Source organism: Microcaecilia unicolor, chromosome 1 (genome assembly GCF_901765095.1).
Source record: "Microcaecilia unicolor chromosome 1, aMicUni1.1, whole genome shotgun sequence".
NCBI lineage: Eukaryota > Metazoa > Chordata > Amphibia > Gymnophiona > Siphonopidae > Microcaecilia > Microcaecilia unicolor.
The window spans coordinates 302649202-303225917 of record NC_044031.1 but is presented as its reverse complement, the minus strand read 5'-3'; the positions used below and the strand labels follow the sequence as shown (position 1 = coordinate 303225917).

Here is a 576716-nt window from a genome sequence, read left to right as displayed (position 1 = left end):
CACTTACTATGTTACTATGTAAATCTCAAGGCGGCGTGTTAAAGGCGGGATTTTGGCATGCCTAAGACTTAGACATTTTTCAATCATAATGGAACAAAATTATTATTATTATTATTATTTGTTGCATTTGTATCCCACCTTATCCCACCTCTTTGTAGGCTCAAAGTGGCTTACAATACATCATGAGTAGTGGAAAAATGTTAGTAAATAAACCTATAGTATTGCAGGATCTTGGTCAGCATGATGATAATAAAACAAAGTATTAGTATACAAGCAGATATTAAAAACAGTTCTGGAATTAAATAGGCGAGTTGTGCATATTCACATCGGTTGATCTTTTTGGTATGCTCTATCAAAGAGATGGGTCTTCAGTGATATGCGGAAATTCGTTCTTTTGTAGATTGATTTCAAGCTCGCAGCAGTGCGTTCCATAACTGTGTGCTCAGGTAGGTGAAGTTTGACGCATGCATTAGTTTGTATTTCATTCCTTTGCAACTGGGGAAGTGCAGATCAAGGAGTGTGCGGGATGATCTTTTGGCATTCCTAGGTGGCAGGTCTATTAAGTCAGACATGTAAGCTGGTGCGTCTCCATGGATAATTTTGTGAACTAGTGAACATATTTTGAACGTGATGCGTTCCTTAAGTGGGAGCCAGTGTAGTTTTTCTCGTAAGGGTTTGGCACTTTCAAATTTTGGTTTGCCAAATATTAGTCTAGCTGCAGTGTTCTGGGCTGTTTGGAGTTTCTTGATTATTTGTTCTTTGCAGCCGGCATATAGTGCGTTGCAATAGTCTAGATGACTGAGCACCATTGATTGTACCAGGTTACGGAAAACACTCCTTGGGAAGAAAGGTCTTATTCTTTTTAATTTCCACATTGAGTGGAACATCTTCTTGGTTGTGTTTTTCGCGTGGTTCTCTAGTGTTAGGTGTCGATCAATGGTGACTCCAAGAATTTTTAGGGTTTCTGAAATAGGAAGGTTTAGAGTTGGTGTGTTGATGGCGGTGTATTCTTTCTTGTTGTGTTGGGAGGTTAGTATTAGGCATTGGGTCTTTTCTGCATTAAGCTTCAGCCGAAACGCGTCCGCCCATGAATGCATGATTTTGAGACTTTGGTTGATGTCATTTGGAAATTTCTTTTAGGTCTTGTTTGAATGGGATGTAGATCGTTACGTCATCCGCATAAATGTATGGGTTGAGGTTTTGATTTGATAGTAATTTTGCCAAGGGTATCATCATTAAGTTGAATAGAGTCGGCGAGAGGGGGGATCCTTGTGGTACTCCGCATTCAGGTATCCATGCGGCTGAAATAGTTGAGTTGGATGTTACTTGGTATGACCTTGCGGTTAGGAATCCCTTGAACCACTTGAGGACGTTGCCTCCGATTCCGAAGTATTCAAGGATGTGTAATGTCGAAAGCGCTTGACATGTCAAATTGTAGAAGTAGTATGTTCTTACCAGATGAGATCGTTTGTTTGAATTTAGTCATGAGGGTTACTAATACTGTTTCGGTGCTGTGGTTAGACCGAAACCCTGACTGGGAATCGTGAAGTATAGAAAATTTATCTAGGTAATTTGTAAGTTGCTTGGTCACCAGCCCTTCGGTTAGTTTGGTTGTTAGGGGAATGGATGTTACCAGTCTGTAGTTAGTTAGTTCACTAGCACTTTTCTTTGTGTCTTTGGGTATGGGGGTGAGTAAGATGTTTCCTTTTTCCTTCGGGAAGAGTCCATTTTGTAACATGTAATTCAGGTGTTTCGTTATGTCGTTTATGAATAAAACTAAGACATTTTGAACTAGACCTGTTTTTATAATGAATAAGGCACAAAAAGGTGCCCTAGATGACCACTGGAGGGAATAAGGCATGACCCCCCCCCCCTTTTCCCCCCAGTGGTCACTGACCCCCCTCCCATCCCCCCAAAATGTGAATAAAAATATGACTTACCAGCCTTTATGACAGCCTCAGATGTTATAGCCAGTTCTATTAGAGCACCATGCAGGTCTCTGGGGTAGTGTAGCAGAGCTGCCGAGGGATCCCAATTTTTGAGAGGGAGATTTTAGTACACGCCCCGAGTCCCATCCCACTTTGCATTGGCTCCACCCACTCTATATGGATCTGCCCCCTGGCACACATTACGTTGTCCTAAATTAAAAAATTATTTTCTTTACTTTTGTTGTCTGGCCATTTACTTTTTCTAATTGTGTTGATCCCAGTCTCTTGATTCTGCGTTCCTTTGTCTTTCTCTTGCCAGGGTTTCCTGTCCATTCATCATTTTTCTCTCCTTTTTCTTTGTTTTCTTCAATATTTTTCTGGCTCTCTCTGTCCAGATTTAATTCAATCTTACTATCCATTCTTTACTTTCCTTCTTTTTCCTTCATTTACCTATGGCTTCTCATCTTTTCCTCACCCTTGTTCTCCACATGCCCCTTCCTCTTATTCTCCAGCCTTTCACTACTGTGTCCTCTCCCCCTTTCCATTCAGCAGCTCCCCTCTTCCTCTCCCCATCCTTCCAGTGTCTCCCCTCTTTCTTTCTGCATCCCTCCATCCAGTGTCTCCTTTTTCTCCCTACCCTTCCATCCAGCGTCATCACTCTTACTCTCCCCATTCTTCCACCCATCTACCCTCTCTTCTGATCCTTCCATCTAGTGTGTCTCTCTCTCCCCCCTCCTTCTATCCAGTGTCTCTCTATCTTTCTACCCTTTTCTGTTCAGTGTCCTCTCTCCACATCCTTCCTCTCCACTTTCTCTCTGCATCCTTTCATCCATCTCCCCTCTTTTTCTCCCTATCCTTCTATCCAGTGTCTTCCCTCTTTCTCTCCCAATCCTTGCATCCCGTGTTTTTCTCTCTCCATCCTTCCGTCTTCCCTCTTTCTCTACCCATCCTTCCATCTGTCTTCCCTCTTTCTCTCCTTATCCTGCCATCCATCTACCCCCACTCCTGATCCTTGAATCCAACGTCTACCCTCTCTCCCCTCTTCCATCCAGTGTCTCTCTCTCTCTATCCCCTTCTTTCCATCCTCTCTCTACCCTTTTCCATTCATCATGTCCCCCCCTCTCCCCATCTTTCAACATCTCTCCTGTTTCTCTCCCTACCCTTCCTTCCAGCGTCTTCCCTCTTTCTGCTCTCAGCCTGAATCCCCCCTCCTTTCTCCCCATCCTTATCTTCAGCAGCTTCTCTCTTTCTCCAGCCCTTCTCCATGTCCCCTCCTTCTCTCCCCATCTTCCCACTCTCTTCATTCTACTTCTTGCCTCCCGCTCCCCCTTCCACCCGATATTCGTTTCCTGGCCACTGCTGCTTCTCCTGTTGAGCAGCAGCGGCCGTGACAAAAAAAAAAAGAGCTCTAACAAAAAAATAAAAAAAGCAAGCGTGGGCCGCAGCAGCCTTCAGGCATGGGCTGTCGACTCTGCAACCACTCCTCTCTCCTCCTCTCTCTGTCTCCGGAGTCAACTTCCTGCTCCTCCAGGGGCAGAAAGAGGAGAGAAGAGCGGTTATAGAGCCGACAGCACAAGCTTGAAGGCTGCTACGGCCCCGAGCTTGCTTGTTTAATGTTTTTTTTTTGGTCGCGGCCGCTATTGCTGTAGAGGGGAAGCAGCAGTGGCCAGGAAATTAATACCGGGTGGAAGGGGGGAGCTGCCGACGCCATCAGGGCCGGTTCTAGGGTCTCTGGGGTCCCCTGCAGACTATCAGTTGCCCCCCCCCCCCCCGTCTAGCATCTTCTTTCTGAAAAAATTTTTTTTTAACAAGTGGTGCATTCCCCCTCTCTCCCCCCTCCTTCCCTCTCTCTCCCTCTCCCCCTCCTCTGAGTTCCAGGCCCCCTCCCTCTCCTGAGTTCCAGCAGGCCCCCCTCCCTCTCTCCTCCATTTCAGCCCCCCTCCCTCCCTCCCTTCTCCATTCCAGACCCCTCTCCCTCCCACCCTCCTCCGTTCCAGACCACCCTTGCTCCCTCCGAGTTCCAGGCCCGGTGGCCTGCCCTCCCTCCGACTCGAGTTCCAGCCCGACCACTTCTTCCACTCCCACAACAGTGCTTCGCCTGCCCCTCGCCTTCCTGAATGCCGCCCAGAATTTAAAAGTCATCTTACCGGTGTCCCGGTGGCAGCAGTGAAAGGCGAGCAGGCTCAGCAAGTTGGCACTTCAGCGGGCTGCCTTCCCTTCTCTTCACTCTCAGCTCTGCCTCTGGTCCCACCCTTGCGGAAACAAAAAATGAGGGCGGGACCAGAGGCAGAGCTGAGAGCAAAGAGAAGGGAAGGCAGCCCGCTGAAGAGCCAACTCGCCGAGCCTGCTCGCCTTTCACTGCTGTCGCTGGGACCCCGGTAAGATGACTTTTAAATTCTGGGCGGCATGCAGGAAGGCAGGGGCAGGCGAAGCACAGTTGAGGGAGATGGGAGAAGAGATCGGGCAGCGGGCTGGCTCCTGGCTGGGAGCTTCCAGTTCCGGTGGGGAAAATTGCATGATGCGGCGCCCTTGAAGGCAGGCACCCCCCTGCGGTGCTTACCCCGCTTACTGGGTTGGGCCAGCCCTGGATGCCGTGTCTCAGCGGGAGACTTTCCCGCTTTGGCGGGAGTGCAGGAGATGACCCGCCAAAGCAAGAGTCTCCCGTTGAATGCGGGAGACTTGGCAGCTCTGGTGTAGTGGTCTTTGCAGTGCACTAAGTAGGGGGGACTCATGTCCGTATCTCCCTCTACCTGTCACACGTGATGGAAACTGTGACCCATCCCAAACTCACTAAAACCGTACTGTACCCACATACGCTTGCCCCCTTAATCCATAAGGGCTATTGTAGTGGTGTGCAGTGGGGGGCAGTAGGTTTTGGAGGGCTCATGGGACAAGATAAGGGAGCAAAGTTGAGATGTGTACCTGGGAGCATTTTTACGATGTGCACAGAAGTGTCCCCCTAGGGTGCCCCATTGCTCTCCTGGGATGTCTGGGGGACCAATCTGCTAAAAATGCTGGCTCCTCCTATATCCCAATGACTTGATTTTCTCTGTTTTGCAATTACTCTTTTTTTTTTTTTAATGGACCAAAAAACAAAATGTCCAAAGCACAAAACCTTGTTCAAAACAGTATTTTTGAAAGAAAAGATAGACACGTGTCTTTTTTGAAAATGACCTTCTTTCCTGTTTTGTGCAAAATGTCCAAAGTTGGACTTAGATGTCATATTGAAATGTCCATCCAGGAGTGGTCCATCTGTAAAAAGTCTAAAGCTGATCCAGTTGGATAAGCAGTGACTTAAAAGGTGGAGGATAAAGGATTTTTTTTATTAGTTTGAAAGCTTCCTATATCTAGATATATATCATGAAATAAAATTGAATATCACTGTAACAGCATAAAAATTATTATAGCTGGTAGAAACAATGTAACAAACTCTGTATTTTGTGCTTATCTTTCTACACTATTCAATAGACTACAGTAATACATGGCCAAATTTCAGTGAGGATATCCTGTTTCCTGATGGGTTCATCTTAACTTTTGTTGTAATCTGCCTTGGGAAGCATGGTGGAATATATTGAAATTAAATGGAAGTAAAAATAAACTCTCCTTTCATTGGGACACATAGAATCAATCAATCAATCAGTTTATTTATTTATACATTCTTGTATCCCACTATTTTCCAAAAACAGGTTTCGGTTCAACATGGCTTACAATTTACATATTGGTTGAAAGTTACAGTGATGGTTTGACAGTTTACATTCTGTTTGGACTTAACAAACATCTTCACCTTATCTCTTTTGTAGAAGTTTACATTTTAGATACACAAATGGATCATTCTGTGTTGAGCATGTTTCAGGGACAAGTGGTTTTATAAGTCAAAATAAAAAAATAAATATTTTGTTTCATGCAGATCTCTCATTTGTGGAAACACAACCAAAGGGGCTATAAGCCTGTCATGTCCCCTACCTCAACGCAAGCGGCGTCCTTGGCTTGCGCAGGGTCCTGTCGACATGCACACTTGACTGGCACAGCCCTGAGCCATGTGTGTGTAGCTCTTCTTTGGCTGCAGGCTACTTGATTGCTTTGCTTCCATGCACCTGGCTCTGCTCTCTCTCTGCCTGGCTTCCAGGCTCCTTGATTGCTTTGCTTCCACACACCTGGGTCTGCTCTTCCTCTGCCTGGCTTCTCTTCTATTGTTCTTCCGGTTCCTCCTTCCCCTGCTCTTGTCCTATGGCTGTGCCCCTTCTCTGTGCTGATGTCAGACGCCAGCACTTTATCAGCTGAGCTCGCCCTAGACTCCTTGCTTCGGCTTCTGCTTTGGTAGGTGTTACTTGCTCAGTAGTGTGCTTCTCCTCTACTTTGTTCTTCGTTGCTGACTTAGCCTGTACCTGGATTACTCTCGTGTCTGCTGCCTGCCTACTGACCTTGCCTGTACCTGGATTACTCTTGTGTCTGTTGCCTGCCTACTGACTCTGCCTGTATCTGGATTACTCTCGTGTCTGCTGCCTGCCTACTGACTCTGCCTGTACCTGGATTACTCTCGTGTCTGCTGCCTGCCTACTGACTCTGCCTGTACTGGATTACTCTCGTGTCTGCTGCCTGCCTACTGACCCTGCCTGTACCTGGATTACTCTCATGGTCAGCTGCCTGCCTACTGACTCTGCCTGTACTGGATTACTCTCGTGTCTGCTGCCTGTGTGGCCGTCACATTCATCACCCTGCTTCCTGCTCCATCTCGTAAGCCCTGCAGGCCGCCCGCACCTAGGGGCTCAACCTCTGGGGGACGGCGGTCAGCGCAGGTGAAACCCGTCTGAGTACCGGGTTCGGCAGTGCTCTACTTGGTACAAGAACTCACAGGTCTGTCAGTAAGCCAAAGCCATCAGTTCGCCGGACAAACCCGACTTACCGAATTTGGCCCAGGTTCTTCAAGAACAACAGGCCCAGCTGAATCATCTGTCCAGAGTCCTGAGGGACATTTGTTCCCAGTTGTCTACTCTTCAATCCCAACGGCAAGTTCCTGCTGCACTGTCCGCACCAGTTTTACCCACTCCTGGGTTAAGGCTCCCTGAGTCTCCCCAGTTTGACGGTACCACTTCCACTTGTCAAGGGTTCCTCAACCAATGTCTTATGTTTTTTGAAATGCAACGCGGAGTCTTTTCCTTGATAAACTCAAGATCACTTATATAATCTCCCTGCTCTCCGGACCAGCTCTGGCTTGGTCCTCTCCTCTCTGGAAACAGCGGGATCCTCTACTCACTGATCTTGGGGAATTTCTTCGCCACTTTAGGTTAGTTTTCAACGTGTCTGGACGTCCCTCCTCAGCAGCCAGAGAACTTCTACGGATTCAACAAGGCAATTGTTCTGTAGGGGCATATGCCGTATGCTTTCGAACCCTAGCCTCCAAGGTGAGATGGAACCAGGAGGCTCTCACGGCCATTTTCTGGCAGGGGTTAACGGGCCAAATCAAAGACAAGTTGGCAGGCCGGGAACTTCCGACCACAATGGATGCCCTGATTAATCTCTGTGTCCATATCAACGTTCGGTTTCAAGAGAGGACACAGGAACGTTCTGCTCAGCATCAATCACAGAGACCATCTCCTCGGGTGTCGCGTCCTTCTTCTCCTAAAGGAGCAACTGGCACCACTTCTGGAATCTCCGAAGAGCCAATGGTTATCGGGCGGCATCGCCTCTCTGAGAAGGAAAGGGCTCACTGTCGGGACAATCAACTCTGTCTCTATTGTGAGCAGGCTTGCCATTTCCTGAGATATTGCCCAAATAAACCGGGAAATGCGTTGACCCAGGGCCTCTGAAAGGGGTGGCCCTGGGTCAGTTCTCACCTCTTCTGGATAATCTTGTCTCTGTCCCTATTTTCCTGCGCTGGAAGGAACTTTGTATTAGCACCATGGCTTTGATCGATTCAGGGGCTGGAGTGAATTTTATTGACGCCAGTCTCCTAGTCCAGCTTGGAACTTCCTCAATGGCCTGTAAACCTACAAGTGACCTCCATTCAGGGCCTGACTGTACCCTACTCCATTACCCATGTCACTAGGCCGTTGCAGATGCAAGTAGGAATTTTACATAAGGAAGAGATTCAGCTTCTGGTTCTTCCCTGGGCCATCCATCTTGTTATTTTAGGCCTGCCTTGGTTACGACAACACACACCAAGTATCAACTGGACCACTAGCGATATCGACAGTTGGGGTTCCCAATGTTTTGCTTCCTGTCTCATGCCGGTGGTTTCTCCTCCGAGGACTATTTCTGCCTCCCCCGGCAAGATGTTTTCAATGCCCAGGAGGCTGATTCCCTTCCTCCGCATCGTCCTTCTGACTGCCCTATTGAATTACTTCTGGGCAATACACCACCTCGGGGTCGGCTATATACCCTCTTCTGGGAGGAATCTAAAGTCATGCAGGAATACATTCAAGAAAACCTCCAAAAGGGCTTCATCAGACCCTCCTCTCCGACAGGGTCAGGTTTCTCCTTTGTAACCAAGAAAGATGGCTCTCTACGACCTATAGACTACTGGGGTTTTAATGAAATAACCATTAAGAACCGATATCCGCTCCCTCTGATTCCACAACTTTTCGACCGTCTGCAGGGAGCATCTATCTATACCAAGCTGGATCTCCGAGGCGCCTACAATCTGGTCTGAATCCGACATGGGGATGAATGGAAGACCGCCTTTAATATCCATGAAGGACATTTCGAATATCTAGTCATGCCATTTGGCCTTTGTAATGCACCTGCAGTCTTTCAGGAATTCATTAACTTCATTTTTCAAGATCTCCTGTACTCCTTAATCATAGTTTACCTGGATGATATTTTGTTTTTTTTCTGCTTCTGTTCAAGACTACCCTCGTCATGTCCGCACCGCTCTCCAACGCCTCCGGGACTATCGTCTCTTCACCAAACTAGAGAAGTGTCCGTTTCATCAACAGTCTATTCCTTGCAACGTTTTTTTGGGTTTGCTAACTACTAACGGCAGTTCATCCATTAATACTCACTTATTACTGCCACTCTTACCACACTGACCAGGAAGGGTGCTGATGTGAGGAACTGGACACCGGAGGCCCAGGAGGCTTTCGTCACCTTAAAGCAAGCCTTTCTCTGTGCTCCTGTGCTTCGAAGCCCGGATATTTAAAAAAAACATCATTTTAGAGGTGGATGCCTCTTCGCTGGGGGCAGGGGCCGTTCTGTCTCAAACCTCAGACTCTGGCAAGCGTCATCCCTGTTTCTTTTTTTCCAAAAACGTTTCTCCAGCAGAGCGTAACTACACCATTGGGGACCGGGAATTGTTGGCCCTTAAATTGGCTCTCCAGGAATGGCAATATCTCCTGGAGGGGGCCTTGCACCCCATCACAGTAATCACCGACCACAAGAATCTCCTATACCTTCAGGATGCTAAGAGACTAAACCCATGACAGGCACGCTAGCCTCTTTTCTTTGCCCGTTTTAACTTCCGCCTGGTATTTCGACCTGCTGAAAAGAATATTTAGGCTGATGAATTATCCAGGGCCTTCAACCCTCCCGAAGAACCCGAGGAATCCTACCCCATGCTTAATCCTGCCTGTGTTGCCTCCACGACTGTAGTTTCTTCCGTCAGCATGAAGACCTCTGTTCCACACGAGTCCAGCAAGAAGGTTCTCAAATGGGGACACTCCTCCACGTTTGCTCTGGATTCCGCAAGACTTTTCATTTAATCTCTCAGTACTACTGGTGGCCACGCATGGCTCAGGATGTCTTACATTTTGTTTCCATCTGTCCCATCTGTGCCCGAAACAAATACTCTCCTCGTAAGCTGTGGGAATTCTTACAGCCACTGCCAGTTCCACAGCTCCCTTGGCAAGAAGTATCCATGAACTTTGTTACTGATTTACCACTGTCCCAAGGTCACATGGTCATTTGGGTAGTGGTGGATCGATTCTCCCGTATGGCCCATTTCATTCCCATGAAATCTCTCCCCTCGGCCACTACTCTTGCCAAGAATTTCATCCAGCATATTTTTCGTTTACATGGTCTACCTCTCCGGATCATAAGTGATCGGGGATCTCAATTCACTTCTAGGTTCTGGAGAGCACTGTGTTCTGCTTTTGGCATCACCACCCATTTTTCATCCGCATACCACCCACAGACCAATGGAATAGTGGAACAGGTCAATCAAACTCTCAAGACCTTCCTGCAAATGTATACTAATAACCGACAGGATGATTGGTCCACATTACTCCCCTGGGCTGAATTCGCCAATAACAACTGTCTCCACACTGCCTCTCATATGTCACCATTTTTTTTACAGTATACGGGCGCCACCCATGACTACCACTTCCAATCCCTCAGGCTCAAGCCTCGCCTCAGCTCCAACAGACCCTCACTGATATCCAGGATATTTGGAGCAGGGCCGCTGCTAGATACAAGCTTTTCGCAGATCGTAAGAGGTGGTCTGCTCCGACCTTTCAACCTGGACAAAACGTTTGGCTTAGTACCAAATACTTGAGACTCCGATTACTTTGCTCCCTGATACATTGGACCCTTTTCAGTACGATCTCGGGTGGGAGCCGTCACTTATTGTCTCCAGTTACCAGGTAATCTCAAGGTCCACAACGCTTTCCACGTGTCCCTGCTAAAGCCATTCTTGACCTCGAATTGGCACCCAGAGCCAAAGAAGATCATCATTCCTGATTCCGAGCCGGATCTTGGATTCGAGGTAGATGAGGTTCTGGACTCCAAACGTCAAAGGGGATGGCTGTTCTATTTGCTAATGTTTTTAGTGGAGTCTGGTTATATAGTTCCCCATAGGCGGTCGGTGGCCCAACTGTTTGGGGAGGCTAAAGGGGCGGGGTTAGGGGTGGTACCAGTGGTGGGGCTTACATCCATAACTGTCTGACAACACACCTAGCTCTGCCCTTGTTGACGTGTTTTAAAATTCAAGCAAAACTTGTACAGGAAAACTAATTCAAATAAGCACAATGCTATCATAGGAAACCTATCTACTCTAGCCCATTATATGGGCTGAAGCTAGTAGGCAGAGCTTGCCACCATTTTCACTCACCCAAAACAATAGCAAAATATTATTAGACTAGTGAAAAAGGCCTGTTTCTGACAGAAATGAAACGGGCGCTAGCAAGGTTTTCCTCGGAGTGTGTATGTTTGAGAGAGTGTGTGTGAGACTGACTGTGCAAGTGTGTGTGTGTGACAGAGAGAGAGTGAGACTGGGTGCGAGTGTGTCTGTGACAGAGAGAGAGAGAGTGTGTGTGTGTGAGAATCAGAGTGTGTGCCAGGGGCCCCTCACTCCTCCCTCCTAGTTCCAGGGTCATCCCCCCTCCATCCTTCCCTCCGAATTCCAGGGTCATCCCCCCTCCCTCCGAGTTCCAGGGTCCCTTCCAGTTTCAGGGTCCCCCCCATCCTCCCTCAGAGTTTCAGGGTCCCCACCCTCCCAGTTCCAGCAGCTAAACACAGGTTCTCACCCCGGTGCTTCCTAAGCACCAAGCTACAGCAGCTAAACACAGCAGCCCAAGGGCTCACATTTGCTCCAGAGCCTGGCCCCGCGGGCTCTGAACCTGAGAACCTGACAGACACATCCTTATTCTTACCGCGGGGCCGGGCTCTGGAGCAAACGTGAGCCCTTGGGCTGCTGACGAGGAGCGACAGCAGCAGGCAAAACCCACCAACCAATACTGGGCAAGCACACTGACACCGGCAGGGACTGCAGGCACCGCCCAGCGAGCCGGAACACAAGGACTGGAACACTGGACTGGAATTCCCTGGACTGGAGGACACAGGACTGGAATCCCCCGGACTGGAATACTGGACTGAAATCCTCCGGACTGGAGGACACTGGACTGGAGCACACCGGACTGGTCCACACAGCTTCACCTGCACTTAGCTACTAAGCCCCCCAGGAGTTGAGCTCCTGGGTTCGAACAGCCGGAAGGACTTACTGGACGACACAGGGACCAGGACTAGAACAAGCTGTAACTGAAGTGCACCTAACTCCTAAAGTGACCAAAAGTGTTCCTAAGCCCAGCACCAACAGAAAAGCTCCTAAGCCCACCACTAACAGCAGTGCTCCTAACAGAAATTAACAGGGGTGCCCCTACACCCTACACTAACAGAAGTGCAGGGAAGCCACAAGGGAAAAGGAAGGGAAGACAAATGCCAGACCTAACACTGGTGCTTCCTAAGCACCAAGCTGCAGCAGCTAAACACAGGTTCTCACCCCGGTGTTTCCTAAGCACCAAGCTACAGCAGCTAAACACAGGTCACGAGGAAAAGCGGGGAAGACACAAGGAAACAGGCAGGAAAGCCAAATACCCAAACAACAAAAGGTGCTTCCTAAGCACTTACTAACAAGGGTGCTCCCAGCACCAAACTCCAGCACTGCACCAACAGCAGTGCTACTCACCGTAACAAAAGGGAAAAACAGGGAAAGCTAAACACAAAGACACCAGTGCACACTGCACTAACACTAACCTGGACCTTAGCAAAAGCAAACAGGGAAACTAGACACAAAGTCAAAAGTGCACACTGCACCACCCTACCTAAAGCAAACACCACCGTTGCAAAGGCTCTGAAGGAAACAACAACACTTCCTTATCAAGGCCCTCCCTGATGATGTCACACTCCCTAGACCCAGAGAGCACACTGAAACCCATAGAGGCCCAACCCACACCAATGCAACACCGTGAAGCACTTGAAGCCAGTACACCCAAAGAGAGTTAGAGCTAACTCCGTCCACACACACAGCTGTAGTAAAGTGAAACAATTAGCCCCATGCTGCTGGAAGCTGCCACAATCCACAATTTTGTTTGTTCACTCATCTTGGATTGTGGACTGCACCATGTAGCTTATTGCTCCTCATTTTGAGAGGTTCAGATGCTTAATCTATACACGTCAATTTGTTGACCCCTGAGGAAGGCTTTGTAGCCGAAACAACGACCGTGTAGGGTCCCAATACACTGTGATTTTGGTGCTCTTACCACCGTGGTTTCAGTACTGGTCTTTTGGACTTGTTTTTCTTCCACCCTTGTGTACTTTGCTTCTTTTAGTTGTTCCTTCCACCATGCTTAGATATTTATATACACCTTCCTGTTCAAGTTCCTTTATCTCACAGTGTTCAGTCAGAGATATTTTCAGTTTTGCTCAACTTTCACCTAAGGAAAGCACCTTAGTACATTGTCCATATTTTTCTCCAAGGTAGATTCTTTCATATTTTCTTAGATCAGATTTGCTGTGGAAACATTTATTACATTCCTATATGATTTTTCTCCAGTGTGGATTCTTCCATGAATTCTGAGGATACTTGTTTGATGAAAGGTTTTACCACATTCAGAACATGTATATAGTTCTTATGGTTTTTATCCAGTGTGGATTTGTTTATAAATTCCAAGTTGATTTTTTTGAAGCTTTTACCACATTCAGAACATTCCTATGGTTTTTCTCCAGTGTGGATTTGTTCATGAATTCTGAGTTGATCTTTTCGATTGAAGCTTTATATTATATTCAGAACATTTACATAGTTTTTCACCAGTGTGGATTCTTTCATGAATTTTCAGATAAAATTTGTATCTGAAGTTTTTATCACACTCAAAACGCTTCTATAGTGTTCCTCCAGTGTGGATTCTTTCATGCTTTCTAAAGTTACTTTTATGGTTGAAGCTTTTACCACATTCAGAACACTTAAATGGTTTTTCTCCACTGTGGATTCTTTCATGAATTCTGAGGTTATCTTTTCGATTGAAGCTTTTATCACATTCAGAACATTTAAATAGTTTTTCACCGGTGTGGATTCTTTCATGAATTCTGAGGGTATCTTTTTGATTGAAGCTTTTATCACATTCAGAACATTTAAATGGTTTTTCACAAGTGTGGATTCTTTCATGAATTCTGAGCTTATGTTTTCGATTAAAGCTTTTATCACATTCAGAACATTTAAATTGTTTTTTTTCAGTGTGGATTCTTTCATGAATTCTGAGTCGACCTTTTCCATTGAAGCTTTTATTACATTCAGAACATTTATATAGTGTTCTTCCAGTGTGGATTCTTCCATGCTTTCTAAAGCTACTTTTATGGTTGAAGCTTTTACCACATTCAGAACACTTATATGGTTTTTCTCCAGTGTGGATTCTTTCATGTATTCTGAGTCGACTTTTTCCAGTGAAGCTCTTACCACATTCAGAACATATGCTTAGTTTTTCTCCAGTATGGATTCTTTGATGTATTCTGAGTTCAGATTTTTGATTGAAGCTTTTATTACATTCAGAACATTGAAATGGTTTTTCACCAGTGTGAATTCTTTCATGAATTCTGAGGTTATTTTTTCGATTGAACCTTTTATCACATACAGAACACTGAAATGGTTTTTCACCAGTGTGGATTCTTTCATGAATTCTGAGGGTATCACTTCGATTGAACCTTTTATCACATTCAGAACATTGAAATGGTTTTTCACCAGTGTGGATTCTTTCATGAATTCTGAGGTAATTTTTTCGATTGAAGCTTTTATCACATTCAGAACATTTAAGTCGTTTTTTCCCAGTGTGGATTCTTTCATGAATTCTGAGTTGACCTTTTCCATTGAAGCTTTTATTACATTCAGAACATTTATATAATTTTCCTCCAGTATGGATTCTTTCATGAATTCCGAGTTCATCTTTTCGATTAAAGCTTTTCCCAGACTCAGAACATATGTTTAGTTTTTCACCAGTGTGGATTCGTTCATGAATTCTGAGGGTACTTTTATTGCTGATTCTTTGACTTTGTCTGAGATTTGGCCAATTGGTGGAATTTCTCTCTTCTTCAATACATACATTCGAGCTCTCTCCTTTTGGGGTATTTTCTTGCAAGCTTACACTACTACTACCTCCCACACTATCAGCTGAAGGATCAGGGCTGTCTCTGGGGGGGTCTTTTTCTTTACATTCCTCCTTCTGTTCTCCATCGCACCCTTTCATTCTCTTATTCCCAAATCCATCATCTGCTGGATAAAAATGAAAGTATGTACATAAATTATACACCTATCTAGTAAGACATATATAGGCAAATATCCCATCATAAGTATTTAAAGTCACTTGCTGGTAGACAGGTGTAGGTGAGCAATGGCACATAAAGAGACATAAACAGACCATCCTGATCTCATCTGTTGGTTCTGGACATTTCATCCTACCCTGCAGTCTCTGCAGTGATTCCCTTCACTCTGATTATACTCACTAACCAAAAACTCAATGTGAAAATTTAGAAATACTCCACAGCACATAGCAATGATTTTTGACAAAGGAATTCCTTGCTCACCACTCGTGGTCACTGAAAGGAACCTCTTCCATTTTCAGGATCTCTACTATGGGTTCAGTGGCATAGGTGTCACTATGGGGGTGTAAATGCCTCTCCCCTTGCAACCATAGTGAAAACTAGTGCCAAAGCTGCACATCTCCTTACCTCCCTCTCCGCAGTCCCTCCAATCTTACAGGCAGTAACCACTAGGCTATTCCTCCACTCTGAAGCTGCCCATGGATAGAAAGGAGGGAAAGGGAAGGGAGAGGGGGACATGGTGTCCATGGATGGAATGGAGAGAGGAGAAGCTGCACGTGGATTGAAGAGATGGGAAGATTTGGAAGGAAGCAGAAAAATGGAAGAAAGCTAAAAGATCAGTGCTAAAGATGGATGTAGGGCCGGAAATGAAAAAGAAAGGATGTGAGAAAAGAAATAGCACATAAACAGGAGGTCCTGGAAACAGTTAAGCGCACATAGGTAGGGAAAAAGAACCAGAGATTGGAAACAAGATGATTAGAAAAATAAAATTGAGACTTCCGGTGGAGCCGCGAATCAAGATGGCCGCCGGGGAGTGAGCTCCGCCGAACCTCAAGCGAGGCCTCCGGATCCGCAGGCTCCTAACCCCCCATGGATTGACCAGAATTGTGAGTGGAGTTGGCGGGAAGAGGGAGGTGAGAGAGGAGAGCCCCGAGGAAGCCAGAGAGACCTAGATGAGCCGCCAGACTAAGGCAGGAGTTAGAGAGCAAAATGGCGGCCGAGGCAGGAGCATCGGAGACACGGTAGAAGAACCCTCGGGGCCGGAGATAAAAGACCCCCCATCCCCCACCCCGGGAGAATTGGACCCTGCTCCTGGCAGAACGGGAGAGACAGGAGCGAGGGTCGGGAGCCAGTGACCTTGGGGCGAGCCGCTGAAGAAGTGGACGGAGAATTTCCTGCCCCTCCCCCTTTTTCCTAGCTGCCTCGTGGTGCAGTTGGTGAGAAAGGTGAGAGGAGAGTCGAGGGAGAGACAGAGGGGAGTAGGCGGCGGAGAGAGGAGCGGAGGAGGGGCGGTGAGGAGCAGCAAACGGTGGTGGAGTAGAAGTGATGGCGGCGATAACCCAGATAGAACTGAGACTCCCAGAGGCAGTGGAAGCAGGATGAGAGCAGCTCGAGGCAGGGCAGGAACATAGAGGCACTGAACAGTCAGGGGTCAACAGTAGTGGAAGGGACCCCACAGAACAGAGTGTCTGACTGGTTTTGGCAGTTGTGAGGTGGCATAGTGCTTAAGGGGAACCTAGCAAAAAGGCTGTGGCCGAAAGGAAACAACAGAAGTCTGAGCAAGTTAAAGCAGAAGAAAGGAGTAATTAAGATGCCACCAAAAAAGAACCTAGAAAAAACCAGGTTTGCGGCGGATCAGTCTGGAAAGGCGAAACCAGAGACGACAGGAACTAGCCAAGGAGTGGAAAAGCTGATGGTGATCCCTTCTGATTCTGAGGAAGAATTACACAGAGAGGGAGGGGAGAACCCTGAGAAGATTTCAAAAGCAGACATGGTGGGCTGGTTCAAGGAGCTGAAGTCAGAACAGGCAGGAGTCTGAAAAGACTTACAAAACACACTTAGAGAGATTCGGGCGGCGATCAGAGACCTGGGGACACGTGTGGAGGAGGTGGAGGGGTAAGAAGGAAATGGTACAGGCAGAACCAAAGAAAAAACGGAAGGAGGCACACGTGGAAGTGGTGGAGATCCAACAATTAAAGGACCAGGTGGAAGATCTGGAAAATAGATCTTGCTGCAATAACCTACGGTTTAAAGGAATCCCGGAATTGGACATTTTCAATAACTGTGAGGTAGTGATAAAAGAATTGTGCCAGTATATATTAAGCCCGGATGTGGAGGGCGCGCAACAGGATATCTGCTTACAAAGAGTACATTGAATTATGGGGCCGCAGCGGGATTCTTCCCCAAGAGACATTGAGGCATATTTTCAAAGCACTTTGGGAGGCTAAGTTCCATATGTTTCTATGGAACTATGGGAGGCTAAGTGCTTTGAAAATAAGCCTAATTATAGCTTGCTTCCTAGATTTTCCCACCAAAGAACGGATTCTGGTCAAGGCAAGACAGCAGAAGGTGATACAATAACTATGAGATTGGAATATATTAGGATTTGGCTGGAACTACATTGCAGAAAAGAAGAACAATGAAAGAAGTGACAGGATTCATGAGAGAAAAGGGGATCCGATATAGATGGCTCTTCCCCTTTGCAGTGTGGCTCACGGTGGAGGGGAAATCGAGAAAGGTGAAGAACCCAGAGGAAGCGTGGGAAGTGCTCAGAGCATTGGGTTGCGAGGGAGTTCCAACCCACGAACAACAGGTACGTTGATAAAATTAGAAGAACAGTTTTAAAAAAACTTAGGGGGGCAACTGAGATGGTAAAAACTGTACAACAGGCATGGACGCTGTTCAAAAATACCATCCTGGAGGCCCAGGCCAAACATATTCCGTGAATTAGAAAAGAAAGACGGAAGTCCAAAAGACAGCCGGTGTGGTTGAAAAGTGAGGTGAAGGAAGCTATTAGGGCTAAAAGAAACACCTTCAGAAAATGGAAGAAGGAACTGTCTGAAAACAACAAGAAGCAGCATAAGGAGTGTCAAAGCAAATGCAAGGCGCAGATAAAGAAGGCCAAGAGGGATTACGAAAAAAAATAGCATTAGAGGCAAAAAAGCATAGTAAAATTTTTTTTAGGTATATTAAAAGCAGGAAGCCGGCAAAAGAATCGGTTGGGCCGCTGGATGATAGAGGGGTAAAAGGGGCGATCAAGGAAGATAAAGACGTAGCGGAGAGATTGAATGAATTCTTTGCTTCGGTCTTCACCGAGGAAGATTTGGGTGGGATACCGGTGTCGGAAATGGTATTTCAAGCGCACGAATCGGAGAAACTTACTGACTTCATGGTAAACCTGGAGGATGTAATGGGGCAGTTCAGTAAACTGTAGAGTAGCAAATCTCCTGGACCGGATGGTATTCATCCTAGAGTGCTGATAGAACTGAAAAATGAGCTTGCGGAGCTACTGTTAATGATATGCAATTTATCCTTAAAATCGAGAGTGGTACTGGAAGATTGGAGGGTGACCAATGTAACGCCGATTTTTAAAAAAGGTTCCAGGGGGAGATCCGGGAAATTATAGACCGGTGAGTCTGACGTCGGTGCCGGGGAAAATGGTAGAGGCTATTATCAAAAACAAAATTACAGAGCACATCCGAGGACATGGATTACTGAGACCAAGTCAGCGCGGCTTTTGTGTGGGGAAATCTTGTCTGACCAATTTACTTCAATTATTTGAAGGAGTAAACAAACGTGGCCAAAGGGGAGCCGGTTGATATTGTGTATCTGGATTTTCAAAAGGCATTTGACAAGGTACCTCATGAAAGGCTACAGAGGAAATTGGAGGGTCATGGGATAGGAGGAATTGTCCTATTGTGGATTAAAAACTGGTTGAAGGATAGGAAACAGAGAGTGGGGTTAAATGGGCAGTATTCACAACGGAGAAGGGTAGTTAGTGGGGTTCCTCAGGGGTCTGTGCTAGGACCGCTGCTTTTTAATATATTTATAAATGATTTAGAGATGGGAGTAACTAGCGAGATAATTAAATTTGCTGATGATACAAAGTTATTCAAAGTCGTTAACTCGTGACAGGATTGTGAAAAATTACAGAAGGACCTTACGAGACTGGGAGACTGAGCGGCTAAATGGCAGATGACGTTTAATGTGAGCAAGTGCAAGGTGATGCATGTGGGAAAAAAGAACCTGAATTATAGCTACGTCATGCAAGGTTCCACGTTAGGAGTTACGGACCAAGAAAGGGATCTGGGTGTCATCGTCGATAATACACTGAAACCTTCTGCTCAGTGTGCTGCTGCGGCTAGGAAAGCGAATAGAATGTTGGGTATTATTAGGAAAGGTATGAAAAACAGGTGTGAGGATGTTATAATGCCGTTGTATTGCACCATGGTGTGACCACACCTTGAGTATTGTGTTCAATTCTGGTCGCTGCATCTCAAGAAAGATATAGTGGAATTGGAAAAGGTGAAGCGAAGGGTGACTAAAATGATAGTGGGGATGGGACGACTTTCCTATGAAGAAAGACTAAGGAGGCTAGGGCTTTTCAGCTAGGAGAAGAGACGGCTGAGGGGAGACAAGATAGAGGTATATAAAATAATGAGTGGAGTGGAACAAGTGGATGTGAAGCGTCTGTTCACACTTTCCAAAAATACTAGGACTAGGGGGCATGCGATGAAACTACAGTGTAGTAAATTTAAAACAAATTGGAGAAAACATTTCTTCACCCAACGCATAATTAAACTCTGGAATTCGTTGCCAGAGAACGTGGTGACGGTTTCCTAAAGAACAAGTCCATAAACCACTACTAAATGGACTTGGGAAAAATCCACAATTCCAGGAATAACATATATAGAATGTTTGTACATTTGGGAAGCTCACCAGGTGCCCTTGGCCTGGATTTGTGTCGATTATAAGCTGGAAAGTTATTCAAAGTCGTTAACTCGCGACAGGATTGTGAAAAATTACAGAAGGACCTTACGAGACTGGAAGACTGGGCAGCTAAATGGCAGATGACGTTTAATGTGACCAAGTGCAAGGTGATGCATGTGGGAAAAATAAAACCGGATTATAGCTATGTCATGCAAGGTTCCACGTTTGGAGTTACGGACCAAGAAAGGGGATCTGGGTGTCGTCATCGATAATACACTGAAACCTTCTGCTCAGTGTGCTGCTGCAGCTCGGAAAGCGAATAGAATGTTGGGTATTATTGGAAAGGTATGGAAAACAGGTGTGAGGATGTGATAATGCCGTTATATCGCTCCATGGTGCGACCGCACCTTGAGTATTGTGTTCAATTCTGGTTGCCGCATCTCAAGAAAGATATAGCAGAATTGGAAAAGGTGCAGCGAAGGGAGACTGCCTGTTTCAGTGCTGCTCTCCGTTTTGGGACACACTGACCCCAACAGCCACAGTAGGATTTTGAATGGTTAAGCCCGCAGGGAGGGAGGGGAGGGGAGGGGGGTAGAGGAAAAGGGAGGGAAGGGAGGGTGTTGAGGGAATGGAGGGAGGCGAGCATTGGGTGTGAGGGTACGCAGGTGGAACGGTGAAGGCAAAAAGAAAAGCTGTGGAGCTACAAAATTATGTTGTTACAGTTCCATTGTGGACAGCCGTCAGGCCCCACTGTGAAAGTGGTCATTTCAAGGGGGTAGGGGGGGGGAGAAAATGAAAATTTATGATGACAGCCCACATTCTGCTATTCAGATACATCTGTATATCATTTGTTTAATAATCTTGTGTTATGGTTTATACATTGTGTTGATATGGTCATTAATAAAAATGATTTATAAAAAAAAAAAAAATTACAGAGCATATCCGAGGACATGGATTACTGAGACCAAGTCAGCATGGCTTTAGTGTGGGGAAATCTTGCCTGACCAATTTACTTCAATTCTTTGAAGGAGTAAACAAACATGTGGACAAAGGGGAGCCAGTTGATATTGTGTATCTGGATTTTCAAAAACGTTTGACAAGGTGCCTCATGAAAGGCTACAGAGGAAATTGGAGGGTCATAGGATAGGAGGTAATGTCCTATTGTGGATTAAAAACTGGTTGAAAGATAGAAAACAGAGAGTGGGGTTAAATGGGCAGTATTCACAATGGAGAAGGGTAGTTAGTGGGGTTCCTCAGGGGTCTGTGCTAGGACCGTTGCTTTTTAACATATTTATAAATGATTTAGAGATGGGAATAACTAGCGAGGTAATTAAATTTGCTGATGACACAAAGTTATTCAAAGTCGTTAACTCGCGACAGGATTGTGAAAAATTACAAAAGGACCTTACAAGACTGGGAGACTGGGTGGCTAAATGGCAGATGACGTTTAATGTGAGCAAGTGCAAGGTGATGCATGTGGGAAAAAAGAAACCGAATTATAGCTACGTCATGCAAGGTTCCACGTTAGGAGTTACGGACCAAGAAAGGGATCTGGGTGTCGTCGTCGATAATACACTGAAACCTTCTGCTCAGTGTGCTGCTGCGGCTCGGAATGTGAGTAGAATGCTGGGTATCATTAGGAAAGGTATGGAAAACAGGTGTGAGGATGTTATAATGCTGTTGTATCGCTCCATGGTGCGACCGCACCTTGAGTATTGTGTTCAATTCTGGTCGCCGCATCTCAAGAAAGATATAGTAGAATTGGAAAAGGTGCAGCGAAGGGTGACTAAAATGATAGCGGGGATGGGACGACTTCCCTATGAAGAAAGACTAAGGAGGCTAGGGCTTTTCAGCTTGGAGAAGAGACGGCTGAGGGGAGACATGATAGAGGTATATAAAATATTGAGTGGAGTGGAACAGGTGGATGTGAAGCGTCTGTTCACACTTTCCAAAAATACTAGGACTAGGGGGCTTGCGATGAAACTACAGTGTAGTAAATTTAAAACAAATCGGAGAAAATTTTTCTTCACCCAACGCGTAATTAAACTCTGGAATTCGTTGCCGAAGAACGTGGTGAAAGCGGTTAGCTTAGCGGAGTTTTAAAAGGGGTTAGACGGTTTCCTAAAGGACAAGTCCATAAGCCGCTACTAAATGGACTTGGGAAAAATCCACAATTCCAGGAATAACATGTATAAAATGTTTGTACGTTTGGGAAGCTTGCCAGGTGCCCTTGACCTGGATTGGCCTCTGTCGTGGACAGGATGCTGGGCTCGATGGACCTTTGGTCTTTTCCCAGTGTGGCATTACTTATGTACTTCTGTTAAAAAGCAGAGGTCCCAGCACCGATCCCTGAGGGACCCCACTAACTACCCTTCCCCATTGCGAATATTGACCTTTTAATCCTACTCTCTGTTTCCTATCTTTCAACCAGTTTTTAATCCACAGTAAGACACTACCACCGATCCCATGTCCCTCTAATTTCCTCTGTAGTCTTTCATGAGGGACCTTATCAAACGCCTTCTGAAAATCTAGATACACAGTATCAGCTGGCTTACCTTTGTCCACATGTTTGTTTACCCCTTCAAAGAAATGCAGCAGATTGGTGAGGCAAGACTTCCCTTCACTAAATCCATGTTGACTTTGTCCCATTAGTCCATGCTTTTGAATGTGCTCTGTAATTTTGTTCTTGATTATAGTCTCTACCATTTTGTCCGGCACCGACATGAGACTCACCAGTCTATAATTTCCCGGATCTCATCTGGAACCTTTTTTAAATATCGGCGTCACATTGGCCACCCTCCAATCTTCTGGTACCACGCTCGATTTTAAGGATAAATTACAAATCAATAACAGTAGCTCTGCCGGCTCATTTTTTTAGTTCTGTCAGTACCCTAGGGTGAATACCATCCGGTCCAGGAGATTTGTTACTCTTCAGTTTGCAGAACTGCTCCATTACATCTTCCAGATTTACAGATATTTCAATAAGTTTTCCGACTCTTCAGCTTCAAATACCCTGTCCAGCACCAGTATCCCACCCAAATCTTCCTCGGTGAAGACTGAAGCAAAGAACTCATTAAGTTTTTCTGCTGTTTCTTTGTCTTCCTTGATTGCCCCTTTACACCCCGGTCATCCAGCAGGCCAACCGATTCTTTTGCCGGTTTCCTCCTTTTAATGTATCTAAAAATATTTTTACTATCAGTTTTCGCCTCTATCGCTATCTTTCTTTCAAAATCCCTCTTTGCCTTTCTTATCAGCGCTTTGCATCTGAGTTGACATTCCTTATGCCGCTTCTTATTTTTCTCATTCCGTTCCTTCTTCCATTTTCTGATGGATTCCTTTTTAGCTCCAATAGCCGCCTTTACCTCACTTTTTAACCACGCCGGCTGTCATTTGGTTTTCCGTCCTCCTTTTCTGATACGTGGAATATGTTTGCCCTGGGCCTCCAGGACGTTGTTTTTGAACAGCATACACGCCTGTTGTAGGTTTCTTACCCTCTCAGTCGCTCCTCTAAGTTTTTTTTTTTTTTTACCGTTCTTCTCATTTTATCATATTTTCCTTTTTTCAAGTTAAACGCTAACATATTTGACTTCCTATGCTTACCTTTTTGAAAGCAAATTTCAAAGGCGATCATGTTATGATCACTGTTGTCAAGCGGCCCCTGGACCGCTACCTCCTGTACCAGATCATGCACTCCACAAATGACTAAGTCTAGACTTTTTCCTTCTATCGTTGGCTCCTGTACCAGGTGCTCCATAAAGCTGTCCTTTATTTCATCGAGGAAGTTTACTTCCCTAGCGTGCCATGATGTTACATTAACCCAGTCTATATGGGGGCAATTAAAATCACCCATTATTATTGCGTTGCCTAATTTATTTGCCTCACTAATTTCCTTTAACATGACTGCGTCCGTCTGCTCATCCTGGTCGGGCGGACGGTAGTACACCCCTATCACCATCCTTTTCCCCTTTACACATGGAATTTCAATCCACAATGATTCCAAGATGTCTTTTGTTTCCTGCAGAATTTTCAATCTATTTGATTCAAGCCTCTCGTTAACCTACAATGCTACTCCTTCCCCAATCCTGTCCACCCTGTCACTACGATATAATTTTTACCCCGGTATGACAGTGTCCCACTGGTTATCCTCCTTCCACCAGGTCTCAGAGGTGCCTATTATGTCTATTTCTTCATTCAGTGCAATATATTCCAATTCTCCCATCTTATGTCTTAGACTCCTAGCATTTGCATATAGACACTTCAAGCTAGACTTGTTATTCCTTATCACATCATGTTGATTACTTGACAGTACTATTTTACTATCATTTGTCTGTTTTTTATTATTTTTATTTAAGGACATTGAATCTACTACAGTATCTTTTGCATCCTCACTATCAAGAAACCCTGTCTTCCCTGTTTGGGCGATATCTTTGCAAGATACCTTATTCCGAACCATAAGCTTTTGTGCGACTGTTGGCCTTCCCCCTGTTCCTAGTTTAAAAGCTACTCTTTCTCTTTTTTAAATGAAGATGCCAGCAGCCCGGTCCCATCCCGGTTAAGGTGGAACCCATCCTTTTGAAATAGGTTCCCCTTTCCCCAGAATGTTGCCCAGTTCCTGACAAAACTAAAACCCTCCTCCTTTCACCATTGTCTCATCCACGCATTAGGACTCCGGAGCTCTGCCTGTCTCTTGGGCCCTGCGCGTGGAATGGGTAGTATTTCAGAAAACGCCACCCTAGAGGATCTGGATTTGAGCTTTCTTCCTAAGAGCCTAAATTTGGCTTCCAGAACCTCTCTCCCACATTTTCCTATGTCATTGGTACCCACATGTACCAAGACAGCCATCTCCTCCCCAGCACTATCTAAAATCCTAGTACTTAGTTGTCTTCTATTCATCTCTTTTCTCCTTCTCACCCTCTTTCCAGCAATTCCATTGCCCCCTCTGTCTTTCTCCCCCCCCCCGTCTTTCACCCACTCTCTAGTCCCCCATTTCTATCCTCTGTACTCACCCTCTGAGCCCTCATCTACTTTCCTCTGCTTTTCATCCCCTCATCAGCTCCAGCTCCATCCCTGTCTCTCCATCCTTCACTTGTCTCCAGGCCATTCTCTCTCATACCTTCTACCCCATCTACTGTTGCCTCTCTTTGACAACATTTACTCTGTTTCTACCCTCACTGACCCCTTGGGATCTCCTTCCTCACTGATACTCTTCCACAGCACCCCATCCTAGTCTCAGAACACAGAGCCCCTGTTCAAATACAGGATAAGCAATCACAAACTAACCCCCCCTTATTTACTAAGCTTGCGTGGCTTAGTAAACAGGGGGGTAAAAGTACTAATGTAGGCAAAAACTTAAACTGAAACTCAAGATGCCAGATTTTGCATGCAGTGCAAAACCAAATAGAAAGAAATGCATTTCCTCCTGTAGAGTGCAAAATAAAGCTGGCAGAAGTAAATTCTCAAAACTGACATAATTCTATCACTAACTGAAAATAAAATCATTTTCCCTATCTTTGTGATCTGGCAATTGTATTTTTCTAATCATCTTGTTTCCAGTCTCTGTGCGCTTAACTGTTTCCAGGACCTCCTGTTTATGTGCTATTTCTTTTCTTGCATCCGTTCTTTTTCATTTCTGGCCCTACATCCATAGCGCTGATCTTTTATTTTCAATAATTTTTATTGATGATTAACACATTAAACAAAACCATAATATTGCTCTGATAATCATTTGAGTATCCTACCATGTTTATACACATAGATAAAATCATTCAACTGTATTATCAAGATTTTACATTTTCTCCCTCCCACCCTCATCTTTTATTTCCAACGTTTTATTGATGCTAAAGGCATCGTAACAATCAACATTCTCAATGTATTACCAACACCAAATCAAAACAAACTAGTAACGAGATATCTCTTCGACAAGATATACCACAAAGATCAAACCATGTGAAACTCCCACATGTATCCAGCAATGTTAATAACGCCTTCTATTATATTACTATCATGTATTCCATTACCATGCAATCCAACATCCTTCTGTAATACTAATTGTATACTCTCTTCTCATTTCCATTATTCATGATGTATTGTAAGCCACATTGCGCCTGCAAAGAGGTGGGAAAATGTGGGATACAAATGCAATAAATAAATAAAAAATATCCGATCGATATCCTACATTTACATTCCCCCCCCCCCTCATATCCTACGCACATTTAATTCCAAGTACTATAACAATTCTCATTCCCCCCTATACAACCTAAACTATGCTCTCCCCCCAAACAAGATCATTACCTTGCAGGGTCCGAACTCTTATGACCTTCCGAGGTATTATCCTCATTGCTCAACATAACTACACCTCCCCCTGCCACAGCCCTCCTCCTAGTCGTTTGGCGTCCCCACTTAAAAATCTAGATCTGATTCATCAGTATGTAAACATCAATAACAGTGTGCACTAGGTATCTACACTAAGAGACAAGGTTAACATGGCCAAAAAACAAACAAACCCATAAAAGGATATGGAGCACATGTTTAAAGATTTCCCCTCCCATGCTATTTGAATATTACTAAAACTCAAAAATGCTCCAAAGGCTACTTGAAGACATAAGTACATAAGTAATGCCATACTGGGAAAAGAGCAAAGGCCCATCAAGCCCAGCATCCTGTCCCCGACAGCAGCCAATCCAGGTCAAGGGCACCTGGCAGCTTCCCAAATGTACAAACATTCTATACATGTTATTCCCGAAATTGTGGATTTTTCCCAAGTCCATTTAGTAGCGGTCTATGGACTTGTCCTTTAGGAAACCGTCCAACCCCTTTTTAAACTCTACCAAGCTAACTGCCTTCACCACGTTCTCCGGCAACGAATTCCAGAGTTTAATTACGCGTTGTGTGAAGAAACCTTTTTTCCTATTTGTTTTAAATGTACTACACTGTAGTTTCATCGCATGCCCCCTAATCCTACTATTTTTGGAAAGTGTGAACAGTAGCTTCACATCCACCTGTTCCACTCCACTCATTATTTTATAAACCTCTATCATGTCTCCCCTCAGCCGTCTCTTCTCTAAGCTGAAAAGCCCTAGCCTCCTTAGTCTTTCTTCATAGGGAAGTCGTCCCATCCCCGCTATCATTTTAGTCGCCCTTCGCTGCACCTTTTCCAATTCCACTATATCTTTCTTGAGATGCGGCGACCAGAATTGGACACAATACTCAAGGTGCGATCGCACCATGGAACGATACAACAGCATTATAACATCCTCACACTTGTTTTCTATACCTTTCCTAATGATACCCAGCATTCTATTCGCTTTCCGAGCCGCAGCAGCACACTGAGCAGAAGGTTTCAGTGTATTATCGACGACGACGACACCCAGATACCTTTCTTGGTCCGAAACTCCTAACGTGGAACCTTGCATGACGTAGCTATAATTCGGGTTCTTTTTTCCCACATGCATCACCTTGCACTTGCTCACATTAAACATCATCTGTCATTTAGCTGCCCAGTCTCTCAGTCTTGTAAGGTCCTTCTGTAATTTTTCACAATCCTGTCGCGAGTTAACGACTTTGAATAACTTTGTGTCATCAGCAAATTTAATTACCTCGCTAGTTATTCCCATCTCTAAATCATTTATAAATATGTTAAAAAGCAACGGTCCTAGCACAGACCCCTGAGGAACCGGCTCCCCTTTGTCCACATGTTTGTTTACGCCTTCAAGAATTGAAGTAAATTGGTCAGGCAAGATTTCCCCACACAAGAGCCGTGCTGACTTGGTCTCAGTAATCCATGATCTTGGATATGCTCTGTAATTTTGTTTTTGATAATAGTCTACCATTTTCCCCGGCACTGACGTCAGACTCACCGGTCTATAATTTCCCGGATCTCCCCCTGGAACCTTTTTAAAAAATGGGCGTTACATTGGCCACCCTCCAATCTACCAGTACCATGCTCGATTTTAAAGATAAATTGCATATCACTAACAGTAGCTCTGCAAGCTCACTTTTCAGTACTCTAGGATGAATACCATCCGGTCCAGGAGATTTGTTACTCTTTAGTTTGCTGAACTGCCCCATTACGTCCTCCAGGTTTACCGTGAAGTCAGCAAGTTTCTCCGACTCGTCCGCTTGAAATACCATTTCCGACAACGGTATCCCACCCAAATCTTCCTCGGTGAAGACCGAAGGAAAGAATTCATTCAATTTCTCCGCTACATCTTTATCTTCCTTGATTGCCCCTTTTACCCCTCGGTCATCCAGCGGCCCAACCGATTCTTTTGCCGGCTTCCTGCTTTTAATATACTGCAAAAAATCTTTGCTTTGTTTTTTTGCCTCTAATGCTATCTTTTTTTCGTAATCCCTCTTGGCCTTCTTTATCTGCGCCTTGCATTTGCTTTGACACTCCTTATGTTGCTTCTTGTTATTTTCAGACGGTTCCTTCTTCCGTTTTCTGAAGGCGTTTCTTTTAGCCCTAATAGCTTCCTTTACCTCACTTTTCAACCACGCCGGCTGTCTTTTGGACTTCCGTCTTTCTTTTCTAATTTGCAGAATATGTTTATCCTGGGCCTCCACAATGGTATTTTTGAACAGCGTCCATGCCTGTTGTACAGTTTTTACCCTCTCAGTTGCCCCCCTAAGTTTTTTTTCCACCATTCTTCTCATTTTATCATAGTCTCCTTTTTTAAAGTTAAACGCTAATGTATTTGACTTTCTGTGTATAGATACTTCAAGGTTGATATCAAAACTGATCATATTATGGTCACTGTTATCAAGCGGCCCCAGTACCATAACGTCCCTCACCAGATCATGCGCTCCACTAAGGACCAAGTCTAGAATTTTTCCTTCTCTCGTTGGCTCCTGCACCAGCTGCTCCATAAAGCTCACCTTGATTTCATAAAGGAACTGTACCTCTCTAGCGTGTCCCGATGTTACATTTACCCAGTCTATATTTGGATAATTGAAGTCACCCATTATTATCACATTGCCCATTTTGTTTGCGTCTCTGATTTCTTTTATCATTTCTGCGTTTACCTGCTCATCCTGGCCAGGTGGACGGTAGTACACTCACTCCTATCACCGTCCTTTTCCCTTTTATACATGGAATTTCAACCCACAATGATTCAAAGGTGTGATTTGTGTCTTGCTGGATTTGTAATCTATCTGAATCAAGGCTCTCGTTAATATACAATGCTACCCCTCCACCAGTCCGGTCCACTCTATCACTACGATATACTTTGTACCCCGGTATGACAGTGTCCCACTGGTTATCCTCCTTCCACCAGGTCTCTGTAATGCCTATTATATCCAATTTTTCATTTAGTGCAATATATTCCAACTCTCCCATCTTATTTCTTAGACTCCTAGCATTTGCATATAGACATTTCAGAGTATGTTTGTTGTTCCTATTTGCACAATGCTTAGTACTTGTCACTATTGATTTGCCATCTTTTGTCTTATCTTTAGTTTTATTTAAGGGCACCTGGCCTACCATGGTCTGTTGTGCAACCTCACTATTCAGAAACTCTATCTTCCCTGTTTGTGAGGTAAGATACCTTATCCCGAACCATGCGCTTTTGAGCGACTGTTGGCAATCCCCCCATTTCTAGTTTAAAAGCTGCTCTATTTCCTTTTTAAATGCCGATGCCAGCAGCCTGGTCCCACCCTGGTTAAGTTGGAGCCCATCCTTTCCCCAGAATGTTGCCCAGTTCCTAACAAATCTAAAACCCTCCTCTGTGCACCATCGTCTCATCCACGCATTCAGACTCCGGAGCTCTGCCTGTCTCGTGGGCCCTGCGCGTGGAACAGGTAGCATTTCAGAAAATGCTACCCAAGAGGATCTGGATTTGAGCTTTCTACCTAAGAGCCTAAATTTGGCTTCCAGAACCTCTCTCCCACATTTTCCTATGTCATTGGTACCCATATGTACCAAGACAGCCGACTCCTCCCCAGCACTATCTAAAATCCTGTCTAGGTGACGCATGAGGTCCGCCACCTTCGCACCAGGCAGGCAAGTCACCAGGCGATCCTCATGTCCACCAGCCACCCAGCTATCTATATGCCTAATGATCGAATCACCAACTATTTTATTTATTTTATTTTTGCTACATTTGTACCCCGCGCTTTCCCACTCATGGCAGGCACAATGCAGCGGGCAATGGAGGGTTAAGTGACTTGCCCAGAGTCACAAGGAGCTGCCTGTGTCTTTTAGTTTATATAGTGTATTGTATAATTTGTTTAGTGTTCCCTTCTTAGATGGCAATGAAATGTAATTAACTACAACAGCTTTCCTAACTTTTCCCTCCTGGGCAGCACTTGGAGACATACCCTCGGTGCGAGAGGATAGTACATCCCCTGGTGGGTAGGTCCTGGCTACAGGAGTACTTCCTACTTCACCAGGGTGATGCTCTCCTTCTAGGAGACCTCCCTCCTCCAAGGTAGCACAAGGGCTACCAGACTGGAGGTGGGATTTCTCTACAACATCCCTGTAGGTCTCCTCTATGTACCTCTCTGTCTCCCTCAGCTCCACCAAGTTGGCTACTCTAGCCTCAAGAGAATGGACACGTTCTCTAAGAGCTAGGAGCTCTTTGCATCGGGCACACACATATGACTTCTCACCAACTGGGAGATAATCATACATGTGACACTCAATGCAAAAGACTGGATAGCACCCCTCTTGCTGCTGGACTGCTGACTCCATCTTAGTGTTTTTGAGTTTTTCAATAATTTAAAACTTGCTACAGTATTACGGATATTTGCCTGATATAAAAGTGTCTTTTAGTTTATATAGTGTATTGTATGATTTATTTAGTGTTCCCTTCTTAGATGGCAATGAAATGTAATTAAAACTCTGTAAGAGCACTCCTTGCTTGTTACCCTAATTACAATAACAGACTATAAATAAAGAGTTGTCCTAGGGGTGGGTGGGAAGACTATCAGTACCTGCTAGAGCCTATTTGTTAATGCTGTGGTACAAAATTTTTTAAACTAAGTGGAAAAGACTGGAGATTAGCTGTTAAAATTTGCTTTTTATATTTTTATTTTGCCTAACACTAACCTACAATTCCTCCTTTAAACCCCAATCTTTAAGTTCCCAAAGCACAAAGCAAAGTAGCGTTCACTTACCAGAGAAATGTCCTCTTCTCTCAGATCTTCTCAGAAAGAAAGTTCAGTGGGACCTTTCCTCTTTATATAGTTTTGAATCTAAGGGGCCTCTTTTAAACAGGCTGTTTGCAGCTGACTCAGCAACCTATACAAGTATTCTACTTCCCCACACCTTAATTAACACTTAATTAAGGTCGCTGGATGAGGTTGCTGGATGGGCTACCTCTCCAGCAGCCAAGGAACAGAAAATAACTGCCTTTTAGAACAATTAACAATTTACACTTACTTGAGGTCGCTGGATGAGCTACCTCTCCAGCAGCCAAGGAACCGAAAATAACTGCCTTTTAGAACAAGAGTCTTTGGCTGTTTAGTTTCTACTTCTAAAAAAGGTTTCAGTTTAAAACTATGGGGAAAATGCCTATTTCTAGAGAAATGAGCTAGAGATGGCGGTAACTAGTGAGGTAATCAAATTTGCTGATGAAACAAAGTTATTCAAAGTAGTCAAATCGCGGGAAGATTGTGAAAAACTACAAGAGGACCTTACGAGACTGGGAGACTGGGCGTCTAAATGGCAGATGATGTTTAATGTGAACAAGTGCAAAGTGATGCATATGGGAAAGAGGAACCCAAGCTATAACTACGTCATGCAAGGTTCAGCGTTGGGAGTCACGGACTGAGAAAGGGATCTAGGTGTCATCGTTGATGATACGTTGAAAACCTCTGCTCAATGTGCTGTGTAGCTAGGAAAGCAAATAGAATTTTGGGTATCATTAGGAAAGGGATTGAAAACAAAAATAAGGATATTATTCTGCTGTTGTATCACTCCATGGTGCGACCGCACCTCGAGTATTGTGTTCAATTTTGGTCGCGGCACCTCAAAAAAGACATAGTGGAACTGGAAAAGGTGCAGAAAAGGGCGACAAAGATGATACAGGGGATGGGATGACTTCCCTATCAGGATAGGCTGAAGAGGCTGGGGCTCTTCAGCTTGGAGAAAAGGCAGCTGAGGGGAGATATGATAGAGGTCTATAAGATAATGAGTGGAATGGAACGGATCGATGTGGAGGGGAAAATTAGGTTCTTACCTTGGTAATTTTCTTTCCCTTAGTCACAGCAGATGAATTCATTAACTGATGGATTGTATCCGCCTACCAGCAGGTGGAGATAGAGAAACTGAAAAACCACAGTGACCCTTGGATGGCTAGCCCCCAACTGCCTTCAGTATTTGAGATTTGCAAAGCAGAGTGAACCATAAAGGCAGAATAACATAAACTTTCCTCACAGCGAACAAACGACCCAGAACAGGAGCAATAACCATACAAAGGAGGGATGATCTCAATCTCCTGTAGTAGAACATCATGTAGAAATTCTGAGAACTGGTTTCTAACTTCTCCCAATGAGATATATATCTGCATGAAAGATCTGAACAAAAAACAAAGTCAGACAGGGAGGGATCATGGATTCATCTGCTATGACTAAAGGAAAGAAAATTACCAAGATAAAAACCTAATTTTCCCTTCCTTGTCATCAGCAGCAGATGAATCCATTAACTGATGGGATGTACAAAAGCACTCTCTAAGTAGGGTAGGCACAGGCCACACCGCGAGCAAGCACTTGTGCTCCAAAAATCGTGTTCTGCTTTGCTGCAACATCCAGCCTGTAATGCCGGACAAATGAGAGCTGAGAAGCCCAAGTAGCTGCACTATACAGTGGGGGAAATAAGTATTTGATCCCTTGCTGATTTTGTAAGTTTGCCCACTGACAAAGACATGAGCAGCCCATAATTGAAGGGTAGGTTATTGGTAACAGTGAGAGATAGCACATCACAAATTAAATCCGGAAAATCACATTGTGGAAAGTATATGAATTTATTTGCATTCTGCAGAGGGAAATAAGTATTTGATCCCCCACCAACCAGTAAGAGATCTGGCCCCTACAGACCAGGTAGATGCTCCAAATCAACTCGTTACCTGCATGACAGACAGCTGTCGGCAATGGTCACCTGTATGAAAGACACCTGTCCACAGACTCAGTGAATCAGTCAGACTCTAACCTCTACAAAATGGCCAAGAGCAAGGAGCTGTCTAAGGATGTCAGGGACAAGATCATACACCTGCACAAGGCTGGAATGGGCTACAAAACCATCAGTAAGACGCTGGGCGAGAAGGAGACAACTGTTGGTGCCATAGTAAGAAATGGAAGAAGTACAAAATGACTGTCAATCGACAAAGATCTGGGGCTCCACGCAAAATCTCACCTCGTGGGGTATCCTTGATCATGAGGAAGGTTAGAAATCAGCCTACAACTACAAGGGGGGAACTTGTCAATGATCTCAAGGCAGCTGGGACCACTGTCACCACGAAAACCATTGGTAACACATTACGACATAACGGATTGCAATCCTGCAGTGCCCGCAAGGTCCCCCTGCTCCGGAAGGCACATGTGACGGCCCGTCTGAAGTTTGCCAGTGAACACCTGGATGATGCCGAGAGTGATTGGGAGAAGGTGCTGTGGTCAGATGAGACAAAAATTGAGCTCTTTGGCATGAACTCAACTCGCCGTGTTTGGAGGAAGAGAAATGCTGCCTATGACCCAAAGAACACCGTCCCCACTGTCAAGCATGGAGGTGGAAATGTTATGTTTTGGGGGTGTTTCTCTGCTAAGGGCACAGGACTACTTCACCGCATCAATGGGAGAATGGATGGGGCCATGTACCGTACAATTCTGAGTGACAACCTCCTTCCCTCCGCCAGGGCCTTAAAAATGGGTCGTGGCTGGGTCTTCCAGCACGACAATGACCCAAAACATACAGCCAAGGCAACAAAGGAGTGGCTCAGGAAGAAGCACATTAGGGTCATGGAGTGGCCTAGCCAGTCACCAGACCTTAATCCCATTGAAAACTTATGGAGGGAGCTGAAGCTGCGAGTTGCCAAGCGACAGCCCAGAACTCTTAATGATTTAGAGATGATCTGCAAAGAGGAGTGGACCAAAATTCCTCCTGACATGTGTGCAAACCTCATCATCAACTACAGAAGACATCTGACCGCTGTGCTTGCCAACAAGGGTTTTGCCACCAAGTATTAGGTCTTGTTTGCCAGAGGGATTAAATACTTATTTCCCTCTGCAGAATGCAAATAAATTCATATACTTTCCACAATGTGATTTTCCGGATTTAATTTGTGATGTGCTATCTCTCACTGTTACCAATAACCTACCCTTCAATTATGGGCTGCTCATGTCTTTGTCAGTGGGCAAACTTACAAAATCAGCAAGGGATCAAATACTTATTTCCCCCACTGTACATCTCTTGAAGAGAGAGTGCACCCGTTTCAGCCCACGAGGAGGAAATCGCTGTTGTGGAATGCGCCTTAAACGCTTCAAGTGGAGACCGACCTGAAAGCAGATACGCAGAAAAAATGACTTCCTAGAGCCAACGGGCTATAGTGGCCTTAAGACGCCGGACACCCGCTTCGGGGACCTGTCAACAATACAAAAAGGTGATCAGAAGTCCTGAAGTCATTTGACATCTGTAGATACTGCAACAGCGCCCTGCGGACATCCAAAAGATGTAACTGCCCAAAGGAGTCCGGGAACTCTTCCCTAGAAAAGGAAGGAAGAAAAATGGGCTGGTTTAGGTGAAACGCTAAAACCACTTTAGGCAGGAAGGAAGGCACAGCACGTACCATTACTCCAGACTCCAAGAATTGTAGAAAAGGGTCCCGACAGGACAGCACCTGCAGTTCAGACACGCGTCTAGCCGATGTCATGGCCACCAAAAAGACTGTCTTGAGAGTCACATCCTTCTCCGAAGCTCGCTTAAGCGGCTCGAAGGGCGAACACTGGAGAGCCTTCAACACCAGCCCCAGGTTCCAGGCCAGACACGGCGACCGGACAGGAGGACAGAGCCGAAGCACCCCTCTGAGAAATCGGGCAATGTCCGGATGAGCAGCAAGCGACAAGCCAGAGACTTTCCCTCAAATGCATGCTAATGCTGCCACTTGGACACGCAGGGAATTGTAAGCCAGGCCTTTTTGTAAACCATCCTGCAAAAAGTCCAGCACCGGCGAGACAGTAGCCCGCGTGGGAGTGATTGCCTTTGAAACACACCACACCTGAAACCTGCTGCACATCCGAGCATAAGCTGCAGAGGTGGACCGCTTGCGGACCTGCAAGAGAGTGGAAATGACCTTGTTAGAATAGCCCTTGTCTCTCAATTGCGCCCTCTCAAGAGCCAGGCCGTAAGACCAAATCGGCAGGCATCCTCCATAGACACCGGGACCCTGAACCAACAGGTTCGGCACCAGGAGCAAATGCAATGGAGCTTCCACCATCATCCGGGAGAGATCCGCATACCACGGACGCCTTGGTCAGTCCGGGGCAAAAAGAATCACCAATTCCCGGTGTAGACGAATCCGAAGTAGGATTCGCCTGTAACCCGTTGGGTTGGTCGTGAGCCCTTGGGCCCTGGCCGAGGCTAGCAGGGCGCCGACCCAGGCCAAGGGGAGACCGACCCACCACCGCACACCCCAGCTACACAATACCGTCTAAGCTACCCCTCCCCATAGTCCCTCAGGAAGAAGGGAAATAGGCATACAGGCGGGCCTCGCGGCCGAACCGGAACCCACGCACACAGAGCCACTCGTGCGAGCCTCACGGCTGAACTGGAACCCAATCACACACAGGGAGGGGTGAAAGAACCCAGAGGGCCCCAAGATGCCAGACACGCGCTGAACACCAGCAATAGGGCAGAGGGGGAAACAAAGGACCAGAGCGGGCCACGCCCACGCAGGGGACTAACGCAGGACAGGGGAACTAACACAGCAACCCCCCCCCAACCAGGGTAGGAACCCCAGGCTGAAGCCAGAGGAACCAGACATCAAAGGAAGGCAGAAAGCCTTTGCCTCAAACCCACTGTAGACAGAGGCACACGGAACACAAAGGGTTAAGCTTGTAGAGCCAGCAGAGAGAGAGTGCCATAAATCAACAAACAATCAGAAAGAACGCTTCCCCTCCCAGAGAGGGAGTGGGGCCCATCCAACAAACACACTGGCAGAGGCAGGAATACAATACACACAGTACACAAAGGGTTAAACTCACTGAGCCAGCAGGCCGGGACACTGGGAAGAGAAATCCTTAAAACAAACAAACAAACAAACAAACAAAGGAGAACGCTCTCACTCAGCCCAGAGCCCTGGAGGCTGAGCAATGCCCAGCCCCCACTAAACAAACGAGCAGCTGACCCTGATTACAGAGCTACGCACACACACACACACAGCAGCAGCTAACCCAGAGGGAAGGAAAAGAATACTCTAATACAACACAGATCCCTGTCAGAACCTAGAGCACGTTCTGAGAGAAACTTAGCAGGCTTTCCTGTTACCACCAAGTAAGTAACGCAAAAGCAGAGAAACTCTTCAGCTGCAGGCTAAAGTACTATCCCCTGACGTCAGCACAACCCCTGGCAGCCAATCAGAAGAGATGTCCCCCCTCCCCCTCAGCCAAACCGGCAGAATCATAACATCGCCCTATCAAGGGCCAAGGCAGGAACACATACAGGAGGCCCGTGGCCCAGGGTTGAGCCAGTGCATCCAACCCTGCCGAGAGGATCTCTCCTTCTGCTGAAAAAGCGAGGCACTTTGGCGTTTGCACTTGACGCCATTAGATCCATTCCGGGTGTCCCCCATTTGGCACAAATCTGAAGAAAAACTTCTTCTGCCAGTTCCCATTCCGCAGGGTCGATTTGATGCCTGCTGAGAAAATCGGCTTGCACGTTCCTCTGACCTGCTATGTGAGCTGCTCACAGAAGCTGCAGGTGAAGCTAGGCCCAGGGGCAAATCTGCGCGGCCTCCGCAGCCAGGGTCCTGCACTGAGTGCCGCCCTGACAACTTATGTAGCCCACCGCTGTCGTGTTGTCTGACAGGACCCGGACAGCAAGCCCCTTCAGAGTCTTCTGAAAGGCCATAATGTCACCCTCCCTGCTTGTGAACTTCCCACAGTTCAATTATCCTTCTTGTTTGTAGTCGTGTGAGCCGAGGTTCATTGTGCGTGGCTCACAAAAAAGGCAAAGTGAACATAAACAAACATCATCCTGAGAAAGGTGTTACCGGATGAATACAGTAAAGGTAATTGTTATAGAGAGAATCAATTTAATTTTCACCCAAGTAAGGCACAAATTCAGGTGTTCTATAAGACTGATTTATTAAAGTGCAAGTTTGTAAGAATATTGCATTGTGAAATAACTAATTAAAATGGTTAAAATCTTAAATATAATAAATATGATAAATAGCTAAAATCCCTACTGGATCCAGTGTTACACTCTAAATATTGATTTTCTTTTCAATAGGAGTCATTAAAATTCTCAACAACCTCAGGTAAGTATCTTACATAACCATAAATACATTCAGTATAAATTTTCTTAGTAAACTTTCACTTAACACATTTAAGTTCCTTTTCTACTATACGAATTCCTTTGTTTCTGGTAAGTATTAATTTGTTATATTCTAATTCAGGTATATAGCCAAGGTATAATTAAACCTATGCTAATGTATTCTTTCTTTCTTAGGTTCTCAGTTTCTTAAGGAAAGGTTGAATGTGTAAGGTGGATGCAAATTGTCACTCTCTCAATTTCAAAGTTCCATTAAGCTGTCAAGGGTGGGGTGGTGGGGGCGGTCCGCCCCGGGTGTCAACGGGTGGGGGGTGCTCTGCTAGCGAGTCCCTACCAGCTCCATCCACCTGGCAGCTGTGTGGTGCGGTGCCTCGAGTCTGCGCTGCTATAAGAGAAGAAAATCGCCTCGTCGGCCCTTCCCTCACTCTGTCCTGCCCTCGAGGAAATAGGAAGTTATATCAGAGGGCAGGACACCATGAGGGAAGGGCCGACAACATGATTTTCTTCTTCTACACCAGTGCAGAATCGCGCAAGGCGCCGGGTGGACAGAGCTGGTAGACAGGTGGGGACTGGGTCCGGGGGGGGGGGGGGGGGGGAGTGCCGTGTTGCCCTGCAGCCGGGGGGGGGGGGGGGTGCGCGCAGCTGCGATCCGCCCCGGGTGGCAGTGAACCACAGAACGCCACTGCTTAGCTGAACTTCTTGCTTTATGGAGTCCTGCAACAGTTCAAAGGGATGAAATCATGAGGAACATGGAGGAACTACATCCACACCGTATGAACCAACTTAAAGAGGACCAACATAACATCCAAGGAGAAAAACAATATATTGCTATCCGCAAAAAAGAAATAAAGCTGTCTTCTCTCCTGCAGAATCACAGAGAGAAAAACAGGTTATCCTGGAACAGCAACAACTATACAGAACCAACATCCCCAGACACCTTGGAGACACTTGGATATAACATCTGAGGCATGTGAAAATCAGAGCCCAAACAAACCAAGAAATACTGATCACACCTTTAGAGATGCAGATCAGATAGGGATAATAAACCTCTCAAACCATCAATTATCACAGCATGAGGTCTCTGTAGTCTCCAAAGGACTTTCATTTTGCCCATCCAGCAAACTGGACGAAATCCAACTATATTCAGACCTAGAAGAATAAAGGGACCCCCAACAGACCGGAATACAGTCTTAAACAAAAGAACACTTATTTCACCCCACAGGAGGGACAAAACTACAAGCTGGACAATTACATAGAAAGTTTCAGACATATGGTAAAATCCCAACTTTCCAACAAACAAAAGAGAATTCTGTACAATCTTACCCCACCAGAAAGCGTGGCCATAAGAACTCTACAAACTAACGAACACATTATCATCAAACCCGCAGACAAAGGAGACGCAGTGGTAATTATGGACACACAAAAATACATTGAAGAGGGGCACAGAAAGCTCTCAGACAATAAATACTACAGGAAACTAACTAAGGAACCCACACAGGATTATACAAAGCAGCTAAAAGACCTTATCAGAACATGTCCTACACAAGCACAGCCATATCTGAAGAAACTCATACCAAACCAGCCTTCTGTGGGCACATTCTACATGCTACCCAAAATCCACAAACCTGGAAACCCTGGCAGACCAATCATATCAGGTATTGGCACACTAATGGAGGAAATATCTGGACTCATAGAGGGAATTCTGAAACCTCTCGTGCACAAAACTAACAGTTTCATACAAGACACCACAGACTTTCTGAATAAATTGAAAAATATCAAGCAATTACCACCAAATACCCTTCTGGTCACGATGGATGTAGAATCACTATACAGCAACATTCCACATGCGGATGTGTCTCTGTTGATCACCCCACCCCTCACCTATCCACACCCATCCTGTTAGAATATCAATGATATGCTTTGATGTCCCCATGCATACCTCCTACCCACCCCCATCCTCCCACCCTGTCAGACTGTCATAGTAATGCTTGAATGTTTTCACTTATATACACTGTCAGCTAGCACATTTGCTTATTTCCGATCTGACAAAGAAGGGCAACCTTCGAAAGCTAATCAAGAAATGTATTAAGTTATGTCCATTAAAAAAGGTATCATCTTATTTTCTTTTCCATGTTTTATTTTGTTTGATTTCTATTGATAACCGACGGAGGGGAAGAAACTCTGAAACAATTTTACTATTCCTTCAATACATACCATCCTACAATCAGATTCAAAATTGACTACTCCCCAGAAAAAATCAATTTTTTGGACACCACGGTCTCAATCAGTGATGGCTGTATACTAACATCTATATACAAGAAACCCACAGACAGATGCAGCTACCTGCTTCCATCCTTCACATACAAAAAGATCCATTATTTACAGCCAAGCCACAAGATACCACCGTATCTGCTTGGACCCAGGGGATAGAGACAGACACCTTGAAATCCTGACTGCATCCTTCAAACAGAAAGGCTACAACCCCAAAATAATCTCCAAGAATATTGCCTCCTCCCTCAAAACACCCAGGGAAAATCTGCTACGATACAAAGAAAAAAAAAGCCACAGACAGAATCCCCCTTGTAGTGACATACAACCCAGAGCTGGAGAAACTGAGGAAAATCATAAGAGATCTACAGCCTCTACTCCAGGAGGATGAATTACTGAAAGAGATATTCCCATCCCAACCAGTGCTGGCCTTCCGACAGCCACCCAACTTAAAACACAAGCTAATTAGAAGTAAACTCCCAACACAGACTGAAAAGGAAGAGAAGAGCACATTTCCCTGTAATATATCCAGCTGCATGCAGTGGCGTAGGAAGGGGGGCGGTGGGGCGGTCCGCCCCGGGTGCACGCTGCTGGGGGGGTGTCGGCTCCGCTGGTTCACTGCACCGAAGGGGGGTGCGCAGTGCTGCACCCGGGGGGGGGGGGGTGCAGCGGCACACCACCCCGGGTGTCAGCTGCCCTCGCTATGCCACTGGCTGCAAGCTATGGCAAAACATTTCACAGGATCCCACAGTCATTCACAAAGGAAAAATATTCAACATAAAGGAATCTTTCACATGCTCATCTTCCAATGTGGTATATATCATTCAGTGTAAAAAACGTAACGAAGGATGCTATATTGGAGAAACAGGCCAGATGCATAAAACAAGATTTAATCTACATAGACATCAAATGAAGAAAGCTGGTGCCAGTCAGGTTCCCACCCCTGTGGGCCAGCACTTTACAAGACCAGAACACTGTACCGGTGATTTCATAGTAAGAATCCTGAAAGGTACCTTTAAAACAATACAGGAACGTAAGACCTTTAAAGTCAGAATGATTGAATATTTTGACACCCAACAGACAGGACTTAACAAGGACCTGGGTTTTCTAGCCCATTATAAACCATAAAGTTGTATTTATCTGTTTATCACCCTCCTCTCACCTACCCACACCCATCCTGTTAGACTATCAATGAAATGCTTTGATGTTCTCATGCATACCTCCTACCCACCCTCACCCTCCCACCCTGTTAGACTGTCAAAGAAATGCTTGGATGTTTCACTTATATATACTATCAGCTACCACATTTGCTTATTTCCGATCTGACGAAGAAGGGCAACCTTCAAAAGCTAATCAAGAAATGTATTAAGTTATGTTCAATAAAAAAAGGGATCATCTTATTTTCTTTTCCATGTTTTATTTTGTTTGATTTCTATTGATAGCCTTTAAGAGTGGATTAACACGGCTACCAAACCTTTCTACTTAGATAAATATTAAACTGCTCTTTACCTTAAACCCTATCAAAAGGATCAAGTTAAACCTGTGGAACTCAGCTTTCACTCTAAAAAAAAAACTCAAAACCACCCCAAAATATAGTATCAACCTCTTATATCTCAAATCTTCCAATTAAATTCTTCCCAAAAACTCTTTTATTGTCACATTCAATTTTATCAAATATCCTCTCTTTCTTTCAAACCTCACACACACCCAGATGATTAAACAGGTCCTCCCTCATCTGGATCTTCCATTGCCATGCACTAATGCACTAATGTTTATAAAAATTTCCAAGAAAATCGACCCCCAAATGTCCAAACTAGAACCCTTCAAAACCGGACTAATTTGCATGCCAACTAAGCTTCAGTAACCTTATAGCAAGCAAGTACAAGTATCTAGCACCTATCTTCCACCATTAAAACCCATGCAAATTATTTTAAAATGTAATTCCAATACTTTTAAGCTTGCGTCAGTGCAGATCTCCATCAACACTACTGCGCATGTGTCCGAATTCACGCCGTTTTACAGTTACAATGGCAACTAAAGATGCCTCCAGAGCTCCCCCTTTATTTTCCAGGCTCCCTCGGGTAAATTTAATTATAAATTCGCCACATGCACGCTTTTCATGCATGCGCAATTACATACAGCCTCCAATTTCGACCGCCATCTTTATTTTCATATCTGACCCTTTTAAGGGTTATAACAAGTTTCCCCACCATATTTTTGTTAAATCATTGGTGGCTGAGTTTCCCATTGCTCAGATTTACAAACGGGGCCAGTTGTAAACAATGAAGCGTTACCCCTATGCGACTGACATCATCCATGACGTCATCATGCATCCTCACATTGCAAACCCGATTTCTCATGGTTTCCTACTTCCCCAGGGGACCCACTCTTCTCAACAGTTCTGAATCACCTCTCCTTTATCCTGGATCGCTCCAGAACACCGTGAATCACGGCGGAAATGCGATCCCAACTCGGACACAGCCCCTGGACACAAAAACATCCCACAGCCTCTCCACAGTTCCCAAAATGCCAGGTACTAAATAAATAAAAAAAATTCTTCCACTGGTTACAATAAGAGCCTGGAATATCGCTCTCAGTTCCAAGTGATTGATGGACCACCCCGCTTCCACGGTTGTCCACTGACCCTGAGCATAGCTTCCCTGGCAATGTGCTCCCCAGCCCCAAAGGCTGGCATCTGTTATCATCAGGCACCAAGAAGGAAGCGCAAGCGGCATTCCTTGGCGCAGCATCCTGTCGGAGAGCCACCACTCCATACCGAGCCGGCCGCAGGGAGCCACATGAATCTGCGTTGATATTCCTGGGAAATCGGAGACCATTATTGAAGCAGGGCAATCTGCAAAGGCCTCATATGCGCTCTCGTCCAAGGAACCACTTCCAAGGTGGCCGTCATCGACCCCAGCAGCTGGACAAAGTCCCAAGCTCACGGGCGAGGCATCCGCAGGAGCAGACGGACCTGATTCTGAAGCTTGCACCGCCCATGGTCGGGGAGAAAGACAAGGCCCGAAACTGGAAATGTTGTCCCAACACTGTGAAGAAATATACTGTCACTTGCTTGAAATACAGGTCAATGGCTCAGGGCTCAGGCTAAGAGCTAGGCCTCTTAAAATCCAAAACTCATCTCTGATACAATATATATTTCACTGCAGCTCAAGCTGAAATGAGAGCGAGACCTTTAAAAATCAGAGATCACCTTTGACACAATTACATTTCACTGTGGCAAGTGCTGAAATGAGGTAATTGACAGCTGACAGAGGGTGGGGGGAATCTACTCTGTAAACAATAGGGATACTGGCACCTACAAGACGTCATGAGCAAGATAGTTGTGGTTATGTAGAGATAGTACTGGGTCAGCTGCACCCCGGGTGAGAACATCCAAAGGAGGGGGCTAGGGGAAGGTTTGGGAACATGTGGGGTCATCTCACAAGATGCGCTCTGAGCATATCTTGTTTATACTTAGAGCTTGATAACATGTGAAGTCATTCTGATAAATTGATAAGGGCCAAAGAGCTCTGGTGACAAAGCTACGGTCCATTGAAATCAATGGGGTTAAAATAGTATATAAGGAGCAGTCTGAGGGGTATCAGATCAGAAGACTTCAGAAGACTCCAGAGGGCAGTAGACGTGTCGTGAAGTGCGGTCCTACCATATGAATACCTGATTTTCCTGAACTGCTGTTGGTGAGATTGTAATAAACTATCTTCTTATATCCCAGCGAGTCCTTCTGACTATGGAGTTTGTTAATTCCTAGACTGTGTAAAGAGCAGTCTGGGGAGGATGAGGTCAGAGTAATTGGTGGGAACACGAAAATAATTTACAACCGCAAACCGGAGAAACTGCTGATGCGGGGGCCAGATAGGAATTTGCAAATGCGCTTCTTTTAGGTCCAGAGACGTGAGAAACTCTCCTAGCTGTACCCCGCAATGATGGAGCGCAGGGTTTCCATGCGAAAGTGTCGTACTCTGAGGGCCTCGTTGACTCTTTGTAAGTAGAGGATCGGTCTGAAAGACCCGCCTTTTCAAGGCACGACAAAATTAATGGAATAGTGGCCGCAGCTGCGTTTGGCGGGAGGCACCGGGATCACCGCTCCGAGGTGCAGCAAGACTTGTAAGGTCTCCTCTACCGCCGCCCATTTTTACGGCAGTGCCGCATTGGGACTCCACAAACACGTCTCTCACCGGGGCACCGAATTCCAGTCAGTAAACTTCTCTGATCAGGTCCAGGACCCACTGATCTGAGGTAATCTTGGTCCACTTCTCTAGAAAAAGGGAAAGACGTCCTCCTACTGCAGGCATGGAGGAGTGGACCGGTGTCCCATCATTGTGAAGGACACCCCTGAACTCCTGGCCTTGAACCGGCCCCTGCGGAACGTTTGTCCGAGCGAAAGGAGTTCCTCTGCTAAAAACGGGTACGTTGAGAAAACCCAGCAGAGCGCCCCGGGCGATATCTGCGAGCTTCATGGAAGCGAGGTCTGGAAGAGGAGGGAAACACAGAACTCTTGGAAGAAGGCCTCGGCCTATCCTCAGGTAACCGCTGGGGCTTAGAGTCCCCCAGGTCTTTCACAATCTTCTCCAATTCCTCTCCAAATAACAGGAGGCCCCGAAAGGGTAACCTCATCAGCCTTTGCTTAGAGGCCATGTCAGCCGCCCAATGCCGCAGCCAAAGAAGGCGGCGGGCAGAAACTGCCACAGACATCTGTTTAGCCGAAGCTCTGACCAGATCATAAAGGGCGTCAGCCAAAAATGACAGGGACGACTCCACCTACGGGGCAACCTCAGAGAGGGGCCCCGCACTATCGGCGGGCTATTCCACCGCCTGTTGTAACCAGGAAAGACATGCCCGGGCTGCATAAGAACTGCAAATAGACGCCCTTAAGGCAAGGCCCGCAATTTCATAGGACCGCTTCAGCGCGGACTCCAGCCGCCATTCCTGCATGTCTTTCAAAGCGACCCCGCCCTCTACTGGGAGAGTGGTCTTTTTTGTCACTGCCGTGACCAACGCATCCACTTTAGGCATCCCCAAAGTGGCCAAGAGCTCCTCACTCAGAGGGTAAAGCTGACTCATAGCCCTGGCCACTTTCAAAGGCCCATCGGGGTCAGACCACTGAGCTGAAATAAGCTCTTGGATGGAGTCATGCACTGGAAAGGCCCGAGTAGGCTTCTTAGTACTCGCCATCCTAAGATTAACAGAGGAGGCCACACCTTCAGCAGGATCATCAATTGAAAGGGCCTGCAAGGTGTCAATAATAAGAGCTGGCAGCTCGTCGCGGTGGAAAATCCGGACCGCATTGGGATCATCCAAATCCAGTGGCAAACAGACACCCTCCTCTGGATCATCCGTCCCTGAGGGTCTGCCAGATCCCTCAGACTCCCCACAGCCCGACCATGGGGGGGAAAAAGGATATGTGCCACTTTCAGACGGGGAATTAACTCATCTATGTTTAGCGTGTTTCCAACGCTCGGGGGAGGAAATAACATCTGAAGCCATCCCCGGGACATCAACACCTGAAGGGAACCCAGGATGCAACGTAGTGTCAGACACCTGCGGCAGAGCTCTTTTCCGCATGAAAGCCTTATGCATCAAAAGCACAAACTCAGGGGAGAAAAACTCACCCTGACCCTCCGCCTCCGAATTAGGAGAAACGGATGTAGGAGCTCCTCTGGCAGCCTCTAAATGAGGCGTCCCCCTGCACTCAGATTCCTCCGCAACCGCGAAGGTCGAGACATGCAACACTTCCAAAATGGCACCCACTGCCAGCTCCATCGACGGGAGCAGCGCTTAACTCCCTCAGCAGTCATCGCCCGACTAGACGGAAATATAGCAATAAAATGGCGGCCTCACACCAAAACACCCCGTTCGGAACAGCGTCCATGGGACCTCCCCAGAGGAGCTGGGCACCACTCTCACCTCAGAAAACCGAGTCAACGAGCTCCAGTCAAGCTGCACGGAACCAGAATCTCTGGAAAAAGCCTCAGAACATCCACGCAGTAAAAACACACTTTTTTTTTTTAACACTGTGAAGAAACTTGGAGGCAGGCAGCTACAGAGGGACTCTGGGAGGCAGGGGAAATGGGTAAGGCAGGGAAAGGGCGAACCTATAAGCCTTTAAAGTGGGCACCACCAGCCACAACACCCCTGCTCAACTGGCCAAGCACAGGAGTCACCCCAGGCAGTCTTAAATCCAGGAGCTGATCAAGCTACGTCCAGACCTGCTGGGAGATAGAGAAATACTGAAGGCAGTTGGGGGCTAGCCGTCCAAGGGTCACTGTGGTTTTTTCAGTGTTCTCTATCTCCACCTGCTGGTAGGCAGATACAACCCATCGGTTAATGGATTCACCTGCTGCTGATGACAAGGAACGTCTGTTTAAGCTTTCCAAAAATACTAGAACAAGGGGGCATGCGATTAAGCTGCAGTGTGGTAAATTTAAAACTAATCGGAGTAAATGTTTCTTCACTCAACGCGTAGTTAAACTCTGGAATTCGCAATGATCACGTGATGCACAGCTAGAGAGAGGCTGTCGTCGTGCTGAGCTCCTGCCTCCCCCGCTATTATTTTCACCCAAACAGCCTATATTTTATACTCTTTGGATAGCGGAAAGAGCTGAAGCAGTTGGCTTACCAGGTGGTGAATGATATTAGTAGTTTGGACAAGGCGGTAGACGGGAGATGGCGGCGAAGCAGGCAAAAAAGGAAGGGACCCGTGGATGCGCTGCTGATTCCAAGATGGCGGATGCAGCGGGTGAGAGCCCAAAGTCTGTGAGCTCCGCGTGGGCAGCTGAGGTGGCCGCTGAGGTCTCTTTGTTGTTGGAGGCTTCAGTGGACACTAAGTTGCAGAGAATCGCGGACCAGTTAGTGGGCATTGATGAGAAGCTGGGTACCCTTCAATCGGAGTTCTCCCTCTACAAACAACGGCTTTCCGCTGTGGAAGATCAGGCACAAAAGCAGGAAACAGTGTCTTTGCAGCGCACTGTGGAGCGTCTGGAGGCTAAGTTAGAAGATTTAGAAAATCGGGCCAGGAGAAGCAAGATTAGAATAGTGGGACTACGTGAAATGATAAAGGAATCGGAGTTGAGGGAGTTTTTGGAAGGCTGGTTGCCCAAGATGTTAAAGCTCCAGAACATGGCGGACCCTCTGAGGATAGAGCGTGCTCATCGTCTGGGTCCGGGAAACACGAAGGGTCTGCGACCCAGAGTGGTAATCTTTAAAGTTTTAAATTCTGCCCACAAACAAGAGATTTTCAGAGCCTTTCGGAGGGCTGGGACAGTACAGTACGAGAACGCTACAGTGCACTGCTTTCAGGACTTTTCAGCGGGGGTGTCTGCGCAGCGGAGGGGGTTCAGAGATGTGTGCCAGTTACTGTTCTCCAAAAAGATTCAATTTGCTCTGATATACCCGGCCCGATTGAAGATTTGGCATAAGGGGAAGCAGCACATGTTTACTTCAGCAGAGGAGGCTTCGCAATTTGTGAACCGTGAATTTGCAACAGAGAGACCGGTCTGAGCTGATTTCTAGTGGTCAGAAGCTGGAGAGGAGCTGAGGATCGTGTTCTAATGCTACGGAGGACGCCATGACAGATATCAAACTTTTGGACAGATAGTAGTTAGTTCTGGGTGGCAAGTTTTTGAGGGCTTCTAGGTAATAGTGGATGGTATATATCCCTCAAGTTTGCTTTAATTTAGATGTGATGTTGGGAGGGTATTACTGTTGCCAATGTTAATGGGGTAGTATTATAAAAAATTTGTAGGCAGAATTGTCATTAAGATATAGGCTTTCCTAACAGCATGTATGGTCGCAATGTTTAACATAGCAGTAGCACTGCATATAGGAAGTGGGATGATATTGAGATATGACAATTATAGACTGATAATAAGGTAAAATTATGTATAATCATACCTGATAATTTTCTTTCCATTAATCATAGCTGATCAATCCATAGACTGGTGGGTTGTGTCCATCTACCAGCAGGTGGAGATAGAGAGCAAACTTTTGCCTCCCTATATGTGGTCATGTGCTGCCGGAAACTCCTCAGTATGTCGATATCAAAGCTCCATCTGCAGGACTCAGCACTTAGAGAATTACACCCACAAAGGGACACTCTGCCCAGCTCACCACCGCCGAAACGGGGGAGGGGAATTAACCCAGCTCATCCCCACACAAGTGGGGGAGGGGAATCCGTCCAGCTCATCCCCGTGGAGCGGGGGAGGGACACCACACCCGCCGATGCGGGGGGATCTGGCTTATCCTGCAACCGCAACCGCAGGAGGAGCTGACTGACCCTAGCACCGCCGAAGCGGGAGGGGTACAAAACTGCCCTACAACCGCACGAAGCGGGAGGGAGTGCCGGCAGAATTTATGTCTCAATCCAGCCCCGTAAAACGGAGGGGAGAGGAATGCAGCAGCTCACTGTAACACAAACTCGTCTCAACTCTTGAAGAATCCAAGTGAAAAAACTTGAACCCGAAGTCTTCCTGAAGTAACTGAAGACTAAACTTGAACCTGAAATGCAACCAGAATAGAAACCATACAGATATCTGGGCAGGGCTATGGATTGATCAGCTATGATTAATGGAAAGAAAATTATCAGGTATGATTATACATAATTTTACCTTCCATATCATCAAGCTGATCAATCCATAGACTGGTGGGATGTACCGAAGCAGTACTCACCCAGGGCGGGACAGAGAAATCCCTGAACTCAACACTGAAGCTCCACACTGGGCCTCCGCCCGTGCCGCCACAGTCAAGCGGTAATGCTTGGAGAATGTATGGGCCGATGCCCAAGTTGCCGCCTTGCATATCTCTTCCAAGGAGACGGACCCGGCCTCTGCCATCGAGGCCGCCTGAGCTCTAGTGGAGTGAGCCTTCAGCTGGATAGGCGACACCTTCCCCGCGGTCACATAAGCCGCGGCAATGACTTCCTTGACCCATCTTGCCACTGGAGGCTTAGCAGCCTGCAGACCCTTACGAGGACCTGCCAACAGGACAAACAGATGATCCGATTTCCGGAAATCATTGGTCACTTCCAAGTATCTGATGATGACTCGTCTCACATCCAGATATTTAAGAGCAGAGTACTCCTCTGGGTAGTCCTCCCTACGAAAGGAAGGGAGACAGAGCTGCTGATTCACATGGAAGCGAGAAACAATCTTGGGCAGGAAGGAAGGCACTGTGCGAATAGTCACTCCTGCCTCAGTGAACTGCAGAAAAGACTCTCGACATGAGAGTGCCTGGAGCTCGGAAACTCTTCTGGCTGAAGGATAGCCACCAAAAAGACTGCTTTCAACGTCAGGTCTTTCAGAGATGCCCTCAACAAGGGTTCAAAAGGCGGCTTCTGTAATGCTCTGAGCACCAGGTTAAAATTCCACGCAGGCACCATTGAGTGCAGAGGAGGGCGCAGGTGCTTAACTCCCTTGAGAAAACGCACCACATCTGGCTACGAAGCCAGGGAAGCACCCTTCAGGCGGTCCCTGAAGCAAGCCAGGGCCGCTACCTGGACTTAAAGGGAACTGAGCGACAGGCCTTTCTCCAGACCTTCTTGCAGGAATGCCAACACTGAAGAAATTGGAGCAGAGAATGAAGAAAATGAGCCTGCTTCGCCACGCTGCAAAGGTACGCCAAACCCTGGCGTAAGCAGTAAAGGTAGAGCGCTTCCTCGCTCTCAGCATAGTGGCGATGACCTTGTCTGAGAAGTCCTTCTTCCTCAGACGCTGCCGCTCAATAGCCAGGCCGTAAGCCCAAAGGGGGAGGGATCCTCCATCACCACGGGACCCTGATGTAACAAACCCTGCTCCACTGGCAGCCCCACCAGGATTATCCAGCCCGGATGCTTTGCCAATCGGTCTAGCACCCTGCCCAACATGGGCCAGGGCGGGAACACATAGAGAAGCTCTTGTGTTGGCCACTGTTAGAGGAGAGCATCGACTCCCAGAAATCGAGGGTCCCGTCCTCTGCTGAAAAAACGCGGCACTTGGCAACTGGCCGATGACGCCAATAGATCTAGGCTCAGCTGGCCCCAGCGCTTCGTGATATCCAAGAACGCCTGAGCCGATAACTGCCACTCTCCGGGATCCAAGGTATGGCGACTGAGAAAGTCCGCCTTGACATTCATGACTCCGGCAATGTGGGCTGCTGACAGCTGCTCCAGGCTCGCTACCGCCCACTGGCATAGAATCACGGCTGCCTTGGCTAGAGGGGCGCTCTTGGTACCTCCCTGGCGGTTGACATAGACCACAGCCGTGGCATTGTCCAACAGGACCTGTACTGGCTTCAACGCCAGTACCGGGATGAACTCCAAAAACGCCAACCGAATGGCTCTGAGTTCCAGGAGGTTGATAGACCACTTTGCCTCTGCAGGAGACCAGAGCCCCTGCGCTGTCCTTCCCAAGAAGAGGGCTCCCCAGCCCGACAAAGAGGCGTCCGTCGTGACGACAATCCACTCCGGGGTCACCAGAGGCATTCCTGCAGACAACTTGTCTGTCTGCGTCCACCAGCTCAGCGCCTTGCGCACTGCTGGGTCCAAGGGAAGGCGCACAGCATAATCCTCCGACATCGGAGTCCAGCGCAGCAGCAGAGATTGTCGAAGTGGTCTCATATGAGCCCTGGCCCAGGGCACTACATCCATCGTGGCCGACAAAGAGCCCAACAGCTGCACATAGTCCCAAGTCCGAATAGGAGAGGCTACTAGGAACTAGTCCACCTGAGCCTGAAGCTTGACAATCCAATTGTCTGGCAGGAACACTCTGCCCACCTGGGTGTCGAATCGAACTCCCAGATGCTCCAGGGACTGAGTCGGGCGCAGCTGGCTTTTCTCCCAGTTGATGATCCACCTCAGGGAGCTCGAAAGAGCAACCACCCGGTTCACAGCTTTGCCGCACTCTGCATAAGAGGGGCTTGGATCAACCAGTCGTCCAGATAAGAATGGACTTGAACTCCTTCCTTCCACAGGAAGGCCGCGATGACCACCATTACTTTGGAGAAGGTCCGCGGAGCAATAGCCAACCCGAACGGGAGGGCTCTGAACTGGAAGTGTCGACCAGTACTGCAAAACGCAAAAAGCGTTGATGAGGAGGCCAGATGGGAATATGCAAGTACGCGTCCTTGAAGTCCAAGGATGCCAGGAACTCTCCTGCCTTCACTGCCGCTATAACAGAGCGGAGGGTCTCCATGCGAAAGTGCCGAACTTTCAAGGCCCAATGGACCCCTTGAGGTCGAGGATAGGCCGTACAGAACCTCCTTTCTTTGGAATCACAAAGAAAAAGGAGTAACGTCCCTTGCCAGGCTGATTCTCTGGCACCGGAACGACCGCCCCCAGGCGGAACAGATTGTCCAAGGTCTGCTGCACTGCCACAGCTTTGACCGGAGACTTGCAGGGAGAGAGTACAAACCCGTCTTTTAAGGGTCGGCAGAACTCTAGCTTGTAGCCGTCTCTGATGACTTCCAGCACTCAAGCGTCTGAAGTTATTGTGGTCCACTCGCCCATAAACGAGGACAGCTGTCCTCCAATCTGCACTGAGGCGTGGATCAAGGCCCCGTCATTGGGTACGAGACCCTGGGGGAGGACCGGAGGGAGCACCTCCGGGACGGCGGTCTCTGCGAAAGGAATGCTGCTTGGGGGAGAAGTTCCTCTTGAAGGAAGAGAGGGCAGAGGAGCCCGACCTGCCCAGGCGGTACCGACGGGCTTCCTGAGCCCGTCCTCTGGAGGTACCAGGGCGAGTACTAGCCCGAGCCCTGACCTCTGGTAACTTCTTGCCCTTAGACGTGCCGAGATCGGTCACGATTTTGTCCAGCTCGACCCCAAAGAGCAGCTTGCCTTTAAAAGGCAATCTAGCCAGGCGGGATTTAGAGGCATGGTCAGCAGACCAATGTTTCAGCCAAAGCCACCGCCGCGCAGAGATTGTCTGAGCCATGCCTTTAGCTGAGGCTCTCAAGACATCATAAAGCAAGTCTGCCAAATAGGCTAAGCCCGATTCCAGGGCCGGCCAAACAGCCCTCAAGGAATGATCCGAGGGGGAAGCCCGCTGCACCATAGTCAGGCACGCCCTGGCCACATAGGAGCCGCAAACTGAGGCCTGCAAACTTAAAGCAGCCGCCTCAAAGGACGACCTTAAGGCCGCCTCCAATCCTCTGTCTTGGGCGTCCTTTAGGGCCGTGCCACCTTCCACTGGTAACGCCGTTTTCTTAGTCACCGCAGTGATTAAAGAATCCACGGTAGGCCACAGAAAGGCCTCACGTTCACCTTCAGGCAAAGGATAGCGGCGGGACATAGCCCTAGCCACTTTAAGGCTCGCTTCCGGGACATCCCATTGAGCCGAAATTAAGGTGTGCATGGCATCATGCATGTGGAAGGTTCTAGGCGGGCGCTGCGTCCCCAGCATAATGGCAGAGCCAACAGGGGCTGAGGGAGAGACGTCCTCCGGAGAGGAAATCTTCAAAATGCCCATGGCCTGCACTAACAGGTTGGGCAAAACCTCTGAGCTAAAGAGCCGCTGCAGAGGGGTCATCCGCTCCATCCGAGCGGGGATCCGTCTCCTCCAAGGAATCCGCAAAGGACCGTTGGGAGACCTCAGACACGCTGCCCTCATCTACATCGGAGGAGACAAATTCCTCCAAGGCCTGGGAATCAACCCGAGGGCGTTTACCTCTGGGAACCTCAACCTCTTTACCAGACGAGGGAGCAGGGGCAGCATTGTGCATGAGGAAGGCCTGATGCAGCAGCAAAACAAACACGGGGGAGAAACCCCTCAGACTGTGCACTTCCGCAGCCTGGGCAACAGCCCTAGACGCACCCTCAACCGGCGCTCGCAAGAGCGGGGGAGAGACATGCTGCGCATCCAAAATGGCGTCCGGCGCGACACTCCGCGAAGGAGCCGCGCGGGAAGAACGGCGCTTAACTTTAGCCGCTTTTGTGCCGTCGCCCAAATTAAGGGCATTCATGGCATTAATGTCTCCAACCTCAAGGGCGGCCCACGAAGAAGCCGTCCGAGCCGCGTGGCCGGCCAAGATGGCGGAGGCGAGGAGCGGGGGATGGGCGTTTATGGCGGGGAAAAACCGCCACGCCGGAGGAAGGACCGGGACATTCATCGGTCACGAAACTGTCACCCAACAAGGGCGAATCAGGCTGTAAGACCCCCGCATCCCCTCTAGAAGCGCTCAAGCGATCCGGGGAGCGACCCTTTGCGCCCTCGCCCTCCGACGCCATATGCCACGAGGAGAAGAATCGGGGAACCCCCTGCCCGCTATAAAAAGGTAAAAATTACCTGCTGTCCGCTCCGAGCTGTAACGAACTGGTGTCCCAGTGAGTAGCTGCAATGAACGTTTAAATAAACATCGAAATAAACGCCTTTAAGGACGTTTAAAATTTTTTTTTTTTTAAACGGAGCCAGCGGGAGGGGGGAGAAAAGGAGGGACCTGGCACCACCAGGTTTGCACTTGCTCAAAAGAGCCCTCAACCCCAGGCACTCAACAAAACCTAAAAATTAGGCTTGGAGGCCTAGCCAGAGCTGCTGCTGTGTGTGACCACCACCTGCTGAGATAGAGAACATACTGAGGAGTTTCCGGCAGCACATGACCACATATAGGGAGGCAAAAGTTTGCTCTCTATCTCCACCTGCTGGTAGATGGACACAACCCACCAGTCTATGGATTGATCAGCTTGATGATATGGAATTGTACTTTTACAGTAACAGGCGCCCTTAGGAGGCGTGTATTTAGAGAGACACTGTAGAGGGGGGGAACAATTATAAAATAAATTAACTTTGATAAGGGGTAAATTGGCAGCCATCCAATAGGGGGTCTATACTATTCTTTCAGTGAAGTAGATCCCCAGGGCACAACTGTCTAACGGGGTCGGGGACTGCTGTGAGGTGTATAAGGAAGATGTGTTTGGGGGGGACCATTTATGTATTGCATGTTAAATGTGTATTATGTACTGTTGAATGAAAGGTATTGTATAGGGGGTTTGAGCTGATGATTGGGTGTTTCTTTTCTATGGGGGGGAGGGGAGTTCACGTGATCTCCAACCACGTTAGTGCTGTGGGGGTATCAAGGAGGGGAGGGACTGGGGAGGGTAGGGGAAGGGATGGGGGGTTGGGGGATGTCTGTGATCTGGGTAACACATAGGAAGGGATTTTGGAGGATAGTGGGAGGAGACCCAGGGGCTGGGGGGGGGTGTCCTTCCATTCTTTCTGAGTCAGTGAGGTTTGGTCTGATGATATGCGATTTTTGGACGTCTGGGGTCACTTAAAATAGTTTCCTGGAGATCACGTGGTGCCATGGGAGTGAGCAGTCGCTGAGAAGCGAAGCTCCCAAACCTCCGGATAATCAAACTCGCTAAACTCGCTTGTAATACCTCGTTTTGCCACGGAAACCTAGCTGGAACAGCGGGGAAAGGTGTAGCAGCGAAAGACAGTGCTTACCTGATTAAAATCATACATAATGGCATCCAAAATGCAGAAGAAGGAAAAAGACAAAAATAAAAGTGCGGAGCCCAAGATGGCGGATGAAACACAACAGCAAGGCTCCTTGGTGGGCTCCGTATGGACAGCTGAGATAACAGCGGAGGTAACCGCCGCAGTAGAAGCGGCATTAGACAAAAAACTGCAAGCCCTGTACGACAGAGCGGAGGAAGCTCACGAACGTCTGGATGGTTTCCATTTAGACTTAGATCATATGCAGCAGAGAATCAGCGATGTTGAGGACAGAATTACAGATACGGCGGGCCCTACAGAGGCGCTGGAGAAAAAAGTGGCGGATTTGGAGCAAAAGCTGGACGATCTAGAGAATAGATCAAGGCACAATAATCTTCGTCTCATAGGCCAGCCGGAGAACTTGAGAGATTCTGAATTGGTGGAATTATTAGAACGATGGCTTCCAGAGGCCCTACAACTCGGCGCTGCATTGGGGCCCTTAAGAATTGAAAGAGCCCACCGGATAGGGCTGAAAAGATCTGCAACTAACCGACCGAGAGAAGTGATTTTGAAGGTATTAAACTATGGGCATAAACAAGCGATCATGCGAGCGCTGCGATCGGGCCAAAACCTCCAATACGAAAGGAACAACATACTCTGTTTCCAAGATTATTCGGCGAGAGTGGCGGCAGCAAGGAAGGCGTTCGCGCCGGCATGCACCGAACTGCACAATCGGAAGATTCGATTCGCATTGGTTTACCCCTCCAAATTGAGAGTGTTTCATGATGGAACAGAGAGAACCTTTCAAGCTGTAGAAAAGGCCCAAGAATTTCTTCATACCTTACCGTCCAAAACAACGGAATGAAGAGATTAAGAGATGCAAATGTTTTGGAAATCAATGTCGAGGAGGAGAAGTCAGGGACGAGACTTGGTCATTGCGATATCAAGCACTTGGGCCCGAAACGGCGCTTTACAGAGAAGAGCTTGGAACTGATTACTGTGACCCTGGAGGCTGAAAGACAGACTACTGAGCATTATAATCTTTATAAACTTGATCTTCTTATGCCAATAAATAAGATTTCTTCAAGATAATGGACACCTACTTTGTGGGATGAAAAAGAGCCAACAGTGAAGACCAGCAATGACATGAAGGACATATTGGACAAGTGTTTGAGGAGTAAGGTTACAAAGAGAAGTATTATTGTTTGTTAATGGTTACACGGTTTGCCCGGTTGGCTAAATATGCACTGCTACAATTTGCTAACATAAGACTAGGTTTCCAGTTAAGGGGAAAGGAAGGGAGACAGAGAGAAAAAGTGTTTAGTTTTTGTTCATGTTTCACTTCTCTCTCTCTCTCCTACATAGAAAATGACTAACTTGAAAGGAGGTGGGGTGCCATTACGTGAGGAGTTCATTTTGAACTCAAAAGGGCAGTTGTGGGAAGGGAAAAGGGAGGACAGGGAGGATAGGGGAGGGAGAGGGCAGGGGGGGTGGGGGATGGAAGGGGAGGGATAGGGATGGGGGGAGGGGGAGGGGGATCTGATAGGGTCAAGTTTCCAACAAAATTAGACTTAAAGCGAGGGAATAGGCTGTTGCACAATAGGCTGGGGGAGAGAGGTAAGCTGGGATACCTCTCTCCTGCAAAAAAATACAATCAAAATGAGCTATTGATAGCTGAAAGACTAAAAGTAGAACAACGGTAAAGATTATTTCATGGAATGTGGGGGGTATAAACTCTCCAATTAAGCGCTCTAAGATTCTGCAAACATTGAATAGACATAAAGCGCAAATAGCCTTACTTCAGGAAACACATCTAAATACACAGGAGCATAGTAAATTACGTCGGTGGTGGGTTGGTGAGATGGTAGATAGTCCAGCACAGAATAAAAAAGCAGGCGTGGTCATACTGATCCGTAAAGGACTACAATGTGTATTGAATAATAGGATTGTTGACTCACAAGGCCGATATATAATACAGCACATCACACTGCACAATAGACCACTTTTGTTGGTAAATGTGTATGCCCCAAATCAATATGATACAAAATTTATCCAGACCCTGATTAAACAACTGAAGAATTTTGGCCAGCTCCCAATAATTATGGGAGGAGATTTCAATATGGTTTTCGACCCATTGTTGGACAGCACAGGCCTCTCACGAGTCAGACCAGTGAATTATAACAGAGGCGTACCATGGATATGCTCGAACTTAGATTTGGTGGACTCTTGGAGGTTGTTACATCCGGGAGAGAGGGATTATACCCATCTCTCTAGAGCCCATGGAACGCAATCCCGGATAGATTACTTATTAACATCACAGAATAGTACAACGTTTCTTACTCAGGCAGAGATAGGCCCAACACAAGTATCAGATCATGCACTGATCTGGATTACATTAGAATGGAGCAGTGAGCCAGAACGACCATTTTATTGCAGATTTCCGAGAACACTGTACTATGACACAATATTCCACTCCTTCATAAAGGATAAATGGAAGGATTATGCTGAATTAAATAAAGACAGCTTTCACTCAGACCCAATACTCTTTTGGGAAGCCGCTAAAGCTGTGTTGAGAGGACACATTATCTCCAATTCTGCCCATAAAAAGAAAGTAAGGGAGGCTGAAATGTTAAGATTGGAAACAAAAGTGCAGAACCTCAGACAAATATATGGACAAACACACTCCATTGTCCATAAGAATCTATACATAAAGGCACAAACAGAGTTAAACCATTTGATTCATACCCGAACACAACAATCTCAGATATACTACAAATACCAAATGTACAAACATGCTAACAAGCAAGGAAAATTATTAGCGAGATTAGTACACCAAGAGGGAGGCAAAAGATGGGTAACACAGATTCAAGACACACAGGGCACGAATTATCATACGAACAAAGAGATTAGTAAAGTCTTTGAAACCTTTTATGCCCAGTTATATGCCCCACCGGGGGACAAGGGATTAGAGGCAATAACATACTTAGAGGGGCAAAAACTTCCACAACTTACGAGAAGGCAACAAGATGTCCTGGAAGCGGAAATTACAGAAGACGAAATTAGTTGGAATATAAGAGCCAGTCCCCTATATAAAACACCAGGGGTGGATGGGTTTACAGCGGAGTGGTATAAAATTTTAGTGGAAGACATTGCGCCTTGTATAGCTAAGGTATTTAACTCACATGTTCTGAGAGGAGAATTACCAAACTCGTTGAAAACAGCGCAGATAATTGTATTATTAAAACCAGGGAAGGATCCAAATCGGGCAGAATCTTAAAGGCCCATCTCCCTGATATCTTTTGAAGCTAAATTGCTTGCAAAGAATTTGGCCAATAGGTTAGCTAGGTATCTTCCACAATTGATATTAGATCTGCAGGTGGGATTTGTCCGGGAGCGCTCCGTGGCAAAGAATCTAAGGAAGATACTACTGGCATTGGAACAAGTCAAACATGTGAAGGCCCCCTCACTCCTTATTAGTTTTGATGCACACAAGGCATTTGATAGAGTGAGGTGGGACTTCATGTTTGGAGTTCTGGAGGCATACGGAGTTGGAGGTTTCTTTACAAAGGCCATACAAACTTTATATAAGAATCCAGTGGCAGAGGTATCAGTGAATGGAGTGATCTCTCAGCAATTTCCGATAGCCCGGGGGACTAGACAGGGGTGCCCACTCTCGCCTCTTTTGTTTGTAATGGTGTTAGACCCCTTAATTAGAGATATTATGGGCTTCGCGACAGTACTACTACTACTACTATTTAACATTTCTAGAGCGCTACAAAGTGTACGCAGCGCTGTACAAACACAGAAGAAAGACAGTCCCTGCTCAAAGAGCTTACAATCTAATAGACAAAAAGTAAAGCATTTAAATTTAAAATATTTAAGCAGTCAAGCACAAGAGAACAGTCACAGAAGGACAGAAGATGTTGAAGGGTGGTCAGTGTGATTAGGTGTAACTCTGGTTGGAGTAGTGGGAGAAGGTGATAGAAGAATAGAAATGGGTGAGGTAAAGTAATGAGTGGGTTGATAGGGAGGTTATATAAGACATTTCACTCTAGGGGTGGGTGGGTAGAGGGGTAGGGTGGGTAGGATTAAGTCTAAAGCAGGAGAAGGTATTCTCTGCAGCCTATCTGTGAGATGGAAAATGCTCTCTGAAGCTGCTGCTATAAGTTGTTAGTTTTCTCTCCCTGAAAGAGATCCAAGCCACACCCACGAAGTTCAAACTGTCAGTGGGGAGGGTGAGGGGAGGAAATGGCAGTGCTTGATGAAAAAGAGAGCTCAGTTTGATAGGAGATATACTATAGGATGTCATTCTGAGGCCAGGCTAAGTCTAAAGCAGGAGAAGGTATTCTCTGCAGCCTATCTGTGAGATGGAAAATGCTCTCTGAAGCTGCTGCTATAAGTTGTTAGTTTTCTCTCCCTGAAAGAGATCCAAGCCACACCCACGAAGTTCAAACTGTCAGTGGGGAGGGTGAGGGGAGGAAATGGCAGTGCTTGATGAAAAAGAGAGCTCAGTTTGATAGGAGATATACTATAGGATGTCATTCTGAGGCCAGGCTAAGTCTAAAGCAGGAGAAGGTATTCTCTGCAGCCTATCTGTGAGATGGAAAATGCTCTCAGTACAAGGAGTATGTTTAGGAACTGAACAATTCCAGGTCTCTGCCTTTGCGGATGACCTACTGGTTGTACTTCAGAATCCGAGAGAGTCTCTACCAGCTCTTTTGGAAATATTTAAGGAATATGGTGAGTTTTCTGGATTCTGCTTGAATTTAGATAAATCTGAGGTCCAGCCCTTGTGGATGTCTGAAGAGGAATGGGCGCGGCACAATTATACCAATTAAATATAGCCCAACTATTTGAACAAACAAGACAGATGTTAGGGAGATGGGCTAACCTACCAATATCACTGTCAGGGAGAATTTCTCTGTTCAATATGATATTATTTCCAAGGTGGCTTTATTGCTTTCAGATATTGCCAATTTACATGATTAAAAGAGATTGGAAAAAGTTGATGGGCCTGCTTTCCAAATTTTTTTTTGAATAAAAGACGTCCACAAATCAAGTGGCAAAACCTGCTAGACCCATGGAATAGAGGGGGCTTTGGGGTTTTAGACCTACAATGCTATAATAAGGCATGTTTGCTTAGACATATAGGGGACTGGCTTTTGGGAACAGCACACTATACACCGAGGATGATGGAGGAAGAGTGGGTACACCCCTGAAATTCCATTACGTGCTGCAGGCAAAGTTAACTGAATTACCAACACACCTACGGAGGAACATAGTGATTCGCCCCCTTTGACTGGTTTGGAGGGACTTGGGCCAGATTTTGAAGTTTGATGAGCACCACAGCACACTCTTGCCTATAGTGGGGAATGGAGGATTTCTCCCGGGTATAGAGGGTCAGAGATTTAAAAGATGGCAGCAAAAAGGGCTTATTCTCCTACAGGATATTATTGAATCTGATGGTAGCATCAAAAAACTGGAGTCTTTGGGAATTGGAAATATGGTGTAGATGGATAAATTTGCATACCAGCAGATATCCCATTATATTGCCAGCCTCCCACGCCAATCTCTTGCTATTGATGTACCTAGCATGATAGAAACACTGTTTGACATGCCTACTGAGGAACCCATATCTATCTCCTTAATACATAAACGGCTTATGCACAGCACTATACATAGAACACTACCACACCTGCTGGAAAAATGGACAGCGGATTTACAAAAAAACATTACTGCACAAAGGTTATTGTGCAGCATGCGACAAATCCCGCAGAAAATAAGTAATGCAGATCTGAGAGAGTGTCAGGGCAGAGTGTTGTTTCGAGCATATACCTCCAAATTTAGATTGTATAAAATGGGAGAAGTAGGTTCACCACAATGTGGAAAGTGCGGAGGGCCGCAATGTACATACTTTCATGCCATATGGGATTGTCCGGTGATAAAACAATTTTGGGAAAGGATATGTAATTTCATGGCACATATAATGAATCAACATATATCAGTGGGCCCAGAACAGATATTGCTGGGAGGGGAGACGGTGGGGGGTACTGGTGCTGCCCATCATCATCTCTTGCTATATAGAGCATTTTTAATAGGAAAAAAATGCATTTTAGCCAATTGGATCCACCAAGAGGCTGCTACTTATTGGCAATGGCGTAATAGACTGCATGCGTTACTATTAATGGAACTCTGAGAAGTGCAATGGAAATTAAAAAGACAAAAAGAGTTTTATTTAGTTTGGAAACCGTACATACAAGCATTGGCTCAACGAGCATGCAGTTTTGTTCTCAACCAATTAGGAGGCCTTTAATGAAAGGGGGAGTGGTATCCGCTATAAGCTGGTGACAGTCAATCTCAGTATAAAGAAATCTTGACCCTTTTTTTTGGGGGGGGGGGGGGGGGCGGGACGGAAAGGGAGAGGAGGTACGGGTAGGAGAAGGGGGAGGGAAGGGAACAGGGGAGGGGGAGGGAAGAATAGTTAATAAAGAATGACATACATGTACTTATTTAACGTAAAGAGGGATTAGTTCTGTATGTAAGACCTTCTTTAAGCATAAAGTTGATACGTAAATACTATAGTGAAGGGAGTTACATTGAAATTGTTAATATACAAGAAGAAATGATGCTGTAACACAAAGAAGGATAAGACAAGTGGTATTGGGGGGGAGGGAGGGGCTATAGAGGGGAAGAAAAATGAATAATTCATACAGACTTATGGTTGTAAAGATTTATTGATTGTTCAATAAAAAATTGTTTTAAATAGTTTCCTGGAATGTGGGGGGAGTTTCTTCCCCGATAAAGAGGACCAAGGTGTTACAGGCTTTGCAGAGACAGAAATCAGATATAGCTTTCCTACAGGAGACGCACCTCTCTTCAGGGGAACATGCTAAATTTAGGAGAGGTTGGGTGGGTTCGCTATTAGAAGCCCCTGCAGTAGGTAGGAAGGCGGGGGTGCCGATTCTTTTTAGGAAAGGGTTGCATATTAAGACTGCCTCTACGATAGTGAGTCCGGAGGGCCGATATGTTTTGGCCTCAGTAGAGGTAGGGGGTAGTAGTCTGGTGCTTGGTAATGTATATGCCCCAAATGTTTTTGACAGGGTTTTTTTTCAGGGGCTGCTCTCTAAGTTGTCTTTGTTCAGCGGCGGGAACATTATTCTGGGAGGAGACTTTAACTTGGTGTTTGACCCTTTGCTGGATAAGTCAGATTCTGGTGCCGGAGGTTCGGGGGGGGGGGGGGGGGGGGGGGGGGGGTCGTAGGGCTCTATCCTTACTCTGCGATTCTTTGGATTTGGTGGATGCTTGACGTGTCTTGCATTCTTCTGAAAGAGATTTTACCCACCTTTCGAGAGCTCATGCATCTCAATCTCGGATAGATTATCTGTTTGTTTCGAGTTCCCTTTTTTCTCAGATAGCACAGGCGGAGATTGGGCCTTATGCGGTTTCAGACCATGCTTTGGTGTGGTTGTTGTTTGATGGCCTGTTACGGGGGGACAGAGGCCGTTTTAGGAGATACCCGCTAGAGTTGCTGGGAGATCAGAAGTTTCAGGCTTTACTGGAGGAGAGATTGGATGATTATGAATTCCATAATGGTATCCACAGGCAGCAGCCAATTTTATTTTGGGAAACGGAGAAAGCAGTGTTGCGAGGTGACATTATTTCCTATTGTGCGCGGGTTCGTAAGCTTCGAGATAAGGAAATTCTTTGTTTGGAAAGACTGGTTCGGAGGTGTAGAAGGCAGTATGGGAATACTGGTTCTTTGGAGGATAGAGAAGCCTTATTGGTGGGGCAGAAAGAATTGAATGAGTTGCTGCACCAGAGGGCGGCTAGGTCTCAGTTTTATTACAAATACAAGTTGTTTTGTTATGGTAATAAGGCTGGGACATTGTTGGCAAATATGGTGCGGAATAGAGGAGGATCTTCTCGAATTCTCCAGCTGAAGGCCTTGGATGGGAAACTGGTGTGTTCAGTTAAGAAGATAGCGGACCATTTCGATCAGTTCTTTGAGGCCCTATATGCTAAGCCCACTGAGGATGAGGTAGATAGTGACTTATTTTTGGACCAACTAGATTTGCCTAGGCTTTCTTCTCGACAGTTGAAATTGTTGAATAGCCCGATTGTGGAAGGTGATCTGATGTTGGCTTTATAACAGAGTGCCTCTCATAAGACGCCGGGCCCGGATGGCTACCGGATTGAATTTTACAAGCAATTCTACGAGCGAATTAAGACTCCGTTGTTATCTTTATTTAATATGATGGTGTCCGAGCAGACTATCCCGGACACGATGAAAGTAGCTCAGATTGTAGTGATAGCCAAGGAAGGGAAGAACTTGGTGGAGCCGGGGTCTTATAGGCCCATTTCGCTCCTCAATGCGGATGCCAAGTTACATGCAAAAATTCTGGCAAATCGGTTGGCTAGGGTGCTTCCTGATCTAGTGAATGAGGCCCAAGTTGGGTTTGTGAGAGGAAGGTCAGCGGAGAAGAATGTGCGTGCTATATTAACATCCTTGGAGGTGGTGGAGTATAAGCGCTTATCTTCCCTTTTAGTGAGCTTCGATGCAGAGAAAGCATTTTACCAAGTGCAGTGGCCATATTTGTTTGCTGCTCTGCGGAAGTATGGGTTTCAAGGATTTTTTTCTAGATGCAGTTCAGGTATTGTATTCGGAGCCGTTGGCATATGTTTGGGTAAATGGGGTGCGCTCAAGTCCATTCCATATTTTTCGAGGCACAAGGCAGGGATGTCCATTGTCTCCTCTTCTGTTCGTACTGTCTCTGGATTCCTTGATTAGAGCGATATATGTGCATCCGGAGATCAGAGGGATACTGATAGGTGACTCGGAGTTTTTGTTGTCGGCCTTTGCAGATGACCTCTTGGTCCATCTTACACATCCGTTTCAGTCACTTCCAGTTTTGTTGGAACTCTTTCAGGAATTTGGGGATTTCGTGGGGTTTATACTTCTCGATACCCTGTCCTCACTTGGATTCCAGGGCTCTGTCCTTTCCTGGTTCTCTTCCTACCTCTCCCTCCGCACCTTTAGTGTTCACTCTGGTGGATCCTCTTCTACTTCTATCCCTCTGCCTGTCGGCGTACCTCAGGGTTCTGTTCTTGGTCCCCTCCTCTTTTCTATCTACACTTCTTCCCTTGGCTCATTAATCTCATCCCATGGCTTTTCCTACCATCTCTATGCTGATGACTCCCAAATCTACCTTTCTACCCCTGATATCTCACCTTGCATCCAAACCAAAGTTTCAGCGTGCTTGTCTGACATTGCTGTCTGGATGTCTCAACGCCACCTGAAATTAAATATGACCAAAACCGAGCTTCTCATTTTCCCCCCCAAACCCACCTCCCCGCTCCCCCCGTTTTCTATTTCTGTTGATGGCTCTCTCATTCTCCCTGTCTCCTCAGCTCGAAACCTTGGGGTCATCTTTGACTCTTCTCTCTCCTTCTCTGCTCATATCCAGCAGATTGCCAAGACCTGTCGTTTCTTTCTTTACAACATCTGTAAAATCCGCCCCTTTCTTTCCGAGCACTCTACCAAAACCTTCATCCACACCCTTGTCACCTCTCATTTAGACTACTGCAATCTGCTTCTTGCTGGCCTCCCACTTAGTCACCTCTCCCCTCTCCAGACGGTTCAAAACTCTGCTGCCCGTCTCATCTTCCACCAGGGTCGCTTTACTCATACTACCCCTCTCCTCAAGACCCTTCACTGGCTCCCTATCCGTTTTCGCATCCTGTTCAAACTTCTTCTACTAACCTATAAATGTACTCACTCTGCTGCTCCCCAGTATCTCTCCACACTCGTCCTTCCCTACACCCCTTCCCGTGCACTCCGCTCCATGGATAAATCCTTCTTATCTGTTCCCTTCTCCACTACTGCCAACTCCAGACTTCGCGCCTTCTGTCTCGCTGCACCCTACGCCTGGAATAAACTTCCTGAGCCCCTACGTCTTGCCCCATCCTTGGCCACCTTTAAATCTAGACTAAAAGCCCACCTCTTTAACATTGCTTTTGACTCGTAACCACTTGTAACCACTCGCCTCCACCTACCCTCCTCTCTTCCTTCCCGTTCACATTAATTGATTTGATTTGCTTACTTTATTTATTTTTTGTCTATTAGATTGTAAGCTCTTTGAGCAGGGACTGTCTTTCTTCTATGTTTGTGTAGCGCTGCGTACACCTTGTAGCGCTATAGAAATGCTAAATAGTAGTAGTAGTAGTAGTTTAAGCTAAATTATACTAAATCTTTAGCATTGGCTTCTGGGGAGGCTCAAAGGAGAGAGTGGGGAGCGAGTTTCCCGCTTCAAAGGGCAAGGGAGTCTATTCGTTATCTGGGGCTTAGATTGTCTATGAAAGTTTCGGATACATATCAGCTGAATGTGACGAGGCTATTACGAGAAACAGAGGACAGATTACGTAGGTGGGTGTCTCTACCTCTTACATTATATGGGCGTATTTAGTTGTTCCAGATGGTAGAGTTCCCCAGATGGTTATATTGTCTAAGACTCTTGCCTGTCTCTCTATATCAGAAAGACATTAAGTCGCTTTATCGTATAGTGGGGCGTTACTGTTGGGGGGGGGGAAGAAGGCTAAGCTTCCGCTGTCTTTGCTAATGGGCATTGGAGAGAAGGGGGTTTAGGTTTGCCGGATCTCAAGCGATATAATAGAGCCTGTTTGTTGCGGCATTTAAGGGATTGTTTTTTTGATAGAAATGATTATACGCCGAGGCACTTGGAAGAACAATATTTTGCTCCTTGTCATTTTTATTTTTTGATACAGGCACCTAGAGATAAGATTCCAATATATCTTCGTAATAGTTTGTTGCTATTCTCCTTGCGTGTACTTTAGAGAGACCTGATGCGTATTTGGGGATTAGCCCTTGTTACGTCAGATTTGATACCAATCTGGGGCAATTTGCTATTTAGGCCGGGGATAGATAATGTGACATTTCGAGTTTGGGAGCGTATGGGTATCCTCCGGTTAGAGCATGTTTTGACGACGCAGGAAGTGCTGTTAAATTTGGGTGCTTTGGGGGTAGGATATGATCTAAATAACATTTTTGCTTATAATCAATTAGCACATTATGTGCGATCCCTAGATGCAGTTGCTTTGGGTGCACGTCATTGTCATCGGGTGAGACAATTTTTCCAGTTGAAAGGAGGAGACAGGCTCTCAGTATCAGGTCTGTATAAAACTTTGGGGAAGTTGCCGCTTACTAAAGATAGGGAGGTGTTACGGGAGCGTTGGGCTCGGGATATGGCGAGACCTGGTTTGTTTTTGGATTTTCACGTATTGACTTCTAGGATCCCGGAACTGACTGGTAATGCGGGCCTCCGCGAGTGTCAATTTCGCATTTTGCATCCTGCATATCTAACAAAGACCCAGATTTTCAAGAAGGGTGGGATTGATACTCCATTGTGTGGAAAGTGTGGGAGGTTGCCGGGCTCTTTGTACCATTGTTTATGGGATTGCTTTTAGGTGCAGCATTTTTGGACTAGTATTCTGCATTATTTGACATCTTTGTTGGGCTCTAGAATTTTATGCTCCCCGGTTGGGGTTCTATTGGATAAGTATGAGGTGTTTGCTCTGCAGTGTAAATCGGAGAAGCAATTGATTCGTAAGGCTTGCCTGGTGGGTAAAAGACTTCTTTTGAGTCAGTGGGTGGGCGATTCTCTCCAGGACTTCTGGCACTGGAGAAACAGGTTACATGAGTTGATGCTTTTAGAGCGAAGGGCGGTTAGAGGTTACCCTAAAAGGAGGAAGGAATTTCTGGGCATTTGGGGTCCATATATACAATCGTTGCATACTCGGGGAAGAAGTATGGTTGTTAATTCCCTTTGATTTAAGGAGGGTGGGTTTGATATTTGCTACAGATCATAGACGGGGGGGGGGGGGGGGGGAGGCAGTATTCGCATAGGAGATTGGGAGTTCAGGAAAGGGAGGGGGAGCAGGATTCTAATGGAAAGGGGAGAGGGAGGTGGTGTGGGAGGGAGGGGTGTGGGATTTTGGAATCAGTGCTCATTTCTTGCTAATTTTGTTATGTTGATTGGTCACTACTATAAATTGTTACATATTAGGAAGGGGGGGGATGTAAAATCCTGATGACACAGTTGAATTATTTGTATCTAAGCATATAATTATGGTAGAGTGCTTAAATGGTTACCAAAGAATGTTAAGTTTTTGTTTAAGCTGTTAATCATCAATAAAAAATTATTGGAAAAAAAAAACAACTCTAGAATTCGCTGCCGGAAAAGGTGGTTAAGGCGGTTAACTTAGCGGACTTCAAAAAAGGGTTGGATGGCTTCCTGGAGCAAAAAGCCACAGAATGTTATTGAATGGACGAGGGAATAATACAGTATTTCTAGGATGGGTGGGACAAATTGCTTGTTCTTTTGGCCATTGTCGGTGACAGGGTGCTGGGTTCGATGGACCCTTGGTCTGTCCCAGCATGGCGATGTTTATGTACTTATGTAGAAGGTGAAAGAATGGGAGAATGAGGGCTAAAAATCAAGTATGGGTGGATATAGAAGCAGAGAAGAGAAAAATGAACATAAAACGAAAGAAAGGTCAGTACCAGATGGATGTAGAGAAGAAATGGAAAGGCAAACCTGAAAAAAAATTTTAGAACACTGACACAAATAGTGGAACAGACATGCACTAACTCAAAAGTCATTCAACAAAGGTAAAACAGAAAAACATATATTTTTATTTAATACTCTTTAAGGATTGGTATGTGTCTGCTTTGGGAAATGTGCATCTTTTCTATTTTTGTATTTAACAGAGTACAGAGAAAATGCTTTTCTGTTTCTCTTTTACCTATACTTTCACTGTTTATAGAGTCTGACTTATTTGGAGGTCTCCATTTCAGTTTTTGTCTGCATGTTTTTTGTGGTCCACTATTTTGTATCAGGTGAGGGTCTGTCCGTGTTCTGCATGTCTGACTGAGGTGAAGGATTATGCTAAAATGTAGTGTCTGTGGAGGAACGTATAACAGTCAAACTTGTTCCAGTTTCCCAGTAGCAGGTTTATAACACTGTCTTTTCATAGGTGGGTCATGGCTGTTATGATTTGGAAAGTTTTTCCTGTATAGGTTTTCAGTGTCTTTTTGAAGGGTTTTGTGTTATTTTGCAAAGTGTCTGTAGCCTCTTTGAAAGCGGGCTCTGGGGCAAGGGCTGCCAAAAGGTGGCTCTTTTTACAGCAAATAAAAATGTCCAGGACTAATGGTCTCCCCATCCTATCGAGTCACCACATAAACTAAAACCCATCGGCTTTAAACAAAGTATCTGGCAGTGGAAGGAGCTTGTGTTGTTCATGAAATGATAATCACAATTTGAACATTTTTTGGATGGCATGTTCTAAGAAGGATAGGTCCACTAGAAATCCACCCAGGTGAAGAACTCTGAATTCCCATGGGGTACAGCAGAGGCAAAAGGATGGTGGGAAATGGACCACGGACTCCAGAAAGCAAGAAAACGTTAAAAAGATTTATTGTGTGGCTCACAGAGAACAAAAGTCCAAGTGAAAAATGCACAAGATCAAGCCATTGAGATGTAGGAAAAGCCAACATTTTTAGTAGACTGGCCATACAGACATCCCACAAGAACAATGGGGCACCCTAGGGGGCACAGCAGTAGACTTCAAATAAATGCTCCCAGGTATACATCTCACCCAACCTCCCTTATCTCGTCTGCTGAGACCCCCAAAACCTACAACTCCCAACTTTACGTCACTACAATATGGGTGAAGGGGACATCTATGTGTGGGTACAGTGGGTTTCTGGTGAGTACTGGAGGAATCACATTTTCCGCCACAAGTGTAACAGGTAGGGGGAGGTATGGGCCTGGGTCCACCTGTTTGCAGTGCACAGCACCCACCACTAGCCTACTCCAGGGACCTGAAAGCTGCTCTAATGGACCTTAGTATAACATCTGAGGCTGGCAATTAATGTTTTTAATCATATTTTGGGGGGGATGGAAGGGGGTCAGTGACCACTGAGGGAGTAAGGGTAGGTCATCTGGTCAGTTAGGGCACCTTTTTGTGCCTTATTCGTTCTAAAAACAGGTCTAGCTCAAAACATCTTAGTTCTAGTCCTGGACGGTTTAGTTTTGTTTCATTATGGCCGAAAAACATCCAAGTCTCAGGAATATCCAAAAACCGCTCTTAAGGCTCCCCCCCCCCCCCCCCCCCCCCCCCCCAATACGCCTGCTTGAGATTTGGATGAACTGCAGACAAAAATCATAGAAAAACAGCTGAAAATAGGTTTTGAAAATACTGATTTGGATGATTTTATGAGAAAAAATGTCCAAATGCTGATTTATGCCACTTTCTAGATGTTTTTCTCATTCGAAAATTAGCCCCAAAGAGAAGGAAAGAGACAAATCAGATAATGTAAGGAGAAAAGTAAAAATAAGGGAAACATAACAATTACATTATCCACACGACAAAGGTTAGACCTTAGAAGCAGGGACCATGATTAAAACACCGCATTCTCACTGTGCCTGGTCCAGAGGAGCTGTCTTTCAGGACATGTTTGGATCAGTTTGCTTATAGCTTTAATTCAAGCTACATCACCTGTTTGATGCAGTTCCTCACATGTGGCTGTGGTGGTCAGATTTCCTCTTTCCTCAGATTCCTGAGGCTCAGTCCCAAATCCCTCTTGCCCAAACTGGAATAATATGTCAGGCTTGACATTGTGGGAGCCTGTTACAAGAAAAATATAGTAAAATATGTTTTGTTTTTTTTTAAAGTACCCACACAGCCTATAAGTGCTTAGAATTACGCTGTTTTCATAGTCACCTCCATTTGTACAGAGACAAAAAAAAAAAAAAAAAAAAAAAAAAAGGGGGGGTGCTGCTGTGCTGATCATCATCATAAATATATTCTAACAATAACCTGATCATTTTAATATTGAAGTGGATAACTCCTTTCTTCAAGAGCTACAGACAGCTCTGTTGTGGATTCTGCTACTGCATAAACATAATGGAAATCTCTGCTATCAGTAGTTATTTTATACAGCTTGTTCATCTAATTGCTATAGATCAATATTCAGTGGCATTTAACTGATTACTGCTACCGAATATCATCGCTAACCGGCCATTTCCTAACCAGATTAGAGGCGGGCTGGGGGCACAGTGTGGAAAGAGCACCTACTTAGCCAGTTAGTGGCGACTTTCAGTCTGCTAAGCAGCTAAGTAACTTCATAATGGGGCCCTTTTACAAAGCGGCGGTAGGGTTACCGTGCGGCAATACAGCACTACCGCAGGGTGCACCCAGGAGCCCTGCAGTAGTTTTCTATTTGTCACACCAGAAAATATTTTTCTATTTTCTAGCATGGGGGATGGGGAGTAGGCATGCCCAGCGGTAACTGGCTATCGCCGCATGCTGTCCAATTACCTCCGGGTTAGCGTGTGAGCCCTTACCACCTCCTAAATAGGTGGGGGTAAGGGCTCAGGCAGGAAATTGCTGCACGCCAATATTTTCATTAGCACATGGCCATTAATGACCTCCCTTTAAATAAACAGAATTGCCAGCTGCGGTAAAGAGTGGCTTTGGCATGCTGTACACTACTGCAGGCCACTTTTTACAGCAGCTTTGTAAAAGGATCCCAAAGTTAGGATAGCAAAAAGGCTGTCTTAACTTTATGCACTAATGTTAACCAGGCACCAGTCTGAATATCTGGCTGTGAGCAACTCAGATGCCACATACTGCTGCAGCTGAATATCTGAATAGCTTAGAAAGTGGAGGGGGACTGAAACAACCCCCCCCCCCCCCCCCACAATAAGAGAAGGAGCCTCCTATTCTGGGTACAAGTGACACACTGAACTATCAGGCAGGTACTGTCAGTTTATCCCTTACTACTAATCATTTCTATAACGTTACTAAACACACGCAGCGTTGTACACGTTATATGCAGGTACTTTCTCTGTCCCTAGAGGGCAATGGAGGATTAAGTGACTTGCCCAAGGTCACAAGGAGCTGCAGTGGGAATTGAACCCAGATCAGTAACCTTTATTTCAATGCCTGTCAGCCAGTGGTAGTTCCCATGCACCCCTACAACGGCCCGTGTGATAGTCAATTTAGTTTTGTTTTGGAGTTCCTGGAGGTCATTAGGAAGAAGAAAGCCAAAGATTTGTTTGCAGGAAGAAAGAACCCGGGAGTCTGTTTCCTAAATGAGTCAATCAGGTCTGAATATTGCCCCACTCTTGGTGCTATTAACAGAAACTGCCAAATGTAAAGATACAATCAGCACAAGCTCCTCTGTTCCCAGACCCCATCTTCCATCCCACAAAAGCAGAAGTAAGGAGGAAGTTGGAAACTACAGGCTGCTTAGCCTTAACTCAGTGGTAACTAAATTAACGGAAACACTTCTTTTTTTGGGGGGGGGGGAATACATAAAATGAAATTTAATTTTACATTAGAAACTATTTTGTTGAATAAATGTTTGGAACAATAGAGTCTTAAGCTTCTTCCTAAATGACATGTACGAATGGGAGGACATAAATATCTCAGCAAAATCCTTCCAGTGTTTGGAAACTAACTAAGCCAATGTCATCTCTGCTGGTCCCATCCCTCTACAACAGCAAGTTGATGTTGGAGGGGGTGGGACTGGGTGAGCAAGCACCTGCATGCATAGAGGCTGTCAACCATGTGACTATTTTCCATTCTTTTGCTGCTGCTGGTCCAGAAAAGCAGCAGCAACAGCAGTGGTGGCAGCAGAGGACAGAGAGGTTTCTGGAATCAAAAAGGTTGAGGATCCAAGGCAACATTGTCTTACTAGAGGAAGGTCTTGTCAGACTGGGTGACCAAACACTTGGACTTAGGGGGAGTCCAAGACATGGTGTCAGGAGAGAGGATAGGGCTGGGAATGGAGAAGCATGCATTTCATTTCATTTATTCCATGGATAACATGCCTTAATGTAAAGTCATTCAAAGTGTGCTACAAAATAAAAGGACACAAACATCAAACATATAAACGGCGAGTGACCGTACTCACTCGCAAATGCGCAGTAGAGACTTCCCTCTCTGTCCCGCCCCCGCGTCAATACGTGTGATGGGGGGCAGGACAGAGAGGGAAACTGCACGAAGGGGAGGGAACCGCCGATGTCACCACCGCTCCCCCCCCCCCCCGAGGTCGCCGCCACTGGTACTCCCCCCCCCCCCCCCGGAGTCACCGCTGCCGCCACCCCTCCACCCGCCCGTCTCTTCGCTATTCAACTTACATCTCCGCAGCAGGCAGATCAGCTGAGCTGCCGTTGGCCTTCCTTCCCTGCCTGTGTCCCACCCTCGCCGACGTTACGTCACACGAGGGCAGGACACAGGCAGAGAAGGAAGGCCGACAGGAGCTCAGCTGATCTGCCTGCTGCGGAGATGTAAGTTGAATAGCGAAGAGACGGGCCAGATGGAGGGGTGGCGGCGGTGGCGACTTGGGGGGGGGGTACCGGCAGCGGCGAACTCGGGGGGAGGGGGCAGCGGCGACCCACTAGCCCGTTTTAACGGGCTCAACGGCTAGTACAAACATAAAACATGTTATACCAAATAAGACACAATACAATAAGATTGTAAAAATACAAAGCCTTCAACCCCTGCCTTGTTTAGCCAGAATGTTTCAGATTCAGTAATAATGAGATCTATCCACACTGGAAACAGCCAAAATTTAACCCTTTTACAAAATTTCAAGTAATTGGTTTCTAAACAAATATATAAGGTTAATGAGTTCCACAAATGAGGTCTGATGTAAGCAAATGCTCATTCATGAGTATATTGCAAGCATAAATGTGAGGAAACCATCTACAAGGGCTGGTGGGCCAATTGAAAAAAATCTACAGGCTCAAATGCTTTGAACGTAATAAGTGTAAAGATCTCAAAACTGGTGGAATATAATCATGTATGGAATTTAAAATTTAAGGTGAAATTAGGCCTTAGCTGCTAATTTTCTTTCCTCTAGACCAGTGATGGCGAACCTTTCAGAGACCGAGTGCCCAAACAGCAACCCAAAATCTAATTATCTATCACAAAGTGCCGGTACTCATTATGGGCGGGGTCACCACATATGACTCCACCCCTATGATAGCCACACCCCTTACACCAGCCATGGCGCATGTAAACAGACATCATTGAAAATATTATACTAGTATAGGAGAAAAAATAACATGATTTTTTTTTCATTATAAATCATTTCTGTAAGCTGTTACAGCTCCAGTATACTCAGTGCAAAATAAGACAGCAGATGTAAGTTCTCAAATTGGACATATTGTAACTTACATATTCCAAACACTAAAATGAAAATAAAATGATTTTTTCTACCTTTGTTGTCTGGTGATTTTGTTTTTCTATCCATATTGGTCCTAGTCTATGATTCCTCCCCGTCTCATCTTCCCGCAACCTCAGAGTCATCTTCGACTCCTCCCTCTCCTTCTCTGCGCATATCCAGCATATAGCCAAGACCTGTCGCTTCTTCCTCTATAACATTAGCAAAATTCACCCTTTCCTCTCTGAGCACACCACCCGAACTCTCATCCACTCTCTCATCACCTCTCGCCTTGACTACTGCAACCTACTCCTCACTGGCCTCCCACTTAGCCTGCTATCCCCCCTTCAATCCTGCACGTCTTATCTTCCGCCTGGACCGATATACTCATATCACCCCTCTCCTCAAGTCACTTCACTGGCTTCCGATCAGGTACCGCATACAGTTCAAGCTTCTCCTATTAACCTACAAATGCACTCAATCTGCAGCCCCTCCTTACCTCTCTACCCTCATCTCCCCTTATATTCCTACCCGTAACCTCCGCTCTCAAGACAAATCACTCCTTTCAGTACCCTTCTCCACCACCGCCAACTCCAGGCTTCGCCCTTTCTGCCTCGCCTCACCCTATGCCTGGAATAAACTCCCTGAGCCCATACGCCAGGCCCCCTCCCTGCCCATCTTCAAATCCTTACTCAAAGCCCACCTCTTCAATATCGCCTTCGGCACCTGACCACTTACCTTTATTCAGGAAATCTAGACTGCCCAATGTGACATTTCGTCCTTAGACTGTAAGCTTCTTTGACATTTCGCCCTTTAGATTGTAAGCTCCTTTGAGCAGGGACTATCCTTCTTTGTTAAATTGTACAGCGTTGCATAACCCTAGTAGCACTCTAGAAATGTCAAATAGTAGTAGTAGCACCAGTGGTAAGGGAGCTATGCATGTGGGAGGTTTTTCTGAAGTCCACCGCACAGACCTAGGGTGCCCAGTTGGTGTCCTGGCATATCAGGGGGGCCAGTGTACTACGAATCCTGGCCCCTCCCACAACCAAATGGCTCGGATTAGGACGTTTTTGAGCTGGGCGTTTTTAGTTTCCATTATCGTTAAAAAAAACAAACGCCCAGCTCAAAAACGTCCATTTTTTTGAAAATACGCTTCGGCCCTCCCCTTCACGGACCCGTTCTCGGAGATAAACGCCCCTGGAGATAGGCATTTCCGTTCGATTATGCCCCTCCACGTGAACTATAATGGTGGTTGTCTTTCCTTTGATTTGTCATCAATAAAAATGTTGAACTCTGAAAACAAATTTCACAAAAGTGAGGCACCAATTTGTAGAATTACTTCCCAAGAACTAATATACTGAAGCGCATCAAAGCAAATAGAAAATTTTGGCAAATAGACTGGCTAGGGTGCTCCCTGACTTGGTGCATGAGGCTCAAGTAGGGTTCGTGCGGGGGCGGACTGCAGTTAGGAATATGCGAGCAATTTTGACTTCCTTGGAGGTGGTAGCATATAAAAGTTTATCTTCCCTCTTAGTTAGCTTTGATGCGGAGAAAGCTTTTGACCTGGTGCGTTGGCCTTATTTGTTCGATACCCTGCAGAACTATGGTTTCCAGGGATTTTTTTTTTTTATGCTCTTTGGGTTTTGTACTTAGAGCCTTTGGCATATGTTTGGGTCAATGGGGTGTGTTCTTTTAACATCTTTAGAGGCACAAGAGAGGGATGTCCATTGTCTCCTTTATTGTTTGTGCTATCCCTGGATCCCCTGATTCGAGCGATACAGTCCCATGCGGAGATCCAGGGTGTGCCAATAGGTGCTTTGTAGTTTTTGTTGTCGGCTTTTGCGGATGACTTGCTAGTTCATCACATGCAGCCTTTTCGGTCCCTTCCCGCGTTATTGGAGCTTTTTCAGGAATTTGGAGATTTTGCGGGGTTTAAGCTTAATTATACTAAATCTTTAGCATTGGCTTCCGGAGAGGATCAGAGAGGGGAATGGGGTATGGACTTTCCGCTTCAATGGGCAAAAGGTTCTTTTAGTTATTTGGGGCTCAGGCTGTCTATGAAAGTATTGGATATATATCATCTGAATGTTAAGAGACTATTACGAGCTACGGAGGAAAGATTACGTAGTTGGGTGTCTTTGCCCCTTACATTATATGGGCGTATACAGCTGTTCCGGATGGTGGAATTTCCCAGATGGTTATATTGCTTACGACTATTACCTGTCTTTATATGTCAATGGGATCTTAAATGGCTTTATCGTCAAGTTAGGCGTTATTGCTGGGGAGGGAAGAAGGCTAAGCTCCCGTTATCCTTGCTGATAGAAACATTAATGCACATTAAGCATGTGAACACATAGAGGGGCATAATGGAACAGAAACGCCTATCTCCATGGGCGTTAATCTCCGAGAACGGGTCCGTGAAGGGGCGGACCGAACCGTATTATCGATAAAAAATAGACGCCCATGTTTTATTCGCCAATGTGTGAGCTGGGCGTTTTTGCTTTTCAGCGATAGTGGAAAAGGAAAGTGCCCAGCTCAAAAACGAATAAATCCAAGGCATTTGTTCGTGGGAGGGGCCAGGATTCGTAGTGCACTGGTCCCCCTCACATGCCAGGACACCAACCGGGCACCCTAGGGGGCACTTTTACAAAAACAAAAAAACAGGTAAAAGAGCTCCCAGGTGCATAGCACCCTTCCATTGTGTGTTGAGCCCCCCAAATCCCCCTCAAAACCCACTGCCCACAAGTCTACACCATTACTATAGCCCTAAGGGGTGAAGAGGGGCACCTACATGTGGGTACAGTGGGTTTGGGGGGGTTGGACGACTAATAAGCATTAAGCAGCACAATTGTAACAGGTAGGGGGGATGGGCCTGGGTCCACCTGCCTGACGTCCACTGCACCCCCTAACAACTGCTCCAGGGACCTGCATACTGCTGCCTGGGAGGAGGGTATGACATTTGAGGGTGAAAATAAAAAGTTGTGAAACATCATTTTTTTGTGGTGGGAGGGGGTTAGTGACCACTGGGGGAGTCAGGGGAGGTCAGCCCCGATTCCCTCTGGGGGTAATCTGGTCATTTAGGGCACTTTTTGGGGCCTTATTCGTGAAAAAACAGGGTCCAGGAAAAGTGCCCTAAATTCTAGCTACAAACGCATCCATTATCGGCGAAGGGCGCCCATCTCTGTTCGGGTGATAACCACGCCCCAGTTCCGCCTTTGACACGCCTTCGACACGCCCCCGTCCACTTTGTCCGCATCCGCGACGGAGTGCAGTTGAAAGCGTCCCAAATTCGGCTTTTGATTATACCGCGTTATTCGTTTTTGTGAGATAAACGCCCATCTCCCGATTTAGGTCGGAACTTGGGCGTTTTTCTCGTTCGATTATAAGCTGGACAGGATATCAGTCATATAATTTAGGAAACTAGTCCTTGTCAGTTCTCATTAACTTAATCCAGACTAACAGAATATTTAAAGAGCTGCACTGAATGCAAAATCATGCAACTGTGTACTGTGATTTGTACTAACCCACCAGCAATATAAAAATTCCATGGCTAAGTCAAACTTTATCACTTACAGTACATCAGTTATGTCCCCTGCCACTATCTTCTTTATTCCCACCAGCCCATTCAATAGTATAGATTTCCTCAACCCCATGACACTAGGATAAAGGATTTTGCAGACCTGATCTTACCCCCAGCACACCCATCTCCATCAGGTGCCTCCTCCATCTCCACAGGCAGCCAACTCTGTCCAAAGTAGGGAAACAGTGGGAGGAGGAGAGAGGAGGATGGCTCATCCCACCACCACTGATTTCCTAAATGGTCCCAAATTATTTTAGTAAGAATTTTATACTTACTTGTTACAGAAGGGTGAGTCAGTTCAAAAGTCTCTAATTCAGGATGATCCATAAACAGGAAATTTTCCTCTTGTTTAACACTCAGTGAGAACACAGAGGTTACCACTGGAAGACCTGTTATGAGAAAACATGTCAAGAAGGTTTCACCAAGGATCTGATAGAGTTTAAGTCTCCAAATGTTTGATGTTAATGATCCATCTCCTGTGATATAAAAACGCAAAGCCGTTTAAAACCAAAACATCTACTTACTCTTGGTGGGATCATTCAGGTTTTCTTTTCCCTCCCACTCAAAGTGTTGAGTGAAATATTTATCATCTTCCTTTTTAATCTTAAATAGAACATCAGGATTAACAATTGAATAACCTGTTAAGAAGTAGGAAAACAACATTTAAATTATAACCTTCTCTCACATCTGGTTACCATCAGAAGGGAGTTACACATTGCACAGTATAGCTGAGTAGTGTGCAGCTAATAGTTGTAGTTCCCAGCTAGAAATCTGGGTGGAAAGTCCTCTCTCTGGTCTTCTGTGCCAAATTTGTTTTGATATAGAAAAAGGAGACAGATTGCAACTGGTCTTGTATGAAGCCTTCAGTTTAAGAACAGAGCAGCATCTTCTGCAGAACCTGCTGTAGTGAACTACTTCACTGGTTCCTGTTAGATATGGAATGACATCAGAATCCAGGTCCTAAATTTCGGGTGTCTATCAGCCTTATTTTCGAAAGTGATGGGTGCCCAGATTTCGACCCAAATCGGGAGATAGGCGCCCATCTCACAAAGGCGCCCAAATCGGTATAATCGAAAGCCGATTTTGGGCGTCTTCAACTGCACTCTGTCGCGGGAACGAACGAAGTTGACGGGGATGTGTCGGAGGCAGGACTGGGGTGTGTTTCTCGACCGAGGAGAGATGGGAGCCTTTAGCCGATAATTGAAAAAACAAAGGCGTTTTTAGCGTGAATTTAGGTCACTTTTTTGGACCCTTTTTTTTTTCACAAACAAGTCCCACAAAAGTGCACTAAATGATCAGATGACCACCGGAGGGAATTGGGCATGACCACCCCTGACTCCCCCAGTGGTCACTAACCCCCTCCCACCAAAAACCCCAACTTTAACAACTTTTTTTTCCAGCCTGTATGCCACCGTCAAATGCCATACCCAGCTTCATTCATAGCAGTATGCCGGTCCCTGGAGCAGTTGTTAGTGGGTGCAGTGGACTTCAGGCAGGTGGACCCAGGCCCACCCCCCCCCCCCCCTATCTATTACACTTGTGGTGGTAAATGGGAGCCCTCCAAACCGCCCCCAAAACCCACTGTGCCCCCCTTCAGCCATAAGAACTATGGTGTTGCAGGCAGTGGGTTTTGGGGGGGATTTGAGGGGCTCAGCACCCAAAGGACCGGAGCTATGGACTTGGGAGGTATTTGACTGGGTTTTTTTTAATTGTTACAAGTGCCCCCTAGGGTGCCCGGTTGGTGTCCTGGCATGTGAGGGGGACCAGTGCACTACGAATCCTGGCCCCTCCCACAACCAAATGCCTTGGATTTGTTCGTTTTTGAGCTGGGCGCCTTCGGTTTCCATTATCGCTGAAAAACGAAACCGCCCAGCTCAAATCCGCACAACTCCAATGCATTTGCCGGGCACAAACCATATTATCGAAAAAAAAGATGGGTGGCCATTTTTTCGAAAATACAATCTGTCCCGCCCCTTCACGTACCCGTTCTCGGACATAGACGCCCATGGAGATGGCCGTTCGCGTTCGATTATGCCCCTCCATGGGACCTGGGATTTTTCCATGCTAATTGTATACTATGCTTGTGCAGTACATGATAGTGAAGACATATTTACCTCGTGACATGAGGAAGTCATGAATCTCCTTGATGACCCTCTTATACTGTTCCTTCTGCCATTCTCCTAAAATATTCCACTCCACTTCCAAAAAATAAGCAGCAACATCCTTGAACGTGATCGATGCCTGGAATAGCCAGGACACATTCAGTCACACTTTCATTATGATGTTTATGTAATAGACAGTATAGACTTTGTTAGATGATCTCTGTCAATGAGATCAGATCTCTAGTACATTATTTCCCTAGTTCTATATATGGTGCTTAAACTTGCATGCACCCAATTTACATGCGTAATTTAATTGCAAAACAAGCCAATTATCCCCAATTCTTAGGCGCTAATAATCAACTTTCGGTGCAATACTTTGAATTTATTTACACATCTTTATAGTCGATATTCTATAAAGATCAGGGTATTAATTTTTATGCACAGATCCAAAATGGGGGTATGGATGTGACAGGGGCACGGGTAGGTCAGGGCGTTCCTTGAATTTGCACGGTGTTACAGAATAAGGCAGATTCATATCTAATTTAGGCCTGAGAATTTACACCAGATTTAAGTTAGTGTAACTGGCGCAGATACCGGCATCAAACGTTATTCTATCAATGGCACCCAACTCGGAGCACCACTTATAGAATAACGCTTAAGGCTCATTTTTTTTCAGCGCTATACAAAGAATCTAGCCCTATGCTACCTCCATTATATACAAATCTCTTTCATGCATATTCATTGTGGATATCCTAAAAACCTGACTGGCAAGGAGTACTCCAGGACCGGACTTGGGAAACACTGCTCTAGGGAATCCTGCAATCCATCTCCAGCAGGTAAAGTCTTCTACCAACAACCATTAAATTATTGCTCTACTCCAAAACAAACAAGGAAATAGAAAGGAAGCCTGCAAGAGCAGCAAAGGGAACAGTTTTCCTTCTTGTGCTGGCAGTGGCACCCTGTATACATGAGAAGAGAAAAGAATTTCTTGCCTGATCAGAAACTCGGGCAGACATTTCTCTTCTGTTTTCCCCTCTGAATTCTGCAGCTGCTGGGATGGATTCAGGCAAGAGATTTCCCTTTTCCTGGAAGAATAAAACAGGAGGAGGATAGACTGATCCCTAAAGGTCTCAGATAAATTCCTTCTTCTCCCTCTCTACAGATCTGGGACTGGGTTGCAGTCCCCAGAAATAAAATAAAGCTTTCTTTTCTTCTGTGTCTCTATGCCGCACTTTCAATCCTGCAGACACTGGAGGAACAAAAACAGCAGAGCATGCTCAGAGCATTTCATCCCTTCCCCTTGATGAGGTCATCTAGGGTATTCCACTTCCTTAAGGTAGATCTGTACAAGTCAAGGAGGTTAGATAGAGAACAGGAGACTGCATGAGCCAATCTCAAATCTGGCCCAAGGAGGAGGAGTGTATGAGGCTATCTAGCCCATTATATGGACTGAAGCCAGTAGGCGGAGATTGCCACCATTTTCATTCACCCAAAACAATAGCCCGTCTATCCAAGCATCTAGGCAAGGAACCATAAAACACTCACAAACTGTACAAAGAAAAAACCCCTTACAAGCAGCAAAACCCCAGCAAGCCTCAATATCCTCCCATCAGTCAAACACCTTACAAAACAATCAGGTCTTACAAAACAATCAGGTCTTTAACAGCTTCTTAAATTAAGATGTAGATACAAGTTGGCAGATGACCAGCAGCAAAGAATTCTACAAATTGTTGTTGTACTCTGCCTTGAGAAACCTGATATTATAAAGATGGAATATATTGAAATTAAATGCAATTAAAGTCTCCTTTCATTGGGACACATGGAATCACATCTTCACTTCATCTGTTTTGTAGAAGTTTACGTTACTTGCTGAAACTGATTCCAATATAATGTAAGAAAAAAAACATCTGAAATGATCAGACCTCAAAGACAATTCCCAGACAATATTGGATAACTTAATACTAGGGTGGTTAAACACTAAACCATCACTAAAGGTCACCAAATCCAGTTGATGTCCCCTATTATGAGTTGGACATGGAGGAGGAATTACATAATTCAAATTACATAGAAAGGAGCATAATTCATTTCTTCTTCTGTCTTGTAGATCTTCCATATGTATGTTAATGTTACCCAAGATTAGACTGTAATTGCTTTCCATAGAGCAATATAAAAACTCCATGGCTAAGTCCCCTGCCAAAGACAAGTGCATTAGGTTTTGTATTTGTGATTGACAGTAGGAGCTGGACTCCTGAGCAGGCTGATAATTAAAGCTGTTGATGAGAGATGTGAGTGACCTGTAAGTGCTTATTACTTCAGATCTTTACAGGTTTTATTCCACAGGAGAGTTCATCTTTTACTGGAGCAAGCCAACCTACATTTCATCTGATTTGCATGCAGTCAAAGCAAATGGTAGTGTCTGCATTCTCTTCAGCTTTGGAGACTTAAAAAAAATAAATAAATAAATAAATAAATAAATAAATAAAAAAATATATATATATATAGAAAATAGGATTTCAAAACCATCAGAGAGAACATTTTGAAGTATATTTTACTTAGCAGTTTTCCTTGGGATCAAGCTTCAATTGGGTGTGGCATTAGTTTTCATTCACAGCTTCCTGGTAACTTCTCTTATTTTATAATCTGCTCCCATTATACTTAGTCCACTTAATACAGTGAAACTCTTTGGCTAGGGTTTGGCCACTAAATGCTGCTTTTTTTTTTTTGTTTGTTTGTTTACAGTAGCTGGTACTCCATAGCTCCATAGTTTCCTCAGCCCTGGTTAACTCGAATGAAGACCTGACCTGTGAATTGAACCTGCCACTTGAATGTCCCTAATTGCATGTTCTCAAGAATAAATTTGAGAATATTCACCATAAAAGAACAACTTTAGAGGCCTACCGAGTTTTGATTTCAGCACTGCAACTAGTCTGAAACTGATATTTGACTAAAAATGCTGGTACATTTTTGGCTGAACCCCAGACATACTGCTGTGTCCCCTTGGGAGTGGGAGACAGGCATCCAGCTGGTAAAAGAAGAAGCTGACGCCGCAAGTAGGTGGTGGACAGTGGTGCCAGCGCCGCAAGTAGGGGTGGACGGTGGCGCCGGAGCAGAGAAGAGAGGAACATATACAATTTTGTTCTCTCCTGCCTTTGAGGAGGAGGCAGCCAGGGTAAGGTCACGGTTGGGCTGGGGAGGCTTAGCCTCTCCAAGCCTCTTATATGGGGCGCCTATGCCCATAGTGCATGTGCTCCTCCCCCTATCAGAAACAGCCCCCACTTACTCCCTCCCAGTGGCAAATTCCGGTAGCAGATTTGTTTTGGTTGAAACTGAAAAATAAAGGTTTTGGTCCTACCACTCAAGTAGGAGTCATTGGGAAATCTAGTAATTGCTCTGTCTGTTTTTGGACTTTGAGAAAGCAAACATGTCCCTAGGCCAGAGATTCGGATCATGCATACTTGGAGTTCATCACTATATCTGTAATTTTGAGCTGCTTTTTCAATTCTGCAGACTGCTAATGGCAGTGGTTTCTGTAGAGTCTCCGAGTTCCTCAGGGGTCGGTACTGGGGCCTATTCTGTTTAATATATTTGTGGGAGATATTGCTGAAGGGTTGGAAGGAAAGGTTTGCCTTTTTGCGGATGACACGAAAATAACCAATAGAGTGAATACCCTGGAGGGAGTAGAAACAATGAGAAAGGATCTCCGAACGTTAGAAGAATGGTTGAGGTGTGGCAGTTAAAATTTAATATGAAGATCCACTGTTCCAGCTCTCTAGCTGCAACTCTTCAATTATAGATAAATGCACCCAATGCGACTCAGACTTCCCAGTGCAACTCAGCCTCACCAAGGTGGAGAAAAAAGGCTTCAGTAGTACCACCCAGCCAGCCTGTATCATCAGCTATAAGGCATGGGCCTGGTACACCATCATCATGCAAAAAAAAACCCTCCACAGTTCCTTAAAGCTTGAGTATACGCAAAAAAAGTCAATGACAAACTTGTGCATATATTACAGACACAGAATTCATCAACTCAGTCTAGTCACACATTAGACGCTACTCCCTGATGTCAGTTTCTGTTCCGGGGCAGGGAACCAGCGGAGCCAACAGCCATGCGGCTGCTTCCAGCACTCCCAGGAGGTAAGAACAATGCACCTGGGGTGGGGGTGGGGTTTGGAGGTGATGCGCCGGGCAGGGGGCTGCTGCACCTGGGGGGGGGGGGTGTACAGCGGTGATCCACCCCGGGTGGCAGTCGACCAAGGAACACCACTATGATGAGTGAGAGAGAACAAAACAGGGTGATTTCAGAACACTTAATGACATGGTGCAATTACATCCTGTTTACAGATGAGATACAGGAGTATTTGTTTGACATAATATTTGGGTATCTATATTATAATCTTATAGAATACATTTAACCTTCAATTGTTCCCATGTTGCCCAAGTGGTCTGTTATGTTTTCGTAATAGGAGAGTGGACAAAGGCCGGGAACACACAAAACAAATCTGTAAGCTATATGCTAACTACTGTAACTTTGTTCTTAATATAACAAAATATGCAGATATGAAAATAACTAAAAAGTGCTGTAATTACTTTTTACATATAACTGTAACTAGTTACTTTTGCAAAATAGTTTTGTAACTAGTTAACTTATGGATTGTGTAACTAGTAGCTGTAATTAGTTTCACTGAAAAAGTAACAAACCCACTATTTATTTCATTAGGGTTTATTTAGGAACATCATAAAGGAAATTGCATAAAGAAAACATTTGGATTCAAATGCAATTGGATGGTACATGGTCTCTATGTCTAGAGCTTATGCCTTTAAGTTCTTGTTGTAGCAAGGTTGAAGCAGTATTTCCATATCTGAAATACCAAATAGTCCTGTGGTAATCCCAAAATTATGTACTTTAGAAAACATCATACACTGTAAGAGGGACGTCCTTCGGCAGTTCTGTGAGAAACACGTCCTTGTTACTGTATTTATCACTATGAATTTTCCATATATTTCCCGTACCTGGATGTCCGCAACTATATGCACTGTACTTGCGGAACATGCAGCTATGGAAAATATAAGGAACATACATATTTACTGTGTATATATGAAGAGGATCGCACACTTGATAATGATCCATATAAGGAAGGCTCCGCACGTGTGAACACGTACTTATCCAAATAGGGCCCCATACACGTGACGACGGTGCACGTCATGGACGTCCATGCGTCCTGGTCGTCCAAGTGCAGAACCATCATATATGGGGCTAGGATGTCCATGTGCTGACCCGTCCATATATAGAACTGTGCATGTAAGGACGTCCATCACGCATGGGCATCCATATAAGGCGATGCACATTTTCCAACGGTTATTCACTGAGAAACATGGCGCTACAAAGAGAAGGTAAAATTATGTATCATATGTGATAATTTTCTTTCCATTAATCATAGCCGATCAATCCATAGACTGGTGGGTTGTGTCCATCTACCAGCAGGTGGAGATAGAGAGCAATCTTTTGCCTCCCTATATGTGGTCATGTGCTGCCGGAAACTCCTCAGTATGTCGATATCAAAGCTCCATCCGCAGGACTCAGCACTTAGAGAATTACACCCACAAAGGGACACTGCCCAGCTCACCACCGCTGAAGCGGGGGAGGGGAATCCGTCCAGCTCATCCCCGCGAAGCGGGGAGGGACACCACACCCGCCGATGCGGGGGGGATCTATCTTATCCTGCTACCACAACCGCGGGAGGAGCTGGCTGACCCTAACACCGCCGAAGTGGGAGGGAAACAAAGCTATCCCACTACCGCACGAAGCGGGAGGGAGCGCCGGCATAATTTAGTTATCAATCCAGCTACCATCGAAACGGGGGGAGAGGAACGCAGCAGCTCACTGTAACACAAAATCGTCTCAACTCCAGGAAAATCCAATTGGAAGAACTTGAACACGAAGTCCTCCTGAACAGGAACTGAAGACTAAACTTGAACCTGAAATATAACCAGAATACAAACAGTACAGATATCTGGGAGGGGCTATGGATTGATCGGCTATGATTAATGGAAAGAAAATTATCACGTATGATACATAATTTTACCTTCCATATCATCAAGCCAATCAATCTATAGACTGGTGGGATGTACCGAAGCAGTACTCACCCAGGGCGGGACATGGAAAACCCAGAACGCAACACTGAAGCTCCAAAGTGGGCCTCGACCCGAGCAGCCACATCCAAGCGGTAATGTCTTGAGAAGGTATGAGCTGACGCCCAAGTTGCTGCTTTACAAATCTCTTCCGGAGACGGACCTGGACTCTGCCATCGAGGGCGCCTGTGCTGTAGTTGAATGAGCCTTCAACTGGATAGGCGGCACCTTCCCTGCGGCCACATAAACCGCTGCAATCGTCTCTTTGACCCACCGTGCCACTGTAGGCTTAGATGCCTGCAGACCCCTATGAGGGCCTGCGAACAGCACGAACAAGTGATCCGACTTCCGGAAATCATTGGTCACTTCCAAGTATCTGATGATGATTTGTCTCACATCCAGACATTTGAGAGCAGGGTACTCCTCTGGGTAGTCCTCCCTACAAAAGGAGGGTAGGCAGAGCTGCTGATTCACATGGAAGCGAGAAACAATCTTGGACAGGAAGGAAGGCACTGGGCGAATCGACACTCCTGCCTCAGTGAACCGCAGGAACGGCTCTCGACATGAGAGTGCCTGGAGTTCGGAAACCCTTCTGGCTGAAGTGATAGCCAGCAAAAAGACCGCTTTCAACGTCAGGTCTTTCAGCGATGCCCTCGACAAGGGTTCAAAGGGCGGCTTCGGCAAGGCCTGTAGCACCAGGTTGAGATTCCACGTAGGCACCATCGAGTGCAGAGGAGGGCGCAGGTGATTAACTCCTTTGAGAAAACGCACCACATCTAGCTGCAACGCCAAGGAAGCACCCTTCAGAAGGCTCCTGAAGCAAGCTAGAGCTGCCACCTGGACTTTCAGCGAACTGAGTGGCAGGCCTTTCTCCAGACCCTCTTGCAGGAATGCCAACACTGAAGATACTGGAGCAGTGAAGGGCGACAGAGAGCCTGCCTTGCACCACGATGCAAAGGTACGCCAAATCCTGGCATAAGTAGTAGAAGTAGAGCGCTTCCTCGCTCTCAGCATAGTGGCGATGACCTTGTCTGAGAAGCCCTTCTTCCTCAGCTGCTTCCGCTCAAGAGCCAGGCCGTAAGACCAAAGGGGGAGGGATCCTCCATCACCATGGGACCCTGATGCAAGAGGCCCCGCTCCGCTGGCAGCCTCAGAGGGCAGCCCACTGAAAGCCTGATCAAGTCCGCATACCAGGGACGTCTGGGCCAATCCGGACCCACCAGGATTACCTGGCCCGGATGCTTTGCCACCCGGCCTAGAACCCAGCCCATCATGGGCCATGGTGGGAACACGTAGAGAAGCTCCTGTGCCGGCCACTGCTGGAGAAGAGCATTGACTCCCAGAGACCGAGGGTCCCGTCCTCTGCTGAAATAACGCGGCACTTGGCAATTGGCCAAGGACGCCATCAGATCCAGGCTCGGCTGGCCCCAGCACTTCATGATGTCCAAGAACGCCCGAGCAGACAGCTGCCACTCTCCGGGATCCAAGGTATGGCGACTGAGAAAGTCCGCCTTGACATTCATGACTCCCGCAGTGTGGGCCACCGACAGCTGGTCCAGATTCGCTTCCGCCCACAGGCATAGCTTCATGGCCTCCTTGGCTAGAGGGGCGCTCCTGGTACCTCCATGGCGATTGACATAGGCCACGGTCGTGGCATTGTCCGACAGGACCCGTACTGGCTTCAGGACCAGGAGAAACTTTAGAAGCGCCAACCGAATGGCTCTGAGTTCCAGGAGGTTGATAGACCACTTTGCCTCTGCAGGAGACCAGAGCCCCTGCGCTGTCCTTCCCAAACAGTGGGCTCCCCAACCCGTCAAACAGGCGTCCGTCGTGACGACAACCCACTCCGGGGTCGTGAGAGGCATTCCTGCGGACAGCTTGTCTGGCCTCAGACACCAACTCAGCGCCTTGCGCACCACTGGATCCAAGGAAAGGCATACAGCGTAATCCTCCGACACTGGAGTCCACTGCCGCAGCAGGGAATGCTGTAGTGGTCTCATATGGGCCCTGGCCCAGGGCACTATCTCCATCATGGCCGTCATGGAGCCCATCAGCTGCACATAGTCCCAAGCCCGAAGAGTAGAGGCTTCTAGGAACTGGTCCACCTGGGCCCGAAGCTTGACGCTTTGGTTGTCTGGCGGGAACACTCTGCCCACTTGGGTGTCGAATTGAACTCCCAGATACTCCAGGGACTGAGTCGGGTGCAGCTGACTTTTCTCCCAGTTGATGACCGATCCCAGGGAGCTCAGAAGAGCAATCACCCTGTCCGTAGCCTTCCCACACTCTGCATAAGAGAGGGCTCAGATCAAACAGTCGTCCAGATAAGGATGGACTTGTACTCCTTCCTTGCGTAGGAAGGCCGCGATGACCACCATTACTTTGGAGAAGGTCCGCGGAGCAGTAGCCAACCCGAATGGGAGGGCTCTGAACTGGAAGTGTCGGCCCAGGACTGCAAAGCGCAGGAAGCGCTGATGAGGAGGCCAGGTGGGAATATGTAAGTAAGCTTCCTTGATGTCCAAGGATGCCAGGAATTCTCCTTTTTTCACCACAGCTATTACGGAGCGGACAGTCTCCATCCGGAAGTGCCGTACTTTCAAGGCCCGATTGACTCCCTTGAGGTCGAGAATAGGCCGAGCAGAACCTCCTTTCTTTGGCACCACAAAGTAAATGGAGTAACGCCCCTTGCCAAGTTGATCCACTGGCACTGGGACCACCGCGCCCAGGCGGATCAGGTTGTCCAAAGTCTGCTGCACAGCAGCTGCTTTGACCGGAGACTTGCAGGGAGAGTTCACAAATCCGTCTCTCAAGGGCCGGCAGAACTCCAGCTTGTAGCCATCTCTGATGACTTCCAGAACCCAAGCGTCTGAAGTTACCCTGGTCCACTCGCCCAGAAATGAGGACAACCTTCCTCCTATCCGCTCTGGGCCATGGACCACGGCCCCGTAATTGGGTACGCGACCCTGGGGGAAGGCTGGAGGACGAACCTCCAGGACGGCGGTCCCTGCGAAAGGAATGCTGCTTGGGGGAGAAGTTCCGTTTGAAGGAAAAGGAGGCAGAGGAGCCTGACTTGCCCGGGTGATACCGACGGGCTTCCTGAAATTGGCCCTTGGAGGAACCAGGGCAAGCACCGCTGGCACGAGCCCTGACCTCCGGCAACCTCTTGCCCTTAGACGTGCCGAGCTCCGTCACAAACTTGACCAGCTCGTCCCCAAACAGCAGCTTGCCTTTAAAAGGCAACTTGGCTAGGCGAGATTTTGAGGCATGGTCAGCAGACCAGTGCTTAAGCTAGAGCCACCGCCGCGCAGAGACTGTATGAGCCATACCTTTAGCCGAGGCTCTCAAGACATCATACAGCAAGTCTGCCAAGTAGGCGATGCCCGACTCCATGGCTGGCCAATCCACCCTCAAGGAAGAGTCCAAGGGGGAAGCCCGCTGCAAAACAGTCAGGCACGCCCTGGCCACATAGGAGCCGCAAACTGAGGCTTGCAAACTCAGGGCGGCCGCCTCAAAGGCCAACTTTAATATCCTGCCCTGAGCGTCCTTCAGGGCAGTGCCACCTTCCACCAGCAGCGCCGTTTTCTTAGTCACCGCAGTGATTAAAGAATCCACCGTAGGCCAGAGAAAGGCTTCCCGTTCCCCCTCCGGCAGAGGATACAGACGGGACATAGCCCTGGCTACTTTAAGGCTCGCTTCAGGGGAATCCCATTGAGCCAAAATTAAAGTCTGCAGGGCTTCATGAATGCGGAAGGTTCTAGGCGGGCGCTTAGTTCCCAGCATAATGGTAGAGCCAGCAGAGGCTGAGAGAGGGCCTTCCTCCGGAGAGGAAACCTTCAAAATTGCTCATGGCCTGCACTAACAGGTTGGGCAAATCCTTTGAGTGAAAAAGCCGCGCTGCAGAGGGGTCATCCGCTCCATCCAAGCGGGGATCAGTCTCCTCCAAAGAATCCCCAAAGGACCTCTGGGAGAACTCAGATATGCTGCCCTCATCCACATCAGAGGAGACAGAGTCCCCGAGGGCCTGGAGATCCACCTGAGGGAGCTTGACCATGGAGGCTTCATCACCCTTATCAGACAGGGGAGCAGGGGCAGCGTTTTGCATAAGAAAAGCCTGATGCAGCAGCAAAATGAACTCAGGGGAGAAACCCCCCAGCCTGTGCACTTCTGCAGCCTGGGCCACGGCCCTAGAGGCACTCTCAACCTGCGCTCCCAAGAGCGGGGGAGAGGCACGCTGTGCATCCAAAATGGCGTCTGGCGTGACACTCCGCGAAGGAGCCGCGTGGGAAGAATGGCGCTTAAATTTTGCGACCATAGGTTTAACGTCTCCCACCTCGAGGGCGGCCCAAGAAGAAGCCATCCGAGCAGCATGGCCGGCCACGACCAGGAGGGCGGCCAGCGGGGGATGGGCGCCTAAGGCAGGAAAAACCGCCGCACCGGAGGAAAAACCGGGGAGCTCTCCCGACTCCGAAAAAGCGCCCAAAAAAAGGCAACTCTGCCTTCGAACCCCCCACTTCCCCGCTAGACGCGCGCACGCGGTCCGGGGAGCGTCTTTTCGCGCCCTTGCCCTCCAACGCCATAAGCCACGTGGAGACCGTTCAGGGAACCCCCTGCCCACTATAAAAGGTAAAATTACCTGCTTCTCGCTCCGAGCTGCAACGAATTGGTGTCCCAGTGAGCAGATGAAATAAACGCCCTTTTTGGATGTTTAAAAAAGACGTTTTGGGGTTTTTTTTCCTTCTCAACGGAGCTAGCAGGAGAGGGGAGAAAAGGAGGGACCTGGCACCAGGCCCAGGCCCGCCCGCCGACCCACCCAAGCGCCACACAACTGCAGCAGCAGCGCAGCAGCAGCCTAGCGTGATGGCAGAGGCAGAGACGGCACCCGTGGCGCTCTGGCAGCAGCTGATCTCCCCTCTCCACACAGGCTCCGATTTCAAGCCCGCCCACCACCCAAGCACACACACATAGCCGTAGCGTAAGTCGCGTCGTGGGCATCTGCGCTCAGGCTCAGATGATCGATCCCATCAGCCCACCTACCTAAGTTCAGGCTTAGAGAGAGGCAGAGAATGCGTCGCCGTCGTGGTAGATAGATTCCATCCTCCTACGCGGTAGTGGACCCGGACGTGGCTGTGCGCGGCGGCGTGCTCGCAGCCTTGCTCTCGCTCGGCTTGGCTTCTCCGCTCGCTCGTGACATGATCTGGGGAGGGCAGGCTAAAAAAATAGGTGCACATGGGACAGAAAGACAAGAACGGATGCTAGCTGGTGGGGGGGGGGGGTGAGAAAGAGAGAGACAGGAGACTGGATGCTAGATGGCAGAGGTAGAGAGGAGAGCTGCAATTCTGGATGGTGGTGGGAGAGAGAGAGAGAGACAGAGAATATGTTGGATGGCAGGTGATAGAAACAGAAAGGAGGAGATGCTGGATGGCAGAGGTAAAGAGAGAGGAGATGCTGAATGGCAGTGGGAGAGAGGAAAAAGCTAGTGAAAGACTGGAGAATAAGATAAAAGAGATGAAAAGCTGTAGGTAGGTGCAGTAAAAAGAGGGAGATGGAAGACGAGAATATGAATGAAATCTGAATGGCTAGGTAACAAAAAATAGAAGAAAGCTGAAAGGAACAGATTAGTGTTGATATTACTTGTTATGGAAGAGGTGAAGAAGACAGAAGAAGAAGAAAAAATGACACATGGACAGGAGACCCATGGAAAGAGAGTTAAAAGAAAACAAGGAAGCAGTAACCAGAGACCAGGACCAACACAATTAGAAAAATTAAATGGGCAGACAGCAAAGGTAGAAAAAAGAATTTTATTTTTAATTTAGGATGATGTAATGTAGCAGCCATGTTAGTCCACTTTAAAAGTTAATAAATAGTTATAAAAAATACAAAACAACAAAAAAATAAGGTGACACCTTTTATATTGGACTAAATACATTGTTGTGACTAGCTTTCGGAGATCAAAACCTAATTCTCCAGCTCAGGACAGTATACTGCTGTAACAGTATGCTCGTCCTGACTTAAGGAGTTTTTGGTCTCTGAAAACTAGCCAAAAATGTTATGTTAGTCGAATAAGAAGATATCTGTACAGCGCTGCGTAACCCTACTAGCGCTCTAGAAATGTTAAGCAGTAGTAGTAGTATATCACCTTATTTTTTGGTTTTGTTTTATTTGCTAATTTTTAATGTAGCAATTGAAATATCTTAGTTTTTTTAAATTTACATCTGATTTCTAGATTTTTCACGGTACAAAAGGATGTGTCACTGTTTCTATTTGTTTGGTTTTGCACTGTATGCAGATTCTGGCTTCTTGGGGTTCAGTTTAATCTTTGTTTACATATTTCTATTTTTAGTTTGTGGTTACTTATTCTATACTTGATGAGGGTCTACTTGTGATCATGTATGAAAAAGGCTGGGTATTCTGTTAGCACTAAGTGTCTGTGTAGGACTGATCTGTACTAATCCAGCTTATTTAGCTTTCCAATAGGTATATTGATGATGTTCTGCCCACTGCAATTTATGGTGACTCCTGAAGGTTTTGTGTTATGGTAGAATTGCTTTATAGGTCCTAAGTGATTTTTGTTGGGTTTTGTATTACTTCACAGTCAGTGGCATAGCTAGGTGGGGCGCCAGGGGAGCGGCTGCACCCACAAACGGAGTTCTGCCAGGGCCGGCACCTATTTTTTTTCATCCTGTTGCACTGAAAATGTGCGCTGGCGCCGGTGGAAGTCCGCTCTCGCTCCCCCCGCGCCATCAACCTGCCTCATCCTGGCTCCGCTTCTGTTCACAGTATGCCTGGTACTCTCACCTATATATATAGTGCCCACCCATATTAGCTCTGGGCCCACCCAAAAATTCAGATCTGGCTACGCCACTGGTGTACACACACATTCATTAATACAATCAATGTACTAGAAAGGAAAACCATTCCCACTTCCCTACAATACTGCACCTCAATGACAGCACCTGTACCAATGTAATGTTCCCCCTCCCCATCATCAGTGTTGTGAGTCTCTCCAATTTGGCTGCCAAAGGAATTTGTGTTGTGAAGGCAAGAAGGGCCATCCCCTAATTCCTGGTGTACAAACTTGTATCTTGCAGATGTTTTGGAATATGCAGGGATTTAGAGTCCCTGAGGCGGAGGTTCAGGAGAATCTGGAGGGAGACCCCTGAACTCATAAGGACAGTGCATTATAAACAGGGCACCTGTAGTCCTTTGTAAATGTATTTATTTAATAATGCAAATTTCATGTACAATATCAGTTTCCATGTGGCTTATAGGCAACTAGTAAGTCATAACACCTCTGTCCCACATCAAGGCCTGAGGTTGCAGCTATCCTCCCATGAGTGTGGCTGCAACTTCAAACTAACCTCCTATGAGATAATGAGATGACATGCAAAGGAATGGCTAACATTGCAACAGCTAGGGCAGGGAAGGGTGCCTCACTTCTGTATCCCCCTTTTTGGGGTGGATACTGTTTCATGGTATTCCTGCCTGAGGTCCTGCAATTAGTGGATATCATAGCATGATTTTAAAGTAATGTAAAGAAATAGTGCTTCCACCCTCTCCTCCCCCCCCCCTAAAAAGAACAACAAAAGAATTGGTCATCCAACCATAGTCATAACTCAAAATGCTAACATGCTATTGAAGAATGAGTGTGCCCTGCCAACACATCCTTTGTACTCTGTGTCAGACCAGCTTCCAGGGTTCCCTGTCATGTCATCTAATGCATCAAACACCCCGGGCATATAGCCCATGGCTCAGCACTGACCATACCTTTCCCAATCCCCCATCTCATGCCAGCCAGCTCCTGCACTATGCAAGCCATATTGGATGTGCTGATCTCAAGGACAATCCTTTTACATGTAACCCCCAAGGGGTTAAAGTTTAAATTTACCTGGGCTGGGTCGGGGTGTGGAACAACGATGCCGGGACGCATCTGACGCTGCTGTAATGTGGCAGGAGCAGCGCTGCTCAAGTCCGGCTGCAGCGGGATGGGGTGGATTGTCAATGGGCAGTGGCAGCGGTTTTGGGCTGGGCTGCCGCTGTTGTTGAAGGCGGCTGGCGTTTTTGGCTGGATGGGGAGAGAAGAGCTGGATCGCGGTGGGTTTTGGGTGGCGTTCTGGTGGGGTGGCGATACTGGGCGGCGTGGGTCAGCTGTTTAGCTGGTGCAGGAGGAGAAAGATTCGGGGAGTCTGGGCTCTGATTGGCCCGCATCAGTGTCTGACATCGACGTGACGACGTCAGATGGCCATTTTTGAATGCAGGGCCTGGGGAATTCCTTTCTATTAAAGGAACCGGCTCCTTTTAAGGAGTAGAGCCGGTTCCGAAGGAAGAAGAGGAACGGAGCGGGAATCGGAGAGGCTGGGAAAGTGCTCCGGTGCACTTTCCCAGCGTTTTTATTTTTAATAGAAGGGGCCAGCGACGATGTGAGCGCTGTACACGCTGAGGAGTGGGCCGAGTGCAGAGGGAGGCATGGAAACACGAGACAGTAGCTGGCTCGTGACAGGGCGGAGCAGGAGGCTCGTGCCAGGATAGAAAGAGGATTTTCAGGCTACAGGAGCTTTAAGGTACCCAATAAACATGCCAGTTTTAATATAGACTAAATGTAATGTATTTACAAAATATATTGTATAACCTAAAAGAGTTAATTTAATTTGTTTTAGAGGGGTATTATGTTCATGAGCTCGTGGTAGAAGCTCCAGCTCGGGGAGGGTTAAGAAAGTTCTAAACTGCCTTTAAAGTCAGTTGGGAGGTGAGTTAGAAGCTGTACAGGCGTGTGTTTAAAGTCTGAGAGCAGCTGTGTGGAAAAGAAATCTATTTCAAAACAAATTGAGTTTATATTAAGGCTTACTTGTTTGAGGAAGGTGTGATTGATGTTAACCATTCTATTTTAAAAGCCTTCCGTGTTTGTAACAGACTTATAGAGTTGTGACTGGAGTGACTGAGAGCTGTGTGACCAAGCTGAAAACTCTGAAGCACAGCACTAGAATAAATCAAACTACCGTATTTGGTTTGATGACGTGACTAAGCTTGAGTTGCTCTACAAGCTGATATTATATATTCCTGGTAAATATGTCAGAGGAAATTCTATAAAAATTTCTATTGAGCCTGTTTGGTATTGGGAGGTAATATTAAACGGAAATTCCTCTCAAGTTTTCATGGCAGTGTATGCTGTTTTCACTACAAGTGTTTTTAGTGATAGAAGATTCTGAGATTGGAAATATAAAAAAAATATATATCTATATATTAAACTTCCTAACGAAATATCTTGTGGGAGGGACAGGGATTAAAAATTATCCATTTTTTTTATTGGGATGAGTTAGTGAGGAATGTACTAAAATGGGAGACCTACCTAATGTCTAAGGCTACTGAATTAGTTAGGATTTAGGGTTTTCCTTCCTTTCATTTCTTGAAGCTTAGTGTAGTAGGTTCCTGTTTGGTGGTTCCGGTGATCTTCATTTAAACACAGGGTATCCAACATTTAAAAGAAAGGAGAAGAAAGAAGAATAATTCAAGAAAGCAGGAAATTAAAGTATCCTTTAAACCCTTTTACACGCTTGAGTGGGACTGCAAAGGACTTTAACTTTAGGAATTTAGCCTAAAAATACTTTAACTTTACAAGTTGGTGACTCTGATCTATTGAACGCGATGTGAAAGAAGTTTGCTCTTGTGGGAGACTCCAATTCACTGGATATACAAATGATTAAGGAGTGTGACCTTATGTTGTTGAGAAATTTTGATATGATGAGAAATTACCAGATATGTCATTTAATTGTGTACTGAAAGAGTATTTTGGAAAAGTGTTATGGTTTTAAGTGTGTTGGTGAATGAGAGTATGTATGTAGTGATTGATGTATAACAATGGGTTAAGGGAATGGATTTAATTTTAGTAAGGTTATATTAATTCATTAATAAAGATTATTTTTTATAAATGTTAAACGGTTACTAGTGAGTAATTTGTAGTACAATGTGTAACCAATTATAGAGAATAGACCTTGATTGGGTTTGTGATTCACATTTATTAGGCAAAATGGCCACAGGTGGATGGGAGTCAAAGTCGGGCTTTTCAGCAGAGGCTATTTCTGTATTATTGGAGGGTAACCGATTGTTTGACTCAGTTGGGGGTGCGGTACAGTTAGACTGGACTGATGTTCTTAGATTACATAAATATATTGTGAGGTCTGAATACCATACCATGACACTGATAGAGTATTGCAGGGCTCAACGTATTCCGAGAGGTTTACGGTTATACAAAGAGCCTAGGTTCCTTGAAGATAGTGATTATGTAAGTAAGTGGAATTACATTATGTCCAGATGTTCTTTGGATTTGATGTTGATTACAATTGATAAATTAAACAAGTTAGTAGAGGGAAGCAAACAGGAACTGGACCAAAAAGTAGAAATGCTTAAAATAGGCAGTTCTTCTGAGAATTACGATTTAAAAAACATACTCAGTTGATAGAACGGTATAGGCAGGAAATTAGGTCACAAAAAATCTCTAAGTATAAACGCGAAGAACTCGATTATACTAAAGGGTTCGTTTATCCTTGGATGAACCAGGGTAGGAAATCTAGAAGGAATAAAAAAGGCAAGAGAGTTACATTCATCAACTCATCTAGTGATTCATCAGGGGAGGAACAACAAACAACAGATAGCTCTACTGCTTTAGTCAGCAATGATAGGGAAGGGCAGACACAGAATAGGTCTTTTTTAACAGCGGGTGTTCAAGACTCTCAGAACGTAACAATAACACAACCAGTAGTACGACCGAAGAGACAGGGCAAGAAGACTCAATGATAGTCTTTAATTTGTCCTCCAAGGACGTCATGACCGCGAGGGGTTGAAGAAAGAGATCTCTCCGGCTCCACTTCTCCCTCCGCATGATTAAACTCACAAACCGCGAGATATAACTAATTTTCGTTACAGCCTGAAGCGTTGGAGGGACCGGTAAAGAATATTTTAAATCCACTGGCGGCGAGATGGCAGCTAAAAGCATGCATAAAGACAAGCTCCGGAGTAGAGGAGCAGAGGACAAGATGGCGCCGCCCGCAAGCCCGCCGGCCCCGACAGTGTCATCGGCTTGGATCGCCGAAATTACCATGGAAATGTCCTCAGTGCTAGAGGACATGTTGGAGCGCCGACTATCCCCTATAAATACTAACCTGGAAAGGGTAAAAGAACAACTCACAGATCTCTCTCGAGACTGTGTAGGGTTTCAAACGCGGGTGAGTGAAATCGAGGACAGAGTAACGGAGGTGGAGACAATACAGGATATAACTCAAAAAAAGCTGCAGGCGATGGAGGAGAAGATTGAGGACCTGGAAAACAGATCCAGGAGAAATAATATCCGAGTGGTGGGCCTGCCAGAAACGGTACCTGAACGGGGCTTGGAGGTTTTTTTTGGCCCGCTGGTTTACAAATGAACTACAAATCCCAGAAGCCTCGGGGCCAATACAGATAGAACGGGCCCATCGCATAGGGATGAAAACGACTGGTACTAATAAGCCAAGAGTGGTAATCCTAAGATTCTTGAACTATGCGCAGAAGCAAGAGGTGATGCAGCTGTTTAGAACGAGAAAATCATTGATGTACAACGGAATCTCAGTGCAGTGCTTCCAAGATTATTCAGCGGGAGTAGCAGCAAGAAGGCGTCAGTTTTCGGAGGTTTGCTCAACACTTTTCCAAAAGAAAATAAGGTTTGCACTGCAATACCCTGCCAAACTGCGGGTTACGCATAATGGCACCACTAAGACCTATGAGACGGCAGGGGCGGCTAAAGACTTTCTACAACAGCTGGGAACAGCACCTTCGGACGCAAGTTGAACATTATAGAAGAAGCGACCATTTTGTGCACATGGAGAAATGATATAATGAGAGGTCAGAGGAGACCTGAATTGGTCAGTCTACATTAATGCAACAAAATCCCAGCCAACTACAAAGATGGACCACTTGAAAGTAGCAGGACGGCGAGCCAAGACGTCTGCAGTTGGAAAGTTAGCGTTTTATGGTTTGTGAGTTGGACTTTTCTTTTGAGTTTCTTTTCTATTCTGGAGGACATGGTTAATGGGTGAAGCGGTTCGAACCCCTGGTAAAAGGGGCGAGTCCCTGTAAGTGTCTGATCAGCTTGACATTGGGGGAAAAAATATGTTTACTGTAACACTGTTTAATGTGGAGGGGGGAGGGAGAGACGTAAGGAAGTCAGGGTCCCAATTGGTGGACCTGAGAATACGGGGTACAGGATTTGGGGGGTGGGGGAGGGACAGGAGGAGGGGGAGGGGGGAGGGAGGAGGGATGCAAGCAGGGTGCATGTATTAAATAGAATATATGTAAAGAAAATTAATGGAGGCCATCGGGGGGCTTTGTCTCCCCGACTTTTCAATGAAAGGAGGTTTGGAAGTAGGAGGCAAGCTCTGAAGGGAATGTGGGCAGAATATTGCAGTGATGTTGATAAAGTGGAGGTACAAGGTAGGGGGGGACAAAGGCTGGGATGTCCCCCTCGATTACAAAAGAAGACATTTGTGGATTTAGTCACACACTTTAGAGTCCAAGAATAGTAAGAATAATAACGTGGAATGTAGGCGGAGTAAATTCGCCGATAAAGCGCTCTAAAATTCTACAGCAATTAAATAGGCAGAAAGCAGACATAGCACTCTTACAGGAGACGCACCTGAACCAGATTGAGCATGCCAAACTCAGCACCTGGTGGGTGGGGGATTGTATAGCATCAAATGCACAAGGCAAAAAGGGAGGAGTAGCGATATTAATCAGGAAGGGCATAGCCTCTGCAATTAACCCACTTCTGATTGATGCCGAAGGCCATTATGTTATCTTGGAAGTGGTAGTTGGGCGACAGAAACTGCTAATCTGTAATGTTTATGCTCCGAATAGATATGACCGGAAGTTTTTTCAAACCTTGATTAACTTTCTGCTCAAGCAACCGCACACAGCTATGGTAATGGGGGGTGATTTTAATGCAGCTTGGGACCCCTCTTTGGACAGATCAGCTCCAGAGACAGCCTCCTCAGGTTATAATAATAGAGGCCTCTTGCAATTGAGCCAGATATTGGGCCAGGTTGATGTGTGGCGGGTGTTGCACCCAGGTGAGAAAGACTACACGCATCTTTCACGAGCCCACTCAACCCAGTCACGAATCGACTATATTCTGACATCTCGTCAGATGTTTGGGGAAGTGACAATGGCGGAAATAGGACCATACATGGTATCAGACCACGCCTGGGTTAAGATAGAATGGATACCAAGTGGTACGACCCAACAGATGCATAAATGGCAGTTCCCCCTGGAGTTTAGCTCAGACCCAGTGCTTAAGGGTCGATTACAAGCTAGCTGGGCGGAGTACAGCACTCACAACCAAGATCATGTAGATGATCCGATTTTGTTTTGGGAAGCGGCTAAGGCGGTTCTTAGAGGCGAAGTTATAAGTCACACATATTTTGTGAGGAAGGCACGAGACAGAAAGATCTTGCGTTTAAGCAACCAACTTTGTAAGACGCGGAAGAGATATGGGGAGACACATGCGATAGGGGATAAACAGCAAGTACTAGAGCTTCAGACCGCCTTGAATGAACTTCTGCAGGAGAGGGCACATAAGTCACAGCTCTATTATCGATATATGCTTTATAAACATGGTAACAAACAAGGCAAATTGATGTCAAAGCTAATTACCCCCCGGGGAGGGACTAGGAACATTCTGGCACTACGGCAAAGGGGGGGAGGCCTACACACATCAGATAGGGCAATCTGTGAAACCTTTCGGACCTTTTACCAGGGGCTGTATGCTCCCCCAGAAGAAGGAGGCCTATTAAATCAGTTGTACTTGGAAAATTTAGCCTTACCAAAGCTCACACCACAAGAGTTAGATAGCCTTAATCAATTAATTACTGAGGACGAAGTTAGTATGGTCATAGCCCGCAGCCCGCGATTGAAAGCCCCGGGACCTGATGGCTTAAGAGGAGAATTTTATAAAATGATGGAAGGAGGAGTTATACCCGCCATTACTAGATTTTTGAACCAATTAATAGAGGGACAGAGGATACCCCCTGACTTGGGGCTCAAATAATAGTCTTGCTAAAGCCGGGGAGAGACCCGCTAGAGCCGACCTCGTATCGGCCTATCTCTCTATTGAACTATGACACCAAGTTGTTGGCAAAAATTTTGGCTAATAGACTGGCGAGGTTCCTCCCTCGGCTGATTCATGAAAGTCAGGTGGGTTTTGTGGGAGGAAGGGCGGTGAGCAAAAACCTGAGGGCAATATTGACATCATTAGAGCACAGCTCACAGACAAAGGTAGCATCGCTGTTGGTCAGCTTTGATGCGGAAAAGGCCTTTGATAAGGTTCACTGGAAGTTTCTTTTTGATACGCTGGAACATTATGGCTTTTCAGGAAGATTTGTCGAGGCAATTCATGCTCTATATGCTAGCCCTAGTGCCACATTGAGGGTAAACGGGATGGAGTCGGAAAGTTTCTTTATTAGGAGAGGCACGAGACAGGGATGCCCCTTGTCTCCTCTTCTTTTTGTTTTAGTTTTAGATCCCCTTATCAGAGATATCATGGCAAACCCATTAATCCGGGGAGTTGGCGTGGGGACCCACATGTTTAAGATCGCAGCATTTGCAGATGATATTTTGGTACATCTTACAAACCCAAGGGAATCCTTAGACACGTTATTGGAAACATTCCGTGAATATGGAGACTACTCAGGTTTCCGGATCAACTTGGACAAGTCTGAAGCTCTGGCCTCGCCAGAGGTAAATCAGAGGGACTGGGAGCCTGAATTTCCATTGAGGTGGGCTAGAGAGTCCTTTAAATATTTAGGTATTCGACTTACAATGAATACTTCAAACTTATATCAGCTAAATGTTAAGATCTTACTGGAGCATACTAAGGCTAAATTAGATTCCTGGATGAGTCTTCCGTTGTCATTAATGGGGCGGATACATTTAGTTCAAATGGTGCTGTTTCCGCGCTGGTTATATGTTCTACAAACCTTGCCTATGCGCTTGTCGAGGACCGATTTGAAGCGCTTGATGCGTCTTTTTGGTCGGTTTTGCTGGACAGGTAAGAAGCCTAAAGTTCGCCAGAACATGTTAATAGGGAGCTGGAGGCAGGGGGGAATGGGTATCCCAGACGTGTTCTTATATAATCAGGCGTGTTTGTTGCATCACCTGGTAGATGTGATTAATGACACGCAATATTATACACCTACAGACTTAGAGGAAGCCTTTTTTGCTCCATTTGATATTTTAGCACTGCTTCATTTACCGCGTAGCCAGCTCCCAGCTAAATTTAAAAAAAGCATAATTCTACAGCCTCTTCGGGAGACGTGGCAGTGGTGGATGAGGCAGATGGGGGGTCAGCCGTATGTTACGGATCAAATCCCAATTGTAGGTAATCCAGTTTTTGAGGCGGGGATAGACAACCCGACCTTTGGTAGATGGCAAGGGCTGGGTATCACTAGATTGGAACATCTGCTAGTGGAAAATGGGGAAATGATGCCATTTGATGCTCTTCAGGATAGAGTGGGAACAGCTTGGGGTAACAGATTTGCCTACGCACAGGTCCGCCATTATATGAAATCCCTGAATCAAGCACATTTGAAGGGGCGGATGGGGGAACTACTCCGGGTCTTCTTTGAGGAGTTGCAAATAGAGAAGCAGTCGGTATCAGCATTGTACGGGGCCCTGGCTAAGCGCAGGCCCCAGACGCAATATGCTGACCTTAAACGGAAATGGGAACAAGATCTCGGGACCTCGCTAATAACATGGGATGTGTCAGCTACCTTGAAGGGCATCCGGGCGTTGGTAACAGACGAGAGACTGAGGGAATGCGGCTACAGAGTGGTTCTTCGGGGTTATATGTCTAAAGCACAACTGGCTCATATGTTGGGGCCGGACAACTTGGGGTGCTCTAAGTGCGGAGGGGGTCCCAGCTCATTTTATCACGCACTATGGCAATGCCCCAAGGTGCGCATGTTCTGGCAGAGGGTACGAGGGTTTTTGATTCGACTGGGGAATAGAATTCAAGGAACGGAGAAGCAGTTTCTGTTAGATCATCCAAGAGCGTTTGCTCCACTGAGGGCCCCCGCTATAATGTTCTGCAGGAAACTGAGTTTGGTAGCTCGGAAATGCATTATGCAATATTGGATTTCATCGGAGGGCCAGCATACTGGCACTGGCGCAATCAGGTGCATCTCCTGGCCTCTTGGGAGGCTAGGGACTCAAAACAATCACCTAAACGCAGAGTGCACTTTCTTCAAATTTGGACGCCATATCTGCAAATTCTTAGCCCGAGGGGGCGTAGTTTGCTTATCAATGCTTGATAGATTGAAGGGAACAGTGGGGGAGTGTAGGTAGCCTGGATGAGAAATTACCAGATATATGTCATTTAATTGTGTACTGAAAGAGTATTTTGGAAAAGTGTTATGGTTTTAAGTGTGTTGGTGAATGAGAGTATGTATGTAGTGATTGATGTATAACAATGGGTTAAGGGAATGGATTTAATTTTAGTAAGGTTATATTAATTCATTAATAAAGATTATTTTTATAAATGTTAAACGGTTACTAGTGAGTAATTTGTAGTACAATGTGTAACCAATTATAGAGTATAGACCTTGATTGGGTTTAGGAATTTAGCCTGATATACATTTTTCTTTTTTTAACTTTGACTTTTTATTGAAATAACATCTCAAACATAACAACGAGTCCATTGGCTCCAGCACATGACAATGCAACCATTTAATTTTTATTTTAACATTATGCTTATAACCCTTTTATCCCCCCCTTGATATACATTTTTCATACTTACCTGCACACTTCAAGAAGAACCTGGAAAAAAATAATCCACAAAGACTCACTGCCTGAAAAATAGGGTTACTCCAACCTTAATTAAATGAATACATTTTTGTTTAAATATAAGCTACTAGTAAAAAAAAACCCGTTTCTGATGCAAATGAAATGGGGGCTAGCAAGGTTTTCTTCTGTGTGCATGTGGGAGTGTGTGTGTCCCTGCCCGCTGCCCTCTGCCCTCTCTCCCCTCTGAGTCCTTCACTGTTACAGAGAGAGCGATTTGATTTTGTGCTTTGCTGTGTTTTCCTTCACTGTTTGTGTTACAGAGAGAGCGCGGGCGGGGGAAACCGGATATCTCTGTCCCTGCCCTCTGCCCTCTCTCCCCTCCCCCCTCTGAGTCCTTCACTGTTACAGAGAGAGCGATTTGATTTCGTGCTTTGCTGTGTTTTCCTTCACTGTTTGTGTTATAGAGAGAGCGAGGGCAGGGCAGACACTCATGGGGAAACCGGATATCTCTCCCCCTTCACATTTCCGGCTAAAGGCTTCATAGAACGTTGGTGGTGCCTTTTATATAGAGAGATGATTATACCCTATATAATACTTATCTGAGGAATTTGTGTACAGATCTAATTGATTGGGAGGTGAAGATCTGAAAAGAAATGGAAAATATTGTTTAATACGATAAGCATATTATGTTAAGAGAAAAATATATACGCTGGTGTAAAATAAATCTTATTTGATTTTGCTTATGAACTCATTTACTTGACTGAGTTTCTTAAATTTAGATTAACTTTCCTCTCCTAATTTAGAATTGGGAAGGCGGGGTTAGTGTATAATATTTTCACCTTTTTCCCTCGTTCTGATAAAGTATATCTGAGGTAATTTCTGGGGTATTGTAGGGTATACTTTTATCATTGAGGGTGGGGTCACATACATACACAGGGCGGCAGCAGCAGCAGCAGCAGCCGGAGGAGGAGGCGGCGCCATCACCAATGGCTGAGGAGGAGGAGGCTGTCCAGGAGGAGGAAGATCAAATGATGTTTGTGGAAGGTGGTGAATGGGCAGATATGCCTCCTCTGGAGGGGGAGGAGCAGGAGGAAGAGGAGCACCACAGCCAGCTCGTGCTGCTACTGATAGAACTTATGAGAAGGGTCTTGGAGGGACAGCAGCCTCATTGATGGGACTTTTTTTGTACATAGTTTGTTTATGAAAATATATTATGATGTTACACTTTTTCTACTACCAGGGTCTGTGTGTGTACTTTGTGCACTACATGTGGTATTATCAAATTCTGGGGTTGATGTGAGAGGAGGCAGCAATCTGGGTTGCATGACAGGTGAACTGTGACAGAGAAACTTTGGTACATATGTTTCATAAGTGTGGCCATACAGAAGGCCACCTGTTCCTTCCAAACTGCATGGCTGTATGGTAAGGGGTGGGGAGACTGGGTGGGAATTTCTGTTGAGGAACAGAAATGCCCATCCAGCCTCTCCCCCCCCTTACCATAGAGCCCCACAGCACAGACTTGTGTAAATAATAGGTATGTTGTCTAGCACTAGTACAAACTTGCAGATAACCATAGATAGCGCATAGATGATGTCTGCTCTCTGATCACCAGACACCCTTACCCACAACCAAACCACATTGGTGATGGCGAGGAAGGAGCTACAAACAGCTGGGTCATCTTTTCACACTGAATGCATCAGCAATGGTATATAGTGCTGAGGAGAAAATGGAAAACAACAGTAAAAGCATTAGAAGGATGTTTACTTCATCACAATTGCAATATAATACATCAGGTACAGAAGGGCACAGGCAAGGGGAATTATATAGGCATCGGGCTGTAGCCACCTACAGGTTATTTAGAATAGGAACTGTAACCAGAACCCCTCTCCCTCACCATGACTTAAGGGCTCAAGGCCGTGGTAGGCACGCACCTGTGGTCACCTTGAAAATGGTTTGCAGGATAGAATTTAGAAATGTTGTTGTTCCATAACTATGGATGATTGTAGGACTGTGTTGAATAATGTGGAAAAGACATTCAGTGCATATATGCTTCCCCATCCCTTCCCCACCTCCAGCAACCTTGAGAATGGGTGAGAACCTTATAAAAGGGGACTGGAGTTGACCACATAAAGAAGGATGGAACCTAGCGGGGAGACACATGAGGTGCAAAGCGGGAGAAAAACCACCAGCTGTGGATACCCATGAACCTGGTGAAAATAGAGGTAAGATTTGAATGCAAAGAACATACAGAGAATGGGGAGCCCTTGACCATGAGGAATGCACACATCCATTCTCGGGGCCTCTTCCCCTCCCCCACCCCACAGGCAGCCACAACTGAGTGTGTCCAATAGAGAATAAGACAATACATCTGTACAATGAATTGGGTAGAAACAATCATGGCTCTCAGAGTCCAGTGATTTAGAGTCCACTGCTGTCCCTCGCAATCCTGTTGACCAGCTGCAGTGCACGATGTAAGACGTGTTTGTTTAGCACCTACAAAGCAGAAGAAGAAGAGGTGGCTGAGAGGTATGAGCTTACCTTGAACTTGTGGTGCCAGAAATTGCCAAAAGGAACACCAATCTGTTTGCTCCAAGGGGCCAGAGGCTGGCTACTTCAACTATAGAGAGAGAATGGGGGTCAGTGAGGGATCGCATTGCCTAAAAGGTGTCTCCCCCCCCCCCCCCCCCCGAAAAAAAAAGAAAAGGAAAAAACAAACAAACAGGTGTACAAAAGCATACAGTGACAAAAACAAGGTTTACTATAAATGAAGGTAAAACGCTTAGAAATACCAACCCATAATCTAAAGAAAAACCTCTAAAGTGCAAGCACAGAGAAAGCCGTTTTAAAGAGGCGCCAATAAAGGGAATGCAAACTTCCAAACTGGAAGAGCAGCTGGGGATGTTTATCATTTTCACCTATAATCGAAATTAGGGCATCCAAAACACAAAGCAGCTGGGTACGTCCATACTTCCCACCCATAATGGAAATGAGGACAACCAAATCGGAGGAAGCAGCTGGAGACGTTTAGAGATTTTGCCCATAATCGAAATTAGGATGACCATCTTGGGGACGCCCATGCCGCTTTTACATGGGCGTCCTTGGGACGTCCTTCTCAGTATTTTCGAAGTTTTGCATCCCATTGTCAGAATGGCAGCAAAACAGGCACCCACCCACAAAGGTAATTTCACTGTGTCCTCTGCACTCCTTCCACGGTTCTATGTGTACCCACCTGCCTGTGTGGCTCTCTTGCACATCACTCTAAAATGCACATTACTCATCTTCTCCAGCTCTGTACCATCTACAATCAGATCTGTGTGATGACCTGCTAATGCCATTCTTCACCATCTGTTTCCTGGGTCTTCACATGTGGGCCTATGTATATGAATGCTGCAAAACAAAACTGGGTTATTTTGACCAACACACTTCTGCCCCTTTTGCTATGCAGGTGATGACACCAGTCAGACACAGAAGCTGGTCTTAGTGGGCACCAGCCCCAAAATACTGAAGGGCAGATACAGCAGCAAACCAGGGACACAGACAAAGGTAACAGGGCACTGAACAACTCTCAACTTTCTCTCCCAACAACGACCTTGCCACTCTCCAACTCCAGAAAATCGCTAATGGGTCTAAAGACGGCTTCCCCCTTAGCCTGGTCGCTTTTATTTCAGGTCTAACTAAGGACGTCCATGTTCGTGCCCATGCGAACCCATTTCACTAGCCATTACATGTTGGAGGCACCCATCTCCTAACGCTGCCCAGAACACGCTTCTAACACGCCCCCTGTGGGGACGACCATAGATGGGTTATTCTTTTTGTCGCTTTTTGAACGCCCTTCTCGTTCGAAAATGAGCCTGACAGTATATAGAGGTACTTCTTTGCACCTGGGGCAATGGAGGGTTAAGTGATTTGCCCAGTCACAAGGAGCTGCAGTGGGAATTGGCAGTGGTGTAGCAAGGGCGGGGGGTGGTCCGCCTCGGGTGTCAACGGGTGGGGGGGTGCTCCGCTCTGTCCATCCACACCCCCCTTGGCATGGAACCGCTTCCCCCCCCCCCCCCCGATGCAGTCCCCACCTGCCAACCAGGTTCCAGCTCCTTCCACCCCCAGCATGGTGCCACCTCCTCCCCCACGCAGTCCCCACCTGCCAACCAGGTTCCAGCTCCATCCACCCCAGCGTGGTGCCTCGCATCTGCAGCGCTGCTGTAAAAAGAAGAAAACCGCCTCCTCGTCGGCCCTTCCTTCTGTGTCCCACCCTCGAGGAAATAGGAAGTTATGTCAGAGTGCGGGACACAGTGAGGGAAGGGCAGATGAGGAGGCAATTTTGTTCTTTTTACAGCAGCGCTGCAGATGCGAGGCGCCACGCTGGGTGGACGGAGCTGGAACCTGGTTGGCAGGTGGGGATTGCGTCGGGGGGGGGGGGGGAGAGGCGGCACCACGCTGGGGTGGACGGAGCTGGAACTTGGAAGGCAGGTGGGGACTGTGTCGGGGGGGGGGTGCGCCATGTTGCCCTGCACCCAGGGAGGGGGGTGCGCAGTGGCGATCCGCCCTGGGTGTCAGGCAACTACGGAACGCCACTGGGAATTGGTGCAAGCTATTCGAGCACAAATCACAGAACTCTAGTCCTTTGTGTGGGGTTTCTGTCCACTCCTCAGAGTGTTCTGGAAAAATGAATGAAAACAAGAGGGCTCTGAATGATAAATAGGGGAGGCACTTATTATAAGACTCTCACTGCCTGATATACAAAACAATCTGCTTCAAAATATCAGTCATTTCTTGCCATGGCCTTCTTAGGTCTCCTTCTCTTTACAGCAACCAGTGTTGGGAATTCCAAAGTTATCAAACAGGTACAGGTCACAAGAACTACAAGGCTATAAATGTACGAGGACTAAATCAGTTAATTCTCTGATCTATTCATCCTGTGTAGAAATGCTGTATCTATCCGCTATCTCTACAGTTCTACTTTAAGGAGATGGGACACTCCACCATGACCTCAACAAAGGGGGCGGAGTAAAGAGCTTTGCGCATGGCCTAACTCCTGCTGCTTTCTATTTATTTTAGCGTCTGCAGATTCAGAGCTGCAACTTGCAAGCCTGCAAAGAACAGAAAAGATTCAGAATAGAAGTAGAAACTTTCTGTGTTCTGCCGCTCGAAATCCCTGCGAGCAGCGAGACCTAGTCCCATTTGTACAGAGGCGAAGAAAAGGGATTTTATCTGAGACCCAAAGGGATCAGCCCAGCCTCTTTGTGAGTTACTGTAGGAGGTTGTAAAAAAGGAGACGGGATTACATGGAGAAATCGAAGCCAATTTGGTTAGTCTCTGTTTCACCTTCCAGCCGTCATCCTAGTACACTCAGAACAAAGCAAACAAACCTAAGAGCTGCTGCATCCACGTTGTTGTTGTTTTTAATTATTGGTAGCATTTTTATTTAATCTCACTTATATTTTCAAACATGCCAGCTTGTGCAGCATATATTGAATAATTAGGGCAGGGGGCAGAGCTACCTTCATGCATCAGTCTAAATGTACCAACATTGTCCAGTTCAGCACACTATTATGCTAATGTACTGGATTTCCTGTGTGTACTTACTCCAGAGCTGATATCAAATCTGATCACATTATGATCACTGTTACTATTACCTCCTGCACCAGATCATACGCTCCACTAAGGATCAATCCATCCTATCACTACGATATAATTTGTACCGTGGTATGAGAGTATCCCACTGGTTATCCTCCTTCCACCAAGTCTCAGAGGTTCCTATTATACTAATTTTTCATTTAGTGCAATATATTGCACTAAATGAAAAATTATGCAAATGAAAGCCTAAGAGTATATTCTAACTCTCCCATCTTATTTCTTAGGCTTTCATTTGCATATAGACATTTCAAACTATGTTTGTTGTTCCTATTTACATCTTGACAGTTGACAGTGATAACTTGCAATCTTGAAAATCTGTCTGCTTTTTATTTAAAGACACCTATACTATGGTGTCTATTGCAACTTTGCTATCGTGGTACCCTGTCCTCCCTGTTTTGGTGATATCTTTGAAAGATACCTTGTTCTGAACCATGCGCTTTTGAATGACTGTCAGTCTTCCCCCAATTTCTAGCTTAAAAGCTGCTCTGTCTTCTTTTTAAATGCTGATGCCAGCAGCCTGGTCCCATCCTGGTTAAGGTGGAGCCCATCATTCTGGAATAGGTTCCCTCTTCCTCAAAATGTTGCCCAGTTCCTTAAAAAATCTAAACCCCTCCTCCCAGCATCATCACTTCTTCCATGTATTGAGACTCCGAAGCTCTACCTGTCAGGCCCTGCGCGTGGAACAGGAAGCACTTCTGAAAATGCTACCGTAGAGGTTCTGGATTTGAGCTTTCTAACTAAGAGCCTAAATTTGGCTTCCAGAACCTTCCTCCCACATTTTCCTATGTCATTGGTACCCACAATACACCAAGACTCATGGCTCCTCCCCAGCACTATCTAAAATCCTATCTAGGTTACGCGTGAGGTCTGCCACCTTCGCACCAGGCTGGCAAGTAACCAGGCAATCCTCACATCCACTAGCCAGCCAGCTATCTGCATGCCTAATAATTGAATCACCAACTACAACAGCCATCCTAACCCTTCCTTTCTGGGTAGAAGCTCCTGGAGTCATATCTTCGGTGCAAGAGGATACTACATTCCCTGTTGGGCTGGTTCTGGCTACAGGATTACTTCCAGCTTCACCAGGAGGATGCTCTTTTAGGAGACCTCCCTCCTCCAAGGCAGCACAGGGGCTGCCAGACTGGAGGTGTGACTTCCCTACAATGTCCCTGTAGACATCCTCTATGTACCTGTTTGTCTCTCTCAGCTCCTACAAGCCTGCTATTCTAGCCTCAAGAGAATGGACTCATTCTCCGAGAGCTAGGAGCTCTCTGCATCGAGCGCACACGTATAACCTCTCACCAACTGGGAAATAATCATACATTTGACACTAAATAGAAAAGACTGGATAGCACCTCTCTTGCTGCTGGACTGCTGTCTGCATCTTAGTATTATAGAGTTGTTTAATTAAAACTTCTTAAGGTACTAGGGATATTAGATTAATATAAAGAGCCTTAAGATTATATGATATAATGTGTAATTTATTTAGTATTTCCTCCTCAGAAACTAATAAAATATAATTAAACTCTAATGAAAACTCTCCTATTTTTGTCCTAATTAGAATGATTGACTATAAATTTGAGCTAGGGGTGGGTGGAAAGGCTGAACTAGGCCCTGCTGTGGCAGGAAATTCAAGTTTAAAACTGTGGGGAAAAGGGTATGTAGACTAGTTAATAAAGCTTGCTTTTTAAAAAAAAATTCTTAACTGTGTTTATCAATAACCCACAATTTCTCTTTTAAACCCACTCTTTAAGGGGCACGTACATGCGTCCTATGCATGTCAGTTTTGAACTACTGCGTGGCCCGGGTGGTAATTTCCTTTTTTTACATGCATCCGCTACGTCTGCCGGAAAACTTTCTGGCACGTGGCACTAACAGGACGGTAATTGGCATTGTTCGCGCGCTGATGATTACCTCCCAGTTAACGTGTGAGACCTTACTGCTAAGTCAATGGGTGGAGGTAAGGTCTCAGGCCCAAAACTGACGTGTGTCGATTTTCATTTGCCACACGTCCATTTTCGTCCCAAAAAAGGCCTTATTTGCAGGTGCGCTGAAAAATGGACCTGCATGTGTCCAATACATGCGTTAAATTCTGGTCATCATATCTCAAAGAAGATAGAGTGGAATTAGAAAATGTTCAAAGAAGAGCAAACAAAATGATAAAGGGGATGGAACTCCTCCCATATGAGGAAAGGCTAAAGAGGTTAGGGTTGTATAGCTTGGAAAAGATACGGCTGAGAGGGGATATGGTTGAGGTCTATAAAATCCTGAGTGGTGTAGAATGTGTAAGTGAATCGATTTATCACTCTTTCAAAACGTACAAATGTAATATATGGTAACATATATTAAATGTTTTTTTTCCTGGGGCTCTGGGGGGGCTGTTCCAGGGTTTTGGTGGTTGGTGCTGGCTGTTAAAGGTTTAAAGTTAGTTTGGGAATTGTTAATAGAGTTAGGTGAAGAAAGTGTGAGATGTTTCTTAAATGTGGTTTTATTTTAAAAGAAATAAACCGTGATTAAGGTAAAATTATGTATCATACCTGATAATTTTCTTTCCATTAATCATAGCTGATCAATCCATAGACTGGTGGGTTGTGTCCATCTACCAGCAGGTGGAGATAGAGAGCAATCCTTTTGCCTCCCTATATGTGGTCATGTGCTGCCGGAAACTCCTCAGTATGTCGATATCCAAGCTCCATCCGCAGGACTCAGCACTTAGAGAATTACACCCACAAAGGGACACTCTGCCCAGCTCACCACCGCTGAAACGGGGGAGGGGAATTAACCCAGCTCATCTCCACACAAGTGGGGGAGGGGAATCCGTCCAGCTCATCCCCGTGGAGCGGGGGAGGGACACCACACCCGCCGATGCGGGGGGATCTGGCTTATCCTGCAACCGCAACCGCGGGAGGAGCTGACTGACCTTAACACCGCTGAAGCGGGAGGGGTACAAAGCTGCCCTACAGCCGCACGAAGCGGGAGGGAGCGCCGGCAGAATTTAAGTCTCAATCCAGCCCCGTAAAACGGAGGGGAGAGGAATGCAGCAGCTCACTGTAACACAAACTCGTCTCAACTCTTGAAGAATTCATTGAAAAAACTTGAACACGAAGTCCTCCTGAACAGGAACTGAAGACTAAACTTGAACCTGAAATGCAACCAGAATATAAACAGTACAGATATCTGGGAGGGGCTATGGATTGATCAGCTATGATTAATGGAAAGAAAATTATCAGGTATGATACATAATTTTACCTTCCATATCATCATGCTGATCAATCCATAGACTGGTGGGATGTACCGAAGCAGTACTCACCCAGGGCGGGACATTGAAATCCCTGACCGCAACACTGAAGCTCCAAACCGGGCCTCCGCCCGAGCAGCCACAGTCAAGCGGTAATGCCTGGAGAAGGTATGGGCCTCTGCCCAAGTTGCCGCCTTGCAAATCTCTTCCAAGGAGACGGACCCGGCCTCTGCCATCGAGGCCGCCTGAGCTCTAGTGGAGTGAGCCTTCAGCTGGATAGGCGGCACCTTCCCCGCGGCCACATAAGCCGCTGCAATGGCTTCCTTGACCCATCTTGCCACTGTAGGCTTAGCAGCCTGCAGACCCTTATGAGGACCTGCAAACAGGACAAACAGATGATCCGATTTCCGGAAATCATTGGTCACTTCCAAGTATCTGATGATGACACGTCTCACATCCAGAAATTTGAGAGCAGAGTATTCCTCTGGGTAGTCCTCCCTACGAAAGGAAGGGAGACAGAGCTGCTGATTCACATGGAAGCGAAAAACAATCTTGGGCAGGAAGGAAGGCACTGTGCGAATAGTCACTCCTGCCTGAGTGAACTGCAGAAAAGGTTCTCTACATGAGAGCGCCTGGAGCTCGGAAACTCTTCTGGCTGAAGTGATAGCCACCAAAAAGACTGCTTTCAACGTCAGGTCTTTCAGAGATGCCCTCGACAAGGGTTCAAAAGGCGGCTTCTGCAAGGCTCTTAGCACCAGGTTGAGATTCCACGCAGGCACCACTGAGTGCAGAGGAGGGCGCAGGTGATTAACTCCCTTGAGAAAGCGCACCACATCTGGCTGCGAAGCCAGGGAAGCACCCTTCAGGCGGCCCCTGAAGCAAGCCAGAGCCGCCACCTGGACTTTAAGGGAACTGAGCGACAGGCCTTTCTCCAGACCTTCTTGCAGGAACGCCAACACTGAAGAAATTGGAGCAGTGAAGGGAGAAAGTGAGCCTGCTTCACACCACGCTGCAAAGATACGCCAAACCCTGGCGTAAGCAGTAGAAGTAGAGCGCTTCCTCGCTCTCAGCATAGTGGCGATGACCTTGTCTGAGAAGCCCTTCTTTCTCAGACGCTGCCGCTCAATAGCCAGGTCGTAAGACCAAAGGGGGAGGGATCCTCCATCACCACGGGACCCTGATGTAACAGGCCCTGCTCCACTGGCAGCCGCAGAGGATCGTCGACTGAGAGCCTGATCAAGTCCGCATACCAGGGACGTCTGGGCCAGTCCGGACCCACCAGGATTATCCGGCCCGGATGCTTTGCCACCCGGTCTAGCACCCTGCCCAACATGGGCCAGGGCGGGAACACATAGAGAAGCTCTTGTGTCGGCCACTGTTGGAGAAGAGCATCTACTCCCAGGGAAAGAGGGTCCCGTCCTCTGCTGAAAAAGCGCGGCACTTGGCAATTGGCCGATGACGCCATCAGATCTAGGCTCGGCTGGCCCCAGCGCTTCGTGATGTCCAAGAACGCCTGAGCAGAAAGCTGCCACTCTCCGGGCTCCAAGGTATGGCGACTGAGAAAGTCCGCCTTGACATTCATGACTCCGGCAATGTGGGCCGCTGACAGCTGTTCCAGGTTCGCTTCCGCCCACTGGCATAGATTCATGGCCTCCTTGGCTAGAGGGGCGCTCTTGGTACCTCCCTGGCGGTTGACATAGGCCACAGCCGTGGCATTGTCCGACAGGACCCGTACTGGCTTCAACGCCAGTACCGGGATGAACTCCAAAAGCGCCAACCGAATGGCTCTGAGTTCCAGGAGGTTGATAGACCACTTTGCCTCTGCAGGAGACCAGAGCCCCTGCGCTGTCCTTCCCAAGCAGTGGGCTCCCCAGCCCGACAAAGAGGCGTCTGTCGTGACGACAATCCACTCCGGGGTCACCAGAGGCATTCCTGCAGACAACTTGTCTGTCTGCATCCACCAGCTCAGCGCCTTGCGCACTGCTAGGTCCAAGGGAAGGCGCACAGCATAATCCTCCGACATCGGAGTCCAGCGCTGCAGCAGAGAGTGTTGTAGTGGTCTCATATGAGCCCTGGCCCAGGGCACTACTTCCATCGTGGCCGTCATAGAGCCCAACAGCTGCACATAGTCCCAAGCCCGAAGAGGAGAGGCTACTAGGAACTGGTCCACCTGAGCCTGAAGCTTGACAATCCGATTGTCTGGCAGGAACACTCTGCCCACCTGGGTGTCGAATCGAACTCCCAGATACTCCAGGGACTGAGTCGGGCGCAGCTGGCTCTTCTCCCAGTTGATGATCAACCCCAGGGAGCTCAAAAGAGCAACCACCCGGTCCACAGCTTTCCACACTCTGCATAAGAGGGGGCTCGGATCAACCAGTCGTCCAGATAAGGATGGACTTGTACTCCTTCCTTTTGCAGGAAGGCCGCGATGACCACCATTACTTTGGAGAAGGTCCGCGGAGCAGTAGCCAACCCGAAAGGGAGGGCTCTGAACTGGAAGTGTCGGCCCAGGACTGCAAAACGCAGAAAGCGTTGATGAGGAGGCCAGATGGGAATATGCAGGTACGCTTCCTTGATGTCCAAGGAAGCCAAGAACTCTCCTGCCTTCACTGCCGCTATAACAGAGCGGAGAGTCTCCATGCGAAAGTGCCGCACTTTCAAGGCCCGATTGACCCCTTTGAGGTCGAGGATAGGCCGGACAGAACCTCCTTTCTTTGGTACCACAAAGTAAATGGAGTAACGTCCCTTGCCAATCTGATTTTCTGGCACCGGAACGACCGCACCCAGGCGGATCAGGTTGTCCAAGGTCTGCTGCACTGCCACAGCTTTGACCGGAGACTTGCAGGGAGAGAGTACAAACCCGTCTCTTAAGGGTCGGCAGAACTCTAACTTGTAGCCGTCTCTGATGACTTCCAGCACCCAAGCGTCTGAAGTTACTCTGGTCCACTCGCCCAGAAACGAGGACAGGCGTCCTCCAATCTGCACTGGGCCATGGACCAGGACCCCGTCATTGGGCACGAGACCCTGGGGGAGGACCGGAGGGCGCACCTCCGGGACGGCGGTCTCTGCGAAAGGAATGCTGCTTGGGGGAGAAGTTCCTCTTGAAGGAAGAGGGGGCAGAGGAGCCCGACTTGCCCGGGCGGTACCGACGGGCTTCCTGAAACCGTCCTCTGGAGATACCGGGGCGAGCACTGGCCCGAGCCCTGACCTCTGGTAACCTCTTGCCCTTAGACATGCCGAGATCGGTCACGATTTTGTCCAGCTCGACCCCAAAGAGCAGCTTGCCTTTAAAAGGCAACTTAGCCAGGCGGGACTTAGAGGCGTGGTCCGCAGACCAATGTTTCAGCCAAAGCCAGCGCCGCGCAGAGACTGTCTGAGCCATGCCTTTAGCCGAGGCTCTCAAGACATCATACAGTAAGTCTGCCAAATAAGCCAAGCCCGATTCCAGGGCCGGCCAGTCAGCCCTCAAGGAAGGATCCGAGGGGGAAGCCCGCTGCACCAACGTCAGGCACGCCCTGGCCACATAGGAGCCGCAAACTGAGGCCTGCAAACTTAAGGCAGCTGCCTCGAAGGACGACCTTAAAGCCGCTTCCAATCTTCTGTCTTGGGCGTCCTTTAGTGCCGTGCCACCTTCCACCGGCAACGCCGTTTTCTTAGTCACCGCAGTGATTAAAGAATCCACGGTAGGCCAAACAAAGGCCTCACGCTCACTTTCAGACAAAGGATAGAGGCGGGACATAGCCCTAGCCACTTTGAGGCTCGCTTCCGGGACATCCCATTGAGCCAAAATTAAGGTGTGCATGGCATCATGCACGTGGAAGGTTCTAGGCGGGCGCTTCGTCCCCAGCATAATGGCGGAGCCAACAGGGGCTGAGGGAGAGACGTCCTCCGGAGAGGAAATCTTCAAAATGCTCATGGCCTGCATTAACAGGTTGGGCAAATCCTCTGAGCGAAAGATCCGTGCTGCAGAGGGGTCATCCGCTCCATCCGAGCGGGAATCCGTCTCTTCCAAGGAATCCCCAAAGGACCGTTGGGAGAACTCAGATACGCTGCCCTCATCTACATCAGAGGAAACAGCATCCTCTAAGGCCTGGGCATCCACCTGAGGGCGTTTACTTCCGGGGGCCTCAACCCCTTTATCGGACAAGGGAGAAGGGGCAGCGTTCTGCATAAGGAAGGCCTGATGCAGCAGCAAAATAAACTCGGGGGAGAAACCCCCCAAACTGTGCAATTCAGCAGCCTGGGCCACAGCCCTAGACGCACCCTCAACCGGCGCTCGCAAGAGCGGGGGAGAACCATGCTGCGCATCCAAGATGGCGTCCGGCGCGACACTCCGCGAAGGAGCCGCGCGGGAAGAACGGCGCTTACCTTTAGCCGCTTTTTTGCCGTTGCCCAAATCAAGGGCGGCCATGGCATGAACGTCTCCCAGCTCAAGGGCGGCCCAAGAAGAAGCCGTCCGAGCAGAGTGGCCGGCCAAGATGGCGGAGGCGAGCAGCAGGGGATGGGCGTTTATGGCGGGAAAAACCGCCGCGCCGGAGGAAGACCCGGGACACTGACCGGCCTCCAAACTGACACCCAACAAGGGCGAATCAGACTTTAAAACCCCCGCATCCCCGCTAGAAGCGCACACGCGGTCTGGGGAGCGATTCTTTGCGCCCTCGCCCTCCGACGCCATAGGCCACGTGGAGATCAATCGGGGAACCCCCTGCCCACTATAAAAAGGTAAAAATTACCTGCTTCTCGCTCCGAGCTGTAACGACCTAGTGTCCCAGTGAGTAGCTGCAATAAACGTTTAAATAAACGTCGAAATAAACGCCCTTAAGGACGTTCAAATTTTTTTTTTTTTTTAACGGAGCCAGCGGGAGGGGGGAGAAAAGGAGGGACCTGGCGCCACCAGGTTTGCACTTGCTCAAGAAGAGCCCTCAACCCCAGGCACTCAACAAAACCTAAAAATTAGGCTTGGAGGCCTAGCCAGAGCTGCTGCTGTGTGTGACCACCACCTGCTGAGATAGAGAACATACTGGGGAGTTTCCGGCAGCACATGACCACATATAGGGAGGCAAAAGGATTGCTCTCTATCTCCACCTGCTGGTAGATGGACACAACCCACCAGTCTATGGATTGATCAGCATGATGATATGGAAGTGGGGATTGTACTATGAAATGTTTCTTGCTGTTTTGGGTACAAGTCAGGTTAAAATTGACTTTAAAATTCTCTGTATAGGAAGTTTTGCATTTACTTCTGTGGATGAAGGGAGTTAGAGCAGCCAAGATTCTAAACCAAGCAGATAAGAAAAAAAAAAAACTAGTCTTTAGCTGACAAGCTGATTGGTTGAGTGATGTCAGGTGTTCCTTTGGGGGGGGGGGTGAGTTGCTAGGGAGACTGGGTGAGCTGAAGACGAGGGCTGGCTGAACATGGAGAGAGAGAGAGTGAATAAAACGTATGCTGGGTGTGTGAAACCCAGTGGCGTTCCTAGGGGCGCTGACACCCGGGGCGGATCACCGATGTGCCCCGCCCCCCGGGTGCAGCGCCCCCCCCATGCAGCGCGACCCCCCTGGCGAAAGGATACCCCCCCACCCCGGTGAAAGAACCCCCTCCCCCCCTGGGTGCACACCGCTGGGGGGGTGCTGCGCGCCGGTCAGCGTCGTTCGTTTCCATGCTCCTTCTGCCCCGGAACAGGTTACTTCCTGTTCCAGGGCAGAGGAAGCATGGAAACGAACGACGCTGACTGGTGCGCGGCACCTCCCCAACGGCGTGCACCCGGGACGGACTGCCCCCACCGATCCCCCCCCTTGGTACACCACTGGTGAAACCTAAGGAATAAAAGTATATTTTATGAGTTTAAAGTGGAAAGTGACAATGAAAAAGGGTACTTTGATATTGAAAGTGAGTGAAGGTGAGCCTTGGTACTGAGAATTAGATGATTTGAGCTTAAAAGTGAGTACTTCAATAAACAGACTGCCTTTCTCATGGTTATATTGCTGTATACATGTGGGTTTTACTAAATAATCTTCTTGGTGCTTGCTTATATATTGTGTCCACATACGATAACTGATGAAGCAAGTTCTCACTCTGTTGTTCTGTGCTGCTATAGAGGAAAAGACTTCAGAATTGCGGTCTCAGCTGACTCAGAGGGCTATGCTGTAGGGCTACCCATATCAGACAGGCCTCTGAGGAGAAACCAGACAAAGAGGGTCCCAACCTGGAGGATCCAGGCATTGAGGGAGGACGTACGCTAGTTGAGTTCCCGTTTTACACCAGAATGCCTGAAGAAGAAGGCGCGCTCCCCAGAGAATGGGGAAGAGAAAAGGCAAAGCCATGGTGTTGTCCTCCTCGAACATGGCTGGGGTTCCCACCACTTCTCAGTCTATTTTGGAGAGATTCGGGGTCATAACATCGGGGATATCAGTTCCTGCTTCGGGGAACAGTAAGGCTTTATTGCCGAATCTCAGTGGAGAGGGAGTGACTTTGAGTCCCCCTGTTGGCATGCCCCCTCCAAGACCCGGAAACAGTATTGCTTCGCTATGGAGGTCAGTAATGGAAACGCTCAAAGTGGGTTAGGATTTTCACGTGACCCGAGGAGGTCCTGGCGCAGCATCGACTCAGATAATAAACCAACTGGGGGATTGGAGAGTGAGCTCTTCCCCCCGAAGATATCTGGAGCGATTTCTGTGGAGAAATTGGACTTGGTGAAGCCAATAATGTCATAATGGATGTACTATAGGAACTGCAGCAGAATGTGAATAACTCTCTACTTCAGATGTTTAAAATTTTTCACTATGTGAGTTAAAGAATTTATATTAATACCTATCTAACAAAGTGGAAGTCCAAGATATAAAAATAGAGACTTTGATTATGGAAATGGCTTCTCTATGAAAATCAGACAATTTGGTAATGAAGAATAGTTATTTTTCTTGTAAAAATTGGAATTTCTGGAGAACCAATTAAGGGAAAAAAACTTGAGAATGATAAATTTACCTATAATATCCTATATATCAGCTACTGAATTCTTGAAGAAATATTTCTCTGATAGTTTGCTAATACCTTCTGATAGCCACCTATTGGTGACTAAAATTATATTTCCTTTATAAATCTTCTTTATCAGAGAAAAGAGATGTAAGTTGGAAAATTCAGAAGTTATAGATAGAGTTATATTATTAGTGACTTTCGTCTTTGATTTAGATAGGAACAATGTTTTGAAATTGTATTTCCGATACATGGTTGATAGTTTTTTGGGTTCAAAGATGCATATATTTCCTGACATATCAAGGGAATCGCAGACTGGGAGGTGTGAAGTCTTGGCTTTTAAGCCAGGAATCATTGCCCTAGGTGGGACCTTCCTAGCGCGATTCCCTTGTAAGTGTTTTATTTCCTTGTTACTTATTTGTTTGAACCTAAGAAATTATAAGAGTTTGTGGAAACAGATGAAGAATCCTCTGCAGCAACTTCCTTCAGTTACCACTGTACCGGCTGCAATAACCGATTAACCTTCCTCCCTCAGAAAATGTGAAGTGTAAGATTAACCATTTTGAGTTTTTCTTATTTTCTTTAAGATTGTTTTCCTGATCTTGGATCTTCCAATTGTGGACAATTATGTAAATAAATATTGTTGAGAGAAAATGTTTTCCTTTTTATATTAATTTCTGTATTTCCTTACATTTATGTGATAAATGTGAATGTAATTAAGTAAAATGATAAATAAATAAAATAAAAAAAGAATCGCGGTCTCAGCTGATGATGCTACTAGCTAAACAGCTGACCGCTTAGGCTCTGCGCGGCTAACATTTCACCCACGCTGGCTCAGATCTTCATTAGTCTCAAAAACCTCTATGCACAAGCAGTAATATTTATATTATATTTTATTTTTTAATGTTTTTATATATATCTACTGCTGTGCTACAACAGTACTCTACAAAGTACTTAGCTGTGGCTTGCACTGGAGTTGATATACGTGTCCGCGCCCGACGGCGAGCTCCCACTTCGCTCTTTGCTTCTTAAGGAGCCGGACTAAACAACTCTTCACTTTACCTACAATAGTACAAAAAAGTGTACAAATCAGACTTCTTCAAAATAGAGGAGAGTAGTTGGTTAATTCACATACTCCGGAAACTCTGGTTCACCTTCCAACACCGCCAGCTTTCACCATTCTCATTGCTGGCGTTGAACAGGAAGTATTTCAACTACTTCCCGTTCAACGCCAGCAATGAGAATGGTGAAAGTTGGCGGTGTTGGAAGGTGAACCAGAGTTTCCGGAGTATGTGAGTTAACCAACTACTCTCCTCTATTTTGAAGAAGTCTGATTTGTACACTTTTTTGTACTATTGTAGGTACGGTGAAGAGTTGTTTAGTCTGGCTCCTTAAGAAGCAAAGAGCGAAGCGGGAGCTCGCCGTCGGGTGCGGACACGTATATCAACTCCAGTGCAAGCCACAGCTAAGTACTTTGTAGAGTACCATTGTAGCATAGCAGTAGATATATATAAAAAAATTTAAAAATAAAATATAATATAAATATTACTGCTTGTGCATAGAGGTTTTTGAGACTAATGAAGATTTGAGCCAGCGTGGGCGAAATGTTAGCCGCGCAGAGCCTAAGCGGTCAGCTGTTTAGCTAGTAGCATCATCAGCTGAGACCGCGATTCTGAAGTCTTTTCCTCTATAGCAGCGCAGTTATCAGAACAATAGAGTGAGACCTTGCTTCATCAGTTATCGTATGTATACATGTGGGGAACACTGGTGTGTTTCAGGTGAGTGAGAGCTGTACTAATAGAAAGCTGTGAGAAATTTTAAACCAAATTTAGTTTGGTTTGGATTGAAACAGAGGTATGTCCCTGCATGCAGTGAATGGAATAGTTAAGTTATAGGGAATTTAAGGTCATGGAAGGTGGAATGAGAGTCTGTATGCAAAGGTACTAAGAGGACACATGGCTGCCTACCCTGGTAAGAGTGAGAGAGGATGTGCTTTGTGTTGAGAATTGTACTAAATGAGAAAGCCTATAAGGGTGTCAGGAAATAGTGTGAAAGAGTTTTAAAGTGGGACAGAGGGGAGATTGAAGGTGAATCTGTGATTTGAAGAAAGAAGCTATTAGGGGGAGATTGAAGGTGAATCTGTGATTTGAAGAAAGAAGCTATTAGGCTGTGTCTGTGGGGAAAGGTGGGTGGTTTGTGAGTGCTCTGAGTTCAGTGCAAGGTTGGAGATCAGGTGGCAGATTAAGCACTGCTTTTGTAGGAGTGTGCTGTATTCTCCAGATTGATCTGATAGCTATGCAGGGAAATGTTATGTTTTTATGTGGAATCGACCGCCCAATGACAAGATGGCGGCCCTGCGAATCCGACAGGTCCTTCTCCCAGCTCCGCATGGGTCTCTTTAAGGTAGCTGCAGAAGCAGCGGCGCTGATGGAGGCATTGCTGGACAAGCATTTGCAGCCTCTTGAAGATCAACTTAGAAAAGTCCAGGGACCGTTAGAGGACATGATTTGTGAATTCTTAAAGCAGCAGCAGCAGCTTACAGGGGAGCTGGAGGCCCGAGGGCAGGTGGCAGAGGAGTCGCTCTTCCAGGCACATAAAGCCCTTGAGGTGTGTAAGAAGGAGAGTTGCTGGACATGGGTGGTTGGAGGGCAGGGGAGAGGAGAGTTGCTGGACATGGGTGGATGGAGGGTATGACAGGAAGGAGATGCACATGGATGGAGGGGAGGGAAGAGAGAGGAAGTGAGATGAACATGAATGGAGGGGAGAGAGGAGAAATGCTTGACATGGATGGAGGGGGGAGAGGAAAAATGCTGGACATGGATGGAGGAGAGGGAAGGGAGAGAAGAAATGCTGGACATGGATGGAGGGGAGGGAAGAGAGAGGAAGGAGATGAGATGAGGGAAAAGGAAGAGAGGAGAAAAACTACACATGGATGGAGAAAATAGGCAGAAGCTGAATCCACTGGACAGTCAAGTCTGCGGAGGACCCAGCTTTTACTTACGGATGTAGGGCAAGAAATGAAGAAGAAAGGAGGAAAGTAAAGAACTAAATGGAAAGGAAGCCCTGAAAATGAATTTAAGAGGACAGATAACAGCAGAATCAGATACTGGGCCAGCATGATCAGAAAAACAAAGTCACCAGACAACAAAGGTAGAAAAAAATCATTTTATTTTCATTATAGTATTTGGAATATGTCCACTTTGAGAATCTGGTGCTCAACGTTAAAAGTTTATATTTGTTTATATTTATTTACTTATTTATGGCATTTTATCCCACATTAAACATGAATTAGATTGGAACCTGGGATCATTTAAATGTTTTCACCAGCACACCACTGTCTAGTGCCCACCCATCCAACCTGTTGGCCCACCCAAAAATTGCCTTCTGGCTACGCCACTGGAACAGAGAGATTAGAAGATAAAGTTCATGTACCCCCACCCCGCCCCTCTTCCTGGTGACCACAATTCAAAAGTTCTCAGCTATGTCAATAGTGCAACTGCTGTGACACACTCTTCATTAAATGTGAGCTGTACATCAGGCAACATCAAGAAGCCAACCAAGAGTAATCCTCAGATCAGGGAGCGGCACAGAGACACTCCTGCTGAAGGATGGGAAGGAGCTGGGAGAAATAGTGGATATTTGAGCCCTAGGCCCCCTTCTCCACAAGCAAGCCTGCTTACCCACAAAGCAACTGTGAAAGTGAACTATACACAAGCAAGTGAATTGTAGACCCGACTTCTAACATTTTCTAGGGAAGATAAACAGCACATTGTAATGGAAAGCAAACCAGCAATGTTTCCAAATTAGGGTTACCATATGGTCCCAGAAAAAGGAGGACACATTGATCCAGTCCAGGTTTTGCTTCCATTGAAAGCAATGGATGTAAAACCCGTAACAGCTGTCAGAATTCTTCAGAATGGAGCAGTTTCCAGAAATATGCACACTTGTTTTCCAGTTAATAGATGCTAATTAGGAGCCTGGAACTGTCCTTCATACAGTATAATTTTATACAAAGACTTTTGCATGGACACTTGTACAGTGTGGGCTGGGCATTGGCTGTGTTGTCATGAACAGGAAAAAAAAAGCCTCTTGGCAGAAATCTGGGTGGCTCTAAGTGAAACCTGACACTGCAAGAAGTGAATTAACAACAAGCCACACCAGTTCTGCTGTTTAGGGCAAAGCATGGACTTCTTTGAGCTTGATTTGTAATAATTAACAAAACAAGGTCTGCCCCCCCCCCCCCCCCCCCCCCCCCCCCGTATATAACTCTTCCCATTTACAGTGTTCCTGGATCATTCCAGAATACTTTGCATTGTTTGCTGCTCTGTTGTTCTGCCCTGGAGACTGAGAAAAACAGGAAGACAGATAAGTACGGTGGAGCATGGAGCTGTTATCAGTGCCCCAGTCCCTGCTGTCCTCCTGCTGTAACAATGTCACTTTCCTGGGAGTCTTCCTCACCGTCTTTGTCCTCCTTTTTGACTTCATGAAGCGCAGGAAGATATGGAACCATTTTCCTCCAGGACCTACCCCTCTGCCATTTTTTGGAAATGTTCTTCAAATGGATTTTAAAAGGCTGCCTATTTGTTTCACACAGGTAAGGATGCATAACATAACCTACTTTCTCCCAAAACTATCAGAGCTCAAACCTGATGTGTGTAGAACAGTAGTGTAGCTAGTTGGGGCCATGGTGGGGGCCTGGGCCAACCAAATTTGTTCTGGGCCCTTGGTTGGCTGGCGGGGGTCCTCATCCCCCGCCAGCTGAAGACTTCGTCCAGCGCTGGATGAAGTCTTCAGCTGGCGGGGGTTGGGGACCCCTACCTGCCAAGATGTACAGTGGCGGCAGAGGGGGGTGGCAGGGCGGTGACCAAAATGTGCCCCCTCACCTTGGGCTATGGCCCCCTCCCACCTCAAGGTCTGCTATGCCCCTGGTGTAGAGAACCCCCCAGAACTGAACAGCATTGACATAGTTGGTACTTAGTGAACTCAGAAAAGAGCCAGAGATTGCCCACCAGCCTATTGATGGTGGTACATAAGGCTCAATTAATTCCCTGATTTTGCCCTTTCTGTTTCACCCTCTACAGTGTTAAGGATCTGAAAACAGTGTAGCAGTCCTCTCAGATAGGAGGGACTGAGGGTAACCTCAGAAGCAGATATACAAATGTATTTTGGTAGCGTCTAGAAAATTGCTCAGATCTCCGCAAAATGCTTTCCCCAAGAAGACAGACTAGTTAAAGGGTCTTCTGATGGCTGTTTATTCACTTAGAACAAAATGTCTGACAAGCACACTAATGACACTTTAAAAGAAAAAGGGAAGGAAGAAGGTGTACAGTATTAGTGAAACTCAAAATGTATACCATAACAAGGATATGAAAATGATGAGGCAAATCTCTATATATAAAAGGCAACACCAACGTTCTATGAAGCCTCCAGCCGGAAGTGTGAAGGGGGAGAGATATCCGGTTTCCCCATGAGTGTCTGCCCCGCCCTTGCTCTCTCTCTCTCTAACACAAACAGTGAAGGAAAACAGCAAAGCAGGAAATCAAATCGCTCTCTCTGTAACAATGAAGGACTCAGAGGGGGGAGGGGAGAGAGGGCAGGAACACACACACTTCCACATGCACACAGAAGAAAACCTTGCTAGCCCCCTCCCCCCCCCCCCCCCCCCCCCCCCCCGTTTCATTTGCATCAGAAACGGGGCTTTTTTACTAGTAGTCTATAGAAACAAAGTAGGATAGTTGCAAAAAGTATCAAAGATCTGTAAAGTAGTTTATTCACATTTGATTTACCACCTTTTATAAAATCAAAGTGGTTAACAATTCAAACCAATAAAAATATAATAAAGAGAAAAAGGAACACCTGTGAATTGTGCTCTCTCCCATGTTCTCAGGCACTTACAGAGGGGCAGTGGGATGCAATATGGGAGCCAATTCCTGTCCAACCATAGGAGCAAATGGTTAAGCTCTGGAAATCTGCAGGAGGTCGTAGTAACAGTGGTTAGTGTATCTGGGTTTACAAAAGGTCTGGACAAGTTCCTAGAGGAAAAGTCCATAGTCTGCTATTGAGATAGACATGGGGAAGCCATTGCTTGCCCTGGGATCGGTAGCATGGAATGTTGCTACTACTTGGGATTTTGTCAGGTACTTGTGACCTAGATTGGTCACAGTTGGAAGCAGGATACTGGTCTAGATGGACCACTGGTCTCTCTGACCCAGTATGGCTATTCTTATGTTCTTATTCAGGTGTGTGACACTGTCCTCTCCAAGGGTTCTTAGCATCCACTTTCCTCCTCTTATAAAATAATAAGTCTTCAGAGCATATGTTACCAGCGGTGTACCGAGGGCGGGACAGTGGGGGCGTTCTGCCTCGGGTGCATGCTGCAGGAGGGGTGCAGGGAACAGCCATGCGGCTGCTGTCTCTGCCGGTTCCCTGCTCCCTCTGATGTTACTTCCTGTTTTGGGGCAGAGGGAGCAGGGAACCGGTGGAGCTGACAGCCGTGCGGCTGCTCCCAGCACCCCAGGAGGTAAGAGCAATGCACCCGGGGGAGGGGGGGCTTGGAGGTGAAGCACACGTGGGGTGTCGATACTGTATCGGGGGGGGGGGGGGGGGGTGCGCATCGGCGATTCGCCCCGGGTGGCAGCTGACCAAGGAACACCACTGTACGTTACATAATGGTTTCCACTTCTCTCACATGCTGTTTTGCAGTGCTCCCAGTATTCTTTCTCTACTCACAATAGCTCATGGTTCTTTGTTCCTAGTGCTCACCTTAGGGCAGTGGTTCTCAACCCAGTCCTCAGAACACACCTAGCCAGTCAGGTTTTCAGGATACCCACAATGACTATGCATGAGATAAATACAATCCCCCTGATATTCAATGATGTTTTACCGATCAGGATCAGCACCTGGACGGTTAAATGCCACATAGCCGTTTATCTGCTGAATATTGCCAGTTAGTGGCTAGTGGGTTATATCAGGCGATGTCAAGTAGATCTGACTCAGTCTCTCCCCCATACTGTATATTCCAGGGGGTTCACTTCCTTCCACTCCTGTGCCACTGCCATTCGATCTGCCAGCATAACATAGCAAAGCAATAACACTCTGTTTCCCCTGGATCCACCCAGCCCAACAGACATGCATCCACTTCCTTTAAAAAGTGCAGTCCCAACTGAATAGCCCAATTTATTATTATTATTATTAGCATTTGTATAGCGCTACCAGACGCACGCAGCGCTGAACACCTGATGCAAAGAGACAGTCCCTGCTCAAAAGAGCTCACAATCTAAATAATACAGACAGACAAGACAGTTACGGGTGAGGGAAATACTGGGTGAGAAGGAAGGAAGGGACAAGTGGAGGGCAACTGAGTTGTGGCTAGGAGCTAAAAGCAGCAGTGAAAAGGTGGGTTTACCACCTGATCCCAGTATGGCACTATCTTGGGGCATGACCACAACTTATGGGAAAAGGTTTCTCGTGCCCCACAATGGTGTCAATATTGCCAAGTTCCCTGTTTATAACGCAACAGTAATTTCTTGGGGGTGTGGTACCATCTATCTATAAATCATTTTATAGTTTGATCTCAGTCAGATTACTTGAAATCAACCCCTGGGAAAATCCCTCAAACAAATCAAGCCAGTCTTCTCTAGCAGGGTGATATCCCAAATCCTCCTCCCATCTCAACAAGTGTTTACCCAGCACAAGAGCACCCTGAACTGCTTTATAAATTGTAGAAATCCCTCCCTTAACTGTCCTAGAAATCCAAGATGATTCCATTATGCTGCCAGACTTCTGAAAATCTTGTTTATCCACTGTTAACAACAATTTTCTAACCTAGTTATACTGAAAAGCTCTCCAATGGGCAAATGAAATCTGTCCCACGGGATCCTATAAGGGATCCCACCTTCCATACTTAAAAAAAAAAAAACTGTCCAAAACATTTAAGACCCCTTTCCTTTCCTCCCAACACTCTTACACTTCCAACCTCAGTGGGAAATCCCTATTCTAACATAAAGGGGTGTTCTTTTTCATTTCCAATAATTTCCTAATCAAGGTGTTATGAATGCCTGGTCCCCTGCAAAAAAAAAAGTCTATGGCAGGTTACATCTGCTGCGGATTCCAGTTTTGTTCTCTTTGACTTCCCACCAGCAGGAGGAATCATTGAGCATCACCTTGCCTGCTACTATGTCTAATGTGAGAACCATATCCAGATAGTTCTGATTTAAGAAGGAAGCTGGCGAAGAAGCAAGCAGCAGTAGATACAGAGCGCTGTTTGAGTTCTGGAAGGAAAGGGAAAATAATGCTGATATGTGGGGGAGGAGGGGGAGGGAAAGAAGGGGGAGGTGGACAGTGGAATTTGACAAAGTAATGATGTATTTGACTAAAAATTACCAAATGTGCACCTGAGAAGATGCGAAGAGAAGCACTAGTTAGTGCATTAGTCATATGTATTGAGTGAGGAAAAATGTGTTAAAATGCAGTTGCAGATGTTGGACTTGAAGGAGGAGAAAGGGACTTGAGCCACTGACTTTCTTTGCCTGGTCAATTTCTCTTCTATGACTTTTCAGACACTTACATGCATGATTACCCACCACATCCCTCTAAAGCTTCAGGGTGTAAGGAGAAAGGAATGTGTTTAGGGTTTACTCTGTTGTATTGGCATGGCTAAAGATAAATTAGCTTCAACTTCCAACTTAGTCTAATGGAGAACTCCGTTACAATGATTTAATTGGTTTGATGTCTGGCGAGAGTAACTATGAAATCTCGATAATGGAGGAATGGGGATAGCTTTACTATCCAGCCCCTTTTTGCCTGCTCTAAGAAAGCCTCACATACTCCTAACTCTAGTGTTCTGAAGACTCTTCTAGTTTAGGAACCCAGCATAAAAATGTTGTGATCTTCTGGTGTTAGAAAGATGTGAGCTGAAGAACTAGGAGGAGTAAAAATCACAGACAGACAAATGAAATAGTGTTACAGCGGCGTTTCATTCACATAGGGCTCCCTTTCAGATGTGATGCAATCCATCATCCTTTTCTTTGTGGTGCAGGTCCAAGAAATGGCATCACAACTTATAAAAATTAAAATTTCCCAAGAAAACATTGGACTACATTCATGTTGAGAGGTTGCACTTGGGCGGTTGAACATTAGTTTAATTTTCTCCTAGTGGCCCATCTTGATTCCTCTAAAAGAAGTCCATTCAATCCTAGCTATACCATTACTGAAGAGCTGTATTAGGGCAGCAGAAACAGACCATATGGCCTATCCAATCTGCTCATTCTTGCTAACTAATAAACTAATAAGTTCTTTCCTCTCCCTATTTTTAGATGACATTGCAGCAACAATGCTCCATTCAACAACCAGGATATCCTGGTTTTTCCCATACCTCTGCTATGTTGTCAGGATCAGCTTTTTCCCTCTGCATGGATACAGGCTATCATCTACCCCCATCTGAATAACTTTAAAGCTGACCCTACTTTCCCCTCTAAATAATCCAGTTTCTAACGTACTTGCTTATTCATTCATTCATTCATTCATTCTTCTATCCCACTATTATCCAAAAGCAAATTTTGGTTCAAAGTGGCTTACAGTTTACAATTGTTGAGTTTACATTGATGTACGTGGCTTACAATTTTCAATAGATAGTGTTACATTGGTGCATTATGAATTATAAGGTGGTGTAGAACATTACTAATGTGTGTGGTTAGCTATAGAATTTCTTGAAAAGGTATGTCTTTAGTTCTTTTCTGAACTGGAAATAGCTTGTGATGCTTCTTGTGATTGTGGGTATTGAGTTCCACCATTTAGATCACAGATAGCTGAATCCTGCTGTGTAGACGGATTTGTATGTTATGTTTTTGCAGTTTGGTAGGTGAAGTAGTAGGTAGCTTCTGGTTCCTGGGTTTGCGTTTCTTGGGGATAGGTCAATCAGGTCTAGCATGTAATCTGGGGACATGCCAAATGGTATTTTGAAAATTAGCTTTGAAAAATAGTCTTGCCTTGATTGGGAGCCAGTGTAGCGTTTTGAGTAGTGGTGTTGCTCTTTTGTATTTTGATTTCTTTGAGTATCAGTCTTGCGATTTTAGTATGCTTTTTTTGTATCCTACATATGTTGCATTGCAATAGTCTAGTTGGGATAGTATCAGCGACTGTACTATTAGATGGAATGATTGTCTAGGAAAGTAGTCTCTGATCTGTCTCATTTTCCATAGATTTCTGAAACTCTTTGTTGTGATTGCTGATATTTGGCTTTCTAGAGCAAGATGTTTGTTGAGAATAATTACTAGTATTTGTAGTTGTGTTTTGATTTTGTACATTTGTTGGTCAGTTGTGAAGTTTTGGTAAGAAGTGGGGTTGTGTGGACTTGCTAGAACCAGGAATTTGGTTCTATTTTTGTTTAGTTGAAGTTTGAAGGTTGTGGCCCATTTTTCTATAAGGTCCAGACCTTTCTAAATCTTAGCTGATGTTTCTGTGAAAGGTATATAGATCATCGGCATAAATGAATGAGTTAAAACCCATTTGCTCCAGTTTGTTGCTGAGTGGAACCATCATTACATTAAACAATATAGGTGATATTTGAGATCCCTGTAGTACCCCACAACCGGGGATCCAGGAGGCAAAGAATTGGTTAGACATCTTCACAATGTAGGATCTGGTTCTTAAAAAGCCTTTAAACCAGGCTACCACTGCTTCGCTAATTCCCATATTGTCAAGTAGGGTCATCATTGTTGTGTGGTCTGCTAGGTCGAAGGTGCTTGACATGTCGAATTGCAGTAGTAGGATGTTTTGTCCTTGGCATATTAATCTTCTGAATTTTGTTATCAACAACTTACATCATATCCGGACAAAATCATTACCGTGCATCTGAGGTAAACTGTTTTTGTTGTCTCCACTATAATACTGAATGTGCTCTGCTTGCATTGCTAAATTATGTCCAGATCAACCTAGACAAAGTTCAGGAGGTTCTTCTTCTAACTTGACCTCTCAGCTGCCTTTGATCTTGTTGACCATTCTTTCTTGCTTCACAGATTTTCAAGTCTCTGGCTTTCGAGTACTGTCTTTATGTGGTTCCGGTTTACTTGGAGCACAGATCCTTCAAGTTATACTTATTTGGTCTCCCTTATGCTGTCCACATGGTTCCATTCTTGGGCCTTTTCTTCCTATTCAGTTCTTTGGGTTCACATTTTTCATTTATGCAGACAACATTCAGCTTCTCTTTTCCTTGGATCACTCCTCCCTAGACTAATTTCTGAAATATTTCTGAAACCTGACAAAATTGTAGATTGGCTTGCTAAAAATGACAAGTTGAACCCCTCAAAGACTGATGCTGTGCTGTTTTTCTGGCATATTGCCCTTTACTGTTCCCCACTACGTGGGGCATAAAATTCTATTCAAAGATTCCATTAAGGGAAGGATATTCATCCAGCGGCAGCGAATATTTTTTTTAAAACTGTTGCTGTTGTAATTCCTGGATATTCAATGCCGGTCCATGTCCAGGCGCCAGCATTGAATATCCGGGTTTATGTGACCGGCTATCTCTTATGCACTTAAGTGCGATATTCAGCTTAAGTGGCACCACATAAAGATAGAACTGTGTTTTATGCAGTCCGATTTGGCCGCTTAACTTAGGTGGGTAAGTACTGGATATAGGCACTTAAGCGCTAACTCTGCCCCTGAACTACTCACAAAATAGCCGGCTTTCACTTTAGCAGTCTGTGGAAATATTCAGTGGCAATAACCAGTTAAGTGCCACTGAATATGAGCAGATAGCCCTGCACAAGTGATTTAACTGACCAAGAGCTGTTTCTGGCCAGTTAAATCGCTTTGAATATGACCCTTAAGGTTCTTGGATTTATCCTAGATATTTAACATTTGATCCACACACTTCTAATTTGGTGAAAAAATGTTTGCACTTAAACAGATTAATTCTATTAGCTCCCTCTTAAATGAGAAAGCACTGCATCTTCTCATCTATGCTCTCATCATTTCTTGCTTGGATTATTGCAATTCTTTGTACGAGAGATTCAAAATTGTGCATTTTGGGAGGTTACAGCTCATTCAGAACACTTTAGTCGAACTACTACTTGGAGCAAAGAAATTTGATAGGCTCACTCCACTCTTGTATGCAATATCTTTCCAGATACCATTCAAACTGCTCACTATTGCTCATCGAGTTTTTTTACATTGGTTTGTTTCCTTTTTTCTACTCTGCACTTGTACCTTGTACCCTTGGAAGGTCTTTGTGCTCCTCATAACCTTCTTACTATTCCCTCTCATTTGCACGTTTGCCTTGAATGCACTAGGGGTAATGATTCTATAAGTGGGTACCTCCTTTCAGGCCCATTGATGCCATGTGGTGAGAGCATATTCTGCAATGACATCTGGGTGCTTAGATTCCGATATAGAATATGAATGTAACATGGCATCAGTGTGCCTTTGGAGGAGTAGCCTAGTGATTAGTGCAGTGAACTTTGATCCTGGGGAACTGAGTTCAATTCCCACTGCAGCTCCTTGTGACTCTGGACAAGTCACTCAACCCTCCATTGCCCTCAGTACAAAATAAGTACCTGAATATATGTAAACCACTTTGAATGTAGTTGCAAAAACCTCAGAAAGACAGCATATCAAGTCCCATTTCTCTTTCCCTTCCCTTTATGTTTATACACCCACAGTTATACCAGCCATAGACATGGTGTAAGTGCAGGTGTCTAGATGTACCAAGAGTGTTGCCCAACCTACAGTATTCTATAGACTGTGGGGCTGATATTCAGACCGTGGGAGGCAGCCTAGCTGACTCCTGTGGTCAGTGGTGAGGCTGGATATTCAGTGCCGGGCCATTTCTGGTGACCAGCATTGAATATCTGGTTTACTTTAGGCTGGTTTAAACTTAACTGGCCGAGCAAATATTCAGTGCTGTCCAGTTAAATTGAAACCAGCCAAAGATAGATCCTGCTATTTGGGCAGCTCGATTTGGCCACCAAACTTAGCTGGCAATGCACTGAATATTAGTGGATAGCCGGGTGTATCACATGATATAACCAGTTAGCCGCAATGCACTGACTGAGGATATTCAGTGGTCAGTGGGAGCTATCTCTTGTTGAATGTTCGCAGATAGCCTGTTGCTATTTAACCACCAGGAGCCGTTTCTTGCTGGTTGAATAGTGCTGAGTATTAAAGGGGGGTGGTGCATAAGTGAAAGCACTGTCTGCGCCCTTTCCATGATCCACCCATGCGAATGCGCCCTTGCATCAATGTGCTGTGCCGCTTATGCACCCCTCACAGAATAGCACTTTATTGTAATTTACACACGTAAGTGCAAGTAGGTGAAAACCCATTATTCTGTACATTTATATGCACAAGTGGCATGTAATTGGGGTGCCCGGTCAAAGAATTGGTCTGTGTTACTGCACCTTCCCTGGGGAACACCTGCCACTTGCTATTCATTTGGAATCCTCCTTTAATAAGTTCAAGAAGGCGCTGAAGACTTAATTTTATTCAGACCGTTCCCTCTGACTGCGTTGGGTGAGACATTTTGGTTGGGTTGTCCTCTGCTATGTCCCTACTCTTGGTAGATCCTGGGCTTGCCTACCGGTTGCGCTCTCTGGCATTCCTGGATGGTGCCATCACTATCTTATCTGATCATTTCATTATTCTTTCAACCTTCCGTGTTTTAGTTATTCTTCACACAACCCATAAGCCTTGGCTACTATTTTACTGTTATTGTAACTATGCCCCCTTTTGTGTCTTCTACTATTTTTCTTCTCTTGTTTTCTTGAATACTGCAAATCACTTATTTATTGTCTTGATTAGTGGAATATCAAATAATTGTGAAACAAATAAAAAGTACTAGTACTTTCCATTTTATAGCAATATTGTGAATGTCAATTAAATCTCTTTATATAAAAAAAACTACTGGGGCTTGTGAAGGGCAGCAACAGCCAAAGAATGAAAAGAAACTTCACAGAAACATAAATACTGATAATAAAAAGGAGGAAAAAGCCTCAGAATGCTGTGGTGTATTCACACCTCTTATGTATAAATCAATCACAGGCAAAAAACAAAACAAAACCTCCTTTGTGAATGAACTCTTAAATATTGCAGAATTGACTTACAAAAAGCTTATCTGTGAAACTGTCAAGCATCTAGGCTCAACGGTGGCCAGCGTTTTGACGATCTGCATCAGGGACCAAGAAATTAGGGTGCCAATATTCAGATTGTGGGAGTTAGCCTGGCTAACTACCACAGTCGGCGGTGATGCTGGATATTCAGTGCCAGGCCGTTTTCAGTGACTGCAATTGAATATACGGTTCATTTTTGGCTGCTAAGAACATAGCCAGCCAAGTCGATATTCAACGTTGGCCAGCTAAGTTCATAGTGGCCAAAGATAGACCTCTATTGATGCTGAAAATTGGTGAATAGCCCATTATATCGCATGATATAACTGGCTATCCACTAAGAGCTAACCGGGAATATTCAGCGGGAGACAGCCGGCTATCTCCCGCTGAATTTCAGCAGATACTACTTACTACTACTACTTAACATTTCTAAAGCGCTACTAGGGTTACGCAGCGCTATACAGTTTAACATGGAAGGACAGTCCCTGCTCGAAGAGCTTACAATCTAAAAGACAAATGTACAGTTAATCTGATAGGTCTGACAGATTGGGGCAACCTATAGGTTCGAAAGGTTAGGTTCCGAATGCAGCATTGAAGAGGTGAGCTTTAAGCAAGGATTTGAAGATGGGTAGGGAGGGGGCTTGTCGTAGGGATTGGGGAAGGTTGTTCCAGGCAAGGCAAAATGGGCGGAGCCTGGAGTTGACAGTGGTGGAGAAGGGTACTGAGAGGAGGGATTTGTCATGTGAGCGGAGGTTACGGGCAGGAACATAGGGGGAGATGAGGGTAGAGAGGTAGTGAGGAGCAGCAGATTGAGTGCATTTGTAAGTAAGGAGGAGAAGCTTGAATTGTATGCGGTATCTGATCGGAAGCCAGTGAAGTGACTTGAGGAGAGGGGTGATATGAGTATATCGGTTCTGGCGGAATATAAGACGTGTGGCAGAGTTCTGAATGGATTGAAGGGGGGATAGATGGCTGAGTGGGAGGCCAGTGAGGAGTAAGTTGCAGTAGTCGAGGCGAGAGGTAATGAGAGCGTGGACGAGAGTGAGCCAGTTAAGTACCATTTAATCGGACAAGTGCTGTTCCTGGCCAGTTAAATGGTTTTGAATATTGGCCAGTATGATCCTAAAGGTGCTTGTTAGCTGCCAGTTTCCAAGCAACTGCAAAAACTCCAGATGACAGTGACAAGTGAATCATACCTTTCAGAAAATACAACACCTCTTCATATCCTCTATCTTCTTCCTTGTTTACGGCAATTTGGTTTTTTACTCACAATTGTCTGTAGATTATGTACAGTCCTGCTGCTAACACTGACCCGATTCCATTATTTATCATTCACTGTACAGATGAGTAAAAGGTTTGGGAATGTCTTCAGCTTCCAGGTGGGCTGGACCAATGTGGTGGTCCTCAATGGGTTTGAGGTGATGAAGGAAATGCTGCTCAAAAAATCTGAAGATATCGCCGACCGCCCACCGATTCCTTTCTATAGCAAAATAGGACTGGATCAAGGCAAGTATCCCCATATACAGGTCCCTACATGCATCTGGGCTTGTTCTCACAACTAAGAGTGTAAAAAAAATTGCTTATTATAGGGGGGGCCTAAATTGCTTGTTATAGAGATCACACAGTCAAGCGCTGGATGCATGCTGTTGTGTTATAGAGATATCGGGAATTGGAACTGCAAGTGTTCTAGAAATTTGAAAGCACATTGTCACAAAGTACAAACATTTGTAAAAGATATCTGCGTTAAATGCCGCAAACAGGATAACGTGAGAGGTTACTACAGTGAATTACACGCTGAGATGTGAGATAAGATTGACTTTGGTTATCTTATCATTTCCCGGTTTATGCAGCGCTGAACACCTTGTTGCTGAAGCGCATTTGGACTTTTCAGTCCTTAGAGACAGTAATGAGGGATATGTGTTCTCAATCCAGGGTGTTAAGAAAAGTTTATGGACATATAGAAAAGCAATTATATATTTCTGATATATACAAATTGATATATTTACATGTGGAGATAGAGTGAGTCAATAATATTGTTAATTTATAGTATGTTTTTAGAATTTGGTAATAAAGGAGTAGTGTTATATGCATTTTTGCTATTATGGTATATTCTTTTAAATAACTATTCCTTGTCATCAAGCAGATGCAGCCATTACAGATGGGTTGTGTCCATCAACCAGCAGAGGGAGATAGAGAGCACACTTTTTTTCAGTGCCTCATACCAGCTTGCTCCACTGCCTCTCTTCAGTATTCTCTATCTCCCCTAGCAGAGTGGCTGCAGCTTCTTCGAGCTCCATCTAAAATCTGCCTGGAGGTTGCTCCTGTGCTTTTGCCAGTTGTTAGCAGGGGTGTTGGAGGCTATAGCAGCTTCACTTTAAAGGCACATAGGTTCGCCCTTTCCCTGCCTTACCCATACCTCCGTGGATGTGGACACATTGCTTAGCTTTCCCTGTCCTTCCCCACCAACAGTGGATGCAGGCACATAGGTTCACCCTTTCACTGCCTTTCCCACTCACCTGAGCCTCCGGAGTTCTATTTACCTCTGCTTTCCTCACAGCGTTAAAAAAAAAAAGCGCTTGGCTAGTACCAAAAAGCCTGCTCGAGCCTTTCCTTTGCATGACTCCATCCAAGAGCTTATTTCGGCTCAATGGGCTGACCCTGAGGGACCTTTGAAAGTTTCCAGGGCTATGGGGCAATTATACCCTCTGAGTGAGGAGCATATGGCTCGCTTTGCTATGCCTAAAGTGGATGCCCTAGTCACAGCTGTGACAAAGAGAACTACCCTCCCTGTTGAAGGAGGTGTTGCCCTGAAGGATATTCAAGACCGTAGACTGGAATCAGCACTTAAACGGTCATTTGAAATTGCAGGTCTCACTATTCGGGCATCTGCATGCAGTTGTTATGCTGCTAGAGCCTGCCTGGCTTGGTTGCAACAGGCAGTTGAACAGCCCGGTGATGGAGCGGAGCCCTTTTCAGATGTGGCTCCGCGGATGGAGTCGGCCTTGTCCTTTCTTGCTGACGCCCTTTATGATATTGTCAGAGCTTCGGCTAAACTCATGGCAGTAGCAGTGGCGGCTCACCGTCTTCTTTGGCTTCGGCATTGGGCGGCGGACATGGCCTCTAAGCAAAGGTTGGTGAAGTTGCCCTTTCAAGGCCTTCTCCTGTTTGGTGAGGAGTTGGAGAAAATTGTGAAGGGCCTGGGTGAGGCTAAACCCCAGCGCTTGCCCGAAGATAGGCCTCGGCCTTCCTCTAAGGGTGCAGCGGTCCACTCCTCTTACAGACCTCGCTTCCGTGAAGCTCAAAGGTACCGCCCGGGGCATTCTGCTGGGTTCACTTCTCGTGTCCGTTTTCAGCAGAGGAACTCCCTTCGCTCGGACAAATGTTCCACAGCCACTGGCTCAAGGCCTGGAGTTCAGGGGCGACCCTCTCAATGATGGTGCACCAGCCCTCTCCTCGAGTACTGTCATCGGAGGACATCTTTCCCTCTTTGCCGAGGAGTGGGCCAACATTTCCTCAGATCAGTGGGTCTTGGACCTGATCAGAGACGGTTACAGAATAGAATTCGACGCCCCTGTAAGAGACGTGTTTGTGGAGTCCCGGGCGGCGGTAGAGGAGACTTTACAAGGTCTGATTCAGATAGGGGCCGTGTCCCCAGTATCTCCCGCCGAACACGGCTGCGGCCTCTACTCCATCTACTTTGTGGTGCTGCGAAAAGGAGGGTCTTTTCGCCCTATTCTGGACTTAAAAGAATTAAACAAATCCCTGAGAGTGCGGCATTTTCACATGGAAACCCTGCGCTCCGTCATTGCGGCGGTACAGCCAGGAGAGTTTCCTCACGTCTCGGGACCTGAAAGAAGCTTACTTGCACATTCCAATTTGGCCCCCGCACCAGAAGTTTCTGAGGTTTGTGGTGATGGGAAAGCATTTCCTGTTCCGGGCCTTGCCTTTTGGCCTCGGCAAAGCTCCCCGCACCTTTTCGAAGGTTATGGTGGTAGTAGCTGCCTTTCTAAGGCGAGAGGGTATTCGGGTTCTCCCGTACCTGGACGACTGGCTCATTCGAGCAAACTCTGCTGCAGAGAGTCAGCATGTAACAGCCAGAGTGGTCTCAGTACTTCAATCTCTGGGCTGGGTCGTCAATTTGGCCAAAAGTCACCTGACCCCCTCACAGTCTCTAGAATATTTGGGGGCCAGGTTTGACACAGCCTCGGGGTATGTGTACCTACCCGAGCAAAGGCGGTGCAAGCTTCAGAATCAGGTCCGTCTGCTCCTGAGGATGCCCCGCCCGCGAGCTTGGGACATTGTCCAACTGCTTGGATTGATGACGGCCACCATGGAACTGGTGCCCTGGGCGAGAGCGCACCTGAGATCTCTACAGTATGCTCTACTCCAAAGATGGTCTCCAGTATCTCAGGATTACCAATGCAGACTCTCTTGGCTCCCTGTGGCCCGACTCAGCATGGAGTGGTGGCTCTCAGACAGCATGCTGCGGCGAGGAATGCCGCTGGCGCTCCCCGATTGGTGCCTAGTGGTGACAGATGCCAGTCTGAAAGGCTGGGGTGCACATTGCAAGGGGAAGCATGCCCAGGGTCTATGGACACCCGACGAGTCGGAGTGGTCCATCAACCACCTAGAGTTGAAAGCGGTGTTTCAGGCGCTTCTGGCCTTTCAAGTGACCCTGGAAGGATTGGCTGTCAGAGTGATGTCGGACAACACGACAGCAGTGGCCTACATAAATCGACAAGGTGGCACTCAATGCAGAGCTCTAGCCGCGCAGGCCGAACAAATTTGCCACTGGGCCGAGCTGCATCTACAGTTTCTGTCAGCAGTTCACATTGCAGGTCAGAGCAACGTGCAAGCCAATTATCTAAGCAGGCATCAGATCGATCCAGCGGAGTGGGAACTTGCAGACGAAGTGTTCCTGCAGATATGTGCCAAGTGGGGCAAGCCCGTGATGGATCTAATGGCGACAAGCACCAATGCCAAAGTCCCGTGCTTCTTCAGCAGACGGAGAGATCCTTGCGCGGCAGGGTTGGATGCCTTGGCTCAACCCTGGCCTCCGGGCCTACTGTATGGGTTCCCTCCGTGGCCCTTGATAGGGCGAGTGCTCCTGCGGATTCGGCTGCATCCAGGAGAAGTGGTTCTCGTCGCCCCGGATTGGCCCAGGAGGCCTTGGTATGCGGACCTCCGACAGATGCTCGTAGAGGATCCCCTTCAGTTACCTCTGGTTCCCAACCTGTTGTCACAGGGTCCGGTGACCATGGAGGACGCCGGCCGATTTGGTCTTATGGCCTGGCGATTGAGAGGGCGCAATTGAGAGGCAGAGGCTATTCCAATAAAGTAATTACCACTCTCCTGCAGGCCCGCAAGCATTCCACTTCCGTGGCTTATGCCAGGATTTGGCGCCAGTTTGAAGTCTGGTGTGCTTCTAGAGAGATCACACCCCTGCGGGCTCCTGTCTCGCTGATTCTGGACTTTTTGCAGGATGGTGTACAAAAAGGCTTGGCCTATAATTCCCTGTGGGTGCAAGTGGCAGCGTTGGCCTCCCTGCGTGGCAAGGTTGAAAGCATGTCTTTAGCTGCTCATCCGGATGTGGCATGGTTTCTTAGAGGGGTGCTTCGGCTCCGTCCTCCCGTGCGTACACCTTGTCCAGCTTGGAACCTGGGGCTAGTGCTGAAGGCCCTTCAGGGTGCTCCCTTTGAACCGCTTCGGCGTGCTTCAGAGAAAGATTTGACACTGAAGGCCGTCTTGTTAGTGGCCATTACTTCGGCGAGACGGGTGTCAGAGCTCCAGGCGCTGTCCTGTAGAGACACTTTTCTGCAGTTTTCAGAGTCCGGGGTCACGGTTCGGACTGTGCCTTCCTTCTTGCCTAAGGTGGTTTCAGCGTTTCACCTAAACCAACCTATTTTTTTGCCCTCCTTTGTCGAGGAGGAGTTTCCATAATCTTTCGGGCAATTGCACCTGTTGGACGTGCGCAGGACTTTGCTGCAGTATCTGCGAGTTACTAACTCTTTCAGGACCTCTGATCATCTGTTTGTTTTGCTATCAGGTCCTCGCAGAGGGTCTCCAGTGTCTAAAGCCACTATTGCCCGCTGGCTTAAAGAATCTATCTTTTCAGCTTATTTGCTTGCCGGCCGGCCTCTGCCTGATGCCTTGAAGGCGCATTCCACTACAGGAATTTCCTCTTCTTGGGCTGAAACTGGAGCACTCTCTCTTCAAGAGATTTGTAGTGCAGCAATATGGGCTTCTAAGCTCTCTTTTGCCTGACTTTACAGGCTGGATGTGGCTGCCAGGAGGGACACACATTTTGGAGCGCAAGTGCTGGCGCGTGGTGTGATTTGTTCCCACCCTATCTAGGGATTGCTTTGATACATCCCATCTGTAATGGCTGCATCTGCTTGATGACAAGGAAGGGAAAATTAGGTTCTTACCGTGATAATTTTCTTTCCTTTAGTCATAGCAGATGCAGCCATGATCCCTCCCTGTCTGATGCTATCTGCTGTAAATCTATTTCAGGTTCTGTTCGTGTTTCCTGGAGATTCCGTCCTTGGGAGAAAGTCAGAAAATAGTCTTCAGGATTCTTGTTCAATTAAAGGAGGATGACTTAATTCCCTCCAGTTTCATGATTTGGAGGATGAGTTTATTCCCTCCGGAAGGATGTTTCATTCCCTCCAATCTGAGTTAATGCCCTTTGTTGTAGGGCCATCGTTCGCTGTGAGGAAAACTCATGTTATTCCCATTGCAGTTTGCCATACTGCTTTGGAAGCTTCAAATACTGAAGAGAAGCAGTGGAGCAAGCTGGTATGAGGCACTGAAAAAAAGTGTGCTCTCTATCTCCCTCTGCTGGTTGATGGACAAAATCCATCTGTAATGGTTGCATCTGCTATGATTAAAGGAAAGAAAATTATCACGGTAAGAACCTAATTTTCCCTTACAATTATTGGTACTCTTATGCATTAAGTGTAACTATATTGAAATTATGTGATACCTAGGATAATTGTTTGTGATAACTGAGAGAGTGAGATGAATTGGTCATATGTGACTTGATCTTATAACAGAATGCCTATATGAAAAGTCTAAAATGACACCGATTATAAGCTTTGTTTAGAAAGGTAAGTTAAATGCCTATGTACCTTTGTAATATAGGCTCCCAGATCCTACTCAAGTAGTGGGCAAATGCCAACACACACATTTATACCTACACCGAAGTTGCAATGGCAATGGTATCCAATGGCAATCACCTGCCTCTACGAGCCCTCTACTGACATAGAGAATGTCTGTTTTTCTTGGATTTAGATTTTTTAATATGATCTATCTACAGCTATATTTTCTCAAGGCTGGATTGTGGACCCATTTTGCATGCATACTCAGAAATGCTTCTCTATATGCTATCAGGAACAGAAAAACCTCCAGAATGTGGTCAATCAAAATTCAGTTATTGGAGTCTTCTGCCTGGTATAGCGCCAACTACAGGCCTATGTGCAGGAGATGCTGCTGTGGTATCTCATGCTCTCAGGTTACATAGAGCACATGGAGGGTGGAGGACTAGCATGGACTATGGTATGAGAAGATAAGACAGGTAGGAAAAGGGCTGGTGGGATCAAGAGATGGAGAAAGGAAAGTTTGGTAGAGAAGAGAACATTAAAAATAAAGGAAATAAAGAAAAACCCTCTCCTAGAATAAATCAGCAAAAACAAGTAAATAGAAAAAGAAACATAAAACAAAGATTTAAAAAAACTGAAAGGCTAAAATTATATTCTAAGGACATATATTATTTTTCTCTGGCTCTTTAAACAATTGCCTGGCACACAAAGTTTCAAAATATTTTTGCACCCCTGCATGTTGTGCTTTCTGTTTAACTTATACAGGGTTGGTGATGATGAAATATGGTCATGCATGGAGGGATCTGAGGAGGTTCTCAATTTCTACTTTACGAAACTTTGGACTGGGGAAAAAGTCTCTGGAAGAAAGAGTGATTGAGGAAGCTGGATATTTATGCTCTGAATTTGAGTCTAAAGAGGGTAAGTTCACACATACCTAACTTTCTCTGGGAGACACAGATGTGGGGTTGTTGTGGGCCATGGTTATATGATTTGTGCTTTAAAAACCAACCTCTACAGTCTGGCTTTGTGGATCAAGAAACAGTTCCGTGTGCTGCAGTGCCAGGCGATCCAGACTCTGCCCCTCTTTTTGTCAAGCTTGGTTGAGTCTGGGTACACTCAGGCCTGTGGAGAGAGGGAAGATGGCTGTCTGTCACTGTTGTAGCAGCTCTTCTCAGCCAGATAGCTGTGCAGTGGATTCTACCAGTCCTCAGACCAGTGATAGTTCCATAGAACTACCCAAGCATTTGTACTGGGGAAAGGGAGGGAATAGGGGACTTTTGAAGATGGAGGAGTTAAAGGTAATAAATAAAGGATGAAACATAATATCATCTGGAACTTGTGTAACTGTTTCATGAATCCTTTCAACCATCCTTTCTGAAAACCAAGAAAGTGATTGATGCAAATCCCATTCGGCATACATCAACCAGATTCTCAACAAAATCATCAGCTTAGCACCAGAGTAGAGGATTAGTCTAATGGTTAGAGCAGCGGGCTGAGAACCAGGAAAGGCAGAGATCAAATCCCATTGTGGCTCCTTGTGATCCCTGGCATGCCACTTATCCCTCCTTTGTCTAAAGTACAAAAATAGGGGCCCTTTTACTATGCGGTGATAAGCACTATCTCGTGCTTACCATGAGGACAAATGCAGTACCGTGGGGCATGCTCAGGTACCCCGCTGTAGTTTTGGTATCTGCGCACATGGGGGGGGGGGGCATATGTGGGGGGTGGAAAGTAGGTGTGCCCAGCACTAAACAGTTAGTGCAGCTACATTGCCACACACCAATCAGTTAGCGTATGGTTAGTGCGTGAGTCCTTTCCGCCTGCTAAATAGGCATTGATAAGAGCTCACACACTAATGGCCATGCGCTAATTGGGAAATGAATTGAGGAAATGAAAAATTTGCCATTTTACAGCTGCACTAAATGTGGCCTTAGTGCATGGGGAAACCCACGTGCTAGTCATAGCGCAGGCCACTTTTAATGCAGCTTAGTAAAAGGGCCCCTTAGATTGTCAGCCCTCTACCACTTTTTATTTCATACTCTCACCCCTCCTTTTGCCTGCCTGGGATCCTTCAGGTTGTAACTGTGCCTTTTTTACATTGAGTACTCTTCAGCTGCGCAAATAATGAATGTGATTCCATATGAAAAGATGCACAGCAAAGAAACATATGCCATAAAAACACCGATTTGTTTGTAATCTAAAAGAACTCATGATTAATAAAACACCTACATTTAGAATCTATAAATACCTAAAAATTGAAGCTCAAGCCATAGTTGAATCACTGATACTATAAACAGCCCTTTCCTTTCACTGAGTTGCATTTCCTGAACAGAGCTATTAACCTCAGTAAAGCCTGGTGGACTGTGAGAGACAAAAACATATATATATATATATATATATATATATATATATATATATATATATATATATATATATATATGTTAAATAGTTGAGAAGATCTCACACAAAATCTTCCTTCTTCTCCGTTTAACCATACTGTTTATTCGCTGTGGTCTGTTTGCATTAAGGTTTGGGAACATTGTTTGATGCTTTGTTTTGACTTTGTGAAATCTGTTCATTACATCTGACCTGTTCTTGGGTTTACAACCTTTTTCATTTTAACACATCAGCAGCAGATAGCATCACTAATTAGATGGAGACTGAAGGTATCTTGTTCAAGTAGATAAGTTGATTTTGTTTGTGCTTTTTCGTGCTGCCTCCAGAGTCTCTAATCACGGTCAACACTACTTACACAATACAATTCCTCTCAATCGATATCTTAAGAGAACCAGACAACTGGTAGCACTATTTTAGACTGTAACCAAGACAAAAAGAGATCAAGGAAGCGCTTCCTGGGGTTAACACAGGTTTATTTAATTATCCAGAGATTAAGATAAAAAAATAAGAAAATATTCACGTATAGTCTAGAATATGACAGAAATGAGAACATATATAGAAATGGAAATGGCACTGGAAAGTGGGAGCAGGACATTCTTTCAGACTCCCTGGCTTGGGAGCCAAAAGAGATGTACACTGCCCAACCTCCTATCTGGCAGAGAAATATTATATAGGGTTTCTTTTCCCTTACAAGACAAAAAGGGAGCACAAGGGGGAGGGGTTGTCACACCCCCCTTAATTAGCATACCATAGTCAGGCAGGGTCTCCTGACAATAAAGACATATATAGCATCTGTTTCTATTTCCTTTTGAAGATGCATTTGGTCTGCTGTCCACGTGTCTTGGACATACCTTTCTTAAACCTTTAATTTAATATCTCCCCTATTCTAAAAGAGGAGACAAAAGTTTACTGCTTCCAGTTGCTATAGAGGTGTTAGGTTTCTCTTGTCAATTTATGGCATGTTGCTGCCTGTCATAAAACCACTACCACTTGGTTCCACAGTGTTTGTTTCTCAGAGAGAGACACAGTGTTTGATCTCTTCTGCAAGGTGTTTACCTGCTATGTCTCCACATAGTTGAAAAGAAGGTAATTCTCTCCTGGATTGAAGAAGCCTTACTTCCAAGGGGCATGAGAAAAGAATTCTGTCACCTGAATTTCCCTGAGACCAGTCACACTTAATGGGTGAGATTGGGGGCAATTCAGCTTTACAATTCACCTGGCTTGGCAAGAGGGGGGAGGTAAAGTGTAATTGCTATTCCAGCAAGCTCTGTTTCTCATGATTTGGAAGGAGAGAAGCCTTCATTCCTCTCTGTCCAATATGAGAAAATTAATTCTGTATATTAAATATTTGGAGGCCTTCCACCTCCTACAACAACTCCCCCCCCCCCCCCCCCCCCCCCCCCCTCTGCAATAATAATTACTGCCTCAGCTTCAGTGACCAGGCGCAAAGGGGAACTTTCAGGAAGCAGAGCCCATGTCTGTAGTTAGTGTAAAAAAATAGGCACTTCAAAGAAAGAGAGACACCTGTCACTACAAGTGAAAATTAATTAAACACCTGTAGAAGGAGAAGGACTCAGTGTATCTGGGTCTGTAGTCAGTGTAGTGGTATAGGAACCTCTGGAAGCATAATTTGCAGACATGAACAGAATTCTGGGTGGAATGCATACTTTTCTCAAGCAGGGAGTAATGCATCCTAACATAACCTAGCATGTGCATTAGCTACATAGACAATGCAACAGATGTACATTCATTCTAGAATCTACAAAAAGTGTAAGGATTGTTGGAGGAGGTATAGGGCAGGCCTCCAATTATTTGACCATAGAAAGGCCAGGATTACCAGTGCGGACATAGTGCATATTAGAGGCTGCCAAGCAGGCAGTGAGGGGGCCTAGGTAACTGGAAAAGAAAGCAGAGTAATTAAAAGATGGCTGGGACTGAGCCATTGTTGGTAAGCAGAAAAGGAAAAAAAGCAAAAGAGAACAAATTAAAGGAAAGATCAGAACTGAGCATGTTCATATACAGAACCACTATGGCATGACAGAGTGTAAGTAGGGAAAACATCTTTAGAGAGAAAACAATTAAATTATCAGTAATGGACTAGGAGACAGGGGGATGGCCAAGTTAGAGCTAGGCACAAAGGGTGCACAGCCCACACAATCAGAGAGATGTGCAGGACTGGCTGGGCATGGGATTTACAGGTCAATTTTTTTTAAATGTATGGCACCGAAAAGAATAGCAGAATGAAAAGATAAGGGTGAGAATACATGGCAGGGATAGAGTATAATTTGCATTTTTTTTTTTAAAGGTAATTCAAAAACAAACATAACCTTCCCAGAAAAAAAAATGCAAAACCAGTGAGTGTTCAGAAATTTAAATGTAGCATGAGGGACTATGCAAGGGGGGTCCACACAGAACTACCTTGTCTGCCTGTATTACTTAAATTGTAAGCTCTATTGTGCAGGGACCTGTCTCTTTGTGTCAGGTGTTCAGCGCTGCATGTGTCTGATAGCGCTATACAAATACTAGTAAATAAATGAAACACAGGGCAACAGAGGCACAAAGAGGAAAAGTAGCTACCAGAAAATAAAACTTCAACTGCTTCACAAAATACTGTAGCTTAAGAAATACAACATCAGGCAAAATAGTACTGAGAAGGGGAGGTGCAGTGGTCATTTAAATGAGTCCATTAAGTCCACAAAAAGCAAATAACATTCTGCAGCAGTAGTGTGTAGATGTTCAAAGCGTAAGATCAGTCTGGTGCAGGCAGTGCAGCGTGGAAAGGTGGTAGCAAGCATCAGAGTTCTGCTTCTGGACAACAGAAGGTGTGGACTTGCAGACTTTCAGTGGACTCTTAGATCAAGGTTAGTTCATAGGCGGGATCGGTGATTTCTCAGGTGGACCCGATCCGCAAGTTGGTAGGGACAAATTGGCACCAATGGCAATTCTGTCTCTGGGTATTATTGAGAAATAAAGAGACATCATCAGTATTCTGGGAGACAGATAGAAAAAAATGGGGCAAAGATACTATCCAGGTAAAAGGTAGTATCAGATATAGGTATACTTCAGAGAGGGAGAGACCCTTACAGTGCAGAGGGCGGGAAAGGAAACTTTACAGCCTGCCTGTGTTCACTGAAACTGTTGATTAGTGACAGAACACAAATAGTTAATGTGTTTAGTATGGCATTCAGAAGAGAACACTCTTGTTAAATTTCACACACAACCAATATGTATTCAGGAGAGAAACTACTTCTACATACTGATTGTACTATCCATAAAATTAAAAAAAATCAGGAATGGTCACTTATACTGAATGTATCTGATGGGTCCCACAAAACACACACAAACAAACAAAAGACAAAGTTTGAAGAGGCCATATATGAGTTCTGTCTTTTCGGATTCAGTAGTGTAGTGGACTTAATCTGCAAATAAACACAGTATTATACACAATAAAATTATGTATGGTATCCAGGTGGATACCAAAACAGTTTCTGTGAGCTCATATGTGCACAAATGAATAAAAGCATAGCATAGCCATTCCAGAAATAAAAAAGGTACAATTTAAATGCTCTTAAATGCTCTTTTAGAGAATCTTTTACCTCTGCAGCTAGTAAGAGAAGCTCTTTGGAGTGCATTCAAATAAAATTAAAAGTCAGAAAATATTTCTTTATAAATTATCTGGATGGCATGTATGAATGAAACCCTGATTTCATAAAAAAAACAATAAAAAATCCTAAATTTGTAATTTGCAGTCTGAAAGGGAAAAAAAAAACATTCAGAAATTAATTCACAAGGTCACATATCTCCACTGCTCTGGCTATTTCATTCCTAAGACCCTCATTCACAGATTCCTTCATATTTTCTCTGCTCAGAGAAAACCCCATTTCTTCCAAAGTTGGTACATGAACAGCAGTACGCAGAAATACCTGTGAACTAGAAATAAAAAAAACAAGCCGCACAAGTCTGATGACTGAGCAACAAATTATTCAATTGGTTCCCCTTAGTTTTTCACAAAGTACCCCTATCTGTGGTCTGAAAAGACACAAAACCTGCCTGACAAGAGGTCACAATAAATATAAAACGAGCTGAAATGCAGCATTAACTTTTCTGGTTCCTAGCTCTGTTGGTATTAACACTGTTTTAACATTTAAGTGTCAGGACTGCTTGCTATTTGCAGAAATCTACAGATCTTAATTTGTTTTCAAGAAAAACGCTTAGTGTCAATTTCTGTTATCCTGTTAGTTCTAATTTTAAACTAAAAAAACTCCCTATAAAAAGGGATGGAACCACATTTGTCCTATCAATCTTGCAAAAACACACTTAATCATACTGGAATGTGGACCAATTAATTTCCTAATAGCTTAAATACACTCTGAAAGTAACACTTAAGAATGTTATTTTAGCAAGCCTATCATGGAACAAACTTTTATCTAGAGACCGTATACACAAAGGGCAAAGTAACATGGAATTTGTATCAGGTAAACAACAGATTTGAGCACCCTATTAAGGCACACTTTTTTAACTCTACAGGGGGGCAGAGCAGACCTTGCCCCTGTCTTCAGAGTAGAGGAAAAAGTAATTTTCTCTTGCCAGCATGGCTGAAAGAGGAGCAGAGAAATACAGTGGAAAATGCGAGAGAGGAGAAAGGAAAAGATCATGAATAATATTAGCCCTTAAATGTCTCTACTAAATTCAGTTAATGGAGAGGATGCACAAATGCATAGTTTAGGATTTAAGCAGTCCAGCACTCAATCCTCAGGTAATCTTAGAAATACTGAGTAGAGATAGACATTTCTTTGATCCTGTCAGTGCCCTATATATTAAGCACAAGTCTTTTAGCTGTGTTTTTTTATTTTTATTTTTTTTCTAAAGTTCTACCCTCCCCTACACTTTACTTAGATCTGTCAAACAACAAGATGCCTCAAAATACATATGAGCTGCACAAAGGTAAACAGAACAAAGAGGGTTCCTTTTACTGCTTCAATTCAAAGGTGTAACCAATATTCAAACTTCACAAAACAAACTTGTTTCCTGTAGTGTTTTTCCATACTGATGAATATCTTCCCCTGGTGCCATCACCTTGCTAGATACATTGCTAAAATTGCGGGTGTCCCTGTATCGCTGTCTCAGGGCTTCCCAAAGCTTATTACGCAAGGGACCAAACTCAGCACCATCGCTATCAGTGTTCTGTAATGTCACCCCTGGAAACCCTGCCATTCTAAAGATTTCATCGGTATTACCTCCTATCAATCTGGCTAGTAGTGCTTTCACATCGCCGACAGCTACCGTGTGGTCAGATGTGATCTGCTCAAATTTAGCTATAAATGCTGAAGCTCCTTTCTCCAGAGGAGGTAAGGACCTGCATACATTTTCTAGGTCCATAAAGGACCATGGGACATATTTTAACACAGGAGCTCCAGTTCTATCCAAATTATTAGTCCTTAGTAAAGGATTCATTGATTTCAGCGAAGCTGACTCATGTGGGTGCTTAATTGCTACCATTGTTTTTCCCTGCTTGTCTGGATTCTGTTTGCCCCGGGTATTATTTGCAGGTACCTTTATCCGTTTCACTTTACTACTTCCTGGTTTCTGACTATCAATCTGTTCTATTCCAGCATCTTCCTGTCCTTCTTCTCCACTCCCATCTTCCTTATCATTTACCTTTATAATTTTTCTAATTTCATTCTCCAATCCTCCCTCTTTTATCCACTGTTCTATATATTCATCCATCATTAACGGTCCCTGTAATCCAGTAAGATTCAGGAATCCACATGCCCTAGTCCACACACTATCACCCTCATCTGTGTTAGGATATTCAATAGACACCTGCTTCACTGTTCTTTCAGGGGGAATGGGATCACACTGAGCTGACCCACTTGAAGTTGTGGGTACAGGAGCAGTGGGAGCCTGCCCTGCCTGACCTATAGATGGCTGTATGTCCGGCAGTGCTTTAGGCTGTGCCGGTAGTTCTTTTTCAGTTCTATCCATAGCTGGGGCTGAGGGAATGGGTGCACTATAACCAGCAGCAGTAGGCCATATGGGCAGCTGCAGCTGATCTGGATGTTTGGAATCTGTGAGCTGTGCTGCAGACCCTTCCCCTACCATACATTACTTGGAGACTGCCGCATAGGGCGGAGGGGTTTGGACTGCCTGATCATAACAACTGTTTGCCATATTATCCCATAGTCTCCACAAATTTAAATGTCTCTCCCTACTACGTTTTTTTGTCTTAGTACATTCTATCCACAACCTTAAAGCTTTTAAAATCTCTTTGTCAAAACTTCCTGACTGAGGCCACATGATGCTCGGATTTTTAGTTCCATTAACCCATTTCTGGTGGTACTTTAAAATTTCGTTTCTGTAGGCCGGCACTGCCGTGGAGACCTGCTCCAATGCAGTCTGCATAACTACAACTAAACAGATTCTAATCTGAAGTCTTAGAATGAAGAGAGAGAGAGAGAGAGAGAGCACAAATAAAAGAATACAAAAACAATCCCCACAAAATGAAATGACGTACTTACCACGCTGTCTTCTCACTTCTCACCGTTCGCCTATCACTATTCGCCTACCGGTTGCGCCTCGCCGGTAGTTTACCGTTTCTTAAGATCCAAACACTTTTCCTTTGGTCGATTGCTTGTCGAGGCCCACTCACTGGATATTAGCCGTTGCAACACGTGCACTTGTTAGCAGACGGCCGACTCTGGTCCAATGCTGCAGGGCGGTCGAAGTCCACTCAGGTTTAACCAGGCAGAAACACCACTTTGTTTGTGCTTTTTAGTGCTGCCTCCAGAGTCTCTAATCACGGTCAGCACTACTTACACAATACAATTCCTCTCAATCGATATCTTAAGAGAACCAGACAACTGGTAGCACTATTTTAGACTGTAACCAAGACAAAAAGAGATCAAGGAAGCGCTTCCTGGGGTTAACACAGGTTTATTTAATTATCCAGAGATTAAGATAAAAAAATAAGAAAATATTCACGTATAGTCTAGAATATGACAGAAATGAGAACATATATAGAAATGGAAGTGGCACTGGAAAGTGGGAGCAGGACATTCTTTCAGACTCCCTGGCTTGGGAGCCAAAAGAGATGTACACTGCCCAACCTCCTATCTGGCAGAGAAATATTATATAGGGTTTCTTTTCCCTTACAAGACAAAAAGGGAGCACAAGGGGGAGGGGTTGTCACACCCCCCTTAATTAGCATACCATAGTCAGGCAGGATCTCCTGACAATAAAGACATATATAGCATCTGTTTCTATTTCCTTTTGAAGATGCATTTGGTCTGCTGTCCACGTGTCTTGGACATACCTTTCTTAAACCTTTAATTTAATATCTCCCCTATTCTAAAAGAGGAGACAAAAGTTTACTGCTTCCAGTTGCTATAGAGGTGTTAGGTTTCTCTTGTCAATTTATGGCATGTTGCTGCCTGTCATAAAACCACTACCACTTGGTTCCACAGTGTTTGTTTCTCAGAGAGAGACACAGTGTTTGATCTCTTCTGCAAGGTGTTTACCTGCTATGTCTCCACATAGTTGAAAAGAAGGTAATTCTCTCCTGGATTGAAGAAGCCTTACTTCCAAGCAGGGGCGTATCTGAACTGCGGCGGTAGGGGGGGCCAGGGCCAGAGTGAGGGGGCACATTATAGCCCCCCCCCCGCCGCCGCCGCCATTGCCGATCCCCCTCCCCCCAGCCGCTACCATTGCCAACCCTCCCCCTCCGTTGCTCGCCTACCTTCGCTGGCGGGGGACCCCAACCCCCGCCAGCCGAGGTCCGCGTTCTCCTGCCGCTGCCGCTGCCGCTGCCACTGCCGGCTGCCTTTGGTCCTTTCATTTGTCCATTGAAGCTGGCGCCGACGAAAGTTTCTTTTGACTCTGACGTCGCTGCACGTTGTACGTGCAGGACGTCAGACTCAGAAACTGAGTCTGACGTCCTGCATGTACAACGTGCAGCGACATCAGACTCAAAAGAAACTTTCGTCGGCGCCAGCTTCAATGGACAAATGAAAGGACCAAAGGCAGCCGGCAGTGGCAGCGGCAGCGGCAGGAGGACGCGGACCTCGGCTGGCGGGGGTTGGGGTCCCCCGCCAGCGAAGGTAGGCGAGCAACGGAGGGGGAGGGTTGGCAGCGGTAGGGGGGTCCAGGGTGAAATCTGCGGGGGCCCAGGCCCCTGAGGCCCCACGCAGATACGCCCCTGCTTCCAAGGGGCATGGGAAAAGAATTCTGTCACCTGAATTTCCCTGAGACCAGTCACACTTAATGGGTGAGATTGGGGGCAATTCAGCTTTACAATTCACCTGGCTTGGCAAGAGGGGGGAGGTAAAGTGTAATTGCTATTCCAGCAAGCTCTGTTTCTCATGATTTGGAAGGAGAGAAGCCTTCATTCCTCTCTGTCCAATATGAGAAAATTAATTCTGTATATTAAATATTTGGAGGCCTTCCACCTCCTACAACAATTTTATAATTTCATTTGTATGCAGTTTTCATCTTGAATCATGCTTTGAGATTTCAGGTGTGCAACAAGTAGTGTGTAACCACCATATTGATCCAAGAGAACCAGTGTCACCAGTTTGAACCAGCCTTGGTTAATTACCTTTTCCCGGTGATAATAGTTGCACATGACAATAGGATGAGAACTAGTACAGCCTGTCATCGAGGACTAGAGTTAGTTTTGTTGTGGATTTTGATAATATGTTGTTCTATTTGTTTTTGGGCTGTGTATCTTTAGGTCAGCCCTTTGATGCACATTACTTAATGCAAAATGCAACCAGTAATGTAATAGCCTCCATGGTGTTTGGGGATCGCTTTCAGTACGACGATGATAAGTTTCAGAAGCTGCTGTATCTCCTGGATCAGAACATGAAGTTAGGAAAAGGACTATTGCCTCAGGTACTAATGAGTTATAATTGTGATCAGTCAATAAACTACCTTTAATTTATTTGTTCAATAGAATGTCAGTTGATTGGTCAATGAATAAGAAATGTGATTGGTTAAAAAAAATAAGTGTACATGAATGAAGAGAATTAATGTTAAGCCAAGAGAGTTCTAAGTCTGAAGTCAAGTTTTGTTAAAGCTAAAAAACACTGGTTGATGTTCAAAACCATAATGGTTTAGTCAGAGCTATCTAGGTAGTGTCACTGAATATCCTTATAGAACAGTTTAGCAATATTTATGTTTAATCATCTTTATTAAGTTCCAGTATTAAAAAAAAGTGTTCAGTCTATCTGTCTAGCAACAATGCGAAACGATCCAATAAGAATGATATACAATATCTGATCCCCAACTTACCCTGCCTCCCAACTCTGCCCTACAACATGGGTCACTTAGAAATCAAGAAAACATAACAAGAAAGTCCCACAAAACTGCTAAAAGTTCAACAGATGGCTACGAGCTTGAGGAGACATTCCTGTTTTTCGAAGGAGAAGGGCGGCCATCTTCCGACACAAATCTGGATATGGCTGGCCTTCTCTTAATGGCGGCCAAATTGGCATAATCGAAAGCTGATTTTGGCAGGCTTCAACTGCTTTCCGTCGCAGGGCCGGCCAAAGTTAAAGGGGGCATGTCGGCAGTGTACCGAAGGCGGGACGGGGGCATGGTTAAGAGATGGCCGGCCTCGGCCGATAATGGAAAAAAGAAGGCCGGATCTGACGAGCATTTGGCCGACTTTACTTGGTCCTTTTTTGTTCACAACCAAGCCTTGAAAAGGTGCCCGAACTGACCAGATGATCACCGGAAGGAAATCGGGGATCACCTCCCCTTACTCCCCCAGTGGTCATCAACCCTCTCCCACCCCCCCAAAAAAAAAGATAAATATTTTTGTGCCAGCCTCAAATGTCATACCCAGCTCCATCACAGCACTATGCAGGTCCCTGGAGCAGTTTTTAGTGGGTACTGCAATGCACTTCAGGCAGGCGGACCCAGGCCCATCCCCCCCCACCTGTTACACTTGTGGTGGTACATGTGAGCCCTCCAAAACCCACCCAAAACCCACTGTACCCACATGTAGGTGCCCCCTGTTACCCTTTAAGGGCTATGGTACTGTTGTACAGTTCTGGGTAGTGGGTTTGGGGGATTTTGGGGGGCTCAGCACACAAGGTAAGGGAGCTATGCACCTGGGATCAATTTGTGAAGTCCACTGCAGTGCCCCCTAGGGTGCCCGGTTGGTGCCCTGGCATGTGAGGAGGACCAGTGCACTATAAATGCTGGCTCCTCCCATGACCAAATGGCTTGGCTTTGGCCGGTTTTGAGATGGCCGCCATTAGTTTCCATTATCAGGGAAAACCAATGGCAGCCATCTCTAATGCTGGTGATTTCTAAGGGCTGCCCTAATGTTGAGATTTGGCCGGCCCCGACCGTATTATCGAAACAAAAAAAGGCTGGCCATCTTGTTTCGATAATACGATCGGGTATGCCACTTTACGGGGCTGTCATTAAAGATGGCCGCCCTTATAGATGGGCGCCCCCGTTCGATTATGGCCCTCATTGTCAACCAAAAGTTCTCCTAGGTTTCTTGAAATAAGTGACCAGTAGGATCAGAAAAATTTTGTACCTGCTGGCGTTCAAGATGCATTTGTACTAGTAAGAGAGCATGCCACCACTGCAGAGAAGGTCCAGTAGGAAGCAGCCAAGACAACAGGATTACTTTAAGACCAAACAACACCGCTTTTTAGGAAAAAAACACTTAAAGCCTACAGGCACTAGGTCGCTTATGATAAAGCATCCAAATAGCAACAAGGGGTCTTGTCGCACCTCACAGGTCCAAAATTTCCAAGTGGTGGTAAATATCTATTGCCAAAACATATGTCTCAATGTAGCCCCTCCAGAATAACATTTTGGACAAATGCCATGCGTAGTTATGCTAGCATGTTGAGTTGGGTGAAGAGAAATATGAAGACAAAGAGCAAACGTATAGAGTGTTTCTCTATGCAGTACATTCTTGACACATTTATATATTCCCACAATAAAATCTTGAAGTTGCTTAGGAGAAATGGTGCACTGCAGATCAGTAGACCACACTGAGGCCAAATTAATATAGTCAATATCTAGTGTTGCGACCTTCGTTTCTGCAGTAGTTTCCTGACCATCCTCAGTTAAATCAGTCCATAACAGTTATCACAAATGAACATGTAGCAGAAAACTTGTGTCTCTTATAAAGCCATCTCCAGATCACTCTACTTGTTTTCAATATAGGGTAGGTCTTAAATATACCAGAAGCTAAGCCACTGGAAGCATGTGAAAAATAACTAAAATGCACCTGAGGAATCAAATGAGTCTCCAAGATAGTAACTGAAAATTGATTTGTATCTTGAAAACAATTGTTAATGTGGCGCATACCACTAGCCACCATCAAATATTTTATTTTCTAAAACGTACCTGGGGAGCTCAGGACATATAGCTGCTCACCAGTTATCAAATATAACTGGTTTTTACAGGGTTTCAGCAATGAGTTCTCACCCTCTCTCTTCTCCCGGGCAGAAACTGTAGACAAAAACCAGTAACTGCTGCTTAGCTTCAAACTCCAGGCCAATCAGATCCCAGAAGAACAACATTTGAAAGTACACTATAAAGGTTACTTCCTATTTGAAAAAGAGCAGTCATTTCTCTGTAACAGCTTTAAAGCAAAGAAACACCACCTGCTGGCCAAATAGGAAAAATACACTTCAAGACATGATTAAGGCAGGAAAATATCCAATACATTTTACGGGCTTAAAACACACTGTTTCTTCACACATGTACTCTAGGCAGTACTGGGAGAGCTCTAGATTTAGTCAAATTTAATGCAAAACCTGAGAGTCTCCCAAATATATTAATCAGCTGAAGCAAATTAGGTAAAGCAGTTTGGGAACTTGTAAGGAGAATCAGTAAATCAGCATAAACCAAAGCCTTGACTGGATAACCTTATCTGAGATGCTGCATTGATCACTCGAAGCAAAGGCTCTAAGGGTAACACAAACAGAGGAGATGATGAGCAGCCCTGTTGTGTTCTCTGTAAAATCTGAAAGGGAGAAGTACGTTCTCCATTAACTAAAATCTGAGCCATGGGACAGTGGTATAAGGTCTATATTAGAAAGGTGGTTCAGAATTCTATCTTTAAGGTTAGGATGTTAAGCAGGATTGTATTCCAGTGGAAGATTTTATTTTGACTGTCCAAAGTTTGGTGATGACCAGTCTGGACTACTGTAATGCCCTATATCTGGGTTTAGCAAAATCCAATATTAGGGCATTGCAGTTGTCCTGTCAGTGGTCCACTGCTTATGGAGAAAGCTAATCAGCTAGCTGAAAGTCTTGGACTAACTGAATTCAAAGCCACTGTTGGATGGTTGGAAAGATGAAAGGAGAGGAACAACATAAAATTCAAGAAACATGGTGAAAAACAAGACGCTGATGACTTTGGTGCTGAAAATTGGGTGTTTCAGTTCTTCCTACCATCTTGAACGAGTTTGCACCTCGTGACATTTTCAATGCTGATGAAAACGGTCTCTACTGGCGAGTGATTCCTGATGGAACACTTGCATTCAAACAAGCCGAAACTACAGGAAGTAAAATGTCGAAGGACCAACTGACGATCCTCCTTTGCTGCAATATGGATGGGAATGAGAAGTTGGAACCACTCATCATTGGAAAGAGCAAACAGCTCTGTTGCTTCAAGAATGTTAAGCGACTTCCTGTGTCATACGAGGCTAACGCAAATTCATGGATGACTGGGGAAATTTGGAAGCAGTGGCTAAAGAAGTTAGACACTAGAATGCGGGCACAAAAGCGTCAGATTTTGTTGCTTTGTGATAATTGTGCTGCACACAGGGATGATGTCAGGCTGTCTAATGTCAAGGTGGTCTTCCTGCCACCAAACACTACCTCTCTGATCCAACCTATGGATCAGGGCATAATAACCAATTTCAAAAAACATTATCGGGCTCTTGTGCTACATCGTCTGATGAGCGTTATGGATGACCAGACTGGCAAGGATAAACGTGCTATTGAACTGGCTCGTAATCTATCACTGTTGGATTCCCTACATATGCAGAAAGAAGCCTGGAATCATGTTACACAGGCAACCATTGTGAACTGCTACAAGTGGGCAAGCTTTGTTAAGGATGTGGAGAGGGACAGAACAGATGCAGCTGTTGCAAACGCGTCAGATGAACAGGCTACTGACATCCCAGCCGGTGTTACTGAAGAGGAGTTTCATCACTACGTAGCTGTTGATTATGATCTACAAACAGCTGATGACAGCACTGATGTCGAGATATGCATCTACACGCAGGCAACGGCTGATGATGAAATGAGCAACGAGTCACATGCTGACGAAATTCAACAACCTCCTCAACAATATCAGCAGCCTGCCTGTGATAAGCAACCCTACTCCTGAGGCGTCGTACCAAAGCGGCATGCCATGACCCTTTGTGTGCAAGTTTGTAAGTTGCATAACAGTTGTTTTATTTCAATTTATGGTTAGCACTAACCATTTCTTCATATTCTGTGTGTTGGAAGAGTGTTTTTAAAGTTTATTTTAGAAACATCAAGGTTTTATTATATTAGTTAATATGAAGTATAGGATGAAAATGGCATGGCTTGGATTTTTTGTTCCTTAGTGTCCAGATGGTCCCAGGATTACATTTCTCTAATGTTGATATTGAATCAGTTACTGTTCCTGTCCTGGTTGATGGGTTTCAACCTAGGTTAGGTAAGCTAGGAGCCCAAGAATTTTAATTGATTGCTCAAAAGCTGTAACATAAAATTGATGTAATTTATGGTAATGGACAATGTTTAAAGATTGTAAGCTCTTTGAGCAGGGACTGTCTTTCTTCTATGTTTGTGCAGCGCTGCGTATGCCTTGTAGCGCTATAGAAATGCTAAATAGTAGTAGTAGTAGTTTTCCAACAGTCAGAAATGTGAGATTTAAAGCAATTTTTTTCTAATTATTTTATATATTCTGCCGTGCAATGGAATGATCTCCCTATTGAGATCCCTTCTTTAAGAAGCTATATTTCTTTCTGCAAAATGGTGAAGACTTATTTGTTCTCCAACCTTATTATTTTATTTGAGTTGAGTTGGGGTAGGGGAGAGGAAGGTTGTTGGGGACATAAATACTGGAGTAAAAATTGTTTATAGTAAATTAAAGGCAAGAAGCCGGCAAAAGAGTCAGTTGGACTGCTAGATGACTGAGGGGTAAAAGGGGCAATCAGGGAAGACAAAGCCATAGCGGAGAGATTAAATGAATTCTTTGCTTCGGTCTTCACCGAGGAAGATATGGGAGAGATACTGGTGCCAGAAATGGTATTGAAAGCTGACGAGTCAGAGAAACTGAATGAAATCTTTATAAACCTAGAGGATGTAATGGGGCAATTTGACAAACTGAAGAGTAGCAAATCTCCTGGATCGGATGGTATTCATCTCAGAGTACTGATAGAATTGAAAAATGAACTCGCGGAACTATTGTTAGTAATATGTAATTTATCTTTAAAATCGAGCATGGTACTGAAAGATTGGAGGGTAACCCATGTAATGCCGATATTTAAAAAAGGTTCCAGAGGGGATCCGGGAAATTATAGACCAGTGAGTAGTGCTTTTCTTGTAGAAAAAAAGGTGCCGGTACTCATTATGGGCGGGGTCACCACATATGACTCCACCCCTATTATAGCCACACCCACATTAGCCACACCCCTTATTCCAGCCATGGCGCATATAAACAGACATCATTGAAAATATTATACTAGTATAGGAGAAAAAAATAACGTGATTTTTTTTCATTATAAATCATTTCTGTAAGCTGTTACAGCTCCAGTATACCCAGTGCAAAATAAGACAGCAGATGTAAATTCTCAAATTGGACACAATCCAAACACTAAAATGAAAATAAAATGATTTTTTCTACCTTTGTTGTCTGGTGACTTTGTTTTTCTATCCATATTGGTCCCAGTCTCTGATTCTGCTGCTCTCTATCTGTTCTCTTAACTCCGCTTCCAGGGCTTCCTTTCCATGTATTTCTATACTTTCCTCCTTTCTTCTTCATTTCTTGCCCTCCATCCATAAGTAAAACCTGGGTCCTCCTCCATGGAATTGACTGGAGGAGGTATAACATGGATCCAGCTTTTGCCTATTTTCTCCCTCCATGTGCAGTTTTTCTCCTCTCTTCCCTTTCCCTCATCTCCATCCATGTGCATCTTCTTCTTTTTTATTTCCTCCCCTCCATCCATGTCCAGCACTTCTCCTCTCTCCACACCTCCATCCATGTCCAGCATTTCTCCTCTCTCTTCCCTCCCCTGTATCCATCCAAGCAATAATTCTCTCTCCCCTCTCCTTCATCCAAGTCCAGCATTTCTCCTCTCTCCCCGCCAACTCCTCCATCCATCTATGTCCAGCAATTCTCCTCTATCTCCTGCTCTGCTCTCCATCCATTGCCAGCATTTCTCCTCTCTTCCCTGCCCTCCCCTCCCATCTGTGTGCATCTCCTTCCTGTCTTCTCTCCCCTCCATCCCAGTGGCGTAGCCAAGGGTGGGCCTGGGTGGGCCCAGGCCCACCCACTTTGGGCTCAGGCCCACCCAGTAGCAGCACACCTATGAAGTGTCTGGCAGGGATCCCCAAGCCCCACCAGATGAAAATTCCCAACAAATGTCCTTCCTGCATACCAGCCTTCCCTCTAATGTATTCCCGCCTATGCAGAAACAGGAAGTTGCATCAGAGGGCAGGCTGAGGGGCCAACATAAGCAGTGTGTATTAGTTGCTGCTCGCTGCCAGTGAAAATCTGCTATTTAAAAGGTATGGGGGAGGGGGATGTTTGAGAGACCATATGGTATGCAGGCGAGAGAGGGAGAGACTAAATCACTTGTGGGACAGGGCGGAGTTCTTCTGCCCACCCGTCTTGGCAGGGCCGTGCTGACACAGAGAGGTAAGCAACGCTGGGGGGCGCTGACCTCTAGAGGGCGCCACTCACTTGCAAAATCTTTTACCTGAAGTTGTAATTCTCCTCTCTCCCCTGCCCTTCCCGCATCAGGAAGTGAAGGTAGCCCAGCAGTGCTGAGACAGACATGCTGCTCTGCTAAAGCTGCTTCAAAGAGTACAACCAGCAGCTATTTATGGCTTTGGTGTGTGAACAACTTTCATTCAGGGTGAGCTGGAACAACATTCAAATTAAAGAGGTTTGGAGGCAGGTGTGCAAGTGAAACTGGGAGAAATAAAAAATAAATAGTGTAATTGTTATCTGTAAGTGGTTCAAAGTTTTTGTTTTTTGAGCATGTACACTGAGAGGAGGGCATGACTGCAATGATGTGTACATAATTATCATAGCTACAGCTAAAATCCATTTAATTGGCTGAGGTTCAAAGAGGAAGTTTAGCTGACGTATAGTGTAGAATAGCTGGTAAGTAAAAATCTGATTGCTTTTTTTGTGTGTTTGTTTTTATATAAAACATTCTGCTTGGATAGGGAGAGTTTGTGATATTTGAAAATACATTTTGCTTTAATGAAATTGCTAAACTTTAGAGTCAGAGACTTATCAATGAGGGATACATACAGTGGAAAGGAAGCCCTGGAAACAGAGTTAAGAGGACAGATACCAGCAACAGAATCAGATACTGGGCCAGCATGATCAGAAAAAGAAAGTCACCAGCCAACAAAGGTAGAAAAAAATTGTTTTATTTTCATTTTAGTGTTTGGAATATGTCCACTTTGAGAATTTACATCTGCTATCTTATTTTGCAATGTATAGCAGTCTCCAAGAGACTGGGCTCCCAGTGAGCCAGGGAGGTCAGACTGTGTAAATGAGATGAAGAGACCCCCCCCCCCCCCACACTGTAACAAAGACAGGAACATGCATAATCAAAGCTTAGTGCAGTTACAAGGGCTGGCCATTCCTAATTATGCTAATAGTTTTTAATAGGCTAAGTCTCACTGAAAAGCCTCTTTATAAAGGCAGTGCTTTCTCTGGAGAGCAGTGTTAAGAAACAGCAGGAATTGTGTTTATTTTTTTTAAACTGCTTTCCTGTGTAAGCTAATTTACAGTTTTCTAGTATATGCTTGACATTGAAGGGTGTGGTAGACCCTTTTGTCAGGTCTGGCTGGGCCTGTAGTTTTCAGTCTAAAGGAAAGACAGGTAGCAATGGAGAAACATCTAATGAAGAAGCGAGACGGGGGGGGGGGGGGGGCACCAACTGATAGTCTGCAGGGGGGCACCAGAGACCCTTGGCATGGCCCTGCGTCTTGGGCCCAGGCCCACCCAAAATTGGGTGTCTGGCTACGCCCCTGCTCCATCCATGTCTAGCATGTCTCCTCTCTCCCCTGCCCTCCCCTCCCATGTCCAGCGATTTTCCTCTATCCCCTGGCCTCCTCTGCCATCCATGTCCAGCGATTCTCCTCTCTCCCCTTCCCTCCCCTCCCATGTCCAGCGATTCTCCTCTAGCCCCTGCCCTCCTCTTCCATCCATGTCCAGCAAATCTCTCTTCACAGACCTCCCCTCCCATCCATGTGCAGCGATTCTCCTCTGCCCCCTATCCTCCCCTGCCATCCATGCCCCCAGCCACATGCTAGCATCTCCCTCTCTCTCTCACCCCAGGGGTCCAGCTTCGCTCTTCCCTCACTTCTGTTGTGTCTCCTCTTTGCAGGGTCAGCACTTCTCCCTCTTCCTTCTTTCCCCACATGTCCTGGCACCTCTCTCTCTTTCTTGTCCTTCCAATCCCCATCTCCAAAGTCCAGCACCTCTTTCCCTCTCTCCCTCTCTGTGGCCCTTCTCTTCTTCATTCCCGTCACCTCACTGAATCTCTTTCTTTGGTACCTAACCTCCCTATCCAGCACTTCTTTGCTTCTTTGCACCCATCTTGATGCAGCACCTCTGTCCCTCATTAACCTTATTCAGCAACTCTGTCCCTCTCTACCCCTCCTGATGCAGCACTTCACTCTCTCCTTGCCCCCCCCCCCAATGCAGTACCTGTCTTCCTCATTACTTCCTTCAATGCAGCACCTCGCTCCTTCTTTGACTCCCCATGCAGCAACTCTCTCCTTCCTTACTCCCCCCCACCATGCAGCACTTCTCTCCCTCCGTCCAACCTCCCCCCATGCAGTACCTGGCTGCCTCCCTTGTCCCCCCCCCCATGATGCAGTATCTGTCTCCCTTGCCCTCCCCCCAAGCAGCACCTCTCTCCCGAGTCTCGACCCTACCCCTCTTGATGCAGATTCTCTCTATCTCCCTCCCTCCCTCACCTTCCACATGCAGTACCTAGCTGGCTGTCTCCTTTGTTGTCCCCTCCAAGCAGCACCTTTCTACTCTCGCCCCTCGCACTTCCTTGCCTCTTGCTCTTGGCCCCGTCGTTGTCTTCTGCGTTTACTTTTTTTTAACCAGCGTTAACACGTCAGCAGGAACAGGCTGCTTCAGCCAATCCCAGGGGCCTTCCTTCAGCGTTTTCCGCCCCCGAGGGCTGAAGGAAGGCCCCTGGGATTGGCTGAAGCAGCCTATTCTTGCTGACGTGTTAACACTGCTTAAAAAAAATTAAGCGCGGGTTCGCGGCGTGCGAAGCAAAAGAAGAGAGGTTGGGGGGGGGAGGAGGAGGAGAAACAGAGCGAGAGAAAGAGAAGATGCCCAAACACACAGGGGACACCGTCGACACTGCCAGGTGGGGACCAGAGCCCAAAATTCTGAAAAAAAATAACAACCGGCTCTCGCGAGCCGGTGCAAGCCGGCTCCAGTTCACCACCGGACCTCACAAAAAAGGTGCCGGTACGCCCTACCGGTGCGTACCGGCACAAAAAAGCACTGCCAGTGAGCCTGATGTCAGTGCTGGGCAAAATGGTAGATACTATTATAAAGAACAAAATTACAGAGTATATTCAAAATCATGGATTAATGAGACAAAGCCAACATGGATTTAGTGAAGGGAAATCTTGTCTTCCCAATCTATTACATTTCTTTGAAGGGGTGAACAAACGTGGATAAAGGTGAGCCGGTTGATATTGTGTATCCGGATTTTCAAAAGGCATTTAACAAAGTACCTCATGAAAGACTCCAGAGGAAATTGGAGAGTAATGGGATAGGAGGTACTGTCCTATTGTGGATAGGATAGAAAACAGAGAGTAGGGTTAAATGGTCAGTATTCTCAATGGAGAAGGGTAGATAGTGGAGTTCCCAAGGGGTCTGTGTTGGGACTGCTGTTTTTTAACATATTTATAAATGATCTAGAGATGGGAGTAACTAGTGAGCTAATTAAATTTGCTGATGACAAAGTTATTCTAAGTTGTTAAATCGCGAGAGGATTGTGAAAAATTACAAGAGGACCTTACGAGACTGGGAGAATGGGTGTCTAAATGACAGATGACGTTTAATGTAAGCAAGTGCAAAGTGATGCATGAGGGAAAGAGGAACCGATCTATAGCTACGTAATGCAAGATTCCACGTTAGGAGTCACCAACCAAGAAAGAGATTGCGGTGTCATTGTTGATATGTTGCAACCCTCTGTTCAGTGTGCTGCTGCGGCTAAGAAAGGAAATAGAATGTTAGGTATTATTAGGAAAGGAATGGAAAACAAAACAAAAGTTTTATATTGCCCTTGTATCGGTCCATGGTGCGACCGCACCTCGAATATTGTGTTCAATTCTGGTCACCGCATCTCAAATATTGTGTTTAATTCTGGTCACTGCATCTCAGAAAGATATAGTGAAATTAGAAAAGGTAGAGAAAAGCACGACGAAAATGATAAAGGGGATGGGACGACTTCCCTATGAGGAAAGGCTGAAGCGTCTAGGGCTTTTCAGCTTGGAGAAAAGACGGCTGAGGGGAGATATGATAGAGGTCTATAAAATAATGAGTGCAGTGGAACGGGTAGACGTGAATCATTTGTTTACTATTTCCAAAAATACTAGGACTAGGGGGCATGCGATGAAGCTACAAATTTGATACGAATCGGAGAAAATGTTTCTTCACTCAATATGTAATTAAACTCTGGAATTTGTTGCCAGAGAATGTGGTAAAGGCGGTTAGCTTAGCGGAGTTTAAAAAAGGTCTGGACGGCTTCCTAAAGGAAAAGTCCATAGACCATTATTAAATTGACTTGGGAAAAATTCAGTGCTTTTAATCTGGGATAAGTAGCATAAAATGTTTTGAACATTTTTGGGATCTTGCCAGGTATTTGTGACCTGGATTGGCCACTGTTGGAAACAGGATTCTGGGCTTGATGGACCCTTTGTCTGTCCCAGTGTGGCAATACTTATGTATTAACCCAAAGCAGATAAGAGCTAGAAATTACAAAGGATCTGATAGTCTCACTATGTTGCAGAAGCTTAGATGCACCCTATCATATAATGAAGTACCTGGCATGTTAATATATTTAAAATAATTTTCTTATCCAACTTCCTGAAATATTTGCTTACAATGGAGATAGTGTACAATATTAAACAATCTTAAAAACATACAATAAAAATCTGTACAGGGTTAGAGAAGAAAGAAAGTAATGTGCTTGAAAGAGAAGTGTGCCGTGGATGGCATCAAATTATTATGGGAGCAAGGCCCTTGGATCCTCTTCTCCAGGCTGCCAGTGTGTGAGATAGTTCTTTGCTATAACTTTTATTTATTTGAGTATTTGATATACTACTATTTGGACACAAATTAACCATTGTGGTGGTTTACAAGACCTGTCACATCTGACCCAGCTAATTCCTCATATCTCCTCCTAATTAAGAAGGCTCCTGAGGGAGGTGGTGGAGATGAAAACGGTAACTGAATTCAAAAAAGTGTGGGATAAACATAAAGGTATCCTGTTCAGAAGAAATGTATCCTCAGAAGCTTAGCAGAGATTGGGTGGCAGCACCGGTGTTTAGGAGGCGGGGCTAGTGCTGGGCAGACGTCTATGGTCTGTGCCGTGAAAATGGCAGATACAAATCAAGGTTAGGTATACATATAAAGTAGCACATATGAGTTTATCTTGTTGGTCAGACTGGATGGACCGTACAGGTCTTTTTCTGCCGTCACTTACTATGTTACACGTTTGTTCTCTAAAGTCTTTTAAAGAAATAGTTTGTGACCAGTTGTCATGGTTGTGCCCATGTTTCGTGCTCTCCCTCTCGCCACCTGGTGGCCAGACCTGGTGGCTGCAATGGACTGTCTGGTTATTGTCACCCATTTCAGATTTCAGCCCAGTCCGGTCCGGATCTTCCGGGCTGCCAGACTTGCTTGCTTGGATTGAACCTATACAGCACCCATAGTTGCCTGGTGATTGCTGCAGGTGAGCCTCAGCTGCTGCGGGGCTTATTAGTCAGTTGGAAATTCTCTGCCTTTGCCTTTGCATCGCCTTAGGCCCTGGTATGTTGGTACTTGTTGCACTTCTGTTTAAGTTCTTGCCTGAGATTCTTGTTTGTTTCTAGTTAGGTTGTGTGTAGTTTAGATTAGGTTGTTGTTTGTCCTGTCTCTGGGTTATAGTTTTGTGTTTAGTCTTTGTCTGTTTGTGTCTTTGTGGCTGCTCTGCAGCTTTCAGTTCTGTGTCTTGTTATCAGTGTTTTGTTCCCTGTTTTAGTGGCTGCTTGCAGCTTTCAGTCCAGCCCTTTAGCTTTCCCTTTCTTGCCCTGCTGCCCCTGTATGTTCCTTTCCCCTCTGACCCTCAGTCCTGGTTCAGCCTAGTGGGTATCCAGTCCTGCCTTGCCCAGTAAGTCCTGCCGGCCACCTGCAGTCAGTGGCTCAACTCCTGGTGAAAGGCGGCCAAGTGCAGGTGAAGTTTAAGGGTGCCTGCTCTGCTTATTCCTGCTTGTTTGCCTCTGCTGCAACTCCAGTCCGGGGTTCCAGTCCTGTTCTGCCTAGTTTACGGTGTGGGGTCTTCCTTTCCAATTTCCAATAAAGCCTTAATTTCTTTCTGTAAAGTAAGTGTAGGATCAGCCTTCAATTCTTTATAGAAGGATTTATTGTCTAATTCTCTGTCTTTGAATCTGTGCTATATACCCCTATCTAACACAACACACTCTGTTTCTCAAGCTCTGCTATCTCACTTAGCACTATTGTGTCATAGGCTTGTATCAAAGGATGAGTATTGCCCCTAGGTTGCCATTGAGACTTATTACTATTGATGCATCCATTGTACTAGCAGGAAAAATATTCCATAAGTTTTAACTTCCTAATGAATTTAAACAATTCAACTCGGACATTAAAAGCATTATAGACTGGAGTAAGCACAAAAGAGAGGCCTTTATTTAATACTCTAGTTTCTATTATCAATAAGTGGCCTCGGACAAATTGTATACCCTACTCATCATTGTTTTAAGCATTGTGTTTTATCCCAAACTGTAAATTTCCCCCTCTTCCTCTCCCTCTGCTGAAGAACATGGGGCTGATATTCAGACTGTAGGAGGCAGCCTGGCTGACTCCCGCGGTAGGCGGATATTCAATGCCGGGCTGTTTCTGGTGACCAGCATTGAATAGCCGGTTTATTTTTTTAAACTTTAAACTTAACTGGCTAAGGGGTCCTTTTACTAAGGTGCGCTGAAAAATGGCCTGCACTGTTGTAGTCGTGAATATTGGACGCGTGCAGGTCCATTTTCAGCACACCTGCAAAAAGGCCTTTTTTTGTTTTGGCCGAAAATGGACTTGTGGCAAAATAAAAATTGGCGTGCGTCCATTTTCGGCCTGAGACCTTACCGACACCCGTTGACTTAGAGGTAAGGTCTCACATGTTAACTGGATGGTAATCATCAGTGCACAGTGTCAATTACCGCCCGGTTAGTGCCACGCAGTAGAAAATAAAACATATTTTCTGCCACGTGTATTGGACGTGCGTAAAAAATGGAATTACCGCCCAGGGCTTGTGGTAGCCAGGTGGTACTTCCAAATTGACGTGTGTTGGAAGTGCGTAGGCGCCTACATACCTTAGTAAAAGGGCCCCTCAGTTAATATTCAGTGCTGGCTGGTTAAGTTTAAAGTGGCCAAATATATATACAGTACATATATAGCTGATTAGCCGCTATCCCCTGGATTCTATATTGTGCCCCTAGAGATCTGTGCCAAAATCGGTGTGGATTCTATAACAAGCGTGTAACTTAACAAGCTAATGAGTGCTGATAACAGCAGTTAAGCAATAATGAGCACTAATTGGCACTGATTAAAATCTAGGCACACAGTGTATTCTGTAACGATGTGCGCTGAACTTCTAATGTGTGCAGGCAAAAAGGGATGTGGTTATTGGCAGGGAAACGGGCGTTTCGTGGGCGTTCCAAAATTTACACACCTAGTTATAGACTATAGATCCTTTGGGCTCTGGGCAAGGAGGGCAGGAAGCAATTAGTTGCTAAGAGGCAGATTAAGGAGGACCCTGATTCAGAGCCACTCTCCCCCCTCTTATCTCCTCTGGTCATTAACTTATCACTGAAACCTGATCCAGTACTGATCTTAACAGTTGAAAGGCAAGCTGAAATAATAACACAAGACCAGAACACCAGACCCCACAACAAAGATCAAAAGTCCTATCACGCATCCAATCATCAGAACACGCCTTTTAGCAGACCACAGAGAATAGAAACCAAAATGAATATCTTCAAACTACTCCTAATAATCTACTCCTTAACACTGATCCACTTAACACTAACCACCCCTCTCGCAGAAAGTAACAGTATACGCATATTATACAATCATCAAAGATTGATCAGATACACCACATCTCATCAAACTGGCAACAACTTAAACAAAGGAAGAAAACCATCATGCGGACAACCACCACAAAATCCAAAGAAGGGCCCAAACAAACTCACCTCCACAAAGAAACGACAACTAATAAAATCCACACAACACCAAACGCAGAAGACCCATTCCAAATAATCCAAGTGGGCTACATCAACGCCAGATCCGCTGTAAACAAAACAGCAATACTAACAGACTGGATCATGGCAGAAGACCTTGACCTACTCTTCATCACTGAAACCTGGATCCACGACCAAAAGGACCCTATAATTCTAGACCTGTGCCCTCCAGGATACAAAATCACACACTGGACCAGAAAGGAAAAGAAAGGCGGAGGCATAGCACTAATCTATCAATTCCACTTTACCACCGAAACTGCTGCCGAGTCCATGACACCTCAACTTGAAATTGCCTCAGTTAGAATCCACAAGAAAACATTACGTGATCATTTGAATTGTGTCTTGTTTTACAGACCTCCAGGTAATTGGAATGAAGGCCAAACTAGCTTCATGGACTTCATTTCAAACACATGTGTAACCAACCCCAGTGTACTAGTACTAGGAGACATCAACCTTCACTTAGAAGACCCAAACAAAATCAACGCATGGGAATGTAAGGAATTCCTCCACTTATGGTATCTCAAATGGCCCCAAATGCAAGCAACCCACGCTAAAGGGCACACACTTGATCTCATCTCACACAAACTTTCAACAGACCAACTTACTAATAACAGATATGAAATGGTCAGAAACACCCTGGATGGATCACTACAAACTAAACTTATCCCTACACTGGTGGAAGAAGGGATTACACCAGATAAAATAATATACATCCTACAGCACAAGAGGTAATGTAGACATGAAAACATTTTGGCAACTGATATACAACAATGAATGGACAGCACAAACAGACTCCATATACTTCCTCATGGATTGGGATAAAAGATGCAAAGGCATACTAGATGAAATAGCACCCTTATGAACAAAAACCTCATGAAAGCATAACTTGATACCATGGTTCAACGATGAACTGAAAAAGCTAAAAACACAATCCAGGAAACTCGAACGAGCATGGAAAAAAACAAAAGACGAACACACACTTAACACATGGAAACAATCACAAAGAAAATACAAATACGCAATAAGACCGACCAAAAGATCACACTATAAAACTAAAATAGGGACAGATTACAAAGACACGAAGAAATTATACCAACTTGTGAACAAACTCCTAGACACCAACTTGGTCACTACAACGCATACAGACATCCTATCTGCAGATAAACTTGCTAAGTATTTCAACGAAAAAATTGTAAACCTACACAGCACGCTACCTCATGACAACACTGACATCGAAAACTTCCTTAATGAGCTGGACCCAACCATTGGAGAATACTCGGCAGACCGAACCTGGTTAAACTTCACTCAACTTACCGTCAATACAGTTACACAGGCGATCAGCAGGTTCTCCGACACTCACTGCAAACTTGATACCTGCCCCAACTACCTAATGAAATCCACCCCTGACTGCTTCATAGCAGACCTCACAACCCACCTAAATTACATGCTTCAGCAAGGTCTCTTCCCTAAGGAAAATGGCAACATCCTACTCACCCCGATACCAAAAGACACCAAGAAAAAAACAAATGAAATCACTAACTACCGTCCAGTAACATCCATCCCGTTGTTAGTCAAACTGATGGAAAGCATGGTAGCCAAACAACTTACAGACTATATAAATAAATTCTCAATATTACACGAATCACAGTCAGGTTTTTGCCCCTCCACAGCAGGGAAACAATACTACTCACTCTTCTAGCCAAATTCAAGCAGGAAATAGCAATAGGCAAAAACATCCTCCTCCTCCAATTCGACATGTCTAGTCCATTCGACATGGTAAACCATAATATACTAATAAGATTACTAGATAAGTTCAGGATCTGTGGAAACATACTTAGCTGGATCAAGGGTTTCCTAACCACAAGAACATATCAAGTAAAATGAAACTCATACATATCATCACCGTGGAAAGCAGACTGTGGAGTACCACAAGGATCACCGCTATCACCGATCCTCTTCAACCTAATGATGACCCCCACTAGCCAAGTCCTTATCCAACCAAGGCTTTAACCCTTTCATCTATGTAGATGATGTCACAATATACATCCCTTTCAAATCTAACCTGACTGAAATCACCAACGAAATCAAGCTCAGCTTGAACATCATGGACTTTTGGGCTAATGCATTTCAACTAAAACTCAACAAGGAAAAAACACACTGTCTCATCCTCTCATCCCAACACAACGCGGACAACCCCACAATCATCAACATCCCAGATTACACCCTCCCTATCTTCGGCACTACAATGGACCGCAACAACACTAGAGAGCCAAGTGATATCCATGACAAAGAAAATGTTCCACTTAATGTGGAAGCTCAAACGTGTGAAGCAATTCTTCCCGTGGAAAACATTTCACAACCTGGTACAATCAGTGGTACTAAGCCTGTAGACTACTGCAATGGAATTTATGTGGGATGTAAAGAACAAACCTTAAAGAAACCTTAGACCGCTGAAAACATGGCAGCTAGGCTTATCTTCGAAAAAACGCGATTTGAAAGTGCAAAACCCCTACGTGAAAAAGTACACTGGCTCCCGATCAAAGAACGCATTGCTTTCAAAATCTGCGCTCTGGTTCACAAAATCATCTACGATGAAGCCCCGGGATACATGACAGACTTGATCGACCTACCAATTAGAAACACATCCGAATCAACACAAACGTACCTAAATCTGCACTACCCAAGTTGCAAAGGACTCAAATACAAATCAACCTAAGCATCCAGTTTTTCCTACATAAGCACACAACTGTGGAACGAATTACCAAAAGCCTTGAAAACTACGTCTGATCACCTAAACTTCTGGAAAACACTAAAAACTAACCTGTTTAAAAAGGCATACCCTACTGATCCAACATAAATGCCTGATCTCTGCAACACAACAAAACTAAAGTACGTAATGGACATAACACAACTCTTCCGTTATACGATGCCCTAATGTGGCTGTGCCACATGAACTTTATCTTACCACAACATCACTTTGTATTTGTTCATACCGGAGTCTGCAAACGCCTCTCCGTACTATGTAAGCCACATTGAGCCTACAAATAGGTGGGAAAATGTGGGATACAAATGCAACAAATAAATAAATAAATAAATAAATATGGCCTACTGCGCCTAAATCTACACGCAGGGATTTACACCAAGTTTTTGTTGGTGTAAATGGATGCACATAGATTTAGGCACTGAAATATGAACTAACCGTATTCTATAATCGGCTCCTAAATCTAGGAACCAATTATAGAATACGTTTAGTTGATACTGATTTCACATCCGATTTTTATTAGGCGCCATATATAGAATCTTCTATGCATTGACTGAGAATATTCATCAGGAGATAGCCAAACTCCACTGCCCACTGGCAAAGAACAGCCCTGATGGCAAAACATGTATTTTATGCAGTCAATATTTTATAAGAGGTCATATGCAGGGAAATGACTTTATGAAATTACTACTTTAATGTGTCAACATTTACATCTATAGGTTGCAAAATTGGCTCTTATATACGGAAATGTTGGCCCTTATATGAGCAAAACCTCAAGTGATAGTACTCTTTTTTTTGGACACGTCACTGTGTGAAATTGGCTGTTTTCAGTGCTTGTGATGTTATTTCTAGTGCATCCATATGTGTATTTCTAACAGGTTCCATATTCAGCAGAGCTTTTTGTAAAATACAGGTAAACTTGTAAACATTTTGACTTGGACATCCCATTTCCTATCTAGATGCTCTAATCAAAATCACCTAAACTAAGAATTCTAAAAGTTATGCTTCTACATTTAGGCCTGCCAGTCATTAGTCTAGATTTAGGAGCCTAATCCTGAAAACCAGTGCTAAGCTCCTAGCCTTTTCATTTATTTATTGCGATTTTCTATACCGCTATTAATTAACTTGCAGATCATAGCAGTGTATTGTTATAGAATAAACAGCAGGTGAGAAATTTGAAAAAGAGCTACAATTTTACAATTCTCAGCAGTATACAAAATAACATACATAATTGTATATTAATACTTCCAAAACAAAACATCACATAATACCCTAAATCCCCTCCTGTTTCCACCTACTTTTTAGGCTCCTAGACTTAGGAGTCCATTCAAACTAGAAACATTAAAATTTCAAACATACCAGTTTGGGAGTCTAATGCTCAAAGTTAGGAGCCTAAACTCTTTGAATATTTTCCTAATAACTTTTAGACCACCAAGTTTAAGTGGATTTTCAGCTGAAAACTTAGGGACTCATTTTCAAAAACATATAGATGTCTTAAAATGGCAAAACAGCATCTATATGCCAAAAACATCTGAATTTTGATTTTCAAAAGGCAGAATTTGGACATCCTACACTGCAGTTTGTCCAAATAGCAAGGGGATGTGTTGTGGCTGTGTTTAAGGTGGGATCAAGGAGGGCCCAAATTTAGGATGTTCAACGGTGATAATCAAACGGGAAGAAAAGTCCAGGTCAAAACAAGAAGGGAATCCTAAGGTAGACCTGTTTCCATCATGTCCAGGGTATAAAAAGTTGCCCTGATTGAATAGCTGACCACCGAGGGATTAAGGCATGACTCCTCCTTAATCCCCCAGTGGTTACTGTCCCCTTCCCTCACATCTGAAAGTGACACCAGAAAGAGAAACTAGACTCCCTGACAAAATCTGGTATTATGGACATTCTGAACATAACAGCAAACAGGTTGGAAGGGTGGCCTAGTGGTCAGTGCAGTCATAGGCGCCCCGTATAAGAGGCTTGGGGAGGCTAGCCCAGCTGTGAGCTTCGCGGCGGCCCCGCCTGCCTCCCTCTCCAAATGTACCCTGAGACTCCCGACGACGAAATCTTCTGCTGCCGCCGCTTCTATTGAGCAGCGCAGCGGCAGCCAGGAACAACACCTACACTCATCCGCTGCCGCCGCTTCTCTCGGAGCCAGCATAACATAAGAAGAAAAAGAAGCGCGGGGCCGCAGCAGCGTTCAGACATGCGCTGTCGGCTCTGCCGGTCTCTGCCTCGTGACGTCAATTTCCCGTTCCGGGGGCAGAGGACTGGCAGAGCCGACAGCGCATGCCTGAACGCTGCTGCGGCCCCGCGCTTCTTTTTCTTCTTCTGTCAGCTGCTGTAAAGAGGCCCGGGCCGGAGGGAGAGAAGAGAACGTGTGGAAACGGTAGGAGGAGAGCAGGGGAGAGCCAGGGGACATGAATAAGAGCAGTGGAGAGCCAGAGAGCGATAGGGAAAGAAAGAGGGGACATGGAAAAGAGCACGGGAGAGCCAGGGACATGGAAAAAAAAAAAGCAGGGGAGAGCCAGAAAGAAATGGGGAAAGAAAGAGGGGCCATGGAAAAGAGCAGAGCAGAGCCAGGGACATGGAAAAAAGCAGGGGAGAGCCAGAAAGAGATGGGGAAAGAAAGAGGGGCCATGGAAAAGAGCAGAGGAGAGCCAGGGACATGGAAAAAAAAAAAGCAGGGGAGAGCCAGAAAGAAATGGGGAAAGAAAGAGGGGCCATGGAAAAGAGCAGAGCCAGGGACATGGAAAAAAGCAGGGGAGAGCCAGAAAGAGATGGGGAGAGAAAGAGGGGCCATGGAAAAGAACAGGGGAGAGCCAGGGACATGGAAAAGAGCAGGGGATGGCCAGAGAGAGATGGGGAGAGAAAGAGGGGACATGGGCATGAGAGAGAGAGAAGCTACTGGGGAGAAACTGGGGGAGGCCCTAGCTGTCAGACTGAGAAATGCTGGCTGGATGAAAGGAGGGAGAAAGAGGAAAAATGCTGGAAGGAGGAAAGAAACTGGTAGGGAGGGAAAGAGGAAAGACACTGGAAGGATGGGGTGAGAGAGGACATGCTGAATGGAAAAGGGTCAAGAGAGAGAACTGTCTAGAAGGAAGGGGAGATAGAGGAAGACAATAGACGGAAGGATTGGGAGAGGATAATGGGTGGAAGGATGGAGAGAGAAAGAGGGATGACACTGGATGGAATGGTAGGAGAGAAAGAGGGAAGGTGCTGGACATGGATGGAGGGAAGGGAAGTATATGCACATGGATGGAGGGGAGTGAGGAGAAATGCTGGATATGGATGGAGGGACAACTGTTGAATTAAAGAGCTGGATCGGGATACTGAAGGATAGGGACAGGGCTACAGATGGTAGACAGGACGCATAAGGACACAGGAGGATGGTGGACATGGTGAGAGAAAAAATATCAAATGGAAAGAAGACACTGCATAAAACAGAAGACACTGGGACCAAAGGTAGAAAACAGTATTTTATTCAGAATTTATTAACTGGAATATGTCAGCTTTTGGAAATGTGCATCTGTGATGTTTTGCATGTAAATTTCAATTTTTCTAGTATTGCTGCATGCGGAGTCTGACTTCTTGAGGTAACTTTCCAGTTCAGTATTTTGCCTTCATATCTGTTGTGTCATGTGTTTTTCATGTGTGATCAAGGTGCAGTATTCTGCTAGCGTGTAGTATTTTCAGCCCTTTTTGGGGTTTTTTTTGTTTCACTAGGTTGTGCACTGGTATTTTAGAGCCCGGTGTAATTACAGTGCTGCCTTTCCACGCATAAGGTTTAGCTCATCCTGTCCTTGCAATTAGTACTGTTATGGTTTGGTAAGGCTATATGAGTGTGTTTTTGCACAAGTTTGTGTATAGTGTTTTGCACTGGAGAGATTGTGTATTGGGCTTACTGAGGTGGCACCAAATCATCAGAAAGGGTTTTAGAGCCTAAATCATGACACACTACCTCTTGAAGGATCTACATATAGTCGTTCATAAAAGGAGCTCATTGTGAACACTTTCCACCCTAAAAGGGTGTTTTGTGGCTCTACATGAGAATTGTGATATTATGATCCCTTGTTTCATATTGTTGATGGTCTGCATTTCCCGTATGGGTGGTATATTGGTTTATTAGGGTCTGCCTAGTGTTATGGTACAGTAAGGTTTATGAGTGTGTTTTTGCACAAATTTGTGCATAGTGTTTTGCAGCTGAGCAATTGTGATTAGTATATGCTTTGAGCAACCACTTTATTCTTTGACATATGATACATATTTAATATCTAAATTTAATAAAAGGTATTGTGACTTATTTTTTTTCTGTGTTGTCAGACAATTATGGATGTAAGCCCTGCCCCTGGCCCCACCCCTAACCCCGCCCCCTTTAGCCTCCCCAAACAGTTGGGCCACCGACCGCCTATGAGTGCAGTGGAATGTAAACCAGGAGACCCAGGTTAAAATCTCATTTCAACTCTTTTTCTTTTCTTAACTTTTGATTGTGTGCTCTCCAGAAACAGAGATATACCTACTGTACCTAAATATTAAAGACGCCTGCAAGTCTGAGGGCTATTGAACTGGTGCACATTCAGGTACAGTAGATATTTCCCTGTCTCTGGAGGGCTCAGCATTTAAAATAACAGAGTTGCAATGGAATATGAACCTGGGTGCCCTGGATTAAAGTCCACTGCACTGACCACTAGGTTGCCCCTCTGCTCTGCAGGGATGTCTGTGTGGTTGTTTCTGTAAAATTGTTGCCAGACAGATGTCCTTGTCCTTGGGTTTTGGGCATTCATAATTTGGATGGTTTATTTTGGAAAATGGCTGCTCATTTTGGACGTTCTTACATATTTATAAACAGGAAACCCCCAACGTTTTACCTGTTTGAAAATGGATGTGAAATGGCTAGTTTTTTTAGACATGGGTAGGACGTCCCAGTTTTGACTTGGACATGCTTTCAAAAATGTCCCTCTTAGAATCTTAATTTTGCTGAATACAGGGCACACATTCAGAACCTAACTTTGGTGCCTTGGTTTGAGAGGTCAGCTTTTTTGGAATATTGGGCACCATTGAGTGAGGGTTTTGCAGAGTATAAGGAGCTATAAAGAACTAACAAGCTTAAGCCCCTTGTAATTTCCAGTACCATTAGCTTCTATGTCCTCTTCCATGAATGCTGTAGATTCAGGATCTTCTCTTTTCCTTTTGATTCCTAGATTCTAAATGTAGCACCCTGGCTAAGGCATGTGCCAGGGCCTCATCAGAAGTATGTAAAATGCCTATACAATTACTTAAGTTTTCTAGAAGAGATTGTTGAAGAACACAAGAAGAGCTGGGACCCATCCCACCAAAGGGATTACATTGATGCCTTTTTGGAAGAAATGGAAAAGGTAAATATCAATGGTTAAAGACACCTTGGAACTATTTCACAATTTTTTGCAAAACTGGTTTTCTTTCTCTCTCCATCTGTCTGTTTTACTTCCTTTTTCTCGCTCCTTTTTCCTCCTTTTATCTCTGTTCTTCAAGCAGAACACTGGCTGCCCGTTCAATTTCGAATTCTCTATAAAATCATTGTCACCACTACCCAAATTCTCCACTCTGGTCTCCCACTTTTCTTATCCTACTCTCCTACAGATACCTTACATTCCTCCCAAAAGCAACTTTTAGTGGTATCTTCATTCCTCCAGGTGCGCTCACATCTTGCAAGAAACACCTACTTCTCAGTCGTTACTACTACTATAAATCATTTCTATAGCGCTACCAGTCGTACGCAGCACTTTACAATTGAACATGAAGAAAAGACAGTCCCTGCTCAAAAGAGCTTCACCCACCCTATGGAATGATGTTCCTCTCCACTTATGAACACCTAGAACCATGTATTAAAGTTGTCATCATATTGATGACTGCCCAGAACTGTGAAATCTGAAGACCTGGTTACAGTTATCACCAAGTCACACTGTATGATCTCAGTAAAAATCAAAGAAACCCAGTAGTAGTTGGCTACAGTCAGGAACGTGTTTTCCATTTCAGTTCATTTTTCTTTACCAAAAGTCACTTTGGCACATGTCAGGGCCAAGTATTACCCTGCTTTTATAAGAAGTTTACTATTCGAAGCTCTTGTGCTAAATAGCAATTTTTTTTTAATTTTAAACAAATTTGCTATACCACAATGCAAAAATCCCTAAAGTGGTTCATAAGACTATATATAAAAAAAATAATCAACGATACAAATGTGTAAACCCTGTCAGCCTGGATGCAGTTCTAGCACTATTACATGTTACCCTAAATAAACTAATTTGGTATTGGGTGTAGTATCATTGGGGGGGGGGTGGGGGATGCATTGCCAAATAATCCACACACTCCATTTCTCCATTGGCATTTAATAACTGTCCAGGCTAGAACTGGGGTTCTGAACCAACAAGTTTTATTGAAAATATTCTTCAAGCAAAAAAGACAAACTAGAGTATAGCAGAGAGCAAAAACACAGCAAACACTTTACAGTTCCTTTTACTAAGCCACAGTAAAAAGTGGCCTGCAGTAGTGTGAGTGTGTCTTTTGGGCACACGCTGGGCCATTTTTTTTTTACTGTGTCCAGGAAAATGTGCCTTTTTAAAAAGGGGCCGGAAAATAGACGTGCGCTAAAATTGAAACCAGCGCGAGTCCGTTTTCAGCCTGAGACCTTACCATCACCCATTGACCTAGTGGTAAGGTCTCACACACGTGGTAAGCATGCAGCGTGCGCTAACTGCTGTTTACTGCTGGGTAAGTGGCCCGCGGTAGAAAATAGAAAATGATTTTCTACTCTGGGATTTGGCGCATGCCAAATTCGGAATTACTGCCCAGCTCACATGCTAGCCTGGCAGTAGTGCCAATTTGGCACGTGCCATACGCGCATAGGCCCTTACACAGCTTAGTCAAAGGACTCCTTAGTTCTCCCAGGACTCTCTACTCCCAAGAGACTCCTGTTTCCCTCTTGTACACATTTCAGATGCTGGTTTTACACCCAGCTGTGATCAGGGCCGCCGAGAGCCGGAGCTGGGCCCGGGACAGAGCTGGGCCCGGGACAAGGCTGCCCCCGGGGCCCCCCACCCGAGGTCGCCACCCACCCGAGATCGCCGGGCCCCCCCGCTGCCCACCCACCCGAGGTCGCCGGGTCCCCTCCACCCGCTATCGGGCCGGGCCCTCGGAACTAACCTTAAGCCTCCTTTCACTTCGCAGCAAGCAGCGGCAGGGCAGACCTCTCCTCCTTCCTTCCGTGCCCCGCCCTCGCGGACGTTACGTCAGGCGAGGGCGGGACATGGAAGGAAGGAGTGGCCTGACCTGCTGCTGCTTGCTGCGAAGTGAAAGAAGGCTTAAGGTTAGTTCCGGGAGTGACGGAGGGCGGGCCAGGCGGCGACAGAGGGTGGGCCAGGCGGCGGCAGCGCCGGGCCCCGGGACTTTTGTCCCCCCTGTCCCCCCCTCTCGGTGGCCCTGGCTGTGATCACTGTCATTTTCTTCTCTACTTGATCCTTCTTGTATAGGTCCCAGGGACATCATATGTTTCCCCTCCAGCTTTTTCTCTGGACCTGGGTCCCCTGTTGTTCTCATTTCTCCAACTGCTCCACTCCTTCATCCATATCCTTAGAACACAGACACTGACTTCTGAGCAAGTGCAGAAGCCTAAACAACCCTCTGCCACTTTTCACCACTTATTTCCTTTTTCCCTGTCACAATGCCTGGGTTAGCCAAAGTCCTTTATGCCCGTACAGAACTGTTTTAGTGGCTGGAAAAATCAGAAACAAAAACAAACAGGGCTTAGGCTTTTTTACCAATCCTAGCTTCCCTCCAAAAGTGGTCCCCTTCAACCACCATTCCCAGAAACAGCGTATTCAAAGAAGTCAATGTATTTTGTTCTAGCACAGACACTAGAGGTCTCTACTGTCTACCCAATGCAGAAACATTATTACAATTTCTCAGTACAGTTAATGAAACAGAAACAGCATCAGCGCATGGAGGGTCCAAGATGGCGGCAGTGTTAAGGCTGAGCTTACCTGTACTCTTGACGTATTGATTTATTTCCTGGTATTGGGAAGTGCAAAAGACAGTTGTATTTTTTGCTGTCAGAGCCCTTGACTCTTATACCTGTTGGCCCCATGAATCAGTTTGTGGGATGCAGACAACTTACAGATATGACCAACTTGGAGCACCTGTGGTTCTGTGACGGAGATAGATGGACCATTCAGTTTCCTTAGCTCAGATGTCGGCCTCAGTACGAATCAGTGTCCTCCCCAGTGCAGCCATTGGTTTCAGCAAGGAGTCCTATAGACACCAAGAAAATACCTACAGAAAGCATTGGCACCCTTTTGGGCCAAGATGCTGCAACCAGAACGGACTGCATTGTCTCCGCAGATCTGTGGTTGATGGCCGGTGCTGCAGCAATACTGGGGTAGCAGGCTTGGGCTATGAGGAGGGTACTTCTTTGATTTAAATGGCCACTGAATGAACAGTTATATCTGCCTCTGTTATGATAGCTGCACCTGCTGGGACCTTAGTCTCTTTTGCTCCACGTTGCCCAGAACTGTTTAGCCTGGAAGCTATCTGTCAGATTGTAACCTGAGCCATTGATAAGAATAGTCAGTATATTTAGTGCCAGTGAGAATAGCAATGATGCCAGATAGTCTTCCTGAAACATTCCTCACTGAATCTTGATGTTGGGTTTAAACATATTGACAATCTTTGTCATAATTGACATACATTCTGGTGCACTTGATATGTACTATGAAGCCTAGATATATTTTGTGTATCAAAATATATGATCCAAGTGTTAACTTTCTCTTTCGCTTCTATCCTCCTTTCTTTGATACAGTTTTCTGAGCACTATATTTAGTTGCACAAGACTGGAAAGACTAGGCATTTAAATGGCAGAACATTTAAAGTGAGCAAGTGCAGAGTGATGCATGCAGGAAAGAGAAACCTAAATTATAGCTTCAGGATACAAGGTTTCACATTAGGAGTCACCACCCAGGAAAAGGATCTAATCTAGGTATCATCACTGAAACCTTCCACTCAGTGTGCATCAGCAGCTAAGAAAGCAAATAGAATTAGGAATGGAATGGAGAACAAACCTAAGAATATTACAGTGCCTTTGTATCGCTCCATAGTGCGACCACACCTCGAATATTGTATGCAATTCTAGTGCCTGCATCTCAAAAAAGATACAGCAGAATTAGAAAAGGTACAGAGATGCCTGGTCACATCTGAAAACAGTTCATATATTTTTTTGGACCCAATGCGTCTGGAAAGTTTTCTTGTAACTAAGGGGGAAGTTTACACCTCAGTTCCAGAGTTCAGAACAGGTTAATTTGTTGGGTTTTAGTGTAGATATCTCCAGGCTTGCAGAATTAATTTCTATTCTCTATTTTTTCTGGATTTCATTTTTTAACCCCCCTGTTTACTAAGCCGCACTAGCGGCTGCCGTGCGCTTATGCCAACATAGCCTATTCACTTTGAATGGGCTGTGTTGGCATTGCTGTGTGGCAGCCGCTAGCGCAGCTTAGTAAACAGAAGGGTTAATATGTTTTTGTAAGTAATGGAATGGGTAGACGTGAATCACTTGTTTACTCTTTCCAAAAGTACCAGGAATAGGGGGCACACAATGAAACTAGAAAGTAGTAAATTTAAAACAAATCGGAGAAAATATTTCTTCACTCATCGTGTAATTAAACTTTCGGTATTTATGATGACAGCCACACACTTATTTCCATTTTGGAAGGACCAGGCAAAGAGAAGGGGATCCAGCACAAAAAATGTTCTTTATTGTAACATAGATCTCTGATGATAGATGATGATTCGATTCAATTCAAGTGAGGTCTTATATACAGCTAATATCCTCTAGATAGAGTTCAGTATGGTTTACATGACTAGAATAACATTACAGTGCTTGTCAGGGAAAAGGTCCTAATAAGACATGTGAGTTAGGAGTCAGGGTTTGGTAACAGATGGGTTTTTAACTTCCTTCTGAAACATAGACAGACATTCTCCAATCTAATTCCGATGGGTAGAGAGTTCCATAGGGTGGTTCTGACTACTGGGAAGAGTAAATCAAAGACTTTCCGGACTGAACTCCTTTGTAGGGCAGCATGGATATGAACAGCTGGCCCTTCAGTCTTAGGGAGTGTGTTAGGCTCAGGGATAATATATCTGTTACGAAAACTGAGGTGGTGCCATAGAGGATCTGGAAGATCATGGAGGCAGCTTTGAAGTTGGTATGATCTTTCATGGGAAGCCAGTGAAGTTTGGTCAGGTATGCTGAGGCGCTGTTATATTTATTTAGTCTGTAGATCAATCTTGCTGTGGTGTTCTGAATAATTTGCAGTTTTCTGAGAAGACTAACTTTAATGCTGAGAAACAAGACATTGCAGTAGTCTAGGTGGTGGAGAATGAGCATTTAGACCAATAGTGCAAATGATTTCTGGTTTAAAAAAAAAAGCGTATCAGACAGAGTTGTCTCATTTTAAACAGTATGGTCCTCCAAAGTTTGTCAATGTGTGTGGGGGGAGAATGTTAAGGAGGAGTCAAGCAGAACACTGAGAACTTTGTTTTCTGATTTCACAATAAGAGACCTATTAGACTCTATAGGGAGGGAGTCTGGTACTGGTACTGCTGGGTTTCTGAGCCATAAGAGCTTGGTCTTTTGTGGGTTTAATTTAAGTTTGTTTATTAGGGACCAGTTCTGGATGGAATTTATCCCCGCTGTGATATGTTGGGTCACATCGTATTTAGAATGGTTATAAGGTAGAAGGAGAAGTATTGCCATCATTGTAGGAGAGAAGTCCTCCTAGACCTAAAGGTAGTGACCCTAGGGCTGACATGAAGACATTAAATATGATAAGGGAGAGTGGAGATCCCTGCGGAGCCCCTCACTCATGCACCCAGTACTGGGAAAGAAGCTAGTTTTGTCTGACAGTATAACTTCTGTTAGGAATTCCTTGAACAACTCCTGATATTCCCATTTGGTCCAGTCGTTCAAGCAAAAATGTATGATCGACGAAGTCAAAGGCTGCCAATATATCAAACTATAGGAGAATCACCTGGTCACCCTTACACAAATGATATTTGATGAATGTTGTGAGGGTAAGTAAAAGCGATTCTGTGCTATGTGCTGGTCTGAAACTGAATTGCTAGAGGTGTTGTATTACAAACCTGCTTATAATCGAACGAGAAAAACGCCCAAGTTCCGACCTAAATCGGGAGATGGACGTTTATCTCACAAAAACGAATAAAGTGGTATAATCGAAAGCCGATTTTTGGACGTTTTCAACTGCACTCCGTCGCGGATGCGGACAAAGTTTATGGGGGCGTGTCAGAGGTGTGGCGAAGGCGGAACTGGGGCGTGGTTATCTGCCGAACAAAGATGGGCGCATTTCACTGATAATGGGGAAAAAAGTATGCGTTTTTAGCTAGAATTTAGGACACTTTTCCTGGACCCTGTTTTTTCACGAATAAGGCCCCAAAAAGTGCCCTAAATGACCAGATGACCACTGGAGGGAATCAGGGATGACCTCCCCTGACTCCCCCAGTGGTCACTAACCCCCTCCCACCACAAAAAAATGATGTTTCACACATTTTTATTTTCACCCTCAAATGTCATACCCAGCTCCCTGGCAGCAGTATGCAGGTCACTGGAGGAGTTGTTAGGGGGTGCAGTGGACTTCAGGCAGGTGGACCCAGGCCCATCCCCCCTACCTGTTACAATTGTGCTGCTTAATGCTTATTAGTCGTCCAACCCCCCCAAACCCACTGTACCCACATGTAGGTGCCCCCCTTCACCCCTTAGGGCTATAGTAATGGTGTAGACTTGTGGGCAGTGGGTTTTGAGGGGGATTTGGGGGGCTCAACACACAAGGGAAGGGTGCTATGCACCTGGGAGCTCTTTTACCTGTTTTTTTGGTTTTGTAAAAGTGCCCCCTAGGGTGCCCGGTTGATGTCCTGGCATGTGAGGGGGACCAGTGCACTACGAATCCTGGCCCCTCCCACGAATAAATGTCTTGGATTTATTCGTTTTTGAGCTGGGCGCTTTCATTTTCTATTATCGCTGAAAAACAAAAACGCCCAGCTCACACATTGTTGAATAAAACATGGGCGTCTATTTTTTCCCAAAATACGGTTCGGTCCGCCCCTTCACGGACCCGTTCTCGGAGATAAACGCCCATGGAGATAGGCGTTTTCGTTCAATTATGCCCCTCAAAGTTTTCCAGGTATGTAGAGAGTTGTCCACCGACATATGTTTCCAAAATCTTCATGAAGAGGGGGATGCTGGCTACTGGGCAAACGGCAGCTATAGTCAGATCGAGGCCTGGAGCTTTTAGCAAAGGAGTAAGGGCAATCTAGGAGATCATTAAGTCTCTCGAGTCATAATGCAACTTTGGTAGGGATTGACGAGAATATGGATGCAGGGTGGCAGTCGAGGATGGGTGTGAGAGCGGCAACACTTCAGTGTATTAACTACTTCCAGAGAAAGTGGTTGAGAAGTGTCCCAATGTTGATCGGCCTTGGCTCCTAGGGGAAGGGAGGTATTAGAATGAGAGGCCAGTGCTGAAGAAAGTGGATCTCCATCTTGAGGCTTGGATAAAGATACCTCGGACCACATTTGGATGACCTTGTTGGCAAAGAAGTCTGCGAGCTCTTGAGCAGGTGGAGTGGTTTGTTGGTTGGTAGCAGTCTCAATGGATGTTAGCTTTTATACATGAATTATCAGGGCACTGTAGTAAAGTTGTTTGGCTAGGGCTATCTTCATCTTATGTTGCTGGAAGGCCGTCTTCCAGTTTTCTTTATCCTTGGCTAAGTGGTTCTTTCTCCATTGTTTCTCCAGCCACTGGCATTCTAGTTTCTGTTTAGCTAATTCATCCGAAAACCAAGATGAGTTCCTCAGTGGTCTGACCAATTTGGTGGTGATAGGTGCAATTTCATCCAGAATCACCTTTTTGTTCCAAAAGGATTTAACAGATTCTTGAGCGGGTCTCCAGGAGGCAAGGGAGTCTCCAAGAGCAGAGCAGAACAAAAGGTGGATTCATTTATTTCCCTCTAGAGTGGATCAGTTTGTGAGGCTTATGTTTAGATTGGGGTGACAGGTGCACGTCTATAGTAAAATCTAGATGGTAGTGGTCGGACCATGGAATAGCATGCCATTGGAATGAGCTGATGATGTGTGGGGGGTGAGAGGCGAGAAGATCCAATGTATGGCCTTATATATGGGTTGGGCCTTTGGAAAGAAGCTTGAGATCGCACATTGATAAGAGAGATTTGAAAATACAAGAGTTGTCTGCATCGTCCTCCAGGTGAAGATTTAAGTCACCTATGATGATCAGTCTGAAGAACTGTGACACCAAGGAGATCACTTTGGTTAGCAGGAGTTCTACCCTGGGCCACAAGCCTGTTGGCCTATACAAGAGAATAATGTGAATCTGGTTGGAGCAGTTCAATTCATCAGTTTGCACAACATATATTCCAGATCGGAGGACATATGTGCTGTAACTAGTGATATGGAGAAAAAGCACTTGTAAATGAGGGCAAGACCCCTTCCTTTTTTGCCCAGTCTGGGAGAGTGAAAGAGGTTGTAGCCCATGGGCATTAAGTGAGGAATGAGTGGGTTCTCAGGCTCAGTGAGTAAGGTTTCTGTTATAAATAGGAGGCCTAGGTCAGATGCTTCTAGAAGGTCTCTGATTATCAGTCTTATTTCCCACCAATCTAGAATAAATATAAATTGCTGGTACTGGTGTTAGGTAAGAGAGGCTTTGGGGCAAGAGGTTTTGTCTGGGTGGTTTAATAAGTTGGCGAGTATTGTGGCAGTCAGTGAGAGTGTGTAAGCGCCTTGGTGGGAGAGGAAGTATAGTAATTACAATGGTGGGTGATGTGATGGGAGTGGGGTGAAGAGTGGCTAGCGAGTCATAAAAGGGAGGGGGAGCCAGCCAAGATGTCCGGTCTTTGTCCTCCTCGCTGTGGAAGTGGGGAATCCGTTTCTCTGGTAGACAAGCAGGTTTCCTGAGCAGTGTGAGAGTGTTCCCGCGGTGTCCTGACATCAGCGGACGGGACTACCACTTCTTCCTTTCTCCATCTCTAGCATGGTTGCTGGGGGGGGGGGGGTGTTCCTCAAAATGTCGGGTCTTTGTCCTTGCTGTGGAAGTAGGGAATCCCTTTCTCTGGTAGGCAAACATCTTTCTCTTTTGATATAAGTGGCTTCAACTTTTTGATGTCATGCCATCTCCTGTTCGCAATCAAACCTCCTTGATCTCGCACATCCTGTATTTCACTTTGGAATCTTTAGCTTCCCCAAACTTTTAACTGAATGGTGTGCTGCAGATGCTAGAAGTCTTTACACAATGTGGATGCAACAGCTGATAGTTTGTTTTGAAAGTTCCAAAATGGCGGCTGCTGTGGGGAAACCGGCTTCAGCCTTGTGACATCATGCTGTCATATGGACAATATGGGTGGCAATAAATGCCCACACAATAAACTTTTTTTTACTGGCAACATTAGGACATGGCTGTTAATACAAAAAAAAATACAAAAAGGCAATTTTTACAGATGCAGTAAAAGTAGCCTTAGTGTGCAGAAGAATCTGCATCAGAGCACGCTAAGGCCACTGTTTGCAACAGCTTAGTAAAATGACTCCTTAGTTCACCTTTATTTGATATACTACCTTTCATTAAAATAAGTGGTTTGCAAAGCAGTAAATAAATAGTAGGTAAAACAGAACAGACGATGGCCTAGGTTACAATGCACCATAATTCTATGGTTTATATATATTATATATATATACTTGTTACATTTGTATCCCACCTTTTCCCACTTATTAGTAGGCTCAAAGTGGCTTACATAGTTCCAGAGAGGTGGTTACAGACTCCGGTGTGAACAAATACAGTATAGGGGTACTATTATACTGACAAGTACAGTAAAGAAGTATCAGTAAATAGGTTGGGGTGATTCAGACAAAATGTTAGGGTGTGATCATGCATCTGGGTTGAAAACTGTCTGTTTCCTGATTAAAATACCATATTTTATTATTCGGTGTTTACGTCAGATACTGTTGGGTATGCCTTCTTGAACAGGTGAGTTTTTAGGTTTTTTCGGAATTCTTGATTATTTTTAGATTTCAGGCGTTTTGGTAGAGAATTCCAGAGCTGTGTGCATATGTAAGAGAAACTTGACGCATATATTGATTTATACTTCAGGCTTTTACAACTTGGGAAGTGAAGAGTTAAGTACATTCTGGCTGATTCAATAGTGTTTCTAATTGGTAAGTCGATTACTTCAGATATATAGCGCAGAGCTAGACCATGTATTATTTTATGAACAAAGGTACAAATCTTGAAAGCGATACGTTCCTTGGTAGTCAGTGTAGTTTTTCCCGGAGGGGTTTTGCCTGGCTGCAGTATTCTGAGCAATCTGTAGTTTCCTTAGGATTTGTTCCTGGCAAACCGCATATACTCCATTATTTTTATTTTTTTGTTACATTTGTACCCCGTGCTTTCCCACTCATGGCAGGCTCAATGCGGCAGGCAGTGGAGGGTTAAGTGACTTGCCCAGAGTCACAAGGAGCTGCCTATGCCAGGAATCAAACTCAGTTCCTCAGTTCCCCAGGACCAAAGTCCACCACCCTAACCACTAGGCCACTCCTCCATTGCAGTAATTGTTTGAATATTGTAACCGGAAGTCCTGTTCTGCGCACAGGTTTCCAGTGAGGTTCAACACTTTAATTTGGACTTAGGACAAAAAGTTTTAATTCAAGCTCAGTTCTACAAACAATCAAAACGCAGTTCCCAAAGAGTTCAGGCCCAGCTCAAAAACCCAGTCAATATTCAGTTCCCAAAAAGTTCAGGCCCGGTTCAAAAAGCACAGGCCAAATTCAGTTGCATTGCTCCCCCACCCCCAAAGGCCAGGTGTGGGTTGGCCTCTTCTGTCCAAGAGGGACCTTTCTCCCCACTAAGAAGGGCTCATTAACAGTTCAGCCTGCTTTTCTCTATATTTATTTATTTTATTTATTTATTTGCTGCATTTGTATCCCACATTTTCCCACCCATTTGCAGGCTCAGTGTGGCTTACAAAATGTTACGACATTCACATTAATAGAATAAGAATCTCAGAATATAGATACAGAAAAGGTGCATAAGAATATCATAGCAATCATATAATGGAATAAACATTTCAGAATTATTACAAATAAAGGTGCATCAGTATACCATGTAGGAATGGAAGTGGATAAATAGATAAAACATAACATAATGATATCAAGACAAGATGTAGTATTCAATAATAATATTCAGTAATGAGGATGCAGTGGCGTACCAAGGGGGGGCGGTGGGGCAGAGGGAGCTGCAGCGAACGAGCGAAGTTAGCGAACTCGGAGCCGACAGGCGCGTGCCGCGGCACCCCCCCCCCCCAGCGGCGTGCACCTGAGGGGGGTGCCATTTTGCCGGGGGGTGGGGGGAGTTGTCATTTCGCAGGGGGGGGGGGGGGCGCATCGGCGATCCGCCCCGGGTGTCATCCAGGCTAGGAATGCCACTGTGAGGATGTACTTCAAGTAAACAAAATGGGAGAGTTCCACAATAGATGTATTGGAGTAATTTGGGAGTCAGATCGTTATGGGGGATCTTTTTTGATTTTGTGAATAAGTAGGTCTTCAGTAATTTCATAATATCACAACAGTTCAAACAAACTCCCATAGAAAATCTCTTCAAAGAAAAAACAATACTTAATTCACCTTTCCTCTTCTTTGCACTGCTGGTGCCCTGCAGTGAGCAGGACTGGCAGTTCAGTTCACCTCCCACTTCACAGCATCTCAAGGTCTGTGGCCTCCCACACTTCCTTTATGTGCTGGAAAGGGCTGCGTTTATATTCTCCCACTCCATGGTAGCTTGCTCTTCCAGGCAGAGAAGCTCTAGTGGCAGGTCCTTTCCCTCCTCCACCTACTCCATGGATTCCTTCTCTGAATAAGTCTCCTCTCCCTCCTGGTTGCTGGGAGCTTTCAGGAAATCTGTCCCTCCCTTCTCACAGCTAGGGGGGAATTATATATTGCTTTCGCAGCCACGAGAACTGGGCTTCTTCTCTTCTTCTCCCTCTAGTGTGGAAGGGAGTAACTGGCCCACCTTGCACTGAGCCACTTCTCCCCCTGCTGGGGTTTGAAATCCCTTCCACCCTTTTAGGTCTACCCTTCTTTTTCCTTCTTGCAAGGGATTCTGGGGATTGTAGTTCGGGGATTAGCTGCTTCTCTTTGCGGCCACAGGTGCTAGCCTTATCACAATATGTAGTTGTTGAGTTGCAGAAAATGTGTGTGTAGGGTCATTTTGACCAAGAATCATTGTTTCAATAAACAATAGGCACATTCCTATGGTATGTAGTACAACAGGCTCTTGCTAGGGAGTTTTAACTGGCCAGGTATTGTATTGTAGTGCTATATATTATAGTGCTATGTAGGGGTTTTATCCCCACACTCCCTTCTGTAAGTGGACTTCTTACTACTCCTGTGCCATATGTACTCCTGCCAGTCAGTGGCTCTTCTCCAACACCTTTCTCAGTGAATACTGCACAAAAAATATTTTAATGTGCTTTTTCTCTGTCCATACAATCCTCCTTTTCACCCCTCATTTTTGTAATCTCATTTCTGCATTTCCTCTTTACTCAGATATGTAAAATGAGGTTTCTCACCTTATTTTATTGCATAAGCTATTTTCCTCCAGCTGTCCTGACTTCTTTTCAGTGCCCTCCCCTTTCTGAAACACCTTGTACCACTTGAATATTAATCTCACTGCCTTAATTTTTAAGCTACCTCTTTTGACAAACAAATCGGTCTCTTTTCACTCTTACTTACTAACCCATTTTTGTTCCTGCAGGCTAAAGATGACCCAGGGAACACGTTCAAGGAGACCACTCTTCTTGCTGCAACTTGTGACCTATTTGGAGCTGGCACAGAGACCACTGCTACCACCTTGCGCTGGGCACTGTTGCTCATGCTTCTTTACCCTGACATCCAAAGTAAGAGGGTACAATGAAAGGAGATTGTTATCAAAGACTTTAAACACTATATTCTAGCATAAATGTTGGTGTTAGGGAAGGGAGTTTCTGGAGGAAATCAATAGACAAACACATCTCACTCAGGGCCGTGCCGATGCGGTAAGCGGGGTAAGCGCTGCAGGGGGGCGCTATCCTCTGTGGGGCGCCGCCGCTGCGTGCTTACCCTGCCCTCCCGCTCCCATGTAGGAACTGCTCGCCCTCTTCTCCCCCCCAAGATCCCGTTCCTTTTTTTTTTCTTTTAAATTTACCTTCCTCCGGCAGCGCAGCATCATTGAAGGAGGCGGCGCTCCCAGTCCCGACGTCTCTAGCCTTCCCTTGTTCGCTGCTCACTGCCCTGCCTTCTTCTGACGTCAGAAGAAGGCGGGGCAGTGAGCAGCGAACAAGGGAAGGCTAGAGACGTCGGGATTGGGAGCGCCGCCTCCTTCAATGACGCTGCGCTGCCGGAGGAAGGTAAATTTAAAAGAAAAAAAAAAGGAACGGAATCTTGGGGGGGAGAAGAGGGCGGGCAGTTCCTACTTGGGAGCGGGAGGGCAGGGGAGAGAGGGGAATCGCTGCCTTGGAGCCAGGCAGGTGCGGGGGTGGGGGGGTGGGGGGCGCCGCCAACTGGTAGTCTGCAGGGGGGCGCCAGAGACCCTTGGCACAGCCCTGATCTCACTTTTGAGAGAATTTTGCATGCGCTGGCACCAGTCACTAGGAATCCATTGAAAAGGATTTTTCTGGCACCTTGGATGCTACAAACACAGCTGTACCTGAAGAATTAATAACAGGGTAGCAGTATTCATAAGTGAGTAATGCCATCTGATAGTTCCTGGATCAGAGCAGTATAAATTAAGGTTAAGAGTGAGAATGCTCTACTGAGCATGTACAGGAGTTCTATTCTTTTCCTGCAGAGCCCTGAGGTAAATGTTTTTCAGATCATGGTCGGGTAAAAATGTGGTTTGTTTTTACATTTGTTAATGAGTTGCCATCTCTTTCATCGTTTTCTCCATGTAGACAGCCCTAGATGAGTTTATTTGGTTAGTTTCTCTTTTTTTTTTTTTTTTTCATTTATTGCATGGTTGTACACAGCACAGTGTTGGTGTCTTGACTGGGATCTGATACTCCCTTTTGAGTCATTTGGTTTCACTGCAGCGATTTATTTATGGCACAGGGAATAAAGAAGGCTTTAAGAAATACACCCAATGCAGCAGCAACATGTTGCACACTGACACCTACAGTGTATGTCTGCCATGCCTGGGGGTTAGTATTCGAAAGGGTTTAACTGGATAGGAGAGGCTGCTGCCCAGTTAATATAGAAACTTGGCAAAATGTAGGCAGATATAGATCATATGGCCTATTCAGTCTGCTCATTCATGCAATCTACTCTCCCTGTTACTCCTGTAGAGATCCTATGTACTTGTCCCAAGCTCTCTTGAATTCAGTTACTGTTTTCGTCTCCACCACTTCCATCTGGAGACCTTCCCAGAAACGCACCACTTTCCTCAGGTTACTTCTGAATCTATCCCCTTTCACCTTCATCGTATGCCCCCTTGTTCCAGAACTTCCTTTCAATTGAAAGAGACTCGCCTCTTGTGCGTTTATGCCACAAAGATACTTACCAAAGACTCCATCATATCTCCCATCTCCCGTCTTTCTTCCAAAGAATACATATTGCGATCTTTAAGTCTGTCCCCATAAGCTTTTTGATGAAGACCACTGACTATTTTAGTAGCCACCCTCTGGACTGACTCCATCCTGTTTATATCTTTTTGAAGGTGTGGTTTCCAGAATTGCACAGAATATTCTAATGGGATCTCACCATAGTCTTATACAGGAAGGCATCATCTCCTTTTTCCTACTGGCCATTCCTCTCCCTATGCACCCATGCATCCTTCTAGTTTTTGCCATCACCTTTTCTATCTGTTTGGCCACCTTAAGCTCATCACATATGATCACACCCAAGTCCCGCTCCTTTTTCGTGCACAAATGTTCTGCACCCCATAAACTGTACTGTTTGCTAGGGGTTTTGCAGCTCAAATGCATGACCTTGCATTTTTTAGTATTAAATCTAAGCTGCCAAATTCCAGACCATTCCTGTAGCTTCGCTAAGTCCTTCCTCCTGTTATCCACACCATCATGGGTGTCTACCCTATTGCAGATTTTCGTATCATCCACAAAGTGGTAAACTTTACCAGACAGCCCCTCAGCAATAACGCTTACAAAAATGTTAAAAATAACCAGCCCAAGAACCAAACATTGTGGCTCACCACTGGTAATATCCTTTCCCTCAGAATGAGTTCCATTTACAAATATCTTCTATTGCCTTCCACTCCAGTTCCTAACCCAGTCAGTCACTTTAGGGCCCATACCAAGAGCACTTAGTTTATTTATTAGTCGTCTATACAGAATCATGCCAAAAGGCTTTGCTAAAATCTAAATACACCACATCTAGCGCTCTCCCTCGATCCAACTCTCTAGTCACCTGTCAAAGAAATTAATCAGATTTGTCTGACAAGACCTGTCTCTAGTGAAACCATGTTGCCTCAGGTCCTGTAGTCCATTATATTCCTAAAACTTTACTATTCTGTTTTAAAAGTGTTTCCATTAATTTACTTACCACAGAAGTCAGACTTACTGGCCTGTAGTTCCCAACCTCTTTCTTACTTCCACTTTTGTGGAGAGGGACCACGTGCTCTTCTTCAGTCCTCCAGGACCATTCCCAACTCTAGAGAAGCACTGAAAAGGTCAGCCAGCAGAGCTGCTAGAACTTCCTTAAGTTTCTTCAGTACTCTCTGATGTATGACATCTGGATCCATTGCTTTGTCCACCTTTAGTTTAGCTAGCTCTGCACGAACATAGTCCTCTAAAAATCATTCAGGGACTACCATCCTTTGTGTTGTCTTCTGTGGTCCTGCTCGTGGCCTTTAAGCTGTGAACACAGAACAGAAATATTTGTTAAGTAATTCCAACTTATCTTTATCAGCTTCTACATATTTGTCCCCTTCACCTTTGAGTCTCACAATCAGGCTTATTTTCGAAAGAGAAGGGCGCCCATCTTCTGAACACAAATTGGGAGATGGGCGTCCTTCTCTCAGGGTCGCCCAAATCGGCATAATCGAAAGCCGATTTTGGGCATCCTCAACTGCTTCCTGTCACGGGGATGACCAAAGTTCAGAGGGTGTGTCGGCACCATAGCGAAGGCGGGACTGGGGCATGCTTAAGAGATGGGCATCCTCGGCCAATAATGGAACAAAGAAGGGCGTCCCTGACGAGCACTTGTCCAACTTTACTTGGTCTATTTTTTCTTGCGACCAAGCCGTGAAAAGGTGCCCGAACTGACCAGATGACCACCGGAGGGTATCGGGGATCACCTCCCCATATTTCCCCAGTGGTCACTAACCCCCTCCCACCCTAAAAAAAAATGTAAAAACATTTTTTGCCAGCCTCTATGACAGCCTCAAATGTCATACCCAGCTCCATCACAGCAGTATGCAGGTCCCTGGAGCAGTTTTAGTGGGTGCAGTGCACTTCAGGCAGACGGACCCAGGCCCATCCCCCCCTACCTATTACACTTGTGGTGGTAAATGTGAGCCCTCCAAAATCTACCCGAAACCCACTGAACCCACATGTAGGTCTCCCCTTCACCCCTTAGGGCTATGGTAGTGGTGTACAGTTGTGGGGAGTGGGCTTTGGGGGGGGTTGGGGGGCTCAGTACCCAAGGTAAGGGAGCTATGCACCAGGGAGCAATTTGTGAAGTCCACTGCAGTACCCCCTAGGGTGCCCGGTTGGTGTTCTGGCATGTGAGGAGGACCAGTGCACTATGAATTCTGGCTCCTCCCACGACCAAAGGGCTTGTATTTGGTCGTTTTTGAGATGAGCGTCCTCGGTTTCCATTATGGCCGAAAACCGGGGACGACCATCTCAACATTTAGGTCGACCATCTTTAAGGTAGACCTAAATGTTGAGATTTGGGTGTCCCCGACCATATTATCGAAACGAAAGATCAACACCCATCATGTTTCAATAATATGGGTTTCCCCGCCCTCGCGGACGTTACGTCAGGTGAGGGCGGGACACGGAAGGAAGGAGTGGCCTGCCCTGCTGCTGCTTGCTGCGAAGGTGAAAGGAGGTGTTTAAGGTTAGTTCCGGGAGCGATGGAGGGCGGGCGGACCAACCCCGATGTTTCCCTGAAAAATAAGACAGCCCCTGAAAATAAGACCTAGCGCATTTTTGGGGGCAAAAATTAATATAAGACAGTGTGTTATTTTCGGGGAAACACAGTATGTACATTCGATGATTATTTCACAAACCCTGTCTGATGTTTTGACAAACTAAAATTAAATTAAAGTTTTGAAGTCACCTCAGTAAGGCCAACACACAATCCCTCAACTGCAAAACACTAAGCACTCAGTACCTTACTCTACCATAACAGCACTAATTCTCAGGATGCAAAGGGAAGCAACCTCATCTGTGAAAAGTAGCATTGTGAATATTACTGTAAATAGTACACCTGACCCTAAAACCCCAATACACTATCTAGTGAGAAAACAGAACAAATGGGACTGCTACATATCTCTACACAGAAACTACATACTAGCAGGATAATTCACCTTGCTCACACGTGCAAAACACAGACAGACCATCAACAAATATGAAACGAGGAATCGCAGACCAGTAAGAGATACAAAGGCAAAATCTGAACTGGAAAACTGATTGTGAGTCTGAGTCTGCATATACAGCAATACTAGAGAAACAGAATTGGAAATACAAGATATCAAAGATGCATATTTCCCAAAGCTCACATATACCACAATTCTCTGTCAGGAGGTTTTAGATCATACTGCTACAATATCACCTCCCGTTAGCTGGTATTTAATGAAAGACCTCAGCAGTGCCACTTACTGAATCAGGTTTCAAAATCAGTAAGCTTTACGCATCCATCTCCTCATCAGTCTAAGGTGTTGATCATTTTAAATTGTTATTTTCCTTTTTTCTTTTATTTTCTTTGTTATAATCAACAATTTCTCAGTCTATTTACTAATGTCGCTGTTCAATAAGATGACTTAGACATGAATACTCATCTCTAGATGAATGCAGGACCTCTCAGTCAGGGGATTCTTTAGTCCAACATAGGCTATGTTTCGCTTTGAGGCTATTTCAAAGAACACTCCCTGGAATAACAAAAATAGGGTTACAAAATCATCAACTCCCCTTATTTTTTCTTTTTATTTAATAAACCTGACTTTAAAGTTACTGAATTTCCATGGCATCGGCATCTCCAGCCTTCGTTATTTACTGCTGTAAAGTGGTGGCGGCGTTCTCATTGCTGCTTTTATTCTTTCTACCCTAATTACATGGTGGAAACAGCCCAATCACAGAGCTCCAAGTCAAACCAACGTCATCCGTGATTAGGGTATTTATTTCACGTTATCTTTTATACTTTAGGTTTCTCATTCACATGTATATATATTTATTTATTTGCTGCATTTGTATCCCACATTTTCCCCACCCACTTGCAGGCTCAATGTGGCTTACATTATGTTGCAATGGCAATCACATTAACGGAAGAAGTTCAGAATATTATTACAAATAAGGTTCATAAGAAAAACAGGTAAAACTAGAAGAAGATAAATGGATAATTCATAACATATATGATTTCTGATGGGGTAACTCTGCCGCACGTCTTATCTTCCGCCTTAACCGATATACTCATATCACCCCTCTCCTCAAGTCACTTCACTGGCTCCCAATCAGATACCGCATACAGTTCAAGCTTCTCTTACTCACCTACAAATGCACTCGATCTGCGGCCCCTCCGTACCTCTCTACCCTCATCTCCCCTTATGTCCCTACCCGTAACCTCCGCTCTCAAGACAAATCCCTCCTTTCAGTACCCTTCTCCACCACCTCCAACTCCAGGCTCCGTCCCTTCTATCTCGCCTCACCCCATGCCTGGAACACACTCCCTGAGCCCATACGCCGTGCCCCCTCCCTACCCATCTTCAAATCAATGCTCAAAGCCCACCTCTTCAATGTCGCCTTCGGCTCCTAATCACTACACCACTTCTCAGGAAACTTATCTACCCCAACTTGACATTTCGTCCATTAGATTGTAAGCTCTTCCGAGCAGGGACCGTCCTTAATTGTTAATTTGTACAGCGCTGCGTAACCCTAGTAGCGCTCTAGAAATGTTAAGTAGTAGTAGTAGTAGTTTTTTCCGAGCTTTGTATAGTTGGGGTTCAAGTGAGTTACCTTTTATCGTTTTTTAATCATTTTTTTTTGTTTTAGTTATGTCCTGGTCTCTGATTATTATTTTTTTACATTTTTTTCAATTTTTTTATATAGTAACAATTGTTGGAACCTACATCCCTTTACGAGTGTTTCGTAGTAAGGATTACTAAGTAGGAAGGTGTCCTATCTAGATTTCTATTTATATGTTTCAGTATTGAAGATTACACTACTTTTATTTTGCTTTTACATATGTATTCAAGAGAGATGATTTGTTTTCTATTGAACACGTCTGTTATATTCTTTACATGTATGGAAGAGAAGTTTTGATACTTGTGTTTTATGATTGTGTATTTATTAATAATTATTTGCTATACACTTCATTTACATAATATTAATTTTATTTGTTTATGTATTGCTTTTTGATTTTATTTTATGAATGTATATGTGCAGATATATTTTTTTAAATTTATTCCATTAAGAGTGTGTTACTTTTTATGTCATGGTATTACTATATTATCAGCTGATATTATTATATTGTATTAAATACTTTTTAATATATTTATTTAATTTTCTATTTCCGTAGTCCCTGACGCAGCCCAGCTGTGTGAAACAGGTCCAGAGTATATCCATCTCCATCTAACCCCCCCCCCCAAGTCCAGCCCATTTCCCTCCAATGCCCCCTGGCCCCCTCCTGGCCCAGCACATCTCTATCTCCTTCTTCCTCCACCTCCCCTGGTCCAGCACATGTCCAGCTCCCCTCCAATTGGCCAAGTACATGTCCATCTCCCTCCAGCCCCCTTCCCCGGCTCAGCACATGTCCATCTCTCTCTAGTTCCCCCTGGGTTTAGCCCCCCCTCAATAGTCCAGCTTCTATCTATCACCCTTTTCCTCCCTCCCCCCCTCCCGGAGGGGTCCAAGTTAATGTACTACAAACGTTAGAATGCGTGTGCAAAGCCTGTACAGTTCTACTTAACAGCTTGGTGTAAATACTTATTTGTTAACCTGCACTGCAAGATGGTAAATCTTGCTAAACACATGGTTAATCCGATCACAGTAAAAAGCCAAAGAAATTTAAAAAAATAGAAACTAGGCTTTAAAACAGATGTGCATGCTAAAAGGGAGAAACTGGATGCACACCAGCACTTTCTTCCTTGCTACTGGGCCCAGGTTGAGCTGGATTCCAAGCACGTTGTATGGTGTACACTCCACCTTCCAAACCCACAACTACCTGTGCAGGAATGCTTGTAGCTAGTGGGACACAAGTTCCACTAAGGGAAGATGGATGTAATCAGGAACAGAATCAAGATTCGTCTTTACCCACAACTTTCCCATCCTGTCGTGTCCAGAGTGAGCTTCTACATATTTCTCCCTTCTCCCCACCTCAAATCAAGCATCTCTTCCTCCCTCCCAGATCCTCTAAAGTTACTCCACCCACGGCACTGGCTGCAATTAAGGCACACTGCTGTGGCCAGCATCAGGGCCTTCCCTCTGCTGGTCCCGCCATTCGTGTGGTAACTTCCTGCTTCCACACGGGCAAGACTGGCAGAGGGAAGGCCCTGATGCCGGCCCCAGTAGTATGTCTTAATTGTAGCTAGCGCCAGGGGTGACGCAATTTTAGAGGAAGAAGAGATGCTAGATTCAGAGTGTGGACAAGGAAAAAGAGGGTCATGCTGAGACCGCCGCTGCAGGGCCCCTAGGAGCATGAGGCCCTGTATGAGTGTCCCTAAGACCAGCCCTGGCTAGCTAAGTGCTGATTTCGCTCCCAGAACGCCCACAAAATAGCCGATTTTGGCTTGGGCGCTAATCAGGCATTTTCAGCGGTACTATCTGGTTAAGTGCCACTGAAAATTCCTGATGATCCATGGACAGGTGATTTAAATGGCTAGGAGTCTCTCCTGGCTGTTTATAGACCTGCAGTTTTTAAAATGTCATCACAGGGTTGGGAGCGAACTGCAAGACTTTCTAGCAGCTTGGCAGCAGTCCTGCACTTCCTTGAGTGAAGGTGGGGTACTGTGAGAGAGAAAAGAGTGACTGTAACTGAAGGAAGCACAGTGTTGCAGCCAGCATCTGCAGGCTGTCATCACTCTCTTATTTCTACTGCAGTGAAACCACCGCATGTGACAGTTATACATATAATTCTCTACATTACCCCAATGTAAAGTCTCCCTGTGCTTTCAGGAGGAGTTCATGAAGAAATTGATCGGGTGATTGGCAGAGACAGGAGACCTGTACTGGACGATCAGATGAACATGCCTTTCATCAATGCTGTCATCCATGAAATTCAGCGCTATGGTGACATTATACCCTTGAGCCTGCCTCATTTCACATACAGAGACACTGAGATTCAGCGTTTTTTCATCCCTAAGGTACAGAGAAATGTAGAGAGAAAATCATGGTCTCTATCCAGTCTGACCATTTTCTCCACCTACTGAAATACCGTAGAGAAAGTAATTTCACAAGAGGATGCTGCTTATTTGAACCTTGTTTTATGAAGACACATGGGTGCCTATCCCTCAATGATATACTTGTGTGTGCAAGTTATAGAGTGATGAGCTGCTAATTGACATTAACAACCAATTCCTTGTCATCAAGCAGATGAAGCCATTATGTATGGGTTGTGTCCATCAACCAGCAGGGGGAGATAGAGAGCACTCAACTTTTCACAGTGCCTCATCATGGCCAGACAGCTCCACTGCCTCTTCAGTATTCTGTATCTCCCCAAGCAGGGTGGCTGCAGCTTCTTCGAGCTCCATCAAAAATCTGCCTGGGGGTGGTTCCTGGCTTGCCAGTTGTTAGCCGGGGTGTTAGAGGCTATAGCAGCTTCACTTTGAAGGCACATAGGTTAGCCCTTTCCCTGCCTTACCCATGCCCCCGTAGATGTGGACATATTAGCTTGCTTTTCCCTGTCCTTTCCCACTCAGTGGATGCAGGCACATTGGTTCGCCTTTCCCTGCCTTTCCCACTCATCTGAGCCTCCGGAGTTCTTTTTACCTCTGCTTTCCTCACAGCGTTAAAAAAAAAAAAATGGAACAGAAGTTTTCCTTTGATTCTTCTATGGGACCGGAGCTGTGATACTCGGTCCGGTGAAGTAAGAGTGTTTTCTAACTCCTCTGGGGTGGGCCCGCGATCGGGGCGTTGTTGGCGAGAAACCGCCATTTTGAATTTTCCCGCCGTTTTCGGCAATGGCTGCAAATGTAAAGCGCTGTTCCCGGTGTGGCAAGCGCAAATCAGCAGCGGGGCTCTGTAAATCGTGCTATACAGGTGTAAGAGCCGGCCCGAGCATGGCGAGCGATGATTCTTCCCGCTCAGAGCTGGCAGCGGACGCCATTTTGAATTCTCCGCATGGCGCAGCCTCCGTAGAGACGGAAAGCCCTGAGCCCGGGGGGGGGGGGGGGGGGACCTCGAATTGAGGCTATTCAGGGAGCGGCTAGCCCCGGACGGGATCTGGGTGCCCAGGGCGAGTTTTTCTCCCCTGATTTTGTGTTATTTTTGCATAAAGCATACATGCTGAAAAGAGCTCTCCCTCAAGGGTCGTCTGAGGCCCCTTCTATTGTCCCCCCCCCCCCCCCCCCCGGTGGATTCTGGCCTGGGACTGCCCGCTGAGGCTATTTTCTCTGATAATTGGCATAAAGAAAAGCGTAGAAGGGCTAATTCCCCTTCAGATTATGGTGCACCTCCTTCCCCCCCCCCCCCCCCCCCCCCCCGTGGTCGGGCTGTGAGGATTTGGAGAGTTCTGGCAGGCCTTCGTGGTCTGAGGAGCCAGAGTCAGGTGCAGAATTACCACAGGATCTGGATGATCCCTCCGCGGTGAGGATTTTCCACCGTGATAAGCTGCCAGCGCTTATTTCAGATGCCCTACAGGTCCTTTCTATTGAAGAGCCTGTCAGTGGCACGGCCTCCTCTGTGAATCCTAGGATGGCTAGTACCAAAAAGCCTGCTTGAGCCTTTCCTTTGCATGACTTCATCCAAGAGCTTATTTCGGCTCAGTGGGCTGACCCCGAGGGACCTTTGAAAGTTTCCAGGGCTATGGGGCAATTATTCCCTCTGCGTGAGGAGCATTTGGCTCACTTTGCAATGCCTAAAGTAGATGCCCTAGTCACTGCGGTGACAGAGAACTACCCTCCCTGTGGAAGGAGGAGTTGCCCTGAAGGATATACAAGACCGTAGGCTGGAAGCAGCACTTAAATGGTCCTTTGAAATTGCAGGTCTTACTGTTCGGGCGTCTGCATGCAGTTGTTATGCTGCTTGAGCCTGCCTGGCGTGGTTGCAACAGGCAGTGGAACAGCCCGGAGATGGAGCGGAGCCCTTCTCGGATGTGGTTCCGCGGCTGGAGTTGGCCTTGTTCTTTTTGGTTGATGCCCTTTATGATATTGTCAGAGCTTCGACTAAACAAATGGCAGTAGCAGTGGCGGCTCGCCGTCTTATTTGGCTACGACATTGGGCAGCGGACATGGCCTTTAAGCAAAGGTTGGTGAAGTTGCCCTTTCAAGGCCTTCTCCTATTTGGTGAGGAGTTGGGGAAAAAAAATTGTTAAAGGCCTGGGAGATCCTAAACCCCAGCGCTGGCCCGAAGATAGGCCGAGGCCTTCCTCCAAGGGCCAGGCGGTCCACTCCTCTTATAGACCTCGCTTCCGTGAAGCTAGAAGGTACCGCCCGGGGCGTTCTGCTGGGTTCACTTCTCGTGCCCGTTTTTCAGCAGAGGAACTCCTTTCGCTCGGACAAGCGTTCCGCAGCCACCGGCTCTAGGCCTGGAGTTCAGGGGTGACCCTCTCAGTGATGGTGCGCCGGCCCCCTCCTCGCTTCCTGTCATCGGAGGACATCTTTCCCTCTTTGCCGAGGAGTGGGCCAATATTTCCTCAGATCAGTGGGTTCTGGACCTGATCAGAGATGGCTACAGAATAGAATTCAACGCCCCAGTAAGAGACGTGTTTGTGGAGTCCCGATGCGGTTCTGCCGCCAAACGGGCGGCGGTAGAGGAGACTTTGCAAGGTCTGATTCAGTTAGGGGCCGTGTCCCCGGTACCTCCCGCCGAACACGGCTACGGCTGATACTCCATCTACTTTGTGGTGCCGCGAAAAGGTGGGTCTTTTCGCCCTATTCTGGACTTAAAAGAATTAAACAAGTCCCTGAGAATGCGGCATTCCCACATGGAAACCTTGCGCTCCGTCATTGCTGCGGTACAGCCAGGAGAGTTTCTCACGTCTCTAGACCTGAAAGAAGCTTACTTGCACATACCAATTTGCCCCCCGCACCAGAAGTTTCTGAGGTTTGCGGTGTTGGGAAAACATTTCCAGTTCCGGGCCTTGCCTTTTGGCCTCGCCACAGCTCCCCGAACCTTTTCGAAGGTAATGGTGGTAGTAGCTGCTTTGCTCAGGAGAGAAGGTATCAGGGTTCACCCGTACCTAGACGACTGGCTTATCAGAGCAGACTCTGTAACAGAGAGCTATCAAGCTACAGCCAGAGTGGTCTCAGTACTTCAATCTCTAGGCTGGGTTGTCAATATGGCCAAAGGTCACTTGACCCCCTCGCAATCTCTAGAATATTTGGGGGCCAGGTTCGACACAGACTCGGGCTATGTATACCTACCCGAGCTAAGGCGGTGCAAGCTTCAGAATCAGGTCCGTCTGCTCCTGAGGATGCCCTGCCCGCGAGCTTGGGACATTGTCCAGCTGCTGGGATCGATGACAGCCACATTGGAAGTGGTGCCCTGGGCGAGAGCGCACCTGAGACCTCTACAGTATTCCCTACTTCAAAGATGGTCTCCAGTTTCTCAGGATTATCAATGCAGACTTTCTTGGCTCCCTGCGGCCTGACTCAGCATGGAGTGGTGGCTCTCGGACAGCATGCTGCGGTGAGGAATGCCGCTGGCGCTCCCCGATTGGTGTCTAGTAGTGACAGATGCCAGCCTGAAGGGCTGGGGCGCACATTGCAAGGGGAAGCATGCCCAGGGTCTATGGACACCCGAGGAGTCAGAGTGGTCCATCAACCGCCTGGAGTTGAAAGCGGTGTTTCAGGCGCTTCTGGCCTTTCAAGTGACCCTGGAAGGATTGGCTGTCAGAATGATGTCGGACAACACGACAGCAGTGGCCTACATAAATCGACAAGGCGGCACTCAGTGCAGAGCACTGGCCGCGCAGGCCGAACAGATTTCCCACTGGGCCGAGCTGCATCTTCAGTTTCTGTCGGCAGCTCACATTGCAGGTCAGAGCAACGTGCAAGCCGATTATCTAAGCAGGCATCAGATCGATCCAGCAGAATGGGAACTAGCAGACGAAGTATTCCTGCAGATATGTGCCAAATGGGGCAAGCCCGTGATGGATCTTATGGCGACAAGTTCAAATGCCAAAGTCCCGTGCTTCTTCAGCAGACGGAGAGATCCTCGCTCGGCAGGGTTGGATGCCTTGACTCAGCCCTGGCCTCCGGGCCTACTATATGTGTTCCCTCCGTGGCCCTTGATAGGGCGCGTGCTCCTGCGGATTCGGCTGCACCCAGGAGAAGTGGTGCTCATCGCCCCGGATTGGCCCAGGAGGCCTTGGTATGCGGACCTCCGACAGATGCTAGTGGAGGCTCCCCTTCCTTTACCTCTGGTACCGAACCTGTTGTCACAGGGCCCGGTAGCCATGGAGGACGCCTGCCGCTTTGGTCTTATGGCATGGCGATTAAGAGGGCGCAATTGAGGGACAAAGGTTATTCAAACACAGTCATTTCCACTCTCCTGCAGGCCCGCAAGCATTCCACTTCCGTGGCTTATGTCAGGATTTGGCGCCAGTTTGAGTCTTGGTGTGCTTCAAAAGCGATCACACCCATGCGGGCTCCTGTCTCGCCGATTCTGGACTTTTTGCAAGATGGTGTACAAATAGGCTTGGCCTATAATTCCCTGCGGGTGCAAGTGGCAGCGTTGGCCTCCCTTCGTGGTAAGGTTGAAGGCGTGTCTTTAGCTGCTCATCCAGATGTGGCACGGTTTCTTAGTGGGGTGCTTCGGCTCCGGCCTTCCGTGCGAGCACCCTGTCCAGCTTGGAACCTGGGGCTAGTTTTGAAGGCCCTGCAAGCTTCTCCTTTTGAGCTGCTTCGGCGAGCATCGGAGAAAGATTTGACAGTAAAGGCCATTACTTCGGCGAGACGGGTGTCAGAGCTCCAGGCGCTGTCCTGTAGAGACCCATTTCTGCAATTCTCAGAGTCCGGGGTCACGGTTCGGACCGTGCCTTCCTTCACGCCTAAGGTGGTTTCAGCGTTTCACCTAAACCAGCCTATTTTCTTGCCCTCCTTTGATAAGGAGGAGTTTCCAGAATCTTTTGGGCAGTTGCACCTGTTGGATGTGCGCAGGACTCTGCTGCAGTATCTGCAAGTTACTATCTCTTTCAGGATCTAGGATCATCTGTTTGTTTTGCTATCAGGTCCTCGCAGAGGGTCTCCAGCGTCTAAAGCCACTATTGCCCGCTGGCTCAAAGAAACTATCTTTTCAGCTTATCTGCTTGCCGGCCGGTCTCCGCCTGTAGCCTTTAAGGCGCATTCTACCAGAGCGATTTCTTCCTCTTGGGCTGAAACTGGAGCACTCTCTCGTCAAGAGATATGCAGTGCAGCAACATGGGCTTCTAAGCTGTCTTTTGCCTGACATTACAGGCTGGATGTGGCTGCTAGGAGGGATGCGCGTTTTGGAGCACAAGTGCTAGCGCGTGGTGTGACTTGTTCCCACCCTATCTAGGGATTGCTTTGTTACATCCCATACGTAATGGCTTCATCTGCTTGATGACAAGGAAGGGAAAATTAGGTTCTTACCTTGGTAATTCTCTTTCCTTTAGTCATACCAGATAAAGCTATGAGCCCTCCCTGTATGATTGTCTGTATGCTGTGAATCTGTTTCAGGTTCTGTTCTTGTTTCCTGAAGTTCCTTCCTTGGGAGAAAGTTGAAAACAGTCTTCAGGATTCATGTTCACTTATAGGAGGATTAGGCCATTTCCTCCAATTTATGTTTTGGAGGATGAGTTTATTCCCTCCAGGAGGTTGTGTGTATCCCCTCCAGTTATACAATAAGGAGGACGAGTTTATTCCCTCCAGGAGGTTGCATGTATCCCCTCCTTTTGAGTTCATGCCCTTGTTAAGGGGCCATGCGTTCGCTGTGAGGAAAGTTCATGTTATTCCCATTGCGGTTTGCCATACTGCTTTGGAAGCTTCAAATACTGAAGAGGCAGTGGAGCTGGCTGGCCATGAGGCACTGTGAAAAGTTGAGTGCTCTCTATCTCCCCCTGCTGGTTGATGGACACAACCCATACGTAATGGCTTCATCTGCTATGACTAAAGGAAAGAAAATTACCAAGGTAAGAACCTAATTTTCCCTTATTGGTTATAATTGGTTGCAGGTGGTACTAATTAGCAGTTATGGTCCTTATTCTATAAAGGTTATGCTCCTAATTTAGGAGCATAGATTTAGGAGTGTAAATTATGCTCATAAATTAGGAGCAAAAATTTTAGCATAACCTTTATAGACTAAAGCCCTCTCCCCCGGATTCATAAGTACATAAGTATTGCCATACTGGGAAAGACCAAAGGTCCATCAAGCCCAGCATCCTGTTTCCAACAGTGGCCAATCCAGGTCCACCTCGAGTATTGTGTTCAATTCTGGTCGCCTCACCTCAAAAAAGATATAGTGGAATTAGAAAAGGTGCAGAGAAGGGCGACAAAGATGATACAGGGGATGGGACGACTTCCCTATGAGAAAAGGCTGAAGAGGCTGGGGCTCTTCAGCTTGGAGAAAAGGTGGCTGAGGGGAGATATGATAAAGGTCTATAAGATAATGAGTGGAATGGAATGGGTCGATGTGGAGTGTCTGTTTATGCTTTCCAAAAATACTAGGATAAGAGGGCATGCGATGAAGCTGCAGTGTAGTAAATTTAAAACGAAACGCCCAGTCTCCCAGTCTCCCAGTCTCGTAAGGTCCTCTTGTAATTTTTCACAATCCTCCCGCAATTTAATGACTTTGAATAACTTTGTGTCATCAGCAAATTTAATTACCTCACTAGTTACTCCCATCTCTAGGTCATTTATAAATATGTTAAAAAGCAGCGGCCCAGCACAGACCCCTGGGGAACCCCACTAACTACCTTTCTCCATTGAGAATACTGACCATTTAACCCTACTCTCTGTTTTCTATCTTTTAACCAGTTTTTAATCCACAATAGAACACTACCTCCTATCCCATGACTTTCCTATTTCCTCTGGAGTCTTTCATGAGATACTTTGTCAAACGCCTTCTGAAAATCCAGATACACAATATCAACACGAAGGAATTTACCGCTATAAATACACCAAAACTAAACATCCCAATCTCAGAAACGTTAAAAATCCTTGGAGTTACTGTCGATCGCCACCTAACGCTCGAAACCCACGCAAACAACACAACCAAAAAGATGTTCTACTGCATGTGGAAACTGAAAAGATTAAGATCATTCTTCCCAAGATCCGTTTTTCGCAGCCTAGTGCAATCCCTCGTACTCAGTCATCTGGATTACTGCAACTCGCTGTACGCAGGCTGCAAAGAGCAAATCCTGAGGAAACTTCAGACAGCCCAGAATACAGCAGCCAGACTCATCTTTGGAAAACCAAAATATGAAAGTGCAAAACCCTTACGAGAGAAGTTACACTGGCTCCCACTTAAGGAACGCATTACTTTTAAAGTATGCACATTAGTCCACAAAATTATCCACGGCGAAGCCCCAGCCTACATGACTGAGTTAATTGACTTACCACCCAGAAACGCCAAAAGATCATCACGAACCTTCCTCAACCTACACTTCCCTAACTGCAAGGGCCTGAAATACAAGAGCTACACGCGTCAACCTTTTCCTACATGAGCACGCAGTACTGGAACACACTTCCGCGCAACCTGAAAACGATTCACGAACAAACCAACTTCCGCAAATTACTGAAAACACATCTTTTTGATAAAATCTACGGAAAGAACCAAAACATATAAAATCCACACTCACTGCTCCGTTATACATCAACACATCCACCTAAGAATTCTCAATCGTGAAATCACACCACACTCATACCTTTAACCAAAGAAAATGTATACCATAGGCTATTCGTTTTTATATGCTACATATTGTCCTCAGAATCTCTAGTTTCTCGTTGTTTTCCTTTCAATGTTTCTATGTTCTTTTCCATTGATATATTCCTTAACGATACTTTGATTTGATTTGATTTGTTTTGTATAACTCTTCACAATGTAAACCATAACCGAATTGGAACAAAATGTAATTTCCATTATTCATAATGTATTGTAAGCCACTTTGAGCCCGCAAAAAGGTGGGAAAATGTGGGATACAAATGCAATAAATAAATAAATAAATAAACCGGCTCATCTTTATCCATATGTTTGTTCACCCCTTCAAAGAAATGTAGTAGATTGGTGAGGCAAGATTTCCCTTCACTAAATCCATGTTGACTTTGTCTCATTAATCCATGCTTTTGAATATGCTCTGTAATTTTGTTCTTAATAATAGTATCTACCATTTTGCCCGGCACCAACGTCAGACTCACCGGTCTGTAATTTCCCGGATCTCCTCTGGGACCTTTTTAAAAAATCGGCATTACATTGGCCACCCTCCAATCCTCCGGTACCATGCTCGATTTTAAGGATAAATGACATATTACTAACAATAGCTGTGCAAGCTCATTTTTCAGTTCTATCAGTACTCTGGGATGAATACCATCCGGTCCAGGAGATTTGCTACTCTTCACAGTTTGTAGAACTGCCCCATTACATCCTCCAGGTTTACAGAAAATTCATTAAGTTTCTCAGACTCGTCAGCTTCGAGTACCATTTCTGGCACCGGTATCCCACCCAAATCTTCCTCGGTGAAGACTGAAGCAAAGAATTCATTTAATCTCTCCGCTACAGCTTTGTCTTCCCTGATCGCCCCTTTTACTCCTCGGTCATCTAGCGGTCCAACTGATTCTTTTGCCGGCTTCCTGCTTTTAATATACCTAAAAAAAAATTTACTATGTGGGGGGCAGACTCAGGAAAAATGTGAGGAAGTATTTTTTCATGGAGAGAGTGGTGGATAATTGGAATGCCCTCCCGCGGGAGGTGGTGGAGATGAAAACGGTAACGGAATTCAAGCATGCGTGGGATAAACATAAAGGAATCCTGTTCAGAAGGAAGGGATCCTCAGAAGCTTAGCCGAGATTGGGTGGCAGAGCCGGTGGGGGGAGGCGGGGCTGGTGGTTGGGAGGCGGGGCTAGTGCTGGGCAGATTTATACGGTCTGTGCCCTGACAATGGCAGATACAAATCAAGGTAAGGTATACACAAAAAGTAGCACATATGAGTTTATCTTGTCGGGCAGACTGGATGGACCATGCAGGTCTTTTCTGCCGTCATCTACTATGTTTTTGCCTCCAACACAATCTTTTTTTCAAAGTCTTTCTTAGCCTTCCTTATCAGCACTTTGCATTTGACTTGACATTCCTTATGCTGTTTCTTATTATTTTCAGTCGGTTCCTTCCATTTTATGAAAGATTTTCTTTTAGCTCTAATAGCTTCCTTCACCTCACTTTTTAACCACGCAAGCTGTCATTTGGTCTTCCGTCCTCCTTTTTTAATACGCGGAATATATTTGGCCTGGGCTTCCAGGATGGTGTTTTTGAACAGCATCCACACCTGATGTAAATTTTTGACCCTCGCAGTCGCTCCTCTCATTTTTTTTTCACCATTCTTCTCATTTTATCATAGTCTCCTTTTTTAAAGTTAAATGCTAACGTATTGGATTTCCTATGTATACTTACTTCAAAGCTAATATCAAATCCGATCATATTATTATCACTGTTATCAAGCGGCCCCAGCACCATTACCTCCCGCACCAGATCATGCGCTCCACTAAGGACTAGGTCCAGAATTGTTCCTTCTCTCGTCGGCTCCTGTACCAGCTGCTCCATAAAGCTGTCCTTGATTTCATCAAGGAATTTTACCTCCCTAGCGTGCCCCGATGTTACATTTACCCAGTCAATATCGGGGTAATTGAAATCACCCATTATTATTATGTTGCCTAGTTTGCTTGCATCCCTAATTTCCTTTAACATTTCTGCATCCATCTGTTCATCCTGGCCAGGCGGATGGTAGTACACTCCTATTGCTATCCTTTTCCCCTTTACACATGGAATTTCAATCCACAGTGATTCCAAGAAGTGTTTTGTTTCCTGCACAATTTTCAATCTATTTGATTCAAGACTCTTGTTAATATACAATGCTACCCATCCACCAATTTGATCCACCCTATCAGTACGATTTAATTTGTACCCCGGTATGACAGTGTCCCACTGGTTATCCTCCTTCCACCAGGTCTCAGAGATGCCTATTAATTTTTCATTTAGTGCAATATGTTCTAACTCTCCCATCTTATTTCTTAGGCTCCTGGCATTCGCATATAGACATTTCAAACTATGTTTGCTGTTCCTGTTTACATCATGCTTAGTACTTGACAGTATTAATTTGCAATCTTTTGTCTGATTTTTATTTTTATTTAAGGACACCTGATCTACTATGGTCTCTTTTGCAACCTCACTATCAAGATACCCTATCTTCCCTGTTTTGGTGATATCTTTGAAAGATACCTTATCCTGAACCATGCACTTTTGAGCGACTGTCGGCCTTCCCCCCATTTCTAGAATGTTGCCCAGAATGTTGCCCAGTTCCTAACAAATCTAAAACCCTCCTCCCTGCACCATCGTCTCATCCACGCATTCAGACTCCGGAGCTCTACCTGTCTCTTGGGCCCTGCGTGTGGAACGGGTAGCATTTCAGAAAATGCTACCCTAGAGGATCTGGATTTGAGCTTTCTACCTAAGAGCCTAAATTTGGCTTCCATAACCTCTCCCCACATTTTCCTATGTCATTGCACTTAGATTTAGGTACCAAAATCAGCACAGATTCTATAACATAGCATGTAATTTAACAAGCTAATGAGCGCTGATAACAGCACTTAAGCAATAATGAGCACTAATTGGCACTGATTAGAATTTAGGCACACAACTCGCTAAGCATATTCTATAACGATGTGCACAAAACTTCTAATGCGTGGAGGCATAAAGGGGTATGGTTATGGGCGGGAAAATGGGCGTTTCATGGATGTTTTAAATTTAGGCACCTAGTTATAGAATATGGCTCAGTGCGCCTAAATCTACAAGCTGAGATTTACATCAGATTTTCGTTGGTGTAAACAGATGCACGCAGATATCGGCACTGAAATATCAACTAAGCATATTCTATAATTGGCGTCTAAATCTAGGTGCCGATTATATAATACGCTGTTGTTATTATTATTATTTGTTACATTTATATCCCACATTTTCCCACCTATTTGCAGGCTCAATGTGGCTTACAAAGTACCGTAAAGGCGTTTGCCATTTCGCTTGATAACAAATACAAGATTGTGTTGTGGTCAAATGAGGTAGAAGTGAATCAGGCGTCATGGGTTGTGGGGAAAGAGGATAGTAAATTGTCCAGTATGATCATTGATTATGTTGTGTTGCTGGGTGTGGGGATTTATGTTGGATCAGTGGGATAAGCTTTTTTGAAGAGGTGGGTTTTTAGTGATTTCCTGAAGTTTAGGTGGTCATGCATTGTTTTCATTGCATACGGGAGTCCATTCCATAGTTGTACGCTTATGTAGGAGAAGCTAGATGCATAAGTTGTTTTGTATTTTAGACTTTTGCAGTTTGGGTTGTGTAGGTTTAGATATGATTGTGCTGATCCGAGTGTTTCTAGTCGGTAGATCTATGAGGTCTGTCATGTATCCTGGGACTACGCCGTAGTTGATTTCAGCGCCAGTTTTTTAGGCGCCATATATAGAATCTCCTCCAATGTGTGTAACTGCCGTTAGTTGGCGTTCTATAAATTCTGTATGCAAAATTCATAGCATGCAACTGCAAGGGGGTGTGGACCTGTGAGGTGCATGGGTGGGTTAGGGGCATGCCTAAGAGAGACACACAGGTTATAGAATACTAGTGTAATGGCAGTGCAGCATACAAAGAATCACAGTACGGAAACTGTAGTGGGTGCCTTGTTGGCATATGGGAAACAATTATTGTGTAAAGGGCAGTGTACAACAATAATACAATTTGATCTCTCAGCGCATTTGACCTGGTTGATTTGGATCTAATGGTAAGGATTTTCCATCAGCTTGGAATCCGTGGTCCGGTACTGAATTGGTTCCAGGATTTTTTTGTTAACCGATTTTATACAGTTAAGAAAGATAGAACTTTCTCTGAGAGGTGGAAAATGCTCTGTGGAGTCCCACAGGGCTTCCCCCTCTCACCTTTACTTTTTAACCTATGTATACAATCTCTAGGTATAGTGTTAGACTAGCTTGAGGTAATACATTTTATCTGTGCTGATGACATCACCGTCATCTTACCATTGTCCCAGACCTGGTCAGAAACCGTGGGACACATTTGTGAGTGCATTGGATTCATTGAGAAGAGGAAACTAAGTTCCTATGGTTAGGATCTGATAATGACCCAAGTTACATTCAGGAACTCAATATTGATGGCAATACCTTTTTATTGGATTGACGTTCTAAAATTGTAGGAGTTGAAGTGGATAATTTAGTAACTACGCAACATCATATACATTTGATAGTAAAGACATCTCTCCATATTCTTAGAAAGCTGAAGGTTACAAAATATATACAGTGCACTCCATTTAAGTGCACGTCGGATAAGAGCATGCTGTGTTTAACTGCATGCAGTACTTCGGTCCCATTTTTGGCACCATCAGTTTTTATGGGGACAAACTTTGTTTTAGCGCACCACTGATAAGTGCAAGATTCGCTTATATGCATGGTTCAAGACCGCTCCTCTGCAGGAAAGACTCCGCATAGAACGTCAATCCAATAAAAAGGTATTGCCATCAATATTGAGTTCCTGAATGTAACTTGGGTTATTATCAGATCCTAACCATAGGAACTTAGTTTCCTCTTCTCAATGAATCCAATGCACTCACAAATGTGTCCCACGGTTTCTGACCAGGTCTGGGACAAAGGTAAGATGACAGTGATGTCATCAGCACAGATAAAATGTATTACCTCAAGCTAGTCTAACACTATACCTAGAGATTGTATACATAGGTTAAAAAGTTTGCTGTGTATAAATCCAGGGTTATTATCTTGTGTATCAGAATTTGAAAAACGTTGCCACCTTTTAGTAGCACAGTCTCAAGAACAACAAATTTGAAATCTTCAAAAGAATGATTGAGTGGGGCTTTCCCTTAATTGGCAAATACTGCTTAGCTGTTCAAAAATTCTTGTTTTTACTTTCCTATTTGTTTGACCAATATACATTCACTTGCAAGAACAAATAATTGTATATATCACTTAAATTTATTTATTTAAGTGAATGAACCTCTCTCTGACCAGATTAATTTCCCACTTGATCCCAGCCGTAGGCTTGGACTGCTCAATAACAGTCTCTGCACCCTTCACATGTGTGACCCTGATCCTCTCTCTCTCTCTCTCTTCAAGCAGGTCAGTAACATTTCCCCAGTGAGGACTGGACACCACTTCTTTCCTCTTCTCTCACTAATCAGGCACTGCATCAACTTTAGGGTCCTTTATACCCTGGGTTAGATAGCTCTTTACTTCCTGCAGCTAGTTCTCGGTGAGGAAGGTTCATCTTGCCCTCAGGCAGGTTGCTGTTCTTCTCCTTCTCTCTCCTTTCCTCTCCTCTCCTCCCCCTGGCTTGGTCACAGTAGGCTTTCCACCTCTGCATCTTCGGGCCCCACCCATTTCCAAGCCTCACTTTGGACATTTCCAAGCCTCACTTTGGCTTCCAGGGTACTAAGGGAAAGATGCACGAAAGACTCGTTAAATCCCTTTCCTTACCGATTCCCTTAGCGAATCGGTAAGGAACGGGCATGCATCAAGGAATAGAATGCAAATGAGCTGCTCGTTGTCGCTCACTTGCATTCTCTATTCCGTCATTAAACAGTCGGATAGTCGGCCGGTCGAGCATGCGCAGAGCAGCCAAGCGTTATGTTGGCTGCTCTGTTCATGCCAAATATGCCTCCCTGTGCCCCATAGGCGTAGACTGGGGGGGGCGAGGGGGGGCAATGCCCCCCCAAACGACGATGAGGCGCCGCCGCGCCATTAGTTAAAAAAAAAAAAAAACACATGCACGCACGCGCTCCTCTCTATCCGCTTGGCTTTCCTGCTCTCTCTGTCTGCGTCCCGCCTTCCTCTGACGTCAGAGGAAGGCGGGACGCAGACAGAGAGGGCAGGGAAGCCAAGCGGAGTAGCGGACGGAGAGGAGCGTGTCCGTCTACCCCTCTCTCTTCCTTCCTCCCTCCCTCCCTCCGCCGCAGGCAGCAGTCTTTTCCAGCGTTCCTGGCAGCGGTAGCATTGTACACGCTGCCTTTGGCTCTGCCCCGAAGCCTTCTCTTCAAGTTCCTGTTCCCGCATAGGTGGGAACAGGAACTTGAAGAGAAGGCTTCCGGGGCAGACCGAAGGCAGCGTGTACATCGCTACTGCTGCCAGGAACGCTGAAAAAGCTGAAGACTGTTGCCTGCGGCGGAGGGAGGGAGGGAGGAAGAGAGGGGGTAAACGGAGTCACCATCTTGGACCTCGCGGGGGGGGGGGGGCAGAGGGAAGGTGGATGGGACTGGGAGGGGTGGGGAGCAGAGGGAAGGAGCAGGAGATGGATGGGACTGGGTGGGGTGGGAAGCAGAGGGAAGGAGCAAGAGATGGATGGGACTGGGTGGGGTGGGAAGCAGAGGGAAGGAGCAGGAGATGGATGGGACTGGGTGGGGTGGGAAGCAGAGGGAAGGAGCAAGAGATGGATGGGACTGCGAGGGGTGGGGAGCAGAGGGAAGGAGCAACAGATGGATGGGACTGGGAGGGGTGGGGAGCAGAGGGAAGGAGCAAGAGATGGATGGGACTGGGAGGGGTGGAAAGGAGCAGGAGATGGATGGGACTGGGTGGGGTGGGAAGCAGAGGGAAGGAGCAGGAGATGGATGGGACTGGGTGGGGTGGGAAGCAGAGGGAAGGAGCAAGAGATGGATGGGACTGCGAGGGGTGGGGAGCAGAGGGAAGGAGCAACAGATGGATGGGACTGGGTGGGGTGGGGAGCAGAGGGAAGGAGCAAGAGATGGATGGGACTGCGAGGGGTGGGGAGCAGAAGGAAGGAGCAAGAGATGGATGGGACTGCGAGGGGTGGGGAGCAGAGGGAAGGAGCAAGAGATGGATGGGACTGCGAGGGGTGGGGAGCAGAGGGAAGGAGCAAGAGATGGATGGGACTGCGAGGGGTGGGGAGCAGAGGGAAGGAGCAAGAGATGGATGGGACTGCAAGGGGTGGGGAGCAGAGGGAAGGAGCAAGAGATGGATGGGACTGCGAGGGGTGGGGAGCAGAGGGAAGCCTACTGGAAAGAAGACACTGAATAAAACAGAAGACACTGGGACCAAAGCGAATAGAAAAACTAAATGATCAGACAACAAAGGTAGAAAAAAGTATTTTATTCATAATTTATTAATTGAAATGTGTCAGCTTTTTGAAATGTGCATCTGTGATATTTTGCCTGTAAATTCAATTCCTTCCTCCACATTAGCATATTCATTTGCATATGTATATATGCAAATGATATGCTAATATGCTCCGCCCATTCTTTGCCCCCCCAAATGAAACAGTCAAACTACGCCTATGCTGTGCCCCCTCCGATGCGGCTTGAACCAGGACAGTGCAGTTGAGGATGCCCATCCGAAAAGAAACGTCCATTTTGGCCCCCTAATAATAAAAATGTCTTTTTTTGGCAGTGCTTCACTCAGCTGAGAGACCTGAAAGTCTCTGAGCCAATCACAGTGCGTTTAGCAGAGCTAAGCATGCTGTGATTGGCCCAGAGACTTACTGGTCTCTCAGCTGAGTGAAGCACTGCCAAAAAAGATGTTTTTATTATTAAGGGGGCCAAAATGAACGGTTTTTTTTGGATGGGTGCCCATTTTGGCCGCCTTCCCCATTTGCAATAATAAAAACGTCTTTTTTGGCAGTGCTTCACTCAGCTGAGAGACCAGGAAGTCTCTGAGCCAATCACAGCGCGTTTAGCTCGGCTGAACGTGTTGTGATTGGCTCAGGGACTTCCAGGTCTCATCTGAGTGAAGCACTGGCAAAACAGACGTTTTCATTATTGCAAAGGGGGAAGGCAGCCAAAATGGGTGCCCATCCAAAAAAAACGTCTATTTTGGCCCCCTTATTAATAAAAACGTCTTTTTTCGCAGTGCTTCACTCAGCTGAGACCTGGAAGTTCCTGAGCCAATCACAACGCGGACAGCCGAGCTAAACGCGCTGTAATTGGCTCAGAGACTTCCAGGTCTCTCAGCTGAGTGAAGCACGGCCAAAAAAGATGTTTTTATTATTCCGGGGTCCAAAAAAGAGCCTGCAGCATCGGAGCCTGTTTGTTTTATTTATTTTTTTTTATATAGTGAAGAACGTCCATAAAGGACGCACCTGACGAGCACTTGGGCTGTTTTCGGGTGGAGCACTCTCATAATGGCCGTCCATGACGAGCACTTGGCCATTTTTGCCCCCCCCCCTGATTTTTTTTTTACATTTTATGAAGCTTTCCAATCCCGCGCAGCCCCAACGAGAGGTACAGACCTCTCGTTAGATTTTCCACCGTTTTCCAGCATTAAGGCAATCGGAAAAGGTTAGTGTAGAAACAATAGGGGTTTCTACACAATTTGCTCATCTGCATTCCGTTTTTGTTAGCTGCTACCTTGGTCAGAAAAAAGTATTTAGTGCATGCCAGGGTTTACTACTTGCTCGTTAATGGCTCGTTAAGGGCTCGTTAAGTTTAGTGCATCTGACCCTTAAGTCAGGAGCAAAGGCTGGATCTAATTCCTGGCATATCCCTGAGGACTGACTCCTTTCCCTGAAGGAAAGCACTACAGGTGTGGAGCGCCTCCCTTCCTGAGGCAATGCCAAGTTTTCTCCCTTCCAGGGTTCTGTCTGTCCTAAGAAAGACCTCACTAAGCACTACTAGGAAGGGTTTAGAACTTGGGAGTCTGCCCTCTCTGTAATTATACTTGCCCCTCTCCTGCTGCAAACCTTCCAGTGACACACAGCCAGCTATCCAGGTAAAATTCCTCTCCCTTCTTATAGTAATTCACATGGCAATAAGATATGAAGAGACAACAGGGAGACCAGGAGGATGTCTCATACATCACAATATCTGGAGCAAAAAATCAAAAGTCCTAGATGATGTATAAATTGTACAGCAGCTTTATTCAAACATCCAAAGACTCAACACGAATGGTGTTTCAGCCACAGCGGCCTACCTCAGGAGTCTAAACATGATACAAATTATAAAATAAAACACACAATAACAGAAGCATAAAAACTGAAAATAAGACACAGTCATAAATACATAATTAACAAGTATAAATAAAAAATGGATGTGTAAAAAAAAAAGGCAGAAATATATAACTAACCCAAATTGTGGCTAAAAACATTTACGTGGTCAAAAAGGAAATCAATAATGTAAAATAATAACAAACATTAAATAGTAATCCAAAATATATTCCTCAAAAGGGGAATCATAAGTAATGACAAAGAAAATAGGGTCATAGCCACAGAAAGACTGATAAGCACTGATCTACAGCAAGGTGAAGCAATTCTCTGAGTTAACCATAATAAGGAAACCTCAGCATTACAGAGAACAGCAGGAAACCAAATTATTGTTTCTCACTTCAAGCTGTAAGGCTTCTTATAAAATTACCCCAGGGGTTACATGCTTAAAAGTACAGGTGTTGAATAGAACATGTGTACTTTTAAGAGACTTGGGGTAAGTATATTTGGGAAGGGATTTGAGTGGTGCATGGGTGGAGTCACAGTTTACATGTGAAATTTATGTGCAGCTGTAAATATTTAAATGCAATTTCGGCAATGATTTTCCCTAGTATTTTGTAAAGACACATAGAGGGGCAATTTCAAAAGGACATCCAAGTAAAAGAAAAACGTCCAGCTTGGTTTGTCCAAAAAACTCCATCCATCTCAAATGCATTTTCGAACAGGAAATACGTCAGTATTTCCGGTTCAAAAAATATGTGAGAAGGATGTTTTTCCACTAAGAACATCCAAAGTGAACAGCCATTTTCCAAAATTAAACGTCCAACTTATGAACAGCAAAAGGCCAGAGACAAGAATGTCTGACAACATTTGTATCAAAATGGCCACACAAACTTACTTCCAGAGCAGAGGGCCAGCCTAGTGGTCAGTGCAGTGGACTTTAGAAAAAGGCACCCAGGTACAAATCCCACCTTAACTCCTTTATTTCATATTGTGAGCCCTCTAGGAACAGAAAAAAACCTACTGTACCTAACTGTACACCACTACAATGGCCTTCAAGCCTGCAGGTGTCTCCTGTATGTAGGTATTTTGTTGTATTTGGAGGGCTTACATTTTCCACTATAACAGAGCTAGTTAGAGTGCGATTTGGACCTGGGTCCCCTTCAGGGGCTCATTTTTGAAAGAGAAGGACGCCCATCTTTCGACACAAATCGGAAGATGGGCGTCCTTCTCACAGGGTCTCTCCACTCTTGCCTCTACCTACGCCCCCCCCTCGGGTACTCCGTTCAGTTGATAAATCTCTCTTATCTGTCCCCTTCTCCTCTACTGCTAATTCCAGACTCCGTTCCTTTTATCTTGCTGCACCTCACGCCTGGAATAAACTTCCCAAGCCTGTACGTCTAGCCCCCTCTTTGGCTGTTTTCAAGTCCAAACTTAAAGCCCACCTCTTTACCACTGCATTTGACTCCTAACCACTGCTCACTTGCCCTGTCCTTTTTATCCTCACCTCTTTATTCCCTTACCCTTAATTGTTCTGTCTGTCTGCTTGTCTTATCTAGATTGTAAGCTCTTTGAGCAGGGACTGTCTTTTTTGTGTATGGTGTACAGTGCTGCATATGCCTTGTAGCGCTATAGAAATGATAAGTAGTAGTAGTAGGGTCGCCCAAATCGGTATAATCGAAAGCTGATTTTGGGCGTCCCCAACTGCTTTTCATCGCAGGGATGACCAAAGTTCACGGGGGCATGTCGGAGGTGTAGCAAAGGCGGAACTTGGGCGTGCCTTACACACAGAGGTCCTCAACCCATAATGGAAAAAAAAGAGCGTCCCTGATGAGTTCTTGGATGACTTTACCTGGTCCTCTTTTTCTTACGACCAAGGCACAGAAAAGTGCCCGAACTGACCAGATGACCACCGGAGAGAATCGGGGATGACATCCCCTTACTCCTCCACTGGTCAGTAACCCCCTCCCACCCTCAAAAAGCATCTTTAAAAATATTTTGTGCCAGCCTCAGATGTCATACTCATGTTCATCGCAGCAGTATTCAGGTCCCTGGAGCAGTTTTAGTGGGTGCAGTGCACTTCAGGCAGGCAGACCCAGGCCCATCCCCCCCCTACCTGTTACACTTGTGGTGGTAAATGTGAGCCCTCCAAAACCCACCACAAAACCACTGTACCCACATATAGGTGCCCCCCCTTCACCTGTAAGGGCTATGGTAGTGGTGTACAGTTGTGGGTAGTGGGTTTTGGGGGGCTCAGCACAAAAGGTAAGGGAGCTATGTACCTGGGAGCAATTTATGAAGTCCATTGCAGTGCCCCCTAGGGTGCCCTGGCATGTCAGGGGGACCAGTGCACTACAAATGCTGGCTCCTCCCATGACCAAAGGGCTTGCATTTGGTCGTTTCTGAGATGGGCGTCCTTGGTTTCCATTATCGCCATAAATCAGAAACGACTAAGTCTAGGGACGACCATCTCTAAGGACGACCTAAATTTCAAGATTTGGGCGTCCTCGACCATATTATCGAAACAAAAGATGGATGTCCATCTTGTTTCAATAATATGGGTTTCCCCGCCCCTCCACCGGGATGTTTTGCGAGGACGTCCTCAGCAAAATTTGGGCGTCCCTTTCGATTATGCCCCTCCTTGTATACAGTCCACTGCACTGACCACTAGACTACTCCTGGAACCTGTTTGCTGCTTTGTTGGGTATGCCCATAATACCTGAAGCTGTCACAGAACCTGGTACCCCCTTTCAGTTTCACTTTTTAGAGCGGTGGGAGAGGGACAGTAACCACTGGGGGATTAAGGAGGGGATACCAGTGGTCAGCTGGTAATTCAGAACACCTTTATGTTACTTGGACATGATTGAAACAGGTCTAGAGAAAAATGCTCTTCTTTTTCCCCTTGGACACTTCTTCCTGTTCCATTATTGCTGCTGGATGTCTAATTTTGGTTCCGTGATTCCTGTCCTAGTCTTGCCCACAACAGGCCTCCAGCCCGCCCCCTTGCTATCTGGACACAAAGAGGGGCATTTTCGAAAGAAACGTCCAAGTTGCGATTTGGACATCTTTGCAAAATGTCCAAATCCAGGGGCGGGGAAAACCATATTTTCGAAAAAAAGATGGACGTCCATCTTGCGTTTCGAAAATACCGTCAGAGACGTCCAAATCCTTAAATTTGGATGTCCCTAGATTTGGATGTCCCTAGACATTGACGTTTCTGACTTTTGGCGATTTTCGAAATCAAAGACGTCCAAGTCAAAAATGTCCTAATGCAAGCCGTTTGGACATAGGAGGAGCCAGCATTTGTAGTGCACTGGTCTCCCTGACATGCCAGGACACCAGCCGGGCACCCTAGGGGGCACTGCAGTGGACTTCATAAAATGCTCCCAGGAACATAGCTCCCTTAACTTGTGTGCTGAGCCCCCCAACCCCCCCCCCCAGAACCCACTACGCACAACTGTACACCACTACCATAGCCCTTACAGGTGAAGGGGGGCACCTATATATGGGTACAGTGGGTTTGTGGTGGGTTTTGGAGAGCTCACTGTTTCCTCAACAGATGTAACAGGTAGGGGGTATGGGCCTGGGTCCGCCTGTCTGAAGTGCACTGCAGTACCCACTAAAACTGCTCCTGGGACTTTCATGCGCTGTCATGGACCTGAGTATGGCATCTGAGGCTGGCACGACATATTTTTAAAGATGTTTTTTGAGGGTGAGAGGGGGTTAGTGACTACTGGGAGAGTAACGGGAGGTCATACCTAATTCTCTCTGGTCATCATCTGGACATTTCAGGTACCTTTTTGTGCCTTATTCATAGTAAAAACACGTCTGGGTGAAGACTACTACTACTACTACTACTTATCATTTCTATAGCGCTACTAGATGTACGCAACCTCTCCTCCTCCCCCATTCTCTATTTCTGTGGATAACACTCTCATCCTTCCTGTCTCATCAGCTCGTAACCTTGGGGTCATCTTCGACTCTTCCCTCTCCTTCTCTGCACATAGTCAACAGACTGCTAAAACCTGTCGTTTCTTTCTCTGTAATATCAGCAAATTTCGCCCTTTCTTTTCTGAGCACACTACCAGAACCCTCATCCACACTCTTATCACCTCTCGCTTAGACTATTGCAACTTGCTTCTCACAGGTCTCCCACTTAGCCATCTCTCTCCTCTTCAATCTGTTCAAAATTCTGCTACACGACTAATATTCCGCTAGGGTCGTTATGCTCATATTAGCCTTCTCCTCAAGTCACTTCACTGGCTTCCTATCTGTTTCCGCATACAGTTCAAACTCCTCTTATTGACCTATAAGTGCATTCACTCTGCAGCTCCTCAGTACCTCTCCACTCTCATCTCTCCCTACATTCTTCCCCGGGAACTCCGTTCACTGGGTAAATCTCTCTTATCTGCACCCATCTCCTCCACCGCTAACTCCAGACTCCGTTCCTTTTATCTTGCTGCACCATATGCCTGGAATAGACTTCCTGAGCCGGTACGTCAAGCTCCATCTCTGGCTGTCTTCAAATCTAAGCTAAAAGCCCACCTTTTTGATGCTGCTTTTAACTCCTAACCCTTATTCACTTGTTCAGAACCCTTATTTTATCATCCTCACCTTAATATTCCCTTATCTCTTGTTTGTCCTGTTTGTCTGTCCTAATTAGATTGTAAGCTCTGTCGAGCAGGGACTTTCTCTTCATGTTCAAGTGTTCATCAGGGACGTCCTTGCTTTTTTCGATTATGGGTCATAGACGTCCAAGTGTTAAGCACGCCCAAGTCCCGCCTTTGCTATGCCTCTGACACGCCCCCTTGAAATTTGGACATCCTTGCGACAGACTGCAGTTGGAGATGTCCAAAATCGGGTTTCAATTATACTGATTTGGACGTCTCTGAGAGAAGGACGTCCATCTTCCGATTTATGTCAAAAGATGGACATTCTTCTCTTTCGAAAATGAGCCTAAAAGTTTCCCAGAGATAAAAGTATGCACATATTTAAAATTGGTCAAAACTTTTACAGATAAAAGAATGCACAGTTATACGTTTACCTTCTTACTTGGTTGCTAAGATCCTCAAAGAAGAAACCCAGTAACCATTGTTTACATTGTACAGCATTAATCTGTTTTTCTTTCTTTGAAAGGGAATAATCATCTTCATCAACTTGTCCTCGGTCCTGAAGGATGAAACCTATTGGGAGAAGCCGCACCAGTTTTACCCTGAGCATTTCCTGGATGCTGAGGGGAAGTTTGTGAAGAGAGAGGCCTTCATGCCATTTTCTGCAGGTAACCACCATACCTCCTAAGATATGGTATGTCCAAGATTTTTGTCAGAAGTAGGCTGAATTTGCTGGAGAATCAAGAGAATATTAAAAATGTTTTTATTCTGACAACCAGTGACTTGGGTCTCCCTGGGTGTGGAGGACCTATATGGTGGGCTTCATGGTTGCAGAGTTCTGGACTCAGGCTCTCTGGGTGTGGAATTGAGGGTCTTAGACACACTTCTGTTAGGTGTGGGGGCAGAAGTCTTCGGTTTCTGGGTGCAAGGGCCCTACTCTTGGATCTTCCAGGTGGGAGCCCAATACTTCAGTCTCCCTCCCATATGGAAGGAGTGGGACAAATCTGGATCTACCAGATTCAAGAGCCCCAACATTGGGTCTCAAGAGTGCAGAACCCCTGTATTCAGGGCACTGAGCCTCTTGACTTAAAGCTACAGTGCCCTGGGTAAGGATGTCCACAAGTTGGTAGTCTCCTGCCCAAGGGTCTCCAACTTGGACAACCTGAGGGGCCCTTTTACTAAGCTGCAGTAGGGCCTACCGCACCATTGGGGTAGAGTGGGTGCCTAGTGGTAGTTCCAAAGATGATGGGGGAGGGGGAGGGGGGCATTCCTGGCCACATTGCCACTTGCTGCCTGATTACCACACTAGTAGCACGTGAGTCCGTACTGCCAAGTAAGTAGGTGGCGGTAAGTACTCAAGCAGTAAATAGCTGCACATTACTTTTAATATTAGTTCATGGCCATTTACTGTAGTCTATGATTCCATGATGTCCACACACCTAATCTAATCTGAACAACTATTCCATTCAAACCTCTAAATGCTGGTAGTGAGAGAGATGAATGTATGCTAGTTGGAAAGTGAAAGTGTTCTGCTCTCCCACCAGTGTGATTAGTATGCAGCTTTGGTTTAAGCTCCAAAATCTTCTTTAATGCATAAACCAAAAAAAAAAGGTAACTTACAATTCAGATGTGCTGGACAAGAGTCTTGCCTTGCAAACTGAAGTCTGTTTCAACCGGCTTTCTCTCCATGTATGAGAGAAGCTGGGAATAATTCAGCAAGCTGAAAGCAATGCTGTATATACCTTTACACTGGTGAAAAACTGAGTTACAAAGGCTTCTAGGTCTCATGCAATCAGTGGTGTTCCTAGGGGGGCTGACACCCGGGGCGGATCGCCAATGCGCCCCCCCCCCCGGCGAAAGAACCCCCCCTGGGTGCTCGCCGCTGGGGGGGGGGGGGATGCCGCGCGCCTGCCGGCTCTTCGTTTTCATGCTCCCTCTGCCCCGGAACAGGAAGTAACCTGTTCCAGGGCAAAGGGAGCATGAAAATGAAGAGCCAACAGGCACGTGGCACCCCCCCAGCGGCGTGCACCCGGGGCGGACCGCCCCCACCCCCCCCCCCCCTTGGTACGCCACTGCATGCAACAGATATAAATTAACAGATCATAGAAGAAGCATGCTGCAGACAGCTTAACAGGTCTAATAGAGAGGGAAGCAGTGGGGCTATTAGCCCCAGCATGCTTAGAGAACAAGGCAAGCCAATAGAAAAAGTCTCATAAGACACAGGGTTCTGGGTCTTAGGCTCTGAAAGAGCCTATTACAGGGAACTGTGTGATTACAGGGATTAGTAGTCTTATCCATTTTAAAGATACAGGCATAGTAGTCTGTTACAGACAATGCTTAATACAGTGTAGAGAATGACGTGGGTACAAAGTTTGTCCCCGTCCCCGCAAACTCTATCCCCGTCCCCACCCCGTCCCCGTGGACTCTCCCCATCGCCGTGAACTCTGTCCCTATCCACAGAAGCCTCGCTGTTTAACCACACTTAAGATTTACCTTTGGGTTTAAAAAGCAAAATCGTGCATGTAAGGACTGCATACACGAATTAAAACAAATGCCCTTAAAATGTAATAATACTGGACTGGTCTGGCAAGCAATAATGAAACAGTGATGGAATATTCATTCACATAACAAGCAATAATGAGCACTAATTTTTCTAATCATTCTACAAATCCAAGCACATTTAATTCTTTTCTCACTATACAAAACAGGGAACCACAGAAAAACTGAAATAGAGATCTCCCTAAAGAAAGCCAGGTAAACACTGGTAAAAGAGAAACAGAAATGTATTTTCTCCTGCACTCTGCAAAATACAAAAATAGAAAAGACGTACATTTCACAAAGCAGGACCATCTCAGTCCTTTAAGTATTAAATAAAAATATTTCTTTTCTGCCTTTGTTGTCCAAGCACTTAATTTTTCTAATTGGGCTGGTCCCAGTCTCTTTTCCACTTTCCACGTGTCCGTCTTCTCTAAATTCTTTTCCACATTGGCGTTTCCATTTCTTCTCTCTCATCTTGGCTTTGTCCTTTCCTTCTCTACATCTGTCTGGCAGTGACCTTTCATTTCATGTTCCCCCCCCCCTTATTTGTGTTTATCCCCCTTTCTCTCACCGTAATCTCTGTTTCATTTCTCATCTACCTACTAGGTTTTACCATTGCTCCCTCTGTCTCTCACTTAATATCCAGTCTCCTAAACCCCTATCTTTTTTCACCCACTTCCTTAGCCCTCATTCCCAACCTATTAGCCCTCATCCACCCTCCACTGGATCTCATCAGCCTATCAGTCCCTAGCTCCATCTGTTTCTCTCTTTCATTCCCTTATTGCCAAGGCCCTATACCCCATGCCCTTCCTTCCTCTTCCCCCTTGCAAGGTTGTGTCACTCTCCCTCCCTCCCTCCCTTCTTCCTTCCCTCCAAGGTCCGGTGTCACTCCATCCTTGTCCAGCAATTCTCCTCTCTTCCCTGCCGTCCCCACCATCCATCCATGTCCAGCAACTCTCCATTCTCCTCTGCCCTCTTCTCAATCCATCCATATCCAGCAAATTTGCTCTCTCCCTTGCCCCCTCCATTCATCCATCCATGTCCAGCAATTCTCCTCTCTCCTCTGCCCTCCATCCATCCATCCATGTCCAGCAATTTTCCTCTCTCCCCTGCCCCCTCCATCCATCCATGTCTAGCATCTCTCCCCTGCCCCCTCCATCCATTGAGGTCCAGCAATTCTCATGTCTCTCCTGTCCTCCCCCCCTCCATCCATCCATGTCCAGCACCTCTCCATTCTCCCCTGCCCTCTCCTCCATCCACCTATATCCAGCAAATTTGCTCTCTCACCTGCCCCTTCCATTCATCTATCCATGTCCAGCAATTGTTCTCTCTCTCCTGCCCTCCCCTCCATCCATCCATGCCCAGCAATTCTCCTCTCCCCTCCCCTCCTCTCCACATCCAGCGATCTCTTCTCTCCCCCTGCCCTCCCCTCCATGTCCAGCGATCTCTTCTCTCCCCCTCCCCTCCCATCCATGTCCAGCAATTCTCCCTGCCCTCCCTCAGCTCCCCGACAGCCTTCCTCTCCGTTCCTTCCTGCCCCCCTCCCCTGCTTGTTTAAACCTTTTATTTTCCTTGCAGTGACGGCAGTGAAGCACACAACACAGCGGGCTTGCCTCCAGCCTTTCCCTTCACTCACACAGTGTCCCACCCTCATGGAAACAGGAAATACATCATCGCAAGAAGGCGGGACACTGAGTGAGGGATGGGAAAGCCTGGAAGCGAGTCCGCTGTGTTGTGCGCTTCACTGCCATCGCTGCTAGGAAAATAAAAGGTTTAAACGCGCGGGGGTGGGGGGCAGGAAGGAACAAAGAGGAAGCCTGTCAGGGAGCTGAGGGTGGGAAGAGCTGTCCCCCCAAACTACACCCATGGGTAGGCGTCTGTTGTACCATGGGTGCAGGGGTTATTGCTGCTCCTGCGGGGTGGGGAAATAGCATCTCTGCACCCGTGGTAAAACTTTGAAAAATTTTCCCATTCCTGCAGTTTTACTGCGGATTACTGCAGTTTACCGTGATTACCCGCTCCCATGTCATTCTCTAATACAGTTGTTCCCAAACCTGGTCCTGGAGGCACCTCAGCCAATCATGTTTTCAGGATGTCCATAATGAATATTCATGAGAGAGATCTGCATGCACTGCCAGCACAAATATTCATTGTGGGTATCCTGAAAACCTGACTGGCTGGAGTGCCTCCAGGACCAGGTTTGGGAACCACTGGTTTAAAATATACAAAATAAACAACCTGCCTCCATGCAAAGGGGCAGAACAGAAAGCACATATTAGCGCCTGTCTTCTGCGCTTAAATATAAGCTACTTTTTGAAAAGCTTAAATTTAAAGGTGCAGAAGAATGGTGCAAAGAAAGGTGCGGATGTGTGTTTGCTTCCAGGTTTGCCTGACATATGCGTACAGGAGCTGTGCTTATCGTAAAACTCTTGTGCACATGAATCAGGCATGTTCCTGCCCCTTGTTTTCAGTCAAACAGCACACATATCATTTGCATCTTTTTACAGTTGAGCATTGGGGAACTATTTTTCAGTGCTGCTCCCGCGGTATTGATCGGATGTTGTTCCAAATAGGGCCGAGTTCTGAGCATTGGCCAATGAGGATTCAGGCAACACTCCTCACTGCTGAATTCCTCAGGCTGCAAAACAAAAAAAAACAAAAAGGCACACAACTGCTTACAAAACAGTAGATAAAAAACAACAAAGCAGTGGAATCAAATGCATTTATTGGAACAATACCCATATTTATCAAACTTTACACTCTTCACATCTTTCTTAAAACTATCTAATTGTAATTTAAAATCTTCAAAAATGTCCTTAAAACATCTATCATTCTCCTTTAAATAAACCAATTCATTATCAAGAGCTTCTTTAATTTTTTCAGTCTTTTTGTTAGCCGTTTGGATGATAAGGATCATCAAATCCAGAGAACATTTATTAAGGATTGCTTCCCATTTCATTAGGAAATCTGCATCCTCAGTGTACATTTTTGGTTCTTTGCTCATTCTTAGTCCTCTGGGAATCATCTTATTCCGACAATATTCCAATAGAGTCAAAGAGTGTAGTTCAGTACGTACTAGTCTCTTATTTAATTTTATAGCTTCTTCCCAATGATTCATTTTTGAAGATTTTAAATTACAATTAGATAGTTTTAAGAAAGATGTGAAGAGTGTAAAGTTTGATAAATATGGGTATTGTTCCAATAAATGCATTTGATTCCACCGCTTTGTTGTTTTTTATCTATTTATTCCTCAGGCTGCTACATCTGGTTAAAGTTAACTGGCTAACTTCTCTCCCCTCCCCCCACATGATATCAATGCCAATGTGACCACATATGTGTAATATTTCTGTCTGATGAGATATCCTTTATTCTTTATTGCTGCTGGTCTGCTTAGTTATGCAGACTTATATGTAATCAGGGTCCTCAGGGTTTTCACTTGGTTTGTTCAGAGGTTGGTCAGCGTCTCTCTGCTTGGCCACTATGGTATAGAAACAAATGGACCATAAGTGTAACTTCTAAGGGTTGCCATGCCAATCAGATCCAATCAGCTCTGCATAGTAAATCCATTTCTTATATTCATTCCTTATGTTCCAAGGTTTGTACAATTTATTGACCAGGCATATCCAAAGCAAAGCAAAATTGCCTAATTGTAATAAACATTCTCCGAAGGCGGGGAAATCACCAGTCATAGACAGCTGATGTTATTCTCTGTATTCTGACCTTTTCCCAGAGCTTTCTAGGAAATTCTACTGGGCATATGATGTAGTTCCTACAGAAGTTTTCAATTCTAGAGTTCAGAAAGCTTAACTCTTGAAGGGGAGGAGGAAAAGAGGGTATGTGAATGGTGATTCCCTTGTCTTTGTAGAACACTTATTACAGGTAAGCAGCTTCACTTTCTCTGAAACAAGCAGAATTACCAGTCACGCAGAACAAACTTCTTAATATTGTCTTTAGTATAATAAAAGAGACGATATGGTTCAGCAGATCAACAATTTCACCAACAGAGTGATAAACTGGTTTTGGTGGGTATAACTACCTTTTTAAATAAAAAAAATAATGCTGACTATTAAAAAGGGACTGTGCCGGGCTGAATTTGGGATCTAACCCCCAAACAGGGCTTGGAGAATGTACTACCTAAACCTGCTGTTGTGTTAAGAGACCATACCTAAGTGGATGTGTGAACTGAATCCCTTATCACAGCCTTGCATATCTCTTCCACAGCAGTCAAACTTCCTGAGCCACCTCATAATCGAAAGTGATTGCCGGCCATTTCCCAACACAAATCGGGAGATGGCCGGCGATCTGGGAAAAGCAGCGAAATCGGTATAATCGAAAGTTGCTTTTTTTGACAGCATCACCGCTTTCCCGTTGCCTTGCCGGCGAAAGTTCAAAGGGGCGTGTCGGTGGTGAAGCGAAGGCGGGACATGGGCGGGTATGGGCGTGGCTACCAGATAGCCATCTTTCGCCGATAATGGAAAAAAAATACGTCGTTAAGCAGTATTTCGACGGGTTTACTTGGTCCTTTTATTTTCAAGACCAAGCCTCAAAAAGGTGCCCAAACTGACCACATGACCACCGGAAGGAAGTGGAGATGACCTCCCCGTACTCCCCCAGTGGTCACTAACCCCCTCCCACCAAAGAAACCCCACTTTAAACACTTTTTTTCCAGCCTGTATGCCAGCCTCAAATGCCGTACCCACCTCCATGACAGCAGAATGTGTTCTGTCCTCCGACAGCCTTTTCCTGCTTGTGATGTGGCTCTGGGGTGAGTGTGACACCTTTTCTGTTATTTGCACTGCAGAGTCACATCAGCAATACATTGTGGTGGGTGTAGGTATTGGTAGTTGGTAGGCTCTACTCCCCTGGTGCTTTCCCCCTGCTTACTGGGTCAGAGTGTGCCCTGTTTTGTTTCCTGTTGTAGTCCATGTGGTAGTGGCCATTTTTGTAAGCCAGTTTTAGTTCCCTTTCCTGTGTTACCCATGTTAGTTATTACCTTGAATGGTGCTGAAAGAGGGCATTGTACATCATTGTGCCAGCTCTGACCTACTGCTAATCTTAGTACCAGGGGACTCTTTGCCAGTGGGGCACAACCTCTGATCTGCAGTTAACTGTGAGTAAACGTGCTTATTTCAAGAAAGGACTTTTTCAGAGAGATTAGTCTTCAGGTGTGAACTGGTGTGCCAAAGTTATACAGCAGCAATAAATCCTAGAGGCTGTATGCAGGTCCCTGGAGCAGTTTTAGTGGGTGCAGTACATTTGTGGGTAGTGGGTTTTCGGGGGGGGGGGGGGGCTCAGCTCCCAAAGTAAGGGAGCTATGCACGTGGGAGCTTTTCTGAAGTCCACCGCAGTGACCCCTAGGGAGCCCGGTTGGTGTCCTGCCATGTCAGGGGGGCCAGTGCACTAAAAATGGTGGCTCCTCCCACGGCCAAATGCCTTGGATTTGGCCGGGGTTTGAGATGACCGACATAACTTTCCATTATCGCTAAAAAACAAAGCCACCCATCTCAAACCCCGGCCAAATCCAAGGTATTTGGCTGGCCGGAACCGTATTATTGAAACAAAAGTGTCTGGCCATCTTTTTCGAAAATACGGGTCTGGCCAGCTGTTTGCGGCACCGCCAAAATATATCACCGGCGCCGTTCGATTATTCCCCTCTATGGGGCCTGATTACTAAGCTGCATAGGAGCCTACGTGCGCCCAACATGCGTCAGTTTTGAGTTAGTGCCCGGCTACCGCATGACCCTTGTGGTAATTTCATTTTTGACGCATGTCTTCTACGCACGCCGGAAAATTTTACTTTCTCAGTTCCGAGGGCGGTAATCGGCAAATTATGTGAGTAGACCATTTCTGCCCGGTTACCGTGTAAGACCTTACTAGGTCTCAGGCCTAAAATGGATGCGTGGCAATTTTCATTTTGCCACACGCACATTTTTGGCAAAAATTTTAAAAAGGCATTTTTTACAGGTGCGCTGACAAAATGTTTCTGTGTGTGTCAAAAACACACATCTACACTGCTACAGGCCATTTTTCAGCACACCTTAGTAAAAGAGCCCCTAAGTAACCAAGACCCTGACACTATGAACCTTGGATAAAGTAGTGTGGTTGCTGTGTTAGTCCACTTTATGAAAATAATAATTTTATTAAAGGTCATTCAATAACACAACAAATCAGTAGAGAACAAGCAATGAAGTCATCATAACACCGTTACAGAAATTGTATAGCTGACCTGTTTTTTTAATCACACACCCTCACCTCAAATCAATTGTGACACATGCAAAGCACAAAAATTCAAACAGGCCAGGAAAATGATAACAACAGTAGCAACACCCAAGCATGTTTTGAGAAAGAGTTCACAAACTTAGGGTATTCAAAATTGCGCTCCTTAGCCTCATCTGTAAGGAATCTAGAAAAGGAGTCGAGATATTACTGGAGGCATCCCCACCAACTTCCAGGTTAGTGCAGCAGCGTGAGGAGGAAGAGGGGAGCGGCTCAACAGGGAATTTTTTGGCTGGCAGTGCTTTGGTATCCCCACCAGCAAAGGTGGTATTTTTAGCACATGGGGGGGGGAACACATTGTCTCCTCTCCTCAATCCTTTGGGCCCCCCGAAAATTGGAGGGCTGGCTACACCTCTGCCTTACAATATTATTAGATTCTTGATAATACTGCTTTTCTGTGGTACAACTAAAGCAATTACATGTTGCATATAGGTACTTTCTCTGTCTTTAGTGGGCTCACAATGTAAGCTTTTGTACCTGTGGTAACGGAAGGTTAAGTGACTTCCCAGGGTCACAAGGAGCCACAGTGGGAATCGAATATGGTTCTCTGGTTCTCAGCCCACTGCACTAGCCATTAGGCTACTCTTTAAGCTGCAGATTGTGCCAGCAGTTATCATAGTGTCACATGGGCTGCAACAAGTCAGGTTTTCAGGTTAGCACTAATGAATAAGCATGATACATTTGCACACAAGGGAGATAGTAGCATACAGATCTAGCTCATGCATATTCATTAGAGCTGTTCTGAAAAGCTGACCTGTTGACTAAATTTGTACACCTCTGCAATATGGGTAAACTGGGGAACAGGTACAGGTGATTAATTTTTCCAAGATCATAAGAAAAGAAATTGTTGTTTTTTTTGCAGAGCTTAAATTGTTTTCTTTCGTTCTCATTGTCTCTCACTCCTCTTCCTCTACAATTTCTCTGGCAGGTCGCCGTGTGTGCTTGGGGGAGCAGTTGGCCAGGATGGAGCTTTTCATCTTCTACACCACCCTTATGCAACGTTTCAGTTTCCATATTCCTGAGAATCAGCCTAGACCACGAGAAGATCCTGTCTTCACGTTTACATTCAGCCCCCACCGCTACCAGATCTGCGCCAGACTTAGATAACTTCCACTGAACACCAGCACCCCAAAGGGCTTGCACAGCAGCACTTATTCCTATTAACCTGTTTTGCAGACAAACCCCAACAGTGCTCAGCATCTAGAGTTGTAAATATTTTAATAATACAACAGCAGGTGGTGATGGTGAGGAAATGGGGAGGAAATAGGAAAATTTTATTTTACTATTGTTATTGTTACTGATTTGGTATAATTTGGGTTTTATTGAGTTTTATATTATAATTCACATTGAACATTTTTTGATAAAGCCTGTAATCAAAATATTTAAAAAAGGTGATGCTTTTAGTCTAGTTACTTAAGTACCTAAACCCTGCAACACAACGTAACCCAAGCTCGTAATGAACACTATATATCTCTTCTTGCTCTACTATTCCCAATGTCTCTGTAACTATGAACCTTACTAGACTACAACATCACTTTGTATTTGTTTCTCTACCGGAGTTGGTGAACGCCTTCACGGTACTATGTAAGCCACCTTGAGCCTGCAAATAAGTGGGAAAATGTGGGATACAAATGTAACAAATAAATAAATATCATTTCTTAAATCATTAAAACCACGTTACATCTGGCCACTTTGCAATGGCAGCAGAAAGGCCAAACACTGAATAGGCATACAAAATTGATCTAGGGCTAATTTTTCCAGAACCAAGGTTAAAGTTCCCTAGCACAGGCCACTGTGCCTATGAGCCTTCTGATATGTTTTCACATATCATGGGGGTCATGATTATGACCCCATTGTTTAAAATGCAGTTTAATGCAAATGGTTCTGGGAGAAGGAAAAATATCTGCTGAGTAGGGGCAAACAAGATTATTGAATCATGATAAAGAAAAAAATGCAGGTTGAATACGCTTGGGGATTTGGCAAAACAGCGGTTCTTCAGGGGTGCTGAAAACTCCTTTTGGACTTTGCATAAGAAAGCCAGCAGCTCAGTACTTCAAGGAAAAAAATGGGCTACCTCACTAAACTAGTGACAAAACCAGTGCTCTTCAGTCTTCACCCACAACTAACAAGTTTCCGTAGACATCATTCTACTGAACTTTCTCTTCTTGGTCTCACCAACTCTATTAAGCTGATCTTGAATAGTGATAGAGATGATCTTCTTATTTCACTTGATCTTTCTACAGCTTTTGATCTGGTTAATCATTCTTTCCTTCTCCAGTGCTTAACAGATCATCGTATCTGCGGCACTGCTGTTTCATGGTTCTAATCTTACTTAACAGATCCTTTTTGGTCTATTGTTCCTCTTCATTATTCGCTTCTAAGCCACTTCTTTCAGGTGTACTACAAGGGTCTATACTTGAGTCTATCCTCTAATGTATTTCTTTCCTCACTTTTTCTATAGATTCAGTCTTTGGAATTTCTTTCTTTGTTTATGCTGATGACATACAGATTTTCACACCCATTGACAGTCATCTTCTCATTCTATGGCTGCAATCTCCTCCTAGTTAGATGGGATTGCCATTTGACTATCTGCTAACCATATGAATCTCAACCTCTCCAAATCAGATTCTATTATTTTTCGTGCAAGATCTCCTTTATCTCCATATCAACTGCCTAGTATTTGTGGCATGGAAATTCCTCTTAAGGACTCTGTGAAAATACTAGGAGTGATCTTTGACACTGCCCTCTCTTTCCGAAAACAGATTTCTAATGTAGTGATGCTGGATCTGATCTCTCTTTCTCCTCTCTTCACCCTTGTAGCCTGACATCGCCCTCTCCCTTCCACCCACCTACCAGCATCTGCCTGCCTTTTCTCTCACCTCTCCACCACTGTCCAGCATTTCTCCCTCTCTCTCCCTCATTCCCTTCTGTCCCTGCATCCAACATCTCCCTCTCCCCCCCCCTCTTGTGCAGCATCTCTCCTTCCCTCTCCTCCACCTCCATGTCCAACATCTCGCCCTCTCTCCCATTGTCCATTCTCTCTCTCTTTCTCTCTCTCAATTCCTGCCTTAAGCCCCTGGTCTAACATCTCTCTTTCTCCCCCGCCATGCCATGTTCAACATTTGCCCCTCATCTTTCCCTCCATTCCCCCCACTGCCATTTCCAACACCTTATTCCTCTCTCGTCCTTTTACCATTCCTGTGCAGCCTTTCCCTCCCTCTCCTCACCCATATCCAACAATTCTCCCTCTTTTTTCCCCCCTACAGCATCTTTCCCTCCCCCCTCATGTCGAACAATTATTCCTCTACTCCACCTAATATTACTCCTGCCTCACTCTCTCATACCAATAGTACTCCTGTTTCTTTTCCCACCCCCACCCCCAAGCTACCCGCCGGCATGCTGCATGTTTTGTTGGCTCCCTGCATCGCTTTCCATCTCTGCCAGACTGGTATGCTGTAGGGTTTTTCCCTCCCCCCAGCCACCCACCAGCATGCTGCATATCTGTTCCCTCCCTCACTCGCCCTAGTCACCCGCTGGAATGCTACAGATTCCCCCCTCCCCCGGCATGCTGCAAGTTTTCTTACCTACATCCCTTACCATCTTTGTTGAGCAGCAGTGTTAATTCTAAAACAAAGCCCTGCAGTACCAGGTCTGTCTGCATGCATTGCTGCTGTGACTACTTTCTCCACACCGCCTCTTCTGGAGGTTATATCTGAGGAGGCGGACCTGGTGCAGAGGAAGCAGTCACAGCAGCAATGCATGCAGACAAACCCGGTACCGCAGGGCTTTGTTGTTGAATTAACACTGCTGCCCAACAAAGATGGTGAGGGAGGGAGGTAAGAAAATTTGCAGTATACCAGCAGGTGGCTGGGGAGGGGGGGGAGAGTTGCAGTGAGCAGTAGGTGGGGTAAAAGTCATGGTTTGGGCTGGGGAGGCAGTCTTCCAAAGTCTTTCATACAGGGCATCTATGGGGCGCACCATTTCCGGGTGGGCCTGAGCCAAAAGTGGGTGGGTCCAGGCCCACCCATGGCTATGCCCCTGATTTACGGAGCCAGCTTCATTGCTGCTTTTTATGCGATGATTGTGGATGATTAAGTGCTGAATATCAGCACTTAACCGGCAAGTACTGGCTTCCAGGGACGTAGCTAGGTGGGGCCATGGGAGCTTGGCCCCCCCCCAAATTTCATCCGGGCCCCTGGTTTTGCTGGCGGGGGTCCCCAACCCCCACCAGCCGAAGCCTTCTTCAGCGCCAGTCTCCAGCACGCCACATTCCCTGCCCTGTGCTCTCTTTCTTCCTCCTGATGTCCTGCACATTCCTTTAAGTGAAACTGAGCAAGCACAGGACGTCAACAAGAAGAAAGAGTAGGGCAGCAAATGCGACTGCGCCGGAGACCAGCACTGAAGAAGACTTCAGCTGGTGGGGATTGGGGACCCCCACCAGCAAAGGTATTTGCTTTTTCAGGGGGAGCGATGAGGCGGTGAGGATAAGCGGCGAGGTGAGGGGGATGACAAGGAGGTGAGGGGGAGCAGCAAGGTGGCGAGGGGGGGGAGGCAGCATACTAAAATGTGCCCCCCCCACCTCAGGCTCTGGCCCCCTCCCACCGTGAAGTCTGGCTATGCCCCTGCTGGCTTCACCCCTGGAATGCCTCCATAATAGTCGGTCTTGCATTAGTCGCTAACTGGTCATTTTCAGCGGCACTAACCAAACAAGTGGAAAGCTGGTCTAGAAGCTGTATTTTGTGCTGATTTTTCTACACTGTTCTATACAATTACAGATGGCCAAATTTCAGTGAGGATATCCTGTTTCCTGGTTGATGTATCTTAAATGTTGTTGTAATCTGCATTGGGATGCCTTGTGCTATAAAGATGGAATAGTCTGCAATTAAATGGAAGTAAAATTAAGCTCTCCTTTAATTGGGGCACATGGAATCACATCTTCACCTCATCTGTTATGTAGAAGATTACATTTTAGATACACAAATGGATTATTCTGTTTTTAGGCATGCTTGAAGGACAAGTGGTTTTATATGTCAAAATAATAATATTTTATTTCATGCAGATCTCTTTTGTTTAAACATAACTAAATGGGCTATAAGCCCCTAATGCATTCCACTAGTTTTCTTAAAATGTTTTCTTCTTATGAAAACTCATCTCTTCTATCTGGTTAATAATAAAAGGAGCTCATTGTGAACACTATCCACCCTAAAATGTTGTTTTCTGCCTGTACATGAGGAATTGTGATATTGAATAAACAAAGGGTATGTTTGAGTGCTTAGTCATGCATCCAAAGGTTATGTAATCCTTTCAAGATAGACAGTTAATCATTTAACTTATTAGTGGAACATAACCACAGAGGCATGGCATGGTTGCATTTTCAATATGGCAATACTAGGGTCCAGGTAAGGAACAGGTTATTTTGAGTTAGTCTTCACTGGACCAAGCTTGCTTTCATTGTGCCATCACCATCCACTGGATAGGCAGTGTCTTAAAAGATGGAGGATAAAAGATTTTTTTTAAACATTTTGTCTCATTATCCCAAGCAAACTCAGTTTCAATGTGGCTTACATTTGAAAATACAGTGAGACAGAATAAAAGAATTCAGTTATATCATGGGAGCAAGTACACCAATATGTCTGAAACATTTAATAAAGATGAGATTACCATATATATCCAGCTGGGCATTTAAAAGTCCCATCCTTTAATGATGCCACTTGTTCAGAAATCATAGCCATAAATATAGACAGATATTCAAATATTATCACATGCACACACCAGAAAAGGCATCCATGCACATAGTGCAAAAGTAAACAGCAACTTCTGCAGAGTACATCCAAAATTTAATTTTTATTTTCTCATTTCCATCTTCCAAAATTCCAGACAACAGATGTACAGATCAGGAGGACCCAAAGCAGTTCAAAATAAGTAAAATAATAATAACAAAAAATTACCCCCCCCCAAAAAAAAAAACCAAACAAACAAACACAGTTTATACCTAATTGTTCAACCACCCTTAGGATTCACCTTTGGGTTTAAAAAGCAAAACTATGTACATGTAAGGAATGGATAAATTAATGAAAACAGTTTATAGCAAATACCCTTAATATGTAATACTTGGTATCAATAATGAAACAGATGGAATATTCACATAGCAAGCAGCCTGAGCCAACAGATTTATTTTCCATCGAACATAATTAACTTTATATGAACTTGGCTGCTAATAGTTTGCTGAAATGTGCAATGATGGGCACATTTAGGGCCCTGTTTACTAAGGTGCATTAGTATTTTTAGCACGCCTACACTTAGCATACGCTTTAACCATGTAGGCACCTATAGGGATATTGAGGTACATACATGATTAACGCACCTATAACACTGCTTTGTAAACAGGGCCCTTAGACTGCCTCTGGACAGAACTTCCACAAGATGGAAGCCCGTACTTAATTATTCAGTACATATCTGTGAAATAGTAGTAATAAAAAAAAAAAACAAGTGCATTTTTATAATATGCCACTGCATTCCACAAAACAAAACAGCGCAAATTCCCACATGCCATCTTTTTCTTTTGATGTAGGCACAGGAAAAAAAGATGTTAAATGCTCCCAGTTTCATCCTAATTAATGTGTTTTTTAAATTATACTTATAAATAGTAAGTTTGATTAAGTACCTGATTCTCATAACATGATATCTGTTTTGGAGGCCCTTTACTAGGTGAAAACACCTCTGCACGAATACAGGGAATCCCTGTAGCCAGCCCCTCCAGATGACAACGATTAAAAATGTAGAACAAATTAGTACTGTAACCGATTAAACCAACACTTCCTTTGAAAACAGAAGTGAGATTAAATAAAAATGCTACCAACCAACACTAAAGAAAGAACGACAATAGGTTTGCTGGCTTTGTTTTGAGTGTACTAGATGACGTGAAAGAGGAAACAGAACCTAACCTAAGTGGCTTCAACTTTTTCCTGTTTTCTTCAACCTCCTTGATTGGCGGAAAACCAAATCTGGAAGAGAAAGAAAACAGGAAAGGAAATAGACAAACGGGTACAGCGAGCATGGAGCTGCTGTCAGTGCCCCGGTCCCTGCTGTCCTCGTGCTGTAACAATGTCACCCTCCTGGGCATCTTCCTGACTGTCTTTGTCCTGCTTTTTGACTTCATGAAGCGCAGGAAGACATGGATCCGCTATCCCCCAGGACCCTTCTCCATTCCCTTCCTGGGAAACATGCTTCAGGTGGATTTCCAGCAGCCTCACGTCTCATTCACGCAGGTAAGTTAGTTTTTTCAAAGCTGTCCTGTCTCGCCCAACAACACTCATTTACTGGATTCGAGAGGAACTGGGAGGGGGTTTACGTAACGTTCCAGCTGAGGCTTTCCAGCAGGCAAAAAGCAGAGGAACGGATAAGGCAGCACAGCACAAAACAAACTGATTCTCACAATACTCGGGCTGAAGTTTACAGAGTCTATTGTCATAATTACCACAGAGAGATTTGTGGGTCATTAGTCAAAACAATTTATGCAATTCACTTCTGAGGTACCATAAATATTGTTAGAACCAGTGCTTTTTTTGTGCCGGTACGCAACGGTACGGCGTACCGGCACCTTTTTTTTTTTTTTTGCTCCCCCCGCCCCGTGAGTCCATGTCCCGCACGCAGTGCCAGCCCCCATTTCCGGCCGCTGCTGCTTCTCCTGTTGAGCAGCAGCGGCCGCTACACAAAGAAAAAGATTTTTTAAAAAAACTTCAAACCTGGCTGAAACGCGGCACCCTGGCACTGTAGACAGCCATTAGGCATTGGCTGTTGCCCCGCAGCCGCTCCTCCTCTTCCCTCTACGTCACTGCGCTCCTCCGGGGTCTTCCTCCAGGGGCAGTGACGTAGAGGCAAGAGGAGGAGTGGCTGCAGGGCAACAGCCAATGCCTAATGGCTGTCTACAGTGCCGGGGTGCTGCGTTTCAGCCAGGTTTGAAGTTTTTTTTTAAATCTTCTTTTTCTTTGTGTAGCGGCCGCTGCGCTGCTGCTCAACAGGAGAAGCAGCAGCGGCCGGAAATAGAGGCTGGTGCCGCGTGCGTCGCGACTTCGCGCCGTTCGCGGGAAACTTGGCAGGGAGAGAGAAACCAACAGAGGGAAGGATTGGGGAGAGAGAGAAAGAGAGGGAAAACAACAGAGGGAAGGATTGGGGAGAGAGAGAGAGAGGGAAAACAACAGAGGGAAGGATTGGGGAGAGAGAGAGAAAGAGGGAAAACAACAGAGGGAAGGATTGGGGAGAAAGAGAAAGAGGGAAAACAACAGAGGGAAGGATTGGGGAGAGAGAGAAAGAGGGAAAACAACAGGGACGGATTGGGGAGAGAGAGAAAGAGGGAAAACAGAGGGAAGGATTGGGGAGAGAGAGAGGGGGGGGAAACAGAGGGAAGGATTGGGGAGAGAGAGAAAGAGGGAAAACAACAGAGGGAAGGATCGGGGAGAGAGAGGGGAAAACAGATGGAAGGATGGGGAGAGAGGGGAAAAAACAGATGGAAGGATTGGGGAGAGAGGGGAAAACAGATGGAAGGATGGGGATGGGGAGAGAGAGAGAAAGAGGGAAAACAACATGGAAGGATTGGGGAGAGAGAGAAAGAGGGAAAACAACATGGAAGGATTGGGGAGAGAGAGAAAGAGGGAAAACAACAGAGGGAAGGATTGGGGAGAGAGAGAAAGAGGGAAAACAATAGGGAAGGATTGGGGAGAGAGAGAGAAAGAGGGAAAACAACAGAGGGAAGGATTGGGGAGAGAGAGAAAGAGGGAAAACAACAGAGGGAAGGATTGGGGAGAGAGAGAAAGAGGGAAAACAACAGAGGGACGGATTGTGGAGAGAGAGAAAGAGGGAAAACAACAGAGGGAAGGATTGGGGAGAGAGAGGGGGGGGGGAAACAACAGAGGGAAGGATTGGGGAGAGAGAGAGAAAGAGGGAAAACAACAGAGGGAAGGATCGGGGTGAGAGAGGGGAAAACAGATGGAAGGATGGGGAGAGAGGGGAAAAACAGATGGAAGGATTGGGGAGAGAGGGAAAAGCAGATGGAAGGATGGGGATGGGGAGAGAGAAAGAGGGAAAACAACATGGAAGGATTGGGGAGAGAGAGAAAGGGAAAACAACATGGAAGGATTGGGGAGAGAGAGAAAAAGGGAAAACAACAGAGGGAAGGATTGGGGAGAGAGAGGGGAAAACAGATTGGAAGGATGGGGAGAGAGAGGGAAAAACAGATGGAAGGATGGGGAGAGAGAGGGAAAAACACAGATGGAAGGATTGGGGAGAGAGGGAAAAACAGATGGAAGGATGGGGAGAGAGAGGGGAAAAACAGATGGAAGGATGGGGAGAGAGAGAGAGAGAGGGAAAAACAGATGGAAGGATGGGGAGAGAGAGAGGGAAAACGGAAGGATAGGGAGAGAAAGAGGGAAGACGCTGGATGGAAGAATGCAGAAAGAAATAGGGGAGACACTGGAAGGATGGGGAGAGAAAGCAGAGCTGCTGGATGGAAAAGGGGAATAGAGAAAGACTGGAGAATAAGAGGAAGGGGCATGGGGAGAACAAGGGTGAGGAAAAGATGAAAAGCCACAGGTAGATGAAGGAAATTAAAGAATGGATAGTAAGAATGAATTAAATCTGGACAGAGAGAGAGCCTGAAAAATATTGAAGAAAGCAAAGAAAAAGGGAGACAAAAATGACAAATGGCACAGAAGAGTTAAGCGAAAACAAAAGAAAAGAGAATCACAGACTGGGACCAATATGAAAAGAAAAACAGTCACCAGACAACAAAGGTAGAAAAAAATCATTTTATTTTCATTTTAGTGTTTGTAATATGTCCAATTTGAGAATTTACATTGGCTGTCTTATTTTGCACTGGGTATACTGGAGCTGTAAGAGCTTACAGAGATTATTTATAATGAAAAAAAAATCACGTTATTTTTTTCTCCTATAGTACTGTAATATTTTCAACTAGTAAAAAAGCCCAGTTTCTGATGCAAATGAAACGGGGGCTAGCAAGGTTTTCTTCAGAGTGTGCATGTGAGAGTGTCCCTGCCCTCCCCTCCCCCCTCCGAGTCCAGTCCTTCAGTGTTGTTTCCTGCTGTGCTGTGTTTGTGTTACAGAGAGAGTGAGGGCATCTCTCTCCTCCCCCCTCTGAGTCCTTCACTGTTACAGAGAGAGGGATTTCGTGCTGTGCTGTTTTCCTTCACTCATGGGGAAACCGGATATCTCTGGCGCTTCACACTTCCGGCTGGAGGCTTCATAGAACATTGGGGTTGCCTTTTATATATATAGATGATGTCTGTTTATCTGCGCCATGGCTGGTATAGGGGGTGTGGTTAATGTGGGTGTGGCTATCATAGGGGTGGAGCCATATGTGGTGACCCCGCCCATAATGAGTACCGGCACCTTTTTTTCTACAAAAAAAGCACTGGTTAGAACTGAAAGTTAACGCAAGCCAAAGTATAACTTTTGGCCGGACATCGCAATATCCGTCCAGCCATGTTACGTGGATTCTCCGAGGACAAGCAGGCTGCTTGTTCTCACTGATGGGTGACGTCCACGGCAGCCCCTCCAATCGGAAACTTCACTAGCAAAGTCCTTTGCTAGCCCTCGCGCGCCCGCGCGCACCGCGCATGCGCGGCCGTCTTCCCGCCCGAAACCGGCTCGAGCCGGCCAGTCTTCTTTTGTCCGCACTCGGTACGGTCGTGTTTTCGCCGTGTCGAGCCCCGGAAAGTCGACCTCGCGCGTCCAATTTGTTTTGAACGTGTTTTTTTCCTTCGGGAAAGCTTTGTCCTAGTCGGGAAGTGCTCCGGAAACCCCTCGCCGGGTTTCGTGTAAATCCTCCCCGTACTTCTAGCTTTTTTGCCCCGGTAAGTTTTCTTTCGTCGTCGGGGTAGGCCTCTTTTCGGCCTCGGTCGAGATTTTTTCTCCCTCTAAATTTTGGTGCTCCAAATTTCGCCATTTCGGCTTTTGATTTCGCCGGCGTGATTTTTCCGCCCATGACATCGAAGCCTTCCAGCGGCTTCAAGAAGTGCACCCAGTGCGCCCGGGTTATCTCGCTCACTGATCGACACTCGTCGTGTCTTCAGTGTCTGGGGGCCGAGCACCGCCCTCAGAACTGTAGTCTGTGTTCCCTGCTTCAAAGGCGGACTCAGGTAGCGAGACTAGCCCAGTGGAACGTGTTGTTCTCGGGCTCTTCGTCGGCATCGGCACCGGGATCTTCGAGTGCATCGACGTCGTCAGCGTCCAGACCATCTTCCTCGGCCGCCCCTGCATCGAGTGCATCGAGGCATCGGGCCTCTGCATCGGCGCCGAGACATCGGATAGCTGCATCGACGTCGGTGGTACCAGGACCTCGTCTGCTGATGTCGTCGGACGGTGGTGCATCGGGTGGAGTGCAGGTGAGGGCTGTCCATTCCCCTGCTGGTGGCGGTGAGCCCTCGGGTGGGTCTCCTCCTACCCTGAGGGCTCCTGCGGTACAGCCCCCCCGAGATCGACCTTCTTCAGTCTCGGCCCCGAGGAAGCGACGGATGGATTCGACGTCCTCCTCGTCGGTGCCGGGGAGCTCCGGTGACATGCTTCGGAAGAAATCGAAGAAGCATCGACACCGGTCTCCTCCCCGTGTCGGCACCGAGAGCTCTGGGTCGCCGAGGGATTCGGCACCCAGCAGGCATCGGCACCGAGAGGACCGCTCACCCTCTGTTCAGGAGGTGTCGATGCGCTCCGCTCTGGACAGCCCGGAACAGCCTCCACGCCCGGAACAGGTTCTGACGTCGACGCCTGCATCGACCTCTCAGCCTTTCTCCGCAGCCACTCTAAACGAGAGCCTCCGGGCCGTTCTCCCAGAGATTCTGGGAGAGCTGTTGCGCCCTACCCCTCCGGTACCGGCGGTGCTTGCGCCTCCGGTACCGTCGAGCGTGGCGCCGGCTGGCCCATCGCCCAGGTTGAGGTCCCCGACGTCGGTACCGCGTGCGGTGCCGACCGCGGCCACCTCCCAGGAAGGCTCCCCGACTACGTCGGCGGAGGGAGCTTCGCCGATGCGGGCCAGGGAGTCTACCTCTCGACGCCCCCATCGTGGACGTGGCTCCACAGAGTCGAGCAGGGCGAGGTTGCAGACACAGGTCCGTGAACTTGTGTCTGACACCGAGGGTGAGGCCTCGTGGGAGGAAGAGGAAGATCCCAGATATTTCTCTGACGAGGAGTCTGAGGGTCTTCCGTCTGATCCCACTCCCTCTCCTGAGAGACAGCTTTCTCCTCCCGAGAGTCTGTCTTTTGCCTCCTTTGTCCGGGAGATGTCTACGGCCATCCCCTTCCCGGTGGTTGTGGAGGACGAGCCCAGGGCTGAAATGTTTGAGCTCCTGGACTATCCTTCTCCACCTAAGGAAGCGTCCACTGTTCCCTTGCACCATGTCCTGAAAAAGACATTGCTTGCGAACTGGACCAAGCCATGAAGTAATCCCCACATCCCCAAGAAGATCGAGTCCCAGTACCGGATCCATGGGGACCCAGAGCTGATGCGCACGCAGTTGCCTCATGATTCTGGAGTTGTGGATCTGGCCCTAAAGAAGGCTAAGAGTTCTAGGGAACATGCTTCGGCGCCCCCGGGCAAAGACGCTAGAACCTTAGACTCCTTTGGGAGGAAGGCCTACCATTCCTCTATGCTCGTGTCCAAGATCCAGTCTTACCAGCTCTACACGAGCATCCACATGCGGAACAATGTGCGGCAGTTGGCGGGCTTGGTTGATGCTCTTCCCCCCGAGCAAGCCAAGCCTTTTCAGGAGGTGGTCAGGCAGCTGAAGGCGTGCAGAAAATTCCTGGCCAGAGGAGTTTATGACACTTTTGATGTTGCGTCCAGGGCCGCTGCTCAAGGTGTGGTGATGCGCAGGCTCTCATGGCTGCGTGCCGCCGACATGGAGAATAGACTCCAGCAGCGGATTGCGGACTCGCCTTGCCGTGCGGACAACATTTTTGGCGAAAAAGTCGAACAGGTGGTAGAGTCTCTCCACCAGCGGGACACCGCATTCGACAAGTTCGCCCGCCGGCAGCCTTCAGCTTCTACCTCTACAGGTAGACGATTTTTCGGGGGTAGGAAGACTGTTCCCTATACTTCTGGCAAGCGTAGGTACAATCCTCCTTCCCGACAGCCTGTGGCCCAGGCTAAGCCCCAGCGCGCTCGCTCTCGTCAGCAGCGTGCGCCTCAGCAAGGCCCCGCGGCTCCCCAGCAAAAGCAAGGGGCGAGCTTTTGACTGGCTCCAGCAGAGCATAGCCGACATTCAAGTGTCCGTGCCGGGCGACCTGCCAGTCGGGGGGAGGTTGAAAGCTTTTCACCAAAGGTGGCCTCTCATAACCTCCGACCAGTGGGTTCTGCAAATAGTCCGGCAGGGATACACCCTCAATTTGGCCTTAAAACCTCCAAATTGTCCACCGGGAGCTCAGTCTTACAGCTTCCAGCACAAGAAGGTACTTGCAGAGGAACTCTCCGCCCTTCTCAGCGCCAATGCGGTCGAGCCCGTGCCATCCGGGCAAGAAGGGCTGGGATTCTATTCCAGGTACTTCCTTGTGGAAAAGAAAACAGGGGGGATGCGTCCCATCCTAGACCTAAGGGCCCTGAACAAATATCTCGTAAAAGAAAAGTTCAGGATGCTTTCCCTGGGCACCCTTCTCCCCATGATTCAGCAAAACGATTGGCTATGCTCTCTGGACTTGAAGGATGCCTACACACACATCCCGATACTGCCAGCTCACAGACAGTATCTGCGATTTCAGCTGGGCACACGCCACTTCCAGTACTGTGTGCTACCCTTTGGGCTCGCCTCTGCGCCCAGGGTGTTCACAAAGTGCCTAGCTGTGGTAGCAGCGGCGCTTCGCAGGCTGGGGGTGCACGTGTTCCCATATCTCGACGATTGGCTGGTGAAGAACACATCCGAGGCAGGAGCCCTGCAGTCCATGCAGATGACTATTCGCCTCCTGGAGCTACTGGGGTTTGTGATAAATTACCCAAAGTCCCATCTTCTCCCAGTGCAGAAACTCGAATTCATCGGAGCCCTGCTGGATTCTCGGACGGCTCGCGCCTATCTCCCAGAGGCGAGAGCCAACAACTTGTTGTCCCTCGTCTCGCGGGTGCGAGCGTCCCAGCAGATCACAGCTCGGCAGATGTTGAGATTGCTGGGCCACATGGCCTCCACAGTTCATGTGACTCCCATGGCCCGCCTTCACATGAGATCTGCTCAATGGACCCTAGCCTCCCAGTGGTATCAGGCCGCTGGGGGTCTAGAGGACGTGATCCACCTGTCCACGAGTTTTCTCGAATCCCTGTATTGGTGGACGATTTGCTCCAATTTGACTCTGGGACGTCCCTTCCAAATTCCTCAGCCACAAAAAGTGCTGACCACGGATGCGTCTCTCCTGGGATGGGGAGCTCATGTCGATGGGCTTCACACCCAAGGAAGGTGGTCCCTCCAAGAAAGCGATCTACAGATCAATCTTCTGGAGTTGCGAGCGATCTGGAACGCTCTGAAGGCTTTCAGAGATCGGCTGTCCCACCAAATTATCCAAATTCAGACAGACAATCAGGTTGCCATGTACTATGTCAACAAGCAGGGGGGCACCGGATCTCGCCCCCTGTGTCAGGAAGCCGTCAGCATGTGGCTCTGGGCTCGCCGTCAAGGCATGGTGCTCCAAGCCACATATCTGGCAGGCGTAAACAACAGTCTGGCCGACAGGTTGAGCAGGATTATGCAACCTCACGAGTGGTCGCTCAATTCCCGTGTAGTGCGACAGATCTTCCAGGCGTGGGGCACCCCCCTGGTGGATCTCTTCGCATCTCAAGTGAACCACAAGGTCCCTCAGTTCTGTTCCAGGCTTCAGGCCCACGGCAGACTGGCGTCGGATGCCTTCCTCCTGGATTGGGGGGAGGGCCTCCTGTATGCTTATCCTCCCATCCCTCTGGTGGGGAAGACTTTGTTGAAACTCAAGCAAGACCGAGGCACCATGATTCTGATTGCTCCTTCTTGGCCGCGTCAGATCTGGTTCCCCCTTCTTCTGGAGTTATCCTCCGAAGAACCGTGGAGATTGGAGTGTTTTCCGACCCTCATCACGCAGGACGAGGGGGCTCTTCTGCATCCCAACCTCCAGTCCCTGGCTCTCACGGCCTGGATGTTGAGGGCGTAGACTTTGCCTCTTTGGGTCTGCCAGAGGGTGTCTCCCGCATCTTGCTTGCTTCCAGGAAAGACTCCACCAAGAGAAGTTACTTCTTTCATTGGAGGAGGTTTGCCGTCTGGTGTGACAGCAAGGCCCTAGATCCTCGCTCTTGTCCTACACAGACCCTGCTTGAATACCTTCTGCACTTGTCTGAGTCTGGTCTGAAGACCAACTCCGTAAGAGTTCACCTTAGTGCAATCAGTGCATACCATTACCAAGTGGAAGGTAAGCCGATCTCAGGACAGCCTTTAGTTGTTCGCTTCATGAGAGGTTTGCTTTTGTCAAAGCCCCCTGTCAAGCCTCCTACAGTGTCATGGGATCTCAATGTCGTTCTCACCCAGCTGATGAAACCTCCTTTTGAGCCACTGGATTCATGCCATCCGAAGTACTTGACCTGGAAGGTCATTTTCTTGGTGGCAGTTACTTCGGCTCGTAGAGTCAGTGAGCTGCAGGCCCTGGTAGCCCAGGCCCCTTACACTAAATTTCATCACAACAGAGTAGTCCTCCGCACTCACCCTAAGTTCCTGCCAAAGGTCGTGTCGGAGTTCCATCTGAACCAGTCAATTGTCTTGCCAACATTCTTTCCCCGTCCTCATTCCTGCCCTGCTGAACGTCAGCTGCACACATTGGACTGCAAGAGAGCATTGGCCTTCTACCTGGAGCGGACACAGCCCCACAGACAGTCCGCCCAATTGTTTGTTTCTTTTGATCCCAATAGGAGGGGAGTGGCTGTAGGGAAACGCACCATATCCAATTGGCTAGCAGATTGCATTTCCTTCACTTACGCCCAGGCGGGGCTGGCTCTTGAGGGTCATGTCACGGCTCATAATGTTAGAGCCATGGCTGCGTCGGTAGCCCACTTGAAGTCAGCCTCCATTGAAGAAATTTGCAAAGCTGCGACGTGGGCTTCTGTCCACACATTCACATCCCATTACTGCCTGCAGCAGGATACCCGACGCGACAGTCGGTTCGGGCAGTCAGTTCTTCAGAACCTGTTTGGGCTTTAGGAACCAACTCCACCCCCCGAGGGCCCTGTTTGTTCTGTTCCAGGCTACACTCCCAGTTAGTTGGTAAATTTTTTAGGTCAATCTCTGTTATGTCCTCGCCGTTGCGAGGCCCAATTGACCATGGTTGTTGTTTTGAGTGAGCCTGGGGGCTAGGGATACCCCATCAGTGAGAACAAGCAGCCTGCTTGTCCTCGGAGAAAGCGAATGCTACATACCTGTAGAAGGTATTCTCCGAGGACAGCAGGCTGATTGTTCTCACCAACCCGCCCGCCTCCCCTTTGGAGTTGTGTCTTCCCTTGAAGTGTTTTGTCTTGCTACATACTGGACTGGCCGGCTCGAGCCGGTTTCGGGCGGGAAGACGGCCGCGCATGCGCGGTGCGCGCGGGCGCGCGAGGGCTAGCAAAGGACTTTGCTAGTGAAGTTTCCGATTGGAGGGGCTGCCGTGGACGTCACCCATCAGTGAGAACAATCAGCCTGCTGTCCTCGGAGAATACCTTCTACAGGTATGTAGCATTCGCTTTAAGCTCCTGCGCAGTATTTTACTCAGATTTTCTCTCACAGCAGGTACAGTAAACGGATGCTGTATAATTAATACCGCGGATACAGTGGGATCCTCGGAATACTCCCGGATCCTTAGTAAACTTTTAAAATTTCTCTTTTTTGTTCCAAAATTGTTGAGATACGGAGTTTTTACATATCTCATCCCCCCCCCCTTTTTTTTTTTTAAATAATGCTGCTACAGTTTTGATTTTTTTTTTTTAACGCTGTGAACAATTCTGAACTCTCCTGCTATCCGGTAGCAGTCTTGCACTACTTGAAAGTCGAATGTTGCCATGAAAATGTTTCCAGCCCAAATATAACCCAATATTAATGTGGATGTTAATAAGATCAATATGAATAGTAATAAGGTAACCGTAATCATCAAACAGAATCAGCAGCAGCTTAATGAACACAATCAGCACCATAATCTGCAGCGTCATCATAATTATAATAATTAGCATGAATTTATAATCCATCAATCATCCACCCACCCACAAAACAAAAGAAGCAAGTTCCCACCATAAACCATCTATTTCTTTTGATCTTGGCACAGGAAAAAAAGATTTTACTTCTCCAAGGTTTCAACCTAAATCATGTTTAATGTGGGATATAAATGTCGTCACAACTTCCACCTGATGTGAGATAAGCAATGTTTGGCACCAAGCTTTTTACTGACCTCTGGTCAGTAAAGTCCACTGAATTATTCACAAGGTTTTTTTTTTTTTTCAACTGAACTATGCCCAAGGTTTCTTTACTGATCTCTGATCAATAAAATCCACTGAACTATTTGCAAGGTGTTTTTACTGATCTCTGATCAGAAATTTCACTTAACTATTCATAAGGGTTTTTTTTTACTGTTACTCTCCAGGTCAGTGCCTAGTGCTACTGTCCAGTCCAAACACTGTCCAGTGTAACTGGCCTGTATGACTTCACAGTCAGTTAAACATCCTCCTCCTTCTCCAGTAGAAAACTTTACCACAAGACTCTCAATTCTTAGGCAAATCTTCTTTATTGCAATACCCCCATTCAGCTGCCTATAAGAACTGTGCATATTGCAATATGGAGTCACTCTGTACCCAGCCACCTCAGAGGCAATGAGAGGCCAGATCTCAGCACTTCTGAGAGGCAAAGCTGTAATCTGAAAGAGAGAGAAACACAGGGAAAATGCCATTTACAGCAGCCAAAGGGAGAAGGGAAGGGACTTGCTGTAAGGAAAGAACCTGAGAGAGAGAGAGAGAGAGAAAATCACAGGACACTGCAACTGTAGACAGGAGGAGGGGAACTGGACCAATAGGATGGCGAGCAGACACAGTGCCGGAAAACCGCCCAATCCGCAGCCGTGGCTGAGAAAAACTGCTCAATAAGCCGCTACCTGCAGCTTTCAAAAAATCCCACAGGGGCTTGTGGGAAACTGCCCAATTCTACTGTAAAACCGTGGAACTGGCAAATTTGAGCTGTGGGTACCTGCGACCCAGAAGTGCTCCCATGCTGCTCAGGGAAGGCACTCCGTAGTTCACAGGACTAGGCTATGGCATGGGAGGCTCTGGGGTGCAGAGAAGCAACAGCAGCAGAGGTCTTGAGCCAGTGGTGTAGCCAGACTGCCAATTTTGGGTGGGCCTGAACCCAAAGTGGGTGGGCACAAAATTTTCTCTCTACCCCCCCCCCCCCCCCAGCAAAATGTAGTCACACTCAGATGCATTTGTCACACAGGGTAAAGTGCTGCTTTTCAGTGCATCCGATTTCAGACAATCAAACCTATAAATTGCGAGTGACCGACTCACCCGCAAATGCGCAGTAGGGAGTATGTTCTTAACGTTCCGCGCATGCGTAGAAGCACCCCTCGCGCGGCGTTATAAGAAGGAACGGCGAGAAACGCGATTATGCTGGGCGGAGCAGAAGCGAGACATCCATGGGAGGAGCCGCTGCGGCGAGTTGTACAACCTACACCAATGGGCAGAAGCGCAACATTCCAGGGCGGAGTCACTGCGGCGACTTCCAATCCATTATGCTGGGCGGAGCAGAAGCGAGACATCCATGGGAGGAGCCGCTGCGGCGAGTTGTACAACGTACACCAATGGGCAGAGGCGCAACATTCCAGGGCGGAGTCACTGCAGCGACTTCCGCAAGGCTAACCAATGGGCAGAAGCGGTAGGAGCCGGGGCGGAGCCGCTGCAGACACCTCAGAGAGGATAAGTTAACCAAGGAGAAAACCGCGATGTTCCAGGGAGCCGGTCCAGCAAGGTGGGCGACGCGAAACCAAGGACAGAAGCAGAACATGACCAACCAGGAATCCAACAACGTTATCGGACCCACAGCGAAAGGTAAAGAGGTGCATTCGCTCGCTGCGCGCACACACACACACACGAGTCCTGCTTTGCTGCCTGAAGCAATGGCATATCTGTCCCGAACCTTTGGCACACAGAACAGCGCGAGTCAGCAGAAAGGGCGGTGTATGCGCGAGGGAGGGAGGGAGGATGCACGCGACTGAAAAAACGAGCCACACTTTTTTTTTTTTTTTTTGGTTTTTTTTTATGTTTAAACTGTTTTATTGACGATTATCACAATACAAATTAACTTGGAATATTCATATAGCATTGCTTGATATACAAAACAGCATTCTAACAACATATTCAACATCGCCAAACACTTTTCTTCCCCATTTTTCTCCCCCCTCCCCTCTTAACAATTCCTTGGCAGGTGCTAATATTAGATGTTAAATGACTTTTGTTCCTAATATCATACACTTTAAATACCTCGTTAGGTGAAATAGTGCTTATCACAAAATACCAGAAAACTAAACATCAAAGCTAAACGAGCCACACTTTTTAACAGCTGCAATAACTGCCTACAAGGAGATACTGACCCTCCACTGTGACAGGGAGTACTAACAGCTGACTATCACGCTCTCTGTGTCTTTCCAACAGAGACACACATTTTCTCTCATTCTCACACACAGACACATATACACACACACACAACATTAGAAGAAGGGGTGGGGGACGGCAAATAAAAAACAAACCCAGATTTGCTACTTAACACAAATTGATAAAAGGAGCCACTGACCCCCACCACTGTGACAGCTCACTCTCACGTTCTCTGTCTCTTTCCCAGAGAGACACACTTTCTCACTCACTCACTCACTCTCTCACACAAACACACACAGAATATTAGAAGAAGGGAGTGGGGGCAGGCAAATAAAAAACGAGCACTGATTTGCTGCCTAACACAAATGGCTATAAGGAGCCATTGACAATACACTGTGACAGGAAGAACTACAACTCACTCTCACACTCTCTGTCTGTTTTCCACAGAGACACGCTTTCTCTCTCACTTACTCTCACACACAGACACACACACAACATTAGAAGAAGGGGTGGGGGAAGGCAAATAAACAAAAAAACCCACTGATTTGCTGCTAAAAAAAAAAAAAGCCTATAAGGAGCCACTGACCCCCTCCACTGTGATAGCTCACTCTCACGCTCTCTGTCTCTTTCACAGAGAGACACACTTTCACACTCACTGTCACACACACAGAAAAAAAAAAATAAAACAGGGCTGGGGGCAAGCAAATCAAAAAGGAGCACTGATTTGCTGCCTAAAACAAATGGGTATAAGGAGCCACTGACCCCCTCCACTGTGACAGGGACTCCTAGCAGCGCACTGTCACACACACACACTTTGCTGCCTAAAAAAAAAAGGAGGAACTGACACTCACTCTCTCATACACATACACGCTCTGTCTCTCACTCACATAGACGCACCCACACACACTTTCATGATCTCGGGGGGGGGGGGGGGGGGCAGGCAACTCTAAAACCAGCCCTGCTGGGACTCATAGCATCTCACTCTTACACTTTCAAACAGACACACACTTTGTCTGTCACACACAGACACACATACACATACACAACATATTACAAAAAGAGGGGGGGGGGGGGCAGACAACAGAAAAACAAGGAAACACTGACCCTACACTGTGACAGGGAGTACTAGCAGCTCACTCTCACACAGACACACACTTTCTCTTACGCGCTCTCTGTCTCACACACACTACAACAACATTACAACTGATTTGAACTACTCTACCCCATCTGAAAAAGACAAGGACTATAACAAACCACAAAAACTATTATTTCAAAAACTGCATAACACAACAAATATGCCACGAAGAAAAATAGAAACCACAGGAACTGACCAGACAGCTCATGATTTAGAATTGAAGAGGAGGAAAGCTGAAAGAGATAGAATTAGACATGAAAATAACACAGAAAACCAAAAACATGCAGAGAAGGAAAGACTACGCAATTACAGAATACATCGCAGTGAGGAAGAAAAACATGAAGAAAGACACAGACGTAAACAATCCAGAATCAACAAACACTTAATGGACCTTCAAATGTCAAGACACAAAGCTTTAAGAACATTACAGGAGTTTCAGGAAAGTAATATAACCAGCAGCAACCTTGGCAATTTTTGCGAAATCTGTGAACATTGTAATGCTAAACACTTTAAAACTGAGAGACCAACAGATAAGAAGTTTAATGTTTGTTGCAATAAAGGGTCTATACATTTACCACCTATAACTACAAATGAATACATTAAGAAGTTGATGACTGCACAAGATCCTGATTCAAAAACATTTATGAAAAATATAAGATCATATAATAGTGCATTAGCATTTGTATCAGTGGGAGCACATATTAATGTACCAAGAGGTTTTGGTCCATATTGTTTCAAAATACACGGACAAATGTATCATCTTGCAGGAACACTTCATCCACCTCAGGATAAGGACCCAAAATATGCACAGTTATATATTTTAGACGAGTCACTGGCAAATGAGGAAAGGATGAACAATCCAGCAAATCAAGCTTGCAAACCACACATAATGAAAAAGTTAGCTGATATTATTGGTTCAAACCCATTAGCAAAAGCATACAAAATGATACATGAGGTAGAAAAAGAACAAAATGAACTACATGGTAATAAATTTAACACAACTGTACATATGGCAATTATGAACAACAGGAACACGGATCCCAGAACATACAATCCACAACGTTGCAATGAGGTTGCGATGGTGTTTGTGAGTCCTGACGGAGAACCTCCGATCAACAGAGATTTATTGGTACATCTGAGACCTAACAAAAGTGTACAAGCAACCAGTCGAGTTGACTATAGAGACAGAAATGTTGATGCGCTTTGTTATCCCCTATTATTTCCAAACGCTGAACAAACATGGGGCATTGGATTAGCTTTACACAATGGAAAACTAACCAGCTCCAGACAAATATCTCTAAAACAATATTACTCCTACTATTTTCAAATTAGAGACAATTATAACCCTTTATTAAGAGCGGGACGCTTGACACAACAATACGTTGTTGATGCTTATGTAAAAGCAGAAAGCAATGACCTTAACTTCATACGAACAAAGCAAAAAGAACTACGAGTTGAAAAACGTTATGACTTAACTTATGTTCAAGACAATGATGATGCACAAAATGCAGGAAAAAGAGTTATTCTACCATCTACTTTCACTGGAAGCCCAAGGAATATGCAACAATGTTACCAAGATGCTATGGCAATCACAATGAGATATGGTAAACCAGACCTTTTCATTACAATGACATGTAATCCAAAGTGGAAAGAAATTACTGATAATCTTGCCACTGGTGAAAGAAATGAAAATCGACCAGACTTGGTAGATAGGGTCTTCAAACTTAAACTTAAAGAACTTATGGAAGAAATTGTAAAGGATGAAATCTTTGGAAAAATAAACGCATATGTTCAGGTAATTGAATTTCAAAAAAGAGGGCTACCACATGCACATATGATATTTACTTTGGCTTCAAGCGACAAACCAAATGACATACTCACAATTGAAAGAATAGTATCAGCAGAAATACCTGATGCAAAAACACAACCTGTTTTGTATGACATTATAACAACAAGCATGATACATGGACCATGTGATGAGAGAAATCCACATTCCCCATGCTTAGTAGATGGAAAGTGCTGCAAAGGCTTTCCAAAACAGTTTCAAAATGAAACAGCAGGAAATGAAGATGCATATCCGACTTATCGAAGGCGAAAATTCGATCCAGTAAAAGTTGGAAAATATTACATTGATAATAGTTGGGTTGTTCCTTACAATCCTTACTTATCTCTACGTTACAAATGTCACATTAATGTAGAAATTTGTGCTTCGTTTAAATCTGTGAAATACTTATTCAAATATGCTTTCAAAGGCATGGATTGCGCAAATCTACATTTCTCAATTGATGAAGTACAAACTTACATTGATTCTCGCTATGTAAGCCCTCCTGAAGCTATGTGGAGAATATTTCGATTTGAAATGCATCAGCAAAGCCACTCAATATTGAGACTAGCAATTCATCTAGAAGGAGAACAAACTGTTGTATATCAACCTAATTTTAAAAGTGTTTCCACAGCTCTTGAACAAGATAAGGACACCACTTTAACTGCATGGTTCAAACTTAATCAAGACAATCATACCGCACGTGTGTACAAATACACTGAAATACCAGAACACTTTGTATTCAATCCAAAAAATCACAAATGGCAACCTCGAAAAGCAGGATTTGGGAAAACACTTGGAAGGCTGTATCCCGTAAACATCTGTGATACTGAACGATATTTCTTAAGATTGCTACTACTGCATATCCCAGGAGCAACTTCTTTTCAATCTCTAAAAACCATTCATGCAGTTCACTACAAGACATACTTTGAGGCAGCAAAAGCAAAAGGTTTAACAACCGATGACAATGTGTGGAATGCTACATTAGCTGATGCTGCATCTACTGGTATGCCCACAACTTTAAGGCAGTTATTTGCATACCTTTGTATCTATAGTGGGCTGACTGACATGTCCACTTTATGGGATAACCATCAAGACTCTTTAATTGAAGATTTCTGCAGAAAGCATGGCCATTTAGTTTCACAGCATTGCAAAATGTGTACATCATATGCACTAACAGATATACAAGAGGTTTTGCTGGCACATGGAAAAACCTGCAAAGACTTTTCTCTACAAATACCTTTGCAAAACCTGCCAGACAACTTCAATGATGGAATCGATGTCCAACTAGAGAGACAAATATCACATGATTTGGAAGCAACGTTAAACTCACAACAAAGAGAAGCTTATGAGACAATAAAAAATGCAATCAATTCTACGAAAACACAAAATAAGTGTTTTTTCATAGATGGCCCAGGTGGAACAGGGAAAACCCATTTATATAGAACATTACTCAGTTACATTCGAGGTAATGGACAAATTGCAGTGGTCGTTGCATCTACAGGAATTGCAGCTAATCTTTTTAAATCTGGGAGAACCTACCACTCTCAGTTTAAAATTCCTTTACAACTTAATGAAACATCTGTCTCAGGTATCAAAATTTCATCTAAAGAAGCAAAAGCTATTAATGATTCCATATTAATCATTTGGGATGAAGCAACCATGACACCTGGGTTAGCACTGGATTGTGTGGAACGTTTACTGAAGGAAATAACACATGAACAAAGTATACCCTTTGGGGGAAAACTGCTATTATTGGGTGGTGACTTCAGACAATGTTTACCTGTAATTCCTGGAGCTAATTCATCTGAAGTTGTTCAGTCATGCATAAAGTATAATAGAAATTGGAATCAATTCAAACAATTGAACCTCACAACTAATATGAGGTCTACAGACCACATGTATAATGAGTGGCTTATTAAACTAGGAAATGGGGAATTAACAAATAATGTGGGACTAAATGAAGACATCATTGAAATTCCTTCCTCCATGCTAACTGAGGATATTATTACCGATATATTTGGAACAACATTCTTATCAAAAGATATTGAACAATACTCAACAAGAGCTATTTTATCTCCCAAAAATGAACATGTCAATGAAATAAATCTTCAAGTTCTGAGTAAGCTTCAAGAGGAAGAACACATTTATCTCAGTTCAGACAAGCTCATCAGTGAACATGGTGATGATGTCAGCGAATACCCAATTGAATTTATTCACACATTACATCCATCAGGCACTGCCCCTCATACATGGAAAATCAAAAAGGGAGCAATTATTATGCTACTGAGGAATCTAAATACTAAAAGAGGTCTATGCAATGGAACAAGACTGATTGTAACTGACTTAAAACCAAACTTAATAATGGCTAAAGTCATAACTGGCAGTGCGCAAGGTGAAACAGTATTCATTCCACGAATAGATCTTATTACAGATTCTGGACTGCCATTCAAACTACAAAGGCGTCAGTTCCCTGTAAACCTTGCATTTGCAATAACCATTAATAAATCACAAGGGCAGACTTTAGACAGGGTTGGAATCTACCTACCCAACCCTGTATTTAGCCATGGACAACTATATGTTGCCTTTTCAAGAGTCAGAAACGCTTCAGACGTGAAAGTATTAGTTAAGCAGACATCAGAACAAGGACAATTGATCCAAGGATCAAATTCTATTTACACAAAAAACATTGTATATAAAAGTGTACTATAAAAATCAACTATTAAATGTTGTTTACATTCTTTCATTGTTTACGCACTTTCATTACTTTTTTTTAAAACAACAAACTCGCCCGTTACAACGGGCTTAACGGCTAGTTTATTTAATAGCCTAATCCTTTTCAGTGAGCTTTCAGAGGCCAAAACCTCCTGCCTCAGGTCAGTATAATGCTGTTACGGTATCCTCGCCTGACCAAAGGAAGGAAGTATTGGTCTCTGAAACTTTATTAACACCATATTACTTTATCCTAAATTAAAAATACAATTATTTTCTTTACCTTTGTTGTATGGCCATTTACTTTTTCTTATTGTGTTGCTTCCAGTCTCTAGATTCTGCTTTCCTTCGTTTTCGCTTAACTCTTCTGCCAAGGTTTCCTGGCCATTTGTCATTTTTCTCTCCTTTTTCTTTGCTTTCTTCAATATTTTTCTGCCTCTCTCTGTGTCCAGATTTAATTCATTCTTACTATCCATTCTTTAATTTCCTTCATCTGCTTATGGCTTTTCATCTTTTTCTCACCCTTGTTCTCCCCATGCCCCTTCCTCTTATTCTCCAATCTTTCACTACTCCCCCTTTCCATGCAGCAGCTCTCCTCTTTCTCTCCCCATCCTTCCAGTGTCTCCCCTCTCTCTCCCCAGCCTTCCAATAGTCTCCCCTCTTTCTTTCTGCATCCTTCCATCGTGTCACCTCTTTCTCCCTACCCTTCCATCCAGCGTCTTCCCTCTTTCTCTCCCCATCCTTCTACCCATCTACCTTCTCTCCTGATCCTTCCATCTATTGTCTCTCTCCCTCCTTCTAACCAGTGTCTATCTCTCTACCCTTTTCTGTTCAGTGTCCCTTCTCTCTCCACATCCTTCCAGTCTCTCCCCTTTTTCTCTGCATCCTTTCATCCATCTCCCCATCCTTCCATCCAGTGTCTCTCTCCCCATCCATCTGTTTTCCCTCTCTCTGCCATCCTTCCATCCGTTTTCCCTCTTTCTCTGCCATCCTTCCATCTCTGTACCTCTATCTTCCTCCATGTTTAGTATCTCCTTTTCTCTGTGTCCCTATATTACTCTGTCCATCTTCTCCCCTCTCTTTGTCCCCAGTGCCAATATATCTCTACCCTCTCTGACCCTACCCCATCCAGCTTCTCTCCCTCCTCTTTCCAGCATCTGGTTTGGTTGCTTGATTTCCTGCCTCCCTCCCTCCCTCAAGCTGTAGGTTTAATATTCCCTTTTCCTTCATCTCCTTGGTCTGGTATCTCTGTTTCCCTTCCCTCCCTCCTTGTGCTGTACCAGCAGTTCTCTCCCTTCCCTCCAGTTCTCCTCCCATGTCCAGCAGCTCTCTCCCTTCCATCCAGATCCCCTCCTCCTCTTCCTCCCACATCTAACAGCTCTCTCCCTTCCACCCAGATCCCTTCCTCCTCTTCCTTCAGCAGCTCTCCCCCTTCCAAAGTCCCCTCCTTCTCTTCCTCCCATGTCCAGCAGCTCTCTCCCTTCCCTCCAGTCCCTTCCTCCTCTCCCTCCCATGTCTAGCAGCTCTCTCCCTTCCATCCAGTCCCCTCCTCCTCTTCCTCCCATGTCCAGGAGCTCTCCCCCTTTCCTCCAGTCCCTTCTTCCTCTTCCTAGCTTGTCCAGCAGCTCTCCAGCCCCTTCCTCCTCTCCCTCCCATGTCCAGCAGCTCTCTCCCTTCCATTCAGTCCCCTCCTCCTCTTCCTCCCATGTCCAGCAGCTCTCTCCCTTCCCTCCCTCTTCCTCCCTTGTCCAGAAGCTCTCCAGCCCCTTCCTCCCATGTCCAGCAGCTCTCTCCCTTCTATCCTGATCCCCTCCTCCTTTTCCTCTCATCTCCAGCAGCTCTCTTCCTTCCCAGTTCCCTCGAGTCCCCTTCCTCCTACAAGTCTGACTCTGGGGCTCATTTTCAAAGCACTTAGCCTTCCAAAGTTCCATAGAAACCTATGGAACTTTTGAAGGCTAAGTGCTTTGAAAATATACCTCTCTGGCAAAAGTATCCCTTCCCTCTCCCCCCCCCAACCAACCAACCAACCAACTACAAATCCAGCACTTACGTTCCAGGCCCGCCCATATAAATCCTTCATCGCTGTCGCTGCCTTTTCTCCCGCGGCTTTGGGGAACGGCCGCCCGGGAGGCAGCGATCAGCGTTACCTGTCAGTGCCTGCCCTAAAATTGTGCTTCTCTTCTCCCCGCTCTTTTCTTCGCTCGTCGTGCAGCGCTGCGTTGCTATTCAAACAGGCAGCTCCGCTCCTCTCTGCCGCGTCTATCCGGCCCTACTAAACAGGAAGTGCATCAGAGGGCCGGATAGACGCGGCAGAGAGGAGCGGAGCTGCCTGTTTGAATAGCAGCGCAGCGCTGCACGACGAGCGAAGAAAAGAGCGGGGAGAAGAGAAGCACAATTTTAGGGCAGGCACTGACAGGTAACGCTGATCGCTGCCTCCCGGGCGGCTGTTCCCCGAAGCCGCGGGAGAAAAGGCAGCGACAGCGATAAAGGATTTGTATGGGCGGGCCTGGTGGGAAAGTGGGTGGGCCTGGGCCCGTCCAGGCCCACCCGTGGCTACGCCCCTGGATTGCACACATGCGCATGCATGCAGAGGGAGATGCACAAATGTGAGAGGTGTGAATTGCGCCTGAGTTGTCCCAATGCCCTGGATGCCAGTGGCACAAAAAGCACTGAAGAGATGGCTCTGACTGGCATGAGAGGCACCCAGCAACAGAGGGTGGGCAGGAGTGAAGTGCCCGGATGTTTGCCATGCTGAATGCGTGCACACGGGGCTCTGGAGTGAGGGAGAGCAGTTAGCAAGGGGCAAGTCATGCCATAGATAATTTTGTAGATGAATGTACATGTTTTAAAGATGATTCTGGCTTTGATTGGTAGCCAATGTTATTTAGATAATAGTGGGCATGCTCTATTGAATTTGAAGCTTTGCATACAAGTCTAGCAGCAGTATTTAAGGTAGTTTGAAGTTTTTTGATGAGTGATTCTTTATTCCCTAAATAGACTGAGTTGCAGTAGTCCAATTGTGAGATGACTAATGTTTGTTGAAAAATAGAAAATGGGAAGAAAGATCTGATTCATTCAGCTTCCATAAAATTCTAAAGGTTTTGGTTACTACAGAATTAACTTGATCTTCACATGATGGGAATTGGTCGATGATGATACCAAGAATTTTCAAATTATGTTCCAATGGATAGTTTGTCTGATTGTGGAAGTTGTTAGGATAAGAAATTATGAGAAATTTAGTTTTCTCCCTGTTTAATTTTAGATAGAAGGGCGTTGCCCAGTTCTCCATGAGATCTAATATTGATTGAATGTTGGAGAGGATCAGTGCTTTTTTTGTAGAAAAAAAGGTGCCGGTACTCATTGTGGGCGGGGTCACCACACCTGACACCGCCCCTATTATAGCCACACCCACATTAGCCACACCCCTTATACCAGCCATGGCGCATATAAACAGACATCATTGAAAATATTATACTAGTATAGGAGAAAAAAATAATGTGATTTTTTTTCATTATAAATAATTTCTGTAAGCTGTTACAGCTCCAGTATACCCAGTGCAAAATAAGACAAATTCCAAACACTAAAATGAAAATAAAATGATTTTTTTTTCTACCTTTGTTGTCTGGTGACTTTGTTTTTCTATCCATATTGGTCCCAGTCTCTGATTCTGCTGCTCTCTATCTGTTCTCTTAACTTCGTTTCCAGGGCTTCCTTTCCATTTATTTCTTTACTTTCCTCCTTTCTTCTTCTTTTGTTGCCCTGCATCCATAAGTAAAAGCTGGGTCCTCCTCCATGGAATTGACTGGAGGAGTTATAACATGGATCCAACTTTTGCCTATTTTCTCCATCCATGTGCAGTTTTTCTCCTCTTCCCTTTCCCTCATCTCCATCCATGCGCATCTTCTTTTTTCTTTCCTCCCCTCCATTCATGTCCAGCACTTCTCCTCTCTCTTCCCCTCCATCCATGTCCAGCATTTCTCATCTCTCTTCCCTCCTCTGTATCCATATAAAGCAATAATTCTCTCTCCCCTCTCCTCCATCCAAGTCAGCATTTCTCCTCTCTCCTAGCCAACTCCTCCATCCATGTCCAGCAATTCTCCTCTATCTCCTGCTCTCCTCTCCATCCATTTCTAGCATTTCTCCTCTCTCCCCTCTCATCCATGTCCAGCAATTCTCTCTTCCCTGTCCTCCCCTCCCTGTCCAGTGATACTCCTCTCTCCCCTCCATGTCCAGCAATTCTCTCTTCCCTGTCCTCCCCTCCCCATCCAGCGATTCTCCTCTCTCCCCTCCATGTCCAGCAATTCTATCTTCCCTGCCCTCCCCTCCATGTCCAGCAATTATCTCATCCCTGCCCTCCCATCAATGTCCAGCAATTCTCTCTCCCCTGCCCTTCCCTCCCATCCCATGTCCAGCAATTCTCTCTCCCCTGCCCTTCCCTCCCATCCCATGTCCAGCAATTCTCTCTCCCTTGCCCTTCCCTCCCATGTCCAGCAATTCTCTCTCCCCTGCCCTTCCCATGTCCAGCAATTCTCTCTCCCTTGCCCTTCCCTCCCAGCCCATCCCATGTCCAGCAATTCTCTCTCCCCTGCCCTTCCCATGTCCAGCAATTCTCTCTCCCCTGCCCTTCCCTCCCATCCCATGTCCAGCAGTTCTCTCTCCCCTGCCCTTCCCATGTCCAGCAATTCTCTCTCCCCTGCCCTTCCCTCCCATCCCATGTCCAGCAATTCTCTCTCCCTTGCCCTTTCCTCCCATCCCATTGATTTCCAGCAATTCTCTCTCCCCTGCCCTTCCCTCCCATCCCATTGATTTCCAGCAATTCTCTCTCCCCTGCCCCTCCCATGTCCAGCAATTCTCTCTCCCCTGCCCTTCCCTCCCATCCCATGTCCAACAATTCTCTCTCCCCTGCCCTTCCCATGTCCAGCAATTCTCTCTCCCTTGCCCTTCCCTCCCATCCCATTGATTTCCAGCAATTCTCTCTCCCCTGCCCTTCCCTCCCATCCCATTGATTTCCAGCAATTCTCTCTCCCCTGCCCTTCCCTCCCATTCCATGTCCAGCAATTCTCTCTCCCCTGCCCTTCCCATGTCCAGCAATTCTCTCTCCCTTGCCCTTCCCTCCCATCCCATTGATTTCCAGCAATTCTGTCTCCCCTGCCCTTCCCTCCCATGTCCAGCAATTCTCTCTCCCCTGCCCTTCCCTCCCATCCCATTGATTTCCAGCAATTCTCTCTCCCCTGACCTTCCCTCCCATCCCATTGATTTCCAGCAATTCTCTCTCCCCTGCCCTTCCCTCCCATTATTTCCAGCAATTCTCCGCCTCTCCCCTGCCCTCCCATCGACGTGCAACGATTTTTCCGTCCCTCCCCTGCCCTCACCTCTCCCATATCCAGCGATTCTTCGTCCCCCAGCGTCCTCCTTCACTGCCTGCCAGCCAGCATCGGACTCAGAAGCGAACGGTGCAGGCAGTGATTGGCTGGCAGCGTCGTAGCTTCCCTCTGCAAGTCCCGCCTACAACTTCCTGTTTACGCATAGGCGGGACTTGCAGAGGGAAGCTACGACGCTGCCAGCCAATCACTGCCTGCACCGTTCGCTTCTGAGTCCGACGCTGGCTGGCAGGCAGTGAAGGAGGACGCTGGGGGACGAAGAATCGCTGGATATGAGAGAGGTGAGGGCAGGGGAGGGACGGAAAAATCGCTGCACGTCGATGGGAGGGCAGGAGAGAGGCGGAGAATCGCTGGAAGTAATGGGATGGGAGGGGAGGAGGAGAAAAAGGTGCCGGTACGCCGTACCGTCGCGTACCGGCACAAAAAAAGCACTGGAGAGGATATCCTGAACTTGAGTGTCAAAGGGAAGATAAATAGTCATGTTGTTGGCATAAATAAAAGACTGCAAACCTTTAGCCTCTAGGTGGTGACCTAGGGATTTCATCATGATGTTATAGAGATCCCTGTGGAACTCCACAGTCTGGGGATCAGGCTGGAGAGGTGGATCCTCCCTTTTTGAATTTGAGGAACCCCATGAACCACTTATGAACATCTCCGCAAATGCCAAAATACAAAACAAGGAAATCCTCTACGACGACGAATCGCAGCAGGCAAAAGTAGAGGCTGACCAAAGATGAATCACCACTGGAGATATGAATCCAACAGTCTTTATTAATATAATTAAAGGAAGGACCCGACATGGGCCGTGTTTCGACGCATGCAAGTGCCTACATCAGGGGTCAAACTAAACTCTATAATTGAAAAATAGTAATAAAATAATCATAAATAAAAACAATGAACATATATAGCACTGTACAAAAAAGCACAATCCAATTTGAATTGAAACTTAAAACATGTTCATAATAAACGACATATAAATTTTAAATTAATAAATATTTGTGATAAAGAGAAAGAAATGTATTTAGTCAAAACAAGGATATAGAAAAATACCAACACACTTATATCTTTGAAAAAACAAATAATTAAAATATCAGTTAATAGAACATTCACAATAATTAAAAAAATATGCACAATGAATAAAAAGATAAGTAGCAATCAATAAAGCCTTAATTGGCAACGCTATCGTGGTCATACAAAAAGTATTATGAGGGACTAAACCATAAAAAATAAATATATATTTTTAGTTATTGTGAATGTTCTATTAACTGATATTTTAATTATTTGTTTTTTTTCAAAGATATAAGTGTGTTGGTATTTTTCTATATCCTTGTTTTGACTAAATACATTTCTTTCTCTTTATCACAAATATTTATTAATTTAAAATTTATATGTCGTTTATTATGAACATGTTTTACGTTTCAATTCAAATTGGATTGTGCTTTTTTGTACAGTGCTATATATGTTCATTGTTTCTATTTATGATTATTTTATTACTATTTTTCACCTATAGAGTTTACTGTTTGACCCCTGATGTAGGCGCTTGCATGCGTTGAAACACGGCCCGTGTCGGGTAGACTGTTGAATTAATATCTCCAGTGGTGATTCATCTCCGCAAATGCCCATTGCTTCAAGAATTGTAGATATTAATATCGGGATGATTTTTGGGCTACTTTTGGGCATGAATTGGGCTGGAAAATATTTGGCCACCTGGCAACTGCTGCAGCTCCACCCCCACAGTTCACAGCTCAGCCCTGGGACCTCTGGAGCTTCTGCCACTTTCCACCCCTGTGAGCAACAGTTATTTAAACCTGCTTACATAGGAATAAATTTATATAATTCTATAACCGCATCCCACAGAGAGTTACAGTTTCCTAGGTTTTGTAAGAGGGGTAACATTTAATGGCTCCTGATTCTGTGGCTCCATTGATCTTGCAAGTAATGATCTGGGCATACTTACAGTTGTTCTCGGTGCCTCTCCAACAGTTTTAGGAAACCTCTCTTCACTTAAAATTGATCCCCGGCATCTGCTTTTTCAGTTGGGTTCTCCTCTCTGTAGTAGAGACGCTGGCTTGTGATGTAACAAACTGTAGCTCTATTGGCAAAGATACCAAAGCAGGAGGAAGTGGAGCCTCTTGTGGTTTGGGGCTCAAGGTTGTATTGACTTCTCCAAGGAGTGTCGCTTCAAGTGGCCCAGTGGATCCAACCAGAGAATAATCAGCCAACTTAGGGGTCCTTTTACTAAGCTGCAGGAAAAAGGGCCCTGCTGTAGCAGCTGGGGCCGTTTTTCCCACATGCTAGGGCCCTTTTTACCGCAGCGGGTAAAAAGCCCCTAAAAAAATGACCATGCCACCTCAGTGCCCTGCTTCCCTCTCATCGCCTGCATGTTCAGTTTTAGTGAAACTAAGCATGTGCGACACTTCATGCATGCTCAATTTCATAAAAATTGAGCATGCGCAATGTAAGAGGAAGAAGGGCAAGCAATGTTTGGAGAGCAGTGCTGGAGAAACACTTCAGCTGGCGAGGGTTGGGGACCCCCGCCAACCAAGGTATGTGGCGTTGCATCGGGGGGGGGGGGGGAGGAGGGTAGCGGCAAGGAGGCGGGCCAAAATGTGCCCTCCCACTTCGGGCTCTGGCCTCCTCCCACTTCAAGGTCTGGCCATGTCCCTGATTTCAAGGAGTCATTTTGGGGCATGTTTTGGGTGGGACTGGGGCATTCCCAAAAATTAGACATTTTTCTGCCTTAATGGAACAAAACCAAAACGTTGGGTGCAAAAATTGAGACAGTTTTGTCTAGACCTGTTTCAAGCCATGACTAAGTTACAAAAAAGTAACTCAATGGCCAGATGAGTACTGGAGAGATTAAGGCATGACCCCCCCCCCCCCCCACCACCATAATCCCCCCAGTGGTCATTGACCCTCTCCTACCCCCCGAAAGATGTGACAGAGATAGTATATGCCAGGCTCTATGACAGCTTCAGATACGATGGCCATTCCTTTTAGAGTAGCAAGCTGGTCCCAGGAGTGGGCTAGTGGTCAGTGCAGTAAACTGTGTATAATTATGGTACAGCCAGAGACCCCCCCACTGGAATGGTGGCGGGCCCAGTCATAGAGCTCAGGCCATTACAGACCTTGGCTGAGTCAGAAATCTGATGGCTGGCATAACTGGGAGCTTACTGGAAAAGTATGGCCTAGTTTGTAGCCCGGATTGAGGCCTAAATAAGCTAAATTAGGAAAAGTTAGGTCAATAGATATGGAAACAAAATGGAGGATTTCAGCACAAGATGGAAGCCGTATCTGTTACAAAGTGGAATTTTCTCTAATGTAAGTTAGGAAAACAAGTTGAGAAATGAGTGAGTCATGCCAGGTGCAAAGAAAATAGGGAACTAGCTGTCCAAGAGGGGAGGGAGACTTTCCTGTGAGCAGGATTGTGGTCAGCCATGGTGTGAGAAAGGAAAGATGTAGCTGGATGCAGGGTCTTGCTTAAGATTTATGGTCAAGCGAGCTAGAGACAAAACCATGTTAGCAAGATAAAAGCTACTCATTAGCATGAGCCAATCAGTGGTAACTATGACATTAGCATAGATCCAATCAGGTATATCTACTGTCATATTATCCATATCCTGAGGGCACCTATAAAAATCAGAGTATTTCCTGGTTGAGCTAGAGAGAAGGGTTGCCACTCTCTCTCTCCAAGGGAAACCAATGTGTCCAGCAGAATTGACAAATTACCTAATTGCTTTCCCTTGTAAAACCTTTAATTGGTAAAAGAAATTATAAAAGATTAGGAACTAATTAACACCTGTTTACAGCTGGATTATTATATTCTTATGTAATTAATTGATTGTATGTGCCTGTTGTCAATCACTGATTTGACTTGTATCTTGGCAAATAAACTCCTCATCCCAAATGATGTTCTGTGGACTTCACTTTATGATCAGAGGCTGTAAGTATAAATGCTTTTGCTGTATCAGGCTATCTTTCGCTGCATTGTATAACTTGTAATCTAAATCCAGTTTGTCATAAGGCTGGTATCTTTTCCTTAGACCTAACATCTCTCTTAGTGGCAATTCCTTTTAGAACTTCACAACTCCTTGATTACCCCAGTACTAGTGCTATTTAGAGATGGAGTCAGATTTAAGGTCACTCCAGCCTTCTTGGGGGTCTCTGAACCCCTAATTTAAAGCAACTGTAGAGATGGGGCCCCAGGGCCATATCCCACTCTAACTGCTACATTTGTGGTGGAAAGTGTGAGCCATCCAAAAACTACTAAATACCTGCTGTACCTACATATAGGTGGCACCTGCAGCCTTGAGGGCTATTGTATTGGTGCACAGTTAGGTGCAGTTGTGGTTGGGTTTTTTTCTGTTCCTAAAGGGCTCACAATACAATATAAGGGGGTTACAGTGAAAGTTGTACCTGGGACCTTTAATGTGAAGTGCACTGCTGTGTCTTGTAGACTGCCCTGCTGCTCTGCTCGGATGTCTGTTTGGCCAGTCTACTAAAAATCCTGACCCCCAAGACACCCCCCATGGCTTATTTTTGTGTGTTTTTCCCTGGGATGCAAGGGTTGTTTAAAGTGGTAACAAATAAGAAGCACTGAGCACAACAAAAATCTAGAAAATGGTGATTTTCAAATCAAAAAGAGAGTTGTTTTTCTGGTTTGAAAATCACTATGTTCACCACTCAAATTTTGGACATTTTTCACAAAATATTCCAAATCGGACTTGGACATCATATCGAAAATGCCCCCTCAAAGTGTCAGTTCTAGTGCTGATTAGTAAAAGACATAAATTGTTTTTCCCATAACAACATTTCTTTAAGTAGTGATACTTTTCTGAAAACATTTGACGTTGGTGAAGACCTAATTTTGAAGAAGGATAAATTACTTTAAAAAGTATAGAAATTAAAGACAAAGGTGAGCTAGCATTTTTAGTGCATGCTAAACACTAGAGACCCCAGAGAAATATATGGGTGTTTCTAGCATTTAGCGCATGCTTATTTTTAGCATGCGCTAAAAACACTGGTATGCCTTTTAGGGACCCTAATTGAATACTTGTTAAGTTCAAATGAATAAGTTGAGGACATTTTGAATTTTTAGTAGCCAATCTGAATAAATTTCAGAATTGTATTGATGCTCTTGACTTAAGTTCTTTACACTGTCTAATATGCCTAATCTAATACTTAAAAATATATTTTAATGTTAAATTCCCTGCCTGGTGATGAGATTAATTGGGGAAACAAACAACGACAAGGTAATATCTTGCTCCACCACCAGGGGGTTTACACTAAGAGCACATATCTGTATCATCCATTAGGCTGTTCAGTTTCAAAACTGTTCTATGATGTACTGCAATTTGTTTCATTGGCAACTAAAATAAAAAGTTTATATATATTTGCACTTTTGTCTTTCAGATTTTCTTAATTTTGTTTTTTCTTTGCAGCTAAGTAAAAAATTTGGGAATGTTTTCAGTCTGCAGTTTTGCTGGAGAAACGTGGTAGTGCTGAATGGGTTTAAGGTAATGAAGGAGGCATTGGTTGATAAGTCTGAGGATATTGCTGATCGTCCACCGTTCCCACAGTATGATAATCTGGGAGTGAAGAAGAATTGCGAAGGTGAACCTCAAAAACAATATGTCTCCAAAATGCCGAAGATTAAAGATGCATTATTTATTTATTTATTAGGATTTATTTACTGCCTTTTGAAGGAATTCACTCAAGGCATTGTACAGTAAGAATAAGTGAAACGAAAGCAACAGATTATTACAGCAGTAAAAATATTCAAAAAAACAATACAAAATATGGCATAGTGTGCTACATTACTATGCCATAATGTACAATACACAATAAAATATTTGAATAGACAGGATAGGGTGTAAGCAAAGATGAAACATATAGATATATAAGAGAGGTGCATTATAGTAATCCAGTCTTGATATTATCATGGCATGTACAACTGGGACAATTTGCCTTCTCATTGTAAGGAGAGAGGCAGCATAGTTGTTACAAATGATAGAAGCAGTTCTTGAAGTTGCTTGGATTTGTGGTGATCTGTGTAAGTGTTGTCTAGCTGTATTTCCAAGGTTCCTGACCCATGCTTTTGAGGGGAAGTTCGTGTTCCCCAAAAGAGATTTTGATGTCAGGAATGTGCCCACTTGTGTTAGGGACCCATAGAGGCTCGGTTTTACTTGGGTTCAGGCGAAGTTTGTTGTTTTTGAATTAATGTTAGACAGGTAGTTTATTCAGGGCTGTGGATAAGTCAGGTTCAATGGGTATGAGTAGCTGCATGTCACCCATGTAGATGTAGAACTGAGAGTCCATTGACCGAATCTGCTTGTCTAGTGGTTTGTAGATATTGAAGACAGATATGTAGATAGGTAAGTAGATTTGATTTTATTATTTTTTTTTCTTATACTTTAATTAGAGTATACTGTAAGAATGAGTCATACAAACTGGAGCTTTTACTGGTCTTTGGTGAATATCTTGCAGGATTGGTCATAGCCAGGTATGGCCGTGGCTGGAAGGAGCAGAGGAGGTTTTCACTTTCCACTCTGCGAAACTTTGGCTTGGGTAAGAAATCCCTGGAGGAGAGGATAATTGAGGAAGCTGGATTTCTCTGTTCAGTATTTGAATCCAAAGGAGGTATGTTGAATTTATGGAAAATAAAAAGAAAGAGGAATAGCAACAATTTATCATGAGGCTTTGCAGATCAAAGATCTGGAGTATAAATCTCTTTCTGATCGAGAACTACTGTTTTGTCAGTTAACCTCAACCCTGACTGTGATTGTTTTGGTACTAAAATTTCCTCCTGATTTAGGAAGTGCTAAGATTGGACAATGCTACTACATCAGAATCATACAGCTAGAACTACTCATGTGTGCTATCAAGTTAGTGCACGTTAATACTGTTAGCATGCAGTATTTACGTATTGGGACTTAGTTACTAACAAAGGGATAAAAAGTGGCCTTAGAGTGCCCTTATGCAGGACACTTGCATGCATTAAGGCCATTTTTACTGCAGCTGTAAAATGGCCTGTTTCTTTTTTTTTTTAAGTTCAAATATTTTTATTAAGAGAAAAGAAAATACAGAAGGACAAACCATAAGAGAGAAAAAGAAAACAAACCCCCCCTCCAAATCACATCCTTCCTGAAATATAACATCAATGAAAATGGGCTATTTTCTGTATTAATGGCCATGCGCTAATGTTGCCATTGGTGCATGGCAATTTTTAAAAATTACTGCTTGAGCACTTAGATGTGTCAGTGGTTAGCGCAGGAACAGCCACGCTCTGCTCATTACATACCCCATCAAAAAAAAATCTTTTTTTTAGTGCGTGGTTAGCACGTGCACATATCAGAGTTACCGCAGGATGCCTGAGTGCGTCCCATAGTACTCCATTTTTAGCTGCGTTAGGCACATGTTAGCACCTAAGACAGCTTAGTAAAAGGGCCCCAAACTTTAGCATCCAGTTTAATATAAAAGAAAGCTATTAAAGATGCAAAAAGAGCGTGGAGGGGGTGGTTTTTTTTTTTTTGTAGATCGATAGTTTCCTCAGCAACCCTCCAGACCGGTCAAGACGCTTGGGTTATGCATGCCTACCAGCAGAGGGAGACTGAGAACACTAACTTCAAACTGAGTACATATAACCTGTGCTAGCCCTCTATCTCCAGTATTTTCTCAGTCTCAGCAGAGGGTAGACATGCAGCCTGTGCAGCTTGTCCGGTCTGGTAGGATTTAGGTCCTGGTTGTGAGATTAGTTAATCTTCAGTTGGTTTCTGGGGATAGATTGATGAAAGAGCAGTGTTAATCCCTGTGCCTGGAATAGCTGTGGTGTGCAAGGGGTTGGTAGGTCCGGTGGGGCCTGCCATTGTCCCCTCTGGGGTGTCACACCCGGGTGGCCGGGTCCCTCCCCCCGACTGGCTCTCCCGTTTTGGGCAGCGTTGTGCCTCGGCTGCAGTGTTAATCCTGCAGCCTTGAGTGCCATACAGATAATAGCAGCAGGGCTCAAATAAAGTTGAAAAAAAAAAAAAAAAGCACACCTCGTGTGGAGAGCTGCAGGAGCTGCACTCCGGTGTTTCTGGAGGTGTTCAGCTGGTCTGGGAGAGCTGAGCCTGTAATTAAGCGCCGGTGAGTGTTTTTTCTTTTATTTGCTGTTCGCCGGTTGTTGTAATCAGCTGTTTTCTGAGGCGCGAGTATGTCAGGGAAGTTGCTTCGTTGCCGGCTGTGTGCGCGTCGGGGTGTAGACGCGGCTGGCGGTCCCTGCCGGTTCTGTGGAGAGCCCAAGGCCCTATCCCCCGCGCCACCGGTGTTAGAGGCGGAGGTTCCTTCGGCGGGATCGCAGGAGGTTACTGCGGCTCAGTTTGGCGCTTCAGCGGCGGTTCCGATTTTGGCGGGAACCGCCGCCATCTTGGATTCGGGCCTTTTGGGCGCTGAGACGGTCGTGGGGCCTCAGTCTCTCCCGATTTCGAGTCCCGCTGGGGGGGAGGCCTCGGGCAGCATGGGGTTCCCTCCAGAGTTTGTTTGGAGTTTGTTTCAGGCTTGGAAGGCGGGCCCATCGGGTGCGGAGTCCCTTAGTCCCAGATTGGGGGGGGCTACCGCTAAAAGACCTCGAGTGGAGTGCTCTGAAGATGTAGAGGTCTTTTCCCCTCCGGATTCTGAGGGTGATTTTAGCCCCCTGGAAGAGGAGGAGGGGTCGGTTGCAGGGCAGGATGGGGACCTGTCTTTGCCTGGGGAAGACCCCTCTGTGGTTAGGATTTTTCACAGGGATGAATTATCTGACCTCATTGAGCAGGTGTCCGCCACTTTAAGGTTTGATCCTGCGGCGGCTCCCATTGGGGATGGGAAGCAGGTGGATCCTTTGGTTAAGGGGATCAGGCGGGTCTCTCGTTCTTTCCCTATGAATGCGGACTTGAGAGATATGATCACGCAGGAGTGGCATTCGCCGGAGGCTCAGTGTAAGGTGGCTCGGGCTATGACCAAGCTCTATCCTATTCCTCAGGAGGACAGAGAGTCTCTCAGGCCCCCGACGGTGGATGCCGTGGTGACGGCAGTGACTAAGGCTACTGCTATTCCAGTGGATGGGGGGGGCCGCGTTGAGGGACCCTCAGGATAGGAAATTGGAGACCTTTCTAAAGCGGAGTTTTGATCTGTCTGCCTTGGCGCTACAAGCGTCTGTTTGTGGAGGTCTGGTGGCTCGGGCCTGTTTTCGCTGGGCGGAGAGGCTCCTGGATAGCCCGCAGGCGGATAGGGCTTCTCTTGTTCAAGATCTGGCCAAGTTGGAGATGGGGTCGTCGTTCTTGGCGGATGCGCTGTACGATTTGTTGAGGGCCTCTGCTAAGAACATGACCTTTGCGGTGGCGGCTAGGCGGGCCCTGTGGTTGCGGGGCTGGGTGGCCGATGCCGCCTCCAAGACTAAACTTTGTTCCCTCCCTTTTAGGGGCTCTCTGCTTTTCGGGGAGGAATTGGATAAGTTGGTGAAGGGTCTTGGTGATGCTAAGGCCCCTCGGCTTCCTGAGCTTCGTCCCAAGGTGTCTAAGGGGGCAGCAGGGCGGGGGCGTTTTCAGGAGGCTCGGCGTTATCGGCCCGGTAGGTCTTCTGGGGGGACTAGGGGTCGGTTTTTCCAGAGAACCCAGCCCTTTCGAGGTGGCCGTCGCGGGGGGCGAGGCTCCTTTTCGGGAGCGTCCGGTACGTCCCGTGTGTCTCAATGATGGTTTGGGGACCCAGCCTCTGGTTCGCGTGGGGGCTCGCTTGCGCTTGTTTTACCAGAGGTGGGTCCAGATCACGTCGGACCAGTGGGTCCTACAGATAGTGCGAGACGGGTACGCCCTAGAATTCGACAGTCCCCTCTCCGATTTCTTTCTCGTGTCTCCCTGTCATTCAAGATACAAGGCAAGAGCAGTACGGACCACTCTGTCGCGTCTAATCGGTTTAGGGGCGGTGGTACCTGTTCCCAGGTTAGAAAGAGGTACGGGCTGTTACTCCATTTACATCGTGGTGCCCAAGAAGGAAGAGGGTGCCTTCCGGCCCATTTTAGACCTCAAGAAGGTCAATGCAGCTCTAAAGGTTCCCTCCTTTCGGATGGAGACATTGCGCTCAGTTATTGTAGCGGTGCAAGAAGGAGAGTTTCTGACGTCTCTAGATCTGACAGAGGCTTACTTACACATTCCCATTCTAGAGGCGCACCAGCGTTTTCTTCGCTTTGTGGTCTTAGGGAGACATTTTCAGTTTTGTGCGCTTCCTTTCGGTCTGGCGACTGCGCCTCGCACCTTCTCCAAGGTGATGGTGGTGGTGGCAGCGGCGCTGCGCTTGCAGGGCATTTTGGTTCATCCGTATCTGGACGACTGGTTGATTCGGGCCAAATCAAGGTCAGAGAGCGAGGAGGCCACCGGCCGTGTGGTGACCTTCTTGCAGTCGCTCGGTTGGGTGGTCAATCTGGCAAAGTGTCACCTGGTGCCTTCCCAGTCCCTGGAGTATCTGGGAGTTCGCTTTGACACGAAGAAGGGCCGGGTGTTTTTGACAGCTCCTCGCATCTCCAAGCTGCAAGAACAGATCCGTCGGCTCCGAGCGCAGAGGGCGCCTTCGGCGCGGGCGTATCTTCAGGTGTTGGGGCTGATGGCAGCAACAATAGAGGTGGTTCCTTGGGCCAGGGCCCATATGAGAGAATTACAGAGAGCCTTGTTGTCTCGTTGGTCCCCTCAGTCTCAGGACCTGGAGGAGAGTTTCCCTCTGTCGGGGGTTGCCCGTCGCAGCCTTCGCTGGTGGCTCCACTCGCCGAATCTAGCGAAGGGCATGTCGCTGGACGCTCCCAATTGGACGGTGCTGACCACGGATGCGAGTCTCTCGGGCTGGGGAGCGCATTGCCTGGGTCAGGTAGCCCAGGGACGTTGGACGTTGGAGGAAGCATCTTGGTCCATCAATCGCCTGGAGACTCGAGCAATTCGGTTGGCTCTTCGGTCCTTTCACAGCCTGTTAGAAGGCAAGGCAGTCAGGGTTCTTTCCGACAATGCCACGGCCGTCGCATATGTAAATCGGCAGGGGGGAACGAAGAGCCAAGCGTTAGCTGTGGAGGCGGCGGAGTTAATGTTGTGGGCAGAAGCTCATCTTCAGGGTCTCTCGGCGGGACACGTGGCAGGGGTGGACAACGTGAGCGCGGATTTTCTAAGCAGGCACACGTTAGACCCCGGGGAGTGGTCCCTCCATCCCTCAGTGTTCAATCGTCTGGTGTTGGAATGGGGTCGGCCGGTGCTGGATCTCATGGCATCGGCCGACAATGCTCAGGTCGATCGCTTCTTCAGTTGTCGAAGAGATCCTCGGGCCGAGGGCATCGACGCGTTAGTGCTCCCGTGGCCGACTCAACAGTTGCTCTATGTATTTCCGCCGTGGCCGCTGGTGGGCCGCGTGGTGCAGCGGATCGGGCGCCATGCAGGTCTAGTGGTTCTGATTGCGCCCAATTGGCCTCGACGTCCGTGGTACGGAGACCTGGTTCGGTTATTAGTGCAGGCTCCGATTCCGTTGGGGCCCAGGGTGAGATTGGTTCAGGGGCCGATCGAGATGGCCGACCCTGCTCCATTCTCGCTTACGGCCTGGCTCTTGAGAGGCTCAGATTAAGGAAGAAAGGTTTTTTCGGCCAGGGTAATTGATACCATGTTGCGCTCTCGTAAGAGGTCTACTTCTTTGGCTTATGTGCGGGTGTGGCGCATTTTTGAGAACTGGTGTCAAGAGCGGGATTATGTTCCTCTACGTGTTTCGGTCGCGGAAGTTTTGGAGTTCCTACAGGACGGTCTTGACAGGGGGCTCTCGCTGTCTTCCCTGAAAGTGCAGGTTTCAGCGTTGTCTTGTTTCCGTGGAAAGATTCAGGGGATTTCCTTGGCGGCTTCGCTGGACGTGGGGCGGTTCTTGAAAGCTGTCAAGTTGCTTCGTCCGCCTCGTCGGCCGACGGTTCCGCCCTGGGATTTGAATTTGGTCTTGGAGGCTCTGGTAGGCCCTCCGTTTGAACCGTTGGCTTCCATCTCGTGTAAAGATCTTACTTTAAAGACAGTGTTTCTGGTGGCCATTACTTCGGCGCGTAGAATTTCGGAGCTACAGGCTTTGTCTTGTAGAGAGCCTTTTCTCTCCTTGGCTAAGGAGAAAGTGACTTTGCGGACAGTTCCTTCGTTTGTTCCTAAGGTGGTCTCCTCCTTTCATGTAAATCAGGTGATCTCATTACCAGTGTTGGGGGATAGGTCTGGTGATCTCTCTCAACGTCGTCTGGCTAAGTTGGATGTTCGACGCATTTTGCGGTCGTATTTGAGCAGAACGCAGGACTTCCGAGCGTCGGATCGTTTGTTCATTTTGTTTGGAGGTCCCAGAAAGGGGGAAGCGGCTTCCAAGGCTACTCTGGCTAGATGGTTGAAGGAGACTATTGCCTCGGCGTATTTGTTGAAGCGTCGGGCAGTTCCCTCGGTACTGAAGGCACACTCTACTCGGGGGGTAGCCGCCTCTTGGGCGGAAAGTAGTTTTATTCCTCCGCAGGACATTTGTAAGGCGGCGGCGTGGTCGTCCATTCATTCTTTTGTAAAGCATTATAGGATTGATGTGCAGGCAAAAGAGGATGCTCGGTTTGGAGCGGCTGTGTTGTCTTCTGCTTTTCGTGGGTCCCACCCTTAATGTGTCTACTGCTTTGGTACTTCCCAAGCGTCTTGACCGGTCTGGAGGGTTGCTGAGGAAGGTGAAATTAGGCCTTACCTGCTAATTTTCTTTCCTCTAGACCCTCCAGACCGGTCAAGAGCCCGCCCTGTCTCTTATCAGAAGTATTTTTCAGCCGTGTCAATTATCAGAAGTATTTTGAGCCGTGTTCTGCTATGTCTGTTCATTTTATATTCAGTATGGTCGGAGAACTTTCTTTGACTCTAATATTCTGCAGAGTGGGACGCCTGGGCGTTTCATCTGTTTAAGCACACTGTTGGTGTTTAACTGTTAGTTTCCAGGTACAGGGGTTTTATTAGTTTCAGAGTTACTGTTCCAGGGATTTGTTTCTCTGCTTTGCTAAGTGTATACTGGAGATAGAGGGCTAGCACATGTTATATGTACTCAGTTTGAAGTTAGTGTTCTCAGTCTCCCTCTGCTGGTAGGCATGCATAACCCAAGCGTCTTGACCGGTCTGGAGGGTCTAGAGGAAAGAAAATTAGCAGGTAAGGCCTAATTTCACCTTTGTGGGTGTCAGGAAGACATTTCGCAATTACTTGTCAATAGTAAACTTCTAGGTCTAAGCAGGGGGTTTGAATGCTCAGAGGAGGTACAGATTCTGAAGCCTCCTCGTGGTTTCAATGCCCTCAAGAGGGAATAATGGGATTGGTGAGGGAGGGTCTTCAGAGTTTCGGCTCTCCCTCTATCTTTGCAGTAATAATGGAATGTAATTTTATTTCTTCTTGGTTACTTCAAAGTTACATTTAAGTTTGCTGAGGTGTGTGAGGGTACATTAAGGGGAGTAGGGTTTAGAACTCTTTATAAGACATAATTCCCTGAGGGGTGAATGTTATGTTGATTTGTTGAATTTTGATGGGATCTTGACAGAAAAGGGTGGGGGTTGGGACAAAAAGTTAAAATATGTTGATTGATTGTATTTTTCGGTGTGCATTGAGCTTGAGCCTATGTTTGTCTTTCTGGCTTTGTATATGATGCTTGCACTACTTTTATATTGTTTTCAATAAAAATGTTGAAACATAAAGATGTAAAAAGAGCTTTAGAGGCAGCTGAATGCAGCTAACAGTTATCATTGTCTTTAATTTAGTTGATTAATATTTTAGCTAAAAGTTTCTCAGATGGTTTTGATGCTAAGAGTGGTAGGCCGGTCACCAGAAACAGCCCGGCATTGCATATCGGGCTTAGCGCCAACTGTGGGAGTTAGCCGGTCTAACTCCCACAGTCTGAATATTGGCCCCACAGACTTTACTAGGCACCAGGTACAATGGGAGCCAAATTAATTACATTAAACCTCAGTCAACTGTGCAGTAGGAAGAGTTTCAAACGCAGTTCTTGAAATAAGCACCCTTATTGAATAGTCAATTTCAACACAAAAAACATACAAGGCAAAAGAATAATTATAAAATCAGCAGAAGGACAGAAATATAGCAAAGTATAGCAGCAAGCTGCTTTGCAAGTGAGAAGAAAGCAATTTTTTTTTCCTGTATAGGATAGATGGAGGTAAAGTCAGCAGTGTTCTAGGAAGAAATTAGAGAGACACACACACACACACACACACACACACACGTAAGAGAGCAGTATAGAACTGGTGACTCAAACCAAACACAAAATCTGAAAATATATAAACTCAGAAAAGCTTAGCTTTCAGGCTTGTAGTGCTTCTCAGGAATTCACAACTCTCCAGGAAACAGCCCCTCCCTTAGAGACACCCCCCCCCCCCAGATATTCAGAACCATTTAACCAGCCAGGATCGGTTAAATGCCCTATAAGCGGCTATCTGTGCATTTTCAGCCATGACCCGCTGAAAATTCATGGTTAGCAGGTTATATCGCACAATATAACTGGCTATCTGCTGATTTTCAGCACAAGTTTGGCAGCCATATTTAGCTGTGTGAATACCGGGCCTATCTGTGGCTGGTTCAAACTTAACCGGCAAGCGCTGAATATCGACTTGGCCGGTTAAGGTTGAACTGGCCAAAAATAAACTGGATATTCAATGCCAGTCAGTGGAAACGGCCCAGCTTTTAATATCCGGGCTCAGTGCTGACCGCAGGAGTCAGCTGGGCTAATTCCCGCAGTCTGAATATCAGGCCCACAGACTCTACTAGGCACCCTTATTGAACAGTCAATTTCAGCACAAAAAAAACACACAAGACAAAAAAAAAATAGTTATAATAATAGTATAACATTTGTGCGCCAAAAGAGCTTGCATACTTTCTAGAATATGGGGGCTAATGTTTGGTAGTTAAAATTTAATATGTAGAAGTACAGAGTGAATGAAGTTGGGGCTTAGAAATCCAAAGGAGCTGTACGTGATGGGGATGAGAAGCCGATATGCACGGACTAGGAGAGGGACCTTAGAGTGATAGTATCTGAGGATTTCAAGGTAATGAATAATGCGATTAGGCGGCAGCCAGATCCAGAAAGATGCCAAGTTGTGTAGAGAAAGGTATAACCAACAGAAGAAAAGAGGTGTTCGCACCCTGTACAAGTCATTGGTGAGGTCCCACTTGGCGTACTGTGTTCAGTTTTGGACACCGTATCTAGCAGTCCAGAGGAAGGCAACAAAAATGGTATGGGGTTTGTGCCAAAAGATGTATGAGAAAAGACTTGAAGACCAGAACATTTAGAGTAAAGGAAGGACAGGGGAGATATGATACAAATGTTCAAATACTTGAAAGGTATTACTATACAAATAAATCTTTTTTCAGAAATGGGGTAGCAGTAGAGCTAGAGGACATGAATTGAGATTGCAGGGTGGTAAACTTAGGAGTAGCATCAGAAATACTTTTTCACAAAAAGGGTGGTGAATTCCGGAATACCCTTCTTGTGGAGATGGTGTGGACAAAACATGAGAACATAACATAAGAACAGCCATACTGGGTCAGACCAATGGTCCATCTAGCCCAGTATCCTGTTTCCAACAGTGGCCAAGCCAAGTCACAAGTACATGGCAGAAACCCAATTAGTAGCACCATTCCATGCTACCAGTCCAAGGGTAGGCAGTGGCTTCCCCATGTCCATCTCAATAACAGACTATGGACTTTTCCTCTAGGAACTTGTCCAAACCTTTTTTAAACCCAGATGGAATTCAAAAACGTATGAGATAAACACAGAGTTCCCCTATTTAGAAAGAGGATGGAATCAAAGGAAAACTTAAATGACCTTCACATTTTAAATAGTCCATAAAGGGTTGTATCCTGCATGGAGCAACAGGTACATTTCTGGCCATCTCGTTGAGCATACTGGATGGACCATACAGGTCTCTATCTGCTGTCATTTACTATATTACTTTAAATGCCAGATTTTACCAAAACAACACCTAAGAAGAGCCAATTAAGGAGCCAAATGAAGTAAATTTAAAAGTTTTTTTTGAGGTTGTGGTAGACGTGAAAGAGGTAAGCACAACTGAGCCTGCAACTAAGTGGGAAAATGTGGGATATAAATGTGTTAAATAAATAAATAAATTACCCCTGTGGAGGTCTCAAATCCAAACAAACAGGTGACTTGCATGTTCCTCAGAGCAGATGTAATTGCCTATCAGGAATTTAAAAAAATATATATAGACGAATTCCCACTGTATGGGAAATACACGCATATTTTTTAAACTGTCCAGAACATGCCCAGTACAGGCCCTCTTTGAGTCTATTATTCCCACGGCAGTTCTGCATTTTAAGCAGTGGCATTCTAAAATTGGTACTACATGTGTATGTAATTTACAAGTATGAATACCTGTATTTACATGTACAATTGCCTTGCTAGGCTTCTAAAATGATCTCCATAACAGTATTAGTTTATTTAACTAATAAATCTCATTAGCTTTGTCTCTTTTAGTATCTCTCCTAGTGTCTGCAGTGCTAATATCTAGTATTTGCTTATTGACTTGTGTCTTCAGGTCAACCCTTTGATGCACATTTCAACACCCACAGTGCAGTCAGTAATGTGATTTGCTCCATGGTGTTTGGCGATCGGTTTGAGTATGATGATAAAAGGTTCCTGAGGTTTCTTCATCTCTTTGAAGAGGACATGAAAGCAGAGTCTGGCTTAATCGTTCAGGTAGGCTAAAAAAAAATCTCAGTTTCTATGATTTTTGAGGTATGTAAAGAAAATTTTGCTGGAAACACTTTCCCAGCCTTTAATAGGCATAGGTTTAAAGTCAGCTTCTGACCCTGTATATTTAATGATGATGTGTGGACATAGCCAGGCATTGATACCCAGCCTTAATTCTGCCCACAGCTGACAGTAACTTAATAATCACTGACTACCACAGGCTGAATTATCTGGCAGTATGTGTCTGTAGCATATGGATGTCTTAAAATGCCCAAATGGAAGTCTATGTGCTTGAAACATCCAAATCCCGATTTTGCAAAGGCAGACAAGGGATGTCCAACACTTCACTAAATAGCAAGGGGGCATGTTTTGGGAGAGACTAAGGAGGGCCCAAAATTGGGATGTCAAACAGTGATAACTAAACAGGAAGAAACGTCCTGTTTCAGATACGTCCAGGGTACAAAAAGGTGCTCTGATTGAGCATCTGACCACCCCCTTAATCCCTCAGTGGTTGCTGTCCCAATCCCTCTCCCTCCCCCCGAAAGTAAAAGTGACCACTGTAGGGATTATAGTTCCCAAACCTTTTTCGATTCATGGCACCCTTACTATCTGAGCAATTTTTCACAGTAGCCCCCCCCCCCCCCCCGGCCACACAGGTCCAATATTTCTCCCTCTCTCCCCCATGCACCATCTCATCCTTCACCCATATGTCCAACTTTTCTCCCTCTCCATGCAGTATCTCCCCCTCCCCTTGACCCGTATATACAAGATTTCAACCCTTTGCTGTATCTCTCCCACTTACCACCAGAGCTTAGCAGGGGAGAGCAGGATGAAGAAGAGCACATGGGGAGGCAACATGATGTCTGCAGCCCCAGCCTCCCTCTGTGATAGCTGAGTAGTGAGCAGCCAGAATCCCGGAGTGGGAGCAGGCCTCAAAACTTCCAGGCCTCCGGCATTGCAGCGATGTGTAAGCGCTGCCTTCAGCTTGCCCTGGAAGCCTTTATACAGCCACTTCCTGTTCCTGCGTAGGTGGGATGCTGTACAGAGAAGGCTTTGGAGGCAGGCCGAAGGCAGCGCTTACCTTGCGGCCGGCAGTGGAGAGAGGAAGATGAACGATAATGCACCAATCGGGGGGGGGGGGGGGACAGGCGCCCATTTCAGCATCCCTTCAATTTGTTCTGGTGCTGGATTAAGGCATGAAACCTCTTTAATCCCCCAGTTGTTGCTGTCCCCCTCCTTCTCCCCCTCCCTCTCCCCTTAAAGTGAAAGGGATACTGGACTCTATGACAGCTTCAGGTATTATGGGCATTCTTAGAAAAGTAGGAAGTAACTCTGAGGAGTTACCTAGTGGTTAGTGCAGTGGATTTTAAACCAAGGGACCCAGGTTCAACTCTCATTTTAACTCTTTTTAATTTTTTTTTTATTGTGAGCCCTCCAGAAACAGAAAAATACATTCTATAACTAAATATATAAGCTAGCTGCAAGCCTGAAGGGTACTGAAGTGATGCACATTCAGGTACAGTAGGTATTCTTCTGTTCCTGGAGGGCTCAGAATTATAAGAGATTAAAGTGGGATATGAACCTGAATCCCTTGGGTTAGAGTCCACTGTACTAACCACTAGGCTGCCTCTCTGCTCTGGAGGCATGTCTATGTGGCCATTCTTCTAAAAATGCTGTCAGACAGACTTCCTTGTCCCTTCTTTATTTTGCCATTCATATGGTTGGATGCTACAGTTTGTAAAATGGCTTTTCACGCTGGACGTCCTCGGCACACGGATGTCCATCTCACGTATTTTTGAACAGGAAATCCTGACATATTTCCTGTTGGAAAATACACGTGAGATGGACGTCTGCTTTGGACATTATGAGCAGGATATCTCTATTCTGACTTGGACGGCCTTTCGAAAATGCTCCTCCACAAGTAAAATGGCAGAAATCAAACCTAGATTGAAGGCTCAGATAAGTACATAAGTACATGTACATAAGTGTTGCCATACTGGGACAGACCGAAGGTCCATCAAGCCCAGTATCCTGTTTCCAACAGTGACCAATCCAGGTCAGAGGTATCTGGCAAGATTCAAAAACAGTACATTCCGTAGCGTCCCACAGATCAATCCAGAGACTGGTGGGTTATGACCCTCTGCCAGCAGGTGGAGATATAGAGAGAACTTCTGAGGCTCTATATGTGGTCATGTGTCACCATTTCAACCTCAGTATTCTCTCTATCTAGCAGGTGGATGGTCATAACTCTGCAGCTGTGGATTGGGACTCCTCGCACGTTCCCTTGGGATGAGTTGAGTGACCCTGGGGTTGAGGTGCACGCTGAGGGCTGAGCTGGAATACCTGGTGGTGCCAGGTCCCTCCCTTTCTCCCCCCTTCCGCTGCTTTCTGTCCTGGCTGTGTTGGCAGCATGTGAGTGTTAATCTCCTGTTAAAAAAAAAAAAGAGGAACTTTTGGCAGCACTTTTGTTGGTAGTGTAGTTTCTCACACTGCAGGATATTGCTAAGGGAGAGACTTTAGTCTGTGGAGTGGGGGGGGGGGGGGGAAGTTTAGCTGCTGCCTCTCTTCAGCAGGGCATATGGCAGCCCCTTCGGAGTCAGTGAAGCGCTGCTCCCAGTGTGGGAACCGGAGAGCAGCGTCGGGAGCTTGCGAGTCCTGTGCAAAGGCTTCTCTGGGGCAGGAACGGTCAGAACGGGGGCAGTCTGTCCCGCTCGGTGTCTCGGAGCGCTCCATTTCCCGCAAACCGGCGGATGATTTTGGCGCCATTGCGCCTTTAAAAGGGAAGCTGGCGTCTCTTGCTGCTTCAGGAGCGCAATCACGGAAATCAGCTGATTCACGATCAGCTGGGATTGCGGCGTTGGAATCGGCAGGGACTGGAGTGGCGGAGAAAGAAATTGAGACGGTTCGCTGTTCTTCCCACGCTGAGTCTCAACGCGCCATTTTCGCGGGCGCCATTTTGGATCGGGAGGAGAGGCCAGCTTTGGAGCCGTCTGTTCCCTCCTCTCAAGCCTTCTGTTTCCTCCTCTCAGCTTCAAACTCCTGTTCTGGTGGACGCGTTGCAGGAGAGTGCCTCTGAACACTCTGAGGTCCCTTTTTCTCCAGAATTTGTGCTTTTGGTGCACAGAGCGTTTTTACTCAAACGCTCCGAAGGGGGCCTTACGGCTGAAGGGTCACTGGGGGCCTCTCCAGAAGATTCCTCCATTGCTCCTTCCTCTGGCTTTAAGAGACCTCGGGTGGAGACCCGGGAGGTAGATTTTGGTTCAGATGTGGGGTCAGAGGTAGATGACGGTCAGTTGTCAGTAATATCCCAATTGACCCGGTCAGAGTTGCTTGAGGACGGGGATTTGCCATCTGAGGGGTGTGATGACCCTACTGCGGCATGATTGTTTCACCAGGACGAGTTGGCGAATCTCATTGTTAAAGCCTTGGAAATTTTGAATATCTCGCCGCCGGAGGGTAGTCCCTCCTCAGCAGCCTCTTCTATTATGTCGGGGACTAAACGACCGGCCCGTACCTTTCATATTCATGAAGCGATGAAGGTACTTATTGTGGCCCAATGGGACAATCCGGAGGCAGGTTTGAGAGTCGCGAGAGCCATGGCGCAGTTATACCCGCTTCCAGAAAGTGAGCGGGAAGATTTGCATTTGCCCATGGTGGATTCGTTGATCACAGCAGTCAGTAAGCGGACTACATTGCTAGTAGAGGGTGGCACGGCGCTTAAGGATCCGCAGGATAGGAAGTTAGAGTCGTCCTTAAAAACTTCCTTCGATGTGGCAGCGTTATCCATGCAGGCATCGGTCTGCGGATCCTACTTTGCCAGAGCTTGTCTGTCTTGGGTACAGAAGGCAGCGTCCGCGGAAGAGCTGGTGGCAAACTTGCCGTCGCTTGAGGCGGGGCTCGCGTATCTGGCGGATCTCCTATACGATGTTCTTCGGGCATCGGCCAAGGGGGTAGCCCTTTCTGTGGTGACCCGCCGTTGGTTGTGGCTTAGTCACTGGTCTGCAGATACGGCTTCTAAGTCTCGTCTGGCTCTTTTGCTCTTTAGGGGCAAGCTTCTGTTTGGCGAGGAATTGGACAAGATTGTTAAGGATCTGGGAGACTCTAAAGGTTGTCGGTTACCAGAGGATAGGCCTAGGGCTTCTGCTCGAGCGGGCGCCACTAAGCCTAGGTTTCGTGATACGCGGCAGCCGTTTCGGGGGGAGCACCGCTCTGGCGGTGCAGCCTCTGGATCCTCCAAGGGAGCTCGGGCCCAATGATGGGGCCTTGGTCCATTTTCCAGAGTCAATAGGGGGGTGGCTGTCCCTTTTTCTGGGAGAGTGGGCCAGGGTAACTTCAGACGAGTGGGTGTTGGAGGTAATCCGGGATGGTTACAAGCTCGAGTTTGTTCGAAGTCTGTCAGACTTTTTTGTGGAATCTCCTTGCAGATCTCTAAGGAAAAGAAGGGCGGTCAGAGATACGTTGGACAATCTGATTCACTTGGGGGCTGTCGTGCCCGTTCCGGTGGCACAGCACGGTCTGGGACGTTATTCCATCTATTTCATGGTGCCAAAGAAAGGGGGCTCCTTTCTTCCGGTTCTCGATCTCAAAGGAGTAAACAGGGCGCTGCGAGTGCGTCATTTTCGGATGGAAACTTTGCGGACAGTGATAGCAGCGGTGCAGTCCGGGGAGTTCCTTACTTCTCTCGATCTCAAAGAGGCGTACTTGCACATTCCCATTTGGCCGCCTCATCACCGTTTTCTTCGGTTTGCGGTTCTGGTGCGCCACTTTCAGTTCCAGGCGCTTCCCTTCGGGTTGGCGACGGCTCCGCGGACATTTTCCAAGATTATGGTTGTGGTCGCAGCGTTTCTGCAGCAGGAAGGGGTGCGAGTACATCCGTATCTCGACGACTGGTTAATAGGGGCTCCATCCTTTCAGGACAGCGTGAGAGCGACAGAAAAGGTGATCGGTCTGCTGCGGTCTTTGGGCTGTTTTGTCAACTTGGACAAGAGTCATTTGGTTCCTTCTCAGTCCTTGGAGTATCTGGGGGTGTTATTCGACACCCGTGTGGGCAGAATCTTCTTCCCAGACGACAGGAGATTGAAGTTGCAGTCGTAGGTGCAGAGTCTTCTGCGTAGCCCTTCACCCACGGCCTGGGATTATGTTCAGGTATTGGGGACCATGGCGGCGATGCTGGAAGTGGTTCCGTGGGCCAGGGGCCACATGAGGCCTCTGCAGAAATCCCTGTTGAGTCGATGGTCTCTGATATCGGAGGATTAGTCGGTTCAGTTATCTTGGGAGCCAAGGGTCAGGATGGAAATACGTTGGTGGCTCCGGTACGACAAGTTGAGTCGGGGGATGCCCCTGGCGGTGCCGGATTGGGTGGTGGTGATGACGGATGCTAGTCTGTCAGGCTGGGGAGCCCATTGTCAGGGTTTTACGGCACAGGATACTGGTCCCAGAAGGAAGCATCTTGGTCCATCAATCGTTTGGAGCTCAGAGCAGTGCGTCTAGCTTTACAGGCCTTTCAAGCGGATCTGACGGGGAGATCGGTCCGTGTCCTCTCCGACAATGCGACGGCGATGGCCTATGTCAACCGCCAGGGGGCACCAGGTGTGCTCATCTGGACGAGGAAGCGAGGCGGCTTTGCCACTGGGTGGAATTCCACTTGACGCAGCTCTTGGCGGCACACATTGCAGAGACACTGAACACCGAGGCGGATTTCCTGAGTCGTCATACTTTGAATCTGGGGGAGTGGGAGCTCTCCGATCAGGCGTTCTCGTTGATCACAAGTCGGTGGGGTGTTCCGGCGATGGATTGGATGGCACGGTCGGGCATTGCCAAAGTGGAGCGGTTTTTCAGCCGTGGCAGAGACTCTCAGTCTCAGGGGATCGATGCTGTTCTGCAGCCATGGCCTCTAGCAGTCCCGCTGTATGTGTTTCCTCCGTGGCCTATGATAGGCAGGATTTTGGGACGAATAGCGACGCATTCAGGTCAAGTGGTGTTTGTAGGGCTGGATTGGCCCAGGCGTCCGTGGTATGCGGATCTGGTGCGCCTTCAGGTAGGCACACCGTTACGTCTACCAGTTCGTCGGGGACTGTTGCGTCAGGGCCCCATTCTAATGGAGGATCCCTCCCCATTTGGTCTTACGGCCTGGCTATTGAAAGGCAAAGTTGAGATGGAAAGGTTATCCGGAGAAAGTGATTGCCACTATGTTGCGGGCTAGGAAGCGTTCCACTTCGGCTGCATATGCTAGGGTATGGAGGACCTTTGAGGCGTGGTGTGCAGCGGCAGGTCGGTCAGCTGTTTCGGCGCCGGTTTCTGCAATATTGGCTTTTTTGCAGGATGATCTGGAGAAATGTCTGTCATTGAGCTCCTTGAAGGTACAAGTGGCGGCCTTGGCGTGTTTTAGGGGCCGTATACGAGGCTCTTCCTTAGCCTCTCATCTGGACGTTGTTCGCTTTTTGCGGGGGGTTAATCATTTGCACCCTCCGCGAACTCCAGTGTTTCCGTCATGGAATTTGAATCTGGTGCTGAAAGCGTTGCAGAAGCCTCCCTTTCAGCCTTTGTCTCGGTTGTCGGTCAAGGATTTGACTTTGAAGACAGTGTTTTTGGTGGCTATTTCTTCAGCACGGAGGGTTTCCGAGATTCAGGCATTATCCTGTAGAGAACCGTTTCTTCGTTTTACGGAGGCAGGGGTGTCTCTGCGTACGGTACCTTCTTTTTTGCCTAAAGTGGTGTCGCGTTTTCATAAGGGTCATCAGATCTGTCTTCCCTCCTTTCGTAGAGAGGATCATCCGGCGGAGTTTCGTGCTCTCCGGTGTCTGGATGTGAGACGGGCTATTATTAAATATTTGGAGTTGACGAATGACTTTCGGGGTTCGGATCATCTCTTTGTTCTTTTTGCAGGGCCCAGGAAGGGGCAGCAAGCTTCTAAGGCGACGGTAGCTTGTTGGTTGAAGGAAGCTATTGTCTCAGCTTACATCGCGTCTGTTAAGGCATCACCGGCTCAAATTCGGGCTCATTCTACTAGGACGCAGGCGACTTCGGTGGCAAAGGCTAGGTTGGTTTCACTGGATGAGATTTGTAGGTCGGCCACCTGGTCCTCAGTACATACTTTTTCCAAACACTATAGATTGGATGTGGCAGCCAGATCTGATGCTGCTTTCGGAGCTTCGGTTCTGCAAACTGGGATCGCTGGATCCCACCCTATGTAAGAACTGCTTGGGTACATCCCACCAGTCTCTGGAGTGATCTGCGGGATGCTATGGAAGGAAAATAAGTTATTACCTGATAATTTTCTTTCCATTAGTCCCGACAGATCAATCCAGAGGCCCTCCCTGGAAGTTTCTGTATCTCTGTTATGTTGGTTGTTGTTTTCATGTTTGAAGTTCCAGTTTGATGGTTTGTTATAGATGTTTGAAGCAATTTCCTTATTTGCTGTGAGCGGCATGAGTTCCTCCCGCAATTGCGGTAGCAGGGTGTCCTGGAATTATTGTAAAACAGGAGAATAGCTCTCTATTGAGAGTTGGACGTCTTCATGGCTTTGATATGGAAAATACTAAGGTTGGAATGGTGACACATGACCACATATAGAGCCTCAGAAGTTCTCTCTATCTCCACCTGCTGGCAGAGGGACATAACCCACCAGTCTCTGGATTGATCTGTCTGGACTAATGGAAAGAAAATTATCAGGTAATAACTAATTTTTTCATACATTTTATGCTGCTTATCCTAGAAATAACAAAAATATATATAGGAGAATGTATCTAGAAACACTTATAAATTGCAAACGAGGTAGAGTCTCATACCACTTTGCACGGCTCCTTCTCACATCACTTCCGTGGTGAGTCTGTGCTTGTGCACTAAACTTTAATCATTGACTCAAACCTCCTCCATCCTATGTTACAATTGTTATGTGCAAAACTCCTGGGGTAGTATTCTAAAAGTACTTTTACATGTGTGTAAAAACTTTTTACACACAAAACAAATTCTGAAAATTACTCTCTAAAAGTGGCCACAACAGTTTGTCACTAGACAGCCTGTTGGATAAGATCCCTCTTCATGTGTTGGGGGCATGTTTTGAAAACATGTTAACTTCTAAATGGAAACAATAAGGCTGATATTAAAAAAAATCCGGAACTCCTAAATTTAGGGCCCCTTTACAAAGCGGCAGTAAGCTCAACGTGGCTAAAAAGGAAGTACCCTGGTTGAAACCAGGGAGCATTTAACATCTTTTTTGTTTTCCTGTGCCTATATCAAAAGAGAAAGATGGCATGTGAGAACCTGCTCATTTTGTTTTGTGGAATGCACTGGTATATTATAAAAATGCACTTGCCTTCAGACAGCTCAGAACACCGCAGCTAGACTAATATTTGGAAAGACAAAATACGAAAGTGCTAAGCCCCTAAGAGAGAGGCTGCATTGGCTTCCAGTTAAAGAACGTACTGTATTCAAAGTGTGCACTCTGGTTTATAAGGTTATTCATGGAAATGCTCCGGCCTACATGTCAGACCTTATTGATCTCCCACCCAGAAGCGCTAAAAGATTAGCACGCACATTCCTGGGACTTCACTTCCCTAGCTGTAAGAGTCTAAAATACAAGCTAGTACATGCGTCTTGCTTTTCCTACATTGGCACGCAGATATGGAATTCATTGCCACTTGATCTGAAGGCTATTCACGACCTAATCAACTTTCAAAAATCAGTAAAGACTTATCTTTTCAACAAGACTTACCATAATAATCAGTAATAGGATTTCTAATACACCGCTAGTCACTTGATATTCTGACTGTTTTCTTCTTTACTGAATTGATTATATCCTCTATGTCTACACTTGTTCTGTATGTAATTAATTGTGTACCTACTCTTGAGTGACGCTTGACATGATGTAAAATTGTAAGCCACATTGAGCCTGCAAATAGGTGGGAAAATATGGGATACAAATGCAACAAATAAATAAATCTGATATATTGATCACAATTATTGATGTACTAGTAAAAAAGCCCCGTTTCTGATGCAAATGAAACGGGGGCTAGCAAGGTTTTGTTCAGAGTGTGCATGTGGGAGTGTGTGTCCCTGCCCTCTCTCCCTCCCCCTCCCCCCTCCGAGTCCAGTCCTTCAGTGTTAAGTTTCCTGCTGTTCTGTGTTTGTCTTACAGAGAGAGTGAGGGCATCTCTCTCCCCTCCCCCCTCTGAGTCCTTCACTGTTACAGAGAGGGATTTCGTGCTGTGCTGTTTTCCTTCACTCATGGGGAAACCGGATATCTCTGGCGCTTCACACTTCTGGCTGGAGGCTTCATAGAACGTTGGGGTTGCCTTTTATATATATAGATTCTAGAAATTCCTGTAATTGTTCAGAATCCCCCCGTTCATGATAAAAAAACATCATCAATAAATCGTTTCTTCGTATAAATTGGTTTTCAAATTCTGCCATATATAGGCATGCTGTTGTGGGAGCAACTATTGCTTCCATAGCTATTCCATGGGTTTGTATGTAATATTGTTCATCAAATCAAACGTAGTTTTTTGTTATTACTCTTTCTGCCATCTGATTAAGTATTTCTATTTTACCCATCGATAACTCCATCTGATTTAATTATGTGTTATTAGTCTTAATGTATTTTTGTGAGGTATTTTCGTATATAACGAAACCACATCCATGGATATCAGTTGTAAATTGTCATATCGATCTCTTGTGTTTTGGAGTATGTGGATCAAATGGGCAGAATCTCTAACATATGAATCTATATTGGGAAGGAGAGGCTGCAGATGAAAATCTAAGTATTAGGATAGAGGCTCATTTAGTGAATGCCCGATACTATAGGGCGACCTGGAGGGTTAATGAGTGACTTATGAATCTTCGGTACGAAATAAATTTGGGATACTATAGGATGTTTTTTGAACAGATATTGAAATTCCTTAATTGATTTCCTTTCTCCTTCTTTCATCCATCAATAGATCTCCTTTTGATATTGTTCTGTAGGGTCAGTATTCAATTCGTTGTAATATGATCGATCATTTAATTGATGATATGCTTCCTCTTTATATTTATTTGCATCCAATATTACTACTCCTCCCCCTTTGTTCGCCCTGTGTCTTATGTTTTGATCCCGTGTCAACTCATTCAGTGCTTCCTGTTGTGACCTACTTAAATTAAATGTTTTATACAAGTTTTTCTTTTCCATTTCCTCCACATCCTGCAATACTCGCCTCAAAAATGCCTCTACTATAGCGTCCAGAGGACCCGGCGGGTAAACATATTGATGGCAATTTATAAGTTGACAAAAATGATCGATATCCGTCTTCATCCTCTATTGATGAACTATCGGTACCCTGTTGTTTATCAAAAAAAGCTTTTAATTTTAATTTCCTGAAAAACTTGTATAAGCTCTGTCTCATCAAAAATGGATCATATCGATTCATGGGTACAAAGGATAACCCCAGAAGGATGCTAAGCTGCGTAGAGAGGGGCATAACCAGCAGAAGAAAGGAGGTGTTGATGCCCCTCTACAAGTCGTTGGTGAGGTCCCACTTGGAGTATTGTGTTCAGTTTTAGAGGCTGTATCTCGCTAAAGATGTAAAAAGACTGGAAGCGGTGCAAAGAAAAGCTACGAAAATGGTATGGGATTTGTGTTGCAAACCATACGAGGAGAGACTTGCTGACCTGAACATGTATACCTTGGAGGAAAGGAGAAACAGGGGAGATATGATACAGACGTTCAAATATTTGAAAGGTATTAATCTGCAAATTAATCTTTTCCAGAGACGGGAAGGCAGTAGAACTAAAGAACATGAATTGAGGTTGAAGGGGGGCAGACTCAGGACTAATGTCAGGAAGTATTTTTTCATGGAGAGGGTGGTGGATATGTCGAATGCCCTCCCGCGGGAGGTGGTGGAGATGAAAACGATAATGGAATTCAAACATGCGTGGGATAAACGCAAAGGAATCCTGTTTAGTAGGAATAGTTGTGTAGAATTTTAGCGGAGATTGGGTGGCGATGCCGGTAATTGGGAAACAAAACGAGAACTGAGTAGACTTCTGTGGTCTACGCCCTGATCGTGACTGAATAGATATGGATGGACTGGAGTGTAAATTTTAAGGTGCTTTGATATTAGCTTCAGAACGTAGTACAAGAACAGTACTGGGCAGACTTCTGCGGTCTGTGCCCTGAGAAAGGCAAGGAAACTGAAACTTGGGTATCACATACCATGTAAAATGGGTTTATCTTGTTGGGCAGACTGGATGGACCGTACAGGTCTTTATCTGCCGTCATTTACTATGTTACTATGTTTATTTTTGTTTTCCATTCCTTTCCTAATAATACCTAACATTCTATTTGCTCTCTTAGCCGCCGCCACACACCGAGCAGAGGGTTGGCGACTGAGAAGGAGATACAGCTTCAGGTGGATAAGGGGAGCCTAGCCTGGAAGTGGGATCCAGAGCAGGAGAAGCTTGTTCAAGGCCAGGATAAAGCCCTGCGAGGTTCAGTACTGGAAGGAGGACAGCTTAAAGGGTCTGTGCCTGAAGGAGTTGGCTTGGTATTGGGAGTTCTTTTCTATCTGAGGTTACCTCTTTATTACCAGAGTACTTACTCCAGATACGTTTACACAAAGTACTCCTTACACCTTAAATATCTTAAACTGTTACTTTATTCTATTACCTGTGCCTGTTTATTACCTCTAGCCTGGAAACTCACATTCTCACCCCGCATTCACACACAGCATCACAATGCTCTTTATCACACACTCATTAAATCCACCGTATAGCTTTTACATATATATTCAAACATAAAACAGCAAGTCATCAGTTATTTCAATTTCTTATGTCAAACCATTTCAAATCAGTGCCTCCAAATCTATATCGGACACCCTTATTAAACAAATCTTGAATTACTTGCTAATGTTTATGCTGATCTATCAGTTCAATTCATTAGGCTCAAAGTTCAAAACCTCCTTGTAAGCGTCAGTAGCTGTGCTGAAAAGCAGTTAGAGCCTGTGTGCCCTGCAGAACCCTGCAGTTCAAGAAAGGCTAATGAGGGGCACAAGCCACAACCATTCACTCCTCATTGAAAAGGTCTTTTAAAGCCAGCTGATAATCTTCTTCCATATCATCATGCTGATCAATCCATAGACTGGTGGGTTGTGTCCATCTACCAGCAGGTGGAGATAGAGAGCAATCCTTTTGCCTCCCTATATGTGGTCATGTGCTGCCGGAAACTCCTGTATATTCTCTGTCTCAGCAGGTGGTGGTCACACACAGCAGCAGCTCTGGCTAGGTCTCCAAGCCTAATTTTTAGGTTTTGTTGAGTACCTGGGGTTGAGGGCTCTTCTTGAGCAAGTGCAAACCTGGTGGCGCCAGGTCCCTCCTTTTCTCCCCCCTCCCGCTGGCTCCATTAAAAAAAAAAAAAAAAAAAAAATTTTTGAACGTCCTTAAAGGCGTTTATTTCGACGTTTATTTAAACGTTTATTGCAGCTACTCACTGGGACACCAGGTCGTTACAGCTCGGAGCGAGAAGCAGGTAATTTTTACCTTTTTATAGCGGGCAGGGGGTTCCCCGATCGATCTCCACGTGGCCTATGGCGTCGGAGGGCGAGGGCGCGAAGAACCGCTCCCCGGACCGCGTGTGCGCTTCTAGCGGGGATGCGGGGGTCTTAAAGTCTGATTCGCCCTTGTTGGGTGTCAGTTCGGAGGCCGGTCAGTGTCCTGGGTCTTCCTCCGGTGCGGCGGTTTTTCCCGCCATAAACGCCCATCCCCCGCTGCTCGCCTCCGCCATCTTGGCCGGCCACTCTGCTCGGACGGCTTCTTCTTGGGCTGCCCTTGAGCTGGGAGACGTTAATGCCATGGCCGCCCTTGATTTGGGCGACGGCAAAAAAGCGGCTAAAGTTAAGCGCCGTTCTTCCCGCGCGGCTCCTTCGCGGAGTGTCGCGCCGGACTCCATCTTGGATGCGCAGCATATTTCTCCCCCACTCTTGCGAGCGCCGGTTGAGGGTGCGTCTAGGGCTGTGGCCCAGGCTGCTGAAGTGCACAGTCTGGGGGGTTTCTCCCCCGAGTTTATTTTGCTGCTGCATCAGGCCTTCCTTATGCAAAACGCTGCCCCTTCTCCCTTGTCCGATAAAGGGGTTGAGGCCCCCGGAAGTAAACGCCCTCGGGTGGATTCCCAGGCCTTAGAGGACGCTGTTTCCTCTGATGTAGATGAGGGCAGCGTATCTGAGTTCTCCCAACGGTCCTTTGGGGATTCCTTGGAGGAGACGGATTCCCGCTCGGATGGAGCGGATGACCCCTCTGCAGCGCGGATCTTTCGCTCAGAGGATTTGCCTAACCTGTTAGTGCAGGCCATGAGCATTTTGAAAATTTCCTCTCCAGAGGACGTCTCTCCCTCAGCCCCTGTTGGCTCCGCCATTATGCTGGGGACGAAGCGCCCGCCTAGAACCTTCCACGTGCATGATGCCATGCACACCTTAATTTCGGCTCAATGGGATGTCCCGGAAGCGAGCCTCAAAGTGGCTAGGGCTATGTCCCGCCTCTATCCTTTGCCTGAAAGTGAACGGGAGGCCTTTCTTTGGCCTACCGTGGATTCTTTAATCACTGCGGTGACTAAGAAAATGGCGTTGCCGGTGGAAGGTGGCACGGCCCTAAAGGACGCCCAAGACAGAAGATTGGAGGCGGCCTTAAGGTCGTCCTTCGAGGCGGCTGCCTTAAGTTTGCAGGCCTCAGTTTGCGGCTCCTATGTGGCCAGGGCGTGCCTGACGATTGTGCAGCGGGCTTCCCCCTCGGATCCTTCCTTGAGAGCTGATTGGCCGGCCCTGGAATCGGGCTTGGCTTATTTGGCAGACTTACTGTATGATGTCTTCAGAGCCTCGGCTAAAGGTATGGCTCAGACAGTCTCTGCGCGGCGGTGGCTTTGGCTGAAACATTGGTCTGCTGACCACGCCTCTAAGTCCTGCCTGGCTAAGTTGCCTTTTAAAGGCAAGCTGCTCTTTGGGGTCGAGCTGGACAAAATTGTGACCGATCTCGGCACGTCTAAGGGCAAGAGGTTACCAGAGGTCAGGGCTCGGGCCAGTGCTCGCCCCGGTATCTCCAGAGGACGGTTTCAGGAAGCCCGTCGGTACCGCCCGGGCAAGTCGGGCTCCTCTGCCCCCTCTTCCTTCAAGAGGAATTTCTCCCCCAAGCAGCATTCCTTTCGCAGAGACCGCCGTCCCGGAGGTGCGCCTTCCGGTCCTCCCCCAGGGTCTCGTACCCAATGACGGGGTCCTGGTCCATGGCCCAGTGCAGATTGGAGGACGCCTGTCCTCGTTTCTGGGCGAGTGGACCAGGGTAACTTCAGACGCTTGGGTGCTGGAAATCATCAGAGACGGCTACAAACTAGAGTTCTGCCGACCCTTAAGAGATGGGTTTGTACTCTCTCCCTGCAAGTCTCCGGTCAAAGCTGTGGCAGTGCAGCAGACCTTGGACAATCTGATCCGCCTGGGTGCGGTCGTTCCGGTGCCAGAAAATCAGCTTGGCAAGGGACGTTACTCCATTTACTTTGTGGTACCAAAGAAAGGAGGTTCTGTACGGCCTATCCTCGACCTCAAAGGGGTCAATCGGGCCTTGAAAGTTCGGCACTTTCGCATGGAGACTCTCCGCTCTGTTATAGCGGCAGTGAAGGCAGGGGAGTTCCTGGCATTCTTGGACATCAAGGAAGCGTACTTGCATATTCCCATCTGGCCTCCTCATCAACGCTTTCTGCGTTTTGCAGTCCTGGGCCGACACTTCCAGTTCAGAGCCCTCCCGTTCGGGTTGGCTACTGCTCCGCGGACCTTCTCCAAAGTAATGGTGGTCATCGCGGCCTTCCTGCGAAAGGAAGGAGTGCAAGTCCATCCTTATCTGGACGACTGGTTGATCCGAGCCCCCTCTTATGCAGAGTGCGGCAAAGCTGTGGACCGGGTGATTGCTCTTTTGAGCTCCCTGGGGTGGATCATCAACTGGGAGAAAAGCCAGCTGCGCCCGACTCAGTCCCTGGAGTATCTGGGAGTTCGATTCGACACCCAAGTAGGCAGAGTGTTCCTGCCGGACAATCGGATTGTCAAACTTCAGGCTCAGGTGGACCAGTTCCTAGTAGCCTCTCCGCTTTGGGCTTGGGACTATGTGCAGCTGTTGAGCTCTATGACGGCCACGATGGAAGTAGTGCCCTGGGCCAGGGCTCATATGAGACCACTACAACACTCTCTGCTGCAGCGCTGGATTCCGGTGTCGGAGGATTATGCTGTGCGCCTTCCCTTGGACCCAGCAGTGCGCAAGGCGCTGAGCTGGTGGCTGAAGACAGACAAGTTGTCTGCAGGGATGCCTCTTGTGACCCCGGAGTGGATTGTCGTCACGACAGACGCCTGTTTGACGGGCTGGGGAGCCCACTGCTTGGGAAGGACAGCGCAGGGGCTCTGGTCTCCTGCAGAGGCAAAGTGGTCTATCAACCTCCTGGAACTCAGAGCCATTCGGTTGGCGCTTTTGGAGTTCATCCCGGTACTGGTGTTGAAGCCTGTACGAGTCCTGTCGGACAATGCCACGGCTGTGGCCTATGTCAACCGCCAGGGAGGTACCAAGAGCGCCCCTCTAGCCAAGGAAGCCATGAATCTATGACAGTGGGCGGAAGCGAACCTGGAACAGCTGTCAGCGGCCCACATTGCCGGAGTCATGAATGTCAAGGCGGACTTTCTCAGTCGCCATACCTTGGATCCCGGAGAGTGGCAGTTATCGGCTCAGGCGTTCTTGGACATCACGAAGCGCTGGGGCCAGCCGAGCCTAGATCTGATGGCGTCATCGGCCAATTGCCAAGTGCCGCGCTTTTTCAGCAGAGGACGGGACCCTCGATCTCTGGGAGTAGATGCTGTTCTCCAACAGTGGCCGACACCGGAGCTTCTCTATGTGTTCCCGCCCTGGCCCATGTTGGGCAGGGTACTAGACCGGGTGGCAAAGCATCCCGGCCGGATAATCCTGGTGGGTCCGGACTGGCCCAGACGTCCCTGGTATGCGGACTTGATCAGGCTCTCAGTGGACGACCCTCTGCGGCTGCCAGTGGAGCAGGGCCTGTTGCATCAGGGTCCCGTGGTGATGGAGGATCCCTCCCCCTTTGGTCTTACGGCCTGGCTATTAAGCGGCAGCGTCTGAGGAAGAAGGGCTTCTCAGACAAGGTCATCGCCACTATGCTGAGAGCGAGGAAGCGCTCTACTTCTACGGCTTACGCCAGGGTTTGGCGTACCTTTGCAGCGTGGTGTGAAGCAGGCTCACTTTCTCCCTTCACTGCTCCAATTTCTTCAGTGCTGGCGTTCCTGCAAGAAGGTCTGGAGAAAGGCCTGTCGCTCAGTTCCCTTAAAGTCCAGGTAGCAGCTCTGGCTTGCTTCAGGGGCCGACTGAAGGGTGCTTCCCTGGCTTCGCAGCCAGATGTGGTACGTTTTCTCAAGGGAGTTAATCACCTGCGACCTCCTCTGCACTCAGTGGTGCCTGCGTGGAATCTCAACCTGGTGCTAAGAGCCTTGCAGAAGCCGCCTTTTGAACCCTTGTCGAGGGCATCTCTGAAAGACCTGACGTTGAAAGCAGTCTTTTTGGTGGCTATCACTTCAGCCAGAAGAGTTTCCGAGCTCCAGGCACTCTCATGTCGAGAGCCTTTTCTGCAGTTCACTGAGGCAGGAGTGACTATTCGCACAGTGCCTTCCTTCCTGCCCAAGATTGTTTCTCGCTTCCATGTGAATCAGCAGCTCTGTCTCCCTTCCTTTCGTAGGGAGGACTACCCAGAGGAATACTCTGCTCTCAAATATCTGGATGTGAGACGAGTCATCATCAGATACTTGGAAGTGACCAATGATTTCCGGAAATCGGATCATCTGTTTGTCCTGTTTGCAGGTCCTCGTAAGGGTCTGCAGGCTGCTAAGCCTACAGTGGCAAGATGGGTCAAGGAAGCCATTGCAGCGGCTTATGTGGCCGCGGGGAAGGTGCCGCCTATCCAGCTGAAGGCTCACTCCACTAGAGCTCAGGCGGCCTCGATGGCAGAGGCCGGGTCCGTCTCCTTGGAAGAGATTTGCAAGGCGGCAACTTGGGCATCGGCCCATACCTTCTCCAGGCATTACCGCTTGACTGTGGCTGCTTGGGCGGAGGCCCGGTTTGGAGCTTCAGTGTTGCGGTCAGGGATTTCAATGTCCCGCCCTGGGTGAGTACTGCTTCGGTACATCCCACCAGTCTATGGATTGATCAGCATGATGATATGGAAGGTAAAATTATGTATCATACCTGATAATTTTCTTTCCATTAATCATAGCTGATCAATCCATAGCCCCTCCCAGATATCTGTACTGTTTATATTCTGGTTGCATTTCAGATTCAAGTTTAGTCTTCAGTTCCTGTTCAGGAGGACTTCGTGTTCAAGTTTTTTCAATTGGATTCTTCAAGAGTTGAGACGAGTTTGTGTTACAGTGAGCTGCTGCATTCCTCTCCCCTCCGTTTTACTGGGCTGGATTGAGACATAAATTCTGCTGGCGCTCCCTCCCGCTTTGTGCGGCTGTAGGGCAGCTTTGTACCCCTCCCGCTTCGGCGGTGTTAGGGTCAGTCAGCTCCTCCCGCGGTTGCGGTTGCAGGATAAGCCAGATCCCCCCGCATCGGCGGGGTGGTGTCCCTCCCCTGCTCCGCGGGGATGAGCTGGACGGATTCCCCTCCCCCACTTGTGTGGGGATGAGCTGGGTTAATTCCCCTCCCCCGTTTCGGCGGTGGTGAGCTGGGCAGAGTGTCCCTTTGTGGGTGTAATTCTCTAAGTGCTGAGTCCTGCGGATGGAGCTTGGATATCGACATACTGAGGAGTTTCCGGCAGCACATGACCACATATAGGGAGGCAAAAGGATTGCTCTCTATCTCCACCTGCTGGTAGATGGACACAACCCACCAGTCTATGGATTGATCAGCTATGATTAATGGAAAGAAAATTATCAGGTATGATACATAATTTTACCTTCCTCTCCAGTTTCTCTATGCGAGACCGCATTTCAAATATGCGAGACTACATTTCGGAAATTTTCCTTTATCAGGAGGAACTAACGCCTGATATCATCGGGACTTTAATCCAAGTCAGGATTTGTCACCCAATTGTGATGGTATGAATGATGAGCTGAATGGAGACAGAATAGAGCACTGAGAGAGAAATAAGTTTTCCCTGTGACCAGTGGTGTGCTGGAGCCGGCTCGCACCGGCTCACAAGAGCCAGTTGTTAATTTTTGTGACATTTTGTGAGCCGGTTGTTGAGACAGGGTGAGCTAGTTTGCCTCGCCTCCCCCCGAGCTCCAGGGTCCCAGCACATACCTGAAGGCTCCCAGGTTCCAATCTAATTCATGTTTAATATGGGATAAAATGCCATAAATAAATAAATAGAAACTCTGAATGTTGAGCACCTGATTCTCATAACATGATGTCTGTTTTAGAAGCCCTTTACCAGGAGAAAAAAAAAATCTTTGCACCAATATAACAAGGTTGGGGTGTCCCTATGACCAGCCCCTCCAACTGACACACCGATTACGATTTATAACAAATTACTACTCTACCTATGAAAAGTTATTCCTTTATTATACTTCCTCTGTGTACATCCATATGCACAAGTTGGCACTTTTGAAAATACTTTTTTTTTTTTTTTTTTTTACTGTATACTCTCCACGTTCCCCACCCCATCCCCCTATTCCAGACCTCCTCCCCGCTCCCCGGACCCCTGAGCCGCAGGGTCCCAGCACAAACCTGAAGGCAGTTACCCTAGTGGTCTAGTGGATTTTTCAGGGCAAGAAAGATCCCCAGTCTTTCCTGCCTGCTGCTGGCGCTGACCCTCCCGCTGCCGCATTTCTCTTTAAAAATGGCTGCCTAGACTTCCAGTGGTAGCCTTGCAAGACTTCCACTGGAGTCTTGCAAGGTTGCCCTTGTAAGCCTCGGCAGACATTTTAAAGAGTGATGCGACAGCAGGAGGGTCAACGTCGGCAGCGAGCAGGAAAATTCTGGGGATCTTTCCTACCCCGAAGAATCCAGTAGACCACCAGGGTGACTGCCTTCAGGTATGTGCTGGGTCCCTGCGTAATCGGTGTGTCAGTTGGAGGGGCTGGTTATAGGGACACCCTAACCTTATTATATTGGTGCAAAGATTTTTTTTTCTCCTGGTAAAGGGCTTCTAAAACAGACATCATGTTATGAGAATCAGGTGCTCAACGATCAGAGTTTCTATTTATTTATTTATTTATTTATGGCATTTTATCCCACATTAAACATGAATTAGATTGGAACCTGGGAGCATTTAAAATGTTTTTTTCCTAGAGAGAGTAATGCATTGCCCCCCACCCCCAGGCTCTCTCCCCGGGTATAGCCAGCTCTGCAATTTGAGGGGGGCACAGACTGGGGCCCCCAGTCCACCTCTACGCCCTCCTCCCCAAATTGCAGGGCTCATTATAGCCAGGGAGAGGGAGCCTGTTGTTAAAAATTTACCAGCACACCACTGCCTGTGACCCAGCTGGGTCTGGGGTTTTTCTGGACCTGAGCTAGTAAAAGGTGCAAGACCCGGGTAATAATAATAATAAAATTTATATTCTGCAGTCAACCTTGCAGTTCTATGCAGATTACAAAACCAAGAAGTTGGTCAAACACCAGGAAATACAAAACTAAACAAACTTTAAAAAAAACCAAAACTTTTTATAGGTAAAAATACATGTCAGGCAAATCTTACAAAGCTGTTGTCCTCCAGAATTCAACATATGTTCCCTAAATAAAAGCGTTTCGAGTTGTTTTCTAAAAGACATATAACTAATAGCAGACAACGACAAGGTAAGTACCTCTTTATCTAAATCATATAACAAGGTTCAGAGGGACTTCCGGTGGAGCTGCGAGCCAAGATGGCCGCTATATGGTAAGCTCCTGCAGGCAACGACCAGGAATCCTATTGATTAAGACGCCAAAACCCCAGAAAGAGATAGAGTGGATAGATATTATGGAGTAGAGCACAAAGAGATTAATTGAAAACCGCGGAGCCGCTTGATAAAAAAACGGCGCGGTGTGAAAAACGGCGATCGCGCACCCGACAGCCAACACGTGGAGCCGGGGTCAGAGACGGCTAGAGTGAAGCCGGAAAAGAATGGCGGACCCGATGCAGGCGGGATACCTGGAAGATTGAGAAATAACAGGGTCTTGCCGCTGCGCTCTGGAACGAGTGACTGGAACCGCAGATAGGAGCAGCCAGATACAGGAGCGGCGGAGACAGTTACGAAGTGGGGCGAGAGGAGCAGAGGATAAGGCAACGTACTATCTGGAGGAAATGGCGGAAAGATAACGGGCAGAGAAGCAAGGGGAGACAAAAGTAAGGAATACAGCATCAGTCATTGTGAATAGAAATATATTAATTGCAGCATAAAGAGACAGAGGCATACTCAGTACAGAGACAGAGAATAACAATAACAATAAAACAGTAGCCAGCACAAATAAACCGTGCTAATCTACTGCAGCTGAGACATTGGGACAAAAAACAGTATTAAATCAGTATTAAATCAGTTAAATAGACTGTAACTGCTCTGTGTATTGCTGTATGGCGACCAGAAGCTCCAGAAAAGAACCGGAGAAGAACAAGAACGGCAGTGCAAAGATGGCGGACAAAAATTCCCCACCGTCACCATCAGTAAGCTCTGTTTGGGCCACGGAAATTGTTACGGAGGTAAAAATGGCGGTGGAGGAAACCATGAACAACAAATTACAGCAAATAATAGATAAGCTTGAAGGAATGGATCAAAGATTCACCACATTTACCACTGAGTTCCAGGAGGTTCAACAGCGATTGGGAGAGGTGGAAACCTCCTCACAGGAGACATCGAAATCCATTGAGCATCTACAAGCAATGGTGACAACCTTGGAAGATAAAGTGGACGACTTGGAGAATCGATCTCGAAGGAATAATCTTCGGCTGGTGGGCATACCAGAATCAATACCAGAGGTGGAACTGAGAGGCTTTTTGGAGCCATGGCTCAACAAGATTTTGATTAATCAAAGTACCGCGGGACCAATAAAGATAGAACGTGCACACCGCCTGGGCCCAAGAAAAGAGACTAATACAAGGCCGAGAGTGGTCATATTGCGAATGTTACACTACCAACACAAGATGGATGTGTTAATAGCTTTGCGAAAAGGAGAGAAGCTGGAGGTGGAAGGACATAAGATATTGTGTTTTCAGGACTACTCTACTAGAGTTTCTCTCCAGCGTAAGCAATACTCGCAAATATGTGGGCGGTTGCACAAAATGCAGATAAGGTTCAGTGTATTGTATCCAGCAAAATTGAGAATCCAGCACAATGGTTGTCAGATTCTGCGACACGGTGGAAGCGGCTCAAGCATTTGTGGACCGGCTGGAGGAAGAAAGACCAAGAACGTCGAGAAAAACCTGAATAAAGTGTGCTGGACAATGAAAGAGAGACTGGTAAAACAGAAAGAGGTCGAGCAGTAGTGGTGAGAAGACCAGTGACTATTTGATGCAGAGCTATAATGTTTTGATGTTGTTGTTGATATTGTTTGCAAAGTTAACAAGGTACAATGAAAGGGGAGGGGTCAAATCACATACAAATAAGGATAAGATTGGAGGGATTCCTGGTCGGAAGCACGGAAGTAGAGCACTATAGGTGCTAATAAGAATTTGGGGCAGATGGGTAGTAGGGGGGAAGGGGAAAGAGACAATAAGGACCAAAAACTTCATGGTTATCAAGGAGCAGGGGAATGCAGGCGAAATAGCAGGTGATACACGAGATGAACACCCATGTGGAAACAGGAACAACTACAGGGGGGGGGGGGGGTATAGGCTGGGATGCTCTCCCCACTCAATTAGAGGAGGAATCAAGGTAATAGTACAGCTAACATATGACACTACCTAATGACTCTTAAAGTAGTGACATGGAATGTGGGAGGTATTTCATCGCCGATAAAAAGGCAGAAGGTACTCCAAGCACTCCATAGGCAAAAGGTATCAATAGCATTACTACAAGAAACGCATTTAAATGCTAAAGAACATGAGAAATTATGCCGTTGGTGGGTGGGCTCATATTATGAATCTCCAGCGCAAGCAAAAAAAGCAGGAGTCCTAATTCTAATCAAGAAAGGGGTGCAAATAAATACACACAAAGTAATAGCTGATGATGCGGGAAGATTTGTAATAGTACATTTAACTATAGAACGTCAACCAGTGGTTGTGTGTAATGTGTATGCTCCTAACACGTATAACAAAGCTTTCTATAAAAAACTTTTGCATTATTTAACAAGTTTTGAAGGAATACCCCTATTAATTGGGGGAGACTTTAATGCAGTAGTGGATCCCACACTGGATAGATCACAGGGGGGAAGAAGAGGGATAGGGTCAGAATCAAGAGGGCTGGATGTGTTGAGTGAGGTCCTGGACCTGGTGGATGTGTGGCGAACATTACATCCCGTAGAGCGTGACTATACTCATTTGTCTCGTGCACATGCCACCATGTCGAGGATTGATTACTTATTTATATCGCGTTCAGTGTTTACTAAAATACGCAGTGCAGAAATAGGCCCCATTAAAATATCAGATCATGCGATGGTAATGACAGAATGGGAGCCGATGGAGAGAGAGGTCAGACAGTTCCAGTGGAGGTTCCCTATTTGGCTATACAAAGATAAGGGATTTCGAGACTTTATAATTAAAAAATATAAGCAGTTCCAAGATACCAATCAGGCCCATACAACAACTCCTATACTTTATTGGGACACAGCAAAGGCAGTACTCAGGGGAGAGATAATTGCATACACTAGCCATCAAAAAAAGGCAAGGGAGAAGGAGCAGACCTGGCTAGAGAAGGAGATAACAAGGGTAAGACGGGAATATGGACGCCAACATACTGTCATATTAAAAGCCCAACTATTAGAACTGCAGCAAACTCTTAATGAGAGACTTCATAGAAAAGCCCAATACAACTATGGTTCCTATAGATATAAATTATATAAATGTGCAAATAGAGGGGGAAAGATGTTGGCCAGATTAGCAAACCCCAGGCAAGGACCACAAAAAATAAATGCACTATATCAAGCCAATGGAACTTTGGAAAATAAAGATGCCCAAATAAACAGAATTTTGCAGGAATATTATAAAAAATTATACGATGTCCCAGACCCACCTCCGATGAATAGCGGAATGTATCTAGAGGGACAAAATCTTCCGAGAATAGATGTAGAGAGCCAAGAAATGTTAAATGCCCCCATAATGGAAGATGAAGTAGCATGGGCCATACAACAGGGGCCATTGGGGAAAGCCCCGGGACCAGATGGATATAGAGGAGAATTCTATAAAATGATGAGGGACGAAGTAGTCGAACCAATCACATCGATGTTTAATGCCATAGTGAAAGAAAAGCAAATGCCCATTTCCCTGAGAACAGCTCAGATCATTGTGCTCCCAAAACCTGGACGAGATCCACAGAAGCCAGAATCGTATAGGCCAATTTCGCTGCTCAATTATGAGGCTAAGCTGTTCGCCAAGGTTTTGGCGAATAGATTATCGCGAATTTTGCCAGATATTATTGAGGACTCACAGGCAGGATTTGTACAGGGTCGAAATATCACAAAAAATGTGAGAAAGATATTGGTAACTTTAGAGGCGGTAGCGGAGCGGGCCACGCCGTCGGTGTTGGTAAGCTTCGACGCCGAAAAAGCATTCGACAGGGTGGTATGGGACTTCTTGTTTGGAACATTGGATGCGTATGGAATAACAGGATTTTTTCAGGAGGCGATTAGAGCATTATACCATCTTCCACAAGCCCAAGTGTGGGCAAATGGAGTATTATCTCCTCCATTTCCCATTTATCGGGGAACACGGCAGGGATGTCCATTATCGCCATTATTATTTGTATTAACATTAGACCCATTGATTAGGAATATTCAGCAAACACCAGATGTACAGGGAATTAAGATGGGCACGGAAATTTTTAAAATAGCAGCATTTGCTGATGACTTATTAGCACATGTGACTCAGCCAGAGGAATCAATACCAGCTCTCATTGAATGTATGGCAGAATATGGTGACTTCTCGGGTTTTAAATTAAACCTAGAGAAGTCGGAGGCTATGCAGAGGGAGGGAGCCCACATTAGAGAATGGCATGGACAATTACCACTTAAATGGGCGGAGGAATCGTTCAGATATCTGGGAGTGCGTTTGACCATGGATATTAGTAAAATATACAAAATCAACATAGAAAAGCTGTTGCAAGACACAAGTAGCTCGCTAGAAAGATGGAATCATTTGCCCCTGTCATTAATAGGTAGAATCAATATATTTAAAATGATTATATTCCCACGATGGCTCTATATTTTGCAGGTAATGCCATTACATATATTGGGTAAAGATATCAGAAAGTTAAACAGAATAACCCGAAAGTTCCTCTGGGGAGGGAAGAAATCAAAAGTTAGGTTTGAATATCTGTATGATGGCTGGAAGCAGGGGGGAGTGGAATTACCCTGTATAAAACGATACAATCAGGCTTGCCTGTTGCGACATCTTAGGGATTGGTTGCTCAATACAAACCAGTATACGCTGACCAAATGGGAGAGAATACTATTTGAGCCTTGGCACCTAAACTTTTTATTGCAGGCTAAAACAAAAAATTTACCATTAAACCTCCGAAAAAGTATATTGTTACGGCCAATGAGAAGTATATGGCGATTGCTCATGCAGATGTGGAAGCAAAACCCCAATGTTAGTGATCAGCTTCCATTAAAAGGAAATGGGGATTTTCCACCGGGAATGGAAAAAGGTATATTCGATAGGTGGTCAGGGGTGGGGATCACTTTGCTTGAACACCTAGTGAATGAGGAGGGAGGGATATATGGATTCCAGGACATGCAGCAAAGATTGCTCTTAACAAACCAGGATCATTATTCATATAGACAGCTGCATCATTACTGGAGTAGCATGGCTCAAGAAGCAATAGGTACGAAGCTTGGTTGTCGGCTGCGTGAATTCTTAAAAGGAGATGCAGATGGACAGGTATCAATATCAAGTTTACATAGAGCTTTAGTAGCACTACAGCCTCCCCGTACATACGAGATACTTAAAGAGGCATGGAGCAAAGATCTGGGTTATGAATTGAAAGGAATAAATTTTGCAAAATTGATAAAAGATATACCACACCAAGTAGGTGGGGCAGAATTACAGGAGAGTCAATACAGGGTGATACACAGGGGGTACATAACACAAAATCAAGCAGCAAGAGCGGGCTGGACAGATGTAGATCAGTGTTCTAAATGTCATAGAGAACGTAATACCTTTATGCATGCATTCTGGAAATGTGCTCGAATAAAACAATTCTGGAGAATGATACAGAATTATATGGAACATCTTATAGGGCAGAGATTGCTCCCCTCTTGGAGAGGAGTGCTGTTGAACAAAAGGGATGCATATGGGATAGCAAACAGCCATGTAGAACTATTTTTATGCAAGGGATATGCAGTGGGGAAAAAGTGTATACTTAAATATTGGATGCAGGAAGACCCACCATCCTTTTGGTACTGGAGAAATAGGATACATGAATTAATGCTTTGGGAGGCTAGGACGGCTGTAGGTAATCCAAAAAAAAGAAAGGAGTTTATAAAAATATGGAGTAAATATTTGCAAAACATATCCCACAAAGCACGAAGTGCGGTGTTAAATAGACTTGGAGCGCCTTAACATTGGAGATGTTCAAGAGATGAGTATATCCAGAGGTATATGGATATAGTCCTGTAATAGATAATGGAGAAGAATAGAAGATATGAAGTAAAAAGATTATTGTAAAGGTGTCATCACCCCTGGGGAGGGGAGGGGGAGGGGGGAGGGGAGAAAATGATGATAGAAAAATACTGATGATACAGCTAAGATGTATGTAAACAACAGTAACCTATTCTTAGGTAAATGAAAGGTTTGAAATTATGGAATGTGTGTACAATGTTTATTGTCATCAATAAAAACCGTTGAAACATAAATACTGAGAAGAATGACCCAACTTCCAATCACAAGCATCCTTGGTTTTGCATACTTGGCTGGATTAAAAAATGTGGGTGAATTTCTTCAAACAGACAGCAAATATAAAAAGTTAAATTTTATTTTGGTACTGGAGAAATAGGTTCCATGAGCTAATGCTCTGGGAGGCCAGGGAGGCTTACGGTAACCCAAAGAAAAGAAAGATCTTTGTTAATTACCATGAAATAAGGAGATAAAGGTAAAGGAGTAAAATAAAGGGGAGGTTGGGAGGGGGAGGGGGAGGAAAGGATGTAAAATAATGATGATGATGTTAGACTAGATGCACATGTACAATTATGACATGACTGAATGTTTACAAAATGTTTGACTTTATTGGTTTTGTTTGACGTGGTACATCATTAATAAAAACCGTTGAAATATAACAAGGTTCAGAGTTCAGGAATCTGTATCGACTGTGCTCTCAGTATGAAATACCAGGTAAATGCAGTTATCAGGAAAGTAATAACTTCTAAAGAGATTAAATTTTTCTCATTCAGTTAGATTAAGGACCCTTTTACTAAAGTATAAAGTGTTGCATTTACCACATGATCAGTGCCCAAATTATGATGTTATAACTAAAGCCAGTGCTGTAATTATTGGAGGCATACCAAGCATCTTGCTCTACAGTTACCCCACAGAGAAAACCTTTCCTGTGCATTAATTGCATTTAAAGGTAGCATGGCAGAAGCCAGTCCCATGAATGTGGTAAGAGAGGTGAAGTCTTGCCAAGGTGTTCTACTGACAGGCCAGTGTGAAATAGACCCCTGTATCATCGGAGTCCTTCCCTCTGGAAATAAAGATCACAGAGCACTTTGAAACATGGCTAAAGGGATATGTACTAAAGAAAAACAAGTTTTGTTAGGGCAATTTTAGCAATTCTTAAGTGTTACAAGAGAAAAAATCTAGCACCTTTCCTATTTTGGCATTCACATACTGAAGTTTTCTAGCCTGCACCTGTCCTTATATTGGTGAAGCCATTGGAAAAGTTCAGTATCTCTGCCTCCATCTACTGATTGGGAAGGGACACAACCCATTGGTTTGGACTGGTCTAGTACCACTCAATGAAAGAAAATTAGCAGATATGAATATTTCTCCATAATGTATCAAATTTTAATTTTTTAAACAATAACGTAGTAAAGTATCAAAACAGTTTGACATTTGTGAAGACCTAACAGCAGTGTACTGAAATATATCTATATCATTTCATATAAAAATTGCACATACAATACTTTTCCTTTCAGGTAACAATATGTATTGGCTACTGATTGCCACTAGTCTAGTGGTTGAATATTACCAATATATAGATAGTTTTTTGTTGCCACCTTTGTTCCACCCTCCCTTCGCCCCTTGACTATATGTATAGTGCTGGACCGTTAGATGAATTTATGCCCTAATACTACATGCATAGGCTTTCAAAATCTATGGCTAAGGAAGTTGTACATTTTCCAGCCACCAGTAAATGTATAACCTTCTTTGACAATTGACATACTTTTTTTTTTTGATTTATAGAAGTCTTTATTGAACATTGTTAATCAAACACAACCAATAACCATCTTTACATAATACAAGTAGATTATACAATCTCACACCAGACCAGGTCATTTTAGTCAATGTAACAGGCAAACCAGCAGACAGAGTAACAATGTTATATTAGGAGCTCTGTATACTTCAAACTTTTAGTAACTTTTTCTTTTCAGTACTAAGACCCTTATACCCCCCCCCCCCCCTTCTTTCCCATATACCCTCCCTTCCTAACAAGCAAAAATACTATTTATTCTTTCAGTGCATAGTCCTGACACTAGATACAAACTCTTTAGAAAAGTTTTCCCATATGGATTGCCATCTACTCATCTGTTGTTTCCGTTCAGCCAGCAACCTCTCCATCTCATATATATATCTCAGCTTGGCAATCCATTTAGTTAGTGAAGGAACCCCTGCCTGCTTCCAATGGGCTGCTATAACCACCCTCGCAGCCCCCACTGCCTGCTGCACCAATATTTGTTGATGCGGTTTTAATCCAGGCGGCTTAGCAGTGAACAAAAATAACCCAGAGGACCAAGGGACCTCACAACCCACCCACTTCTGCAGCCTTCCTTGGACTGACTTCCAAAATGCACGAATTTTTACACAGCTCCACCACACGTGCCCCATAGTTCCCCGCTGACCGCATCCTCTCCAACACAACTCAGAGGTGTTAGGGAATATTCGTTGGATACGGTCCGGTGTGAGGTACCACCTAAACAGCACCTTCACTGCGTTTTCTTTGACTGGCACATGCGTAGACACACCTGTCGCCGCTCGCTCTATTCTCTCCCACTCGGTCTCCCCCAGGGTCACTCCCAGCTCCTTTTCCCATTTCGTCCTATGCAGAGTATAGCCAGGAGCCTGTGCTATAATATTTCGATACAGGTATCCAATCAGGCCCCGTGAAACTACAACTTTACTACATATCTCCTCCAAATTCAACCGCTTTCTTTGTAGTACTTGTCTAACAGCCTTTGTGTTAAGGAAATGGTGGACCTGACGATATGCAAAACCATCCCCCTCCGCAACAGAGTGTCTCTGCTGCAAAGTCGTGAACGGTAGCATGGAATCATTTTCAATTAATTGACCCCAAGTTCTCAATCCCTCACTGTACCACCTAGTAAAAGGTCCCATGATACTCCCAGGCAGAAACAGAGGATTAAATGCTATAGGCGCCATCTGAGTCAATACACAATGTCCCCCTGGAAATAGACTGTCCCAGTAATGGAAAGTGACACATATGGACGGGCACACCTCCTGTCCCAGAGCCCGAAAGGCCCCGGGCAACCACATAAGCGACCCCAGTGAGTGCTGCTCCAAAGATATCCATTGTCTGTCAGGATATTCATGAAACCATTCGATAGCGGCCTTCCCCTGAGCAGCCCGGTAGTACCAATAGAGATTTGGAACACCCAGCCCTCCCTTTTTCTTACTTTGATAAAGAAGCTGACGCGCTAAACGTGGACGCTTGCCTGCCCAGACGAATCGCACTAAAGAGTCTTGTAAAGAGGCAAGAAATCATCTGGGCATCAACACAGGCAGCGCTTGAAATAAATATAACAGCCTGGGCAGCACGTTCATTTTAACTACGGCTATCCTACCAAACCAGGAAAAATCTTGAGCTCCCCATCTTTCCAGGTCTGCCTTTATGGCATTACTCAACCCCTTGTAATTAGCCACAAATAACTCAGAGAGGTCCGATGTTATATTTACCCCTAAATATTTAATCCGCTTAGTAGCCCATCTAAAGGAAAACTCTGCCTTCAGGGAATCCACCTCCTCCGCCAAGAGTGTAACATTAAGGGCCTCGGACTTTGTCATATTGACTTTAAACCCCGACACAGCAGCATATTCTTCTATAAGACGCATCAGAATAGGGAAAGTAGTCAACGGGCGAGAAACGTAAAGCAAGATGTCATCTGCAAAAAGGGCCAACTTATGCAAGGTATCAGCTATTCGAACCCCTGAGATGCCCGGTTCGAGCCACATCTTTGAGGCAAATGGCTCCATGACCAGAGCAAACAAGAGCGGTGACAAAGGGCATCCTTGCCTAGTCCCCCTATGTAACATAAACAACTCTGAGTTACTCCCATTGACTCGTATACATGCCTTAGGAGCATCGTAAAATGCCTGGATCCACCTCCTAAATTGATGTCCAAACCCCATTACTTCCAACACTTTATACATGAATGGCCAATGGACTCTATCGAAAGCCTTCTCAGCGTCCAAACTAAGAAGGCACAAAGGTTTCCGGCTTCTCTTTGCCAAAAACATAAGATCTAGTGTACGCCTAATATTATCCATAGCTTTACGATGAGCCACGAATCCCACCTGGTCTGGGTGAATGAGCGTCGGCAACACTGGCGCAAGTCTATTCGCCAGCACCTTTGCCAGAATTTTGACATCTGCATTCAGAACCGAGATGGGCCTATAAGAACCACACTCGGCTGGGTCTTTCTCTGGTTTAGGCAACACCGCGATCCAGGCTTCCATCATAGATGGGGGTAACCTCTCCCCACCTCCCACTTGATTAAAGAGGTCAGCAAGTAATGGCGCCACTTCAGGGGCAAACTTTTTATAAAATTCGTTAGGGAGTCCATCCAACCCTGGAGATTTGCCAGATGGCAAACCTTTAATAGCCTCCTGCACCTCACTTGGAGTGACTGGCTCATCTAACAGTTCCCGATGCCCTTGAGCGAGGGAGGAAAGCTCACCATCTGCCAAATATGAGTCAATAGATTCCAAAGAAGGGGCAATCTCCTGGGCATATAATGCTTTATAATATTCCATAAAGCGTTTACGGATCTGTACTGATGTTGATACATTGTGCCTCTATCATCACGCACTTGCTTCACCGTACGATCCACCTTTTGTCTACGTAGCTTTATAGCAAGAAGACGGCCTGCCTTATTGGAGAATTCATAGGCTCCCACCCTACGCCTATCTTGCACCCAGCCAAGTTGTTCCGAGTATATAGAGTCCAGCATCATCCGCTCTTCTCGTAGCTGTTGGAAGACCTGAGGGGACCTCTGCGTCTTATGCTGCCTCTCAAGTTGTTGTATACGCTCCAGACAGCGTGCTATTTGTAACCTGCGCACTTTAGAACGCTTACTGGCGAGTTTTAAGAAATAACCCCGTGATACCGCCTTCATGGCGTCCCATACTATGGCGTGCGAGGGCACAGAGTCTATATTAAGCTCCAAGTACTCCTTCAACATTTCTCGATAGCCCACCCCCACCTCTGACTCCTGCAATAGACTAGTGTTCAAGGCCCATCTCCTATCTTTGATTTCAGCCCGTATACTTGGCAAGGATACCCACAAGGGAGCATGATCTGAAATAGTCGCACTGCCCAACCCCGCGGTCGGCCCCCTCTCTACCAACGCAACATCCACAAATATATAGTCTATACGCGAATATGAATCATGAACACCCGAATGAAATGTATAGTCCCTCTCCCCCATATGTGTCAGTCTCCATAGGTCCAAGGTTCCCAAGGAATGTACCAAAGAGTCAAGAGCTAATGTCTCTTTTTTCCCCCCTTCAGATTTGGCATTTCCAGAACGATCCAAGTTGGGATTCATAACTGCATTAAAGTCACCCCCCAGTATTAGGGAGCCCTTTACAAACCCCGCCAATGAGTTCTTTACCTTAGCAAAAAACTCTACCTGCCCATTGTTGGGAGCATACACAGAAGCTATCGTCAAGTCCACCTGCTGAATTTGGACATGCATGAAGATAAAACGCCCTCCCGGATCTTTCTTAACTTGTAATACCTGCGCCCCCACCGATGAGTGTAACATGATCGCCACTCCACATGTTTTTGAAGCTGCCATGGAAGCACAGTAGACCCCAGGGTAACCCGAGCAGGACAGAAGCCTTTCATACTTACGGTTGAGGTGTGTCTCTTACATAAGTACATAAGTAGTGCCATACTGGGAAAGACCAAAGGTCCATCTAGCCCAGCATCCTGTCACCGACAGTGGCCAATCCAGGTCAAGGGCACCTGGCACGCTCCCCAAACGTAAAAACATTCCAGACAAGTTATACCTAAAAATGAGGAATTTTTCCAGTCCATTTAATAGCGGTCTATGGACTTGTCCTTTAGGAATCTATCTAACCCCTTTTTAAACTCCGTCAAGCTAACCGCCCGTACCACGTTCTCCGGCAATGAATTCCAGAGTCTAATTACACGTTGGGTGAAGAAAAATTTTCTCCGATTCGTTTTAAATTTACCACACTGTAGCTTCAACTCATGCCCTCTAGTCCTAGTATTTTTGGATAGCGTGAACAGTCGCTTCACATCCACCCGATCCATTCCACTCATTATTTTATACACTTCTATCATATCTCCCCTCAGCCGTCTCTTCTCCAAGCTGAAAAGCCCTAGCCTTCTCAGCCTCTCTTCATAGGAAAGTCGTCCCATCCCCACTATCATTTTCGTCGCCCTTCGCTGTACCTTTTCCAATTCTACTATATCTTTTTTGAGATACGGAGACCAGTACTGAACACAATACTCCAGGTGCGGTCGCACCATGGAGCGATACAACGGCATTATAACATCCGCACACCTGGACTCCATACCCTTCTTAATAACACCCAACATTCTATTCGCTTTCCTAGCCGCAGCAGCACACTGAGCAGAAGGTTTCAGCGTATCATCGACGACGACACCCAGATCCCTTTCTTGATCCGTAACTCCTAACGCGGAACCTTGCAAGACGTAGCTATAATTCGGGTTCCTCTTACCCACATGCATCACTTTGCACTTGTCAACATTGAACTTCATCTGCCACTTGCACGCCCATTCTCCCAGTCTCGCAAGGTCCTCCTGTAATCGTTCACATTCCTCCTGCGACTTGACGACCCTGAATAATTTTGTGTCATCGGCGAATTTAATTACCTCACTAGTTATTCCCATCTCTAGGTCATTTATAAATACATTAAAAAGCAACGGACCCAGCACAGACCCCTGCGGGACCCCACTAACTACCCTCCTCCACTGAGAATACTGGCCACGCAATCCTACTCTCTGCTTCCTATCTTTCAACCAGTTCTTAATCCATAATAATACCCTACCTCCGATTCCATGACTCTGCAATTTCTTCAGGAGTCTTTCGTGCGGCACTTTGTCAAACGCCTTCTGAAAATCCAGATATACAATATCAACCGGCTCCCCATTGTCCACATGTTTGCTTACCCCCTCAAAAAAATGCATTAGATTGGTGAGGCAAGACTTCCCTTCACTAAATCCGTGCTGACTTTGTCTCATCAGTCCATGTTTTTGTATATGCTCTGCAATTTTATTCTTAATAATAGCCTCCACCATCTTGCCCGGCACCGACGTCAGACTCACCGGTCTATAATTTCCCGGATCTCCTCTGGAACCTTTCTTAAAAATCGGAGTAACATTGGCTACCCTCCAGTCTTCCGGTATTACACTCGATTTTAGGGACAGATTGCATATTTCTAACAGTAGCTCCGCAAGTTCATTTTTTAGTTCTATTAATACTCTGGGATGAATACCATCAGGTCCCGGTGATTTACTACTCTTCAGCTTGCTGAACTGACCCATTACATCCTCCAAGGTTACAGAGAATTTGTTTAGTTTCTCCGACTCCCCCGCTTCAAATATTCTTTCCGGCACCGGTGTCCCCCCCAAATCCTCCTCAGTGAAGACCGAAGCAAAGAATTCATTTAATTTCTCCGCTACGGCTTTGTCCTCCTTGATCGCCCCTTTAACACCATTTTCGTCCAGCGGCCCAACCGACTCTTTGGCCGGTTTCCTGCTTTTAATGTATCTAAAAAAGTTTTTACTATGTATTTTTGCTTCCAACGCTAATTTCTTGCAAGAGAACCACGTGCGGCTGGAGCTGCTGCAACTCTTTATATAGCTTTTGCCGCTTTTGAGGCATATTTAGGCCCTTCACATTATAAGATAATACCTTTAAGTCCATACTCATCATCTATTATAACGAATACTTACATCCTGAGTATGTTGCATTAATTCACCAATCCCAGCAACTATGTTTCCCGTAACCAGCATCAGACCTACCCCTTGCACCCTACCTCTTCTCTCCCGCTCCCACCTCTGTTCTCTCTTTCTTGTTCCCTCCCTCTGCCCCCCCTCCAATAGAGGACTCCATGAAACCCTCCCCCCTCCCTTCTCTTCCCCCTCCATTTCCTCCCCCCCGCCATCCACCCACCAGTCAGTGTCAGCCGACACTGAATGGGATTACAGAGAAAGCAAGCTACAGACCCGAAAAGCCACCCTTCACCCCCCCCCCCCCCCCGCAACAATCACACACCCCAACTTTGATATACCTTTAGCAAATTCTACCAATTCACCCACTACCCATCCACCATGTCAATTATATTACCATCTGAGCATAAACCAGTGTCCAAACTGAAGAGCATGTCCCAGAACATTTGAACTGAGTTTTACAGCAGACTAGCGCTAAACACCTCAGTCACGTTACTTAGGGGCCTTCTGCCCGACTCTCTTCCATTTCTGTAATTTTGCTTTCGTGGACGATGCCATCTCCGTTGGCGGAGTCGCTACGCTTGTCAGACCCGCTTCGTGAAGGCTCTTCCATGCGTCCGCTACCCGGCGAAACCGGAACTGTTTACCTTTTAGTTCGAAACATACCGCAAAAGGGAAACTCCAGCGGTAGGCAACCTTCTCCTTCTGCAAAATCTCCAGGACCGGCTTCATTGCCCTTCTCTGAGCCAAAGTATATAATGATAGATCCTGGAAGACAGTTACTCGCGAATCTTTGTATTCCAATGTGTTACTTTGGCGAGCCCGTTGCCAGACTCAGTCCTTGAAGGTGTATGATGCGAAGCGCACCACTATGTCTCGTGGCCGGTTTCCCACTGCTTTGCCCAGCGAGCGGTGCGCTCGCTCGATCATCATTTCGGCAGAAGCACAGGTCTCACCCAGAATTTGTTCGCACAAGGTGCGTATGACAACCGGGACGTCCTCTCCGCCGCTGCTCTCCGGTACCCCACGAAATCTCAAATTTTGTCGACGACCCCGGTTTTCGAGGTCGTCCATTTTATATTGTAAATCCTCGGCTTGCTCTGCTAACTGAGAAATGCGTGTTTCCATCGCCGCACTTGTTTCAGCCTGTTCTTCCGTTCGTTCCTCCAGGGCCTCCACGCGGCCACCCAGCTCCCGTAAGTCAAGGCTGATGGCGTCCACGTGTTCCAGGATTTCCAAACGGGAAGCCTTAATTTCTTCCCGTATCGCTTCTAGGCATCTGGTTAAGTCTTTAGAGTTAGATTTCTTTTTTTGTGTTGCTTCGTTGATCCACTTGAGAGGACGCTGTATCTGAGTCGGACGATCTCCGTGGCTCCGGGGACGCATGGCGGGACAGGCCCTTCGCCAACTGCCGAGTGGAATGCCTCTCCCCCTCTCGATGCTGCTGCCCCGATAATTTGCTCATCGTGATCCGCAAAGCTCACTCTCTTCTGCCAAGCGAAGAAACAGCAATATTAGGGTGGATGGGCACGGATAGTGGCTCAATGGTGCGGGAAAGTGCAGGAGCTAGATGTTCAGGCAGCCATCTAGCCTCGTGACGTCACTTCCTCCCCGACATACTTTTAAAGTCTAATTTTATGACACAACACCTAGATTTGGAGGTGGGGAAGGCACCTATGTGTTTTTATAAAATACTAATACAAATACTGCAGAAATCACATGATAAAATGTACTTGGGAACCAGTATAAATAAATGTATAAGTGTACAATAGGCAGGATCATATGTATTTTACATCTATAAACAAGGGTGGATTATCCTATTGGAGATTGGGCATCCCCCGGTGAGCCACTGATATGAACACAGTGCAGCAATACATCCTCTCTGAGCCTGCCTTCTTAAAGTTCCAGGGTCTGCGTACCAGCAGTATAAAAAATGGCTACCAGTCCATGTGACCCTGTGCCTTTAACAGGGCAGTCGCAGACAGGACCTGCTATTTCTGCATTCTGTTTACATCAATTATAGGCATGGTTCAAGCAGTGATGAGGCCAGGACAAGGCGAAACAGAGGATACATCATCAAGGTTAAGTGGGAAGAGGGAAAGAGAGAGAAACTGAGAAGAAAGGAAGGGCTGGGGACAGGAGCCTCATGTCCAGGCTCATTGTTGACCACAGTTCACCCCTGTGTATAAATCGTATCTCCACCCAGAATATGCCTATATCAAACATGCATACAGGTATGTGAAATCTTGCCATCGTACATACTTATATGTATGGGATAATTTTATAAGAGGCATTATACATATATATTGGCATATACATGCAAAAATATCCTTATACATTTACACCCTTAGTGGCAATATTCAACCACTAAATCAGGAGTGGGCAACCTCGGTCCTCGAGGGCCGCAACCCAGTCAGGTTTTCAAGATTTCCCCAATGAATATGCATGAGATCCATTTGCATATACTGCCTCCAGAGTATGCAAATAGATCCGTGCATATTCATTGGGGAAATCTTGAAAACTTGACTGGGTTAAGGCCCTCAAGGGCCGAGGTTGCCCACCCCTGCTCTAAATGGATAATAAGTTCTGTATTTAATTTAGGGCTGTTATACTAAACAGATAGAGCCGGCAAGGTTGCTGTACTATATAGATGGTAAAACTGCACTATGTGGATGGTAAAGCTGAATGTCCGTATTAAGTTAAATTCAGATGCTGGCATTTAACTTAAAGTATGGTCACCTTGCCAGCTGAATATTTAGCCCATAGGTTTTTGGGTTTTTTTAGCTTGTCTCCTTAGTTAGTTTTCCTGCATGTCTGGTTTTGTAAAATCTGGCACTGATGCATGAACAAAAATTTTAGGTCTATTTTTTTTTTAAGTTTTAGTGTATATAAGGTTATACTGTTTAAGGGAGGGGCGAAGTTAGTGCACTTTAATATCTATTTTGGGTTTTATAGGTTGGGATGGTTTAATTGTTGTATATTGCTGCATTTGAATGGAATTAAATGTATTGGTACGTACACGTTTAAAGCTCCAATGAAGCTGATCTTTTTTTTTTTTAACATGTTCCTTTGTAAAATGGCTGTTCTCATTGGATATGCTGAAAACTACACATTCACTGTTCTGTCTTTGGATGTCTGTTAACATCTCAATATTATTTATACCCACTGAAGGGTTCAGCTCTTTTATTCACTTTATTTTATACATTTTTACTCTCCAGTTTCTTACCGTGTTTCCCTCTTTAAAGTACATCCCAGGAGTTGGAAAAAAAATGTTTGAGTGTCATGCCGAATTAATTAAACTCCTAAAAGAGCTTATTGACGAGCACAAGGTGAGCTTGGACCCAGCCCAACAAAGGGATTTCATTGATGCTTACCTAGAGGAAATAGAGAAGGTAAGAATCAGAATAACTGTATTTATCCACTGTAGGCTTGTATTGTGGTGTTTTGTCAATGCATCATCAAAGCCCATTTAACCATTAGGCAGCTTCTGGGGACAAAGATCAGCTGCAGAGTAAAAGAACAGGTCCTGACAGCCACCTGTACTCAAAGATCTATCAGTATGCCCCTTTACCCACAGGGAGGATAGACAATTTTCAAATAGCCATTTACCCAGGTAAGTAGCTTTTTAAAATTGCTTTCATTCTAGGTGTGAGCATATATATATGTGCTGTATATGAAATAATGTTTAATGTTAAAAGTATGGGGGTAGACTCAAGAAAGGGAGCCATAAGTTAGATGCAAAAAAATTGAGTTCTAAGCAAGTATTCCATGACAGCAAAGTAAGGGTGCTGAAGCCGTTACTGACTACTAGAGTAGGTTAGTATTTGCATGAGCATTTATTCCATATCAAAGGCCAATGCTCGTCCCTGAATAATGTCAGTTGCATGCATAACTGACAGTGTTATATAAAAGTAGCGCATAAGTGCCTGACACACCCCTGATACCCATGTCCCTCCCATGTTAATGCCTCCTTTGTGGTTACACACTATAGAACTTAGGCGCTAAGGAGAAAATTCTATAAACGACACTGAATGTCATTCTATAACGGATGTTGTGGGATTGATGCCCTTTATAGAATTGCGCGTAGCACTGGAATTCACATTCAACTTTGGGCGCAAGGAGTTACATTGACTGAAACCAGGGGTAAATCCCAGCATGCAAGTTGAGTGTGGATCCCCTAAATTCAATAACTGCGTTCATTTTAAGGGAATGCCCCTTGCCTGCCAATGATCACTTGTTTACTCCTACCTGGGTAGGTTATATACCCGGCTGTTTATTCCCATTTCTAGGAGAGGCCAAGGGAAAGAAATCCACACACACTACTGATAGGTCTATAGTATATAGCAAAGGCCTTTGTGGAAAGAGCCCCACATCTCGGTCAGTGAATTTACACAGGACTGTCTCAGCTCCACTCAAGCTCCTTGCCCCTTTATTGAAAAACATTACAGCATGAATTAATTGGGCAGCAGGTTTACATCACAAATCATGGGACACAAACTCTGAAAAATTATTGGTTAGGTTATATTCTGCTTACAGTATATTATATTCTTCTTATCATCAACAAAGTTCAACAACCACCTCACCAATTCCAGTAAAGTCCCTGGTTATTGTAAGATTTACAAGAATAAAGTACTCTGCTTAGAACTGGCCCACATTATTTTCTGCTTACATCTGCAATGTTCTTAAGGATCAAGGGATTACAAAAGGCTAAGGCATAGATGTACATAAACAACCTAGTTTTTTTCTTCTTTATTTCTGCTTGCATAGGTTAATTTTGGTACTTTCCAACATCTGCTCTGGTTCTTAGGTGCATGGCATAGCTTACACAACTTATTGAGCCAGTATATGTCCCATTTCATATTATTCTTTTATTACGTTATTTAACCCTTGATACTCCTAATAGTCCCCTCTGGACCGGGGGGGGGGGGGGCACCATTATTTTCATATATATCCTTATTATCATCAGCCCATGCCCCATTCCATGGCTATGCCACTTTTGCAGATTTGCACGGAACACTTACATAGTAACGTGGAGGGGCATAATCGAACGCGAACGCCTATCTCCATGGGCGTCTGTGTCCGAAAACGGGTACGTGAAGAGGCGGGACAGACCGTATTTTCAAAAAATGGGCGTTTTTAGTTTCCATTATCGCTAAAAAAAAACCAAACAAACGCCCAGCTCAAAAACGTCCTAATCTGAGCCATTTGGTCGTGGGAGGGGCCACGATTCGTAGTACACTCGCCCCCCTGATATGCCAGGACACCAACTGGGCACCCTAGAGGTCAGTGCGGTGGACTTCAGAAACAGCTCCCACATGCATAGCTCCCTTACCACGGGTGCTGAGCCCCCAACCCCCTCCCCCAAAACCCACTACCCACAAATGTACAACACTACCATAGCTCTTAGGGGTGAAGGGGGCACCTACATGTGGGTACAGTGGGTTTTGGAGGCCTCCCATTTACCAGCACAAGTGTTACAGGTAGGGGGGGATGGGCCTGGGGCCACCTGGCTGAAGTGCACTGCGGTACCCACTAAAAGTGCTCCAGGGACCTGCATACACGCAGCCCTCTAGGACTTGTTGCTGCTATATAACCTTGGCACACCAGTTGACACCTGAAGTCTAATCTCTCCGAAAACGTCCTTTATTGGAATAAGCACGTTTACTCACAGTTAACTGCTTTTCACAGGTTGTGCCCCACTGGCAACGAGTCTCCCTGGTACTGAGATTAGCAGTAGGTCAGAGCTGGCAGAATGCTGTACAATGCCCTCTTTCAGCCACATTCAAGGTAAGAACTAAGTTCTGTAACGTGGCTAACACATGAAAGGGATCTAAAACTGGCTTCTCCGAGGACAAGCAGGCTGCTTGTTCTCACTGATGGGTTGACGTCCTCGGCAGCCCCCTCCATCGGAAAGTTTACTAGCAAAGGCCTTTGCTAGTCCTCGCGCGCCCATGCGCACCGCGCATGCGCGGCCGTCTTCCCGCCCGAAACCGGCTCGAGCCGGCCAGTCTTCTTTCGTCCGCACTCGGTACGGTCATGTTACGCCGTTCGTGCCCCAGAGAGTCGACCTCGCGCGTCCTTTTCGACGTGTTTTTGTCCTTTTTTCCTTGAAAAAGTTCAGGAAGCGCTCCGGTAGTGTTCCGGAAGACCCTTTCGGGTTTTCTGCCCTTCCCGTATTTCTCAGTTTTTGCCCCGTAAGTTTTCTTTCGTTGTCGGGGTAGGCCTCTTTTGGCCTCGGTCGAGATTTTTCTCCCTCTAAATTTTGGTGCTTCAATTTTCGCCATTTCGGCTTTTGATTTCGCCGGCGTGATTTTTCCGCCCATGACATCGAAGCCTTCCAGCGGCTTCAAGAAGTGCACCCAGTGCGCCCGGGTAATCTCGCTCACTGATAGGCACTCTGCGTGTCTTCAGTGTCTAGGGGCCCAGCACCGCCCTCAGAACTGCAGTCTGTGTTCCCTGTTACAAAGGCGGACTCAGGTAGCGAGATTAGCCCAGTGGAACGTTTTGTTCTCGGGCTCTTCGTCGGCATCGGCACCGGAGGCATCGAGTGCATCGACGTCGTCAGCGTCCGGACCATCTTCCTTGGCTGCCGCTCCATCGACTGCATCGAGGCATCGGACCTCTGCATCGGCGCCGAGGCATCGGGCGACTGTATCTACGTCGGTGGTACCGAGACTTCGTCTGCTGATGTCGTCGGACGGAGGTGCATCGTCAGGAGTGCAGGTGAGGGCTGTCCATTCCCCTGCTGGTGGCGGTGAGCCTTCGGGTGGGTCTCCTCCTACCCTGAGGGCTCCTGCGGTACAGCCCCCCCGGGATCGACCCTCTTCGGTCTCGGCCCCGAGGAAGCGACGGATGGATTCTACGTCCTCCTCGTCGGTGCCGGGGAGCTCCGGTGACATGCTTCGGAAGAAGTCGAAGAAGCATCGACACCGGTCTCCTCCCCATATCGGCACCGAGAGCTCTGGGTCGCCGAGGGATTCGGCACCCAGCAGGCATCGGCACCGAGAGGACCGCTCACCCTCTGTTCAGGAGGTGTCGATGCGCTCCACTCTGGACAGCCCGGGACAGCCTCCTCGCCCGGAACAGGTTCTGGCGTCGACGCCTGCATCGGCCTCTCAGCCTTTCTCTGCAGCCGCTCTAAACGAGAGCCTCCGGGCCGTTCTCCCAGAGATTCTGGGAGAGCTGTTGCGCCCTACCCCTCCGGTACCGGCGGTGCTTGCGCCTCCGGTACCGTCGAGCGTGGCGCCGGCTGGCCCATCGCCCAGGTTGAGGTCCCCGACGTCGACCGCGGCCACCTCCCAGGAAGGCTCCCCGACTACGTCGGCGGAGGGAGCTTCGCCGATGCGGGCGAGGGAGTCTACCTCTCGACGCCCCCACCGTGGACGGGGTTCCACCGAGTCGAGCAGGGCGAGGTTGCAGACACAGGTTCGTGAACTTGTGTCTGACACCGAGGGTGAGGCCTCGTGGGAGGAAGAGGAGGACCCCAGATATTTCTCTGACGAGGAGTCTGAGGGTCTTCCTTCTGATCCCACTCCCTCTTCTGAGAGACAGCTTTCTCCTCCCGAGAGTCTGTCTTTTGCTTCCTTTGTCCGGGAGATGTCTACGGCCATCCCCTTCCTGGTGGTTGTGGAGGACGAGCCCAGGGCTGAAATGTTTGAGCTCCTGGACTATCCTTCTCCACCTAAGGAAGCGTCCACTGTTCCCTTGCACCATGTCCTGAAAAAGACATTGCTTGCGAACTGGACCAAGCCACTAAGTAATCCCCACATTCCCAAGAAGATTGAGTCCCAGTACCGGATCCATGGGGACCCAGAGCTGATGCGCACTCAGTTGCCTCATGACTCTGGAGTTGTGGATCTGGCCCTAAAGAAGGCTAAGAGTTCTAGGGAGCATGCTTCGGCGCCCCCGGGCAAAGACCCTAGAACCTTAGACTCCTTTGGGAGGCAGGCCTACCATTCTTCTATGCTCGTGGCCAAGATCCAGTCTTACCAGCTCTACACGAGCATACACATGCGGAACAATGTGCGGCAGTTGGCGGGCTTGGTTGATGCTCTTCCCCCTGAGCAAGCCAAGCCTTTTCAGGAGGTGGTCAGGCAGCTGAAGGCGTGCAGAAAATTCCTGGCCAGAGGAGTTTATGACACTTTTGATGTTGCGTCCAGGGCCGCTGCTCAAGGTGTGGTGATGCGCAGGCTCTCATGGCTGCGTGCCGCCGACCTGGAGAATAGACTCCAGCAGCGGATTGCGGACTCGCCTTGCCGTGCGGACAACATTTTTGGAGAAAAAGTCGAGCAGGTGGTAGAGTCTCTCCACCAGCGGGACACCGCATTCGACAAGTTCTCCCGCCGGCAGCCTTCAGCCTCTACCTCTACAGGTAGAAGATTTTTCGGGGGAAGGAAGACTGGTCCCTATGCTTCTGGTAAGCGTAGGTTCAATCCTCCTTCCCGACAGCCTGCGGCCCAGGCTAAGCCCCAGCGCGTTCGCTCTTGTCAGCAGCGTGCGCCTCAGCAAGGCCCCGCGGCTCCCCAGCAAAAGCAAGGGGCGAGCTTTTGACTGGCTCCAGCAGAGCATAGCCGACATCCAAGTGTCAGTGCTGGGCGACCTGCCGGTCGGGGGGAGGTTGAAAGCTTTTCACCAAAGGTGGCCTCTCATAACCTCCGATCAGTGGGTTCTCCAAATAGTCCGGCAAGGATACACCCTCAATTTGGCATCAAAACCTCCAAATTGTCCACCGGGGGCTCAGTCTTACAGCTTCCAACACAAGCAGGTACTTGTAGAGGAACTCTCCGCCCTTCTCAGCACCAATGCGGTCGAGCCCGTGCCATCCGGGCAAGAAGGGCTGGGATTCTATTCCAGGTACTTCCTTGTGGAAAAGAAAACAGGGGGGATGCGTCCCATCCTAGACCTAAGGGCCCTGAACAAATATCTCGTAAAAGAAAAGTTCAGGATGCTTTCCCTGGGCACCCTTCTCCTCATGATTCAGCAAAACGATTGGCTATGCTCTCTGGACTTGAAGGATGCCTACACACACATCCCGATACTGCCAGCTCACAGACAGTATCTGCGATTTCAGTTGGGCACACGCCACTTCCAGTACTGTGTGCTACCCTTTGGGCTCACCTCTGCGCCCAGGGTGTTCACAAAGTGCCTAGCTGTGGTAGCAGCGGCACTTCGCAGGCTGGGGGTGCACGTGTTCCCATATCTCGACGATTGGCTGGTGAAGAACACATCCGAGGCAGGAGCCCTGCAGTCCATGCAGATGACTATTCGCCTCCTGGAGCTACTGGGGTTTGTGATAAATTACCCAAAGTCCCATCTTCTCCCAGTGCAGAAACTCGAATTCATAGGAGCCCTGCTGGATTCTCGGACGGCTCGTGCCTATCTCCCAGAGGCGAGAGCCAACAACTTGTTGTCCCTCGTCTCGCGGGTGCGTGCGTCCCAGCAGATCATAGCTCGGCAGATGTTGAGATTGCTGGGCCACATGGCCTCCACAGTTCATGTGACTCCCATGGCCCGCCTTCACATGAGATCTGTTCAATGGACCCTAGCCTCCCAGTGGTATCAGGCCACTGGGGGTCTAGAGGACGTGATCCACCTGTCCACGAGTTTTCTCAAATCCCTGTATTGGTGGACGATTTTCTCCAATTTGACTGGGACGTCCCTTCCAAATTCCTCAGCCACAAAAAGTGCTGACCACGGATGCGTCTCTCCTGGGATGGGGAGCTCATGTCGATGGGCTTCACACCCAAGGAAGTTGGTCCCTCCAAGAACGCAATCTACAGATCAATCTTCTGGAGTTGCGAGCGATCTGGAACGCTCTGAAGGCTTTCAGAGATCGGCTGTCCCACCAAATTATCCAAATTCAGACAGACAACCAGGTTGCCATGTACTATGTCAACAAGCAGGGGGGCACCGGATCTCGCCCCCTGTGTCAGGAAGCCGTCAGCATGTGGCTCTGGGCTCGCCGTCAAGGCATGGTGCTCCAAGCCACATATCTGGCTGGCGTAAACAACAGTCTGGCCGACAGACTGAGCAGGATTATGCAACCTCACGAGTGGTCGCTCAACTCCCGAGTGGTGCGCCACATCTTCCAAGCGTGGGGCACCCCCTTGGTGGATCTCTTCGCATCTCGAGCGAACCACAAAGTCCCTCAGTTCTGTTCCAGGCTTCAGGCCTCCGGCAGACTAGCATCGGATGCCTTCCTCCTGGATTGGGGGGAGGGCCTGCTGTATGCTTATCCTCCCATCCCTCTGGTGGGGAAGACTTTGTTGAAACTCAAGCAAGACCGAGGCACCATGATTCTGATTGCTCCCTTTTGGCCGCGTCAGATCTGGTTCCCCCTTCTTCTGGAGTTATCCTCCGAAGAACAGTGGAGATTGGAGTGTTTTCCGACCCTCATCACACAGGACGAGGGGGCGCTTCTGCATCCCAACCTCCAGTCTCTGGCTCTCACGGCCTGGATGTTGAGGGCGTAGACTTTGCCTCTTTGGGTCTGTCAGAGGGTGTCTCCCGCATCTTGCTTGCTTCCAGGAAAGACTCCACTAAGAGAAGTTACTTCTTCCATTGGAGGAGGTTTGCCGTCTGGTGTGACAGCAAGGCCCTAGATCCTCGCTCTTGTCCTACACAGACCCTGCTTGAATACCTTCTGCACTTGTCTGAGTCTGGTCTCAAGACCAACTCTGTAAGGGTTCACCTTAGTGCAATCAGTGCATACCATTACCGTGTGGAAGGTAAGCCGATCTCAGGACAGCCTTTAGTTGTTCGCTTCATGAGAGGTTTGCTTTTGTCAAAGCCCCCTGTCAAGCCTCCTACAGTGTCATGGGATCTCAATGTCGTTCTCACCCAGCTGATGAAACCTCCTTTTGAGCCACTGAATTCCTGCCATCTGAAGTACTTGACCTGGAAGGTCATTTTCTTGGTGGCAGTTACTTCAGCTCGTAGAGTCAGTGAGCTTCAGGCCCTGGTAGCCCAGGCCCCGTACACCAAATTTCATCATAACAGAGTAGTCCTCCGCACTCACCCTAAGTTCCTGCCAAAGGTTGTGTCGGAGTTCCATCTGAACCAGTCAATTGTCTTGCCAACATTTTTTCCCCGTCCTCATTCCTGCCCTGCTGAACGTCAGCTGCACACATTGGACTGCAAGAGAGCATTGGCCTTCTATCTGGAGCGGACACAGCCCACCAGACAGTCCGCCCAATTGTTTGTTTCTTTTGACCCCAATAGGAGGGGAGTGGCTGTAGGGAAACGCACCATATCCAATTGGCTAGCAGATTGCATTTCCTTCACTTACGCCCAGGCGGGGCTGGCTCTTGAGGGTCATGTCACGGCTCATAATGTTAGAGCCATGGCTGCGTCGGTAGCCCACTTGAAGTCAGCCTCCATTGAAGAAATTTGCAAAGCTGCGCCGTGGTCATCTGTCCACACATTCACATCTCATTACTGCCTGCAGCAGGACACCCGACGCGACAGTCGGTTCGGGCAGTCAGTTCTTCAGAACCTGTTTGGGCTTTAGGATCCAACTCCACCCCCCGAGGGCCCTGTTTGTTCTGTTCCAGGCTGCACTCTCAGTTAGTTGGTAAATTTTTTAGGTCAATCTCATTAATGTCCTCGCCGTTGGAGGCCCAATTGACCATGGTTGTTGTTTTGAGTGAGCCTGGGGGCTAGGGATACCCCATCAGTGAGAACAAGCAGCCTGCTTGTCCTCGGAGAAAGCGAATGCTACATACCTGTAGAAGGTATTCTCCGAGGACAGCAGGCTGATTGTTCTCACAAACCCGCCCGCCTCCCCTTTGGAGTTGAGTCTTCCCTTGAAGTGTATTGTCTTGCTACATACTGGACTGGCCGGCTCGAGCCGGTTTCGGGCGGGAAGACGGCCGCGCATGCGCGGTGCGCATGGGCGCGCGAGGACTAGCAAAGGCCTTTGCTAGTAAACTTTCCGATGGAGGGGGCTGCCGAGGACGTCAACCCATCAGTGAGAACAATCAGCCTGCTGTCCTCGGAGAATACCTTCTACAGGTATGTAGCATTCGCTTTACAAACATGGCCACTACCTCATGGACTACCGGAAACAAAACTGGACACACTCTGACCCAGTAGGCAGGGGCAAAAGCACCATGGGAGAAGAGCCTACCAACTACCAACATCGTGAGACTGTAACAAAAGCTAATGAAATCACGGAGCCCAATACCCTACACCCACCACAATGCAATGCTGATGTGACCCTGTAGTGCACCCGAGAGCCACATCTGACCCAGGGAAAGGCTGTGAGAGGATTGAACACATTCTGCTGTCATGGAGGTGGGTACGGCATTTGAGGCTGGCATAGAGGCTGGAAAAAAAGTTTTTAAAGTGGGGGGTTTTTTGGTTGGAGGGGGTTAGTGACCACTGGGGGAGTCTGGGGAGGTCATCCCCGATTCCCTCCAGTGGTCATCTGGGCAGTTAGGGCACTTTTTTGGGACTTGTTCGTGAAAAAAAAGGGTCCAAAAAAAGTGACCCAAAATCGCGGTAAAAAGGCTTTCGATTATACCGATTTGGGCGCCTTTGCGAGAAAAACGCCCATCTCCCGATTTGGGTTGAAATATAGGCGTTTTTCTCTTTCGATTATAAGCTGGATAGTAACGTAGTAGATGACGGCAGAAAAAGACCTGCACGGTCCATCCAGTCTGCCCAACAAGATAAACTCATATGTGCTACTTTTTGTGTATACCTTACCTTGATTTGTATCTGTCATTTTCAGGGCACAGACCGTATAAGTCTGCCCAGCACTATCCCTGCCTCCCAACCACCGGCTCTGGGACAGACCGTATAAGTCTGCCCAGCAATATCCTCGCCTCCCACCACCGGCTCTGCAACCTAATCTCAGCTAAGCTTCTGAGGATCCATTCCCTCGGAACAGGATTCCTTTATATTTATCCCACGCATGCTTGAATTCCGTTACCGTTTTCCTCTCCACCACCTCCCGTGGGAGATCATTCCAAGCATCCACCACTCTCTCTGTGAAAAAATACTTCCTGACATTTTTCTTGAGTCTGCCCCCCTTCAATCTCATATCGTGCCCTCTAGTTCTACTGCCTTCCCATCTCCGGAAAAGGTTCGTTTGCGGATTAATACCTTTCAGATATTTGAACGTCTGTATCATATCACCCCTGTTTCTCCTTTCCTCCAGGGTATACATGTTCAGGTCAGCAAGTCTCTCCTCATACGTCTTGTAACGCAAATCCCGTACCATTCTCGTAGCTTTTCTTTGCACCGCTTCAATTCTTTGTACATCCTTAGCAAGATACAGCCTCCAGAACTGAACACAATACTCCAGGTGGGGCCTCACCAACGACTTATACAGGGGCATTAAAACCTCTTTTCTTCTGCTGGTCACTCCCCTCTCTATACAGCCTAGCAACCTTCACGGCCACCGCCTTGTCACACTGTTTTGTCGCCTTCAGATCCTCAGATACTATCACCCCAAGATCCCTCTCCCTGTCGGTACCTATCAGACTCTCCCCGCCTAACACATACATCTCCCTTGGATTTCTACTCCCTAAGTGTATCACTTTGCATTTCTTCGCATTGAATTTTTATTGTCAAACCTTAGACCATTCTTCTAGCTTCCGCAGATCCTTTTTCATGTTTTCCACCCCCTCCCGGGTATCCACTCTGTTACAAATCTTAGTATCATCCGCAAAAAGGCAAACTTTACCTTCTAACCCTTCAGCAATGTCACTCACAAATATATTGAACAGAATCGGTCCCAGCACCAATCCCTGAGGCACTCCACTACTCACCTTTCCCTCCGAGCGAATTCCATTTACCACCACCCTCTGGCGTCTGTCCGTAAACCAGTTCCTAATCCAGTTCACCACTTCGGGTCCTATCTTCAGCCTGTCCAGTTTGTTCAAGAGCCTCCTGTGGGGAACCGTGTCAAAAGCCTTGCTGAAATCTAGGTAGATTACGTCTATATCACATCCCTGATTTAATTCTCCAGTCACCCAGTCAAAGAATTCAATGAGATTTGTTTGGCACGATTTCCCTTTGGTAAAACCATGTTGTCTCGGATCTTGCAACTTATTGGCTTCCAGGAAATTCACTATCCTTTCCTTCATCATCACTTCCATTACTTTTCCAATAATCAAAGTGAGGCTTACCGGCCTGTAGTTTCCAGCTTCTTCCCTATCACCACTTTTGTGAAGAGGGACCACATCCGCCGTTCTCCATGTAACCCAAGGGGTTAAATAATCTCAACTGGGCTGAATAAGGGTTCTATTCAGTGACATCACTCTCAGACATCACTCAGCTGAGCAATTGGTTGTCTGGGAAACGGCTTGCTGGGCAGTTGGGTGGTAAGTTTGATGCTGGGCAGATATGTGTCAGTGCTCAGTCTTCAGTTGTTATAAGAATTGGGGTAAAAACTGAATTAAAGGGTGGAAAGAACCTGGTTATGTGTGAGAGGAATGAATTGGATGTTAATTATTTAACTTGCAAAGCCCATCGCGAGTTTAGGGGCTTTAGAGTAGTGATGGTTGGTTGCTTGAAAAGTTCTGGGGTTTAAATTGAATTAGCATGAGCAGTCAAGATATTAAAGTTTTGATGTGTTGAAAGGGTTGGTGCCTCTGACACAGTGACCAAGTTAATATGTACTGGAAGCAGTGCTGCTCAGAATTCTATCAAACCTAAATGGGTTTTAGTAGTAATTGGAAAGTGTGATGTTGCGCTGAACTTTGAAATATACATTTGTGGAACTTTTGGTGACAGTTTATACATGAAGCTGTTAACCTGAGGATTTTGGTGCTAGTAATTTTGGAAGAAAATTGCTCTGTGCACTCTATTTTAATTACTCTAAAGTGTGAAAGTGCTGACTGGTGTTTATTAAGCCAGAAAGAAAGTTTAGAATATTGCTGCTGGGAGGTGATTTTGAGTGAACACATCACCTTAAAAGCTGTGTGTACTGTGTAATTGTAGGGTTTGAGAATCCTTATTTATTAAAGGGATTGAAAACCTTTAATGTTATATTTCCTAAACAAACAGTTGTGGGGAAAATAAGAATAGGGATAAATAATTATCTGTTTTTTTTGTGGGGATAGCTAGACAGGGTAGTGACTTAAATTTGTTGTAGATAATGTGTCAACTATTCATAGATAGGGTTTAGGTTTTTTTAATTGATTTTTTTAAAGCTTAGAATAGTAGGTGCAGGTTCCTGATTCCTGGCAGCTGTGGCCAACAACACGTCTGCATTGAGAGGGGAGAAAAGGAAGGGAAGCAGAGTCTGTCGTCACCGAGGAATTGGGCCCCTACGCAAGAAAGAGAACATGGAAGAAAAAAAACTGAGCTAAGTGTGTGATCCAAATGGAAAAATAAAATACTTACCTAAGATCCGGCGAAGAAAGAACAGCGGTAATTGCAGTTACAGCCACCTGCAAGATATAAGTAAACTGAAAGAATCAAAATCTTTGGGAGAGGGATTAGTAATAATAGTAGTAATAATAAGTATCAAAATAGAAAATATACATATCTGATTCTGGGGAGAATTTCCTGTTGTGGGGTTTTGGGTAACCAAGTAGTACCTGTGAAATAGAAATTAGTTAGAATTGAATTTATATGTATAGTAATTTATTGTGAAATGGAACATATGCATTGTTAATTGAAAAAAAATTATTGATCATTTTTAAATAAAAATCTATACTTTAGTTTTGTTTTTTTTTGTGTCCTTTTCCTTCTCCTGAGTTAGGTGTGCATAGTACTCGGCCCTGACTGTTTAAGAAAAGAATTTTAGAAAGTTATTTAGATTTTGGGAGTTTGCTCAGGAGAGGGGCGGGGTTACATCCAATCCCACGGAACCTCTCCTGTTTCCAATGATTTATTAAACAAATCTTTAAGAGGACCCGCCAGAACCTCTCTGAGCTCCTTTAATATCCTGGGGTGGATCCTGTCAGGTCCCACGGCTTTGTCCACCTTTAGCTTTTCAAGTTGTTTATACACACTCTGTTCCGTGAACGGTGCTATATCTACACCATTTTCATTTGCACTTTTGCCAGTCCATCGCGGTCCTTCTCCAGGATTTTCTTCTGTGAATACAGAACAAAAGTATCTATTGTGAAAGATCCTTCCCTCCGCCCGAGGGCCTTCGGGATCTTGCCTCCACCCTGGACACTCAGCCTCCCGGCCCACTGCAGTCCACAGGGCAGGGCTCAAAGAAAATAAACTTCAAAAAAGTAAAAGTCACCAAGCTCCTTTAATGTCAGGGATTCACAGTTCAGTATCTTGCAAAAGAAATCCTGCAGCCCTTCAAACAGTTGCTCCTGCTTTTCTCTCAGGACCCAGGTACAGCAGAAACACAAACACGTCCCCTTCCAGCTGCTGCACAAATCAGTTGGAGCCAAATTAACAGTCCCCACAGATAGGTTCCTCTGTAGTCCAACTTCACATCCCAAAAAGAATCCCTGTATCTTGTCCTCCCCCCACGGGGTTTTTGCAAACAGTTCCAAACACACAGTTCTGTGGTCCTCAGCCCACAAGAAGGAAAAAAAAAAAACACTGTAGCTTACTTTCCCCTCCCCAGGGCCGTGCTAACCCGGTAAGCGGGGTAAGCACCGCAGGGGGGCGCCTGCCTACAAGGGTGCCGCGTCTGGCGCTGCCGTCCAGTTGTATTTCAAAATCCAAATTAAAAAAAAAAAACCGCGTTGGCGCGTCGGCGCGTATGCGCTGCTGCCTTCCCACCTTTGGCACCGCCCGGCGCCCAGCTCTTCCCACGCGCGGATGCAGACTTGCAGAGTACGTCTTAACATTTTTTTTTTTTTTTGCTGATGTTGATTTAGCTGCTAATTGGTGATAGAAATTGTCAAATAGGTGGCAGATAGAGACCTTGGAGCAGTGCTGAGTTTCTGAGGAAATTCCCCCAGCTCCCTCTGTCGGAGGTGTAAACACGAAACTAGTTCAATGGTTTTGAAATACTTCTGGAAGGAAGCCTCACATGCAGGGACTGGTGGGGCTGTTTAGTTTTGCACAGGTGCTTGAATCTGACGGGCTCAGGTCGGTGATGCACACTGCATGCAGTATTTTCAATCTGGTGCTGCCTGTACACTAATGACCCTGCTGCCTGCGTGATTATGTAAGTGACTTTGAGCCTTTGGGTGGTTAGCATTTGCAGTCGGAGGGAATCTATGCAATAATGCAATTCCTATTCTTATTTCCCAACTGATGGGTTATAGGGCAGTTGCTGCTATAGAAACCTTTGGGATCGGGAAATGGTTTTGATTTCCTGCATGTCCCAGCCTTGTCCTGCGAGAAGGGTACACTGCAGTGGCTGATGTGAGCCTGAAATATCAATAGCAGTTGATTGCATCCCCAGTTCTGCTCAGGAGGTATCCCCTGGCTGCGTGTTTTCTTTGAAGATTGCTTGCCAGCTGCAGGGTGATGGCTGTTTTTTTCTCTGAAACTGGTTAGGGGCGTGTATTCTCTCCAATGCTATGAGGAGGTGCCTTTTTTTTTTTTTTTTGCCTGTGCCAGGGACAGTACTTCGGATTTTGCTGCTCTGCCTTCTGGAAACCAGCCACTCCTTCTCCTGGCTACCCAAAGGCTTAAACATGATGGAACAGAAGATACAGAGAGGGCGGAAAGAAACAAATAAAAAGCCTTTGAGTTTCGAGGACTGGTTGTCTCGATTCGGGTTGGGTAGACTGAAGGACTTATAACCTTTGGTAACCATACAGTGAGTCCTAATCTGTAGTGTTTTTCTGATTTTTTGGAAGCAGAATACATTACTAATTTAACTTGGGCACCTTTTACATTTTATGGCAGAAGTTCTGATTCTGTTTTCGTGCAGTACTGAGCTTAGTACTTGCCCAATGAACAGTAAATCAGTGTTTCCCAAGTCAGTCCTGGAGTACCCCCCCCCCCTTGTCAGTCAGATTTTCAGGCTATCCACAATGAATCTGCATGAAAGAGATTTGTTTACAATTGAGGCAGTATTATTATTATTATTTATTGCATTTGTACCCCACATTATCCCACCTTTTTGCAGGCTCAATGTGGCTGTAAATCCATCTCATGCAGATTCACTGTGGATATCCTGAAAACCTGACTGACAAGGTGGGGTACTCCAGGACTGACTGACTTGGAAAACACTGCAATATTTATAACTTGTGCTCCTAATATAACATTTGGGAGTGGCCTAGTGGTTAGGGTGGTGGACTCTGGTCCTGAGGAATTGAGTTTGATTCCCACTTCAGGCACAGGCAGCTCCTTGTGACTCTGGACAAGTTACTTAACCCTCCATTGCCCCGGGTACAAATAAGTACCTGTATATGTAAGCCGCATTGAGCCTGCCATGAGTGGGAAAGCGCGGGCTACAAATGTAACAAAAATAAAATGTTAATGTTGCTATTGCACTAGCGTAGAAGCTGCCCTTGCAAAAAAAAGGCCAGCAGTTCTTCTACTCCAAGAGACTGGGCACCCAGTGAGCCAGCAAGGTCAGACGGTGTAAATGAGATGAAGAGACCCAGGTAACAAAGACAGGAACATGCATAATCAAAGCTTAGGTCTCTGCAGTTACAAGGGCTGGCCATTCCTAATTATGCTAATAGTTTTTAATAGGCTAAGTCCCACTAAAAAGCCTCTTTATAAAGGCAGTGCTTTCTCTGGAGAGCAGTGTTAAGAAACAGCAGGAATTGTGTTTATTTTTTTAAACTGCTTTCCTGTGTAAGCTAATTTACAGTTTTCTAGTATATGCTTGACATTGAAGGGTGTGGTAGACCCTTTTCTCAGGTCTGGCTGGGCCTGTAGTTTTCAGTCTAAAGGAAAGACAGGTAGCAACCCAGAAACATCTAATGAAGAAGCGGGGGGAGGGGCGCCAACTGATAGTCTGCAGGGGGGCACCAGAGACCCTTGGCATGGCCCTGCCCCTCCCCCACACAAAAGAAGGTTTGTTTTCCCCACAGTTTAAAATCCACAGTACTTAGTGCCTTAGCATTCAGTTCAGACACACAGTCTCTTCCAGGAACACAGCCTGAACTCTTTTGGGAAAGAGGAAACGATCCCCCCCTTTCTGGGTCACTCTATTACTTCACTGACCCTTCTCCCGCATGACCTTTCCCCTTTCCACTTTTAGCCCAGCTCTGACACCAAGAGTTCACCTGGTTTTTCAGTTTAGCTTTCAACGCATGAGCCCAGGCAGAAAGGTCCATGGGTTCCTCAGAGCCTGCCTCCTGCTCCTTCTCTCCAGCAGCCTGCCAGTCCATGGGCTCATTCTCCTCTACTCTCGGCGGCTGTTCCTCTCTTACTTGATTATGTTCCAGGTGCCCCTTCCTTGCCTTGTCAGAGCCTTCTCCCGGGGAATGCTGGGGCCAATAATCCCTATACCAGGGTTTTCCCCGGGGATGCTGGGAAATGTAGTCCTCCCACCTCCATTTTCTAGGGGGCACTACCTTTTCCCTTCTCTCTCTCTCTCTCTCTCTCTGAGGCATGATTAAAGGTAAGGCTCTGCGCTGTCTCCCTCGGCTCTTGAGCCTCCTTCCTTCTCCCCCCTCCACTTCCATCTGTTCAAAACCCTTATCCTCCCCTTCACACTATTAAGCAAATTTGCTTTTTCTTCATCATTATCTACATAGTAGTTCGCATCGTCTTTCAGTCTCACAATTCCCTTATTTGTCTTCCTCCTTTCACTAATATACCTGAAGAAAGTTTTGTCACCCCTCCTTACATTTCTAGCCATTTTTTTCTTCCGCTTGCACTTTCGCCAGACATATCTCTCTCTTGACTTCTTTCAGTTTCCTCCGGTATTCCTCTCTGTGTTCGGCTTCTTGAGTTTTGGTGTATTTCAGGAACGCCAACTCTTTAGCCTTTATTTTCTCGGCCACTTCCTTGGAGAACCATATCGGTTTCCTTTTTCTCTTGCTTTTATTTACTCTCCTTACATAAATGCTTGTGGCTCTATTTATAGCTTCTTTCAGCCTGGACCACTGTCCTTCCACTTCTTGTTCGTTCTCCCAGCCCATCAGCTCCTTCCTCAGGTATTCCCCCATTTTACTAAAATCAGCACGCTTGAAATCTAAGACTTTGAGTTTTTTGAGTGGCTGCCCTCCACTTCAGCCGTCATATCGAACCAAACCGTTTGATGGTCACTGCCGCCCAGGTGAGCACCCACTCGGACATTTGATACACTATGCCCGTTTGTGAGCACCAGATCCAGCGTCGCTCCCTCCCTTGTGGGTTCCGTCACCATTTGTCTGAGCAGAGCACTTTGTAAAGCATCCACTATCTCTCTACTTTCCAATTTCGCAGACGGAACCTTCCAATCTACATCCGGCAGATTGAAATCTCCCATCAACAGAACCTCTTTTTTCTTTCCTAATTTTTGAATATCTGCGATCAGATCTTTATCTAGTTCCTCTAATTGTGTTGGGGGTCTGTAGACAACACCCACGTGGACAGAGGTTCTATCCTCTCTTTTTAAGGTGATCCATATCGCTTCTTCCTTTCCCCAGGTCCCTGTCATTTCTGTTGCCGTGATACCATTCCTCACATACAGAGCTACTCCTCCACCTTTACGACCCTCTCTATCCTTCCTCAATAGATTATAGCCTGGTATGTTTGCATCTCATTCATGGGAACCATTGAGCCACGTCTCCGTGATTGCAACAACATCCAAGTCTGCCTCCAACATCAGGGCCTGAAGGTCATGAACTTTATTGCTTAGACTGCGAGCATTTGTGGTCATCGCTTTCCATCTACATTTCCTGGTATGTGTTTCGACATTAGTGGTGATTTGGGGGTTTCTTTTCTCTTTGGGTACCTTCATATCTTTTTGTTCCACTTTTATTGTTTTTTCTTTGGCTTCCGTTCTGTTTTCAAGATCACAGTGCTGTAATGGAGTAAAAGAATTTTGTAGGGGCAACACTTGTGAGGTCGGATGCTTTCTTGTCACATAATGAAGTCTGCCTGAACCTACCGTGAGCCATCTATTCTTAGGTGGTTTTATCCTTTGTGGTAGTGGTGATAATTTGGTATGATTCTGTGCAGTATGATATTGTGCGGTCCTAGATGCTGCTTTAAGTGCATCTAGTACCTGTTTTACTTTACTGAGCTCGTGTTTTAATCTTGTGAGCTGCAGACAGATAGGACAAGCCTTAAGTCTCCAGATAATTGGTCTTGAAACTAAAGCACCACAATTATTACAGAGAATAAAAGTCATCCTGATTGGTTGAAATGGGAATGAACAGGTGTGATATATAGTGAGAATAGCAGCCTATGGATATGTTAGCTGAGATCCTTATTATTAGAGCAGTAATCCTTAGCTGGTGAGTAGAAGACTGGGGATTCCTGTGATAATGAGGGGTTTTCTTTTCAGAGACAGTTGTAATATGGGTGGAGTTAATTTGTTATAAGTAGTGTATTTGGGAAAGTTATACGCTGTTCTATAAATGGAACTTCCTTTTCTGTCCCATTGTGATGCCTTACATCCATTAGAACACTTTTTCACACAGAATTAGAACCTAACATTTGACGCCATATATAGAATTTCCCCCTAGGTTTATAGAATTTTGCCTGTGTAGTAATGCATGTAACTGCAAACTGGTGCCAATTAACACCACTTAAGGGTCATTATTTGCAGTTAATGCCAATTAGCATCCAATTATGCATTTTTACAGTCACTAGCATTATGCTCAGATTTCAATACCAGGACATGTCCGGGCACTGACATTGAACAGGTTTTTACGACCAGGCATATATGAAGTGCGATATTAGCACTTAACTGCCTAAGCAAAACTGGATAAAGATCGGACTGTGTTTTATGCAGTCCAATTTGTCTGGTTAACTTAGGTGGTTAAGTGCTGAATATCTGCACTTAACTGCACAAGTGTCAACTGCACTCCTGGACCACCCACAAAATAGCTGGTTTTTGGTATAGCAGTTAGTGCTGATATTCAGCAGCACTAACTGGTTAAGCAATAGCCCCACACAAGTGATTTAGCTGGCCAGGAGCCCCTCCTATTTGGCTAAATTGCTTTAAATATCAACTCCTTAGTCTTTATTGCATTGAACAAGATCTTCTGTGTCAGATCTGGCTGTCCCTGTCATCCTGCCCTGTAGTTGCTTCAAGGGTGTTGACTAGGCATTTCCAGAGCAACATCCAGTTCAGCCTTTTTGTGTGCAGCGGCACTGGCAGCAACATTAGCAGCAACAGTCATTTCCTCTTCGTACATTCTGATGCTCGTTAACTTTAGGGCAGCCTCTTGTTTGCTAAAAGAGGCACATGCCTGTGCTACTTCTGTCTCAGTGCTTACCCTAGCAGCAGCTGCAGTTCTTGGACATTGGTCTGAGTATGCTGGTTTTTCGTGATCTTGAAGATCTTGACATCTGCTTAGAGGCATAGGCATATTGGGAGGCATTATCTTTTTACTTATTACAATTCCTTTCTATTTGCTACCTTTCTCTAGTTCTGTAAGGATAATTCTTTTTAGCACTGTCTGGACATGGTTGTACTTTGATACCAGAAATATTTTGCTCCCTCGCTTCTTCTTATTTATTATTTATTGCATTTGTATCCCACGTTTTCCCACCTCTTTGCAGGCTCAATGTGGCAAAGCTCTAAAATATGGATGTGGGCTCTGTTGTAGTGTAAATTACGCCTAAGCAGGTCCCCTGTCACCATTCCTCCAAGTTTTTCTGAGCAGCTTATTGCCAAGTTATCCAGGGTCAGGTCAGGGAAGATATTCAGCATTCCCCCCCCTACCCCCCCCCCCCCCCCCCGGAAATGTGCCAGTGACAATTTTCTGTCCTCCTGCAGGCTCAAGCACTGATGGAGAACCTATGCCAAACATACCCTTATGTCTCCTACCTTTAGGCTCCTAATGTAATGCCTGAAGAAATGCAAAAAAAAAAAAAAATCTCATGCAGATTTCTCAAAAAGATCTCTTAATGTCTCAAAGGGAAGAAGGTCTCTCTGAGCTTCATAGAAGTGGCCTACCCTTCGGAAGCCCTGAGCCTTCCAACGAGAGAAAACATCACTGTCCATGCCAGGTCTAAAGGCTAAATTCCTCACCAAATGGAGTAAAGGTGTGACTAATGGGTTACAGCGCAGGGCATAGCACAATTTTTCCAACTACCTCGCATATACGCCCACATCACATGACTAGCCAATCCTTCTCCCAAATGCAATGAATTGGCATGTAGTAAATAAATACCAGAAATGAGAAAAAGCATAAGCTCCTCCAATATACCTGGGATATAATAAGACATACCTTTAATCCAGTCTTGCACTGAGCAGATCATACAACAGATCCAACAGACCCTAACCTCCTTTCTCCTCAAGGGCAACATCAACATATACAGTGAAAGGCGAGGATACTTACTGCCCCACAAAGATCTTCAAAGGGCTTTGTGAAAGGTTAAATGTTCTCTATGCTGAAGAAAAAGAGGCAAAACCTGAAGAATGTATAGCCAAAGCGTAATAATAAGCATGTTATATAAAAAGATTTTACCCGAAAGAGACATTGGCAGTGACTCCCAGAGTTGAAGCCTGTCCAAAGAAGTCCACAGAAGCAGCTTTATGTTATCCTGGTAAAATAAACGTGGATCCGCTTGGATATTAAATTCTAGGTACCTAATGGGTCCTGCCGCTGCCCACAATGGAAAAGATGTCTACTCCCGAGCTACATCACTATTCAAAGGCAAAGTTTCAGATTTAGTTACATTCAATTTATGTCCAGATATGACTCCAAACAGCTCAAAGATGAACACTCTTGTTAGAAACCAGACAGGATCCGTGAGTACCAGCATAATATCAGCGAATGCAAGACATTTAACAGACTCAGAACCAAATACCAGTCCCGGAATGTGGCCTCACCCTTTAACTTGAGTAACAAGGGTTCTAAAAATAAAAGATGCAACGAGGGAGACAAGGAGCAACCCTGTCTTGTGCCCCTGCAGAGTGAGAGAGGTGCCGGAGGAAACCCATTGACCAGTACAGCCGCCGTAGGGTTAGCAAAAGAGTGTGGATGGCATCTACAATGAAATGTAATGTGGTTTAAAAGTATTAAATATTTACCGGACCATGTGGGTTTTAGGGGCACTCTTCATTATCTGTTCTACGGGAACCCGTTTCGCCTAGAAATGCGGCTTCTTCGGGAACGGAGTGCTTTAAAAGTGCTTTAAACATTATATTTCTTGCGGGGGGGGAAGCGGGGAGGGGGGGCAAGGCGTCCATACGGGACGCTCATGACGAGTGCCTTTGCCCCCTCCCAATCTTTTTTTTTTTTTTTTCTTTTTTGGTGCTGAGGGAGAGGGCAGCAGCGGCGACCTGGGGCGTCAATAAAGGACGCCCCTGACGCGTTTTCGCCCCCCCCCCCCCCCCAGTTATTTTTTTTATTGGATTTTGTTAACTTCTAGCAGACAGACAGCCCTAACGAGAGGTACAGACTCTCGTTAGATTTCACGGTGTTCTCCTGCGTTAAACGAATCGGAAAAGGTTAGTGCATGTCATTTCAATGGGATTTGTAGAAGAATTGCTCATCTGCATTCAGTTTTCGTTAGCTGCTACTGTCGTCGGAAAATAGGCTTTAGTGCATGGAAAGGATAGGAAATTCTTCCTTGAGGGCTCATTTAACGATGAAAAACGTTTAGTGCATCTGGGCCTTAGTGCATGCCCGGGGTGAACTACTTGCGTTTTAAACTGGCTGGAACCAGTTTAAAAAGCAAGTTGTGGGCTCGTTAGGTTTTGTGCATCTGGGCCTCATTTCTTATTACCTGTGTGCTGTTTGAAAGTTTTGTAATTAAGACTGATGTGAGAAAATGATTGTGTGACTGTGTGAAACAGGTTTATTTAAGCTGATTAGCCCCAGTTAAGTACAAGGGAAACGCCTTCAAAGCCTAAGCTTTAAGTAAGTACATAAGTAGTGGCATACTGGGAGGAACTGAAGGTCTGTGAAGCCCAGCATCCTGTTTTCAAAGGTGACCAATCCAGGTCACAAGTACCTGGCAAGATCTCAAAACAGTATAATACATTTTATGCTGCTTACTCTAGAAATAAGCAGTGGATTTTCCCCAAGTCCATTTTATTTATTTATTTATTATTAGGATTTATTTACCACATTTTTGAAGGAATTCACTCAAGGCGGTACACAATAAGAATAAATCAAACATGAACAATAGGCAATTACAGCAGTAAAAATAATTTTAATAATGGTCTATGGACTTTTCCTTTAGGAATCCATCCAAACCTTTTTTAAACCCCGCTAAGCTATTCACTTTAACAACATTCTCTGGCAGCGAATTCCAGAGTATAATTACAAGTTGAGTGAAGAAATATTTTCTCTGGTTCATTATAAATTTACTACTTTGTAGCTTCATTGCGTGCCTCCTAGTTCTAGGTATTTTTGGAGAGAGTAAACAAGCGATTCACGTCTACCCATTCCACTCCACTCATTACTTCAAGCTTTGGCTTGAAGTAAAACAGCTTGTGTGTTATGTATGGTTTGCTAGTGTGACAATTTGGGAGCTTGCACCCTTTTGGAGAGACCCGGTTGCTGTGGGCAGCAGTGTTCAATGAAGAGTTCTCTTCTTTAATTAGGTTATATAGTGAAAAGTATAGGAGAATTATTTAAGGATGCAAAATTAACATTTATTTTCTCAGCTAGAAAGCCCCAGTAATCCCTATGCACTAGCAAGGGCTGTACCTGGAGTTAGACAGGTAGAAAGTTTTTCTTATTGATGTGCTTTAAAGTGAAATGCAGTAGGTTCTAAAGCTGGAAAAATAAAAACGAACCTAAGCTCCAGTTCTCAAGCAAGGTGAAGAAAAGAAGTACAAAGAGAGACCAAAGTAAAGATAAGTCTGCAAGGAAACGACATTGAAAGTTCACTGAGTTTAATCAAACTTAGTCAGACTGGATCTGGGTATCTGCACCTGAAAAACATAAAATAGACCACAAAGAATCAATTCTTAAAACACACACTACAAAAGAAAGTTATAGCTATAGAGTAAAACAAAGAGTAAAATAATTTGGTTAATACTTATCTGATTGTTTCACTGTTATTCCAGAGCAGTATTTTATCTGATGGCTTAACTGTTGTTCCAGAATGGTATTACTGTACCTGTTAAAATAAATTTGAGTGGTTAAATTGTTCTACCAGAAGGAATGTTTGAATATATGTTCATCCAAGAAAATAACAAATTTTCTTAACTTGAAAACCTTTTCTATACCCCAAATTGGGTTTTAAATAAAAAAGTAACTTATACTTACTATCTGTCTGGTTACTGGGTCTCAAAATCCTTTTAGTTTCCATTCCTCTCCATAGTTTAGAATTTGGAGACGACTAGGTTAGTTTAATTGTCTCTGAGCTCAGAGGTGGGCTGTGAGCTTGAGGTATTCGGCCATGGGTAATAGTAAAACTCGCAGGGACCTCTGAGACTTAGCAGCTACAGAAATCTGAGAGCCCATATCTGGCCAGAAACGGGAACAAGAAGGACCACTCCACCCTATCGAAGGCTTTCTCGGAGTCACAGCTAATAGCCAGTGCTGGCAGGGAAGTACTGCAACAGTGTTCTAAGGCTAGGATCAACTTCTGTACATTCAGTCTGGCCTGTCAGCCAGTGATAAACCCTACCTGCTCTCCTACCTGTGAGGGAAGCACCTGAGAAAGGTGCTACATAAGTACATAAGTACATAAGTACATAAGTAGTGCCATACTGGGAAAGACCAAAGGTCCATCTAGCCCAGCATCCTGTCACCGACAGTGGCCAATCCAGGTCAAGGGCACCTGGCACGCTCCCCAAACGTAAAAACATTCCAGACAAGTTATACCTAAAAATGAGGAATTTTTCCAGTCCATTTAATAGCGGTCTATGGACTTGTCCTTTAGGAATCTATCTAACCCCTTTTTAAACTCCGTCAAGCTAACCGCCCGTACCACGTTCTCCGGCAATGAATTCCAGAGTCTAATTACACGTTGGGTGAAGAAAAATTTTCTCCGATTCGTTTTAAATTTACCACACTGTAGCTTCAACTCATGCCCTCTAGTCCTAGTATTTTTGGATAGCGTGAACAGTCGCTTCACATCCACCCGATCCATTCCACTCATTATTTTATACACTTCTATCATATCTCCCCTCAGCCGTCTCTTCTCCAAGCTGAAAAGCCCTAGCCTTCTCAGCCTCTCTTCATAGGAAAGTCGTCCCATCCCCACTATCATTTTCGTCGCCCTTCGCTGTACCTTTTCCAATTCTACTATATCTTTTTTGAGATACGGAGACCAGTACTGAACACAATACTCCAGGTGCGGTCGCACCATGGAGCGATACAACGGCATTATAACATCCGCACACCTGGACTCCATACCCTTCTTAATAACACCCAACATTCTATTCGCTTTCCTAGCCGCAGCAGCACACTGAGCAGAAGGTTTCAGCGTATCATCGACGACGACACCCAGATCCCTTTCTTGATCCGTAACTCCTAACGCGGAACCTTGCAAGACGTAGCTATAATTCGGGTTCCTCTTACCCACATGCATCACTTTGCACTTGTCAACATTGAACTTCATCTGCCACTTGCACGCCCATTCTCCCAGTCTCGCAAGGTCCTCCTGTAATCGTTCACATTCCTCCTGCGACTTGACGACCCTGAATAATTTTGTGTCATCGGCGAATTTAATTACCTCACTAGTTATTCCCATCTCTAGGTCATTTATAAATACATTAAAAAGCAACGGACCCAGCACAGACCCCTGCGGGACCCCACTAACTACCCTCCTCCACTGAGAATACTGGCCACGCAATCCTACTCTCTGCTTCCTATCTTTCAACCAGTTCTTAATCCATAATAATACCCTACCTCCGATTCCATGACTCTGCAATTTCTTCAGGAGTCTTTCGTGCGGCACTTTGTCAAACGCCTTCTGAAAATCCAGATATACAATATCAACCGGCTCCCCATTGTCCACATGTTTGCTTACCCCCTCAAAAAAATGCATTAGATTGGTGAGGCAAGACTTCCCTTCACTAAATCCGTGCTGACTTTGTCTCATCAGTCCATGTTTTTGTATATGCTCTGCAATTTTATTCTTAATAATAGCCTCCACCATCTTGCCCGGCACCGACGTCAGACTCACCGGTCTATAATTTCCCGGATCTCCTCTGGAACCTTTCTTAAAAATCGGAGTAACATTGGCTACCCTCCAGTCTTCCGGTATTACACTCGATTTTAGGGACAGATTGCATATTTCTAACAGTAGCTCCGCAAGTTCATTTTTTAGTTCTATTAATACTCTGGGATGAATACCATCAGGTCCCGGTGATTTACTACTCTTCAGCTTGCTGAACTGACCCATTACATCCTCCAAGGTTACAGAGAATTTGTTTAGTTTCTCCGACTCCCCCGCTTCAAATATTCTTTCCGGCACCGGTGTCCCCCCCAAATCCTCCTCGGTGAAGACCGAAGCAAAGAATTCATTTAATTTCTCCGCTACGGCTTTGTCCTCCTTGATCGCCCCTTTAACACCATTTTCGTCCAGCGGCCCAACCGACTCTTTGGCCGGTTTCCTGCTTTTAATGTATCTAAAAAAGTTTTTACTATGTATTTTTGCTTCCAACGCTAATTTCTTCTCAAAGTCCTTTTTTGCCCTCCTTATCTCCGCTTTGCATTTGGCTTGGCATTCCTTATGATCTATCCTGTTACTTTCAGTTGGTTCTCTTCTCCACTTTCTGTAGGATTGTTTTTTGGCTCTAATGATTTCCTTTATCTTACTGTTTAGCCACGCCGGCTGACGTTTAGTCTTTTTTCCCTTTTTTCTAATACGTGGAATATATTTGTCCTGAACCTCCAGGATGGTGTTTTTAAACAGCATCCACGCCTGATGCAAGTTTTTTACTCTGCGAGCTGCTCCTTTCAGTCTTTTTTTCACCATTTTTCTCATTTTGTCGTAATCACCCTTTCTATAGTTAAACGCTAGCGTACTTGATTTCCTAGTTTCACTTCCTTCAATGCCAATATCAAAACCGATCATATTATGATCACTGTTATCAAGCGGCCCTCGTATCGTTACCCCCTGCACTAGATCATGAGCACCACTAAGGACTAAGTCTAGTATTTTTCCTTCTCTTGTCGGCTCCTGAACTAGCTGTTCCATGAAGCTGCAAGCCAGAAACTTCAGATCCGCATTAATAAATGAGATAGAATAGTATGGCTCAGGGAGTAAATTGTCCTTGACACCTTAGGCAATACTGCAAAAAAGCATGATTAGAATGGGTCAAGAAAGCTCTGTCTGCTAGAAAAATAAGCCTCCAATGGGCCTATAAGCTTAGAACAGAGCAATTTAAAAAACTCCCCACAAAACCCATTGGGGCCTGAGAATTACTTAAGCTGTAAGTGTGCAATAGAATACTGGATCTCCTCCCCTGCATTGAGCTTCTCCAGGTCACCAGGAGACACAGCGGGCAGAGAAACCGAGGCCAACCAAGCATCAGGGTCCAAATCTGTTTACTGTATCTCCGACAAGTAGAGCCTCTTGTAAAACCCCATGAATAAGTCAGCCTGATGAGATGTAATGATACACTCAGATATTTTTGTCATGGTGATTAGAATAGGAACACCCCCCTCCCCCCGCCCCCCCGCCCCTAGGTCTTAGTGAAGTTTACCAAATGTTTTCCTGGTTTGTTACCAAATTTGTACAATTTAAATTTGTGATATGTAATATCTCACGTGGTTTTTATCATGAATTAGGGAAGTGCTGTCTGGGCCCAAAGCCAGAAATGTTTAAGGATGGGTGTCGGAGACGGTTGATATTGACGTTTGAGCTTAGTACATAGGCTGACTCGCTTGTTGTTTCTTTCTGAGGTTGAAATCAGCAATAATATCATCCCTGAGAACTGCTTTCACAGCATCCCAGAACAAGAGCGGGTTAGTAAAGTGTTCCTTATTGTGATCGCAGTATTCCTGCCATTTTTGTTCCAAGTAAGAGCAAAATTGTTTATCTTTATTGAGATATGCTGGGAAACGCCATCACAGTCAAGTTCCCAGCTGTTGTCCCAGCCCCTCCAGATCTATGGAAATTAAGGTATGATCTGATCTACTCAAAGGGCTAATGTTAGTCGCAATGACCCCATGGAACAATTGTGTTGAGAGAAAAAGGAAGTCTATATGGGACATTAAGCCATGGACTTTGGAAATATGGGTATAATCTCTTTTTTGAGGGTGCAGCAATTGCCAAGGATCTACCAGGTCCAGACTATGAATCAGGGTCCTTAAACCCCCATTCAATCTGAGACAAACCCTAGAGGCATTAGAACTAGTGTTTATATCAGGGGCCAAGATGGAATTAAAATCACCAGCTATAATAAGGGGAATGCCCACAAAGGGCGACAGAATTGGCCGTAAAGATTGAAAAAAACGCATTTTGTTCAGGGATGGGTACATATATAGAGGCTGTTGTTACCAGTGTACGATTTAGCATACAATGGATAAGCACATATCTGCCCTCAGGATCCTGCAGAATTTTCACAGCTTTAAAAGCCACTGTCTTATTTATAAGGACTTCAATTCCCAGTTTATGTTTAGGGGATGAAGCATAATAACACTCTTTCACCCACATAGTTTTCTTTTTCTGGTGTTCCAGAGGGGAAAGTTTAGTTTTACATCTTCTCAGCATCTGTAAAATTTTGCTCTTTTGTCTAGGGAGTTAATTCCAGGCATATTCCAAGGGAAAACTCAAAGCTCTCTTAGTTATGATTGTCCAGGAAAGCAAAATTCCAAAGTCGCAGTAAGAGTGCCCAGCCATCGCTTTCACCTCTACGGAGAACACAGAATCAACCAGGCCACCAGCAAGTGAACCCAATACCCACAGCCTCTCTGCCCAGCTACCCACTTCCTGTCTAACCCCTCCCGTCCTGTTCCCAATAAAATCCCAACTAAAATCCTTCCCCCCTTACACTCACAATGGGCACATCTAGTGCACAGCAATCACTCCACCTGCCCCAATAATATTGAAAAAAAAGACCCCTAGACCTACCTACATTAGTAACAGAAGTCAACAATAAACAACTGCACAAAGTTCATCTTCAATGTCAATGACTGCAAGATCCAAAGGATTCCAGGTTACCACCAGCAATTAGCTACCCTGGGACCAGGCCCATGCGGGGAGCCACATAGCCAAACCCATGACTGAGACCATGCCCGAGCCCCAGGGAAACCCCCAAGGCCAATACCAGGCACAAAACTGCAGGTGAACTTTGGAACCTTCCATGTTCACCCAGGTTGCATGCTGATAAATCCAGTTAAAACAGACGGCAATCAATGTCTGCAGGATACCCATGTAGCACAACATGTTCGCTACACACATGAAGAAAATGTATCCTTACAAACGTGATGTTCTATAAGGAAAAGCCCAAGAGAAGGGCCTGAATGTTAGGGGATCTCTACCACTGACGCATCAGGAGTTCCCCTCAACGCTGGACAAATCCGTGAACCAGGACTGCACTGCGGTCACCGCAGTCTCCAGAAAACTAAAGACCAATGTTTTCCCATCTTTCTGGATTTGAAGGCGAGCAGCATACTGGAGGGTAAATCGAATCCGTTTGTCCACTAGAATCTTGCACACTGAATTAAAATGCCTTCCTTTTTTCCAGAACCGCAAGAGAATAGTCCTGAAACAATAACACCTTTTACGTTCCAAATTTGAGGTCCTTTTTTTTTCCCAGTACTGCCGCAGTATATATTCCTTATGAGCAAAGTTAAGAATCTTTGCGATCACTACTCAGAGCCTGCCGCCTTCTATCGGGGATCTTCTAAGCCTGTGCAAAGTGGGCCCAGGTGGTCACTTTGCAGCAGTTCCAGGAAGAGCCATTTTTTTCCAAGGCTCCAAGGAGTTCTTCATCCTTCAGACAGACCCACAAACCTTAAATTGTTCCTTCACGATCTATTTTCGAGATTGTCAAGCTTGGTCTCATAGGTGTTCACAACCTTTTGCAAGCAATACAGTTCATCCCTGGTCTCTTGCAGCCCATCCTCGGCATCCCTTACTCATGTCTCCACTTCTACCACCCTCTTATTAAAGTCCGCAACCGATTGTGTGATAGAGCCAAGCTGTTCCTTGATTGGGGGACAGACTAATATCTAGGGCTTCTACCACAATGTGTTTAATCTGGGTGAGCAACAGATCTGGTACCTCCCTGTCCTCCATGTCGACAGCCACCATCTTGAAGCTGCAGGCCATGGTTGTTCTTTCTCATGTTTACCAGCTTTTGAAGTCATCTCCTTTAATGGCTTGCTTGCATATTTGTCCATAAAATGCAGACAGAAAGGTAGATTACTATATGAGGCAGGGGGACTTCCAGTGGAGCTGCCGGCCAAATGGCCACAAGGAGATGAGCTCCTTCAACCCCTGGCTGTGAGACCCTGAATTAGACTCCCAGACTGCCTGTCTCACCTTTCCCTCCGAGCGAATTCCATTAACCACCACCCTCTGGCATCTGTCCGTCAACCAGTTCCTAATCCAGTTCACCACTTCGGGTCCTATCTTCAGCCCATCCAGTTTATTTAAGAGCCTCCTGTGGGGAACCGTGTCAAAAGCTTTGCTGAAATCTAAGTAGATTACATCCATAGCTCGTCCCTGATTCAATTCTCCTGTCACCCAATCAAAGAACTCAATGAGATTCGTTTGGCATGATTTCCCTTTGGTAAAACCATGTTGTCTTGGATCTTGCAACTTATTGGCTTCCAGGAAATTCACTATCCTTTCCTTCAGTATCACTTCCATTACTTTTCCAATAACCAAAGTGAGGCTTACCAGCCTGTAGTTTCCAGCTTCTTCCCTATCACCACTTTTGTGAAGAGGGACCACATCCGCCGTTCTCCAAGCCCTCGAAACCTCTCCCATCTGCAAGGATATATTAAACAAATCTTTAAGAGGACCCGCCAAAACCTCTCTGAGCTCCTCAATATCCTGGGGTGGATCCCGTCCGGCCCCATGGCTTTGTCCACCCTTAGCTTTTCAAGTTGTTGATACACAATTTCTTCCGTGAACGGTGCTCTATCCACTTCATTCTCATTTGTACTTTTTCCAGTCCATCGCGGTCCTTCTCCAGGATTTTCTTCTGTGAAAACAGAACAAAAGTATCTATTTAGCAAATTTGCTTTTTCTTCATCATTATCCACATAGCGGTTCACAGTATCTTTTAGTCTCATAATTCCCTTTTTAGTCATTCTCCTTTCACTAATATACCTGAAGAAAATTTTGGCACCCCTTCTTACATTTCTAGCCATTTGTTCTTCCGCTTGCGGAGAAGACTCGCGGAGGAGGCCTCCGCGCCCCTCCCTCACCCACAGTGGGATCAGCTTGGGCTTCAGAAATAGTTACAGAGGTTCACCAGGCGGTGGAACAGACCATGGGTACACAGCTACAACAAATCCTTGATAAGTTGGATGGTATGGAACACCGATTTGCTACTTTCACCAAAGATCTTCGGGAGGTTCAGCAAAGAATCGGTGAGGTGGAAACATCGACTCATGAATCTTTATTGGAAATTAAGAGTCTTCAAGACAAAGTTGCGGCCCTGGAAGAGAAGGTGGACGACTTGGAAAACCGTTCTCGTCGGAACAATCTGAGACTGGTTGGACTGCCAGAATCAATACAGGATGCCGAATTATGTGGCTTTCTAGAAGCTTGGTTCCCTAGATTTTTGCACCATCAAAGTACAACTGACCCTGTGCACGTACAGTGTGCACACCGACTAGGTCCCAAGAGATCATCTAAGCATCTGCCCAGGACAGTAATTTTTAAACTGCTTCATTATCATCATAAGACGGAGATTATGTCCGCTCTTCGATGCGGTAAAACATTGGAATATGAAGGACACAAGATCTTGTGTTTTCAAGACTACTCTACCAAAGTTGCTCTTCAGCGTAAGCAGTTTTCCTCACTTTGTGGAAGATTACACAAGATGCAAGTACGCTTTAGTTTGTTATATCTGGCCAAGCTACAGATTCATCACAATGGAACATTCCAAACTTATGATACAGTTGAGGCAGCCCAAATTTATGTGGATCAGTAGGACTGAGAAAGGTCAAGTACATCCAAATGACTTTTGAGACTTTCAGCATAGCGCCTGGAAATTATTGGCTGTGGCTATGCAAATGACTTTTGAGACTCTCAGTATTAAGCCTGAGACCTTTCAGGTTGTGGTTCTGAGGCTGGGGGGAACATATTCAATGTAGTTTCTGTGTTTTGGGGTTTGTTTGTTTTCTGTTAAGTTTTACAGGTTGAATCTTTGCTACTTATGCTGATCTATTCGGCTGGGGGCGACTGGGAGCCATTAGCCTTTTTCAATCTTAAACTTACAAATTAGGGCTGTAGCCGGGGGTATGGAAGTCATGCATCTTATGGTGCCCTTTAGGAGAGGGGAGGGAGGAGGGGTTGTGGTAGCCAGGGTTTGGATTGAGAGAGGAGGGAGGTTAGAAGTGAGCAGGGAACTCTGGATTGTTGAATGGGAGTTCATGCAACAGAGGATGGTATGGTTGGGGTGGTGGGGGTACTGGCTGGGATGCCCTTATCGCCCTTTAAGAATGGTTATCAACTCTTTCTTTCATTTGAATAATGCTATCACGTAACGCCTTTTAAAATAGTGACTTGGGAATTTTGTTTGGGCGGAGCAAGATGGCGGCAACAACATCACCTCGCGAGTAACATCGAGTAGTCAGCAGGAGTACAAACCCTTTCTCTATTACATAAAAAAAAAAAAAATAGTTTTACCTCTAAAGAAATATGCTGCATACAAAGAGAAAGGCGTTTGTTAGAGCTGCGGCTCAGGCAGCTCTAACCTCTACACCTACCCAGCAGACGCTCGATAGTTTTCTCGCGAGAACCGTGACGACGGCGTTTGGAGGTCCCGCTGAGTTTACAGCGCCAGGAGAGGCTGACCTCTTGGGACAGGATATTTCGTTGTCCCCTCCAACGCGATCTCAACCGCCACAACCGACTGGGGTCGATTATGGAGGCGACCCGCAAAACCGCGATGACGGCGAAGCGGCGAGTCAACTGGGCCCCATAGCGATTTCCCCAGTCGAAGCCTGTGTTTCATCTAAGGCCCAGAAAGTGCCGGTATCACTCGAGGCTATATGGGAGACACTTCAGACGGTCTTAACCTCAACTAGCAAGATCGACTCTCTTGTGAGTAACGTTCAAATTTTGTCAAAAGACCTTATATCAATGAAAAATGAAGTCTCAGAAAGAATGAAACATTTATCTGATGAAAATGTAAAAATGAAAGAAGTTTCAGCAAAGCTTATACAAGATAATACATTGATTCATACCAGATTGGAGTATTTTGAAAACTACAACAGGAGGCTCAATTTGCGTTTGTTGAATTTTCCAAGAACTTTAGTTTATTCTCCTTTGGATGTTTTCAAACGATATTTGATGGAAAATTTGAAATTTGCAGAAGATAAAATACCTCCACTCAATAAAGTGTATTATTTGCCAGCAAGAAAATTGAAAGATGGCCCCCAGGAACTATTACAAACAGAACCTGATTTAAATGTTTAGGAATTACTAGAATCATCCTTGACTGAAAAAACTGAAAGACAAACTCTTTTAGCATCCTTTATTTTTCAACAGGACCTGGAACTGGTTAGAAAAACAGCATTAAAGTATTTACAAACCCCATTTTATGGGAAAAAAGTACTAGTCTTTCCAGATGTTACTAAACAGACTCAGGCTAGACGGAAAGAGTTTTTGGCATTAAGATCTGCAACATTAGCCTTGGGAGCCTCTTTTAATCTCAATTATCCATGTAAATGCAATGTGAAATATTTAGGGGTTAAATATGTATTTTTTGTTTCTGAGCACTTGAAACAGTTTATTACACAGAAAAAGGTTTTATAATTTATGTTGGAGTTTAATAGGTCTGATTAGCCTTGGAAAAAGAGACTAATGAAAAAGTTAAATGCGCGGTATATACTGTTAAGCCTTTACTTCTTATTTTTGAAAGATATTTGAAAACTAATCTCCTGAGTCCAGCCCCTTCAATTCGGGGTCTAATACAAGTTGATAATCTATAATTTTCTTATTTAATTTTTTCTTTAGAGAAAATTGCCTGTAACCTGTTAAACTGCTTTACTTGTTCAAGATATATTCTTGTAAATTAATGAAAATGATAAATAAAGAATTAAAAAAAAAAAAATAGTGACTTGGAATGTGGGAGATATTTCATCTCCGATTAAGCGTCAGAAAATATTTCAAGCGTTAATCCAACAGAAGGTGTCTATTGCTTTTCTCCAAGAAACGTATTTAGATGCTAAGGAGCATCAGAAGCTGTGCTGCTGGTGGGTTGGCTCTTATTTTGAATCACCGGTGCAGGCCAAAAAGGCCGGTGTTATTATATTAGTTCGGAAAGGGATCCAGCTGGTTACTCACAAAATTATTCATGATGATGGTGGACGATTTTTGTTGGTGCATGTAACTATTGAACGCCAACCACTGCTTCTTTTTAATGTTTATGCACCAAATACGTACAGTAAAAGTTTCTGTAAGCAGCTTCTTAATCATCTTCATAGTTTTGATGGGGTCCCTTTTCTGATAGGAGGAGACTTCAATGAGGTGGGGGATCTGAAATTAGATAGATCTCATGGAATGGGGGAGGCTGTTGCCGTGAATCCTGGAGTATTCCGATGCTGTGTGAGATCCTGGATTTGGTGGATGTCTGGCGTACCTTGCATCCAGTAGAAAGGGATTATACTCATTTGTCTTGGGCGCATGGCACCATGTCCATGTCGGTGTCATCTTCGACTCCTCCCTCTCCTTCTCTGTGCATATCCAGCAAATAGCCAAGACCTGTCGCTTCTTCCTCTATAACATTAGCAAAATCCGCCCTTTCCTCTCTGAGCACACCACTCGAACTCTCATCCACTCTCTCGTTACCTCTCGCCTTGACTACTGCAACCTACTCCTCACTGGTCTCCCACTTAGCCACCTATCCCCCCTTCAGTCCGTTCAGAACTCTGCTGCACATCTTATCTTCCGCCTGAACCGATACACTGATATCACCCCTCTCCTCAAGTCACTTCATTGGCTTCCGATCAGGTACCGCATTCAATTCAAGCTTCTGCTACTAACCTACAAATGTACTCGATCTGCAGCCCCTCCTTACCTCTCAACCCTCATCTCCCCTTACGTTCTTACCCGTAACCTCCGCTCAAGACAAATCCCTCCTTTCAGTACCCTTCTCCACCACTGCCAACTCCAGGCTCCGCCCTTTCTGCCTCGCCTCACCCCACGCGTGGAACAAACTCCCCGAGCCCATACACCAGGCCCCCTCCCTGCCCATCTTCAAATCCCTGCTTAAAGCCCACCTCTTCAATGTCGCCTTCGGCACCTAACCTCTACCCAGGAAATCTTGACTGCCCCAACTTGACATTTCGTTCTTTAAATTGTAAGCTCCTTTGAGCAGGGACCGTCCTTCTTTGTGTATTTTGTATAGCGCTGCGTAACCCTAGTAGCGCTCTAGAAATGTTAAGTAGTAGTAATAATTGATTATATTTTTATTTCTCATAGCCTGTTTACAGTCATACAAGCAGCGGAGATTGGTCCCATTAAAATCTCGGACCATGCATTGGTATCCGCTTGTTTGGAGTTCCCCGGGGCATCACCACAGCACTATCAGTGGAAGTTTCCTGTTCATCTTCATGGGGATGGAAGATTTCTAGATTTTAACTCAATGATATATCAGATATATAAGGAAACAAATGATGCTCATGTGGAAAATTCTATTTTATATTGGGATACTGCCAAAGCAGTGCTTAGGGGAGAGATTATGGCTTATGTCAGTCATCAAAAGAATATTAGAGATAGGGAGTTACTCCATTTGGAAAGAGAGGTTACGCGCCTGAAACATCTCTGTGGGATCCATCATAATATACAAGTTAAACTCAGCTCTTAGAGTTGTAACATGCTGTAAATGAATTAATCATCATAATACCCAAACATTGGACAGTTATTTTCAATATCAATTATACAGGCATGCAAATAAGAGTGGTAGACTGCTAGCCCACTTGGCTCATCCCTGTCAGGGTCTAGTTAGGATTAATGCTTTGTACTCCTCTACCGGGGTTTTGGAAAATATGGATGTTCAAATCAACCGCACTATGTGAGATTACTATGCCCAGCTGTATTCGTCCCCCGATCCCCCTCCGCTTGAAATCTCTTTGTATCTTTCTGGTTTGGATCTCCCATGGTTGGATCTAGACAGTTTAGCTATACTGAATACTCCTTTTGTGGTGGCGGAGGTGTCTTGGAGGGGCATAATCGAACACGAACGCCCATGTGTAAAAACGTCCATCTCCGGACACGGCTCCGCGAAGAGGCGGAGCGAACCGTAAAATCGAAACGAGATGCCCACTGAAATCCCAACATTTGTGTTGACTCTAGAGATAGATGACACAAATGGTGAGATCGCTGGACCTAGAGATGGCCGTCTGCGGTTTTCAGCGATAATCGAAACCGCTGCCGGCCATCTCAAAAATGGACCCAATCCAAGGCATTTGGTCGTGGGAGGGGCCAGCATTTGTAGTGCACTGGTCCCCCTGAGATGCCTCTATGCCAGCCTCAAATATCATACCTAGCTCCATGACAGCAGTATGCAGGTCCCTGGAGCAATTTTAGTTTAGTTGGTGCTGCGCGGGACCCATGCAGAGAGCAAAAATCGGAAGAAAAAAAAACATGCAAGTGCAGTCAGGGACGTCCAAATTAAAACAATAGTAATAGGGGGATTCGAACCAGCCACCTTCTGATTACAAGACCTGTGCTCTAACCAGTGCACCACTTATTCAAGTGCTTAGACATCCTTCCCTTTTCATTAAGTCCCTCTAAGTTTCTGTCAGCCAATCACAGCTGTTTAGCTGACATGGATGTCAGTTAAAGGAGCTGTGATTGGCTGACAGAAACTTGGAGGGACTTAATGGAAAGGGAAGGGCATCTATGCAACTGAATAAGTGGTGCAGTGGTTAGAGCACAGATCTTGTAATCAGAAGGTGGCTGGTTCGAAACCCCCTATTACTATTGTTTTAATTTGGACATCCCTGACTGCACTTGCATGTTTTTTTTTCTTCCGATTTTTGCTCTCTGCATGGGTCCCGTGCAGCACCAACTAAACTAAAATTGTTCCGGGGACCTGCATACTGCTGTCATGGAGCTAGGTATGATATATGAGGCTGACATAGAGTCTGGAAAAAATATTTAAACAGTTTGTTTTTTAGGGTGGGAGGGGGTTAGTGACCACTGGGGGAGACAGGGGAGATCATCCCCGATTCCCTCCGGTGGTCATCTGGTCAGTTTGGGCACTTTTTGGAAGCTTGGTCGTGAAAGAAACAGGACCAAGTTTGTGTGGACTAAATGCTCGTCGGGGACGTCTTGCTTTTTTCCATTATCAGGCGCGGAGGTCCTTCTGTTAACCATGCCCCGGAACGCCCCTGTCCCGCCTTCGCTACCGTTCGGCCATGCCCCTGAGAATTTCGCCCGTCCCCGTGACGGAAAGCAGTTGGAGCCGTCCAAATTCAGCTTTCGATTATACCTGTTTTTGAGACGGACGTCCATCTCCCGATTTGTGTCGGAAGATGGGCGTCCGTCTCTTTCGAAAATAAGCCTCTTGGTGTGTGCAGAAGGGACCTTTTGGTAAAGCTCCTGGTCCTGATGTCTTCAGAGGTGAATTCTATAAGATGCTGAGAGAGGAAGTTGTTCCTCTGCTGACTTCTATGTTTAATACTATAATAGGAGAAGGCTGGTTGCCTGAGCTGAGGCTAGCCCAGATAGTTGTGTTGCTGAAACCAGGTAGAGATCCACTGAACCCAGAATCATATCGGCCGATCTCGTTGCTTAATTATGAAGCTAACTATTTGCAAAAGTTTTGGCGAACTGTCTATCTGGAATATGATTGAGGATTCTCAAGTGGGTTTCATGCAAGGCCGTAACATTACTAAGAATGTGAGAAAGATTCTTACTACTCTAGAGTTGTCAGCAGGCCAAGATGTTCCCTCAGTGCTGATTAGTTTTGATGCAGAAAAGGCCTTTGACAGGGTGGTGTGGGACTTTTTGTTTGGGGTACTGGATGCCTATGGTATACAGGGTTTTTTTCAGGAAGCGATTCGGGCATTGTATTTTCTTACTCAAGCTCAAGTGTGGGTGAATGGACTGCTTTCCTTTCCCTTTTCAGTATATCGTGGTACCAGACAGGGTTGCCCACTCTCATCACTTTTGTTTGTTCTTACCCTGGATCCCCTCATACGTGACATTCAGAGGAATCCAGACATACAAGGTTTTCAATTAGGTACAGATAACAGCATTTGCTGATGATTTGCTGGTTCATGTGATTAATCCCCAGGTATCAATAGGGGCCATGTTTGAATGCATGACTGAATTGGGGGATTTTTCTGGCTTTAAGTTAAATCTTGATAAACCAGAGGCGCTACAAAGGGTAGGGGATTGGGGTGGGGTTTGGCGGAGATGTTATCCGCTGAAATGGGCAGATGAATCCTTCCGCTATTTGGGGGTGCTGTTGGCTATGGAGACATCGCTACTTTACCATTTGAATGTTGATAGGTTGTTAAGAGACACCAAGCTTCAGTTTGAGAAATGGAGTTATTTACCTTTATCTTTAATGAGCAGGATAAATCTCTTTAAAATTATTTTTTTTTTTCGTTGGCTCTATGTTTTGCAAGTTTTGCCATTCCACCTTTTGTGGAAGGATCTCCGGCAGTTAAATAAGATGTGTAGGAAGTTTTTTTTTTTTGGGGGGGGGGGGGGAGAAACAAAAAATGTATCTTTATGATTCCTGGCCACAGGGAGGTTTTTGTTTACCTTGCCTGAGGTGATACAACCAGGCTTGTCTTCTGAGACACTACTGCTACTACTATTTATCATTTCTATAGCGCTACAAGGCATACCTTAGGGATTGGTTGTTTGGTACTGAGCAGTTTACTCCTATGTGATGGGAAAAGGAATTGTTTACACCTTGGCATTTGAACTTTCTTTTGTATTCTTACAAAAAATTTGCCTCGCTCGTGTTGTGGAAGTGTATTGCTACAGTCCATGAGAGGCATTTGGCAGGCGCTTTTGAATTGCTGGAATCAGAACCTGAATGTTAGTGATTTATTGCCATGTAAGAGTAATTCTGATTTTCCACCTGGGCTGGAGTACGGACAGTTTAAGAAATGGTTGGACAAGAGCGTCATTTTGATTGGGCATTTTCTCAGTGAAGAGGGTGTTTTCTATTCTTTTCAGGATTTACAGCAGAGGCTTTCTCTAACACACAAAGATTATTTTGCTTATAGGCAGTTTCACCACTATTATAATAGCTTAGATTACGAGGCTGTGCATTCGAGGCTGGGTCAGAAAATTTGAGATTTTTTGCAAGGAGATATCTTTGGCTAGGTTTCTGTATCAGGTTTGCACAGAGTGCATGGTCCTCTTACGGAAGCTTGAAATAGAGATCTTGGGTACGAATTGAAGGGGGTGGATTTTCTCAAACTGATTAAAGCTATCTCGAAGCAAGTTGGAAATGCTGAACTACAGGAGAGTCAACACCAAATACTCCACAGGGCATATATATCACAATATCAGGCTGCTAGAGCAGGTTGGGTGCTGTTGCCCAATGTCCCAAGTGTCAGCGGGGGGGGGGGGGGGGGGGGGGGGGGGGGGGGGACAACATCTTTTGGTGATGTAGTGGCATTCAAGCATTTTGGAGGTCGCTCCATCGATACTTGGGGACTCTTTTTTGGTCATCGTATAGTATATTCCTGGAAGGTAGTCTTACTGAATAAATAGGAATTCTATGGGCTTTCAAACAAAAACTCATGTTTACTACTGTGTAAAGCATATGCATTGGGGAAGAAGTGCATACTTAAGCATTGGATGCAGGAGGAGCCTCTCTCTTTCTGGTACTGGAGAAATGGATTGCATGCTTTTATGTTATGGAAAGCAAGGGCTGATCGAAATTGTCCAAAGGGACAGAGGGCCTTCATGTCTATCTGGAATTGTTACTTGCAAATTATCTCCCACAAAGCAAGAAGTGCAGTATTGAAAAGGTTTCAGAGCATTTCCTAAGTTGGTACTGTTATATTAGGAATGTTTTGGGGTTCTCTGCTCGGGTAGGGGAGGGCGGACTGGGAATGCTGGATGTTAATTCTTCAGTGATGGCTTGGGGTCATAAGAGTCCTGACGCCGGATCATCTCAGTGTTTGTTTAATATATGGGCTAAAGTAGGGTTGGGGGGAGGGGGTGTTCTTGCAAACAAATGTTCAATTTGAGAGGAAATTAAGGCAATGGGGGGGGGGGGGGGTACGGGAGTTTTTTCATAAAACAAAACTGGGATCATGTGTTATCCAACTCTTTGCTGTATGATGTTTTCACTTATTATTCTATTCAGTTTGATTGCTGCCTTGTAACCGATTGATGCTTTTGTTTAGATTTGTTGTTTAGTTACTGGATGTTGGATTTGTTTGATCTTGAATAAAAATTGTTAAACCTTACTATATTAGGTGGGTCTCTCACTGATAATAGTCAATGGAGGCAGATTTAAGCAGAGCGATTCAGGAGCCGAAACAAAAATGCTGCTTCTCAGCTTATTGCACCATGTGACCCCCCCCCCCCTCCCTCATTAAAATTTTTTAAGAATACAAGGTTTTTTGACTCTGCTTTTTAAATATAATTTCCTCACTACTCCGCTTCCCAGAAGATTCCATGAGGATTACTTCCTTCTTCCATTGTTTCTGTGCAGGAATGATTACCCCATTTCACAGGTACATGTTGCTTGCCCTATCCATGTTCCTCCAGGTTAAAAGGGACCCAGAGACCAGTTTCACTGAGACCAACCTGATCCTTACAACACTTGACCTGTTTTCAGCTGGCACAGAGACCACTGCTACCACCCTGCGCTGGGCACTACTGTTCATGATTCTCTACCCTGACATACAAAGTAAGTGATGGGTAATAAATCATTAGTTAAGAAACAGATTAGAGCATGAGTTGGGACCAGCAATTTGGAGTGTTCAGGGCAAGAATATTGTTCTGTTTAGTTTCTCATGTCATTTGTAGCAGGTTTTTGTTTGATTTTATTTTACTTTTCAGGGAGGGGGTGGCAATGTAGTTAATAATGTGCACACTTCATGATACAGGAAAAAAATCCATAATTTAGTTTTTTTTCCCTGTAATTTCAGGCTGAATGTATGAAAGAACATGGGAAATATCTTGAATGAATGTACATCCCTACTAGCAATCTTTTAATTTATATATGATATTCATTATGAACCTGATTTTATAACAGAATGTCTATGTGAAAAGTCCAGAAAGTTGCTTATTTTATAAAAGGAAAATAACATCTATGTGCCTTTATGAAATAGGGGTCTGATATTCAGCTGACGGTGATCAGGAGTTTTGAAGCCACTGACAGCAGCAGGCTGAATTAACACTGGATTTTCAATGCCGGGCAATTCTCAGACTGTAGCATTGAATATCCAGGTAATTGTGGTCCCCCAGAAGTAACTGGGCATGGCTAATACTCAGACCAGTGCCTGGCTAGCTTGGTGGGTAAAGTTAGGATAGCCTCTTTGCTGTACTAACTTTATCCGCTTACTTAATGGTCCTTTTACAAAGCGGCGATAAGCCCAACCTGGGCTTACCACTTGCTAAAAGGGAACTACTGCCAATCTACTACAGCATGGCGGTAGTAGTTCCCATCCCCAGAGTGTGTCATATCCGGCGCTACAAAAATATTTTTAATTTTTGTATCGCTGGTGTGTACCTGGCGGTCATCGGGCAGTGCAGCGTGCTGCCTGATTAGCACGGGAGCCCTTAATGCCACCTCAGTGGGTGGTGGTAAGTGCTTCCCCCGAAATGGCCAATTCTTGAAAAAAACAAGGACCTGCCTTTTATCTGGTTGCGGTAGAAGGGGGCCCCGGCATGCATCATAAACACACGCCAACGTCAGCGCAGGCCCCCTTTTGCTGCAGCTTCGTAAAAGGGGCCCTTATTTGGTTAGCAGACTGAATATTGCAACTAACGGGTTAAGTTCCAGCTCTGCCCATGAACCACCCAAGCACTAACTGGGCAAAGAGGAAAGTCTTTTTTTTTTACAATTTTATTTATAAAGAATTCAAAATACATTACCGAGAAAAATAACTCTTGATACAGAAAATTAATTAGCAGTATCACTAAATTACAATACAAAAGGAAAGTTCAAACTACAATCTTAAATAGATATTATACTTTGTCTTTAAGGCCACTATAAAATGGGAAACAAAAGAGAAGCAGACCTTTTGGAAAAGCAGTCTTTATTAACGGCTTTTCCAAATGAACCCAGGCCGAGGAACTGGATATTTCTTGCCTCTGACATAGTCACCTGGCGAAATATGGCCATATCGAGCAACACTTTTTGATACCTGGGAATTTTAAAGGAGTTAATGAAGACTGCTTTTCCAAAAGGTCTGCTTCTCTTTTGTTTTCCGTCTTGGATATTGTGGATCATTTGCCTTGCTGTTTTCTGAGTCCAGCACTATAAAGTGGGGACAAGGCACAATTCCAAGCAATACATCTTATTCAAAGAAAAAAAGGAAAACAGAAGCAACCAACTAGGGCCCAATATATTATCATATCATGGAATAGATGTTACTAGATTGATAGGCTTATAGGTGGACCACCAGATTTACACCTCAAAAATGTATCTAAATGATCTAGAGGAAAGCGTTCATGAGAAAAAACAGTTACAGGGAGACATGAAGACCAGGTTTCTGAAGGGACTGGCATAGGTCTTAAACCTGGGGGAGAAGAAAGAGCAGTAGAATCAGAAGACGATGAATATATAGAATGAGGAGTTGTAATAGTTGCCAATGAGCGCTTAAGATCTAGTACTTCCTCATGCTGAAACATTAGAAACCATTGAACTTTGCTTAGTCAAACAAATGACTGAGCAGACTATTGATACATGTCCAGCAACTATTTAAGAACAATGGAACAAAGAACTCAATTTGGCACTTTTCTGTAGCAATAAAAACTGTGGCCCAGATGCATCAACCATACGTAAAAAAATCTAAAACGTTAAAGTCCTTAACGAATTTGAAAAAACGAAGCATGCACCAAAAAAACAAGTCACACATGTTCGGTGCGGTATTGAAAAGTACAATGTATCAAAGATTCGTATTCCCTGTCGGTAATCGGCCCCTAAAGCATCCGCAGAGCAACCAAGCGTTATGCTGGCTGCTCTGCGCATGCCACAAAACGTCAACCCCCCCCTCAAAAAAAACACCACAAACACGTGGCTCCCCGCTTCCCTGTGCCTAAAATAAAAAATGAAACAAACATAAAAAGGATCGGGAGGGGGCTAAGGCGCTCATCAGGAGTGTCCTGTATGGACGGCCTTGCCCGCCCCCCGCCCGAGTTCGCCGCTGCTCCCTGCTTCTCCCTGCATATGAAATAAAAGCTCAATACAAATCAAAACTTTTGCAGTGCCGGGCCCCCCTCCCTTCCTGCCTCTCTTCTTCTTTCTCATAACACTGCTCCGCCTCCGTGCCCCGCCCCCCTGAGTTTGTCGCCGCCACTTCCCCCCCTCCACTGGACCCCCCCTCCACCTTAATGGCCGGTGCAGCGCCTCTCACCTGTGTGAGAAGGCGCTGCACAGGTTGGAACAGATGATCGTCCATCGCTTCTGCCTCCACCGACGTCTCTCCTTCCTGTGCCCGCCCACCTCTGATGGGCACAGGAAGAAGGAGAGAGACATCAGTGGAGGCAGAAGCGATGGACAATCATCTGTTCCAACCCGTGCAGTGCCTTCTCACACAGGTGAGAGGCGCTGCACCGGCCATTAAGGTGGAGGGGGGTCCAGTGGAGGGGGGGGGGGGAGTGGCGGCGATGAACTCAGGGGGGCGGGGCACCGAGGCGCAGCATGGCGGGAGGTGGAGCAGTGTTATGAGAAAGAAGAAGAGAGACAGGAAGGGAGGGGGGCCCGGCACTGCAAAAGTTTTGATTTGTATTGAGCTTTTATTTCATATGCAGGGAGAAGCGGGGAGCAGCGGCGACTTCGGGCGGGGGGCAAGGCCGTCCATACAGGATGCTCCTGATGAGCGCCTTAGCCCCCTCCCGATCCTTTTTATGTTTGTTTCATTTTTTATTTTAGGCACAGGGAAGCGGGGAGCCACTTTTCTTTTTAAACATGTCAGCAATTTGGTTTTTCATGGTGCAGGGGGCAGCGGGGAGATGACAGCTCAGGCCTTAACGACAGGTCTGAGCTCACGTTAAATTTCTGACTAAGTGATTCGTTGCTATTGTCGGTATGGTTAGTGCATTCCAAATTGTCAACATTTCAGTGGTAGTTTCTCGTTTGCATTCCGGTTTTGCTAACTGCTAGCTTCGTCGGAAAATGGCCTTTGATGCATGCTATGGTTGAAAATTTCTTCGTTAAGGGTCAGTAAAGGGTCGTTAAAAGCAGGGGGTTTTTTGAGGGGGTACTGAGTACCGGCACCTTTTCCAGTGTCTGCTAAAATTGACCCATGGACCACAAGTTTTAATGAAAGAGCTCAGGCTCAAGACACCAATTCTGCCTTGTCATAGGTTCTGTGACTGGTTTCAGGGGGCCTGGCTATTGTGGAGTGAGTCCCTCAGTGATCACCCCACCCCTGAAAGGTGGCCTGGCATTTGAGTACCGGCACCTTTTTTGCTAGAAAAATTGCACTGGTTAAAAGGGTTGTTAAGGTTTAGTGCATCTGGGCCTATATCACAGTTCTTTGTATAAATCCCTTTCACAGCCAATGTGATTGTAAAGATTATTCCAAACATTTTACAAATTGGCAATAAAGCATGACAGGAATGTGTGCATATTACAGAATCTAGTTCCACACCCTGATGCCTTATAAGATAAAAAAAGATACTGTTCAAGTTTATTCATTATTGAATTATAGAGCTTCAGGTCACTCTCAGTATTGGAAGTAGAATAGTTGCTTCACTTTACCATCTCATTGCCCCAAAAGGAAAGATCTAGTGAAGCTGCTTACAGGGAATCATGTAAGTGCACAGAATAGATGCTGTGTTTCTCTGAACATAAAGTCTTTCTGTATTTCCAGGCAAAGTCCATGAGGAAATTGACCAAGTGATTGGCAGAGGCAGGAGACCTGTACTAGGTGATCAGATGAACATGCCTTTCACCAACGCCGTCATCCATGAAATTCAACGTTGTGGAAATATCATTCCCATAGCGCTGCCTCACATGGCATATCGGGATACCGAGATCCAGGGCTTCTTCATCCCCAAGGTACCTGTTTTCACTGGCAGGAGAAAAGTTTGCAATAAAAACACATTTTGAAAGGGCAATGTATATATCTTCCAAATTAAAAAACCCTAGACTTCTTCTTAAATGACCTAGAAAGTACTTATTAAATTGTCGCAGGTATCCTCATAACTGTCCACACAATTGGAAATCAAGAAGTCTGGCGAGATGAATCTCAGCCAGGAACTGCTCTTCCAGATCCAGTCTGGGCTGATGAGTTCTCTGGCATAAAGCTTGTTTCCTACAGTGTTCTTACTGTATGTTCTCCTTTACCAGGATCAATAGCTCCCTGCTGCTCTTTCATTATCTAGAGATGTTATACCTTTTTTATTACTTCTTCATTCCTCAGTTAGCAGTGGTGCACTGGCTTATCTAGCCACATACTCTCTCTCCTTCTGGAGTGCTATTTTAAGCTACTTCAGGTATGCATCTTAATGGTTACAATGGCTTAGCCAGCCAAAAACAGGCAACACTCTTTGGACTAAGGGCCAGATGCACTAAACTTAACGAGCCATTAACGAGCAAGTAGTAAACCGTGGCATGCGCAAAAGACTTCCCCGAGCCATTTTCCGATCATGGTAGCAGCTAATGAAAACGGAATGCAGATGAGCAAATCAGTATTATAATGTGTAGAAATGAGATGCACTACCGTTTTCCGAATGCCTAACTGTGGGAAATCTAACGGGAGGTCAGTACCTCTCTTTGGGGCAGCGCAGGATTGAAAAACTTCTATAAATGTAACAAACAAAAAAAAAATCGGGGAAAAAAAAAGTCCAAGTGCTCGTCAGGGACGTCCTTTATGGACGTCCTTTACTCGAAACAACGTTCAAGTGCTTGTCAGGGACGTCCTTCTAAAGTGCCTAACATGGACGTCCTTCACTTAAAAAAAAAAAAAAAGGACATCCCTGACGAGCACTTGGACGTTTTCCCCCAGATTTTTTGTGATGAGTGCGAGGACATCGAAATCAAAAAAACCTATTTGGACGTCTTTTGATTATGCCCCTCCTCCAGGTCTCTCAGCCAATCACAGCGAGTTTAGCTGACACCAGTGACAGCTAAACACGCTGTGATTGGCTGAGAAAGACCTGGAGGAGGGGCATCGGATATGCTGCGGACAGGAGAGAGATCTTTTCCCCGATCCCTGGCTTGCAAATGCAGGATGCAGGAGAGAAGGTGTGCCTCGGCAGAGACGTCCCTTTTTTAGTTGTTGTTTTTGGTTTTTTTTGTGAAGGTCCATAAAGAGTGTCCTTGGATGCTCGTCGGAGACGTCCTTTTTTTTTTTAGTGAAGGACTTACATAAAGGACGTCCTTGGCATGCGCAGAGCAGCCAGCATAACGCTTGGCTGCCCTGTGCATGCTTGACTTGCTGACTGTTTACCAATGGAATAGAGAATGCAAGTGAGCTACAACGAGCAGCTCATTTGCATTCCTTTTCCTTGTTGCATGCCCGTTCCTTACTGATTCGCTAAGGGAATCGGTAAGGGAAGGGCTTTAATGAGTCTTTAGTGCATCTCCCCCTTAGTATTTTGTTCTGGAAACTGCAGTGGTATAATCAAGTCACAAAACGTTTAATCGAGCCACTAGAGGTCTCTGCCACCCAAATAAGGCAGAACCTTAGAAGTCTCTACATATTTTTATATGTGTAAATAATTTACACATGTGATATCCTGAAATTATTTATTTTTGGATTTAGCTCCTGCCTTTTCATATCTGCAGTGGTAGTTTGAGGTGAGTTATGTTCAGGTGCAGTAGGTATTTCCCTACCCCCCAGCGGTGGCGTAGCTACGTGGGGCCACCGGGGCCTGGGCCCCCATACATTTGGCCCTGGACTCCCCTGCCGACGACCCTCTCGACTCCCGCCACCAACCCTCCCCCGCCGCCTCAGTCACCTACCTTTGCTGGTGGGGGACCCCAACCCCCGCCAGCCGAGGTCCTCTTCTTCCGGCGCAAGGCTTCGTTCTGTTTCTGTGAGTCTGATGTGCAGGACGTCAGACTCACAGAAACAGAACAAAGCCTTGTGCTGGAAGAAGAGGACCTCACCTGGCAGGGGTTGGGGTCCCCGCCAGCAAAGGTAGGCGACGGTGGCGGTGGGAGGGGGGTCAAGAGGGTCGGCGGCAGGGGGGGGTCAAAGTTGGTGGTGGTGGTGGCAGCAGGGGGTCGGCAGCGCCAGGGGTGAGCTAAAATGTGTCCCCTCACCTCGGGCTCTGGACCCCCCTCCCGCCGAAGTCTGGCTACGTCCCTGCCCCCTAGAGGTCTTACATATTTACTGCTAGATTTATTAACATGCATTGTGTTAACATGTGTTAATGAAATTTAAGACACTTTAATGTGAGCCTCATTTTTGGAATGGGGCTTGTTTGCTAACCCTTATTTATTAAGCTATATTAAGGCTTTACAGTTAATGGACATTAACTGCAACAGTTAACCTTTTTCTAACTATAGAAACTCCACTGAAATTGTAGGGGTCACTCCTGGCATTGGGTGAAGACAGCTGTGCCCCTAACATGGGACAGTGATCCAGTGGCATAGGAAGGGGGGGCGGTGGGGCGGTCCACCCCGGTGGACGCCGCTGGGGGGTGTCGGCTCCGCTTGTTCACTGCTCTCTCTGCCCCGGAACAGGTTACTTCCTGTTCTGGGGCAGAGAGAGCAGGGAACCAACAGAGCCGACGCAGCTCCCAGCGACTGCACTCGGGGCGGAGCGATCCTCCCGCCGGCCCCCCCTTGGTAAGACTGCGCTCCAGGGGGGGTTGCACGCTCCGGGGGACGGGGGGTGCATTCGCGTTCCAAGGGTGGGGTGCGCCTTGCTGCACCCGGGGGGTGGGGGTGCAGCAGCGAACCACCCCGGGTGTCAGCTGCCCTCGCTACGCTTCTGCAGTGATCACCACCGCGCATTGATGGCACAGCTGCTAATGCAGAAAGCAGTCAACTGCAAAAGTGTTCTGCATTATCTCCTTTGTTAGCAGTTAATGTATTTTAATGACACCTGCATAAACCTTAAGGCACACTCCCCATCTCTTCCCCCACCCCCAATTGAGCCTATAGGCTATTGTGAACTCAAGCATCTAACTTGGGAAGTCGCTTTTTTGGTGGTAGTCTTCTCAATACAGAGAATAAATGAGTGACTGACTATACACCTATTCTGCACCTGGACTAGCTTGCTACACATACTATAACTTAGATCAGTTCCTTATCTCTTGCTTAACTATACAAAGAACTTGCCTTGATTTTAGCTAACCATCAAATTATCCCAGTTGACTCTGTACCACGCATCTTGTTCCCATCATATATCTGCTCTTGGACCCTGAGCTATATGGTAAGCCATATTGTAGAAACTATTTAGCATCATGAAGTTAAGAGGAAATAGGCTTAGGAGGAATCTAAGAACATACTCTTTCACAGAAAGGGTGGTGGATGCGTGGAATGGCCTCCCGGTGGAGGTGGTAGAGACAGGGACTGTGTCAGAATTTAAGAAACCATGGGACAGGCATGTGGGATCCCTTAGGAAAGAACGAGTTGGTGGTTACTGAGGATGAGCAGACTGCACGGGCCTTTTGGCCCTTATCTGCCGTCATGTTTCTATGTTTCTATCATATCTATGGTTAGTTGAATGCTCTAATTCATGCTTATTAGGTATATCATTAGTATTATGCTAGCATTGTGTTATATCTCTGGTATTTGAATTCCACTGCTGTTAAGTGTGTATATTTTTGATATTGTTTCACGGTAGATCTATTATTAGGTTTCAAATGACTGTTTTCAAGTTTACCTCATTTATTGTATTTATGTTTATTCTCAGTTACTTTACTATTATTATGCTGTTAACAAAATTGAAGACAGCAGTTCACCATTCATGCAAATCCACCCACCTTCCCTTTGGAGTTGTTCTTTTTCCAGTTTGAAAGCCACATAAATGGATCTGAGGGGAGCTGCAGGATGGAGCTACCAAGAACAGGCAGTGAAAGAGTTTTACAATTTCCAGGTTGCTACTACTACTTAACATTTATAAAGCGCTACCAGGGTTACGCAGCGCTGTACAATTTAACACAGAGGACAGTCCCTGCTCGAAGGAGCTTACAAACTAAAGGACAAAAAAGTGCAGTCAATCAAATTGGGGCAGTCTAGATTTCCTGAATAGATGAATAATGGTTAGGTGCCGAAGGCGACATTGAAGAGGTGGGCTTTGAGTAAGGATTTGAAGATGGGCAGGGAGGGGGCCTGGCGTATGGGCTCAGGGAGTTTATTCCAAGCATAGGGTGAGGCGAGGCAGAAAGGGTGGAGCCTGGAGTTGGCGGTGGTGGAGAAGGGTATTGAGAGGAGGGATTTGTTCTGTGAGCGGAGGTTACGGGTAGGAGTGTAAGGGGAGATGAGGGTAGAGAGGTAATGAGGGGCTGCAGATTGAGTGCATTTGTAGGTTAATAAGAGAAGCTTGAATTGTATGAGGTACCTGATTGGAAGCCAGTGAAGTGACTTGAGGAGAGGGGTGATATGAGCATATTGATCTAGGCGGAAGATACGACTTGCAGCAGAGTTCTGAACGGATTGAAGGGGGGATAGATGGTTAAGTGGGAGGCCAGTGAGGAGTAGGTTGCAGTAGTCAAGGCGAGAGGTAATGAGAGAGTGGATGAGAGTATGGGTGGTGTGCTCAGAGAGGAAAGGGCGAATCAAGACGAATCTTTCAATTTGGCACCTTGATGTACTTAACTTGGCTTTATCACCAATCACTTGCTTTGTTTTTGTTTTATCTTCTTAGGGGACGACTGTCATCACAAACCTGTCGTCAGTCTTGAAAGATGAAACCTATTGGGAGAAGCCGCACCAGTTTTACCCTGAGCATTTCCTAGATGCTGAGGGAAAGTTTGTGAAAAGAGAGGCCTTCATGCCATTTTCTGCAGGTAACATTCAAGCGGTCAGCCTGTGCATTAGTGAGTACAGAAAGGTAGATGTGGAGATAATGAAAACAGTATAAGAACCTGTATAACAGCCAGAACTCACCGGTGCTCAGTGGTCAAGCACTTTCTTTAGTACTAAAAAGGCCAGTTTCTGTTTGAAAGGAAACGGGTGCTAGCAAGGTTTTCCTCTGAGTGTGTATGTTTGAGAGAGAGTATGTGTGAGAGAGGCTTCTGTTCCTGCTGCTGTGCATTCCTTCCCAGTGTTGTGCTGATTCGCTGCTCCCTGTATCGTGGCTCCGCCCCTCTCCCTTCTATTGGCCAATCTGGTGTGGGTTGTGTGACATCATTCTTATCTACTACATGAAGGACACCACCTCCAGCAGAAAACAATTGTTCCAGGCAGCCTCAGAATGTTGGAGGTGAGAATTATTATATAGGATGTGAGAAATAGTGAGATCAGCGGTCAAGCGCTTCTTTTAGTATGTGAGATGTGGTAGCCGTGTTAGTCCACTTTTAAAGGTAATCAATAGAAATAAAACAAAATAAAACATGGAAAAGAAAATAAGATGATACCTTTTTTATTGGAAATAACAATACATTTTTTGATTAGCTTTCGAAGGTAGCCCTTTGTCAGATCGGAAATAAGCAAATGTTGGTAGATGACAGTATATATAAGTGAAACATCAAAGCATTTCAGTGACAGTCTAACAGGATGAGGGTGGGTTAGATGAGAGACAAGGAGAGCTGGGTGGATAAGGGACAGGGAGATATGTATGGAGATAAGAGAGTGACAAAGCAGTACAATTTTGGTTTATAATGGGCTAGAAAACCCAGATCTTTGTTAAGTCCTGTCTGGTGGGTGTCAAAATATTTAATCATTCTGACTTCAAAGGTCTTACGTTCCTGCATTGTTAACCCTTTAGTGTCCAATGTTCCCGTAATAAGCTATATGGGAACAGATTGATGGGAACATTAGACACTAAAGGGTTAAAGTTCCCTTTCAGGATTCTTACCATGAAATCACTGGTACAGTGTTCTGGTTTTGTAAAGTGCTGCTCCACAGAGGTGACATCCTGGTTGGTACTAGCATTTTTCATATGGTGTCTAAGTAAATTAAATCTCTTCTTTAGCATCTGACTTGTTTCTCCAATGTAGCACCCTTCATTGCATTTTTTACACTGAATGATATATACCACATTGGAACATGAGCATGTGAAAGATTCCTTAATGCTGAATATTTTTCCTTTGTGAATGACCGTGGGGTCCTGTGAAATGTTTCGGCATAGTTTGCAGCTGGATATATTGCAAGGATGTGTGCCATTCTCTTCTTTTCGAGTCTGTGTTGGGAGCTTACTTCTAATTAGCTTGTGTTTTAAGTTGGGTGGCTGTCAGAAGGCCAGCACTGGTGGGGATGGGCATATCTCTTTCAATAATTCATCCTCCTGGAGTAGTGGCTGTAGATCTTTTATGATTTTTCTTAAATTTTCCAGCTCTAGGTTGTATGTCACTATAAGGGGGATTCTGTCTGTGGCTTTCTTTTCCTTGTACTATAGCAGATTTTCCCTGGGTGCTTTGAGGGAGGAGGCAATATTCTTGGAGATTATTTTGGGGTTGTAGCTTTTCTGTTTGAAGGATGCAGTCAGGATTTCGAGGTGTCTGTCTCTATCCCCAGGGTCAGAGCAGATACAGTGATACCTTGTTTGAGGATTTGTTGGGTTATGTAGAGGAGGGAAGTGGGGGTGGGGGGTTTGGATGTTCCTGACTTGTATACCTACTATATAGCCAAACAAATTAGGCATATCTGGAATTGACGACCATCTTATGTGTCTGCCACTTTGCTATGTCATTTGCCTTGGATAAATAGCTGTGTTCAAGTCAAAGGTCATGCTAGTAATCCATACTAGCTGTCAAAAATTTGGGGTAAATATTGGAATTCATGGTTGACACCTGATAGCTCCATCTTTGGTGGACTTTCTGCACAGCGACAGGCTGGTTTCCGGGGTTGGGTATGCTATGGTTGCCATAGAGGGGCATAATCGAACGGGGGGAGCCCAAGTTTTGCTGAGGACGTCCTTGCAGGACATCTCCACGAAGGGGTGGGGAAACCCGTATTATCGAAACAAGTTGGGCATCCATCTTTCGTTTCGATAATACGGTCGGGGACGCCCAAATCTCAACATTTAGGTCGACCTTAGAGATGGTCATCCCCGGTTTTCAGTGATAATGGAAACCGAGGACTCCCATCTCAGAAACGACCAAATCCAAGCCCTTTGGTCGTGGGAGGAGCCAACATTTGTAGTGCACTGGTCCCCCTGACATGCCAGGACACCAGCTGGGCAGTGGACTTCAGAAATTGCTCCCAGGTGCATAGCTCCCTTACCTTGGGTGCTGAGCCCCCCCAAAACCCACTCCCCACAATTGTACAACACTACCATAGCCCTAAGGGGTGAAGGGGGGCACCTACATATGGGTACAATGGGTTTCTGGTGGGTTTTGGAGGGCTCGCTGTTTCCTCCACAAACTTAACAGGTAGGGGGGGTATGGGCCTGGGTCGCCTGTCTGAAGTGCACTGCAGTACCCACTAAAACTGCTCCAGGGACCTGCATACTGCTGTGATGGAGCTGGGTATGACATTTGAGGCTGGCAAAAAATATTTTTAAAGTTTTTTTTTGTAGGGTGGGAGGGGGTTAGTGACCATTGGGGGAGTAAGGGGAGGTCATCCCTGATTCCCTCCAGTGGTCTTCTGGTCAGTTCGGGCACCTTTTTGAGGCTTGGTCGCAAAAAAACAATGGACCAAGTAAAGTTGGCCAAATGCTCGTCAGGGACGCCCTTCTTTTTTCCATTATCGGCCGAGGATGCCCATGTGTTAATCACACCCCAGTCCGGCCTTTGGTATGCTTCCGACCCGCCCCCGTGAACTTTGGTTGTCCCCGCGACAGAAAGCAGTTGAGGACGCCCAAAATCGGCTTTCGGTTATACCGATTTGGGCGACCCTGGGAGAAGGACGCTCATCTCCCAATTTGTGTCGAAAGATGGGTGCCCTTCTCTTTCGAAAATAAGCCTGATAGTGTACATCAACTGTTTGACAATCAAACTTATAGTTGCAGAGAGAGTTTGATTTGCAGCCATCAGATTTCTACCATTACTCTGTATGGTTTATCAGCTGCACTCACTCAAGGGCTTGCACCCTCTAGAGCAACTTTGGCAAAATCGTCACACCTCTGAGGGTCTTATTTCTGCCCTATATAACATTTTGCAGCCTTCTAACTTTGAGAAACTTAAATATATGGCTGCTTGGAAGCAGGAGCTTCACTTGTCCTGAACCCAAGCAGATTGAAAAGCTGTTTGGCATAATTAGTATAGTATGTTTATCTCTGCTACACTCAAGGAACATAACTACAGGGTTTTGATGTGGTGGTATCTTACTCCCACCCGCCTTCATGATATGTACAGCACTTCTTCGAACCTATGTTGGAGACAGTGTGGCTTACCAGGGACTTATCTGCATATGTGGTGGGAGTGCCCTGTTATTTCTCCATTTTGGTCGGCGGTGCATGTTGAAGTGGGTCGCATACTCTACACATCCGATTGGACTTGTACTCCAGAACTGCCTTTTAAACGAGTCTGTGCCCTGCTTGGATATTGCCTTGCAGAGGACACTTAGGGGGTCTTTTACAAAGGTGTTCTAGCATTTGTAGCATGCACTAAACACTACAGCCACCCAGAGGAATATATGGGTGCGTTTAGCGCACGCTAAAAATGTTAGCGTACTTTTGTAAAAGGACCGCTTAGTTACCGCCTTACCGCTGTGAGATTGCGCGGCTGTGGAAGAATGGTTCGCAGCCTTGCTTTAGTGGATTTGAGAAATCGGCTGCGCTATCTAATGTTGATAGAAAAATTGACAGCAGTTAAACAGGATAAGGAGCAACTCTATTCGTTCTTGGACTCCTCTGCAACAATATTTGGACTTGTGTTAAGGTTCTATATTATTTACTTTCCACCTCCAGTCTGTGCCTTTTTGGATATAGGGGAGGGGAAGGGGGGAATAGCAAGAAGGTTTTATAAGCTGTCTGAATAGGTGTTTATTTTTTATTCTGGTCTGTCAGTAAGTTGTTAACATTTTCTTTTATGCTGATGTAGTATTTTCTTCTTGTTTGTATAAAAGCTTTAATAAAGGTCCTGTTTGCTAAGCTGCACTAGTGTTTTTAGCGCATGGTAAAATCTAGAGTCACCCATATGTTCCAATTTTGAGCTACCGCCCAGGTACTGCGTAACCCTTGCGGTAATTTCATTTTTGACGCATGCCAGAAAATATTATTATTTTCTGGCGTGTGAGCGTTAATCAGCATTTTAAGCACATAGACCATTACTGCCCGGTTACTGTGTGAGACCTTACCGCTAGGTCAATGGCTGGCGGTAAGGTCTCAGACCCAAAATGGACGCGTGGCAATTTTCATTTTGCCACACGTCCCTTTTCAGCAAAAATTTTAAAAAGGCATTTTTTTACAGGTGTGCTGAAAAATGATTCTGTGCACGCCCAAAACACGTGTCTACCATTTTTCAGCACGCTTTTGTAAAAGGGCCCCCTAGCGTTTAGCACATCCTAATCATTAAAATGCACTAAAAATGCGAATGCGCCCTTACCGCTGCTTAGTAAACAGGGCCCTAAATGTTTACATTGAAAAAAAAAAATAAAGAGCAGGGAATACTGCTGAAGGTGACAGTGGAAGTATAGTGATAGAGCTGTGTTTAGGAAAAGACTGTAAGAAAAACAACAAGTTACAGCCTTACCAAAATTCACAAACATTAACCAAAGAAAATAATATTATGATTGTTTCCCTGTCTGGCAGGACGTCGCGTGTGCTTGGGAGAGCACTTGGCCAGGATGGAGCTGTTCATCTTCTTCACCACCCTTATGCAATGTTTCACTTTCCGTATTCCTGAGAATCAGCCAAGACCACGAGAAGATGCCTACTTTTCACTCACGCTTAGCCCCCATCCCTACCAGATCTGTGCGAAACTGAGATAGACCTCCACTGAAGATCAGCTCACAGCACTGTTCGCACGTTCTGCATTGATCTAGAAATGTCTGAATACTGAAGACAGAGATTTTCCTGTCAGTTTTTCCTCTAGCTACTTCCTGAAATATTTTTCCCTGTTGGTTCTACAGAAATATACTTTCATTATAGAAAATCTTTAGTGTTTATCAGAGAACTTTTTTGTCATTTATAATCCATCATGGGGCTAATTTTCGAAAGAAAAAAATGTCTAAAAAGTGGCATAAAGCAGAATTTGGATGTTTTGCTTGGCAAAACATTCACGTCACTATTTTTGAAACCTATTAATCAGACGTTTATCTATGCATTTTGTCTGTGGCAGGGGTGTAGCCACGGGTGGGCCTGGTTGGGCCCAGACCCACTCATTTTTGCCCAAGGCCCACTGTAACTACATGCAATAAGTATTACATTATTTCTTTTGCTTACATATATGCATTTTTTCGTTGTTCCACATCATTAGAAGTACATGTATATTGCCTACAGTGGATAATGTTTGCACTATTCTCTCGCTTCCTTTTTTACAAATGTGTTAACCATGTCACTGTGTTCATTTATAGTTTCCATGCTTTTTAAAAAAATTCTTTGTTTAGAGTTTATATATGATATTGATGTGTCATCAATCCTTATCTCTCAGCGTATTTTAAGATTTTAAGTTTTCATCTGCAACACCACATCTTATTTGGCTTTATTTGGTTTTATCCATGTTCTTAATTTTGCTAATTTGTATTTCCTTTTGTGAAAACATTTCATGCATTTTTGTATTTACAACTTTATTTGATGTTTTTTTCTCAATTATAATCTATGCTTTTATAGATGTCCTTTATGTTAATGTATCTATAATATCCTCTCATGATTATTGTTGCTCACAATTTATAGTTATATTTATTAACTAGTAAAAAAAGGCCCGTTTCTGACACAAATGAAACGGGCGCTAGCAAGGTTTTCCTCGGACTGTGTATGTTTGAGAGAGAGAGAGAGAGAGAGAGAGTGTGTGTGTGTGAGAGAGAGACAGAGTGTGTGTGTGTTTGTGAGAGAGAGAGATAGAGTGTGATAGACAGAGAGTGTGTGAGAGAGAGTGTATGTGAGAGACAGAGAGTGAGTGTGTGTGTGGGGCTCCGAGCTATCATGACGTCTCATTGTTCTTTCTCCAACCTCCTTGGCCGTAATACTACGACTCCGTGATTTGCCACTGTGACCTCGGAAACTGAACTTACTCCGCCCTAGGCCGCTTGGATTGTTCGATCTCTTACGTGCCTGTAAGTGATTAACACGCATGCGCCATGGTGGGATGCAAGCTTCTCGCGGGTGGAGCTTTTGCTTGTGCATTGTGACGTGCGAGATAGCAAGAGTCAGGCTGTCACCCGGGTGGTTTAGTGCAGAGCAGGAGCTATAGCAATGGCAGCGCCATGAGCTGTTTGTGGACGGGAGGGTCTCGGGCCTTTCACCATGTTGGTCCACCAGATTACGATGAAGGATGGAGGCGTGGTAAGTGGCTGCGGCATATCGAGGAACTGAGCCAGGTGGCTGTTTTTTCATATCAGCAGGGCTGCGAGGGTGGGAGGGCGGAGCGATTACGAAGCCTACGAACACTTCAGGGATTCACAGCCACGCTGCCATGGAGTCAGCTTCAGAATGTTGGAGGTGCGAATTATTATATTAGATGTTTTATATTTGTTTTTGTAGACTCCTGAAGAAGGTGCTACGGCACCGAAACACGACTGTGTTGAGTCAACCTGTTATAATAAATATATATTTTTTAAATATACGTCTCCCGAGGAGTCCACGTGGGTGCCATGAGCTAGATAGCAGCAGCTGGCGAGAGCTCCGGAGCCCCCATCCCGCCACACTGAGAAAACTTCGAAATTTACCTTATCTTATCGCCGGCTCGAATTAACTCATCTATATGGACAAATATTTGAGAAGTACTCCGACAGGAATGGCGCAAAGAACCGCTAAAAAAGACAAAACGAAATCGAGCGGAGGTGAGCCCAAGATGGCCGCCGAGGTGGAGACGGCGCCAAAAGAATTCACCGACGCACAGTTAGACCAACTAACCACAGCCATCGCAAAGGCTTGGGAACCCAAATGGGCGGCTTTAGACCGCAAACTGGAGGGCTTTAACTCGCAGCTCGAAGGATTACAAACGCGAGTGGCGGACGCAGAGGTCCAAATAACAGCATTAGAGGACGATACCCGAAGCTATGGCCCGGACATCGCCGCAACAAAACAACAACTAAACGAGCAGGCGAGCAAGTTAGAAGATCTTGAAAACCGCGCTCGTCGGAACAACATTCGCATTGTGGGTTTGGATGAATCCCTTCCTGAACGAAACTTTAGAGGTATGGCTGGAAAATTGGCTATCCAAAGAACTAGCCATAACGGACACCATGGGCGCCTTGATAATAGAGAGGGTGCACCGCGTAGGTCGGAAAATGGAGAATCAAAACAGACCACGTGTTGTGGTGGCGAAGATTTTAAATTACAGACAAAGTAGAAGTATTGCAAGGATTTAGACTCAAGAGAGACTCACTTAAATGCAATGGGAAAAACATCTTAATTTTTCAGGACTTCTCAACGGAAGTACAAGAGCGGCGGAGACAATAGCATCCACTTTGTGCAGCTTAGTCACAAAAAGATACGCTTTGCAGTGCAATACCCAGCAAAGCTGAGAGTACAGATACAAGACACTTGGCAGACATTCAACACGATGGCGGAAGCTAAGCACCATTTATTGGAACATAAGATAATTGACTTATAGTAACCTCCTGGTTGTGACCAGTGAGTCAAGCGAAACACCAAGAGGTTTGGTATATAAGTGTAATTTCCTAGGTAGATAACTGTTAATGTTTCCAGGCGGGATGGGGACCCCAGGCACAACGGGTGGCCTTACTTCTTCCCCTGAGGACCAAGGGGACGGAGCGGGTTAGTAAGAAGGGGGGGAATAGTTGGGGTGGGGTAGGGAAATCCCGAAGTTCAATAATTTTATATAAGTTGTGGGGAGTTTTATGATATGTAAATGAGGACAGACTAGAATTAAGGAGTGGAGTGCCCAGGGGGAAGATTCAAGTGTCCCGCATACTAATTGGTACGGATGGTTCTGGGAGGTTCGGGTGATAGCGATGAGAATGTAACATGCCAGCCCGGATAATATCATGGAATGTGGGAGGTATTAGTACTCCCATAAATAGGGCAAAGATATTACGAGCTTTAAAAAGACACAAAGCGGACATTGCCTGCTTACAGGAAACACGCCTGAATGATATTGAACATGCCAAATTGGGTAGGAGAATGCCACTCAATAGCAGCGCGGGGGCGGAAAGGGGGCCTATCAATACTAGTAAGGAAAGGGCTGTCATGTAACGTTAAAGTGCTCGCGCAAGGAACGCAGGGAAGATATATCATTGCAAAAATATGGTTGCAGGGCCTAGAATTCATGTTAGTAAATTTATATGGCCCAAATGAGCATATCCCAGGTTTCTTTAATGAACTAGTTAATATTTGCTTGCAATATAAGGCCTTGAAAGTAATAGTGGTGGGAGATTTCAATCTAGTCTCGGACCCAAGACAGGATACCACGAGTACGACCTCCCCCCATTATACAGGGCAGAGACGCAAAGAATTTATTGCATTCCAAAGAATGTTAAATCTTGTTGACGCATGGAGAGTCTTACACCCAAACGCGAATACACCCACAAATCTAGAGCCCACGGAACACTAGCGTGCTTAGATTACACGTTGGTAGAAAGATCTTTAATTGACACGGTTAAAACAGCAGAGGTGGGACCTGAGGAAATCTCGGACCATGCCATAATCTGGCTGGACCTGGAGATGCCGGTAGATAGACAAGGTGGAGGGGGCTGGAGATTTCCGACATATTTATACAACGACCACCATTTCAAGGCATACCTATGTAGCAAATGGGAGGAGTACACTGAAAATAACAAGGAACATGCAGAGAACCAACCCAGCTTATTTTGGGCTGCCTCAAAGGCAGTGATAAGAGGAGACATTATTGCATACAGCAACATGAGGAAAAAACGTAGAATGATAAGTATTATAAAATTAGAGAAGCAGCTGCAAAAAGCAAAAAGGAGGTATGCAAGTAGACCTGGCCAAACAACGCTAGATGAGTTAAAAGTGATCCAGACCACACTAAACACGTTATTACATGAGCGAGAAACCCGGTCCTCTCTGTACTATAAATACCGACTGCAGAGACTTGGAAATAAAACGGGAGCTCTATTGGCCAAAGTCATTAAAAATTGGGGAGGACCTCGGGTGATACCTACCTTACAAGACACACAGGGGAGACTAACTAACCGTAGAGAGGACATAGGACATCTGTTCACCGAATATTTTTCCAGATCATATGCAGCCCAGCCACGGGTGACCAAACAGCAAATACACACATACTTAGAGGGACTAGGTTTAGACAAATTAAAAGACGTGGAGGTGGAAAGACTAAACGCCCCAATAACTGTGCTAGAGTTACAACAGGCCATCAAAACCCAAAAACTCAGATCGGCGCCTGGCCCAGACGGGTTTACAGGGGAGTACTATAAATTATTACCACCAAATGCATTACTGGCACTACTAGACTACTATGAAGACGTGATTAACCAGGGCCAGTTCCCTAAGTATGCTAATGAGGCATTGATTACACTGATCCCCAAGCCTGGGAAGGCGCCAGATAAAGTAGAATCTTATCGGCCAATATCGTTATTAAATGTAGACACCAAGCTGCTTGCTAAGGTACTAGCAGAACGTTTAGCAGATATTTTACCTAACTTGATAGGGCAAGAGCAAGTAGGATTTGTGCGACATAGACAGGCAACACAAAACGTACGGAGGTTATTAATGGCCAAGGCAACCTGCTCAGAGAACGCATATCCCGCTGTGGTGGTGGCACTAGATGCAGAAAAAGCGTTTGACCAAGTACGGTGGGATTATCTATTTGGTACACTAGAATATGTGGGCTTTTCAGGATGGTATCTACAAGCACTTAAAACACTATGTTGTCACCCCGAGGCAAGTGTATTAGTTAATGGAGTCCAAGAGAGAGGGTTCGAGATAGAGAGAGGTACAAGACAGGGCTGCCCCCTCTCGCCTCTGCTTTTTGTACTATCCTTAGAGCCGTTGCTGCGAAAGTTGAAGAAAGAGGACGAAATTAGTGGCATTCTCCTGGGGGCCCGAAATATCAAGGTGCTGGCATACGCAGATGACCTCCTATTGACCCTGACGAATCCAGAGTGATCCATAAGGGTACTGATAGATAGAATTAAGGAATTTGGGCAGCTCTCGGGCTTTAAATTAAATTTGACTAAATCAACTGTGATGGAGTGGCCCAAACAGAGGGGGAAAAATGGGGAGAAAGGTTCCCCTTTCAGAGAGCTGAGGAACATATCAGATATCTGGGAGTTGAGATCACAGCAGATCTCGATAACTTATATGACCACAATGTTCAAAAACTTTTGCGGGAGACAAAAAATACCTTAGAAGCATGGGCCGGTCTCCCTCTTTCATTGCTAGGCCATATTGCCTTATTTAATATGTTTGTAGCTCTCAGATGGCTGTATGTTTTACAAATGCTCCCCTTATATTTGAAAAGTAACACTATACAAAAGTTGCAGTCCATGATACAGAAGTTCCTCTGGCGGGGTAAGAAAGCTCGCCTTGCATTTGCTACGCTCTGTATACCGGTGGAGCATGGTGGGCTGGGACTGTTGAATATACGATACTTAAACATTGCAAGCGGGATGAGAGCCATTAGTGATTGGTTTCGAGGCACGCAAGATTTCACAAGCACTCCAATGGAGTTAGAACTCACTGGGGGGATACATTTTAGCAATTACTTGCATTCCGCAGGGACCCCGGTGCCTAGCATTTTGAAATCCACAAAAATCATGCCATATGCAGTGTCGGTCTGGAAATGGATTTGCCGTCTACACCACTTTTCTTCAAAGGTAACTCCATACCTTTCGATATGTGATAACATAGCCTTTGTTCCAGGACAGATGTATGCAGTGTTCCACAGGTGGAAGAGACGAGGAGTAGTGTATTTATTACAAGTACTTAACAACGAGGGGCATATAAAATCCTTTAATGATTTGCAAGCAGAATATGGGATACCCCAAAAAGAGCGGTTCTTTTATGAACAATTGAAACACTATGTGACCTCGTTGCCCTGGGAGTCCTTGACGGAAGATGTCCAGGAAGAGCTGTCTGCGGCATTCTCCCTGGGGGCTCAACAAAAAGTGCCTTTATCTTATCATCACCGCCATATAAAAGACACAGTGGAGGAACCGGACTATGCACGTTTGTCCAGGCAATGGACAGCAGACTTGCACACGGAAATTAGTGCAAGCCAGATCAAGACCCATGTGTTGACAATCAGACGAATTACATATCAATCTAAGCACTGGGAATTACAATATAAACTTGCACTGCGCTTATATGTGTCCCCCAAAAGAGCATTTTACATGGGCCTTTCCCCCTGGGGAGAGTGCCCGAAGTGCAGAGCAGAAGGGGCAGACCTGGGACATATGTTCTGGCTATGCAAAGCAGTGGAGAAATTCTGGAAAGAAATAATCCAATACGTAAACTCAATCTGGAAGCAGGGCTGGACTTATCATCCGACCCTCCTGTTTGGACAACTAATAAATAGTCGACCCACAGTAAAAGGCTTTACAGCATTTACCCAGCGTGCTGTAATTGTGGGCAAGCATGTTATATTGACAGAATGGTTGTCAACGGGGGGGCCTGACACTGCAACAGTGGAGGACGCAAATGTTACAGATACTCCCATCCTTTCTGTGCGCAGTAACAGACATCAACTCACAAATTGGAGAACAATTACAGCAACGGTGGACCCCCTTTTGGAACACTCTAACTCCCCAAGCACGCCATCTTTTAAACTTGTAATGAACACACAAAATCAGAAGACAGACTATCAAGAACAAGGGAAAGGGTGCGGGGAAAAGGGGAGGGGAAGGGAGTTGGGGGGGAGGGTTTTTGTTGAGGGGATAAAAAGAAAATGGATGGTGAACAGTTGTAGATGTTATAAAATTCTGTTTATAATTGCTTGTCACATCAATAAAAATGATTTAAATATAAATATACGTCTCCCCTATTGATTGGAAAGAGCCTATCTTCCCCAACTCTTCTCTTTTTCTCCCTATATTGTTTCGTGGGGAATAAGTGTACCTCCACACTTCGTGTGGCTTCCTTTTTTTAGATCCCCTTATACATATCATTCTCTCCTGCACCCCATTTTTGTCCATTAAATTAGCCAATGGCCACCAAGTGTGTATGTGCACACAATGTCAGGAGAGACTGATATACCCATATATGGCATACGCTATTCTGCTGGGATACAACCTTTGGTGACTGGAAAACCTTTTTCATTTCTATTTTTACCTCCCTTTTGGTTGTCATTTTAGTTTTTGCTTTAATTGTTGTATTATTCCTTGTGCTCGTGGGCTTGTCTTCAGTCTTCTTGCTACTGCTCTCAGTACAAGACAAAATATACTTCCTTCATGAATGTTGTGTAAACTTCCTGCTATTAACTTTATTCATTTTATTATTGTTAAAACATTTACTGCCTGTAACGCAAGTACAACCTCCTTCAGGAAGACATTATTCTGCTCATACTGCTTTAGTTGAAATATTAATATATTCTTCTTTTATACATATATTTTGCTTTTTTGTACCTGTTTCACCCATTTTGAATCTTGTCTTTATGAAATTGAATGTTTAAATTTATCTTCAGCGTTTTTCCTGATTTGCCGCTTATTTGTTACATGAGTTTCTCCTTCTAGAGTTTATTCAGCTCCCCAGGCATAGATAGGTTTCGTTTGGGTTCCTTCCTTTTCCAACTGTTGTACCCTTCATCGATGGACATCGAATGGGCACCCTGCGGAATTATGATTTTTATCTGTACAGGTGATTATTTCACAATCATCAAGAAGGGAATGAATAGATTTGCACTTTTCTGACCACTGACAAGTCAGTTATGACCCATGAACTGCTAAAGGCTCAAACTTAAAATGCCTGAGCTGCATATTTCTGTACTTTCTGCTGAAAGCTGGGAATTCGAGGTCATGCTGAGCGCTCTTCCCCTCCTGACAGAGTTGGTGCCACTTCTACAACACAAGGACACCAAGAATGTTTACACAGTTTGAAAGCAAGATGTGTTGAGGTTGCTAGACAAAACAGTGATAAGACCTGGGTCCTGGAGAAATTCCTGTGGCAAATGACAGCTGCAATCTACTGTGAAAGAAACCTTGGACTTCTGTGTTTCATAAACATTTAGATATTGGTTCTGTGTTCCATAACATTCAGATAGTGTGTTCTATTCTATGTAAAACAATGAAGTAAGACAGAAATAAGCTGAATTTGCAAGCTGTATGGTTTGGGAAGGAATTTCCATTGTACAAAAAGGTATATAAGCACTGTTCTATTGTATTTAGACAGAGGCTGAGAAGGATCATCAGTGAGTAAATCTTTACAGCGTTGGTCTCTCTCTCTCTCTCTCTCTCCCTCTCATAACAAATTGCTATTTGTTATTGCCTGATTGATTTCTGTTTGTTATTGCCTGATTGCTTTGTTATTGGTAAGGAATAAAGACATCCCTTCGAAGGAACATAGTCTTTGTCTCTCTGCCACCCCATATCTTGGAGGTGGCTGGTCTACCATATCTTGGGGTGGGAGTAAGGAGGCAGAAACCTTATTGCCCCACTAGTCCAAATGGTATATTTCTTATGGTAAGTAGAACGATCAGAGAAGGAATTCCCACATATTACAGCCTCCTCTGAGACTAAGGGGTTTTCAGAGGGGACCACCACAGACTCCACTATAAACATTCCCCAGTGGTCTTTTACCCACTCCCACCCCCCAAGATGTGAAAGAAACAGTACATGAGTAGGGAATAGTGTGATCAGCCAGGTTTCTTCATTTAAAAAAAAAAAAAACAGCAAGACGAGGAATGTAGTGGAACCCCCCCCCCCCCAAAAAAAAAAAAAAATTGCAAACGGCTCAGAATACAGCCGCCCGACTCATCTTCAGCAAATCTAGATTTGAAAGCTCGAGACCGTTACGTGAAAGGCTACACTGGCTTCCTGTGAAGGACTGCATCGCGTTCAAGACCTGCGCATTGGTGCACAAAATCATCTATGGAGATGCCCCTTCCTATATGGACACTCTCGTTGACCTGCCGCCCAGGAACTCCAGAAGATCGGCCCGCTCGTACCTCAATCTCCATTACCTGCTCCCGTGGCCTCAATATAAGACCATCTATGGCTCTTCTTTCCCTTAGCTCAGTACTCAACTGTGGAATGGGCTGCCTCGAGAGATCAAATTCACTTCAGACCACCTGACCTTCAAGAAGCGCCTCAAGACCTTCCTTTTTGGCAGAGCATACGCCACGAGCCTCACAGGAGTCACACCCTTTTAGCCCGCAGCTCACTCTGTGATGACTTATCTACCCTCTCTTCATTTTCCTCATCAGTTCTTTTCTCTCTCCCACCTGTGCCCTTGTCTACAGCGAATGCTCATACCTGTAGAAGGTATTCTCCGAGGACAGCAGCTGATTGTTCTCACTCGTGGTGGACGTCCACGGCAGCCCCTCCAATCGGAAACTTCACTAGCAAAGGCCTTTGCTAGTCCTCGCGCGGCCGTCTTCCCGCCCGAACCGGCTCTTGTTCGTCAGTCCCGTATATAGCAAGACAAAGACAAGGGAAGACACAACTCCAAAGGGGAGGCGGGCGGGTTTGTGAGAACAATCAGCCTGCTGTCCTCGGAGGAATACCTTTCTACAAGTTATGTAGCATTCGCTTTCTTCTCCGAGGACAAGCAGGCTGCTTGTCTCACTGATGGGGTATCCCTAGCCCCAGGCTCACTCAAAACAACAAACATGGTCAATTGGGCCTCGCAACGGCGAGGACATAACTGAGATTGACCTAAAAACTATCCAACTAACTGAGAGTGCAGCCTGGAACAGAATAAACATGGGCCTAGGGGGGTGGAGTTGGATTCTAAACCCCCGAACAGATTCTGAAGCACTGACTGCCCGAACCGACTGTCCGCGTCGGGTATCCTGCTGCAGGCAGTAATGAGATGTGAATGTGTGGACAGATGACCACCGTCGCAGCTTTGCAAATCTCTTCAATCTAGTGGCTGACTTCAAGTGGGCTACCGATGCTGCCCATGGCTCTAACATTATGAGCCGTGACATGACCATCAAGAGCAGCCCAGCCTGGGCGTAAGTGAAGGAAATGCAATCTGCTAGCCAATTGGATATGGTGCGTTTCCCCACAGCCCCTCCCCTCCTGTTGGGATCAAAAGAAACAAACATTGGGTGGACTGTCTGTTGGGCTGTGTCTGCTCCAGATAGAAGGCCATGCTCTTTTGCAGTCCAATGTGTGCAGCTGACGTTCAGCAGGGCATGAATGCGGACCCACTCCTGAAAATGGCTTGGCTTGCTCAGGAGGGAGCTTGTCCACCAAGCCCGCCCAGACTTGCCGCACATTGTTCCGCATGTGTATGCTCGTGTAGAGCTGGTAAGACTGAATTTTGGCCATCGAGCATAGAGGAATGGTAGGCCTTCCTCCCAAAGGAGTCCTAAGGTTCTAGAGTCCTTGCCCGGGGGCGCCGAAGCATGCTCCCTAGAACTCTTAGCCTTCTTTAGGCCAATCCACACTCCAGGTCGTGAGGCAACTGAGTGCACATCAGCTCTGGTCCCCATGGATCCGGTACTGGGGACGCGATCTCTTGGGATGTGGGGATTACTTAGAGGCTTGGTCCAGTTCGCCAGCAATGTCTTTTTTAGGACATGATGCAATGGGTACTGTGGACGCTTCCTTAGGTGGAGAGATTAGTCCAGGAGCTCAAACATTTCAGCCCTGGGATCGTCCTCCACAACCACGGAAGGGGGATGGCCGTAGACATCTCCCGGACAAAGTCCGCAAAGACGACTCTCAGGAGGAGAAAGCTGCCGTTCAGGGAGGGAGTGGGATCAGAAGGAAGGCCATCAGACTGCTCGTCAGAGAAATATCTGATTGTCCTCCTCCTCCTCCCACGAGGCCTCACCATCGGTATCAGACACAAGTTCATGAACTGTGTCTGAAGCCGTGCCTGGCTCGACTCCGTGGAAACACGGCCACGGTGTGCGGTCGAGAGGTAGACTCCCTCGCCCGCACCGGCGAGCCCCTCCCGCCAACTTCGTCGGGGAGCCTTCCTGGGAGGCGACCGCAGTCGGATACCCGCAAGCGGCACCGATGTCGGAGACCTCACCCCCCGGGCAAGGGGCCAGCCTGCGCCTCACTCGACCGGTACAGGTGGCGCAAGCACCCTCTGTACCGAGGGGAAAGGGCGCAACAGCTCTCCCAGGATCTCTGGAGAGAACGGCCCGGAGACTCTCGTGCAGGGCGGCTGTGGAAAAAGACATGGAAGCCGATGCATGTGTCGAAGTCAGAGTCTGTTCCGGGCGGAGGCTGTTCCGGGCTGTCCAAGGGGGAGCGCCATCGACACCTCCTGAACAGAGGGTGAGTGGTCCTCCCGGTGCCGATGCCTACTGGGTGCCGACTCCCTCGGGACCCAGAGCTCTCGGTACCGACGCGGGAAGGAGACCGGTGTCGATGCTTCTTTGACTTTTCAAACGAAGCATGTCCACCGGAGCTTCCTGGTACCGACGAGGAGGACGTGAGAATCCAGCCGTCGCTTCCTCGGGGCCGAGGCCGAAGAAGGTCGGTCCTCGGGGGGGGCTGTACTGCAGGAGCCCTCAGGGTAGGGGGAGACCCCCCGAAGGCTCACCGCCACCAGCAGGGGAATGGACAGCCCTCACCTGCACTCCAGTCGAAGCAACCCACCGTCCGACGACATCAGCACTAGTGGAGGTCCCGGGTACCACCGACGCCGACGCAGCCTTCCGATGTCTCGGCCCCAACGATGCAGAGGGTCGATGCCTCGATGTAATCGATACAGTCGTGGCCGAGGGCGGAGTCTTGACGCTGTCGATGCACTCGATACTCCCGGTGTCGATGCCGACGAAGAGCCCGAGAACAACACGTTCCACTGGGCCAATCTCGCTACCTGAGTCCTTTTTGTAAAAGGGCGCAAAGACTACAGGCCTGCGGGCGGTGCCCAGCCCCCAGACACTGAAGACACAACGCATGCCTATCAGTGAGCGAGATTACCCGGGCGCACTGGGTGCACTTCTTGAAGCCGCTGGGAGACTTCGATGACATGGGCGGAAAAATCATGCCGGCGAAATCAAAACTCTTAATTGCGGTAAGGCACCAAAAAGAGAGGGCCTACCCGAAAACGAAAGAAAACTTAACGGCAAAAAACTGGAAATACGGGAAGGGGAAAAGACCGAAAGGCCCTTCTCCGAAATCCCTTTTTTTTTTTTTTTAGAAGTGAAGTCAAAAGACCGCGCGAGGGTCAACTTAAGGGGCGTGAACGGCGCAAACACGACCGTACCGAGCGCGGACAAAAGAAGACTGACGAACACGAGCTGGTTCGGGCTGGGAAGACGGCCGCGCATGCGCAGTGCGCATGGGCGAGCGAGGACTAGCAAAGGCCTTTGCTAGTGAAGTTTCCGATTGGAGGGGCTGCCGTGGACGTCACCCATCAGTGAGAACAAGCAGCATGCTTGTCCTCGGAGAACGTACTTTGTACTGTTGATATTGTTGCTTGCTTATTAACTACTGTCCGCCACATTGAGTCTGCCCATGGGCGGGAATATTGTGGGATATAAATGTCATAAATAAATAAAGAAAACAATCTTTGTTCTTCAGGACCCGACACAGCATTGTGTTTTGGCAAAAAACCTATATCAGGGGGTCAATAAACAGTAGACTTACATTAATAAAATACAAATATGTGTGTATATAATTTTTTTTTTAGTTACATTTGTACCCCGCGCTTTCCCACTCATGGCATAAATACAAAAGGTCAAGTAAAATATAAAAAATTTAAATCCAAAAATTAAGAAATTTCAAATCCTTAAAAAAAAAAAGAAATAAGACAATATATGAATAAAAATATATAACTCACAGGACTCCATGCAAATATGTGCAATATTCAAATGTGGTCAAAATAAAATGCCATTCTGAAAACAATTTATAATGTACATTAATAAACCATGTGAATATATATATATATATATTATATATAAGTATATAACGTACAAAATATGGTAAAAAATCAGTAATCAAAGGAGATGGTGAATAGGACTATAGTAGTAGTCATCCACACTCTCATCACCTCTCGCTTAGATTACTGCAACTTGCTTCTCACAGGTCTTCCACTCAGCCACCTCTCTCCTCTTCAATCTGTTCAAAATTCTGCTGCACGACTAATATTTCGCCAAAGTCATTATGCTCATATCAGCCCTTTCCTGAAGTCACTTCAGTGGCTCCCTATCCGTTTCCGTATAAAATTCAAGCTCCTCTTGTTGACCTATAAGTGCATTCACTCTGCAGCCCCTCACTACCTCTCCACCCTCATCTCTCCCTACACTCCTTCCCAGGAACTCCATTCACTAGGCAAATCTCTCCTAATTGCACCCTTCTCCTCCATCGCTAACTCCAGACTCCGTTCCTTTTGTCTCGCCGCACCTTATGCCTGGAATGGGCTTCCTGAGTCATTACAACTAGCTCCATCCCTGGCCGCCTTCAAATCCGGGCTAAAGGCCTACCTGTTTGATGCTGCTTTTGACTCCTAACTTGTCACTTGCTCGTAACCTTTATCTTGTCTCTTCAACAGTCCCTTTCCCTATGTGTCCTTCTGTCTGTCTTACCCTTATCCTTATTGGTCCTGTCTGTCTGTCCTGATTTAGATTGTAAGCTCTTTTGAGCAGGGACTGTCTTTTCTTCATGTTCGATTGTGAAGCGCTGCGTACGACTGGTAGCGCTATAGAAATGATTTATAGTAGTAGTAGTAGCTTTGCCCTTTTATTTTTTAGAAATGGCATTTTTATGACTTTTTGCGTATTGTGTTCCCATCTATCACTGCCTACCCTTCTTTTTTGTTCATTAGTTCTTTTGTCATACATCCGTGCATCCTTACTATGAACCACTACCTCCTTCTTTTTTCCAGTATGCTCTTTTTTCAGTTTTTCACTCGTCCTATAGCAGCTTATCAGCACACTAGAGACATGTTTCCTGCCTTGCTGGTTTTTGCTTTGCTGGCTTTTCAGCGCATGCCTTTGTATTTCCCCTGTATTCTATTTTGCACTACTCATTTCCCATTCTTTAGGTTAAAGGTGTCGTCCCAGTCCTGTGTTATCTCTATCTGCCTAAGTGGTCATTTTTTGTTTAGTTTTTTTTAGTAGTTCTTTTACAATCGGCCACCTTCTCTTTTTTTTCAGTATGTTTCTTTTTCATTTTTCACTCGTCTTTTGGCAGCTATCCGTGTACCAGACAGTCTTATTTTTGGTTTGTCGGCTTTGCAGCGCGTTTCTCCTTTCCCCTGTAGCCTGTCTTGCACTAGTCATTCCCCATCTTTTACACATTTATTTATTTAGATTTTGCTCACACCTGTTTCAGTAGTAACTAAAGGTGAGTTACATGCAGGTACACTGGATATTTTTCTGTCCCAGGAGGGCTCACAATCTAAGTTTGTACCTGAGACAATGGAGGGTTAAGTGACTTGCCCAAGATCACAAGGAGCAGCAGTGGGATTTGAACTGGCCACCTCTGGATTGTAAGACCGGTGCTCTAACCACTAGGCCACTCCTCCACATATGTATATATATGTGGTGAATTCTCTCTCCACAGGCTATGTCCCTGTTTTTTTCTCCAGGCTGGACCATGATATTGTAGGTTTTATCACAGAATATTTTCATGACACATTGATGCACTTTTTTTTTTATTTTACTCATTCCTTTTTTAGACCTCTGGTTCTATCTCCTAGTCTCATTTTGAACTCCCTATGATGGATTATCCACTATACAATTGGTTTCTCCTTTTGTTCTCCTTTTTTTCTGTTGTTTTTTTTTTCACACCACTTTCTGTCCCCAATTCTTGGGTCGTTTTCTCTTTTTTTTCTTTTTTCCCTTATTTTACCCTCTAGTTTTTAAGCTTCTGTTATATTGCTTCTTTCCCCCTTTTTCTTATACATACCTCCTCTAAATGTGTAACACCTCTACTTCTTATTTCTTTACAGGTTGTTTTCCAGTGATTACTTTGCGTTATATATCTTCCAGTGATTTCGAACAAAGGTTTGTTTTTTGTTTTATGTTACCAACCTACATTTTGTCCCCCTTTTTCCTAGATGTGTTTTTATACACATTTTTCCTCATTATTTTGCCCCATTTTTCCACACCGCTGTCCATCATATTACATATATATACTTCTATAGTCCTATTCACCATCTCCTTTGATTACTGGGTTTTTTTTTACCATATTTTGTACGTTATATCCTTTTTTGTATATATGCACGTGGTTTATTATTGTACATTGTACTTTGTTTTCAGAATGGCATTTTATTTTGACCACATTTGAATATTGCACATTATTTGCATGGAGTCCTGTGAAATATATATTTTTATTCATATATTGTCTTATTTCATTTTTTGGAATGACTTGAAATTTCTTAATTTTTGGATTTAATTTTATGCCAATATTTTATCTCTGTTTCTACAAAAATGCTTTTCTTTTTTTAAATTTCTTATATTTTACTTGACCTTCTGTATTTATTTTATACGCACACATATTTATATTTTATTAATGTATGTCCATTGTTTATAGACCCCTGACGTAGGCTTTTTGCCGAAACACAGTGCTGTGTTGGGTCCTGAAGGATAAAGATTGTTTTCCACTACATTCCTCGTCTTGATGTTTTTTTTATGGAAGAACCCTGCTGATCACACTACTTCCTTCTCTGGTACTTTTCTATGTAGTGGTATACGGTCCTCCACATAGAGGAATGGTAGTACATACCAGCTTCTGTGACACCTGGAAAGTGTCAGGTGTGGTTTGTGCACGGCCAGCAGGCAGGTCCCTGGAGTAGCCTAGTGGTCAATGCAGTGCACTGTAGAGAAGGGGACCCAGGCCCATAATCCACTCTAATTGTTACACTTGTGGTGGAAAGTGTAAGCCCACCAAAAACCTACTGTACCCACATATAGGTGACACCTGCAGCCATAAGGGCTATTGTAGTGATTTACAGTTGGGTATAGTAGGTTTTTGGTGGGTTTTGGAGGGCTCACCATATAATATAAGGGGGTAAGGGTGAGATATGTCCCTGGGATCTTTTATGTGAAGTCCACTGCAGTGCCCCATTGCTCTACTAGAATGTCTGTGTGGCCAGTCTACTAAGAATGCTGGCTCCTCCTATATCCCAATGGCTTGATTTTGTGCGTTTTTTACTTCAATTTTTTTTTAATGGACCAAAAAGATAAATGCACAGAGCACAAAAAAATCTAGTAAGTGGCCAGTTTCAAAAAAAAAAAGAAACTTTTTACTGTTTTGAAAATTGCTAAATTCGCTATTTGGATTCTGGACATTTTGAGCAAATCGAACTTAGATGTCATATTGAAAATGCCCCTCTTTCCAGCTTATTTTCGAAAGAGAAAGACGCCCATATTATGACCCAAATCGGGAGATGGGCGCCTTTCTCCCGTGGGCGCCCAAATCGGTATAATCAAAAGCCGATTTTGGGTGCCTCCAACTGCAATCTGTCGCAGGAACGGACAAAGTTGACGGGGGCATGTCGGAGGCGTGGTGAAGGCAGGACTGGGGCATGTTTATCAGCCGAGGAAAGATGGGCGCAGGAAAGAAAGGGTGGCAGAAGCAAGAATTTGGGCCGCTTTTTTGAACCCTTTTTTTTTTTCATGAACAAGTCCCCAAAAAGTGCCCCAACTGCCCAGATGACCACCGGAGGGAATCGGGGATGACCTCCCCTGACTCCCCCAGTGGTCACTAACCCCCTCCCACCAAAAAAAAAGAACTTTAAAAACTTTTTTTTTTGCCAGCCTGTATGATAGCCTCAAATGTCATACCCAGCTCCATGACAGCAGTATGCAAGTCCTTGGAGCAGTTGTTAGTGGGTGCAGTGGACTTCAGGCAGGTGGACCCAGGCCCCCCCCCCCCCCCCCCACCTGTTACACTTGTGATGGTAAATGGGAGCCCTCCAAACCGCACCCAAAACCCACTGTACCCACATCTAGGTGCCCCCCTTCACCCATAAGTGCTATGGTAATGGTGTAGAGTTGTGGGGAGTGGGTTTTGGGGGGCTCAGCACCCGAGGGAAGGGAGCTATGGACTTGGGAGGTATTTTAATGTTTTTTTTTTTTAATTGTTACAAGTGCCCCCTAGGGTGCCCGGTTGGTGTCCTGGCATGTGAGGGGGACCAGTGCACTACGAATCCTGGCCCCTCCCACGACCAAATGCCTTGGAGTTGTTAGTTTTTGAGCTGGGCACCTTCGGTTTCCATTATCGCTGAAAAACGATACCACCCAGCTCAAATCTGCCCAAATATGATGCATTTGCCCGGCCCCAACCGTATTATTGAAAAAAAAGATGGACGCCCATCTTTTTCGAAAATACGGTCTGTCCCGCCCCTTCACGTACCCGTCCTCGGAGATAGACGCCCATGGAGATGGGTGTTCGTGTTCGATTATGCCCCTCTTTGTCTCCTTTTCTGGATTTTAAAGCTCCATTTTGTGTTTTGCCTTCTGCAGCATTATCAACTTAGGGCCCTGTTTACTAAGCCGCGCAGTGGCGTAGGAAGGGGGGGCGGTGGGGCGGTCCGCCCCGGGTGCACGCCGTTGGGGGGGTGTCGGCTCCGCTTGTTCACTGCTCTCTCTGCCCCGGAACAGGTTACTTCCTGTTCCGGGGCAGAGAAAGCAGGGAACCAACGGAGCCGATGCAGCTCACAGCGACTGCACTTGGGGCGGAGCGGTCCTCCCGCCCGCCCCCTTGGTAAGACTGCACTCCGGGGGGGAGGTTGCGCGCTCCGGGGGGGGGGGGGGTGCGCCGTGGCGAACCGCCCCGGGTGTCAGCTAACCTTGCTACACTTCTGAAGCCGCACTAGAGGCGTGCCATGCATTTTTAGCATGCACTAACCGTGTAGATTCCTATAATATTCCTATTGGCGACTACACAGTTAGCAAGAAATTTTTAGCATGCGCTATAAACACTAGTGCACCTTAATAAACAGGGCCCTTAATTTCACATCATTATTTGATATGGGACAGTCTGTTTTCCTAGTTTCTGTAATCATGCTGGATTAGGATTAACACACTGGACTGAGTTCAGACCAAGATCAATGTGATACTCCGCAGTGACCTGGGGTCAGGTTGGAGGCACTAAAGCTGTTATACTGGTATTTAAAAAAATAATCCCCAGAGAAGCACTGAACTAGAATACTGTTCATCACAATGCATGGAGTCTTCTTTAGTTTGATAGACTATTCATAAACCTATGCAAAACAAATAATAATCATAAAATAAAAATTGAACTCTCCCAAGGGGAATCTAGGAAAAAACTGCCAAGATTTGTACAGAATCACTCCTGATGGTAAGTGGGTAAAAAATTGCACATTAATTTTAGCATCAGTATACCTCTTTTTTCATTTTTTTTTAAAATGTATTCAATTTTTCATAGAATTAAAAAAAAAATTACAGACTCACTAGAGTCCTAACTCCTATTCACTTGTTCAGTACTCATGTCTGTTTTATCATTCCCACCTTACGTAATTCCCTTATCCCTTATTCATCCTATTTCTCTGTCTTGATTAGATTGTAAGCTCTGTAGAGCCGCGACGTCTAGTAGAACTATAGAAATGATAAGTAGTAGTACTTGTGTATATACAGGAAAATACAGATTTAGGTAACAAAACCAATAAATCAGGTAAATTATAAAAACCATGACTCTCACTAAAGGAAAAAATGAGAAGAGAGTGCAAGATCAGGAGAAAAGTAATCAAAGGCAAATTCTAACAATGCACCAGTGGTGTAGGAAGGGGGGGGGGGGGGGGGGGCGGTGGGGCGGTCCGCCCCGGGTGCCGCTGGGGGGGTGTCTTTCTCCGTTGGTTCCTTGCTCCCTCTGCCCCAGAACAGGTTACTTCCTGTTCCGGGGCAGAGAGAGCAAGGAACCAATGGAGCCGACGCAGCTGCCAGCGACGTGGACTCGGGGGCGGATCGGCCCTCCCCTCGCTTCCAAACTAGTAAGATCGCGCTCCGGGGTGAGGGTGCGCGCCGAGGGGGGGGGCACCGTGCTGCATCCAGGGGGGGTGAGCAGCGGCTACCCGCCCCGGATGTCAGCCGCCCTCGCTACAGCACTGCAATGCACTTTCCATTTTTACACATAGAACAAATAAAAATGGGACTTTTACTAAGCCGGTGCTAGTGGCTGGCGTGCGACAACGTCAACACAGCCCATTCAAAGTGAATGGACTGAGTCGGCATTAGCGCGCAAACAGCAGCTAGCTCAACTTAGTAAACAGGGAGGTTAATTTTTTATGCATTTATTTTTTAGTAGTCAAGAAGGAAGGGTGGAAAGTAAACCTGTGCTTGTGTTTTATTATATTTCCCTTCTCTTGTATTTCCTTAATGATAGTGTATTTGGTTTTCCTAATTGTGAATGAAAAACTTTTAACACAGCAGGATTTAGCTACTTGGGCTCAAACTGGTGGAACTCAATTCCCATAATCATAAGAAGCATCACAAACTACCTTCAGTTCAGAAAAGACCTACCTTTCAGGACATTCTGTGAGTGAAACATGCACTAATCATTCTGCAACAACAATACACTACACAACCTCTAACTGTAACACATCTTTTCATTTAAGAAATGAACTAAGACATATCTTCTCAAGAAACACAATGACTTCCATACACACTAATAGTTATCTTGCCAACCACTGTAAAACACAGCATCATACAACCTTGTAAATGTTAAATGTAAGCCACATTGAACCAAACTCATTTTTGGATAATTGTGGGATACAAGTATGAATACATCAAATAAATTTTAAAAAATGCTATTTATATTTGCTCACACCTTTTCAATAGTAGCTCAAGGTGAGTTACATTCAGGTACACTGGATATTTCTCTGTCCCAGGAGGGCTCACAATCTAAGTTTGTACCTGAGGCAATGGAGGGTTAAGTGACTTGCCCAAGATCACAAGGAGCAGCAGTGGGATTTGAGCTGGCCACCTCTGGATTGTAAGACTGGTGCTCTAACCACTAGGCCACTCCTCCACCTCCATATTTATGAAAATATGCACTTTAAGTGTTGAGATAGATACAGATAATTTGTCTGCAAGTTAATGAGTCATAATTTTTGGTTTATCTTTATTATAATGCGGTAGTAACACAGGGGTCATTTTACTAAGCTGAGGTAAAAGTGGCCTTGGCACACCCTTACATGGCATTTTTCCCATGCACTAAGATTATTTATACCACAGGGATAAATGTGGCCTTTTTTATGACCATTCGCTAATGCTGTCATCCATTTTGTAGCCAGTAAGGGCTCATACGGTATCACGCAGTAAAGTAGCTACATTGAGTACCACAGGAATCCCCACTTTCTGTCCTCTGACACCTTCCTCACAGGTCACCCGAGCTCATCCCGTGGTATGCCATTTTAAGCTGCATTAGGCGCACACTATCACTTAGGGCTTCTTTTACTAGCGATTTCCACATGGCAAATGAGAGGAAGCCTATAGGAACTGAATGAGCTTCCTCTCATTTGCCATGCCAGGAATCACTTGTGCAGCTTAGTAAAAGAGGCCCTTAATGCAGTTTAATAGAAGGGCCCCAAAGTACATTGTTTTGTTGTTATTTTACATCTTTTAAAATGTACCAAAAAAAACCAAAAAATCAATAAAGAGCTGAAAAGCAAAAACAAAAAGGTGAAATGTTTTAAAAAATTAAGAAAATCAGTTATTTTTTTTATTTCTAGAGGCCCTTTTTATTAAAATGCATTAAGCAGTTAATGTGCATTTCTGGTTCATGCAAGGGATAGGTTTTCTTCTTTCCATAGTCCCCCCCCCCCCTCACTTCTGGGCCTGAGTGTTGCAATGTTCTGCTCTCACACAGCATATAGCATATATAGGCATGCCTACTCGTGCTCCGCTAAGGAGTAGCAGCAACGAGAGAGACAAGAGCGAGCACGTGGGCCATGCCAGAGGATGGAGGCACAGCACAACAGCCATGTGGGAAAAGGAGGTAGCACACTTGCATAGGTGGGACCCCCCCCCGCTTCTCAGATAGCCCATTCCGCTATCTTTGGGCTCATTTTGGGTGCAGGTTGGGGGTGGAGGGAGCTGCTATGTTGCGTCATTTAGGAACTGGCAGAACAACTTATTAGGCTAATTGCTCTGTTTAGAGTCCTGACCAGATCCTGTAAGGAGGAGTCAATACTGCACAGGACACTAGCTATTCTTAACAGGTCTTCCAGTGTGTAGACAACAACAGTATTGTACTCTCAAAAGGACTGGGGTACTCTCGCTACTGTCACCTCATGCTTCTGTCATGAATTATATTCTCGTTCATAAAGCCCTACATCCCTCCCTTATACTGTTGTCATAGAGCTCCTGCCTGGCCAGTGGTTCTGTTAATGGTTCTCCCAGGCTTTTAATGTCAGGGTATGGTTGTATTAAGGATTATTATATAGACAGGAGTGATTTAATATACATGTGTATTGGGGAAAATCACTAACCTTCACTGAAAACCTGCACTACAAAGTGTTTATGTAAAATACACTTAGAAGTTAAGAAAAAACTAGATTCTTATTCTTTAGGTGAAGAGCAGGTTTATTAGAGATGCTTACAGGCTAGACATCATTACAACTCTCAGCTTTGGGATCTTATGTAAGGAATTGAAACCTGAATTATTAATTATACTGGATCTGTGTGAACTCACTGTGATTGATAAGTGTAGCTAGGCTCTGGGTCCAGATGTCTTTCTTTTCTCTGTTGCTGATCAGTGTGCTGTTTTCCTCTGGAATCTGAAGATCGTTCTGCAGTAATGTTTTCTGCTTCTAGAAGGCAAATTGATGGTGATTCTGAAGGCTGCTAGAGAAGGGTTTTGCATTTGCGAGTGGGTAGGGGTAAGAATGGGGAGATTCTTGCCCTCTGTGCAGGTAAAGAAAGTCAGAGAGAGAGAAAAATGCTATGGATGAATTCTTATAATTATTTTGTCAACCTGTAGGAACTGAGGTCACATGTTGGGTAATAATCCAATCACATGCAGCAAAAGTTGAACTGGAATTGTCTGGTTGCTGAGATAAAGGAAAAGTTAGCTTGACTATGTTCGTCAAATGTTTCCTGGTAAGCCAGGGCCCCAATGCTCAGAAGCAAATGTGGGTGCTAGAGGCTATTAGGGACGGACTAGCATCTGCCTTAGTGAGCAAAGATGCTGAAAGGCTCTAGTGTTGAAACGAGCGCACCAAAGATTAGAGCAAATGGCATTCTCATATAGTCAATGGATGTTAATGAGCTCATTTCATATTCTCTCCCAATGCTCAAAGTACAGTGCAGAAAGCTGCCCTTACTATTGAAAAAATAGCACCATCTCAGAGCAGGCATTAGGGTGGTTGAAGAGAGGATTTCTCACAATTCTGTCTTTAAACTCTGCCAGTTTTTCTTTAATTTTGAAGCAGAAGGAAGCTCATGCAAGCCCCTAAGTGCCAGTAGTGAGCCTGAATCTGATGCTAACTCCAGTCAGCTGCTGCCTGAACCTAGAGGCTGCTGCTCTGCTGTGTTCTTCTGCTTTCTAGACTGAACCTACTGCAGGTTTTCATTCCCGGTAGTCCTTCTCTGCTGAACTCCTCCTCAAGTCCTGTCGGCCGCCTGCACCCAGGGGCTCAACTTCAGGGGAACAGTGGTCATCGCAGGTGAAGCACTGGGCTTCCCAACTGCTTGTTCTAGAACTGAACTCTAGTCTTCAGACCTAGTTTTCCTGACCTGAGAACAGAACAAGGGCTCACTCCCAGTGACTGTCACTGTGATAACTGTCGTGACAGACCGGGACCGACAGGGACAAATGTTGTAATTCATGTTGACAAAACTCCAAATGGCCACCATAAAGGTCAATATAATGCACCCATGGTAAATGAATTTGCAATTATGATAGGTAATCAATTTGATCCATGGTTGACATTGTAAGCAGGTGCCTCTAGGTGCAGCCAAGGATTGAACAATCTCCTTCAGCCACAGGCTCCTGGTACAGTCAAGAAAGCAAATGTCCACCAGCAACTTCAATTTTAAGGCTTTTATTCCATGTAGGTTTCTAGTGAACCTGATACATAGTTCCAACAGCAGCATTCACCTTTAATCTTAAGCACATGTAAGCCACCTGAAAGTGTGTGGCAAATAGTCCCCTTTAAGCAGCAGGCTATCAGCACATACCAGGATTCAATACAGGCTCACAGTCAGCTTCAGTCTGGGCTCTTTATCCAGTGCACAATAAACAGTAGTTCAATTCCCAAGACAAACAGTTCAATTAGTTCATCATCCCAGTGCAATCACAAAGCAGCCTTTACTTCCAGGAGGTTCCAATACTTTAGGGACTTCCTCACACCCAAGGGATTTCAGCCTGCTTCAGTACTTCAGGGACCTCTCTTGCCCAAGGATTTTCAGCCTGCCACTGCTTCTCTCCTCCTGAACTGAACTCCCCTGGGACTCCTTCCCACCTGCCTAATCAATCCCTGGCTTCCGCTCTCACAACCAATCATTCTCCTTCCATTAGCTTCCAACACACCCATACCAGCTGAGTTGAGCATTAGACTAATGATGAGCTCCTGCACCCAGGGTTTCCTATCTCTCTTTCCCCCTCATGGCAGCCATTCACACACCCTGCCAGCTTACACCCATGTCTTCCCCTATTGCAGCTAGGAGTCCAGTCCGGGTTCTTCATCTCACCCACTGGCTCCTTGCCTGCATTGCCTTCTGGGACTTGTATTTCAGACTGAAACTGCCCTAACCCAACTATCCTGGATGTGCCTTTATCACAACATGTATGCAAAAAATGAAAGTGAATGACTACTTTTTATTCGACTCAACCAAAAGAATCTTCTAGTTGATGAACACATTCACTTACGTGATTCCATAACTCATGATGGAAACATTAATGCAAATTCCCATGGAAGAATGGTAATTTTACCATCAATGTTTACTGGTAGTCCCCTAGCCTTTGCAATGTTGATAAATAAGGCTCAGTGAGGCATATTTTCAAAGCACTTTGGGAGGCTAAGTTCCATAGGTTTCTATGGAACTTTGGGAGGCTAAGTGCTTTGAAAATGAGCCTCAAAGTCAAACGTTAAAAGTCATAGCTTTCAACTTATAAAATCCATGTTTTTCACATGACCAATTATATGTCACCTGTTCACCAGTTGGCTCAAATAAGTCTTTATACATATATGCTCCAAATCGAAAAACAAAAAATGTCTATCAAAATGTGCTCAAATGAGAACTTATTACAAATTATATTAAATATATTTAATCTTTATCTACTGTGTGTTCTATTTCTGTTTGTACAAATAAAAATATATCTACATACATACATATATCTATACCTATTCTGTTTCATTTCTTGCACTAAAGACATCAAACATGATGTAACAACTATTATAAACAAGGTAAAAAGAAATACTTATACAGTATTATTACACACAAACCTTGCTTTTCTTAATTACAAAGTACTAGCCTATCGCTGAGCAACGCCAGCGAGGACAGCTAGTAATCAATAATCTAGTAAATTCAGACATTACTCTAGAGTTCTACAGTAATTGAAGCAGCTCCAGGCTTTTACCTCCCGGTTCCTAGAGTTTGCAATCCAATGTAGATGTCAGCCATGGCAGCAGTTATAAAAGGAGTGATTATGGGCCCTGTTTACTAAGGTGCTTTAGTATTTTTAGCATGCCTACACTTAGCACGCACGCTAACCATGTAGGCGCCTATAGAGATATTGTAGGCGTGTATATGGTTAACGTGCATTTAAAATGTTAACACGCCTATAATGCTGCTTAGTAAACAGGGCCCTATATTAAAATACATTGCACAATTAATGCATGAGCAAAGTTGATCAATGATATATATCTATATCAATGATATAGAAAATATAAAAAAAATTGTTTAAAATGATGTACTGTAGAAATATTAACTGAAACAAATCACAATTGCTGTTTACTGTACAGTGGGGTCTATTTGAAATATATCAAAAGGCAAAACCAAAAAAAAACCTCACTAATAAACATGATCCAAATGCAGATTTTTTATTTTTGTTACATTGGTACCCCATGCTTTCCCACTCATAGCAGGTTCAATGTGGCTTACATATTATATACAGATACTTATTTGTACCTGGGGCAAAGGAAGGTTAAGTGACTTGCCTAGAGTCACAAGGAGCTGTCGGTGTCCTGCAGTGGGAATTGAACCCAGTTTCCCGAGGACCAAAGTCCACCACGCTACCACTAGGTCCACTCCTCTGACAAATATTTAGTGCAACCAAAAATCTAAAAATAGGGGGGGTTGATTGTAAAAAAAAGGATCATTATGGAAAAATTACGTATGTGACCTCAGTGGCGTAGCAAGGGCGGGTGGGTGATCCGCCCCGGGTTTCAACGGTAGGGGGGTGCTCCGTCCACCCCCCCCCCCGGCGCAGCGCCTCTCACTTCCCCCACAGTCCCCACCTGCCTACCACTGAGCTCCGGCCGGCGCTGCGCCGGGGGGGGGGGGTTAGGGTCCACCGCCGGGGGGGGGGGGCGCCGTGTTGCACTGCACCCGTGGGGGGGTTGCGTGCAGCGGTGATCCGCCCCGGGTGTCCAGCCAAGCACGGAATGCCACTGGTGACCTCCAAAGTCTTCAGCAAAACATCACGATTTTGGACCCTGCTTTACAATATCAAGCCTCTAAGTATAAACAATATTTAGTACTTCACTTTCAAACAAAACTAGATACTTTAAAGGTATTTTTTCTTTGAGCCCTGTTTACAAAGGCACGCTAGTGTTTTTAGCATGTGCTAACCGTGTAGATACCCATAATATTCCTATGGGCGTCTACACCACGCCTGCTAATTTTAGCACGTGCTAAAAATGCTAGTGTGCCTTTGTGAACAGGGCTCTTTGTGTTTTAACAGGTGCTACTTAAAAGTATTAATTTTCTGAAATTAGAACCCAGTATCCTCTTTCACAAGGACAGTATTATTTCTATGTTTACTCTCTATGTTTGCCCATCTATTTTTTATCCAGATGTTATGATTAAGAGCTTATAGAAAACACTAAACTCAATCTCATTATTTAATTCAGCAAAAATCTTGCGCCCATGTTACTAAGGTGCATTATAGGTGCATTAGCGTTTTTAACATGCTGTAATGGAAGATTTTAAAGATTGTTTTTCAACTCTGCCTTGACCGACATTTCACTCGGGGTCTGTAAAATGATTTGGAATGTGGAAGAAGATAAGACACGGCCTCTAATTAAGTTTGGTATGTGAAGAGGGAGTTGGAGCATGTTTTGAGTTCCGATTGGCCACCTGGAATATTATGGGCATCTACACGGTTAGCACATGCTAAAAACACTAGCTTGCTTTTGTAAACAGGGCTCAAAGAAAAAATACCTTTGAAGTGTCTAGTTTGTTTGAAAAGTGAAGTACTAAATATTTGTTTATACTTTAGAGGTATTTATTTAATACTTATCTGAGACTTGATACTGTAAAGCAGGGTCCAAAATCGTGATGTTTTGCTGAAGTAATGTTGGAATCCTATTCAAAAGCACAAAAGTGTGTTCTTGGTTGAAACATTTGGTTGTAATAACAACTGCTGTTTTAAAAAAAAAAAAATACATTTATGACCACTTGCTTAATTTATGCAAAGTAATAGCTACTTACAAGTTTATACACTACTTACTGAAATAACTAAATGCAAAAAATGTTTAATGTGTGATTGCCTGTGTGGTGTGAGTACAACTTTCCAAAAATGATAGAACTTTTCCCACTTCAGTCCTTTAATTCATATTCACATATACAGTGGTTAGACAAAACAATTAATTCAAGATATTGACAAAAGATTCTTGACAAAAAATACTTTCTTTTAAACCCAGACAAGAAACCTTTGTGCGGGAAAATGCCTCTGTATGTCAGCAGACTGAAATTACTTTAGCTTGCACAGACTCGTTGCCCCTCCCCTGTTGCCACCGCCAGGTACCTTTGCTGGCGGGGGTCCCCAACCCCCGCCAGCCGAAGTCTTCTTCAGCTGCGGTCGACTCCGGCGCCTTCGCTGATCTGTTTCTGACTCCTGACGTCCTGCAAAGGTACCTGTCAGCGACGGGGGAGAGTCGGCGGTGGGAGGGAGGTCCAAGGTGGCGGGGAAGTCGGCGGCTGGGGGAGGCGGGCTAAACTGAGCCCCCCCCCTCCACCTGGGGCTCTGGACCCCCCCCTCACGCCCAGGTCTGGCTACGCCCCTTAACTTTTCCCCCCTTTTCTGATTTCTTACTCTATTCACAGTAGTATTTACAACATACAATTAAAGTGCTCATATCAACATTTTGAGGGGGGGGGGGGGGGGGTTCGACAGCAGAAGCACTTAATCTACTTTGTTTCATTTGCCTGTCTGCCCTTTCCCACAAGATCTCCCTGAAGTCAAAAAGGCAGACGGACTGCGGTTAGTTTACAATTACTCACCCGAAGCAAACACACTGGATGGCCCTTCACCTGTGGATATAAAGCTGCACCTGTCAGAAAGACATTTTACAGCATGAGCTAGAAAGAAGCGTAGCCAGGTTGAGGGTGTGGAGAGGGACAGCCGACGGCGCTTGTTTTGGCCACGCCCCTGGCGACCCCCCCCCCCCCCCCCACTAGTAGCTTTGCCTTGCCTCTTAGAAACCCTCCCCTTCATACAGGCTTTGGGTATTGTTACGTGTTGCTTCCCAGAACTTATCTAATACTAGTAAAAAAGGCCCGTTTCCGAAACAAATGAAACGGGCGCTAGCATGTGGTTTTTATTTTTTATTTTTTTTTCTGTTTGAGATTAAGGGATATAAGTGTTTTTAAAAAAGCCCACTTTTTTTTTTAAGTTGTATTTGTATTGTAATTGTTTCTTACATTATGAACATTTCATTGTCAACAATATGTTTTGTATAATTTTTGTTACAATCAGGTAAAAGGTGTGTTTGTTGAGTTGTATTAATCTGTTTTTCAAATGCATTAGAAGAGTTATTTACTGTTGAAAAAACATACAGATGTCCACAGTGGTGCGCGATGAGTCAGAGTGCATGAGTGTATGTGCGAGACATCAGTAATTGTATATGGGTGTGAGAGTGACAGTAGGGTTTTTTTGGGGTTGGGAAACTGTGACTGTGCATGAGTGTCTGTGTGTGGGGGGCAGTTTTAGATTGAAGTGTTTTTTTTTTTTGTTTGGTTAAATGAAGCTGTACCTTGTTTGTTTGTAGGGAAGTTAGCCTTTATTGTGTTACAGGAGTTTGCAGGGTTTTTATTTTCCTATTGCTGTTATGTGTGGAGAGTGAGAGAGTGTGTCTGTGTCAGAGTGTGTCACAGAGTGTATGGGAGACATATTGTGTGTGTAAGAGTGACTGAGTGTATGAAAGTGTGTTTGTCAGAGAGTGTGTGTGTGTGTGTAGTTCTAAGTTCCATGACCCCCTCCTTTTCTTCCCTTCCACTCCTTCTGTCTGATGAGAGAGAGTGTGTGGGCCAGGGGCGTATCTGGACTCTGGCGGTAGGGGGGGCCAGAGCCAGAGGGAGGGGGCACATTTTAGCCCCCCCCCTGGCGCCACCGATCCCCCCCGCCACTGCCAGACCCCCCCTCGCCACCAATGACACTCTCCACCCCCTCCCGCCGCCACCAACCCTCCCCCGCTGCTGTCACTTACCTTTGCTGGCGGGGGACCCCAAGCCCCCGCCAGCCGAAGTCCTCTCTTCCGTGCAGGATGCAAGTTGCAACGCTTCCTGTTCTTCTGAGTCTGACGTCCTGCACGTACAACGCGCAGGACGTCAGACTGAGTTCCAAATTCTGAGTCTGACGTCAACGTGCAGGACGTCAGACTCAGAAGAACAGGAAGCGTTGCAACTTGCATCCTGCACGGAAGAGAGGACTTCGGCTGGTGGGGGCTTGGGGTCCCCTGCCAGCAAAGATCGGCGATGGGTTGGTGGCGGGCGTGCGGGAGGGAGGAGGAGGTGGAGAGGGTCGATGGTAGGGGGGTCCAGGGCGAAATCTGCGGGGGCCCAAGCCCCTGTGGCCCCACGCAGATACACCCCTGGTGTGGGCAGGACCACAGTGGTGGCCGATGAGTCAGAGTGCATGAGTGTGTGTGTGAGACATCAGTAATTGTATATGGGTGTGAGAGTCACAGTAGTGGTTTTTTGGGGTTGGGGAACTGTGACTGTGTATGAGTGTCTGTGTGTGTGGGGCAGTTTTTGATTGAAGTGGGGTTTTTTTTTTGTTTGGTTAAATAAAGCTGTACCTTGTTTGTTTGCAGGGAAGTTAGCCTTTATTGTGTTACAGGAGTTTGCAGGGTTTTTTTTTTTCTATTGCTGTTATGTGTGGATAGTGAGAGAGTGTGACTGTGTCAGAGTGTGTGTCACAGAGTGTATGGGAGACATACTGTGTGTGTAAGAGTGACTGAGTGTATGAAAGATTGTTTGTCAGAGAGATACAGTGTGTCAGTGAGTGTATGTGTGTAGTTTTAAGTTCCATGACCCCCTCCTTTTGTGGGCAGGAGTGTTGGTTGTTGCTGCTGCTTGACTGATATTTTGAAGGGGGGTTCACTCTGGGCATTTCCCTTTTGTGTTTCTGCTGCTGTGCCTATATTTTGAAGGGGGTTTCTTTTAAAGTTGCTGGGTGGTTAGATGTAGTTGCTGAAAGGGTCTGTGCATTTCCCTTTTATTTGGCTGCTGCTGTGCTGATATTTTGAAGAGGGGTTCGTTTAAAGTTGTTGCTGGGTGGTTAGATAGAGTTGCTGAAACGCTGTGGAAATTTTCCTTTGTTTTGCTGCTGCTGTGCCGATATTTTGTTGGGTGGATCTTTTTTCCTGGGGCTTTTTTTTTTTTGTACTCGGGGACGATTGTGTAGGTCCCCGAGCGGGGCTGGATGTTCCGTTTGCATTTTTTCGACAGGTGAGGCAGTGGTGGGGGACGGTTCTTTGAGGAGCGCTGCGATAGCCAGCGTGTAGTTTTTGTACTCCCGGGGACGATTGGGCACGTCCCTGGGAGTGAAGTGCTGCAGCGAGCGGGTGCAGTGTTTTCGGGGTGTGGGTGGAGTTGTGGCAACATGTTGTGCTGCTGAGCGTCTGTTGCTTGCATCCCATTCCACCGATGGAGTGGCTGTGGCAGCTGGTTGAGGCTTTTTTTGGGGCCAGAGCGCTGTGAGAGGCATTTGTGCTGTAGGCATTACATACCTGGAGAAGGAGCACGGGCGTCAGTGATATTCCTTGTGTCCCTGCTCCACAGAATCTGCTGGTTTGCGCGGTTCTTTCTCTTCCCTTCTTCTGCTTGTTTTCATAATTGGTTCCTTTACAATGCATTTCGTTGCGTGGCAACGGTTTGGCGGTCGCGTAGTAAGGGGTTGTCGGTGCCATTCCTTCTGTGTTGGTGTCCTGCCCTAGACGTCATCACGTTCGACGCGTGGGCGGGGCAGACACTCATGGTGTAAAATTGATCTCTGGCGCCTCACTTACTTTTAGAACGTTGAGAAAGTGTGTATTCAGAACGTTGGAGCCTAGGTGTGTTTTATATAGAGAGATTATGTAAAAGCAAAGAGTGGGAGAGAAACCAGGCAGACTTTAGGAAACCAGGAATAGAGGGAGAGAGAGAGGAAAACAGGCGAAAAGTAAGAATCAAAAGAAGAAGTGGGGGGAAAAATAAAGTGATAACACAGAAAGATTCATAAACATTCAGAAAGGAACGAGGAAATAGACAAACGGGTACAGCGAGCATGGAGCTGCTGTCAGTGCCCTGGTCCCTGCTGTCCTCGTGCTGTAACAATGTCACCCTCCTGGGCATCTTCCTGACTGCCTTTGTCCTGCTTTTTGACTTCATGAAGCGCAGGAAGACATGGACCCGCTATCCCCCAGGACCCTCTTCCATTCCCTTCCTAGGAAGCATGCTTCATGTGGATTTCCAGCAGCCCCACGTGTCGTTCACACAGGTAAGGGTGCAAAAAAGGTAAAAATTTCATTCCACGGGTAAATGTGGGATTGTCACACAAAATTAGCAAATATTGTCATAGGCTTCAACGGATTGCAGACAATTGTGAAAGTGGCCAATTCTGCAGCACTCAGAGGTTTAAATGCATTATATTTAAAATGTTTTTTTTTGCACTGAAGTGGATAAGGTTCACTATGTTCCATCAGTTTAATAAAACAAATCTGCCATTTAGTTATGTGGTGAATATATTAGCATTAGCAAGCATTTTCTGCTTTTCTTCACTGGCAAAAAGCATAGGGGTCAATATTTGGCCACCAGCAATCAGCGGTTTTTGGCCATCACTGGCAGTATTCCTAACATTCAAAGCCAGAAAAGTTATCAGGTTAAGTGCAATATTCAGAAACCAGATAAATGTGTGGTCCTGTTTATTCGGTGAACTTATTGGGATAAGTGCCACCACCCGTCCCTGACCACCCACAAGTTTCAGTTTAGGGATTAACTGGTTATATTTGGAGCACTATCTGGTTAAGTGCAACTGAATATAGCTGGTTACAAGTGATTTAAATGCTTTGAATATCAACCCAGTAGTTTTCATCTGCACCCTGCCTCACTCGCCAACAACAGTTTTCTATTGATCTTTCTGATCTGCTGGATCCAGTGTATACCACCTTAAATCAGATCTGTGGAGGATCTGGCTTTTACTTATGTGCTGTCTGGCAAATGAACTTTTGAAGCAGGATCTTGCTATGTTGTGCTGTGGCTAGCTCCTGCTTTCCCCCGTCCAAGCTTACTTTACCTAGGAGCATCAGGATATATATTTTTTCCTAACATTAAAGTTGTATCCAGAGGATCCAGAGACCTCCTCCACATTGAAGTTTATTGAAGAATCAACCTGCCTGGGTCTATTCAAAAGCAGCCCGAGGGAGGAAAGGAGTCCAGAGCTGGTTTTTTTTTTTTTTTTTTTAAATTACAGTCAGATCCAGGAGATCTGGAGGATCCAGCTTATCCCCAGTCCTTTGATTGAAGTTTGAAAACAGTTCCTCTGGCCTTGATCATTGTGCCGTTTATTTTCAAGGGATATCCAACCTTTTTGCCTAGGCTGTGATTTTCTGTTAAGTCATCTATGTCTGATTAATTCTTTGTTAGTTCCTCTCTCCCCCCTTCCTCTCTCTTGAAAGATTCTCCTTTCCCTTTGCATAGCTCCAGGTTATGCTATCTGATGTCATCCTACAAATCTGAGCTCTTACCCAGTCTATTTTGTTTAGCTATATGAAAACTCTGAAGACAGCACCTAAGCTGGCGAGTGAGGCAGGGTGCAGATGAAAACTACTGGGTTGATATTCAAAGCATTTAAATCACTTGTAACCAGCTATATTCAGTTGCACTTAACCAGATAGTGCTCCAAATAAACCTAGCAATTAACTACTGCTGCACCTGGGTTCAGGACAAACATCATTTTTGATTTAGTTAAGATTCTTCTTTATAGATGTCTTTACTTTGTAAGCAGAAATCTGATATGTATATTCTAATTGTTTATATTCTTTTGTTAGTTGTATACGTTTTACCCCCGATGCAGCCTATTTGGCGAAACATGGCCACATTGGGATTGTTTGAATAAAGACCTTTTGGACTTTATAGTGTCTGCTTTGGTGTTTCTTGTATGCAAATTTACCTCCTGCATATTCATTGTAGGTATCTTGAAGGCCTCACTGGTTTGGTGTGGCCCAAGTACTGAGTTGAGAAACCCTGAGCTAGAATATTACATATATCTAAGCAAATTGTTTTATAAAGTTAAAAGACAACTGTGAGTTACAGAAATAATAGTAGTGATAACACTTATTTCTTATGCAGTGATGCACACTGTGTCAGTCAGTGAGGGGTTAATGTGACAGGTAGCAGAAACCTATAACTGTGCACCTTCTTATGAGACCTTGGCTGTACTGTATATATCACATGCTGAGAAAGATCCCTCTCCCAAAGATTTCACCATCTATAAGAATAAGAATGTCTGTAAGAATGACATGCCCATCTCAAAGTTCATACCAAGGGATGGCGTTTCATCCTCCAGGGAAGTCTTGCCTCACAAATCTACTGCATTTTTTCGAGGGGGTGAACAAACATGTGGACAAAGGGGAGCCGGTGGATATTGCGTATCTAGATTTTCAGAAGGCAAAGTGTCTCATGAAAGACTCCAAAGGAAACTGGAGAGTCATGGGATCGGAGGCAATGTATTATTATGGATTAAAAGCTGGTTAAAAGATAGGAAGCAGAGAGTAGGGTTGAATGGTCATTATTCTCGATGGAGAAGGGTAGTTAGTGGGGTCCCTCAGGGGTCTGTGCTGGAACCGCTGCTTTTTAACATATTTATAAATTACCTTGAGATGGAAGTAACTAGTGAGGTAATTAAATTCGCAGATGACACAAAGTTATCCATGGTCGTCTTGTCGCAGGAGGAGTGTGAAAGATTGCAAGAAGACCTCATGAGACTGGGGGATTGGGCGTCCAAATGGCAGATGAAGTTCAACATTGACAAGTACAAAGCAATGCATGTGGGAAGGAGGAACCCTAATTACAGCTATGTCATGCAAGGTTCCGCTTTAGGAGTTACGGACCAAGAAAGGGATCTGGGAGTCATCGTGGATAGGACGTTGAAATCTTCAGCTCAATGTGCTGCGGCGGCTAAGAAGGTGAACAGAATGTTGTGTATTATTTAAAAAGGGATGGAAAACAAGCATGAGGATGTTATAATGCCGTTATAGCGCTCCATGGTGCGACCGCACCTGGAGTATTGTGTTCAGTTCTGGTTGCCTCATCTCAAAAAAGATATAAAGGAATTGGAGAAGGTGCAGAGAAGGGTGACAAAAATGATAAAACGGATGGGACAACTACCCTATGAAGAGAGGTTAAGACGGCTAGGACTCTTTAGCCTGGAGAAAAGGCAGCTGAGGGGCGATATGATAGAGGTCTACAAAATAATGAGTGGGATAGAACGGATAGATGTGAAGCATTTGTTTACACTTTCTAACAACAATAGAACCAGGGGGCATAAGATGAAATTAGAATGTGGTAGGTTTAAAACAAATCGGAGAAAGTTTTTCTTTACTCAGCGCATAGTTAGACTCTGGAACTCATTGCCGGAGAAGGTAGTGATGGCAGCTGGCCTTGCTGAGTTTAACGGGGGTCTGGACAGATTCCTGAAGGAAAAGTCCATTGATCATTATTAAATTTGGGGTTTTTGCCAGGTTCTTGGGGCCTGGATTGGCCGCTGTTGGAGACAGAGTGCTGGGCTTGATGGACCTTTGGTCTTTTCCCAGCGTGGCAGTGCTTATGTATTTATGTACTTATGAACTGATGCGCTCGAGTGTGGAACAGAGAAAGGAGAGACACATCCACACTGAGTGTGGATTCAAAATGAATTATGACGTAGAAAACATCCAGTCCCAAACAAATCATAAATGACATGACAGTATAAGCTTTTATATCTGGCAAACCCATACCCCCTTCCCGCCTAAAAAGCTGAAGCTGAGTGAGACGTGCAGACGCTTATAACTAGTACTACTACTTATAATTTCTATAGCGCTACTAGACATACGCAGCGCTGTACACTTGAACATTGAAGAGACAGTCCCTGCTTGACAGAGCTTACAATCTAATTAGGACAGACAAACAGGACAAATAAGGGATAAGGGAAATACTAAGGTGGGGGTGATAAAATTAAGGTACTGAACAAGTGAGTAAGGGTTAGGAGTTAAAAGCAGCATCAAAAAGGCCAGAGATGGAGCTTGACGATTTTATGCTTTAGAAAGTGTCGTAACACCTGGTGATATTTAAAGATATCTCTAGGACATAAAATCAAGGGTAGATTTTGCAATACATCCATCCATCCATTTAGGCAGTTTGATCATTTTAATCAGATGGATTCTACCCCATAAAGAAACTGGTAAATCCAGTAAGTCCAGTGCCTACAAAGTGACTAGGCTTTCTGGAGTAGGGGGGCAACATTGCTATCATATAGGTGGGCAAGATCTTGTGGAATAATCAATCTCGGATATTCATGGCATGTCGTGCCTATCATAAGGGGAAGGATCCTTGTCAATGGAAAGCAAGATTCCTCCCCAAGCCCAAGGCCTTTGACTTATCTATATTAATCCATAAATCAGAAAGGTGCCCAAATTTCAAAATCATAGTAAATGCCCTAGGAAGGAAGAGCTGGGGCTCCATTAGTGTCAGTAATAAGTCATCCACAAATAAAGCCAATTTGAATCCTGCCGGACCCACTGGTATATCCTGCGCATTGTGATCTCCAAACAACATCAGGGCTAAGGTTTCAATACAAAGTATAAATAAGATGGGCAGTAAGGGACAGCCCTGTCTAGTGCTGCATTGGATTGCAAAAGGAGGGGAGAGTACGCCATTAATCAGCACTTGCACCCAGGGGTCACAATATAAAAGGGGAATCATAGTGATAATTGGGCCTCAAAAGCCAAAATGGGTTAAAACCTCCCAGTGATATGGTCAGGAAACGATCAAATGCTTTTTCAATGTCAAAATGAATCAGAAGAGCATCTAAGTGATGCTTCTGTACATATTCCATGGCCATAAGGAGCTTGCAAGCATTAAACACCACATTCCGACCTTTGATGAAATCTACTTGATGTGGGGCCACTAACTTGGGGAAAAGATTGAGCAATCGGTTAGCTAAAAGTTTCACATAAATCATCACATCAACATTTAATAAGGATATGGGTCAATACAAGCTAGTTAGCAAGGGATCCCTCCCCAGTTTCAAAATAGAGATGATTGTGGCCCCCCCCTCATAGTATTCGGGAAAGAGTCCCTTCGCAAACCCTCATTATAAACCTCCAACAACAAGGGTGTAATGGCTGGACTCAGTATCTTAAAAAAATTCGATGGGCAATCCACCTGGTCATGGAGTTTTACGTGACTAGGAGTTCTTAATGGCGTATTGTATTCCCTCTATATGCAAGGGCTCATTCAAAAGTTCTAGATCCTCTGGGGGCAGTGTTGAGAAAGGCAAATCATTCAGGAAGTTGAAATTGGAAGGCGCTGAAAACAAAGAGTTTGAATACAAAGTGGCTATAAAATGTTTTAAACATTTTGTTAATCCCCCCCCCCCCCCCCCCCCCCCCCCGCCGGGTCTTTGAAAATTGGAACAAAACGCAGTGCAATCGCAGTATGGACCAGGTAGGCCAAACAAGTACCCATGTGGTTCCCATATTGAAAAAAATCGATGGCGACTATAATGAAGGCTATTGAGAGTGCGTTTGTAGATCAGCATATTCAGGGTTGTCTGTATTTGACAAAACTCTTCTCTGTTCTCTGTTGTTAAATTACGGGCCAAGACTGTTTGGGACTGCCGGATTTGGGCCTGTACCAAGAGTATTTGCCTATGGATGCATTTCCTATGGGATGCTAAATAGGATATTATTTCCCCTCTCCTAACTGCCTTCCTGGCCTTCCACGGAAGCCATGGTGTTTACCTATGGGACTGATTATTCATTATAGATTCCTCCAATTTCTGGGATAAAAATGTTTGAAAATCAGGGTCATTCTGCAAATGATACGGCATATGCTATAAAGGGTGGGGCTCCTGTCTCGGGACCTGGAGTGTCAAATGAACAATTGCATGGTCCAAAATGCCCACTTGAGCAATGTCGATTGTTTCCACCTCTGGGAGCATCGTAGCAGACAATATATAATCTAATCTGCTGTCCGAGAAGTGAGCTTCTGAAACGTGTGTATGCTCACTCCCCTGGACGGAGCGTGTGCCAGATGTCCATCAAGTCCAGACTCGTGCAAAGCAATTCACCCCCCCCCCCCCACACACCAGGAAAAAGGACCCCTACCCCAGGTCATGGATGCTCTGTCTAAAACCGGATCTGCTACAGCATTGAAATTTCCACCTATCACCACTCCACAGCGCGGCAAGGATAATAATAACTGCATTAATGGTGGGAACAAGGAGCTATCAGGGAGATTAGGTGCATACAGTGAGACCAAGATGTATGGGAGCCCATATAGTGAGCAACAGAGAACTACCCAACACCCCTGTTCATCTTGATAACACTTATGCTCTACAAAAGGTATTACCTTATCAAAATAGTAACTCTCGCATGACAGAAGACAGGAGCAGTAGAGTAGAAACTATGATCCACCCACTCCCGGATTAGTTTCTGATTCTCCAAGGGTGTCAAGTGCGTATCCTGTAAGAAGGCTACTCCAGTCCTCCGGCGATGCAAAGCCACCAAGATCTTCTTGTGCTTAATGAGGAAATTAACCCCACATACATTCCAGGAAATAAAACTGAGAGTCATCATCCCCGGTGTACAGAGCTCTCTGTCCCACCAAAAAATACACACTTTGCCAACAATAGCTAACCATAGGAACAGGATCATCAGGCTTAAGTCAGGCATAGTATACAGCATCCTGCCCCATCCCCCCCCCCCCCCCATCAAGAAAATGTATGGAAAAGAAACAGGTACGAGCAAGTACCCCAGAAATTCAAGAGTATTCAAGAATCTGGGCTCTCCAGCATAGCTATGTCCAGTAAAAAGGAGCAAACTTGCAACTAACTGTTATGAAACTGCATCCAAGTAGCAGACACTATTGGAATGCTAGCTCTTAGATCACATGGTTTGAGTTGACACTTTACTCCATCCTGAAGTCATTGGAGTTGAAGGTATGGCTATGGTGGGAGTTGTAGAGGAATTGGACATACTCCAGAGGCCTACCCGGCAAAGACAATCCTGTGCTTCTCCTAGAGTTTTGACACAATAGGGTTTCCCATTGAGAAGAAACAATAATCCAAAGGGAAAGAGCCAGCGAAAGTGGATGCGCTCCTTTTGCAAAACTTGGGCAAGCTGTTTGAGGTATCGTCTTTTTTGCAGGGTCAAAGTGGACAGATCCTGAAAAAGCGTAACTTCCACCCCATGAAAAGAAATTGGATCTTTTCTGTGTGCTTCTCGAAGAATAGTATCTTTTAACACAGGAGATTGGAAAGTGACCACAATGTCTTTAGGCTTGCTATTTCTAGGGGACCCCAAAGCCCTATGCATTCTGTTTACTATAATTCCATCGACCCCCAGAAATAGAAGATGATGCAAAGTCTGGAGCAGTCATCAAAATTTGAAAACTTATTGCCTGCACAAGTTCAATACAATTTTCCACCCCAGCTGGCTCTGGAAGACCCTGAAGTCAGAGACTGGAGCGCCTAGCTCTGTTTTCTAGATCATGCAGTTTGTCTTGCAACACTAAAAATTGAGTGTCATTTGCCTCCATTTGGGCAGATAAGGTCTCAATTTGGCTCTCTGAGACTAAATATTGTTCTCTGCTTCTTCCATTCTCGTGCCCAAATCCTCTAGGCCTTCCCACAACTCGTGTATTAGTTTGGCCACATGTATTGCAGCATCAGCCTGCAGCGCTTCCTGCAGTTCAGGGAGCATCTGTTTTAAATCATGTTTGGTGAGTGGAACCAAAGTGTCTCCTACCTCCATGACCTGGTCCTTATGGGAGATGCAGAAAGATCCTTGCTTCCTGTAATGGAGCAAAAGGGTTAGGTCCCACAACTGCTCCGCCATTCAGGTTACATGCTGGTGCCGCAAAGTATTGTTTCATTTCGCTGGGGCGACGGCGCAACATCACAATTTCAGGTCTGCTGGTCTAGGGTGGAATCCAAGTAATCAAGGATGTGAAAAATCCTACTGAGCTGCTGGGGTACGCCAATTACACAGATTATTCTGGGGGACTTGATCGGAGCCTCAAGGTAAGACTGCCATCATCCTGATGACGTCACTGGAAGCCCCCTCCTATTTGTTTTAAAATTATTTCCATTTAACTTCATTGAGAGGCTCTTTTACTAAGCAACGTAGGCACCTATGCGCGCTGAACATGAATTGCAGTTATCACCCAGTTACCATGTGGCCCTTGCGGTAATTTCAATTTTGGCGCATGTCTGAAAAATATTTTTTATTTTCTGGCATGTGACGCGCGTAGGTCATTACCACCCAGATTCTTTACTGCTAGGTCAATGGCTTGCGGTAAGGTCTAAGACCCAAAATAGATGCACGACAATTTTGATTTTGCTGCACGTCCATTTTCGGCAAAAAAACCCAGAGGCCTTTTTTACAGGCACGCTAAAAAATGGATTGGCGAGTGCTCAAAACCCGCGCCTATACTACCGCAAGCCATTTTTCAGTGCGCCTTTGTAAAAGGACCTCTGAGTGTCCCCTAGTGTTTGTACTTTTTGAAAGAGTAAAAAAATTGATTCCCTTCTACTTGTTCGTCACCTCTCAGGATTTTGTAGACTGCAATCATATCCCCTCCCCCCAAAACTCTTTTCCAAGCTGAAGGGTGGGCAATTTTCACATAGCTCATTTATCCAGGTAACAAACTTCTGTGTCTCTCTCGGTCTCTATATATATTGAGTCAATATTTAAAAGCACTGATGCATTTGGGGAGGTGGGGCTAACTGTGTGCAGGCCTCTAAGACTTGTTGCTATAAGTCCTATATCCCGCCGTACAACCTTGGCACACCAGTTCACACCTGGAGACTCTATCTCTCTGAAAAGTCCTTTATTGAATAACAGTGTTTACTCACAGTTAACTGCAGATCAGAGGTTCTGCCCCACTGGCACAGAGTCTCCGTGGTACTGAGATTAGCAGTAGCTCAGAGCTGGCAGAATGGTGTACAATGCCCTTTTTCAGCTTCCTTCAAGGTAAAAACTAAGTGCACTAACCAAGGGTAACACAAGAAAGGGTTCTGAACTGTCTTACAAGATGGCAACTACCTCATGACTAGAGGGAATAAAACAGGGGACACTCTGACCCAGTAAGCAGGGGGGAACCCACCAATGGGAACAGAGCTTACCAACTGGCAACAGCTTAACCAATCATTTAATAGTTCTAAACAGACAAGCAAGTGGAATCACATTGCCCTATAACTACACCCACCTTAATGCATTGCTGATGTGACTCTGCAGTGAGCATAACAGAAAAAGTGTCACACTCACCCCAGAGCCACATCGCAACCAAGGAAAGGCTGTCCGAGGACAGAACAAACTGCATAAGCCCTTTTTTAGTCAAAGATGTTTGTCACTGCTTCACAAAAACATGCAGGATAACAAGACAATGCATCTAGATCACTCTAGATCAACTCTAATTTGAACCTACAATGGTGACAAAAGTAATTATAGATGAATCCTCCATAATCAAACTCCCTTGCTTCTCCCCACCTCAAACCACCTGTCTTTATTTACACCATAACAGCTTTAAAAAAATCCAGGCCACTTGAACAGATCATTTTTGGCCATAGAAATTGTTATCTGGTCAAAGTTAGCTGTCCAAATAGGGGGCAGTATTTTAGGCATTCACAGCTGGAACCACTTCTTACATATCTAAGGGGAGTAGATGCAAAAATGCAGTAAAATAAAGCATTTTACAGATGTATTTTGTTTATTTTTTTATTATGACATTTCTATCTCACATTAGCCCAAGTGGAACTCAGGTTCAATATGGCTTACAATATAAACAGAAAAGAAAAGAAATAAACTAGTTACATTTAAAGAATACATCATAAATATATTATGTAAGAAATGATAGGGGCAAATTCAGCGGGACGTCAGGAAGAATTGAAATATAAGGAACTAAATAACATCCAGCACTAAGTTCTAACATTGTTGAAGACTGAGCTAAAAAAGTAAGTTTTCAATAAATTATGAAATACCCATAATCACTAGTATATCCAATTTGTTTAGCAAGAGAATTCCAGACTTTGGTGTATTGATAAGAAAAGTTAGCATTGTGGATTGTTTTGTAAGGTATACATTTCTGCAACTGGCGAAATGGAAAATGAGATATTCTCTGGATGACACAGCAGCTTTGCGTGGAGGTACATCAATGAGTTCAACCATATACACACTGGAAAACTCAGTGGAGAGTTCTTCATACACATTTTGCATCCTACACCTGTATCAATCATTTTGTAAATATATATGAGCATGTGCTGGTTGAGGCCAAAGTCTTTATTTATTATCAATTTGGAGGGGAAAATGAACAATGGGGACTGAAGAAGGATAACTCCGTTAGTCCCCCAAGTACAGGGCTGGCTGAAACAAGCACTTTTTAAAAACCTATACATGCCAGGAAGCAGCTGTAAGTCCCCACTTGGAAATATTAGGTCATACCCCTGTACTCCCTTTATGAAATGGGGAATACGCTTGTAGATGTTTGACCCACCCAGACCATGATCAGACTATGCTCCCAGGATGCCCCCCTGCAATTTTTATTTACAGTAGAGTCTTGATTATCCAACGTAAAAGGGATTGACAGATGTCAGATAATACAGAAAAAGTTGATGAGGGATAAAAACGGAAGTTTATTGAATGCATGTTTCAAAAGAAGAGGCAGTAAAAAAAGAGTTTAAAATGAATTGTGCCCGGTCACGGAGGTGAATGGCTGCCTAGCCTGTTAGCTCCCGCACTCCCCCAACGTTAAGCAGCACCAAAAGCGCCATTCGCAAAAAAAAAATAGACCAGCATCACATTTGGGGACGAGGTATAAATCGAGCTCCACAAAATGAGCAAAACCGCGGCGGCGGCACAGCGGGTAAGCGAAAAACCGCCGAAGAAACAAGCCGGGAAGAACCTCTCGCGCCCAGCTTCACCTGGCATGGCGGACTCGGAAGCGCCGGCTAGACACGTGGCGCCGAGCCCCGCGGCTAGAAGGGAGCATTCCCCAGCGGATTTGGCGAAATGCCTGGACGCGATTAGAGAGGAAATAAAGGCCTCCCGAGTTGAAATATTGGAGCACGTCGACGCTATAAGCCTGGACCTTAGGGAGCTGGGTGGCAGAGTAGAGACCATAGAGGAAAGGCTCGATGAACAGGAAGAGCAGCACAGCTTGATGAACTCACGCATTCTAAAGCAGCAAGAACAATATGACGAACTTAAATATAAAATGGATGACCTTGAGAACAGAGGAAGAAGACACAATTTGAGGTTCCGGGGAGTCCCCGAAAGCGGAGATATGGAAGATATCCAACTGCTGGTGAGGAACCTATGTGAAAAAATTATGGGTGAGGCCTGGGACCCTAGTGCAGCAGCCATGGACAGAGCACACAGAGTGCAGGGCCAGAGACTTGAAAATAGACCCAGAGACATACTTGTGAGATTCACCTCTTATGCATTTAAGGAGATGCTGTGGCAAAAAGCCAGGCAGCTTTCAACCCTGGAATACAATGAAGCCAGGATCTCAGTATTTCAAGACCTTTCGGTGTTTACACTGATGCAGAGAAGGGCTATGCGACCAGTGACTGAGGTACTGAACAAAGAAAAGATCGCTTACAGATGGGCCTTTCCATTTGCTATCTGCTTTGCGATCAAGGGGCAACAGTGCAGGACAAGGAAGGTGACAGATGCCTGGAAAAACCTACATGAGGCTGGGTTGACAAAGTCGGAGACGGTGCCCACGGAGATGGCGGGGACAACAAAAGCACGCATGCAAAAGTGGAAGAGAGTCCCGGTGAATGAGAAGACAGCGAGACTTCAGACTTGAAAGCACAAAGAGGACTTTGATTAAGAGTGGACTGTTCACAAGGTTTAACTTGAGGTTGAACGGAAGAGTGAATGCGTGAGAATGAAAGTTGCTTAATATGAGGTGAGCTGGTAGTGAGGAGGAGGAGGTGTTCAAATGCTGTATAATTGAATGGGGGGCACGTGTGAAGGAGGGGGACGGAACTGGGTGGGGCGTTGGCCTTCGCGGCCGCTTTCCTCTGGTTACCCATGCAATGCCAGAGGGTATTGTCTGGTGAGTGGATGTTAAAGGGGGGGGGAGGGAGGGAGGAAGAAAGTCAGAGGGGAGGCTGGGGAGGGGGGGTTGGGTATACACCTTTCTTTGAACATGCAGATAGAACAGAATTGTTAAATGGTGGGCTATAAATTTTTCACTTATAATATAAAGGGCTTAAATTCTCCTTATAAACGGCACGCCCTTTGGCGTGAACTGCGTCTCGCGCAACCACAAGTGGTGTTTTTACAAGAAACACACCTTTTAAAAAAGCATGAGAAACTATTGTACTCTAAATGCTATCCACAGGTGGTGTGTGCTTCAGATGCCCTAGGAGTAAAAAAAAGAGGGGTAGCCATAATGTTCCACAAAAATACCACAGTCCAGATCTTACACACTAGAAGAGATAGGGAGGGCAGATTCCTGTTTTTACATATTAGGTTGGAACAGGAGGAGTATACACTGGTTAGCGTATACGCGCCCAACGAAAGACAGGAGCGTTTTTTCCGGCACCTCCAGAAGGAGCTGCAGGCCTTTGCCAGAGGGAAGCTGATAGTGGCCGGGGATTTTAACGCGACCATGAAGCCTGGCCTGGATAGATCGACTCCTCCTTCCCAGATAGATTGTAGAATTGCTAGAGCACTAAGTAACCTTGTTGAGGGGATGGGGCTGTACGATGGGTGGCGCTTGAGGAACCCTAGAGGGAGAGACTTTACTTTTTTTTCCCAAGTGCATCACACTTACTCCAGATTGGATTACATTTTTCTTGACAAAACGTTATCGGAAGGGGGGGAAGAATCTGAGATAGGTCATATCACAATATCGGACCATGCCCCGGTCTGGCTTGCTGTTCCTTCCCTGAAGGAGGAGGAGCGAGATAAAAGATGGACATTTAACAACAACTTGCTGCAGGATCCTGAAACAGTAGCTAGCTTTATCCCCTTACTTAGAGAGTACTTTGATATCAATCTGGACTCGGGGCCTACATTGGGTACCGTGTGGGATGCATTCAAGGCAGTCTCAAGAGGACATTTCATTAAGTGTGCCAGTCAGAATGCCAAAGTACATCGCCAGAGGCTGGTACGTTGCATGGATAGACTGGCTACACTGGAAGATAAGTACAAAATTTCAGGTTCAGTAGCCGATTATCGAAAATTACAGGAGGTGAGATTGGAAATAGCGGGGCTACATGAGGATAGTTTGAAGTTTGTGAGTGCAAGGATGAAACAGGTTCACTACGCTTGCACTGACAAACCTGGACGCCTGCTAGCTAACAAACTGAGACAGCTGAGAGCAGATCGACATATTCTAAGAATTAGAGATGCAGGGGGGGGCATAACGCACAAATCAGCACAGATAAGGGACTGCTTTGCCCAATACTATGAGAACCTCTACAGAGAGGATGCCACAGTACAGACGGGGGAAATAGAGGGATACTTACAGGCTAGGGGGCTAGCGGCTCTCTCTGATACACAAAGGAGAGAGTTGGAGGACCCAGTGGCGGTAAAGGAGGTGATAGAAGTAGTCAAAGCACTACCAAGGGGGAAGGTGCCGGGATTAGACGGCTTCACGAATGAGTTCTTTAAAGCATACGTGACGGAATTAGCGCCTTACCTGACGATGATAATCAATGCTGTCAGGGAGGGGGCACCGTTCCCCAGGTCTATGATGGAAGCATGGGTGGCGGTAATACCAAAACCAGGCAAGGATCACATTGAATGTGCCTCATATAGACCCATTTCGATCTTGAATACAGATGTCAAAATCCTGGCCAAGGTGCTGGCTAACCGTCTGGGGAGGGTGCTCCCCAGTTTGATCCATCCGGACCAAGTGGGATTCATAGCCAAGAGACAGGCCATGGATAATATACGCCGCACAATAGACCTTATATACACAACGCAGAAAAAAGCAAGGCCCGCAGTGCTACTCGGTCTGGATGCAGAGAAGGCGTTTGACCGGGTGCACTGGGGGTATTTAGATAGGGTCCTGCATAGAGTGGGAATTGGACAGCATTTTAGAGCCTGGATCCAGGCCTTATACTCCTTGCCGAGGGCTTGTGTGCGAGTAAACGGGGGGAATTCAGTGACATTCGCTTTGGGGCGTGGAACTAGACAGGGGTGTCCGCTGTCTCCATTACTGTTCGCCCTGGCGATGGAACCTCTGGCAGCAGCTATACGTGAGAATAACGATATCACTGGAGTGCAGGTAAGAGGGCAGGAGTATAAAATTGCGCTATTCGCAGACGATGTGCTGCTGTCACTTACCAACCCATTGGTCTCCTTGCCTAACTTAATGAAAGAAATAGGGGACTATACACGGGTCTCGGGTTACAAATTGAATGCCAGCAAGTCTATGGGCTTGGCTGTGGGGGTCCCACGGGGATTGATGGAGACATTGAGGACATCTTTTGCATTTAAATGGGAGAAGAATGCAATATGTTACTTAGGAGTCAAGATCACGAATGACCTATCAGGCCTTTTTGAAGCTAATTACCCAGCTCTGAAGAGGGAGGTGCAAACAGACTTAGACAGATGGGCTAATATGGGATTGTCGTGGTTCGGGAGGATCGCGGCGATTAAGATGAACATCTTGCCCCGTCTTTTATATTTATTTCAGGTTCTTCCATTACAAATACCCCGAGCCTTTTTTTCTGGTCTCCAAGATAGGTTGATCCGCTTTATTTGGAATCAGAAAAGACCAAGGTTATCACGGGCTCTTCTTTACAAAAGTAGAAGGCTGGGGGGGCTGGGTGTGCCAAATCTGTTCTGGTACTATTGTGCAGCACAGACCAGAGCGGCGGTGGACTGGTTTAGGAAAGATAGTTATAAATTGTGGATTGACATAGAACAGGATTTAGTGGGATCACGGAAATTAGCTCATTTAATGTGGCTACCTCAGAAATATAGGGGAAGAGTTGACATGTTCCCGCCCACAGTACAGGCCACGTTCTATTACTGGGATCTTATGTTCATAGAACGTCAACCACCGGTATCGGGCTTAGCTCCCATAGCAGAAAACCCAATGTTTGAGCCAGGCATAGGAAACAACACCTTCAGGAGATGGGCAGATCAGGGACTGGATTTGCTGGGACAGATGCATCAAGAGGAGAAAATAGTGCCTTTTGTACAGCTGGTGGACGATTTTGGGCTCAGGGAAACGGATCACTATGCTTACACACAAGTACAACACTTTTTGACAGCACAGGCATACAAAAGTAGTCTGAAGCGGGATACGCACCCACTGGAGGAAATATGTGTAGACTCTAAGATCGAACGAGGGCTGATATCCTTCTTATACGCACAGTTGATGGCTACTGCCAGACCATATGTACAACATAGGAGGAGGTGGGAGCAAGAACTACATTTCACATTACCGGAGGCGGACTGGGTCACACTGGAGAAAAAGATTTTGAAATCAGCTCGAGCAGTGAATATGCAAGAGAACGCTATTAAAGTAATGTATAGATGGTATCTGACCCCGGTTCGATTGCACCACATGTATGCTAAAGTGCCTAAGGAATGTTGGAGAAACTGTGGGGGAGAGGGGACAATGGGGCACATTTGGTGGTCTTGTCCCAAAGCAAAGGCTTACTGGAAGGGGATACAAGCACGTACTCAGAAGTGGGTAGGTAAATCTGTGAGGTGGCATCCTCTAACCTTTTTATTTGGGCAGCGACCAATGGGTTTCACCTCAGATCAGTGGCTTCTGTTGAGAGGATCTCTGCATGCAGCCCGTTTGAATTTAGCACAACACTGGAAGTCACCTTTAGTACCCTCAATGGTGAGGTGGAACACTAAGGTGCGCTACATATGTGAAATGGAGAGATTGACTGCCCAGAGAGCTAAAACACTGCCTGCATGGGAAAGGGTGTGGGAACCCTTTCTAAAAAATTGTTCAGACTAATCAGTATGATGACAGAGCATTCGGGAAGGTGAGGGGGGAGGGGGGAGGGGCAGTAGGATAAGGGAAGTTATAAGTTTAAAAAATTAAAAAAACTTGGAGTAGAATTGCTGTTTATTTTAACATTGTCATCGATTGGAAGGTATTACTGTTACACACTCATGTAAAGCTTGTTGGATACTGTACAATTGTATTGAGTCGTGCATTGAGTGATTATTGTATTGCTTTTGCAATGTTCAATAAAGACTTCTATAAAATCAAAAAAAAAAAATGAATTGTGCCCAAGAATCTTACCTAGCACTGCTGCCTTTTAACTAAATGTGATGTTAGGAAAGGGAGAGAAACTCGCGTGTATCTCAATGACAATATTGTGACGTCAGATAATCCAGAAAGTCGGATAAGCAACGTTCAAATAAGCGAGTTGTATTATGGGCATCTACATGGAAATTGAGCTATTCTACTGGTCTTTCAACCATTGGAATTTATGTTTCCATGAACTCAGGTTACAGCTAAATGGGCTCTGGAGCTCAAACACAAGTTTTTATTCTCTGGTTTATAGTGTCATGGATCTGAATCCCAGAAAACCTCACATGACACTAGCAAAACAGGAATGCCGGTAGTTAAAAGCTGCCTGTTGTTATCGCTCATGTTCTGTAGAAATTGTGAAAAAGCTTCTAAACTAATCTCCCTTTTTGTTATGTTTGTTTTTAAACAAAGGTCTCTAGAACTTGCTCTTTTTAGGTATAACTTGTCTGGAATGTTTTTACGTTTGGGGAGCGTGCCAGGTGCCCTTGACCTGGATTGGCCACTGTCGGTGACAGGATGCTGGGCTAGATGGACCTTTGGTCTTTCCCAGTATGGCACTACTTATGTACTTATAAAGTCATGGAATATTTTTAAGCTATAGGCTGGCCCTGTTACTGGTTAAATGTTAACCAAGTTGTCTTGATAACATTTTATTGGTGGCCAGGGTAAGAAACTGTAAAAATAAAGACCTGTCTAGTTATCTCCTGCAGTTAAATGGAAACATATTTTGAATATATATTAGCACCTTCTGCTCCCCACCTGACTGGTTTGAATTACCCTTGTTTTACATTTTCTTTAGAAATGGCAGCTGTTCTTGTATCATTTCAAGAAGGTCACACTATAGTCATAAAGACTAGATGACTATAGTCATAAAGAAGTTCACACCCCTATATGACTATAGTCATCTCCTTTCTCCATGAATGTCACACCCACCTACCCACCAAACATGTCTGTTAGCAACAGGTGGCTTTACAACTGCCTTCTCCCATGGCATCCCTGGGCAATGTTCTACTAGCATCAATGAAACATGCCAATTACTCAGGCCAAGGCCAAAGAACAGTAGACACAAATTGCCCGATATTCAGCCAGCGGTGGGCAACGCTTTTACTGCCTGCTGCCAGAGTTCAACCCAGATATTCAATGCAGGGCCATTTCCAGCGACCGACATTGAATATCCAGATTTTTCAACACTGGCTAGTGCATGATTAGTTAAGTCGATATTGATACTTAACCGGCCATGACTTAGCGGGCAAAGATAGGCCTGCTTTTTATGTGGCCTTATTTGGCTGCTAAGTCTGGCTGGTTAAGTTCTGAATATCGGAATTTAACCTGTCACACCCCTGGAACACCTCCAACATCACCGGCTTTATTTTTAGCACTAACTGAGCATTTTCAGAGGTGATAACCGGTTAAATTCCGCTGAAAATGACCAGTTATCCACCGAGACATGAGTTAACTGGTTGGCGGCTGTTCTCAGCTGGTTAACTCACGCTGACTATTGGATGGAAAGTTCTTTTATTTTAAGCACTGTATACCCCAGTAAACTGTAAGGTCAATTTTCAGTGACACGGCCACTGCAAATAGTTAATCAGATAACTTTTCTATTTAAGTTTATGTTGATTTTCAGTGATCTTATGCATTCTAGTGCATTCTAATTCAATAGAAATTTCCAAAAATTGTTTGTGCAATTTAATTGAATAACAAGCTAATTAGCGCCAATAATTGGCATTTTAACAAGCAATTGGCACCAGTTAGATTTAATTGGAATTTACACATTTAAATTTAGGCACAGTTTCCGAGTTAAAAAAAAAAAGGGCACGGAAATGGAAGGAACATGGGAGGGGGGGGGGGGGGGTGTTGTTTGGATTTACGCAAGTTGTTATAGAATAAGGGGATACGTGCTCAATTTAGATGCATACATTTGCACCACACTTCAGTTGGTGCAAATGGCCGCACATAAAGTTAGGCGCGATTCCAGGACATAAGCACTGTTCTATAAACCATGCCTAACTTTAAGCTTCGCTTATAGAATATCGCTTCCTTATTTAGAATCCACCCCCATTTGTGGATTTGTAAGTGCAAAACAGCATCTAGCTAGCTAGCTATCTGCCTGCCATCATTTTTCTCTGTTTCTATCATAGGATTTTTAAGGGAGAGAAGGGGATAGTTGAAGGTATGAATGGGAAGACTAGATAGGCCACAAGAAACAGAAAATAATGAAGGCAGATAAAGACTATACATCTATCTATCTATGTGTATATATGTGTGTAACAATTTAGAAAAGGTGCTTCTTATATACATAGGATTGATCTATCTGATCAATCTGTGACTACCTACCCTTCCGGAAAGCACTAAAAACCCATTTATTCAAGCAAGCCTATCCAAACGATCCAGATTAATCTTATGAACCATCTACCTAACACACAGACCACATCTCCCACCCTACTCCCCTTTCCATTGCCTATTTTTACCTACTCATCTCATCTATTATTCTGGTATATTTAACTTTTACCCTCTCTAACAATATTCTGTATTCCTTTTACTGTGTAAGCCACATTGAGCCTGCTTTGAGTGGGAAAGCGCGGGATACAAATGTAATAAATAATAATAATAATAGGAGGGATTTCTGCGTGCAGATAGGACGCATATTCCAGGTAGTCCTTAGTGTCGCGGCTCTGATGTCAGTCTGGTGTTGGTGAGCTCTCGAGTTTTCCTGAGCTCCCCTAGGCCCAGGAAGAAGCCGAGCACCCCAATCTTCACCCGCGGCGACCGCCGTTCACCGAGGGTTGAGCCCTCAGCTGCGGGCGGCCAGCAGGACTGCTGGAACCCCGGGGTGGTGGCTGGCCTGGCTGGATATGGGTACGGAGTCCTTGGTGAGCGTAGCTGAGCCGGGCGGCTAACTGAGCACTGGGCACGGGTCCAGTCGGAGGAAGTGGCTAGCAGGACGGCGAGGCTGGTACGAATAACAACCCCCGCCTCACTGGAAATAGCTAGCAGGACGGCTAGCTGCCGACAGGAACAAACACAGTCTTGGAAATAGCTAGCAGGACGGCTAGCTGTCCTGAGGGACAAACACAGTCTTGGAAATAGCTAGCAGGGCGGCTAGCTGTCTTGCGAAACAAACACAGTCTTGGAAATAGCTAGCAGGACGACTAGCTGTCTTGAGAAACAAACACAGTCTTGGAGATAGCTAGCAGGACGGCTAGCTGTCTTGAGAAACAAACACAGTCTTGGAGATAGCTAGCAGGACGGCTAGCTGTCTTGAGAAACAAACACAGTCTTGGAAATAGCTAGCAGGACGGCTAGCTGTCTTGAGAAACAAACACAGTCTTGGAAATAGCTAGCAGGACGGCTAGCTGTCTTGAGAAACAAACACAGCCTTGGAAATGGCTAGTAGGACGGCTTCAAACAACAAAACGGAAGCACTGGATCCCCCCCGTGTCTCCGTTTAAATCCCCCGCTCGTCCTGACTGGAGAACAGCTGGAACCAATCCTCTCCGCCCCGGCCGGCAGCGGAGGACCGGATTGGTCCTCCCGTCCGATGGGCGGAGCTCCTGCGCGGATGCGCCAATCCGGTACGAGTGGGCGGAGCCTCCTCGCTGGGCTCGCTGCAGCGAGGAGGACGCCGACGCCGGCGCCGCCATCTTGGCCGGCGGATCTCCTTCTCCGAGGCCGGCGTTAGTTCTTCTGGATCGCCGGCCTCGGGGCAACTTGCGGCTGCGGCGATCCCCGTGGCACTCTTCCCCCGTCGCCCCGCATCCCACGGGCAACCCAGCCTTCCGCTCCGGCCCGCGGACCGCCAGGTAAGGGCCCGGAACGGGACACTTAGTATATGTATGTTCCATATTTTAGAATGGAAATGCATACATACAATACCTCAGAAGTTTTAGCCATCACAGTAACATAGTAAATGACGGCAGATAAAGACCCGCACAGTCCATCCAATCTGCCCACTAAGGTGGCCAGAGCCGCAGGCCCCAATCAACCATTCTTAAACACTGGTTGTCAAGTCTCCACCATGCCAACCATATAGGCAGCCAGATATGATGGAGTCTTGATTATGACCACACATCATCCCCAGATGCTGCTGACAGCATTCAGCTTACCAGTCAAGATGTCTTCCCCTCCCCCCTGAGCTGCACAGCACAATAAAGTGATCTACAACACTAGAGTTGGTGAAGCTTCACCCGTCTTTTGCCATTTGAGGGAACAGACTGTAGAAGTCTGCCCGCCATTGGCCTTGGTTCTCCAATGCTGGAGTTGCCAAATCTTCTTTCAGCATTTACATCTCTTAGAGTTATGCATAACCCCTGGCTAACTTTTCTTTTGGACATGGGATATGGAGAAATGCTTGAGGGGAGAAAATGCTCACCTCTTTTTGTTCAAAAGCACCTCACTTGAGTCAAAGTTTGACTTTCAGAAGGTGGTGCTGTCATTACTTGCTCTTATACATGCAGATTCACGAAATTCTTCACTTCTAAGTGGCAGCATATATCAAAATCTCCATAAATATGTCTGTATGCTGCCACATATACATATGTACCCCCTTGTTTCACTGCTCTTCTTTTTGGCCAGACTGATTACCTAAAATTCCCTTTTTGTTGTACAACACCATTTCTACATCTTCCAGTGGCAGCAACTCTAAAAGGCTTGGCATAAACAATCGTGGACATCCGTCTTGCTACCTACACAGACTATGTTCTTACATTTGACTTATTCTTGTTGTCCATCACCTTGAGTGAATTATTCAAAAGAAATTGAATCAAATAAAATAAACATTCCACATGAAACAGCAGTGTGGAATCATTATGGATATAAGTACATAAGTACATAAGTAATGCCATACTGGGAAAAGACCAAGGGTCCATCGAGCCCAGCATCCTGTCCACGACAGCGGCCAATCCAGGCCAAGGGCACCTGGCAAGCTTCCATGTGTGAAGGGAAGGAGTATTCTTGTAGGGCTGTACTACTCTCCACCAGGACAGAATGAACAGATGAATGAAGAAATGTTTACAGAGATTAGGAAAGCTGGCAAATTAGACAACACTATAATAATAGGTAATTTCAATTACCCCAATATTGACTGGATAAATGTTACATCAGGGCATGTCAGGGAGGTAAAATTTCTAGATGTAATAAACAACTGTTTCTTGGAGCAACTGGTCCAGGAACCAACAAGAGGGGCAGCCATTTTGGATCTGGTCCTTGATGGTGTGCAGTGCATACTGTGAGAGGTAGCTGTGTTGGGTTCCCTGTGAAACTGATCATAACACGATCAAGGTTGAGCTACTATCTAGGATGAACGCACAAAAGAAATCTACTGTAGCTGTATTTAATTTTGGAAAGGGTGACTATAATAAAATGAGGAAAATTGTTACAATGAAGTTAAAAGGACACTAAATAGGGCGTGGATGTTATTCAGAAATACCATCTTTGAAGCCAAGACTAGATGCATTCCATGTGTTTTCAAAAGTGGGAAGAAAACAGCCAGCATGGTTAAAAGATGAAGTAAAAGAGACTATTACAACTAAAAGATTGTCCTTCAAAGAATTGAAAAAGGACCCAAATGAAAAGAAGAAGCAACATAAGCACTGGCAAGTCAGATAGAAAGCATTAATAAAGAAGGCTAAAAGAGAATATGAAGAGAAACTTGCTGCAGAGGCTAAAACTCACAGTAATAACTTTTTCAGGTGTATCAGAAGCAGAAAGGCTGCAAAGGAATCCGTGGGACCGTTAGATCATGAAGGAGCAAAAGGGGCACTCAGGGAGGACAAGGCCGTAGAGAAACTGAATTACTTTTTTGCTTCTTTCTTTACGGAAGAAGATGTAAGAGATCTGCCTGTACCAGAAATGGTTTTCAAGGGTGATGATGCAGAGGAACTGAAATAAATCTCAGTGAACCTGGAAGACGTACTGAGCCAAATCAACAAATTAAAGAGTAGTAAATCACCTGGACCAGATGGCATGCATCCAAGGGTACTTGAAGAACTCAAACATGAAATTGCTGATCTGCTGTTAGTAATATGTAACCTGTTGTTAAAATCGTCCATAGTACCTGAAGATTGGAGGGTGGCCAGTGTGACTGTGATTTTTAAAAAGGGTTACGAGGTGAACCGGGAAATTAGATTGGAAAGCCTGACATCAGTGCTGGCCAAAATAGTGGAAGCTATTATAAAGTGTCATGTAGTGACTGTTTCCTTGTCTGGGCTCACCTCGCCCTCTGGTGGCCAGAACTGGTGGCTGCTACGAACCGTCACCCATCCCAGATTTCAACCCAGTCCGGTCCGGATCTTCCAGACTGCCAGACTTGCTCTTCTTGTTTGTCCCTGAACAGCACCCATAGCTGCCTTCTGATTCCTGCAGCTGAGCTTCAGCTGTTGATGGGCTTTATTAATCACCTAGAAACTTCTGTGTTTGCCTTTGCATCGTCTAAGGTCCCTGGTATGTGGGTCTGCTCTGTGCACTTCTGCCTAGTCCAGTTTATTGTCTGAGATTCTTGCCTGATTCTAGTCTAGTCTTTGTGTAGTTTATCTTGTACTGTATTGCTTGTTTCCCAGTCTTGTTTCTTGTTTGTATTTCTCTGTCTAGTTCTTGGTTGTCTGTGTTTCTTGTTTAGTGGCTGCCTGGCAGCTTTCAGTTCTGTCTCTTACCTGTCTATGTTTCCTTTCTTAGTGGCTGCTTTGCAGCTTTCAATTCTTGACCCTTAAGCCTGTCCATTTCCTGCCTTGTGTAGTATTGTCTGTCTGTGAGTCCTAGCCCAGTTTCCTGCCTTGCTGCCCATGTATATTCCTTTCCCCTCTGACCCTTAGTCCTAACCCTGTTCAGCCTAGATGGTATTGTCATGTTTACAAAGGTGGAACCTAGGTTAGTGAGCCCTTGGGCCACTGCTGAGGGGCAGCAGCGGCAGGCAAAACCACTCCACACCAGAAGCAAGGCAGAACAAATGTACTGGCAAATCTAGGCAAGGTCTCTTAGGCGGGCAGCAAGAATAGTCCAGTAACAATCCGGGTCTAGGCGGGCATAAGGCAGAAGAAAAGTCCAATAACAATCCAGGTCTAGGCAGGCGGCAAGCAGAAGAATAGTCCAGTAGACAAGCAGAGTCAAAGCCAGAATCAGGAAATCAGACTAGGCAGAAGTGCAGCACAGCACCAACAAACCAGGGACCTTAGACGCAATGCAAAGGCAAAGCAGAAATGTTCCAAGTTGGCTGAAAAGCCCAGAAGTAGTTGGAACCCAGCTGCTGCAATCACCAGGCAGCTACGGGCTGTGCAAGCTCAAACAGCACAAGCAAACCTGGCAGCCTGGAAGATCCGGACCGGACTGGGCTGAAATCTGGAACGGGTGATGGTCCACAGCAGCCACTGGTTCTGGCCACCAGAGGGCGAGGTGAGCACAGACGTAAAGGTATCCAGTTCCTGCCCTGTCCGGTAAGTCCTGCCGGCTACCTGCACCCAGGGGCTCAACTCCTGGGGAAGGGCGGTCAAGTGCAGGTGAAGTCTAGCTGTCTCTGTCAGAGTTCTGCCTTGTCTCTGGTGTTGGGTGGTTTTGCCTGCCGCTGCCGCTCCTCGGCAGTGGCCCAAGGGCTCACAAATCTAGTTGCTGCTTTGAAAACGTGACATAAAGAATAAAATTACGGAACACATAGACAAACATGGTTTAATGGGACATAGTTAGCATGGGTTCAACCCAGGGAAGTCTTGCCTCACCAACTTGCTTCATTTCTTGAAGGTGTGAATAAACATGTGGATAAAGGTAAGCTGGTTGATGTATTGTATCTAGTTTTCAAAATGTTTTTGATAAAAGTTCCTCATGAGAGACTCCTGAGAAAATTAAAGAGTCATGGGATAGGAGGCAAGGTTCTGATGTGGATTAGGAATTGGTTATTGGACAGAAAACGGAGGGTAGGGTTAAATGGTAATTTCTCTCAATGGAGGAGGGCGAACAGTGGAGTGCCACAGGGATCAGTACTGGGACTGGTGCTATTTAACATATTTATAAATGTCATGGAAATCATAACAACGAGTGAGGTGATTAAATTTGGAGATAACACGAAACTGTTCAAGGTTGTTAAAACACGTGCGGACTGTGAAATATTGCAGGAAGACTGGGCATCCAAATGGCACATGAAATTTAATGTGGACAAATGCAAGTTGATGCACATTGGAAATAATAATCTGAATCATAGTTACTTGATACTAGGGCCCACCTTGGGGGTCAGCACCCAAGAAAAAGATTTAGGTGTCATTGTAGATAATATGCTGAAATCTTCTGTTCAGTGTGTAGCGACAGCCAAAGAAGCAAACAGGATGCTAATAATTATTAGGTTATCAATAGAAATCAAACAAAATAAAACATGGAAAAGAAAATAAGATGATACCTTTTTTATTGGACATAACTTAATATATTTCTTGATTAGCTTTCGAAGGTTGCCCTTCTTCCTCAGATCGGAAATAAGCAAATGTGCTAGCTGACAGTGTATATAAGTGAAAACATTCAAGCATTACTATGACAGTCTGACAGGGTGGGAGGAGGGGGTGGGTAGGAAGTATGCATGGGGACATCAAAGCATATCATTGATATTCTAACAGGATGGGTGTGGATAGGTGAGGGGAGGGTGAGCTGCAGGCCCCTCCTTCCGTCCGAGGTACAGGCCCCCCTCCCTTTCATCCTAGGTGAAGTCCCCCTTTTGTTTGGAGTACCAGACCCCCGTGCGTTTGCCTCAGAGTTTGTAGAGATACAGTGTGACAGAGAGTGTGTGTGTGGAACTGAGTTCCATGACCCCCTCCTTCCCTTGCTCACCTTCCATCTGAGGTGCAGACCCCGCCCCCTCCCTCCCTCTTCAGTCCGACTTGGACAGGGAACAGTGAAGTTAGCGATGGCGCCCTCCCTCCTTACCATTGTTGGTATTTCAGCGCGATGGCCAGCACAGCGTTAACTGAGGAGGGAAGGTTCAGCGCGTCAGTGCCGTCACCTTTGTTCCCTATTTGAATGCGAAGACCAGCTGGGCGGTAAATGTGGAGGGAGGCTGTTCAGCGCGTCACTGCCAGCACCGATGTTCCGTGTCTCGAGCCTTTTCTGTTTTTTTTTTGGTGGTCAACTATTTTCGCGAGGCAGTTGTGCGGGGGGAGGGGGGAGGATCAGCTGTGAGGTTTGTTCCAGTGACGTCAGCTGGGGCTTCGGAGCCCAGCAAAGAAAGTTACGGACACAGGCAGGCAGGTTCATAGAACGTTGGAGGAGAGAATTATTATATAGGATTATCTATTATATCTTTAATGCTGATGTTATAGTTTCTTGTAATTTGCTATGAGTAATCATTAGAATAGTGAGCTATAAAAGGGAATGGACTAGAGTGGCAAAGGTGCAAAACTCAGGTTGAGGGCAATAGTGTCATTAATTTCAATTTGTTTTTAATTTAATAGTCTTATATATCCAAATGATGCATTTGATGAGATTGGAAAGATTGGCAGTGGATAATAAATCAACCATTAAATATCTACTCTTTCAGCGCAGATGGTCTCCTTTTCGGATGACTCTTACTCCTGCTGGAAAAGGACTTTTGTTAAATATGTAATCATTGGTAATGTTATCTCTAGCGACAATGTTCTGTTACTGTGAAAGGTGGTGTTGAGGGGGGAGAGGGAGGGTAGGACGGGATAGGGAGTGGGGTCGGGGTTAGTATATAATTTTGCCAATCTTTATCTTTTGCATTGTGTATACTGTTACATTTAATAAGATGTGAAACACATAAAGGTATTCCACTCGATCAGTTCATTTAATCCCCATTATGTAGCTGTTCCCAATATTGCTCGCGAACAGCGGGACGGTGGCTACGATCGCCTCCAACCACCGAATCTCTGACTTGTTTATTTTATTAGGATTCATTTACCGCCTTTTTGAAAGAATTCACTCAAGGCAATGTACTGTAAGAATAAATCAAATATAAATGATAGACAATTACAGCAGTAAAAATATTCTAATAGCAATACAAAGTATGGCCCTGCGTGAAAGAAATACAGAGTCCTTATTGAAAAAATAATGGAACTGTGGGTGGCAGAGCAGGTGGGGGGAAGCGGGGTTGGTGGTTGGGAGGCGAGGATAGTGGAGGGCAGACTTATACGGTCTATGCCAGAGCCGGTGATGGGAGGTGGGACTGGTGGTTGGGAGGCGGGAAGTACTGCTGCGCAGACTTGTACGGTCTGTGCCCTGAATAAGGCAGGTACAAATCAAGGTAAGGTTTACACATATGTTTGTCTTGTTGGGCAGACTGGATGGACCGTGCAGGTCTTTTTCTGCCGTCATCTACTATGTTACTATGTATATCGCATATCATAATATACATGCCTACAATTCTGGTTGAGAGTTATTCCAAATTAATCATGACTTATTGGGTGGAGATATACAATATAAACACCTAGCTGTCAGGTGTTGGCGGATGTTTTTTTTCTTTGTTGTGTAATCCACAGTTGAATCAAGAGGGCTTGGTGGTCAAGTTCCCTATTGTGGAGAAGCTAGATGGACCATTGGTCTGACCCAGTATGTCTACTCTTATGTTCTTATGTACCCAGTTCACTGTCTGGACATTGGCATTGAATATCTGCGGTGCTTGGATAATTCCACCTCAGCTCCACCCCAGGCTGCCTCAGGACTACCCAGATAGTGCTGCAGTGGTCTGTCTGAATATTCAGTGGCACTATCTGGGCAGGAACCTTTCCTGCCTGGTTAAATTTATTTATTTATTAGGATTTATTTACTGCCTTATTGAAAGAATTCACTCAAGGCGGTGTTCAGTGAGAATAAATCAAACATGAGCAAAAGACGATTACAGCAGTAAAAATATTCAGATAACAATACTACTACTACTTATCATTTCTATAGCGCTACTAGACGTACGCAGTGCTGTACACTTGAACATGAAGAGACAGTCCCTGCTCGACAGAGCTTACAATCTAATTAAGACAGACAAACCAGAGCTAAGGGAATATTAAAGTGAGGATGATAAAATAAGGGTTCTGAATAAGTGAATAAGGGTTAGGAGTTAAAAGCAGCATCATAAAGGTGGGCTTTTAGCTTAGATTTGAAGACGGTCAGAGATGAAGCTTGACGTACCGGCTCAGGAAGTCTATTCCAGGCATATGGTGCAGCAAGATAATAGGCATAGTATACTATTTACAATGTCAACACAATACGTAATGAAACATTTTAATAGCGTAGAGTGTATGCAAAAATGGAACATATAGGGCCCTGCTTACTAAGCCGTGCTGTAGGTGCGCTAACCTTTTAGTGTGCGCTGATAGAGACCCCCATTATATTCCTAAAACGTTTGCGTGCCTACAGCACGGCTTAGTAAACAGGGCTCATAGATAGATAAGAGAGTTAGAGCAGTTAGAAAATAAGGGGACTAATTTAAAGAAAGTTGCACATAAATAATTTTGAAAATTGACTGTTTAGCTTTTTGATCTGTCCCCAGAGAATTAGTGTGGTAATTCTTGCTGTGAAGGGACAAAGCTCATTATTCTACATTTTCAGTTGTTGTGATTTTATTTTAAATGTTTTTAGAATATGATTTATCAGATTGTTATGTTTTGGGGATCCACCCAATACGATATGATTGAGGGAAAGGTGTGGAATAGAAATGCTTTAAATGAAATACATTTCTTTGATTCTGTCCTTTACAGCTGAGTAAAAAGTTTGGGAACATCTTCAGCTTTCAGATTTGTTGGAGAAACCTGGTCGTCCTGAATGGGTTTGAAGTAATAAAGGAAGCACTGATCAACAAATCAGAGGACATTGCTGACCGGCCACGCTTACCCCTCTATGAACACTTGGGGATTTGTGGCAAATCAGCAGGCAAGTACTTGCCAACTAATTGCCCACACCTAACCATAGAGCTCGGTTAAGTTATTTAGTACAGCTCTACAAGTTAAAAAGTAGTTGACCCAAGAGTAAATCTTTTGTTACTGTAAGCCACAATAAGGGCTTTAGCCAATCGGATGCTTGCTGATTTAACCCTCCTGTTTAAAGAGGTCTCATGCACAAGTAGCTAGTGATGCCAAGATTGTCAATCAAAAGGAATAATGGCTAGGGCTTCTTCATAGGAACAATGTGATTTGCTTTTTTGCATTTTGAAGGGGCACACAATGAGGCCACTAAGAATTTAAAATAAACTGGAGAAAATATTTCTTCATTCAACATGTAATTAAACCCTGGAATTCGTTGCCAGAGAATGTGGTAAAAGCAGTTAGCTTAGCAGGATTTTTAAAAGGTTTGGATAATTTCCTAAAAGAAAAGTCTGTAAGCCATTATTAAGATAGACTTGGGAAAATCCACTGCTTATTAAGCAGCATAACAACTGTTTTGCTGTTCTGGGATCTTGCCTGGTACTTGTGATCTGGATTGGCCACTGTTGGAAACTAGGCTTGGTGGGCCTTCGATCTGTCCCAGTATGGAAATGCTTATGTTCTTATGTTCATACGGCTTGGAAGGAGGAGCAGAATGGAGCTGAGCAGGTGGGGTAGTCAAGTTGGTGTCATTTTCATCACAGCAGAAGAGTGCATGAGGTACCCACTCAAAATAAACTTCTGGAAAAAAAGAAGCATATATTGATCTCTGTGCAGAACTGTAATTGAATATTAACAATTCAGAAAGGCTATACCATCTTTTCTATGATGCCAGGCTCCTTCTTTAGACATGGTCATGACCAAGGATTCCAGCTGAGAATTGTGATGGGTTTGTGCCACGGTGCTCCATGTTAATATCTGTATTTTGTTTTAACGTGGGATACACAGAAGTGAATGACTGTGTCATAAGACAAACTGTTGAGAGAGAATTCTAGGTCCCCTCCAACTTAGGCTACAAAGATGTTCATGGTATGAGGGGAAACATCTCAACAGATATATAGCCTTGGATCTTAAGTAATTCCTCTTCCCTGTGAAATGCAGTAGAGAAGATGAATTGTGAAAGCAAGCTGCCAAATTATCATAATTTTGTATAAAAAATTAAAAATGGAAAACTTTATACCTGTATTATACACCCATATGTATGAAAGCGAGTGCTCCTGAGTATCTGGCTTTTTCCTTGAACAAAAAAACTTATATTCACTGTATATAAGCGATTAATGACTGTGAGAGACTTATTTGAACACCTGAAAAGAAAATTAGCCCATGTGACTGTTATATGTTGTTATCTTGCAAGCAGCAACCTATGGCACTCATTTTTGAAGTATATGGACATCTCAGAAGGCCGAAATGGCCATCCATGTTCTTGAAACGTCCAAATCCTGACTTTACAAAGGCAGTATATCCAATAGCAAGAGGGAGTGTTCTGGGCATGTTTTGAGTGGGACTAGGGAGGGCCTTAAATCTGGACATCCGACAGCAATTACTGAAGTGCAAGAAACATCCAGGCTACAAAAGGGTGCTCTGATTGAGAAGCTTTCCACTGGAGGGATTAAAGCATGATGCCTCCTTAATCCCCAGTGGTTGCTGTCCCCTCCTTCTCCCCTGAAAATGAAACTGGAAGGGGGTGCCAGGCTGTGTAACAGCTTCAGGTATTATGAGCATTCTTCTGAGACCTGCTTCCTGTTTTGTTGAGTAGTCTAGTGCAGTGGCGTACCAAGGGGGGGGGGCGGTCCACCCTGGGTGCACGCCGCTGGGGGGTGCCGTGGTGCGCGCCTGCTGCGAGAGTTCACTAACTTCTCTCGTTCACTGCAGCTCCCTCTGCCCCAGAACAGGTTACTTCCTATTCCGGGGCAGAGGGAGCTGCAGCGAACGAGCAAAGTTAGTAAACTCGTAGCAGGCACGCGCTGCGGCAACCCCCCCCCCCCCCAGCGGCATGCACCTGGGGGGGAGCTTTTTCACGGGAGGGGTGTCTTTCACTGGGGAGGGGGGGGGGTCCTCGCTGCATCAGGGGGGGGGGGCGGGGCGCCGCCCCGGGTGTCTGCCCCCCTAGTAACGCCACTGGTCTAGTGGTTAGTGTAGTAGACTGTAAACCAAAGGACTTAGGTTCAAACCCCACTTGAGCTCTTTTTTTTTTGTTTGTTTGCTTTCCGGAAACAGAAAATTGCCTACTATACCTAAATATATAAGACACCTGAAAGCCTGAAGGCTATTAAAATGGTGTACATTCAGGTGTTTTTCTGTTGTTGGATGGCTCACAATTAAAAAAAAAAAAAAAGAGTTAAAATGGGATTTGAACTTGGGTCCCTTGGTTTACAGTCCACTGCTTGCCCTGGGATTTGCAGTATGGAGCGTTGCGACGATTTGGGTTTCTGCCAGGTACTTGCGACCTGGCTTGGCCACTGTTTGGAAAATAGGATACTGGGCTAGATGGACCATTGGTCTGACCCAGTATGGCTACTCTTATGTTCTTTTGTTACATGCACTAACCACTAGGCTACTCCTTTGCTCTGTGTAGACATCTGTGTGGCCGTTTTCTAAGAATGCTGCTATACAGACATCCATGTCCCTTGTTGTCACCCATTTATAATTTGGCCGTTTAAGTTTGTAAAATAGATATTCATGCTGGACATTTTCAGCGCATGGATGTCCATTTCACGTATTTTTGAACAGGCCGTATGCTGTTCTAAAATGCATGTGAGATGGACATCCGTTTCGGACATTCTGACTTGGACATCCTTTTGAAAATGCCCCTCCCCATGTCCTTGCCTAGAGAGGAGTTCGCAAGGCACAAAATTCACAAGTTAAAGTTTACAAAAGAGTCTATATCTAAAATACAGAGGGTCAGTAGCTTTCAGCCAGATGTAATAATGTGCATTACAGTATAACATTATTGCACACCTCGGTGTAATAAGGCCCTTGTGCATGTTATTACATGTGGCCATCTAAGAGGTTGCATATTGCTTCTAGGGTAGAGTACCTATTAAAGGTAAGAGCTACAAGTTCATCTCGAAACAGCTGAGCATGTGAAAGCCTCTCACTTTTTTGTGTTTGAATTATTCAGGGATGATTTTGGCTAGATATGGCCGTGCTTGGAAAGATCTGAGGAAATTCTCACTTTCTACCTTGCGAAACTTTGGAATGGGGAAAAAGTCCTTGGAAGAGAGAATAATTGAGGAAGCTGGTTTCCTGAGTTCTGCGTTTGAGTCTGAAGAAAGTAAGATTCATAGAGAAAAACTTATTGCACTCAAAAGATATTGAATAAGAAGCAATCCCTGGAGAAATTAGGAGGGTAGTGAAGGACTCAGTGCAAACGCCAAGGTCTGCCATGCCAAGAAATATGAGGCAGAGCACACAGAGAGTTTGTGTGAATTATGGAAAGGCCTCGGGATATTCTTTACAATGTTTCTGGAATCTAGATAGTGCCCTTCCCTGCTCTCATCTGCTTCTAGGCTGCAATTAGGGATTGACAATCTTCCCCAGGTGAGAAAAAGATGTTTTAATGTTTTCACTATTTACAGTAATTTTAATAATAAGGTAAAACTGCAGGGTACAGACAGAACAATAACAAGGACAATTCCCAGGATTGGGTGCTGGTCTATATTGTCCCTGATCAGGTTATATTACTTGCCTCTTAGCATGATACAATATATTTTGCTGCTATAGCTGCTGTATCTCCTACTTCCCCCAGGATTATACAGAGTTTTTTCCTGCTCATTCTGTTATGGGAAGGCTTTGATTTATTCTGTCAGCTTTTGGAAATGTGCATCTCTGATATCTGAAGCTAATGTTAAAAATAATTTTGGCCTTTCGAAATTCCTATCGCTAACAAAATGTATCTGGTTATAAAAAGGCAGTACTTTGAACATTGCAGAGGTGTGTCTTTAGTTATAGCCAGATAATGCAAAATATCAATGCTCTCCAGCTATACTTAATTGGATGTCGAGCTTCCAAAATTGCTTTGCTGAACTTATCCAGATAAGTTTATATGAATAACTTTAAACAGGTGTATTCAGTAGGTCAAACTGATCTAGTTAAATCCATTGAATATCCACAGATATCTAGAAGTGACATGCTAGGTAGTATGACACTAGTTATACTTTGCACCAGAGAGCATAGAAGAGTTCTGAAAGAAGGCAAGCACATGGGAATGCTGAGAGTTGTAGTCCTTGAGAATCATGAACTGACAGGAAGTGAATTCTCTGAGGCAGGCAGGCAATCTGGGAGATGTAATAAGAAACAGCAAGGGCTCAGAGCATAGGAGCCAACTTTTCAAAATTATTGGGGGTGCTAAGCCCAATGAAAATAACCCCTCCCTAGACACATACAAGGAATTTTCTCAATATTGAGGGTGCTCAAGCACCCACAGCACCCACAGAGTCGGCTCCAATGGCTCAGAGCATGAGGAATGGTAATTAAACACCCAGGGCCAATTAGACTGCCTGCTGCTGAAAGGAAGAAAAGCTCAGACTGTTTTCAAAGAAGACAATAGGAAGAGAAGGAAGAAGTAGAGCCCAGGAGAGACAAAGCTGTCAAGCCACAGGACAAGCTCAGGAGGTCACCACTGAATGAAAAATGTTGGCTTAGTTATTGACCCAGAAGTAGTTCTTTTATCTCTTATTTGTCCTATTTGTCTGTCCTAATTAGATTGTAAACTCTGTCGAGCAGAGACTGTCTCTTCATTTTCAAGTGTACAGCGCTGCGTACGTCTAGTAGCGCTATAGAAATGATAAGTAGTAAATGAAGAAGGAACCTGAAAGCTGTTAACAAAAGAACTGTCAGGGTTTTGGAGCAGTGATAAAAGAGTACTGTGTGAAAGGTTCTGCTTAAGAGCCAATGGGAAACATTCACCTGGTGTTTAAAGTGCCTGGGCACATAGTCTATGCTGGGGGAGCAGCCAGACTAGCTGGTAGAAGTAACTGCAATATCTTTAGAAATACACCCTGGTTGGGAGTATTACCAAAAAGCTGTGAAGGATTGTTATGGACTAGGGGCCTAGGGGAAAAATAAACTTCTGAAAATTCAACTTTAAAAATCTTTAAACATACAGCAGATCCTCATTTGATTAATAGCTTCCTTTCTCTAATATAAAATATGTAGAAAAGCCTAATAAATCACTGTCAGCAAAAGGATTTCTTGGGAAACCTGGAAGGGCATAATCGAACGGGGCACCTAAGTTTTCCTGAGGACGTCCTCGCAGGACGTCCCGGCGAAGGGGTGGGGAAACCTGTAATATCGAAACAAGATGGGCGGCCATCTTTCGTTTCGATAATACGGTCGGGGATGCCCAAATCTCAACATTTAGGTCGACCTTAGAGATGGTCGTCCTTAGAGATGGTCGTCCCTGGTTTTCGGCGATAATGGAAACCGAGGACGCCCATCTCAGAAACAACTAAATCCAAGCCATTTGGTCATGGGAGGAGCCAGCATTCATAGTGCACTGGTCCCCCTAACATGCCAGGACAGCAACCGGGCACCCTAGGGGGCACTGCAGTGGACTTCACAAATTGCTCCCAGGTGCATAGCTCCATTACCTTGTGTGCTGAGCCCCCCAACCCCCACCCCCAAAACCCACTCCCCACCAGTGGCGTAGCCAGAAAACCAATTTTGGGTGGGCCTGAGCCCAAAGTGGGTGGCACAAAAGTTTCTCTGCCTCGCCCTACCTTCACCTCAAAATATAAATACTTATGAGGATCCTCAAACTCTGTCAGCTGATGCCTTCCTCTGAAAGTGGCCAGAACTTCCCTTTACCAAGCTTGGCAGGCAGCAGCAACATCCCTAAGCGACCAAAGCTGGCACCCCTTGCATCCTTAGTTGTCAGTAACTCAAAGATGCTGTCGCCAACTGCAGAGCTTGGTAGAAGGGAGCTCTGACTGCCTTTGGAGGATGGATGCTTGGGGAGCCCCATCAGCTATAAAGCAAGGGTAAGGGCCAGTGTTAGACATGCTCTGGCCCAGGTAGGAAAATAAAGGAGGGCACTCTCTCCAATCCCCTCTCTTCCCTGCCTCCCTTCCGATTTCTGTACTTGCCATTACTATCACACTGACAGACCCTCACCAAAAACAGAACAAGGGATCACAAGTTAGAAATAAAAATATTTACACAAAAATTGAATTGAGAACCCCAAGAAGTTAAACTTAACATGTACTACAACCCTGAAGAAATAAAAACAAAAATGCATTTCTGAACACAATGCAAAGACATTTGCTATGCACTTTTCACAAAGCTAATATATTCCATTTAAACATTCAAAATAAAATGCTTTTTTCTACCTTTGATGTCTGGACATTTTATTTTTCCATTATGTTGCTTCTAATTTCCTGGCGTCTACTAATTCTCCTTCAAGTGACTGCTGTGCATTTGTCTTTTCTCCTCTCTACTGTCTATTCCCTCACTACATCTACCTCCGACATACTGATCATTCCTTTTTAGCTGCTTCCTCTTTTTTTTTTTATTTTCTGCCTCTCTGTCAACTCAAATTTTACTCTCTTTCTCGCCTTTCTCCTTCTTTTTACTTTACAGCTGCCTATCAGATCGTCATCTTCTTCTCTCACCCACTAGCTCTCCCATTACCCAACTCACTCCTTCTCCAGCCATTCCCTTTCATCTTTAATCTACTCCCCATTACTATATTTCTATCTTCTGTAATCACTATCCTCTCATCCATTTCCTTGCCACCCTCTTCCTCCGCCCTCTCCAGCATCTCCCACATGGTTCCACCATTCCCAGCATCTTCCTCCATCCACCCTTCTAGCTCCCTATCCCTTCTCTTCTCTCCACCCCTGTCCCTTCTCTCCTCCCCATGGTCCAGCATTTCTCCCTCTCTCTTTCCTCCCATTGTCTGGCATCTCTCCATCATTCTCATTTGCTCCTGGATCCAATATCTCCCTCTCTCCCCTCTCCTATGAATCTCCCCTGCCTCTCATCCAACCCCATGTCCTACATCTCCCCCTCTCTCCCATTGTCCACATCCTTCTTTCCCCTCCCTTGTACCCCAGATCCAATAGCTGTCTTCCCCCTCCTTCCCATGCAGCATTCTCTTCCTTCCTCCACCATGTCCAACATTTCTGTCTCTCTCCCACTGTCCACCATCTCTGTCTCCCCCTCCCTTGTGCCCCAGGTCCAATATGTCTTTCTCCTCCACCCATACAGCGTCTCTCCCTTCTTCCCATCCACTGTCATGCCCAACATTTCTCCCTCTCTTCTCCATGCACCATCTCTCCCTCCCCTCCAGCCCCATATACAAGATTTCTCCCTTTCTTGCCCCCCTCTACCCCTTTGTCTCTCTCTCTCTTCCTTCCCTCCACCCTCATGCACCATCTCTCCCTTCTCTTCACCTGTGTCCAACATTTCTCCCTGTGTTCTCCCTCCCCCTCCCCCATGCAACATTTCTCCTTCTCCATCCACCCCATATCTCTTGTCCCTATCCCCCTCTCCCTCCAGGCAGCATTTCTCCCTCTCCTCCCACTAAACAAGATTTCTCCCTCTGCTCCGCTGCCTGCCCGGTACCTTGGCAGAGTGAGCGCACCAAATGTAGCTATGCGCACCTCTCCCCAGGCTCCGCTTCGCCGCATGATCGTCGCTCCCTGCACTCTTCCTCTCGCCCGCCACACTGCACGCTGCGCAGGCATTCACACAGGCAGCCGCGCTCCCCCCCGCCGCGTCCATCCGGTCCTCTGATGCACTTCCTGTTAGGACCGGATAGACGCGGCAGGGGAGAGCACAGCCGCCTGCATGAATTGCAGCACCGCGCGACAGGCAAGAAGAAGAGTGCTGAGCGATGCAGCGAAGCGGAGCCTGGGGAGAAGCAGCGAGCGAAGGATGTGAATGGGCGCCTGGGCGGGCCTGGAGGGAAAGTGGGTGGGCCCAGGCCCACCCAGGCCCACCCGTGGCTACGCCCCTGCTCCCCACAACTGTTACAACACTACCATAGCCCTAAGGGGTGAAGGGGGGCACCTACATGTGGGTACAGTGGGTTTGTGGTGGGTTTTGAAGGGCTCACATTTACCACCTCAAGTGTAACAGGTGGGGGGGGGATGGGCCTGGGTCCGCCTGCCTGAAGTGCACTGCACCCACTAAAACTGCTCCAGGGACCTGCATACTGCTGTCAGGGAGCTGGGTATGACATTTGAGGCTGGCAAAAAATATTTTTGAAGGTTTTTTTTAGGGTGGGAGGGGGTTAGTGACCACTGGGGGAGTAAGGGGAGGTGATCTCTGATTCCCTCCAGTGGTCATCTGGTCAGTTAGGGCACCTTTTTGAGGCATGGTCGCAAGAAAAAATGGACCAAGCAAAGTCGCCCAAGTGCTCGTCAGGGACGCCCTTCTTTTTTCCATTATCGGCCGAGGATGCCCATGTGTTAAGCACGTCCCAGTACCGCCTTCGCTATGCTTCCGATACGCTCTTGTGAACTTTGGTCATCCCCGCGACGGAAAGCAGTTGAGGACTCCCAAAAATGGCTTTCGATTATGCTATTTGGGCGACCCTGGGAGAAGGACGCCCATCTTGTGATTTGTGTCGAAAGATGGGCGCCCTTCTCTTTCGAAAATAAGTTTTCTACTCATGTAGTGTCAGACATCAATGTCTCACTGTAAAAGCACCATGGGCTACAAGCTGCCTCTTAAAAGTTGGCTTTCCGGCCAAAGGGCTCTTTTTTAAATATTAGGGACTTTTTTCATTATAAAAGTGTACATGAAGGGTGCAGTAAAGCTTTTGCCATTCAGTGTGACAAGCAGACTCTCAGTTAGCTAACTTCAGCACATTCTGTAGCATTGGAATGGCCCAAAATGTTCTGCTTGTGTTCTCGGTACTTGCTCAACATATGTTAAACCTTAAGTCATTTTCTTGTAATTTGTTCTGTGTCCTCAGGTCGACCTTTTGATCCCCATTTCATCATAAACAATGCAGTTAGTAATGTGATTTGCTCTATCACATTTGGAGATCGCTTTGAGTATACTGATGAGAAATTCCAGAAACTGCTCCATTTGTTTGAAGAGAGCATGAAACTAGCAACAGGATTCTTACCACAGGTAGGCTGCTACAACTGCCAATGTAAAATTAGAATAAAGCAGAAGCTATTTGATTAGCCAATAGAAATAGTCATTAAACTGAGAATGTTACTGGATTGTCCAGTAACAAAAATATCATTCAATTGATCTAAAAAAGACATTTTATTGAATGATAGGACTAGCCATTTGATTGGCCAAGAAAAGAAAAAGCTGTTTGTTTTGTTTTGCCTGCCTCTTTCTTCCTGGGCCTAAATTCTCTATCAGCTGAAGAAGCCTTTCAAATATCAGAAACCATAGGACAGTGGTTCCCAAACCTGGTCCTGGAGGCACCCCAGCCAGTCAGGTTTTCAGGATACCCACAATGAATATTCATGAGAGAGATTTGCATGCCTTGCCTCCATTACATTCAAATCTATCTCATGAATATTCATTATGGGTAGCCTGAAAACCTGACTGATTGGGGTGCCTCCAGGACCAGGTTTGGGAACCAGTGCAATAAGGGGGTAAGTCTATAAGGGAATTCAGCATGTAGAACATTTTTAAAGTTCAAGCAGGCTCTCATAAAAACTGACCATACTGTCGGTATATGCATGTACAAAGTATACATATAGGCACCTTAGAGCTAATTTTTGACAGGGTGTTTAGAAACATTTCCCAAAATGTGCCTATCTTATGCCGATTTTAGAAAGGCCACCTTGTAAAAACACCAAACTGGGCTCACAAAAAGGCCAACGTGATCGTGCTTCGAGCTACACAGTTGCTGTGCATCAGGACTCTTTATTCAGCTCTGATCCCCAAAACATTTTGCTAGGTCATTGTGCACCTTGTATTGACCCATGTTTGGTTTGTATTTTATAAAGGCAACATAAGCACACTTATGAATTTACATAGGCCCCAAACACAATCTAGGCTTGTACATGTGTATTTTATAAAAGTAAGTGCAGTCTTTTAGTGCACCAAATTTTTACACGTTTACCCCCATGCAATTATACAAGAGCTATTTTCGGCATTTAAAATATGCTTTATGCTTGGAAAATGCTTTTTAAAATTAACCCATATTGTCCACTTTTACGTTATATTAGCATGGGTGTTCAGAATGGTAGGCCAAAATGTAAATGGATATTCATAGACACAATCACCACTTTTATACACATATTCAATGGTGCTGGTTAAACAGATAGCACATCCAGAAACAGCCCTGGCCAGATTCAAGAGCCTTTTCTCAGTCCTCATCCTTTTTGGTTTATCTACTGCTTTTGACACTGTTGATCTCCACCTACTCCTTGATACACTGTCCTAACATGGATTTCAGGGCTCTGTTCTATCTTGGTTTTCTTTTGCTCTATCCACTTTTAGCATGTGCTGTGGTGGATACTCTTCCACTGCTATCCCATTTGCTGTTAGGGCTCTGTCTTGGGGCCTCTTCTTTTCTCTCCCTATACTTATTCCCCTGGTGTTCTGATTTCCTCCCATGGTTTTCAGTATCATGTTGACGCTGTTGACTCCCAGATCTACCTCTTCGTACCAGAAATTTCACCAGGAACCCAGGCCCAAGTCTCAGCCTGCTTGACATTGCTGCCTGAATGCCACCCCTTCTGAAACTGAACTTGTCCCAGACTCAGTTTCTTATCTTACCCCTTAAAGACCCTGTTCCTCTTCCCCCATTATTTCTGTGGATAACACTATCATCCTCCTTGTCTCCTCAGCATATAACCATGGGGTCATCTTTGACTCCTCTCTCTTTCTTATTCTGCATGTATTCAACAAACTGCTAAAACCTGTTGTTTCTTTCTCTATAACATCATGAAAATGTGTCTCTTCCTTTCTGAGCACACTACCAAAACCCTTATCCACATTCCTATCACCTCTCGCTTAAGTTTAACTTGGTCCTCACAGGTCTCCCAGTAAACCATCTCTCTCCCCTTCAATCTGTTCAAACTTCTGCTGTACAACTTATCTTCCACCAGTGTCACCACACTCACATAACTCCTCTCTGTGAGTCTCTTCATTGGCTCCATATCCGTTTCTGTATACAGTTCAAATCCTCTTCCTGACTTACAAGTGCATTCATTCTGCATCTCCTCAGCATCTCTCCTCTCATATCTCTCCCTTCATCCTTCCCTGGGAACTCCATTCATCAGATAAATTACTCTATCTGTACCCTTCTGCTCCACCTCTAACTCCAGACTCTATTCCTTCCATCTTGCTGCTCCATATGCCTAGATTTCCTGAGCTGATACATCATATTCTGTTTCTGGCCTTCTTCAAATTCAGGCTGAAAGCCCACCTCTTTGAGATTGCTTTTAACTCTTAAACTCCTAGCCATATTATTTTAATCTTCTAATAACAAATGAAACTCCCTAATCTCTTATTTGTCCTGTTTGCCTGTCTTGAATAGGTTGTAAGGGCTGTTGAGCAGGAACTCTCTCTTACTTGTTTGTATACACAATGATAAGAAGTAGCAGTAGATAAGAACCCATGCTAGTGATTACATTTAAATGCTGGTCTTCCAGTTGAATATCAAGCCCAGGCTATTTACTGTCATTTAATCTGACTAGTACTAATGGAGGGTAATATCCAGCCCATGGTGGTGGGCAGTCAGTAAGCTGCTTCCAGCCACGGACTAACCTAACCTCTGCTATTCAATGCTGGGGCATTCTTGGTCCTGGCATGTGTGCTGACCTGGAAGTTAACGTTTTGCTGTTCTAGCTTTATGCACTTGCTTAGCCAGTTGGCAGACTGAATATTGCCTCTAACCAATTAAGTGCTGGCTCTGCCCAACTCTGCCTCCAGATCCCCCCCCCCCCCCTTACGTAGTGGTTTAGGGAATAGCCCATTAGTGGAGATATTCAATGGCTTAACTCATACCTGTTCTGTTTTGTTTTGGGGTTTTTTTTGTGTCCTAGATGCTAAATGCAGTGCCCTCCATGATGTACCTACCTGGACCACATCAGAAAATATTACAAATCCCCAAACAAATTATAAGAATCCTGAAGGAGATTGTTGATGAGCATAAGAAGATCTGGGATCCTGCCAACAAAAAGGACTTCATTGATGCTTTCCTGGGGGAAATTGAGAAGGTAAAGGACTGATATCATCTTCTGTGGACAGGAAAGGGTTTGATCACATTCTCTCATGCAAGAGGGCCATTTATTGTTCCAACACATTGCCATTGCGCCCAGAATATCTAGACCCATAGTAGCTTGTGGATGGTTTCAAGGCCTGGACATTTTCAACCAGCATCTCATATTTTCTGAGAATGACTGGGTCATTATATGTAATGTATTTGGCAGGGAGGTTTAGCTGAAAAGATTCAGCTATAGTAAATTAGTTATAATTGTAACCCCCTTGTTCAAGGTGACCTAGGTGGCTGCCTAGTCACTGCCCAGAAGATGGCTGAAAAGGCACACAAGTTATTTATTTGTTATGGGACCAGGGCTGGGACCAATTTTGAGGCTGGCAGGCCAAGCAAACAAAGCACCAGACTTGTTCTCTTATGAAATAATATAATCCACACTAGAAGATAATTGGAACAAAAACTACTTTACTGTAGCTCCAGTTGATGAAGTTCAGGAATAATGAAGAAACACAGCAGCCAACTTATATACAACTCCTCGCACTCATTGTAAGTTGTTAAGGTCTTATTACAATTCCTTGATGTTTCCAATATAACGAGCTGCTGAAGCTTAAATGACAGTTATTGATGGTACTTACCTTCCTTGTTGCCCTTAGAAAAAATGTCCCCTCAGGAGTGGTTAGGGGATGCCTGGCTGTAATGGCCAGCTCATTTGAATTCTCCTTTCTCCTCCACCTTGGACTTCACGGAGTGAAAAGGGTCCCCACAGCCTCTACGGTTCTGATGCTTGCCCCGAACATTCATGAATCCATGCATAAGCAAGAGCTTTTGGTGCCCCACCATTAAGGTATCAGCAAGCTGATTCTTTCCCTCAGAAGGTGCGCTGCAAGCACAGGCAAAAATTGGAAACTCCCCCTAAGTAGGAATGGTCATTGGTGAGAGATGACCCAAAGACAAAAGTTTTGTAGTCAAGATCAGGGTTTAAATCTCTTCGGAGGTGTACAATCCTGCCACAAGTGACAGCCCTCTCTGAGATTCAACTCCTCCTTGCATCTAGCCTCCTACTAGAAATTTCCCCAAATTTCTAGTAAGCTCTGGTGCCACACTGTGTCTAAGAACTGAGCAAAAAAAAAAAAAAAAAATAGTTGCAGGAAGCACACAGCAGTGTTGCCAGATGGTGAAAAATTTTCCAGCCCCAAAGTAGCCCCAATAATAGCCCAATATTAATGTTATTAGTAAGGTCAATATGAATATTAATATTGTGATTATCATAATTATCATAAGCATAATCAGCACCAGCATCATAATCAGCCTCAGCATAATGATAATTAACATAATCAGCAGAATCATCCATCCACCCACCCAGCAGCAACAGCAAGGCGTGTCTTTTTTTTACAGGCTGAGACTGTGCTGCAATTCCCCTTTTCCCTTCCTTCCTCCATGTATGTCCCCCTTAGACATCTTTTTGCCCCCCAGGAGCCAGCACCAGACATCTAATAGTTTTAAGGCTAGATTTTGTTTGCTGAACTCATGCTGACTCATTTCCCCTCCACCAGATTTGTTCCTCCTTGATTTTAAACAAGAAGCTAATGCCATTCAGCTCCAGCTCTTCTACTGCTGCTTTCCTGTAGCCATCATTATTCCCAGAATGTATCTATATACAATATTAAATATCTCTCTTATACATAGTAGCAATAAACAATATTTAAATGCATTTTTATAATATACCACTGCATTCCACAAAAGAAAAGGAGCAAGTTCCCACAAACCATCTTTCTCTTTTGAAAAAGATCATACATGCTCCCAGATTTCAACCTAAATTAGGTTTAATGTGGGTTATAAATGTCATAAATAAGTAAATAAATAAATAGATAGATAGAAACTCTGAATGTTGAGCACCTGATTCTCATAACATGATGTCTGTTTTAGTGGTCCTTTACCGGGAGAAAAAAAATCTCTTCATGAATACAATGCATGCTAGGGTGTCTCTATAACCAGCCCCTCCAAATGACACACTGATTACGATTTATAACAAATTACTACTCTACCTATGAAAAGTTATTTTGTTATTATACTTCCTCTGTGTACATCCATATGCTGCACAAGCAGGCATGTTTGAAAATACAAATGAGATTAAATAAAAATGCTACCAACAATAACGCATGATAACGTGGATGCAGCAGCTCATAGGTTTATTTGCTTTGGTATGAGTGTACTTGGATGATGGCTGAGTAGGGGAGGGGAAAGAGATCAACAAAATTGGCCTCAACATTTTTGACCTCATTCCGTTTCCTATTTTCATCCAACCTCCTTGCTCCAGGCAGCTCTGGGTGCCCTCCTTCCCAGTCCCCGAACATACCTCAGTACTTCCTGGTAATCTAGTGGGACAGGAAAGATCCCCACTCTTTCCTGCCTGCGCCGCTGAACTGCTTGCTCCCGCTTTTTCTTTAAATGGATGCGGAGACTTCAAGCGGTGGCCTCAAGAGACTTCCACGGAACTCTTGCGAGACCACTGATTTGAGGACAGTCTCTCCACCCAGGGCCGTGCCAAGGGTCTCTGGTGCCCCCCTGCAGACTATCAGTTGGTGCCCCCCCCCCCCCCCCCGTCTCGCTTCTTCATTAGATGTTTCTCCATTGCTACCTGTCTTTCCTTTAGACTGAAAACTACAGGCCCAGCCAGACCTGACAAAAGGGTCTACCACACCCTTCAATGTCAAGCATATACTAGAAAACTGTAAATTAGCTTACACAGGAAAGCAGTTTAAAAAAATTAACACAATTCCTGCTGTTTCTTAACACTGCTCTCCAGAGAAAGCACTGCCTTTATAAAGAGGCTTTTCAGTGGGACTTAGCCTATTAAAAACTATTAGCATAATTAGGAATGGCCAGCCCTTGTAACTGCAGAGACCTAAGCTTTGATTATGCATGTTCCTGTCTTTGTTACAGTGTGTGTGTGGGGGTCTCTTCATCTCATTTTACACAGTCTGACCTCCCTGGCTCACTGGGAGCCCAGTCTCTTGGAGACTGCTATACATTGCAAAATAGATAGCAGATGTAAATTCTCAAAGTGGACATATTCCAAACACTAAAATGGAAATAAAACGATTTTTTTTCTACCTTTGTTGGCTGGTGACTTTCTTTTTCTATGCTGGCCCAGTATCTGATTCTGTTGCTGGTATCTGTCCTCTTAACTCTGTTTCCAGGGCTTCCTTTCCACTGTATGTATCCCTCATTGATAAGTCTCTGACTCTAAAGTTTAGCAATTTCATTAAAGCAAAATGTATTTTCAAATATCACAAACTCTCCCTATCCAAGCAGAATGTTTTATATAAAAACAAACACACAAAAAAAGCAATCAGATTTTTACTTACCAGCTATTCTACAATATACGTCAGCTAAACTTCCTCTTTGAACCTCAGCCAATTAAATGGATTTTAGCTGTAGCTATGATAATTATGTACACATCATTGCAGTCATGCCCTCCTCTCAGTGTACATGCTCAAAAAACAAAAACTTTGAACCACTTACAGATAACAATTACACTATTTATATTTTATTTCTCCCCAGTCTCACTTGCACACCTGCCTCCAAACCTGTTCTCTTTAATTTGAATGTTGTTCCAGCTCACCCTGAATGAAAGTTGTTCACACACCAAAGCCATAAATAGCTGCTGGTTGTACTCTTTGAAGCAGCTTTAGCAGAGCAGCATGTCTGTCTCAGCACTGCTGGGCTACCTTCACTTCCTGATGCGGGAAGGGCAGGGGAGAGAGGAGAATCACAACTTCAGGTAAAAGATTTTGCAAGTGAGTGGTGCCCTCTAGAGGTCGGCGCCCCCCTGTGTTGCTTACCTCGCTTACCGTGTCGGCACGGCCCTGTCTCCACCATGCCACAGTCCAGACCTCCGCAGCAGCCATTTTAAAGAAAAAGCGGGAGCGACCATCAAATTAACGGCAGTGGGCAGGAAAGAGTGGGAATCTTTCCTGCCCCACTAGACCACCAGAAAGTACTGAGGTATGGAGTGTACCGCCGCAAGATCAGCCCCATTCCCCCCACCCTCAAAATGATGTGTCATTGCAGGCCCCTCTCCCTCCATTCCTGCTCTAGCTCCCTCCCCCTCGTACGGACCAGACTCATTCACTCACTGCACTGTCTTCTGCTTCCTTCTCTCTGGTGGCGGCCATGGATCCCCCTCCTTGATGATCTGCTTTCTGAGCAGGAGGGGACCTGCTACCAGAGCAAACACCATCTGTGACCAAGGTCTGTCTCCCTTGGGCCTCGCAGCCGCCTCTGGTCAGGGAGAACCGTGGCATCAGAGTGTTCTTCATTTCAGAGAGAGGGGGGGGGGGGTGTGGACAGCAATTTAAAGAGGGCTGGATCTCGCCTCCTGTTGGTCCAATTAAGACCAATACGAAGGCGAGCAGTTAAGAGCAGCCAACCAGCGGCCGCAGCAATGAAAAAGCGCCCAACCCACAACAAAAATAGCCCAACAGCCGTGACCTGCAGCCTTTGAAAAAATCCCTTGGGGGGGAGCAGAAACTAGAGCCCAATTCTGCGGTTTTATTTTATTTTTTATTACATTTGTACCCTGCGCTTTCCCACTCATGGCAGGCTCAATGCGGCTTACATGGGGCAAAGGAGGGTTAAGTCAAGTGACTTGCCCAGAGTCACAAGGAGCTGCCTGAAGTGGGAATCAAACTCAGTTCCTCAGTTCCCCAGGACCAAAGTCCACCACCCTAACCACTAGGTCACTCCTCCACCGCAGAATTGGTAACTTTGGCAGACAGGTTAAAAGGGCAGCCTAGGAGTTCTAGGACTGCAGAGAGTTAAAGTAAAAAAAGAAAATGCTGCAGAAAATCATAAGCAGCTGCTCTCATTAACTGGTAATATACAGGGCTGAAAACAGACATTCCAAGTCACATGCATTCACCTCTCTTCTCCAGCTCACATATAAGGCACCTTTTTCTCCAGCATTGGCTCCTCTTCACTCATCCCAGCTCCCGGTTTAGCATCTCTCTCCCACTTCCCTCCGAGTTTGGTAGTTGTCACTCACTCGCTCCCTCCTGCACCCCAGTGCCCTTTAAGTTTGCTTTTCATCTTGTCTGGCTGGCTGTGGGCACTCCACAGGGCTTTCTCTTTGCCAGTCCCACCTCCTCTGATTCTAATTTCTGTTTCTGGAGGAGGCAGGACCAGTAGAGGGAAGGCCCCACAGACCACCCACAGATAGCCTGCTTTCAATGCTGCAGCTGGCCAGGTTGAAAGATGAGTTTAAAGGACACCGGGGTGCTGGAGAGAGCGAGTGAGTGACAACAGCTGAACCAGGAGGGAAGTGGGAGAGAGATGCTGAACCGAGGGGGAAGAAGGCGGGAAGGGAGTGAGAGATGACATACCACAAGAAAAAGGGAGAGCTAGAGGTTGTGGGACCTTCAGGGAAATGGAGGGAAATACAGGAAGAGAGGAAGAGAGAAGGAAGGAAATGAAATGATGCTGGGATCTGCAAGAGAATAAGGAAGAGAAAGAGATAGTGGACCCACGAGAAATGGGAGGGTGGGGTCAGGGGCAGGAGAGAGAGGAATTTTTGCTGAATTCCTGGGGAGGAAGGCATGAGGAAGGGGGGATAGAGGGAGAGATGGTGGGTATGGGAAAGGATAGAGAAACAGAAGGATGATGCTGGACACATGGGGTGGGGGAGGAACACCAAGAGATGATGACACATGAGGGGGGTGGCGATACCAAAGGGTGATACTGGATAGGGCAAGAATACAGACACAGAGAAGAGGGGTACTTAACATGGTGGGAGCATAGGAGCAGAGACACAAGGGAAATACTAGACAGGGTGATAGTGACACAGAGGGAAGATGGATAGTGGGCATGAAGAGAGAAGAAATGCTAAATGGACCAAGAGACCCTGACAAGAGAGAGGAAAGCAGAGACTGGGACCAACATGATGAGGAAAGTTAATTGACCAGATGGCACAGGTAGAACAAGGAATTTTATTTTCTATTTATTGATTAGAATATGTAAGTTTTTGGAATATACGTTTGCCAGCACCAGACATCTAATAGTTTTAAGGCTATATTTTGTTTGCTGAACTCATACTGACTCTCTCCAGCATCCTTCCTCGATCTTTCCTTTCATATGCTCTCCTCTCCACAGCCTGTGGTAGGAATAAAAAATTGTAGTACAAGGCCTGGGAGCTCCAGTGAACACTCAGCTTCTTTTGGTCCCACCCCCTCTGATGCAACTTCTGAATTTGGGAGGGAGGTGCATGAGTCCCAAGTCCCATTCTGTTAATTTTCTTTATCAGTACACACAATTTGTGACGGGTCATTTTTGAATAAATAATTTTTAATTTTCCCAGTCTTGAAGGCCCTTGCACGCTATTCTTTTCTGTTTTTTTGCTTTGGTTGGTGTACTCTTGATCCCTCTCTGTTTTTTGTGCCATTTTGTTTATGCCACTGCTATCCCATTTGAGTAAAGGGTGAGATGGGGGAGGAAAGGAGGTGTTAGCTGCTTGTGTCACAGATACTGGGGTGGGGTGGGGGGAAAGGAACATAGTGGCAGCTGTGAAGAAGCAATCCAGTGAGGCAAGCTTTCAGTGTCCCTACATTTGGGCGCTTTGAATCCAAGTCTTGCTGGTTTCTTAAGCTGGCCCTGGCTTCCCTATTCTTTTCTCCCCAATGTCCAGCATATCCCCTCTCTCAACCCAAAATGGTCTGCCATTTTTCTTCTCCCTCCCTTCCCCATGAGTTCCTGTATCTCCCCCCCTTCCTTATCCATCCAACATTGTTGCTTCATGCCCCTCCCTGCGGTCCGCCTCCTCCCCTCAAACCTGCCCTTTGTCTCCCTATTCCCTTCTTTCCAGTGTCCAGCATATCCCCTCTGCCAACCCAAAATAGTCTTCCATTTTTCTTCTCCTTCCCCTTCCTCACAAGTTCCTGCATCTCCCCCTCTTCCTTCCCCATCCAACACTGTCCCTTCTTGCCACCCCCCCACCCCACAGTCTGCCTCCTCCCCTCAAACCTGCTGTTTGTCTTCCTATTCCTTTCTTCCCAGTATCCAGCATATCTCCTCTCCCAGTCCAAAACTGTCTGCCATCTTTCTTCTCTTTCCCTTGCCCCACATGTTCCAGCATCATCTCCCTCCTTCTCTCTCTCTCTCAACTCCTTCCTCGTCCAGCTTTTTCTATTTCTGCCCCCATGATCCACTCCCTTCCTTCAAGCCTGTTCTCATTCTGTGACTCCTTCCCAGTGCAGCACGGTGAGCAAGAAATAGAAAAGGCAGGCATAGAGCCTCGTGCTGTAGCGCTTTCACCCAGGTTCTGTCAGAACTTCCCCCATGGCAGCAGGAAGTGCGTCAGAGGTGGCAGTCCGGCAGACCTCAGCTGGAAGCACTGCAGCACAGGTGTCGCGCCTCTCGCGCTTGCCGCGCTCTCGGGGACCTTGGCATACTTTCAGGCTTCTTCCCCGGGAGCACGGGGTTGTGAGTCCATAGGCCACTACCGTGGAGCGGCAGTGGCAGGCAAGATCACCTTCCAGGTAGAGATGAAACAAGACTGGACCGGAACCCCGGACTGGAGTTCTACACCGGAACACTCGGAACTGGAACGCACCGGACGGGTGCGCACTGGAGTGGGGCCCACTGGACTGGACACACTGGAGTGGCCCCACTGGACTGGAACATACAGGAGTGAAACCCGCTGGACTGGAACACACTGGAGCGGAACCCGCGGAACTGGAACACCCTGGACCTAGGCTTCACCTACACTTGACTGCCTTTCCCCGAGGGTTGAGCCCTCAGGTTCTGGCAGCCGGTAGGACTTACAGGAACAGCAGGAATGAAGATCCAGGAGTGCCCCCTGGCACCTAGGCGAAGGCAAGGCAGACAAGCAGGGACTGTCCGGGTTCTGGCAGTCGGCAGGATTCAACACAATGACTAGTAAACTGTACCCAGGCTAATAGGAACGCTATTCCCAGGCAAACCAGTCATACACAGGAACATACACAGAGCAAACTCAGGAGACTTGGAAGGCTATACACCAGCTAACAACTAAGCTGTGCCCAAGCTAACAAGTCATGCACTGGAAACAACACAGAGAACTAGCAGAGCTATGCACAGGCTACAAGCCAGACGGTGCCTAAGCTGGCTAGTCTACACTAGGAACAACACAGAGAACTAGCAGAGCTATGCACAGGCTACAAGCCAGACGGTGCCTAAGCTGGCTAGTCTACACTAGGAACAATCACAGTCTCGGGATAGTGACTAGCAAGGGCGGCCAGTCTAACACTAGGAACAAACACAGTCTCGGGATAGTGACTAGCAAGGGCGGCCAGTCTAACACTAGGAACAAACACAGTCTCGGGATAGTGACTAGCAAGGGCGGCCAGTCTAACACTAGGAACAAACACAGTCTCGGGATAGTGACTAGCAAGGGCGGCCAGTCTAACACTAGGAACAAACACAGTCTCGGGATAGTGACTAGCAAGGGCGGCCAGTCTAACACTAGGAACAAACACAGTCTCGGGAAAGTGGCTAGCAAGGGCGGCTAGTCTAACACTAGGAACAAACACAGTCTCGGGATAGTGGCTAGCAAGGGCGGCTAGTCTAACACTAGGAACGAACACAGAGCACTAGCAAAGCTATGCACAGGCTACAAGCCAGACGGTGCCTAAGCTAACTAGTCATGCACTGGAAACAAACACAGAGAACTAGCAGAGCTATGCACAGGCTACAAGCCAGACGGTGCCTAAGCTAACTAGTCATGCACTGGAAACAAACACAGAGAACTAGCAGAGCTATGCACAGGCTACAAGCCAGACGGTGCCCTAAGCTAACTAGTCATGCACTGGAAACAAACACAGAGAACTAGCAGAGCTATGCACAGGCTACAAGCCAGACGGTGCCTAAGCTAACTAGTCATGCACTGGAAACAAACACAGGGAACTAGCAGAGCTATGCACAGGCTACAAGCCAGACGGTGCCTAAGCTAACTAGTCATGCACTGGAAACAAACACAGGGAACTAGCAGAGCTATGCACAGGCTACAAGCCAGATGGTGCCTAAGCTAACTAGTCATGCACTGGAAACAAACACAAAGAACTAGCAGAGCTATGCACAGGCTACAAGCCAGACGGTGCCTAAGCTAACTAGTCATGCACTGGAAACAAACACAGAGAACTAGCAGAGCTATGCACAGGCTACAAGCCAGACGGTGCCTAAGCTAACTAGTCATGCACTGGAAACAAACACAAAGAACTAGCAGAGCTATGCACAGGCTACAAGCCAGACGGTGCCTAAGCTAACTAGTCATGCACTGGAAACAAACACAAAGAACTAGCAGAGCTATGCACAGGCTACAAGCCAGACGGTGCCTAAGCTGGCTAGTATACACTAGAAACAAACACAGAGCACTAGCAAAGCTATGCACAGGCTACAAGCCAGACGTTGCCTAACCTGGCTAGTCTACACTAGGAACAAACACAGAGCACTAGCAAAGCTATGCACAGGCTACAAGCCAGACGGTGCCTAAGCTAACTAGTCATGCACTGGAAACAAACACAGGGAAATAGCAGCGCTATGCACAGGCTACAAGCCAGACGGTGCCTAAGCTGGCTAGTATACACTAGGAACAAACACAGAGAACTAGCAGAGCTATGCACAGGCTACAAGCCAGACGGTGCCTAAGCTAACTAGTCATGCACTGGAAACAAACACAGAGAACTAGCAGAGCTATGCACAGGCTACAAGCCAGACGGTGCCTAAGCTAGCTAGTTTAAACAAACATAGAAACTCACACAGAGCAAACACTGAAATCGTGTACAGAGCACTCTATACACCAGGACCTTTAGATGAGATGCAAAGGCCAGGACTGTAGTCTCCAAGTGATTAATAAAGCCCTTCAACACCAGAGCCACAGCTGCAGCAATCACCTTGCAACCAAACAGAGGCTTGACACACAGAGCAGTCAGCCCATAGGAAGGAACAGCGGGAGCCATCTTGGATACTGGCAAGGAGGAAGAGGCGGCAGCCATCTTGGAAGAGGCATAGCCCACACAGGTGAGGTTCAGTAGGGCAATCAGCACACAGAGCCAGAGAGAACCTAAGACAGACACAGACAGAGAGACAAGCAGAAGCCAGCACAGACACTGACACCCAGAAACAGGGTAAGTCTGAGGGTTGTCACGGCTACGGACGGGACACAGGACTCTGCACTGGCTGTTTTTAATGTGTGCTCACTGTGCTGCACTGGGAAGGAGTCATGGGACTAGGACAGGTTTGAGGGGAGATAGCAGATGCACAGGGTGGGGCAAGAAGGGACACAGCAGAATGGGAAAGGACTTAAGAGAGAAATAGAGATACTGGAATGTGTCAGGCAGGGGAGGGAGAGTGAGGCACTTGGTCCAGCAGCATTTTGGGGGGGGGGCAGTGCCCCCCCTCACCCCCAAACTATGTGCCCATGATTAACATGTTAGGAAATGAGGCTCTCAGACTATAAGCACTCTGGGGACAGCGAATGTTTAACTGTGCCTTAATGTAACTTGAGCTTCCAGTGAAAAGGTGTGAGCAAAATCTAAATAAATAAATTAATAACCATCCTCTTTTTCTATAATGTAAAGGCTTCCTGAATTGTCTTTATGTGGTGGTCTCCAAGCCTTTTCTGAGGTTCTTAGAAAGTAGCACACTACTTCAGCTAGAGGCTGACCGAATTTCAGTTTTGGTTTTGGATTCACCATTGAAACCAACCCAAAATCCGGATTTAGGATTTGGCTGAAAATGCTTGTGCATTTTCGGTCACACCCAAAACTCTCCCCCCCCCCCCCCCCCCCCCCCCCCCCCCCCCCCATGCAATCACTCTCCATTGCTACCACCTCCCTGGAAGAGGACGGGTCCTCCTGGACCAGCCATCTGACCCCAACCCCTCTGCCCTCCTACACCCGAAGGTCCTCCCCGGGCCTTTAAATAGTGTGGTGGTCTAGTGACTTCTTCTGGATAAGAGTGATCCCCAGTCGCTTTTGCCCCTGCAGGCTCCTCAGTCAAAATGGCTGCCTGGACTTCCCACGGCAGTCTTGCGAGACAGCCAGCTGAAGGAGGTTGCTGTGGCCATTTTGGGATTGGAAACAGCATAAGCAGGAGTGACTGGAGATTGCTACTGCTTATGCTGTTTCCAATCCGAAGATGGCTGCTGGGACCTCCTGTGGCAGTCTCACAAGGCTGCCACGGGAAGTCCAGGCAGCAGTTTTGGCTGAAGAACCAGTGGGGGCAAGACCAACTGGGTATTGCTTTTGCCCTGAAGAAGCCACTAGACCACCAGATCATTTAAAGCAACGGTAGACCTAGTGAGATCCTTCGAGTGGTGAGAGAGTGGAGGGGTTGGGGTTGGGTGGCCAGTCAATGGCCAACCCTGTGTGTGTTGGGGTGGGGGTGGGGGGTGATATCTGGCCCCGGAGGATCTGAGAAGCACTGTTTCTCTTTTGGTACTGGTTCGCGCCAAAATTCACCACTCAGTTTCAGCCAGAACCAAAATCATTGGTTTCAGCCTGCCTGTAACTTCAGCTGCTGTAGACAGGTTCAGCACAGAGCTACAAGGCACCACACAGCATGCAGCACCCAAAAGAAATTCCCCAAATTCTTAAAAAGTCACTTTTCCCAATTGAGTTATGGCTGTGTGGATCAGCAGCAGTGACCATATTCTTTAAGCAGAGGCATGTAACTCAGAGCCTGGAATACAGCCCAGAGTTCTGGAACGTTCCAGAATGCATCACTGAGTTCAATTATCTAAATGAGTGATCACATTAACAACAATGTTCATGTTCTTTCAGACTAAAGGGGACCAAGAGACTACTTTTAATGAGCTCAACCTTCTCTTTACGACTAGTGACCTGTTTTCAGCTGGCACAGAGACCACCTCTACCACCTTGCGCTGGGCACTACTGTTCATGCTTCTCCACCCAGACATTCAGAGTAAGTGGAAAGGGGAGGGAAAATACAGAGAGAGAAGGAAGATGAAGACATAATTCTTTGCCTGTAATATGTACCTACCATTGAGAAATTCTCAAATTATAGTTCATAGCGTGCTGTTTTCTTTTAATGTCAGGATCATGGCTAAGGGTGTCATACCTAATTAAAAACAAAAGAAAAAAGAAGAAGAAAGACCTGGGTATCAAAAATGTTTTAGGTGGTTTGCATTGCTAATCAGGTGACAGGAGCTTACACTGCTGTGAAAATGTTTGTAAAATTCCCTAGGATGGTCTGTATTTTTGCATAATTTATATATTTATTTATTTCACTTGTATTCCACATTTTCCCACCTATTTGCAGGCTCAATGTGACTTACAAAGACCTGTTGTGGCATCGCCATACCAGGATAAAATTTACATTTGGTGTTACAAAGAGGTATACATTTGGTGTTACATAGAAGTCAAGGAAGACAAGAGGATTTGATCAAACAGTTGTAGAGAGATACATTACAAAGAGGTTTACATTTGGTGTTACATAGAAGTCAAGGAAGACAAGAGGATTTGATCAAGCAGTTGTAGAGAGATATATTCTGACTCAAGTTGGAAGGTGTTGTGTTATAGTTACCTATGGGTTCTCATGGTAGGCTTTGTCAAAGAGGTAAGACTTTAGAGATTTACGGAAGATAGTTAGTTCATTGATCGTTCTCAAGTGAGTTGGAAGTGCATTCCACAGCTGTGTGCCCATATAAGAAAAGCTGGTCACGTGTGTTAGTTTGTATTTTAATCCTTTACAACTGGGTAAGTGTAGGTTGAGAAAGGTGCAGGAAGATTTTTTAGCATTTCTGGGTGGTAGGTCTATTAGGTCTAGCATGTAGGATGGGGCATCTCCGTAAATGATTTTATGAACAATCGTGCAGATCTTGAACGCGGTACGTTCTTTTAGTGGGAGCCAGTGTAATTTCTTTCTCAGGGGTTTTGCACTTTCATATTTTGTTTTCCCAAATATGAGCCTAGCTGTGGTATTCTGGGCTGTTTGAAGTTTTTTGATGGTTTGTTCTTTACAGCCAACATAAAGTGCATTGCAGTAGTCCAGGTGACTTAATACCATTGACTGTACCAGGTTCCGAAAAATGGCCCTTGGGAAGAAAGGTTTTACTCTTTTGAGTTTCCAAATGGAATGGAACATTTTCTTAGGTGTATTCTTCACGTGGTTTTCAAGTGTAAGATTTCGGTGAATGGTGACACCCAGAATTTTCAAATTATCTGACTTCTAATAAGAGAAAGATAACCCTATTGAATAGATAATCAGACAAAAGGATATAATTTGATTGCTCATTCAATGAAAAGTATCTGTGTGAAAAAGTAAGTATGGCTAATTGGAATCAGATGCTTAAATAATTTGGTAACAAGTTAGTCACCCTCCAGAGTAAATCTGCATGATTTCAGTTTCCACATCCTGTCCTGTGTCAGGGTCCAAGAGGTTTTGAGCTTGGTTTACAACATAAAAATTAGTGGAACTCATGCCATCATCAAAATCAATTTGAGAAGACCTACAAAACGAGAGGTTGATACCCATCTTTGTCCAGACAAGGCAACAAGACCATTTTTAAATATTTAGGGCTCCATTCATACATTGTCAGATGGGTTGTCTACAAGTAGAAAAAGTTGAAGACTACAGTGAAGTTATCACTTTTTTGGAACTTTGACATAGGTACCCTGCAGGGCTGTTGCTAGGGTCTCCGGCCCTCCTCTGCAAATTATCAGTTCCCCCCCCCCCCCACCCTGGGTCCAGCATCTCCTTGATATTGTACTCACACCTTGAACCTCAGTTTGAGAGAGCTAGTGGGTGATAAGTCTCATATAACATAACAATATGACATCAACATCAACAACTCAGGATCCTCCACAGTCCACATTCCCAGAAAGAGTCACATCTGTGGAAGAGCTCCCCTCCAAAAGAATGAAAATGAATGCTATTGTTAATGAATTGGACAGTTATTTATGCTCAAGTGATGATGATGATTTGATTTTTTTGAAAACAAGTAAAAGTGCTGGCCAAACCTGGCACGGGGATCCTATGCATTCCTGCTACCAGCATGTCTTCTTAGACGACATTTTTATTGCAGGAAGGACTGTGGAAGACAGGAGAGCTAAACTGAATCCTGAGATTATTGATGGTTTATTATTCATCCACAGATTAAAAAATCTGGCAGTGGTCTCCCCGCTAAACTGCTTCAACAGAGAAGTATAGAAACAGAAGCTAAAAATACCCTCCAGTTTCCAGGCATGGTCATTGTACCTTATCCACACCTCTCTACAGCACCCTCCTTGGTCACTCCAACCCCCCTCCCCCGCCCCCCCCCCCCAAAAAAAAACAATCCACACACTTCCAAACTAGAAAATACCACACATACACACCCCCACACTCAAATTCAAAATATCCCCACCTCTGTTCACTCCATACCCCATCCATCCTTCAAAAAACACCAGTCCCAGCCTAGCCCAACCCACCCCCAGACCCTCACAAACAAGCAATGGTAAGATATTTGGAACAACCAATAGAACATGGCAAAACCAAAATTGTGGGCACGCTAAACAGAGATGCCCATAGGAATGCATTGATGTCTCTAACGTTTAGCGTGCCCACAAATTTAGCACACGCTAAAAACGTGAACGCGCCTTAGTAAAAGACGCCCTTAGTACTGAAAGGAGTATTTCAAAGTGGAGTAGTGGTATCCATTGTTGAAGTGGCGTCATTCTGAAGATCATTCTGATTTAAACTTCGATTCTTAGAAGTCTTCTGTCGTTCAGGAGTGTTCAATTGCCAATGGTGTGTGTCCGCTTTAGAATTAGGTGATTTCTCCTTCCCAGTAACAATATCCAGCCACAGCGCATGCTCCTCAGTGATATAAATATACTGCTTATGGCCTTGCCACTCAAAAGTCAGAGGAAATCATCCGGGCCAAGGGCAGCACATAGCACGAGTAGGAGAAAGATCAACCTCCTTGAGAGAGACAAGACCTGTCCTGGAAGCAGGCAGGAAGAAGCTTGCCTGCACCGGGCCCGGGTCCCCCCTTGGAGGCCTGGCCAGGGGAATTTTGCCCCCCCCCCCCCCATCTCCCCCCTCTCAACGGCCCTGCATTGGTGAAGAATCCAATGGAGCAGAGTCCCCCAGTTTCTGGCTGTGAGAGAGTTTAGAAGCAGCAGCATAAGATGGCTTATGCACCATGGCCATAGATGGTAGCAGATGAGATCAAATGTAACTAACACCTGTGCTCCCAGAAAGGGTGCAGAAAAAGAATTTTAAAAAAGCAGTCAAAATTGTAAGAGTACCAGTTGTGGGTTAACCTGACCACAGAATTCACTCGTTACAGCCCAACAACAGTTAGGGCCGTAGTTATGTCATGTGCAAACAGGTCATGTCTGAGACCACTATAAAGGCAAGGTCTGTAATCCAGTATTGAGCAGATAAAACAGGTTATTGAATAAACCAGTATAGAACACAGTTACCTGTAAAGTCAGAGTAAATAATTAAACCGATATAGAACACTATCCCTCACCGTGCCACCATTACACAGTAGTGCACACAGTGTGAAAATTAGGGCTTTTTTTGAGGGGGTACTTGGGGGTACTGAGTACCAGCACCTTTTCCATTGTCTGCTAAAATTGACCCGTGATCCCTAAGTTTTAATGAAAGAGCTCAGGCTCTACACACCAATTCTGCCTTGTCATAGATTCTGTGACTGGTTGCAGGAGGTCTGGGTATTGTGGGGTGGGTCCCTCAGTGATCACCCCACCCCTGAAGGGTTGCCTGGCATTTGAGTACCAGCACCTTTTTCGCTAGAAAAAACACAATGGTGAAAATAATTAACAAATTTGCAGTAGCAATAATAGTGTATGTTATAGCCGCCAGTGCTAATCGACAAAGGGAGGAATAGTGCCTCAGTATCAAAGCAGTGAAAAGATGCTCAGAAAGAACAATCAAGACATTAAGGTTGAGAGAGGGGCAGTAGAAAATTAGCAGGTGAATGGTAACTAGCTAAAACATAGTACAATGTATACAGCCATTAAAAAAAATTCCCCTAATAATCAAGACCTAGAGATATAAAGGGTAACAGTTTAAAGAAGTAGCTACTACATAGTATCTCTGTAGCTGTAAACATTACCCTGGAAAAGCACTCAAGGTCCAAAGATAATGTGTAACAGTACTACTCCAATATAGGAAACAGTAAGTCAGTATTACACAGAAATAACATGTCTATAGCAATGAAACAATTTCCAGAGGAGCAGCTAAGGTTGAAAATTCAGGGGCCCTTTTACTAAGCCGGGTAAGCACCGCCTGACTACCGCATGGCTCTTGCGGTAATTTCATTTTTGGCATACGTCCGAAAAATATTTTTTATATTTTCGGGCATACGTAACGGACGCGAGCCAAGTGGCATTTGACATGCGTAGATCATTACCACCCGGATTCTTTACCGCTAGCTCAATGGCTGGCGGTAAGGTCTCAGACCCAAAATGGACGCGCAGCAATTTTGATTTTGCCACACTTCCATTTTAAAGGCCTTTTTTACAGGGGCGCTAAAAATGGATTTGTGCACGCCCAAAACCCACGCCTACACTACCGCAAGCCATTTTTCAGCGCACCTTAGTGAAAGGACCCCTCAATTTGAAGTACTATTAGTCCAGGATAGTGTGAAATAAAACCAAAATGCCCAGCAATAATTATCCAAAAATCCCAGGTTAGGTTGAAAGTTCAAAAAATTATAAAACAGAAAAGTGATCAGCCATAGAAGATAATTCTTGGTCATCATTGTGAAGATAATTAACCAGTTGAAACCAGATAGGAAGAGCTTGAAATTGTAAATTCAGAAGCTAACAAGCAAGATGTTGCAATCCAGTAATAAAATTATAATGTCAAAGTTGAGACTCGAGAAGAAATAAATTAATGCAGCAGGAAAATAGCGCTGTAGAAATGATTTGTAGTAGTAGTAAAATCTCAGCAACAGCACTTCAACCATCGCACTGAATAGCGGTGAGCAAATGGTGGGGAGAGAGAAAGTCAGGCCATTGGATGCCTCAGTCAGTCCAGGGGAGAGATGCCATGTTGACTAGCAAGAGCTATGTATGAAGGAATCAAAGCGACGAAACTGGAACAATATGCACTGTTACAGCAGTGGCGTACAAAGGGCAGGGCAGTGGGGGCAGTCCACCTGGGGTGCAGGGAGCAGCCACGCGGCTGCCAGCTCCGCCGGTTCCCTGCTCCCTCTGATGTTACTTCCTGTTCTGGGGCAGGGAAGTGGCAGAGCCAACAGCTGCATGACTGCTCCCTGTACCCCCAGGAGGTAAAAGCAATGTGCTTGGGGGGGGGGGGGGGGTTAGAGGTGATGTGCCGGGGGGTGGGGGGTGTTGTGATTCGTGGGTGGATGATTTGCTGGGGGCGATGATGCTCTGTGGGGGGGGGGGGGGAAGGCACAGAAGCGATCCGCTCTGGGTGGCAACTGACCTAGGAATACCACTGTGTTACAGATTCCTACACAGACAGAACATGCTAGCAGAATCCTTTACCTCAGTTGCAGATGCAGAACGTGATTGTCACCTGATACAAAATAGGGAACCACAAAAAAACATGCAGATAAAAACTGAAAGCAGAGATACCAGACTCTGCATGTCATGCAATACCAGAGAAATAGAAAGAAATGCAGGTCCTCCTGTACAATGCAAATAATTCAATCCTAAACTGAAAATAAAATCATTTTTCCTATCTTTGTTGTCTAGTGATTTTATTATTCTAATCATCTTGATTCCAATCTCTGGTTCTGCTTTCTTCTGTCTGTGCTCTTAACTGTTTCTAGGGCCTCCTTTCCAGTGGCGTCGCGAGGGCAGCTGACACCCGGGGCGGGTCGCCGCTGCGCACCCCCCCCCCCCCCGGGTGCAGCGCGACGCAACCTCCCCCCTCCGTAGCGCAACCCCCCCACGTGAGAACATACCTGGAAGGCAGTGAGGGGCGGGGGGAGAGCCAATCCGCCGAGTGCATGCCGCTGGGGGGTGTCGGCACCTCGCTGGTTTCTTGCTCTCTCTGCCCCAGAACAGGAAGTAACCTGTTCCGGGACAGAGAGAGCAAGGAACCAGCGAGGCGCCGACACCCCCCAGCGGCATGCACCCGGGGCGGACCGCCCCCCCCCCCCTTCCTACGCCACTGCTCCTTTCCATTTGTTATTTCTTTTTACATTACATTTGGGCTTATATCCTGTTAACACCTTTTAAATGGGTATGAAATCAAAACATTCCACTGAGAATTACATTGAATTGCTTTGGAGACAGGCAGAAAGAAATTTGATTATAATACGTATTTCTAAATAAGAGAGCTTTTATCTTTTTTTAAAACCTGAGGTATGATTGTGAAGGGGAAAACAATCCGACAATGTCTTTCCAGAGTCTGGCTGCTTGGACAGCAAGGGTTTGTCAAAGAGCGCTAATCTTTTAAGTACATAAGTATTGCCATACTGGGACAGACCAAAGGCCCATCAAGCCCAGCATCCTGTTTCAAACAGGGGCCAATCCAGGTCACAAATACCTGGCAAGATCCCAAAACAGTACAATACATTTTATGCTGCTTATCCCAGAAATAAGCAGTGAATTTTCACCAAGTCCATTTTAATAATGGTCTATGGACTTTTTCTTTAGGAAGCCATCCAATCCTTTTTTAAACCCTGCTACGCTAACTGCCTATACTACATTCTCTGGCAACAAATTCCAGAGTTAAATTACATGCTGAGTGAAGAAAATTTTCTCCAATTCGTTTTAAATTTAATACTTCGTTGTTTCATTGAATGCCCCCAGTCCTACTATTTTTGGAAAGAGTAAACAGATGCTTCACGTCTACCCTTTCCACTCCACTCAGTATTTTATAGACCTCTATCATGTCTCCCCTCAGCCATCTTATCTCCAAGCTGAAGAGCCCTAGCTGCTTTAGCCTTTCCTCATAGGGAAGTCGTCCCATCCCCTTTATCATTTTCGTCACCCTTCTCTGTACCTTTTCTAATTCCACTATATCTTTTCAGATGCGGTGACAAGAACTGAATACAATATTCGAGGTGCGGTCGCACCATGGAGTGATACAAAGGCATTATAACGTCCTCATTTTTGTTTTTCATTCCTTTCCTAATAATACCTAACATTCTATTTGCTTTCTTAGCTGCCGCAGCACACTGAGCAAAAGGTTTCAACATATCATCAACAACGACGACACCTAGATCGCTTTCTTGGTCGGAGACTCATAATGTGGAACCTTGCATGACATAGCTATAATTTGGGTTCCTCTTTCCCACATGCATCACTTTTCACTTGCTCACTTTAGACGTCATCTGCCATTTAGATGCCCAGCCTCATAAGGTCCTCTTGTAATTGTGTCATCAACAAATTTAATTACCTCACTAGTTACTCCCATCTCTAGGTCATTTATAAATATGTTAAAAAGCAGCGTTCCCAGCATGGACCCCTGGGGAACCCCACTAACTACCCTTCTCCATTGAGAATACTGACCATTTAACCCTACTCTCTGTTTTCTATCTTTTAACCAGTTTTTAATCCACAATAGGACACTAACTCCTATCCCATGACTCTCCAATTTCCTCTGGAGTCTTTCATTAGATACTTTGTCAAACGCCTTTTGAAAATCCAGATACACAATATCAACCGGCTCACCTTTATCCACACGTTTGTTCACCCCTTCAAAGAAATGTAGTAGATTGATGAGGCAAGATTTTCCTTCACTAAATCCATGTTGGCTTTGTCTCATTAATCCATGCTTTTGAATATGCTCTGTAATTTTGTTCTTTACAATAGTCTCTACCATTTTGCCCAGTATCGACGTCAGGCTCACTGGTCTATAATGTCCTGGCTCTCCTCTGGAACCTTTTTTAAAAATCACCCTCTAATCTTCCGGAACCATGCTTGATTTTAAAGATGAATTACGTATTACTAACAATAGTTCTGCAAGTTCATTTTTCAATTCTGTCAGTACTCTGGGATGAATACCATCCGGTCTAGAAGATTTGCTACTCTTCAGTTTGTCAAATTGCACCATTACATCCTCCAGGCTTAAGGAGATTTCATTCAGTTTCTCTGACTCGTCAGCTTTGAATACCATTTCTGGCACCGGTATCTCAACCAAATCTTCCTCAGTGAAGACTGAAGCACAGAATTCATTTAATCTCACCGCTGTGGCTTTGTCTTCCCTGATTGCCCCTTTTACTCCTTGGTCATTCTGCTGCAGGTCCATTTTCGGCTAAAATTTTAAAAAGGCGTTTTTTACAGGTGCTCTGAAAAATGATTCTGTGCGTGCCCAAAACACGCATCTGCAGTACCGCAGGCCATTTTCAGTGTGCCTTTATAAAAGAGCCCCTTAGACCTTTTTTAGGTGCATAATTTTGTTTACACGTGGTCAGATGTGATATCATAGCTCCCTATTATTTTTTTTTTTTTATGGATTTAGTCAAAAGAAATTGTGCCTCATTAATCTACTACATTTCTTTGAAGGGGTGAATAAACAGGTGATAAAGATGAGTCTGATAATATTTTGTATCTGGATTTTCAAAAGACATTAGCATTTTTAGTGCGCTCTATGCATTAGCGTGCGCTAACCATGTATAAGCCCATAATATTACTATGGGTGTCTTCACAGTTAGTGTGTGCTAATTTTTAGCACACGGTAAAAATACTAGCACACCTTAGTAAACAAGACCCAAAGTTATTCAAAGTTGTTCAATTGCAAGAGAATTGTGAAAATCTGCAAGAGGACCTTACGAGACTGGGAGACTGGGCAATCAAATGGCAGATGATGCTTAATGTGAGCAAGTGCAAAGTGATGCATGTAGGAAAGAGGAACCCAAACTATAGTGTAACCAGTGGGTTTAATTTTATGTTTAAAACAATTTTATTGAAGAATCAACATGTTAACCACAACATTACCTTCCATTTAAGAAATTACACCAGTTAAACACATGGTGGACAACCCACACCGTACTGAACAGCAGCTAAACCGTTTTTGACATTTCCTCCCCTGCTCCAAGCTCCCTTACCAGTCCCCCGTCTATAAGTCCAACATATTCTATTAAGAACAGATCCAACCAAAATATGTAGTTACCACCACATACCTAACAGTCAAACATACATTGAATTCGGAAACAGTTAAATAAACTATCTCCACATCCAAGTCTAGACTATGTCAGCCCTCCCACCTCCCCAACTTCCCTTCCCCCGTCCTTCCCCCCACCCCCCTTACATCTCCCCACCCACCCAGGAACCTGAGGAAACCGTAACTTAGCTTCATGGAAGTTCAACCTACATTGAGTAGTCCAGTGGGTTTAATTTTAAAAAATTAAAAATACCTGTAGTCTGGAGCTGGTGCTAGATTGAGGCTGTAGCAGGGGCAGGTCCGGGCTGGAATGTTGCCATGGGTGCCGTGGGACAGGAAGGCTCAGATGTGCTCCAGTCTGCAGGGGAGGGGACTGCAGCGGAAATGGTAGAGCGGCTGCCAGAGCAGTCCTGGAACAGCATTGGCAGTGCCACGTTGACAGGATGCTCTTGTAAATATAAATATAGAGAAGAAAAGAAGCCTTTACCTTGTCCCCCCCCCCTTTCCTGGGAAGGGGGCATCTTGCAGAGAGCAGGGAGACACAGAGGACAAGCTGAGAGCCAGCAACAATGCTAGCACCTTTTGTTAGAATGCTTAAAGTGTTTAGAATGCTCCAGCACTGCTATAAAACAAAGAACTCAGGTGTCCATAAATGCTAGATGTGTGTTTATAAAGTTTCAACAGTTTGTAACTGTGAGAGAAGGGCAGACTTGTTACAGAGCTCCCGATTGGCTGTCTGAGAGCACAGTACAAGGCTCCTGATTTGCTGTTTGAGAACTGGAAGTAGAGAAAGGGACAGTGTGTGAGATAGCCAATAGGAGACAGGATCTGCAAAAAGGCACGAATTTGGACCAATGGGGTGGCAGGAGGCAGTCTGATCCTTAGATTGGCGCGAATTTTGAGCCAATCCAGGGGGCAGGAGGAGTGGAACAAAGAAAAAAAAGTTTTTACAGTGCAGAGGCTGCCTGGGAAGAAGGCAATTGAGGCTACAGACAATGGAAGCTATAAGCATGGTCTGAAGGAAGAATGTGCTGTAAGTTCTTGCAGAAGCAGGGCATGCTCAAATAAGAAGAGGCGGCTGCAGGCTGGAATCTACAGATGAAGATGGAGAGAGATGGTGAGTGTGGCCGGGCATTGAAGTAGACAGGAACAGAAGAAAGGGGGGCTGAGGTGAGCTGAGCAGAAGATTTGCTGTTACAGTGGTCACAGGGACGTGCTGGGAGCAGTGCATAGCTGGATAGAATCCCAGAGGAATCCACCCAGGGCAATCCGCATGTGTGTATGTCTGTCTGTCCAGAGAGCAGAGGAGAAGACCAGCCATGTGACTGTCCTGTAAACAAGAGGCTTATCCAGAGAGGAAGAGACACCCCCCCCCCCTTGCACTGAGTGCCCAGATAAGAAAAGGAACTGTGCTTTTTGAGTGCCTGCCTCAGGAGGGATCTAGCCCAGAAGCTTGCTGGTTTGAGCATCCACAAAGAGAGAGAGAAGGGGCATCCCCCTGCACTGAGTGGCCAGACTAAAAGTGAACACTGTGTTTTTTTGTTTATGTCTGCCTCCGGGGATCCAGACAAAAGCCTGCCTTGGGGAACAGCTGCCATGCCTAAGCCTTGAGTCCTATGAGTGCCTGCCTCTCGGGGAGTTAGTGTAGCCATCCATCAGTGAGATTTGGGGTGGTTGTATAACAGAACAAAACAAAAGGGGTCATGTTTTGGGCAGTTGAGATAGGAATTTTCCTTGCTTATCTTTTATTTTGAATTTAGTTAGTCCACAAGTTCCACAGAAAGTTAAGGTTTTCCTTTTTTGAGTTTTTTGAGTCAGAATAGGAGGTATCGGGAGTCCCTGAACCGGTGGGCTGACCTCCCCAACCGAGGAGACGTGGAAGTGAAGAAGACTAAGGTACCCAACGCAAGAAAGCAGCGATGCTAGCGAAGATTTGGTATACCGGTAATATTATTGTGTTCACACAAATTGAAAACTATATATATATCAGATCTGAGTACACTAATTAGTGCTGTGTACATGTGTGGGATGTTTTGGGTTACTGCAGATGTGGAGTTGGGGTCTTGATAGCTGTGATCCTTGATAACTGTGATTCTTGGTGACTGTGATTGTAGTTTTAAAATTGTTATTGCCTTTATTTCCTTTGTAACTTATCCCAAAGCATTTAACATCTTGCACTAATTTTATTTAATACCATCAACTTGTAAAAATTGGTACCAACATTTAAGAAACATAACCAACAAGTGTTTCTATTTACTTTACCCTCTATTCATTTTACCCTTTAATAAAACCTTTAATATTTTTTTTTCTTGCTGAATCCCTTGGTTGTGTGGAGTTTATTTGGGAACCCTATTTAAAACTGACACTCATATATTTATTTCTTCAATTATTCAAATTTACCTGCTCCACGACTAGGGGGTTTACACTCTGCTGCATGTGAGGGGGGAAGAGAGTCTGTGCGCTGGTGCACATTCGCTGGTCTACTGCATGTGTGGTGGCTGTAGGGGGAAGAGAGAGCAGGCTGTGCTGGGCCTCTTGCTTTGTTATTTGCATTGGCTGGAAAGTTTCTGAAATGGTTGTATTAGGATGTTGAAGGGGTTTAAAATGCAGCATGTGCCCCGGAACTTTGACAGAGCTGCATGCAGGGTTCTGGGCAGAGTCCTGGGCAGAGTTCTAAACGGCTGTGGAAGGTGGGTTTTCTTGTCAAAGTAGGGTGTATGATTGAGTGCTGTGTGAGAGAATTGAATTTTAACTTAATTTTAAAGGAATTCTGAGATTATCATTCAAGAGTGCCTGAAGTAGTTAAGTTATGAAGCCTGTAGTGACATTTGGCTTCAGGGAAAGGACTGATTGATTTAGTATCTGGTAAAGAATTTTCTGAAAGCAAACTCTCTTTATATGTGGGACCAATTTGAGGAAAGAGCTATCTAGGTAGCCTGATGTCCAAGGTGGCAGAGATAAATTTCCGTGAGAGATTTAGGGAAATTTTAACAAGGGCTGCATTCAGGGGTCCTTTTACTAAGGTATGCTGAAAAATGGCTTGCAGTAGTGTAGGCGTGGGTCTTGGGCGCACTCAGAATCATTTTTAGCGCACCTGTAAAAAATGCCTTTTTAAAATGTTTGCCGAAAATGGACATGCAGCAAAATCAAAATTGCCGCGCATCGAGTTTGGGTCTGCGACCTTAATGCCAGCTATTGACCTAGCGGTAAAGTCTCATTGGGTAACCAGGCAAGATGTGCGTAAAAAATGAAATTACCACAAGAGCCACGCGGTAGCCATATGGTAACTCCATTTTGGTGCGCATTGGGTGCATGTAGACGCTTATGCGTCTTAGTAAAAGGGCCCCTCAAATTGTTTCTAGAAGAAAAAGAGACCAGCACTGCTGTTTTAGTGTAGGTATTTAAAGCTGCTTGTCATTGGAGGAAAGCCTGTGTTTTAAAGTACAGAAAAAGAATAGTCATTGATTATAAAAAGCAGCAGCAGTAATGCTGTATAATACTGTTCTGGATACATGTGCATTTAAATTTAAATGTAACATCTTTAGTAATAGAGAACTGGAATGTAGAAATGTTTTACTTTCATACTACATAATAGACAGCCCTGGCTGGGAAAGTAGAGAGCTGGCAGGTGCTATAACTTAAAAAAAAACTGTTCTGACTTTAGCATCAAGAGTTGTTTACACTATCATTGAGAACTCAGTAAAAGTTGGTAGTGTATGATATTGGAGATTTTGCTTCTATTATGCTCCTGTTTAAAATAAATTGATGCATAAAGTGGCAGAGAGCATAAATAAATTATCACTTTGACTTTCACATGAAAAGGTATATAACAAAAGCCTGCTCTGAGCTGGTAGTCTGTAGCTGGTGCCCTGTGAGTACATGACTGTTATAAGAGGATACATTTGTGGGGAGGGTCAGAAGGGACTCTTGAATTAGCTGTTTGTTTTCTTAGCATAGGGACATAATAAAAATGTCTTATGATAGTTCTAGTATTGCCTTGTTGATTTCTTAAAGTCAGGCAGTAGGGTTCCTGAGCTCCAACTAAAGAAAGGAGAAAAAATGAAGAATAACAAGAAAGACCCAAAAGAAGAAACTGAGGTGACAGACAGATATTTAAATGTATGGAATAACAAATACAAAATAATACCGGATAAACTAAGTTCCTGAAGTAATTAATTCTGGAAGACAAAAAGGTGACACAAAGAATCATTTCTAGTTTAGACAGTGGGTTGATAACATAAAAATTTTTGATTAAAAAGGTGTTAGTGTAAAAACATTACTTATCTGATCAAGTTTTTATCTGTTTGTACATGCGTTCTCTTTTTTGCCATACAGTTTTGTAAACTGTATTCAGTCAGGGTACTATAAGAAAAATATAAAAACATTTGCTTATAACTTGGTGTTTCAAAGTTTTATTTTTTTAAAGAACTTTTTGTGTAACTTAAGAAAAGTAAAATTTACCCCTTTCCTTCCCTGAACTTTCCTCATTCCTTAACCCATTCTCCTTCCTTAATTTCCCTATAATTTATGTGAGACTGTCCTCCAGAAGATAGCCACACCTGAGGTAAAGGTCATTGACTACAAAGAATAAAGTAAAGGTAAGGTGTGGTTGGCTCCTGGGGGTGGGGCTTACAATAGTTACATGATGCAAGGTTCCACATTAGGAATCACCGCCCAGGAAAAGGATCTAGGTGTCATCGTTAATGATATGTTGAAAACTTCTGCTCAGAGTGCGGCAACGGCTAAGAAAGCAAATAGGGTGTTAGGAATTATTAGGAAAGGCATGGAAAGCAAAACTGAAAATGTTATAATGCCTTTGTATCACTCCATGGTGTGATTGCACCTCGAATACTATGTGCAATTCTGGTCACCGCATTTCAAAAACATATATAGTGCAATTACAAAAGGTAAAGAAAGGGTGACAAAAATGATAAAGGGGTTGGGACAACTTCCCTAAGAGGAAAGGCTAAAGTGGCTAGTGCTCTTCAGCTCGGAGAAGAGATGGCTGAGGGGGAGATATGATAGAGGTATTTAAAATACTGAGTGGAGTGGGATGGGTAGAGGTAATCACTTATTTACTGTTTCCAAAAGTACTAGGACCAGGGGGCACGCAATGAAGATACTAAGTAGTAAATTTAAAACAAACCAGAGGAAATATTTCTTCACTCAACGTGTAATTAAACTCTGAATTCGTTGCCAGAGAATGTAGTAAAAGCAGTTAGCTTAGCAAAGTTTAGAAAAGGCTTGGATAATTTCATAAAGGAAAAGTCCATAAGCCATTATTAAGATGGATGGGAAAATCCACTGCTTATTTGTAGGATAAACACACACACACAATATATATATATATATATATGTATTTATCACAGGTTATTACCCAGCAGAAACAGCATAAAGTTTTTCTGTATTTCTAGGCAAAGTCCATGAAGAAATTGACCAAATGATTGGCAGAGAGAGGAAACCTGTACTGGGTGATCAGGTGAACATGCCTTTCACCAATGCTGTCATCCATGAAAGTCAACGTTGTGGAGATATCGTTCCCATAGGACTGCCTCACATGGCATATCGAGATACCGAAATCCTGGGCTTCTTCATCCCAAAGGTATGGTGTCATTAGAATTACATAGGACAAATAGGACCACTTCCTGTGTGCTACAATTATACCTCCAAGTAGATGTTTTCTTTCACGCACTTGCCCTAAAATTCCCAGTTTGCCAAATCAATAAAAAGATTAAAGATACATTTGAAATGGTACAATTATTATTCTTTGAAAAATTCTGCATCAAAATAGGAACACAGAAGGAAGGTCCTGGACATGAGGGGCATAAAACATAGAATGGTGATGATGAATGTGGGATGATGCTGGACAGGGAAGTATAGGGGACACAGAGAAGAGAGATGCTGAACATGGGGAAAGATAAGTACACAGATGGATGGTGAGAATGGAGAAAGAAGAAATATTATATGAGCAGGAGACCCTGGCGAATGAGTTAAGAGAAGGCAGACGGAAACAAAAACCAGAACTTGGGACCAACATGATTTGAAAAATAGAATGACCAGACAACAAAAGGTAGAAAAAAATAATTTTATTTTCTATTTTGTGATGAGAATATATCAGATGTGAAATGTGTATCCCGCCAGAGCTGATGTTAGACATGGCTGGGGCCCTATTACCAGGCTGTGCCTTTTTCAGCTTCCAGCAGGCTTAGGGCTGTCTCTGGCCAGGGGCCAGTTGTCCTAGTTGCACTCCTCTAACACCATCTCTGGCATGTGTGATCTTTATATTTTGCATGGTATAGGAGAAAAAAACATATCTTTCTATTTCTTTGGTGCGGCTTCTTGGGGTTTTGGTTTAATACATGTTTATCATTTTTGGTCAGCTATTATGTATTTGGTATTTGTATTTTGTGTGTGTGACTGAGGTGTTCTACTAGTATGAATTTTCTATGTAGCATTCTGCAGTAATTTGGCTTCTTCAGTTTTTTCGATAGCAGCAGGGATATTTGTGAGGAGGGAGAGAAGTCGGGGTTTTTAAAAAAATTCTTGTTCTATATTGTTTGTGATTTATAAAATGACATTTGTGCAGAATATTGCTTCTTTTTATACTTTAATAAAATGATTTAAATATAAAACCATAACTGTTAAAGGCTTGTGTATATGGGATCAGACAGGGGCGTAGCTACAGGTGGGCCAATCTCAGCTCAGGCTCACCCAGTTTTACAGCAGCGCTGAGCAGCCATATTGCCACAGCCTTAATTTCTTCCCTGACGGTGGCGGCCTGCTCAGCCACCTCCCACATCCTTTTCTCATCAGCACTCACTGGCAGCTCCTCCTCCTCAGCCAGTGAGCGATGCCGGGCCTCAGGTAATCTCGCGCTAAACACAGTCTCGCGGAGTTTACCTGCGGCCAGAGACGGCACAGGGAATCTTCCTCAATTTCAAGCCAAGCGCCTCTTGGAATTCAACCAAGAAAAACTACCATTTGCTGCTGCTCAAATTGGTAATTCGTTTAGGAATGAGATCTCTCCTCGTGATGCTCAGGGCTTATCCGGGACTGGTCCTCCAGTGGGAGGGGTGTGACACAGGCATTGTTTGTTGCCCATAATTGGGCTACTTTTGCAAGACTGGTGGTGGCGGGAAAGTTTTAATTTTGGCGGGCTGCGCTTTTTTTTTAGGCTACTTTGTTGTATTTGTAAGGTATTTTGGGCGATATTCACTATTCAACCGTTCAGGCTGTCTCAAGCCTCATTCTAGTGTTCCAATCAAAGAGCTTAGACAACAGGCGACGGGATGACGTCACAACGCTGAACCCAATTAGATTGAACGTCCTTTCCTTCTCCTCCGCTCGGCCGTCATCCCCGTTCACCCAAATCAAAGCAAGCAAACCTATGAGCTGCTGCATCCACCTGTCGTGCTTAATTGTTGAATGAGAAGAAGGATTGGGAGAGACACAATTTTGCCACTCTTCCCACCAGCTGCCCTGGTTATGCGGAGCTTGTTGGAAAAACAGTGCCATGAGGGGCAACAATAAGGATTTATAACCAGGTGGAAAGAGCCCCTCAGTTCAAGATAAGTAATGTTCGGGCCCCACCGAGAGATATTCTGAACTTCTCCAGGATAAAGGCACTACACATATACAACGCATGAACGATCCAGCTTCCCCTGCCTGCTCCATTCCTCCTGGTCCAGCTTCTCCCTGCTTGTTCCAGTCCTTCTGCTCCAGCCTGCTTGCTCCAGTACACCTCCTCCAGTACATCTGCTCCAGCGTGTGCCAGTCCGCCTGAAGCAGCTTCCCCCTGCTTGTTCCAGCCCACCTGCTCCAGCCTGCTTGTTCCAGTCCGCCCGATCCTGGCGTGTTCCAGTCCGCCGATCCAGCTTCCCCCGCTTGCTCCAGTGTTCCAGTCCATCTGCTTCAGCCTGCTTGTTCCAGTCCATCTGCTCCAGCCTGCTTGCTCCAGTACATCTGCTCCAGCATGTTCCAGTCCGCCTAACCTGCTTCTCATTGCTTGCTCCAGTCCATCTGCCCCAGCCTGCTTGCTCCAGCTTCTCCCTCCTCGTTCCTGTCCATCTGCACCTGCTTGCTCCAGCTTCTCCCTGCTCGTTCCTGTCCATCTGCACCAGCTTGTTCCAGCCCACCTGCTAGTTTGTCAACCGTTGACTTACTTGCCTGCCTGCTAACTTGCTAACTTGTCAGCCATTGACTTACCTGCTCTCCAGTTTCTCCCTGCTCGTTCCTGTCCATCTGCACCAGCATATTCCAGCCCGCCTGCTAGCTGTTCAGCTACTGACTTACTTGCCTACCTGCTAACTTGCCAGCCATTGACTTCGTTCCTGTCCATCTGCACCAGCATGCTCCAGCCCGCCTGCAAGTGCCTGCTACTAACTTGTCAGTAATTGACTTACCTGCTCTCCATCAATCCCTTCAATTCCAAGCCTCCAGTCCAGCTATCTGCTCTATCTATCTGCTCTCACCTCTATCACTACACATACACCTGTTACACCACAATCACTACTTATGGCCCCTGTCCACATCCTCTTCCTTGCCCTGTCCCTTCCTAATCTTTTTCCCCTCCCCTTACCGCTGTCTACCACTGGAACTCATTGCCCACCCGTGTTCCCTCCCGTCCTGATCACTACGGCATCCCTCACCACCTCACCATCTCTCTTGGCCCCCTCCTCCTTCCTCGCTCTTAACCTTCAACACCTCCTTCCTACCATTAACCCATCACCATTCCTCCTCAGTGCACCCCGTTTTCGTCGCCTTCGTCGCCCGACCTCCCCCACCCTCCTCCGCACTCTCTTGCTCCTCCTCCTGCTATCTGCGGGAGACATTAATCCTAATCCAGGCCCCCCTAACCTGTCCTCCTCCTATCCATGCAAACGATTCCGTGATGTCTCCAATCTCGTTTCTATTCCCCTCCTCCCCCCCCCCCCTTCCCTCCCCTTCTCATGTGCCTTGTGGAATGCCCACTCGGTCTGCAACAAACTGCCCTTCACCCACGATCTCTTCATCTCTCATTCCCTTCAACTGCTCGCCCTAACTGAAACCTGGCTCTCCCCTGACGACTCTGCCTCAGTCGCGGCCCTTTGTCATGGAGGTTATCTCTTCTCCCACACTCCCCACACAGCTGGCCGCGGTGGAGGCGTCGGGCTACTTCTCTCGCCCTCCTGTAGTTTCCAACCTCTCCTCCTACCGCAGTCTCACTGCTTCTCATCCTTTGCAGCTCACTCCATCCGGCTATTCCACCCATTACCACTCAGAGTGGCTGTCATTTACCGCCCCCCTAATAAACCCTCTCTTCCTTCCTCACCGACTTCGATGCCTGGCTTTCCGTCTTTCTTGAACCCTCATCTCCGTCCCTTATTCTCAGAGATTTTAACATAGACGTTGATGACCAGTCCAACCCTCACACTTCTCAGTTCCTCACTCTAACATCCTCCTTCAACCTCCAGCTTTGCTCCACCACCCCTACTCATCGAGACGGCCATTGTCTTGACCTCGTCCTCTCCTCTTCCAGCTCTCCCTCCAATTTCCATGTTTCAACTCTTCCTCTCTCCGATCATCACCTAATCACCTTCACACTTCTTCACCCCCCACCTCAACCCCGTCCAACTTTAACCACTACCTCCAGGAATCTCCAGGCTATCGACCCTCCCACCCTATCCTCTAATATTTCTAATCTCCTCCCCTCCATCATGTCCTCCGAGTCTGTCGACAAGGCTGTCTCCGCTTACAGTGCCACTCTCTCCTCTGCTCTGGACACCCTCGCACCTTCCACCTCCCGTCCCACAAAGCATACTAATCCCCAGCCCTGGCTGACCCCTTGCATCCGTCACCTTCGCTCCTGCACACGATCTGCGGAGCGCCTCTGGAGGAAATCCCGTACCCATTCAGATTTCCTTCACTACAAATTCATGTTATCCTCCTTCCACTCCTCCCTTTTCCTTGCCAAACAGGACTACTACACCCAATTGACCAATTCTCTCAGCTCCAACCCCCGTCGTCTCTTCTCCACCCTTAACTCCCTCCTCAAAGTGCCCTCCACTCCCACCCCACCCTCGCTCTCTCCTCAATCACTGGCTGATTACTTCCGCTACAAGGTGCAAAAGATCAACCTTGAGTTCACTACCAAGCCATCTCTTCTTCACCCTGCAACCCTCTCCCTCACCCAACCAACCCAGGCCTCTTTCTCCTCCTTTCCTGTCATCACCAAGGAGGAAACCGCTCACCTTCTTTCCTCATCGAAATCCACCACCTGCTCCTCTGATCCCATCCCCACCAACTTACTTAACATCATCCCTCATACTGTCACCCCCTCCATCTGTCATATCCTCAACCTCTCTCTCTCCACTGCAACTGTCCCTGACACCTTCAAGCATGCCGTAGTCACACCTCTCCTCAAAAAACCATCACTTGATCCTACCTGTCCCTCCAATTACCGCCCCATCTCTCTCCTAGCCTTCCTCTCCAAAATACTTGAGCGTGCCGTTCACAGCCGTTGCCTTGATTTTCTCTCCTCTCATACCATCCTCGATCCACTTCAATCCAGTTTCTGCCCTCTTCACTCAACAGAAACAGCACTCTCTAAAGTCTGTAATGACCTGTTCCTTGCCAAATCCAGAGGCCACTACTCCATCCTCATCCTCCTTGATCTATCCGCCGCTTTTGACACTGTGAATCATGACTTACTTCTTGCCACACTGTCCTCATTTGGGTTCCAGGGCTCTGTCCTCTCCTGGTTCTCCTCCTATCTCTCCCACCGCACCTTCAGAATTCACTCTCATGGATCTTCCTCCACCCCTATCCCCCTATCTGTTGGTGTTCCCCAGGGATTGGTCCTTGGACCCCTTCTCTTCTCAATCTACACCTCTTCCCTGGGCGCCCTGATCTCATCTCATCTCATGGTTTCCAGTATCATCTCTATGCTGATGACACCCAGCTATATCTGTCCACACCAGACATCACCGCAGAGATCCAGGCAAAGGTATCAGCCTGCTTATCCGACATTGCTGCCTGGATGTCCAACCGCCACCTGAAACTGAACATGTCCAAGATCGAGCTCATCGTCTTTCCACCAAAACCCACGTCTCCTCTTCCTCCACTTTCTATCTCAGTTGATAACACCCTCATCCTCCCCGTCTCATCTGCCCGCAACCTCAGAGTCATCTTTGACTCCTCCCTCTCCTTCTCTGCGCATATCCAGCAGACGGCCAAGACCTGCCGCTTCTTCCTCTTTAACATCAGCAAAATTAGCCCTTTCCTCTCTGAACACACCACCCGAACTCTCGTCCATGCTCTCATTACCTCTCGCCTTGACTACTGTAACTTACTCCTCACTGGCCTCCCACTTAGCCATCTATCCCCCCTTCAATCTGTCCAGAACTCTGCGGCACGTCTCATATTCCGCCAAAACCGATTTACTCATATCACCCCTCTCCTCAGGTCACTTCACTGGCTTCCAATCAGATACCGCATTCAATTCAAGCTTCTCCTTCTTACCTACAAATGCATTCAGTCTGCTACCCCTCACTACCTCTTCTCCCTCATCTCCCCCTATGTTCCCCCCATAACCTCCGTTCACAGGACAAATCCCTCCTCTCTGTACCCTTCTCCAACACCACCAACTCTAGGCTCCGCTCATTCTGCCTCGCCTCACCCTATGCTTGGAACAACCTTCCTGAGCCCTTACGCCAAGCCCCCTCCCTGCCCATCTTCAAGTCTTTGCTTAAAACCCACCTCTTCAATGCTGCATTCGGCACCTAACTCTTCCGTTCACTAAACCCAGACTGCCCCAATTTGACCGTCCCTATCGGACTGTCCGTTCACTTGTCTCTTAGATTGTAAGCTCCTTGAGCAGGGACCGTCCCTCTATGTTAAATTGTACAGCGCTGCGTAACCCTAGTAGCGCTTTAGAAATGTTAAGTAGTAGTAGTAGGTATATCAGGCTTTTTTTCTCCTTTCTTTAGAAGCAGGCCCTGCAGTGCCCCCCTGCTTTCCTTTCTAAACCTTACATAGATCAATTTCCTTCTGAAATTGTGGATTTCTGCCTTGCTATTAGTGACAGACAATGCTCAGGCCACTGTGTGGTGTAGTTGTCTTGTAGGGAGTAGAAATAGAGTATATCCAGCTATCTCAGTATCGACATTCTTGGTATGTACTTCTGCTTATAAAAGGGAACGCATGAAGGAAGTGTATCTCACACTTACCGCTTTTAAAGTTTGTAACTTATTAAAGCTAGTCAAGAAAAGAATTAATCAAATTTATTTGAGCTTTTTACCTCATGAATGGGTAGGAACATGTAAGCTTCTTATTCATGCTTTCACATTGCATTATTTTACGTTAACTGTGAATGGGCATTGATCAGTGAAATTGTTTAATTTATTTGAATCACCAGTGAGCTGTCTTAATCTCAGTAGTTGCTTATCAGATTCAAAGCCATTACTGCCAGTGAGACTGTCAGGATTCAAGGGATTTTGCAGTTACTAGTAATTAAAGGGAGCCTTTTTGTAAGGTGCACTAGCGTTTTTAGCTCACGCTATAAGCTAAGATGCCCATAGGAATATAATGGGCATCTCGACGTTTAGCACCAGCTGATTTTTAACATGAGCTAAAAAAATGCTAGTACAGCTTGTTGAAAGACCCCCAAAATGTTCTAAAAAATATGGACAATGGTATCTTTTTGTTAAGCTGATTAAGATGTTAGTTTAACAGATTCCAACTTTTTAAGAGCACAGACTTGCTGGTGTGAGGGTTTATATGCATCTAGACGTGAAAGATATTTTTTAACAGGCACTGTTTACTTTTGAGGTGTTAGGTTTGTAATTCATAATTTGGCATAGCTAACATTTGCATCTGCTTCCAGGCATTTTGTGTGTGTGTGTTAGAGAACTGCACGGGAATGGGGATTTAATATTTAATGCCATGGGGGGTGGGTGGGTAGGGATTAGGACAGGGCTGAGCTAGGCTACAGGGAGGGGTAGGGTGGTAGGATAAGGCTTATGCTTAGCTATGGGATGGATGGTGGGGAAGGGAAGATACTGGACTACAGTGATGGATGGGTGGGGGTAAGGTAGAGAAGGGAAGGGCTGATGCTGAGCTATGGGAACGGATTGGGAGTAGGGAAGTGAAAAGCTGATGCCAGGCAACTGGGATGGATTGGGGGGGGGGAGAAGGGAAGGGCGTAGGGAAGGGAAAAGCTGATGCCAGGGGCTGCTGGGATGAATGGGAGGGGGGTAGGGAAGGGAAGGTCTTTATGTTTTTGTAATATGTTTTAAAATTATGTGTATTGAATTGTGATCTGCTTAGAATTGCAGCGATAGTGTGGCTTAGAAATTAACTCAATAAATTTTTGGTTCTGTAATTGATGAGGGTTGGTCTGTGGTCTGCGTGTAACTGAGCAGGTGAGAGTTTCTGCTGGCATGTGGTTTGTATAGGGATCTATGAGTCTGACTTGTCTGGCTTTTCCAATGGGATGTGTACTGCTGTTGTGTATATTCACTGCTGCCTTTTTAAAGGTACTGTTATTGGAACTGGTGTTATGGTTTGCAATATAGGCTCTGCAGGATTTAGTGTTACTTCACAAAATACCCGGCAGTGATGGGATTTTATTGCTATTATTGAGGTGCTACCAGAATTTGAATACATTGTTATATGTCCGCTGTAATTATAATGCAGGATCCTGTCATGTTCATTGAGATGTTTGCTATTATAGTAGACTTATGTCTGGTCAAGTTTGATATGGTATAATGTAACTATATTTACAAATATTGTTTTTTTATGTATGTATGTTGTTTATGTTGATGCAGGGCAGCTGTTGGGCCGCATTCTAAGGCATTATTTTGTAGTATCCCGAGATACACTACTCATACCTATATACATAATGCCCACCCATATTAGCTCTGGGCCCACCCAAAAAGTCAGGTCTGACTATGCCACTGGGATCAGAAAGTGCTTGTGGGGACAGGAACAGCGCTTACGGAGACCTGGTGGGGACAGGGAAAGAGTTCATGGAGAGGGGGACCTAGAGATCTGCACCAATATCAATGCATGTAACTTTTAACAAGCTAATGAGCGCTGATAACAGTATTTAACAAGCAATAAGGATCACTAATTGACACTGATTAGAATTTAGGCACACAAGTGTATTCTGTAATGATGTGCACCAAACTTCTAATGTGCGTAGGCAAAAAAGGGCATGGCTGTGGGCGGGGAAATGGGTGTTTTATGGGTGTTCCAAAATATACATGCCTAGTTATAGAATATGGCCCAGTGCGCCTAAATTTATGCGCTGGAATTTATGCCACTTTTTTTTAAATTGTAAATGAATGCACACAGATTTAGGTGCTGAAATATCAACTAAGCATATTTTATAATTGGTGCCTAAATCTAGACACCGATTATAGAATATGCTTAGTTGGCACTGATTTCAGTGCCATATATAGAATCTCCCCCTTAGCGTGCACAATTTAATTGAGGAAAAAGTCAATTGGCATCAGTAATTGGGCACTAACTATCAATTATTGGCATTAATTGGCAGCCATTTGCATTTGTGCACGAATTGTGCTATGTTCTGTTCTCTAAAGATGCACGTGCAAATCTTTTAGCATGTAACTGAAAAGGAAATGTGGCCATGGGCGAGTCAGGGGTGTTCACTAATGATGTGCGCAATACCATACCCGCCGAGAGGGGGGGCAGGGGACACACAATTCCCTGGGCTCGGGCCTCCAAGGGGGGCCCGGCGCCACAGTCCCACCCGCCTTCCATCGTCGACCGTCTGCCACCGGGCCGGGCCCCCTGCATTGAAATCACAGTGCCTCTCACCTCCGTGTGAAAGCACTGCAGGCAGCAGGGCAGCAGATCGCCTCCCTTCGGGCCTCCTTCCCTCCCTGTGTCCTGCCCTCGTCTGACGTAACTTCCATGAGGGCGGGACACAAGGAGGGAAGGAGGGTCGAAGGGAGGCGATCTGCTGCCCTGCTGCCTGCAGCGCTTTCACAGAGGTGAAAGGCGCTGTGATTTCAATGCAGGGGGCCTGGCCCGGTGGCGGACAAAGGGGGGGAGCGACGGCGGCGACCTTGGGGGGTGTGGAGGGGGGAGCAGCGGTGGTGACCTTGGGGGGGGGTTGCGGGGGCGGGGCCTGGCCCAGTCTCTTGGCGGCCCTGCGCAATACTATAGAACTCAGGGAATCTGCGCCTAATATACACATGAGGATTTACAAGTCAGAGAGCCATTTGTAGAATAGTGCTCTGCACCCATTATTTTCGGCGCCCAAATCTGGCCACCATTTACAGAATCTAGTCCTATATGTACAAAAACATTTTATAAAATTAGTTCTGTAATATATGTCATTGAGATGGGGGATGGGATTTGATGTACCACTTTTCTTGTTACAATCGAAGTGGTTTAATGTCCAGTTGGTATAGATTCACCTAGCAAGCTTTGTGTTGAAAGGTTGTGCTTTGCCAACCTATATACCTTTATAAAATAGGTTCTCAGTAGTACGCAAATCTTCTACAGAAATGTACATTAGAGAGCTGCACAGGAACGGGGTTAGGTGGAATCTCTTGGCTGCCGCAGGGATCCTGTGGGGATCCTCTCCAGGGCCACAGGTTTCTCGCGGGAATGAACCCAGGTCCTCGGAAATCCTGCAGGGATGGGCCAAGGTCCTGCAGGGTTCCCGCTGGTGTAGGCGAGTGGAGCCTTACCTCGCCTCGTCTTCATCCCTGGGTGCTCTCCCTGAACGTACCTCAGTACATCCTGTTGGCCTCAGGGGCGGGAAAGATCCCCACTCTCCTGCTCGCTACCGCTGATCCTTTCACTGCTGCCGTTTCTTCAAATGGCTGCCAAGACTTGCAGAGAGGACGGGCTAGATTCCCATGGGGATGGGTGGGAACGGGTTACATTTCTGTCTCCATGCAACTCTAATTTACACCACTCTGAAGATGGTATAAATGTGGGTGTGTATTCTTTGCATGTACCCATTTATTTTATAAGGTATATATGTACATCACAACACTACCCCCGCTCTTCCCAAACCGTGCCCCTGGGAATGTGATCTAGTCAGCATGCATACACATGTATTTGGCCTATAATAGCCATTTTTCATGGGCAAACATATTTTGCATGGTAAATGTTTTTTTCAAAATTACTCCTTGAAAATCCTACTCTGTGTATCAGTAACTGCTTCTATTTAATTTTAGAACAGCACAGTCACAGCCCATTCACTTTGAATGGGCTGAGTCGGCATTACCGCACCGGCAGCCACTAGCGCGGCTTTGTAAAAAGGGGGGGGGGGGGGAATATTTATTCCTTGACAGTTTCTTTGTATTAGATTTATTGCATGAAGATCTATTTTCTACAGTAATAATAAAGACCAGAAATGTGGAATACTTACATCAAGAATTTTTCACTGAATTTGCACGATCCATTATTTTATTTAAGATAAAGCCTGAAACAACCTGGCTCTTACACAGAAACCAATAAACACTGATTGAAGTACAAATATATGTATTGATTTTTCTAGTTGCCTTGAACCCTTTCATGGTCACCTAGTGTGGTCATGATGAAGCGTGAGGAGGGTTAGTGGTTGCAGGAGGCAGGGCTTGATGGGTCGATTTCAGTGTACCGCCAGTTGACTGTGACTTTGGGAAGGCCACTGCTATCACCTCATATACCTGGGTAATAATGATCCAATATTGATTGTTCTCAAGGTCAGCATAGTAAGCGATGAAACTGAAGTCAAGGCTAGCGAGTCACTCAAAGACTGAACCATATTGAGAAAGACCAGTTTGTGCATTGTTAGAGTGAAGGCCAGTGGAAAAGAACTGCACCAACTATGCAGCTTAATTTCATTTGGCATTTGATGCAGAATATTTGGTACACTTGTGACATTATAGTGAGTTATTCCTGTTGAGTACAGAATAGCTGATGGCCTGGCTACTTTCCTAGTCCCTTTGTTACTTCTACTCCAGTTCTATGTTGCTTTTTATTACTTGCCAAACCAGATTAAATACTGAGATTCAGGACTATGTTATAACATGGCACTTCAACATAAGTCCCTCAATGCTATGTGCTGAGCACCAATTCTATAATGACATCTTCGCGTCAAGATTCCATTATAGAACACTAGTGCAAGTCGGCACTGATGTACGTTAGAGGTTGACTGAAACCAGTGGTTTTGATTCTGGCTGAAATCGAATTTGCTACTGAAATCTGCCGTTTGGCTTTGGCTGTAACCTGAACCAAAACCGAAACTGTGTCTCCCCCCCCCCCCCCCCCCCCCGAGCTAGCCTCTCCCCTGACAGAAAACCCGTTCCCCTCTCAGGCCACTCACTAACTCCTTCCCCCCCCCCCCCCCCCCCCCCCCCGTAGGCTCTCCCCAGGTCTACCTTCTAAAATCCCTGGTGATATAGTGGCCTTCTGTCCCTGATGGCTGCATTATGAAAATGGTAACACGATGTCCCATGGCACCATTTTAGAATTGCTGCTCATGCCATTCCCATTTCCAAAATGGTGGCCATGACCTCCCGCAGTAGTCTCTTGAGGCTGCAGTGGGAAGTCATGGATGACATTTTCACAATGCAGCCAGCAGGGGCAGGAGCAACTCCTGCCTCAAAGAGACCATTAGACCACCAGAGCTTTTAGAAAGTAGGTCTAGGGAGAGCAGAGCTAATTGGTGGCCTGGGAAGGAAAACAGGTTTTCTGTCGAGGGAGGCTGGCCAAGGGGGGGTGGGGGGACACACACAGGCTTGTGGGCGCAGGGCTATGGTTTTAGTTTCTGTCATAAATGCACAGGCACTTTTGGCCGAAATCTGAACCTGGATTTTGGGTTGATTTTGGTGCCACATCTGAAATCAAAACCAAAATTTGGTCGGTCTCTACTGTGCCTACATTTAGGCGTGATCACTTAAACCAGGTGTATGGCTGGCATAAGTTGGCATGCCTAAGGGCACCATGCAGTGCAACTAACAGGTGGCGCCACCTCCTTGGTCTGCCCATGCTTACATTCTCTCACACCTATGCACCATCTTATAGAGTGTAGTGCATTTGGGCGCATAAATGGCCAGTTATAGAATTACCTTTTAAGCTTTCTTTGCAGTAACTACATTTTTTCATATCCAGTGCTCCACTCATTTCTCTTCTCTTTCCTCCTCCCCTGCACTCCTATTGTTATTCATATATATCTCTCCTCGGGCCCACTGCCTTAGACCTGGCTTTAGGTATAGGTGATGTAGGTTAATACAGGCAGGAGCGCTGCCTCTGCTGCTATGCCTCAGTTCAGGCTTGTCACTGCAGGTGCTCGTCCTCTTGTGTAAAACTGCAGCACGCTTCAGCATCCAAAGGAAAATTCAGCGCAGGGCTTGTAACCATCTAAACTTTGTTTATTTTAGGGGACTGTCGTCGTCACTAACCTTTCCTCAGTCCTGAAGGATGAAACCTATTGGGAAAAGCCACACCAGTTTTACCCAGAGCACTTCTTGAATGCTGAGGGGCAGTTTGTGAAGAGAGAGGCCTTCTTACCATTTTCTGCAGGTAATGTTCAACCATAGGTGTCGGAATGGGGGGCAGCACAGGTGCCCTGGCACCCCTAAAAATTCAGAGGAGGCAGGAGGTGCACCAGGCTGTGTCCACTCCCACCCAACACCCTGCTGTTGCCACCGCCACTGCTTTTTCAGCAGTGGCAGCAAAAACAAACAAAAAGAGATTGCAGGGCTGCACTGGTCCTGTTCATGGCTGTCAGTTCTGCTCCAGAACAGTGTCAGAGGGCAGGGCCGGCGGAAAGAGCTAAGCAGGGTATGCACGGCAGGGGGGCGCCAACATTCAGGGGGTGCCAGAGACTGCCACGCTTACCCTCCCTTACCGCCACAGCAATGCCGCCATCCCCTTTCCACATACTACTACCTTGCCGCCCGCCCTGGTGGTGTAGTGGCATCTGCGGCTGCAGGGGCAGGAAAGAATCCCACTCTTTCCTGCCCGCCACCGCTACTCCGTCTCTGGCGCTGTCCGCTTTTCTGTGCTGTGGATGGCCCCACCGTATTTTAAAAATGGCTGCCGAGGCTTCTGGCGGTAGTCTCACAAGACTGATGCGGAAGTCTCGGCAGCCATTTGGGGAAGACATGGCGCCGCCGCCTGCAGCACAGAAGAGAAAAGTGGAGAGCACCGGATAGTGGGATTCTTTCCTGCTCCTGCAGCCACAGAGGCCACCAAACCACCAGGGTGGGCAGCAACATAGGACTCTAGTACGCTGGAGGAGGATGGCGGTATTACTGTGGGACGGGGAAGGTTTTGGCACAGTATAAGTCATCACAAGGACAAAATATAAGGAAACCAATGGACTGCATTGAGGCTTATAGCCCATTTAGATATGTTTAAACACATGAGAGATCTGCATGAAAGAAAATATATTTTTTATTATTTTGACTTATGAAAACCACTTGTCCCTGAAACATGCTCAAAACACAATAATCCATTTGTACAAAATAGATGAGATGAAGATGTGATTCCATGTGCCCCAATGACAGAAGAGTTAATTTTTTTTTTTAATTTAAAGAAGTCTTTATTAAGCATTGATAAACATTAACGTACATGTGTGACACATTACAAAACCGTATATTCTGGAACATTCAATATACATGACTCTAACACCCAGAGGGTACAACCATAAACTCAGTGCTGCAAATAGCATCTTATTTAACTTCAATTTTTATCCAGTTTTTGTGTTTTTAGACCTCCCTTCCCCCCCTCCCTCCCTCTCCCCTCCCCCCCATCTATTCCCTTCTATCCCCCCATCTTTCGTCCATCACATATTTCAACCAGAGCACCTTTGTAAGAAAGGTTCCCAAATCTTATCCCACTTATGCACTGTTTTCCGTTTCACAGCAGTCAATCTTTCCATCTCACACATGTATCTTACTTTAGTAATCCATCTTCGTATCGAGGGTACTAACGGGGATTTCCAACTCTGCGCTAAGTTTATTCGGGCGGCGTGCAGGGCACACCTTGTCAAAATCCACTGGTCGGACGTTAGCCCTGCAGGCCTAGACCCAAGCAAGAAAACTAAAGGATGCCACTGCACAGACCGATCTAGCCACCCCTGCAGCCGAGAACGCACCCCCTTCCAGTAGGCCTGCGACTTAGGGCATAGCCACCATATATGACCTGCGTTTCCCAGCCCCCCACAGTTCCTCCAACAGTATTTTGATACCTGGGCGAACATGTGATTTAGCCGAACCGGGGTCAAATACCACCGGTAGAATACCTTTATAGCGTTTTCCTGCGTAGCTACTGACACTGATGACTTCAAAATCTGCTTTTCCAGGGCCACCCACTCAGGTTCTGGCAATGTGAATGCAGCTCCTGCTCCCATCTCTGCCTATGTAGGATGGACTGCTTAGCTCTGTTCTCTTGATAAGCATACAGTTTAGTTATCATACCCCTCATGTCCTTGTCCTCTACACACATCTCCTCCAGCTGATGAACTTCTCGCTGCAAACATTCACATATGTGGAGCTCTTCAAAAAGTGCACCAGCTGCAAATATGCATATCGATCCCCCTGTCTAAGCCCGTAATCATCCCTCAGTGTTTCAAAGGGCACCATACTCTCTCTCATGTGCAGCTGCCCCATGGAATCTAATCCGGCCTCCGCCCATCTGCGAAAAGTGACGCTCCCCATCCCTGGCTCGAACAAAGGATTGTCCAGTATCGGAGCCAAACCCGAGATCATTGGCTTCCTATCCGGAAACAGGTGATCCCAATAATGGAAAGTGGCCTGCACTGTGGGCGGAAATCGATCTACTTGCCCCCTATGCCTACCCACAACCCACATTAACTGTCCCAGACTACGTGAGCCCACCAACGCTTGCTCAATGTCAACCCATACATGATGGTCCTCCCGTTTAAACCAGGCTATTGCCGCCCTTGCCTGAGCTGCCCCATAATACCAGGCCAGGTTGGGTACCCCCAAACCTCCCATCCGCTTACTTTTATATAGCAGGGCCCTGGGCAATCGGGGTCTTTCTTATTCCAGATGAAGCGATTAATCGCCTCCTGCAGACCTGATAAAAATGATCTGGACACTTTCATGGGAAGGACCTGGAACAGATAAAGAAGTCGAGGCAAAATGTTCATCTTTACTGCAGCAATCCGCCCAAACCAGGACATTCCCATAGACATCCATCTGTCCAGGTCCCTCTGAACAGCTCGCTTAAGTGTCGGATAATTGCTGGTAAATAGCTCAGATAAGTTCCCAGGCAACTGCACTCCCAAGTATCCCAGCGCTTTAGCCTCCCATTTAAGGCAAAGGACGCCTTCAAGGTGTCCATCACTCTAAGAGGGACTCCCACCGCCAGACCAGTGGACTTGTTAGCATTCAGTTTGTATCCAGATATTGTCGCATATTCCTCTATCACCTGCATTAAATTAGGCAATGAGGTAATGGCTTGGTTAAAGTCAAAAGGACATCGTCTGCGAACAGGGCAACTTTATACTCCCTCCCTCCCACCCGCACTCCAGCAATGTTCTCATTAGTTCGCACAGCCTCCGCCCATGGTTCCATTGCCAGAGCAAACAAGAGGGGGGATAGTGGGCAACCCTGCCTAGTTCCTCTACCCAGCCGAAATAATTCGGAATTCCCTCCATTGACACGCACGCAGGCTTGCGGTTCTGAGTACAAGGCCCTAATCCACATTCTGTAAAATTGTCCTATTCCAAACTGGTGCAAGACCTTATCTAAGTACCCCCAGTGAACCCTATCGAATGCCTTTTCAGCATCCAGTCCAAGCAATACTAATGGTCTATCCTTCATCTGGGCTGCGTAGAGAAGGTCCACTGTTCTCCTTATGTTGTCTGCCGCCTGCCTTTTGGCTACAAACCCTACTTGATCCGGGTGTATCATGCTAGGTAGCACCTTCCCCAGCCGATTTGCCAGTACCTTAGCTAAAATTTTTACATCAGCGTTTAATATGGAGATGGGCCGATACGATGCACATAACGTAACATCCTTGCCTGGCTTAGGGATTACAGCCACCCACGCCTCCATCATGGTCTTGGGAAGGGCCACACCCTCCCTCACTGCGTTAACAATCATTGTCAGATAGGGGGCCAGCTCTACAGCGTATACCTTAAAAAGTCGTTGGTGAATCCATCTATCCCAGGCACCTTCCCTGTGGGCAAGGTTTTAATAGCCCTAATAACCTCATCTACCCGCACCGGAGATTCAAGCTCCTCCCTCTGTGCTTCAGTCAAACCCTCCAGCCCCCTAGCTCCCAAGTATTCATCAATTTTGTCTGTCTGCACAGTGGCATCCTCCTTGTATAGAGTCTCGTAATATTGAGCAAAACACTGTCTGATCTGTGCTGATCTATGCATCACCTGCCCTTTACCATCTCGGACTTTCAAGATGTGACGAGTGGATCTCAACTGTCTTAATTTGATTGCTAGTAGCCTACCAGGCTTGTTAGTGTGTTCATAATAGACCTGCTTCATCCTTGCATGTGCAAATTGCAAGCTGTCTTCATGGAGCGAACCAAGCTCCAGTCTAACCGCCTGCAACCTACGCAGGTCTGACAGGGAACCTGTGGCCCTGTATTTAGCCTCTAGTCTCCCGAGTTTGTCCATACATAGGACTAACTGAGCTTTGTGTGCCCTCACTCTCCTGCTCGCTCCTTGTATAAAGTAGCCTCTGGGAGACTGCCTTAAAGGCGTCCCACACCATTCCCAGAGAGGGTACCGAGTCTAAGTTCATATCAAAGTATTCTTTCAAGACTGGACGAAATCCCGCTACTAATTCCGGGTCCTGTAGCAAACCATTGTTAAGCGTCCATCTTTTTTCTCTCGGTTCCTCTCTTAGGGACGGGAGCACAGACCAGATCGGGGCATGATCAGATATGCTAATGTGGCCTATAGAAGATTCCCCCTCTCCCCCCAGGACAGTGCCCTGTCCAAAAAAATGTAATCAAGCCTAGAGTATGACAGATGAACCTGGGAGTAAAATGTGTAGTCTCTCATCCTGGGGTGTGCCAGTCTCCATGCATCGTATAAGCCCAATTCATCCACACAATCTTTTAATGCCTGTGAAATTTTACAATCTAAAGGGGCAGGAGGAGTAGAACGGTCTAGTCAGGTTGCATAGTGGCGTTAAAGTCTCCCGCCATTATTAATTCCCCTTGGCAAAGCCCTGCACCTCTTTTCGGAGACGAAGGACAAAATTCCCCACTGCCTCTCATTGGCGCATATACACTTGCCAAGGTATACTCCTCCTGCTCCAGCACAACTTGCAATAGAAGAAATCTTCCTTCCCTGTCCTTTTTAGAACGTACAATCTGCACCTGGACATCTCTATGAATAATATCGCCACCCCCCTTTTTTTAACCCCCTTTACATCTGAGGCACAACCGCCAGTGGATACTGTTTAGTGGCTAACAGGCCCTCATATTTTTGCATTAAATGCGTTTCTTGCCAAAAAGACCACTTGAGGTTTCAAACAACTGCAACTCTCGGGACAACGCATGCCTCTTATAAGGGGAGTTCAACCCCTTCATATTATAAGTTACCAATTTAAATCCCGTCATTGCTTATTCTATAGTTACACCCCCGCTTCCATTGAAGGATGGCTATCCATCCTTTCATCCCCCTCTTCCTACTCGCTTGCTTCCTGGTTGTTCTGGTTGTTCTCAATTCCTTATCCCTTCCCATCCCAGTCCCTCCCCCCCCCATCCCATACCCTCCCTGGCCCCATGGCCAATATCCACCAACTGGTCCCATATGGCACCAGCTGGGTGTTGCAAGGAAGTAACCTCACCAGCCGAACTGACTCACTTTTAAATAGGAGCCTATCACCACACGACTGAACACTCCCTTCGGCCTTCCCCCTTGCCCCCCTCCCCCTCCCTCATGCATTCTCAATTCTATCAATATTTAACTCATATCATTCTTTATACTTCGTTTATCTCCCAAATGTCTCTTTGCATATCACCTCCTCTCAATGTCTCTCCGCTTCTGATTCCCTCTCACCAGATTCTTGTTTTCGCCTCTGCAGCTCAGGGCCTGGGCTTCCTGGGTGCTTTCTCTACCCCTTTTCCATCTCTGAAGTCTTGCTTTTGTAGAAGAAGCCACCTCAACTGGTAGGGTAGCTGCAGCGGCCAATCCAGCCTCGTATAAAAGCTTCCAGGCTTCTCCCACTCCTCGGCATCTATGCTGCGCGCCCTTGATCTCGAAACAGAGTGCAAACGGGAATGTCCACCTGTAGAGAATCTTCTCTCTCTTCAGGATCTCTATTACCGGTCTCATAGCTCTACGTGAGTTCAACGTGAATAAAGAGAGGTCCTGGTATATTGCAATTCTCGCCCCATGAATTCCACTTCGGGGTTCTTTCTAGCTTTCTGCCATATCTGGTCCTTGCAATTATATGAAGAGAAGCGCACCACTATGTCCCGGGGGTTGTTGTCTCGAATTTTCCCCAGCGCTCTATGCCGCCCTGTCAATGCCCATTGCAGCTATATCAAAGTCCTCTCCCATCAACTGGGCACATATATTTCGCACCACCTCCGGTACTGCTTCTCGGTCTTCATTTTCTGGGACACCTCTGAATCTTAAATTGTGTCTGCGTCCTCGGTTTTCTAGGTCATCTAATTTATATTGGAATTCCTCCGCCTGTTCCATTAACTTAGCAAGCTGTTTATCCACCTCTTCGTTTTTATCCCCCTGCTCTTCTGCCTTCTCCTCTAAGACTTCCACTCGGCCTCCCAGCTCTTTCAAATCCACGCTCAGAGCGTCCACGTGCTCTAAGATCTCTTCTTTGGAGGCTCTGATTTCGGCGCGAATGGTTTCCAGGCAGCGTGTCAGGTCGGCGGGGATAGCTTGCCCTTGGGCCGCTTCAAGTCCCCCGACACCATCTTCCCTCGAAGAAGCCGAACCCGACTCCGATGAGCAGCGTGTTTTGGGGGATGGGGGGCGCACAAGGCCCCGTTCCGCTTGCCTCGTGGCTGGCCTTTCGTGCTCGCGCTGCTGCGCTCCGCTTTTTTTTACTCATGCGCTTTTCCTGGGACGTTCAGCGATCACTTATAGTCCCCGTATGCGGTTTTAGAGAGGTTTTTTGATTCGGAAGCACCTTTGAGAGGGTGAGGAGACACGGAGCTCAGAAGTTAAGCTGCCATTCAGCCGCGTGACGTCACTTCCTTCCTCCCAGAAGAGTTAATTTTACTTCCAATCTTTGTAACACCAGGTTTCCCAAGGCAGATTACAGAAACAGTTAAGATGAACCCATCAGTAAACAGGATATCCTCACTGAATTTGGCCATATATTACTGTATTTATAGAACAGTGTAGAAAAAGGAGCACAAAATATAGCCTTTATTAGTGCTGTTTCCGCCAGCTACAGTAATTCTTTAAGCAGTTTTTAATGATATTCGGTTTTATTTCATGATATTTATATCTACATATGGGAAGCTTTCAAATAAATTAAAAAGCTGTCAAGTAAAAAAAAAAACACTTTTGTTCTTCACCTTTTAAGGCACTGGGCTGAAAAAGGGTGCGGGGAGGGGAGAAGAGCAAATGGGAGATGCTGGACTGGGGGTGGGGTGGGGAGTGGTAATAAAAAGGATTTAGAGATTGCTTTTCAACTGTCTGACCAACAAATCCACTTGGGGTCTGTATCTGTGATTAGAAGTAATTTTGTTTAAAAATGATTGTTTAACTTTGATTGTGTGAAAATAAGTTGGAATGTCGAAGATAAGACAAAGCTCTAATTAATTTGGTATGTGAAGGGAGAGGTGGAGCCTGTTTCCAGTTCAGACTGGCCACCTGAACTGGGAAACATGTGACCACATTCTCACAGTATGGCTTGTTACCTAAACAGAAAAATTATCAAGCATTCTGTAATTTTCCTTAGCTCTGAACATGAGTTCTAAGCCTAATAAAAAGGGGAGTTTCTTTCAGTGAAATGGGGAGCTCGTCTGTGAGTAATGTACATACTACGCAGAGAACCATGTTTCCTGGCCAAAGAAACTCCTGGCTTTTGCTGTGAACAGGGCCCCCCCCAAGCTGATGATAAGAGCCTGAATGATGTAAGGACCAGTGATGATTGTTTTATTGCTTTTCCTGGTCTAGGAACTCTTAGCTTTGCTTAGATGTAAAGACCAGTGATGTAATGATTGTTTATACATAGGTTTTCCTTAATTATAGATAGAATGATGATTATAGGTATTGTTTCTTTTCAGGTATATAGCTAATCATTGTGTGTGTGTGTGTATATATATATATATATATATATATATATATATATCTTAATCATTGTATATTTAACACCTCTAATAAAAGTCTCATTTACCTAATACAAATCCAAAAGAATCCACAGTAATTACTGAGTAGTCTTTGTTAATGAAACAGGCTGTAAATCCATAGCAGAACAGGGAGCCAACTGATAGTTTGCAGGGGGGCACCAGAGACCCAAGCACTGGCCCTGTCAGAGGGAGGCAGGGCTGGCAGCCACAAATAGGAACAGAACAGCCCTGTGATTCTTTTACTTTTGTTTTGCCACCACTGCTGATGTTAGTCTGAATAAACAGCAGCAGTGGTGGTGAAGGTGTTAGGTGGGAGGGGAGAGCGAGAGGAGGTGGATGCAGAATGTTGGAGGTGGAGAAAGGGGGCAGACACTGGATGCAGGGGAAAGGGGGATAGAAGCTGGATGAGGGGGAGGGGGAGACAGAAGCCAGATGCATGAGGGGAAGAAAGAGGACAAATGCCAGATGGAAGAAGGAAGAGGGGGCAGATGCTGAATGACATGGGGGGAGAGAGAAGGTAGATGCTGAATGGAACTGGGGAGAGAGGAGAGAGAGGGGCAGATACTAGATGGAAACGGGGAGAGGAGAAGAGTCAGATGCTGGATGGAGGAGGGAGAAAAGAGACAGACTCTCAGTGGAAATGGGGAAGAGAGAGGGACCAGCTCTGGAAGGAAGTGGGGAGAGAGAAGAGTCAGATGCTGGATGGAGGGGGGAGAAAAAGAGGACCGATGCTGGGTGGAGGCAGTGGCGTAGCTAGGAGGCGCAGGGGGAGCAGTCGCTCCCCCAAACAGATTTTTATTAAAATGGTGCCTATGCGGTTTAGGCCGGCACATTTTTTTCTAATTTGCACTTTCTCCCTTCCACCGTTCTACAGCACGCCTCCTTCTCCAAGCCCAACGCCACTCTCTGTTCTCCTTCTCCCCCCACCCATCCCGTCAAGGCTACTTTGTTATTGCTGCAGGGGCTGCTTCCGCTGCTAAACAAGCAGCCTGATTGAGCCCAGCGTCGGATCCTTCCCTCTCTGCTGTTGTGTCACGACTCCCACCTCACGCAAACAGGAAGAAGAGCTAGAGCAGCGCGGGACACGGTGTAGGGAAGGAAGGATCTGACGTGGCTCTGGCAGCTTGCTTATTGCTGCAGGGGCTGCTAAATGAAGCAGGTTTTGATGGTCCCGGGGGGGATTACAGAAAAGCAGTGCTGGACTCGGGAGGGGGGGAGAGAGGGGGAAAGAAACCAGTGCTGGACTCGGGGGAAGGGGAAGAGAGTGGGAGGGGGAAGAAAGTGGTGCTGGACTCAGGGAAGAGAGAGGGGGAAACAAAGCAGTTCTGGATTGGGGGGGGAGAGAGAGAGAGGGGGGGAAATATTGGTGTTGGACTCGGAGAGGGGGAAAGAAAGTGGTGCTGACTCAGGGGAGAGAGGGGGGGGGAAACAATGCGGTGCTGGTACTGGGGGGGGTTAGAGAGAGAGAGGGGGGGGGAACAGTGGTGTTTGACTCGGAGGAGGGGAGAGAGAGGGGGAAACAATGCGGTACTGGACTGGGGGGTAGAGAGAGAGAGAGGGGAAACAGTGGTGTTGACTCTGAGAGGAGAGAGGAACAGAAAGCAGTGCTGGACTCAGGGAGGGGGGGGAGTTGAAGGCAAGGAGGTTAGATAAAGCAGGTGATGGGGGAGGAGTTTTGACCCAAAACAACAGTAAAAGCTATAGAAAATGATAGCAAAAATATTAGAGATAAGGGACTGCCTATATGTGGTCCATCTGTAAAAAGTCTAAAGCTGTTCTATTTGGATAGGCAGTGCCTTAAAAGGCAGAGGACAAAATAATTAAAAAAAAATTTTTTTTACAGCTTTACAGTTATTTGAAAGCTTCCCATATGTAGATATAAATATCACACAGAAAAAGAGTGGGAAATGGACCAATGACTCCAGGAAAATGGGAGATAAATTTCAAAGAACCCACTTTATTAAATGACTCGACACAGACAACTGTGGTTTCGGCCAGAAGGCCTGCCTCAAGAGTCTAAAAACAATAGATATTTGAAAACATAAATTCAAATAAACAATATAATAAAAAACAATAATAAGTATTTAAAAAAAAAATAAATTCAAATAAGCAACAAGTATAGTAAGAAACAATAGTGGGAAATCATGCATCAGAAAATTTTCAGTATATATCTAGAGTAAAAGTATATATATAAAATATACAAAATATAAATATATATAGAAACATGATGTAACAAAGATATATATAAATAATACAGAATGATAAAGAATATGAATTTGTATGGTCTAAGAAAAGAAATATAAAATGTGATAAAAAGTACATATATATACATATATAATATAATATAATTACATGTCCATATGTGGAAACTCTATATGGTATAACAGATAAAAGGCAGAACATGCTTATATATTATATTACATTAGTGTGCACTAATATAAATCTGTGATTAAGACAAAGAAAGTCAGAAATATATATGCATATAAATATATACATACACACATACACACATTATATGTATATGTATCTTTAAATCAAATTAAAGGTTGAAAAAATATATATTAAAGATATTTAATTATCAAAATTTTTTTTATATATATATGGCCATGTTCACAGCACATTACAAAGAGGGTGTAAAATAAGTAAATGCAGAAAGTATGGAATGCAGTGAATATAAATAAAAAAATGATGAGATAAAGTGTTTCTATGAGGAAAATAGAATGACCGACCTTGGTGATCCTTGTATTCTCAAATAAGAACTTGAGGTCGAATAGTCTATAAAGAAAAATAGAAATATAGAAAAGAAAGAGAAAACGTCATTACTACAACTGAGGTTACACCAGAAGTATATTGTTCTTTAAAGATGTGTCCACGGGATTTACGTTGTGAATCGGGAAATGTAGGGCAGAAAAGTATGCGTGGTGTTAGACCAGAAGTATGTGTCCACGGGACTTTACGTTGTAAATCAGGAAATATAGGGCAGAAAATATGCACAGTGTTAATACGGGTAATGTAGGGCAGAAAAGTATGCACAGTGTTAACACTGCACTGCGTTGGTGGTTAAATAAGAAAAAGGAGGTCCAGAGAAATTACGCAGGTGCTGCAAACTGAACAGTGTTTGTACCTTCGCACGGCGTTCACGGTACACACAGAGCAGCCAAATGAGATCGCAAAATCAGTGACTATGAACAACTTCGAGCCAGAAAGTGGAACATAATACAAGTATGAAAACAAAAATATATTATATATACATACATTACCATATGTCACTATGAAAGTCTTCCTTAGGCGAGCAAAAGAAAAATAAAAGTATTTACAGTACCTTATATCACTCTGAATATCTTCCATGAGCGAGCACAAGAAAACATATTTACCTTGAAAAAGACCTTTATAGTATTTTGTTGGCGCAGCGTCTCAATACACTTGTAATGACTATGGGGAAAAAACGTATCCTATAAATGCTGTGTTTGGCGCCAAAAAGGTAAAGGAAGACGTATTACGTAAGTACGCTATTTGGATGAATCATGATCATGTGATATTTGATGTGATAGATTGACATAGAGCGTGCTCAATCAGAGCGTCCAAAAAACGGAGGATTGGTACAATGATAATCCAATAATGAATATAAGCAGGGGATAGACTTAAAGATGACGTGTCGAATAAACAAACGTTGTCAAAAGGGAAGGGGGTGTCATTGTTGACAATCGATGTATCTTATTATGAAAGAACGCTGTAAATGTCAAATGACGCAATGGATAAAAAAGATAGGAAGGCAAACAAGATTAAAGCTATGTTGATTAAAAGAGCAAAGTAGCCTGAATTTGTAAGGGTCAAAGATATATTATGAGAAGTGTAGATTGGAATGGTTGAAAAAAAGGGGGTTAGATCAATGAAGACAAAGGAATACTAATGTAAATGTTTCAATGTATAGGTGTAGAACTTATACAAAAAATAAATCTACTAATATTAAAAGGAAGATATATATAATAAAAGGTCAATTAATTAGGATACATATACATACTTATTTATCCACATATTTCCATGCAATAAGACATGGATCAATATATCTGTAGTAAAAAATCATTAACTAAAAAAAAATATATATATATATGTATATGTTGGAATGGGTTTACAAAAACATTATGCCATCAACATATATTACATACACACAAGTACAAAACATGCGAATATATTATATATAGACATACATGCACGAAAACATGTTTTGGACCGACCTTGAAAAGGTGTTCATCCCACTTAGGTGGATTACTCTTTCTCGATATAAATATCCAGAAATAACAATTGAATATCACTAAAACAGCTAAAAATTATTGTGGCTGTAGAAAACAGGAGTAATAAATGCTGTATTTTGTGCTCATTTTTCTACACTGTTCTATATAATACAGATGGCCAAATTTCAGTGAGGATAGCCTGTTTCCTGATGGGTTCGTGTTAACTGTTGTAATCTGCTTTGGGAAGCCTGGTGTTATAAGATGGAAAGAAGGACTAGAGAAGGAAGGAGTGGCCTAGTGGTTAGGGTGGTGGACTTTGGTCCTGAGGAACTGAGTTCGATTCCCACTTCAGCACAGGCAGCTCCTTGTGACTCTGGCATGTCACTTAACCCTCCATTGCCCCATGTAGCCGCATTGAGCCTGCCATGAGTGGGAAAGCGCGGGGTACAAATGTAACAAAAAAAAAAAGATGATGGAAGAGGAGGAGGGAAAGTGAGTAAGAAGGGGAGAAATGCTGGACCCACAGATGCAGCTACAGAAACATTGATGGCTTGCTGCTTTTTTGATGGGCCTAGAGTTAATATGGGTGGGCACTATGTATATAGGTATGAGCCATGTTTCATGGGATAGTCTAAATAATGCCTTAGCATGCACTTGATGACAAAATTATCTGGCCCAACAGATGTCCTGCATCAACATAAACCAGATACATACTTTATGGAACACAGAAAATTTTAAATAAAGGAATATACTGAAATTAAATTGAAACTCTCCTTCATTGGTGCATATGGAAGCATATCTTCACTTCATCTCTTTTGTACAAATAGATTATTGCATTTTGAACATGTTTCAGGGACAAGTGGTTTTCATGTCAAAATAATAAAAACATTTTCTTTCATGCAGATCTCTCATTTGTTTAAACATAACTACATGGGCTATAAGCCCCTAATGCAGTCCATTGGTTTTCTTATATTTTGTCCTTGTGATGACTTATACTGTGCTAAAACTGGAAATGCAGTGAGACAGAGTTGTTCCTCCTTGGTTTAATTTTAGGCAAGAAGCTAAGAAATTATTACTCTGGTCTTACAACAAGGACAATCCCTTCAAGCTATCATCATTTGGAAAACATAAGTGTCATTCAGCTCCAACTGTTTTACTGCTGCTTTCCCTTAGCCATAATTATTCCTGGGACTCATCTATATACAAACACAGAGCTTGGAGACAAAGATTAACTCCCCCCCCCCAAAAAAAAAAAAATTATATATATATATACAGTGGTGGAAATAAGTATTTGATCCCTTGCTGATTTTGTAAGTTTGCCCACTGACAAAGACATGAGCAGCCCATAATTGAAGGGTAGGTTATTAGTAACAGTGAGAGATAGCACATCACAAATTAAATCCGGAAAATCACATTGTGGAAAGTATATGAATTTATTTGCATTCTGCAGAGGGAAATAAGTATTTAATCCCTCTGGCAAACAAGACCTAATACTTGGTGGCAAAACCCTTGTTGGCAAGCACAGCGGTCAGACGTCTTCTGTAGTTGATGATGAGGTTTGCACACATGTCAGGAGGAATTTTGGTCCACTCCTCTTTGCAGATCATCTCTAAATCATTAAGAGTTCTGGGCTGTCGCTTGGGCAACTCGCAGCTTCAGCTCCCTCCATAAGTTTTCAATGGGATTAAGGTCTGGTGACTGGCTAGGCCACTCCATGACCCTAATGTGCTTCTTCCTGAGCCACTCCTTTGTTGCCTTGGCTGTATGTTTTGGTCATTGTCGTGCTGGAAGACCCAGCCACGACCCATTTTTAAGGCCCTGGCGGAGGGAAGGAGGTTGTCACTCAGAATTGTACGGTACATGGCCCCATCCATTCTCCCATTGATGCGGTGAAGTAGTCCTGTGCCCTATTAGCAGAGAAACACCCCCAAAACATAACATTTCCACCTCCATGCTTGACAGTGGGGCCGGTGTTCTTTGGGTCATAGGCAGCATTTCTCTTCCTCCAAACACGGCGAGTTGAGTTCATGCCAAAGAGCTCAATTTTTGTCTCATCCTGACCACAGCACCTTCTCCCAATCACTCTCGGCATCATCCAGGTGTTCACTGGCAAAACTTCAGACGGGCCATCACATGTGCCTTCCGGAGCAGGGGGACCTTGCGGGCACTGCAGGATTGCAATCCGTTATGTCGTAATGTGTTACCAATGGTTTTCGTGGTGACAGTGGTCCCAGCTGCCTTGAGATCATTGACAGTTCCCCCCTTGTAGTTGTAGGCTGATTTCTAACCCTTCCTCATGATCAAGGATACCCCACGAGGTGAGATTTTGCGTGGAGCCCCAGATCTTTGTCGATTGACAGTCATTTTGTACTTCTTCCATTTTCTTACTATGGCACCAACAGTTGTCTCCTTCTCGCCCAGCGTCTTACTGATGGTTTTGTAGCCCATTCCAGCCTTGTTTCAGGTGTATGATCTTGTCCCTGACATCCTTAGACAGCTCCTTGCTCTTGGCCATTTTGTAGAGGTTAGAGTCTGACTGATTCACTGAGTCTGTGGACAGGTGTCTTTCATACAGGTGACCATTGCCGACAGCTGTCTGTCATGCAGGTAACGAGTTGATTTGGAGCATCTACCTGGTCTGTAGGGGCCAGATCTCTTACTGGTTGGTGGGGATCAAATACTTATTTCCCTCTGCAGAATGCAAATAAATTCATATACTTTCCACAATGTGATTTTCCGGATTTAATTTGTGATGTGCTATCTCTCACTGTTACAATAACCTACCCTTCAATTATGGGCTGCTCATGTCTTTGTCAGTGGGCAAACTTACAAAATCAGCAAGGGATCAAATACTTATTTCCCCCACTGTATATATATATGCCTTTCACAACCAAACAGACTTTACAGAACTGGAAAATGTTGGCACACACCCAGACTGATCCTTGACTTCTGTATGATGGTAGCTCTGCCCCATCACCCACTATTTCTCTCTTAAATAGCAACAATAAACAATAGTAAATGCACCCTTTATAGTATACCACCGCACCCCACAAAACAAAAGGAGCAAGTTCCACAAACCATACCCTTCACTTGACCCAGACACAGGAAAAAAAATTAAAAGATTTCAAATACTCCCATGTATCAACCAATTCATATCCCTTAGTGCGTGTCTTGGCACACAAAAATGTCATAAAATAAGTAATAGATTGATAGAAACTCTGAATGTCGAGCACCTGATTCTCATAATGTCTACTTTAGTGGCCCTTCACCAGGAGGAAAATATCTCCACACGAATACATCACGTGCTAGGATGTCCCCACAAGCAGCCTCTCCAAATGACACAATAAATCACAACTCTACCCACAAAAAAAGTTATCCTGTTATTATACCTCTGTGTACATCTGCATACTGCTGAACAAGCTGGCTTACTGAAAAACACAAGCGAGATAAAAAAAAAATGCCACCAGCACCAACAATAAAGAACGACAACATGGATGCAGCAGCCCACAGGCCCGTTTGTCCTGCCCTGAGTGCACCGGATTATTGCTGTGCGAGGGAGGGAAAACATAGACCAACCTCTGAGTCCGTGGTCTCAACCCTTTGACGCCATGCTGTCTCCCCGCTCTCAATTCAACCTCTTGGGTCCTGGGGGCTCACTGGAGAGACGACGAAATGAAATCTGGCCATGCCAGATCGACGCATGCACTGCAGGGCAGACCACGTAAGTGAGGATAGGCTAGAGGAGCTGCAGCAGGCAGCCATAGAGAACAGAAGCAGAGCGAAGTAAACCACCATAGTGCGCTGCGGAGCGGAGCCGAACCTCCTCCCCACCCCCATCCGATGCTTGACTCTTGAATAGTAGGAACAAGCAGGACAGTAGGAGGTGCTTCACTAATGCGAATGGACTACTGCCTGAGCTGTGCAGGATTGCTGGCAGCTGATTGGTCATCAATGAAACTGGGTGGGCCTGGGCCAAATATGGGTGGCCTGGGCCCACCCAGGCCCACCCGTAGCTACGCCCCTGGCTGGCTCTGCTGTGTCCAGCCCTACAAGGAAAACAGGAAGTTACATCAGGAGACCAGCCGAAGTAGGCAGCTTGTCTTTTTAACTAGAAGTATAAATATTCAAATTGTGACCATCACCTCAGGGACAGCACACACACTCCTTCTACTGCTCTACAGAATGTGAAGACCACTAGTCCTGAGCATTTTTTACTTTGTGTGACAAGGACCCCCAAAGGCAGCCCTTACCCCAGAACCTACTTTCAGATAGGGCCACCAGCAGACACTTTGTGAAATAACACAAAATCCTGCAGGAAGACACTCCAAACCTATACTGAAATCTTACCACACCATAACAGACCTAAACCACTTATGAAAAGACAGTGATATATTGGTGCTTTAGGGCCCAGTATAATTTATATCGGCTACTGGGAAACTGGAACAACCTGGACTGTTATAGATTCCTTACACAGACACTACATGCTACCACAGGAGTGGGCAACCTCAGTCCTTGAGGGCTAGAAGGCTGCAACCCAGTCAAGTTGTCAGGATTTCCCTAATGATCTCATGCACATTCATTGAGGAAATCCTGAAAACCCAACTGGATTGTGGCCCTCCAGGAGCAAGGTTGCTCACCCCTGTGCTAGCAGAATCCTTCACCTCAGAATATGGACAGACCCTCATCTGATACAAAATAGGGGACCACAAAAAACATGCAGACAAACCTGAAATGGAGACCCCCCCCTCCAAGAAAACAAGACTCTAAGCAGGGCAATATGGTAAAAGAGAAACAGAAATGAAAATTTCCCCTGTATTTTATAAAATAAAAATAGAAAAAAATATACATTTAACAAAGCAGGCACATCTCAGTAATAAAAAGCATTAAATAAAAATATTTTTTTTTTCTACCTTTGTCATCTGGAAATTTTATTTTTCTAATTAAGCTGGTCTCTTCCTCTTTGCCACTTTCCATGAGCCACTTTTCTCCCAAATTCTGTCCAGACTGACCTTTCCATTTCTTCTCTCTTCTACCTTTCTCAAATCAGGACACTAGCCTCTCTTACCAATTGTCTTAAGGGATATTAGGCAGTTGAAACATTTCCCCCTTACATTCATTGACCTTAATTTTCTATCTTGTTGCACTATTTCTATCATGAACCTATACCACCACTGAAGCTGAGATCCATGACTCTGCATTTTATGAATGGAGAATCACATATATTTGTATGAAATGGTACTAACGTTGTTTGGCATTATAGATAAGTAACTTAAATAAGATTTAAGTAAGAAATAAAGCATCATTTTAATCCTGCAGCAGATCTCCCTCTGGTCAGCTATCTTAAACAAATCTGGCAAAAATTAATTCAGGTGCACTGCTCTTATCAGGCTAGGAACAAGCTGTCCCTGGTTTGCAGCTCTTTGAAACACTATAAGGAACTGTACATCCTAAAATATTCCCAAACACATCCTAGGGTCCCCACAGCCAGTCAGAATTTCAGGATATGCACAAGATCAAATTTGCACACCTCAGAAACCTTGTATATGTAAATTTACCTCATGCTTATTCATTCTAGATACCCATTTTCTTTATTTGGATTTATTTACCGCCTTTCTGAAGGAATTCACTCAAGGCGGTGTACAGTAAGAATAGATCAAACATGAGCAATAGGCAATTACAGCAGTAAAAATATTCAAATAACAATATGAAGAGGAGTGGCCTAGTGGTTAGCATGGTGGACTTTGGTCCTGGGGAATTGGGTTCAATTCCCACTGCAGGCACAGGCAGCTCCTTGTGACTCTGGGCAAGTCACTTAACCCTCCATTGCCCCAGGTACAAATAAATACCTGTATATAATATGTAAGCCACATTGAACCTGCAATGAGTGGGAAAGCGTGGGTTACAAATGTAATAAAATAAAATAAAATAAATACTGTCAACACAATACATAATAGAGCATTTTAATTGATAGTGAAGGGTATAGCAAAGATGGAACATATAGATAGGTAAGACAGTAAGAGGAGTTAGAAAATAAGGTGACTAATTTTAAGAAAGTTGCACATGAGGTCAGAGAGATGGTGAAATATTATCTCAGCTAGGGTAGGAGTGGATTTGCTGTGGCATCTCTGGGGCTTGTTTGGGGAAATTCTAATACAGAATAATAGAATGGAAATATATGAAAGCTGGCAGAAAGCTTCCTCAAACTTGGGAATTGAGCAAAAATTCTTGCCAGCTTTTCCCTGGCCCTCTAATCACTTTCTTTCCACAAGGCCAGGACCTGATGTACTGAGGCTTTGTCCCCATTCTGTATCTTGGGGTGGGGGCCTTAAACAGAAATAGTACCCAGAAAAGAAGTCTTTGTTTTGTGTTACCTCAGTCTTCTCTTACAATAGTTTAATCTCTTTTCTCCTGGCTTTCCCCTAGCCTTTCACAGTTCTGTCTGCTCTGTTCCAGTCTGACTGTGGATGTGGGGAGCGGGAGATAACAGCAGGATTACTACTTCTAACTTAAGCGTAGTTACAACAAATGTTTGGGGGGAAGTGGTGGCTGAAGGGAGGCTATCTGCTGCCCTGCTGCCTGCAGCGCTTTCACACAGAGGTGAGAGGCACTGTGATTTCAATGCAGGGGGTCTGGCCCGGTGGCAGACGGTTGACGACGGAGGGCGGGTGGGACTGCAGGGCCGGGCCCCCCCTGGAGGCCTGGGGAATTTTGTCCCCCCTGCCCCCCTCTTGGCCGCCCTGTTCTGAGGTGATGGTCACAATTTGAATAATTTTACTTGCAGAAGACAGGCTGCCTGCTCTGGCTGGTCCCGAGACCACTGCTACCTCCCGCCTCCTGATGTAACTTCCAGTTTCCTTGTAGGTGGGATGCAGCAGAGGCAGCCTGTATTAATCATTGCCAGCCACAGTCACTATACCTGAGCAACAATACTGGCACTGCCACCTGTCCGACACCGACCAGCGCCTAATTTACAAAAGTCTACTCCCCCTGACATGAAAACCTGGCTATGCCTCTGGGTGGAGGGGGGAGAGAGAGGGATAGATGCTGAATGGAGGGGAAGAGAGAGGGACAGACGGTGGATGGAGGGGGGGGGGGAGAGAGAGAGAGAGGGGACAGATGCTAGATGAAAAGGGAGAGAGAGAAGGGTTAGATGCTGGATGGAGGAGGGAGAAGAGAGGACAGATTCTGGTGGAAATGGGAGAGAGAATGGACCAGGATCTGGAAGGAAGTGGGGAGAGAAAAGGGGAAGATGCTGGATGGAGGGAGAGAAAAAGGACAGATGCTAGATGGAAAGAGGGAGAGAGAAAGTGGGCAGATGCTGGATGGAAAGGGAGAGAGAGAGAAAGAGGAAGGGGCAAATGCTGGATGGAAGGGGGAAGAGAGAGAGGGGGCAGATGCTGGATGGAAAAGGAAAGAGAGAGAGGGGGCAGATGTTGGAGGAAAGGGGGAGTGAGAGAGAAGGGGCGGACCCTGAATGGAAAGGGAGAGAGAGGGGGGGGGCAGACCCTGGATGGAAAGAGGGGGAGCAGATATTAGATGGAAAGGGGAGAAAGAGAGGGGCAGACCCTGGATGGAAAAAGGGGGAGAGAGAGAGAGAGCAGAAGCTGGATGGAAACGGGGCGAGAAGGGCAAACACTGGATGGAGAAGGAGAGAAAATGGGCAGATGCTAGATGGAAGTAGGGGGAGAGAGGAGAAAGATGCTGTATGGAGGGGGAGCAGAGAAAAAGGGCACACACTGGAAGGAAGGGGAGAGAAAGAGGGCATACCTCGAGATGGGAGTAACTAGTGAGGTAATTAAATTCGCAGATGACACAAAGTTATCCAGGGTTGTCTAGTCACGGGAGGAGTGTGAAAAATTACGAGAAGACCTCGTGAGACTGGGAGATTGGGCGTCCAAATGGCAGATGAAGTTCAACGTTGACAAGTGCAAAGTGATGCATGAGGGAAGGAGGAACCCAAATTACAGCTATGTTATGCAAGGTTCTGCGTTAGGAGTTACGGACCAAGAAAGGGATCTGGGAGTCATCGTGGATAGGATGTTGAAATCTTTAGCTCAATGTGCTGCGGCGGCTAAGAAGGCGAACAGAATGTTGAGTATTATTAGAAAAGGGATGGAAACCAAGCATGAGGATGTTATAATGCCGTTATATCGCTCCATGGTGCAACCGCACCTGGAGTATTGTGTTCAGTTCCTGGTCGCCTCATCTCAAAAAAGATATAAAGGAATTGGAGAAGGTGCAGAGAAGGGCGACAAAAATTATAAAAGGGATGGGACGACTACCCTATGAGGAGAGGTTAAGACGGTTAGGACTCTTTATCCTGGAGAGAAGGCTGAGAGGTGATATGATAGAGGTTTACAAAATAATGAGCGGGATAGAGCAGACAGATGTGAAGCGTTTGTTTACGCTTTCTAACAATAATAGAACCAGGGGACACAAGATGAAATTAGAATGTGGTAGGTTTAAAACAAATCTGAGAAAGTTTTTCTTTACTCAGCGTGTAGTTAGACTCTGGAACTCATTGCCGGAGAAGGTAGTGACGGCAGCTGGCCTTGCTGAGTTTAAAGGGGGTCTGGACAGATTTCTGAAGGAAAAGTCCATTGATCGTTATTAAATTTGGGGTTTTTTTGCTAGGTTCTTGGGGCCTGGATTGGCCGCTGTCAGAGTGCTGGGCTTGATCAACCCTTGGTCTTTTCCCAGCGTGGCAGTGCTTATGCTTATGCTTAAGTGGGGGGGGGGGGGGGGGGGGACAAATGCTGAATGGGAGGGAAGAAAGAGGATAGAGTTAGTGAGAGACTGGGAAATAAGAGGAAGTGAAATTAGAGTGCCAGAGTGAGGGAAAGAAGTGGCAAATTTAGGGTAGACACAGTTTAAAAAAAGGGAAAATTGAAGACAGTATACTAGGAAAGAATTTAATCTGGACAGAGGCAGGAAAATAAATTGAAGAAAGCTGAAAGGAAAATGAGAAGAAAGTAGAGAAAAATGACAAATGGACAGGAAATCTTGGCAAGAGAGTTAGAAGACAAAACAGAAACAAGAGCCTGGGACCAACACAATTAGAAAAAGTAAATGGCCAGACAACAAAGGTAGAAAAGAATGATTTTATTTTTAGTTTAGGATAAAGTAGTGTGGTAACTGTGTAAATGTTAATAAATATAGAAAATGGAAATAAGGTGATATTCTTTATTGGACTAATTTTGATACATTTTTGACTAATATTTGGAGACCAAACCTTCCTTTCTCATGTCAGAACAGGATACCATAACAGCAGTATACTGTCCTGACCCGAGAAAAGAGGTTTTGACCTCTGAAAGCTAATTGAAAAATGTATTTAGTCCAATAAAATGGTATCATCATATTTTCCATTTTTTTGTTTTGTTGTATTTGTTAACTTAGGGGTCCTTTTACTAATGCACACTGATTAGTGCTTGCTAAATGATAAGACACTCACAGGAATATAATGGGCGTCTTATCATTTAGCACGCCTTAGTAAAAAGACCCCTTAGTGTAGTGAGTGGAATCAGTGGCGTACCAAGGGGGGGGCGGTGGGGGCGGTCCGCCCCGGGTGCACGCCGCTGGGGGGTGCCGCGGCACGCGCCTGTCAGCTGAGTTCGCTGACTTCGCTAACTTCGCTGCAGCTCCCTCTGCCCCGGAACAAGTTACTTCCTGTTCCGGTCGGGGCAGAGGGAGCTGCAGCGAAGTTAGCGAAGTCAACGAACTCAGCTGACAGGCGCGCGCCGCGGCATCCCCCCCCCCAGCGGCGTGCACCCGGGGGGGGGGTGTCATTTCACCGGGGGGGGGGGGGAGGTGTAATTTCGCCGGGGGGGGGGGGGGCCGCATCGGCGATCCGCCCCAGGTGTCATGCAGGCTAGGATCGCCACTGAGTGGAATATATCAGTTTTTGAAATTTACATCTGCTATCTTTATATTTTGCACAGTACAGGGGAATATGCATCACTTTTTCTTTTACTCTGGTGTTACACTGTGGCTTTAGGGGGCTCAGTCTACTATTTGTCTATATATTTCTATTTTTAATTTGTGGTTAGTTATTCTATACTGGGTGAGGGTTTGTCTATGTTTTGTGTGTATATGAAAGAGACACGGTTTTCTGTTAGCATTAACTTTGCAGGATGAATGTGTACTAATCTGGCTTCTTGAGTGTTCAAGTCGAGTTTATTGATGTTCTAGTTCCCATTGCAGTGTTTTTCCTAAATAGGTGCTTGTTATATGACTTGTGGAAATTACGCTGTTGTTATGGTATGGTAGACTTGCTCTTTGGGTCCTGAGTGCACTCGATCTGCAGCCCCTCATTACCTCTCTACCCTCATCTCCCCTTACGTTCCTACCCGTAACCTCCGCTCACAGGACAAATCCCTCCTCTCAGTACCCTTCTCCTCCACCGCCAACTCCAGGCTCCGCCCTTTCTGCCTCGCCTCACCCTATGCTTGGAATAAACTCCCTGAGTCCATACGTCAAGCCCCCTCCTTGCCCATCTTCAAATCCTTGCTCAAAGCACACCTTTTCAATGTAGCATTTGGCACCTAACTATTATACCTCTATTCAGGAAATCTAGACTGCCCCAACTTGACATTTCGTCCTTTAGATTGTAAGCTCCTTTGAGCAGGGACTGTCCTTCTTCGTTAAACTGTACAGCACTTCGTAACCCTAGTAGCACTTTAGAAATGTTAAGTAGTAGTAGTAGTAGTAGTTGTATTACTTCACAGTATGCCTGGTATTGAGTTTTGGATTTGAATTTAGATCACAGCTTTCTCAGTAATAGCTCAAGGCAGGTTACATTCAGGTACAGTAGGTATTTTCCTGTCCCCGGAGAGCTTAGAATTTACGTTGTTTTTTTTTACCTGAGTCAATGGAGGGTTAAGTGACTTGTGCCCTGTCCCCATGCCCAATCGTTGTCCCTTCTGTTTTCTATCCTGACCTATCTATAATTGGCATTCCTTTCCTTCTTATGCATACGCTGTAAACTGCCTTGTGCGTTTAACCATTAGGCAGTGTACTAAATGACTAATAAACATAAACACAGGCGCTTTCTTCAGTTGTGGGCTTCAGTGGATATAATTACTTATCAAAAAATCCTGTGTAATGTCTTTTGTTTTCTGCACAGTTTCCCTCTGCAAAATTAATGTTCCTGCTATAAAAGAGAATGCAGCAATTGGTTATGGTATGAGAAAATTACAACTTTCAAATTATATATTTAGATCATTATTTTCTAATTTCTCTTGCAGGTCGCCGAGTGTGCTTGGGAGAGCAGTTGGCCAGGATGGAGCTTTTTATCTTTTTCACCACCCTCATGCAGCGTTTCACTTTCCTCATTCCAGAGAACCAACCCAAGCCGCAATTAGATCCCTGCTTTGCAGTCACATCGAGTCCCCACCCCTATCAGATCTGTGCCAAACTGAGATAAACCTCCACTGAAGGACAGGCAGAAGGAAGACATTTCTTCTCATAATAGTGCCTCCAAATCTACAGAGACAAATCAATTTAAATGATCACATGCATCTATTTTCAAGAGTGGGAGCTACAGTTCACAAATCCACTCAAATGCTCAGCACTCATATGATGAATGTTAATCTTTATCAGTGACCTCAATGGCGACTCTTTTCATATGAGCTAACAGCCCACAACTCGCCGGTGTCTTCATCAGTCAAGAAAAATCTTTAAATGCAGGCTTTATTTTATTTAGTATATAAACTCTTTACTGTTCTCTCTCAAATTGTAATATGTTATGAGTAAAGGTTGGCATGTAGTGTTTAGGTCCGCACACTGATGCATCTGGGGCTTAATACCCTGCAAAACATGGTCCATGTAGGAAGCAGATCTGGAGACCTGATTTAAAAGCTAAGTAAATAGCTTTTAATTAATGAGGCGGAGCTTGGCTTGTTAGTGGATGGCAGCATAACTCATGTGCTCCTCCATGCTGCACTAATTAACTCTACAATTCTATTACCATCCAGGATCAACATACTTCTGTATTTACACAATAGCAAGACAAATTATGGCATTGGGCAAAAACAACAAATCAGAAACTCAATACGTTGTGGGAACAAGCAGTAAAAGACTTGAATCAGACTGTCCTACGCCACTCAAGATGGCGCCAAGCCGTGAGCAAAAAAGGCTTCCTTGACCCAGTGATGGCTGAGCTTGCTGTGATCAAGAACATGCTGCAGGACAGCGCTTCTAGTATGGCTGCTTTAAAGATGGTAATATCAGACGTGCACTGTAAGCTACAATCCTGTCAGACCGTGCTTCTGATTTGGAAACCTGAGTATCAGATATAGAAGATACTATGCAGACTTATGGCCATGATCACAAAACCATAGAGATGTTAAAGGCTGAGTTGGAGGACTCCAGTAATCGATTGTGTTGTAATAATCTCCATATTCTTGGAGTAACCGAGGGCACTGAAAGCTCAAACCCAGTTTCCTTTTTAGAAGAGATGCTTCCTACTCTTTTAAAGATAAACTTTAAAAGGCCATTTGAACTGGAGAGAGCCCATAGAGGGCCCGCATTCAGATCAATATCTCAAAGTGGGCCTATACCCAATATCATAAAAATTCTTTGGTATCAAAAACTGTCAAATCCTTCTTCTTCCAGATTTCACCAAAGAAACTACAATTAAGAGAAAACAATTTCTCTTCTACAGGCCACAACTGCGTCAACTGGGAGCATGCTATGGACTGTTTTACCCTGTTGTCCTCAAGGTCACACATAACAACTAAACTTATAAATTCTTGGACCCTGCCAAAGTGCAACAATATATAGACGGAATCCAATCTTTTAGTCAGCACGACAGATGATAATTTAGGTGTAATGCCTACTGCCCTAATCTTCATACTAGGGGCCTTTTACCTATGAAGGCTCAGTGCCATCCTTCACTGATGGCACTGAGACTTCATGGGTAAATTGATAAGCATTTGCATTAACCTGCTATTTTTCCTACTATAAAACTAACTCTGTTAGAAGTATACATTGTTAATGTAGAGGTTCTAATTAATATATTTTTTTGTCATGAATGTAAAAGTGATTCTCCAAGGGCAAGCAGGCTGCTTGTTCTCACACGTGGGTCGATGTCCGCGTCAGCCTAGGAATCGGCATTTTGCCAGCAAAATAAAACAAAGTTTTGCTAGAGTCTTCTAGCGTGCGAATCACACGCATGCGCGGATGACTTCCCGCCCATTGCGTGACCATGCTTCCTCAGTTTTTTCTTGTCCGCGGCGGAGAGACAGCGTTTCTACACTTCTCTTCGCTTTTGGCCCAGGAGAAAGAGTCTTGACGATGAGTTTGTTTACTTTTATTTTTATTTTTCATTCTTAAAAAAAAAAAAAGAAAAAAATTTCTCCCATATTTTTCTAGTTTTTAGACACCTTTTTTATAAGTTTTCTTTCTTTTTCGACGCGGCCGACTTTCAGGCCGCACAGCCGGGTTCTTTCCTTTCTTTTGTGCCCCTTTTTCATTTCAAGGCACAATCGCGTCATTTGATTTCGCTGAAGCCGTTTTCCCTTCCATATCATCGAAGACACCCAGCAGCTTCAAGCGTTGTACGCGGTGCAGCTGGACTATCTCAGGTACCAATACCCACGTCTGGTGTATCCAGTGCCTTGGGCTCGACCATAGCCCAGCTGCTTGTAGTCTGTGTTTTCGTATGAAGAAACAGACTCAAGCGTCTCCAGAAGACCAACGAGAAAAACTTTTTGGGGCTCAGTCCGGTCCTTTGACGTCAACATCGACATCGGTACCAAGGTCATCGACATCGACAGGAGCATCGACATCGGGAAGAAAGGTAATAGCTGCTGAGAGACCAACTTGCACTGGGAGCAGTGAGGCGTCGAGTGGTTCTCTACCTGCGTCAAGGCCTCCTGTTATGCAGGCCCCCCGGGACCGACCTTCGTCGGACCCGGCCCCGAGGAGACCTGAGGATTCCACATCCTCCTCATCGGTACCGCGGAGTCTCGATGACGGGCATCGAGCAAAGGCGAAACACTGTCGTCATTCTCCTTTGACACATGGTACCGGGAGCTCCGGGGCATCGAGAGAGTCGGCACCCGAGAAGCGTTGGTGCCAAGAGGATCGCTCCCCCTCGATACAGGAGTTGCCGATGCGTCGGTCTCCTAGCAACCCAGTACCTGCTCCCGAGCCTCCATGGATTCTGACACTGCCTGTTCCACCGACCCCACAGCCTTCTCCGATGGTGGCTCTCGACGAGCGCATCCGGGCCTTGTTTCCAGAACTTCTGGAGGGACTGCTACGACAGTCAGTTTCGGTGTCAGGGGTGCTTATGCCTTCTGTACCTGCTGCTGCAGCTGTGTCTGGCCCTTCGCCTGCGGTGAGGTCCCTGACCGCCATGCCACTTGTGGCATCCACGTCGGCTGCCACCCAGGTTGACTCCCCTTCGAAGTTGGTGGAGGGAGCTTCGCCGCAGTCGGACCAGGCATCGGCCTCTCGACATCACCATAGAGGACATTGTTCCTCGGCGTCGAAGCACCTTAACTCAGGTTCTATCCAATACTGAGCAGGAGCGTTCATGGGAGTCAGAAGAGGATCCTAGGTACTTCTCTTCTGATGAGTCCTTTGGGATTCCCTCTGATCCTTCCCCTCCGCCAGAAAGGAGACTATCTCCACCGGAGAGTCTGTCCTTTTCCTCTTTTGTCCTGGAAATGGCTACGGCTATTCCCTTCCCTGTGGAAGTTGAGGATGAGCCCAGGACTGAGATGCTAGAGGTCCTGGACTATTCTTCTCCACCTAAAGAGGCTGTGACAGTTCCTTTGCATAAGGTATTGAAGGAAGTCCTTATGCGAAACTGGTCAGCCCCTCTATCTGGCCCCGTGGTCCCGAAAAAATCTGAATCCCAGTATTGGATCCACTGTGAACCTGGGTTGATGAGGTCTCAGTTACCCCACAATTCCATGGTGGTGGACTCCGCCCTCAAGAGAGCCAGGAGTACTAGAGACTATGCTTCAGCGCCCCCAGGCAGAGAGGCTAGAACTCTTTGACTCTTTTGGGAGGAAGACGTACCAGGCCGCTATGCTCGCCGCCAAGATCCAATCTTACCAGCTCAGCACGAGCGTGCAGTTGCAGGACTCGATACGGCAACTGTCGAGCTTGGTTGATACACTCCCTATGGAGCTGGCCGAGCCTTTTTGCCTGGTGGTCAAGCAGCAGAAGGCGTGTCGAAAGTTCCTGGCCAGGGGTACATTTGACACTTTTGACGTGGCATCCAGAGTTGCTGCTCAAGGCATAGTGATGCGCAGACTCTCATGGCTGCGTGTCTCTGACCTGGATCATTCTGTCCAGCAGCGGATGGCGGATGTTCCTTGCCGCGGGGATAATCTTTTTGGTGAAAAAGTAGAGGATCTAGTTGATGAGATCAAGAAGCATAATGATGCTATGGATTCTCTCTCCCACCTGACGTCTTCTGCTACTGCCTCCTCATCTAGGAGGAGGTTTTTTGGTGGGAGGAGGAGTGCTCCCTATTCCTATTCTAGGGTAGGTACACTCCTGCTTCTCGGCAGCCTACCCAGGCTCAACCCCAGCGTGCTTGTTCTCATCAACAGCATGCGACTAAGGCCCATACTGCTACCTAGCAAAAGCAAGGGACGGGCTTTTGACTGGCTCCAGTTAAGCATAGCCTCAATAAAAGTGTCTGTACTGGATGACTTACCGGTTGGGGGGAGGTTGATATTTTTTCACCAGCAGTGGCCTCTTATAACCTCCGACCGGTGGGTTCTTCAAATAGTCCAGTTAGGATACACTCTCAATCTGGAATCCAAACCTCCAAATTGTCCACCAGGAGCTCAATCTTACAGTTCCCAGCACAAGCAGGTACTTGCAGAGGAACTCTCCGCCCTTCTAAAGGCCGGTGCGGTCAAACCCGTTCCACCAGGGGAAGAAGGGCTGGGATTCTATTCCAGGTACTTCCTTGTGCAGAAGAAAACAGGGGGGATGCGTCCCATCCTAGACCTAAGGGGCATGAACAAATTTCTAGTTCAAGAAAAGTTCAGGATGGTTTCCCTGGGCACCCTTCTTCCCATTATTCAACAGAACGATTGGCTATGCTCTCTGGACTTAAAGGATGCTTACACACACATTTCGATACTCCCAGCTCACAGGAAGTATCTTCGATTTCGGCTGGGAACATAGCACTTTCAGTACTGTGTACTGCCCTTTGGTCTGGCGTCTGCGCCTAGAGTGTTCACAAAGTGCCTAGTGGTAGTCGCAGCGTCACTACGCAGACTAGGAGTGCATGTGTTTCCTTATCTCAACAACCGTATGTTCACCCATAATTTGTGCATAGTTCAGAGGAAGCGGTTAGAGTGGTTCAATGGATTTATATGCGTGTTCGCTGTTCTGGCTTCAATTAATCTTTTTACTTCACAGGTACTCTATTATACTAGAAATCTTGACATCATCTTTATAACCCATAGCATGCATACATATTACGCTCATGGATTGATAATATAATCCTTTAAATAGGGAAAGAAATGAGTTATCTCAGAGTTAATTTTAAGACTGTGGAATTATAATCTAAGTAATGTTGCTGTCATAACCCAGATTAATATGTATCACATTATATACTATCAGGGTATCACTCTACTCTATAAATATTAAAGGATTAAATCACCCAGTAAAGCGCTAAAAGGTATTAAAATTTCTTAAGAACACAGATGCTGACATCATATTGCTGCAGGAGAGGCACTTAAATAAGACGGAAAGTAAAAGTCTCCTGGCAGACTAGATCAAACACACTTACTTCTCCCCTGCTATTAAAAAGGAAGGCGGAGTAGCCATTCTTTCAAGGATATACCTAATCTGGATAGTGTAGCACTGAACTCTGATGCCAGTAAAATTCATAAAATTGATTTCAAAATTGACAATACATTTCTATCATTCATTAATGTATATGCCCCATCGGTTAGAGATAAACTCTTTTTTCTTGCAACCCTTCAAACTATGATTTTGGAGATTGCTGATATACCCACCATAATAGCAGGAGATTATAATCAGGTTATAGATCCCATAATGGACAAGGCTTCGTCTCCAAAAGTACTAAATACCAACTATCATGTTACTGAACTTATGGACTGACTGATACATGGAGAATTTTTAACCCCACTGCTAAGGACTTTACCTTTCACTCACAGGTTCACAATTCTTTCTCAAGAATAGATTACTTTTTAATTTCTAAATCACTCACTGAGACTATGAAAATACCTCTGTAGAGCCTATTCTAATCTCCGATCATGCTGACATAACCCTTGAACTACACAGGAAACAGCAAAGGTGACTCAAAAAACTTCATGACAATGCTTTATGTCTAAATATTTATTGTGGTTTTCAAGCCTGAGAGGATTTGTGTTCTCCTGTGTGTACATCAATAGCCCTTGAACTAAACATTGACCTTCAACTGCCTGAAGTTAGAACATTGCAGCAATAAAAGATGCGAGCGGTAAAACCTTTATAGTAAACAAGGACATAGCTGCTCAATTTATGTAGTTTATGCTAAATTAAATGCCAATTTCCTTCACACCCTTCAAGGTCCAAAACTCACAGCACAAGATCAGAAGTCATTAGAAAAAGAAATATCTCTCACTGAGGTGGTTAAAGCTATTAAATTGCTTAACTGTAACAAAACCCCAGGTGGAGACGATTATATTGCCGAGTTCTTTAACTATTTCTATCCTTTTCAGTCTCCCAAGTTACTTGAAGTGTTCAGTGGGCGTTAGTGGAAGGTTCATTTGGAACTCCTTGTTGGACTCCAAGTACATTGCTTTTTTCAGGATTCTTAACTGTGCATTGTTCCTTGTAATTATGTCCTCTAATAAGGAAACTCCAGGTTATTAGACTTAAGACTCCTGACGCAGGCACATAATCGCTGAAACATGTGTTGAGTCGCTTGCTTTTCTTCAATAAAGATTTGGAATCTCATGCGTCTCCCTCATTGTTTGGATAGAGCCTACTTGTCCTACTCCCTTTTCCCTCACTTGCCTGACTTTCGTAGGAAAACAGTGCACCTCCACTGTACGTGGATTCTGTTCCTTAATTTAAGGGTACACCTGCTGAAGCCATTATGATTGTACTCCCAAAGCCAGGCCATGATGCTACATTAGTATTCAATTACAGGGATCTATCCTTAATAAATGTAGATGCAAAAATATATGCATAAGTTCTTGCACTGCATTTCTCTTCGGTCATGGACCACACAATCCATATGAATCAAAAGGGTTTTATAACAGGATGTCATTCCTCTCATATACTGGATTATGTTTGCAATTAATACACTTGGCGAAAACATTCAATCTTCCGGCCTTCTCAGTGTCTTTGGATGCCGAGAAGGCCTTTGATCGAGTTGAATGGCATTATATGTTTGCTGCTTTAGATGGTTTGGTTGTGGGGATCACTTTGTGCATATGATCCAAACGTTTCATGCTGCACCTATAGCAAAACTGTAGGTTAATGGTTCAATGTCCTCACCTTTCTCGCTATACAGAACCATGGGAAAGGATGCCCCCTATCACCATTACTGTTTGTGGCTCTTGAACCTCTATTAATAGCAATTGGACAATATATCACTATAAAAGGCTTTATATATATAAATATATATATATAAATCATGAGTATAAATTATCGGCATATGCTGACGACATAATTACAGAACCAGAATAATCTTTCACTTCTCTTATGCAATTAATAGACTGCTTTAGTGGTATATTAGGATATAAAATAAACTGGTCAAAATCTGAAATAATGCCCCTCAATGTCTATAGCCAGAAAGGTCTCATCATTAATTATAATTTCACACGGATAACATCAGGACTCAAATATCTGGGTATATACTTATATTATGACTTACATGAAACTCTATATAAGAATGAAAGAAGAATTCTGAAAACTGTTGATGACTTATGTGATAGATGGTACCCTAAACAAATACTGAATGGTGTAGAACGATTTTTTACTCGTTCCAAAAGTACAAAGACTAGGGGACACTCGATGAAGTTACATGGAAATACTTATGTTAATAGTCTTTATTGGCAAGAGAAATACACAAGTGTAGCCCTGAACAAACTGTATCAATAAAAATACACTACATCAAAAACATATATCAGCAAACATCAAACATAGAGGTCTCCCAGCTCAAACCCCCATCTATAAATGGTTATACAACATAGTACGTTAGCTATGAGACCTCAGCTGCCAACACGACTTGCCCTATTCTCTTGCACCAATTTTCATTTTCTCCCCACCCCTTCCACCCTCCCCCTCCTCCCCCCTTCCCTCCGGAGACTTACTACATGGAATGACCAATTACCCAACTGGTGTTATTGTTCAAGTGTCCTCGTGCTGGTTAGTTTTGAGATATACTCGTAGCTTCTTTTCCAAATTTTATGCCCTGCAGACAATCTCTCCCTTTCACCCTCCAACTCCAGTTCCTTCCCTCCTTCCCACATTGCCATATGCTTCATAGCAGCGTACCATTGGGCAATTGGTGGTGGCTTTTTATCTACCCAGTGATTTAGTATGACTCTCTTGGCAAGCACCAGGGATAATAACACAAACCTACAACACAAGAACGGAATCCCCTGCCCCGTCAGCTCGGAGTCTAAACCCAGCAGTAATATTTTGTAGCTCCATTCCACTTGGAATCCAATTACTTCTATCAAATGCTGCAGAACTCCCCTCCAAAATGACTGCAACACCTTACACTCGAGAAAGTGATGTACCAGTGTACCCTCGTGATTTTCACATTTATCACAGTCCGCTGATTCCCATAGGCCCATTGCCTTTCCTCTACTCCTGGTGACATACGCACAATGCAGAATTTTAAACTGAATTTCATGGCAGCTGACGTTGGGGGTTATTCTGTATGCCAGGTCAAAACCTTTTTGTATCTCAGCTACTGAGACCTCCACCCCCAGCATATCAGACCACTTGTTGGCCAGAGAGACAGTCGTTGCACTGGGCATTTTTGTTTTGCCTAGGTGATACCAGCTTGAAAGCTTATTACTTCCCTCTGGCATCTGCTTAAATATCACATCTAAGGCTGTAAATGCAGGAATCTGCTTATCATTATTACGAACTGAAAGGATATAATGCCTAAGCTGCATATACGAAAAGAAAAATGATTTGGGTATATCCCATCTATTTTGACACTCCTCGAAGGATGGAACTAACAACTGCCCCCCCCTCTTCCATCTGTCCTACAAATCTACAACCCCTCTGAGACCAGGCTCGAAAAGGAGAGATACCCTGCCCTGAGGGGAAATCGGGATTATTTTGGAATTCTATGAATGGGGAAGGACCCCTAGCCTCTCCCACTTTCTGTCTCCACCAATCCCAAGCCATACTAAGTGGTTTCAATAGAGGGGACATTCTTGCCCCCCTCGTCCTAGAATGAAGGGCATTGAAAACTGACCATGGATGAGCTGCATTATCCCATACCTCCGGTGGTGCAAACTTATAGTGCCCTGTATATATTTCATGCATCCATCGGATAATTGCAGCTACATTGTACATCCTAAGATCTGGGAGATTGACTCCCCCCTCCTGCCTTGCCCGAGTAAGCTTTTGGAACCCTATTCTAGCCCGTCGCCCTCTCCAGATAAAAGACGAAATCACCCCCCGATAGGCTGCCTCATCTTTGCTAGCAATCCACAGCGGCATCATTTGTAGAGTATATAATATCTTGGGAAACAGCACCATTTTGACTAGTGCCACTCTTCCCAGGAACGACACTGGGACCTCCCGCCATTTAGTACACAACTGTTTAACTTGATCCAATTTTTCGCAAACATTCTTCTTGTACATGACCGCACAGTCCAAGTGTAAGTAGACTCCCAAATATTTCATTGCCCCTTTTGCCCAAGCTAAGGGAAAGTCGGGTTGCTCTCTACATGCGCAGCTAGCAGACAGTGCCATAGCTTCCGACTTGTCAAAATTTATGCTTAACCCTGAAAAGGTTCCAAATCGTTTAATAATATCTATTAGTATGGGTATCCCTTTGGAGGCCTGCCCTAAGAATATTAACATGTCGTCCGCAAAGAGATTAATTTTATATTCGCTCTTCCCCACACTAATACCCTGCACCTCCTCTGATTGTCGGATTTTACTTGCTAAGGGTTCCAAAGCCAGTACAAAAAGCATGGGTGACAGGGGGCATCCCTGTCTAGTACCTCTTTGTAACTCAAATGACGGAGAAAGCGTATTATTAATTAAGATTTGTGCAGTAGGATTCCTATACAAGGCTCGAATCCCCTGTAAAAATTCCCCCAAGATTCCAAACTGCGGCAACACCCAAAAAAGATGATCCCACAGTATCTTGTCAAACGCCTTCTCCGCGTCTAGGCTCACTAGCAGGTTATCCCCCTGTCTACCCCCCATTTCCTGAAGCACACTCATGGCCCTTAGGATGTTAGTGGAGGCATACCTTCCTGGAACAAACCCTGTTTGGTCTGTGTGTACCAACGAAGGTAATACCTTTCCCAGGCGGGCGGCCATAATACCAGCAAAAAGTTTAATGTCTTGATTTAAGAGGGAAATTGGGCGGTACGATCCTAACAGTTCCTTATCCCTGCCCGGCTTTGGTAATACTAAAATTGAAGCATGCGTCAGAGTACCTGTAGTTCGCCGCTCTTGACAGAGTGCCTCACACAGGTCACTAAATGGGCCTGCTATCTGCCCCCCCAGTATCTTATAATATTCTGGGCCCAGACCATCTGGGCCTGGGGCCTTGGCTAATTTGAGTCTCTTTATTGCTTGCTGTATCTCCTGGCCTTGCACAGGTGCATTAAGGCCATCCCTTTGCTCTTGAGTCAATGAAGGAAGTCTTAGATCTTTAAAAAAGGTCTCTCTCTGGTCTCTATCATAGTGCCCCTGATTATAGAGGGTCTTATAAAAATCTACAAAGGCTTTCTGAATGTCTTCCTCCTTGTCCACAAGCTTCCCATTTCCTCCCTTAATGCGGGTTATCACTTGTTTTGCTGCTCTACCTCTCACCATATTAGCCAGCAATTTCCCAGTTTTGTTACCCCATCTGTGAAGACGGTATTTATATAGTTGAATGTCTCCCAACGCCCTCTGATTAAGTAAGTCATTGATCTTGGTTTTTATCTCTTTAAATTTATTCTGTGCTGCTACATTTCCTCTTACTGCTGCTCCTCGTGCCTCTTGCAACTGAGTTAAATTCTCTATCAGCTCTTTTTCCCTCCGTTTGCGAGAGCTCGCTGTGTATGCTATGATTTTCCCTCTCATAACTGCCTTCCCTGTTTCCCAGAGTATTAACGGGTCTACCTCCCCTTTCTGATTATCTACTAAAAAGAGCTCCCATTCCCGCAGTATATACTTCCTGAAGTCCGGATCCCTATATAAGGTAGGGTTCATGCGCCACCCTTGCTGATTTCTCACTCCCCCTGTTCCAAGCTCCACCCATATTAAACTATGATCAGATACTACTTCCGCCTCAATTGCTGCGGCCCTGCTCACGGAGAACAGTGATGGGGAAATCAATATGTAATCTAATCTGGCGTGGCATTTATGTACATTTGAAAAAAAGGTGTATTCTCTTTCATCAGGGTGCAGTGCCCTCCATATATCTACCAGACCTAAGTCCCTTTTCAGAATTCCTATACCCCTCTCCTCCATTCCCTTAGGCCGGCTCTTTGGTGGGCTGCAGTCAATCAGGGGATCCGCCGTTATGTTAAAGTCCCCTCCTACTATTAATTGATATTCTTGTAACTGCATTAAGGTCAACAGTAAATGGGAATAGAACTTCTTAGAGTATATGTTAGGGGCATAAACCGAACAGAATGCTACCTTCATACCCTGGACCACCCCCGCCCACACCACATACCTTCCCTCAGGGTCCTGGATGATTTTATGACAAACTATCTCTAGTCCCTTGCGCATAAGGATGGCCACACCCCTCTGTCTACTATTATATGAGGAGAAGGCTATTTCTCCCACCCAGCCCTGTTTTAATTTGTGATGTTCCGGTGCGGATAAATGGGTTTCCTGCAGCATAAAGATGTCTGCTTTCATTTGCTTTCCATACTGCAATATTTTCTTTCGTTTAATCGGGGAGTGCACTCCATCTACATTGAGCGATGTCACCCTAACACTACCCATTTTCCCAATCCTTCATCACTTCTCTCTTAAGCCAGTAAACCAGTGATTCCGTCAGGGGATCCGTCCCAGCATCGGTTCCCCATTTAATATCCCAACTTTCCCCCCTTTGCCCACGAAGGTTCCTTTGCACCCTCAATGGTGTGTCATTCCTCAGTCTCCCCTTAAGTAAGTCTCCCCCCCATCCCCTTCCCTTCATCTCTCCCCCCCAAACTCTTCTCGAGTCGGCTTTCCACTCACCCCCCTCATCCCGATGCCTCAATGCTGCGAATTCTCTCTCATCACTCGCACCCCCACTTGACCACTCCACATTCGCTCTATTCCACACATACCCCCCTGTTTGCATGAACCATCCCACCAGACCTAACACAAGCACACAACCCACCCACTTCCCCTCCCCCCTCCCCTGATCAGTTGAAAACCCATTTCTCAACCACCTCCCACAAACTAGACAGCAACATGCTCCCTTCCCCCTGCTGCCCCTCTCTTCCCCTCTGCAGTATAGGCACCCAACTATAGCAAACCTTCCATAATTCTTCCTCAATAAAATCCCTATCACCTAACACTTTTTAAATGTACACAACAACTGTACAAAATTGCAACATAACCTACTAAAACAGCTTAAATCACTGTGCTGTACCACTTTTATGCTGCTGCTTGCTTAGTTCAAAAGTTCTGCACTGAGCAGGTCAGTGTCAGGCAGGTATCGGTAGGTGCAGGCTCTCAGGGAATTTTATGGACAAGCCTTTACTGATCCGACCTCCAATCCTGCACTATTTCACAGATGAAATCAACCTCTCATACCTTGGGCCCTCTGCTATATTTGTGGCCAGCTGTTTGTTATTTGGCCAAATCAGGCTCATCTGTCCTTTGTGGTGCAAATGCAAAGTTCCGAAGGAAGGATCATCTGCAAGCCTCTGCACTCTGACACTTAGCTGTTAATTACTCAAAACAATTTAACTGCAGCCTTTTCAAGTCAATTGCTGCTCACCACCATAACTCACTCACAGTTCACTGCTCCTCCTGTCTCCTTTGATCGTTCGGAACTTTATCAAGAAAGGCTCGCAGCTCCTCTGCTTTTGTCAGTGTGCAAGTGTTATTGTTGTACGTAATCCGCACTCTGGCTGGGTACTGGAAAGCAAATTTGATGCCTTTCTCGTACAGTTTAGTGCAGTACGGGGCTAACACTCTCCGCTGTTCCATTACTCTGGCTGAGAAATCTTGAAAAAGCAGGATCCTTCCGCGCTTGTACTCCACCCGTCGTAGCTTTTTGAATTTCTCCAACAGCGTGGCTTTAACCACATAACTCAGGAACCTGGCAATTATTAGTCGTGGCCTGCCTTCCTTTTCTCTCCTCGGACCTACTCGATGTATGCGCTCCACTTGTCCCCGACCGAAGTCTGCACTCAGCCCAAGCTGCTGCGGGAGCCAGCTTTCTGCGAATTCTTTGAGCTCTACCTCTGCAACAGATTCAGGTATCCCCACTATGCGGATATTGTTTCTCCTACCTCTATTTTCTTGATCCTCTATGCGATCTCTCAGAGTGTTTATTTGTTCTTCCATCTCCCGGATCTGGCCTTCTGCTGCCGACATGTGCTCTTCCTGCGAGGCAATTCTTTCTTCCGCTTCCTGCAATCTAGCCGCGTGGGTAGTGATACATTCCTTTATTTCATCCATGCCCTCGTTTAATTTTGCCAGCTTGTCATCTAATAGTTGTGACATATGTTTCAGGGAAATTTGCACCATTTCTTCATGTACCGGTGTCGGGGTCTGTGGCTGTAGCAGCGGGGATAATGAGTTCGGTGCACTTGATGGGCTCAGCGACGCCATTTTTGTTTTCAGCACGCTGCCCTTCTCTTTCCCTGTTTTGGCTGATCTAATTGGCATTCCGCTCCCCCTCCAGCCGATCTGGACACCGATCACTGCCTCCTGCTTTCCTGTTATGGCCAATACCTTTTCCACCCCGTTTAGGGTGTTGTAGATACCATCAAAAAGGGGAATTAAGGCACAGGGGAAGGGAGCTGAGCTTACAGACGTCCGATCAGCCCTTCAGCATCACGTGACCCCCGGAAATACTTATGAAACAAATAGGAGTAAATATTTTTTCACTCAGCAAATAGTTAAGCTCTGGAACTCTTTGCTGGAGGATGTGGTAACAGCGGTTAGTGTATCTGGGTTTAAAAAAGGGTTGGACAAATTCCTGGAGGAAAAGTCCATAGTCTGCTATTGAGACAGATATGGGAAGCTTGCCCTGGGATTTGTAGTATGGAATGTTGCCACGATTTAGGTTTCTGCCAGTTACTTGTTGCCTGGCTTGGCCACTGTTTGGAAAACAGGATACTGGGCTACATGGACCATTGGACTGACCCAGTATGGCTACTCTTCTGTTCTTATATCTTCTGGTGGGGTCGTATTGCAACTAGTAAGATGTCAATAGCACCAATTGTATTTTATATTATGAGTATGCTTCCTATGCTCTTCTCTAACTCCTATAAATCAATGAATACACAAATATCTAAATTCTTGTGGTGTAATAAACCCTCCAGAATAGCCTTACATAAGCTCCAAACTCCTAAGGACAAGGGATGAGTTACTCTACCTAATATTTTTGAATATCATAAAGTATGATTTCTCAGCGGCTTTTGACACTGAATCATTATATAATGTTAGCATGACTTACAGAAACAAGTATCAATGGAACAGTTCGTGCCTGGTTAAGATCCTATCTATCAGACAGGCAACAATCCATAATGTTTACAGCAACTCATCACCACCATAGGCACTGACCTGCGGAGTACCACAAGGATCGATACTGTCACCTATTCTGTTCAATATCTACCTCAAGTCACTAGATGATATGGTCAATGGACACTCAGTTCTACATCTATGCGGATGATATGCAGATATTCATACCCATTGAACCTGACTTACCTACAGCCTTGAATAAACTGATTACCTGTCTAACATCAATTCAAGAATGGGCTAAACACAACAAACTGTGCCTGAACCCAAGTAAAACCAAACTTCTCTGGGTCCCTAACACAAGTGGATACACATCTGACATCAAAATCCCTTTTGGGAAGTATGAACTCCCCCTCAAATCACAACTCAGGAACCTTGGAATACAGTTAGACTCAACACGTACTCTGATTCCCCAAATCCAAGCAACCTTCAAGAGATGCTTCTACTATTTGCGACAGTTATGCTGCCTCTTCCCTTACATCGAGAAGGTAAATCTTATCCCAGTTGTACATACCATGATCAAGACTGGATTACTACAATGCACTATACAATGGTCTGACTACAAAGGGTCTAAACCAGCTCCAGTTGATTCAGAATGCAGCAGCAAGACTCATAGAAGGTTGTAAGCGACGTGACCACATCATACCATTTTTAGAAAAACTTCATTGGCTACCAGTACAATGCAGGGCTAAATTTGAAACTCTATGTCTGTTCTTCAAGGCCCTTAAAGAAAATGGCCCTGAGTACCTGAAGAATAGGATGATCATCTTACACGATGTGATACCCTCAAGCGAGCCTTTTTCGGAGTAGCCACCACACTCTGGAATGCACTGCCTGAAAGGCTTTGCTTAACAAAATACTATCTCTACTACAGGAAGCAGGTGAAAGCTTGACTTTTCAACCAGGTCTTTAATGGAAGAAAGTAACTAACTTGTTTGTCTCACTCATACACACAAGGAGTGACATGGGCTGCACGTACTGCAGCAGGACATGTTTATCCACTCCTACCCTAGCAGAGATATTTAACCATCTCTCTGACCTCATGTGCAACTTTTTTTAAATTAGTCACCTTACTTTCTAACTCTTCTTACTCTGATACCTATCTATATGTTCCATCTTTGCTTTACTCTTCACTATTAATTAAAATGTTCTATTATCGTATTGTGTTGATATCGTAAGTAGTATACTATACCATACTTTGTATACATTCTAATTCAACCTGAAATGAATCTGACCACCCATGATATATTGTAAGCCATATTGAGCCTGCAAAGAGGTGGGATAATGTGGGATATAAATGCAATAAATAACTTATTTGAATATTTTTACTGCTGTAATTACCTGTTGCTCATGTTTGATCTGTTCTTACTGTACACCGCCTTGAGTGAATTCCTTCAAAAAGGCAGTAAATAAATCTTAATAAATAAATACATTTATCTTACGTCAGGGCATGGTGTGGCATACTAGTCATACTACATCATTCACTCCTTGATGGTTGCTTTTGAAAAAGGAGATTGGACATCCTGCCACACTTGAATTTCTAATAGTATCTACATTGGGGAAACGCCTAACGGCAAATCCAATATATTCTATTAACTTGGAAGAGATACTTTCACATGTGAACCATGCTGCTAATATACCAATTAACCATATCATGTATACTCCTCTTTGGAACAATCCTATCATCAAACTCAACAATTTCCCCATTATATGGGAAGATTTAATATCCAGAGGCATATACTGTGTAAAAGATGTTATATCCAATGGTAAACCTCTGTCTTTTTCAGTGCTCCATTCAAAAATATGCCTTCTCATTTAATGCATGTTATAAACTGATACAATTAAGATATGTTGTGTGCATCCACAATATGAAGGATGACATTCCCACACTTTATTGTCTGTTCTATGGTTTCTACCTTGAAGTATGAAGCATCGAATAGGTATACATTTCTCACAGACAAGTCAGATTATAATGGTATATTGCACATCCATGAGATATGGTCGAAGGAGGTTGGTATAGATATAATGGCTGGACAATGGTCATATTTCTGGTCCCACTGCATTAGATGCACTTTATCGGCATCGCTTATGCAGCCTCTCTACCTTGGTTACAGGTCATTGTGGACACCAGTTAAACTGCAAAGACTAGATCCAGCTTTATCTAATAAATGTTGTACATGTGCCATGCACTCAGATACTCTGGAACATCTGTTCTACGAATGTGCAGCTGTGCATCAGTTTTGGACTCATGTCTGGGCATATATTAAGAGAATATTGAATACTGAAATTCCTATATCTTATTGCACAGTGGTTTTCAACATTCATCCTATATTGCAAATGGAGAATAGTGCAATTTCTCTCCTTCATATTCTTACAGCTGTAGTTCAACAAATCATGAGAAACCTCAAAAATTTGAATATGTTAAATGCCCAGTTTTGGTGGAACTTAGTTTTGTTAATGCATAAATATGAGACTAACTTGCTATGTCATGGTAATCATTGCCGTAAACTTCAAATTTAGTCCTATCTGCAAATGTATTTTTCCCTCCCTGATCAGAGAACACACTCTACTACTAGCTGACTAGTTGCAACCATCAGTGTGTGTGTGTGTGACGAGTAATTGCAAATCAAACTGAGGAAGAATGGCCATCACCGAACGAGCAAAACAAAGAATGGCTCAAATATGTGCCGAGGAAGCAGCAGAGCGAAGTGCACCCAGACTTGACGATGCACAGTTGCAAGCACGGCGATCACATTCTGCAGCTTCAGATCTGCTTCGTTCTGAACAGAATCAACACGACAGGCTGAGAGTGGCTTAAATCTCTGAAAGTTCTTTACAGATGGCTTTGAAATTACGCGCATGTTTTTATATACCTACTATTATATAGATGCCACAGCTGTCATACTCGCGGAGCGGAAGCAGTGTGACGAGTAATTGCAAATCAAACTGAGGAAGAACGGCCATCAGCGAACTAGTGAAACACACAAAGAATGGCTCAAATACGTGCCAAGGAAGCAGGAGAATGACATACAGCCAGACTTCACGATGCACGGTTGCGAGCACGGCAATCGCGTTCTGCAGCTTCAGATCTGCTTCATTCTCAACAGAATCAACGCGACAGCCTGAGAGTGGCTTAAATCTCTGAAAGTTCTTCACCAATTGCTTTGAAATTTCGACACAACGTTGCATTTGAATATGCACGTGTTTTTATATACCTACAATTGCAAATCAAACTGAGGAAGAATGGGCATTAGCGAACGAGTGAAACAGACAAAGAATGGCTCAAATATGTGCCGAGGAAACAGCACAGCGAAAAACATCGCTCGTGATCGATCATTGCAAGATTTGTGTGGAAACATCAGACTATTTGGGGACACATTAATATTGCTTGCAGGAGATTTTAGGCAAACATTACCTGTAGTTCCTCAATCGACACCAGCGGACGAAATAAATGCTTGCCTAAAATACTCTACTTTGTGGCAACATGTAAAGACGTTAAACTTAACTACAAATATGCGTGTCCAACTGCAAAACGATCAATCACCTCAGATATTCTCACATCAATTGCTGAAAATTGGGAACAGAAAGGTGCCGGTTCATTTGACCTGAGGACAAATTTCATTGCCTCATAACTTCTGCAATTTAGTGACCTCAAAAGAACAATTGGTTGAAAAAGTATTTCCCAATATTCAAACCAATTATAAGAATCACGATTCGCTGAGTGAATGAGCTATTCTTGTGGCCAAGAACAAAGACGTGTACGAACTGAACAATATTATTTAGTCTAACATTCAAAGCGAGCCACTCACATACAAGTCCGTCAACACTGTTCTGGAAGCAGATGAAGCGCTTAATTATCCAACAGACGTTTTCAATTCACTCGATCTGCCAGGGATGCCACCGCACGTACTGCAATTGAAAATTGGCGTGACAATTATCATGTTGCAAAATATCAACCAGCCAAAGCTTTCCAACCGCACGCGGCTTGCAGTAAAAAATTTAATGAGCAATGTCGTACAAGCAACAATCTTGACAGGACCTTTCAAAGGTGAACATGTCCTCATTCCTTGCATTCCTATGATTCCAACAGATATGCCATTTCAATTTAACAGATTGCAATTCCCAATTCGATTGGCGTTTGCAATCACCATCAACAAAGCTCAGGGCCAATCTTTAGAATTCACCCGTTTACATCTACACACGGATTGCTTCTCACATGGACAATTATATGTTGCATGTTCTACAGTTGGCAAACCAGACAATCTCTATCTCTGCACACACAGTGGAACAACAAAAAATATTGTATACCCACAAGCATTGTAAAATTAAACATATTAGAAATGTGCGCTTCCTCTTTTCTTTCTTTTCCATTTCACCAGACTGAGCCACAGCAACGTGTGGCCAGGCACAGCTAGTATAATAATAAAGTAAAATCATGTGCTATGCAGACACCAAAACAATCTATATAGAATATAGCCAAGACTGAATTCCTCTCCCCCCCTCCCCTCATCCAAGAAGCAGAGCTCAAGTAACTTTCCTTCCTTGTATAAAACAAAATGAAAGTGGCATATTAAGCAACACCGAACTATCATGTTGCCTAACAGGAATTGCTCTATTTGTTTAGAATTGCATGAATATGGATACGTTTGTGGCAGTGATTTCATGCTATTAGCAGCATGTTTTACTGATCCCCCGACTTTGGCGATATATTCATGCCATTTCTCAATCAATAAATATCTTTTGTCTCTGACATTTAGAAAACAGTTTTCTTTCAGCTAGATTGTCCCAAGGATCAAGTTGAGAATCCCTGCCCTAAACTCACCTCTTCTGTTCCCCATTTCTCTATTTTTATGGATAACACTGTCATCCATCATGCTCCTGCTCTTCTCAGCTCATAATCTTGGGGTCATCTTTGGCGCCTATCTTTGTGTGCACCTATCCAACAAACTGCTAAAATCAGTTGTTTCTTTTTGTATAACATCACCAAAACTCAACTCTTCCTTTATGAGCACAATACCAAAACTCTTATAAATAGTCTAATCAACTCCTGTTTAGATTGCTGCAACTTACTGCCAGGGGTCTCCCATTAAGCCCTCTATCTCCCCTTCAATCTATTCAAAACTTCTCTGCGTGACTTTCACCAGTATCACACAACCTCTCTTCTGAAATCACTTCTATAAACGGATCAAACTCTTCTTACAGACTTAAAAGTGCATTCTTTCTGCAGCTCCTCTGTATCTCTCCCTACATGCTTCCCCAGCAGCTCCATTCATCAGGTAAGTCACTTTTAACTGTATCCTTCTCCGCTGCTAACTCCAGACTCCATTCCTCCCATCATGCTCCATCACCTGCGCTATTCAAATCCAGGCTAAAAGCTCACCTTTTGAGGCTTTTTTTCACTCTTAACCCCTTATTCATCTGTTCCATACCTATGTTGTTTTAATCAATCATTCCCATAATAAATGTAATCTCCTAATCCCTTGTCTGTCTTGCACAGATTGATAACTCTGTTGAGCTGGGACTCTGTCTTATATTGCTTGTAAACAGTGTTGCATTCATCATCTTGCATTATAGAAATGATTAGTGGTAGTAGTAGTTGTAAGTATAAGGTTTGTAGCCTAAAGGCAAAAACTTCATGATCTCTTTATTCGCAGAAGTCCACTTAATCCTCTTGACTTTTTCATCAACTTCTGTGATTTATCTTCTGCTGCAGTGGATCCATGACCAAATTCACCATGTCCTTTATCGACAGCAGGAGTGTTATTTTCATTCACAGTCTCTGCACTAGTGGTAGCACCATCTCTAGCCTAGGCTACAGCTGGACACCTTTTTGTCCTGGGCGACATACCGCTAGTATCTCTTCTTCCTTTTCTTTCCTACTATATTTCCATGGAAGCATTGACTTGCTGAGATTTGGTATAGATTTTATACAAGGGAGTCACCTCCTGAAGGTACTTAGCACAACTTGAGAAAACAATATTCCTTCCCCTTCGGAAACACACAGCAATGCATCAGCTGCTGCTGAATTTTATGTTGTGCTGCCTTTTGACTCCATTTCATTAAGGAAAACTTGGTTTTGCATCAACTGAGGATGATCTTATCCAATATCTGTAGAAGGGATAACCTTTGGTTCATTGATTCCCCAAAACTATGTAATATTACCTCTAGGGATTTGTTCAGGAGGTATTTGTGGAAGCCATGAAAGGACATAAAGAGGCATTTCTGTTCACCTCTTTCTTGCAACGTTGTTCCTTTTCTGTATCAACATCCACTTCTATTTCTGCACCTTGGGTGCTACATTATGGTGTTCCATATTGTAACATAGTAAATGACGGCAGATAAAGACCTGTATGGCCCATCCAGTCTGCCCAACAAAATAAACTCATTTTACATGGTATGTGATACTTTATATGTATACTAGAGTTTGATTTGTCCTTGCCATTCTCAGGGCGTAGACCGTAGAAGTCTGTCCAGCACCGGTTTTGCTTCCCAATTACCAGCGTCGCCACCTAATCTCTGCTAAGATTCCGTGGATCCATTCCTCTTAAACAGGATTCCTTTATGTTTATCCCGCACATGTGGGATTGTCTCTCCTGTTAATTTTTTGAGCTCTCTTGTCACATTGAGATAGGACTTTGGCATTAGTGCTTAACACTATGCAATACTGACATCTTATTTTTTTTTAATGCTTTATTTAGTGATCTTGAGCTTAGTCCTCTGCAGTGTTGCCATTTATGCTTATCATATAGTTTTTAACTGTGGAAGACAGTTGCCTGCTGCATAACAGGATGTCCTATTCATTCTACCTTGATTCCAGTTGTTTGACTCTTCCATTACAGATTGTTGATTTATTTAGACATTGATTCGGAGCTTTTATTTTCATCTCAAGTTTCCAATGGGGCTTGGATGAGAGTTTTCATATGTTGAGGCAGTTAAGCTCCATTCGTGCTTATCTTGCTGATTCTAACTTTGGCATTCTTTAGTTCATACTCTACTATATCACATCTTTAAATTATTGGAATATCATGAATACAGATCTTTCTCTGAAAGACTCCATTTTCGACAGGACATTGTCATCCATCCTTTTTGTCAAGCTCATGTAAACCCTTTTAAAATTAACATTGGCTTCCAATTTATTTTTGTGTCACATTTAAGGTTTTAACTCTTGTCTTTCAGGATGGGATTCCATAATATTTGGCAGCATTAATGATTCCTTATGCTCTTGCTTATCTTGGATCACTGCATAGACACCATTTGGCTCTGCCACTGCAGATCATAATGCATTTTTCTTTTCAGGTCCAGCCTTGTGGAAGGATCTTCCTCTTTCTTTGTAAGCAGAATTATCCTATTAGAAATTTAAGGTGTTGCATAAGACACATTTTTTTCAAACTGCTTTTATGTATTTTAAATATATATTTATTATGCTCCCCTTAGCTTTCAGCTATGCAGACTATAAATATTTCTGATTTATGGTAACGAGCTGAGTGGTTGATTGTGTTTCTTCTGTTCTGTCCTCTGGATACCTTTTCATTTGTGTGATTTGGACTTCATTCGTTTGTTCTCTTATCATATTACAGAAATGGAGTTCCTTTCTGTTTTGTATTTTATAATAAGTAGAGTGGCTTGACATTTATCCCCCACAGTAGCCCAAAATAGACTCAAGTAAAGTGAATAAAACATAATAATGTACAGATTACAATAACTTCAAGAAGTAAACTAATACATGTCAGTAAGTGACCAGGGCTTCAGACTATATCGAGGACAAACAAATAATTTAGGGTGGATTGGTGAGAGCATAATTAAGCAGGACATGGACAATGAGATTAAGAAAAGGGTGTGGGTAAAATTCAAATAGAGCTCTTTGTATTCAGAAAGGCCAGACTGAAGAAATGTGTTTTTAGAAGACTTCTAAAAGTTAGGTAATCATCTGTAAACTTGATTGATTTAGGAAGAGAATTTCAAATTTTGGTGCCTTGATAGGACAAATTAGCAGAGTGAATTGTTTTATATACCACATTCTCACAGATAGGGAACTGTAAGACAAGATATTCTCTAGATGATGAAACAGCATTACGAGGGGGTAATTCAATAAAATTATTCATATATGTTAGTCCACATTTAAAAGTAATAAATAGAAATAAAACAAAACAAAGAAAATGATACCTTTTTATTGGACTAACCCTACTTTTTTGAAATCTGAAGGTGGTATTACCTTTGAAAACTAATTTAAATAAAAAGTATACTTAAGTCCAATTTAAAAAATCATCTTATTTTCTTTTCTTCATTTTATTTCTATCTATTTTATAATAACAACTGCTCTGACCAGTGCCTCATAAAGCCAGTATATCAGAACCATCCCAAGAAAGCCTTGATTTGATGGATGGATTGGAGTAGTTGCAGAGGAAGCAACCAATCTGTTCAAACCATTTAATTCTTGGAAAGAAATTGGTTATTTTAAGATACAGTTTATAAAGTCTTGCCAAATGTTAGCATGCCAAAGTAACTGGGGTATGGGACCAAACTTTGTATACTAGGGCCATTGCTTCAGCACCAACACATATGTAAATATTTTGTGTAATAGTGAATATAGTGTATATGTTTTGGAATAGTTTTTAATGGCTAAGGCCCTTTGGATCATTTTCTTTTTGAGATGATTAGTTGGTCTTCATATCAATTCCAGTGTTAATATTCCCAGGACCACACAGCCAGCAGAATGTTGATGTTAGTTATACACTTCACTTCTTTCATGGTTTTGTTTTTTTTTCTTTCAGAATTATAGTCCTTGTTCTGCTTTGTGGGGATGTTGTACATATATTTTTCTGTCTTACTGTTCATTTCTTCAGCTTTGTAGGTTTTCATTATTTAATTTTAGTGGCTTGGAAAATATAGAATACAAATAGTGTACAGAAAATCATAAATATTTTTCACTATGAAAACCAAGACAACAGAATTCCCAACAATACAACTGAAAGAAAGGCTCGGGAGCTTGTATCGACAGGCCCAGTTAAACGAGGGCTGGGCCCATTCGGGAAGGTTCTGGGCAGGAAGGAGAGAGTGCGTGGGGGGGGGGGGGGGCGTGAGTTCTCGGCCGGAGGGCTCATGGGCTAGAAGGATTGGTTGGCTTAAAAGAAGCCAGCCAGCCCTTGAGCCTGATTCTTGCTTCCGATTGGAGGAGAGGTTGCCGGGGCTGATGCTCGGAGGTGGCTTTGCCCTCCCGCCCTCACATTTAATTGAGGGGGCGAGGTTTCCTTTGTTGTGGTGTAGAATTCTGTTTTTCAGGTGGATGGCGTTGGCTTTGTCACAGTGGCAAAAACCAGAGCTACAGGAGCAATGGCTCATGGGGATCAGCTAAGGCATTAAAGGCAGGTCAGGTGACCCGGAATAAATGTGTGGAGGTCCACACAGGCCAGGGTTCTTGCTGTTAGGGCAGAGCCGGGAAGAGGAAGAGTTGTGGTGACAGCAGGAAGTGGAAGTTGCTGCTTTGCTATCAAGGCGAGCAGCGGAGGGGGTCAGCTGTTGATGTTATGCTTTGACAACTGTAGCTCTGGGATGGGGTTATCCTTTACTGATGTTAATTGAAAGTTTTAAATTGTTAATAAATCAAGCTGTGTGCAGAAGAGTTACTGATTGATGAAGTATGGGGGTGGGGGTGGGGGGGGGGGGGGGGGGGGACATGCCTGGTCGAACAGGTCCCTGCTCCAAGGGTTAACAACCATTCATGCTTTTCTCCCACTTTGAACATAATGGGGAGACAAAAATGAAAACTTCACACTAAATACAACTTTAATAAAGAGCACTAAAATTTTTTTTTACAGAACTTACAATAATAATGAATTTATTCTAAAATGATAGCATGTAACTTCAGCAAGAAAGTTTAAAAAGGAGCCACCTCAGCTCATTATTGCATATGAATCTAGCAGCCTGGCAGTTCCTGGAACTGAAGGGTAATAATCTCATGTAGGTTTAGTCGAGGGCTGCAAACAGCAACTCCAACCATCCCCAGTGGGCCTCACTGGTTCACTTTCACAAACATGACCCAATAATGCACAGATAGGGCTGGAAGGAAATTGATTTTGCATAGTGAATTAATGGAACGGCCTTCCCCGGGAGAAGTGGTAGAGATGAAAACAGTATCTGAATTCAAGAGAGCTTGAGACAAGTACATAAGATCTCTAAGGGAGTGATAGGGAGAATAGATGGCATGGATGGACAGACTAGATAGAAAAATGTAGTCAGATAAAGACCATACGGCCTATGCTTCTATAGTTACACTGTGTACAAGTTAATCAGTAAATCATCAAGTAATATCAGGTAAGAAAGCAAGACCACATGTGATAAAATGTAATGCAATTATTCTGAAAAAGATTTAATGTTACAATGCTACATAACCTGAAAACTGTGAAAATTCATTTTCCCAGTATCATTCAGGCCAATTACACAGAAGCACCACTCATCCTTAACTTTTCTGAATAATGGCTGTGAAGAGTTAAGTAGGAATCAGACATGCAATTTGCCCAGGACATAAATTAGATCCTTACTAGTCGCATAACTACAGAAATAAGCTTTCAATACCCTCTCATAGTCTCGCTTAAAGCGCTGAAAGTATTCAATAGTCCAATTCCTCCCTATCTACTTTCGTTGTAGTAAATGATGTAAAGGCCCACCAAAACTGCATTTTCAATTTTGGCTGCAACCAAAACAACACATTCAGCCAAAACCGAAAGCTAAACTTTGGTTCTGTGAATGTGAACCAATGAGGCCCACTGGGGATTGTCGGAGTTACAGGCAGAAGCCCTCGACTAAACCTAAATGAGATTATTATCCTCCAGTCCCAGGAACTGCAAGCAGGCTGACAACTGAGAAAGACATTTTAACAAAAACTTCTCAACAACTCAGGCAGGAACTTTGTGAGAACACAGACACACAAAACAAAATTACCAGCTTTTTACGTTTACCCAAACTGTGCACAAATAGCAAGAGAAAGTAGCATTGAGATGTTTTCCATGTTGTATTTAGTTATAAAACTGATTAAGGACAAGCATGATATAGATTTTTACTAAAATAAGGTACAGAAAAGGAGTCCAGACACTGGTCTGCACTGCAGACACTATAACAGCCTGATGTACAATCCAGAATTTTAAAAAAGCATACTGATGTTACTGAATGCAAGGACTATATGCTCTGAAAAATTATAAGCAAGAGCAATACCTTTCTCAAATTATTTTCTAAAATAAACTTCATTTCATTGTAATATAATTTCCCTACTAACACTATAAAATGACCAGTACTTGTATTTGAAAACAATCACTGCAGGTTCCTTTTTCACAGGATCTAGCTTCTGCATGCCACATGTTTGATTACAACGCTGCATACCCAACAGTCTGGAAATTCTTTAGAATCATCCAAATATATATAATAATTTCAATAATGAAAGGCCACATTTTACCTCCAAGCAACATATCCTCCCCACACACCTACCATAGCTAATCAAAACTGAAACTAAAAGCCAGAGTGCTTTTACAATGGCTGATTTTGCGCCACATTTGGCGTGACAGCTGATGTCATATTTCTACAGCCAGGCTAATTCCTAAGAAGCTTATCATACCAAATTTAAGACTTAAATTCCTGTTAAACTTTTGTACCAAAAGCATTTATTTGGAGCACTCTAGTCACCTATAAACTATTATGCAAGACCATAACTGCATTACTTGCAATTACATTACCTCCCAAAAAAAGAATGCAATAGTAGCCCCCTTCCCAGACTTCCTTACAGGTCCTGGTGGTCTAGTGGTACATTCAGGACAGGAGTGATCCCCAATCACTCTTGCCCATGTCAGCTCTACTCTCAAAACATCTGCTGTGACCTCTTGCAGCAGTTTTGCGAGATTCCCACTAGAGGTCATGGCAGCCATTTTGACAGCAGAGATAGCAATGGCAGGAGTAACATGGGATGACTTCTGGTGATTATAAAATAGGCCTGAAAAGGGCACCTACAGATGAGTGTGTGTGAAGGGGGGGGGGGGGGGGGGGGAGAGAGGCAACTCCTGTTTAGAAGGGGAGGGAGGGAGATAAACAGGACAAAGCACAAGTTTTCAGCTTCCACTGAACACAGGGTCAGTCTTAGCTGAAACTGAAACCATGGGCATATCCTTCTGACCAAATCTGAAACCGTGCACAAAAAGAGATTTTGGGTCAGTTTGGCATCGTAACCGAAACTCAGTCAGCCTCTAAAAAGATGGACCCAAAAAGGTACTCAAGATCAATTTTGGCACATCAACCTTACAAAGGGAAATTATAGACACGTCTTTATTAAGGACAGAATGGAAAAGACAACTGTGTAGACATAATTTCACAACTTTCTCTTGATCTCATTGCTGTATACCCCCTCTGTCATTTCACATTTTTAGATGGCACCCAGCATATCTTACCAACATCAGGGGACATTTACAATTAGATAAACTTTAAAATGCCTATGCAGAAATGGAGCAATTTGATTGGTTTGAGGTGGCCGCATGAGACCTTTAACATCTAGTAAATGAACAGGTAGGATTAAAAATGAAGACAATCATTTATTATTGCTGTCCTATGCGCACACACATTTCACACTACTTTTGGATAAAAGCACTACAGAGGCACACAAATACTGCTACTGTTAATTCACTGGCTGAGGAGCAGTAGTGACTCTATGCTACCTCCTGCTGCATCCTCCTACCAGCTGTGGTTGTAACATGCTCACCTTGCAGCGCAATAACTTTAAAATACAATTAAACAGCAAACAAAAATCAAGGAAATGTGATGAGGTGAAAAGAAAGCATTAAAATATGAAACCTCTGTCCAAAAACAGATCCAATTAGTTTGTCCTCACACTGTCAAAGATCAAAGATGTGTTTTGTTTTTTTTACAATTAAAACTAAAAACACAACTGTGTGTGTACAGCAGGGATAACACACTAATAGCCTGATCTTTCATTATATACGCCATCTCACCTACTGGTTTGTACAGCTTTTTTTTGGGAGGGGGGGGGGGGCAGATGTGAATCCTGATCGTTACTGTTAGTTAGGACAAGTTCCTAGAACATCAGCATATGATATGGGCTAAAGTCAACATCAGAACTGTGCACGGTTTGCTATTCAAGGACTACATAGTTCAAGAAATCGTTTCCAGGACTGGGAATGCCAACTTCTCAAATTCCATAATACAAAAAAAAAAAAAAAGATATAGTAGAATTAGAAAAGACAGAGAAGGGTGATGAAAATGATAAAGGGGATGGGACGACTTCCCTATGAGGAAAGGCTGAAGCGTCTACAGCTCGCAGAACAGACGGCTGAGGGGAGATATGATAGAGGTCTATGAAATCATGTGTGGCAATACTTATGTACTTGGATGTCTGGCAAAAGAAACAAAATTACAGTAGGGTATCGAATATCTGAATGTCCAATTATCCAGACTGCTTCCATTCTTTATTTAAATTTTTTTTATCATAATCTCTATTATAATTATGCCTGATACACTTTTAAAAAAATAACCACATTTTCTATTTTTCCCATTTATTATTGAAAACAAAAAAATAATGCTCAACATGTAACTCTCAAAGTGTGTGCTCAAAAAGAAATGTCCAATCATCCAGATTTTTCATTATCCGGAATGCTCTCTGCAGAGGTTAGTCTGGGTAATCGGCATCCAGCTGTAGTTACTGTTGAGAGCAGGGGCGTATCTGCGTGGGGCTTCAGGGGCCTGGGCCCCCGCAGATTTTGCCCTGGACCCCCCTACCGCCATCAACCCTCCCCCGCTGCCGTTGCTTACTTTTGCTGGCGGGGGACCCCAACCCCCGCCAGCCGAGGTCTGCTTCCACCTGCCGCTGCCTTAAAAACTTCTTCTTCAGCCGGCGGGGGACCCCAAACCCCCGCCAGCTGCCCCGCGGTGTTTAAAATTCATCTTCGGCCTCCGTGGCCGTGCTGCTGTGATAGGCGCTGTTGAAATCCACTTCGGAGTCTGACGTCGCAGCACGTACAACGACGTCAGACTCCGAAGTGGATTTCAACAGCGCCTATCACAGCAGCACGGCCACGGAGGCCGAAGATGAATTTTAAACACCGCGGGGCGGCTGGCGGAGGTTTGGGGTCCCCCGCCGGCTGAAGAAGAAGTTTTTAAGGCAGCGGCAGGTGGAAGCAGACCTCGGCTGGCGGGGGTTGGGGTCCCCCGCCAGCAAAAGTAAGAACGGCAGCGGGGGAGGGTTGGCGGCGGGAGGGGGGTGGAGAGAGTCATTGGTGGCGGTGGGGGCTCGGCGGCGGCGGCGGGGGGGGGGGCTAAAATGTGCCCCCTCCCTCTGGCTCTGGCCCCCCCTACCGCCGGAGTCCAGATACGCCCCTGGTTGAGAGGAAAAATTCAGTACTTGAGTCGAAGGAGCTTGCCGAGAAGTCAGCAGAAAGCAGACGGTTAGAAATTGGAGTGGTAAATGAGGTTTGTTATGCCCAGCCCTAAAGATGATGGTGGCCAAATGGCTGCAGCAGAAAGAATCATGAGCCACCCCAGTCATATGAATGATAAGCCATATGGTATCAGAGGGGGTGATTAGTTACGCATACATGTGACTTGATTCTATTTGCACGTATGCGTATATGTGATCAAGAAAGCATGCATGTGACTAAGGTTGTTTGCATTTGGGACAGAGATAGGGGTGACCCTCAGTGGATGAAGAGGGATGCAGGGCCTCATTGATATTCGAGAATAGGGGCTGAAAAGCAGGGCATGTGCAAAATGCCATTCAAAGGTAGAGCCTTCCAAATGTTTTTCCCATGTCATGCAGTTTCAGTTCTGTAACATTCCAAACATGCTGAACACAGTCCTGATAAGTCAGTAATGCCAAATAGCAAAGCTGCGTTCGCATTCTGCATTTAAGGCACTGCATTTCTTGCCAAGAACATGGAGTTTCCTAAATCTGTCCTGGAGATACACCCTGCCCATCAGGGATCCAAGACTACCACAATACACATGAAAGAAATTTGCATACTCTGTCTCCAATGTATGCATCTGTCTCTCTGGTATATTTGCTGCAATTATCCTGAAAAACAGGCAAAGTGAGTACCTGGGAGGCCAGAACTGGAAAAATCAGTATCCCAGTCCACTTTGGGCTTGTATTATTTCCACTGGCTTTTCACCTGAATTAAAAACATCTTCGGACATGCTTTATCACCAGGACCCCCCCCCCCCCCCCCAGGAGTCAGCATTCAAGCTTGTCTCTAGGGTTAACCCGAAACAACTTGGTGTTTACAAAGGATGTATGGCATCCAAGACATGTTTTTAACAAAGGTCAGTACTTCTAGCTGAAAAACGATGATGACATCACATCTTAATATTTAAATTGCACAGTGATGGTATAAGTTATTTCAGCTTATGCTATGCATTTCCTAGGCTCCAGCTAAAAAAAAAAAAACCCCAAACAAACTTAACAGACCACATTCAGAGGAAATTGGTACATATGTAAGTTATAGAATTCTACCATTTATGTGTATCCACGCAAACACCCCACATGTGAGCATTCGCAGCAGCCATAGGGCAGGTGTAAGTAATTTGGCCATCTGCACCTACTATTCCACAAAGAAAAACAGGCACCTGCTTTTCTTTACAGAATAGGCACAAGCACCAATAACCAGCACCTATGACAAGAGTCCTGTTACAGAATTGCCATCCAAATGTTTTTCCCATGTCATGCAGTTTTAGTTCTGTAACGTTCCAAACATGCTGAACACAGTCTTGACAAGCCAATACTGCCAAATAGCAAAGCTGTGTTAGCATTCTGCATCAGCCCACAAATTTGCTGCCTCAGTTTGTTGATCATGTAATTCCCTGCCTCAAGCATTTCCCTGCCTCAAGCACTTCCTCTGCTCCTGTCAAAACTAGTACTCAGGGCATACTCCCAGCTGAACTGAAACAAATGATGACAGCAGATAAATACCACCCTGTATTATAAAATAATAGTCTGTAAATAATTTGGGATGTAAGCCCAGTCCCAACGGTATATACAGATGAGGAAGAGGCACAAGTGATCGATTCGGCAAGCAGAAGATGAAGCAGCTGCCTACTGCATTCTGAGTTCCAGTTCACGGAATAAGGCGGTTGTAACGTTCATGACTTCAGCAGGAAGTGGGCTAAGGAGGCTATGCTTCTTTTACACTCCAGCTAAGAGAGCAGGTAAGAGCACCAGCCTCAAACTTATTTCCCACACACTACTCTGCAGTTTATAATGCTTATAACCTCCTTGTTCTGCCATGTTCCATGACCTGCTGTGAGCCACAGTTCAGATTCAACCACAAAAGAAATCAAATTCATCTACTGTGTTTTATTCTTATTCTATAAACAGTTCCCACTTTTGATACTAGCAGTTTTAAGAAGCCTCTTCAAATCAGGGCCCAAACGTCAGAGATGCGAGAACAGGCCAGGCTTGCAAAGACAACATGTGACCTCCGAAAAGTTCTGCAGATGGTTTTTAACATCTAAGAAGCTACTGTAGAACAAAGAGCTAGAAACCCTATTGGAAACAGAAGGGCAGAGTCAAAGAACCGAAGAGCAGGTAGAGTCAGACCCTCACGCCCCTTTGCCTTCAGTTGTTCTTCTTCTCCTCAGGAGGTGCATATGGTGGTGGCCGATCCTGAAAAAGAGGCATGTAAGAGTCACATAACTGAGGGAAACTGAAGAGTCGTGCGACTCTCTAGAAGAGCTGTATTTTTTTTTATAACTTGTATTTTATTGAAAATGTGACAGAACATACAAAATTCTACACTTGTAACATTCTATAGTCACAGTAAAACTATATAGAAATATCAAATCCCAACCCTAAGCAACCCATCGCCCCAATTCCTCCCAAGTCCGTTATAGCCACAAAAGTCAGCTTAATTTGTCCAAATAATTCTGCAACAAACTCTAAATGTGCTCAAAACTATTTATCTTGTTCTTCAGTGCTGTTAATTTTTCCATTAAGACCACAAATTTGATTCACATAGCTGAAATGGAATGCTGTTAATGTTTTTAATGCTGTTAACTTCTTGTTTTCATTGCCCCGTCTGCTCAGAATGGTAGCCGAACTGTGGCAAAAGCATCTCTTCTCAACTATTACAGATCGACTAAGATGAAGAAAATTGCTTGCACCAATATTCAAAAGTTATTATACATTCACTGGCCAATATTCAAAACTAACCGGCTAGGTGCGGATATTCAGCACCAAACCGGCTATGTTTAGCGGTTAAACTAGGTCACATTAATAGCGGGCCTATTTTTAACACTAAGCACTTAACCAGTTAGTGCAGAATATCAGCTTCATTGGTTAAGTTGAGGTGGCCAAAAGTGAAATTGGATATTCAATGCCGGTTACTGGATATAGGCCAGCACCATACAGCCCATCGTCAACCGAATATCTAGGGGTCACTGTCTGTAGATTTTAAAAAACAATACGAACAGCACCAGTCTAAACATCTGACTGAACGGCCTGCTACCAACCATATAAGCAGAGGATGGATTTGGAGCAGAGCACACTAGAGCAAATGCAGGCCAAAGAATTCTGGAACTGGTACTATTAAGCTGCTATCCGGATAATTTATATGTTTAGTTTAGGCCTGCTGAATCAGTATAGCTCCCCGTGTAACCCCTTGTGTCTTGATAATATATAATACAGCCGGAGACCCCCACTGGAATGGTGAAGGGCAGAGCCATAGAGCTCAGGCTACTAGAGACATTGGCCAAGTCAGAAATATGATGGCTGGCATAAACTAGAAGCTTGCTGGAAAAGTATGACCTGGTTTTTTAGCCCGGATTGAGGCCTAAATAATCTAAATTAGGGAAAATTGGTCAGAAAAGCATGAAACAAAATGGAGAATTAGAAAACAAAATGGATACTTTGAAGTTCAGTTTTAGAGTGGAATTTCCCCATCTCAGTTAGAAAAAAAGTGTTTACTTGAAGACATCAGGTCAGATGCTAGAGTGGGGAAATTTTCTGTTGAAATAGGAGGTGGGACCGGAGATTGTGGTTTAACGACTTTTGGAAAAACAACTCTGTCATTAGAATCAATGGAAATGCATTAGTTTTCAATACACTTAGAATTGTATATAAGAAAGGCAAAATGGGATGGATTTTGAAGACATTCCAAAATCCTCCAGAGATGCTGTCCGTCTGATCTCTGAAGTCAGATTGATGTACCTGATTGCCTTGCACTGTATTGGTAAGAATCAATAAACCTATATATCTTTACCACCTGTCTTTACTCCTTCTTAAATAAGACTTAGCAGAATGTTTTATCTTTTGAATCTAAATTAGGTATGGATAGGACTTTTATTCACTTACTGATATTCATGGGTATCGGGAGTTAGATAAAAGAGGTCATGGCTAGCCAGAATAATCTAAGCCTTCTGGAGGGCTCCCCTCGCCCATTTGGACTTAGATCCACTATGGGAGAAGGGCAACACTTCCCGGGATAAAGGGAACTCAAAAACAGTCTGCAGAGGGCTTTGAAGAGTTTGGCTTCTTACCATGGGCATGTAGACATTGTGTGGGTTGGCAGGGTTATAATATGCACTGGATGCTGCTTCTGCTGCTTTGCTGCCACCTGCAGGGACAAGACAAAACAAAGCAAACATGTAGTATTCCTTGTCTATTCAATGGTAGGCTGGCAATTTATCCAAAAATTTCATGTTGAGAAGGCTCTCAAATTGCATTGGCTCGATTAGGCAATTACTTCCACACTAATCTGTGCATCTGCTTTAGGACAGAACCCCCCCCCCCCCCACACTCACAAGCACCTATGTCATGGTAAACCAAATCTGAACATACATCCATAATGCAGTAATCTAAGACCAGCCTCATTCGTCCCACCCTCCTCTACTGCCTCGCAGAGAATTGTAAGCCACTTACACTCTGAAGCCCACTGAGGAGTGGCCTAGTGGTTAGGGTGGTGGCCTTTGGTCCTAGGGAACTGAGGAACTGAGTTTGATTCCCACTTCAGGCACAGGCAGCTCCTTGTGACTCTGGGCAAGTCACTTAACCCTCCATTGCCCCATGTAAGCCGCATTGAGCCTGCCATGAGTGGGAAAGTGCGGGGTACAAATGTAACAAAAAAAAAAAAAGTCCAAAATCTTCTCTTACATCCACTGATTTTCAACCTACAAGTTACTTTAAGTTTTAATGCCGTCATAAAACTAAACAGGGGCACTGTTTTAGCTGTCCAAACTATAATCAGAGAATACTAACACGGTATTTTTATTATGAATGTTTTATAAATTTCAACTCACCTACTTCAGTTTAACTAAATACATACTCGTTGAGAGAAAACAAGAGGATAAATTCAACACCATGATTTCCAGACCTAAGCATCTCTAATTATCTGCTGGTGAAATTCCCATCATGGGCCGAGATGTGCCCCCTCGGTTTCATGGCACTGTCCCCCAAAAAACAGAACAAACTGTGATGCCTGCTCAACAGTGCCTTACTAAGCATCACTTAGGCTATCAGGTAGGATTATCTACGCTACAATATTTATCAAATTTAATAACTAAATATTGATAAAGTAAGGTAAAAAAATAGCCCAATCAATATACAATCAAAATAACACATTTACAAATCTTGCAAAAAAAAAAAAAAAAGGTTTTAAGAAACTTTAAATAAGGCAGCTCTTTGGAGATTCACTCATGAAGCATTACACTGGAAGGTACAGCCATTGGTTTAATCTTACAGCTGGGAAATTAGGGGCAGATAAAGCTTGCTGAAACTATTTCAATGCACGAGAAGGGACTTGTAACAACTCTCTACAATAACCCAGGGCAGCCCAATACTTATAACCCAGATTAATAAGTTTTAATTACACTCTCTGTTCAATACCAAGACTGGAATCACGTGAGCAGGGAAAGCATTTACTAGAAGATTAACCCTGAATGCTTCCTTGCTGACTGGTGAGAACTGATAAGTGTCCAATACACAGCACTGAGATATTTCATATGAGATATTTTCACATGATTCTTTTCTTCCCCTCCTTTGGGAATTTCCTACCGATTCCTACGCTTGGGTGCGATACATTTCTTTTAAAAGGGTAATTATATAACCAGTCAGCTAAGTAGGAAGTACAAACAGGTGCCTGTGTTGGGGCTATTTTTATAAAAAGATATAGGGGGCCCACATAATTGTGGCTAAAATCACATCAAGCACCAGAGACATAGTCAAGTTTTGATGTCAAGGGGAGCAGACTTTTGTGAAAAAAAGGCACCGGTGAGAAGCTGAAGGGCCAAGAGAGAGAAGAGGGTTAAAATCAGCATAGGTGATCAGTGACTCAGATATTTGAAGAAGCTAAAGTGGGCGGAGCAGGTCATTTAAATCCTTAGGGTGGTGACACCTGTCAGCAGTAAAGGAACAGTGCATGCACTTTTGAACACAGCAGGGAAGGACCCCTTTACTGTGCTGTTCTGCACTAGCTGTATCGCTGTTACTGATGGTAATATGCTCACCGAACAAATTCCATGGAATTATGTGCCAACAAATGCACTGTAACAGAAATCCTGTATTTAATGGCAAACATAAAATGATTTGCCTAATCAATATTTTTGGTGGATTGCCACATGACCACCAAGCTTCAGATCTGCTGCTCTTTAGTTTACTGTTGATTTACCAAACATGTTTGGAATATGTGTTATCTGTATTAGTTGTACCTAATGGTTAGAGCAGCAGATTGAGAACCAGGGAAGCCAGGGTTCAAATCTAACTAGCATCCTTCACTTCTTGGACAAGTCACTTAACCCTCCAATGCCGTAGCTACAAACTTCGAACGTAAGCCCTCCAGGACCAAGAAAATACTTATGTACCTGAATATAATTTGACTTGAGATACAATTAAGAATGGCGTGAATTAAATCAAAATCCATACTGGACTAGATTTTATAAATGGCATCTAAAAGAAAATCAGCACGCACACAGAAACAAAAAAAAAATGTGCTTAGCATTATTCTATAAAGGTTAAAGTTAGGCACGGGTTATAGAATAGAGCTTAGCGTTAGAAACTGCAACTACATTTAGGTGTGACCATTTACACTAATAACAACCTGGTGTAAATCCCTGTGTGTAAGTTAGGAGCAGATCCCCTTAATTCTAAGAACACACATAAATTGCAGGAATGCCCCCGACCAGCCTAAGCTCCTCCCGTGGCCACACCTCCTGTCTGGATCTGCGCACAATTTATGCTCACCTCTTTATAAAAAATGCCTAAGAAGATGCACACGTAAATTCTAATTATTAGCAATTAGTGCCAAAAATTGCTTATTGCCCAATCAACACTGATTGGCTCATTATTCAATTAAGTTACGTGCACCCAAATTTACGCATGCAACTCAAAGCGCCAAATATAGAATCTGGGGGATTGTGAATGAATACAAAACCTTTAAAAATAGTCACTCAGGTCCTATAAAGCAAATCTACCATACCATAGCATTAACTTCAAGGACCTATCTATGAAAAGGCAGCACCATAAACATTACAGTGGGCAACAGAACATTAATACACCTATTGGGAAAACTAAACAAGCTGGATTAGTATGAATTAATCCTATACAGATATTCCTTACTAACAGACACCCTCATCAAGTATAGAATACATAACCACAAACAAAAAAGAGAAATATGTAGACAAAATTTAACTAAAAACCTCAAGAAGCTGGACTCTGCATAAAGCGCAACACCAGAGAAACAGAAACAGTGATACATTTCCCCTCTGTTCAATGACTGCAGATGTACATTTTAAAAATGCATTCTACTCATTGAATTAAAAAATTAACTAATAAAAATATTTAAAAAAAAGAAGATACTATTTTTTTTATTGGCCTAAATAACCCCCTCCCCCATTTACAAAGCCACGCTAGCGGCTGCAAGTGAGGTAATGCCGACACAGCCCGGTCAAAGTGAATGGGCTGTGTTGGCATTACCATGCGGCTTTGTAAAAGGGGGATAAATGTTTTGACTACCTTCTAACCAAAATAACCGAAGGGATGGTAACCAAACAGCTCACAAATTATCTCAACAAGTTCTCAATACTGCATGATGCCCAATCAGGATTCAGGTCAAATCACAGCACGGAAACAGTACTAATTACCCTAATGACTAAATTCAAACAAATGATTGCTGCCGGCACCAACATACTCCTCTTACAATTTGACATGTTAAGTGCCTTTGATATGGTTGACCACGAAATCCTATTACATATACTTGAATACTTTGGCATTGGAGGCAATGTCCTAAACTGGTTCAAGGGGTTCCTAACCCTGCGCTCATACCAAGTCACATCAAATTCTACTACGTCTACCACATGGACACCTGAATGTGGAGTACCGCAGGGATCCCCCCTCTCGCCAACCATCTTCAACTTAATGATGACTCCCTTGGCAAAACCTCTATCAAATCACAACCTTAACCCTTACATATATGCAGATGATGTAACGATATATATTCCTTTCAAACAAGACATTAACGAAATCTCCAATGAAATCAACCAAAGCTTATACATCATGAATACCTGGGCAGATGCATTCCGACTGAAACTGAATGCAGAGAAAACTCAGTGCCTCGTACTTACCTCCCAATACAACACGAACAAATTTACCGCTATCAACACACCTAAACTAAATCTGCCAATCGCTGAAACTTTAAAAATCCTCGGAGTCACTATTGACCGCCACCTAACACTGGAGACTCACGCGAATAACACAACCAAAAAGATGTTTTACTCCATGTGGAAACTGAAAAGAATAAAACCATTCTTCCCAAGGTCCGTATTCCGCAACCTAGTGCAATCACTCGTACTCAGCCACCTAGACTATTGCAACTCACTATACGTAGGCTGCAAAGATCAAACACTGAGGAAACTTCAAACAGCCCAGAATACAGCAGCCAGACTCATTTTCGGAAAACCAAAATACGAAAGCGCAAAACCCTTGCGTGAGAAACTACACTGGCTCTCACTCAAGGAACGTATCACCTTTAAGGTATGCACCTTGGTTCACAAAATCATCCACGGTGAAGCTCCTGCATACATGTCTGACTTAATAGACCTGCCACCCAGAAACGCTAAAAGATCATCCAGAACTTTCCTCAATCTCCACTTCCCTAATTGCAAAGGCATAAAATACAAAGTACTGCATGCATCAACCTTCTCCTATATGAGCACGCAGTTCTGGAATACACTACCACGCAACCTGAAAATGATCTACGAATTAACCGACTTCCACAAACAATTGAAGACTCATCTCTTCGAGAAAATTTATTGCAAGGATCAAAACACATGAAGTCCATACATACTAATAGAAATGCATCAATACACTCCCTTCTGAACTTCTCTTACCCGTATTGTCACCACACTTCATACTCCACCCACAGATAAAATGTTATACCCTATGTTCTTTTGAATCTGATCGCCTTATCTTCTCCCCACTATAACCTCACATGGTTTCCATGCCCTAACGAATTTTGACTTGACTATATCTTCCTATAACTCCTCACAATGTAACCCATAATCGTACTGTAACACTGTATTTCCATCCTTCACAAAGTATTGTAAGCCACACTGAACCCGCAAATAGGTGGGAAAATGTGGGATACAAATGCAATAAATAAATAAATAAATAAATAAAATCCTCCTTCCTCAGATCAGGATAGTTTACTGACCTGAGAAAGAAAGATTTGACATTCAAAAGCTAGTGTAAAAAATATATTAAATTATTCCAATAAAAAAAGGTATCACCCTATTTTCCATTTTTTTTCCAGCCTTGCTCCGTCTCTCTCTCTCTCCTGCCCCCCATGTCAGCCTTGCCCTGTCTCCCTCTCTTGTTCCCCCCCACCTGTCAAGCCTTGCCCCATCTCTCTCTCGCTCCTCCCCTCACCTGCCAGCCTTGCCCCGTCTCTCTCTCTCTCCTCCTCACCTGCCAGCCTTGCCCCGTCTCTCTCTCTCTCTCCTCCCCTCACCTATCAGCCTTGCCCTGTCTGTCTCTCTCTCTCCTCTCCCCCACCTGTCAAGCCATGCCCTGACACTCTCTCTCCTCCCCCCACCTGTCAGCATTGGAACTCTCTCTCTTCCCCCCAATCATCCTGTCTCTCTTTCCTCCCATCCCCCACTATCTAATATCATCTTATTTCTCTTCCCCTCACCCCATTATCCAGAATCACCCCATCTCTATCTTTCTCTCCCCCTCCCCATGCTCTGATGCAGCATTAAGAAACACGAGCCATGCTGATTAAGGTCCTGGTAGAAGATGTTAGTTTAAATTAAATACGAAGTAATGTTTATAAAAATAGGTAAAATAATTAAAATACATTTTGGACCGATGTTGAACTGTGCAAATCACAGGGGAAAGAACCTTGTGTGAAACGAGTCACTACTGAGGTCCTATGGGAGTAGACTGAAAGCAGACCTGTGTGAATAGACTATAGTACATTTTAGCATTGGGTTTATACGAGTGGTTTGTGATTACCAGTGCCCCACTTGGTTAAGGAAAAGACAATAACAAATTGATGCATTGGGAAAGAGCATACACTCTTTAAGGAGAGGATCCCCTCGAATTCTATAGATGGAGCCCACAGTTGTGCACCCAAATTTGTGCACGTACCAATTGAATATCGCGCCCTTATCAATAATTGGGTGCTAAGAACCAATTATTAATTGGCACTTTAAAATCTGTACGCCATCTGGCATGTAACTCAAAAGGGGGCATACCAAAGAGTTGAGCGTGTAGCTACAGAATACTTCCTCAGCACGCATAACTTGGGCACCAGCATTTACACTAGGTTTCAGCCTGGCGCCTAAAGTTAGGTGTGAGAATCGCCGCTATACAAGGCAAGTGCCCTTTATAGAATCGTGTTTTGCACCGAGTTTTGAGCACCATTTACTGAATCCAGCCCATATTGTGCATGCTTGACATTTGTTTGCAAATAAGAAAAAAAAAAACCCAAACAAAAACACAAAAATTTACAGGTGCCCGCCCATCTCTAAAGTATGCATGTACTACATGACTCTGCCTGTGCTTGACCCAAAGCACACCTGCAAACATGGCTGTGTGTGGCTTCCATGGAATACATGCCTTCCTGTCACTTATAACATTACTCCCTAAAACTAAAACATAGAAGCACACAGGCTACAGGAAACTTCTCTCACCTGGCATCCCAGGTTCTGTCCAAGAGGGTGCTGAAGGTGCTGATGGATCAGTGACAGGTGGGCCAGGGTAAGGGGGAGGAGGAGCCATATACATGGGATTCATCTCTGGAGGCAGTGGATACATGCCTGATAGTAAAAACAAACACAAGTTAATCGACCATAAAACACCCTAAAGAGAAGATACTGTAGAGCTGAGGTTACCCTACATGCGCTAGGATAAACCTTCACCTATACTAAATGACATCATCCGCCTTCAAAAACTTCTGCCCCTGAACTTACTGCTAACCAGCCCTTCCAAGCCAGTCATCCCACACCACTCTAAAAATGCATGGATAGGGTGCTGAGGCTTCTCGCCTACCCATTCTCCCTGCTTGATCTGGCACCACAGATCCAAGTGTGGTTTCAACCTCACTTCTCCTTTGCTAAAGATTCTCTGTGTCTATTCCTGGCTTTCCTGAATGCATAGTATGGACAATTCTTTAACTCGGCGCCTGCATTTACACACCCCACTAGTACTTTTTTGGCGTTAGTGTACACTAATCCATGTAAGCGCTAGCAAGGGCCTCAACACTATTCTGTGACGGAGTGTAAGTGGCATAGTGCATAACTGTAAGGGGGTGCACAGATGGGCTGAGCATGGGTGTGCAACAGGTGGAGCTCCTACCGACGCTTGTAACTTACAGAACACTAAATAACACACACTCTTGCTGCATTTACATGACCACAGTTAGGCTGTCTATGGTTGGTATAACTACAGGAGCATAAGTGTAAGGCATGCCGATACTGGGCACCTTATAGATTTTTACCACACAGCAGGGCGTAGCAAGACTTTGGCGGGAGGGGGTTCCAGAGCCAGAGGTGAGGGGGCACATTTAAGCCCCCCCCACCACCACCTTTGACACCCCCCCCCCCCCCCCCAGCGCCAACCCTTTCGACCCCTACTTCCCGCCACCACCAACCTTCCCCCATCGGTCAGGTACCTTTGCTGGAGGGGGTCCCCAACCCCTGCCAGCCAAAGTCCTCTTCTCCGGCGCGGCCGCGTTGCTGATCTGCAAGGGCAGGCTTCTGTTTCTGTGAGTCTGACGTCCTGCACGTATACTCACAGAAACAGTAGCCTGCCCTTGCAGATCACCACGTGGCCCACAATAGGCAGGGTTCATCATCAGATCCGGTTTCATTGGGACCGCATAGTTCTCATTGCTCCAGATTGGCCCCACAGGTTGCAGTACACGGATCTCATCTGGTTGCTAGTGGATGAACTGTTTCAGCTTCCACTTTCTCCCAACCTTCTTTGCCAGGATCCTCTGTGGATGAAGGAACCCTCCCCCTTTGCTCTTATGGCCTGGCTTTTGAGTGGTCGAAGTTGAGGAAAAAGGGGTACTCAGATTCAGTCATTGCTATTTTGTTTCAGGTGAAGAAGCATTCTACCTCGGCGGGGCGCGTTTTCAAGTCCTGGTGTGCTGCACGGGCTCGCTCTCCATTTCAGGCTTCTTGACCACAAATTTGGCCTTTTTGCTGGACGGGTTGAAGAAAGGGTTGGCGGTCAACTCCCTTCGGGTATATGTCACTGCCATCACATTACAGATGTTGTGTTTCTTGTTCTTCGCTGGCATCGCATCCGGATGTAGTATGTTTTCTCAGGGTAACGCACCTTAAACCTCCGGTGGTGCGTCTGTGTCCAGGTATGAATCTTAATTTGGTACTATGATCGCTCCAGCAGGCTCTTTTTGAGCCTTTGCGGAAGGCCACTCAAAGATCTCACCCTCAAGGCAGTGATTCTGGTGGCCATTTCATCAGCACGGCAGGTCTCTGACTTGCCAGCCCTGTATTGCCGGGATCCTTCTCTGCTTTTCAGAGGCAGGGGTCCAGGGGCGTAGCCACGGGTGGGCCTCACTTAAGCCCAAGGCCCACCCAGAAATAGTGCACCCCGATCACCCATGATCCCTTCCCTCCACTCCCACAGATCTGGCACTTCTTTTTTTTTTTCCTCCCTGTTTGCACGGTGCTTCCAACTTACAGGATTGGCGCTACTCAGCAGTGATTCAAACACACAGGCCGGCTCCGGCGTTCGCTCTGACGCGTCACGCCCTGACGCGTCATGCAGCACGCGCTCACTGACGCAACTTCCTATTAAGACGGGACGTGGCAGGAACTCCGGAGCTACTGCGAGGTGCGACTTGTGCGAGCCTGTGTGTGTGAATCACTGCCGGGTAGTTCCAGTGCTGTAAGTTGCAGACACTGCATTAGAAGCAGGGAGGAAAAAAAAAGTACAGAGGTGCCAGAGCGGAGTCTGGAGGCGGGGAAGGGAGAAAAGTGCCTGGACCGGTTGGAGGAGGGGAAGGGAGAGAAAAGTGCTGGACCGGGGGGGGGGGGGGGGGGGGGGGCACTGGAAGTGAGGAAGGGCATGAATGCTGCATAGGTGGGTGGGGGAAGAGAGAAGTTGGCTCTGGGGTACAAGGGAGGGGGATAAAGAGATGTAGGACATGGGATTGGATGAGAGGCAGGAAGAGATGCACAGGTGGAGAGGGGGAGAGAAGAAGATGGATCCAGGAGCAGATGAAAATGATTTATAGACGCCAGACAATGGGATTGAGGGAAGTGAGAAGGAGATATGCTGGACCATGGGGAACAGGACAGGAGGGAAGAGCGGACAGGATATATCAGGCTACAAAGGTGGGGATGGAAGAAAGAGATAGATGCTGGGCTAGAAAGGTGGAGGGAGAAGGCGCTGGGAATGGTGGAACCATGTGGGAGAGGCCATGAAGGGGAGGAGAAGGGTGGCAAGAAAATGGACGAGAGGATAGTGATTACAGAGGGTAGTAATATGGTAATGGAGAATAGATTAAAGATGGAAGCCTGGGGAAGGAGTGAAATGGGGAATGAGAGAGCTAGTGGGCGAAAGAAGAAGATAGAAATCTGATAGGTAGCTGAAAAGTAAAAAGGAGGAGAAGGATGAGAAAGAGGGTGAAATTTGAGTTGACAGGCGGAAAAGAAAAAAATGAGAGGACAGAACTAAAAAGGAATGATCATTATATCAGAGGTAGATGTAGTGAGGGAACAGACAGCAGAGAGAAGACAAATGTACAGCAGCCGCTTGAAGGAGAATTAGTAGATGACAGACAGGAAATTGGAACCAACATAATGGAAAAATAAAACATCCAGACAACAAAGGTAGAAAAAAGCATTTTATTTTGAATGTTTTAAATGGAATATATTAGCTTTCGGAAATGTGCATAGCAATTGTCTTTGCATTGTGTTCAATAGAAAGGAAATGTATTTCTGTTGTTATTTCTCCAGTGTTGTAGTATATGTTAAGTTTAACTTCTTGGGATTCTCAATTCAATGTTTGTGTAAATATTTTAATTTCTAATTTGAGATCCCCTTGGTCTGTATTTGGTGACGGTCTGTCAGTGTGATTAGTATTGGCAGGGGAGGCAGGGAGGAGAGGGGATCAGAGAAAGTGCCCTCCTTTATTTTCTGACCTGGGCCATAGCATGTCTAACACTGGCCCTGACCCTTGCTTTATAACTGGTGGGGAACCCCAAGCATCCCCAGCTGAGAACCTCCTCCAAAGGCAGCCAGAATTCCCTTCTACCAAACTCTCCAGTCAGTGACAGCATCCTTGAGCCACCGACTACTAAGCGTGCATGAGGTTCTGGCATTAGTGGCTTAGGGACATTGCTGCTGCCTGCCAAGCTTGGTAAAAGGGAGTTCTGGCTGCCTTTGGAGAAAGTCTTCAGCTAACAGAGCTTGAGGATCCTTATATTTTGAGGTGGAGGAATGGCGGGGCAGAGAATTTTGTGCCCACCCACTTTAGGCTCAGGCCCACTCAAAATTGGCTGTCTGGCTACGCCACTGCAGGGGTCACAGCCCGTACTGTTCCCTCGTTTCTGTCCAAAATAGTCTCGGCCTTTCATCTAAATCAGCTCTTGTTTCTACTGTCCTTTTGCAAGGACCAGTATCCATTGGATTTTCGGCGTATGCACTTCCTTGATGTTAAGCAGGAGCTTCTGCAGTATTTGTCGTTCACCAATGATTTCCATCAGTCGGATCATTTTATTTGTGCTTTTTTCCGGCCCTCGCGTAAGAGTGAAGTGGCCTTTAAAGCCACTATCGTGTGCTGTTTCTTCAGCATATATCCTTTTCTGCACAATACTAATTTTATCAGGTATAACAAATCTTTAGAGGTGTGATATGTATATATATTTTTTAAATTAAAGAGACCTTACCTGCAGGGGGAGCATAGGGGTAACCCATCGGCTGTGGAGCAGGACCATATCCATTCGCTGGTGGTGGTGCGTAGGGGTATGGTCCATTCGATGCATAAGCACCTGGAGGTGGACCATAGCCCCCTGGAGGCGGACCGTAACCCCCTGGAGGCGGACCATAGCCAAAACTTGCTGGCTGTGCTGGGGCCCCTCTAGATGCTAGGGAAAAAAAAAAAAAGTTGACTGTAAGTATCAGGTTTTATGCACCGGCAAAGTACAACAAATACACAGACCAAGAGGAACGATAAACATCATATTGACTACCCAGACTGTACATGCACATCACCTGCTCAACTCCACAGTCCTTCCCTCTTTCTTTAGCCCAAGCTTTCTTGAAATCAGATGAGCCGATATTCAAAGAAGTTTAGTTTACTAGCAGGAGATAAATGTATAACTTCCCCAGCTATGTATTTTCAGCTACTGGACAGATAGCATCAAGCTGAAAATGTCTAACTGCCTCACTGCTACTCATTGAGCGGAGGGGCGAGGCAAGGCTGGCAACCAAAAACTATCCATATAGCAGCAGGGCTAGTTACCACACTATACATTTAGACCACTGAATACACTTATTTAAGCACCAGGCCTGGCATTTAAATTAAAGCAGTGATTGCTGATGTGAAAAATTAACCCCAGATACTGTCCTCGTTTCCATTATCTTCATTGGAAGACTTTGTCACACTTCCACCAACTATCCTGCAAAGGAATATTTCCTTATTCCTGAGTCTATCCCCTTGCAACCAAATCCCATCATGCCAAAGCCTCTATTGAGGGAGGCCTGACTCCTGTATCTTTATACCCTGACCATATCTAAATGTTTCTATGGTATCTCCCATAAACTCCCTTTCCTTTAGAGTACATATATTTAGATCTTTAAGTCTGTCCCCATGTGCTTTATGATTTCACACCACTGACTGTTTCTGTAGCTGCCCTCTGGACCGACTCCATCCCGTTTATATTCTTTTGAAGGTGTGGTCTCCAGAACTGCACACAGTGCTTCAAACAAGGTCTCAGACACTTACATGGAAGCACTATGCTCTTTCCCTGCAGGCTATTCCTCTCCCTAAACACGGGGGCATCCTTCTGGCTTTTGCTGTTGTCTTAAGATCAGATATGGTCATCTCCAGACTCCACTCGTTTTGTGCACAGAACCAGCAGTCAATCTAAGCCATTCCTCCAGCTTTGCTAGATCCCTCATGTTAGCTACACCTTCCAGGGTGCCTACACTCATGCAAATTCTGGTATAACCTATAATAAAACCCAAACCTTTTGACAGCTCTTCAAACTCTGTGTATGTAGAAATAATGAAAAGAAGAGAATTAGATTGAGCACACCACCCTTTGGTACCTACCACTCAATCAGTTTCCCTTTGGGGTCCACACAAAGGGAACCAAGTTTATTTATTAGTAACCTAAGCAGAAATGTGTCAAAGGCCTTACTGAAATTCAAGGACACAATATCTAGGTCTTTTCTCCTGAGACAAGACCATCCAGTTAAAGAATCTGATCAAATTCATCCGACAAGACCTAACTCTGCTGCCTCCTGTTGCCCCTTCTGTTTACGTTCTATTGCACTACATGTGCCCAATATCATGAGCCTGTAGTATAGTAAAACAGTAAACGATAAAATCAAGGCTAACAGAGTTGGCTTTAGAACAGATGGTACCTTGTGCCAGAATCAGTAATCATCAACCTCCATGCCTGGCAGCAGAGGATCCCCCTAAAGAGCTGCAGGTGATGGCACCATCCATCCAGCATACAGGGAAGAAGCTGAACAGATTACACAAGCCTGAAATTGACCCCGGTCATTACTAGGGTCTATAAATGACAAAAAAAGGAAGAAATGCTTCGACAATTAAGGTGCATTTAAAATCTTATTATTTTTTTTTATTACCTTGGAGGTGGGTGCTTGGGGAATCTGTAGAGTTCACTGGCAGCTTAGTTTGTCTTTGATTTATATATTTTAATGTATTTTAAGTGGAGTACATAGGGTGTGTCTTGGATGAACATGCTTTTCCTGTTTTGACGTTCCTTTCTTTTAATATTATATTGTAAACCATTTGATTGACTAGAAAGATTATCAAGAATTCTTAAACTATTAAAAGGTTTTCCCCAAAAAGGAGGGTGCTGAGAAACAGATGGAAAACACAGAGGCATATTTACTATCGAACTTTGTAAGGCTAAGTGCTTTGAAAATGAGCCCCACAGTCTCCCCCCCCAACCACCACCACATTTCACTGACCAAGTTCAAGCTTCTTCCTTCAACCATTCCAGTAATGTTTAAGTAATACTCTTTTGGACTAAACTCTTTTTGACCTACCTAGCCCTCACTACTCACTGGTGTTGAACCTAAGCATAAACCACCCCAACTCTCTGGGGCAATTAAGGGGTAAAGCCAAAATTCTTCAATCATAGCCATCAAAACTCTTTCTCCAATTACAGTCCCCATACTTAGCCCAGCCATCATAATTAACAGGTTAAAGTTCATAAGGTACTGAATGACAGCTTCCGCTCCCTCCCACCACATGCCTTGAGATTTGCAGGCCATCTCAGCCCTGGGCTTGTCCTCCATCTCCAAACAAATGGGAATAGCAGCCGCCATTTCAAGTACAAAACCTGGAAAGGAAAGACAGGTGGAGACTTCCTCCTATCCTCTGGAGGGGAGAGGTCTGATGGGATGCCATAGGACTCCTCCTCCAAGAAGTATCAAGGATCTTCATCAGACTCCCATGAGCGCGCCTCATCATTGTGGGCCCAAATCTCCTCATGGGAGGGCCGAGACCGAGCCTGCCTCGAAACATAGGAGCCATGTCCTTGAGAAGGGCATTGGGTTGTCTGTTCCATCCTCGACTTCAGTGAAGTTTCCTCCACTGATGTCGAGGGAGTGCCAACACGACATCGGCACAACATGATGTCAAGGGAGTACTGTTAAGATCTGTGCTGCATGCAACACCAATTGCCCTGTGAGGCAGAAGACGCACAGCTGGTGCAAGCACCCCAGATGCCAATGCACACTGTTGTAAAAACCCCACCAAGAAGCATAGTCTGGATGCGCTCATCAACAGAGGCCATTGGGAAAAGCTCAGGTGTCGGTTTAGAGAAAAATACTGAACTGCAGGGATCGAGGCGGGTACCTGGTCCTGGCTGCGTGGAAACTTGTTCATCGACACTTGCTGTATGGAGGAGGAGGAGCGGTCCACTTGGCGCAGTTTCTCAGGGACCAAATCCTCAGTGTCCCAGAGCTCCCTGCACCATGTGTCGAGGAGGATCAATGCGGATGCTTCTTGGCTGTCGCCCGATGCCTGTCATTGATGTCGAATCCCTACGTCACCTTGGGGTTGGGTCCGATACTGAGCGGTCATGGGGGCCCTGCAAAGCAGTCAATGTCAAAGGCAGGTGGAGACCCACTTGACGCATGTCCACTCCCAGTGTCCAAGACATGTCTCTCAGCAATACAGATCGATGCAACTCCCAAAATCAATGCCAACATCGACACTGAGGTTTCAGACTAGGCTTCAAAAATATTTTTCCTTTGAGCCTTTCTGGCCACCTGGATTCTTTTCTTCATACAAAGGAAAAGAACACAGGCCCCAAACACTGAAGACACCAAGAATGAGTATCATTGCCAGAGATGATCCTACTGCACCGGCTACAGCGCTGAAAGCCACTGGGAACCTTCAATGTCATGGACGGGAAAACAGCCGTGGCCAAATCAAATGGCTCAACGGTGAAAGAAAAAAGGGGTAAGCGCCAGAAAAATAGAACCTGACTGGACCTCAGGCCTAAGTGGGCCTATCGAATGTGGTAAAAACAAAAAAAGTGGGGAAAAACCGAACTAAAAAAAAAAAAACTATAAAAGAAAGGGAGAGGAAAATTTTCTAAAAAAAACAAATAAAACAAAATCAGGGCTAAATACAAAAACTGAAAAAACAATGCTCATGCACCAGATGCTGTATCGCATTGCAGGACAATCGCGTTCTCTCCTGCTAAGAGACTGATGGTCCTGCACTCTCACAGCTGGCAGGAAAGCACTCTCTCAAGCACGGTGGGGACACTGTGTGTGCTCTTAAAGCTGTATGAGCTTGTTTAAGCTCCACACCGGGCGACGTGGACGAAGTCACTCACATGTAAGAGTGTGGCCTGCTTGTCCTTGGAGAATCAGCTGAACCTTCCTTTTACCTTCTGGAAGCCAATGGTATTTTCTTGAAACATTTTACAGAGCAGTGGCAGTACTGACATTGCATGTTTATCAACACAGATTAAGTAACACTTCTGTTTTCATTTTCAATTTTGGTATCTAAGCTGGAACAAACTGAGAAAAAGACAAAATGTTGATAATATATATATTTTAAAATAATGTATTGAATTTACAACTATCCTTATGTGATTCTTTGTATATTATAACCACTACAACACCTTTAAATCAATGTGGTATATATAGCGCAAAGGGGTTGATATATATTTTTTGAACCTACAGAAACAGACACATCTGAAGAAAACAGAAGCGGTAAAAAAAAAATGTGAGTCACAGTGGAGTTTCCCACCCTCTGTAGCTGAAGATTACCCGAAACCTATGGTGCCTAAAGTGCCTACGAAGTTCCTAGGCCCTCCAGGAGATGATGCAAATGACTAAGAGATAGATGGATACTAGTATGAGAGGAGGGGCTGAATCACACTCTCCCTATAGCAGTGAAAAATAACCCCCACCCATCGTCATTTACTTACATTTCACTATAGCACTAACGCGGCTTCTCCTGTACTCCTCCACCACTCCCAGAATAGCATTTTACAGCAGCGCTGTACAGTGGTACTTTGTGTTCATGTACAATATGTTCCTGCCCCAGGCAGCTTAGAATCTAAGGGCTAGATTCTAAAATGGCACCCAAAGATAGGTGCCAAAATGATGTTCACTAAGCTAGTATTCTGTAAAGGGCGCTTTGTGTGGCATGACCTTTAAAGAATACCAGCTTTTAGCGCACATTTTGAGCCTGTATTCAGGTGAATGCAGGCAATTAGGCACATGAATGCAGGTATTCTATAACATCGTGCCTAATTTCTGAGAACGCCCCTGACCTATTCATGCCCCTCCCATGGCCACACCCCCTTTGAAATTGCAAGTCATAAATGTTATAGAATAGGATGTAGGCCAGATCCACACGTAACTACTAATTACTGCCAGTTAAGAGCTCAACTCCACTAACTGATTATCACCTATTTGTACATGGATCTGATATCCACTTGCAAAATTGCACACCCAACTTTGGGCAACCTATACAAAATCCAGGGGTAAGTGTGTATCTGAAGAAATGAAGATGAAATGACTTGCCCAAGGGTCACAAGGAGTGACCACTGAAGAAAAATGAACCGAACCCAGGCTTATTTGGTTTTCAGCCCACTGCTCTAACCACTAGGCCACCTATCACTCATAACCCCCCTCCAACCCTTTGGTACACCCTAGGCAAAAATAGGGATTAGTACTCCCCCTCCCCCATTGTAATACACATTTTAAGACTCCTCCAAAATCAACCTCCAGACAAAAACTAGCAGAGAAGGAAGCAGAAGAGAAGAAGCACTGCTCACCAGTGCCTCCTGCCAACTGGTGAGCAACTGCACGGGAACGGGGAGATCAGGAATCCCAGATATACTGTGAAAATCCCATGGAGATGGACTGAGATTCACGGGGATGGACCAGGGTCATGTGAGGTTCCCGCGGAGCTGTAAAACTGAGTCTCGGCAGACATTTTAAACAAGCGGCGGCGGTGGCGAGAGGATCAGCAGCAGCAGGCAGGAAACCGTAGGGACCTTTCCTGCCCTGGAGCAAGCCACTAGACCACCAAGGTAATCTGAGGTATGTGCAGGAGGACATCCAAGGCTGGAGGAGAGGAGGGAGTGGAAGCCAGTTAGGGTAGTCTCTGTTTCTCCTTCCTTGTGCAGCCGTCATCGCCGTACACTCAAAACAAAGCAAACAAACCTATGAGCAGCTGCATCGACGTTTTTCTTTATTGTTGGAGCATATTTATTTAATCTCACTTATATTTTCAAACATACCAAATTGTGCAGCATACGTATGTACACATAGAAGTATAATAATGGAATAACTTTTCATAGGTAGAGTTGTAATTTGTTTATAAATTGTAATCAGTGTGTCATTTGGAGAAGCTGGTTAAAGGGACACCCTAGCACTGTTATATTCGTGCAGAGATTTTTCTTCTTCTGGTAATAGGCCACTAAAACTGACATGTTATTAGAACCATGTGCTCAACATTCAGAGTTTCTATTTATTTACTTATTTATTACATTTATATCCCACATTAAACATGAATTAGGTTGAAACCTGAGAGCATTAAAAAAAATTTTTTCCTGTGCCTGCATTTGGGAATTTGCTCCTTTTGTTTTGTGGATTGCAGTGGTATATTATAAAAACGCACTTGCCTGTTTTTTCATTACTACTATTTCACAATAGAATTCAAATGTGAATTATAATGAATTATAAGGGGAGGGCTTCTTCAAAGTTCTGTCTAGGATGTGCCAACATTGTCTAGTTCAGCACACTATTAGCTGCCAAGTATATACAAAGTTAATTACGTTCAGAGGAAAATAAATCTGTTGCCTCAGGCTGCTTGCTATGTGAATGCTCTATCACTGTTTCATTACTGCTACAAAGTATTACATATTAAGGACATTTGCTTTATTCATTTATCCATTGCTTACATGTACATGGTTTTGCTTTTTATGTTTCAACAATTTTATTGATGATCCTTCAAAATGAACATACATGATCATTATGCAACAATTTGCTAACAATCCTTCAAACTACAAATAAACTGATAATCGGAACATCAGAAGTTTTAACATTTTTCTACTCCCCCCCCCCCCCCCCCCACCCACTCTCCTAACCCCCCTCCCCTCCAACTTGAGCTCCAACAACTTTCATTATACAATTTAAACAACTAACAAGCTCAGAATATATTATGCTGGGAAGAGATAGGCAAAGCTGGCTACCCAAAAACAATGTCCATAACCCCAACCCAAGTTTATGATAGCATTCCCCCCCTCCTGTGCCACCCCTAAGATCGACACCCCCCCCCCCCAAGAGAATACTAACAACCTGGCTTATGAAGCCTGGATCAAAAAGACGTTGACAGTAGAAAAGGGAGATGGGAAACCCTTGCTCAGCCCCACCCTCTACCTAACCCACCATGCAACAATCCAGAACAAGGACACCTATTGTGAACAATACCCCCCCCCGAACCTCCTATACGTGCCTATCGGAAAAGATTCAATAAACCCTCCCCTAGAGTTCTCCCCTCCACCCCACCCTCCCACTCCATGCTATACCTTCTAAATCTATCTAATTGTAGTGAGGAAATCTTACTCCCTCCACAGCTACCCACCCTCATCCAGAGCCTGATAACTCACCAAGTTGGTTAAGAATAAAGCTGCAGGCCCGAGGTGCTACAGTTTGGATATACCTCTCCCAAGTTAAATAGAATTGTCGTTGTAATTTAAATTTAAAGTGCGAGTCTCGAAGTTCCATTAAGAGTAATGCATGAAATCTGTTGCGCCATTGCCAATAAGAAGGAGCCTCCGGCTTTATCCAATTTACTAAAATGCATTTTTTACCTATTAGGAATGCTTTATGAACTAATAAGTTTTGATGGACAGTACCCGCCTCCAAAGGGGTAACAACTCCCAACAGAAAACTTTCCAGCAAAACCAATATCTTCCGCCCCATTATTCTCTCCATAAAATGAATCACTTTTAACCAAAAAGCTTTGATCGCTGGGCAAAAGTACTCATAGGTCCTCTACATCTAATACATTGGGGCGAGTCTGCTCCGCCCATTTTATGCAACCTTGATCGAGAGGTATAAGCCCTAAAAATCACTCTACCCTGACACTCTCTACTCGGTAATTGGCTCATGCTTCGCACCAAAATTCCTGTTGTGATCAGTTTCTGTAGGTCCTCCGACCATCGCTGAGCAAGAGGGCCTAATTCCCTCTGAGGGCAGCTCAGCAATAGTCTTTTGTGAAGCATTTATATCAAAACAGCTTCATTCGTGGCGATTTCATAAAGCTCGTGAAATTTGGTGGACACATCAACATCAAGAGAAGGCTGAGGCAAAGCTGCTATATAATGGGACACCTGTTTATATGCAAATCTATCTGCCCATTCTATTGTGCCGAGACCCAATAGCTCCAGCGGCTTGATATTTCCCTTTGAGCCCAAAAAGTCTTGTATTGATTGAAGCCCTTTGTCTCGCCAAGCCCGTAGACGCGGATTTTCCATACCCGGGAGGAAATCTCCATTCCCACAAATAGGTAGCAGTCTACTATAGTGAGGGTCAAAAGACCAAAGTCGTGCCATTTCTCCCCATAACGCCTTTAAGGGACGAATTAGGACACTTGCACGAAGGTGTGACGGCATAGCTGAAGGCAAGGCCTGCAAGACAGGGCCGTGCCAAGGGTCTCTGGCGCCCCCCTGCAGACTACCAGTTGGCGCCGCCGCCCCCCCCCCCCCCCCCCCGCACCTGCCTGGCTCCAAGGCAGCGATTCCCCTCTCTCCCTGATCCCTACCCTCCCACCCATCCATGCCCATCTGTCCCCTGCCCCCGCCATTCATCCCGATCAAGCAATTCCCCTCTCTCCCTTCCATGAACCCTGCCCTCCCATCTATGCTCCTCTCTCCCCTGCCTTCCCGCTCCCATGTAGGAACTGCCCGCCCTCTTCTCCCCCCCAAGATCCCTTTCCTTTTTTTTTCTTTTAAATTTACCTTCCTCCGGCAGCGCATCGTCAGTGAAGGAGGCGGCGCTCCCAGTCCCGACGTCTCTAGCCTTCCATTGGTTCGCTCAGTGTTCCGCCTTCTTCTGACGTCAAATAAGATATGATAGTGCCCCTCAATACTGCTTTAGCTACCTCCCAAAATATTACTGGATCAGATTGAAAACTTTCCTTATTAGAGTCTGTGTAATCTCGCCATTGGGATTGCATATAAGAGTGGAACTGAGAGTCATAGTACAAGGTTCTAGGGAATTTCCAGCAAAAGGATCTGTTCAACTCCCCATTCCAGTCTAACGAAATCCAAACCATAGCGTGGTCTGACACTTCAGTCGGGTCTATCTCCGCCTGTAGTAACGCTGCCGAACTACTCTTCGACACCAATAAGTAGTCTATATGCGACTGTGTACCATGCGCTCTAGAAAGATGGGTATAATCTCTTTCCCCAGGATGCAAGAAGCGCCAAGAGTCCAACAAATCCAAAACGGATCACAACCAGGGCACTCCCCTAGAGTAATTCACTGGTCTCACCTGTGAAGGTCCAGTACTATCCACCAAAGGGTCAAAAACCAAATTAAAGTCTCCTCCCATGATAATTAGGATCTGATCAAAGGAATGCAGATGTTTAATGACAGTTTGAAGAAAATGTTTATCATACTGACTGGGCGCATATATATTAACCAACAGTAATGGCTTATTGGTTAAATTAATTTGCTGAGTTATATAGCGACCCTTAGGATCTATAATCCTACGTTTCATCTCAATTTGCAAGCCTTTTCAAAATAGGATAACAACTCCTGCTTTCTTATTTGGTGTGGGCCTATCCACAAAGTCTCCAACCCAGCAGCGGCATAGCTTTTTATGCTCTAACGCATTCAAGTGTGTTTCCTGAAGCATAGCTATTTGAGCCTTTTGTCTATTCAAAACTTGTAAGATCTTACTGCGCTTAACTGGTGAAGATACCTCCCACATTCCAGGACACCAATTTAACCATATAATCCCTTAGGGCTCCTCGCTAGTCGAGCTTCCCAGTTGAACTTTCTTTTGTCGAGGGAGGAGTGTCCCAGCCTACACCCCTCCTTTTTCCAATTCAATAATCCAAATCCCATCCACTCCCTTTCCTCACCATATCGTACTAAATCATGGAGCGCACCCCCCTCCCCCCCCAAACCAACCCTACCCCACTCCCAACCTCCCCCTACTACCGCCCCCCCCCTCAACCCCTAACATCCCCAATGAGTTGCCGAAACCCTTAAACGATTTTCACAGGAGATTTCAAGCCAAAAAAAAAATCATCTTTAAGCTTGTTTAGTGAGTAAGATTAGAAGGAAGTGCAGAAGCTCCTCTTTTCAGCGACCACTCATCCTCATGGTGCCACGTGACCTCCCATGGTTTTGCTTTTTATGCCCAAAGGTGAATCCTAAGGGCGACCATACAAGTAAGTATAAACTGTGTTGTTTCTGACTTTGCTCTTCGTTTTGGACTGCTTTGGGTCCTGCTAATCTGTATATTGGCTGTCTTAGCAAAGTACAGAAGAAAATGATTTATGTTACTTTTACTAGAATTTTTACTACTTGTAAAATGTGGCTTTCTTAGGTGGGGTCAAGGTGACTGCGGCACGGCAAGGGCTGGGCGGGATGGAGGGGATTACTTGCGGCGGGGGAACAGGCAGGGATGACTTAGATTCCCCACCGGATGGGTTGGATTTCTGTCCTTATGCAACTCTCTACTGCCAACTAGAGAACAATGCACAGGGAATAGGGTGGATAGATGACCGAGCATGAGGGACTCTGGGCCTCCCTTCACCCTTCTTTCTACCAGCAGATGACTTACCTGAGCCAAAAATACCCCAATCCACTCTTAGTCTGCTGCCCACTCACTAACTCAGCCCCTCACAATCACACTCTGTCAACAAAACATGAAGGCCGCCCGGGGGGCCTGGCACCAGGGTCTCTCTCTCTCCTGCTCCTGACGGGACCTGGGTGATCGCATCTCGACAGGAGCAGGAGACAGAAAACTCCGGCAACGGGCACCCCTTGCATTGCCTGCCAAGTGGCTGCTGGGCCCTCAGGCTGAGCATGCTCAGTTTTGAAACCGAGCAGCGAAGGTATTTTTTAGTTCCGGTGAGGGGGGGGGGGGGGGGGTGCGGTGGTGGTGGCAGTGATCCTGGGGGGAGGGCAGTGGCTTCTATTTTAAAGAACGCCAAAGCACATCACAAAAGGCTTCAGATTTAATCAAACTGGCCGCTTTGCTTTAGTTTTCATTTTTTTTAAAATCATAAACAAAAAGACTAGACAATTTTCTTTTAAAAATTTTCATCACAATCCCCAGGGGAAAACTGGGAGTGTGTACTTTTAAGAAAAGCCTGTCAGACATAATCCTCTGCTTAAACCTCAGTTTTTCAGAATATTTGCAATTAATATTCATGAGACAGATCTCTACAGAACAGGCAGTGCATGCAAAATTTCATGAATATCCATCTCAAATATTCTGAAAACCTAACAGGGGCTCCCCCAGGATTCGTTTATGAACCACTTGCTCTAATGAAGGGGTTCTCAACCTGGTCCTCAGGACATACCCAGTCAGGCTTTCAAGATACCCAAAATGAAATCAGATTTGCATATAATGAAGGAAAGGCATGCAAATTAATTATCTCATGCATATTCATTGTGGGTATGCTGAAAATCAGACTGGCCTGGTGTATCCTGAGGACTGGGTTGAAAACCCCTACACTAGTGCCTGCGAGCTGGCTGGCTACAGATATTCAGGGCAGGCTGATCCAGTCGTGGTTTTATTCCACAGCCTACTTGGATTTGCAGCTCTAGTGCCCCTAATGAGTTTTCTAAAAAAGCAAGACTACCACACAGCCAATAATGCCTGTAATTGAAGATCTTACCATTGGTGGCCATTTTAAACATCTGTTGCCCAAACTCGATAGCCCCTCCGCTGTTAAAGGTCAGCTTGAACGACACCTGTCCTTCCCAGCCACCTGCATACACAAAAAGATACAAAAGAGGAGAATAAGGGAATGGACCAGGAGCACAGCATGTGCAAGTCTGTACAACAATATTTCATTCAAAGGTTACTCATGATGTCTACTGGAAAAAGTCGGCAGCACCTTGCCAGCAGCAAGTTCTGGTTTTATTCCCAGCTCAGGCTCCTGACATGGACTGTTCAGTGTCATTTAACCAATGCACACACCACTACGGGAAGGAAAATCCAGTTATCACTCTCACAGGACTATAACTACTTTCAACAGCTTGGAACCAAAATGCTCTCTAGAGTAAGGCCCCACTGAAATGGGCTGAGCGAGCAACATGGATATTTTGGCAGGATGAAAAAAAAAGAATCCATCTCTTTGGTTACAAAAGGACCTATGTGCAAAGGCAGCCACTCCTCAAAGCAGTATCCTCCCTCTGCCAAAACAATGTCCCAAATCAAGCACAGGATGGGTCTGTAATGAGACAAACTCTACAAGCGGGGATACAAAAACCCCCCAATATGTTCATCTATTCAGTTTGAAAAAAAGGCATAAATATTAAAATCTGAACTTTGGACAACCTGTTATAGGTATTCCATGGATGAGTGTGCAAATGCCACTTTTAAAACCTACATATAACTCTAGACTGCCATTTTACACTTTGAAGTTAATAGGCCTTGTCGAAAGAATCCACTTTCTTTGTCTAGCTGTGATGTACTTAGATTTTAACAAAGCCACTGACAAGGTCGTCATAGGTAACTTAACTGAGCACTGAATGGGAAAGAAACTAGCTGAATGAGATGTAAGAGAATATTGGTAAACGTGGTTCACTCAGAGGATAGGGGAATTACCAGTGGTGTGATGGAAGGATCCTAAGACCAGTTCCTTTCCGTTATTTAAGTGATGTTGTGGAGAGGCTATTGGGAAAGATTTATATTTTTGCAGTTGACACAAAAAAATCTGCAACAGGGTAGACACCCTGAAGTGTGTGGAAAAAGTGAGGAGGGATCTAGTGAAGTTTGAGGAGTGCTCTCAGTTTTAATGCTTAATATTTAATGCTAAAAATGCAGAGTCATACATTCGGACTTCAAAAACTAAAGGGAGCAGTACAGTATAAGGGGTGAAAGTACTTCTGTGAACAAAAGAGGAGCAGGACTTTGGGGTAATCATATCCGATGATCTTAAAGTGGCCAAACAGGTAGAAAATATGACAGCAAAAGCCAGAAGGATGCTTGGGTGCATAGGGAGAGGAATAGCCAGCAGGAAAAAGGAGGGGACAGTGCCTCAAATGTTAAGTCCTTATTTAGAGTACTGTGTACAATTCTGGAAACTACACCTTCAAAAAGATATAAAACAGGATGACGTCAGTCCAGAAGTTGGCCATTAAAATAGTCAGTGGTCACTATCATTAAAGTCTGTCTTCATATGCTTTAAGATCTAAACATGTATACTGTAGATGAGAGGTGAGAAAGGGGAGATCATGTCTTTTAATGCAAAACAGGTTTTGGAATGACAGGCCAGATTTCCTTAGATTACTCTCAAGTCTATCCCCTCACCCTCACCTTTTCTGAGTGGTGGATGAGTGGAATGGATGTGAAGGCAAGGTTGGTAACTGAATTGTAGAAAGCATGGGACGAGGGCAGAGGACCTCTGAGGGAGAAGGGATTGTAAAGCTTTGGACAGGCAGACTAGAAAGGTTGTACGATCTATATGAAACTGCTATTTAGCTATTCACATTTTTGACAGATATGTTAAGTTCTAACATTTAGCAGCTGAATTGTGCCACTGAACATTTTTCACCACCCAAATCATGCCCCCTTCCCAGATGGGTAAAGTTGGTCACATTAAAAAAAAAAAAAAAGCCAAATCTGTAGAGCCAGCAGAGATTTTTTTAAAAATATTTATGCAGCCAGCTACTTCTGGCCACATACTTTTCACTTTCTTTGGTGGGCAGCTCTAGAAAACAGCTTCATCTTTTCACTTTGTTCAGTGATGTGAAAAAACTTTTGCCCCCCTCCCGATCTCCTTTACTACTGCATATATGATGCACTGAATGGTTTCTGATCTTTAAACAAAATGTAATATTGGACAAAGGAAACATGAGTAAATACAACACAGTTTTTAAAATGATTACTTCACTTAAGGAATTATCCAACACCCATAACTCCCATGTAAAATAGTAACTGTCCCCTCAGTTACTCAACCAACCAGCTGACCAAGTTCAACTGACAACTTGATTCAGCTGATTGAACACAGCCAGGCTTGATTTCAACCAGCCCTGCTGAAATCTACACCTCACTAGATATGAGATGAGACCAAGAGAGTGAGGTGGTCATAAAGTTCCTACAAGAACACTATGCCACGGATCAAAGGAAATTCCAGAAGAGATGAGACAAAAAGTTATGAAAATATTATCAGTCTGGAAAGGGTTTCAAAGCCATTTCTAAAGCTCTGGGACTCCACCGAAGAACAGGTAGAGCCATTATCTCCAAATGGACAAGACTTAGAACAGTGGGGAATCCTCCCAGTAGTGGCCAACCTGCCAAAATTACTCCAAGGGCGTAGTGACGATTCATCTGGGAAGCCACAAATCATCCCAGAAGAATATCCAAAGAACTGCAGGCCTTTCTAGCCTCAGCTAAGGTCAGTGTTCATGACTCCACAATAAGACTGGGACAAAAATGGGATTCATAAGAGAGTAGCAAGGCAAAAATCAATGCTCATCTCACAATTGCAAAAACACACTTGGATAATCCCCCAGCCTTTTGAGATAATGTTCTATGGACAGATGAGTCAAAAGTCGAACTCTTTGGACAACACAGGCCCCATTATGACTGACTGTGGGAATTTCAGTATTTGCTTTACATCAAACATGATGGTGGTAGTGTGATGGTGTTGGGATGCCCATTATTGAAGGAACCATGAGTTCTGCATTGTAACAGAAAATTCTTAAAGAGAATGTCCAGTCATCTGACCATGAACTGAAGCTGAAGTGTAATTGGGTTGTAAAGCAAGACGATGATCCCAAAACACAAAAAACAAGTTTACAGCTGAATGGCTGTGGAAAACCAAAATACAGTTTTGGATTGGCCTAGTCCTGCTGTGAACCCAATTGAACTACTGTGACAGCACGTGAAACAAGCAGTTCATGCACGAAAACCTAGAAATTTGTTTTGCGCTAAAGCAGAACTGCAAAGAAGAGTGGGCTAAAATTTGTCAACTGCAGTGTGAAAGACCGATATCAAATTATAGAAGTACTAGCCGTTGGGCTACTTTTGGAATGGGGGGGTTTCCGAGCCCCCCCCCCCCCCCCCCGAGGTTGGCGCCGCCCCGCCCCTCCACCCGGCCCGAGTAGCACTGTAAACTTACATCAGCACGCAGCAGCAGGCACATCAGCAAAGCTGACGTCGGGGCGGGCTTCCTTCTCTGCCTGTGTCCCGCCCTCATGTGACGTAAAGTCGGCGAGGGCGGGACAAAGGCAGAGAAGGAAGCCCAACGGCAGCTTTGCTGATGTGCCTGCTGCTGCGTGCTGATGTAAGTTCACAGTGCTCGGGCCAGATGGAGGGGCGGCGGCGACTCCGGGGGGGGGGGGGGGGGGAGAGGGAGCGGTTCCGACGTCTGCAGCATGCCGGTAGAGACTTCCCTCTCTGTCCCGCCCCCATCATCACGTATTGAAGCGGGGGCGGGGCAGAGAGGGAAGTCTCTACTGCGCATTTGCGAGTGAGTACGGTCACTCGCCGTTTATATGTTTGATTTGTTTACATCACATTTAGTAGCAATAATTGCAAATCAGTTGTTAAGTTTAGGGACAGTTACTTTTTCACATGGTGATATGGGTGTTGGATAACTTTGTTCCTTAAATAAAGTAATAATTTAAAAATGTGTGTTTACTCAGGTTCCCTTTATCTAATATTCATTTGCTTCATTTCATTAGACTTACATACCACCAACATCCAGTTCTACGTTGCTTACAAAGTTGAGATAGTAGTAGTAACAGAACAAAAGTATAGAGTTAAATAGTGAACATATTAATAAGTAACTATAACATAATCCAGAGGATGAAAATTAGACTCTCTCATAAAACCTCTCACATCGAGCATCTTTAGGTAGAGCATTCCACCATTTGGTCACATTGAATTGAAAACCGGACCCAAGCACTGACTTGTATACTAGTCCTTTACATCCTGGCAAATGAAAAACGAGATGGTCCTGCAACTGCCCAAAAGCATTACACATGGGTAACTCGATCAAAGGTAGAATGTAACTTTAAAATATATCAGAAACCATTTAGGTACTCAATTTCAAAGCACATAGGCTTACAAAGTTTCACAGTAACATATGTAAATTTATAAGTCAATATGCTCTGAAAATGTGCCTCTTAGTGTAAAAGAAATGCATACGAAATAATAGAGGAATACAGTAGATGGGGGTGGGGGGGGGGGAGTGGCCTAGTGGTTAGAGTGGTGGACTTTGTCCTGGGGAACTGGGTTAGATTCCCACTACAGGCACAAGCAGCTCCCTGTGACTCTGGGCAAGTCACTTAACCCTCCATTGCCCCAGGTACAAATAAGTACCTAAGCCGCATTGAGCCTGCCATGAGTGGGAAAGCGCGGGGTACAAATAAAAAAAAAAAAAAAAATCTTTTCCACATCACTGTCAGAGAAAGTATGCAGCAAGTTATTTTCTTCACCTCATTTTCTGGAATGGCCCATTTCTTTAGGTTTACGGTAATTTGAGGCTGGGGACTCAGGGCCTTACAGATAGGCAGAGAAGTAAAATCCGGCATCGCATCTTTCAGCTTCACTTCTGCATTCTAGTCGGAGCTACAGCTACAGACCTATCTACCACAGCACAAGCAAGAGTCGGTTTAATTTTGGGGTAGGGCAGGAGGAAAAGATTTGGTGGGGACAAAACTATTTCAGCACTGAGGAGAACAAACAGGGAACATGACATCCAGATGTACCTCCTGCTTCGGCGTGGATGGTTCCTTTGATAAAATTGGCTGAGAAGACTGGCTGTTCGATTGAGCATCCTTTTATCAAGTAAAAGGGCATCATGAAGGATAGCATGGAGTCTTTCCCCTTCGTTACAAAAATTATCTGTAAGGAAAGAAAGACAAGCGAGTACACACACTTAATACTATGAATTTTTCTAAAACTGCCCATTCTCCAGAGAGAATGTGTCTTTCAAGAGCAAAGCCAGGAATCACAAAAATCCTGCACTCACACAGAACATTCTGCCAGCAAGACTTAAGTAGTGTTATTAGAAGGCTGGGAATAAAGAACAGATAATCACAATGAGGGGTCTTTATACAGCAAGCTTTTGTCCCACAGACATTAAAGCCGAGTTCAGGTAAGGCTCATGCAGGAAAAGAGTGCGGGCAATGGATATACCCTCTTAAAACTGACAATTTCTTTTACTCAGATTTAATCAGAAGCTTTTGCACAGTGGCAAAGTATCATTAACACAAAGGGGAAAAAGCCTCCAAACCCAACCTTCGCTCTCAAGACAGGGAAACAGAAACAACCAGATGTGCTGTGAGTTTTTTGGCTCCCACAGTCCTTAGCTGTGTGTGCTCTCTCAGCACGGCCCCCTCTTTAACCCTCACTCAGCGTCTTCTCCCCTGTCCTGCCGCTGTGCTTGTGCTCGTGTGCTGCCAGCTGCAGGACCTGGGTTACCGCATTAACTCTTCCCTCTGCCACTGCAGATCCTCTTCCTGTTATGTTCCCTCCCATGGTGGAAACAGGAAGTATGTCACACAGGAGGAGGCAGGAAGAAAGAAGGACCTGCGGTGGCAGAGAAGACTTAGGGGGTCTTTTACTAAGCTGCGGTAGTGTTTTTTAGCTCGCAGTAGATATCAGCTGATTTCTACCATGAGCTAAAAGTATTACCGTGGATAAGTAAAAGACTCCCTCAACATGTTAGGTCCCAACCCAGCACACACGAGCAGCAGACGTTGTCACAAAACTGATGCAACCTTTTTCTGCCTGCCACTGGAAGTCTTGGTGACATGACGGTGGAGGCCGGACCCAGGGAATCTAGCTCCCCCCCCCACGGCGCCACCCCTTTCGACCCCCTCTTCCCGCCGCCGCCAACCTTCCCCCGCCGTCGTCGGGTACCTTTGCTGGAGGGGGGTCTCCCCGTCAGCTGAAGTCCTCTTCTCCGGCGTGGCCGCGTTGCTGATCTGCAAGGGCAGGCTTCTGTTTCTGTGAGTCTGATAACTACAACATGCAGATTTTCTTGATTCCTCCCCCCACCTTTGTTTGCTAGGGGAGGCAGAGAATGTGCTAGTGACTTACCCTGTATGGGGTGAGGAACAGCGAACCCTTCTTGGTGCCTTTGAAGACCACAGGCTTGATTGCCATGTCACCGAAGGAGAGCTCCACATCATTGCACTGCTTCAGGACACTGCAGGACAGAAAGAGTGTTAGTGGAAAATAGAAGCTAAAAATATTGGCTTGCTAGCCCAAGGCACTTGCCACTGCCTACAGTACATCATCCCATAGGTTTGGTCATACCCTTTGATTCCAAGCGGGCGAGCGATACCTATTTTTTAAATTTTCGTTATTAGAACGCAGGTCATCTTTCTGGCTTGTTATTTGTTTGTACTTTTTTTCCCCATAGATATAGAGACAGCTTCAGTGAACGGCGCTCAAATTTAGGTACCAGGAAAATTCGTGCCCTTTATAGAACAGCACTTAGCGCAGATTCCCGCAGCCAACTTTGGGCATGAAAACTTACACCTCCTGAAACCTGGTGTAAATCCTGGCACGCAAGTTGGGTGCATGATCCTGGGATTCTACAACACTGCGCCTACATTTTGGCAACGCCCCTTTTGGGTTGCACGCGAGACAATTTAAGCGTGCAGTGTTAGAGTAGCATGGAGGCAAAGGCACATGCAAATCCAAATAAGCACCAATTTACGTCAATAACTGATTGTTGACACCTCGTTAACTCATTAATTTGTGCATACCCAGCTTTAGGCAACCTATAGAGGATCTGGGTGACACTGTTAATGAATAGTTTATTAAACTTTCTATACCAAAATTGGCTTACATAAGCAAGAACACAGCAACATACATCATAAAATTTGACTGAAAAGCACGCCATTTAAAATAGGAAAAGATCATCCACATAAGATCAAAAAAATAGGGAAATGACTATTTTATGTTTCAATTTCCCCTAATTGGCCTACTTAATCTATGTTTCAATTTCCCCTAATTGGCCTACTTAATCTTATGGTATGTATTGTTTATTCTATTGTAAAATTTTGTACTTTGAACCTTTGCTCTGAGCTTGTAAGGACAAGTAAATAAAATAAAGGTGATTTGAGAGCTGCAAAGTCGCCCCAGTTCCTGCCTGAAAACTTAACTAACCCTGGCTCTGCTATTGGACTTGCATCTCAACACAATGGGGGATTTTCCCAAATGCAGTAGGCACTGGGGGGAGGGGCGGAGTCTGAGGCCAAGATCTGTCCTATACTGTAACTCTGAAACAGGGTTGCCAGCCCAACCAGTGTCCCAGAGGAGCCCAAGGTCTGTCCAAGCTTCCCAACAGGCTGAGAAGGGGCTTTCCTCTTCCCACGTGGTGGTGGTGCTGCTGCTGCTGTCTGCTCTCCTGCTGCTCTCTGCCTCGCTCCTCCACCTCCAAAGCATGATGAATCTTCATCAGCTGATGACATCACCCACCTCACCCTCCTATCGGTCAAATTTGGAGCCGGAATGAGGCTTGAGATGAACCAAGCCTCATTCCACCTCCAAATGTAACCAATAGGGTGACAGCAGAGACAGCTGGATGGGACCAACCGTAAGCAGCTGCCCAAACAAAAAAAGCCCAATAAAGTTGCAACCTGCACCTGGTGGAAAGTGCCAGCAGGCAGCTCAAAAAACCCACCCAATTCCGTGGGAAAACTACAGAGTTGGCAACCCTGCTCTGAAAGACCAGTCACTTGGCGGCTCAGTGAAAGAGTTAAGTCCTCACATGCTGGAGCTGATTGGCCGATAATAGCTACAGGCATACCTTAGCCTTGTGCAAGTCTATGACCAGGGAAGGGGCCAAAAAAAAAAAAAAATCCAGCCCTTCCCATGGAATTCCTAATTTTCCAAGGAATCACTATGGCAGACAAAGGGTCAGAGTGCCAGCAGTGGTCCTGCATGTCTCATGCCACGATCTTGGCAGTTGCTTTGTTGCTGCCTTCCCTGCTGTGTTCTCAGCAGTCATGCTATATTTTATTTTAAGTAGCGTTCTCCCTCCTCAGGAGGAGGAAAGAGAATTGGAGATGAGGCTGGGTATGAATGAGGGGACTGGAGGAGCCACAGAAAATGAGCAGACTGAAGGGACATGGTACTGTGAAGCGAGGAGGAATAGCACAAATAGTACAGTGGCCTAATAACCTGGGGAACCATGTTCAATTACCACTGCAGCTCTTTGTGACTATGGAGAAGTCACTTAACCCTCCATTACCTCAGATACAAAATAAGTAGATGTATATTAATACGTAAACTGCTTTGACTGCAACACAGAAAGGTGATATATGAAATCCCATCCCCCTTCCCTTTACACTGATCCTGGATACCCTCTTCTTTCTCCTCCTACTCTTCCCCCCACCCAGTTCACGCTCCTTCCTCTACTCTCTGATTCTCCATTTCCTCACGCCTAAGATCCCCTTTCCATTTCTGACTCCCTATATCTCTTCTCCTCTGCTCTCTCCTCCCTTCCCAGCATCTATTACCAAGATACTTCAATTACCCTTTTTTGGGAGGTTAAAAGTAACCAGGCACACACATTTTTTTTTCACTTTATAGAGGTAATTAAAAAGGCAATTTTAGGGCCTGACACATTAAATGGGTGAGGCTGGTACATGTGAAAATAGCAAGCATAAAAATGTAAGAAAAGCCATACTGGATCAGACCAATGCCCATTGTGCTCAGCATCCCGTCTCCAACAGTGGCCAGTCTGGCTCACAAGTACCTGCAGATCACTTTCCCATAGCTCCTTTTCAGGGGCAAACAATGGCTCTCCCAAGTCTACCTGGCTAATAATTTTTATGGATGTTTCCTCCAGGAACTTCTCCAATCCCCTTTTGAATTCTGCTATGCTGGTTGCCTTAACCATATCCTCCAGCAAAACATTTCATATCTTATCTATGCAGTGGTTAAAAAAAATTCTACACTTTTGTTATCAATCTGCTGGTCACTACTGTCATGGAGCGTCCTCATGTTTGACAGATTAAACAACTGTTCCCAATTTATCCGTTCCACTCTACCATAACTGCACAGTATTGAAGGTGTAAAGGTGTAATATTCTCAGGATCTGTGCAGGTTTCTTTAATTATTATACTGATATATTTTTTAAGTTTTTATTTTTGTTGATTTTGTAATGTCTCCTCTATACAGATCTCTTATGGTGATGTTTATGTATCGTCCAATCTATATTTCTTAAGAATAATTTTATATTATTATTCCTTTATTCATTTTTATCTTCATATTTATGTCACTCTACATTATATTTGTTTTATAATTAGACCCCTGAGGCAGGCGATACGGCCCGTGTTGGGTCATCTCTCAATAAAGGGCTCCTGTTGTCTCAGTCTTGAAGGCCCAGATGTGCTTTTTTTTGGTTTATATCATCTGTATAGTACACAGGCATTTACTGTATTTCTGTTATAATTCAATGGTTTATTTACAAAACCCGCTAAGTCCACCTTTCAGCAAAAAATAAACTACAGTTTTGTATAGACAAAGGATATTGTTATCCACCAGTGTAATAGTGGAGATCAACAGAACTAAAATAGACTTAGCAGGTTTTAGAAATAAGCCCTTCATATTGTTCTACAGTGCTGTTAAATGTGTATATTTCTGATACTCTTTTATCATGTTAGTCCAATTATTAGGTTTCAATTTGTAACAGAACACAAGTTGTGCGAAATGGTGATACTGTTTCGACTTGGTGCCCGTTTGGTGAGTAAAGAATGACACAGGGACACGCGGGTAACAGAGCTGCGGGGATGGGGACAAACTTTGTCCCTGTGTCACTCAAGCTTGAGACTAGCCTTAAACGGCAAGTGAATTCAGTGATAAAAAAACTGCAGAAGCTGCTTTTGGATTTAAATGAAGCACTGTTAAATGACATCATTTGTGACTTATCTGCCTTTGATATGACAAGAGTATTATCTGCTGATCAGACTCCTACCATCTGCAATGTCCTTCCATCACATGACTAGTTGCTCAATCATTTTACTGTTACTGCAACAGATTCATCCACTGTTGCTGACATCAAGGAGTGTTTCCTCTTTCTTACTTTTTTGTTCAGCCACTACACAGTGTTGGTATTTTTGTACACCCTCATCTGAAAGACAATCCAATTATCTTTCCAGATGATGTAAAAACACAATCAAATCTTTGAGAAGGCTGTACCAAAACCAGATCAAAGTGGAAGGCTCAAGCCCATCAACATCAACAACTCAGGATCCTCCACAATCTACATACCCAGAAATTGTCACATCTGTGGAAGATCCCACCTCCAAATGAACGAAAATGGATGTTAGCAGTTTTATGAGTGACTTTTATGGAACAACTAGTAAAAAAAGGCCCATTTCTGGAGCAAATGAAACGGGCGCTAGCAAGGTTTTCCTCCCCAACACCCCCCCTCCATCCCTACCTACCCACCCGTTCGTCGTTCTGAAGCCACTGACACCATTGCTCCGGACCTCGTGAATGCACCTTCATGAGCTTCTTCGTTCTGAAGCCACTGACGCCATTGCTCCGCCCTCGATGCGTGACGCCTTTGCTCCGCCCTCAACGTCATCACATTTGACATGAGGGCGGGGCCCAGAGACTTGGTGCTTTCGGTGGCTTCACCATCACGAACCCTTCATGACGGAAGTGACGTCAGTGGCTTGGCTGCATTGACGTCAGTGTCCTCAGAATGTTGAGGGTGAGTTTTATTATATAGGATGTCTCCTTTGAAGGCTATTGTTAATGAATTGGATCATTTATGTTTGAGTGATGCAGACGATGATGTTTTGATTTTTTTGAAAAACAGGCAAAAGTGCTGGCCAAAACTGGCAAAATTTGCCAAGGATCCTGTGCATTCCTGCTAACAGCACACCTTCTGAGAAGCAGGAAGGACTGTGGAAGACAGAAGACTCAGATTGTTGATGATTTATTCATCCACAGATTAAAAATTCAAAACGGTGCTTCATAAGGCATATTTCTCCCCTGCTAGCGCACATAGAGAAGGTTCCTTGGGGTAGTAGAAGTCAGCTATTGTTGGTGTTTGAAGGGGGGGGGGGGGAGTTATTATAATTACTCATTGTTATTGTTTTCTATTTGTGATTTATAAACAACAGTTGTACAGGATATTGTTCCTTTTCATACTTTAATAAAAAGATTTAAATATAAAATCATAAGTGTTCAAGGCTTGTGCAGATCAGAACAGAGCCTGTGGGGACAGGGGCAAACTCTGTCCCTGTGTCATTCTATTGGCGAGTACTGGGGTGCCACAGGGGTCAGCAGTATTACTCAATATTTATTTGCTGCCTGTATGCCACTTGTTGCTGTCTATGGACGTCTCATATCGAGCATATTCAGACAATATCCAATTTTTTTTCCTTCTGATTTCTCCCCTGATGTAGCTCCAAAGTTGCAAGCTGTATTTGATGTTGTCCTTGATTGGCTAAATCAGAATCAATTATTGCTGAATGTTGAAAAGACAGAATTATTGTATGTTGTTGCAGATCAGACAATGGCGTTACCTGATGGCCTTTACAGGTCACATGTATTTTTTTGGAGGGGGGAGGGGATTCTATATAAGGCATCTGAAAAATCTGCGCAGAACAAGTTTCTACCTAAGCATATTCTATAAGTGGCGCTTAGATTTAGGTGCAGTATACAGAATATGCTTAGTTGATATCCCAGCGCCTAGAACTACACGCATCCATTTACACTAAGGAAAACATGGCGTAAATCCTGGGGTGTAGATTTAGGCGCAGAGGGGCATATTCTATAACAATGTGGGTAAATTTTGTAACACCCATGAAACGCCCCTTTCCCCGCCCCCTTTTCAGCTGTAAATTTAGGTGCTTTGCATTACACAATACGGTTAGCGAGTTGGGTGTGTAAATTCTAATTATCACCAATTAGTGCTCATTATTGCTTGTTAAGTGCTGCTAAAAACGCTTATTGGCTTGTTAGGCCTATTAAGTTACACACATTGTTATGGAATACTCTTGAGCTTTGGCGTAGAATGCTGGGCATGACGTATAGAATCTGGTGGTTTGCGCCTAATTTGGCCCCACACCAACTGACTGCACCCCTCAAAAGGCAGTTAGGTATGGAAATGCAAATATTCTGCAACATTATGCCAAAATTCTGGCCATTCCCCTGACTCGCGTGGAACCTCTCATGGCCTCACCCCTTTGCAGTTTCATGCTATGAAAAGTACGCTCACGCATGATATAGAACAGGGCATAGGGCAGATCAGCGCGTAACTCCTAATGACTGCCAACTATGTGCTTAGTACTAATTCTGCCACTTACGTTATACCCAGGATTCTATATAGCGCGACTTAAGTTGCGTGTACAAATCTAGTCGTATTCTGGATTTGCGCATGTCAACTTAGTTAAGCCAATCAGCGCCAATAACCAATTACTGACACTAATTGGCATTAATTAGAAATTATATGCAGAACTGTTTAAGCATATTCTATAAAGACACGCATGTAAATTCTAAGTCGCCTCGTTGAAAAGGAGGCATGGCCATGGGTGTGGAATGGGTGGGTTGTGGGCATTTCTAAAATCTATACGAGCTGTTACAGAACACACCTGGTCCGCGCCTAATTTAGGCGTCAGCATTTACAGCAAGTTTTACTTGGCGTAACTGCCTGTGACTACATTTAGTCGTGCTGATGTGCACTCAGCGTATTCCACAATCCACATGGAAATTTAGACGTACTTTACAGAGTACACCTAGGTGCATTTTTTTTGGTGCTGATTTTTCAAGTGCTATATATATATATATACTAGTAAAAAAGCCCCGTTTCTGATGCAAATGAAACGGGGGCTAGCAAGGTTTTCTTCTGTGTGCATGTGGGAGTGTGTGTCCCTGCCCTCTGCCCTCTCTCCCCTCCCCCCTCTGAGTCCTTCACTGTTACAGAGAGAGCAATTTGATTTCGTGCTTTGCTGTGTTTTCCTTCACTGTTTGTGTTACAGAGAGAGCGAGGGCGGGGCAGACACTCATGGGGAAACCGGATCTCTCTCCCCCTTCACACTTCCGGCTGGAGGCTTCATAGAACGTTGGTGGTGCCTTTTATATATATATATATATATATATACAGTGGTGGAAATAAGTATTTGATCCCTTGCTGATTTTGTAAGTTTGCCCACTGACAAAGACATGAGCAGCCCATAATTGAAGGGTAGGTTATTGGTAACAGTGAGAGATAGCACATCACAAATTCAATCCGGAAAATCACATTGTGGAAAGTATATGAATTTATTTGCATTCTGCAGAGGGAAATAAGTATTTGATCCCCCACCAACCAGTAAGAGATCTGGCCCCTACAGACCAGGTAGATGCTCCAAATCAACTCGTTACCTGCATGACAGACAGCTGTCGGCAATGGTCACCTGTATGAAAGACACCTGTCCACAGACTCAGTGAATCAGTCAGACTCTAACCTCTACAAAATGGCCAAGAGCAAGGAGCTGTCTAAGGATGTCAGGGACAAGATCATACACCTGCACAAGGCTGGAATGGGCTACAAAACCATCAGTAAGACGCTGGGCGAGAAGGAGACAACTGTTGGTGCCATAGTAAGAAAATGGAAGAAGTACAAAATGACTGTCAATCGACAAAGATCTGGGGCTCCACGCAAAATCTCACCTCGTGGGGTATCCTTGATCATGAGGAAGGTTAGAAATCAGCCTACAACTACAAGGGGGGAACTTGTCAATGATCTCAAGGCAGCTGGGACCACTGTCACCACGAAAACCATTGGTAACACATTACGACATAACGGATTGCAATCCTGCAGTGCCCGCAAGGTCCCCCTGCTCCGGAAGGCACATGTGACGGCCTGTCTGAAGTTTGCCAGTGAACACCTGGATGATGCCGAGAGTGATTGGGAGAAGGTGCTGTGGTCAGATGAGACAAAAATTGAGCTCTTTGGCATGAACTCAACTCGCCGTGTTTGGAGGAAGAGAAATGCTGCCTATGACCCAAAGAACACCGTCCCCACTGTCAAGCATGGAGGTGGAAATGTTATGTTTTGGGGGTGTTTCTCTGCTAAGGGCACAGGACTACTTCACCGCATCAATGGGAGAATGGATGGGGCCATGTACCGTACAATTCTGAGTGACAACCTCCTTCCCTCCGCCAGGGCCTTAAAAATGGGTCGTGGCTGGGTCTTCCAGCACGACAATGACCCAAAACATACAGCCAAGGCAACAAAGGAGTGGCTCAGGAAGAAGCACATTAGGGTCATGGAGTGGCCTAGCCAGTCACCAGACCTTAATCCCATTGAAAACTTATGGAGGGAGCTGAAGCTGCGAGTTGCCAAGCGACAGCCCAGAACTCTTAATGATTTAGAGATGATCTGCAAAGAGGAGTGGACCAAAATTCCTCCTGACATGTGTGCAAACCTCATCATCAACTACAGAAGACGTCTGACCGCTGTGCTTGCCAACAAGGGTTTTGCCACCAAGTATTAGGTCTTGTTTGCCAGAGGGATTAAATACATATTTCCCTCTGCAGAATGCAAATAAATTCATATACTTTCCACAATGTGATTTTCCGGATTTAATTTGTGATGTGCTATCTCTCACTGTTACCAATAACCTACCCTTCAATTATGGGCTGCTCATGTCTTTGTCAGTGGGCAAACTTACAAAATCAGCAAGGGATCAAATACTTATTTCCACCACTGTATATATATATATACACACATACACATACTAGGAAAAAAAGGCCCGTTTCGGAAAAAAATGAAACGGGCGCTAGCCAGGTTCTTACCGAGGGGGGCACCGGGATCTCCCAGAAGTGCTGTTTTGGCGCCGCTGTCTGTACCGGCCCGCCCTTGACGTCATAGCGTTTTGACGCGAGGGCGGAGCTACAGTTCCCTCGCGGTGTTTTATTTTTGTTCTGTCCTCGCCGCTACTCCGCCATGTCACCGGAAATACCGAGAGGGACTCCGGGATCTCCCTCCAAGTCCTGTATCAGCACTGCTCTGTGTACCGCCCCGCCCTTCACGTCATCGCATTGTGACGCGTGGGCGGGGCATACAAACATGGGGAGTTGGATGGGCTTTAGCAGCACGAATCCACGATCCCTTTCCTGCGGAGGCGCATGTGTGTTGTCGGCTGCGGGGCGTTCCTGGTTTAATTGGCACTTGTGTTCTATGGCGCGGGGCGTCATGACGTTCGACGTGAGGGCGTGACAGACAGGTATGGGCAGTGGAGAGGCTTCACCACTATGAATCCACGAACCCTTCACGAAAGTGGGTGGAGCTTGGGTGGTTTCATTTGAACGTTGGGGTTGCGAATTATGTGCAGATGGGGCGTGGCTGAGGGCGGGTGTATGAGTGAGAGTGAGAATGAGTGGTGTGAGAGGCTGCAACAGTACAGGGCTTCAGTGTTTCCCTGCCACACAGTGAGCTTCAGAATTGGAGGTGAGAATTATTTATATAGATATATATAGAATCCAGCCCTATATGCTGGATGGGTGAACTATATTGAATTTGGGGGATAGTGTGCAAGGGCACTAAGACTGAGATGAGAAGACAGGATTTTGGACTGTACAGAACTGTGCCTCATTTTCAAGTAGTCAAAACCATTCATTAAAAAAAAAGTATTGTGGTTGCTTGGTTAATCCTCTTTGCAGATATAGAAATAAAGGGGTAAACAAATTGCAGGTAAATACTTGTTTGCGAGACTAATTTGCATTTGAATCAGTAACTAGCTTTTTAGCATCATCCTTTTTCACTTATCTATGAAAGAAAACAGTAATCAGATACTATGCTTCAAGAAGCACCTAAGTAGAAAAGAAGTTACTTTTAAAATGTAAAACCCACTTCCACAGGCAGTGTTTCCTGCTACTAGGAATGTGCCTCAACCCCCCCCCCCCTTAAATATGTGCAAAACCAACTTAGCGTGCATCGACATACAAAAAACCTATTTCCCTGTGTAAAATGTTAATATGTGAAACCAACCAAAAAACAATCCAAGAATTGTGATTTAAAAAGATTAACGAGCCCACATTGGTTTCCCTTCCCAGGTTCCCATCCACTGGTACAGTCAGTCATATGACTTCAGCCTCAGGCTCTCTCAATAGGCCACATTACTCTGAGGAAGCAATGACTCATGTCCCACCCCCTGTGCTTACACGATATCAGCTTGTCCCACCCAGCCCCCACTGACTGACAGTACTTGCAGCCAGTAAGCATCCTAGCCCCTGAACTTGCTCAACCCTGTGCCAAAGGTAAACACTGGAGCGAGCAGATGCCAGAGGGTGGAAAACACTTTTACTTAAAATCATTTCCTAAAGAACCTCCATGAGGCTGTCAGTTCTAATAATACTTCCAAACACTTTGGGAAGCATCAGGCCCAGAGGAAAAGTTTTAAAATCCTCATCTCTTCAAGGGTGAATTAAATAAATTAGAAATAACTAAAACTGAGTACTATCTATATCTCACAAAAAGATCTTTGCTGCATGGTATTAGCATATCTGGGTTTAAAAAAGGTTTGGACAAGTTCCTAGAGGAAAAGGCCATAGTCTGTTAATGAGGAAGGAAGGAATGGATCCTCAGGAGCATAACAGAGATTGGGTGGCAGAGCCGGTGGTGGGAGGAGGGGCTGGTGGTTGGGAGGCGGGGATAGTGCTGAGCAGACTTATACAGTCTGTGCCAGAGCCGGTGGTGGGAGGCGGGGCTGGTGGTTGGGAGGTGGGGCTAGTGCTGGCCAGACTTATACGGTCTGTGCCCTGACAATGGCAGATACAAATCAAGGTAAGGTATACACACGTGAAATTATCTTGTTGGCAGACGTCTTTTTCTGCCGTCATCTACTATGTTACTATATGTCTGTTAATGAGATGGACATGGGAGAAGCCACTTTTTGCCCTGGGCTTGATAGCATGGGATGGTGCTACTATTTGGGTTTCTTTCAGGTACTTTTGACCTGGTTTGGCTACTGTTGAAAGCAGGATACTGGTCTAGATGGACCTTAGTCTGACCCAGTATGGCTAGTCTTATGTTCTTACCTTACTATGAACATGCGAATCCTATATAATAGTTCTCACCTCCAACAGGATGTGCCTGGGACCGTGCCTGCCGGAAGTGGTCTGCTAGGCAGGCACGCACTGACGTCAGTGACAGACAATTTGGCAAAGCAAAACAATCTGAGTGCTGGCCATTAGGACACAGGGTTGATAGGAGAGTTTTAAAAGACTGAAGGAACTGAAAGTGTTAAATGGGGGGAGGGGGGGAGTTGTGAAGGACTGAAAGACATGCAAATTTGGGACAGGAAAACAATCTCAATGCTGGCCATTAGCACACAGGGTACATAGCAGAGTTTTAAAAGGCTGAAGGAACCGAAAGTGTTCGGGGGGGGGGAAGTTCTGGATGAATGAAAGAAATGAAAATTTACGAGAGGAACACAATCTGAATGCCGGGCATTTGGACACAGGGTAGCTAGGACACTTTAAAAAAAAAAATGAAGGACGTGAAAGTATTACATCTTGGGGGAGGGGTGAGGAGGAAAGCGGTGGGGTATCCGGATACTGGGCGTTAGGGCCACGGGGGTACATAGACTTTTGAAAGCCTTAAGGAACCCAAAGTGTGGGAAGGAGGAGGAAAAGGAGGGGAGGGAACGGGTGAGGGGCATTAGGAACAGGGGAGGGGGCCCTGCCACACACTCTCATTCTCACACACACACTGTCACACAGACAGTCTCACTGTCACACACCCGCACATTCACTCTGGCTCTCTCTCTCAAACATACACACTCCCAGGAAAACCTTGCTAGCGCCCGTTTCATTCGTTCCAGAAACGGGCCTTTTTTACTAGTAACTACATAAGATATTAATGTGGCAAATAAGGAAAATAAAATTAGAACATCAGACAGCCAAAATCAAAATCCAATCAGGTCATTTCAGTTGGGACTTGGGAACAATGGAAGACTCCTTTGCAGAATTATATAAAAATCTCTATACCTCACAATCCAGTATCCCTATCTTGATAGTGTTGACTTATCTAAATTAGATGACAAGCTCTAGATATACCAAGCAATCTCCTCCTTAAAATGCAATAAAGCAGCTGGACCTGACGGACTCCCTGCAAAAAAATGTAAAGTTTATTTCACACTGATTCTCTTAGATATTTAATGAAATAACGTCCACAGGGAAACTGCCACCTAAATTCCACAATGCTCTTATCACAGTTACCCCCAAAGAAAGAAAAGACACAATAGCACTGGCAAGCTACAGACCCATCTCATTACTAAACACAGATTATAAAATCTTTGCCAAAATCCTGAGTTTTAGAATTGACAAACTCATGGATCAAATAATACATCCAGACCGAACTGGTTTTATTAAGAACAGATATACCTCAGAAAACATTAGACGCTTAATCAATATCATATACCAAACCAAAAATCAAAAGGGAGACTATCAGGGGCAGTTTTGAAAGAGAAGGGCGTCCATCTTCTGACACAAATCGGGAGATGGCCGTCCTCTCAGGGTCGCCCAAATCGGCATAATCGAAAGCCGATTTTGGGCGCCCTCAACTGCTTTCTGTTGCGGGGACGACCAAAGTTCCGGGGGGTGTCGGCAGTGTACCGAAGGTGGGACGGGGTGTGCTTAACAGATGGGCGTCCTCGGCCGATAATGGAAAAAAGAGGGGCATCCCTGACGAGCATTTGGCCAACTTTACTTGGTCCCTTTTTTTTCATGACCAAGCCTCGAAAAGGTGCCCAACTGACCAGATGACCACCGGAGGGAATCAGGGATGACCTCTCCTTACTCCCCCAGTGGTCACCAACCCCCTCCCACCCAAAAAAGAAAAATTTAAAAACATTTTTTGTCAGTCTCAAAATGTCATACCCAGCTCCCTGACAGCAGTATGCAGGTCCCTGGAGCAGTTTTAGTGGGTGCAGTGCACTTCAGGCAGGTGGACCCAGGCCCATCCCGCTCTACCTGTTACACTTGTGGTGGTAAATGTGAGCCCTCCAAAACCCACCCGAAACCCATTGTATCCACATGTAGGTGCCCCCCTTCACCCATAAGGGCTATGGTAGTGTTGTACAGTTGTGGGGAGTGAGTTTTGGGGGGCTCAGGACCCAAAGTAAGGGAGCTATGCACCAGGGAGCAATTTGTGAGGTCCACTGAAGTGCCCCCTAGGTTGCCCGGTTGGTGTCCTGGCATGTGAGGGGGACCAATGCACTACGAATGCTGGCTCCTCCCACAACCAAATGCCTTGGATTTGGTCGTCTTTGAGATGGGCGTCCTCGGTTTCCATTATCGGCGAAAACTGAGGTCACCTATCTCCAAGGTTGACCTAAATGTTGAGATTTGGGCGTCCCCAACTGTGTTATCGAAACGAAAGAGGACGCCCATCTTGTTTCGATAATACGGGATGCCCCACCCCTTCACGGGGATGTCCTCAGAGATGGGCGCCCTTAGAGATGGTCGTCCCCATTCGATTATGCCCCTCTATGCCATTCTTTCCTTAGATGCTGAAAACAAATTTGATATGGTAGAATGGGAATGCTTGTTTTGGATTTTATCGAAGATAGGCTTTGGTCATAATTACATATCTTGAATAAAAAGCATTATATCAAGCTCCCACAGCTTCAGTTTTAGCTAATGAAAATGTTTCATCTCCTTTTAACTTACATACTTTTTCCCTTATTATTAAAAATAGCTGTAGAACCCCTAGCAACAGGCATTAAAAATTCAGATACCATCCATGGGATAACAATAGCAGGTGAAAAACATTATATAGACTTATACGCTTTATACAAAATTTAAATCAATCCTTACCCTGCATATTAACATTACCAAAGGACTACAGACAAATGTCTGATTAATCAGTAACTTTTACAAAATCCGTGATAATGCATTGTGGCCTTGACTGTAAGAAAACCACGACAGGCCCTGAAAAAGACATTCCAAACTGTACTCTCAGATATTTTGGAATTATAATTTCCTGTAACCTATCCATGTTACTCCCTTTTAATTATGATAAATTACTAACTCTAGCCAAAACGGACCTTAAAAGTGGCAAGATACCACAATATCATGGCTAGGAAGGATAAACACCTTGAAAATGATAATCTTTAAATTCTTATATCTCTTCACCAATCTATCTCTCTCTCTGTCAAGATCCTTCTTTAAAGAAGGAAAAAGAACTTTTTCAAATTTTAATCTGGCAAGGTAAAAAAGCCAAACTCAAATATGAGACAGGTGCTTTCCTAAAAGTATATGGGTGGCCTAGGAATCCCAAATATTATTGGTCGGCATGTCTTAAATTTCTATAAAAATCTATATGGATTATCTGAACAAACTCACTGATTAAGATTAGAAGTTTTTAATTTTTGTCCCTCTTATACCCAAGGAAAAAATATTTAATCTTGATGATCTCAATGTTTTACAAAAACATTGAGCTCATCCTTTTCTTAAACCTCTAATATATGGAATTAAAATCTGTAGTAAAGCTCATATCTCAAGAGCCCTATGTCCATTCACTCCCATCTCGGCCAAACAATTTGTAAGAGAATTGGGACCACATAAGTTACAACAACTAAGATCAAGGAAACTGATTCTATTCTTCACATTATTTTCCAATCAAAATGTACTGAACCAAAAAGATATTGAAAAAAATGATCAGTACTGCCCTCTCCTTTTATCAATGTTTTCAGCTGAGGAATTCCATCTCTCTAAAATGAAATAGAACATATTAAATCTCCAACTAATTAGGAAACATTAATTTGGTGTAACTCCCCAAATAGTACATTGAAATTAGAAAGTCATGGGGTAGGAGGTAATGTCCTACTGTGGATTAAAAACATTTAAAAAGACAGAAAACAGAGAGTAGGGTTAAATGGTCAGTATTCTCAATGGAGAAGGGTTGATAGTGGGGATCGCCAGGAGTCTGTGCTGGGGCTGCCGCTTTTTAACACATTTATAAAAGATCTAGCGATAGGAATTAGTGAGGTAATTAAATTTGCTGATAACACAAAGTTATTCAAAGTTCTTCAATCGCAAGAGGATTGTGAAAAACTGCAAGATGACCTTACGAGACTGGGAATTAAAACGGCAGATGATGTTTAATGTGAGCAAGTGCAAAGTGATGCATGTGAGAAAGAGGAACCCAAACTATAGCTACGTGATGCAAGGTTCCACATTAGGAGTCACTGCCCAGGAAAAGGATCTAGGTGTAATCGTTGATGATACACTGAAACCCTCTGCTCACTGCGCAGTGGTGGCTAAGAAAGCAAATACAATGCTAGGAAGTATTATGAAAGGAATGGAAAACAAAAAAGAACTTTATAGTTTATGTTGCTCCAAGGTGCGACTGCACGTCGAATATTGTGTGCAATTCTGGTCAACACATCTCAAAAAAAGATATAACGGAGTTAGAAAAGGTACACAGGACAACAAAAATGATAAAGGGAATGGGATGACTTCCCACTGAGGAAAGGCTAACGTGGCTACGGCTCTTCATTTTGGAAAGGAGACAGCTAAGCGGAGATACGATAGAGATCTATAAAATACCAAATGGAGTGGAACAGGTAGACATGATTCACATATTTACTCTTTCCAAAAATACTAGGATTAGGGGGAACGCAATGTAGCTACTAAGTAATAAATTTAAAACAAACCAGAGAAAATATTTCTTCACTCAGTGTATAATTAAACTCTGAAATTCATTCCCAGAAGATGTTGTAAAAACAAGTTAGCTTAGCAGGATTTAAAAAAAGGTTTGAATAATTTCCTAAAAGAACAGTCCATAAGCCATTATTAAGATGGACTTAGGAAAATCCACTGCTTATTTCTAGGATAAGCAGCATAAAATTTGTTTTACTCTTTTAGGATCTTGCCAGGTTCTTGTGTCCTGGATTGGCCACTGTTGGAAACAGGATATTGGGCCTGATGAGCCTTCGGTCTGTCTCAGTATGGCAATAATTACATAAATCTCAAATTAATATCAACGTTTATACAAAATCTCAAACACTACCATAGAGTATACTTGTATGTCTACATGGGAAAAGAGCATCAACAAAAATATGTAGGATTCCTTCTGGGAAAACGTATGGCTATATCCTTTTAGATCCCATATCACTGAGAATAAGTACTCAACTAAAACTTTTAACGTAACTACAACTATATATAACGACTCAAATTATTCATAAAGGCCTACCTGGATTATCCCCTTTAGGTTGGAAAGGTTGTCAATGTGAAGGAACTTTTAATCACATCTGCTGGGGCTCTGTATTTATGAAAACCTTTTGGAACTCAGTTCACACAGCAATATTAAAAATTATAAACACCAAATTTCCCATGACAATACAGACAGCAATATTAGGATGGGGCCCAATCCCTTGTCTTTCCATTAAAAATAATTTTATTAGTTCAGTCCCTTTGTCAGCAAGATGTGTAATAGCAAAACACTGGAAACATGGATAGGCACTCACTCAGAACGAATAGTTACAAGTAGTATGAGTTAAAATGGAAAAACAGACATATTCTTTGATAACATCAAGTTTGAAGAAACCCTTTTATTAAAAACCATCTTTTGTAGTTGCTAGGTGTGGAAATTATACTGAAAACGAAACTGTAACTTTTGCGTATGAATTTTGCATCCCCTTTTGTAGCACTGGATGGCCATACTCAAACGTTACATCAATAGTTTATTTTCGCTTTGATAATTTCTTACTATAAGGTATTATTTGAAACAGAACCTTGAAGGTCACTCGTGACCCTTGGGTATATCATCCTGGGCAGAGTTTTACTAGCAGATTTTGTCAGCTGGCTGTGTGTTAGATGATGTTGCTGTTTTTATCGGAAGGCATGTTTGTTTTTATATAAAGGTATACACACTATTGTACAATTGTGCTTATAATTGAACTTCTGGACCTTCTGATTTTTGTAGGGGTTTCTTGTATTTTAATTACAAAAATTCAATGAGATTTATTACAAACCAAAGAATTAGTAACTGCATTTAAAGCACTTCAGCTCCAATACTGAGCAGGCACGATCATTTGTGGCCAGAGAAGAGTAATTTGTACTGGCTCCAACACCACCCCCCTTAATTATGTCTAAACGTTGCCTATGGTCTCTGCTACCTAAAAGATTGACTCGTGTGCTCTAGTCCCTCTTTGCCTGGCGTTCTAGATCATCCCGAACTAGGAAATCAAACAAGCAACGCCGCCTATACGCGCGAGATAGGATATGGGTGGCGAGCAGGGGGACCGGAGAGCAAAGCCCGCGCCCCACGCACCTCTCTCCGTTGTTGACGATCACTCCGCCGCTCTGGGAATGGTTCCTGTTCAGCGCCATCGCGGGATGCAGGGAGGCTGCGCGCTCCTTGTGACGTCACACACGCCGTTTCCCCTCCTGCGGTGACGCAATAAAGCCGGAGCGGAGGGCGCTGCCGAAAGTGCGGAGTTCGGCACCTCTAGGAGCAGAGCACGTCCTCCTCCCTCTCCTCCGACCGCTTCCTGCTTCCGTTAGTCAGCTGACATCTGCCGCCCCTTCCCCCCTGGGGCAGAAAATCAGTTGTGGCCGCTTCACTTTGGGTGGTTGTCTCCTCCTTCAGTCACTACAAGGGAAACAACAGGCGATCACTTTTAGAACTTTAAGAAACTTTTTATTTTAACATGATTGTTCGTTTGTGCCTTAACTTAAACTTATAGAAACCTTATGTGGACAGAATCAGGGCAGCGCTTTAAGTACAGAAACGACACCACTAAGAAACAAGTCTTTTAAGAGCAACCAATTCTTCCATTCTCAAAAGTTTTTGGGGTTTTTTCCCAAACGATCAGCGAGCGATAACCTTTTCTCACACATCTCCTTTATGTTTTGAGTGCAGGCTTGTGCCGGAAACTACGCAGTTTGCACCAAAAGGTTTATCCACACTGCGCAGCTGAGCAACATATCACTTTCCCTCTCTAGTACCCCAAACGGCCCAAAACTAGCAGCACGATTAACGAAAGAAAGTGTAGCCCGATACATTCTCCAGCAGTTCCCAACACCAACGTAGAAAACGTACTATTTAACTTCTTGGGGAAAGTGTAAAAACTAAGGGGCGAGAGAGGAACAAACGCTCATTACCTCAATACATAAAGCCATCTTCTGACATAACTCCAAGAAGACAACAGCTGTGTCTCCTACAACTCCCACTATGCACTCTGTTTCATCCCACCAATCTTACCTGTTGAGAAGACTAAAGACCGCCCTGTGACCCAGGGCAGGCTGATGTTAGTAGCTCTGGTTTGCTTTTACATCTCTGTAGTGCGGGGGAAGAAGTCACCCATCTATATGGTGATAATGCACAGTTAGTTCTTTTCCAGAAGCTTCCCTGTGCTTGTAAAATAATTTATTTGGATTTAGATCACACCCTTTTCAGTGTAGCTCAAGGTGAATTATGTTCAGGTGCATTAGGTATTTCCCTTTCCCCGAAAGGCTTATGATGTAAACTAGTGCCTGAGACAATGGATGAACCCAACAGATAGCAAAGAGTGCAGCTCCTTTACCTGTACTGTGCTGTCTATGCTTCACCAGCAACACCTGGAGATTTTTCAGCTGGAAATAAAGATGAACAATGCCGAGCTAGTGATTCTGGTACAGCAAATGCAACAAAGCCCACTGAGGGGGTCTTTTACTAAAGATTAGCTCTGGTTATCTGCAGCAGGGCCCATAGGAATAAAATGGGCCCTGCTGCACATAACTCAAGCTAATCTTTAGTAAAAGACTCCCTCAGTTTCTATGGGTGTCATCAAATTTGCTGTGAGGGAATTGCTAGCGCAGCTTTGTAGGAGCCCAAAATAAGGTGATTTGACTAACATAATACACTACATCCCAGAGAGTTCCTTGATAGCTAATTTTAGATCTGGACTTGTGATGTCACCAGTCCAGTTTCCCATCCTTGCTCATGAACAGTTCAACTCTGGCTTGGATGGAGTCCTGAAGAAATACTATCAGTCATCTATGCGGCACAT

The 576716-nt window shown here is 45.3% G+C and overlaps 4 protein-coding genes and 1 pseudogene across 6 annotated transcripts; 3 read left to right on the top strand and 2 right to left on the bottom strand.

The window, feature by feature from the left end:
• The window catches only part of LOC115476804, a 324007-nt pseudogene extending 229308 nt beyond the window's left edge, over window positions 1-94699 (bottom strand).
• A 25979-nt stretch (window positions 94700-120678) lies between these two features.
• On the top strand, window positions 120679-226587 carry LOC115473059 (cytochrome P450 2D15-like). The gene is made up of 9 exons (XM_030207692.1): window positions 120679-121113; window positions 131965-132127; window positions 138487-138639; window positions 148847-149007; window positions 171832-172005; window positions 184483-184624; window positions 193052-193239; window positions 215336-215477; window positions 224552-226587. The coding sequence occupies exons 1-9, from the start codon at window positions 120901-120903 to the stop codon at window positions 224728-224730; spliced, it is 1515 nt and encodes a 504-aa protein (XP_030063552.1). The 5' UTR covers window positions 120679-120900; the 3' UTR covers window positions 224731-226587.
• Window positions 226588-230348: 3761 nt separating this feature from the next.
• On the top strand, window positions 230349-362001 carry LOC115473053 (cytochrome P450 2D15-like). Its single transcript, XM_030207680.1, has 9 exons — window positions 230349-230891; window positions 259724-259895; window positions 260769-260921; window positions 270856-271016; window positions 307750-307923; window positions 347324-347465; window positions 351601-351788; window positions 356554-356695; window positions 361543-362001. The coding sequence occupies exons 1-9, from the start codon at window positions 230679-230681 to the stop codon at window positions 361719-361721; spliced, it is 1524 nt and encodes a 507-aa protein (XP_030063540.1). The 5' UTR covers window positions 230349-230678; the 3' UTR covers window positions 361722-362001.
• A 30302-nt stretch (window positions 362002-392303) lies between these two features.
• Window positions 392304-498303, top strand: LOC115473043 (cytochrome P450 2D15-like). Of its 2 annotated transcripts, XM_030207659.1 has the most exons (9): window positions 392304-392855; window positions 420538-420709; window positions 423821-423973; window positions 429623-429783; window positions 432669-432842; window positions 444655-444796; window positions 459346-459533; window positions 472318-472459; window positions 495681-498303. In XM_030207659.1, the coding sequence occupies exons 1-9, from the start codon at window positions 392643-392645 to the stop codon at window positions 495857-495859; spliced, it is 1524 nt and encodes a 507-aa protein (XP_030063519.1). In that variant the 5' UTR covers window positions 392304-392642; the 3' UTR covers window positions 495860-498303. The 2 variants fall into 2 exon arrangements, with proteins under 2 accessions (XP_030063519.1, XP_030063528.1); XM_030207668.1 differs by lacking the exon at window positions 432669-432842.
• Window positions 498304-525504: 27201 nt separating this feature from the next.
• On the bottom strand, window positions 525505-575950 carry WBP2NL (WBP2 N-terminal like). 2 transcript variants are annotated; one of them, XM_030207648.1, is made up of 9 exons: window positions 575930-575950; window positions 574997-575317; window positions 557800-557908; window positions 556464-556599; window positions 551417-551509; window positions 539709-539906; window positions 535480-535605; window positions 528832-528908; window positions 525505-526960 (listed from the first exon to the last, which is right to left on the bottom strand). In XM_030207648.1, the coding sequence occupies exons 2-9, from the start codon at window positions 575053-575055 to the stop codon at window positions 526913-526915; spliced, it is 846 nt and encodes a 281-aa protein (XP_030063508.1). In that variant the 5' UTR covers window positions 575056-575317; window positions 575930-575950; the 3' UTR covers window positions 525505-526912. The 2 variants fall into 2 exon arrangements, with proteins under 2 accessions (XP_030063508.1, XP_030063499.1); XM_030207639.1 differs by lacking the exon at window positions 575930-575950 and adding an exon at window positions 575830-575897.
• Between the last annotated feature and the right edge of the window lie 766 nt (window positions 575951-576716).

Coding starts and splice junctions, on each gene's coding strand:
- LOC115473059 (XM_030207692.1), top strand. CDS start 120,901: ATGGAGCTGTTATCAGTGCCCCAGTCCCTGCTGTCCTCCTGCTGTAAC. Junction 193,240..215,335: donor AGCGTTTTTTCATCCCTAAG/GTACAGAGAAAT, acceptor TTTCTTTGAAAG/GGAATAATCATCTTCATCAA. Junction 215,478..224,551: donor CTTCATGCCATTTTCTGCAG/GTAACCACCATA, acceptor TTTCTCTGGCAG/GTCGCCGTGTGTGCTTGGGG.
- LOC115473053 (XM_030207680.1), top strand. CDS start 230,679: ATGGAGCTGCTGTCAGTGCCCCGGTCCCTGCTGTCCTCGTGCTGTAAC. Junction 259,896..260,768: donor AGTGAAGAAGAATTGCGAAG/GTGAACCTCAAA, acceptor AATATCTTGCAG/GATTGGTCATAGCCAGGTAT. Junction 347,466..351,600: donor TCTCTACCCTGACATACAAA/GTAAGTGATGGG, acceptor CTGTATTTCCAG/GCAAAGTCCATGAGGAAATT.
- LOC115473043 (XM_030207659.1), top strand. CDS start 392,643: ATGGAGCTGCTGTCAGTGCCCTGGTCCCTGCTGTCCTCGTGCTGTAAC. Junction 420,710..423,820: donor GATTTGTGGCAAATCAGCAG/GCAAGTACTTGC, acceptor TGAATTATTCAG/GGATGATTTTGGCTAGATAT. Junction 444,797..459,345: donor TCTCCACCCAGACATTCAGA/GTAAGTGGAAAG, acceptor CTGTATTTCTAG/GCAAAGTCCATGAAGAAATT.
- WBP2NL (XM_030207648.1), bottom strand. CDS start 575,055: ATGGCGCTGAACAGGAACCATTCCCAGAGCGGCGGAGTGATCGTCAAC. Junction 551,510..556,463: donor CATCCACGCCGAAGCAGGAG/GTACATCTGGAT, acceptor TTGTGTATGCAG/GTGGCTGGGAAGGACAGGTG. Junction 535,606..539,708: donor CCCCTATGCTCCCCCTGCAG/GTAAGGTCTCTT, acceptor TTTTACTATCAG/GCATGTATCCACTGCCTCCA.